General features: G+C 47.6%; 1 protein-coding gene, 3 long non-coding RNA genes and 1 other non-coding gene across 6 annotated transcripts in view; 4 read left to right on the top strand and 1 right to left on the bottom strand.

Annotated features, from left to right (window-relative positions):
• The window catches only part of LOC133257373 (uncharacterized), a 7,844-nt gene extending 2,287 nt beyond the window's left edge, over window positions 1–5,557 (top strand). Inside the window, exon 2 of the long non-coding RNA XR_009739518.1 lies at window positions 5,399–5,557. This is a non-coding gene — a long non-coding RNA (uncharacterized LOC133257373). The remainder of the gene's footprint in view (window positions 1–5,398) is intronic.
• A 104,570-nt stretch (window positions 5,558–110,127) lies between these two features.
• Window positions 110,128–112,382, top strand: LOC133256545 (uncharacterized). The gene is made up of 3 exons (XR_009739247.1): window positions 110,128–110,285; window positions 111,098–111,203; window positions 111,586–112,382. It is a non-coding gene; the product is annotated as an uncharacterized LOC133256545 (long non-coding RNA).
• A 122,626-nt stretch (window positions 112,383–235,008) lies between these two features.
• KLHL29 (kelch like family member 29) lies at window positions 235,009–570,091 on the top strand. Of its 2 annotated transcripts, XM_061433195.1 has the most exons (14): window positions 235,009–235,587; window positions 326,964–327,071; window positions 420,596–420,925; window positions 493,810–493,951; window positions 495,651–496,163; window positions 538,709–538,847; window positions 550,238–550,440; window positions 551,561–551,820; window positions 554,782–554,980; window positions 555,124–555,306; window positions 555,515–555,695; window positions 561,524–561,717; window positions 562,048–562,192; window positions 564,460–570,091. In XM_061433195.1, the coding sequence occupies exons 3-14, from the start codon at window positions 420,641–420,643 to the stop codon at window positions 564,641–564,643; spliced, it is 2,628 nt and encodes an 875-aa protein (XP_061289179.1). In that variant the 5' UTR covers window positions 235,009–235,587; window positions 326,964–327,071; window positions 420,596–420,640; the 3' UTR covers window positions 564,644–570,091. The 2 variants fall into 2 exon arrangements, with proteins under 2 accessions (XP_061289179.1, XP_061289177.1); XM_061433193.1 differs by lacking the exons at window positions 235,009–235,587; window positions 326,964–327,071 and adding an exon at window positions 374,148–381,271.
• On the bottom strand, window positions 306,383–306,489 carry LOC133257934 (U6 spliceosomal RNA). Its single transcript, XR_009739781.1, has one exon. It is a non-coding gene; the product is annotated as a U6 spliceosomal RNA (small nuclear RNA).
• On the top strand, window positions 451,924–468,323 carry LOC133257369 (uncharacterized). Its single transcript, XR_009739517.1, has 2 exons — window positions 451,924–456,907; window positions 467,837–468,323. It is a non-coding gene; the product is annotated as an uncharacterized LOC133257369 (long non-coding RNA).
• Window positions 570,092–576,716: the final 6,625 nt, after the last annotated feature.

Genomic DNA, 576,716 nt, shown 5'->3' with positions numbered 1-576,716 from the left:
AGCCTCTTGATGAAAGTGAAAGAAGTGAGTGAAAAAGTTGGCTTAAAGCTCAACATTCAGAAAACTAAGATCATGGCATCTGGTCCCATCACTTCATGGGAAATAGATGGGGAAACAGTGTCAGACTTTATTTTTCTGGGCTCCAAAATCACTGCAGATGGTGATTGCAGCCATGAAATTAAAAGACGCTTACTCCTTGGAAGTAAGTTATGACCAACCTAGATAGCATATGCAAAAGCAGAGATATTACTTTGCCAACAAAGGTCCGACCAGTCAAGGCTATGGTTTTTCTAGTGGTCATGTATGGATGTGAGAGTTGGACTGTGAAGAAGGCTGAGCACCAAAGAATTGATGCTTTTGAACTGTGGTGTTGGAGAAGACTCTTGAGAGTCCCTTGGACTGCAAGGAGATCCAACCAGTCCATTCTAAAGGAGATCAGTCCTGGGTGTTCATTGGAAGGACTGATGCTGAAGCTGAAACCCCAATACTTTGGCCACCTCATGCAAAGAGTTAACTCATTGGAAAAGACTCTGATGCTGGGAGAGATTCGGGGCAGGAGGAGAAGGGGACGACAGAGGATGAGATGGCTGGATGGCATCACCGACTCGATGGACATGAGTTTAAGTGAACTCTGGGAGTTGGTGATGGACAGGGAGGCCTGGTGTGTGATTCATGGGGTTGCAAAGAGTCGGACACAACTGAGCGACTGAACTGAACTGAACTGATTCTGCTAAGTCATACGGGAAAGGGTGTGAATGTGGAATTCTAATGCAGGAACTCAGGAAGAAATGCAAACAATGGATCAGCCTACCAAGTGTTTCATTAAACAGGATATTTTTCAAAACCAGTTGTTTCTCAGGTCCTTCAAAATGATGTTCTAGACCATGGTTTGACAAACAATGGTACACAGCCAAATTCAGTCTGCCACCTGTTTTTGTAGGTTCTGCAAACTAAAAATGGTTTTTATATATTTAAATGATGGGGGAGAAATAGTCAAATAATAATGTTTTTGGATACATTAAAATCATATGACCTTCAAATATCAGTGTCTATAAATAAAGTTTTATTGTAACATTTCACACTCATCCATATGTGTATTATTGATGCTGTGTTTGCACTAAAACAGCAGATTTGTGTAGCTGCAACAGAGACCCTGTGACCTACATGTCCTACAACATTCATTAGCTGACCCTTAAAAGAAAATGTTTACTGACCTTTGGTCTAGATCACTTTTGTCCAGTAGAAAAATAACGTGACCTATATATATGTAATTTTATACTTTTTAATAGGTACATTGTAGTATTGTGCTTTATAATAAGAACTATTCCCTCTCATCTTCCTCTCATTTGTAACACCAAGCTCCTAAAACCCTTGGAATTTCCTAAGTGATGAGAGCAATAAAGGTGACTTGATTTTTATAACAGACCCCTTTCAACCATACCTGAGTTTATGCTAAGGAGGTAAGCCTCTGGAAAGAACTGTGGTGGTTAGTTGCCAGGGGAACCAGCTGTGTGATTGGAGGGGTGGAACCTTCCTTCCCACCCCACTGACCTCTGGGGAGGAGAGAGGGCTTGGAGATGGAATTTATGGCCAGTGACCAATGATTTAATCAATTGTTCCCATATAATGAAGCATTCACAAAAACCCAAAATGACAGGGTTTAGAGAACATCCAGCTTGGTGAACATTAAAGAGATTCTGGGAGAACATGGATGCTCCCCACCACTTCCTACATACTTTGCCCTATGAATCTCTTCCACTTGGCTGTTCCTAGGTTATAACATTTTATAATAATCTGGTAATCTATTAAGTAAAATGGTTCTCTGTTTTGTGAGTCACTGCAGCAAATTAACTGACTCTAAAAAGGGGGTGATGGAAACCTCCAATCTACAGACGGCTGGTCAAAAGCACAAGTGACAACCTGGACTTGTGGTTAGCATCTGAACTGGGCTCAGTCTTGTGGGACTGAGCCTCTGACCTGTGGGATCTGCCCGTATCCAGAGAGTGTCAGTTCAGTTCAGTTCAGTTCAGTCGCTCGGTCGTGTCCGACTCTTTGTGACCCCATGAATCGCAGCATGCCAGGCCTCCCTGTCCATCACCAACTCACAGAGTTCACTCAGACTCACGTCCATCGAGTCAGTGATGCCATCCAGCCATCTCATCCTCTGTCGTCCCCTTCTCCTCCTGCCCCCAATCCCTCCCAGCATCAGGGTCTTTTCCAATGAGCCAACTCTTCACATGAGGTGGCCAAAGTACTGGAGTTTCAGCTTTAGCATCATTCCTTCCAAAGAAATCCCAGGGCTGATCTCCTTCAGAATGGACTGGTTGGATCTCCTTGCAGTCCAAGGGACTCTCAAGAGTCTTCTCCAATACCACAGTTCAAAAGCATCAATTCTTCGGTGCTCAGCTTTCTTCACAGTCCAACTCTCACATCCATACATGACTACTGGAAAAACCATAGCCTTGACTGCTGCTGCTATAATGCTAAGTCACTTCAGTCGTGTCCGACTCTGTGCAACCCCATAGACGGCAGCCCACCAGGCACCCCCGTCCCTGGGATTCTCCAGGCAAGAACACTGGAGTGGGTTGCCATTTCCTTCTCTGATGCATGAAAGTGAAAAGTGAAAGTGAAGTCGCTCAGTCGTATCTGACTCTTAGCAACCCCATGGACTGCAGCCTACCAGGCTCCTCCATCCATGGGATTTTCCAGGCAAGAGTACTGGAGTGGGGTGCCATTGCCTTCTGCGATAGCCTTGACTAGACGGATCTTTGTTGGCAAAGTAACGTCTCTGCTTTTGAATATGCTGTCTAGGTTGGTCATAACTTTCCTTCCAAGGAGTAAGCGTCTTTTAATTTCATGGCTGCAGTCACCATCTGCAGTGATTTTGGAGCCCAAAAAATAAAGTCTGACACTGTTTCCACTGTATCTCCATCTATTTCCCATGAAGTAATGGGACCAGATGCCATGATCTTCGTTTTCTGAATGTTGAGCTTTAAGCCAACTTTTTCACTCTCCTCTTTCTCTTTCATCAAGAGGCTTTTTAGTTCCTCTTCACTTTCTGCCATAAGGGTGGTGTCATCTGCATATCTGAGGTTATTGATATTTCTCCCGGCAATCTTGATTCCAGCTTGTGCTTCTTCCAGCCCAGCGTTTCTCATGATGTACTCTGCATAGAAGTTAAATAAGCAGAGTGACAATATACAGCCTTGACACACTCCTTTTCCTATTTGGAACCAGTCTGTTGTTCCACGTCCAGTTATAACTGTTGCTTCCTGACCTGAATACAGATTTCTCAAGAGGCAGGTCATATGGTCTGGTATTCCCATCTCTTTCAGAATTTTCCACAGTTTATTGTGACCCACACAGTCAAAGGCTTTGGCATAGTCAATAAAGCAAAAATAGATGTTTTTCTGGCACTCTCTTGCTTTGTTAATGATCCAGAGGATTTTGGTAATTTGATCTCTGGTTCCTCTACCTTTTCTAAAACCAGCTTGAACATCTGGATGTTCACTGTTCACGTATTGCTGAAGCCTGGCTTGGAAAATTTTGAGCATTACTTTACAAGCATGTGAGATGAGTGCAATTGTGTGGTAGTTTGAGCATTCTTTGGCATTGCCTTTCTTTGGGATTGGAATGAAAACTGCCCTTTTCTAGTCCTGTGGCCACTGCTGAATTTTCCAAATTTGCTGGCATATTGAGTGGAGCACTTTCACAGCATCATCTTTCAGGATTTGAAATAGCTTAAGCGCAGGCGGCTGCGACCGGCGCACGTAAGCGCGGCCAAGAGGAGTTACCCCAAGTCCGAGGTCAGGGGCAGCAGCCGAGAGTGCCAGGCTGCTACGGCGCAGGAACGGCCGAGAAGAGCTACCCAAGTCCGAGGTCAGGGGCGACAGCCAGGAGGAGCGACCCCACGCCAGAGGCCAGGGGCGCTGGCGGGGAGGAGCTACCCCACACTGGAGGCGAGGGGCCGCCGGAAGGACCAACCCCACATCCAAGGAGCGGTGGCTACGCCGGCACAGGAGGGCCTAGAAGAGCTATTCCACGTTGAAGGTCAGGAAGGGCGGCGGTGAGGAGATACCCCTCATCCAAGGTAAGGAGCAGCAGCTGCACTTTGCTGGAGCAGCCATGAAGAGATACCCCAAGCCCAAGGTAAGAGAAACCCAAGTAAGACAATAGGTGTTGCAAGAGGGCAGACACACTGAAACCATACTCACAGGAAACTAGTCAATCCAATCACACTAGGACCACAGCCTTGTCTAACTCAATGAAACTAAGCCATGCCCGTGGGGCTACCCAAGACGGGAGGGTCATGGTGGAGAGATCTGACAGAATGTGGTCCACTGGAGAAGGGAATGGCAAACCACTTCAGTATTCTTGCCTTGAGAACCCCATGAACAGTATGAAAAGGCAAAATGATAGGATACTGAAAGAGGAACTCCCCAGGTCAGTAGGTGCCCAATATGCTACTGGAGATTAGTGGAGAAATAACTCCAGAAAGAATGAAGGGATGGACCCAAAGCAAAAACAATACCAAGCTGTGGATGTGACTGGTGATAGAAGCAAGGTCCGATGCTGTAAAAAGCAATATTGCATAGGAACCTGGAATGTCAGGTCCAAGAGTCAAGGCAAATTGGGAGTGGTCAAACAAGAGATGGCAAGAGTGAATGTCCACATTCTAGGAATCAGCGAACTGAAATGGACTGGAATGGGTGAATTTAACTCAGATGACCATTATATCTACTACTGCGGGCAGGAATCCCTCAGAAGAAATGGAGTGGCCATCATGGTCAACAAAAGAGTCCGTAATGCAGTACTTGGATGCAATCTCAAAAACAACAGAATGATCTGTGTTCGTTTCCAAGGCAAACCATTCAATATCACAGTAATCCAAGTCTATGCCCCAACCAGTAACACTGAAGAAGCTGGAGTTGAACGGTTCTATGAAGACCTACAAGACCTTTTAGAACTAACACCCAAAAAAGATCCAGATAGTGTCAGAATTGAATTAAATGTGTGGGACACCCAGCTTGTGTCAGAACCGTACATATCAAAAAGTAAAAAGAAACAGATGAAAGTAATAATAATTTTATCTATGTAACCAAATATATCCAAAAGAGTACATTATGGAAAAGTATTAATGAGATATTTTACATTTTTTTCATACTGAGTTTAATGAGATCTGATGTGCATTTTATGCTTAAGGCACATTTTATTTCAGATTAATCACAATTCAAGTGGTCAATAGCCATCTGGACTAGTGAAGATCATACAGGAAAGCAAAAATGTAGACAATTTTTATTTCTCCTTTGAAAAGCCTAATCCTGGGGTGGGGTGTGGGGAGGGGGAGTTGTTTTCAGATCTCTTCTTGAATCAACTTATTCTGAATAATCTCTCTTAGCTTGAATGACTATGCAGCATGTATCTATGACTATGGAATGTGTATCTACAGTCAACATTATGTTATCCTGTGCCAGGAGAAGAGCTCTGCCCACAGTGGATGCTCAAAAATTTTTTGCTGGATAAATAAATATGAGAGTGAATGATGTACTTGCCCATATCATGTTTCTGGAGTCATTCTCTGGCTTCTCTCTGTGTCGCATTCCTGTCCCTCTTGTTAAGTGTGATGACCAGGTATCTCCTATTAGAGCAGCCCTTCTGTGGATAATAACTATAAACAGGGGAGAGTATTTTCAAAACAGCTACATGCAAGTGACAAAAACAAGAGGAAACTAGAGAGGAGACCGCAATTGGAAGAAAGAAATGCACTCTGTTAATTCTCCATTTTCACATTTTTTTTTAACATAAAGGCAGAATTCAGTCAGCAGCAAGTGAACATCTAGTGAACAGCAAGTGAACTGGATAGAAATCCAACTGTCTTACCAGCTTGCAGAGGCAGAGGACAGAATTCATGGTGCCTACAGTTGTTGAGAAACAGAGGCAGTAATCTAAAAGGGAATAAGCCCAGGTGGGGGAGCCCTATATTGTGCTTGTAAATCCTGTCTAAATCTCTGGCTGTCCCCTGGACAAAACATGTGTGAGACAGACAGAAAGCCACCCAGCTGAGACTGAATGAACAGAACATAGAACTTTGCTGCTCTTATAGTAATGGAGACAGAATTCACAGTTTCAGTCCAGCCAACACTTTTCTGAGGAATATAACTGAATGGCCCAGAGTATCTACAAAGTGTCATTTAGAACATGCCAGATATAATGTTAAATGACTAAACACTTCATTCATGCATATCTTCCTGAAGAATTCCTCCAAGACCCAAATACCAGTTTTATTAAGAAGCTCTTCCTGCCTGCATCCTCATCACTTCTTTGTCTGCCCAATCTCTGAACCTAGGCATTCCTCTCTGTCATACTATGCATTGCAATTTAGGATAATTTAGTCCTTTTTTAATGAACTCATTATACTATGAGCTTTACAAAGGCATAAACCTAATTTAGTTCCTCTTGGTCTCTCCAAACCCCATAATAAGGGTTCCATATGTGTGACTCACATTGGGAGAACAGAAAAATGCTTTTTTCCTGAAAATTAAAGGTCTGGGTGAGGGGGGTAAATTGGAAGATTGAGACTGACATATACACACAATTATATATAAAATAGATAATTAATAAGAACCTACTTACTGTATAGCACAGGGAACTCTATTCAATACTCTGTAATGACCTAATCGGAACAGAATCTAAAAAAGAGTGGATATATGTATGTATGTAATGTCTCTGCCAACAAAGGTCCGTCTAGTCAAGGCTATGGTTTTTCCTGTGGTCATGTATGGATGTGAGAGGCTGAGCACCAAAGAACTGATGCTTTTGAACTGTGGTGTTGGAGAAGACTCTTGAGAGTCCCTTGGACTGCAAGGAGATCCAACCAGTCCATTCTGAAGGAGATCAGCCCTGGGATTTCTTTGGAAGGAATGATGCTAAAGCTGAAACTCCAGTACTTTGGCCACCACATGCGAAGAGTTGACTCATTGGAAAAGACTCTGATGCTGGGAGGGATTGGGGGCAGGAGGAGAAGGGGATGACAGAGGGTGAGATGGCTGGATGGCATCACTGACTCAATGGACGTGAGTCTGGGTGAACTCCGTGAGTTGGTGATGGACAGGGAGGCCTGGCGTGCTGCGATTCATGGGGTTGAAAAGAGTCAGACACGACTGAGCGACTGAACTGAACTGATATATACGTAGGTATGTATAACTGGCTGACTGTGCTGTACAGCAGAAATGAACACAACATGACAAATCAACTATACTCCAAAAAAAATTAATTAAAAAATAAAGGTCTAAAAATTGGACAAAATCCTTTTGACTCAGATGCGAGCTTTTTGTAAGACTCACAAGACTAGAGTTTTAGATAACAATAACAGCTCTTCACATTTCTATAACATAATTTACACAGCACCAGACATAATCTTACTTAATCCTTTTTGACAACCTGATTATGCATTCAGTTCAGTTCAGTTCAGTTCAGTCACTCAGTCGTGTCCGACTCTTTGCGACCCCGTGAATTACAGCACGCCAGGCCTCCCTGTCTATCACCAACTCCTGGAGTTCACTCAAACTCACGCCCATCAAGTTGGTGATGCCATCCATCCATCTCATCCTTTGTCATCCCCTTCTCCTCCTGCCCCCAATCCCTCCCAGCATCAGAGTCTTTTCCAATGAGTCAGCTCTTCACATGAGGTGGCCAAAGTACTGGACTTTCAGCTTTAGCATCATTCCTTCCAAAGAACACCCAGGACTGATCTCCTTTAGAATGGACTGGTTGGATCTCCTTGCAGTCCACGGGACTCTCAAGAGTCTTCTCCAACACTACAGTTCAAAAGCATCAATTCTTTGGCATTCAGCTTTCTTCACAATCCAATTCTCACATCCATACATGACTACTGGAAAAACCATAGCCTTGACTAGACAGACCTTTATTGGCAAAGTAATGTCTCTGCTTTTGAAAATGCTATCTAGGGTGGTCATAACTTTCCTTCCAAGGAGTAAGCGTCTTTTAATTTCATGGCTGCAATCACCATCTGCAGTGATTTTGGAGCCCCCCAAAATAAATTCTGACACTGTTTCCACTGTTTCCCCAACTATTTCCCATGAAGTGATAGGACCAGATGCCATGATCTTCATTTTCTGAATGTTGAAAGCCAACTTTTTCACTCTCCTCTTTCACTTCCATCAAGAGGCTTTTCAGTTCCTCTTCACTTTCTGCCATAAGGGTGGTGTCATCTGCATATCCGAGGTTATTGATATTTCTCCCAGAAATCTTGATTCCAGCTTGTGCTTCTTCCAGTCCAGCGTTTCTCATGATGTACTCTGCATAGAAGTTAAATAAGCAGGGTGACAATATACAGCCTTGACATAATCCTTTTCCTATTTGGAACCAGTCTGTTGTTCCATGTCCAGTTCTAACTGTTGCTTCCTGACCTGCATATAGGTTTCTCAAGAGGCAGGTCATGTGGTCTGGTATTCCCATCTCTTTCAAAATTTTCCACAGTTTATTGTGACCCACACAGTCAAAGGCTTTGGCATAGTCAATAAAGCAGAAATAGATGTTTTTCTGGAACTCTCTTGTTTCTTCCATGATCCAGCAGATGTTGGCAATTTGATCTCTGTTCCTCTGCCTTTTCTAAAACCAGTTTGAACATCAGGAAGTTCACTGTTCACGTATTGCTGAAGCCTGGCTTGGAGAATTTTGAGCATTACTTTACTAGTGTGTGAGATGAGTGAAATTGTGCGGTAGTTTGAGCATTCTTTGGCATTGCCTTTTTTGGGATTGGAAAGAAAACTGCCCTTTTCTAGTCCTGTGGCCACTGCTGAGTTTTCCAAATTTGCTGGCATATTGAGTGCAGCACTGTCACAGCATCATCTTTCAGGATTTGAAATAGCTCCACTGGAATTCCATCACCTCCACTAGCTTTGTTCGTAGTGATGCTTTCTAAGGCCCACTTGACTTCACATTCCAGAACGTCTGGCTCTAGGTGAGTGATCACACCATTGTGATTATTTTGGTCATGAAGATCTTTTTTGTACAGTTTTTCTGTGTATTCTTGCCACCTTTTCTTAACATCTTCAGCTTCTGTTAGGTCCATACCATTTCTGTCCTTTATCGAGCCCATCTTTGCAGGATACGTTCCCTTGGTATCTCTAATTTTCTTTAAGAGATCTCTAGTCTTTCCCATTCTGTTGTTTTCCTCTATTTCTTTGCATTGATTATGTATTAATACTCAAATATTACAGCTAAGAAGGCCAGTGATCAAAAACATTGACTTCTCCAGGATCTCTGGCATATGACTGAAAATGAGCAGAACTCTGACCCAAACTTAACTCTTTGGACTTAAGGTTTGTTTTGTTGTTTGTTTTCATGACATACAATCCCTGAGGATAAATTAACATCCCCTCCCACCCCATCTCCTAATGCAGGTGGAGCCTTGGTCACTCCCAGGGACATGCTAGTCATCATCAGAGCTGAACACTCTACCAAGGCCAGCAGGGATGAGGATACACGTCGGAGTGTCCAGAGGTCCCAGTACCACCGGCTACTAGCCTAAATCCAGAACCCCAGACAAAGACCAGCTACCATCTCCTGGGGCCAATACTGTCCTCAGGCTTAGCTCTGCAGAGATGCCTGCTAATTTCCCTCTCTTTCCACCACCCAGCTCCACACCTGATATGGTTGCAAAAGGAAGCTTCATCAAAGATAGATTGGGAGATGAGCCTTCATGGAGGGCAAAATGGATACACAGAGAGGGATATGCAAAGTGCTTGATGCAGGAAGATTATGTAAAACATCATTGCCAAAGCAAAGTCTACAGTTTACTCCCAGAGTTTATAGAGATGGACACAAGAGGGGCTCTCACGGGTTGAAGAAGCCCCTACCACCACTGCCAACTCCCCCATGGCCTCTTTCTTTCCAACCATGTCTTCCATTCACATTGGACACGAATCTGAACGTGGCTTTACATTAGGCAGACAGCTCTGGAGAACACAGTGGCTGATCCGAAGTCAGAGGTGGGCTTTGAGATCACCCAGTCAGTCCCCTCCCACCCGTGAGCAAGAAGCTCCCTGTCACACCTACACATATGCCTGCTGGAGGCCCCCAGTGAGTGCCAGTGTGCTTAATCACAGGGGGCACCCCCAAATACGATGCAGCATTTTGAAATGGCCAGCTGTTTTTGAAAATGTCTGAGTACTGGGACCTTGTCTCCATCTGAACCACTGTGGGCAGCTTTTAAAAATAAATTTCCCCAATTCTCCTATGGTAATTCTGATCCCTAGGTATAAAATGGGTCTTTAACCATGATTCCTGGACCCTATGCCAGACAATATAAATCAAAATTACCTAGAGAAGGCTGTGGGAACTGGTTCTTTAAAAAGAAAGAAATTTTTAAAAAAACTTCCCAAATAGTTGTTTAAAAAATCCTTCTCAAATGGTTCTATAGCAAGGCTGGTTGGGAACTGCTGAATTGGAGTATTCTAATTTCCAGCCCAAATCTCCATCTGGTCCCTCTGCCTGTCTCCCCCTGCTCTGTCCCCTGCAGCCACCAAAGCTTTCAGGGCTTCCTCCTCGAGACACCTGCTCAGTGTTTAAAAAATAAAAGCCATCATCTTCCCCTAAGTCTTTTCTTTTTAAGACTAAAAAGAACATCACAGCAAGAAAAAGAGTGATTTGCCTGCTAGGAGCCTCCAGAAATTAGTCTCAAAATAGTATTTGCTTCAGGGACTTTTTTTATTATTATTCAGAAACAAAGTGTTGAAAGTGTAGGGAAAATTCACACTGATTTGTTTCACCTATGTATCAATGTATTCAAAATGCTGAGGAATTTCTTTTGTCAGAGTCAGTTTTGTTATGGCAGGTGACCACGTGGAAAATCAAAGGGAAGAATGATTTGGGCAGATCCTTGAATTGCCCCCACGTAAGGCCATCATGGCACCCCACTCTAGTACTCTTGCCTGGAAAATCCCATGGACGGAGGAGCCTGGTAGGCTGCAGTCCATGGGGTCACTGAGGGTCGGACATGACTGAGCGACTTCGCTTTCACTTTTCACTTTCCTGCACTGGAGAAGGAAATGGCAACCCACTCCAGTGTTCTTGCCTGGAGAATCCCAGGGACGGGGGAGCCTGGTGGGCTCCTGTCTATGGGATCGCACAGAGTCAGACACGACTGAAGTGACTTAGCAGCAGCAAGGCCATCATATGAAGGGCTCTGGCCCCTGGCTCCTCTCAGCAGACAAGGGACTCCATCCTTTGGAGGCAGCCTCCGTGCAGAGCCCCATGCGGCAAGAAGAGATGTCCAGCTTCATTGGGGTTGGACTCTGGTCTGAGAAAGGAACATCTGTATATTCATGTCCTGGGAACCCAACTGGAGTGGAAAGCAGAGAAGGACAGCCAGAGGCTGCAACACACAAATCTCACGCCCCCATCAGAGCCCTGGCCTGTGAGAATTAGCTGGTTCTGGGAAGTGGGGACTTAAGGGGCATAGTCGTCAAATGCAGTATTACAGCATTAAGCACAGATGCTAAAACCTTAGACTGAATTTATCTTTTCACTGGTCACACATTGGTCCAGCCAGCCCCAACTGGTGGGTGGGTTTCTCCAGTGGACCTCATTTTTGCATGCTGACCATGTTTCTTCATGAAAAGTTTGATGTTTAGCAGGGGCTTACTACCAAATGTTGGAGAAATAAAGAAGGGTGCTGAAATGAATGCCCGAATGTAACAAGTGTTGGTCTATCCTTGGCAGAGACATTGGTCCAAAACTGCTGGGCCTCACAGCGATGTTACTGCCTGAGATGAGGGGAAGGGGTAGTTTCAGGAGTCCTGCCATGGAGGTAAATACCTTTCACCTAATATTTTCACAGCCCTCAAAATCGTTCTCATGCTTTAATCCAGCTTTAGTGTCCAAAAAAAAAAAAAAAATCCAACTCGGTAAGCAAGGTACCTACTATTATCCCATTTTACAGAGTAAAAAGTTGAGGTTCAAAATTTATATCACTACCAAAGGTGGAAGAGTAGAAAGTAGCAGAACTGGGACTCAAACTCTACTTCCAAGTCTAAGATCTTTCCAAAATATGACTTTCTTCATTGGAGGCTAAAGGAACTACATACAGTACCTAGTAGAACTCAGGAGCCTCTGCCCTCAGCACTCAAGACACCCATTCTAAAAATATTTTCTGTTTTGGGCATGGCTTTGTTAAGAACTACCTTGAATCAGAAGGGTAGAGTCTAGGTAGGGCTTCCCTGGTGGCCCAGATGGTAAAGAATCTGCCTGCAATGCAGGAGACTTGGGTTCAATCCCTGGGTTGGGAGGATCTCCTGGAGGAGGGCATGGCAACCCACTCCAGTATTCTTCCCTGGAGAATCTCCATGGACAGAGGATCCTGGCAGGCTGCAGTCTATGGAGTTGTAAAGAGTCAGACATGACTGAGTGACTAAGCACAGAGCCTAGATGAATGGCAAAGTCCTAAAGAGAAAGAAGCTGGTGCTTCCTCTTGCCATCAGCCAATCTCCTCCAACACGTTTGGATCCACCGACCCAACAAGAGGACTTACACATTAAGAGCGCCACCCTCTCCTCTGTTGTCAGGGGTAAGAGATGCTGTACTACATAAGGAGGATGTGGGAGAGGAGACTAAGGTCCTTCAACTCCAGGAATATCTGACACTCAAGACTGGACAGGCAGGAAGCAGCGCTGGCTCCAGGAAACAAAAAGAGAGGCTTGCTAGTGTAAGCTATCAAGGAAGGGGCTCAGCCCACCTAACCCAGGAGGAAAATTGAGATGGGCACCAATTATAGCTAATTTGAGCTGTGTACCCACCCCCTGGCTGTTAATTGTACCTGATTCCTGCAATTACTAAGTGAAAATCTCAGGGGTAAAATCAAGAGTAGGGGAGGAGGGAGGAGGAAAGATAATGTGGCTGGGGACCTGCAAGGGGGACACACGGAAGGTTGGAGAACAGATGGAAGCAGCAGAAGAGATGGAGAATCACAGACCCTTTAGTAACCAACATGGTGGTCTTGCACACATTACAGAAGAAGAAATAGACCTTGCTTTCTCCAGACACTTTATGGCCATCTGCTGGAAAACTGGTCATAATGGTGCTATAAACTTAGGATGACTAGGAATGCGAATGGTGTTCCCCAAGGTTATACACAGGCATGTGCATAACCAAGAAAGGGCCCTTTACCTCTGCACCCTGCAGGGGTAAGGCACCACTGTCTTAATAATTAAGGGGACAGCACCCAGACCTGGGGAAGCTCCCCCTCCCCTTCTGTGGTTTCCTCTGGTCCTCACTCAGATAAGGACACATGAACCACAGCAAAGAAGGGGATCCTGAGTCCTTCTTTCTTGCTGCTTTCTTTGGTTCTTGCCAACCTCTTCCTTCCTCTGGCCTGGGCTGCTGGATCAGACCCTTGCCTCTAGGTTAACACTCAGCTTCCACCACAAAGGGAGAGCACAGAGATGCTCTGAGGACTGGACACGTCATTGATATGAGATGACCATGTGGCACACACCATGCAGTCACTCTTTCCTGGGGGCATATTCTTCTATTCTAGAAGAATGGAAGAGACGGAGTCTCTGGGGTCCACAGGGGTAAGGAAAGTAAGACAAGAGAGACCAGAGATGCATAAGAACTTAAAAATCATGGCACCAACCTGTAGCAGAGCTGGGTGGAGGTGTGGGTCTGGATCTGAGTTTCATGCAGCCCAGCCAGGGAAGTCAGGATTAACTCAAGCCGCTTAGCTCAACCAGAGCTGCATTTCTGGGCTTCAGAGTACACCAGGCAGCCCAGTTGCTCCAAGAGAGACAGAAGCTGCACTCAAAAGTTCATGGGAGCCATGAACAGGACCTGGCCAATTAAGCCTCCCCAGACCAGCCCTCAGGCACCTGCCCACAGACACATGTGCCGTCCTCCAAAGGCTCATAAAACACAAACAGACCAAAACCTAAGTACCCAGATGCAAACAGCATGCAGGCAGGTCCACACAACACATATTCACATGGGTGAGTTAAAATAACCCTAGTTCCCATTTACGGAACTTCTTCAATGTGTCAGCCTCCATACTGGGTAATTTATATTCATTATCTCATTATCCTCCCAACAATGCCACTTGTTAACCTCACTCCACAGAACAGAAAATGAGGCTCAGAGACACTAAGTAACTCACCAAAAATCCCACAAATGATGCCATATATAAATAGGTACACAGATATTATAAATTATAGCATGTGAATGTTAGACTAATAATATCATGTAATGTTAGTAGAGATATTGATAATCAAGATGGGTAATATTAAAAGATACTGTTATTCAGTCACTCAGTCATGTCCGACTCTGCGACCCCATGCAGTGGAGTTTGCCAAGCCCCTCTGTCCCTCACTAGCCCCTGAAGTTTGTCCAAGTTCGTGTCCATCGCGTCGGTGATGCCATCTAGCTGTCTCATCCTCTGGTGCCCTCTTCTCCTGCCCTCAATCTTTCCCAGCATCAGGCACTTTTCCCATTGTAATACTGAATAAAAGGACAATATTAATGGTGGTGGCAATAATAATAGCTAACTGTGTCAGGTGCTGTTCTAAACCACTCATCGGTCCAAGCCCTTTCCACAAATTAGCTCGCTTCATCTTCTCAGTAACACTCTCAATTAGGTACCATTTTCTAGATGAGAAAACGACAGTGCAGAGAAGCTAAGTAGATTTCCCGAGGCCCCCTAGCTGGTGAGCAGGAGAATCTGAATGTGAAGGCAGGCGCAGGCCTTTGTGAGGGTGAGGAGGGGAGGCTGGGGCCAGGTCCAGCCTGGCCCTGGAGTCAGCCCTGAGGCCGACCCCTTCATCCTCCCAGGCAGGCGCCCTTGGAAAGAACCAGTCCCATCAGCCCCCTGTCATCGGCCCCTGCTCACCTCTGCTGAATTGGCAGCTCCGGTCAGACAGCTTCAGGGCAGAGCTCTGGGTCTCCTGGGAAAAGAGTGGTAAAGGTGGGCATCGAGGCCAGCCTGGATGTTCAGCATCCCCAGGGGAGGGAATCAGGCTGCTTGTTCAACAGCTGGGAGCGCAGGCACCCCTGAACACCAGGGCACGAGGCCATTTTCCAGGCGTCTACATCCAGGGCGGAGGGAAAACCCAGCTACTGACCCTGCGCGGCACCCGGGGCTGCCTCTCCCTCTCGCCCACCCTGGCTCGCACCTGGCCTCCCGAGCTGACTGTTCTCACGTGCTCTCCTTCCCACCAGAGTCGGCCCCTCTTCTAGCCCCTCTCTTTCAGCAGACCAATCCATTCTGTAAGAGCAGAAGAGTGAGGAAGAGATCAGGCTACAGAGACTGAATGCACGGCCCCGATAAGAGAGCGAAGAGCCTCCATCTGTGGCACAAGGGGCCAAGGAGGGGATAATAGCCCAGACCCTGTGTTCTGTTCGGCCGCACAATGGGCAGCTTTCAGCAAGCGCCCTCCTGGTCTCTAATCTAGCAGGAAGGGCATGTGTGCAGTCTATTAGCATTTATTTTCCCTTTCTGCATTATACTGATAACCCAGTTTCTGACCCAACCTCTCGCTTTCTTTTCATTCCACATTATAATTCTGCTTTCTTAAAATCCTATTCAGCTATATTAAAAAAAAAAGAAAAAGAAAAACCCTCTAACTCTCTCTACTTTTCTACCATTTGAAAGCACATCAGTATTTTTTTTTTTCCTCTGCTGAACCAAGGTGACTCCTACAAAGGATTTACCATTCTGGATGGTAATGATGGTTCAAGAGCTAACGGACAGGTAGCATTCTTGAGGCTGTATTTATGAATTCACTAATAGACATCAACATAAAGGATGAACCTCAGAGGTAAAACACATAGCTGTCACAGAAACCAGACACCCAGGACAGGTAAAGGGTCTCCACTCAGCTCTGCCATCCAAAGAGCCGGCAGTGAGACTGACGCAAGTAGACTCAGGCCATACTATCATGTGATGGCCCGGTGGACAACAGTTATTCACCTGGCTATTTGTTTTAAGCAAAATTCTCCCAAAGTAAAATTTAATCAATGGCTAGTGATTCTGAAAGCAGACATTTTGTGAAACTGTCTTGAGCTTGTCTTCTGAGAAAACCAGCAAATTGCCTATGATCATGGAAAGTGGCATCTTTTGTAGCCAGTGCCTTTTGTTCACTACTGGGGCCTCCCTCTGGGACAGGAGTTAAACTTATTGATCATTGGAAGGTCCTAAAACAACAATAGGATAAGTGGGAAGACTGCTGGGATGTGATCACCGTGAGGAATGCAGAGGTCTGAGCCGGAGGTTTATGCCACACATGTGCTAGTGTGGTGCTGTCATTGATATTTCTTCTGTGACTTAAAAATAACCCACCAACATAACAGAATGATTAGGCATTTCTAACCCTGGGGAAATCTCCTGGACTCCACGCTGATGCTGCCTGGTTGTGTAAATATTAAGAGAAATTCTGATTCACAACTTCATCTAAGGGAGTAATTTCTCACAGAAGCCTGACCTCCTGCCACCCTTGAAAAATATAAAACTCTCCAGAAAATTGGCCACATATAAGAGGGAACAAGAACACGGGATGAGTGACACCCTGATTCTCACGCAGGTAGGTTCTTTCCTTTCCTGGAAGGACCACAGCTTCCTCAGCACAAGTGTGAGGAAGATGAAGGACTGGACTCCAAAGAATCTTCTGACTAACAGGAGTGCTGTGTTGTTCAAGATGAAGTGAAAGATAACACATTCCCATCATGGGTGACAAGAAGGGCATGACACTCAGATCAGGTCTTCTTCAGTCAACAGATGGTCTTTAGGCGGATGACCCTACAGTCCAAATTCCAGCAGGACTTGAATTCTGAGTCATTTCCAAAGGAGTGGAGGCTCTGATTGACACGAGCACTCACCCTGTCTTCACTATGCTTTTACTAAAATGTCTGGGAAATAGCCAGAGAACAAGGAAGATGCTGGGTTGTGGAATGACATGACCAGGTCCAAATGGGGACCAGGCACTGGCCTTCAAATCTCTTTGTGTCCATTAAGGGCTGGAGGCCAGTCCCAGGCTGGTGATAAGTGAAGGGTACTAGGGAAGTGTCCTCACCACATGCCTGCTCAGAAGGATAGTTTGTAGAAATCCAGAGTGGACAAGATCTCAAACTCAGAGGCCTGCGGAGGCCAGGCAGGTGGTGCAAATGAGGGAAATGGGCTGAGAAATAAACTTCTGTGGCCATGGAGAGCATGCATCCTGTTTCAAGGGCAGTCACTTCTCAGTCCCAGTCTTATCAGTGTCTTGATGAACAGGAATGCCAAGTCCTACCTTGACAGACAACCCAGACTTTCAAGACACACAGAAAATTGATTTCATTTTATGTTATCAACTAATTCAAAAATTTTATAATATTATGCTGGCCAGATCTGGACCTCAGGCCATCAGTGGGCAACCTTGTTCTAAAGAACATTGAACCCATCATTTTTATCATTACCAGGCATCTCACCAGTATGTGTTTTTACCAAGAACTAGTTTCTCCAGTGAAATTCGATAAATAATCCTGCCTCTCTGGAGTTTGGCACCCTCTCAGTGGAAGATATTTAATTTCCAACTGAAATTTCAGATGTTTTCTTTCAGGGTATTTGGAGTGTACTAATCACAAAGGATACAAAAGTGATAATCAAGATATTTGGTCTCCTGCAGCTCACATGCTAGTTGGGAAGGTGGAAGAGAGGCAACATACATGTATATACACACATGCATGCATAAATGCAAATACACATATGTGCATGCACACATATACATTCACATTATAGATAGATATGTGTTATAGGTAAAGGCGATAGCATTTGCAATGATTTGAATATGGAGAATTTTTAAAAGAGAACATCAAAGATGGTGCTTAGATTTGTGGCTTTAAAAGAGGTGGATGAGGAGGATTGAGGCATGAGATTTACAGAAAAATCAAGAGTTCTGTAACTGAAGTTGTCAAATCTGAATCGCATATTAGACACCCAGGGGCAATATCCTGTATGACTCTGCAGACTAGAGCTGTGAAAAAAGAAACTTGCTTGATGGTTTCCTCAAGAACTCTCAAAAAGTCAATGGAAGGAGACTGAAATCTACAAAGCTGCTTTGTATGATAATAACACTGACCACCACCACATTTAGTGGTAACATTGACCTAGGAGTCAGGGTCCACACTTGATATCACGAGGATCTTCATCATATTGCACAAAGAGTTCCAGAACAACTATTTTATTACAATTTTACAATAAAGTTATGAGAAATGTGCTACTTCAAGCTCTGATAGATCTGTTTAGATATTTTACTAAAGAAAGTATTTCTATCCTTCACTAGAAACACGCCTTGGAGATAACTTTCCCTGCTTCATCGTCACGGGCCAAACCCAAGTCACAGAGAGTGACCTTGACACTTGATGGAGCAGGAAAGTGTAAAGAGGGGCCTCTCCAGCCTTCCTGCCCCTAGACGCACAGGCTCCCAAGTGCATCAGGTTGTATGATCGCCTGTGAGTGTGGAGAACCATCTTCATTAATTAAACTTATTATTACCATGCTTGGAAAAAATGGCTCATTAGCTCTGGCACTATAACAATGCCTACATTGTTTCCACCTACTGGAGCCCAGGGATTTACAGCAACTGCAGTACTCTCTGCAATAGCTGTGATTTTTGACAAAGTGCACACTCACCACCTCCTCCCAATTGACTGAGCCCTTTTGCCCTCCAAGATTCCTTGTCAGCCTCTAGTGATTTCTCAGCATTCCTTACAAGGGATGCTCTGGGATGTCAAGGTACCAGGAGGAGGAGGAGAGCCCTAGACCCAAAGCAAAGGCAGATTGAGCCTCCGGAAGAAATTAGACCTAGGACAGAGCAGAAGGTGTTTTTGTGTCTAGTAGGTGGTGACTACTAGGGATTATTCAGAGCAGTCCTCCCTGATCACAGGAAAAATGAAAGCAGAGGAGGAACTGCATGGCTTGTCTACCTTGGGAGACTCCTCCTGTGCCTCCAGGCAGCAGGCCTAGATCTAGCAGAGGGTGGGGCAGGGGTTGGCGGGGAGGCTCTGATCACTATTGTGCTGCAGAAGGTTGAAACCACTGCTCAAAGTCACAGAGAAAATATTTACTTTATTAAACCCCCCTAACAGAAATCAGCCCATTCAGATTAATATTGCTTCCCGATATTGCTTTCCAAATGTTAGGGGCAGTGACCTGGAAAAGTGAAAAGCTTTATTTAAGAGCGTCGATGTCTGCATCTAAATGGATGGGTCTTCGGATGTCAGAAGAACACAACAGCCATTGGTTGGAGTCTAATAATCTTTGGCTGTCCAGATATGAAACTTGCTGTTGCCCCCAGTGAAGACTTGCAGAGAGCACAGCTATAAAACATGGATGTTTGCTTTCGAAAGCAGAAAGTCACAAGGGAGTGTCGCTTCCATGTTACCCTTAGAAGAAGCCAGATAAGCTGTAAAATTATAGCTTTTAAACTCATCAGAGAGCTGAGGATATCAATAAGCCTAAATGAATTAAATTCCAGAAAGCAATGAGCCCTTCCTTGGAGAGTAGAGACTCAGAGCTCCTGGCATCCTTGGTGGAGAGGTGGGAAAGGAGGAATTCAATAGAGACAAAGGCACAGAGAAACCAGCCGAACAGTTCATAAATCTCCCACGGTCTGTGTGAGCTGGTGAGATAGAAAGCCCATGGTAATCCTTCCAGAGAACAACTCAGCTCCCCTGCCCCTATCTTTCCCATAGCCTTTCACCATGGGCATGGTATATTAAAGGCTGGGGGCAGGGCAGAGACCTGATGGAGAGCCCCCCTCCCACAGCATATGAGACCTTCCCAAATTGCAAGACAGGGACCCATTGCAAGAGAGCTGAGAAAGTCTCCCTGAGATCCCATGGGCTCATAGTAGGTGCCCGGGTGCAGCCCCTGAAGTCTGGGACTCGGGTGGGCAGAGGAGCCAGGAACCAACCCTTCAAGGCTCTGAAGGTCTGTGCTGAATGCACTGGAGGAGCCGTCCAAAGGCTGGGAGCAGGGGAACAGGATGGAGAGAAGCTTCCCGAGGAATAGAAAATCAGGGAAAGAGTCAGGGCATTGTTTCCTCATGTGAGATTTTAAAGCAAAACAAGGTCATAAGAGGGTATGAGTTGATCTGAGTTAAAGTGGGTCCCACATATCCCCTAGGCCTCACCTACCTGGTGCAGAACCCTGGCCACCATTTCCCAAGCATCCCAAACACCTGCAGGGGTGAGGGTACACAGGGGTGTGGGGGGAGAGTGGCAAAGCAGCACTGAAGGAAATAGAGAACTCCAGGAAAAAGACTGGCAGGTGGGCTATTAGAACAGAGCCTTCCATTGTCCAGGAAGCTATAAAGCTCAAAGATCTCTTTAATCTCACCTCTGTTCAGATCCCAGGCCCTGCTGAAAGGGCAGTCTTGAGCACACACTCCGAATATTTAAAGCTAGAAGAGAACTGAATCTAACCCAAGCCGCCACAAAGCTCAGGCCCAGCTCAACATACTGGATTAACTCATCTTTCCGAATTACCAGCTTGACAGAAGATTGGGGCTTTATCATTTCTAGAAGTAAAGTGTATTTACTTCTTCCACGTTAGTCTTTTTCATACATCTGATGTGGCACACAGTAAAAAAAAAAAAAAAGAAACACACAAAGAAGCAAGAAAATGTGACACATGGTCAAAAGAGAAAAAGAGTAATGGAATCAGAATAAGAGAAGGTCCAAACATTGAATTTATCATACAGGGAACTCGCAGGAAAAAAAAAGTCTATGATAAATATGCTAAAGGCAGTATGTGTGAAAAGATGAGGGATTTTATTAGAGAGTTGGAAATTACAAAAGAGAACAAAATGGAAATGCTATAAATAAGAAATACAATATCAGAAGTGAATAATTCATTTGACAGGGTTAAAGCAAACTGGACAAAGTAGAAAAGAGGATAAGTGAACTTCAAAACAGGATAATAGGAATTACTTTGAATGAGGGAAGTTTCTGGAAACATAGAGATATTTTACATGTTGTTTCAGTGGCAATTACACAAGTGTATACAACTGTTGTGCGTGCTCAGTTGCTTAGTCTTGTGTGACTCTCTGTAACCCTACGGACTGCAGCCCGCCAGGCTCCTGTGTTTATGGGATTTCCCAGCCAAGAATCCTGGAGTGGGTTGTCATTTCCTCCTCCAGGGGATCTTCCTGACCCAGGGATCAAACCTGCATCTCTTGCATTGGCCCGCAGATTCTTCACCACTAGCATCACCTGAGAAGCCCATACAATTGTCAAAATTCGTCACATTGAACTTCTAGGATTTATGCATTTTATTTTATGTAAATAATATCAATAAAATATGAATGGATGAAAATATGGAGGGATATTACACAGCATCTTTATTGAGCCTCTGTGTGTTGTAGATCCTTCAGTACTAGATGGGAATAAGATCAGATTCTTAGGGCAGCTATTGCCTTTATAGGGTTTCCAGTCTCTGAAGGAGTCAGACAGCACCTTCCCTTTCAGGGAAGAAGTCAGGGCATTGCTTCTTCACATGAGATTTTAAAACAAAACAAGGTCATAGGAGGGTATGAGTTGACCTGAGTGACACTGGGCCACATGTATCCCCCAGGCCTCAGCTACGTGATCAGTGGGGAACCTTGGCCACCATTTCCCCAGCATTCTAAACACCTGCTGGTGTGGGGGTGGTTGGGGATGGGGGTTGGTACAGCCTCCTGTTCACTGCCCAGGATAGAAGGCTCCAGAGCTCCAGCATCCAGCCCTAGAATGGGGAAAACACACAGGCCCTGATTCCCCACCGCTGCCAGAAGGGGCTGCATAACCTGGCCCAGAAATTCCAGGGACACAATGCCCCATGGCATTGGCTTCGGGGTGAACCTGAAGCAATCAGAGATAGGAGCTAGGAAGAATCCATAAATGAAGTCCTCCCCTTCCTCCTGCCCCAACCCCAGTCTCTAACCCCGACTGACTTTCCGCAAGTGTAGTCATTCCATGTGGTCCCCTGGAGAAATCTGTTTTTGTGAAGATGGGGCAAACTGGAGTCCCCACAAAAGGCCCCCTGGCATTTTCTCCCCTCCCTTCTCTGCCTCACTTCTCTTTACCCCTCACTCTTGACCTGGGATTAACGCTCCCTGCTTCCCAATAAACCAGGAGCATGGGAGCTTGGCCCCCGTCTCTGTATTTTAGGTAGCCAGACTCATACAAACACAAATGTTTCAGAAAAAGAATAATACTAGTAATTTTTAATGATTACTGAGTTTTTACCATGTATATTTTTCCCTCTTTTTTGAAGTCCAGTTGATTTACAATATCGAGTTAGTTTCAGGTATACAGCAATGTGATTCAGTCAAACATATATATGTATGTACGGGCTTCCATGGGGGCACAATGGTAAAGAATCCACCTGCCAGTGCAGGAGACACAGGAGACATGGGTTCAATCTCTGCCTTGGGAAGACCCCTGGACAACAAAATGGCAACCCACTCCAGCATTCTTGCCTGGGAAACCCTAGGGACAGAGGAGTCTGGCGGGCTGTACTCTCCTGGGATCGCAAAGAGTCATACATGACTTAGCAACTAAACAACAACAATATACATATATATATACATATATTCTTTCCTTAATTCTCTTTCATAGCATGTGTTTTTTAAGTGCTTTACTTAACCCTCTCTAATCCTCACAATAACCCTAAGCAGAACTATTTCTTATGATCCTTATATTACAGATGAGAAAACAGAGACACAGATCAGTTAGTAACTTACCCAAGGCTACGCACGAAGTGGAAGGATGACTAGACTAATCCAAGCAACCTGGGTCACAAGCCCACTTCTTAACAACCATGTTACACTTCCTCCTTCCTAGTAGATGAGATCAAAACAGTGAACATGTCTGGGATGATACCTGTGACTGTGTGAGCTTATCAGAATCCAAACATCTGCTAGGAAGCCAGAAAAACAAATCTGCAGCTTGAACCAGGCCTACGTATTCCAGCCAAGGGCCTGGAAGCATTTCACCTCATTTAACGCAGCTTCATTAGACCCTGTGCAGAGGTGCATACACACCCACGCACACTCTCGCATGTGCAAGAGATTCAGTGAGGCACACCTGCCACGCGGGAGATGGGAACACAGGACACTTGTCCTCTTCTCAGTCTCTACCCCTCCCCCGTCCCGGCAGTCCTTGCAAATGCTCTAAGAGACTTGTCACACGATAATGAAAAACTGAAATGTGACGGATTCAATTACAATTTATATTTTCACTTAACAATCAATTACCTTCCCGTTATTGGAGGAACATCATTAAGCCATGATACCAGGTCTGGAGAGAAAGGCTCTCAGGGAAAGGAGCTACTGGCCCAAGGAGATCTGAACAGGGCTGTTCATCTCCCAGGAACCAAGGGAGGAGGGAGGAGAGGCCCTGAGCAGGAAGGCGGGGGGGGGGGGGGGGGGATGGGGAAGGGCTGGCTGGCTTCCCAGGCTGCACAGGTGTGAGCAGGGAGGCGTTCTGTGCCTGTCTGTGCTGAGAGAGGAAGATAAGGGGATGCCCTCCTTCCTCCTCCCCTGGTTCATGTGGGTGTTTCTAAAATGAACTAGAAAGATGAAGCCCCCTTTGCCTGTCACCTAGGAGCAGCTGATCTCTGAACTTCAATGTTTGCAAAGAAAGGGATGAAGGATGTCGCTAGCAGCCAGCACTGAGCAAGACAGACCGGCCAAGGACCAGGCCACGGTGCGTGGGGCAGAGGCACTTCTGCTGTGCAGCCTCTGCTAAGATCCTTTAAGAGGTTTGGGGCTATCATTGTGTGCTGGCTCCCCAGGTGGGCTTTGTAGAACTCAAGAGGCTCCCTGGGGTTCTGCATCTTGGCAAGCTGCTGCGCTAAGTCCTGCACAGATGCGGTGGCCTCCAAACAGCAGCCGCGCGGGAGGATAAAAATTGAAATCCCAGCTTTCCTTTGGGGAGATGTAAAGAAGGGAAGGAATCCCAATGCAGCCTTCTTTCTCTTCCCCACAGGGCTGGAACCCAGATGGGGACAGGTCTCTCTGCTTCCGGGGGTCTCCGCTTGTCAATCCCTCCCCACACTGCATCCAGAAGGAGTTCTCAAGCACGCAGATATGAACATGTTGCTTAAGGCTTGAAACCTCTCATCGGATAAAATAAAGCCCAAATTCTCAAGAGTGGCTTTTGAAGGGGATCAGAATATGCTACCCCCAAATACGCCACTTCGGAATAAGGATTATTGTGAATGTAAGGCAGCTGAGAATCAACAGATGTAGGGAGGGTTCTCTGGCCTCCCCTTATCTGCCTAAAAACAGGGCATACATTTCCCTTTGTGAAGGTGTTTTCCTCGGCACCAGGAAGGGAAGAGAAACTCTTATCGCTGGAGACGAAAGTCAACACTAAGATGAGTTTGCATAAACAGACCTCACTATAATAATCCTTATCTTCCATGAGTTGCCTTCTGTATTTCCTAGTTACTTCCCCACAATTTATTGTTCCTCGAAGCCCAAGCCCTCTTTCTGTTGCTAAAATGGTATATAAGCATCTAAGTCTAACCACTTTGAGTTTAGCATCTTTCTATGAACTTCTATGCATATAAATATTAATAAAAATGATATGCCTTTTCCTCTATTAATCTGTCTTTTGTTAGTTTAATACACACACCCTCAGGAACTGAACATAACAGGTTACATTCAAAGTCCTTCCCAATCTTGCCTCTATTTCACACACCTTCCAGCTCCCCTGCCTAAACTCGATCTGGTTCCCAAACCATTATTAGCTTGTAAGTGCCTCCTAGAATTTATACATACTCTTGCTTTTTCCCAGCTTCTCCATGTGACCCAACTCCTACGAAAACATTGAAGTTTCTTCAAATAATTTCCTTTTCTGAAGCCTTCTTTCAGCATCATGAGGCAGTGGATGGCCCATTTGTCTTGCTCTCAAAACACTTTGCCCGGGCTATTAGTTAACGAGCTTTTGTGATAATTATGATGTAACCATAGTAAGGAGAGACAGCATGAGAGCCCCAGGGGAAAACTGCCTGGATTCAAATCACAGCGCTGCCTCTTCCTAGCTGAGGGCTCTCAGGCAAACTGTTTATCCATTTAGTTCCTCAGTTTCCTCATCTGTAAAATGTAATTTATGTGAGCTATCTCATGAATAAGGTGGTTGGAAGGATTAAGTGAGCGCTGTATAAAAACCGCTGGATCAATGCATGACAACTAGTACGTGCTCATTTGGGCTTCCCAGGCAGCACTAGTGGTAAATAACCCATCTAGTACTGCAGGAGACCTAAGAGAGGTGGATTCAATCCCTAGGTTGGGAAGATCCCCCAGAGAAGGAAATGGCAACCCACTCCAGTATGCGTGCCTGAGAAATCTCATGGATAGAGGAGACTGGCTAGCTATACCTCAGGGTGTCGCAAAGAGTTGGACATGACTGAGAGACTGAGCAGGCATAAAGGCACACAAGTGCTCAAAAAGTGCTGGTTACACGTTAATTGATTTTTGGTAAACTAAAAGTTTTTTATGAAAGTGTCAGTTAAATCTCAATCATCTTTGTAACCAATGTCAGCAAATGCCTATCACAGAGCCTGGTGTTTCATAAATTCTCAAAAACAGAAAAGAAAAAAGTGTGCTGAATGAGCAGTCACTACACGGAGCTATTGTGAACACAGTAGCTGCTGGTATTTGAAACCATGAATACACCGTTTTGTGAAACATTTCAACTGCTGATCCTGTCAAATGTGCGTACATGGAAGGATTGTGAAAACATTTTAAGGGCTGATACTGTCCATGCATTGAGGAACCACTGTGAAAGTTGACACTGTCAAGTGGGGTGTCAAATATGGTTATATGAAAACAATGCAACCGCAATATATGTGACATATGGATCTATGTTAAAGATATTGTACCAAGGACAAGGTTAAACCAAACCACAGTCCAAATAAAACACCATGTCCTACCTTTTAGCTCATTGTCTTAAAACCGTGATGGATCCAGAAATCCATCACATGCTAATTCTTTTAAAAACATTATGTTTAACTTCCCTTCATGGTTCAGTGATTAAGAATCCACCTGCGCAATGCCAGGGACACAGGTTCCATCCCTTGTCTGGCAAGATTCCACATGCCACAGAACAGCTAAGTCCATGTGCTACAACTGAACCTGTGAATCTAGAGCCTGTGCTCTGCAGCAAGAGAAGCCACCACAATGAGAAGCCCTCACACCACATGGAAGAGTAGCTCCCACTCGCCACAACTAGAGAAAGAACGTTCCTAGCAACAAAGACCAAATGCAGCGCCCCCCACTCAAATTTTTTTAATTAAAAAAACATTATGTTGTCCTGAGTGAGGGAGTGATACAACATGTAAGACCTCCTATGGGAAAAAGTCTCAGGAGGAGAAGCAAAAGGCATGGCCTCCACCCACAGAGAGGAAAGCCTTTCCTAAGCCAGACTTCTGCACAGTCTTCTGCCTGATTTCCTGGAGCTAGGGGCAGTGTAAACCATGATACAGGTGTGGCCAAGATGCTCAGATCTCAAGTTCTTAGGTCCTAAATGTTGCCAGCCCTGGTGAGGGTCAAAGATGAGATGCCCTCTGTCTCCATGGGGTCCTGACCTGGCAGGGACAGTGGGGCTCCTGTACAATGGGCTGAATGATACACCAGACCCACACCTCACCTAGACCTGCACTGCAATGCCATCACATGTTCCCAGGAAATGGGACTGCCCTTTGCACATCACACCACTTCTGTTTCTGAAAGGTAGCCATTACCTTCTAGCTTAAAATCAAACAAACACAAAATGATAAAAAATACCTCTGTGTTTCTACTGCATTAACTTGTCTATTGTATCCTGGAGAGAGAAATCATAATTTTATTTTACATCTGCTGGTCACGTCAGACCTGGAATTGAGTGTCCAGTTAAGGAAAGGGAATAATAATAGCATTACCCCAAGGTTTTCACACAGTGTCTCAAGAATCATAAAAATGGTAAATATGTTTTCATCCTTTGCTTCACTAGTTACAAATCTGGGAATTATGCACAATTTCTCACATTTTGACATTTTTGAAATTTGGATGCACACTTGCATTTGATATACACATGTAATGAAGTGTTTCTTTTTCTCTCCCCACCAAAGTGCTATTAAATTGATGGTGTGTCTTAAGTCAGTTGCATTCATGGGCTCAGTTGCCATAATAAAAATACCACAGACATGGTGGCTCTAACAACAGAAATTTATTTTCTCATAGTTCTGGAAGCTGGGATTTCAAGATCAAGGTGTGAGCAATGCTTGGCTTGTTGATGATGCCTTCTCACTGCATCCTTCCATGGCCTTCTCTCTTGCACTAAAGATCCTTGGTCACTCTTCCCCTTCTTACAAAGACACCAGTCACATTGGATAAGGGCCCACCCCTCATGACCTCATTTAACCTTCATTACCTCTTCAAAGGTCCTATCTCCAGAGATAGTCACCCTGGGGCTTAGAGCTTTCACATATGGATTTGGGAGGCACACCATTTTGTCCATAACATAGTATCTTAGGATCAAGGAAATACAGCACAACCTTCATCATAAAAAAAAAAAACAAGAAATGAGTGTTTATTGAAGTAAACAAGAGACATTTCCATACCTTCTCTGAAAGCAGGAATGTTCTGGCAGTGTGTCTGACCCATTGCTGTCCACCTCAGAGGCCTGGGCTCAGCCATCTTGGAGAAGACAGGCCCAGCATCCTTCTCCACCCACATGCTCATCCCCCAATTCAGGAGTGGCTCCTGCCACGCTCTCTACTGTCCCAATATTTTGGCCCCTCAGGCTGACACTGACAAGTCCCACATGTTATCAGGATCTCACATTTTGTGCCGACCTTAACAAGCCTTATAATTTAATCTTTCCTGAGTAAATCTTTTCCTTCTTTAACTACAGAACGAAGACCTACAAGACCTTCTAGAACTAACACCAAAAAAGATGTTCTTTTCATCATAATGGATTGGAATGCAAAACTAGGAAGTCAGGGGATACCTGGAGTAACAGGCAAGTTTGTCCTTGGAGTACAAGATGAAGCAGAGCAAAGGCTAACAGAGCTTTTGTCAAGAGAACACATTGGTCATAGCAAACACCCTTTCCCAACAACACAAGAGACAACTCTACACACAGACATCACCAGATGGTCAATACCAAAATCAGATTAATCAACCTGATTGATTATGTTCTTTACAGCTGAAGATGGAGAAATTCTACACAGTCAGCAAAAACAAGACCAGGAGCTTACTGTGGCTCAGATTATGAACTCCTTATTGCAAAATTCAGACTTAAATTGAAAAAAGTAGGGAAAACCACTAGGCCATTCAGGTATGACCTAAATCAAATCCCTTATGATTATACAGTAAAGATATACAATGAAAAGATTCAGGAGACAGATATGCCTGAAGAAGAAGTAGCATAACGCCTGAAGAACTATGGACCAAGGTTCATAACATTGTACAAGAGACAATAACCAAAACCATCCCAAAGAAAAAGAAATACAAGAAGGCAAAGTGGTTGTCTGAGAAGCCTTTACAAATAGCTAAGGAAAGAAGAGAAGCAAAAAGCAAGAGAGAAAGGGCAAGATAGACCCAATTTAATGCAGAGTTCCAGAGAATAGCAAGGGAAGATAGGGCGTTCTTCAATAAACAATGTAAAGAAGTAGAGGAAAACAATAGAATGGGAAAGACTAGAGATCTCTTCAAGAAAATTTGAGATATCAAGGGAACATTTCATGCAAAGATGGGAATGATAAAAGACAGAAACAATAAGGAAATCACAAAAGCAGAAGGGATTAGGGAGAGGTGGCAAGAATACACAGAAGAACTCTACAAAAAAAGATCTTGATGATCCAGATAACCACGATGGTGTGGTCACTCACCTACAGCAAGACATCCTGGAGTATAAAATTGAGCGGACCTTAGGAAACATTACTACAAAGATAGTGGAGGTGATGACATTCCAGCTGAGCTACTTCAAATCCTAAAAGATAATGCCGTTAAAGTGCTGCATTCAATATGTCAGCATATTTGGAAAACTCAGCAGTGGCCACAGGACTGGAAAAGGTCAGTTTTCATTCCAGTTGCAAAAAAGGGCAATGACAAAGAATGTGCAAACTATAGAACAATTGTGGTCATTTCAGATGCTCGTAAGGTTATGCTCAAAATCCTTCAAGCTAGGTTTCAGCAGTATGAGAATTGGGAAATTTCAGATGTATAAGTTGGGTTTAGAAAAGGCAGAGGAACCAGAGATCAAATTGCCAACATCTGTTGGCTCATAAAAAAAAAAAACTAGAGAATTCCAGAAAAAATCTACTTCTGCTTCATTGACTATGCTAAAATCCTTCAACTGTATGGATGACAACAAACTGTGGAAAATTCTTAAAGAGACAGGAATACCAGATCACCTTACCAGTCTCCAAGAAACTTGTATGTGGGTCAAGAAGCAACAGTTAGAACTGAACAAGGAACAGTGGACTGGTTCAGAATTGGAAAAGGAGTACATCAAGGCTGTATATTGTCACCCTACTTATTTAACTCATATGCAGAGTACATCATGTGAAATGCTGGGCTGGATGAAACACAAGCTGGAATCAAGGTTGCCAGGAGAAATATCTGCAACCTCAGATATGCATTTGATACCACACTAATGGAAGAAAGTGAAGAGGAACTAAAGAGCCTCTTGATGAGGGTGAAAGAGGAGAGTGAAAAAGCTGGCTTAAAGCTCAACATTCACAAAACTAAGATCATGGCATCTGGTCCCATCACTTCATGGCAAATAGAAGGGGAACAAGTAGATGCAGTGACAGATTTTCCTTTTCTTGGGCTCCAAAATCACTGTGGATAGTGACTGAAGCCATGAAATTAGAAGACGCTTGCTCCTTGAAAGGAAAGCTATGACAAACCTACAGAACATATTAAAAAAGCAAAGACATCACTTTGCTGACAAAGGTCCATATAGTCAAAGCTATGGTTTTTCCAGTAGTCATGTATACATGTGAGAGTTGGACCATAAAGAAGGCTGAGCACAGAAGAATTGGTCCTTTTGAACTATGGTGTTGGAGAAGACTCTTGAGAGCCCCTTGGACTGCAAGGAGATCAAACCAGTAAATCCTAAAAAAAAAAAATCAACCCTGAATATTCATTGGAAGAACAGACGCTGAAGCTCCAATACTTCTGCCACCTGATGCAAAGAGCCAACTCATTGAAAAAGACTGTGATGCTGGGAAAGATTGAAGGCAGGAGGAGAAGGGGGTGACAGAGGATGAGACAGATTGACAGCATCACTGATTCAATGGACATGAATTTGAGCAAACTCTGGGAGATAATGAAGGACAGGGAAGCCTGGCATGCTGCAGTCCATGGGATTGCAAAGAGTTGGACATGACTTAGTGACTGAGCAACAACAATCTCCTGTTTACCTCCTAGTCTTCCTTTCTTTCTCCACGTGCCACATCAAGCATGGGGTAGGTGTCCCCTTCTGAGCTTTTGGTGCCACTACAAAGTCTGTCCAATCTATGTACCATCATATCACACACACATGCACAAACATACTCACACAGAGTGAGCCCCTTGGTGCCGGAATCTCTGTCTTAGTCAGCTCTCCACCTTCATGGCCCAATACACTTACTAGCTACATGCCCTCTATGCCTGGGTTTCTATCTCTGTAATTAGGAACAGTCAGCTAGCATTGATGTGAAGGTGAATGAGATGGTGAAATGTAGACAGTGCTTGGCTCAGAGTCAGTGTTCATATGTGACTGATGATGAGGAGATGGGTTTTTACAATAGAGCAGCACTCAGAGAATGTCGAGAGGAAGAAAGGAAGCTTTGTCTGAGTCATGGTTATGTGTTCTCCACGTTTTCTCCCCATGAGACCTAGCCATCCAAGTTTAGGCACAGGGTCACTTCTTAAACTAGATTTAAGGTGAATAAATGACTTGGGTACTGTCTAACCTGGGGCCATTAGGGTTTACAGTGACAAATAGTAAGTAGGCTCTCAAGAGTTTAACCCATAATAATCATGGCTATAGGGTTAAACTCTTGAGGGCCTACTTACTGTTTGTCAGACGAGATGAATAAGGCACAAAAAGTGAACTCAGTCCCTTCAATGCTCTGTATCCTGGTCCAGAGGTTGCCTGCAAATATTCTAGCATTTCCTTCTCCTGTTGCAGTGTGGCTCCATTTTGAGGTGTCCCTCATGGGGCAAACTGCTCACATCTCCAGGGAACACCCTAGTTAAACAGTGTGCTGGGTGTAAGTCAGGACCACCCACAGGAAAACATCACCACAAGAAACAACAGCCACTCAATCTGATTCTGAAAGCCCACCTCTGGGAAGATCTCTCCAGACCATGATTCAAGAGGACAACACTATCTGTATGAAGCTGTTCACATGCAGGAGCATATAGGACCTTAAAAATACTAATAAGCATATAAGAACAGTCCAATGTGCCCACGCAGTGACTATAAAATATTCCATATCTTTGAAGAGGAATAGTTGGAAGTCTCTGCTTACAATTAAAGAACAGATCCAAGTTCCATCTGCACTATGATTACAGCTGTGTAAAAATATATATGTTGTGGCCAAAACACAACATATGCCATGAAGAAGGCAGATATTCTGTTAGGAAGGAAGGAATTGGGGGAATTATGAATGGGTTTTCCAAATGCATGAAAAAGTCCTCAGTGCTTATATAGGAAGGTTTATTCAAAAGAATGCCCTTCATTAGTGAGTTCTCAGCTGTTGGGAACGCTCCCTGACTCGGGAGGATTAAGAATTCAGACAGTCCCAGTGACTGTCATTGTTCCAAATAGTCCATAAAATTCACGATTGGGAAAAGTTGGCCAAGAACATTCTCGGCATGGATGAGGCTTGTCTCAGATGGTGGTGCCTGCTGCCTCTTTGGGGTTTTCCCAATTGCAAGATGTTTAGTAGAGACTTCCTTTTGTTTCCTCCTTGTTGTGTATACTTTATTCATGCAATCAATTGGTGCTCACTAAATGTTTTTAAAGAGCTTCCGCGCTTGTTTCTGTGACATGGGTGGTGTTCAGTTCTTCACTTTGCCCAGAGGAACTCCAGGGGCTCCACGTAGCCCACCCAGATGAGGGAATCCAGGCATGGCTGCCACATAGGTCGCTGCAGGGGTATGTTTGAATAACTGCTGGTGTTCTGATATTAGTTCTACTGTGATGAGATTTTTAAGTGTGCAACTCATTTATTGAGCAATCTCAACATGATGGGATATAAATGTGAGTTTTCTCCATTCACAGCCTTTGATCGTATCTCATCCAATCTCCCATTCCCATCCCTTAACAACACCCTCCTCAAATTTCATGACCTTCTGATCATTATTGGTTATTAAAAGTCAGGTATGCTTAAAACTTCCATGTCAAATTTAATCTCATCTGCTCCTCTCCTTACAAGCAAGGCTGACAGGGACCTTGATTGTTCACAATGGGGGGCTCTGGCTCCTTTGTCCTCCCAGCCCTTCAAGGTCTGGCTATCTGGTGCTGGAATGGGAAGAGAGTAGATGAAGAATGCAAGCATCTCTACTTCACTCTGCTGGTGAAACCAGAACCCTACACCTGGACTTCTTTGAGGTTACTCCCTCCTCTGAACACTTTTCAACTCTAGCTCTTATCGCTCATGTGTGCTAAGGACTGAATGTCTGTATCACCCCTTAAATTATATATGTTGAAACCCAACTCCTAATGGGAAGGTATTAGGAGATAAGCCATTGGGAGGTGATTAGTCATAGGATGGAGCCCTCATGAATGGGACTGCTGCTGCTGCTGCTAAATCGCTTCAGTCGTGTCCGACTCTGTGCGACCCCAGAGACGGCAGCCCACCAGGCTCCCTCATCCCTGGGATTCTCCAGGTAAGAACACTGGAGTGGGTTGCCATTGCCTTCTCCAACATGAATGGGACTAGTGGTTTATAAAAGAGCCCCCCCGCCCCCCGCCAAATCTCCTTCATCGCTGCTATCACATGAGGCCACAAGAAGAAGGTAGCATTTATGTCTCTTTAGCAGACGCCAAACCTGCTGGAGGACTTGATCTTGGATTTCCCAGGCTCCAAAACTGAGAGAAATAAATGTTTGTTGTTTAAGCTGCCCAGTCCATCATGATTTCGTTATAGCAGCGTTTATGGACTGAGACACTATACCACCACATACCACAGTTTCTGCTGCTGGTGGCCACCACTCATCAGGCAACAGGCACGACAGAGTGCGGTCAACCCAGCCCTCTCCACCCTGTCTCTAGACTCAGGAAGAACTCACGCCCTCCTTGTATGAGGGTGTACACACAAGAACACTCAAGCCCACTAGTTAGTCCCTGTTTGGCTCTGTGTTCATGCTGCTCTCTCTCCCTTGTATTCTCTTCTGCTTTTCCAGGTATCAGGTAATCCAAGCAGACGTGTAATCTGGAGTTAGAATATGGGCTTCATCTTCTTACTGTAACAGCCCCTCTTTCAACTCAAGAAGTCAAGAATTCTCTTGACTTCCTGCTCATTTGACTTGCAGATCATGTGGAAGGTGAGAGATTCACTTCTCACAGTGACCCATGTGTGACAATGACCTCAGCCATGGTTTCCTTTCTTCTCAAACTGAGGAGATTCCCATCCCAGAGCTGATGGCAGCAGTACTAGTGTTGATCCCAGATGTTGTTGGTTCTCTCTTAGCAAAAACTTTATCCTCTATTTCAGCCTTGGTCACCAATTTCTGGGTCAATAGAAAAATCCATTCAATTTCCTATTGTGTGCACAAGTTTAGATTTGGGCTTCTATTTCTTTTGGACTTAACTCACAAAGGGTAGAATTGGGTTTTACTTGGTCCAGGCTTTGGTTAAAAAGTGAAGTTCAAGGGCCAGCCAAAACTACTACCAGGCAAGAGAAGGCTGCTCAGGGCACAGCTGCAGAGGGCGGGCCCAGCCCGAGTCCTTCGGGGAGTGAAGATAGGCACCAGGGGAATCCCCAGGCTGCTCCCCCCACCCACACCATCTGCAGAACCACCTGACGTGGTCATACCAGGAGACTTCCAGGGCTCCATGAAGGCTCCATCTTTCAGACACTCCTAGCTGAGTCACAGCTAATGCTGACCTCATTCAGGCAGAGCACCAACACCATTCACTGGAACTGGAAATTACCTAGCCTCCTTCAGTTTGGGGGAGGGAGAGGAGATCATTGTGATCATTGCCAACAGGACACCCACTTCAGCCCTTTATATGCGTTGTGGGCCAGTTAGTCACATCTTCAGGCTCTGACATCTTCCTTACAATAGGGCAAACCCCATGACCTCATCAGGATAGCAAGGGATTAATGAGATGATGCTGTCTGTGAAGCACATAGGACACTGCTTGGCAGAGCAGGGAGAATAAATTCCCAATCTACCCACCTTCAGTGAGACCACAGTGACCAGAGATACATGGTCCCTCCGCCTTCAGGATGTGGACAGATCCACAATCGGGGCACGTCTCACCATGACCACTGCCTCACTCTGGTCCAAGCCATTATTGCCTCTTACCTGAGCCACTGCAGCAGCCTCTGAAGTGAACCCTTGCTCTCACCCTTGCTTCCTACAGTCTATCAGAATGATCCTAATAAAAGGTAAGTGGATCATGGTACTACGTAAACCCCTGCAATGACTCTTGTCCTCATTACAGTGAACATTAGTCCCCACGGTCACCTACAAGGCCTTCCACGTTCCACCCCCAGTTGCTCTCCTGGCCTATCTCCATCCGACTGGCTGACTCCCTGTTCCTCTGACACTGGTGGCCTGTTTCTGCCTTGGGGCCATTGCACTGAAGAGGAATATTCTTCCCCTTGACAGCCACATTACTGTTCCTTCCTTTCAGGTCCTGAATCAAACGTCACTTTCTCAGTGGTCTTCTCTGACCACTCTGTTTAATGTGGCATCATTCCCCCATGTGCCTCAATCAATGGCTATCCTGCCCCACTCCCCATAGCATTTTATCTCCTAACATACCATGTAATTTACTGATTTATATTACTGTCCATTTCCCCTTCCCCTACACACACCAGAATGTAAATACCACACATGCAAGAATTAGTGTCTGCACTGCTCATTGCTGCACCTCAGGATCGAAGACAGTGCCTAGTACACATAAGGTGCTCAGGAATCCATTGAATGAATGACTAAGTGACTAAAAGGATAGGAGCACTCAGGAGCAGAAAGGGTAAGACCCAGTTAACTACTCAAAACGCAGGCTGCAGTCTAAGCTCAGTGTAGGGTAATGCTGAGACTGAATCAGAGGAAGGATGAAGTCAGCTCGGAAGAGGGTGTCCAGACTGATGAAGTGAGCTCCACCCCTGCCTCATCTCATTTTGGACCTAACACTGGAAATACATTTTGAAAGCATCCTCTTTAGTCATTCCAATCACTTGCTTCCTCTAAACTCCAACTTGTCTAGGGACCAAAGTCTGAAACTTTTGCAAGTAGAAGCTGTGTTAAGCAGGAAAAAAAAAAAAAAAAAGTTCAATGGCACTTTAACCATTTTGACTTCAGAGAGCAAGCGTGATGCCTCAAAGCCTCCCAGCTGCTCCCTGCAGCTCAGCTCTCTCAGGTGCCTGCAGTCTCAAACTCTCTTTGCCCAAAACGTTGATTCACACCTTGAATTGAGGGACACAGGCCTTTCATGTATGGGGATCTCTTCTTTTCACATGAATTTCAAGTAAAACAAAAACTAGGCGTAGGACAGCTATAACTCACTGGCAAGCACTTGCTCCATCTAAAGGCATTCAGAGATGAACAAACGAATGAATGAATAATACCAGTCAAGTCAAACAAAACACTTAAGATCTGCAAACTGCCAGCCTACAGTTCCAGTCTTGACTGCAAGCTTAGCCCCTACAGCAGTGCAGAAATATAGTAGGCACTCAATAAATAGCTGATGACTGATCACTGCAGATGGTGACTGCAGCCATGAAATTAAAAGACATTTGCTCCTTGGAAGAAAAGTTATGACCAAACTAGACAGTATATTAAAAAGCAGAGACATTATTTTGCCAACAAAGATCCGTCTAGTTAAGGCTATGGTTTTTCCAGTAGTCATGTATGGATGTAAGGGTTGGACTATAAAGAGAGCTGAGCACCAAAGAATTGATGATTTTGAACTGTGGTGTTGGAGAAGACTTTTGAGTCCCTTGAACTGCAAGGGGATCCAACCAGTCCATCCTAAAGGAAATCAATCCTGAATATTCACTGGAAGGACTGATTCTTAAACTCCAATACTTTGGCCACCTGATGTGAAGAACTGACTCATTGGAAAAGACCCTGATGCTGGGAAAGATTGAAGGCGGGAGGAGAAGGGGATGACAGAGGATGAGATGGTTGGATGTCATCACCAATTCAATGGACATGAGTTTGAGTAAGCTCTGGGAGTTGGTGATGAAAGCCTGGCATGCTGCAGTCCGTGGGGTCACAAAGAGTTGGACACGACTGAGTGACTGACTGAACTGAACTGATGGCTGACTCTTGGTATAAAGTATGTGCATGCATGCTAAGACACTTCAGTTCAGGTCAGTCACTCAGTCGTGTCCGACTCTTTGCGACCCCAAGGACTGCAGCATGCCAGGCGTCACTGTCCATCCCAGAGTTTACTCAAACTCATGTCCATTGAGTCAGTGATGCCATCCAATTATCTCATCCTCTGTCGTCCCCTTCTCCTTCTGCCTTCAATCTTCCCCGGCATCAGGGTCTTTCCCAATGAGTCAACTCTTCGCATGAGGTGGCCAAAGTATTGGAGTTTCAGCTTCAACATCAGTCCTTCCAATGAACACCCAGGACTGATCTCCTTTAGGATGGACTGGTTGGATCTCCTTGCAGTCCAAGGGACTCTCAAGAGTCTTCTCTAACACCACAGTTCAAAAGCATCAATTCTTCGGTGCTCAGCTTTCTTCACAGTCCAACTCTCACATCCATACATGACCACTGGAAAAACCATAGCCTTGACTAGATGGACCTTTGCTGGCAAACTAATATCTCTGCTTTTGAATATGCTATCTAGGTTGGTCATAACTTTTCCTCCAAGGAGTAAGCATCTTTTAATTTCATGGCTGCAATCACCATCTGCAGTGATTTTGGAGCCCCCAAAAATAAAGTCAGCCACTGTTTCCACTGTTTCCCCATCTATTTCCCATGAAGTGATGGGACCAGATGCCATGATATTAGTTTTCTGAATGTTGAGCTTTAAGCCAACTTTTTCACTCTCCTCTTTCACTTTCATCAAGAGGCTCTTTAGTTCCTCACTTTCTGCCATAAGGGTGGTGTCGTGTGCATATCTGAGGTTATTGTTATTTCTCCCAGCAATCTTGATTCCAGCTTGTGCTTCCTCCAGCCCAGCGTTTCTCATGATGTACTCTGCATATAAGTCAAATAAGCAGGGTGACGATATAATATAAACACTTCAGTTGTGTCCAGTTCTTTGAGGCCCCATGGCCCATGGTCTGCCAGGCTCCTCTGCCCATAGGGCTCTCCAGGCAAGAATACTGGAGTGGTTTCTGTGCCTTCCTCTGGCGGGTCTTCCCAACCCAGGGATCAAACCTGCATCCCTTACAATCTCCTGCATTGGCAGGCAGGTTCTTTAACACTAGCGCCACCTGGGAAGCCTGTGTATAAAATACCAAATTCTAAGTCACAGAAAGTAATCTAGACCTGTATTAGAGAGTCTTTTTTCAGGGAGTGATTCTCTCCGTTGGCAGAGGGAGTATATGGAGTGTTCTGTTTCTCATCCCTCTCTCTCCATGGTCTCTGATCCAGAGCACATGTGTAGTATCAGTGGGGAGAAGCTCATATTCTCCGCACAGAGGCAATGCCAAACAACAGGGTACAGAGGAGAGAATTGCTGGTGGGGAGAGAGAATTGGGCAGGGACAAGACCATGGTCCTTGCTCCAGGGTAGCCTCTGTGATATGCTGGGCTTATAATTGGTGCTCAAAGCACTTCCACCAAGTCTGTCCAATCCACGCTTCCCACACACGTACATACACCCTCCCACTACCCTCTCTGACCCACCTTCCCCCTCTCCTTTCCTAACTGCACTTTGGCTTAACCTATCAGTAGCCTTTAGAAATCCTCAGGACAAGTGCAGCGTTAAAACAAGTGTATCTCCATTTTATTGCACCTGTATTTCTTGTAAAGAGCAATTTCATTTTGTGTCTCCATTGTATTCAATCTGACTTTTGCACTCTGAAACTTCTTCAAACAAAGCTCTCCTTGTGAAGCAGGAAACACAGCTGACAGCCTCCTGCTCTCCCAGTATTTTTTCAGAATGAGGAAAAAAGAAAAAAAAGCACAGGGCTCAGCCCAGAGCATGCCAGCCGAGGAGCTGCTTCATCCTAGCGAAGAGAACAGAGAAAAGCCTTCGCCAGCTGTCAGCAGAAGTTACGAAGGCGCCACAACCCCTCGCTCATTCCACCTACTCCCTACAGACCCAGGGAGAACACTTAGGAACTCGTGAGTGAGTGAGTGAATATTTGCATTATTGTAATAGCCCCTTAAATTGTCTTTTGACTCTAATCTCACCTCTATCCAAATCATTTTCCACATCCTTCCAGAGTAATCTTTCATGTCACTCTTGTTGACCTTAAACAAATAGGCTGCCAGTTATTTCTCCAGCAAAAATGGGTTTACTCGGGATCAGTAAAGAACTGCGACTGGGGGACTACAGCCATGGCAAGCCATGTGCAAGTCTCATGCAACAAGGAGTGGAGAACTCTTTTATAGAGGGGTAAAAAATTGGGGGAGGCCTGCAGTTAACAAGCACCCACTGGAGGAATGGAGATTCTGAAGCTTTTCATTGGCTGCCCTGTGATAGTCTCTCATTGGCTGAGCCCTTCCTTGCCAGGAACTCTCTTCTTCCTGTTGGGCTCTGCCATCCTCAAAGGGCATGAGAGCTCCCCCTTCTGGCCTCCAACTCTATTCCAATTGAGGGTTTTATTAATTTTCACACTCCTATTTAAGACCATTCAGTGCTCTCAGGATAATCCAATCTTCCACCTGGAAGCTTTCCTGATGTGAGTGCCAACTATTTCTCTATTTGTTCTCTTACACTCACTCCCCTTCACCATCCCCTCCAGCCAGATCCACCTCCTTTCATTTAAGCACAGGTCACACTCTCTATTACCTTTGACCTTTTGGCCATTTGTCTCTATGCCCAGACACAAATGCTCCCCCCTCTCCACTCCACCTGTTTCACCTGTTTAAGCCAATATTTTCCCTGATGGAATGAAAAAAATGGTGAACAAATGATGAGATCAAATGGAAATAGAGTTTGAGAGTTCAGGGGAAATACCTGGGTCTTGGACTGAGTTTGGGGAATCACCTAAGACTTTCAGCCCATAACTGAAAAGAGCAGCCTCTGCTGCTGGGTGGGGGAGACTCTGGAGGGTCCTCCAGGACCTAAAGCGTGTGGTGCAGAAAGAGAACATGGTGAGGATACAGTCAAGGGGAGCAGCGCTGGGGGCTAAGCACCTTCCCCATATCTCCTCTCTCTCCCACCCGTCTTGTAGCCCATCCACTTGGGAATAGGCAGCCTCAATTCTCCCAACAAAGCCTATCTTCCTTTCTCTCAGTAGTCACATCCCACCTCAATCTGGGAAGAACATTTGTTCCATCCAGGGGACCACATTGCTTAGAGTAAAGCTTCTAACAGCCCAATCAGCAGCAGCACTAGTTTGGCCAGAACTAGTCAAAGCATTTCATCCATGCTGAGTGTTCCACCTGCAGAGTACAGAAGATTCAGAACATTCTAATCAAAATAAAGCCCACTAGAGAAGAAAACCTGAGGAGGCGATGGCACCCCACTCCAGTACTCTTGCCTGGAAAATCCCATGGACGGAGGAGCCTGGTAGGCTGCAGTCCATGGGGTCGCCAAGAGTTGGATACGACTGAGTGACCTCACTTTCACTTTTCACTTTCATGCATTGGAAAAGGAAATGGCAACCCACTTAAGTGTTCTTGCCTGGAGAATCCCAGGAACCGAGGAGCCTAGTGAGCTGCCGTCTATGGGGTCGCACAGAGTCGGACAGGACTGAAGCAACTTAGCAGCAGCAGAGAAGAAAACTCTGGGATCTGGGTGGGAAGCAGCTCAGATCACTAGGAAAGGAAAAGCACAGCCCCTGCCTGTGGTTTCACCCCATCCAAAGGACGAGTCCTGGAGAAGCCCTTAGGATTGGAGGAAGATGTACCCAGTGGCTAGGGAGTTGCTTTCAGTGATGATTAGGAGACAAGTCAGTTCAGAGGAGCGAGCACATGTCCACTTCATCTGGACCAGAAGTTGCAATACAGAAAAAAAGTCTTACAGCAAGAAATAGAAACAACAGAGATCTCCCTTAGACAGCTTTTCTCAGTTTAAAAGCTAGTATGAACATACTTGGTTATGGGTTGAATCTCATACCCCCACAAAATTCATAAGCTGAATTCTGAACACCCAGCACCCTACTGCAGCAAGATGTGATCTTATTTGGAAGCAGGATTAATGAAGTTATAGTTAGTTAAGGTGAGGTAATCCAGGTGAGTCCTAATCCAATATGACTGGTGTCCTTATAAAAAAGAGAGAGTTGGACACCAAAAAATGTCCACAGGGAGTGTGTGTGTGTGTGTGTGCATGCTAAGTCACTTCAGTCACGTCCAACTCTCTGTGACCCGATGGACTATAGCCATATAGGCTCCTCTGTCCATGGGATTCTCCAGGCAAGGATACTGGAATGGGTTTCCATGCCCTCCTCAGGAAGTCTTCCCAACCCGGGGATTGAACCCATGTCTTGTATGTCTCCTGCATTGGCAGGCGGGTTCTTTACCACTAGCACCACCTGAGAAGCCCACAGGGAGAATGCCATATAAAGGTGAAGACAGTGATCTGGGTGATACTTTTACAAGCCAAGGAAGAGCAAAGATGGCCAGCAGGCTGCCAGAAGCAAGGACAGAAGCCTGGAACAGAATCTGCCTCACATCACTAAGGAGGGTGCACCCCACTGACTACTTAATCTTGGACTTTGAGCCTCTGAAACCATGAAACAATAAATCTGTATTGTTTAAGCCAGGCAGTTGGTAGTATTTTGTTACAGCAGCTCTAGTCAAGTAATTCAAAAAGCAGGCAATATAGCTAGACAATAATATTGGGTTGGCTTAAAGCTTGATTCAGGTTTTTCCACCACATCAAATGAACTTACTGACCAACCCAATACTTTTCCTATTCAATGTCTGTTTGCAAACACAGTGAACCCCTCTGAAAGTCCTATGCCAGCGCTACCACTGCATTGGCTACTAAATGCTTCCGAACGCTTCAGGTGCTTCACTCCTGGCCATCATGGAAATCCCTTGCCTGTCCCAGGGACAGAGGGACAATGCACGATTGCTGTTAGGAGCCAGGGCTTTGAAACCAAGCCGACCTGTGTTTGGATCCCTCTCTTGCCACCTATGAGGTGCGTGGCTGGGTGACCCTTCCTTGTCAGTGGCCTGGAGCTAGCAGCCTTGCCAGTTTTGAGGGGCCATTGTGAAAAGCACCTGAGATCATTAGCGGTGCATCACAGGTCCTAGGACATAGTGAGCACCCAGAAATGGAAGCTGGCATGACACTCGCCAAAGAGAATGGCATTCCATTAGGGGTCATTCCTTAGATCAGCTGATCCCTTAAAGTAAAAAGAAAAGATACCCAGATGCATCCAGTCCTGGTTCCTGACATGGCCCTTGGCCATGGACTCCTTGGCAGCGTATGCTGACCCAGCAGAGGGTCCACCCTGAGAACAAGGAGGAGGAAGTAGCAGATGGTGGTGATCAGCTTCAGGGCCTGGATGGAGGAGAGAACAAGAGGAGCTGGAGGTCAGAGCAGCTCAGCACGTGTGTCTGACAAGCAGCACCAAGAGGAATCGCAGCCGTCATCTGAAGGTTGACCAGCTCTCTCCTGGCTGGCGGGACACAGAGTTCCTACCCTGCAGGGTGCACTGTGGCCGCCTGCTGCTGCACACCTGTCAGAGCGGAGAGAAAAGAGACCCTTAGGTCATGCCAAAGCTGGAGAGAGGTTGCCTGGAAGTCACTGATAGGAAACGTGTAAGTCACAGTACAGTCTGGGCATGTCAGCATGGGACAAAGAGAACACACCTTCTGGGGCGCCCTGCGGAGTGATGCACTGGTGAGTGTTTCACACCTGGGTGGAGTATGGTCAGTTTTCTCAATGTAAAAATTCCCACTGTAGCCAACTGGAAACTATCAGGAAGATCTCAGTCAATTCACCAAATTCCTGAAAATTGAACAACTGGCTATCACCAGCCCAGAAGCTGACTGTGGCACACTGAGCCCTAAGTGACATCAGAGCGGACCCTTAATCCTAGATCAGGGTAAGTCAAGAGGCTACTCTCTGACTGCCTTCCACACCTGCCCTCTCATCCCCAGCAGGTCTGCAGCAGCCCTTCTCATCTGCTTGCTTTGGATCTGCTCCAGAACTTGGGAAGTGTTACTCTCAGTAGTGTCTGACTCTCTGCGAACCCATGGACTATGTAGCCTGCCAGGCTCCTCTGCCCATGGGACTTCCCAGGCGAGAATGGGAACTCTGGAGTGGGTTGCCACACCCTCCTCCAGGGGATCTTCGCAACCCAGGGAATGAACCTTGGTCTCCCACAGTGCAGGCAGATTCTTTACCATCTGAGCCACCAGGGAAACCAGAATATGTATGTGCTGCTAAACAAGAAGACCCCTCTGTTTACTCCAGAAGGGGACTTGGTAGCTTGGGGTAAGGGACAGAGCCATTTCAGGCGCGCAGGTGGGTCCCAGCACTGCCACCCCAGGACACAGCCCTTCCCTGCCAGCACCTTCTAATACGTCATGGACTAGGACTCTAGTGCAGCACCCTACATGCTTCAGGCCAGTTTTGAGGATACACATGAATGCAATGTGTTCTTCCATTCATTTCCACACTAGACATTTGGCCCAGGCATGGAGCAATGCCCTCCAGCCGCCCCTGTCCATCAGCCCATCTGGAGGTGCCCTGACATCACTGCACAAACTTTACAGGTTGGAAGGTGCTGCTCTCTGGATTCATGAGAAACATACAGAACCCATATTCTGGCCCCACCCTATCAGCATCAGGTCGTGCTTCATCAGACCATCCACCGGCACTTGGATTTTCCCCTTCTGGGTAAGACCCAGCCTCATTGTACATCTGCCAGCAGGCTGCTTAGAGGGGAGTTCGAGGAATTTCCAAGAAATGTTCTTTTCTTCTCAGGTAATTAGGTCCAGAGGAACATGTGATCACCCGCCAGCCTGCCCAGACAGCAGGTGGAGAGAGCCTTTAGCTCTGACAAGGTTAAACAACCTGCGGTTGCCTGCAACCCACCCACTGGTTAGCGCTCATCAGCTAAGCAGGAGGCCCGGAGCCAGGTCAGGTACACCTCCAAGCCCTGAGTTAACTGAAGCGCTGGAGACTGTGCCAGTGAGGGGCAAATGTCCCAGGTCAGAGCTGAGAGACTGGGATCCATCTGTGTCCACCCAACTCACGGCAACCTTCGTCCAGTCACCTGAATCCTCTGGGCTTCCTCTGGCACAAAGAGCCTGTCTTGCCTCCCGTTAAAAAAAAAATTATTAGGGAGAGCAAATAGCATGAGGGATGTAAAGGTGCATTGGAGATGATTTACAATCAGCATCACTTAAGATGTTGTTTACAAAGGCAAAGTAACGCTGGGAATTTGCTGGAGGCAAAAATGGAGTTTTCTCTGAAATGCTTTATTGATCATCTGACCGTTGCTGACCTCAGTAAATCCCCAGCCCGTACAGATGGAGCTGAAATGTTGAAGTAGCGAAGGCTTCCCCGAGTGCATCTCTCTGCTCAGTAATACCATGAGGACTACTACAAACACCCTGGCGTGCCTGACACATCCCAACAGAAGCCTGGCAGTGAGTAAAAGTGGGGCAGGATGTAAAGTCCAAGTGAAGTCCTCCCACCCCGGCTCAGTCACTAAAGTAAAAAATGGCCACTCGATGGTCTTGCAGGCAGGGAAACAGCTGAGCTCCATAGGAACAAGTGTTGTTTAAGAGAAGGCAGGATGCTTCACTTCTTTGATTTTAGGAATGAGCTTGGCAAGGACCAAATCCCTGTTGTCTCTGTGCTAGAAGGTGAAGAATCCAGGGAAGCTGCTGCCTGGCCTCTGCGGACACACTGCCCAGATCCTACCCCATGGAGGCCACTGGTCCACCCAGGGCCCTGGCTGGCATGGCCTGACCATCAGACATTTACATAGTGGGAATACCTCCTGTGCCCACTGCCAGGGGCACAAGCCAAGTCTCAAGCCTGTGGACAGCTAGGACCACAGAAAACAATCATTCAGTCCCAGTCCCTCCACTCACCTGAATTTTCTTTGAGCCAGGTTACATAAAAGCTTTACCTTAATAGCTCGGTCCCAGCTGGTGTCCATAAGTCAGGAGGGGAAACTGTGTTGAAGCAAAAAAGTCTTTTTTCTCTCATAATAGAGCTCAGGCAGACGGCAATTACTTATTCTAATTAACAGTGAGAATAGATAAGCTTAGCAAGAATGTTCTATGGGCCAGACACTGTCCTAAGTGCTTTATGTGGATTGATCTTGTTTATCCATTATTACAACCCTATGAGATAATAAGTTTTATTCTCCCCCAATTTGTAGATGAAGAAACTGATGCCAGAATGGGTTAAGTGATTTCCTAAGATTATACAGTTAAAAAGTGATTATCTTCATTAAGTAATGCTAGCTGCTGTCATCAGTAAACCTTGAAATCTCAGAGCCTTGATATATTAAAAACTTGTATCTTACTCATGGGAAGTCTGGAGAAGGAAATGGCAACCTACTCCAGTATTCTTGCTTGGGAAATCCCATGAACAGAGGAGCCAGGGGCTACAGTCCCTGGGATCGCAGAGAGTCAGACACGACTTGGTGACTGAGCACACAGGCAAGTACATGGAAAGTCTCACTGGTGGGAGAAGTGGATGATCAGCCCCACAGAGGCATTCAGGACCCCACTGACAGAGGTGACACTTGCCATCCTCACCATGTGACATCCAGTGTTTCTCTGAACATCCACCTCCAGCCAGCAGATGGGGGATGGTGGACATGGAGAGTCATGGTTATGGGTCATATATCATCAACAAGGGTCATATATCACTTTTATCCACCTTCTAGGATCCAAGCTTAGACACATGGACCCACCTGGAGGCAAGTAAAGATGGAGATATATTGACCCTGGCTGGGTAGCCACTTCTGATCACCATTCTACACTATAAGAGGAAACACAAGCCTAAGTCAGAAAGCCCCCTCTGCCACGGAGCTAAGATTCAAACCCAAGTAGTTTGGCTTCAGAATCTGTCCTCTTTATCGTTATGCTACCTGATTAGGAGCTTCTGAGGAGGTGATCACTGGTGGACCTGGGCTAAGATTGGAAAGGAGGTGGCAGTCATCTCTCAGGTATCCATCACTAAACTGCCTTCTTCCAGAATCTCCTCCACACTCCTGTCATAGGGTCTGAAATCTCATCATCAGCATGATGAGTCTCTGGGTCATGGGCTCATCAATATTTAGGAGTTCCTACAAAGAGGTGGGCTTCCCTGGTGGCTCAGACAGTAAAGAATCTGCCTATGATGTGGGTTGATCCCTGAGTCAGGGAGATCCCCTGGAGAAGGATGTAGCAACCCACTCCAGTATTCTTGCCTGGAGAATTCCATGGACAGAGGAGCCTGGCAGGCTATAGTCCATGGGGTTGCAAAGAGTCAGACATGACTGAGAGACTCACACACACACACACACACACACACACACACACACACACAGTGGAGATCTCTCTAGGAAGGGCCACACTCCAGATCTTTTTCTTTTTTAATTTTATTTTACAAGTTCCCTGAGTGAGTTTATCAGATCTTTTCCAAAGGGGACCCCTGGGTGAGTTGATAGTTTGGTGGAAATTGGAAGTTTGGAAGATGGAGTGAAAGTACTATGGGAAAGGGGGCTGGGGGGAGTTCAAAATCTGGGAATATGCCTCATGCAGCAGTGAAATTTCAATGTATTAACACAAAAAATATTTGTTTTTCATTCATATCACAATCCAGCGGGATCTTAGGAGGCTCTCCTTCAAGAAGTAACCCAACCTTCCAAGGCCATTTCCATCTACTGTTCTTCCATCTTGCATTGGCTTTCTCTGGTAGCAGGTGGTGGAGGGAGAGAAATGAGGCTCACACATAGAGATTTTATAACAAGATTTTATAACTTTATAATCTTGGAAATGCCTACATGCTATTGGCCAGAACAAGTCAAACATTCCCATCTAACTGCAAGAGAGACTGGGAAACATAATCCTACCACAAGCCTGTGAAGACGAGAAAAGAGAACACAGGTAGCATGGGCAACATCTGTTCTCTGATTTAACCCTGACTTTTCCTCACTTTTAAGGCCTAATATTCAGGACCCAGACCTGGTGCAAGTCCCGTGGTACAATTCCAAGAGAATCCATTGTCAAAGAAACAGGCATTGTCTGGGGTCACTGGCTGATCATCAGGAAGAAGATGGAAGACAACACAGGACGCTTATCCATTATCTTTGCCTCTACAGTCAGCTACACAGGGGGCCTCATTACTCTTTGGTTCAGGAAAATCATTGAAGACCTAACCCCCCAACCACAGACCCAAAGTAGTTAGGTTCCATTTACTAAAAGAACTCTCTTATCAACCACACTTGATCATGATTTTGTATCTCAGTTCTCAATTCCACATGAAAGATATTTTAACTTTAGATATTGTTCCAAAATGAGAAGCAAATCTGAAAGTTACTCCATAAGTCAGCCTTCTTGAGTCCCTTTTGCCCTTAGCACTGGAATATTGTGTAGTGCCTTACAACTCAGCTCAAGAGAAGGTATGTCTGAGCCCATGTGAAAGCTGAAAGCTTAGTCATTTGATTAAAAAGAGAAGCGCCAAAGGTGGGGGTTAAAGCTAAAAACAGGAGTTCAACTGCACACCATTTATATACATTCCTTTGACTATATATTTCATTGAAGATTTTTTAAGAGCCAATTCTATTTTCCCAATTTAAAATAGTCAAGTGAATACTGCATTCTTGGGATAAAAATGAAGGTAGCTCCATTTGACATGTGCCCTGCTGCTGCTAAGTCACTTCAGTCGTGTCCGACTCTGTGCGACCCCATAGACGGCAGCCTACCAGGCTCCCCCGTCCCTGGGATTCTCCAGGCAAGAACACTGAGTGGGTTGAATTTCCTTCTCCAATGCATGAAAGTGAAAAGTGAAAGTGAAGTTGTGTCCAACCCTCAGCGACCCCATGGACTACAGCCTACCAGGCTCCTCTGTCCATTGGATTTTCCAGGCAAGAGTACTGGAGTGGGGTGCCATTGCCTTCTCCGACATGTGCCCTAAATGGAATCAAATCATCCCAACCCAATTCTTGCCAGCCTCTGTTCGGGAAGTTTGAGTCCTGTTTCTTTTTCTCTGTTCCCTTCAGGCCTGAGAAGCCGCCCTCCCTGCTAGCTGTCACCCTGTGGGTGTGCTCTGTAATCCTATCGAGCACTCTGGAATGCAGTTTCCATATAAGATGCTACAGGTAATAAAGTTTATCAGAATGGCTTGTCATTATTTTTGCATCATTATACAATTACTGGAGCTTTGGAAGGTAATAAATCATTACACAGGTGACAAATTGAGAAGCTAAGAAGGACAGTTATTCTCATAGATAAAGCAACTGCTGCCACTAATGAGATGTGGTGACTTGGTGCTCAACCTTTTAAAAAATGCCCTGTGGTCCTGCAAGGTGCCAGTGGGAAAGCCATCCACATCTGAAAGCAGGTCAAACCCATTGCCAAGACCGCCACAGAGCTTGACACTCCCAACAGTTCCAAAAATGAGGGTCCCAGTCTCTCTTTTTGATGACCCAGAGGGAGCACTGTAAGACTGAGAACCAAACTACTGCAAGACTACACTTCACTGGCTCAGCTGTAAATGCCCAAACAGCCCATTCACTCATTATTCACTTTTTCTCTGAAAAAGCCTATGTCATCATACGTGCATACGTGTGTATGAGCACATGTACTTTAAATTGTCTAAGCATTAAACTCTCTCTGCATAATTGCCTAGTACACTAAGTTTTGTTTTATTTTTTGCGCTTAGGTAACAAAAAAAATAGCAAAGCATATTTTCCACAGACTATAAAAAATAGATTTCTAGATTAAAATCAAGCAGGCAACATCTGAGTCCAAGAAAAAAATATTCTGAGAGAGAATTATGAAGGCTATGAGGGGTTTAGAAAAGGAGAAATGGTTCAGCCCCTCTCTGATGCTGATGGCCGAGCAGGTTCAGAAGCTGCAGACCCACCAAATTTATCAGTGGACCTGTAGAGGACAGGGAACTGCTGAGAAAAGAGCTAGAGGGACCCTCTTCCAGAAAGTTCCAGTAAGGCCAACTATTTGGGACCAACCTACACTGCTAAATAAGAAAGCATCTTTGGTTTTAATGAACAATTCAGGTAATTAGTGCCTGGAAGAGGGAAAATCTGGGTACCATCATATGGTACCCAAACCAAGGGCATCATCACTTAGAAACTTATTAGAAATCCAATTTCTTGGGTTCCTACCTCAGACCTACTAACTCAGGAGCTCTAAACCACTAACCATAAATTACTAAATCAGAAAGAATGCCCAGGCTAAGGCATTCTTCTGGAGCACTGGGTCACCCTATTATTAAGTATTTTCCTTCAATCAGGGCTGCCACATCTGGATGTACAAGTTGGGCACTGCACAAATTCTCCCTGATTGAGAGATAATCAGGGGCTTAAAAATGGGCCATAGTTGCTCCTAACCCATGAGTTTAAAGTGCTACATATGCCATGAAAGGGTACTACTTTCCTCTAATATATGTGAAGACATCATATAGACTAGCAGTTTATATTGCCTTCATCTCTTTATTCAAATAAACCTCAACCTTCAGGATGAAAAAAGATGAGCGGCAAGTGAAAATCAGAATCTTACTCTTCCAGATGGATAAATAAGTTAACCAAAATGGTAACTCCATTCCCCACAGTGACATGAACTCACGAAAGCCAAGTTCTCATGTCCAATCTCAACTGAAACTAAAACGAGCTGCAAAGCAAAATCCCGAAGCTCAGAGCTTGCAAGACATTCTCTAACCTGCACTCGTCCTATAGTCGAGGTTCTCCAAATAACTGAAGTGAATTTGGTTCTAATGAAACCAGCTAATTCCAGTATCAGGATCACTACAAGGATGGGAACACGTGGGGTTTACCCAGAGCCCATGTCAAAAGGTCCTTCCTCACATAGGGAAAGGCAACCTGATATATTTTATAAGCCTTTGATATAAAGCATCAATCTTTTCACTCATACAGCTTCCCAAGGTCCCAGCATCCCCCAAAACAGGCAACTGAGGTTGTTCAGTTGCTAAGTCATATCCAGTTCTTTGTGACCCCATGGACTGTAGCATGCCATGCTCCTCTGTCCTCTGCTATCTCCAAATTAAACCAGGTAAGTGCACACACTGAAAAGGGGCTGATCTTCCTCTGCCACCAACGCTTCGAGGGGAAAAGGCCACTGGGAGGTGGCCCAGTTTGTGACTGTCACCTCTATGACTCCATAACATCACTGAGAAAACCCCATCAGATTAGGGGGGTTGGAATAGGGGGTTACTTCACTCCTATTGCTCACCATGTGCAGAAAAATGATGGTTTTGTATGTTACATGCTGGGTAATCAATTCCAGTCCCCTGGAGATTTCCTGGGTCTGCTAAGCACATTTATTCTCCTGTTTCTAATCTATTCCTCTGATTTGCACAACTTGAACATACTGTCATCATTTTAAAGGAGGGGAGAGAAGAGGAAATGAGAAAACAAGGGCAGAGAGAGCAGGAAAGAGGGAGGGAGAAGGGACTTGATCCTGTCATTCCCCAGCTGGAAATTCCCCTATGTCTACAGGGCAAAATGCCTATGCCCCCTGTTCAAGACCTCAATAGCCGAGCCCCAGAGCTTGCCTGGGTATGTCTAGGCTGAGTTTTCAATGTTAAGTGTAATGACAATGATAATATAACAGTATCATCCTTATCAGCAGAGCTGGGTAATCCAGACTAAATACTAGAATGAGCCTGACACTCAGCTTGAAGACTCACAATAATCACATGAGGTGAGTGGCTATAATAATCATTATCTCATTAGCTAACATGTGGAAAATCTTGGATTTGGGCCCTAGCAATCTGACCCTGCATCCCCAGGTTCCTGGTCCCTATGCTCAGTGTTAAATTTTTCCTCATGTGGGACTCCTGGGCCCTTCTGTGCCCTGTACTCCTGGCAGCGGGAGGTCAGACGAAGCTTCAATTCATGAATGAAATTTCCTCCTCCAAGCAATGACTGGTTACCCTCTTTCTCAGAACAGACCTTGTATGTATAGAAACTGGATATAAACTAATCAAGAGATACACCTGCATACACACTCTCTGCTCCCAAGAATTCCCTGAATCCTGGCACGTACCATAAGTTTTCACAAATTAATTGTTCAATAAATGATGTCTGTTGAATGAGTGTGTTCTCAGATTCATGTTCTATAAATCACTACACAATCATATGGTAGGCAATATGCAAGATGATTTCTTGGAGCTACCTCACAGGAACTCAAGGAAGTGTGTGCACCTCTGTTTTCAGATGAGAACACTGGGCTACAGAAAGGTAAGTGGCTTCCATCTTGCCTGGAGGTTAAGACAATCTATGGGTTCATAGCCAGAGGAAGGAAAGAGCTTATGAAACACAGGACCTATTGAAGGAAGCCAGACTCTTGGTCAAAGTTAAGCTTATTACTTTAAACCTCAAATGTCTTTCTCTCATTACCCAAAATTTTACTTCACTGCTGAATTTCAATTCTGCAAATGGAAATGACTTAAAAGGAAATACTGCCAGGATGTGTATAAGATGTTTTAGTGATATTGCTGCAAAATAAAACCACCCCCTCCAAAAAAAAAATTAAAGGTTTAAAATAACCATTTTATTTTACTAACCATTCCATGGGTCAGGACAGGACTTCCCAGGTGGCGCTAGTGGTAAAGAACCTGCCTGCCAATGCTGGAGACACAAGAGATATGGATTCATTCCCTGGGTCGGGAAGATCCCCTAGAGTAGGAAATGGCAACCCACTCCATATTCTTGCCTCAGAAATCCCATGGACAGAGGAGCCTGGCGGGCTACAGCCCATAGGATTGCAAACAGTCAGATACGACTGAAGAAAAGATAGCAAGCAAGCCATGGGTCAGGATTTGGGAAGGGCTCTTCTGAGGGATTCTCACTTGAACCTCTTGGTTCAAGTTTGGGGTTGTAGAGAGATGTTGGTTAGGTTATCATATGAAGGCTCACTGGACTGAACAACAACAACAACCAGACCATCACATTCTCAAGACTGCTGCTGCTAAGTTGCTTCAGCCGTGTCCGACTCTTCGCGACCCCATGGACTGCAGCTTACCAGGCTCCTCCGTCCATGGGATTCTCCAGGCAAGAACACTGGAGTGGGTTGCCATTGCCTTCTCCAATGCATGAAAGTGAAAAGGGAAAGTGAAGTCGCTCAGTCTTGTCCAACTCCTTGCGACCCCATGGACTGCAGCCTACCAGGCTCCTCCGTCCATGGGATTTTCCAGGCAAGAGTACTGGAGTGGGGTGCCATTGCCTTCTCCAATTTTCAAAACTGCTGCTGCTGCTGCTGCTAAGTCACTTCAGTCGTGTCCGACTCTTGGCGACCCCATGGACTGCAGCCTACCAGGCTCCTCCGTCCATGGGATTCTCCAGGCAAGAACACTGGAGTGGGGTGCCATTGCCTTCTCCGATTCTCAAGACTAGATATTTGCAAATTAACAGGTATCTTCCCAGCTGGTGCAGTGGTAAAGAGTCTTCCTGCCAATGCAGGAGACACTGAAGATATTTTCCATCCCTGGCTTGGGAAGATCCTCTGGAGGAGGAAATGACAACCCGCTCTGTATTCTTGTGTGGAAAATTCCACGGACAGAGGAGCCCGGTGGGCTACAGTCCATGGGGTTGCAAAGAGTCAGACACAACTGAACAGCAGAGTGTGCGCACATGCACACACGCGCGCGCACACACACACACACACACACACACACACAGAGGTACCTGATAGAAACAGCGCAGTGCGACCCACAGCAGGAGCGTCATTACGAGAGGTGTCATGAGGCCTCTGGGATCGTCCATTGGCACCTCCAGTTTCACTCTCTGTTCTCCTCTCCCTGGGAGGCTGACCTACGTGGATTTTAAGAGTGACGGCCTCGCTTCTAGCTTTCTGTTGGTTTTGATCAGTGAGGGAACACCCGCAGAAGATGAGAGAAGGGAGGAGAATGCAGTTCTGGTGTTAATCCTCTGGCACCCTCCCTGCGGAGTCACTACCAACCAAAGCCTGAACTCCCACTAGACAGAAGTTCACACAGCCCTGCCTTCCCAAGGGTGAGGAACCGCTCCCACCCTTGCTTTTTCAGGCCTGGGAGAGGTGAGGAGCCCCACTGTTCCTGTGCTGGGAATCTGCATTATCCCCTGTGAGTCCCCTTCATCCTGCCTCCACCTCTGCATAATGAGTCTGTTAAAGTCCCATCTGATTGTCTCACTTGAGAATCCATCCTATTCCTGCTGGGAAAGTAACAACGCAGAAGGAAAGGAAAACCTCTTGGCACCCCACAACTCTTGCCACGTCCCCTCTCTTGGACACTCGGACCCAGCTGGGAGCCACCAATGACACAGGCAGAGTAGCCCTGACTCTTGCCTAATCCGGAGATACACTCCTGAGGCCATTGCCAGCTTCACGTGCCTGAAGCCCTCTGCCCTTGGCTAGACCAGGTGTGAATGATAAGCTGGGGGCTGCAAGTGAAGATACCTCCACATGCCTGCTCCCACCAAATGAAGTCACCCCTAATTCTGAGCACTTCTCTTAAGCTTTATGCTTCTTCATAAAAGGATAGGACGTATTATAAGCAAAATAGGCTTGCTAAATATAGTCTATTCAGCCTGGGGAAGGCTAAATTATTCATAACCAGACCAGGATATACAATGCGCACTGAACAGAAATCCATTTTTGATTTTGGTATTTTTTCTGGGGCCTGTATATTCAGCGCCCCAGCATTGATCTATAACTGCCCCCCTGATGCCTGCATTTGCTCAGGATGAAGATCTCAGCATCGGGGCCAATTACCAAGCTGTGAATAACCCCAGTCTCGCCCTCTGCAGGACAGCAGTGACCACAAGGTCATCGATTGTCCATCCTGTGCCACGGTCCTGGAGGCATGCGCATCCCGTGAAAGGATCATCAGCTCCCTGCAGAGACCCAAGGATAAACAAGCCCTAAAAGAGACATCATCGAAGCCAGCACAGCTCAGCATCCATTGCACCATGAAAGGCAAGACGGGACAGTGTGACCGTGACAATTAAAACCACCGAGTCCTCAAAAATGATCAATGCCCAGGAAACAATGCACACGTCCCCTCCAAAGCAGAAGGCTCAGCCTGGGCTCCCGCTTTTCAAATTATTTTCAACCTAAGCTCTCTTCACACAGAAGCTGCTGATTAGATTTTTCTGTGCTATAAGAATCATTGTTGAAAATACAGTTGTCTCTGAGACATTCCTCTTTTCACTAGCGGTGTTTTCCAAATAAGACAAAGTAGAACCATAAAAGAAAACATAAAAATCTCAGCTGTTTCTTCTGAGTGTCGCTCCAGGAGCTGAAGACTTAGGCAGATGACTGTGACCCTAGAGGCTTCCTGGACACCTCAGAATGTTCCATGGAAAAGTCGGGGAGGATACAATGGAAAAGCTATAAGGAGGAATCCCTAGGCAACAATCTGCCAAGATACAGCATTTCTGTTCTAACAGAAAAGAGAAATCTGTCATAAATACATTATCTCTCTACTAAAATGGATACAGATTTTATGAACAGTACTTAGGAAGAAAGAGGTTTTATCTGAGGACAGAAACTGAAGTTTGGATTGTGTTGAACAGTGATCTTGTAATTCATCTATTCCCAGGTACCCGCCGTGACCTAAGGCCCATGGAGACAGCAGGGACTTCTTCTTCCTGGATGAGGGCATAGGCTGTATAGATTTAAAGGACAAACCTGCTGCTGCTTGATTCATGGGACTGATTTGAGTGGCAGCTCTTGGTCTTCCTGCACCTGAGGTCAGGGAGATGTCACTGGTCAAGCGGCAGTGAGCAACAGCAAAACTCAGTAGGCCTCTTTGCTTTCCTGACATCACATCTGCTACTAACCACCCCAGAGACAGGCCCAAACGTCAGGGTGTTTCACCTTGCAGATGACTGCCCGATTCAGTCTCCCATGTGAGAAGAGTATGCTTTATTGATCAAAGAAAGAGCCTGGGATGAGGGATTGCAGAACTAGTGGAGCAATCAGCCCTTCTGGAAGCTAGTGAACATTTTGTTCCATCGTCTGCATCAATGGATGAAGAGTTCCTGAAGATTCAAACCAACAGAACAAATTCCATCCAGAGAGAAAGTGCTTGGAGGCACTGGTGTGTGTAGGGAAGAGGCTGGGGCTCAAACCCCAGGTCCCCACTTGTCAGCAGGGGGCCATCACTCAACCTCTCTATGATTAGAAATGGAACACCACCAATCCAGTCCCTTGCCTGGGGACTGGAATGAAAGAATGAAAGAATTCACAAGAAAGCATTTTGTAAAGCACTTACAGCTATAGGAGATAACTATCATTTTCACGTTGGAAGCCATCAGTCTCAAAACCATGACAGGCCCATATGATCTTTCCTTAAACCAAAGTACAGTGCCCTCACCAGCATCACCTAGAAACTTGTTATCGACTATGAATTTGATAGTGCAAATGATGGAAGACTCAGATTCACTGAATCAGAAATCCAGTGGGGGGCGGTTGGGGTGGGGAGAGGAGGAAGGTGGAGAAGGCAGTGTTTAACCAGCCCTGCAGATGATTGTAATGGACCCTCAAGTGGGAGAACCACTGCTCAAAGGAACTTGTAATTTGTCTGAAGCAGGTGTGTTTTCATCCTAAGATGATGGCTCCTGCCTTGCTTAGCCTAGCAGGCCCTCTTTGACCTAGGACAGGCAAGGGGATGGCAGAGATAGAGAAAAGAGAAGAGCCCATCCCCTGACCTGGCCTTGGGGGAGTTCAAGTTAAACAGGAGCAAGAACGGCATCCACAGACATTTGGCAAAGGGTCAGATATGACCAGAATGTGTGACTGGTTTGCTTGGCTCAGTGACTGGCAATGTGGGGATGGGAGAGCACGGGGCAGAAAGCAGCGGGTCTCCAGGGACCTAAGCTGGCTATGAAAAGACAGAGAGGAGGAGGGCATTCCTGTGTGTGGCTGGAGTGGGCAGTGGACCATAGGATGAGCACCCAAGTGGGAAGCAGGGTAGCTGTGAGGGGCTGGAGAAGGACCAGCTCACTTGGTCCAGGTGATTCCCTTAGGGGTCCCCAGAGCCCAGAGCTAGTTTTCCTTCTTCAGTTCAAATGAAGATTCTCTTAAATTAGTAAACCACAGGCCCTTCCAAGTTACACACTGTGCTTAATCCCCAAGCCTCTCCTAAATCTATCTTTTCCCCCCTGCCAACCACATCAGGGCTATAAATAGAGAAGCTTCATGTGAAGAAGTGGCTGAAATCGCATGGTTTATTAGGATGATTATATATTATTTATGTAATAATTACATACATGATTATATAGCATTATAATCATGCCTATATTCTAGCTTTATTAACCATAAAATATCATTTTTGCTAAAGGTTTTTTAAAAGATTTTAATTATTTGTAATTTTATTCGAATGCACCCTGAGGTTTTAGAATGAAGAATGCTACTCTAAAAATCTAACAGATAAGTAAATGTTTAGTCTCTACCAGCATTTGAAGAGATTTAACCTAATATTAAAAGGTTTGGTAGTCCCAATGTGTGACTGAGAAGTGTATGGCTTGAGACTATCATGGATAAAATCATTCATTTGATCAGCAAAACCATACTGTCTCCACCATATGGCAGGCACTGTCCAAAGAGTATCTTGGAATACACTTTCTTTGTACCCACGACAGACTGGGAGGGGCTCTGGGAAGTGTTTCCAGAGGAGGAACTCTGGATTTCAGAGGGGACTCTATCACCAGCTCTCTGCAGATTGTATTCTTCCTCCTTACACTAAAATAAGTATGTTGTTAGGGTAAACTATGAGAATTTGCCCTCTTTATGAGCACTATATCGGTAACAGGTACTCTAATGTAGGTCACAAAACACAACATAGAAATAGAAACTTAGATCAAGGGATTTGCCTCCCCTGACCCCTATCTGTGCAGGGACAGAAGCCCAGCCCCAGAGTTCTAAAATTCAAGGCCAGTGACTCCATATTGGGACCATCAGTGAAATTCTCACTGTCTCCTCTGGACATTTCTCTCCCTTAATCCCCCTCCCATTTCACGCTTCACAGCCCTGAAAAAACATCTCTTAGCCAGTCTAAGCCAAAATCAAGGCACTGACAAAATAGAAGCACCAAATATATGTTCAAACAAATTTGATATTTGAAATACTTTGAAAATCATCCAAATAATCATTTGGTTGGAAATAAGAGTTTTCCTATATTTTTTATATTAAATATTTGCTTCATGGTTAACTGTGGATGCTTATTTCATTTTTAATTATATATTGAGGGTTCTCTTATCTATTAATATTTAGCATTTAGTATCCTAAAGGTATGGGCTTTCCAGGTGGCTCAGTGGTAAAGAATCCGCCTGCCAATGCAGGAGTTGCAGGAGACGTGGGTTCAGTCCCTGGGTTGGGAAAATCCCTTGGAGTAGGAAATGGCAACCTGCTCCAGTATGCTTGCCTGGAAAATTCCATGGACAGAGGAGCCTGGCAGGCTACAGTCCATGCCGTCACAAAGAGTCCGACGGGACTAAGCACACATGCGTGCACACACACACAAACACACACACCCCTGAAGGTTGCCTTGGAAGGAGAAAAGAACACAGTAACCTAACTCACACTAAGGTGTTCATGACTTCCTCTAGCTTAGACCTCTGTCAAGCACAACTCTACTGAAAACAATGCCTATGTTGTGGGACTCTGGGATACTTACAGAAAATCAATGGCAAAGATGGTCTTCATAGGAAGGTTGTCAGAATTACCCTCAAACATACCTTGGTGACAACTGCCTGTTCCATCCACCCAGGAGGTAGGAAAGGTATTTGGGTCAATGATTTCTGTGCCATGGAAGAAAACTTTTCAAATCCACCCAATATGGAAGTTACTCTCCTCCCAAAATAATTCAGGGTCAACTGCACAACTTTTGTTTCTGCTGCAGCAAAACAAGAGATTCAGCAAATTAGAGGGTCAAAAGTCCCTTCTAACTTATACAGCAGACACTATGATAGGCGTTTTACTGATCACTTACTGGAAAAAAGGAAACTCGGCTAGTGCCACCTGAACAGGACTAGTGTCTCTAGAGCTAACCAAAAGCAGTCAATAATGACAGAGTCCAAATATAACCCTGATATCATCATATAACAAAGGATGATAGCAAGGGAAGAAAAATGGGGGGAAAAAAAGAGCAAAACAGGAAATTATTATGAAATAGCAATAGTTTAATCCTCATCTATTAATAATTATCTTACATATAAATGGATTAAACTCCCTAATCAAAAGTTTTGCTGCTGCTGCTGCTAAGTTGTTTCAGCCGTGTCCGACTCTGTGCGACCCCAGAGACGGCAGCCCACCAGGCTCCCCCGTCCCTGGGATTCTCCAGGCAAGAACACTGGAGTGGGTTGCCATTGCCTTCTCCAATGTATGAAAGTGAAAAGTGAAAGTGAAGTCATTCAGTCGTGTCCGACTCCTTGCGACCCCATGGACTGCAACCTACCAGGCTCCTCCATCCATGGGATTTTCCAGGCAAGAGTACTGGAGTGGGGTGCCATTGCCTTCTCCAAATCAAAAGGTTTAGAGTGGCTGAATAGATAAAAGAGCAAGTCTAACAGTTTGTTGCCCATAAATGCCCCGCTTAAGACTTAAAGACATATATAGGCTAAAAGCGAAGGGATGGAAAAGGTACTCTGTGCAAATGGTAGCCAAAAGAAAGCAGGGATGGGTTTACCTATGCCAGAAAAACAAATAGACTTTAAGTCAAAAACTGTCTAGAGATGAAGAAGGTCATTAGTGACAAAAAGGTCAATTCAACAGGAAGATCAAACAATTACAAATGTATACACACCCAACATCAGAGCACCTAAATATTAAAACATATACTGACAGATCTAAAGGGAGAAATTGACAGCAATACAATAGTAGCAGGAAACATGTATACCTACTTGCGATAAAAGATAAAACATCCAGACAGAAAATCAGTTAAAAAAAAAAATAGCAGTTGACTTGCACAGCAGTACAGACCGAGTGAACCTAAAAGATATATTAAGAACTTTCCACCCAATAGCAGAATACATATTCTTCTCAAGTGCATTCAAAAAACATTCTCCAAGCTAAATTATAAGTTAAGTCACGAAACAAGTCTTAACAAGTTTAAGGAGATTGAATAAGCCCAACCTTTTCAGACCACAGTGGAATAAAACTAGAAATCAATAACAGCGAGAAAATGGGAAAATGCTTAAATACACAGAAACACACTCTTAAATAACCATTGAGTCAAAGAGGAAATCAAAAGTAATTTTTTAAACATCTTGAGATAAATAAAGACAAAAAAAATAAAAAAACATACCAAAACTCATGGCATGTAGTAAAAAAAGTATTAAGGAAGTTTTATACAAAAAAAATGCATCTAAAAAAAAAAAAGAAAAGGTTTTAAATAAATGATCTAACTTTATACCTTAAGGAACTGGAAAAAGAAGAACTACTAAGTGCCAAAAAAAATTTAGAAAGAAGGAAGGAAATAATACAAGTTAGAGCAGAAACAAATCAAATAGAAAAACAGAGAAACAATAGGGAAAACATAAAGAAAACTGATTTCATTTTTTGAAAAAATAAAACTAAATTGAAAGCCCTTAGCTAGACTGAGAAAAAAGAAAGCAGACTCATACTGAGTGAAGTAAGTCAAAGACAAACATCCTATGATATTGCTTAAATGTGGAATCTAAAAAAAATAGTGTTACACATGAACCTATTTACAAAATAAAAATAGAGTCACAGATACAGAAAACAAACACAGTTACCAAGGGGATCCGTGGTGCTGAGTCCCTCACTTGTGTCCAGCTCTTTGTGTCCCCATGGACTACAGCCCACCATGCTCCTTCACCCGTGGGAATTCTCCAAGCAAGAATACTGGAGTGGATTGCCATGCCGTCCTCCAGGGGATCTTCCTCACCCAGGAATGGAACCGGGGTCTCCTGAATTGCAGGCAGATTCTTTACCAGCTGAGCTACCAGGGAAGCCCCAAGGGGGAAAGGGGGAATAATTGAGAGATTGAGATGGACATATACACACTACTGTAAGCAAAATAGATAACTAATAAGAACCTATTGTACAGCACTAGTCCTGGAGAAAACTCTTGAGAGTCCCTTGGACTGCAAGGAGACCAAACAAGTCAATCCTAAAGAAAATCAACCCTGAATATTCATTGGAAGGACTATTGCTGAAGCTGAAGTTCCAATACTTTTGGCTACCTGCTGCAAAGAGCTGTCTCACTGGAAAGGACCCTGATGCGGGGAAAGATTGAGTGCAGGAGGAGAAGGCAGTGGCAGAGGATGAGATGGTTAGATAGCATCACTGACTCAATGGACACGAATTTGAGCAAACTCCAGGAGATAGTGGAGGACAGAGAAGCGTGATATGCTACAGTGCATGAGGTCACAAGAATCAGACACAACTTAGCTGCTGAACAGCAACAATAATTGTATAGTACAGAGAACTCTGCTAAATACTATGTAGTACCCTCTAAAAAGAGTGGATGTATGTATATGAGTAACTGATTCACTTTGCTGTATGCCTGAAAATACCACAACATTGTAAATCAACTATACTCCAATTAAAATTAATAAGAAAAAAAGAAGACAAAGAAAATCAGAAATGAAAGAGGAGACGTTACAAAAGCTGCCTCAGTAGTAAAAAGGATCATAAAACACTATAAGAACAGTTATACATCAAGTTGGATAACCTAAAAGAAAGGGATAACTACCTGGAAACAGATAACCTATCAAACTAAATCAAGAAAAAGTAGAAAGCCTGAACAAACCAACAACAAATAAGGAGATTTAATCAGTATTTTAGAATCTCCCAAAAATGAAAAACTCAGGACCAATATAATTGGCAGATTCAATGCAGTCACTGTCAAAACGGCAGTATTTTTGTAAAGATAGAAACTTCCCTGGTGGCTCAGACAGTAAAGAATCTGCCTGAATGTGGGAGCTCTGGTTTTGATCCCTGGGCAAAAGCTATCCTAAAATTCATTAAGAACCAAAAAAGATTCTGAAGAGCCAAAGCAGTCTTAAGAAAGAGGAACAAAGTTGACTGTATCACTGATTTCAAATTAACTACAGTAATCAAAATAGTATAGTACCAGCATAAAAATAGACACACAGGACAATGAAACAGGATTTAGAGCCTAGAAATAAACGCCTACACATACAGTCAACTAATCTTCAACAAAGGCATCAAAAAATAAACAATTGGGAAAGGATAGATTTTTTAATAAATAATTTGGGGAAGACTGAATGTTCACATGCAAGCAAATGAAACTGGACTCTTATCTTACACCATATACAGAGATTAAATACTTAAATGTATGACCTGGAACTAAAAAACTCCTAGAAGAAAAAAGGAAAAAGCTCCTTGACGTGAGTCTTGGCCATGATCTTTTTTTTTTTAATATGACACCAAACACACAAGCAACAAAAGCAAAACAAACAAGTGGGATTGTCTCACTTGGACTTCAGACACCAGTTGAAAGTCAAAGTGGTTACCTGTACTTCTGACCAACTCGCTGTAAATCAGAGGTTCCTAAAACTCCCTCCTGGGGTTCAATTAACTTGCTAGAGCACCTCAGAAGTCAGAGAAACATTTTACTTTCTAGATTGCCATTTTATTATAAAAGGATACAATTCATGAACTGCCATCTGGAAGAGATGCCTAGGGCAAATTATGGGGAAATGGTGAGCCGCTCTCCCCAGATCTCCACATGTTAGCTAACCTGGAAGGTCTCTGGACCCTGTCCTCTTGGGTTTTATTGAGGCTTCATTCCACAGTCATGACTGCTTATCTCATTGGCCATAGGCAGTTGATTCAGCCTCCAGGTCCTCTTCTTTCCAGGTCAGGGAGTAAGGGCTGAAATTTCCAACCCTCCAATCACAAGGTTGGCTCCACTGGCAACCAGCCCTCATCCTTAACTGCTTTTCCAAAAGTCACCTCATTAATATAATAAAAGATAATCTGTATCACTCTCATCATTTAGGAAATCCCAAAGACTCTGAGAGCTCTGAGATAGGAACAGTGGAAGAAGATCAAATATATATGAAAAATATATTTTGGTAACCTGAATGATCAAACATATAGTTCATATAAATCACAGGGTTAATATCCAAAATTCATATATTTTAACCCAATTAAAAAAATGGGCAAAGGATCTGAGTATACATTTCTCAAAAGAAGTGTTACAAACAGGCGATAAATACATAAAAAGATGCTCAATATAACTAATTATCAGGAAAATTCAAATCAAAATTATATTGAGAAATCACATCACACCTGTTGGGATGGAGTTATCAGAAAGACAAAAGAGATCAGCAATGAAGTGGACAAAAGAGAATCCTTGTGCACTGTTGGCAGGAATGCAAATTTGTACAATCATTATGGAAAATAATATGGAGGTTCCTCAAAAATTAAAAATAGAACTACTATATGATGCAGCAGTTCCACCTCTGGGTATATATCCAAAGGAAATGAAATCAGTATCTCAAAGAGACATGTGCATCCCCACGTTCACTGCAGCATTATTCACAATACCCAAGATAAGGAACAACTCAAGTATCCATCAACAGATGAGTAAAAAAATATTGCAACCATTTTATATATATATATACATATACACACATGTTCATATATATATATATAAAATATACATGTATACACTTGCACACAGACACACACATTCACTCTCAAAAAAAAAAAAAGAAGAAAATTCTGACATTTGTGAGAGTATGCGATCCTGGAAGACACTATGCTAAGTGAAAAAAGCCAGACACAGAAAGAACATACAGCATTATAATTCACAGAAGCAGAGAGTGGAATAGTGGTTACCAGGGGCAAGGGGAGCAGTTGGAGGAAATGGGGAGATATTGGTCAAGCAATATAAAGGTTCAGTTTTGTAGGATGAATAAGTTCTAGAGATCGAATGTATAACACAGTGACTATAGTTAACATTGTACTGTATGCTGGAAATTTGCTAGGAGAGTAGATCATGTGTTCTCATCACACCCTCAGAAAAAGGTAACTGTGAGATGATGAATATGTTAATGAGCTTGACTATAGAAATTATTTCACAGTGTATATGTAAACATCATGTATTTTTAAATATATATAATATCTACTTTTATTAAAAAAAGAAAAACTTCAAGTGAAAAATTATAAACATTAAACAGGTGAAAGAGGAGAAAGTACAAGCTGACTGAAATAATATGAAGCCTACTGGTAATTACATGCAATGTAAATGCACAGATTTTTAATTACTTTTTAATGGTTATGTGATATATTCCATAGAATTGGTAATGCATTTTTTAACATTCCTTTACTGATGAACATTTAAACTGCTTCTAATTTTCCTTAATAAAACCAATGTAGGGAGTTCCCTGGTGGTTCAGGGGTTAGGACTCAGCACTTTTACTGCCATGGCCTGAGTTCAATCCCTGGTCAGGGAACTAAGATCCCACAAGCTGTGTCGTGCAGCCAAAAATTTTTTTAAATAAATTTTTTTTAAAAACCAATGTATCATTAGGATAAATGCATAAAAAATTGTATATAATTATAACAAGCTTATAAACAATGTAATAATGAAACATTTAATTCAAATATAATATTATAAACAAAATATATAATAAAATATCTAACTCAAGCATTTGAATTAAATATACATTTATCCCTAAAAAATCATATTTGTTGACACCAAGAAGTTTAAAACGACTTTTCTGGCACAGACAAACACAGAGCACGGAGGAATAAAGCCGTGGCAGTAAAAGACAAAGAACAAGTTGGAACCATAAGGGAGAGATTTCACCTCATCAGAGGTTTCCAGGAGAGTCATCAATTCCACCCCAAAAAGAAACTAGAAGCTGTTGCAAAATCAGACCCCAAAGTGTACAGCAAATAGCATTACTTGTATGTGCTCAGGCTTGTGAACTCTACCTAGTTTTATTCCATAGTGTTCAGTTCAGTTCAGTCGCTCAGTCGTGTCCAACTCTTTGCGACCCCATGAATCACAGCACGCCAGGCCTCCCTGTCCATCACCAACTCCCGGAGTTCACTCAGACTTGGGTCCATCAAGTCAGTGATGCCATCCAGCCATCTCATCCTCTGTCGTCCCCTTCTCCTCCTGCCCCCGATCCCTCCCATCATCAGAGTCTTTTCCAATGAGTCAACTCTTCGCATGAGGTGGCCAAAGTACTGGAGTTTCAGCTTTAGCATCATTCCTTCCAAAGAAATCCCAGGGCTGATCTCCTTCAGAATGGACTGGTTGGATCTCCTTGCAGTCCAAGGAACTCTCAAATTTTCTAGTAACCACACTAAAAAAGGGCTTCCCAAGTGGTGCTAGTGGTAAAGAACCTACCTGCCAATGTAGGAAATGTAAGAGACATGGGTTCAATCCCTGGGTTGGGAAGATCCTCTGGAGGAGGGCATGGCAACCCACTCCAGTATTCGTGCCTGGAGGAGCCTGGCAGGCTACAGTTCATAGGGTGGCAAAGAGTCCGACAGGACTAAAGCAACTTAGCACGCACATTTAAAAAAGTTAAGTGAAACAGGGGAAATTAATTTCAATAGTATGTTTTGTTAGGGACTTCCTTGGTGGACCCATGGTTAGGACTCCATGCTTTCAATGCAAGAGGCACATGTTCAATCCCTGGCTGAGGAACAAAGATCCCATATGCCACTGGGTGCAGTCAAAAAATAACTTTTTTAAAAAGATAGTATGTTTTGTTTAACCCAATATATCTAAAATATGATCATATCAACATGCAATCAACATAAAAAATTATTAAAGTGACATTTCCCACTCTTTCTGTAAACCAAGTCTTAGAAATCTGGTGTCTATGCATGTCTCAATTTGTACCAGCCACAGGTCATATGCTCATTAGCCACACTTGGCTCCTGACCTTCCTTTGGAACATTGCAGATGAAATGACCACAGTGAAAGTCCTCCATCCCCAAACATGATGTCCAAGACTAGGACCAGGAATCAAGCCTGGATGCTGGTACACATCAGGGCATTTGTCCACTTGCTTTCACTCTTGAGTCTGAAAAGTCCCAGAGAAAGCCAGCATCTGTGTCCACAGAACCTGGCTGAGCATCAGGTACCAACTCTCCCCTAATCCCAGGAAGCCAGACCTCCCTTCTTATCTAGGCTCTACTCTCTGAGCGGCCATTCTGAGTCCTGATGAAACAGTTAACTCCTTTTACAAAATTTCTGAGAGGATGCTTTACCTCTTCATGTGAATTAGGAAAGGCTATTTTTAAAATCAGAGAGAACAGTCTTTAGGGGGAGGGGGGCGGGGAAGCGGATTCCTCACCAGGGACCTGTGTGTGTGCTTCACCCTTAAGGAGCACTGGCCTCCAGAAGGAAAGTTCATCAATACCCGGGAAGGTGAATGTCAAGCCCTCTTGCAGCCAGCGAGCCATCCCCAGTCAGTGGGGGAGCCACCAGAGAGCAAGGAGATGAAAGTGGGCTCCTGGAGGGGAATGTAGGAAAATGTGCTACAGATGTTTCTTTAAAAATCTAATCCAAAAAAGTTAAGAATGTTTTTAGAAAGAAAATCTAATCCAGGGTGTGCAGGAGGCTCAGAACCTCCTAGACCAGGAAGCAGTAAGGAGATAACACATGGAATGATTTAGTGACCCCATCACCTCCTCACAGGGCTCAGCAATGCCACTGTTAGCGCTTCTGCCTGACGCTTCAGACACTCAGGAAAGGACAGTCGTTGTCACCCCAGAGTGAGGAAAGAACCTGGGTGCAGATCCTGAAAAAAGAAAGTCTAGGAAAGAATACAGAATGCAGACAGAGTGTGGGAGGCAAATGTCGCTGACAGATGCCTTCTCAGTGCGGGGCCCAGTGCTCAGGATGAGGCATATGAGAAAGGAACAGAGGGCTAAGGCAGTGGCTTGGGCACTAATTCATTTTATGGGACCCTCTGGGCTCTTGCAGGGCAGGCTGCCAGCCAACGCTGGCCTGACCTCTCCAGCAGCCACCTCCTTAAGGCCAGCAGTGGATGCTAAGTGACACCATGCTAATGGAGAGGTGAGCAAACCCTAGGGTTACCAATCAAGCCATGCATTCTCCTGTTCAGCAGATGTGTATTAAACACCAGGGTCCCAAAAAGCTTCTTAAAAAGATATCTCAACATGTGAACAACCCAAATGCTCATCAACAGGTGATTGGTTTAAGATGTGGTAAACATATGCAATGGAATATTACTCAGCCATAAAAAAGAGTAAAGTAATGCCATCTGCAACTACATGGATGGGCCTAGAGACTATCATACCAAGTGAAGTAAGTCAGACAGAGAAAGACAGTTATTTTATGATATATCTTATAATGTGGAATCTACAAAATAATGCAAATGAATCTATACACAAAACAGAAACAGACATGGAGACATAGAAAATAAGCTTAAGGTTACCAAAAGGGAAGGGGAGGGCAGGAGGGATAAATTAGGAGTATGAAATTAATTGATTAAAAACTACATAAAATAGATAAGCATCAAGGATTTACTATATAATATAGAGAACTATATTCAATATCATGTAATAATATAATGGAAAATAACCTGAAAAAATATTGTGTGTGTATATATATATAATAACTTCACTTGCACACATCTGATTTCACATTACTTTTTTTCTAGACAAGCACAAAAATAATCTTTAAATTTGACATGCCCAGAGCTTCCCAACATCCCTAAGTCTGTGAACTGTCCTTACAAACAACATAAGTGATTTCAACATCTCCCACCAACGCAGCTGTAGCACTTTTAATGTTTACAATCCTGTATCACCCAGGGTCTGAGATACTCTTCCAATTAAACCCTGGTTACACTTCTCTTTCCAAGTGCGAAAGAATCCAATTAAAGTTAATGAAAGCAATCAGTCTGCAAGTCTCAGGGTGTTCTGCCCCATTTGTGAATACAGGTATTAACACCCACTGACCCCGAGGAGGGAGAGGAGGCGCCATCGTTCTCTGCAAATGAGCCAGACCTGAGCCAGCCAGGGAAACCTGGAATTTAGGAGGTTAGCCTGTTTGGTTTCCCATACAAGTTCAGGATTCCATTAAGCATTAACTGTAGGAATCTGTCCTTTAAGGAACTTCAGACTCATTTGGCTGCCATATGGCTGGGGCTTAGCAGTGCCTCCCATAAGCCTGAAATCCTGGGACACCCAACACTTATTTTCAAGAAGCTATTCACTGCATTCCTCTTGATTTTCTATCTGGCTTCCAAGAGGCAGCTACCAATGAATAACACAGAGCAACAGAAGCCCGTGAGATGAAATCCGCTCAAGTCCTCCACCTGAGCTTGTATGACCTTCTCCAGCCACTGACTCTCAGAGCACCAGATGGACCTGCTGGGTGTCAGCTCAGAGGGTCAGCCTAGGACTCTTCAGGAAGCATCAGTGGGACTTGTATTCTCACGTCAGGGAAGCTGTGAGGACACCCCTTCAGACACTGGAGACTTGTCATGGGTGTTACTTGTCACCATTCATTCCCATGGCACGCCTTCTGTTCATGTTCAGTTGAAAAACCACACGCCCACCTCAGCTGCATTTGTTCCTCACTGTCCTGCAATTGTTTTGAAGTTCCCACACTTCCCGTTTCCTCAGATCATTGTTCTTAGATGTGAGAGTCTGACCCCAGCCCCTTCTGACACCAGTGAAGCAGCCTGTCCCTGTTCTTGGGGAGGTTCTGCTCCAGCTGGGGAAACAAAGCTGACACTTGTGAGCAGTTGGAAAACTGAACAAGGCAGTAAATAATTAAGTGCTACTCCATTACATAATTGATTAATTATAACTAATTGCTACTTAATGAACTGCTCTAGTCCACATTGATCTTCCTTGCCTCTGACCTTATAGGGCGGCCATGGTATAAACCGCTTACTTGGGCACTTACACACCGTCCAGAACATTCTTCCCACACTCTCATGGATAAGTCTCCTCTATCATGACTGGTAGTGTTCCCAAGGGCAGAACCAGGTCTTCTGAGAGAAGAACAGGCCCCAGGAGACTTCCCTGGTGGTCCAGTGATTAGGAGTCCACTGACTAATACAGGGGGCATGGATTCTATCCCTTGTCTGGGAAGATCCCATAATGCCTCAGAGGAACGAGGCCCATGAGACACAGCTACTGAGTCCACATGCCACAACTACTGAACCTGTGAGCCTAGAGCCTATGTTTGGCAACAGGAGAAGCCACCACAATAAGAAGCCTGCACACCACAATGAAGAGTAGCCCCTGCTCACCACAATTAGAGAAAAGCCCACAAGCAGCAACAAAGACTCAGTACGGCCAAAAAACTGATTTTTAAAAAACTCTAAAAAAAATATTATCAATAATTAAAAAAAAAAAAAGACCAGGCCCTGGTTTCTTCCTTGTGTCTCCCACAGCAGAGTCAGCCGATTCCAAGCAAGCATAAGGTTCTTTACTTAATAAACACTTGGTGATTGATGTCAAAAATGTGGACCAGTGTTCACACAATCAATGTGCCCCAGCTTCATATACCTGTGAGTATAAACTCAGGTCACAGAACCATAATCAACTTTGCTTCAGTAACTTAGCCCCCTAAGCATGTCCTTGGGAATGTGCTACCTTACATTACTCTACTCTGTCTCATGAAGCCATCAGGACAGTGCTCAGTCCCTGGCCACACCATCCTGCTGGGATCCAGCCTATGGCCACCACTCTGATAGATGATGCAAAGGAGCTGCCCACCTACCTCCTTCCGCCTGTGCTCCTTTGGGGTTCCACATCCCCTGCTAGGCTCTGAGCAGCTTGAGGAGTCTGTGCATCACTGGTCTCCACTACCTGGAAGAGACACAGTAATAGTCAGCGAGCGCTGCCTGAACAAAATACCACAGACGGGGCTGCTTAACCAACAGAAGTATATTTTTACACAGTTCTGGAGTCTGGAAGTCCAAGATTAAGGTGTTTGATTTGGCTTGATCTCAATCTGAGGTCTCTCTTATTGGCTAGCAGCTGACTGTCTTCTTGCATGGATCTCCCTCCTCGCCTGCCTCTGTCCTGATCTCCTCTTCTTATAAGGGTTGCATTAAAGGCCACCCATATGACCCCACTTTGCCTTAATTACCTCTTTAAAGGCCCTGTCTCCAAAGACAGTCCCATCTGAGCTACAAGGGTTAAGACGTCCACCTGTGAGTTGTGTGGAGGACACGATTCAGCCCCAAACACCCACTGATAACCTAAGTGCTTAATAAATGCTTTACGCTTGATGGAACAGGGAGAGATGACAGATGGGCAGATGGCTGGATAAAAAACAGAAAGACTGCTCAAAAGGTGTTTGATCCTGAGAAAAGGTGAAATTAACAGGTCGAGAGAGTCTCTCCTATTCCTGGGCCCTTTCTACTCCACCACATCTTTTCCTTTCTCCCAGGCAGAGATGGGCTGTCCAAAATGATAATTCCTCTGTCCCCTCCCCAGCCACAGGACAGAGACTCCACATTGTCTTGATGTAAATACATTTGGGGGAGGGGTGTCTGCTGTCCCCACACCCTAGAGAGCCTTCTGGCTCTCTTTTGGCGGAGAGAGCTCAGGCCATGGCTTCCCAAAGGATTTCAGAAATGCCAACTCACTACTGAAATGAAGACTCTGTAAACAACCAACATCTAAAAGGGAGACAAGACCCTGGAATCAGGGCCTTTTTCTTTTCATATGCAGCGAAATCATTACTGTTGTTGAACAGGAGCCGTGCTCCCAGAGGCGGGAGCCGTTGGATAATTACGGTGGGGCCAGGGGCGCTCAGGGTCAGCAAAACAAAGAGGAGGAAATTGCCTGCACAGATTGGCTCAAATATCAGGTTCAACGAAGAAGAAAACACAATTTGTTCATTTGGAAAATGACTCTGGTGACGTGAAGGCCCTACACGTTGCTGGAATTCAGGGGGAAAGAGGACAAGAGTGTGAGGGCAGCCCCCCTCCTTCCCCTGAAGAAGACAGCTTGCCACTTTTAGACCCCCAAACAATTCTGTGGGCCGAGCAAGTGGACAGCAGGAGAGACCCTCTGCAGCACGTATGAGTTTAGACGTTCAGGTCCACACGTCAGCAGGGCTCCAAGGGGCTCTGGTCCGTGTCTGGGGCCAGGGTCTTGGAAAGTGCCTGGTCTGAGCTCCTAGAACAGACAGCACTATCCGGCACATCCAGGAAACAGGACCCTTTGAAGGAGAGCTGTGGGGTGTCACCAACGGGGCTCCCTTACCACTAAGGTGGGGCCATGGGTGTGACCTCACAGCTGCATCTGCATCCGTCAACCATTCCAGGTCCCTCTTGCAAGTTCCAATGCACAGTGTGATACTGACACCCACAGCAACCCAGTACAGAGGACCCAGAGAGAGGCTGTGGATGGCATCACGCTAGGTGGCTTCTGGGTCGGGGGGCCACCCACCTAGTTTGCCCAGGACAGTCCAAGTTTACACCTCTGATCGCAGCATAATTGTTGCAGGAAGGGGGACCCCTTCCAGGGCCCGAAACTGGGCTCTTGTCTACCACTCAGAAATGAATTGTCTGAGGAGACACACGTGCTGACAAAGCAAGAGATTTTTTGGGAAAGGGTGCCCCAGCGGAGAGCAGTAGGGTAAAGGAAGCCAGGAGAACTGCCCTGCCACGTGGCTCGCAATCTTGGGTTTTATGGTGATGGGATTAGTTTCCAGGTTGTCTTTAGCCAATCATTCCGACTCAGAGTCCTTCCTGGTGGTGCATGCCTTGTTCAGTCAAGACTGATGCCAGAGAGAAGGATTCTGGGAGGTGGTCAGACATGTGGTGTCTCCTTTTGACCTTCCTGAACTCTTCCAGTTGGTGGACCTCCCGTCGTGAAACAACTCATGGAAGTGGTTACTGTGGTGCCTGGCCAGGGTGGGCAGTTTCAGTCAGTGTGCTTCCCCTAACATAATTATTAACATCCAAAGTGTCCCTGCTTGAATACTAAATTAAACAGATTTCCTAATGCACTGGAATTTCACAACACCAGATCCCCACCCTTCCATGACTTTCAGCCACGACACTTGTGACAGGTCCGAGCTCCACCTGGATAAGACTTCCCGGATCAGAGGCCTTCACACAGTGCAAGCGGGTGCTCCCCCCAGGAATTATGAACAGAGGGCCAGGTAGGAGCTTATCATGGGTGTTGGACATCACTCAGCCTCCCATCGCTGTGCAACCAGTCACCCACACCAAGCACGTCTGCCACTGTCTCCATGGTCTGGGGTCCACTAGACTCCCAGCAACCCCTCACCCTCCCCATCAAGGCAGGGCCCAGCCAGCTTCCTGGAGATGAGCCCTGTCCTCTCTCTCCTAAGGTTTCCAAGAATTTGGGCAATTAAGTCCAACCTCAGAGGTAATCCTGACATGTCTCTACCTTTAAATCCTGCCTGGCCTGGGACTTAACAGATCCACCCTCAGATACAGAAATAAATCACTATTTCCAAAGTAAAATTGGGTTCTTATCATCACTGGGGGCTAGCAACCAGCAGGGGATAGGAGAAGGTTTGTGGAGGGATGTGATCTAGGTTCAAACTTAAAGAACAGGAAGACTTTAGATCCATGAGATGAGCAGCGGGGAGGCCCTAGGACGTTACAGCGCTGATGTGGGCATGAGTGAGGGACTCGTTGTCAGCACCCAGGCAGTGGAGGACAGGAGAACAGGGGTCTCAGGCCTGACCCCAACCACACGCCCAAGGAGCCCAGGCCACCTCACGCCCGCTCTCCAGCTCCCACAGATCCTGCTTTCTGCGCTGCTGCATTTAATGACGCTGTCGGGCATTTAATTGACTCTTAAACATAATGCTAGCTATTGTGGACAAAGTTTAGTTGTTGCTAATTAAGTCATTGGAAATTAAAATAAAGAGCAAAGGCTTAACTGTTCTCAATAATCCAGTGAAACAGAATGACTTTGTAATCTGTTTAAAAAAAAAAAAAAATGGGACGCCCTAAGTCTCCTCCCAGGCATTTCTGACCAGCCAGGCTGGGCGATTAATGGGTGCATGGGCTTTGCAGAGCCCAGCAAGGCCCCTGATATCTGGTCCTGGGATCCTTCACTTATATATTTGACCTCACGATTTCTGCTGTTTTCTCTTTGTTCAGGAACTGTGTGTTTGGGCCTTTAAAATTCCAATTTTTATTCTAATTCTCGTTTTGTTTGTGAAAGGGTGCTTGCCAGCATAAAAATGAAGTTAGCTAAAGACGGTGTTTCTTTAGCCTACCTGGAGAAAGCACTAAAAAGTGTGTAATACCTACCACTTTAGAAATAGGAAGAAAACATAAAGGATTTTTTTTTAATCCCAGCAGCTATTTAAAAGATAAACAATAAACACAAGTGGAATTATACCAACTAACCATATTACCAGCAGTCAATTGCTGGAGAATAAACATTCTTATTTCCAGGGCGTTCTAATATATTCAAAGACATGGAGAATGGCACCAGAAGAATTTATCACTGACATTTGCTAAATTAGATATTCCCGAGGTTTGCCTATATGGATGACAACATTTTTTAGCACTTCAAGGTCCTTGCAAGAAAAAAGTCTCTATAAAAATTCAGGACGGTATTGTTATCATCAACACTTTAAAATTGACTGTGATTGTTACAGCAGTTTTAAAATCAAAGAGACCTAAAAAGAAGGGGAAAATTATATGTGTACTTTATATTTGAATTTTTATACATGAGATTTAAAACATAATATTGTGATGTTTATTTCAGATAAATTTGTTTTCACCAAAGGTTTTTTTTTTTTTTTTAATTTCTGAGCCAAAGTCAATGCAGAGTTTATCGAAGACCCACCAGCCAGGTAATAACCATCAATAACCCGCCATTAACCAGGGCGTCATGTTTGACAGTTCAGCTCTCAACCTGTTCAGCTGCACTTTTCATTTTGGCTGCTGTCCTAATTAATGACTAATCTATAAAACAGGGATAATAAAACATACCTCATACATGCCACATACCTAATTATAAGGAGTGAATCATATCTCACATGGTACCTGGCACGGTAGGCGCTTGGTAAATGTTTGAATTTTATGTTTCTCTTTACTTTTTCCTGGCATTTTGTTAACACTTATGGTCTTTAGTCTGGGTTGCCAAGGCTATTTAGAAAGGAATAACAACAAAATAAAAGAGATCTTTTTGTACGATACAATCTCCTGATGTGCATCTTTCCCAGAAGCCACTCAGAGGAAACAGAAGCTTTGGGTGTCCGTTTGAGGCTCTTTGGCTGAACCTTCTTCAGTGGCTCAAGACCAGATTTCCATGATCACCATGGTCCACCCATATCCCAGAGGATAATCAGGTTCAAATCTAGAAATGAACTGAACTGCAAACATTTTTAAACTATTTTGCTAGACATACTTTTGTACTCCTGCATCATTTTTGCTTCTTTCCCTATTTTGGGTTCTCAATATTCCACTTTAGGAAAGTTCTCAAAATGATGATGGATGCCCCTAGCCTCCCTGCAGCACAGGTCTGGGCTTCCTGGTCATCTGTTCCCCACTCTTTCTCTCCCCTTCCTCCTCTAATGACTCATCAGCTATACTTATTTCTCAACTGAGTCTGCTTACTGAAACTGTGCAACCTCCAGAATTCAAAAACAATAAAGTCCTTAGGTCAAGGGCTACAGCTGGCATTTGTTTCAAATCCTCTAAGAGTGCTCTCAGCTGCTGGTTCTCAACCAATACTCTATGAATGGAACTGATCTTTTCTGTTAACGGCAATCCTGCCAGCAGACAATAACAGAGCTGAGATTTGGGGTCTAGATATGATGTTGGTGCCTCCAGTCAAGCTCACTTTCTGGAAGGTGAGCCTTGTTCAGACCATCTAGCTCCAGCCACAACTGACCCTTTCAGTGCCAGATGCAAACATGAGCCTGGGGCAGGGCATATGTAGCTTTAGGCAATGACCCAACCATCCAGGGTTCAGGGACTACTGTTAAGAGTGACACAGTGAAATTTGTAAACCTGCTATAAAGCTTAAATAAGACCTTCAACCTTCTTTGTGTTTGAAGTTTTTTTCTTTTCTCCCAAATTTTATTGTATTTGCACTTACCATAAATATCTGTGTATACACATATACATGCCAACTTATATTACCTAACATTTTGTAGACAGATGGAACCAGCTTGTATATAATTTTATTCTATATAACATTAAATATAAGGCACAGACATGGCCTTAGAATGACATGTGATAAACATATCACTCATACCCATCAAAGGTCCATTCATCAGGCCACAGGGTAATTAAAATCATCAGTTAATGTTCTGATCTGTGGGTAATTCCTAACCACAATTTAAGTTTAACCAACCCCATAACTTCTTCAGCTTTCTTCAGCGGAAGACCCACAATGCATAAAACTAAAGTACTTCATCCTGGGTTTTCTCCTCTAGGGCATCTTTTATGTGAGGAGACATTATATGCTCAGACCCATGAAAAGTAGTAGAATTAGATTTCTGTGATCATTTTATGGGTTGAGGCCACAGATGCATCCTGAGAGGCCGAACTTACTCCCGGCAAAAACTTGGGCTCTGACTGTGCTCACCACGTCACGTTCTCGTCTTCCACCTCTTCCTTCTCTCATGCTGTGATATCTCGCCACCTGCCCGCCAGGCATGAATATGAAATTCTCTGTATGCTGTGGGTACTGGCCCTGAGTGCACCTTGTAACTGTCTGTTGCAAACCAGACCTCCCAACAAAAAAGAAACCACAACTGGCTCAGAAAGACTCCCCTACTCTCAATCTCCTCTGAAAATGAAAGTTGCTCAGTTGAGTCCGACTTCTTTGCGATCCCATGGAATATACAGTCCATGGAATTCTTCAGGCCAGAATACTGGAGTGGGTAGCCTTTCCCTTCACCAGGGGATCTTCCCAACCCAGGGATCGAACCCAGGTCCCCTGCATTGCAAGCAAATTCTTTACCAGCTGAGCCACAAGGGAAGCCCCAGTCTCTCTTACCCTCAACCATTTACCTGTGGTATCTTGAATCACCTGTATCATTTTTTCTCTTCTGCTCATTAATCCTCATTCTAGCTGTGAACTTATTTTTGTATATAGTGAATAAAACAAATATGGCATTATTTTTTTTCCAAAAAAAAAAAGAAACCATAAATCTCAGACACCTCACCACCCAATACTTCCTTTGGATTCTCAACTCCGGTGGTAGTTTAGTAGCTAAGTCGTGTCTGACTCTTGTGACCCCATGGGCTGTAGCCTACCGGGCTCCTTTGTCCATGGGATTCTCCAGGTAAGAATACTGGAGTGAGTTGCCATTTCCTTCTCCAGGGGATCTTCCCAACCCAGGGATTGAACCTGGGTCTCCTGAGTTGCAGGCAGATTCTTTACCAACTGAGCTACGAGGGAAGCCGTAGTTGTGGTTATTATACAAAAGCAACATGTGACTTACCGTGTCTCACCATGATGAAATCACACCAGGGGAACCAAATACTTCAATTAAGTTTTCTTGAGTCACAAACATTACGCCTAGAAGAGCCTTTGGAGATCACCCAGGCACCCCCCTCACTTGACACAGAAGGACATGAAGGCACAAGTGTTTGAGAGACCTTTATGCTGCAGGACCACTCCCTGGACTCCTCCCCAGGAGGTCTCACACACCCGCCCCAATGCCAGTCACCCATGTAATCGATACGTCCTCAAAGCTCTAACGTGCCAAAGTGATCTTTCAACACTGAGTCTCTTTTTCGCTTTGCCCAGCTCACTTCCCACCTCCCTTGATGAGCAGACATATATTAGAATTCTACGGTGCTCTTTTATAAATTAACGCCTTTGTTAGATACTTCAAAATAGATGCTGGCAATATAACCACGAGGAACCCTCTACACTGTGCATCGCTCTGCATTTTACAAAACACTTCCACTGCCATTATCTCACTCGATCAAGTAAACAAACAAAGGTTTCTTTGTATAAGGGAGAGAGGAATGGAAAATGCAGAGAGTGTTGAATGACAGAAGGGTCCATAAAAAGAGACATGGGGCTCAGTGAAATATATATTTTTTCCTTTTTGGAGCTGGGAGCTGAAAGCCTACTTCCTTATCATGATCTCCCATTTGAGGAGCTCAAGCCTGAGAATCTGTCTGAAATAGAAATCACCTGACCTCTGGGCGAGGCACTGACCTCAGATCCATCAATATTCCCAGAGCTGGAGTCTGCAAACCAAGTTCCCAAGAACCCTGCAACACTCCCAGTGGGGTCTGGGCAAGGCAGGGTGTGTGTTTAGGCAGAAAGTGATGATTCTGATCACCAAGGCTGGAATCCAAGCAGAGGTCTGCTCTGGCCAGAAGCTAGTTCCAGCCTCTTCTCACCCAGCTGGACTGACTGCTCCCTCAGGGCTAATTGGAGCTCATGGATATAAAGTCAAGACATTTTTTTTTTTGTCATCAATGATGAAAACATATTTATAATGTCAGGGGAAATTATGACACCAAAATTCCATTATCTAATCATATAGTTTACATTTCTCCATAATCCCTGGTCCTCCTTAGCCACAAACACACACATTTTTTACAGCCATAAGAGGAGGTCACATAATAATTGTGTATGCTCTTTTCATGGTATTATTATCCATTTTGTATTTTTCCCAAGTTTCCACAGTTTGCATGTCATAATGGTCTTGATTTGTATGATCCAGGAGAGGGAAAGTTCAGATTATCCTTAAATTTGTAAATAAAGAGAGCTTCTGGATATAAAACTAAGTCAGTTTGCCAAGAAAGAGCTAAGCCAGCAACAAAAGGAAGCCAAGATCCTATCTGTTAGATGGAGACTAAGATGCTGCAGATCACTGACTTGACTGGGTGTAGCCTCAGGGAGCCAGGGCTATGGAATGACAGCTCAAAGATCAGGTCGTGTGTCCAGCAGTGCCTGAGAGGCAGGCCCAGCATCTGGGGCTTGAGCATTTCACCACCAGGGAAGTGCCCTCCTCTGTGAGCTGAGAGTGGTTCATCAGATCCCACCAGGGCCCACATCAAGTCTCCCCCTTGGCTCTAATTCCCTGGTCACACAGAAGTTTGGGGTGATATCCTTCCAGAAATGCTATCCAGAGATGGGACAATGGGACTGCCCTGAGTGATGAGCTGAAACATTACAGTCACCATCCAGGAATTCTCACTGTAAACAGATGATCTGGTCTCCTCCTACACAAAAGGTTCACATGGTTAGCGTCTTCACCTCCAAGGACCCGGCCACCTGGTGTCTGGACACACAAAACTGAAAAGCAGTGACTACGTCATACTGTATGACACCAATAAGGCCCTAGTCAAGGGAAGGTTAGCAACTCTCCAGGGTCAAGCCTTCTCTCTCTACCAACTGGACCACACCACAGAGAAACTTAACCAGGGTATGGTTCCCTGGGGCTCGTTGTCTTGCTTCTTCATAGCTGTATGGACATCTAGAGAAGATTGACATAAATGCCTTTGTGCCTTTGGCTTTTGGCTTCAAGACGTTGTGAGGATGGCTGAAGATAACAGCCCCTGTCTCAGGAGCTTTTGGCCCACAGGGCTAAAAAATTTCAGGGTGGTGATTTACAGGGTGCCAGAGGAATCCAAGAGGGAGAGCAGAGAGGGTTCATTTTTAATTCAGAGACTCAAACCCAGTTCCTTGGGCTGTGCCTATGGTATCATGGCATGGTGCAGAATTCCCCCAGAACTCCAGCCAGATGAACCCCCATGTCCTATCCCCCTGCCCCCAGACATGGCTGGCCCTAGCTCACAAGAAAGCTTGAACTGATGTAGCGCAAACTGTGGCAATGTCCCTCACATCTTCAAATCTCTATTCCCTGTTAAATTTGAACTTGAATTATGTATTTGCCTTGCCTCCAGATAACATTGTCTTGTGCAATATGAAATTAGATGGAGATGACAGGAATGATTGCTGAGTTGTTTGAATTTCAATCATTAGACACACACAAAAAAATGGTAACTCAACTAACTCTTCATTAAAAGTACTATATTTCATCCAAGATAGAACATACCAGAATAAAAGGTTCTTGGGCACGTTTTTATGGTGCATGGAAGAATTCAAATTTTCCCAGTATATGTCACCTTTTAATAATATTAAAACTAATATGGCTGATTGTCCCAAGGAAAAAGCCATTCTTTTATATATCAGAGCCCAGCAGCCCATGACCAACCTGTCAAAGGTGACTTGTATGGGGATTCAGAGAGAAGCCAGAGAACGCATGATGCATTGATTTTCCTGACTTGACTCTCAGCATTACTAAGACTTTGGCTAGCTCATTGCTCTGGCTCTCTTTCTGCTCCTGGATAACTCACGGAAGAAGCTGGAATCTCTGAGGAGCAACTGTCTGTCCAAGACTCCTGGCCCAAGGGAGGTTTGCGGCTGCACATGTCTCCAGTTTAATATATCAAAAATGGAATGCATAATTTTCACAATCCCCTCTACGCAACACATAAATAACATGGCGCACACAAACACACACAAACACACACACTATGCTAAACACACATGCACTCCTCTTCCTGTATTCTTGACTCAATGAATGGCCTCACTAGCCTTCTAGATGCCTAAGCCAAAACTTGGATAATTCTCGAATCTCCCCTCCTCCATTCCCCAGTAGCCATGAACTCTAAGTACTATCTATGCTAACCCCTGAATACCTTATTCTCTACCTCATGACTAGAGTTCTCATATCTCTCATCTGAACTAATAGCTCAGTATCAGGAGTTGCTATATCTAAAGAGAGTCCACAAGACCTTGAAAATTCAGGCTGTTTATCAATCACCGGGTGCACCAAGAGGAGCATCACAGAAACACTCCTGACCTTGAGTCATTCACAGGCTTAGACATGTGCTGCCTGATCATGAGAAAATAAGGGAAGGAAGCAGAGTCATCATAAAGTGACAACCAAACATAATAACCCCCAAACAAGTTCCCTGGAGGGGAAAAGACTGATGGGGTAGGAGTTATCAGGAAGGTTTGTTGGAAGAAGTAGGAACTTGATTTAAGCCCCCAAGAAGGAGCAGAACTTGAATCTGGGAAGTAGAGGAATAATGAAGCCAAGTCTTGAGAGCCAGATGGGCTGCACAAAGACAAAGCAGAGTTGACTCTATATACAGGGTGATTGCAAAGACTCAGATACGACTGAGGGACTAAGCAAAGCACAGGACACACAGAGGATGGTAAGAAACAGATGAGTTTCTTAGCAGGATGAGTTTCTTAGTTTCTAAGCAGGATGAGTTTCTTAGTTTCTAAGTAGGATGAGTCAAAAATAAGGAGGTAGGTGCTTCTGAGCATGGGTGTTGGCAGTTACAAGAGTTGTTGTTTACTTGCTAAGTCATGTCCAACTCTCTTGTGACCCCATGGACAGTGGTCCCCCAGGTTCCTCTGTCCATGGGCTTTCCCAGGCAAGAATGCTATTTCCTCCTCCAGGGGATCTTCCTGACCCAGGGATTGAACCATGTTTCCTGCACTTATAGGCAGATTCTTTACCACTGAGCCAACAGGGAAGCCCAGGGATGAAAAAGCAGGGAGGCTGAAGTTCCTGGAGAAAGGGGGGGAATGAGTGTGGGCTCTCTTCCTTGCTGAGTTCCAAAAAGACAAAGTAGATGAGTGGCCATGGGACTGAAACTATTGCCTTGGTCTAAAGCCACCTCTTTTGGCTGAGTCTCCAAGGTCTTATTCTGTCTGCTGCTCAATCATGCCAGGGGTGTGCAGCTCTATTCCCCACCAGTGGCCAGTTTCTCAAAGGATCCAGAAAAGTAGCCACTTGGACTTCAAAAATCTATAAATTCCAAAGTCAATGGGACCACACTGGACATATGTAGGGTTAACACTGGGGAGCTCAGAAAGGAATTTCCAATGGAAAAGCTCTTTAATCACTGAAGAGAGAAACATGTGCCTCTTGCTTCCCAGGGAAGCAGAGACCTGAGCAGGGCACAGCGTATCCCTTTGGGCTTGGAAACCAACTAAACAGGCCCAGTTACCAGTAACATTCCAGTTACCAGCAAGCAATGGCAGAGGGAAATTAAGAATTCACTTTCTGGGGCCTGGAGAGAGTGAGCCAGTAATAGAGGCCATGTTTGTTTTTCAAAAGCAGATTCTTCTAACCTACTGGATAGATAAGCCATGGGGAAGCACTGATGGCCTTCAGGGTCACATGCAAATCTCCAACCCAGAAAACAAACAGCCAGAGGCAGCCAGGACCAGCTGCTGAAATCAGACAAGATAAGGAAGGACCAGGAGTGCTCAGGCTGGAAACCCAGGTTTCAGGACTATTCCCACAGCCTTCGAAAGAGTAGAATGAATCATGGCTGGCATATCTTGGGATATCTGTATTTTAACCCCTGCTCTGCTAACTTGCTAGTTGTGGTATTTGTGGAAGTTGCTTGCCCAGTCCAGGCTTCAGAACCCTTCCCTGTAAAGAGGTTATGAGACCTCCTGCACTACCACCACCACTCCCTTAGAGGGTTTGCTAAAGGGCTGACTGAGCCAGCAGCCAAGGAAGCCATTTATCACTCTGTGGTCCCTTGCTCAAATGAGGGTGTGCTATCATCATGGTGTGCTCACCACGGCCCTGGGCCAGAAAAAGGGGAATAGGATCACAGAGAGTCTGGTGCTGCCCTCAAGAAGTTCATAATCAGACTGGGAAGAGAGACACAACACCCAAAGACCATCATTAGACTGGTTTAAACTCCTATCCATACAGGTATGTGCTGCAGAAAAGTGGTGGTAGACATACCAGGAAAGATTATCCCAGGAGACTTCGAACATTAACTGGACCACAAAGCACAGACTCAGACTGGAAAGATGGAAAAGATGAGAACTGGAAAGAGAAAAAAAGCTACAAACATCAGAAATGTAAGCCGAACGTCCACTTTTAGAAATCATTCATGGCTAATGTGGGCTTCCTTAGTGATTCAGATGGTAAATAATCTGTCTGCAATACGGGGAGACCTGAGTTTGATCCCTGTGTCTGGAAGATCCCCTGGAAAAGGAAATGGCAACCCACTCCAGCATTCTTGCCTGGAGAATTCCATAGACAGAGGAGCCTGGTGGGCTACAGTCCACAGGGCAGCAGAGACGGACATGACTGAGTGACTAACACTTCCACTTTCATGGTTAATGTACATGCAAGCATCTGGGACTGCAATCCTTTTTATTTATTTATTTTTCTTTATGAGCAAAAGCAAGAAATCTGAGAATGCTGAAGAAGGAAAACCAAGAAGAAAATTAAGATTAACTGCAATTTCATAACACTGGGGATAACCAGTGTTATTTTATTATGATTCCTCAAAATCTTTTTCAAATTTTCTTCTATGTGATCACGTTTAAAGGCTTGCGTAAATTTTATTACAAAAATGTGAAATGGTTAACTCACTTCCCTATTGAAAAGATTTTAAGATATTTCCAAATCATGCAAACAATTTATTTCAAAGTTTGTGATTAGGAATGTGGAATGCTAGAGTAAATGTGCCCAGGTTCAAATTTTATCTCCATCATTTATTATCTGAGTTACTTTGGGTGAATTTAGCTCTCTAAATTCTGTTTCCTGTTTATCTATGGTGGTTTTGGTTTAGTCAATAAGTATTGTCCAACTCTTGCAATCCCATGGACTGTAGTCTTCCAGGCTCCTCTGTCCATGGCATTTTCCAGGTGACAATACTGGAGAGGGTTGCTATTTCCTCCTCCAGGGGATCTTCACAATTCAGGGATCAAACCTGCATCTCCTCCATTGCAGGTGGATTCTTTACCACTGAGCCATCAGGGACGCTCCCCAGGTGGTACAGTGGTAAAAAATACACCTGTCAAGGCAGGAGACACAAGAGACATGGGTTCCATCACTGAATCGGGAAGATCCTCCAAGAGGAAGAAATGGCAACCCACCTTAGTATTCTTGCCTGGGAAATCCGAGAGGTAGAGGACCCTGGCGGGCTACAGTCCATGGAGTTGCAAAGAGTCAGACACAACTGAGTGCGCACACACAAACTGTTTCCTATTTTTATAAATCGGGATAAAAACAGAACATGCAAAGTTTTTTAAAAATTGTGATAATATCATGTAATGGAAGGCCATTCTGCTATAAAAAGGAATTAATTATAGGCACATGCAAGAACATGGATGAATCTCAAAACAATCATGCTGAATGAAAGAAGCCAGAACAAAGAAAGAGGGTACACAGGGTATGGTTCCACTTGTATAAAATTCTAGAAAATGCAAGCTACATTGACCGAGAGCAGCTCCGCGGATGCCTGGGATGGGGTAGGACACGGAGGAGCAGGAGGAAAGAATTCCGAAGGGTAGGAGGACACTGTGGAGGGTGACGGGTACATTCGTTATCTTGGCAGTTGTGATAGTTTCTTGCGTATATACGGACATCAAATGTTTCCTAATCAGACACTTTAAACAGAGCGCACCTTGCCTTTGCTATGCACAGTGTGCGATGTGCAGGTTTCTGTGTTAATTAGGCCTCAATAAAGTTGTAAACAAAGCTTTTTTAAAAATCTGCGCTAAAATAAACCATCAGGAATGTACAGGCATGCCTTTTGCCTTCTCCCTTGTCAACACTGGGTATTCCTTTATTCTAAACATTTTTGCCAAACCGATCACCAAAAATAAAGGTATCTCATTATCATTTTAAATTATGTATCTATGATTACAAAGGGAGTATAAAATATTCACTCATCTTTATGTATTTGTGTTTCTTTTCTATGAATTATATGTTGATGTGTTTCACTCACTTTTGTTGGTATGCTTATCCTTTTCCTTATTTATCTCTTACTGTGATTATGCAAGCATGTCTTTCCAGAGTTTTCCCATCCAAATACATAAACTTTTTTAAAACAGAAATCAGATCATACTTTATATCCTTTTCTGTAACCCACTTTTTCACACTAACATAATGTGAATATCTCTCAATGTCGATAAATGGGAGCCTACATCATAGTTTTAATGGCTAGAGCAGCAATTCTTAATGCTGCTCCTTAAATCATGTTTCAGTTTCAGAAAATGAAATGAGGTTCTTCCTCATTTCAAAGGGAGTTGAGAGTAACTTCACAAATCACTTTTTTATTTGCTACGGCTTCATAGAAACTACAGCAAATTTTTCGATGAATGACAACCAAGAATCCTCTTCACCCTGAAAGGGAACTTTATGAAACTGACTCTAACTTTTTTTTTTAACAGTTCCCCTAGAACAGTGCTGATAATGAAATTTTCAGCTAGCCGCACTTCACTTGACAAATTATGAAGAGATCAATTTGTTCCCATTAATCTCTACTTCATTAATACCCAAGATGAAGTTCACTCTAGTAAATAGTGAACAACCTTTGGCTCAAGTAGAGATGTCTCTTTGTCAAGGTCTTAAGAAAAGCTCTTCCTTAAAGTTCAAAAGGAAATATTTTGGTTAAAATTAAAAAGCTGTTACTCTTAAAGGTCAGACAAAAAATTGGTAATGTCCTATGAGAAATACAATTATTATTCAATGGGATACATTGCTATGACATCAGGGTTAAGAATTTAAAAGCCACACAGCTTAAGAATGGAGAGTTATGGTTTACTAGCAATAGTAATCTATCTGCTTTGCAAATTACCTTTGAGTGACACTTAATATCCAGGTTCCATCATCCAATGGGCTGAAAGAATTATTTAAATTGGGGTCAGTAGAACCCGACTTAAAAATCATCATTCCATTCCCTTTTGTATTGTGCTTTAAACAAGTCAACCATATAAATGAGGAAATATTCAGTCTGAAGGTCAGACTGGCTGACTGACCACATTGACTGATATTTTATGTTTTAAAACCACTGGTCAGAAACAAAGCATTATTTCTGAAGGGAGAAAACCAGGAATTGGGTTGCAGTAACCAGTCTATGGCACCCCAGGAATTTCAAAAGGGCTTTATTCTACCTGATGATTAGGAAGGCATTATTCAGTAAACACTGGGGCCTTCCCTGGGCCCCACATAATTCTGGGTGCCAGTAAGAATACCATCAGATAAGTGGATGAAGAGATAGGCAGGCAAACAGCTCACTTCCTGATGAGGCCAATGGGGCTGGGTGTAATCAGAGAGAAAAAAGTTTGCTGTGAGCATAAGAAACCAGTGACTGGGGCCAAAAGGACAGAAGGCTCCCTGCAATAAAGGGCACTTCTAAAAAAAAATTTTTTTTTAACTTTATATTGGAGTATAGCCAATTAAGGGCTTCCCTGGTGGCTCAGACAGTAAGAAATTTGCCTGCAATGCAGGAGACCAGGTTCGATCCCTGGGTTGGGACAATCCCCTGGAGAAGGCAATGGCAACCCACTCCAGTACTCTTGCCTAGAAAATCCCATGGACAGAGAAGCCTGATAGGCTGCGGTCCATGGGGTCGCTAAGAGTCGGACACAACTGAGTGACTTCACTTTCACTTTTCACTGTCATGCATTGAAGAAGGAAATGGCAACCCACTCCAGTGTTCTTGCCTGGAGAATCCAGGGACGGGGGAGCCTGGTGGGTGCCGTCTCTGGGGTCACACAGAGTCAGACACGACTGAAGCGACTTAGTAGCAGCAGCAGCAGCCAGTATTCTTGCCTGGAGAATTCCATGGATGGAGTAGCCTGGAGGGCTACAGTCCATAGGGTCACAAAGAGTCGGAGATAACTGAGTGACTAACACTAACTAATTACAGCCAAGTAAACACTGTTGTGATAGTTCAGGTGCATAGCAAAGGGCCTCAGCCATACATACACATGTATCCATTCTCCTCCAAACTCCCCTCCCATCCAGGCTGGCACATAACACTGAGCCGAGTTCCCTATGCTATACAGTAGGCCCTTGTTGGTTATCCATTTTAAATATAGTAGTATGTACATGACCATCCCAAACTCCCTAACTATCCCTTCCTCCTATTCATCCCCTGACAACTGTAAGTTCATTCAAGACAGGGTACTTCTACCTGAGGAGGGAAGAAAATATGACTTTCCAAGCCCAACCATCCTACTTCCTTTGGGTGCATAAAACCAATGCTGGCACTGACAATTGCCATTTCAAAATCTCAATGATCCTTAAAATAAATAAAATAAAAGGAGGAAAAGTACATTGCAAGAAACCAGCCTAATGAGCACTTTTTCCATAAAGGTGATAAAAGCAATTACACCTTAACAGAAAAGCTCTCTGTCAGAGGGTATTTCCTCTCTCAACACAACACTTTACCAAGTTTCATACAAATATTAGGTGTTTCCAATAAACTGGAAACTTACAGCTCATTTGTAAGTGAGAGGACTCTTCTGCAGAGCATTAGCCACCTTAAAGGAAACACCCTGATGAGTGAGGAACCAGGCACCCTTCAGAGCAGGTGCCAAGGTGAATGGGTGGGTAGGGAACAGAGCAGCACTCCTGGAGGCTCCCACCTTGGATGACAGGGACAGGTGCTTCCCAGGAATCAGGGCCACAGGGGTTGAGACTGGAGATGCGAGACAAATAGACTCTGAGGAATTGGGACGATGAGCAAGTTTGACCACCCAACCAACACATGGGTGCAGTCAGTGGGTCCAGGAAAACCCCTCAGCTCACCACAGCTTGGTCTGAGGTCTGCAAACACAGGCAAGTTTGGGACCTAAGAAACTAGAACTGCAGCTTGGGGAAAGGGAGGCTTGGTGGTCAATGTGCTCAGTCACTCAGTCGTGTCCAACTCTTCGTGACCCCACGGACTGTAGCCTACCAGCCTCCTTTGTCCATGGGATTTTTTCCCAGCAAGCATACCAGATTCTGTTTTGAGATCTGAGTTGGTATGAAAGAGGACAGAACCTACAAGAAAGAGGAGCTGAAATGAAGGACTGAGAGACAAAGAGAAACCTGGCCAAACCCAGAGTGAGACTATTGCTGCTGGGAAGCTGGTCTTAGAGTCTGAGCTGGTTCCCGGGAGCAGGGGCAGAGGTCCTGCCACAGATATGGTGATGCCGAGCAGGATCTGATGCTTCTGCAGATCCTTCTGGTCTGCAAGGCCTCCTATCAGAGGCCCTAGAGCACATACTAGAGAGACAGTCAGAGAGCTGGCGCCTGGGTACTTAGGATAAATGCATTAAAATAATTGCAAGATAATAGACATCTTCTAGTGATGACAATAAACAAAGGATAACTGGTATCCTTGAAGCAGAGACACAACATAGTGGAATAAATGAAAGATATGATGGGGGGGGGGACTTTCCCTTACATGAAGGAAGAACTAAATCTCCATAATTAAAAGCACATTCCAAGTAGACTGTGTTGTAGGAAATTTGAGACAGAATGAGCACTACCAAAATCAATGCTGGTAAATTACTGAACATTAAAAAAAAAAATTGAGAGAATTTGTTAGGCATTTGAAAAGAGGAAACAATTTTTTTTTTTTTACTTAAAAGGCTGATAAATAAGGCTAGCCTCATGTTTCTATATAGCAACATTAAAATACAGGGGGAAAAGGGAACAGCATATGTGAGCTTCTGAAGGAAAAAAGTGTGATCCAAAAATTGTAGGCCCAACAAAATGGTGTTCGAGTGTAAAGGTGTCAGACAGACATTCACAGATTCACAAGAACTCAGGAAATATAGCACCCAGTAATCCCCTAGGAGAAAAAATTTGATGACAAAATCTACTCATATAAGAATGAATGGAGAAGTTGTGGTTAAAAAAAAAAAAAAAGGCCTCTACTAGGCAGTGAATCTATATATTTAAATGGAAGCTAAACAATTCTATATACACATATCTTTACATATACACATGCACACATATGTTACAAATTGAAAAAGCACTATAAAGGAAATAATGTGATGCATATGGTTAACAGTGGGTATCTCTGAAGGAAGAAGCAGTCAAAGGAGACAGGGAGAAGCAATTTTATTTCATTTTTTCCTCCCATACTGTTTTTAATTGAAGTGTAATTTACATGTAATAAAATGCATACATTCTAATTGCAAAATTTGACCAATTTTGACAAAAGTGTAAGCCCACATCATCACTACGCCAATCAAAAAAAACGTTTAACATTTCCTCCACCTACTGGTAGCTCAGCTGGTAAAGAATCCGCCTGCAATGCAGGAGAGCCGGGTTCAATCCCTGGATTGGGAAGATGCCCTGGAGAAGGGAATGGCTACCCACTCCAGTATTCTGGATTGGAGAATTCCATGGATTGTATAGTCTATGGGGCTGAATGACTTTCACTTCACTTCACACCACCCTCAGAAAGTTCCCTCAGGTCTCTCTCAGCCAACTCTCCAGACCCCAGAGGCAACCACCATTCTGATTTTCATCGCCTGTTCTAGAACTTTGTGTAAGTGGAGTCATATGTGTTTGGTTTCTTTCACTCACATATTTTTAAGGTTCATCCAAGTTGTTGCATATATGAATAGTTTACACTTTATTGTCAAGTAATATTCCATGACTATTCCATGGTGTGGGCTTCCCTGGTGGTTCAGATGATAAAGATTGTGCCTGCAATGTGGGAGACCCAGGTTCAATTCCTGGGTTGGGAAGATCCCCTGGAGAATGGAATGGCAACCCACTCCAATATTCTTGCCTGGAGAATTCCATAGGTAGAGGAGCCTGGCAGGCTACAGTCCATAGGGTCGCAAAGAGTCGGACACAACTGAGCAACTAACACACACACACACACACACACACACATATATATACCATGATGTGCTTCTACATTCTCCTGTTGATGGATATTCGAGTTGTCTCCAGTTTTTGCCTATTACAAGCAAAACCACTATATAAGACTTCCCTGGTGTCACAGTGGTTAAGAATCCACCTGTCAATGCAGGGGACATTGGTTTGACCCCTGGACCAGAAAGATTACCCATGCCTCAGAGCAGCTAATCCCCCGCAACACAACTACTGAGCTGAGTGTTGCAACTGAAACTGCTGTGCTTGGAGTTTGTTCTCTGCAACGAGAAGCCACTAAAATGAGAAGCCCAAGCATCACAATGTAGAGTAGCCAGCATTCACTGCAACTAGAGAAAGACCACGTATAGCAACAAAGAACCAAACAAAGAAATAATAAATTATTTTTTAAAAAACCAAAGCCACTATACACATTTTTGGATAGAGTATTGTCATTCCTCTTGCGTAAATACCTAGTAATGGATTAGCTGAGATATAATGCAGTTGAATAAATAACTCTATAATAAATGGCCTAACAGCTTTGAAAGTGACATATCATTTTACCGCCGAGTGCCAGATGTTCTACATCCTCTCCAACATTGTTAGACTTTTCATTTTAACCATCTAAGTGGGTGTAAGGTGGTATCTCTTTGTGGTTTTAATGAATGCTTATCCGATTACTCTGATGCTAAGCTTTTCAAAATGTGTCATTAGCATTTCATATTGGTTTCTTTGGAAAGGGTCTGTTCAAAATTGTTTTTGCAGATATTTTCACCAAGCTTACAGTTTGACTTTGAACTTTCTGAAGAGTGTCTTTTGAAGAGCAAATGTTTTTTTCACTTTCATAAAGTCCAATTTATCAATTTTTTCTCTCTTAGAGGCAGTGATTTTTAATATTCTTTAAACAAATTTTGCTTACTGGTCAAGAAGATATTCTCCAGTGTTTTCTTCTAGAAGCTCGATAGTTTTACCTTGTATATTTAGGTATGTACAGATTCTGAAAACTTTTTGTGCATAGAATAAATTAGAATTTAAAGTTTATGGAGTTTTTTAAATACACAGTATCTAATTTTCCCTATATTGTTTATTAAAAATATTTTCTCTCTCCATTAAATCACACCATCATTATTGTTGAAAATAAGTTGAATGTATTTGTGTAGATTTATTTTGAGATTCTTAAATCTATACCACTGATCCATTTGTCTACCCTAAAAAACTAACACATGGCTTTGATTACTACACCCTTATAATTTAATTTAATATAAGTCTTATATATTTTTATATATATATAATTTAATATAATTTAAGTCTTAAAATCAAGTAGATGTCTTCCAACGTTCTTTTTTTTTTTTTCATAAAGTTTTGACTATTTTAGATATTTGTGTTAGTCACTCAGTCATGTCTAACTCTTTGTAACCCCAAAGACATTAGCCTGCCAGTCTCCTCTGTCCACGCAATTCTCCAGACAAGAATACTGGAGTGGGTAGCCATTTCCTTCTCCAAGGGATCTTCCTAATCCAGGGATCTAACCCGGGGCTTCTGCATTGAAGGCAGATTCTTAACTGTTTGTCTGAGCTACCAGGGAAGCCCTTAGCATTTCCTTACAATTTTTTAGAATCAGCTTCTCAACCTCCTTAAAAAAAAATGTTGGTGTGATTTTTATTGGGTTTATCATGAATCTACAGGCCAATAGAGTAAGCATGAATATCTTAATAATGCTGAGTCTTTCAATGTATTAAAATGGCATATCTCTCCATTTATTAGGTCTTCCTTAATTTCTGTTTCATATTTTATAGTAGTCAAAGAGGTAGGACATCTGATATTAAATATATTCCCATGTATTTTATGTTTTTAATTTAAATTTATGTAAATGATATTTTCAGAGAAGACAATGGCAACCCACTCCAGTACTCTTGTCTGGAAAATCCCATGGATGGCAGAGCCTGGTAGGCTGCAATCCATGGGGTTGCTAAGAGTCTGACATGACTGAGTGACTTCACTTTCACTTTTCACTTTCATGCATTGGAGAAAGAAATGGCAACCCACTCCACTGTTCTTGCCTGGAGAATCCCAGGGACGGAGGAGCCTGGTGGGCTGCCATCTATGGGGTCGACAGAGTTGGACACGACTTAAGTGACTTAGCAGCAACAGCAGCAAATGATATTTTCATCCCATTTCATTTTTCACTGTTTGTTGCTAAAATACACAAGTACAACTAATGTATGTATATTAAATTTTGATCTGCAAAATTGCTAAATTCACTTATTTGTCCTAGTAGGGCTTTTTTTTTCCAGTAGATTTTTTAGGATTTTCAACATACATCATCATGCCATCTGAAAAGAAAGTTTTACTTCTTCCTTTCCAACCTTTCTACTTTCTTACTTTCTTCAACCTTTTCTTACTTTATTGTACAGACTAGAACCTCTGGCATAATGCAGACTTGAAATGTTAAGGGTAGATATCCTTAACTTGTTTCTTGGAGGTAAGTTAAGTATTTAATGTTTCACTGTATGATATCTAAAGTTTTGTGTAGAATGTTTGCTGTAGGTTTTACATAGATTTCTTTTATCATACTGACAAAATGCTCTTTAATTTCTAGTTTTCAGTAGTTTTTATGATGAAAATGGGTGCTGTTGATTCTCTGCATCATTGAGATGATCCTGCAGAGTTCTTTTACTCTGATGACATCATGACCAATATTGGTTAATTTTCTAATGTTAAAGAAAATTTGCATTCTTGGAATAAAGCATAATTGGCTTTTTTTAGTACTGTTAGCTTTGATTCACTGATAACTTGCTGATGATTTTTGTGTCCTTGTATATAAGGATATTGAAATGTTCTCTTCTCATATACTTGCCAGGTTTTAGCTCTTTGGATAGTCTTTATTATTTGTTTTTTGTTTTGTTGATTTCTGCTTTTATCTCTTTTATGTTCTTTCTTCTTAGTTTGATTTAAGTTTAGTCTTCATTTTCTGGTTTCTTTAGATGGAAGCTTATATAATTGATTTCAAACATTTCTTCATTTCTAATGTGTGTGTGTTCAGTTGCCAAGTCATGTCCAATTCTTTGCACTCTATTTTGTTAGGTTATATTTCCTTGGTGATTTTGTTTCACATATTTGCTTATTTTTCTTGTGATTTCTCTTTTGATTCCATGGTCATTTATAAATGCAGTTTTATTTCAAAAAAATAGAGGATTTTTTATATATTTACTTTCAATCCTTTGAAATTTACTGAAAACAAGGGGGAAAAGTTATGACCAACCAAGACAGCATATTAAAAAGGAGAGACATTACTTTCCCAACAAAGGTCTGTCTCATCAAAGCTATGGTTTTTCCAGTAGTCATGTATGGATGTGAGAGTTGGACTACAAAGAAAGTTGAATGCCAAAGAATTGATGCTTCTGAACTGTGGTGTTGGAGAAGACTCTTCAGAGTCCCTTGGACAAGGAGATCCAACCAGTCCCATCCTAAAGGAAATCAGTCCTGAATATTCATCAGAAGGACTGATGCTGAAATGCCAATACTTTGGCCACCTGATGCAAAGAACTGATTCATTTGAAAAGACCCTGATGCTGGGAAAGATTGAAGGCAGGAGGAGAAGGGGACAACAGAGGATGAGATGGTTGGATGGCATCACTGACTCAATGGACATGAGTTTGAGTAAGCTCCGGGAGTTGGCAATGGACAAGGAGGCCTGGCGTGCTGCAGTCCATGCATTCACAAACAGTCGGACATGACTGAGTGAACTGAACTGAACTGAATACAAAAAAATTTAATGAATTACTGAAATTTACTGAAAACAAAACAAAATTTTGTTTTATGGTCCAGAATCTGATCTGCCTTAGTGAATATTATATGTGCTCTCCAAGAAGATGCAAGGATTTTTCTATGACCATCAAATAGGTGAATTTGGATGATGTTGTTCTAGCATCCGATATCCTTATTGATTTTTTGTCTCTTTGTTGTATCAATGACTAAGTTATGGACATTAAAATCTCAATTTATAACTGTTGATTTGTCTATTTCACTCTTTAATTTTATCAATTTTGGCTCAGATATTTTGTTTTCAGTTTGCCAATAGAACTTGCTTTATTTACATTTCCTTTATGGTATAACCAAATACAGTAAGCAGGATGTATTTAACATGTACAATTTTATAACTTTTGACATATGTGTACACATGGCAAATGATTACCAAAAGAAATATAATGAACATATCATCCCCAAAAGTTTTTTCATAATCTTTTGTAATCCAGGCTTGCCTCATCCTCTCTCTATCTCAAGTTATCTATTGACCCTCTATCATTATAAATTTTCTAGAATTTGATACACATGAGGACAAATAGCATGTATATTCTATTTTGATGCTTTTGTTCTGGAAAATTATTTTGAGATTCACTGATATTTTTACATGTATCAGTAGTTTATTCCTTTCTATTACTGATTATATTCTACTATGTGGATATACAACAATTTAGTTATTCACCTGCTAATGGACATTTCCTGGAGAAGGAAATGGCAACCCACTCCAGTATTCTTGCCAGGAGAATCCCATGGACAGGGGAGCCTGGAAGGCTACAGTCCATGGGGTCACAAAGAGTTGGACACGACTTAGCAACTACACAAAGGACATTTGGCTTGTTCCTAGGTTTGAGTTATAACACATAAAGCTTCTGGAGACTTTTCTTATAAGTCTGTGTGGATATATGCTCTCATTTCTCTTGAGAAAATACCTATGAATAGAGTGACTGGGTTGCATAATAATTGTACATTTAACAATAAAAAATTGTCAGTTTTTTGCAAGGGATTGTACTAGTACTAGAAGTTTATAAGAATTCCAGTTGCTCCACATCTTTGGCAACAAGTAGTAGTCAGTCTTTCTATCTTTAGCCCTTGTTCGGTGTGTGTGATTGTCATGTGGTTCTACTTGCATTTTCCTAATGACCAGTGATGTTAAGCATCTTTTCACGTGTTTATTTGTCGTCTATATATCACCTTTTGTGAAGACTACATGCAGAATTTTGCCCCTTTCTTAAAATGAATCATTTACATTTTTACAATTGAATAGGAGGGGGTTTTAAAAATTCTTCATAAAAGTCGTTTGTAAGATACACGTTATACAAATATCTTCTTACAGTCTATGGCTTGCCTTTTATTTTTAAGAAGTTTTTAGTTTTGGTGACTTTTCATTATTGAACTTTTACATCGATAATTTGTTCTTCTTGGACAAAAAGATTTATAAAATCTTTGCCAAGCCCAAGTGCACTGAGATTTTCTCCTATGTTTTCACCTAAAAGTTTTGTAGTTAACTCTTGCACTTAGGTCTATGATCCATGTCAAGCTAATTTTTGAATATGACGTAAGCCAACAAGGGTCCTCCTTGTTGGCTCAGATGGTAAAGAATACACCTGCAATGCAGGAGACCCAGGTTTGGTCCCTGGGTCAGGAAATTCCCCTGGAGAAGGGAATAGCTATCCACTCCAGTGGGTAGAGACCAGAGAGGTTAAGCATCTTTTCATGTGCTTATTTGTCATCCATATATCATCTTTGGTGAAGACTGCAAGCAAAAATTTTCCCCTTTCTTAAAATGGGTCATTTACCTTTTAACAATTGAAAGGGGGGGGGGGCGGGTTTCAACATTCTTCTTAAAAATCCTTTGTGAGATACATGTTATGCAAATATCTTCTTACATTATGGCTTACAGTCTATGGTATTAGAGATACCAAGGGAACATTTCATGCAAAGATGGGCACAATAAAGGACAGAAATGGTATGGACCTAACAGAAGCTGAAGATATTAAGAAGAGGTGGCAAAAATACACAGAAGAACTGTACAAAAAAGATCTTCATGATACAGATAATCACAATGGTATGATCACTCACCTAGAGCCAGACATCCTGGAATGTGAAGTCAAGTGGGCCTTAGGAAGCATCATGAACAAAGATAGTGGGAGTGATGGAATTCCAGTTAAGCTATTTCAAATCCTAAAAGATGATGCTGTGAAAGTGCTGCACTCAATATGTCAGCAAATTTGGAAAACTCAGCAGTGGCCATGGGACTGGAAAAAGTCAGTTTTTATTCCAATCCCAAAGAAGGGCAATGCCAAAGATTGCTCAAACTTCTGCAAAATTGCACTCATCTCACACACTAGCAAAGTAATGCTCAAAATTCTCCAAGCCAGGCTTAAGCAATACATGAATCATGAACTTCCAGACATTCAAGCTGGATTTAGAAAAGGCAGAGGAATCAGAGATCAAATTGCCAACATCTGCTGGATCATAGAAAACCATCTATTTCTGCTTTCTTGACTATGCCAAAGCCTTTGACTGTGTGGATCACCACAAACTGTGAAAATTTATGAAAGAGATGGGAATACTAGACCACCTGACCTGCCTCTTGAGAAACCTGTATGCAGGTCAGGAAGCAACAGTTAGAACTGGACATGGAACAACAGACTGGTTCCAAATAGGAAAAGGAGTACGTCAAGGCTGTATATTGTCACCCTGCTTATTTAACTTATATGCAGAGTACATCATGAGAAAAGCTGGGCTGGAGGAATAACAAACTGGAATCAAGATTGCCGGGAGAAATATCAATAACCTCAGATATGCAGATGATACCACCGTTATGGCAGAAAATGAAGAAGAACTACAGGGCCTCTTGATGAAAGTGAAAAGAGGAGAGTGAAAATGATGGCTTAAAGCTCAAGATTCAGAAAACTAAGATCATGGCATCCGGTCCCATCACTCTATGGCAAATAGATGGAGAAACAGTGGAAACAGTGGCTGACTTTATTTTTCTGGGCTCCAAAATCACTGCAGATGGTGATTGCAGCCATGAAAATAAAAGACGCTTGCTCCTTGGAAGGAAAGTTATGACCATCCTAGACAGCATATTAAAAAGCAGAGACATTACTTTGCCAACAAAGGTCCGTCTAGTAAAGGCTATGGTTTTCCAGTGGTCATGTATGGATGTGAGAGTTGGACTATAAAGAAAGCTTAGTGCTGAAGAATTGATGCTTTTGAACTGTGGTGTTGGAGAAGACTCTTGAGAGTCCCTTGGACTGCAAGGAGATCCAACCAGTCCATCCTAAAGGAAATCAGTCCTGGGTGTACATTGGAAGGACTGATGTTGAAGCTGAAACTTCAATACTTTGACCACCTGATGTGAAGATCTGACTCATTTGAAAAGACTGTGTTGCTGGGAAAGATTGAAGGCAGGAAGAGAAGGGGACGACAGAGGATGAGATGGTTGGATGGCATCACCGACTCAACGGACATGAGTTTGGGTAAACTCTGGGATTTGGTGCTGGACAGGGAGGACTGGCATGCTGCTGTCCATGGGGTCGCAAAGAGTGGGACACAACTGAGTGACTGAACTGAACTGAACCCACTCCAGTATTCTTGCCTGGAAAATCCCATGGACAGAGGAGCCTGTCAGGCTACAGTCCATGGGGTTTCAAAGAGTCAGACACGACTGAGCAAGTTAAGTTAAGGGTCAAGATCCATTTTTCTGCATATTGTGATTCCTCCAACAAAACTGGTTGAAAAAGTCATTTCAACATTAAATTGCATTAAGCTTTATAGAAAATCAATAGGTCAAATAAAGGTCCATGTATATCTTCAGCCTCTATTCTGTTCCATTAAACTACACACATATATGTATATCAATATTACATTTCCTTCATACTGTCACTTCAAAGCTTTGGAATCAAATTCTTGTCCCTTCTTTCAAAGTTGTTTTGGTTATTCTAGATCCTATGCATTCCCATATAAACTTTACAATCTGCTTATAAATTTATAGAAAAAGAAGACTGCTAGGATTTAACTGAAATCTATGCATCAATTTGGAGAGAACTGACTTCTTGACATTATTGTTTGTTTACATCCATGAACATAGTTTACATCTTCAGTTATCTTTAATGCTTTCAACAAAGCTCTTTAATTTTCAGAGTATAGCTTATACACGTATTGTCAAATTCATCCCAATGTATTTCACATTTATCTATTTTTAACACAGTTGTTTTTTAAATTTTCATTCTCTGGTTGCTAATGTTGTATATACCAATGTATAGAGTACACAGAACTGATTTTTGTGTCAATCATCAATCAAACCCTGCAACTTTGCTAAGTTCACTAATTAGTTCTTATGGGTTTTTGTTCTGCAAATTCCTTAGAATTTTTTACATGACAGGATGATCATGTCACCTGAAAATAAAGGACACTTATTTCCAGTTTGGAAGTTTTTTAATTTTTTCTTGCATTAATGCAGTTGTTAGCTCCTCCCAAACAATGTTGAATAGAACTGGGCAAAGCAGACATTCTTGCTTTCTTTCTGATCCTAGGTGGAAAGCATTCATTCTTTCAGGATTAAGAACACTATTTGTTAGAGGTTATTCTTAGGTGCACTCTACTAGGTTAAGAAAGTCTAATCCTATTTATACTTTGCTGTAACTTTTTATCACAAATATCACATGCTTTTGCTGCATCAATTGAGGCAAGCAAGAGGGTTTCTTTAGCCTGTTGATATGGTGAATTACACTGACTGATTTTTCAAATGGTGAACCAGTCTTGCACTTGGGAGTTTAACTTCTTTGGTCATGATTCTTCTTTTGTGGTGTTAAATGTAATTAGCTAAGCCTCGAATTTTTTCATCTATTTTATATAAGGAACACTGGTCTGTCAATTTTTTTCTTGTAATATCTATCCCTCATTTCGGTATCAGAGTAATTCTGGCTGCATAGAATGAGTTGGTTTTTTAAATTTCATTCTCTGATTTTCTGAAAGAGTGTGCAGAATCGGTATCATTTCTTTTAACTATTTCTAGAAGTCACCAGTGAAGTCATTTGAACCTAGAGTTTATTTGTGAAAATTTCTTTCACCTATGAATTCAATTTCTTTAATAGACATAGAGATTTTCAGGTTATCTAATTCTTTTAGAATAAATTTTAGTAGTTTGTGTTTTTTGAAGAGCCTGTCCATTTTATCTAAATTATCAAACTCGCAGTCATAAAATTGTTCATAATATTCCTGTGTTATATTTTCATGCTTTTAGGATCTTCAGTGATGTTTCCTCTCCTATTTCTGATATTGGCAATTTGTTTTTATTTCCTGCTCTGTATGACTTGGGTTATCAATTTTACTGATCTTCTCAAGGCACCATATATTAGTTTCATTGATTATTCTCATTGTTTTTATTTTTTCTTGTTCATTGATTTCTACTCTATTATTTCTTTTCTTATGTTTACTTTATGTTTCATTTGTCCTTTTTCAGTTTCTAAAGTGGAAGCTTAGATCAATGGCCAGCAAAATTTTTTCATAAAGACTCAGAGAATAATTATTTAGGGTTTTGCGATTCATATGACCTCTGTTGCCACCAATCAATTCTACTGTTATTGCATGAAAGAAGCCATAGATGATACATAAGAGAATAAACATGTCAGTTTTGCTCACCTTCCATAATTTGACAATTCTTGGTTTACATTATCCATGTGAGACCCTTCATCTTTCTAATACAGGCACTTGGTGTTATATAAAGTCCCAAGCACTATTTTAGATGCATTCCACAAATTTGACTTGTTATATTTTTATTGGAAAATGGAGAATGCTTTGATTTCTGACTATGAATCTGGTCTTTACTATTCTCAACCACCACCACCCTTGTGGGCTCAGAGTGACTCCTTCCTATGACGTCACAGAGTGCAGGCTGGGCACGAAACCTCCACCACTGCGGTTGAAGCTTCTGTACCCTCTTGGGCCTGCATGTGATGCAGTGTCAATTTCTAAAATTTGCAAAGATGCCCAAACCCTAGACGCCTTTCCAGTCTCCCTTCTCCAATTATTGCTCCTCTACCTCTTGAATAGAATGGCTTGATCCCTCACACCACCATCTCTTGGTTCCATTATCGTAAAACACAAAAATTACAGGTTTACTTACTCCTGAGTATGGATAGTTTGGACAAGGGACTGCATTCATTTAGGTCCCTGAGAAGGGGAAGTCAAAACAGGAGTAGACATTCAAGAGATTGGTTAGAGAAGGGAGCAGGGGAATGGAGGGAGCAAAGCTTCATATTATGGTGCAGAGCTGATATTTCTGAAAGGAGAGAGGGAAGGAAGGAGGACTTGGGGGGAAGCACCTTGGACTGCAGCACAGTTTCAAGACAGATTCTGCAATGCCACTGCAAATACTCAAGCCAGGGACTTCCACAGTGGTCCAGTGGTGGAGACTCTGCACTCTCAATGCAGTAGACACAAGTTTGATCCCTGGTCAGGGAACTAAGATCCTGCATGCCACACAGCTCAGCAAAAATAAACAAATAAATACTCAAGCCAAATTCACTGCTGGGGCCATCCTGCATCTTGCTGAAATGGTTCTGCCTTAGCACCTATGCTGTGCTTAGTCACTGGTTAGAAGCAGCCTTCAGGAAGTATGACCCTTGGGTGAATACAGTGGTGGAGTCTGTAAAGACCTTGGAAAGAACTTTCAAATTATCTACAGCATCTGAACTCTATCTCCTGTCAATAAAGGAAGTAGATGGAGAAAAGGAGATGCCTTTATTTCTCATTGGTTGAGGACTGCTGCAGTCATCGAGATCTCAGTCCTCTCACCATGAGTCACCGAGGGAGCCACACACCACTGAAAGGCCTTCCCCACACTGATGATACCTGCCCTCCACAGCAATAACACCTGGCAAGACAGCACTTGCCAGATATAGCTTGCCTTCTTCTGAGCTGCATGAACCACAGAAACATATACTTGCGCCAATAAAAGAGTCAATGTTATTACGAAGGCCACTAAATGTACTTCTGGGCACTTTATCAGCAGAATGCCCTGGCACTGTTGTGTACTGTTATGTGCATCATGGCGATGAATTTCTTGACTGTAGCCCAATGGTAAGAACCACTGAAGCATTCGAGGATGTGACCCACGCAGTGATGGGTGGGCACAAATTCTGTGACTATGTAGATGGCAACCAAGATTAGGTGATGTGTCTTTGAAAGGAAAGCAGATTCAGCCCAGTGGGCCCTTGAGTCTGCACTAAAGGATTAGTGAAGCCAGAGCGGCAGAGACTAAACCAGCCAGAACACGGTAAACCTTGTGCAACTTCTTCAGGAGCAATTTTCTCATATGCTACAGACAATCTCCTAGAGTCTCACAGGCAAAATGCCCCACTGTGTAAACAAAGGCAGGGAAGTAAAACCAAAACTTAGCACCACACTCCCAGTACCCGCTCCCCGTCATGTACAAGTTACTAGGCCCCATCACTTTCTGTTTCAGCAGAGCTGTTATTATCTAGCTATGGCCTGCAATATTTGTTGAAGACCTAATTGGTTTTCATTTCTGGAAATAAACACTACCCCTTGGTCATTCCAATGCCTCAGAAACAGCTTACGATGAAGGCTGTATAGTTCCCCTGCTGTGCGCCTGCCCCCTGAAGTTGGGCTCTCTGAAGGTGAAGGGTGAGGCAGAACCCGTTCACACAGAAAATCAGCCCAGGGCTCTGACCAGCCTCTGGCAGAGGCCAGATTGCAGATCTAATTGAATAATTCCCAGGGCTATTATCAATGATATCCCAGGAAGGCAGTCTTCCTTGGTGACGCAGACAGCAAACAATCTGCCTGCAGTACAGGAGACTCAGGTTCGATCCCTGGGTCAGGAAGGTCCCCTGGAGAAAGGAATGGCTATCCACTCCAGTATTCTTGCCTGGAGAATTCCATGGACAGAGGAGCCTAGCAGGCTATGGTCCCTGGGGTTGCAAAAGAGTCGGACACGACTGAGCGACTAACACATTCACATTCATTCCCAGAGACACTTTACCAAAGCACTAACCTGCAGAACTGACGGCATGCTATGTTAAAGACTGTTTTTCATATTTTTATTTAATTCCTTCATTTATTCATCGTATGTTAATACCTACTGAGGTCCTGCTCTATGAAAACCCTCTTCTAGGCACCTGGGATACAACAAGGGACTGTGGAAATTGTCCAGAGGAGAAGTGTGGTCCTGGAGGAAGGTGATGGAAACTGAAAGGAAGAGGTATGGGTGGGTCTGAGAGATGCTAAAGAAGAATAAGACCGAGCCAAACCTGCGCACCTGTCAGAGCGAGGAATAGTTTGTCTTCAGCAAAGTACAGTTTGCAGGGCTCATTGCAACGTGAAAATACAGGAAACACAGGGCCACTTGTTCTGAAAGCAGGAAAAGCTGTTTCCTTCTCCCTTACTCTCTCCATCTCTCCATCTCTCTAGACTGCAGCATCCTTCCAGAATTCCAGCAAGGCTAGCGGAAGGCCTCAAACCAAAGCTTTGTATGGGAGAAGACCTGCATCTCAGTGGCATGAACCTGCCTTAGAGATACTCCCAGGGCAAGTGCAGTCCATCACAGGCCCTGCTCTGTGACTCAGAGCCACACCCTTGCCCAGGTCCCTTCTGGGAGCAGAGGGTGGCTGAGATTGCTGGTCAAGGCAGAGGAGTGAGCAGCTAAGAACCTGTCCTGGGGATGTGGTGTGGGTGTGGGACCCCCAGCGCATCTCCACTGTTCCACTGGACTTCACTTATAAAACACAAGTTCAAAGACAATATTGTGAAGACTAATCCTTAAATATTCTGTGCCTGACTCTTTGTGACCCCATGCAACCCTGTCAAGCTCCTCTGTCCAGGGGATTCTCCAAGCAAGAATACTGGAGTGGGTTGCCATGTCCTCCTCCAGGGGAATCTTCCAACTTAGGGATCGAACCCATGCCTCTTGTGTCTCCTGCATTGGCAAGTCCATTTTTTACCATTATGCCACCTGGGAAATTGTATCTCAGAATAACCACAATGGAAATGGAGTGAGGGAAATGAGATTGGAGGGGTAAATGGGTAAGGGCTCATGACAAAGTTGTTCAGAATGATTTTTTAATTTATCCTAAAGGCAAGGGGAAACAGCCTAAAGTGTTTTAAGATGAGACATGATCTAATTTGATCTGTACTTCAGAAATAAAGCTCTGGAGGTTAAATTGGTGCAGGCTAGGTCTAGGAGTGAGGAATCTATCTCAGGTTAGGTGTACGATGCCAGGTGTGGCAACAGTCCAGGTGAGAGAAGTCATGGTAGCCTGGAGTAGTCGGATAGTGAAAAGGGAAAAGGAAATGTATCAATGCAGCGCACTATGGTAATTCCATACAGGAGAAAGCACAGAGTGTCATGAAGGCTGAGAAAAGGGATCCCAGGTTGGCAGGTCAGGAAGCCAAGTCTATCCTGCCTCACAAGAAATGAGTCGATGTTTGTCAGGAAATGGGAGTAGGCCAGAGATAAAGGGCTTCAGGCAGAGGAAACTGTAGAGGTGGGAAGATAAGCACAGGCTGTCTTCTCAGGACTAAGCGTCTATGTGGCTAGAAGGGAGAGTGAAAGCAAGACTGGCCAGAGATGAGGATGGAGAAGTCCCCAGCAGTAAGACAGTGATTCAAGGTCAGTCTCGGTGCTGAAGACAATGGGAAGCAAAGATTTATGCAGATTTCACTATGCAAAGGTCACTGCATCATAGGAATGGGGTTGGGCAAGACTGGAGGTAAGGAGCTCAGTTAGGAAATGGGTAACAAAATCCAGGGCAAACATCCCAGTAGCCTGAACTAGGGAAGTGGTACCAGGATTGGAGAGAGATGAAGAGGGCAACTTCATAAGAGCTGGTGGACAACTGAACATAATAGGTGAGACAGAAGAGGGGGTCCCAGAGGATGCCCACATTTCTGGAGACTGTGTGGACAGTGTGCAGTGTGGTCCCCTGACCCAGGGAGAAGCAACCCAGGAAGGACGGAGAAGAGATCAGTTTTTCCCATGTTCTGCTGGAGCTGCTCATTAGCCATTCAGGTGAGATGTTTAGTAGACATTGAGATGTAGGGATCTGGCATCAGGTAAGGGTTCTGAGCTTGGCCAGGAGGTGGTTTTCAGCATATCTTTGGTAATGAAACCATGAGTGGGTGTGATATCTTTGCTACAATTCTAATTCCTAACAGAGGGAACAGCAGCCTCTCTGGATAAGAAGCACCATCACTCATGCTTTCAAGAAAGCACTGGGATCATGTGGCTGAGGGGAGGCTGGAATGCAAGACGTCAAAAATCCCTTCAGTTGAGCCATTGAGTTATCAGCCTTTGCTAGCATCTAACATTTATTTTCCCTTTCACATCATAAGAAAGTTCAATTTAACTTTAGAGTCAGACTCACTAATGCTCAGACATCAAATTACATTTCCTAGAAGACCGTGTGCTATCTCTTGCTATCTTCCAGGCTTCTCCTCCTCTTGGGAACACCCCCCCTCTTAGGACTTTTCTCATTTTCTTTGTACCCCCAAAGATCTTCCAGCTTCTTCTATCTCCCTTCCCCACTAGCCTGCCTGCCCTCTCTCCCGCCTGCCCTGGTAATTCCCATCATATATCTCTGTGACTGATGAATAGGAAGTTAATCAGAGTGCAGTCAGCTGTACCTTTGAATCATGGACTCATTTTGAGTTGTCTTAATTGAACCATCTCCCTGCGAAAGATGAACTGTAGATAACAATCAGGAAGGCTTGTGCAAAGGGTAAAGAGACGAGTCTTCTAAAAGGAATATATGTCAAAGTCAGATGACAAGAACCTTAGGTTCACCTAAAATCATTCAGTCAGCTAGTCATCACTCAATAGGTGTTTACCATGTACCCCACACCCTGTTGGGATCTCCAGGAATTCAGGTTCGTGGCTGCCTCTGCCCTCAAGCTATTTCTCAGCCTTTGCCTAGAGACAGCTGAAGATTATTCAGGAAAGTATGTGCTGGAAGGTCAGCTTCCTTGAGATGCCAAGCAAAGAGATGATGAGCTGAGAAAGTGGCCCAGGGTGAAAATCCTCTTAGTATGGGCTGATTTCATCTACTAGAAAGAAGCAAAAGGGATTTCAGCAGACATTGGCTAGTTATTTTCCAAACTATTTCTCTTCTTTTGCCAGTCAGAGCTGCCAGGCTACATTTCCCACCCTGCCTTGCAGTTGGATACATGAGAGTTCTGGCCACTTGGTTCCACTGGTGCCAGTATATTCAGGCCAATCCTCCTCCAGTTAGGATCATGTGACCAACTCAGCACTCTAGCCAGTGTCTCCCTCTTATTGGCAGAAGCAGCGTTCAAGTGAAGCCAAACTGGTCTGCAAATTCCATTCCCAACCATTTCAAGGAGTGAATGAGCCCATTCCACTTCCTAGATAAAGGAAAGTTAAAAAGCAGAGTCTTCAGGCAGGAGAGCCAGGACACATCTTAGCTTTTCTCTCAAAGTACTCCTCAGAATTCTTGATTATTCAAAATCAGAAACGACAAAGGCCAAATTCATCGGAAACTAAATTCCGGTCAGTGACTGCACTCAGGAAGAATAATTAGCAAAGACAATCAGGTGCTGTTTATCCTTCTATTGCAAGGAAAAATCATTGGTTACCTTCAGCAAGTCCATGTATCACCATTCCAGATGTCAGTTCCAGAGAATACTAATTTAGCTTGGGCCCCTGCTATGAAATGCAGCCCAGCTGATATTCAAACATGCATAAACATCATCATTTGCTAATAGTGGCTAATGGCTTTAATCACAGAATAAAACAAATCAATAATTAACCTTAGCAGTAGAAGTGCAAGTTGGATTCAAAAGTAATGAATTCACTAATGGTTCTTGCTGCTATTAGTACATACACATAAAGGTAAATATGCAGAAATGTGCCCATTTCCAAGTAGCTAATCTATTCATAAATGTTCAGATTATGACACCAATTTGGACATGAAGGTGGGCCATAAATAATACATCCACCAAGTTTCCTCTAATTTATTAAGAAAGCTATAAGCTTACATGTCAAACCATTTATTTATACCACCCTACCCTCACTGTATACCAGGTCTGGGCCAGAAGCAGGTAGTAGAGAACAGTAGAGAGATATTAAAAGAAAATTAATGCCAATCCTTCTCAAACTCTTTCCAAAAAAAGAAAAAACTGAAGAGGTAGGAACACTCCAAAAATGCATTTCATAAGCCTATCATTACCCTGATAACAAAGCCAGATAAGGACATTACATTAGCCAAATCCCTGATGAATACAGATGCAAAAACTCTCAACAAAATACTAGCAAGCCAAATTCAACAGCACATTAAAAGGATCACACATCATGATCAGATGGGGTTTATCACTGGGATGCAAGAATGCTTCAGCTATACAAATCAATAAATGGGCTACACCACATTAATAGAATAAAAGAAAAGTCATGATCATCTCAACAAATGCAGAAAAAGCATTAAATGAAATTCATTATTCTTTCATGATGAAAACTCCCAACAAATTGGCTATAAAAAGAAGCATATTTCAACATAATAAAGGCTGTATGACATGTCCAGAGCTAACACTATACTCAACAGTGAAAAGCTGAAAACTTTTTCTCTAAGATCAAGAACAAAACAAGGGCATCCATTCTCACCAGTACTATTCACAATAGTATTTGAAGTTCTAGCCAGAGTAATCAGGCAAGAAAAAGAAATAAAAATCATCCAAATAGGAAAGGAAGGATTAAAATTATCTCTGTTTGCAGATGACACGTGTGTGTGAATATATATATCAGTTCAGTTCAGTCGCTCAGTCGTGTCCAACTCTTTGCAACCCCATGAATCGAAGCACACCAGGCCTCCCTGTCCATCACCATCTCCCAGAGTTCACTCAAACTCACATCCATCTACTCTGTGATGCCATCCAGCCATCTCATCCTCTGTCGTCCCCTCTTCCTCCTGCCCCCAATCCCTCCCAGCATCAGAGTCTTTTCCAATGAGTCAACTCTTCGCATGAGGTGGCCAAAGGACTGGAGTTTCAGCTTTAGTTTTATATATATATATATACATACATACATATATATGTCACATAAGGAACATATATGTATATATAACATATATAAATATATTTCTATATTCTATATATTCTGCTGCTAAGTCGCTTCAGTCGTGTCCGACTCTGTGCGACCCCATGGACTGCAGCCTACCAGGTTTCTCTGTCCATGGGATTCTCCAGGCAAGAACACAGGAGTGGGTTGCCATTTCTTTCTCCAATGCATGAAAGTGGAAAGTGAAAGTGAAGTCGCTCAGTCGTGTCCAACTCTTAGCGACCCCATGGACGGCAGCCTACCAGGCTCCTCCATCCATGGGTTTTTCCAGGCAACAGTACTGGAGTGGGGTGCCATTGCCTTCTCCATATTATATATATAGGAAAGACTAAAAGATTCTATTAAAAAAACTGTTAGAACTAATAAATAAATTCAGTAAAGTTGCAGAATAAAAATCAACATAAAATAATCAGTTGTGTTTCTACATACTAACAACAAACCATCTGAAAGTGAAATAAAGAAAATAATATCATTTACAATACCATAATAAACAACAAAATAGTTAAGAATAAGTTCATCCAAGGAAGTTAAAAATCTGTACCTTTAAAACATTAATGAAAGAAACTGAATAAAACACAAATCAATGGAAGGATATTCTGTGTTCATGGATTGTAAGAATTAAAATTGTTAAAATGTCCACACGATCCAAAGCCAACTATAAATTCAATGCAATCCCTATCAAAACTCCAAAAGCATTTTCCACAGAAATAGAAAAAAAAATCCCAAAATTCATATGGAGTTACAAAATAGCCTGAATAACCGAAGCAATCCTGTGAAAGAACAAAGCTGGAGGTATCATATCTCCTTATTTCAAACTATGTGTAATACAAACCCATATTAATCAAGATGGTATGATACTGACATAGTAACAAACACACAGAAGAAAGCAACAAAATAGTGAGCCCACAACAAATATAGCTAACTAATATTTGATGAGGAAGCCAGGAATACTCAACGAAGAAAGGATAGTCTCTTCGATAAATGGTGCTGGGAAAACTGGATTTTCACAAGCACAAGAAGAAAACTAGCTCCCTATCTTCAGATCAGAACAGTCGCTCAGTCATGTCCGACTCTTTTCGACCCCATGAATCGTAGCACGCCAGACCTTCCTGTCCATCACCAACTCCCGGAGTTCACTCAGACTCACATCCATCGAGTCAGTGATGCCATCCAGCCATCTCATCCTCTGTCGTCTCCTTCTCCTCTTGCCCCCAATCCCTCCCAGCATCAGAGTCTTTTCCAATGAGTCAACTCTTCGCATGAGGTGGCCAAAGGACTGGAGTTTCAGCTTCAGCATCATTCCTTCCAAAGAAATCCCAGGGCTAATCTCCTTCAGAATGGACTGGTTGGATCTCCTTGCAGTCCAAGGGACTCTCAAGAGTCTTCTCCAACACCACACTTCAAAAGCATCAATTCTTCAGCGCTCAGCCTTCTTCACAGTCCAACTCTCACATCCATACATGACCACAGGAAAAACCATAGCCTTGACTAGACGAACCTTTGTTGGCAATGTCTCTGCTTTTGAATATGCTGTCTAGGTTGGTCATAACTTTCCTACCAAGGAGTAAGCGTCTTTCAATTTCACGGCTGCAGTCACCATCTGCAGTGATTTTGGAGCCCCAAAAATAAAGTCTGTCACTGTTTCCACTGTTTCCTCATCTATTTCCCATGAAGCGATGGGACCGGATGCCATGATCTTCATTTTCTGAATGTTGAGCTTTAAGCCCACTTTTTCACTCTCCTCTTTCACTTTCATCAAGAGGCTTTTTAGTTCCTCTTCACTTTCTGCCATAAGGGTGGTGTCATCTGCATATCTGAGGTTATTGATATTTCTCCCGGCAATCTTGATTCCAGCTTGTGTTTCTTCCAGTCCAGCGTTTCTCATGATGTACTCTGCATAGAAGTTAAATAAACAGGGTGACAACATACAGTCTTGACGTACTCCTTTTCCTATTTGGAACCAGTCTGTTGTTCCATGTCCAGTTCTAACTGTTGCTCCCTGACCTGCATACAAATTTCTCAAGAGGCAGATCAGATGGTCTGGTATTCCCATCTCTTTCAGAATTTTCCAGTTTATTGTGATCCACACAGTCAAAGGCTTTGGCATAGTCAATAAAGCAGAAATGGATGTTTTTCTGGAACTCTCTTGCTTTTTTGATGATCCAGCGGATGTTGGCAATTTGATCTCTGGTTCCTCTGCCTTTTCTAAAACCAGCTTGAACATCAGGAAGTGCATGGTTCACATATTGCTGAAGCCTGGCTTGGAGAATTTTGAGCATTACTTTACTAGCGTGTGAGATGAGTGCAATTGTGCAGTAGTTTGAGCACTCTTTGGCATTGCCTTTCTTTGGGATTGGAATGAAAACTCACCTTTTCCAGTCCTGTGGCCACTGCTGAGTTTTCCAAATTTGCTGGCATACTGAGTGCAGCACTTTCACAGCATCATCTTTCAGGATTTGGAATAGCTCAACTGGAATTCTATCACCTCCACTAGCTTTGTTCGTAGTGATGCTTTCTAAGGCCCACTTGACTTCACATTCCAGGATGTCTGGCTCTAGGTCAGTGATTGCACCATCGTGATTATCTGAGTCGTGAAGATCTTTTTTGTACATTTCTTCAGTGTATTCTTGCCATCTCTTCTTAATATCTTCTGCTTCTGTTAGGTCCATACCATTTCTGTCCTTTATCGAGCCCATCTTTGCATGAAATGTTCCTTTGGTATCTCTGATTTTCTTGAAGAGATCTCTAGTCTTTCCCATTCTGTTGTTTTCCTCTATTTCTTTGCATTGATCGCTGAAGAAGGCTTTCTTATCTCTTCTTGCTATTCTTTGGAACTCTGCATTTAGATGTTTATATCTTTCCTTTTCTCCTTTGCTTTTCACTTCTCTTCTTTTCACAGCTATCTGTAAGACCTCCCCAGACAGCCATTTTGCTTTTTTGCATTTCTTTTCCATGGGGATGGTCTTGATCCCTGTCTCCTGTACAATGTCACGAACCTCATTCCATAGTTCATCAGGCATTTTATCTATCTTAAATCTATTTCTCACTTCCACTGTATAATCATAAGGGATTTGATTTAGGTCATACCTGAATGGTCTAGTGGTTTTCCCTACTTTCTTCAATTTAAGTCTGAATTTGGCAATAAGGAGTTCATGATCTGAGCCACAGTCAGCTCCTGGTCTTGTTTTTGCTGACTGTATAGAGCTTCTCCATCTTTGGCTGCAAAGAATATAATCAATCTGATTTTGGTGTTGACCATCTGGTGATGTCCATGTATAGAGTCTTCTCTTACGTTGTTGGAAGAGGGTGTTTGTTATGACCAGTGCATTTTCTTGGCAAAACTCTATTAGTCTTTGTCCTGCTTCATTCCATATTCCAAGGCCAAATTTGCCTGTTAGTCCAGGTGTTTCTTGACTTCCTACTTTTGCATTCCAGTCCCCTATAATGAAAAGGACATCTTTTCATTTTCATAAGGTGTTAGTTCTAAAAAGTCTAGTAGGCTCCCTATCTTACTTTACTTAAAACATTAACTCAACAGAGACTTAAAAATTAAGACTCAAAACTGTAAAACATAAGCCAAAAGCTCCTTGGCATTAATCTTCACAATTATCTTTTTGGATATGACATGGAAGCACAAGCAACAAAAACAAAAATAAACAAGTGGAACCACATCACACTAAAAACCTTCTGCATAGTAAAAGAAATAATCAACAAAATGAAAACTCAGCCTACAAAATGGGTCAACATATTTGCAAGTCATTTATCTGATAAGGGGTTGACATCCAAAAGTCATGCAACTCAATAGGAAAAAAAAAAGTAATCCAATTTAAAAATGGGCAAAAGATCTAAATAAATATTTTTTCAAAGAAGACTTACAAATGACCAACAGATACATGAAGAGGTACTCAATAACACTAATCACCTGGGAAATGCAAAGCAAAACCACAATGAGATATTAATCACCTCACAGCTGTGAAAATGACTATTCTCAAAAAGACACGAGAGAATAGATCCTGGCAAGGATGCTGAGGATAGGAAACCTTTATGCCTTGTCGATACAAATGTAAATTGCTACAACAGCTACAGAAAACAGTATGGAGATTGCTAAAAGAAAAAATTGCATGATTGAATAAAGAAAACGCAGTGTGTGCGTGTGTGTGTGGGTGTGTGTGTGTGTGAGTGAGTGAAAGTGAAGTTGCTCAGTCGTGTCGGACTCTTAGCGACCCCATGGACTACAGCCCACCAGGCCCTCCGTCCATGGGATTTTCCAGGCAAGAGTACTGGAGTGGGGTGCCATTGCCTTGGAATATCATTCAATAACAAAAAAGTAGGAAATTCTACCACTTGTAACAATGTGGATGGACCTTGAGGGCATGAAGATAAGTGAAGTAAGTCAGATAAAGAAAGAAAAGTACTGGATAATCTCACTTAAATGTGGAATCTTAAAAAAACCAAACTCATAAAATTAGATTGTTGGAAGGTGGGGAAAAAAATGGGAAAATATTAGTCATAGGGTACAAATTTCTAATTATAATATAAATAAGTTCTTGGAATCAAACGATAACTATAGATAACAATGACAACTATAGACAACAATATTGTATTGTATACTTGAAAGTTGCTAAGAAAGTAGCAATGTTCTCACCACAAAGTTACAAACAAACAAACAAACAAAAACAATTACTATGTAAAGTGATGGATGTGTTAATAAACCTTTCTGTGGTAATCACTTTGCAAGATACGCATATATCAAATCATCACATTGGACATCTTAAACAGTGCCAAAGGATTGATGCTTTTGAACTGTGGTGCTGGAGAAGACTCTTGAGAGTCCCTTGGATTGCAAGGAGATCAAACCAGTCAATCCTAATGGAAAACAATTCTGAATATTCATTAGAAGGATTGATGCTGAAGCTGAAGTTCCAGTGCTTTGGCCACCTGATGGGAAGAGCCAACTCATGAGAAAAGACCCTGATGCTGGAAAAGATTGAAGGCAGGAGGAGAAGGGGACACAGGGGGCGAGATGGTTAGATGGCATCACCGAGTCAACATGAGTTTGAGCAAGCTCTGGGAGGTAATGAAGAACAGGGAAGCCTGGCATGCTGCAGCCCATGGGGTCGAAAAGAGTTGAACAAGACTGAGCAACTGAACAACAACAAAAACCTAGAAAAAGATTGGTTGGAACCAAATCCTGGAGAACCTAGAATGAGAGTGTGAGAATTTACTGTATTTGGAAAATATGAAGTACATTTACCTATTTAGATCTTAGGAAAATGGCTGACATTATCAATCTGTGTCAGAATGATCTTTCTGATGTAGAGCTAAGAATGGATTAACTAGGAGTCAGGGAGTTCAAAACCATACCTGTAACAGAAGCAGTGGGGACGGAAAGGAGGGGTCAGGCTAGAAGACATTTCGGAAGTGATGCCATAGGACTTGGTGACTCATTGGTTATAGAGAGTGAGAAGGGGAGGTACTCCTTTCTATATATGATAAGCCTGTATATATGACAGGTATACCAGGTCACCATAACCGACATGCACTGTCCTCATGATGGAAAAAGACTATAATGACATCTTGGCAGACAGGTATTTCATGTCATAACGACAGGCACCATCTATTATGGTGACACACAAGTATACCAATTATCATAGTGACAGATAGGACATTTTTTGCACTGTCTTTATAGACAACCTGGGGCTTCCCTGGTGGCTCAGATGGTAAAGAATCTGCCTACAATGCAAGAGACTCAGGTTCAATGCTTGGGTTGGGAAGAGCCCCCGGAGAAGGCCATGGCTACCCACTCCAGTATTCTTGCCTGGAGAATTCCATGGACAGAGGAGCCTGGAGGGCTGCAGTCCATGAAGTAGCAAAGAGTCAGACACAACTGAGAAACTAACACTAGTTAGACAACTTACCAGGGCATGGCCATGCCACACATCTACCATGTCTTCATCACACAGGGATATTGATACAATGGGTCAACATGAGAGAGAGAAATAGGCTGTTGTATGCAAGCAATATCATAACAACTAGAAGATACAGTGTGACAGCCTTACTATACTACCGTCACAAGCTTAATAGCTTCCACTCTTGATGAAAGTGATACTATTCGTTACTACTCAGTATAACTGTGTACTATTCATGTACACAGTTACAAAGCTAATTGATGGTTCTGATTGGTGGAGAAGTTTTGCATTTTGCTCAAAAACTCCTTATAGTTTTTGCAGAGAATTCTTCACTGAGAAGGTACTATCATCAGGTGCCGCCTCTCCACAGAGGTGGCACCCAGAAGGGAGACTATGCTTCTTTAGAGTGGACACCAGGTATTTTTCACTGCTTCATTCTCTTCTTGTTTTTTAGACATTATGTAGCATTTACTATCGGAGAAGGTGATGGCACCCCACTCCAGTACTCTTGCCTGGAAAATCCCATGGACAGAGGAGTCTGGTAGGCTGCAGTCCATGAGGTCGCTAAGAGTCGGACACAACTGAGCAACTTTACTTTCACTTTTCACTTTCATGCATTGGAGAAGGAAATGGTAACCCACTCCAGTGTTCTTGCCTGGAGAATCCCAGGGACAGAGGACCCTGGTAAGAGGCCGTCTATGGGGTCACACAGAGTCAGACACGACTGAAGTGACTTAGCAGCAGCAGCAGCATTTACTATTGGAGAAGGCAATGGCACCCAACTCCAGTACTCTTACCTGGAAAATCCCATGGATGGAGGAGCCTGGTAGGCTGCAGTCCATGAGGTCGCTAAGAGTCGGACACGACTGAGCAACTTTATTTTCACTTTTCACTTTCATGCATTGGAGAAGGAAATGGCAACCCACTCCAGTGTTCTTGCCTGGAGAATCCCAGGGACAGAGGAGCCTAGTAGGAGGCCATCTATGGGGTTGCACAGAGTCGGACACAACTGAAGCGACTTAGCAGCAGCGGCAGCATTTACTATGTGCCAAGCACCAGTTTAAGTGCTTTTACATTCTAACTTGATTCTTATAACAATCTTCAGAAGAAGAAATATTATATCCATTTTACTGATAAAGAAAATGAGGCATGATAAGGCCATCGAAGCTACTGGGTGGTGAAACTGAGATTCAAACCAAAGCAGCTGGTTCAGCTCTTTTTCATTTCAGAATCTGAGCTCTTAACCTCTACAATCAGGGGTCCCCAACATCCAGGCCACAGAATAGTACCTCCTGTCAGATCAGTGGCAGCAAGAAATTAGAAGGAAAGTGCACAGTGAGTATAATGTGCTTGAATCTTCCTTAAATCATCCCCCTTCCCCAGTCTATGGAAAAATTATCTTCCATGGAACCAGTCCCTAGTGCCAAAAAGGTTGGGGACTGCTGCCTGCTTCTGCATCTGTTAGGATGCTTTTAGCTGTAAGTAACAGAACTCATCTCAAACTGGCTTGAACATTAAAAGGGATTTATTGGCCCCCATAACTGAATTAGGTGTGGCTCCAGGCAAAACTTGATTGAAAGGCTCAAGGGACGTGACCAGGTCCAGAGTTCTAACTGTCAAATGCTCAGCTAAAGCTTTTTGGCCTTGGCTCTAACATCAGCAGGCTCTCCCTGATCATTACCAGATGGCTATTCACAGTCTCTTCATGTGTTTCCAGGTTCTTATACAGAGGAAGAGAGAGGTCCATATAAGTGATATCTCAAGCAACAGTCTTTGGGTTGACTCCTGATGACCTTTAATAACCTTATAAGGCTGAGGAGCCCTCATCAAATTAATCACTGTGACTAGCTGCTGAGAGGATGGTGTGGTGTCAATGTGATTCACTGATCCAGTTCATCTGAGTTACACCTATACTTGGAGATGCGGCAATCCCTTTTAAACTACTTCCATGGAAAATTTATTCTTGGCAGAAGAAATGAGGGTATTAAATCCTGAGGAGGAAACCAGGAAGTGTCCATTATATAATCTTCTCCCATCACCTAGATTAGCACATGACATAGAATAAGTGTTCAGGGTATGTTTGCTACTTGGATGGAAGGGGTAGATGGATGGATTAATGGGATAAATGGATGGATGGATGGATGGATGGATGGAAGGGTGGAAGGATGAACCGATGGATGGAGAAACTCATGATTAGGACAGAAAAGTTATACTGCAAAAGCTCCAAATCAGTTACCAGGAAGAGTTACATGGATCGTGGAACCAGAGGGCAGAAGGGCTGAGACGTGTTTTCCTCCCAGAAGTCACAACTTGCTCAGTGTATCTTCTGCTATTATGATGAGGTTATTGATTTGGGTGACCTTTTTTTTTACTCTTGAACTTAAAAAAGAAAGATTTATTCACATCTCTTTGAGGTTCTTAGTAAGTCCAATTCTTCTGGGTTTCATGGATTATAATGTAAATCTCAACTGCTTTTACCCTTGAGCAATCCTGGCCCTCAAGTACATCCTATGGAGAAACTATTGCATTCCAACTCTACTTGAAAATCTCCTGGATCTGGTTTAAGTGTGTTTTAAATGATTCATTCTGGAACATTCGGCATTTCACCGAGGAAGGAAAACATACTGCTCATTAAAGAAAAATGGCAGATTTCCTCTTTTCTAGCAAGGAATGTGAAAGGTCAGGACTTACTCCATTTTCCATCCTGAATGAAATCAGCCCATATGTGCAAATTGAGTCTAGAAATAATTAAAGCTCCCTGCAGGTGTGGGCACTATAGTGGCCCTGCCTCCTTGATGTCCCTCTCCCATGCCCCAGCCCAGTGAGGTACTGCCATGGTTTCCTAGGAGCTAACTGACAGACAACACATTTAGACTTTAAATGGCAGCTTTGGCTCCAACACCCACTACAAGAGATGACTTACCATATTGACACTTTCATTTCCACTCTCACTCTAGTCTCAGAGGGACCTGAGATCTGGTCTCTGTCAACATCCAACCTTTGCCATATCAGGAGAGGGCAATAAGATAGGGAGAAAGATCCTTAGGATCATAGAAAGCCCCTGAAGATTGCACTGTTGAACACCTAATAGTACAGTTGAGAAATATAAGAGGCAAAAGGGAAAAGCACTTGCTCAGAGCCACACTGGGATAAAAACCAGGACCATAACTGAAGCCTCCCAATCTCCCAGCCAGGGCTTTGTCACAACATTGCATTGACTTTACAGACCTGATTTTGCAAAATGGCCTAGTGAAATTATGTGCTTCTGGACCAAATGTGTCTGAGTGTGTATCTAAGCCTGTGCACAGACATACAGGAGTAAGGCATGATAAAAAGATAAGATGTGAGGACTTTCAAAGGACATGTGCAGGAGCATAGCACCCACATCCCTTCCACCTGGCAATTTCCCACAACAAAACCATTCATGGGGAGAACCGAAAATATGACAGCCCACTTCTGTGACAGGTGGTGGTGGTTTAGTCGCTAAGTCATGTCTGACTCTTTGAGATCCCATGGATGGTAGCCTGTCCCTGGGATTCTCCAGGCAAAAACACTGGAGTGGGTTGCCATTCCCTTCTCCAGGGAATCTTCCCGACCCCGACCCAGGGATCAAACCTGGGTCTCCTGCATTGTAGGCAGATTCTTTACCAACTGTGCTATAAGGGAAGCCCTCTGTGACAGGAACACATAGCTATTCCTACTGAAAACTAAAGAAATTCAAAGGGGGTAGGCAGGGGTGGGGAAGGGATGGATTGGGAGCTTGGGATTAGAAGGTGCAAATTTTTATACATAGAGTGGATAAACAGTAAGGGCCTACTGTATAGCACAAGGAACTGTATTCAGCATTCTATAATAAACCATAATAGAAAGGAATATGAAAAAAAATTTATATGTATACCTGAAATCACTTTGCTGTATAGCAGAAATTAACACAACATTGTAAATCAACTATACTTCAACAAAATAAAAAAAAAACTAAAGAAAGTCACACTCACAATGCAAATTCCTAAAGTCTTGCCCCCTCTTGCTGCAGACAGCGCCTCCCTGTGCCCCAGCAGTACTCCAGCGATCAGGCAAGGAAGGACCCATGGTTAATGGCTAGGGAGATAAGGTGAAAATCTGCCATGCCCTTTTCTCTAGTGTCTCTGCACTTATTTAAAAGCCATTTCATTAAACGTAAAGCCCAAGACACTTGTAACTATATTGAAAAATCAAAGTCACTTAGGAACCTGGAAAATGGAAACGGCTAGAATCTGGTTTGGAGAAAGATACAAGGATGGAAAATGGTCTCCAAAGCTAAGGTGATTCTCAGTTTTTCCTGGTTGTTCCAGCTAGGTGTGGCTGGAAATGGAGATGAGAATCTTTCTGGAAGTATCATCATTTCCAGGGGTCATTTGCCCACCATGATGTGGGAGGAACAGAGGACTGGGGCTAATTGGACAGTGCCAGCCAGCCACAGCTCACAGTCTCAGGATTCACAGTGCCCTGCATGCACCTCCTCCCCTTCAATTGACTGTAAGTTTCTTAAAGCTGGAGACACCTTTCTCTGTCTGCCTTGGGCTCTGCAGAAGCTTTACCTAGTTACTGCCCAGGATACACTGTATATCATGTTTGTTTCATTCCCAGCCATACTTCCTCCTCCGTCCCATGAACCCAGACACTTTGCTTGTGATAACTCACAGTTATATCCTGTTGGGAAATAACTTTGCTGTGAGTATGCACATCTTATTTCACCTTCAGTCTAAACCCCTAAAAGGTAGACTGTCTGTTCTTATTACCCACTTACTCTCTACTGCAGTGCTAGGACATAGGACACCCAAAAAATGAATGAACAAATGAAACTTTTGTCTAAATCTAGGCTCCACTTTATGGGCAGTGGTCTTGGCAGACCAGTTTTGAGTATCTTCCATAAGGCAGTTATCTAATGAATGTCTGCCTATGAAAATGTTGGACCAGCCCTTTCTTTGAGAAACTCACCCAATGGATCAATGTGCTTCCTTGCTCAGAGGCACTTAGTCTGTCCATGGAAATCCAGGGCAGGGATGAGCAAAGGCAATATGAAGCCCCTTGTCTGTAGGAGTCACAGTCTCTGTTTCCACATGCACGGAAAAGGAAGCAGTGATGTCTGATCAATTCTAAAGTAACAGCAGGCAATTAAACTCAGGGGACCTCATGAAAGGTCAGAAGTCAGCAAAGCTGAATTTCCAAACAGAGTTGGAATACATTTGAAGAAGTGCTTCAAATCTCCCAAGATGAAAATAGCTGAAGAATGATGTTTCAGGAACTCAGATTTAACTAAGCAAGTGACAGTTCAGCAAGATGAGATGTGAGCTGGGCAGTGAGACAAGGGGGTGAGCTCATGCTCTGGCCACCCACAGCCTGACCCAACCTGCTGCGGGCAAGTGTGGTGCAGGCTCAGGCCGGCTTTTTAAACAGTGGAAAGAAATGGATGTGACTTGCCTGACCCCAGGGTCCAGAGCAAAGGCTTACTTGGACATCTAATGCGTCTGGTTCCGGATAAGACATGGTTCTGAGATGAGGGCGAGGAAGCCAAAGAGGAAGGATAGAAATGCAATTTGTAAAATCTTTGTATTGTGATAAAAATCCAATACAGTTGGACGGAGTAAGGGCTTGAAATTGCATCAGTTCTATGAACCATCCCCCAAGTGCAAGGAAGGGTCTGGGTTTTACCATGTCAAAAAGTCAGCAATGAAAGAACTGTCCTGCAGTCCAAGCAGAGCCAAGCTGACATTGCAGTCCAACTTGCATTCCTTTTAAGGGCCAGGATTTTAAAGAATGTGCTTTTCAGCCGCTCCCACGAGCTTACACAGGCGAAGCCGAGGCAGAAAGAGCCGTGTGCGCAGTGAGACGTGTTTTTCTCATTACCCTCAGATGCCTTTCAAGCCTTGCTCACCGACTCCTCCCTCCTGGCACTTTTCCCAGACAGTCAGGGCTTGGGTGGAGGGCTGTCCAGGGGAACACACTTTGGAAGGAAGGGGAAAGGAAATGTTTTCAGGTCTAGCTATCCTGAGGACTCACTGAATATCTCTCATCAGTTTTATGATAAGCGTGTACATCAAGGGGAGGGTGCTGTCCTGCCTCAGAAATCCACAGATCTACCTTCTGATGTACAAGAAGCTCAAGTCTGAATGTCGCTTGCCATGACCTGGCAGGCACGCATGCATTCACTCATTTGCCAAATTCACTTAACAAATAGTTCTCGAAAAACTTCTCTTTACCCAAATGCACACAAAGGAAATAGTGTCAGTCCTAAAGCCACATCTCAATCACAGAGAAATCACTTCTGATGTTTTCCTGGTCATGGGCTGCAATGCTTTGCTAAACTCTGCAATACAATCTCTTCGTGGAGTAAAAGAAGCGGACTGGGCATTTGGAAGACTACAGATGACCCAGTCCATATTTTAGTGCACTCAGCCAATCAATCAATCAATAGAATTGAACACTGCATATGGGTCTACTAATCAGAATATATTTCTGGTTAAACTGGAAACATGGGTTAGGGAAATGAGACTTGACTTTACAGACAAGTTGAACTGGTGTGTCCCAATGCAGAATACTTACTGGTCATCAAAAAGCCAAAGCCATTTCAAACCATCTGGGCACAATAGAATCTTCAGAATGAGTTTATTGGTGAACATTTATTTTTATTGCTCAGTTAAAACTGAATTTTGCAGTATAACAAACTTTATTTCAAACATTACAATATTCAAACATGGAGATGAAAAAATCTCCAGGGTATTTGACAAGTGATTTCTGCATAGATACCAAAAGTACATACAAAAGTAAAGCCTAATAAAGCATTGCAGCTAGCCAGAATGTCTTAGAAGCCCTTAATCTACTCAGCAGAAGTTCTCAAGAGGGACAGCATCCCAAGTGTATGCATTTTTCCAGTATTTACATTATTTCATAAACATCATTTGGGGTGCAACAACAGTTGATACCAATACAGTGGTCATTCTCACTCAAGTTATATGGCATTTGAGGCAGATGGTATACGTTCTTTTGGCCTTTGTGAAGAGAATTTTGGATACCGAAAGACATAAATCATGCTTATGAACACATGTATTCACTCACATGCAACAAAAAATATCAGTTCTTCATGAGAACTCTGAGCAGAAACTCACAGTATTAGAAAGAATATCCAATGCCCACTGTTTTCAACCAAGCTCCCACCTAAATCAAGCATGAGTTGTTGTCTAAGCTATACTGTGAAGATATTAAGAAGCAGGAGATATTAATAGGTGTTAAGATATTAAAAGATATTCTACCACAGAAAGTTTCCATGGCCAACTAACTTTAAAAAAAGGTAGATTAAACCAAATAAGTTGGCATTCTGTTTGTTGCTTGTTCATTTATTTGTGTTTACTACTGATCTTGAAGGAACTTTAATATGCTAACACACACCATGAATTCCAAGATGTGAATGGAGTATGAACCATTTTCTAAACTTAATTAACCAAAGAACTCTTTTTTAAGGGATACCAGTCTTCTGCAGGAAATACTTCTATAGAGGACAATTATCTCTGTCTTGTCTGTAAATATTTTAAGAATCATCTTGGCCCTAAGGAATTTTCTTTGATCTACTCATGGAGAGATGAACACTCGCTTGTACCCCCATAGCACTCTGAATAAAGTACAGTGAATCCTAAATACTCTATCTTACACAAGCCTTTACATGTTTATCTACCCAAAGACTAATTATGCATTACTCATCCACATATGGGGCTTCCCTCATAGCTCAGTTGGTAAAGAATCCACCTGAAATTCAGAGATCCCTGTTCAATTCCTGGGTCGGGAAGATCCCCTTGACAAAGGATAGGCTACCCAATCCCTTGTGGCTCACCAGATAACAAATCTGCCTGCAATATGGAAGACCTGGGTTTGATCCCTAGATTGGAAAGATCCCCTGGAGAGGGGAAAGGTTACCCACTCCAGTATTCTGGCCTGGAGAATTCCTTGGACTATGGGAACATATCGTCCATGGAATCGCAAAGAATCAGACATAACTGAGCGACGTTCCCATCACTTCATCCACATGCCCTCAGTGCCTGGTCCACAGCTACTATATTAGTCTTAGTAGAATCTTTGAATGAATAAATAACTGTTACTATAAAAATAGCCTCTTTGAACAGGTGTATCAGTTTCTCTATTTGGATAATCTTATCAGCTACATGGGTAATATTGATCAATTCATTTTGCCACATAAATTGTCATCTATGACTCAACATGCAGTACACGTAGGTGCTCTGAAATAGTCTTTGAATAGTTTTTGTTGGGTTCTGTGCTGCCCAATAAGCTTCCTCCTGGTGATACCCCCAGGCCCTGGCACCAGCCCTTCACTAGTGCTCCAACTTTCCACTGCTCCCTGTCCCATAGCCTCCACTTCAGGTCAAACAGGAAAACTCCATCATCTCTAAACCTGGCTGATCTTGCCGTCCCATCCTCTCCATCTTCAGTCTTTTGACAAATGTTCAGCCAAAGTCTACTGAAGCCTAGGCACTGCTCCGGGCACTGGGTTACAAAGAGGAATAGATACAGGTGCTGCTCTCAAAGGGGTCACAGCAGACACAAAGATGTGTTGTGACAGAGCCCAACACAAGGTAACATGTTAGACAGAAAGGGGATTGGCTAAGGCTTCAGAATCAGGAGCTAGTCAAGCCAGATCATTCCTTGAACTACATATTACCAATGGGTACTGCTGCTGCTGCTGCTAAGTTGCTTCAGTCGTGTCCAACTCTGTGCGACCCCAGAGACGGCAGCCCACCAGGCTCCGCCATCCCTGGGATTCTCCAGGAAAGAACAATGGAGTGGGTTGCCATTTCCTTCTCCAATGCATGAAAGTGAAAAGTGAAAGTGAATTCTCTCAGTCATGTCTGACTCTTCTCGACCCTATGGACTGCAGCCTACCAGGCTCCTCCGTCCATGGGATTTTCCAGGCAAAAGTACTGGAGTGGGGTGCCATTGCCTTCTCCAACCAATGGGTACAGTCTTACATATTACCAATGTGTCTTCAATGGCAAGAATCTATGCTTCACCCTCTCTTTGACTTCTCATTTCCATGGAATGAACTCACAGGGCATGGCCATGTACAATATCAGGCATCCTCATTCACTCATTGCATTGGGTGAGTTGTATACCTGAGACTGTCCTACAAATAAAGGCTGAGATTCAGCAGGAAGGAAGAAGAAAGCAACTTGCCAGGCAGCCCTCATGATGTTGGTGGTGGCATCTTATAATTACTGCTGAACAAGATGGAGATGGTGGCATTGTCACATGAGCATACTCGGCTGTTGTTCCAGTGGCCAAGTTCACATAATTGCAAACCTTAGCCTTTCAGTTAACAAACCACTTAAGGACCCCTGGATTCTTACCTCTGCTAAGATGAAGGGAGCACTAGCTCTATAACTTGTAAATAGACATCTGGGTTAGAAAACATCAGATCAGTAAAGTAGTGCTCTGGGATAGAAAAGCTCATCATCACTGCTCTCAGTGTGAGGGAAGGAGGTATAGAGAACCACAGACAGCAGTAACCCTAAGTCAGAGAGGCAATCAGAAGAGCCCATCTTGTGAAAACAGGTTAGGAATACTGCAGCCAATGTATTCTGCTTATATTTTCCTTTTGCTGTATGCACTTAAGCCTTAAAGAGCTCTTTCAACAAGTATAAAATTACAATTCTAAGTCATCAAGCAATGTGGCCATAGTTTAATTTGGCAGCACTTTCTCTCCTCAGAGGTACATAAAATAATGGTGCATCTTATGATCAATAGTGTCTTAGATACTTCGAAATACAGAGGCTACTTGTTTATCCAGTTATAACCCACTGAATCCTAACTGTAATTAAGTTTTCCCTTTATGTATCGCTCCAGTTGAGTTAAAAGCTTCTCCAGTCCATTAGCTATCCACCTGAGCTCCAGAAAATATGTCAGTGTTCTCTGTGTCCTCTGGAAGAGAGCAGCAAGATGTGAAAAACTTTAATATTTAATACTGGCCTGTTATCCTCATTTTTGGTTTCAGGAATAAGATGGGGATGACTTCATAGCTCTGCAGGCAACTGTATTGATGGAATGGGCCCCATTCTGTGCAACAGATGTGCTCCTGGAGAAGATGTGCTTAATTTAGATTTTTTTTAATTCAATTGTGCTCCCACAGAAAAACAGTTTGCTTAAGACATCTTTCACACACACACACACAATTTCACTTGAGAATCCTACAAACAAGGATCACAAGACTAGTTAGGAGCAGGGTCCAGGTCTGCGAGCCAAGTTTCCTGACCCTGGTGGCTGCTCCCACTCTTTTGAAGGATAATTATCTCTGTAGATTTACAAACCCAGAAAAAATTGAAAACGCTTTCCACATTACCTCTTAAACATGGGGCAACACGGTGTTACTAACAGGTATGTAATTCATATATCTACACGCCTTTGCTATAGGCTTTTGTGTCAAAAAAAAAGGAAAGTTAAAAGCCAGATGCTCAGCCTCGAGGAAGGGATTGCAATTGATGGGATTTTCAAAACGAGAAAATGGTCCAGGTCCAGGGAAATGGTGTTCGGTCACAGTATCTGAAGAGTGTTCACTGGAAGGATTTTCTCCTCCTGTCACTCTGAAAATCTTAATGGGTTTGAATGGATTCACTGAGCCATGCTGCTAAAAAAGAAGGGACGTGTCAAGCTTTCATGTCTCTAGTCATGCTTTTGGGGGGCCAGCCGAAAAGGCACCTCAGACCTTCTAGGTCCAAATGTGTTTTCATCAAGGAAAAAAAATCACTGGAAGTCTTCCCAAGCACCTATCGCATTTCTTGTCTTTCCCTGGGTCCCTTCCCCTGGCTCTCACTCTAGAGCAGTTGATGTAGGGATGGGGGGTTGGCCCCACAACTAAGGATAGGAGAGAATCACCTAAGCAGCTTTACTTTTCCAAGGGGCCCGGCTGTAGGTGCCATGGCACAAATGTGTCAGACCATCACACCACAGTCTACACCACAGTGGGGAGATGGAGTCAAATTGTAGGAAGAATGTGGCCAGAGGCCAGCAGTGCTAAGAGTGTTCCGCTACCCTTCACAGAAGTGAAGACCTCCTTCCAGCAGCTCAGACTGGCACCTGGAGGATATAGGAGAGACATCACCACCACCCCAAGAGCTCTCTGCTGCCTGACAGCTACCATCCGGGCGCTCTCACTTCACTACACAAATTGCCACCATTCTGGAGGCCTCTGAGTGCCACTGGGTCCCTCTGATCAATCCCAGTAAGAACCAGAAGCAGGGAACCAGGGAAGTGGGTAGGGAAGGGTCCTGCTCTGCAGGATGAAGCATTGCTTCGCTGAGAACTCACAACAGCCCCGTGGGCAATACAAAATGGTGTCATGATGTGCTCTGAAACTGAAGTCAATGGGCCATCAGTTAAATTATGTACCTCAATATAAAACCAGAGGAGAAACACTCTTCTTATCCATTCTGTCTACAACTCCAAGAGCCTCCCTTCTTTCGCCTTATGGAAGGTTTTGTCTAAATAATTACAAGGATCTCCATGCAGGGAGGAAAATATGCCTTTAAGGAGAGGAAAAATGTTAGTGATTTGGTGGGGTAGGAACCATGTGTGTGTGGGTGGTGGGGGGTGTGGAAAGCAGTGAGGCATTCTTCCAAGGACTGGGGACCATGAGCTCAAGTTCCCACCAATTAAAAAGGATGTCACTTTCCCATCTGCCCTGGAACAGGAGTGGAGCCCACACAGCTGAGCCTCACTTGCACCAGCTCTACCTTCCCAAGAAGAAATGAGGAAAGTAGAGAATACTGAGCACAGAGGTATCAAACTCTGACCCTCTCCAACATTTCTGAACACAGCTGTACGGGCCACCCCTGCAAGTCCACAGTTGCTTTTCTCACCTCTGATGAACCCTGGAAAGTGCCTTGTTTAAGCCACTCAGGTTTCAGAGTAGCGTAGCCAGGCTGAGAGCTCAGCTCTGAACGTGCCCCTGAAGTACACAGATCTCTAAGCCAGAGATGCTCCTCTTCAATGCTGGCAGATGAGAAAGTGGGGATCATCTCACATTTCTGATTTATAAGTTGCCCAGGGAGTGTCCCAAAGTTGGGATGCTGAGTTCTATTAATTGGTTCCTTGGTCTGAGGCCAAACTACTAGGCAATGCTTCCTGCTAACATGTTGGATTCTTCAACATAGAATTACTTATTCATGAAGGTATTTAGAACTAAATACGATTCAAGCTTTTTATTCCTTTATTTCCTCTAATCTATCACTGGAATTATACATTTGATTCTCAATTATAAGCTAAGACTTACCTCCATGGCCCTGATATTGTCTTAGAAAATGCAGAGTTGAACCCAAAACAAGGCCAATAAAGAAGGCATCTAAAATTCCTTGGCACCACCATGCAGTTTGAGTCTTATTTAAAAACTATTCATTTTAATGACTGTTCAAGTTTATTTTCATAAAAATGTGTTTTATATAAGCCCCAAAGTTTCTCATACAATTAATTCCCTGCACAAAGAAACTGTGTTTCAAACCCAAAATGGTCATGCTGGTCTCCATGACCATTGAGCTTGTTTCTTTCAATTGCAGTTGCCTTTTTAACACTGTAATTAAGCTTAGGGAAAAAAATCATAATGCAAACCAAATAAACCTGCCCTTCATACAATTATTATGGTATGTGGCAAGGGAAAAAAAATGATCTAGGCTTTGTTCATCTTAAAATACACTTGGCAGCCACTTCATTTAATAAGCTCCTTTCTCTTTCTGAGAACAAGAAAGTCATGAAGTCCAAGCAGTAAGGGCGGAATGCTGGCACCTCAGGAGGGGACAACTCGCAGGAGAGACCTGCTTCCAGAGGCTCCGAATGCTGCTCTGATCTGGCTTCTTCAGGATTACAAGTTCGTCTTTAAGTCTGTCTCTCTGGGTTTTACTTTTCTTATTGCTTCTGCTTTTGGTAGAACTGATTTTTTTTTTTAATTGAAACTCTGTATTTTATCTTGGAGTATAGTCGATTAACAGTGTTGTGATAGTTTCAGGTGGACAGTGAATGGACTCAGCCATACATATACATGTATCCGTCCTCCCCCAAACTCCCCTCCCATCCAGGCTGCCACAGAACACTGAGCAGAGTTCCATGTGCTATACAGTAAGTCCTTGTTGGCTATCCATTTTAATTCTAGCTGTGTGTACATCATCCCAAACTCTCTAACTATCTTTTTCTCCCCTCTTTCCCTCCCCCGACTGGTAATCATAAGTTCGATGGTAGAACCTAATTTTTATATGATGAGACAAGGCCCAACAGAGAGGGCTTCCAAGCCCTCGTGTTCCTACCAGACCCACTGGCCTCACTGAGCACCAGCCCACCTGCTCCAGTCTCTTCTCTTACCAACCCTTCCATTCCCCAATCACACAGGATGTAGCCTGACATCCTACACTTGGGAACCTCACAGCTCTGTCCCCTGGGGCCTGTCTTCCATAGCCATGAGCTTCCTCTGCATCTACCTTGATCAGACCCCATCATGAGTAAGCGGTCCCCTGACTTTTCTTCCTGTGTTCACAGGACTTGGAGCACTGCTGGGGTGACCCCTGGAATCTACCCACTTCTCTACTCTTGCTTCCAATGCTGATGATCAGAACTTCTAACATGGACTAGTCCAAAGCTACCCAATATTTCTACTGTCTCCAAGCTCTGTGCCCTGCAACCCAGACAGTGATTATTCTAAAATACCCAGGACACACCATGGCAACCCATTCCAGTATTCTTGCCTGGAGAATCCCATGGGCAGAGGAGCCTGGAGGGCTACAGGCCATAGGAGTTGCAAACAGCTGGACATATCCAAAGTGACTTAGTATGCACACACTCAATACTCCTGCTGTCTCCAGCTCTGCGCCCAGAAACCCAGGCAGTGATTATTCTAAAATGCCCAGGACATAACTCCTGCTTAGCAACATTGGTTGTGTTTTGTTTTTTGTTTTTTTTTTTTTTTGCTTTTTTAAACATTTTTATTTTATGTTGGAGCATAGTTGATTAGCAATGTCATGTTAGTTTCAGTGTACAGCAAAGTGATTTGGTTATACACATACATGTATCATTTTCAAATTCTTTTCCCATTTAGGTTGTTACAGTGTATTGAGCAGCATTCTCTGTGCTATGCATTAGGTCTTTGTTGGTTAATCTATTTTAAATATCTGCTCAGCAACTCCTATCAGCACTTTGTTGATCAAAGTGTGGACAGACCCTTACACTGACCATCAGGAGTCTGGATCCCACTGCTTCATCAAAGATGATTTTTCCAGCATCTTTTTTTTTAATTATTTTTTTTAATTGAAGGATAATGGCTTTACAGAATTTTGTTTTCTGTCAAACCTCAACATCAATCAGCCATAGGTATAAATACATCCCCTCCCTTTTGAACTTCCCTCCCATCTCCCTCCCCATCCCACCCCTCTAGGTTGATACAGAGCCCCTGTTTGAGTTTCCTGAGACATACAGCATGTTCCTGTTGGCTATTTATTTTACATATGGTAATGTAAGTTTCCATGTTACTCTCTCCATACCTCTCACCCTCTCCTCCCCTCTCCCCATGTCCATAAGTCTCTTCTCTATGTCTGTGTCTCCACTGCTGCCCTGTAAATCAATTCTTCAGTCCCATTTTTCTAGATTCCGTATATATGCATTAGAATACGATATTTATCTTTCTCTTTCTGACTTACTCCACTCTGTATAATAGACTCAAGATTCATCCACCTCATTAGAACTGACTCAAATGCATTCCTTTTTATGGCTGAGTAAATCACTGCAGATGGTGATTGCAGCCATGAAGTTAAGAGACCCTTACTCCTTGGAAGGAAAGTTATGACCAACCTAGATAGCATATTCAAAAGCAGAGACATTACTTTGCCAACAAAGGTCTGTCTAGTCAAGGCTATGGTTTTTCCAGTGGTCATGTATGAATGTGAGAGTTGGACTGTGAAGAAAGCTGAGCGCCGAAGAATTGATGCTTTTGAACTGTGGTGTTGGAGAAGACTCTTGAGAGTCCCTTGGACTGCAAGGAGATCCAACCAGTCCATTCTAAACGAGATCAGTCCTGGGTGTTCATTGGAAGGACAGATGCTAAAGCTGAAACTCCAATACTTAGGCCACCTCATGCAAAGAGTTGACTCATTGGAAAAGACTCTGACACTGGGAGGGATTGGGGGCAGGAGGAGAAGGGGACAACAGAGGATGAGATGGCTGGATGGCATCACCAACTTGATGGACATGAATTTGAGTAAACTCCAGAAGTTGGTGATGGACAGAGAGGCCTGGCGTGCTGTGATTCACGGGGTCGCAAAGAGTCGGACACGACTGAGCAACTGAACTGAACTGAATATTCTACTGTGTATATGTACCACAACTTCTTTATCCATTCATCTGTCAATGGAGATCTAGGTTGCTTCCATGTTCTAGCTATTGTAAATAGTGCTGCAATGAACAAAGGTATACATGTGTCTTTTTCAATTTTGGTTTCCTCAGGGTACATGCCTAGGAGTGGGACTGCTGGGTCATATGGTAGTTTCCAGCATCTTTATTCTCAAATACTATATAGGACACACTGAACTATTTGCTGATCCCTGCAAACATCTGTCCTTTGATTACCTGCCATGTGCCTTTATTTGTGGCTATTTCTTCCACTTGGAAGGCTAGGGCACTATCTGTTTCTATCCTATGCTCTATTCAAGGCTTGGCTCAAATATCACCTCTTCCTCTTTACAGTAAGTTTCTTCTTCTCCACATGAACCCCATAAAACCCTTATGTAGCTCAATTAGAGCTCTTACTTTGTTTCGACAACAAGTAGCAAACATCCCAGACCCCAACATGCATGTCCGCTATCTATGAGGATGTCTTAGTCAGCATCTGATCCGAAGCCTCCTGGAAGGCTGAAGCCCCATCCGATTAATCTTCCTAATTCTCCTGCCTGGTAAAGTGGCTTGCATTGAACAAGCATTTAATATATATTTGTTGACAGAATAACTGAATGAAACACTTCCCAGGAGTTTTATATTATAAAAAAAAAAAGAAGAAGCTTAGAGAAGGAAGAAGTAAATTTGTTTAATTTGTTCTCGATTCCATTTGGCACTTTATCACATCAAAGGAAGTAGCAGTCCTTTAAGTCTCAGATTAAATGCTACTTCCTACATGAGGTGACGCCTTCCACTGCCCTATACTGGGTTCAGTTCCTTTGGTGTGCAATGTCTCTCACACACACACAAGCACACACCCTCCTGTAGTGACAGTGCAGAGCAGAGGTGGACAGGGGAGGAACTACTTCCCAACTCCAGATCTCTTCCTCCGTATGAGGTGTGCTTGCACCAGCATCATAGTCCTGGCCTCTCTCCCCGCCCCTCACTCATGACTCTAAAGAGGAAGGGGAAGAGGAACCTGAGCCTGGGGAACCCAGCCCTCCACCTCCCCCTCCCTCTCAGAAGCACATCCCCTGCCCGCTGCTCCCACCAGAGTGGACTTCACCTGGATGCCCTGCCCCTGGCCCAGGCTGCCTCTGCCTGGAGGCCAAGCTGGGCAAACTCTGTAACTCAGTGTCAGGCAGTCCATGTGCCTGAAGAGATGACCTGCATTTGCCAACAGCAATTTCCCCATGAATTTCAGTATTATTTTGCTTTCCCATCTGCCTTAACCTTTCATCTTATTTCTCAGTAGGCCCAGAAATTGGGTGAGAAAGAGGAGAGTTATTCACTGGACCTCTGTCTTGTAACAATTACTTATTTAATCATCAGTGTTCCACTCTCAGCTCTGTGAGCATCGCCTCTTCTTTTTCAGTACGTCCTTGGGTACCTGGTGTGTGTTGAATGCCGGACCCTAGTATTTTTCTATGGAGAAAAATTAGGAGAAGAAAAGAATGAAAGGGGGAGAGGAAAAAGGGAGAAAAGAAAGAGGAAAGGGAAGGGGTTTTTACAAGAGACTAGAGAGGAAGAGAAAGAGGAGGAAACAGAGAAATGATGCAAGAAGGAGAGAAGAAAAGAAAGAGGGGGGAGCTGAGAAGGGAAAAAAGAGAGAGAGAAAAATAAAGCACCAAGGCCAGGACCCCCACACCACAGCCAGAATGCGCACTGGAAATGAGAGCTTAACCTTGGTCAAGTCCTTACCCCTCGCCTGTCCTCCACCCAACTCACGGGCCTTCCAGTCCCTACTTCTGGCTCCAGCTGCTTCACCTGAGACATGAGCATTCACTTTGCTGCCTCTGTTCCCAGGGCTCCTGGGAGGGGGTCCTGGGGAGGGTACAGGTGACGGTGCCTCAGAAGGGAGAAGCCTCACCAAAGAGATGGGTGATAAGTGTTGAGAAGGTGTCTCCAGGGCACTCCAACCCTGCAGAAGTCAGGCCCTACCCAGGAAACGGAGAGTGGCCTCCTAGGAACCCCCCTCATCACACCAGGACACCCTGCTTTCTTCCCTCCTGCCCTCCCCCTTGCTGTTCAATTCTCATTATCCTTCTGCTAATCGAGTAGAGCTGGGCACTTGATCAAAACTATTGGTTCTGTAACTCACCCAGACGCATCATGAGCTGAGACATTTATGACTGTCCCGGGGTATATATCTCTGTGATTGATCTCCTCCTCCGTGAGCTCTCTGGCTGCCCCTGGAGTCTAGAAACATCTCATTGCAAAGGATGAGAGAGGGGCTGTTATAGAGCTTCCTGCCGGCACTTTCAGCCTTGCCCCCATAGCTGAGGACAAGGGGCCAAGGCCTTTCTCAGAAGATAAGCGGGTAAATTGAGGTTAACTATTTTGTATTTATCTGATCTATAGATGAACTAGTATCACTAGGCATCACTCACAACTGAATACTCCCTGGAACTTTGTCACAGCCAAGTTTTTTTTTTTTTTTTTAATTCCAGTCTATTGATAAAAACTATATTACCCCATTTATATCCAAGCTTCAGATGACTTGAATGATACCCTAGGTCAGTCAGTTAGGGCTGCCATAACAATGTCCCACAGACTGAGTGGCTTAAACAACAGAAATTTGTTTTCTCACAGTCATAAAGTCTGAACATCTGAGTTTAAGGTATCAGCAAGTTTGGTTTCTTCCAAGGCCTCTCTCCTTGGCAGGCAGATGATCATTTTCTCCCTGTATATTCACCCAGTCTTCCCTTTATGTGTCTCTTCTTATACCGGTCACATGGGATTAGGGCCCACCCCAACGACCTCATTTTAATTTCATGACTTCTTGAAATTCTCCAAGTACAGTCACATTCTGAGGTCCTGAGGGTTGGGCTTGAACACACGAATCTGGAAGGGGATACAATTCAGGCCATAACACATCCTGTCCCGAATTTCTTTCCTCAAGTCAAACCAGAGTGACCAGGACAGAAAAATAAAGACCCAGCTTCCATCTCTCCCAAGAACAGGGAAATTGATCACATATATCTCAGGGGCACCCCAGTGCCACAACCACAGCCCTTTAGGGCAACAGAATTGGAAGTAACTGTCCACCCAAATACAAAGATGCCCAGTTTCAAAACACTGAAAAGGGATAAACAGCCACCACCAGAGACATGAGCTCAGCTGTCCAGGGCTTGTGAGGCAATGTATTAGATCTTCAAGCTTCCAAAAGGAAAAGTTAACCCTGGAGGAAATGGCTACAGAACCTCAGCCTCACTAGCTAATGTACCTGACCCTACATCTCTTCATCTGTACATGGAGGAAAGAACTGGATCTGCTTCATTTAATGTATGGAGATTAAATGAGAATATCCATGTTCCTCTTAACACAGTGCCTGGCATGTAGTGAGTGCTCGAAACATCCAAAGATACCAGCCAGAGCAGCAGTGGAACCAGTGCTGAGAATCAGGGGTCGGATTTTGTCATCCCCCAATCAGCTCATTCATTCCCATTTCCATGACTTTCCTTGTGCATGCTGCAATCCCTCCTCTTCTCCACCATCAGTCTAGGGCCAGCTCCAGCCCCACTTGCTTGCAGATGGTTTTCCAGAACTCACTACCATGGAGTCTCTCCACCTAGGACCTCCAGTAGCTCAGTCCAGCAGGGTTCTCATTCAGCCCCAAACACAGTCTTGTGCTCTTCTTAACTCCCATGAAACCCCTTCTGGAGGGAAGGTCCCACAGCTTCACCTCTTTGTATTCTCCTTGGGGATGTCCCTCTAACACACCCTGCATTTCCAGCCCTCTGTGTCTTTGCTCACATGATGCTTCCAAGGGTACCTCTACAGTGCAACCCACTCTGTGAGCCTGGCTAAAGCCCTCCTTGATGTCAGGAACAGGAAGGGAGCTCTTCAGCTTCTGTCCACACGCGGCAACAAACACATGACCCTTACGTGGTGACTTCTGGGTGAGTGGGGTGGAGGGACTGACATGGAAGGGGCCCGAGGGAGCTTCCTGGAGTGCTGGAAACAACCACGTTTCTCTGGGTGGTATTCCTACCAATGCATATGTGTGTAAAAATTCATGTGCTACACTATATACGCATGTTATACCTCAATAAAAAATTTTTTGAAAAACATCTCAGGGAGGACATGTGTAGTTTTTTAAATATATTCAATATTATAATTTCATATTTGGAAACCAAAAAAAAAAAAAAACCCTACTCTATTGCTTTTGAAACACAAACTTTAGAGGAATTTTCAAGATTTATATGTTTCTCCACAGGAGACATATGTTGAAAAGGCTCAGACACACTGCTCTACACTGTTCACGTTCTGCCTCAGTTCCCTGCATGCCTCCAGCTCCCCCGCGGACTCAGGGCACCCTCCAGGGAAGGCACTGTCTCAGTACGTGGACAAAAAAACAGTGCAGGGTTTGCTCTAGCACATTGGAGGGGGGTTAGTAAGAGATTGTCCCCCTACTGGCCATAATGGGTCCCCAAAACTGACTGGCAGGCCATCCTTGCCCTCAGAACCCATAATATGCTGAAGCATTGGAGAATTCAAGTCCCAGACTGCTCTTCCCCACTCTGGCCACCTTTCAGCCATATTTTGCAATTCAAAAAAAGAGAGAGAGAGAAGAAAACAAACACTGTGGATAGCCTTGCTCTCAACCAAGGGGTGGCTGCTCAGCAGGCCTGGCAGGGCGCCGAGCCGCTGAGGGTCTGACTCCACCCCTCTAATCATATGAAATTTCCCTGACCAGTGCCTCTGCCTCCTGTGGGCAGTTTGCTCTGCATGCAGACTCCGGGCACAGAGAAGCTGCTGGAAGTTGCTCTTGGAGGCAACAGCCTATGCTGTTCTTAGAACAAAGCCTTTAATTTGTGTGGTGAGAAGCTTAGTGTATTTCATGCTGCCATTATCATCAAGAACTCCCAGGGAGGAGGGTTGGTATGAACCTTCCTGTATTGAACACTGGGCACAACAAGCCCTTAGCATGGGTCCTAGAATGTGGTGGGCACATACAGGTAAATTCACTGCCCCCTTCCCTGGGTGTGGTTCATAAGAAGGATAGAATTCAGGAAGGTTGCTGTTATCAGTCAACCAGGGCACAAATGTTTCTCGAGGACCATGTGGTTGTCAAGTGTGAAGTATCTTTGATGGTTGACAATGCCCCTTGAATAGCTAGGCCATGCTGAGCACTGGAAAGAGAAGTGTGGAAGTTACTTTGCTCTCTATTAATGGGACACCTTCCTACAGTCCTTACTCTGTATCAGATCTCATAAAGTTCCTAGAAATTTCCTGCTTGGCTGTCAGTTTTGGATTACAGGTAGATGACAAAGCATCCCTGGGTTTAGTGAGGGCTCAGACAACACACAGAGAAGGCAATGGCACCCCACTCCAGTACTCTTGCCTGGAAAATCCCATGGACAGGAGAGCCTAGTACTGCAGTCCATGGGGTCTCGAAGAGTGACTTCACTTTCACTTTTCACTTTCATGCATTGGAGAAGGAAATGGCAACCCACTCCAGTGTTCTTGCCTGGAGAATCCCAGGGACAGGGGAGCCTGGTGGGCTGCCGTCTATGGGGTCGCACAGGGTCAGGCATGACTGAAGCAACTGAACAGCAGCAGAGAGCACAGGCCTTCACTGCAGAGATACCGCCTTATCTTTGTCAGATTCTGGAACAATCTCAGGTTTCCACTCCTTTGTGTTATTCCTTTGGAGAAGTTAGAGAAACTTTAGAAACTGATTATAGATCCATGAATGTCCAGCCTCTTGGTCTTTCTTCATTGGGACCAAATGGACAGATTAATCTGATCCTCTCTGAATACCCAAGAGGTGACAAACACAATCAATGGATCAAGTAATGGGAGGAAAGGGAGATGAGAGACAAGGTCCTGTCTGCGAAGACTCCAGAGACTGCTGGAGTGGAACATCACTCAGAGATCTTCTAGTCCATTCCTTCTTTCCTGGTGTCTATAGATGTCCCAGAGAAGGATCATGGCCAAAAATATCCTCTGGGAAATCTCATGGTGGGAGGGGGCTTTGGGCTGGGTCAGGTCTTACTCCCAGGCCAAGTCATCTTGGTAAACAAAGTCAGGAGCTTCTCTCTTTTGCAATGAAGCTACAGGATTGGTTTCCCAACTAAGTCTCTCACTCCTTCTCAGCTCCCCAAGTTTTCAAAATAAGTTCTGTGGCCACCCAGCACAGGGCCCATTCCCACCCTAGGATTCACAGACACTGTACAGTATGTGTCCCCTCTGCCACCTGTGGGGCAACCAGGTAGCAGAGACAATTCTCATAATTCTTGACAATTTTTATATCAATGTAGATGAAAATCTCTTTCACGTTTGTTCATGACCATGTGGGGTATCACCAGTGCATGAGGTACACTGAGAGTCACAGAGGTGAATCAGACATGTTCTTAGTCTGAGAGAAGGAACTTGTTTTCAATAACAGAATACAAGGTAACCACTAGAAGGTCCCATGGCTCTGTGGGGCCATAAAGGAAGCAGATCCCTCCTAGTTGAAGGAAACAAGAAAAAGCAATCAGAGAAGAGAAGAAATGTGTATTGGACATTGAAAGAGAGACATCTGGATATATGAGAAAATGGGAAGGAACAAGCCTGCCAGGGAGAGAGGACCAAAAAAGAAGATGAGAAAATGCAGGGCATATTCAGAAAACAGCAAGTAGATGAATTTCACTAGGCAGTGTATGTGAAAAGGAGTGAGAAGTAAGATCATTCAGGACATGGACTAATTTGAGAAAAGTCTAAGTCTCAGAGGACTCTGAGTTCCCTTTTGAAAGCTTGGAAATTTTTCATTAGGCAACAGGAAGTTATTGAAGAACATAATCAGGGACAAGGTTAGAGTGGGGAGATTGGAAATAGCTTGAGTGAACTTTGCCTTCAGATGAAAGATATGAAGAATCCAAGGCAGAAAACAGAATCCTCATCCCAGAGGAAAAGAAGTTCTGCTTCTTTGTCAAGCTCTCTACAATCTCTGTTCACAATGTTCTCATCTCCATTTATACATTCAGATTCCCCTCTCTTCTAGGTCTTTCTTCATAGATCACAAAATGCCAAGTCTATTGCTTATGTTAAGAATATCAAATCTATGTAAACTACCCCTTCCTCAGCCTTTTTTTTACAGCCAAGCTTTTAAAGTGATACCAAGCTTCTTAAAATTAATGCTTCTGTGCACACTCCATTTTTAAAGCCACGTGGTATTCACAAAATGACCTATATAGGAAGTAAGAGTAAAATGTTAGAATCTTAACTCTTATTTATTTTATTTAAAATTATGTAAGTAAAACTATGTTTTATTAATTCAGTGGAACTCTGCCATAATCCACTGAGACAAGAAATTAGTTCAATCATGTAAAATTAAGGGTAATGCTCTTGGATGGTTAATAAAAATAGCATTTGGGGGTCAGTTTATACTGTCATGAGTCAGTGACAGATGAAAAGTTTATATTATCCGCAAAGAATATCAGAAAATATATTAATAATTCCAATAGAAGACAGAAGACAATAGAATATTATTTTCAAAGACCTAAGAAAAAAGTAATGTTCCACTTATAATTTTTATACCCTGCTAAGTTATCACTGAAGAATAAAAATAAAGACTGAAAGTATTTACCTTTAACAGACTTTTGCTGAAAGAATAATTTTCCTCCTCCATTTTAAAGGATGAAAATTAGGAAGACGGAAATGGAAACTAGAGAAGCAAGATGTAAAAAGAAATGTTGAGCAAGAAATGAATAAGCTTGTGTATAAACCTAAAAAATAATAAAAATGATAAAAAATCATAGTTAACTTGGGGATCGCAAAAGTCAAGTTGGAACTGCAAATAGTGCACAAAAGAAATGTAACATGGTAGGTTATGATCAGAATTAAAACTTTTTAAATTCTTTGTATTTCTTCAGAGGATGACAGAGCCATTAATTAACTTTATTAGGTAAAGTATACATAAAATCATTGTTAAAGTGACCATTAAAAGTGAGAAATTGATATATAACTTTCAAATGAGTAGAAGGGATATGAATAAAGAAAATTCTGCCTATCCAAAGAACATAGGAAAGAAGAGGGAAAAATTATAGCAAAGCAAAACAATAGAATAAATCCAAATAAATAAGTAATAATAAGAAGTTAAATGATAAGCTCAGCCATTAAAACCCTGATTGTCAGACTGGATAGAAAAACTAAATCTAGTTACATGCTGTTTACAAGAAACATGCTTAAAACAAAAGACAGTTACTGCCTGTAAAAAGACAGAGAAAAGATATACCAGACAAATACTAATCAAAAGAAGCCTGACAAAATGGAGTTTAGGGGAAAAGCATTATTACAGACAAAGATGTTCACTAACCATTGATTAAAAAAAATTTCCCTGGAAGATATCTCAATTCTAACACTTGACATACTTAAGAATATAACTGCAAAAAATACAAAGCAAAGATTGACAGAACTGACATGTGAAACTGACAAATCAGCAATCACAATGGGAGATGTTAGCACCTGTCTCAATAATTAATGCACTAAGGGGAGCAAAAATTAGCAAACATATAGATCTGAATATAGATCTGAATTAAACACCTGATCTAATGAACATCTACGGAGGCTCTCAAGATATTCTGTCTACATTTCCTCACTTCCCATACTTGCCATCCATTCTTCAACCAACTGCTTCTACTCCCAGCCCTCCTCTGAAACAGTGGCCCCAAGAGTAACCTTCAGCCTCCCAATTACCAACTCCTTATGCTTCTGCTTTTAAAACCATCGGTTACACTCTCCTTGAAATTGATAACCATCCTTCCATGATACTAGATTCTCATTTCTCCTTCTGCTTATTTGCTGTTTTCTTTATGTGTTTGACTTCATCTGTTGATTTTCACAAGGTTCTGTCCTCATCTCTTCTCATTCTACTCCACACAATTTCCCTGACAATCTTACTTCACACCAAGGGTTTATGTCAGAAATGTGAATTTCGGAGGCAAGGGTTTAGTGCAGAAGCCAGCTTGGATGCGGGCACAGCCCACAGGGTTCCTTGGTGAGAACCCTGGTGAATGCCAGGGCATGGTTGTAGATGAAGGCTGGGAGGCCTGGAAGAGTGACAGTTTCCTTCTAAATTTAGAGCAGGGACCAAGTACATCCTATCACCTCTCCACTTAGCTCGGGGCCTAGCCCCTAACAGACATTTGATATAAGTGTACTACTTGGTGGAGCACACACTGAACTTTGCACGTCCTCTAGAGAGCTCCAGAAAAACAGCCTGTTGAGGGATGGAAAGTTATCATCAATCTCCAAGCTTCCTCAAGGGCTCTGACTCAGGCCAGGAGCTCTAGCCCAAACAGTAGCCAAGATCACAGTCAAAAGATCAGTCTAAGCCAACCCCCAGTGAGGTCACTTCTTAGATGTTTATACGTATTGCTTCGTAAAGTCAGACCATGTCTTAAATCATAAAACCCATATCCCTGCTCATTTCTTCTTGTCCCTCTTTTTCCTCCTTTCCGATAGAAAACATCCCTCCCTCCACCACCCACAGAGCTGTGAATATGCCCACAGTCCCTGAGAGAGACAGGACAAGGGGCACCCTTTGTATTGATGCCTATGGGCCAGAGGAAGAGACTTATGGCAAAGCAAAGTGGCCATTTTCACAGACTTTCCCTAAGCACGTAAGTAAGCCCCAAGCTGCTGAAAAATCGGTCTCCTGTCCTTTCACATTTTTGCAGCAATAGAAGTTCATTTTCTCATCATATGCTGTAAATTACAGGCTGAAAAGGTGGGTCGGATCTGACTCCAGCCTATAAATAGCCGATCTTCCTTTGCCTCCTCAGAGGGGCCATTCTCAACAGTGGCTCAGCTCAGTGCATCCCCGGCAGAGGGACAAAAACGCAGGAACCAGAAATCAAATCACCCTCCAGTGAACCCAGGGCAGAACCTGGACTTCCTCACACCTCGAAATCAGAGAAGACCCTGCCCAGCACACACATATTTTTCTATGAGGTAACATCTAGGTAAATCCACTCCCAGTCTCTCTTCATCTGTCTTACGCACCCCTTCTGCAAATAGCTCCCAGCACTGCCCCAGCATCTTGTAAAATAAAAATCAAAGCTGAGCAAATAATTTAAGACTCATGTTTAAACCTTTCCCAGGTTCCTGAATTCATTGCCTCTTAAAGTGGAAGTGCCTTTGCTACAGGCTCCTGAAGCTGTTCCAGATGACAGCATACCCCCATCCCCACTGAAGAAATATTTTATTTAGCATTTAAGGAGCTCCTCACAGGGCACATGGAAGGCAGTTTTTAATCCAGCGACAACATTATTTATCACCAGCTGCCTGCCTGGCATGAAATAGATGCAAAGGTGAATGAAAAACATGAGTTTCGTCCTTAAGGAACACATAGTCAAGTGGAAGAGACACGCAACACTGAAACAACAGAGAAAAGGAGAACATTAGGATTCAGTGTTCAGTGAAGTGGGCTAGATGAGCATGTTAGGAGTACAAGGAGAGTGGTTTGTGAGGACCGAAGTCTTCCTGGTGGAGGTGAGGATTGAGCTGGAGGTTTTGGAGACACTGAGAAGATTAAGGGGAGAAACTTAAGATGAGAGAACAATGTGAACAAAGGCAAAAAAGCCAAATAAAAGTTTCATTTGGGGACACATGACCTGCATGTGTCAAATGAGAAACAGTATGTGTTATGGGCTCAACTTGTCCCCCACCTCTAACATCTGCGTGTTGAAGTCCTAGTCACTAAGATCTCAGAATGTGACTGTATTTGGAAATAAACTTTAAAGAGGTACTTAAGGTAAAATGAAGTCACCTGAGTGGCCAGCATCTAACAGGACTGATGTCATGATAAGAAGAGGAGATTAGGACAGACAGGTGCAGGGGGAGGACCATGTGAGGACACAGTGAGGGGCAGCCATCTGCCAGCCAAGACAAGAGGCCTTAGAAGAAACCAACCCTGCCAAGCCCTTAATCTTGGACTCCTGGGCTCCAGAACTAGGAAAAAATTAATTTCTGTTGGTTAAGCCCCTCAGTCTGTGGTACAGATTTGTTACAGCAGCCCCAGCAGCCTGATACAGTCAGTTCTCTTGGCAAGATCTCTCCGGAAGCAGCTGGAGGCTGTCCCAAGAGTCCAAGCACAAGGCCATCTTGGCCTGATCCAAGCTAGAGGCAATGAGAATGGATGTAAGGAATTATAAGGTAATAGAAACCAGCCTTGGCCACTGGCTGTATGTGGAGATGAAGGATGCCTTTAACATCTGAGGAAGAAGGACCCCAAGGAAGCAAGCTGCCATTTTGGTTCTCAGGGGTGACCCTCTCTATAGAAACCCAGTGTCCTCGCCCTGGTCTCTCTCAACTCTGGTCTCTATGTGGCAAGAGACCCCTTTAGTGTGCAGGATGCTAAGGAGAGAAACCTCCTCAACATCCAATGCTTCATGCTGACTCGAGTTTGAAGCATCTCGGCAGGGAAAAACTTTAAATCCTAACTTATATCCTCTTCAGTATTCACGTACAGATGTGAAAATTGGACCATAATGAAGGCTGAATGCCAAAGAATTGATGCTTTCAAATTGTGGTGCTAGAAAAGACTCTTGAGAGTCCCTTGAACAGCAAGGAGATCAAACCAGTCAATCCTAAAGGAAATCAGTCCTGAATATTCATTGGAAGGACTGATGCTGAAGCTGAAGCTTCAATACTTTGGCCACCTGACTAGAAGAGCCAACTCATTAGAAAAGATCCTGATGCTGTGGAAAGATTGAAGGCAAAAAAACAGGGCAGGAGGGATGAGATGGTTTAACGGCATCACCAATTCAATGGACATGAACTTTGGCAAACTCCGGGAGATGGTGAGGGGCAGGGAGACCTGGCGTGCCACAGTTTGTGGGACTGCAAAGAGTCGGACACAACTGAGCAACTGAACACCACCACCACCACCACCCTCTCCAGAATGCCCCTGCCCAGCTCTTAGCTCGAACCAGGTAGGTAGTCGGGAACAAAATCTCTCCTGGGGGGCACCGATCGTTAAGAGACTCTAGAGAGCAAAGTGTCTGTCTTATCACTCAGTCACTGGGGATCCCAGACTCCTTGATCACTCAATTTGTAGAATCTCAGCTGCCATCACTGACAACCTCAAACTCCGGACACCACAGCTCATTATGGAAGAAGAGCATCAGGAAATGTGCACTGTGACTCCTTGGGGACACCCTTAACCTCACGACACCTAACGAGCTTGGGTGCATGATGGCTTGTGCTCACTCTGCACCAACACCAAGGGCCTTTCATACATTGACACATATAATTGTGCAAACTTTACCCCTGGTGCAGCACCACTATGTACCCACCAGAAGACCTACTGTGAAAATCGCCAGTGTGGATGTGGACATAGGACAGCTGAAAATCCCCGTTACTCCTGGTTGTACAGCCACTGTGGCAAGCTGCTCAATAGGGTCTACCAACGGTGAATATACGTACATCTCATGGTCCAGCCATTCCATTCTTAGGGACACAAATTGTGGGCTTCCCTGGTGGCTCAGTGGTGAAGAATCCACCTGCCAATGCAGGAGACATGGGTTCCATCCTTGATCTGGGAAGATTTCATATGTGCAAAGCAGCTAAGTCCATGCGCCACAACTATTGAGCCTGTGCTCTGCCACAGGAGAAGCCACCGCAATAAGAAGCCCGTGCACCACAACGAAGAGTTGCCCCTGCTAGCCACAACTAGAGAAAAGTCTATGCAGCAACAAAGTGCAGCCAAAAATAAATAAATAAAATTGCTCTTAAAAATAGAAATTGGGAATATGTGCACCAAAGATGTGTACAACCACACCACTACTGTACCACCACCCATCCCACCCAAACTGAATGGGAAGAATAAGTACATTGACACACAACACCACGAAGGAGTCTCAGAAACATATTTTAAAAAGGAAACAGCACAAAATACCACCTATTGTATGATTCAATCTATGCAAAGTTCGCAAACAGGCACAACTCACCAACCTATGGAGTCAGAAGTCAGACCGATGGTTATTCTCTCCTGCTCTGAGGAAGCACGCGAGAGGTTTCTAAGGTGTGGGTGACATTAAATTTCTTGAACTTGATGCTTTTTTTTATGAGTATCTTTGCTCCATGAAAATTCAATCTGCCATACACTTATGCAATTTTTGTATGTATGTTATATTTCAATTAAAAGTTTTTAAAAATTAAAGCCCCATATGGTAGGAAAATGACTCTTTGCATTGAGGAAAACAAGTCACAGAGGACGTAAGTAACTCTCTCAGGGACAGATGGCCAGCACGAGTCAGAGCCAGGACTTGAAGCCAAGTCGTCTGGCTCTAGAGTGAGATGCTCCATCACTCCTCCACATCTCCTCTTAGGAGAAGAGGGGGTCTTAGCCCACGTCCTGAACTGACTGCCTGTGTAAACCCCGTAGAACCTTATGGATAGTGCTTGGTCCTTAAAGGGTGGCCAGTATATGCCTTATGTGGATATAAATCAACCCTACAAGAAAACACTTGCAGTGGGTAACATGACTTGCACAAGCCACAGTATGGCCATTCTGTATGAGCCAGACCATAGGACAGACAACTAAAGTTTACTTCATACTGTGGACAACAGAAATGAGTCTTTAGACCTGGCAGCCATTTCTCACCAAGTCCCCCCCAACCCCTGCCCCCATCCCTCCTAAAGACCTCATAGGAGGAACTGGTCCAAGCTTGGGTTTCTTCTGGGTTGAACACTTTGGGCAACAATTGATGGTGAACTCTCCCTCCAGGCATCTTTGAAAATCTATTTGATTCTGGCATTTAGAGAGATATCTCAGAGTTTCAATGATCAACTCACAGATCAAGAGGCTGCTCAAGGATTTAAAATGCAGAACATGAGATGCAAAACCAGTGTAGATCAAACTGGACGATTTTTTCTCTAGAGAAGTGTTGGTGCTTGACTTCTGTCCCTTCACTCATACACTCATTCATTCAATAGGCAAGCTCTCCTGCCTGAAGACCATCCCCTCCTGCACCAGGCCCCCGCTTCAGGCCTTACACTTGCTTATCCCACAGGAAACAAGGGAAGCCAGGCCTAAGGATATTCAGGACACCTCTGTGCAGACAGTCAAGGTTCCAGCCTTTGAGATTCAATGCACTGCTCTTCAGAGAGCGCTGGCCCCTGATCTCACTGCCACTGCCCAAATGCTTATCTCACATCACCACGCAGAGCCTGCCACTGCCGCTGCCCACTCTTCCCACCAGTTCCCTCTCCTCCCATGATTACTGTGACTTTGCAGTCAGACTTGGATTTCGACTGAGAAGCTGATGCTGACCACCCCATGGCCCTGAGAACCCATCTCTGCCTCCAACTCACTCTCCCATCACCCCTTCCTAGGAGCCCAGCCCTAGCTCTTGGGGTTCCCCAAGGTCTGGGGCTGGCCTCTGAGAAGCTTCCCTGAGCCCCAGCAAGGCTTCACACCAGGGCATAGCCCCGAGCAAAAGCAGAATATCTGGGGAAACTGTCTCCCCACTCCTGACATCCCAGGGGAGAAAAAAAAAATGGTACCTGTCAGAAATGTGATAGAACTGTCAAAAGTACATCAAAACAGTCATATACATTGTGATCTCTAAGTCACAGTTCCATTTGTTCTGTGACAGTGTAAAAATAACAATATTTCCATCAAGATGGAAAATAAAAATGAAAGAACCACTTCAATGGTATGTGAAAACAATGTCTAAACAAAAGTCCCTTTTTTTCCTCTCAGTGGTGGCCTCTATTTAGTGACATCTGTATCCTTCCCATTCTCCCTCTCAGCACACCCCTTCCTTCTCAGCTCATCTGTTTCTTTCTCTTCTACCTGGCCTTTTCCCCACACCTAGCTCAGACAGGGAGCAGGAGATTACGACTGTCAGGATAGGCCCAGACAGTGCCCCAGAGTCACTCCCAAATCAGTTCCACCAGCTCACATTCCTAGGACACCAACTCAGGAGGACACCTGGACCCTCCAACCACAGGATTTCATATTTAAGTTGGCCTGAATGAAGATTGGAGCTGGAATGGTGCCTGCATGGCACTGGAACAGCTGTGAAGAGATACCCTACATCCAAGAGCAAAGGAGAAGCCCCAGCAAGATGGTAGGAGGGGCAAAATCATGTTTAGAATCAAACCCCATATCCACCAGAGACGTTCAGAGGGCTCAAACAAACCTCATGCGCACCAGGAGCAAAGACCCCCACAGAGACTGAGGGAGAACTGTGTTTGTCTCCTGAGGAGGTATGGTTGAGCAGTGGACTGATGAGGGGCAGGGGCTCTGGGTGCAGCAGACTTGGGTATAGCATAAGTCCTCTTGGAGGAGGTCGCCATTAGCCCCACCATAGAGCCACCAGAACTTACGCAGGACTGGGGATACAGATTCCTGGAGGGCAAAAACAGAACCTTGTACACACCAGGACCCAGGAGAAAGGAACAGTGAACCCACAAGAGACTGACCCAGACTTGCCCGTGAGTGTCCAGGGGTCTCTGCAGAAGCGTGTGCTGGCAGTGGCCTGCTGCAGGGTTAGGGGCACTGAGTGTAGCAGTGCGTGCATGGGACCTTTTGAAGGAGGTAGCCATTATCTTCATTACCTCAACCATAGTTTGGCCCCAGCTAAATAACAGGGAGGGAACACAGCCCCACCCATCAACAGAATATTGGATTAAAGATTTACTGAGCATGGCCCTGCCCATCAGAAAAAGACCCAGTTTTCCCCTCAGTCCCTATGTCCCATCAGGAAGCTTCCATAAGCCTATTATCCTTCTCAGTCAGAGAGCAGATAGACTGAAAACTACAATCACAGAAAACTAACCAATCTGATCACATGGACCACAGCCTTGTCAAACTCTATGAAACTATGAGCCACGCAGTGTAGGGCCACCCAAGATGGATGGGCCACGGTGGAGAGTTCTGACAAAACGTGGTCCACTGGAGAAGGCAATGACAAACCTCTTCAGTATTCTTGCCTTGAGAACCCCAGGAACAGCATGAAAAGGCAAAAAGATAGAACACTGAAAGATGAACTCCCCAGGTTGGTAGGTGCCCAATATGCTACTGGAGATCAGTGGAGAAATAACTCCAGAAAGAATGAAGAGACAGAGCCAGAGCAACAACAACACCCAGTTGTGGATGTGACTGGTGATGAAATAAAGTCCGATGCTGTAAAGAACAATATTGCATATGAACCTGGAATGTTAGGTCCATGAATCAAGGCAAATTGGAAGTGGTCAAACAGGAGATGGCAAGAGTGAACATCAACATTTTAGGAATCAGAGAACTAAAATGGACTGCAATGGGTGAATTTAACTCAGCTGACCATTATATCTACTACTGTGGGCAAGAATCCCTTAGAAGAAATGGAGTAGCCATCACGGCCAACAAATGAGTCCAAAATGCAGTACTTGGATACAATCTCAAAAACGACAGAATAATCTCTGTTCATTTCCAAGGCAAGCCATTCAATATTACAGTAATCCAAGTGTATGCTCTGACCAATAATGCTGAAGAAGCTAAAGTTGAAAGGTTCTTTGAAGACCTACAAGACCTTCTAGAACTACCACCTAAAAAAGATTTCCTTTTCATTACAGGGGACTGGAATGCAAAAGCAGGAAGTCAAGAAATACCTGAGGTAACAGGCAAATTTGGCCTTGGAGTACAGAATGTCAAGTGGGCCTTAGGAAGCATCACTACGAACAAAGCTAGTGGAGGTGATGGAATTCCAGTGGAGCTATTTCAAATCCTAAAAGATGATGCTATGAAAGTGATGCACTCAATACGCCAGCAAATTTGGAAAACTCAGCAGTGGCCACAGGACTGGAAAAGGTCAGTTTTCATTCCAGTCCCCAAAATAGGCAATGGCAAAGACTGCTCAAACTACCGCACAATTGCACTCATGTCACATGCTAGCAAAGTAATGCTCAAAATTCTCCAAGCCAGACTTCAACAGTACATGAACCATAAAGATGTTCAAGCTGGTTTTAGAAAAGGCAGAGGAACCAGAGATCAAATTGCCAACATCTGTTGGATCATTGAAAAAGCAAGAAAGTTCCAGAAAAACATCTACTGCTGCTTTATTGACTATGCCAAAGCCTTTGACTGTGTGGATCACAATAAACTGTGGGAAATTCTGAAAGAGATGGGAATACCAGACCCCCTGACCTGCCTCCTGAGAAATCTGTACGCAGGTCAGAAAGAAACAGACCTGGACATGGAAAAACAGACTGGTTCCAAATAGGAAAGGGAGTACATCAAGGCTGTCTATTGTCACCCTGCTTATTTAACTTATATGTAGAGTACATCATGAGAAACGCTGGGCTGGAAGAAGCACAAGCTGGAATCAAGAATGCCAGCAGAAATATTGACTACCTCAGATATGCAGATGACACCACCCTTACTGCAGAAAGTGAAGAACTAAAGAGCCTCTTGATGAAAGTGAAAGAGGAGAGTGAAAAAGTTGGCTTAAAACTCAACATTCAGAAAACTAAGATCATGGCATCCGGTCCCATCACTTCATGGCAAATAAATGGGGAAACAATGGAAACAGTGACAGACTTTATTTGGGGGGGGCTCCAAAATCACTGCAGATGGTGACTGCAGCCATGAAATTAAAACACACTTGTTCCTGGGAAGAAAAGTTATGACCAACCTAGACAACATATTAAAATACAGAGACATTACTTAGCCAACAAAAGTCCATTTAGTCAAAGCTATGGTTTTCTCCAGTAGTCATGTATGGATGTGAGAGTTGGACTATAAAGAAAGCTGAGTGCCAAAGAATTGATGCTTTTGAACTGTAGTGTTGGAGAAGACTCTTGAGAGTCCCTTGGACTGCAAGGAGATCCAACCAGTCCATCCTAAAGGAAATCAGTCCTGTACATTCATTGGAAGGACTGATGCTGAAGCTGAAACTCCAATACTTAGGCCACCTGATACAAAGTACTGACTCATTTGAAAAGACCCTGATGCTGGGAAAGATTGAGGGCAGGATGAGAAGGGGATGACAGAGGATGAGACTGTTGGATGGCATTACTGATGTGATGGACATGAGTTTGAGTAAACTCCAGGAGTCGGTGATGGACATGGAGGCCTGGTGTGCTTCAGTCCATGGGGTCGCAAAAAGTTGGACACAACTGAGTGACTGAACTGAACAGAACTGAATGAAGACTGGGGATATGGTACTCTTCTAGAAGGCTCCAAGGGAAAACTGCCCAGAGCTGCTTGCTCTATTCTCAGCACTGAGCATACTGGGTTGTCTGTTCTTTAGTTAAGCCTCAATCTCCATGAAGGCAAGAGACCACAGTCCTTTGCCTTCCCCCCATTCCCCAGCCCCAGCCCAATTTCTGCCTCAGAGGAGGAAAGAGCTGAAGAAATATTTATTGAATGACTGAATAAATGAATAAAGGCTGGACCTGAATACATGAATAAATGAATGTCTAGATCATAAATAAAAGTGATTATAATATTTATTTTTAAATTTATTAATTAAATTACATATAATTTGGATTATATGTAAATCCAAATAATACATGCACATGATCTAAATAAAACTCACTATAGAACTAACACTTAAAAGGGAGCTAGAAGTCTCCTTCTCCATCTGTGCTGATCCACTAGTCCTGATGTCAAGAGACAGCACTCCCATGCCTTTTACCTCTTTGTTCTGATAGGTACCTTCATATACCTTTATTGTTAGAGAGGAGGGAAAAGACACTACGGGATGTCAATACACACTCCAACAGGGAACTTCCAGTGTAGTGCCTGCAGTTCTGGAGCAAGGCTACTCCATCTACAGTGGAGAACTATACACCACTCAAGAAAGGAGCTTCTGGTAGAATACTGGGCCCTGGCAGAGACAAGATCTGATCCTGAGGCATCAGAAGACCATGTGAGCAGAACCACTCACCACAGACTAGTTCTTGTCAGACTCATCAAGTCACAAGGTCAGGTGGGCCCAGCAGCAAGCCATCATAAGATCAAAGTGGTACATCTGGGACAGGGCACAAGCAAAGATATAAGGCTCAAATAAGTTGCATGAAGTCAAATCCTGTCACCCACTACTGTTGCAATGGGCACCTCTCTGTCAGCCCACATCCATCCCTTATGACCTGCTGATGGAGGCAGAACAAAGCCAAGCCCTGTTTATAGACTGGTATCTTGATATGTGGGTGCCAACTGAAAATGGATTACAGCTGCACTAGGTCTTCACTCAGGGCCATGGTCACCCAGAACCCACCTCCCTCTGGCTCCATAAATGTTAGATGATGGAAAATAAGTACAATTATTTAATTGTGGTAAAATACATAAAACATAAAATGTACAAGTTTGGCTATTTTTAAGTATATAGTTTAATGGCATTAACTACATTTACACAGCTGTGACATCATCACCATGCAGTCCATCTATCTCCAGAACAATGTTCATCTTGTCAAACTGAAACACTGTACTTAGTTAACACAAACTCCCCATTTCCTCCTCCCCAGCCCCTGGCAACCACCATTCTCCTTTCTGTCTCTATTAATCTGATAACTCTAGATATCTCATGTTAGTAGAAATCATAGTGTATTTTTCCTTTTGTGACTAGTTTATTTCACTGAGCATAATGTATTCACAGTTCATCGGTGGTGAACCATATTTCAGACCTCTTCTCTTTCTAGCGTGCTAAGTCACTTCAGTCGTGTCCAACTCTTTGCCACTCTATGGACTGTAGCCTGCCAGGCTCCTCTGCCCATGGGATTCTCCAGGTAAGAACACTGGAGTGGGTTGCCATTTCCTCCTCCAGGGGATCTTCTGGACCCAGGGATCAAACCCACGTCTCTTCCGTTTCCTGCATTGGCAGGTGGGTTCTTTACCACTAGCACCACCGGGAAGCCCTCCATTGTAGATATCGTTTTAATTTCTATCACAAGGGTAACAATTTCTCCACATGCTCACCAACACATGTTTTTATAATAGCTACCCTGGTGTGTTTGACATGATATCTCACTGTGGTTTTGTTTTTTGTTTGGTTGGTTGGCTTTGGGGTTTGGGTTTTTTTGCCACACCATGGTAAATGAAATCTTAGTTCCCCAACCAGTGACCTGGGTCACTGCAGTGAAAGCGCTGAGTCATAACTACTGGACAGCCAAGGAATGCCCTATATGGTGTGGTTTGGATTTGCATTTCCTGAATGATTAGCCCTGTGGAACATCTTTTCATGTGTTTATTAGCCAAATATCTTCAGTAACCGGAAAGACTCAAGTTTACCAACTGATAGATAACCAGATAGCCCTGTTTTCATTGCAGAGTGCTCCATGCAAGCAGCCATAATGCACTACTTTGGAAAATAATCAAGGATGTCTTTTATTAACCATTAATTCATAGTATCAAGAAGAAAAGGTTTTGCCATTCTCAATCATAGGAGGACTTGGTCAGTGAATGCTGATTCAATAGGGCAATGATATGAGAAAACACAAGCTCAGCAAAGATGGCCTTACGCTATGACTGAACCTTCTAAAAAAAAACCAAAATGGAGTTTGGATAGTGCAAGGCGGCACTAATTTACCCAAAAGAAGGGGGAAATCTTAACCCTACACATGTTACAGGTAAAACAAGCCCAGCAAACCCTTAGAACCTATCTCTACATTCTCACAGCCTTGAGAACACCATTTGGCAAGCTCAAAATGTCAGTGTGTGAAACCCCAATTTCTCACAATGCAAAAAAAAATAGAAATGGGGTCAGAGGAGAGACATAAGCAAGGATTTATATACAGTAGACATTTTTATCTCCTTTCCACTTCAGGAAAAAACAGTTCTCTCCCTTCTTCCCAGGAGCTTGACACAAAAACTTCCTCCCTCTTCATTACACTCAGCATCCAATTACTCCCACAGGCCAAGGGACTGCACTTTTGACACACACTCTCCCCTGTTTCCATTCCCTCCACCTTGCCCTTCTCTCCCCACATCACATGAAAAGGAGAAACCATCATGATTCCAAAAGAGAAATTAGCTAAATGTTCATTAATCTCATTTCTCTTTCCTAGACCCATGGGAAAACTACACTTCCCAGACTTCCTTGCAATCACACTGGGGCCAGGCAATGTGGATTGGGGGCAGATACTACATATTGGATTTTCAGACATGACTGTAAAAATCCTGAACAATTATGCACACTGTCTCTTCCCCTTTCATGGCAACCATGGAGGCCATGAATTAAAATGGCAACATGGGAAGATGGAAGAAGTCTGGATGCTTCAGTCAGTGCCTCTCAACCCACACCAGATACTGACATGAGAGAAAAATAAGTCTGTTTTAGGTCAAGTCACTGACAGTTGAGGGCTGGTCATCACCATAGCATAGCACAGCCTATTCTGACCAATACAGACTTTCCCATCTTTCCATAATGTTCAGCTCAGTTCAGTCTCTCAGTCATGTCTCTTCGCGACCCCAAGCACTGCAGCATGCCAGGCTTCCCTGTTCGTCACCAACTCTCAGAGTTTACTCAAACTCATGTCCACCGAGTTGGTAATGCCATCCAGCCATCTATTGTCCCCTTTTCCTCCCACCTTCAAACTTTCCCAGCATCAGAGTCTTTTCCAATGAGTCAGTTCTTCGAATCAGGTGGCCAAAGTACTGGAGTTTCAGCTTCAGCGTCAGTCCTTCCAATGAATATTCAGGACTGATTTCCTTTAGGATGGATTGGTTGGATCTCCTGCAGTCCAAGGGATTCTCAAGAGTCTTCTCCAACACTACAGTTCAAAAGTATCAATTTTTTGGCATGAAGCTTTCTTTATAATCCAACTCTCACATCCATACATGACTACTGGAAAAACCATAGCTTTGACTAGACAGACCTGTGTTAACAAAGTAATGTCTCTGCTTTTTAAAGTCTCTCACTGTTTCCATTGTTTCCCCATCTATTTGCCATGAAGTGATGGGGCCAAATGCCATGATCTTAGTTTTCTGAGTATTGAGTGTTAAGCCAGCTTTTTCACTCTTTTCTTTCACTTTCATCATGAGGCTCTTTAGTTCTTCACTTTCTGCCATAAGGGTGGTGTTATCTGCATATCTGAGGTTATTGATATTTCTCCCGGCAATCTTGATTCCAACTTGTGCTTCATCCAGCCTGGCATTTTGCATGATGTATTCTAAATATAAGTTAAATAAGGACGGTGACAATATACAGCCTTGACGTACTCCTTTCCCTATTTGGAACCAGTCTGTTGTTCCATGTCCAGTTCTAACTGTTGCTTCTTGATCTGCATACAGATTTCTCAGGAGGCAGGTCAGGTAGTCTGACATTCCCATCTCTTTAACAATTTTCCACAGTTTGTTGAGATCCACACAGTCAAAGGCTTTGGTGTAGTCAATAAAGCAGAAGTAGATGTTTTTCTGGAATTCTCCTGCTTTTTCAATGATCCAACGGATGTTGGAAATTTGATCTCTGGTTCCTCTGCCTTTTCTAAGTCCAGCTTGAACACCTGGAATTTTACAGTTCATGTACTATTGAAGCCTGGCTTGGAGAATTTTGAGCATTACTTTGCTAGCGTGTGAAATAAGGGCAATTGTGTGATAGTATGAACATTCTTGGAGAAGGCAATGGCACCCCACTCCAGTACTCTTGCCTGGAAAATCCCATGGACAGAGGAACCTGGTAGGCTGCAGTCCATGGGGTTGCGAAGAGTCAGACACGACTGAGCGACTTCACTTTCACTTTTCACTTTCATGCATTGGAGAAGGAAATGGCAACCCACTCCAGTGTTCTTGCCTGGAAAATCCCAGGGATGGGGGAGCCTGGTGGGCTGCCATCTATGGGGTCGCAAAGAGTCAGACACAACTGAAGTGACTTAGCAGCAGCAGCAGCATGAACATTCTTTGTCATTGCCTCTCTTTGGGATTGGAATGAAAACTGACCTTTTCCAGTCCTGTGGCCACTGCTGAGTTTCCCAAATTTGCTGGCATATTGAGGGCAGCACTTTCATAGCATCATCTTTTCGAATTTGAAATAGCTCAATTGGAATCCCATCATCTCTACTAGCTTTGTTCATAGTGATGCTTCCTAAGGCCCACTTGACTTCGCATTCCAGGATGCCTGGCTCTAGGTGAGTGATCACAGCATCGTGATTATCTGGGTCATGAAAATCTTTTGTGTACAGTTCCTCTATGTATTCTTGCCACTTCTTAATATCTTCAGCTTCTGTTAGCTCCATACCATTTCTGTCCTTTATTGTGCCCATCTTTGCATGAAATGTTCCCTTGGTATCTCTAACTTTCTTGAAGAGATCTCTAGTATTTCCCATTCTATTGTTTCCCTCTATTTCTTTCCATTGATCACTGAGGAAGGCTTTCTTATCTCTCCTTGCTATTCTCTGGAACTGTGCATTCAAATGGGTATATCTTTCCTTTTCTCCTTTGCCTTTCACTTCTCTTCTTTTCTCAGCTATTTGTAAGGCCTCCTCAGACATTTTGCCTTTTTGCATTTCTTTTTCTTGGGGATGGTCTTAATCCCTGTCTCCTGTACAATGTCACAAACCTCTGTCCATAGTTCTTCAGGCACTCTGTATATCAAATCTAGTCCCTTAAATCTATTTCTCACTTCCACTGTATAATTGTAAGGGATATGATTTAGGTCATACCTGAATGGTCTAGTGGTTTTCCCTACTTTCTTCAATTCAAGTCTGAATTTGACAATAAGGAGTTCATGATCTGAACCACAGTCAGCTCCCAGTCTTGTTTCTGCTGACTGTATAGAGCTTCTCCATCTTTGGCTGCAAAGAATATAATCAATCTAATTTCGGTATTGACCATCTGGTGATGTCCATGTGTAGAATCTTCTCTTGTATTGTTAGAAGAGGGTGTTTGCTCTCACCAGTATATTTTCTTGGCAAAACTCTGTTAGCCTTTGCCCTGCTTCATACTGTACTCCAAAGCCAAATTTGCCTGTTACTCCAGGTATCTCTTGACTTCCTACTTTTGCTTCCATATAATGAATCAAATGAAAAGGACATCTTTTTTTGAGTATCAATTCTAGAAGGTCTTGTAAGTCTTCATAGGACCATTCAACTTCAGCTTCTTCAGCATTAGTGGTTGGGGCATAGACTTAGAATACTGTAATATTGAATGGTTTGCCTTGGAAACAAACAGAGATCATTCTCTTGTCTTTGAAGTTGCATCCGAGAACTGCATTTTGGACTCTTTTGTTGACTATAATGGCCGCTCCATTTCTTCTAAGGGATTCTTGCCTATGGTAGTAGATATAATGGTCATCTGAGTTAAATTTGCTTATTCCAGTCCATTTTAGTTCCCTTATTCCTAAAATGTTGATGTTCACTCTTGCCATCTCCTATTTAACCACTTCCTATTTGCCTTGATTCATGGACCTAACATTCCAGGTTCCTATGCAATATTGTCCTTTACAGGATCAGACTGTACTTTACTTTTTTTACAGACTTTACTTTCATCACCAGTCACATCCACAACTGCATGTTGTTTTCCATAATTTCAGTTACCAACAAAAATTCCATCTCAGCTGACTCTGGACATTGGCTGGCTAAATCAAGTAGGATTCCAAGAGCATAAGAGTTCTGCCATAAAGCTAGACTTCCCTAAACACCCTCCTGGTGAAAGGGAAGGCTAGGGGTCTCCAAAGGGAGGAAACAAGTGTTAGATTTTTCTCCCCTTCTCTATACAAATTTAAAAAGAGGCTTCTGTTGAAATTCTGTGTTGCCATAATGACACCTGGTTCCACCTAAACTTAACTTTTCTCAAACCTTGAGCTCACCAATGCATTTTTCTTATGGAAATGTTTGTCTTAATCTATGTTAGTGCACTATGCATTTACCCTAGACTCTGTCTTCAAGTGGGTTCTGCCTAAAGGCTCAGAACAGATTTGACAAACCAGTATGTTATACTCATACACTGTTCTCCTAATCTATGTTAATGGAACTATATATTTGTTTGGAAATCTGCCTTTCTTCAAGATTCATGTCAATTGCCTTATGGCCCAGGATGACTCACCTGGTGCCAATGTTATCTCAATGCATGTTGTGGGTGAGGGGCCTCGTGCCCTTCTCTGAGTTTTGAGACATTTCCTTTCTCTAATTAGCTGACTGCTAGTAGCTAAAGTCTAGCAGGGGGGCACTCTTTCTGCCCTCTTCTGATATCTATGTCAGAAGTTTTCTCCATCTCTTTTATACTTTAATAAAACTTTATTATACAGAAGCTCTGAGCAATCAAGCCTCATCACTGGCCCCAGACTGAATTCTTCTCCGGAGGCCAAGAATCCTGGCATCTTTCATGTTTCAGCAACAATCTTTCATTGGCTTGACTATAAAATAAGAACATTGAAAAGTGAACCCACAGAAGCAGAAAGCAGAGTCCTGGTTGCCAGAGTCTGTGGGGTGGGAAAAGGAGAAAGGCTGAGCAAAGGGAAGCAACATTCAGCTACAAGAGGAATAAGTTTTGAGGGAGCTAAGGCACAGCCTTGTGACATATATGAAAACATCAAAACCTTTGATATATGTAATTAACCAAAAGGAGGTCCACAGAAAACACACAGTATCAACATTTTATTTTATGTTCAGTGGCATTCTATCTCTTGAGGTGGAACATGCTTAATAATTTACCTAGAAAAAAATTAATATTATTTTGTCTTACTTAACAAAGATAATGTGCCCCCTTGATTTCACCAGAAGAATGGTTGCTATAACTTGTCCCTTTATGAATGTGTCTCTCCAATTGATGTTAAAATCAATCAGTCTCCATGGAAATTCAACCAGTCAGAATTGGGCAGTTGTGAACCATTCACATTCAGAGTCTTTGTCCACCCATATTTTCAGAATGCAATAGCTTGGCTATAGTGTTAATTAACGACACACTTTGTAAGCAGCAAAAATCAATTGAAAAATTACCCATAATTTGTGGCTAATAATCAAATGTAACTCATCACAAAAATGCCAAGAGCATTTGAAAGATCACAGTGAACCCAGAAACATGGGTTCAGATAGAGGAGCCATGGGAGGGAGAGAGGAGTGTGGTCCAGAGTGGCCGGGGAGTGGTCATGGAGAAAGCCAACTGAGCTGGCACTGAGTCAGACAGCAGAACAAGCATGCCACAAAAACAAAGCAATATAAAGTGCTATATGTGTCATCGTCTTAATGGTGGGGCAGCAGATGGTAAAGCTGTAGAGCACAGAGGCTAGAAAGATGAAAGATGGAGACCCATGATACGCAATGGCAAAACATTCAAAACTGTCACCTGCCATTTCTTGGGAAGCAGACCAAGTGCCTACTAAGCTATGGCTTAGAGGAAGTGGCTGGAAAGAGAAAGAATGTTACTATGTGTTGGTTATTCCTCCCTGCATTTTACAAGGTATAACAAAAAGATATGCACTCGGGAGAAATACTGGCTGGTTTACAAGTGAAAAATGAAAAGGAATACAGAGAAGCTCGATAATAGGGCCCACCTGCTACACCCTCAAAGTGTAAGAGAGAAGACTGGAAAATTCATTGGGCTACTAAACCCATTAGCATTTCTCAGTTAAACAGGACTCAATCCTGTAGCAAAGAGTAAATTAAGGATTCCCACTCAAGCCTATTGATTGAGATGGTCTCAAGATAGCTGTCATTATGCTGAGAGACCGATGGATGAAGAAAACTAAGAAAATTAATAAGGATGGCTTAATAATTATATCTAAGAAAGAATTGGGGGTGAAGTTATGGTGTTGACACATGCAACTGTAAAAAGCAAGTCAGTCAGAAGTCTATCAAGTTTTTGACAAGACTGTATTGTCAATGTCAAAGGAACTATCAACATAATCCTGGACTTTTACAAAAAGCTTGTGTTTAATAAATAATCTTCAAGCCCCTTCATGTTGCACTAGGAAGAAGCAAGGAGGGAACACTCTCCGAGTGCCCACTTCAGATGTGTTCAGATAAAGGATGGTAGACAGGGACATACCTTCCAGGGAACGGAGCTAGCAACCGTGGGAAGAGCAGACAAGCCACAGGAGCAAAATTGGGGCTCATCAAGGGACCTCCCCACAGCTGGGCAGGAGTTCTTACCATGGACCAGTGTCTGCTGTGTCTTCCATTCCTCCCTCTTGTGAACGGAAGAGGTTATCATGCGGCCCCACCCCACACATGGGTAGGTAGAAGGAGGAGGCAGATGGCATATCTTTTTGTTTAGGTCACAATAAGCCATATACACTCCTGATGGTTTAAATTCCAGGAATTTGAGCTGGGTGCATGGATTTAACTTTGGGGACCAGTAAGAACAGTTGACGGAGAAGGCAATGGCACCCCACTCCAGTACTCTTGCCTGGAAAATCCCATGGGTGGAGGTGCCTGGTAGGCTGCATCCATGGGGTCGCTAAGAGTAGGACACGACTGAGCGACTTCACTTTCACTTTTCACTTTCATGCATTGGAGAAGGAAATGGCAACCCACTCCAGTGTTCTTGCTTGGAGAATCCCAGGGACGGGAGAGCCTGGTGGGCTGCCGTCTATGCGGTTGCACAGAGTCGGACACGACTGAAGTGACTTAGCAGCAGCAAGAACAGTTGAAATGTGAGAATGAGGCTTTGCACAGGCTTTTGGTATCCAGGCACAGTCAATGGCAATGACAGCTACTCATACTGCCCACCCCAACCCGCCTCCCCCATACCCCCTTTCCCCCACCCCATCCCCTGGTATGTGGACCTGTCTCTGGGAGGCTGCTGTGGAGTCAGGGGTTGCATTTCTCAGCTTCTGCCTTGCATTTAGATGTGTTCCCATTCTTCCCAAAGAATGTGCATGGAAGAGAGGTATATCACTTTCAAGCTGGGGGCAGCTTTCACCTTCACTCTTCTTTCCTTTTCTGGAGCTGGAAGCAGAAGACTCTGAGGTCTTAGGCTGCAGTGAGTCTAAAGATGGAAAATATCTGAATCCCTGAAGCACCGTTTGGAGAAACATCACCTGCCAACCAGGAACATTGAACCTAGACTGTTACAGGAGGGAGGAAATAAGCCGTTCTTGTGTTAAGCCTTTGACATTTCAACAGTATATGTCAAGAGCTAGAGTTAGCCTAACTAATATATTAACAGAATATTTGAAGCAGTATTCTCTAACTTCTCCATTTATGGCACACTTTCAAATGTTTGAATTTTTGCCAGTGCACTTGAAGGGACTACATTCTGTACAAATTTTCACTCTACTCATTTCGGCACTGTGTCACTGCCTCACTGCCTAAGTAGATCGATTTACTTCCTCTTTTCCATGTAAAGGAGGCAAAGCACTTAGAGTTCGCAGTGAAAATGTGATAGCCCTGCGGCACAGATGAGTCCTGATGCTCTCATTCTTCATTGTGTTCTATCATCTGTTCTGTGGTCTATACGCTTTGTCATCGTTCCATTCAGCTCAACATTCCGTTCTGAGTGGGTTGTTACAGAAGTTCATTTTACATGTTGCTCAATATTCTGGCTACGCATCTATGCATGCTGCATGCTCAGTTGATTCAGTCGTGTCCAACTCTTTGCGACCCCATGGACTGTAGCCCACCAGGTATGTCCATGGAATCCTCCAGGCAAGAATACTGGAATGGGTGACCATGCCTTCCTCCAGGAGATCTTCCTGACCCAGGCATCGAACCCACATCTCCTGCATCTCCTGCATTGCAGACAGATTCTTTTACCACTGAGCCACCAGGGAAGCCCCTACTCACCTATAAGGATCCATAATTCCCTTTCTAAGGTGCCAGGGCATGCTGGTTCAAAAGTTGGAAATACTCACACACAGATGCTTCAGTACAAGCATCCCTTGTGAGTTTCTCCAAGTCGAGAGACAGGATCTCAAGAAGTAGTTTCAGCTTGGGTAACTCCAGTTTTCTTTCATTCACACACAGAAGTATTTCGGTGAAAGTCAAATTTGACTTTACATTTCAAGGTCAAGGGGGGCTGAAATTTGTTTCTGTTTCAAAGTGTTTGGTATCTTTCAGGTAGGGGAGGGGAGTGCACTGCTATGCTGACAGCTACTATGAAACCTACTGTAGCCTATGGTGATGCAAGTACAAAACCCACAAACATCTAAAGATGAATAAAAACTAACTGCTGCATAAATAACTAGATGCATGCATGCTAAGAATCAAAACATCCACCCAATTCCATCTACATTAACATGACTTCACTTCTCCAGGAGAATCTTGCTCAGGTAGGTAAAAGCTGTTCAAACCAGGAACTTTCTGAAAGATTAAACTCTTGTACAGAAAGCACCAAATGGCAGTTTATCCCCCAAAGACCCTTTGAACTCGTCTCTCAAACTCCTCACCTTGGTGTGTTCATCAATCCTAAACCACCGAATCATGATTCTTACTTGCTTCCCATCAAGCTTCCACATTGAAAGATCCACCTTAAACCAGACTTGAAATTCTCAGTAAACATTCCAATTTTGCTCTTGCCCCAGTGAGACACAATTAGACTCTGTCAAGCTGAGTCTCTCTTATGGTAGGCAATAAACTCCACTTTGCTTGTCTACAGGTTGTCATGGTGATATTTTGGGATTCAGCATTCAGCAACACACTCATAGGTACATTCTAGTCTTGTTTCTATAACTCATTCACTGGGTGTCTCAGGGCAAGTATCTTAACCTCTCTGTTTGCTCACAATAAATCTGGAGATGCCAGATAAACACATCTGCCTAGTTATTTTAGACAAGGCTAAGCATGACCTACTGTGGCCGGAGACAGAAAAAAAAAAAAAAAGAATCCATCAACAACACAGGCACTTGTATCATTGAGACCAATCACTAAATCCTTTGAGGATTCTTGTAAACATTGTTACAAAACAGACATATGCGTTCACTCTGGGCAAGGAGGAAACAAAACTCATTTAAACAGAGAAAATCAAAATTAGGAAGAGGACTGGAGAGAAGGAAATGAAAAATCAAGAATTATACTAAGATGAGATATACAGAATGAAAGAGCTGGACCAAAAACATTTTTTCCACAGCTTTGTAAACTAAGCAATCTTTTTTTTCCCCATGGTCAACATACTGACGCTAATGGTAAAAGCATTAATTTATCATGAGAGTTTAAAGATCTCTCTTGTCAGTAATGAAATAAACACGTGACAGTGTAGCCAGAGAGTTATTGTTTATAGGAAGGTTATTATAATAATTAAGATTAATAGCAATTACTTGTTATGTTTGTGGATTTTTTTTTTCCTTGGGAAAGAACCAGAGCCATATTAAATAACTAATTAACACATCCTCATGTCAGGTTACGAATGCATGGATTCACAAGGTTTCCCATATTCCCCAGCCAGCCATAACCACCTAAATAAATAAATAGGCACAGAGACTTCAGAATTGAACCCATCACCAGATGGGTGACAGTGTCTAAAATGGAAACCCAGGCTTTCTCCAAGTCACACACCTGAGACCCTCATGGAGCCCACTGATGGCTGACAAAATGCAGATTCTGGATCTCACTGCCTTTTTGTGTGTTTCTATGTAAGTACATACATAAATATATCTCTTGAGTGTTATATATTTTATATAATAACATGAATAATTTTATCTTCATACAAAATGGGATTTTTCACTCTTCAGTCACAGCCCTATAAGAGAAATCTTAGGCCTTAAGTATTAAAGCCTTAAAGCTATTTTGATTGAACATTTTCCAGAGTAGCATGAAAATGGATAGGAATGTTTTCTCATATGCGAATGCTTTTTTTTTTAAAGGAGGGGTTGCCATTTATATGGCTCAGTACTGACGGAGGGAGGAGGGTCAAGGAAATCACTTTTCCTCGCCTGGAGAATGCTTACAGCCTGTCACCACTCAGAAGCAAAGCATGTTTGTAAACAAAGACAGACTTGGTGGGAAGGGAGAGAAGAAGTGTCTGCCCCCTCCCAAAGCAACCTTCTTCCCCATGGCAGCCCAGCACTCACAGCTGAGTCAGGATCACAGACCAGAAATGCAGACCCAAGTTGAGGGCTGGGATGTGTCTGAAGGAGAAAGACAAACTGGAGGGTGAAGATTGCTGTGGTCCAGGGCAGCTGTGCTCCTCTCATCCCTAAAGAGCCTCTTTTCTACCCTGCATCCTTCACACACACACAGATGGACACACACATGTACACACACAAACGTGCTCACATACCAACACACAGCCAGACAGTCATCAACTGCAAAAATACAGAGAACTTCCCAGTCTCCCTGAACCTTCATTTTGAAACTGGTAAATGATATTCATCCCACAATAATGATGTGGATTTGTAGTGGGAGGAGGAAGGAAAGATGGAAAGAAAAGAGATATTCACTGGATCTGCCCTGAGAGAGGACCAGTGCTCAGGCTCTGGGCTCAGTTAAGATGACAAGGACTCAGCTCCAGATCTTCAGGAGCCCACCTCGATTCTGCTGTAAGGGAGTCACCATCTTTGGAATATTGATACAACACCTAGCACTTTGTGAATTCTGCTCCCAGAAAGGATCTTGGGAGATGGTTGGTGTAAGAGATCTGGACCACTCACCACCTCTACCTTCCTCTGGGATTCCTGGCTCTGGACACATATCTCCCAGCACCAAGAAGCTACAGGTGTCACCAGAGCAGCAAAGGCAAATGATGTCTCCAGGCAGAGATAAAAGAAAGGATAGCATGTAAGGGAGAGATGAGGGATGAACAGAGGGATGGTGGTAGAAATGCAAGCAATGTTATCAAGTTTAAGGATCCACAAAGAAGGGGGAAATTCACACATGCTGGATACATCACAAGAGGAGCAAAGATGAGGCAACTTCTAAAACCAGAGTAGGTTTATCATAAAGTAAAATACTGATTCCTGCAGGGTGGCTTATAGGTGTGGATCCTGCATCCCTGTCAACGAGTTTCCACAAGAAGGTGGGCCAGGTAAATGCTCAGCTGGGTACCAAAACTGGTGCACTCAGAGCAAAGTCTAGGCAGGAGATGGTGTGCTGCATGTCAACAGCACACAGATGGTCATTGTGGCTGTGAAAGTGGATGAGATTGCCAAGGACAGTGTGTAGAATAAGAACATGATTAATCAGGGGGCGGGCTTCCCTGTGGCTCAGCTGGCAAAGATCATCTCACCTGCAGTGTGGGAGACCTGGGTTCGATACCTGGGTTGGGAAGATCCCCTGGATAAGGGAAAGGCTACCCACTCAAGTATTCTGACCTGGAGAATTCCATGGACAGTCCATGGGGTCGCAAAGAGTCGAACACGACTGAACAACTTTCACTTCGCTTCACTTCAATCAGAGAGCAGAATCCTGGAGAACACTAATTCATAAGGGGCAGGCTAAACAGGTGAAGGGGACAAGCAGTCTGAGTGATAGAAAAAGGAGGAAAACAGCAGGTAGAGGAGTTCAAAGACTAAGAAAGGAGAAAGCTCAAGGCAAGAATGTCACCCGGTCATAGATGGTTCCAGTGCCCCCTCCATCCATCCTCCAATCCACCATCACATTAATTCTCAGAAAGTGCATCTGTGGCCAGGACCTCTGCCTACTCTGAGTGCAGCAAAGACGCTACCATCTTATACTGCTAAGCTTCTCCATGAAGTGGTTCTTGCAAAACTCTCCACCCACATCCAGTAATTGCTCCCAGATACCCAGGACCTAGCTAAATCATTTCCTTGCTATTTATTTCCCCCAATGGCACCCCACTCCAGTACTCTTGCCTGGAAAATTCCATGGACGGAGGAGCCTGGTAGGCTGCAGTCCATGTGGTCGCTAAGAGTAGGACACGACTGAGGGACTCCACTTTCACTTTTCACTTTCATGCATTGGAGAAGGAAATGGCAACCCACTCCAATGTTCTTGCCTGGAGAGTCCCAGGGATGGCGGAGCCTGGTGGGCTGCCGTCTATGGGGTCGCACAGAGTCGGACACGACTGAGCGACTTAGCAGCAGCAGCAGCACTGCTTTGCCGCCATGTCTTTTTTCATGCTGTTCCACCTTCTGGAATGCCTTTCCTGCCTGGACCATCTTGCCTGCCAGCGAAGTTAGTGAACATCCTCCCAAGTCTGTCTTATGACTCCAGCAGTAAGAAGGCACTCTTATGGGAAGGAAGTCCAAAACGGAGGGGATATATGTGTGTGTGTGTGTGTGTGTGTGGCTGGTTGACTTTGCTGTACAGTGGAAATGAACACAACATTCTATAGCAACTATACTCCAATAAAAATTCATTTTAAAAATCAATAAATAAACAATGGGACCGAGTCAAACTTACAGACTTTTGCACAGCAAAGGAAACCATGAAAAATAAATAATAAGTCAGCCAGAAGCTAACACGTGTGTACAAGAAGCCATGCTGTGGACAGGCAGAGCCTGGTGGACCTGTCTCTCCTCCATCACTGTGGGGAGACATTGGCCAGCTGATGGTCAGTAGCCACAATGTGCAATAGCTTACCTACCTGGACACTGAAATGTGTGAGTGAGTGTGAGTTCATGCCTACCGACCAAGGGAACCTGTGACTCCCCTTCAGCCCCTGAACAGTGGTCCCCCAGCAGCTATTAAAAACCCAGTTGTCCTCTCTCTGGGTCTCCATTGTCTCTCCGGGTAGAAGATGCCTATGTGGCATTTGCGAGAGCTGGCTCCTGGCTCCCACAGCTCTCACCTGGAGAAACCAGAGCACTCCTACAGAGTGCCTGGAGATCTCCCAAGAGGAGGCCCAGTCTCCGAAGTAATAAAGAACAGGTATGACTGTGTTGCTACAGCTCTGACACTGCCTGAGAATCCTTATCAAACAAACCCCAGCGTGGGGAGAGAGGTCACTGTGGATATTCCAGTGCTAACAGTTGAACGTTAATAACTTTACCGTGTAGATTAATGTTAAATGTCAGACCACGTTGCTGAGTAAAGCTAAGGAGCCTGGGAAAACCATACATTTTCAGGCTTCCTGATGCCACCAGCACATTCTGTGTTTGATCACAAGTGGGGTGGGCAGGATCAGAGAAGAGGGTGTTTCTTTAACAGTTGCTGCCCCTGCAATGCAAACACAGCAAATAAATGGCATTTGAATGCATCCACAGCCTAGTTTCTCAACCAGGAAAACGGCCGGAATGACAGTAATGAGATTTCACACACAGCCACGAGGCTGTGCAAGGGCCGAGACCCAGCCCAGGATGCCAGGTTCCAAGCCCAAACAAATGCACCTAACTTAGTTAAGAGCCCCTGGAAAATAGCGTCTGTAAAGGAAACAGTGGTGCACTAGCTGCTGATTCCGCCCGGGGCGGCAGGCAGAGCTGGGTCGGGGCTGCTGGACTGCTTGGGGGCAGGAATGGGAGTCAAGGGGCAGTCCCAGTCCAAGAAAAAGCATGAAAGGAAAAGAGATGCCAGGCAGAAACTGCAGGAGGAGCATGGAGGAAGGAACAGATGCCGCACACAAAACCCACCCAGGGCTGCCAGGATTGCAATTAAAAATTCACATATTTTGGACTGAAATTCTCATATTTTAAGAGAACTTGGGCAAAACTCCTCCTCCCACCAATATTAGCAATGCAAAACCGGCAGTCAAGACAGACTCAAATTATCATCCATTTTACAAAAAGGATGAAAATTGTAGAGCGCGGAGTCCAAAATTCTTCAGCAAAAACCATCATTAGAACACACCTGGCAGCCTTGGTCCCACCCCCATCCCCAGGCCCCGGGACAGAGTGCCCGCCTTCTCCCCGCACAGAGCCCTGGGCTCCAGATCTGCGCCAGTCACAGCGGCCCCCAGTCACCAGGGTCCTCAGGATTCTCACACAGTTTGAGAGGCCACCTTTATGGGGATCGATGTGCATGGTGAAGTCAAGAGGTGCTAATACTACAGTAGGAGAAAAAGCGAGGGCAAACAGTGCACACCAGCAGTTCCAACACAAACACGGCCCCAGGCCTGGTGCCCTGGATCGGGCTTCTAATGTTCAAGCCAGCAAATGGGATGGGAGAGAGGAACGAGGGGGCCAGGGTGGAAATGTAGGTTCCCAGAAGCCCAAGCCAAGTGAAGTCCTCAACGAGCGGGGTCCTGCATGGAGCTAAGCAACTGACAGTCACTAAGTTTCTAGCTAAAACCTTTGTGGTTCTCAGCTAGTAGGTACCAGTGGCAGGGGTGAGGGAGCAATATAGGGGTCAGGGAGTGAGCGATACAAACTCCTGGGGGTAATATAGGCTCAAGGATGTATTGTACAACACAGGGAATACAGCCAATATTTTGTAATAAGTGTAAGTGGAAAGTAACCTTTAAAATTATATTTAAAAGTGTAAAAAATAAATAGACACTATGTATAAAATAGATCTGGAGAAGGGCATGGCAATCCACTCCAGTATTCTTGCCTAGAGACTACCACAGACAGAGAAGGCTGGCAGGTTACAACCCATCGCAAAGAATCGGACACGACTGAAGTGACTTAGCAGCAGCAGCAGCATGAAATAGATAACTAATGAGAACATCCTGTATAGCCCAAGGAACTCTATGTAATGCTCTGTGGTTACCTGAACAGGAAGGAAGTCCAAAAGGGATGAGATACATGTATATACAGAGCTTCCCTGGTGGCTCAGATGATAAAAAAAAATCTACCTGCAATGCAGGAGACCGGATTTGATCCCTGCGTCAGGAAGATCCCCTGGAGAAGAGAACTGCAACCCACTCCAGCATTTTTGCCTGGAGAATTCCATGGACAGAGGAGTCTGGCAGGCTACAGTCCATGGGATCGCAAAGAGTCGGACACGACTGGGCAACTAACATTTTCACTTTCAGAGCTAATTTACTTCGCTGTACAGTAGAAACTAACACAACACTGTAAAGCAACTATACTCCAATAAAAATTAGTTTTAAAAAATCAAAAAAGAAAAAAGAATACATGCAACCGTTAGAGGAAACAAAGTTAAATGAAATTAAATCTTTGAGGTTCTACCTCCAAAATGAATCTCAAATACATTTCCTGTCTTCTTCCCCATGTTTACCTGCCCTATTCCAAACTTCTTCCACACTGCCTCCAGGAACATTCCATAAACACCCATCTCATTATGTCAAGTGGCCACCACTGCAAACAGGACCAATTTGCACCCTGGCAAGGCTCTCTGGGGGCTGGTCCAAGGTGGCAGTCCACACCTGGCAGGCTGGAACACAAAAGGCAGAATAGCAAGAGGCATGATTCGGGGCGGGGGGCAGGCTTACCAAATAGTAAAAACGTTTATACCTATAAATATTATGTTTATTAAGGGGCTATAAACAGAAGTATAATATAAGTGTCGGTAGGTTCCGAACTCCAGCAGCATGTTGTAAGGCTAGCAGGAGTCTCCACCCACTGGGCTGGACCTTTGCTGTGTCCATGGACCTGACACAGGAAGCAGGAGTTGCTCCAATAGCATCAAGATTGGCAGCAACCCTCTCTTACTAATTAGCAGGTCTTCCTGGCGTGGCTGAGGAGTGGAGAGCAGAGGACTTCAGAGGATTGGCTCTAAACTCACACATCTCGGGTTCAAACTCAGTCCCTGGTTTCCCAGTCATAAGAACTCAGACAACTCATGTAATATTTCTGATCCTGTTTTCTTAACTTGGTCTGATGCTAGCATGTCGTTCATAGGTTTGTTGGGAGATTTCAATGAGATGCTTCATCTAATGCATTTAGCCCACAGCATCATGACTCTGTAAAAGTTCTTTGTTGTTTTTAGAATTAGGAGACCAAGGAAGACTAAAATTCTACCTAAGTTCACACAGTGAGCTGGAGGTAGAACTGGAACCACACTCTGGCCTCCTGATGCCCCTTCCTGGCTCCTTGACACCAGCCTCCTTTCCTTTGCTTCCGAGTCTGCAGCATAAACATTACATCTGAAGCCAGAAGATAATCAACCTAATTGGGCCATTAGGACCAGTCACTTCCCTCTACATTGAGCCTTTGGGGGATATTATGGGTGATCAATATAATAAATAATGTTGCATAGTCTGGGGCACTTCTCAAGGGAGCATCTTGGAAACCAAAAGGAGAAAGAGATCGAAATCATCACAGGAGATTCAGAGAGAAAGCAGGATCTCCGAGTATCATGGAGCTTCTCTCTTGCCTACCTTGCCTTGTTCTGTGCCACCTGCAAGGGGAGGGAGGTGGTGGTGGTGGTTTAGTTGCTCAGTCGTGTCTGACTCTTTGGGAACCTATGGACGGTGGCCTCCAGGCTCCTCTGTCCATGGGATTTTCCAGGCAATGATACTGGAATGGGTTGTCGTTTCCTTCTCCAGGGTAACTTGCTGACCCAGGGATCGAACCAGGGTCTCCTGCATTGCAGGCACTCTCCTGCATTACAAGCGGATTCTTTATTGACTGAGCCACTAGGGAAGCCGAAGGAGGTTGGGGGGAGGGGGTGGTGCCAGAGACAGACAGGCAGCCCAGGTGCTTCATTCAGGTTTTGTGATTCCAAGTGTTTGTTATGCATCACCTAGTCATGTCAACAAGGCATAGATATGGATCCCAAGTGATAGAGGTGAGCCTTTGGTGATCTTGGCCATAAACAGAAGCTTTCTTCTCCCTCCACAGAACCTTAAATGCCTGAGAAGACCTCACAGAGCCGAGGCACATCTTCAGTGGCAGCCCTCACCCCCAAGGGCATTCACCAGCTCAGTGACATTCAGAATCATGTAAAAACATCTGTCCTGGATAAATGTTTCTCTGGTTCCTTAGGATATCGAAGTGTTCAAAGGGCACAATTTAGACTTATAGAACCAGTATGAAGAGAAGTATCTTTGGGGGATCCCTAGCAAATCAGACTTGACCAATGTCCCAGAAAATCAGAAGCATCCATACCCTTCCAGTGGATTTCACTGCAAATCATGGCCATGATGTAAGGATATGTAAGGGGGCTTCTGAGAAGCTGGTCCACAGATAAACCCCAGTGGTCCTGCAACCCAGGTGGTACTGGAAATGAAGTGGCTGGCTGGACCAGAAATCTCTGTGTGTTGGATGCTAGTGAAGACATCCAGTATATATACAACAATTGCTACAATGACCCTGTCTGCCAAAGGAGGAATGTTGTATAAGCTTAAACTCCCACCAACAGCTTACTTGAGTGTAGACATTTATTCAGTGTTCACAGAGCCTTCAGGTGTGAGGTGTTGCAATATCAAATTACTAGGCAAAGAAGCCATTGTCCAGTCCTGGACAAGGCAAATCACAGTCCCCCGTGGAGGGTACTCAAGGGATGCACAGCTCCTCAGCAAGGAAACGACAAAGATGCAGTCCCTTCAAGACCTCTGAGCAAGTGCAGAAGTAGGGACAGAAAATTCTCTCCAGGTCAGGACTCTTAAAACCAGAGCTGCTGGACACAGCAAGAGGCACCCAGGAGCAATGTAGAATCTTAACTGAACCAGAGCAGAGATGATTATCTAAGTGAGAAGGAATTACAAACTAGTAACATCCCACCATATTATTTTTTAATGTACTAAGCATGCTTATAGTCCTGTCTGGCCATCATTTCTAGATCTTTCTCATTATATTCTGCTCAACTCACCCCTATTAATGTTGTCATTGAGATGACTCCTCCACACACACTGTTGACAGACATGTGGTTTGAGTGAGCCCTGACATCACTTCTGGACACCGTTCCCAGACTGAGCAAAGCCAGGGACGGTGCCTCCCTCGAGAAGCCACTTGAGCACGGCGGCTTTTCGTCTGAGAGCTCTCCACCACCCACTCACTAGGAGCCTGCTCACACACGCAAGAGCGCAGACAGCATTGATAACCACAGACGAAACTCCTCCCCACCACGTCTCACCTGTGCCCCTGTCCCTCCAAAAAGCGCCTGCCGCCCGTAATCGCTTGTCTCTGAAATCTCCACGCCTCCACACCTGCTGGAGTAAACTTGACGGCCTCCTGGGGGTCGGATGAAGCCAGGGAGCCGGGAACAAGAGGCGGACCTGAAAGTGCTAGGCTTCCTTTGTTATTCTCCAGAATATAAAAAGATTCATTCCTCTGAAATATCAGCTCCCAACAGCATCAGGCAGGGGAGGTCCAGGGCAGTTTGGTTTCCGTGTCTGAGATGGCATCCCATCCGTGTGTGTCTGCCGTTCTTCCATGCCTGAGGGACCTGTCCTGTCTGTGAGCAGTCAGCCAAGCCTCCATCCATGCTCGGGACCTTGCCTGTGCCTCCGGGCCAGGACTATCCAAGACTGACCATATCTGTAACCCTTCCTGTGACTTCCCAGCTCCAGAGGTACTATGTCTGTGCATAATGGTTTTCTGTTCCTAGAATTAGGGTTGTATGAGTATACTTGTAGTTGTTCTGATTGTAACTGTCTCGGTGAATGTTTCCTGCCATTGTGATTACACCTGATTATGGGGGTGATATTGTTCCTTGGAAGAAAAGCTATAACAAACCTAGACAGCATATTAAAAAAGAAGAGACATTACTTTGCCAACAAAGGTCTGTATACTCAAAGCTATTATTTTTCCAGTAGTCATGTACAGATGTGAGGGGTGGACCATAAAGAAGGCCAAGCACCGACAACTGATGCTTTTGAACTGTGGTGCTGAAGAAGACTCTTGACAGTCCCTTGGACTGCAAGGAGATCAAACCAGTCAACCCTAAAGGAAATCAATCCTGATTATTCATTGGAAGGACTGATGCTAAAGCTGAAGCTCCAATACTTTGGCCATCTGATGCGAAGAGTCAACTCATTAGAAAAGAAACCCTGATGGTGGGAAAGATTGAAGGCAAGAGGAGAAGGAGATGACAGAGGATAAGATGCTTGGATGGCATCACTGACCCGATGGACATGAGTTTGAGCAAGCTCCAGGAGATGGTTAAAGACAGGGAAGCCTGGCGTGTTGCAGTCGCAAAGGGTCGGACACAACTGAGCAACTAAACAACACTCAGAATATTCAGACTTCTCTGGTGGCTCAGGCAGTAAAGAACCTGCCTGCAATGCAGGAGACCTGGGTTTGATTCCTTGGTCAGGAAGGTCCCCTGGAGAAGGGAATAGGAACCCACTCCAGTATTCTTGCCTGGAGAATTCCATGGACAGAAGAGCCTGGTGGGCTACAGTCCATGGGGTCACAAAGAGTCAGACACAACTGAGCAACTAACACACACACACACCCCAACACCAACCAGTTAGGATAGATGTCCTCCAGAAACAACCAGTATGGCTATGTCAAGGCGTTTCAGCCAGACCATACACAGTTAATTGAGCAGTCTCAATTTGGTGATGCATAATCACAAAAGTGCTTTATTTGTTCCATCGCTGTCTTCAGTCATGCTCTGTCAAAACCCTCCCCCATCACGTAAAGACATCTTGAGTGGATCCCACTGCTCCCCAGTCACTCTCAGTTACTGGAAGCCTGGTCCAGCCCCCAGGGTATGTCTGGTTTAAAGCCAGAGAAGACAGGATGCCAAGACTAGGAGGGGAGAGAGCATGGCCTCTCTCTCTCTCCTCCTCTCATCCCTTGTCTGGAGACAGAGGTCAGGAGGGCAGATGGCAGGCGCCTCTGCATAGGACTGGTCTTCTGGGGGCCTGGGGGGTGCAGGGTTCCTGACTTTGCCCTGGCTCCATCTGGCTTCACTGGTCACTGGTTGTGGCTGTAGTATATGTTGGGTAGATGTGCCCGCAGCATTCCAGGGTCTGTGACCCATGTCTCCACTACTCCCTTTGCCCCCATCTGCAATCCCCAGCCCAACAGCCCCTCAGAGGGGATCAACCAGCCCTGCAGCACTGCACACTCACCCTCATGCTTCTTCCCAGGGAGCCACGGGAACCCCTGGGGCCTCTCTTCTTGTTTCCAGGAAACCCAAAGCCAAGAGCCCCCCATCTCATCATCTTCCTCAAATTCACTCCCTGTCAAGGTTCCTTCTTAGAACTCACTGATTCAGAAATCTTCAGGGGGTAAGCAGGCATCAGCCACTATGATCAGGCAGACCCTGAAACTCAAAGGGTCAGGTTCTCCCAAGACCTCTCCTACACTCTCTATAGGAGGTCTGATGACCACGACATCCGTGTCTCCAAGCCACCCTGTGGAGGACTGTCACATGGTGCTGGGTGGAGGAGGGGGTGGGCCACAGAAGAGAGGCTTTCTTGTCACAAACCCTGCACTGCTGTCAACTTGAGAAAGGGACCCTCTCTCCCCATCTGTCCTCTTTCTCAGAAAAGGAAGCTGGAGGCAGAGGGTCAGGTGAGAGTGCTGCCTGCCAGCATCAGGGCTCTGGGATAGATGTCTGGTCCCCGTTGTTGGCAAACTCCATCTTTAGAAAGCGAGGTACTGGCCCCTCTTCCTCAACTTTGGACTAAGCTGACAATTCAGGGACAACAGAGAAAAGCCCATTCCCATCCAGTTCCTGATGTCTTTGTTCGTCTGCCTGGACAGCTTTTGAGAGTTGTGTCTGTTGCCTGTTGCTAGCTCCAGGCTCGCTCTGTGATCACACACCCAGGATTCTGTCTCAGTCTTCACACTACGTGCCTATGACCATCTCTCTCTGTCTCTCTATGGGATGAGGGACTCTCTTTGTGCCTGCAACTGTGGCTCAGGGACCACCCACCATAGCGTATCCATGACCGTGTCAGTGACAGCATCGCTGTGCCCAGGCCTGCACCTAGCCTGGCTGGGGGGCTCTGTCTCTGCGGCACCTTCTGGATCTGTGACTCAGCCTCTGAGCCTATGTTTTCTGCTTTACAGACAGTATCCCTGTGTCTGGGCTTGAGCAGCGTGACTCCCAGCTGTCATTCTTGTCGCTGTGTTATCTGTCTGTGTTGTGGCAGTGGCCAGCTTCTGAGGTCATGCGGAGTTGTTAAAGAGTTAAGCAAATGAGAAATGAGTGATGCCTCAGAACAGATGCTTCAAAGAGATACTTTGATGATGATGGAAGTAGGGAGGCCAGGCACGAGATGGTGTTGGTCTGAACCAGAGCAGTGAAAGGATGGGCTGGGGGAGGAATCAGAGCCCAGACCCCAGCATGGAGCCACACCCCCTTATGGAGCAACACTCCCTTATGGACTGAAGTTCTCCCCTCAGTGACCTGCCTCATTCCCATCCACCTCTGCACATTTCCCCCTTGCACATCCCTCACCTGTAATGCCCTCCCTTCTTTCCTGCCTTTTTTAACCAATTCCTATCTTTCAAAGTTGACTTCAGGAGCAGCCTTTTCTGACTGATGTATGTGTTCTGGCCACTATTCTCTGAACACAGCCCCTTAGACTAAAAAATTTAGTTTCCCTTCCAACCTAGGATTTCATGATTTTGGGGGGAGTGGGCGCATATGCAGGCGTTCATATCTATAGATGTATATGTTTGTGTGGGCTTCCCTGATGGCTCAGTGGTAAAGAATCCACCTGCAATGCAGGAGATGTGGGTTAGATCCCTGGGCCAGAAAGATCCCTTGGAGAAGGAAATGACAACACACTCCAGTACACATGCCTGGAAAGTTCTATGGACAGAGGAACCTGGCAGACTACAGTCGATGGGGTCACAAAAGAGTCAGACACAACTTCGTGACTAAAAAACATGTACTTGTATAGAGGCACATGTTTATGGAGCCTTCCTGTAAGTTCTTGGTGGGCAGGGGTCCTATCGGTGTTCCACTGGAACCCATTGTGTGTGCACACCCTGCAGATACTTTGTCAATACTTGTCAATACACAGGATCTAAACTGACTCTGTAACAGTGGCCCTAGTCATCTCAGTCCTTTGTCAGGGCCAGGGCATGTGGACACAGGAAGGGACAGCAGTAAGCTGTAGGTCACACCGTGCACCAGTGACCAGGTCAGGGCGGGGGTAAAAGGCAGCCCTCCAACCCACCAGCAGGTGCCTTCCTCCCATTTCTCTCTTTGGTTTCTAACTGTGAAGACCAAAGGGAAAGCTTTAAAAACAAAAAAAATCAGGTCAATATAAGATTTTCCATCCTCTTTCACTGCCTTTTTTTTTTTTTAAGAACAGGTAATATGACCCTTCCTTTCCTTTAGTTTACAGAGATTTTATTCCTAAATGAATTATGAATAATTAAAACTCCACTCCATTTGCTCCTTATTGTTGTTAATTGAAAAAATTAAAGATGCATGTGCTGCAATGGCCGGGTGGCCCTGGGAGAAGCTGGTGGACAGCTCACGGGGAAGATGAACCAGCTCCCTGCAGGCTTGCTGCCCGCGCTGCCTCCAGAGGGGCATCTGATCGACTGCAGTGAGCACTCCCCTTGCCTGTTCTCACCACTTCCCACCAAGCACACCAAGGGTAGAATGTCATTTCTCTCCTTATCCATGTTTCTCTTTGCCAGTGCAAAAGCCAGGAGGTGAAAGAACTGTATTTATCATTCAAAACATGGGGAAGCCACACTCATTTCTCTCCAGCGATTTTCAGGGTGATCCAGGCCGCAGGTGGCAGGGTGACCCGCTGGGTGTGGGATATGACATCTTCCAAGGGCACTGTATGAAGTCTGAAGTCTGATGGCCAAGCTAAACACACCACCCGCCTCTACCCATCACCCCCAGCTGACAAGTACAGACCTGGAGCTGAATACACCAAGGTTAATGTCGTTTCCCTGGGACTTCAGCCGGGCGTGTGCTAGGCCAGCTTGATGGGTTTCAGCCCTGTGCTTTTACTCTGAAGTTCTCTCTGTTTCTGTCCACTTAGGCTCATCAGGCCACCGCCACTGCCTGTTTAGCCCACAGCTGGCGCTCAAAAAGTGTTTGTGGGCTGAATGAGTCCTGTCCCTGGGCTGGGCTAATGCTTGCAAAGTCAGAGCAGAGTTTAGTTCAGTTCAGTTCAGTTCAGTCTCTCAGTCATGTCCGATGCTTTGCGACCCCATGAATCGCAGCACGCCAGGCCTCCCTGTCCATCACCAATTCACGGAGTTCACCCAGACTCACGTCCATCGAGTCAGTGATGCCATCCAGCCATCTCATCCTCTGTTGTCCCCTTCTCCTCCTGCCCCCAATCCCTCCCAACATCAGAGTCTTTTCCAATGAGTCAACTCTTCGCATAAGGTGGCCAAAGTACTGGAGTTTCAGCTTTAGCATCATTCCTTCCAAAGAAATCCCAGGGCTGATCTCCTTCACAATGGACTGGTTGGATCTCCTTGCAGTCCAAGGGACTCTCAAGAGTCTTCTCCAACACCACACTTCAAAAGCATCAATTCTTCAGCACTCAGCCTTCTTCACAGTCCAACTCTCACATCCATACATGACCACTGGAAAAACCATAGCCTTGACTAGACGGACCTTTGTTGGCAAAGTAATGTCTCTGCTTTTGAATATACTATCTAGGTTGGTCATAACTTTTCTTCCAAGGAGTAAGCATCTTTTAATTTCATGGCTGCAGTCACCATCTGCAGTGATTTTGGAGCCCAGAAAAATAAAGTCTGCCACTGTTTCCACTGTTTCCCCATCTATTTCCCATGAAGTGATGGGACCAGATGCCATAATCTTCATTTTCTGAATGTTGAGCTTTAAACCAACTTTTTCACTCTCCACTTTCACTTTCATCAAGAGGCTTTTTAGTTCCTCTTCACTCTAGGCATTGTTATCAGGCAGGACATGCTAACTGTTCTCCCAAACAACCCCAAACATAGTGGCTCCACGCAGTAAAAATTTGTCTCCCATGACCCCTCATGCAGCATTGCTCTCTAGGGGCTCTCCTTAAGCAGCAACTCAGAGACCCAGGGCCCCTCTTTCCAGCATCGAAGGCTACTCCATGCAAGCTCCCTGGAGTGTTCTCCACTCGGCGGTGGATAAGGAAAAGAAAATGGCAGATTCCCTCCAAGCCTTGCCATCACTCCTGCCCTCTCCTCCCTTGAGAAATGAAGTGAACTCACTCAGTCGTGTCCAATTCTTAGAGATCCCATGGACTGTAGCCAACCATGCTCCTCCATCCATGAGATTTTCCAAGCAAGAGTACTGGAGTGGGTTGCCATTTCCTTCTCCAAAGAATCTTCCTGACCCAGGGATCGAAAGAGGTCCTTGGTAAGACTCCAGGGACTTCTTCCTCCAGGTCTTTACCACCTAGTCTTCCCCACCTAAATTAGTATGAGCTCCTGGTCTTCTGGGAGTCCTCAAGGACAATCTCCCATGATTCCAGGCCCACTGGAAGGAGGGCCTCTCCCGCATGCTCCATCTTAATTAAGTTCCCCTTGACACAAAATGAGCTGCTGCGCTTTAAAAAAGACCCCAGGCTAGCAGGAGAGAAACTGGCTGAGGTTCCAGTCCTCTTGGCTAGTGCCCCTTTACTTGGTGGGCAGAACCTCCCACCACCAAGGCCAAACTGAAGTGACACTGCCCAGGGGAGCGACCTCTTCCCAGGCAGACACATAACAGGTGAGGGCAATAAACTTGGCTGGTTCCCTAGGACCGTTACCCAGTTGGAGCTCTCCTTCCCTTTAGGCAGTCCTGTGGGAGCAGGAGGGGAGATGCACACCCAGGAGCCCCGCAGAGAGCCACCTTCTAACGACTCGCTTTCCTCCTTGGTTTGAGAGTACCGCTGGCTCAAAGCCATGCCTTGCTGTGAGCTCTGCTTTCGGCATGTCGCTCCCCCACCTTTAATGTTCCCCTGATCCAATTTCCTTTGCGATAAATAAAGTATTTCCGCTGAATACAAACCTACTCACTGCAAGGGATTTGGGTGGCACAGAAACTATGAAAGATTCCCTCTCTTCGTTAAAGCAGTCATTCCTTAATCTCCCCACTTTCTTCTTTCCCACAGTCTGCCTTGATCACACGGAAGTAAAACCACAGCCTCCTCTCCTTCAGGAGGGTGCTCACTCCCAGGGGAACGGACACTAATAAACCCTAGCGCCAGCAAACCTCACAGGCGTCAGGCATCGCAAGCATTAAGAGCCGGCCCGGCTGCCCAGAGGAAAACAGGCGGGGTGGGTCAGGCAGCTTCCTCCTGGAGTCTGGTTTTCTGTGTGTCTCGGCAGCCCAGGCAGTCAGCTGGAAGATGTTCCATTGGGGAGCACGCTGGCCTGTAAAAGGGGCAGGAAGCAGACACCCCTAATGACCGGAATCTATCAGCGGGCCCTCGGCTCCCTGCACCTGCTCGCAGTGAGAGTCCTTGTGGCCCAGAGATGCTGCTGTGAGCATGCGCCACACTGGCCCCACCCCCCCAGCACTCCTTACGCAAGCTCTCAGTACAGCCCATCTGATTCCTGGGAGGGCGCTGCTGCCTCCCGAAGTCCTCCCCTGGCTCGCAGACTGGCGGGGCCATCACTCACTGCCAGGCTGATTCATGCATGGATGCCACAGCTCTGAATGCAACATTCTTCATAACACTTGGAGTGTCCCATACACACCCCCTTCAGGGGACTGAGACCTACCTGTGTGCCCTTTCAGGACCATGTGGGGAGAGAAGAGGCAAAGAAAAGAAGAAAGTGAAGTCACTCAGTTGTGTCTGATTCTTTGCGATCCCGTGGCTGCTCCTGCTGCTAAGTCACCTCAGTCATGTCCGACTGTGTGCAACCCCACAGACGGCAGCCCACCAGGCTCCCCCGTCCCCGGGATTCTCCAGGCAAGAACACTGGAGTGGGTTGCCGTTTCCTTCTCCAGTGCAAGAAAGTGAAAAGTGAGAGTGAAGTCGCTTAGTCGTGTCTGACTCCTAGTGACCCCATGGACTGCAGCCTACCAGGCTCCTCTGACCATGGGATTTTCCAGGCAAGAGCACTGGAGTGGGTGGCCATTGCCTTCTCCGCAACCCCATGGACTGTAGCCTATAATCACTGTCCCATTCTGTGCAAATCCACCAAGCTTGGTTAATCAAGGTTGAATAGGAACTACCTGCACATTTTCTTTACAACAATTACATATGGAGAGGGTGTTTTCTTATTGGTTTGAATCAGTCAGCCCCACTAGTGAGTCCGAATGGTACACCCAGTCCTGCTGAGAACAGTGGGCTGGGAATGGAGATGAAGACTGCCCTGCCCTCCAAGAGCTCCATCTAGCTGAGTCAACCCGAGACACACACCTGAAAAATGAGATGAAGTAAGAGCAATTTAAGGCCAAATGAGACTGTTAGAGAGAGGCAGAAAGTAAAATTACAAGATCTACTATTCTCAGAATGCACGCCCACTCTGTGCTTCAAAAATCTTTAATCTTCACAACAATTTACTGAAATAGGTATTATTATTAGCACCGGTTGGCAACGTGAAAATTCATGCATAGAGAGGATAAGTGATCTTCCTGAGGTCACACAGCCAGTAAATGAAACAGAGGAAATTTAAGCTCCACTCTGTTAATTCCTAGAAGCCTGTAGTTTCACTCACCATGCAATCTCAGAGGACACAAGCCAGTGGAGAGAAGACCCTGAGGCAGAGCTCAGCTCAACATAAAGAAGATATTGCTACTAGCCCAGTGATGGGATAGGCTGTGATGAGTAAATGAGCCCCTTGCCCACTGGAGGTTCATAGGCCAGAGGGTCCCCTGGCAAGTAAAAAAGAATCTGGGCCTCAAAGGAGATTGGATAAATACATTCCAGATGGGAGATGCTATAACTGTTAGGGAAGTGGGATTTGGAAGGGCTAGGATTTAAGAGATAGAGAAGGTAATGGCAACCCACTCCAGTACTCTTGCCTGGAAAATCCCATGGATGGAGGAGCCTGGTAGGCTGCAGTCCATGGGGTTGCAAAGAGTTACTTCATCTCATTTTTCAGGTGTGTGTCTTGGGTTGACTCAACTAGATGGAGCTCTTGGAGGGCAGGGTAGTCTTCATCTCCATTCCCAGCCCACCATTCTCAGCAGGACTGGGTGTGCCATTCGGACTCACTAGCAGGGCTGACTGAGTCAAACCAAAAAGAAAATACCCTCACCATATGTAATTGTTGTAAAGAAAATGTGCAGGTAGTTCCTATTCAACTTTGATTAACCTGCAGTCCATGGGGTCTCGAAGAGTCGGACACAACTGAGCGACTTCACTTTCACTTTTCTCTTTCATGCATTGGAGAAGGAAATGGCAACCCACTCCATGTTCTTGCCTGGAGAATCCCAGGGACGGGGGAGCCTGGTGGGGTCGCACAGAGTTGGACATGACTGAGGCTACTTAGCAGCAGCAGCAGCAGCAGGATTTAAGAGAAACATCAGGACGGTGGTAAAACTGTCAACCAAGATGCAGAGGTAGAGCTGGAGGGCTGTGAAGAAAAGGGAACCCTCTTATGCTGTTGATTGGAATGTAAATTGATACAGCCACTATGAAAACATTATGGAGGCTCCTTAAAAAACTAAACATAGAACTACCATATGACCCAGCATCCCACTACTGGGCATATACCCTGCTGCTGCTGCTGCTGCTGCTGCTGCTAAGTCACTTCAGTCGTGTCCGACTCTGTGCGACCCCATAGACGGCAGCCCACCAGGCTCCTCCAGGCAAGAATACTGGAGTGGGTTGTCATTTCCTTCTCCAACGCATGAAAGTGAAAAGTGAAAGTGAAGTCACTCAGTCGTGTCCAACTCTTAGTGACCCCATGGACTGCAGCCCACCAGGCTCCTCTGCCCATGGGATTTTTCAGACAAGAGTACTGGAGTGGGGTGCCATTGTCTTCTCATGTACCCTGAGAAAAACATAATACGAAAAGACACATGTACCCCAGTGTTCACTGCAGCACTGTTTCCAGGCCACTGAAGCAACCTAGATGTCCACTGACAGATGAATGAATAAAGAAGATGTGGTACTTATGTACAACTCTGTCATAAAAAAGAATGAAATGGAATCATTTGCTGTGATTTGGATGAATCTAGAGTCTGTCGTACAGAGTAAAGAAAGAGAAGAACAAACATCATATTTTAACATATATATGGAATCACCAATGGACCTATTTATAGGGTAGGAATAATAGAGATACAGATGTAGGGAACAGACTTATGGAGCCAGTGAGGGAAGGAGAGGGTAGGACAAACTGAGAGAGTGCATTGACATATATACACTATCGTGTGTAAAATAGCTAGCTAGTGGGAAGCTGCTGTACAGGGCAGGGAGCTCAGCTCGGTGCTCTGTGATGACCTAGATGGGTGGGATGGGGTGGATGGGAGGGAGGCTCAAGAGCTATATATATGTATATATATAGCTGATTCATGGTTTTGTACAGCAGAAATTGACAACATTGTAAAGCAATTATGCTGCAAGTTAAATAAATAAATGAAAAGGTGCTAAGGTAGGGATCACAGGTGTGTCTGGGGTAGTAAGTGAAGCTGATAGGCTGAAGCAAAGACCCTCTGTTGGCCAAATCTCCCCTTGCCATGGGCAAGGCCTAGCAAGGTGCTAGGGTTGGGTTAAGAGGACCAATGACTAGAAGTGGTAAGGGAGATCTGAGGAGGTGGGAGAGCTGGGGGAAAATTAGTGTCATATTCTCAGTAGAGCCATGGCTGCTGCTGCTGCTCCGAAGTCACTTCAGTCATATCCAACTCTATGCGACCCCATAGACAGCAGCCCACCAGGCTCCGCCGTCCCTGGGATTCTCCAGGCAAGAACACTGGAGTGGGGTGCCATCACCTTCTCCAAGAGTCATGGCACAAAGATAGAAAACTCAGTTTCTGCCTTCAAGAGCCAGGAGCTGGCTATCTGCATCCAGAGACAAGAGATCAGACCACCATAGGATCAGTAACTGGAAGCAAGAGCCAAGCTGGGGGTCGTTGGAAATGCTCCTGGCTGCAGAGCCCAGACCTGGCTTTGATCCCTGGGTCGGGAAGATTCCCTGGAAAAGGGAATGGCAACCCACTTCAGTAATCTTGCCTGAGAAATCGCATGGAGAGAGGAGCCTGGAGGGCTACAGTCCATGGGGTCACCAAGAGTCAGACATGACTGAGCGACTGAGTATGTACACAGTGCCCATGGCACAAGTGGCCGTCCTGCAGCCGCATGGGTGAACGGTGCTGGGGGCTGGGGGCAAATGGTGTTGAAAGGGGTGGACCCTCTCCTACCCACTGGGGCTAGCTAGCCTCGCAGCCACAGGTGACCTACTCACCCGCAAAGGGCCCCCACCTGTGGTACTTCAGAGGCCCCAGGGGATGAATGGAAAATCAGCCCCTGAGACCAGAACAGCCCTTTCAGTCCAGAGCATGGTGACATGGCGCCTGGCCCAGAACGTCCATCTGGGCAGCAGCAAGGAAATTGCAGGTCTGAATCCGCTCCTGGCCATTTTCTAGAAATGGCTTCACTGGTTTCACTTGTTGTTTTTTAAGTTTTTTTTATTTAAAAAAAAAAAAGAAGGAATATGGCCAATTCTGAAGGCTAATTGCCTTTGCTCTCAACAAGAGCCCATGCTTTTTCCGGCAAACACGCTCTCCCGTTGCTGTGCCGCCAGGCCCACTCTCCATTTCCAATCAGCCCTGAAAATAGCCCTTGATAGAGATAATAGGAAGAACAAAGAGAAATTTAGAGTAGCAGAGAGAGGAAAGGAAAGTCCTGCCTAACTGGCAGCCCTGAAGTTGTTTTCATAAAGAGCCCTTCAGTCAGTTCCTGGTTTGTCTCCAAACAGCAAGGTGTTTGATAAATCCCAAGAAACAGACTTGGCCCCAGCCCAAGGGTTCTTTGACTTTTTTAGGTCATGGACTCTTTTGAGACTCTGGTAAAGCACAGACCCTCTCTCTCACCAGGAAAATGCACATCAACACATATGCCATATATTAATTCAGGGGCTCAGAGACTCCACTGGAAGCTCCAACCACAGACCCTACAAACCCTAATTAAGAACCTATGACATAGGCCATCCATATTTTAAAGACGTTCCTACTTATTTCCATCTCTCTCCCTCCATCCCTCTCTCTCTCTGCTTCTCTCTCTCTCTCCAAGTATGTGTCTGTTTATAAGGAAAAGGTTGAGTGACATTTCTTCAGGCACAGTCTAAGGGATTTTTAAAAATTCCTCCATTTGAAATTTGGAAGCCTTTGTGCAAATAAGTGAGTGTAGGATCCAGAGTGGTGCAGGGTGGGGAGGCACGAGGGTGGTTCTCTGTGACCCAGTCTCAGCAAAGACATCACCAAGGAGGTCAACAGTCAGCCCTGGGACTCTCCCCTGCAGGCCTCAGCAAGGACAGGTGTATCATCTAAAAGGCTGATAATGACCACGGGCTCTGGAGGGGTTATGGGAGCCTGGAACCTCACACCTGGGGAGAATGGGCTATGCCAGGGCTTTCCAAACTTTACTGTGGATCCAAATCACCTGGAGGCCTTGCTAAAATGCAGATTCTGAGTCAGCAAGCCTGGGATAGGACAGAGATCCTCATGTCTAACACATCAGGTAATGTTGATGCTGTTTTGAATAATCCAAGTTTATACAATAACCGATTCCATGCTGGGCCTAGGAGCAGGTGCAGAAGAGGGGCTGAGGGATACGAAGGAACTAGAATATCAAAGAAAGAAGAACTCTTAGAAGTATTATAGTTCAATCCTACTGTTTCGCAGATGGGGACACTGAGGCCCAGAAAGACTTGTTCAAGATTGAACAGCTGGTTGACAGCAGAGCCAGAATGAAAGTACAGGACCGCTGATCTCCTGCCCATCTCCACCTTGTCCTGGGGTATAGTGAGAGCCAGGTAGGCGTCCTCTCTGGATTCCCAGGTCATCCTGGGCAGTTCTCTGCCTCAGGCCTGCCCTCCAGGAGACCCCTGCACAGCCTGGCATGGGCCCAGGCACATGCAGGTGTTGGGAGGCATCTGTGATTGGTCCACGAGGGACAGACAGCAGCTTACCTGGGAGCAGCACTAAGTCAGGGCCGCTCCCAGCCCACTACAGCCTGTCAGCCTAATAGGCCTGCACGAGCGCCTGGGGGAAAGTCAGTTGCAATCAGGCCGTGCTCTGTGGCTGCAGACAAATGCAGGGTGAAGGCGGGAGAGCTGGCCTCTGCAGGAAGCCAGCCTGTCCCTGCTGCTCTCTCAAAGACAGCTCACTCCTGGAGAAGGGGGAGATGAAAACCAGACTTTCCCACTGCCAGCACCAGGCCCCTCTTCTATCCTTGTGTCCAAAAACACCATTAAAAAAGATACTGCAGGTCCGCATAGAGCCTGAGCTGCAGATGCGCAGAGCACTGGCAGTCCGTAGCCAAAGTGGCTCAGCCTTGAACTCCTGGCCTCCGGTCTGTGGTCACAGACACTGAGTAAATCTGGCAGGTCCCTGCTGAAGAAAGAATCTCTCCCCACCCCCGCTGATCCCAGGTCACAAACATCCATTTAAAAGCATCACATGAGAGATTGTTGAGGCCACGCCATGCCCAAGAACATGGGGGAGCCATGCTGTCCGTAGAAACACACACACACGGAGGCAGGTGTGCATCCCTGAGCAGGGACTCAAATTAATTCCATAGACAACTAAGCACCTACTGTGTGCTGCTCTGCACTCTTTGCAGGTTCAGGGCAGAAGCAGCTGGCCTGAGTGGTCTCATCTCACATAAAATAAAACCACAACTTCTCTGGTCCATTTTCTGCATCCAAAACCTGTGGGAGGGGTTTGGGGGTGATGCGGCTAAATGTAAAAGCAAGCGCCTTCAACAGCCTTTCAGAAAACATGCAAGAATCATTTGGAACTCTTCAGTTTCCTCTGTCCCCCTGGAGACCATCCTCTCCACCTCCGGCTGCTCCCAACCATGGAAAGAAAAAGACAAAAGATATCAGCATCTAGGCCACACTTCACAGAAACAGACCTCCATGCCCCCTTCCCCGAGGTGCATGCAAGAGTGACGAGGTCCCCTCTGAGTCCTCAAGGAGCCTCAGTTCCCTCTGATGTTACTAGTACCTACTGCTTAGGATTGGTGTGAAAGCCACAAGATCATTCAGGTAACGTCCTCACCACAAGGCTGGCACACAGGAGGCTCTCAATAAATGGCAGCTATTATGGCTGGGATCCTGATGGAGGGAGTAGAAGGCAAACGCAAGGACCCAAGAGCCACCATTGTTTCTAGACTCTGCCAGCCCCATATGGCCCACAGAGACAGGCTATATTGGTGAACCACCCACTGTAGGAGGCCTGGAGACAAGGCGTGAGTGATGCCATTCAGCTGCAAAGGCTGCTGGTATGGATGGCGTGCTCTGGTTCATTAAGGCACAATAGAAATTACTTTGTCAGTCATCCCTGAGGGAGGGGGTCTGGCAGAAGCTTAAGACTTCATTGGTGCTGCCACTGGAGCTTCGTCTTGTATAGACTATTTTTAGCATAAAAAATGTACACTCTGTTATACTGTCAAAACTGACAGATAAGCATTCTCGTGGCACCCACAGACCATGCATTCAACTGGGAAAATGTTAAAAACTGTTAGATGAGCTTCTCCCAACCATGGCACAAAAGAGCTGCTATATATCACACACCATGGCCACTGATCTTCACGAGAGCTGCCTCTACCCTCTACCCTCTGTCTTAGGTGTCCTGATCTCTGAACTCTGCAGCCAGGATTCAGACTTGATTCCATGGTGGGCACCTCTTAGCTGAAGACTCAGCCAGGAGAAACTGAATCCAGGGAGTCCACTGTGGCGAGCATTTGCAAAAAGTATACTACAATTAAGTCTCCTACATATGAACAAGTTCCATTCTGATAGCATGTTTTTAAGTCCTATTTGTTTGTTAAGTCTAACAAAGTTAGCCTAGATATCCAATTAACGCAAGCGTCTATAACCCTCATGAAGAGTATGAAAAGGCAAAAAGAACACTGAAAGATAAACTCCCCAGGTCAGTAGGTGCCCAATATGCTACTGGAGATCAGTGGAGAAATAACGCCAGAAAGAAGGAAGAGATGGAGCCAAAGAAAAAACAATACCCAGTTGTGGATGTGACTGGTAATGGAAGTCAAGTCCAATGCTGTAAAGAGCAACATTGCATAGGAACCTGGAATATTAGGTCAATAAGGCAAACTGGAAGTGGTCAAACAGGAGATGGCAAGAGTGAACATTGACATTTTAGGAATCAGGGAACTAAAATGGACTGCAATGGGTGAATTTAACTCAGCTGACCATTATATCTACTACTGTGGGCAAGAATCCCTTAGAAGAAATGGAGTAGCCATCACGGCCAACAAATGAGTCCAAAATGCAGTACTTGGATACAATCTCAAAAATGACAGAATAATCTCTGTTCATTTCCAAGGTAAGCCATTCAATATTACAGTAATCCAAGTCTATGCTCCGACCAATAATGCTGAAGAAACTAAAGTTGAAAGGTTCTTTGAAGACCTACAAGACCTTCTAGAACTACCACCTAAAAAAGACTTCCTTTTCATTATAGGGGACTGGAATGCAAAGACAGGAAGTCAAGAAATACCTGGAGTAATGGGCAAATTTGGCCTTGCAGTACACAATGAAGCAGGGCAAAGGCTAACAGAGTTTTGCCAAAAGAACACACGGGTCATAGCAAACACCCTCTTCCAATAACACAAGAGAAGATTCTACACATGGACATCACCAGACGGTCAGTACCAAAATCAGATTGATTATATTCTTTGCAGCCAAAGATGGAGAAGCTCTGTACAGTCAACAAAAACAAGACCAGGAGCTGACTGTGGATCAGATCATGAACTCCTTATTACCAAATTCAGACTTAAATTGAAGAAAGTAGGGAAAACCACTAGACCATCCAGGTGTGACCTAAATCAAATCCCTTATGATTATACAGTGGAAGTGACAAAGAGATTCAACAGATTAGATCTGATGGACAAAGTGCCTGAAGAACTATGGACAAAGGTTCATGACATTGTACAGGAGGCAGAGATTAAGACCATCCCCAAGAAAAAGAAATGCAAAAACCAAAATGGTTGTCTGGTGAGGCCTTACAAATAGCTGTGAAAAGAGAGAAGTGAAAGGCAAAGGAGAAAAGGAAAGATATACCCATTTGAATGCACAGTTCCAGAGACTAGCAAGGAGAGATAAGAAAGCCTTCCTCAGTGATCAATGGAAAGAAATAGAGGGAAACAATAGAATGGGAAATACTAGAGATCTCTTCAAGGAAATTAGAGATACCAAGGGAACATTTCATGCAAAGATAGGCACAATAAAGGACAGAAATGGTATGGACCTAACACAAGCCGAAGATATTAAGAAGTGGCAAGAATACACAGAGGAACTGTACAAAAAAGATATTCATGACCCAGATAATCATGATGGTGTGATCACTCACCTAGAGCCAGGCATCCTGGAATGCGAAGTCAAGTGGGCCTTAGAAAGCATCACTACGAACAAAGCTAGTGGAGGTGATGGAATTCCAGTTGAGCTATTTCAAATTCGAAAAGATGATGCTATGAAAGTGCTGCCCTCAATATACCAGTAAATTTGGAAAACTCAGCAGTGGCCACAGGACTGGAAAATGTCCGTTTTCATTCCAATCCCAAAGAAAGGCAATGCAAAAGAATGCTCAAACTACTGCACAATGCACTCATATCACACACTAGCAAAGTAATGCTCAGAATTTTCCAAGCCAGGCTTCAACAGTACATGAACTGTGAACTTCCAGATGTTCAAGATGGATTTAGAAAAGGCAGAGGAACCAGAGATCAAATTGCCAACATCCGTTGAAACATCAAAAAAGCAAGAGAGTTCCAGAAAAACATCTACTGCTGTTTTATTGACTATGCCAAAGCCTTTCACTGTGTGGATCACAATTAACTATGGAAAATTCTTCAATAGATGGGAATACCAGACCACCTGACTTGCCTCCTGAGAAATCTGTATGCAGGTCAGGAAGCAACAGTTAGAACTGGACATGGAACAACAGACTGTTTCCAAATAGGGAAAGGAGTACACCAAGGCTGTATATTGTCACTCTGTTTATTTAACTTATATGCAGAGTACATCATGAGAAACGCTGGGCTGGAGGAAGCACAAGCTAGAATCAAGATTGCCAGGAGAAATATCAAGAACCCCAGGTATGCAGATGACGCCACCCTTATGGCAGAAAGTGAAGAGGAACTAAAGAGCCTCTTGATGAAAGTGAAAGTGGAGAGTGAATATGTTGGCTTAAAGCCCAATATTCAGAAAACTAGGATCATGGCATCTGGTCCCATCACTTCATGGCAAATAGATGGGGAAACAATGAAAATAGTGAGAGACTATTTTGGGGGGGTTCCAAAATCACTGTAGATGGTGACTGCAGCCATGAAATTAAAAGACACTTGCTCCTTGGAAGAAAAGTTATGACCTACCTAGTTAGCATATTAAAAAGCAGAGACATTACTTTGCCAAAAAAGTAATAATCAAAGCTATTACTGTCTAGTCAAGCTATGGTTTTTCCAGTAGTCATGTATGAAAGTCAGAGTTGGACTATAAAGAGAGCTGACCGCTGAAGAATTGATGCTTTTGAACTTTGCTGTTGGAGAAGACTCTAGAGAGTCTCTTGGATTGCAAGGAGAGCCAACCAGTCTACCCTAAAGGAAATCAGTCCTGAATATTCATTGGAAGGACTGATGCTGAAGCTGAAATTCCAATATTTTGGCCACCTGATAGGAAGAACTGACTCATTTGAAAAGATCCTGATGCTGGGAAAGATTGAAGGTAGAAGGAGAAGGGGACGACAGGGGATGAGATGGTTGGATGGCATCACCGACTCAATAGACATGAGTTTGAGTAAACTCCAGGAGTTGGTGATGGACAGAGAGGCCTGGAATGCTGCAGTCCATGAGGTCACAAAGAGTCAGACACGACTGAGCAACTGAACTGATAATAGGTTTATAATATTTTTCACACAAATAATACAGAAAAAGACAAACACAAAAAATAAGAAAACATTTTTAATCTTATAGTACAGCACCTTGAACAGTACAATAGCTGGCATACAGTGGCACATTCGCATCTTTGAATGTTTCCAACTTGAAGGATCATATGCAAAGGACTTACTATTCAGGTAGGAGATGTATACTATAGGCAAGATGGGTGGGTGGTGGAACTCCATAGTCCCTGGCAGCTTGGCCAATGACCTGTGATTTCCCATCGTCCAGTCTCACAGCCCTGACCGCCCGCCCCCTCCACCCCACCCCAGCCTTTGTCTCACCCCATAGGAGCCACCATACACGGCAAGAAACTCAGTTCATCTATCAAACAAGAAGATCTGAATCAGCCCATTTCTCAGATCCTCTTGACGCAAAGGAATTCTTTGTTTGGTTAATTGTCTTGACATTTTCATTTTTGGTTCCTATCTTCCTCCACTCACTATGTTCCTGTGACAAATCCTGGCATTAATGCTGTATTTTGCCCCAAATGCTTTTTCCCTTCTCAGTATCCAGTAAGTTCTACTCACTCTCCAGAGATCTGCAGGAATGTTACTTTCACAGCCAGACTATCTCTGGCCACCCAGCTGAATACTGTCCTTGTAGGATTCACATTCAGAGAGCCCTGCACTTTTCCTGCAGGGATGGCTTATTTGTCTCCCTTGTTAGCTTGCAAGATCCCTGAGAGTGGGGATATGCCTCTTCTCTTTGCTTCTGCTTACAGTACAAGGTCTGCCAGAGTCTAGCATAGAGATTCATTAAGCGATGATCACTGAGTCAAATGTATGAAGGAAGGATGGCTGGATGGATGAATGCATAAGGAATACTTCAGATCAGATCAGATCAGATCAGTCGCTCAGTCGTGTCCGACTCTTTGCGACCCCATGAATCGCAGCACGCCAGGCCTCCCTGTCCATCACCAACTCCCGGAGTTCACTGAGACTCATGTACATCGAGTCAGTGATGCCATCCAGCCATCTCATCCTCTGTCGTCCCCTTCTCCTCCTGCCCCCAGTCCCTCCCAGAATACTTAAAGGGGCCCAAAGACGATCTGTAAGAGACATATGTTCAATCCCTGGCTCAGGAAGATTCCCTGGAGGAGGGAATGGCTACCCACTCCAGTATTCTTGCCTGGAGAATCCCATGGACAAAGGAGCCTGGCGGGCTACAGTCCATAGGGTTGCAAAGAGTCAGACAGGACTGAAGCGACTTAGCACCCATACAAGGATGATTTGGTTTTCCCTGGTGACTCAGCAGTAGAGTCTATCTGCAATGCAGGAGACACAGGAGATGAAGGTTCAATCCCTGGGTCGGGAAGATCCCCTGGAGGAGGAAAGGGCAACCCACTCCAGTATTCTTGCCTGGAAAAACCCATGGGCAGAGGAACCTGTCCATAAGGTTGCAGAGTTGGACAGGACTGAGCAACTGAAGAGGAGCAAGTAAGGATGGTCTAGGCTTAAAGCCTCCAAAATTCTTCACATTCCTTAATCCATTCCTATCATCCTAAAAGAGAAAGAATCATTTATCATTTAAAACAGGTGAAATGCATGCCTATTTGTGGGTGTGTGTTGGGGGGAAGATGAATAAATGCAAACATCTGCCCTTTGGAATGACTTAAAAAGGGGCCAGAGAAGGGGAGGACCCCAAAATATCTTTTTGACACTGAGGGGGTACAAGCCAATCCATGAGAGGCAACCTCAAGGCTTGACAACCTAATTCCTAGGATTTGCAGTCTGCTCCTGACAAATGACAAATGCTGAGGGCTGGGTGGGCCCAGCAGGAGCCTCCGTCTCCTGGGCTTCTGTCACATGTCAGGTGAGTGTCACAGAGGGGACCTTCCCTTGCTTCTCCTCCTCACTCCCGGCGACGTGAGCCCCCAGCTCTCTCTGCTGCTGCTGCTAAGTCGCTTCAGTCATGTCCGACTCTGTGCAACCCCATAGACGGCAGCCCACCAGGCTCCCCCATCCCTGGGATTCTCCAGGCAAGAACACTGGAGTGGGTTGCCATTTCCTTCTCCAATGCATGAAAGTGAAAAGTGAAAGTGAAGTCACTCAGTCGTGTCCGACCCCTAGCAACCCCATGGACTGCAGCCTACCAGGCTCCTCCGTCCATGGGATTTTTCAGGCAAGAGTACTGGAGTGGGGTGCCATTGCCTTCTCCCCAGCTCTATCTAGCATGATCCTAACCAGATCCATGACTGGACATCCTCAGTCAAGGCTCCTCAGTGTTCTTCTTGGCCATGGATTATAGGAATAGTATTTTTCAACAAGAGGGCAGATTAAGAAAGGTACCATCACATCACATAGTGAGAAGAATAAAGACGTGAGGAAAAACAGAGGAGAAATAGTGAGGGGCAGCACTAGCTGCCTGCTGCAGACAGCTTTGGACCTGGGCCCGTTTATTTGTTCATCTGCGTCACTCTGCCTCCCCAAAGGGACCAGGCACAGTGATAGGAACTGGCTGGGGGAGGAGGAGAGCTGTGTCGAGGATGCACAGAATAAGCAGGCCCAGACCTGGCTGACACTCTAAGGCAGGCTCTCATGTTACTGCAGCCTCTGGTCAGCTGGTCTCACACTTGAAGCTCTCCAGCAAGTCTACTCTCAGGTCTGGCATCCCTGGAACATTCTTCTCTCTCTGAGATGGGGAAATTGCTAAATAAGAGTGCAGTCAGGCATGCTGGCAAGTGGACCATCAAGGACTGGATTAGAAGGAAGAGAAGAAGCACCAGGCCACACCTGTACGAGAACAAAATAGGGAAGAGATGGGAGGTGGGGGGTGGGGGTGGGGGGCGAAGGTCCAGAAACCTTGACAGAAACTGCTCCTTGTAGAGCAGAGGACGTCAGAACTTGCTGGAACCCAGAGATCCATCCCCAGGGAAAGGAATGGAGGGGGATAAAACCCCCAGTCATCCCACGAGTCCCCAAGATGCAGAAAACCCTGACAGGAGAAGGTGAGGGGAGGCCAAGAGACAAAGCAGCAGAGAGAACAGAGGCAGAGAGCCAGAGAGAGTTCAACAAGCAAAAGCTGCCACGCAGGTTGTCATCAGGATGATTCTGGCCTCCTCGGAGTGGACGCAGCCTTGCCCCAGCCCTGGACAGTCACCAGTCTCCTCCTGTGAGGCGTTCACTACAAAGAGCTATAGAGGGCCCAGATTTCATCCTCTTGCAAACTCACAAGTTAGCCACAGTTTTACAGATGTGGGTAGGAGACTCTGGGCCAGAAAGAAAACTCTTTATCCCTCACAGTCATTGAGCAGGCAGCATCAGTATTGCATCTGCATTGGTGCCTCTGGTCCACCCAAGGGGACAATGTGGGGTGGGGGGCGTCCAGGGAATGTGGCGCACACTGTGGGTTTGCTTCACACCTGATGGCATCTAAGCTTAGGAAACTTGAACCTTTTAAAATGGGCATAAACTTAGCTGAGGGAGATATTGTCTTTACTGGAGGTAAAAATACCTGCCATCTGCTCCTTACCCCAGGGGGAGACACTGTCTGCTTCTTCCAGTGCTGCCTGCTATATGAAAATCCCCTAAGACAGGATCTAGAACAAAGGCTGTCAGTACCTCTGCTGACAAGACTTGCAGGAATGCAAGAAACTTCCCAGAGAATGGTCCCTCCACACTCACAAACTGCAGAGACACAGAGCCCTACCCTCCCAGGATAGTTCTCATCTCATCCCTAGAGAGAGCAGAGGTTGGAGCAGGCAGGAATGACTCAGGAAGGGGAAGTCTTGAGCCTGGTCTTGAGGGATGGCCTGAGCCCATTCTCTGGGGTGGCTTGTCCTGGAGAATGCCTCCTCCAGATTCCACTCTAAAACATGGATCTGCCAGGGTCCAGAGAAGGGAACCATGGGTGAGCAAATAGAATTTCCCCTGTCCTCCTCGAGAGCAAGACATGTTCTGCATGCTCAGTTGCTTCAGTTGTGTCTCTTTTGCAATCCTGTGAACTGTAGCCTACCCGACTCCTCTGTCCATGGGATTCTCCAGGCAAGAATACTGGAGTGGGTTGTTATGCGCTTCTCCAGGGGATCTTTCCGACCCAGGAATCGAAACCATGTCTCCTGTGTCTCCTGCATTGGCAGGCAGATTCTTTACCACTAGCGCCACCCGGGAAGCCCAAGAGATGCTCTAGTTTTTCTTAACTTTTTAATTTTATATTGTCATATAGCTGATAAACAATGTTGTGATAGTTTCAGGTAGATAGCAAAGGGACTCAGCTGTACATATACACGTATCCATTCTCCCCCAGACTCTCCTCCCATCCAGGCTGCCATATGACATTGAGTCTGTTCCCTGTGTTACACAGTAGACCCTTGCTGGTTATCCATTTTAAATACAGCAGTGTGTACATGTCCATCCCAAACTCCCTAACTATCCCTTCCCCCATCCTCCCCCACCCCTTGGCAACCATAGAATTGTCTAGAATCTGAATCACATTCAAGGCCATTCTCTCACCACTGAATGAACACCCCTTACAGCTCTCGATCTCCTTCCACTCTGTCTGTGGCATACGGCACTCCACCCCCGAGTAACAGTGTCTCCAGAGTTCTCCAAATACGGCCCGGAGGCTCCTGCTCGCCAGGTTCACCCACAGAAGCAGAAAGAGGGGGAAGGGGGCCTGCAAATGTGCCTTTCTCTTCACCACAGGCAAGTGGTGAGATGTTTAGAACTGGGTCACCTGGCTTATCTTCTGCCCTCACTGAGATTAATTCACAAATGCCACATTCAGAAGGCAGGCCAGATGCCATTTCAGTGCCTCTTTGGATCATTTCGCCTTTTCCTTACGGGGCCCACCCAGCAGCCGGGACCATCACAGTCACTCTTCTGAATTATAAATAAGTCACAGCTCACCGCACCACCTGCTCTTTCTCCCCGAATTCGGAGCAGGGGTGCACAGCCACGGCACAGGATCCCCGTCTGACCTGCCTGCTCCTAGGAGCTCCCTCAAGGTTTCCACAAGCCCCTAATCTTCTGTCCCTCGCCCCAGGATCTCTTAAACAAATGTTATATGATCAATTATTTCATTGGCCTATTTAATTGATTTATATGCACTTTTAAAAGCTTTACACTGCAGAGGGAAACACATCTATCATAATCCTTGATTGAACTGGAAAAAGGAGAAAGGAGAGAGGGAATTAAAACTTATTGAGCGCTTATTATGTGCCAGGTAATACACAAGCTACTTTGCATACATTACTGAGTTAATCCTCAGAACTGCCTTGTGAAGTATTTTTTTTTCTCCTACTCAGTAGATGAGGAGACTGAGACCTGCAGAGGTGAAAGGACCTGCCCATAGTCACAGAGCATCAGCTGGAAGAAGCAGGATTCAACCGCAGTGCTGATCCCAAGCCAATATCTACCTCAGGATTTAAATACCAAATGTTTCTGTACAAAGTTATGAATAAGAAATTTCACCCATTATCGTTGCATGGTTTCATTGAGGAAATCCAGTTGGCATTGCTTCCCTGAACTACATCTTTTACTACAACTGAAGGTGCCCAAGTGTACCATTTCACACCAGTGCGGGGAAGGGAGGCAGGAGGCAGGGCCGGCTCAGGGATACAAAGGGTGTTTACAAAGCCTGAGGGCTTTCTCTCTAAACCTTAACACATTATAGAAAAGTCGTCAACTATTTCGACTCAATGCCATTGTGAAAGGGTAGAGAGAACATTCGTTCACCCAATAAGGGTTTATAGACAGTAAGTTACTGTGTGTAGGCACAGGGGAACAGCAGAGAACCAGCCGCTCACGGGCCCTCATTCTAGAAGCTAAAGTGAAAGTGAAGTCGCTCGGTCGTGTCCGACTCTTCACAACCCCATGGACTGCAGCCTGCACCAGGTTCCTCCGTCCATGGGGTTTTCCAGGCAAGAATACTGGAGTGGGCTGCCATTTCCTTCTCCAGGGAATCTTCCCGACCCAGGGATCGAACCTAGGTCTCCCGCATTGTAGGCAGACACTTTACCATCTGAGCCACCTGGGAAGACTCTAGAAGCTAAAGTGGTGCTCAAAGCCTGAAACAGGCACTGCCCTGAGCTGGCAGAACAGACGCAAGTGCTGGTGTCTGGACAGGGTCCAGGGGAAGGGACAGCCGACCTGGGGCCTGAGTGATAAGAGGAGAAGCCCTTTACCGTCCCTTCATGACACAGGTGAGCATCGTCAGTCCAACCACATGGAGCCCCAAGACCAAAGTAAGGCTTGGTCTACTAGTCTGGGTTCTCCAGAGAAGCTGGACCAATAGGATGAGATGATACATAGACAGACAGACAGACAGATAGATAGGATATATATAGAGAGAGAGAGGTTAGAAGGAATTATAAGGAATTGCTTAGTGACATTATAGAGGCTGACAAGGCCCAAGAACTACAAATTTACAAGCTGGAGATCCAGGGGAAAGCAACAGTAAAGTTCTGTTTCAAGTTCAAAGGCCTAAGAAGCAGAAGAGCCAATGGTGTAAATTCCAGTCTGAATCCAAAGGCGAGAGAAGGCCCATGTCCCAATTCAAAGGCAGTCAGGAAGAAAAGCATTCCTTCTTATTCACAGGGAGGTCAGCCTTTTTGTTCTATTCAGACCTCCAACTGATTGGATGAGGCCCACTCACATCAGGGAGGGCAATCTGCTTTACTCAGTCTATCAGCTCAAATGTTAATCTCATCCAAAACCCCTTCACATACCCAGAACACATCCAGAATATGGTCTGACTGAATATCTAAGCACCCGGTGGTCCATCGAGTTGACACATAAAATTAAACATCACACTTGGGAAAGTATTTACCCCTTTACTAAGTAGAATCAAACTGCTGAGTTTTTTGACTTCTGCATCTATTTTGTAGTTTTTCTGTCTCTTATTACCAGACTGTCACTGCTGATACCCATGGCCCCAGCCCATAGAAGGACCTCTCCTCACTTCTAATTCAGTCTGGGTTTGAAAACAAGAGGGCTGCTCCAGCTGGAATTTAAGAACTTGAATGAATACACTGACTTGGAGGTAAAATGCTTGAGATGTAGAGCAAATATTTTGTGACATCTCTTTTATCTTCTCAAAGGGAACTTTTTTCACAGTCTATTCTGATTCTTAAAGTTGTGATCTAGATAAGGCAAGTTACCAGATAATATGAAGACTTTCTGTATGAGAATTGAAATAATAATAGAGGGCAAGTCATAGATAGCAATGTTTTGACAACTTCAGGGGGCAATTTGGTATTCAGGAATCACAAAACACAACAAATGTGAAAACAGGCAGCTAAACAGAACTGATCCTCCCAGCTTTTTTTGGTCTCTTTAAATTATCCCAGGAAGAATAATTTCTTCCAAAGCCAACAGGATGAATCTGCACCATGACTTCTCAGGCAATAAGCTAGTCAAGTCCTAACCCAAGAGTTTCTGGAAACAATGGGTTTTTACTCTTAAAAATAATCAGACTATTCAATACTTAACACACACACAAGAAGTACCAACCATACAGCTTGGCACCATTTTATCAAGTGTGAGTGTCAAATTTTTTATAGCTTCAAATTAACAACAAGGAACTGTAGTTTTTGTATTTGTTTGTTTAAAAGACCAGCGGAGATTTTTCTTTTTGCTTGTTTAAGCTTCATTTAATTCAAGCTCCAATCTGCCCCTCTTTGATTGCATTTCCAAATCCTAAATAAAAGTGATAACTCTTTCTGCCAATTGTAACAAACTGCTGGTGCCAGTTATTGCTTTTTGGGGAAAAAAAAAAAGGCAAAAGCAAAAAAAAGAAAAAAAAATCTCTTAATACTTAGCTGACAGCTTTATCCAAAAAGGGGGAGAAAACCCTGGCCTTTCAAAGCCACCGATATATTTGTAACAACCTCTTTACTGAGTTCATGTATCTTCTTTATTGTTCTTCATAAACAGGCTATTGGATCTCTCTAGCTTGCAATGTGAAAAATGAAAGAATTTCCTCCCATCCATGCCTCTCTCATCTCATAATTGTTTTGTTCTGAGAGGTAGGGGAGACCTGTATAAATGTCTCTGCTATTTTATTTGTCCTCTCCAAGCCCATTCATGCTTTTCTCCAGGGCTTTTGACTCCTGCTCTGTTTCTGCCTGAACCTCCATCTGCTTACTGTTCTCTGCATCAAACCCCACTAAAGTGTTTGAGATTTCATTTCAGACGGTGATGTAAGAGAGATAAGAGTCAAAGGCATTTGAAAAGCCACTTTCCAGTGTGTCTGTGCTGGGTAGGTTGGAGGGGGAGGCACAGCTCACCTGACATCACAGAGAACATCCTGGCTCAGGTCTGCAGCATCCACTTCTCTTCTCTGTTCTTTCCAGAGGGCCCTGCGGCTGTGCCTTCTGCTCCTGCTGCTGTGGCTTCAGAGGCTTCTCCATCTCTCTGAGCTCCAGCCTCATCGCCGTCCCCCTGAAACTGAGGTCCGCCCACGACAAGAACAGCCCTTGTCAGGAACAGGCAGGTCTGACAGCCTGTGAAGTGGCTTGTTGGGGAAAAGGCAAAATTTGTCAATGTGGTACATTGTCCTATAAATGTAGGAGATGCCCACTCCAGGAAGAGGTTGTGGAAAGGAGTCTGGAGTGGGTGGAAGCTGTTCGCTAAACTTTGATTCCTTAATGATACGCATCAGAGTCAGCATCTCAGACTTGAGTACTGGAGCAGTCCTATGTAAAGGAGAGAAAAAACAAAACAAAACATAAATACTCATTAGTCAGGCTTGGCTGTGATACTGCTGTGTAACAAATAATCCTCAAATCTCAGTGGCTTACAACACATTTCTTTCTTTTCACTCTTGGATCCATAAGTTAGCTAGACTCGGCTGGGCTTGGATTAGGTGTGCTCCATATATGTCTCCATCATGGAACTGTGAACTACACAGGATATATGGATCTCATGGTGCAGGCAGGAGCAGCAGAGGGAAAACCCAAACATTCAAGCCTGGGCACACCCCCACTTCTGTACACTGGTTACATGGCCACACTGGAAGTAAGTGAGGCAAATAAGCAAATATACACTATCCCAAGGAGGAAGAGAAAGGGATACTGAGTGATGATTTGTTCAACAACAATCCTCTCACCACAGATACACACACACACACAGGGTCAGAGAGAACTTCTTCCCAGGGAGGCAATAAATCCTGCAGAACAGAAGTTGCTTGCTCTTCCTATCTACCCCTGGCTATTAGGAGCAGCTCAACAAAGATATTTTTGGATGTGGGACTGAAAGTAACTTTAAATGCCACTTAGTCCTACATCTTCACCAAGGGAAGTTTTTAGTAACAGCTCCCATGATGGGAGGCCACATCCTTCAAAGAAACCCATTCCAAGCACACAAAATGAGCCTCTACAGTACGGCAATGCCTCAGATGTTAGTGGCCAGCTCTTAGGGTATCACCTAAGCCTTTCCTTTTCCGAGTGAAAAGCCCTGAGTGTCTTTCCCTCAAAGCCCATGGTTTGCAGTCAGTCTCTTCCAGGCAAGTGCTCTTGGTTATGCATTTCTTATATTGAGAACCCAGCCCAGAACTCCAGAACCACAACATTTGTGTTAGCAGAGTGGGGTGATCCTTTTCCCCTTCCCAGAGAGGGACCACTCAGGTTGAGCTTAAAATCATCTCAAGTCAAGACTCTCTTACAAGTGTTGCTAAACCACTCGTTGGTCAACTACATATGGAGTGTTTGTGACACGACCTGCTTCTGCAAGGTGCTGGGGACACAGTGGTCAACAAAGTTGGCACAAATGGTCCTGGCTCTCATGGAGGCTATTTGGACAGAGAGAGAAGAAATAAGTAAAGAGACAAAAAAATTAGAAAATGGAATAGACAGTGGGAAGAAGGAAGAGGGAAAGCTGTGTGAGATAGAGTGGCAGGGGAAGGCCCCTCCAAAAAGGTGAATCCTGAAGCCCAGGAAGAGGGCCAACAGGAAGAGGGCAAAGAGAACCCCTGAAAGCTGTCTGGGCAGGAGGCAGCCCTTGGGGATGAAGGATGGAGATGCGAAGGCGGCTGAAGGCAGGCTATGTGGCAAGGCCTGGGGAACAGGGGAGAGGCACAAAGAACAGGCGGAGGGTCAGCAGGTCTGTTTGGCCGTGAAGGCAGCAGGGTTAATTCTGAGAGGTTGATGCTTTAAGCAGCAAAGAGCATGATGCGACGTGGATCTTGAACGAGCTCCCTGGCATTCCGAGTGTGTGCATCTGAGTGTGTATATCTGTGCATGTGGATCCGTGCAGTCCTTGGTGGAAAGAAGGCCCAGCTGGAGAACTTGATGCCGTCCCAACTGAGTTTCTCTTTGTAAATATGTGTCCCATGATCCAGCCTGTTGGTCAATAGCCAGCTTTTTCTGGCAGCTCTGTGCCTCCAACATGGGTCAGGCCAGGAGGAAATGTGACTCAGGTGAGCAGCAGAGACCCTCAGGCACATCACCTGAGATAGAAAAAGTACAAAACTCTGACAGAAGAACTTTAAAGCAGAACCTTCAGCAGCCATGATTTTCAGGAACAAATAGTTCAGTTCTTCCTAAACAGCCAGCCCAGTGTCGAGGAACATATCCTGGGTGATGAGCAACAGGAGTACAAACCACACCCTCGGAAACAGAAATGCAAAGCACTATCCTAACTAGATGAGCCGGAGCCCACCTGCAGTTACCAGACACCCCTGGAGTCTTGTCCAACAGGGAGGTGGAGGGCTCTGTGCTGTGTTTCTGCCAGACTCACCAACGTGTGCATGTGACCCCCACTTGGTGGGCTGGTGCTCTGCCCACTGCAGTAGCCCTGCTTCCACCTTCTCCATCAGCCATCACCATGGGCCACCACACAGGTCTGGACCACAGAGACAGGATGGGAGGAGACCAGAGGACCAGGGAGGAAGTAGGGGGCCCTTTGAGCAGAGCCGGTGCAAGGACACTTGAGAATTTGACCTATAGGGATAAAGGAGTAGCTGTCAGCATAGATGAGACAGGCAGAGGAAGTGCTATGGACAATCAGAGGCTGAAAGTTACAAAAGCCCACACGCAGGAGGGTTCTTATATATGCAGGAGATACCTGCTGATCTGCTAGGAGGCCAGGAAGACCTGGAAAGGCTCACCTGACCAAAAAAATATAGATAGATAGATATAGATATCAATAGATATAGATTATACAGATAGATAGAGATACTGATACAGGTGTACTTTCCCCAGAAAGCACCTATTTTTTCAGTGAGTCACCTTCCCCAAGGAGAAAGGTACTCTGGAAAAGAGGGTAATGATGAGGCCCACACCTGGGGGTGGGCACAGCTTTTGTGGAGAACAGAGGTAAGTTCAGTTCAGTTCAGTCACTTCATCATGTCCAACTCTTTGCAACCCCATGGACTGCAGCACACCAGGCTTCCCTGTCCATCACCAACTCCCAGAGCTTACTCAAACTCATGTCCATCGAGTTGGTGGTACCATCCAACCATCTAATCCTCTGTATCCCCTTCTCCTCCTGCCTTCAATCTTTCCCAGCATCAGGGTCTTTTCCAATGAGTCAGTACTTTCCATCAGGTGGCCAAAGTATTGGAGTTTCAGCTTCAGCATCAGTCCTTCCAATGAATATCCAGGGTTGATTTCCATTAGGATTGACTGGTTTGATCTCCTTGCAGTCCAAGGGATTCTCAAGAGTCTTCTCCAGCATCACAGAGGTAAAGAGAGGACCAAAGGATGCTCTGTCTTATTCCTTGCTTTTCTCTGCCTCTTCCCTCACCCAGCCTCAGGAAGATTCTGCCTTCATCCTGGCATGTCCTTCTTCCTCACTTCAGCCTCCTGATCTTGCCTGAGTAATACAAAGACTTCAAGGGTCAAACCCAAGTGATCAAGAAGGAGGTATTTCAAACTTGTTATCCTCACTACACTTTTCAGAGAGAAAACAGGTTTTAAATCAATATGTATGGTATAATCCTATCTTTAAAAATATATTCAGCTCAGTTCAGTTCAGTCACTCAGTTGTGTACGACTCTTTGCGACCCCATGAACCGCAGCATGCCAGGCCTCCCTGTCCATCACCAATTCCCGGAGTCCACTCACACCCATGTCTATTGAGTTGGTGATGCCATCCAACCATCTCATCCTTTGTCGTCCCCTTCTCCTCCTGCCCTCAATCTTTCCCAGCATCAGGGTCTTTTCAAATGAGTCAGCTCTTCACATCAGGTGGCCAAAGTATTGGAGTTTCAGCTTCAACATCAGTCCTTCCAATGAATACCGAGGACTGATCTCCTTTAGAATGGACTGGTTGGATCTCCTTGCAGTCCAAGGGACTCTCAAGAGTCTTCTCCAGGACCACAGTTCAAAAGCATCAATTCTTCTACACTCAGCTTTCTTTATAGTCCAACTTTCACATCCATACATGACCACTGGAAAAACCATAGCCTTGACTAGATGGACCTTTGTTGAAAGTGATGTCTCTGCTTTTTAATATGCTGTCTAGGTTGATCATAACTTTCCTTCCAAGGAGTATGCATCTTTTAATTTCATGGCTGCAGTCACCATCTGCAGTGATTTTGGAGCCCAGAAAAATAAAGTCAGCCACTGTTTCCACTGTTTCCCCATCTATTTGCCATGAAGTGATGGGACCAGATGCCATGATCTTAGTTTTCTGAATGCTGAGCTTTAAGCCAACTTTTTCACTCTCCTTTTTCACTTTCATCAAGAGTCTCTTTAGTTCTTCTTCACTTTCTGCCAGAAGGGTGGTGTCATCTGCATATCTGAGGTTATTGATATTTCTCCCAGCAATCTCTATTCCAACTTGCGCTTCTTCCAGCCCAGCGTTTCTCATGATGTACTCTGCATAGAAGTTAAGTAAGCAGGGTGACAATATACAGCCTTGAAATACTCCTTTTCCTATCTGGAACCAGTCTGTTGTTCCATGTCCAGTTGTAACTGTTGCTTCCTGACCTGCATACAGGTTTCTCAGGAGGCAGGTTGGGTGGTCTGGTATTCCCATCTCTTTCAGAATTTTCCAGTTTATTGTGATCTACACAGTGAAAGGCTTTGGTATAGTCAATAAAGCAGAAGTAGATGTTTTCCTAGAACTCTCTTGTTTTTTCGATGATCCAACGGATGTTGGCAATTTGATCTCTGGTTCCTCTGCCTTTTCTATATTATTTATTACTAAAATGGACAGAGCATTTCTATGTGCTGATATAGAGAGGGGGAGAAAAGTCTGACAGAAAACAGGATTTTTAGGGCAGTGAAACTGTATGGCACTATAAGAGTGGGCGTGTGTCATTACGTTGTTGTTCAGTCACTAAGTCACGTCTGATGCTTTGTGACCCCATGGACTGTAGCCTGCCAGGCTCCTCTGACCATGGGATTTCCCAGGCAAGAATACTAGAGTGTCTCTTCTCCAGAGGATCTTCCCCACCCAAGGACTGAACCCGAGTCTCCTGCATGGCAGGTGGATTCTTTACCACTGAGTCACCAGGAAAGCCCTGCATGTCATTATGCACGTTTCCAAATCCATAGAGTATACACCAGAAGTGAACCCTGATGTAAACCATGGGCTTTGAGTGATAATGATGCATCAGTATAGGTTCATCAACAGTAACACCTGTCCCCTCGGGGAGGTTGATCATGGGGGAGGCTGTGCATGTGGGGGGAGGGGGGCACAGAATATGTGGGAGCTCTCTGTACCTTCCTCTCCATTTAAGAGTGAACCGAAAATCACATTAGCTTTTTTCTTTAAAAGTATAATCTTTTATATGGAACCTAGAAAAATGTTACTGATGGACCTATTTGCAGGGCAGGAATAGAGAATGGAAATGTGGACTTGGGGGGTAGGGAGAGGAGAGTCGGATGAATGGAGAGAACAGCATTGCTATACACACACCACCATGTATGGCTAGTGGGGAGACGCTATATAGTTCAGGGAGCCCAGCTCCGTGCTCTGTGATGACCTAGATGGGTGGGATGGAGGCGGGCAGCCAGAGGCACACTCCCGAGGAAGGGAATATGTGTGTGTGTGTGAAAGTTGCTCAGTCGTGTCCAGCTCTTTGTGACACCATGGACTATATAATCCATGGAATCCTCTAGGCCAGCATACTGGAGTGGGTAGCTGTTCCCTTCTCCAGGGGATCTTCCCAACCCAGGGATCGAACCCAGGTTTCCCACATTACAGGCAGATTATTTATCAGCTAAGCCACCAGAGAAGCCCCAGATATATAGCTGATTTACTTTGCTATACAACAGAAACTAACACAACATTGTAAAGCAATTATACTCCAATAAAAAATAAAAATTGCGTTATGTATTTAATATATATATATACGTAATTTTTATATTTGTAGAAACTTAGCAGATACTTATCAGACAGATCACAGTCTTCTGAGTTTATTCACTCTCTTGGATATTTACAGGGACCTCCTATGAGAGTCACTTTACCAAAACTGAGCATTAGAATTTAATTAATTTAATATAAGTGATTTTCTTTCTTCATTCTCTCTTTTTTGCTTATCTCCATTTTCTCATTTTTTAAGTCAACATGTAGTGATAATGAAAGTGAAAGTGTTAGTCACTCCATTGTGTCCGACTCTTTGCGACCCCACGGGCTGTAGCCCGCCAGGCTCCTCTGTCCATAGAATTCTCCAGGCAAGAGTACTGGAGTGGGTTGCCATTTCCTCCTCCAGGCGATCTTCCCAACCCAGGGATCAAACCCGGGTCTCCTAACATTGCAGGCAGAGTCTTTACCATCTGAGCCACCAGGGAAGCCCCATAGTGATAATGAACCAAAGCAAAAGAGCTTCAGAGCGGTTCTCCTCCACCCTCTGCTCCTGCTTCCTTCTCCAGCTCTCATAGCCCAGGCCAGGCACCTGGTGGAGAGGCCTCAGACTTCTGCTATAGTGTTTGAATAGGAAGTCCCTGCTCCGCTCTTGGCCCTAGAATCCCCTTGGAGCTCAGAGGAAGCCCCACTCAGCCTCCCCAGCCCCCTCCAGGAACACCGAGGGCTAGGATTTGGGTGGCTGTGCAGAGCCCTGTCATCTCACCACGGTAATATGGCTCTCAGTTCATGCAGCACTGGAGAGGCAACAAAGGAGATAACTGGAATTTCTGCTCAGTGAGTTGATGATAATAATAAATAAGGCCTTTTCTCCAAAGGCTTGAAATCTGTTGGCTCATTTCAATGCACAAAATTATTCATTTAAAAAATCCTCCCCACAGACTTGAAGTAGGTGGGGGATTAGTAATCATTAACCCCATTTTGCAGATGGAGAAATCAGGACCCAGCAGGAGCCGGAGCGCATAACCACCGGCAGAGCAGGTGTCCTGCCTCCCCGGCCAGCACCCTATGTGGAGAGGGGGCGATCGCAGCCTCTATCTGGCACTGGAACCCAGGCCCAGAAAGTGATCCTTGCATCCCCGAGAGTCCAGGCTGCGTTCTGCACCTCGTCCTCTAAAGGCATCCCTCCTCAGACCCAGAGTTCCCGGAGGACCCAAAAACCATCTCTTCCTATCTCTCTGTCCTCCCAAGACTGAACAGAGCAAGGGCAGAGTCAACACGCCCCTTCTGCCGCCCTGACATTGACTGTGCTCAGGACTGGGCCCCCAAAGGCTCTCGATGCTTGGTGATGGATGCTGCATGGATCGGCTGAACAGTGGCAGAATGTCTTCTCTGGTCCCGGCTCTTAAATTTGACAGGAGAACACCGCCCAGGGAGGCCGAGGCCGTCATGTGGCTCCGAGCAGGAAGAGGACATCCTTCTCCAGCTCTGCCTTTGCCTGTCAGAGCTTCCAGCCTCAGGTAACCATGGTAATCACCAGTATTAACCACGGCAGAGACAGGAGCCTCAGCAGGCCGGCTCTGGCCTGCTCCCACAGCAGACGGTGCGCCGGCTTCCGGCAGCACGTCGGGCCCCCGATCACCCCTCTGCTGCCGGTGTCTAGGGACTGCGAAGGACGGTCTGTCTACTAATCCCAGGAGTCAGTGCTAGAGGGAGAGAACAAGCCCTCAACCTCTCCCACCGCCAGCAGAGCCTGAGTCAGCCAAAGGTCGAGGATGTGGCCTAAGGATGCAGCCATGATGGTGGTGGCCAAGGACCAGGTCTTTGTGCCCTGCACTTCCTGTCCTGTCCCAGCCCTGCCTCCAGAGATGGCAGCCACCAGTTGTCACCACAGGAGGCCAGTCTGACCTGAACTCGTGGGAGAGCTTCGTGGCCGGGAATTAGGGGCATGCACAAGTAACCTTTTGCTGCCCTTGACCTGAGGGCCATGCCAAAAAGGCCACAGCGGAGCCATTCTTGCGAAACTTGGGAGCTGCCTCTCTGACCCACCCCCACGGTGCTCATCAGCTCCAGGGGCGCCGCGTTTGCAACATCAGGAGACCCTGTCCCCAGGTCTCTGACACCAGCTACTACTCATCCTCCCAGCCCGGCCTGTTTTTTCCTAAACCTGCTCCTCATCCCTCCCTCCTATGAAGCACTAAACTTCCCCCCCCCCCACCCCCCCATGTGGCAGAGAGCTGAGAATCTGCGCAGAACACGGGGCCTGTCTCTTGCAGCTCCGAGGGCCAGGGCAAGCTCCCCGCGGGGGACACAGGAGGCCTTTGCCAGGTCCTCGGACACGGGGAGCAAAGGACAGTTGCTGAGAGCCGCCAGAATCCCCGCCGCGGCCCCCGACACCCTCTCCGCCACCACCACCACCAGGGTTTGCAACAGGCCTGAGGCCGCATCCCGTACTCAAGGGCTCTGCAAATTCGCGACAAACAACACTGAGGATGCTTGAGTCCAGCGGCTTCTGAGAAATCGTTACATGGTAAAGGTCCAAGGAGCGCGTTTCCCAAGAAACCCCAAGCCCCGGCGGCCGCCAGGTCCGGCTGCAGCTGGGAGCCCACGCGGTGGCGGAGAACGACGCGGCGCTCCCTCTAGCGGCGAGCATCCCGTACTGCGCCCGGGGCTCGCCGGCGAGCCTTCCCGCCTGCAGACGCTCCCGCCTGGACCGCGCGCCTCGCCGGAGGGAGAAGGGGTGACCAGCTCACTTCTGGGGAGCAGGCCACCACACCCGAGCGAGGGAAAAACCCGTGCCTCAGCGGAGGAGCCCCTCCGGCCTCAATCCGCTCCCAGCCAGAAGTTCGCAGCAGATCCCCTGCCCCGGGGCGGGGAGGACGCTGCCAAGCTGCCTTGGGGCGGCCGGGAAGGCTGTGTGGCCCGCCCCAAACTGAGCCCCCTGCAAGGTCTCTCTGCTCTGCCAAGACAAGCAGTCTCATCTTTCTGGCACTGACTGCGTAGGAAGCCACTCAGGACCACCACCCCACAACACTGCCCCTATCCACAGTAGCCCACTCCCAGCCCCTACCACAGTTGGGTCACATGTCCCACCCACCCCTTGGGCGCACACTGTCTTATTCGTCTGTTTCCTGAGTACCACGCACAGTGACTGTTGAACTGGAATACCAATGAAGAACCAGACCAGCGTTTGCTCTGACCAAAGGCACTTCTCCTCACAAAGACGATCTCTCTTGCCAGAATCCCCAGGACACTCTATCGATGCCCAGGAAGTTAGGTTCAGTCTTGACTGTGCTCACCATTTCCGTATCTTCTTTCCACCCTGCTCTGCCCCCAGACATAGCTCTTTGAAGATGAAGGGTCTGTCTACCTTATCTCTGGGTTGGGGGTCTCTAGAAGAATTCTGAGAAAAGAGTTAAGTGAAGAACGGAAGGAGGAAGGGATGAAGAGAGAAGGAGAGAGAGATGGAGGCCTTTTCATTCACATCCAGCCAAAGCTAGCCTTTTATTCACACCCACTCTGAATGGCCTGTTCAGTCATGCCACCATCAGAGAGCCAGGGGTACTCTTACTCTCGTTTAACTAATCAATATTAAGAGCTTTATTGAAATGTAATTCACATTCCACACAATTCACCCATTTAAAGTGCAATTCAGTGATTTTTTCCTAAATTCATAGACTTGTACATCCATCACCACCACTGTTTTCCTGACCACACATAGAAACTCTACCGCCATTCACAGTCACTCATTCCCTCCCAATCCCTCAGCAACAATCAAGCTACTCTTTGCATCTCCATGGATTTGCCCATGCTGGACATGTCATGTAAAAGCAATCACACAATCTGTGGTCTTTAGCGACTGGCTTCTTTCCCTTAGCATCGTGCTCTCAAGGTTCATTGATGTTGTAGCATGTGTCAGTACTTAATTTCTTTTTAAAATAATATTCCATGGTATGGATATATACATTTTATCTGTTTATCAGTTGATGGACATTTGGGCTCTTTCCATTTTGGGCTGTGATGAATAATTTTATTTTTATAGTTAAAAAAAATAGAACAAAACTGCTTGATGTTTTCCCTGCCTTTAAAGAAGACAGGAAGTAGTTTATTCTGAAAAATGGCAAAGATACAATCAAATCCCAGATGATTCACATATGACTGTTTAATTTTGAGCTTCTTCCATGTTTCAGGCAGGGTGCTAGGTACTTTCACAAAACATTATCTGTTTTTAACAACATTTTGAGCTAATTTTTGCATGACAATAGTCCCAATTTAGCTGTAAGGTTCTTAACAGCCAAGGCAAAGAGGAATATACATTATATTGCTGTCCTACTGGCATCTGTTGTGTTGGAACCAGCTCTCAGATTCACTCTTCTCTTCTCTTAGAAGAGCAAAGCAGCTCTTTGGTTTTCCGTTGAGCAGAGAGGCTTATTCCTACACCTCTCGCTTGCTATCCATGTGCTCAGGTCACCACTCATATCACCCATGCCCCTATTCACTTTGCCCAGATCACTTTCATACCCGTGATCTCTTTCAACCCAGGGGGCAGCGCCTGAGTGGTGTTACTACCAGCTCTGCTCTGCATGTCTTCAGTGTTTCTTCAGCAAATGCCTGTTTTAAGTTGAGTACTATGGGTCCAGGTGAACAAGATAGATACAGCACTGCCACCCAGAACTCGGCCCAGAGAGGAAACCAGACGCTAAACAAGGAGACAGCTAAGTAATCCCCAAAGATAAAGTGCTGGGAATAAAACTAAGAGGGGGCAGCGATGGGGAACATCCAAGCGGGCAAAGAATAAACTCACCTGAATAGTCAGGAGCATCCTCCCTAAGATGGGGTTTTCAGCTGCAATTCTAAGAAGGAGCCAAGCCATGTGGTCAGAGGGAGTCCGTTCCCTACAGGGGGGATGGCCTGAGCAAAGACTTTGGGGAGGAAGAGCCTGGTATGGTCCAGGAAGGGGTGGTGGAGGGGGAAGAGAAGCCACTTTGGCTGGAATGCAAAGATGGGGAAGGGGTACCAGACAGGACTGCAGAGGTGCCCAGGGGTGGATCAGGAAGGGCCTAACCAACCAAGATAAGGAGTTTGGGTTTTATTTTCAGTGCAATTAAATTCAGTGAAAAGTTTTAGAAAGGAGAGTGGTGGGATCCAATTTAAGTTTTAAAAAGACTGCTATGTGGAGGATGAACTACAGAGCAAGAGAAGAGGCAGGAAACTCTACTGGCAGGCTCTCAGGGGGTCTGGGAGGAGATGCCCGTCATGGACAAGGTGAAGAGAGTCACTTTGCAGAGAAGGCATAAAGAAGAGGGCTACATCACAGGTGGCTCCTAGATTTGGATTTGTGTAACTAGGGAAAGGACAGTGCCATCTACTGAGGTGGAAGGGTGGAGAAGAAATGGGTTAGGGGAAATGTCAAGAGCTCTGTTAGAGACACAGTTGGTTTAAGATGCTTGTATAACCCCCACCTGGAAAGGTCAAACCAGCCACTGGATAGGAGCCTGGAGCTCTGAGAAGAGGCCTTCTTAAGATGCAAATTAGGGACTGTCAGCATGGAGGTGGCATTTAAAGGCATGGGTATGGATGAGCTCACCTGGGGAGATCTCTGAAGCTTTTCAAGCTTTTCTCTATATCTGTGCCTCCCAAGTGTCAAAACAACAAGTCAATTCTGTCAGTTTAGAGAGGGAAAAAACTCACAGATGATACCAGCCATTTGGTCCCATGTAAATAAAACTTTGATTAAGCAACTTTTCTTATAGTCAACCATGGGTCTGATTCTGTGTGTGCAGATACACAAACCTGAGTGTATCCCATGATCAGGTGAGAGCAAAAGAAACTGGGGCAGCAGGCCAGACTCAGGACAGCAAGTGAGCTCACCCCTAAAACAGGGAAACATCCTCCTATCGGGCAGTCAGACTTCACATCACTAGGTCACTGCTGCAACAGAAATGTTGTAACAACACAGCCATCACTGACCGGCAACAAGATTGGGATGATGCTCTCAGGGTTAAAAACAAGAAACAGAAGCTCCATGTGTCCACACTCAGGTACAAAGGGGAAGGAACATGTCCAGCCAGTTTTGACCATCCATATACACCTCCATCACCATCTTCACCATCATCACTCTGCTGATAGAAGAGACATCTTTTGTCCAGTATATGTCTGCAGGAAAAAAAAAATCCCCAAGTCTTATTTTTCTGCAAAAAAAATCAGCCCTTACTAAAAATATTTGCTCTGGGCCAATTAAGAAAAGATGGTATATTTCTGTATTTCTGAGAAACAATCACATTGTTTTCCTGATTTTTCAGGAAAAGCTGGGTGAAAACAAAAGGCTTCTCAAGAATCCCTTCCCCGAGGCCAAGGCAACTCTTAACTTTCGCTGTTTATGAATGAGCTGACTCAGTCTCTTCTGTCCACCACAGGCCCCACCGTGGCAGCTGTGGGTGGCTGACAGTCTGTTAGGAAGGCAAGAATTAGCATGGGTTTGTTCAGTTTGTTCACTTTGTTCAGAAGCAGCTTTGTCCTGTTATTCCTGAATGATAAGGGTGATTCAGATATAAATGAACCAGTGTCAAGAGGAAAAGAAAAATGTCACCAATCACCCGGTCATCAGTTCTTGATTGTGACAAGGGGCTGAGACCCAAGGTGGATGACGCCAGAGAGAGGAGAGGAAAATCCAGCCCCAGGACACCTGATGCAAAGAGCCGACTCGTTGGAAAAGACCCTGATGCTGGGAAAGACTGAAGGCAGGAGAAGGGGACAACAGAGGACAAGATGGTTGGATGGAATCACTGACTCAGTGGACATGAGTTTGAGCAAACTCTGGGAGATAGTGGAGGACAGGGAAGCCTGGCATGCTGCAGTCCATGGGGTCGCAAAGAGTCGGACACGACTTAGCGACTGAACAAAGTGTCAGGAAAACCAAAGACAGGGGCACAGGCAAAGTTCACAGGAAAGCCAGTCTGCATGCATCAAAGGCCAGATAACTCAGAACTCAACCTTGCAGGAGCTCGTGGGGAGACAGCGCTGTGCAGAGGTGGTGGGGATAAGCACAGAGAGGAGAAGACCTTGAGCTGGGAGGGTCCCAGAGGATTCAGAGAGTACAGCCGAGAATGGGTACAAGCGCAGCTCCAAGTCTGGCAGGGAGGATGTGTTTGGCACTGGGGAGACCAGTGTAGATAAGATGCAGAGAAGAAGAGTGAGGACCCAGTAGGCAGAGCGATGGGTGAGCACTGGAAAGGGCCAGCAGGAGCAAAGGCTCTGTCTTCGGGCAGAATCTCACCTGACCTGAGTCATGTGTGGACATCTGTCCCCCCCATGATTCCACCTGAAACCCTGAACAAGATCCATTGAACTCTGTCCTGACTCCATGTTCATTGCAAACACGTGGACCAATCAGCTTAAAATCGTAACACCATTTATCAGAATGCATGTCTTGCCCTCCTATGCCAAGCTTCGAACCATATAGATATTTGGGGACGATAAGAGAGCAACTTTACAAATCGTCCAAAATAAAGCATAAGCCCCCCTTCTCCCCACACCAGTTCCCCAGGCTAGCTGATTCTCATAAAGCCGTGGCATTTACTGCCCACTCCTCATCTTTATTTTAAAAGATCATAAGGGGCGCAAAAATTGCAGGGTACAGACTGCCTCTGGCTCTATCTGTTTAGTGAAAGGTTAGTCCCTGAATTAACAAAAATGTGTTATTTTATTTAAAAGCCTATCTGGAGGGTGAACTTTTCCAGGTTTGAGAGCATACAAAGAGAGACACAGACATCAAGATGGTAAACCTTATCTGCTTGCTGAAATTCGATTCAGAGTACTTGCCAGCCCAATTTTTGGCAAATCAGTCTGTTTTAAGTAGGCTGGGCCCATAAGGAAACCTGCGGATGGGAAAGGCCTTGTGAAGAGAGGATAGGGCCTGGCCGGGTAGAGCTGGGCTGTAGGAACCTGACTCGAAGAAGGTGACTGAATCACAGTGTCCAAAGGGCTCGGCAATCCATGGCGACATTGGTATTATGAAGCACCGAAATTTTTTGGAAGTGACTCCCAGTATAATTTCATGGATCTGATTATTTTCTTTTACCAGGCGAGACAACCAAGTTTGTTGTCCAGTGAAGAGGGAAGAAGGCTTCAAAGAAAGTCACAGAACAGACAGGCAGGGTATGACGTAAAGATGCCCCCAACTGCCTGAAAACTCAAGTATTTAGAACGCCCTTCGGAGAAGGCAATGGCACCCCACTCTAGTACTCTTGCCTGGAAAATCCCATGGATGAAGGAGCCTGGTAGACTGCAGTCCATGGGGTCACTAAGAGTCGGACACGACTGAGCGACTTCACTTTCACTTTTTCACTTTCATGCATTGGAGAAGGAAATGGCAGCCCACTCTGGTGTTCTTGCCTGGAGAATCCCATGGACAGGGGAGCCTGGTGGGCTGCCATCTATGGGATCGCACAGAGTCGGACACGACTGAAGTGACTTAGCAGTAGCAGTCACAGATAATGCAGAAACCCATACAGAGAGGACAAGTACAGAGATGAGGTCACTGGCTCCCTCTAGTGGTTGAAATCTCCGGGGGCAGAAGAAAAATCGGTAGGGTCTCCAGACAGGACTAAAAAGCCTCTTGATGAAAGTGAAAGAGGAGAGTGAAAAAGTTGGCTTAAAGCTCAACATTCAGAAAACTAAGATCATGGCATCTGGTCCCATCACTTCATGGCAAATAGGTGGGGAAACAATGGAAACAGTGACAGACTTTATTTTCTTGGACTCCAGAATGACTGTAGCCATGAAATTAAAAGACGCTTGCTCCTTGGAAGAAAAGCTATGACCAGCCTAGACAGCATATTAGAAAGCAGAGACGTTACTTGGCTGACAAAGGTCCATCTAATCAAAGCTATGGTTTTTCCAGTAGTCACGTATGGATGTGAGAGTTAGACTATAAAGAAAGCTGAGCACCAAAGAACTGATGCTTTTGAACTGTGGTGTTGAAGACTCTTGAGAGTCCCTTGGACTGCAAGGAGATCCAACTAGTCCATCCTAAAGGAAATCAGTCCTGAATATTCATTGGAAGGACTGATGCCGAAGCTGAAATTCCAATACTTTGGCCACCTGATGCAAAGAACCAACTCACTGGAAAAGACCCTGATGCTGGGAAAGATTGAAGGTGGGAGAAGGCGACAGCAGAGGATGAGATGGTCGGATGGCATCACTGATGCAATGGACATGAGTTTGAGTAAGCTCTGGGAGTTGGTGATGGACAGGGAAGCCTGGCGTGCTGCAGTCTATGGGGTTACAAAGAGTCGGACGTGACTAAGCGACTAAACTGAACTGAAGCAGACAGGAGTGCAGGGGAACCCTTGTATGCCATAGCTTACTCCTGACTTCCCAAGGGGGTATATCAGGAAATCAGAGTGTCTGCATTAAAAAAAAACAAAAAACACATCTCTTAGGCAAGTGGTGCACCACAGTACAGGGTGGGAAGTTAGAAGTGAGGAGTGAGGAATGGTGTAGCAGCCCAAGATGGCCCTCACTTCGCATCTCCATCCTAGGAATGTTGCATCAGGACCCGAGAGGCTCCCTGCACCAAGCCCCAGGACCCACCATCACACACTGCCTGTGCCCGGAACACAGACCACCAGCCCCCGCCCCCAGCAGCAGAGGTTTCAGTGGTGGAAATGCTGAGGCCAGAGGCTGCCACAGGACAAGCGGGCGAGCGGGTCAGCTGGATGACCATGCATGGACCAGGCAAGCCCATCAAAGAGGGAGACATGAGATGTCCTGAACCCAGGCATCCTCCCAGGAAGTGAGCAGGAGAAGGAAAGGGGAAAAAAAGCCTTCTTTAGGGAAGTCACAGACCTGAAGGAGAATGTGATTTTAACTGATTTATTTACTGGGGTGGAGGGGCACTCTTTCAACCAGAAAAAAAAAAATACTACCTTCTTTGTAAAGGTTAAAGATAGCTTTTGGTGGTGTTGGTGTTGGTGTTGGTGGTAGTGGGGCTTCCTCAATGGATCAGTGGTAAAGAATCCACCTGCCAATGCAGGAGACACGGGTTCGATCCCTAGGTTGGGAAGATCCCCTGGAGGAGGAAATGGTAACCCACTCAAGCATGCTTGCCTGGGAAATTCCATGGACAGAGGAGCCCGGCGGGATACAGTCCATAGGGTTGCAAAGAGTTGGACACAACTGAGCAACTGAGCATACAGCACGGTGGTAGTGACAATATTTGTATTTTTGTGACTGCTGTCTTCCCTGCCATCATCAAGAAAGCAAGATGAGACTAGTTCTGGAAACATTTTTAAAGCTGAATTTTCCTGCACATACTACCACTTGCCAGTTACATTTCAGCCCCTCCATAGGTCACAGGAGGCATTAGGAATCTGGGGACTGTGGTGCTTGACAAAGTCCAACCAGGAGCAACAACTCTGTCCCCGTGGGGGTCCAGCTTTGTTGGAGGAGGAATCTACCCAAAGCTACAGGCACAAGGTCAGAGCCCAGACCTCCTCGGAGTGGGTGGCAGGGACCAGAAAGCGTGCCCAGTATACCAGCCAAGCATTCAACTCAAGGATAAATGAAGCCCCAGGGAGGACAAGTTGAACAGACTCCAGTTTATGGTCTGGAGAGAAACAGCTGTTTCCTTGGGGAAACAGAAACTCAGAGGGGGGTCACCCTAGACCGGACGTTCAGAGCAAGAATAACTTCAGCACCCACCCACCCACTGCGATAGCACCCGCCCACCTGCCAGGCTGGACTCCAAGGGAAACAAAGGCTGCTAATTCCCCAAGGATGCCAGCCCTCCTGCTCCCACTCCCCAGTCTCCCACAGACACGCCGAGATGAGATAATGGATTCAAAAGCACGTCGTCAACCGCAAAGTGCTGTACAAAAGCTGGCATAATTATTAATATTAGCGGCGGGATTTTTTTCTTTTCGAGAGAGATGCCAGAATCTGTGCATTCATAAATCATAAAACACTTCCTGCCTGAGCCTTCTTCCAACTTCTCTCTCTTTGCCTTGTCAAACTTCCCACTCCAACCAAATAAGTCCTTAGGATGGAGAGATCATTCATGATAGTGGACCAGGAGTTCACAGCTGTCTCAGCACCAGGGCCACAGGAAGGCTTTGTCAACACACCTGCCTGTACTGAATGGAACTGGAAGAGAAGCCAACTATGGGCCAATGTGGAAGAGATGGGTGAGCAGCAGGACCACGACAAGCACTGAAGGAGACTGCATCTCATCATTTATGTGAAAACCTCATCCCTGGAGGCTTCAGGTTTCCAGAGGGCAGGGCCCCTTCCTTTCTGCATCTCTCAAACCTGACAGTGTCCATCCTGAGGCCACAGAGTTGGTGAGTGAAGGAGCGCTCGGCTGAAGAGCTAGTGATCACTCAATTGATGACACACTCGTTTTGACGAGTGTGTCAATTCATAAATCAATGCCTGAAACCCAAAGCCCAGATCTTGCAGGGGAGATGCCAAACTAAGGGGCAGAGGGCCTGAGTTCTGGTTCTTAGTGGCCTCACGTCTCATGCACAGCTCTGAAAAAGTCCTTTCCCTTCTTTGGACTTAATTGTCTTCACCTGTTAAATTTAGGAACGTGGGTGAAAATTTTTTGGAGTGTGTAAACCCACATTCTATGACTCTATCTATGCCTCTGCTCTCCTGGGCAGCACAAACAAAACAAAACCAGACAAAATAATCATCAACAATTTAGTGAAAAGAGCAGCCCTATCCTTAATGAGATCCCAATGAGGTTAAGACTGGTTTTTATTAGATTTTGCAATTATTTAATGCTATTAGGATGTTGTTTGTAGAATGCTTAAAAATTGTGAGTAAAATGTAAGTAAGTGATTCATTTAAATCTGAATCTAAAGAGATGATTGAGCCACAAGGAGGCCTGAGAGCAGGTCAAGCAGGGGAGCCAAGAGAGAAGCAGGAAAAATGGGTTCAGCGCTGTAGGCGGAGACTTGCCACATGCAGCTTCAAGGATGAGAACAAAGAAACAAAGCCAGGCCCTTTGAACTCTGACTACAGCCAACACCTGTGTGCCTCTAACTGGTATGACATATAAATTTTTTAAAACTCACAATACAGTTACTTCTGGAACCATATTCAGCCTAGCTTAACTCTGAATCTTTGATGATTTGATGTCCTCAAATTTAAATTATTGTGGCAGATACAGATTTACATGCACACATACACAGTCAAAGCTATGGTTTTTCCAGTAGTTATGTACAGGTGTGAGAGTTGGACCATAAAGAAGGCTGAGCACCAAAGAATTGTGGTGTTGGAGAAGACTCTTGAGAGTCCTGTGGACTTCAAGGAGATCAAACCATTCAATCCTAAAGGAAATCAACCCTGAATATTCATTGGAAGGACTGATGCTAAAGCTGAAGCTCCAATACTTTGGCCACCTGATGTGAAGAGCTGACTCATTGGAAAAGACCCTGATGCTGGGAAAGACTGAGGGTGGGAGGAAAAGGGGGCAACAGAAGATGAGTGGATGGCATCATCGACTCAACAGACATGAGTTTTAGCAAACTCCAAGAGATAGTGAAGGACAGGGAAGCCTGGCGTGCTGCAGTCCATGAGGTCACAAAGGATTGGACACGACTGAGCGACTGAACGACAACAACACACACCTTTCTTCCCCCTCTGGAAACCACCACAGGTTTCAGTATTAATGATGAGGAGGAATAACAAAAACACTGGAATTGACCCAGACTCTGCCATGAGAAGCCATAGCATAACATCTGGAACACAGTGGGTATTCATTCAACAAACATTAGTGGTGGTGCGACGATGTGATAAAGACAGCGAGGATGGCCATGATCACACAATGACGGGAAAAGCACGGAGGGACCCAGCCCAGACTAGAAGTCAGTGAGCCCTTCTTGGAGGTGGTGACACCTTGGTCAAGCAGAGAGGGAAAAAGGAACTCACTTTCAGGTGCGTGGAGACCACTGCAGCTCTGGCTTGGCTGCCAGCAGAAATCGCCATGGGTATAATTCCAACCCTATGACTCGGTGTCCCTCCTCCCAGCAATTGTCTTTATCCAAGCTTTGGATTATATGCCTCCTTGTCGCATTTCTAGCCTCACCTCACCTTTCTGACCTGACTCTCTGCAGTGCTGAATGTATGCTCCATGGAAGCTGCTTTTAAAAATAAACCTTGATATGAGTTTGCTTGCTGGGCCTCTGTCTCTTTCTCTAATAGCAACCCATTTCATCACAAACAATCCTGTGAAATTAGTAGCATCAGTGCCCTCACTGAACACATCAAGTGACTGAACTGAATAACTGAGTGCTCTTTTAAAGAGGAAACTGGGAGGTAAGGAGTCCTTGCCTGCATCATAGAGCCTAGAGTTGAGGTCTGAGCCCAGTTCTGTTTGTCTCCTAAGTCTGCACATTACAACTGTGTCTCGTTCTCAACACACTCTGTACTAAGGATTTGAGACTGTCTTGCCCCTAAAGTTGTGAGTGCTTCAAGGCCAGAGACATTGTCTGCTTTGTTCACAGCTGTGTCCCTGAGCAGAATCCTTGGCTAGGTATTGAGGAGTGTCCTAGTAAATATTTATCGAAGGAATGAATAAATGAATTCTGTCTGCCTTAGGAGGTGATCAAGAAAATGAAGGTGAATGTGTTTCAGTGGTGCTTAAATTAGATACATAGGCAAGAAAAAGATGTTTGAGGAATGCTTTAGCAACTCAGTTGGTAGTGGTAGTCTAGTTGCTAAGTCATGTGGGACTCTTGTGACTCCATGGAGTACAGCCCACCAGGCTCCTCTGTCCATGGGATTTCCTAGGGAAGGATACTGGAGTAGGTTGCTATTTCCTTTTCCAGGGGATCTTCCTGACCCAGGGATCAAACCTGGGTCTCCTGCATTGCAGGCAGTCTCCTGCATTGCAGGCGGATTCTTTACCAGCTGAGTCATCAGGGCTTCCCTTAACAACTCAATTACTTGGGATCTAAACAGGAAAGCTGCAACTCCTCCTAGTAGTCATACACTGGGGATTGGATGACACATATTAATATCCCATGTGAGCAAAGAGAACAGGAAGACAACAGGGGGTGGTAAGGGACCCTAGAGATGAATGCAGTGGAAACTACTGCCACTCTTCAGCTGGAGGGATAAAGAAAAGCCACAGAGCTACTGAGGCGGGAGCTGGGGTCCCCCAGTAGATGCTGAAAACCACACTGAGCCTATGCATCCAGAACTGGGGATATGAAACTTGCAGCTTTCACCAAGGACATACTCAATCCAAGGCACAGAGAAAAGGAGAGAAATATGCCTGCTTCTCCCTTCTTCTTGCCCTCAGTTTCCCTCCAGGGCTTCTCATTGGCCAGAACCAGCCAGGAGCCTGCCGACAGGGGAGCCTGGAAGAGCAGCCGTCATCACTGTCCCACGCACTGAACAGGAGAAGGGAGGAAACGGGCTCAGGTGCAGCCCAGGGACTGATTCTAAAGTGAAGATTCTGAAACTATTATTAGGCAATGGAGAGGTCAGTCTTTTTCAGACATTTCTTACAAAACAGCATATTCAGAAAGAACAGGGCAAGGAACATTATGAACAAGTTTGAGAAGCAGTCACCTATAGATTTGAAATTCCTGGCTGAGATGGTTGAATGATGCAGGGCTGGGGGAGAGGGGCGGGGTGCAGCATGAGATGTTGTCTCTCATTCTGTCAGTTACACAGGGGTACAACTCCCAGGGAGGCCCACGGCTCAGGGAACCTACTTGTCCAGGAACACAGACCCAGCCAAGTCCACTCAGCCCCCATGTCCCAGAGGGGACTGGCCCCACAGTCACGAGAATGGCTGACTTGGGGAGTGAGTTCTCTGGTCCAAGTGAGGATCCATATCACTCAGAGCAGTCTAAGTATCTGATTGTTCCACCAAGAAGTCCTCAAAACAAGGCAGAAAAGACAGATTGACCATCAGAGCCAGAAGGACCCTGTGACCTTGCCTGGTCCCACCCCATTCCCCATCCTGACCTCATGTTCCAAATGAAGAAGCTGAGGACTGGGGTTGAAACAGGCCTGGCCATAGGCACATGACAGCGTAACAGCAGGCTCAGAATATCAGCTCAGGTTAAGGTTTCCAGAGGGGCGGGAAGAGAAACGGGGTGTGTGTGTGTGTGTGTGTGTGTGTGGTTATAAACTGAAACACGAGAAACTTTATTTCATAGAGAATCAGCATTATAGTAAACTGAGTGATCTGGTAGAGAAAGACGATGCTTGGCATATTAATCTCAACTTCAAAATACTTACCAAATAGTTAATAATTATAACATGTATTAAATAGAACTTAATAATTTATTATCAATGGTGTTGAAGATGCCAAAAGACCTTGCCAGTCCTCTGCTGAGGATGCTTCAAAGTAAAGCAGGAGACAGAGTTAAATGTGCAGTGGCCTCAGGACATGTCCTGGAAACCACTTTTAAAAATAAATACCTGGAGATGTTGGCTTATGTCTTTGACAGAGTAGCTTGTATCAGGTTAACCATCCTGCTGAGAGCAACTATAAAAGCTAAATATATTGCAGAAAACAGCTGTTTGGAGTCATAGGAGAGTAACGAAAGCAGCCAGGACTTTAGGGGCCAAGATTCTGGAGAAAAGGGAAACGCAGTGAGTAAACCCTAAATGTCCCCCATGTTTTCCCTTCAGGGCATTTGCCAGTTCTCAAGGGGCATCGCTGAGACAGAGAGGAAATATAAGCCTAGAACCACAGCAGCCTTGCTGGTCTGAGAAGACAAAAATTGGAATTCAGTGCTACCCAGGAAGCCAGAACATAGAGAACTCTTCTCCTGGAGAAAGGGCCCATATAGAAATAAGTCAGGCATTCCGCATTTGAATTCCCCTCAAGGAATTTTCTCTAAGCTTTCCATGAGATAGGCAAGAGGCCAAGAAACTAAGCAGTAAACAGCTTCTAAAAGGCTGGGAAACCTATCAGAGTTTGAGCAACCTCAAAGTGTTAGAAAAAAAATATTGACATTCAAGGCCCACCAAGGAGGAAAGGTTTTGGTAAATAACCTAGATTTTCATTGAGACAGCTCAAGGATTAAACACTAAGAGAAAAGACAAAGCAGAAAGGGACTAGTCCCCACAAAGCCCAAAATCCAGCCTTAGTTTCTGACAGGATCAAGGTGAATTTACCATTCTTCAACTACCTGCTAGGGAAAAAAGAAAAATCCTCTCTAAAGGAAAGTAACATCATTCAGACTCTCAACATTTTTCCATTCACAATATCCAGTATTTAATCAAAAATTATCCAGCATTCCAGGACACAGAAAATAAAGCCAACATTTAAAAAAAGACAAAGGCTTTAGAAAGATACATAAAAGTGACCAAGGTACTATAATTATCTAAGATTTTATCAAACTAGGATTAATATGTTCAAACAAATACATGAAAAGATAGAAAACTACAATCTATTTGAAAAGAAACAAATGAAATTCTAGAACTGAAAGATGTAATAACAAAAATTAAATATTCAATAAATAGGTTATTAGTTAGTTCAGTAGCACAGTCATGTCCTTGAGTCTGTGACTCCTTGTGACCCCATGGACCACAGCACACCAGGCTTCTCTGTCTATCATCAACTCCCGGAGCTTGCTCAAACTCATGTCCATTAAGTCAGTGTTGCAATTCAACCATCTCATCCTCTGTCATCCCCTTCCCCTCCTGCCTTCAATCCTTCCCCGCATCAGGGTCCCTTCCAATGAGTCAGCTCTTCACATCAGGTGGCCAAAGTATTGGAGCTTCAGCTTCAGCATCAGTCCTTCCAATGAATAGTCAGGACTGATTTCCTTTAGGATGGACTGGTTGGATCTCCTTGCAGTCCAAGAGACTCTCAAGAGTCTTCTCCAACACCACAGTTCAAAAGCATCAATTTTCAGTGCTCAGCTTTCTTTATGGTCCAACTCTCACATCCATGCATGACTACTGGAAAAACCATAGCTTTAAATAGGTTTAATAGTGGGACCTCCCTGGTGGCTCAGATGGTAAAGAATCTGCCTGTGATGTGGGAAAACCAGGTTCAATCCCTGGTTGGGAAGATCCCCTGGAGAAGGGAATGGTTACCCACTCCAGTATTCCTGCCTAGAGAATTTTATGGACAGACAAGCAGATTAGACACAGCAGAAAAGAGAATCAGTATATTAGAAAACAACCAAATTGATGCAGGAAAGAAAAGATTACACACACACATAGACGTACACACTCACACAAAGAGAGAGAGAGAGAAGAATATAAGAGACACAGTGAAAATAACCACTGTGAAATCTGAATCCCAGAGACAGGGAAGAGAAGAAATGGGGAAAACTGCGTATTTAAAGAAATAAAGACCAAGAATGACATCAGTATACAGACTCAAGTAACTAAAAAAATCCAACACATAAAAACAAAGAAAACTACACAAAACCACATCATAGTAAATCTTCAAAAAGCAAAAGACAAAAAGCAAAATCCCAAAATAGCCAGAGGAGGAAAAGGCATTCATTAGGAGCAACTATAAGACCCACTCAACACAAACAAATAGAAGCCAGGAAACTAGAATGACAAAGCTAAAATGCTGAGAGAAGTTGAGTGTGGGGGAAGATGTTAGTCTAGAAGTGTTAGTCTATCCAGTAGAAATATCCTTTAAAATTAAGACAAACATGTTAAGCAAATAAAAATCAAGAAAATGGATCATCAACAGATACATACTCTAAAAGAAATAGTAAAGGAAGTTATTCAGACAAAATAATCCAAGTTGGAAGAACAGTAATATAGAATGCAATAAAGAGCACCAGAAATGGTAAGTTTAAAAGTAGATCAAAATGAATTATTGGCTATTTAAAACAGTAAAAATAACAGTGTCTTGTGGGATTTTAAAGACATAGAGAACTAAAATACATGCTCAAAATAGCATGAAAGGAAGAAGAAAAGTGAGTAAATGGAATTTAAGTGTTAGAAAGTCTACTTATTGTCCAGGAATTTGTAAAATTATTAATTGAAGAGTAGATTTTGTTGAAGGCACGGGGTAAATCTCGAGCAGAGTTTGGTAAACTATCCACTCATGTCCAAATCTGTTGCACAGCCTATTTTGTTCAGCTGAGGAGCTAAGAATGGTTTTGCATTTTTAAAGAATAGTTGAGGAGAAGGTAAAGAGGGAGGAGGAGGAAAGGGAGGAGGACAAGGTGAGGGGGAACAGGTTGGGGAGAGGAGGGGAGTCAGAGACTTGTACATGGCCCTCAACACTCAAAATATTTACTATCTGTCCTTTTACAGAAAAAGTATGCCAGCTCCTACCCTAGGCTAACACTAAAGAAACAATAAAAGAATTTAAAACTAAAATCTAATAAAGGGAGGAAATAGAGTAACAAAAAAAAAAAAAAAGAAACTGTATTTAAATAAAGGAGAGAAAAAGAGAACAAATATCAGGAAGACCTAATATAAAACAAATAACATGACAGAATTAACACCAAAAAATCAGGAATTGGTAAGCAGACTCCATAATCCAATCAAAATTAAAAAACAGGAAAACAATACAAAACAAGACCTAACTGTGCGTTCCTTATAACAGATAGACACAAAAAGGGTTTTATATAAAACATCAGTTCAGTAGTTCAGTTGCTCAGTTGTGTCTGAGTCTTTGCAACCCCATGGACTGCAACACACCAGGCCTCCCTGTCCATCACCAGCTCCCAGAGTTTACTCAGACTCATGTCCATTGAGTTGGTGATGCCATCCAACCATCTCATCCTCTGTCAACCCCTTCTTCCACCTTCAATCTTTCTCAGCATCAGGGTCTTTTCAAATGAGTCAGTTCTTCTCATCAGGTGGCCAAAGTATTGAAAGTATAAAACATAAAAGAGTATAAAACAATATGCCCTGAAGACACCAACCAAAAAAATATTGGCTTAGCTATACTGATATCAAACAACGCAAGACTTAAGGCAAGAAGTATTCGTAGAGATAAAGTGAAACATTTCACAATGGCAAAAATTCAATTCACAATGGCAAAAATTCAATTCAGCAGGAATATCTAATAATTTGAAACCTGTATGCACCTAAAACCAAAACCTGAAACATGAAGAGAAAAAAAAAAAAGAACTAAAAGGAAAAACAAATCCAGTACAATAGCTGAAGATTTCAAACACATCTTTCAGCAACTGATAGAGCAATCAGACAATAAATCAGTTAAGATACAGAAGCTTTGAATAACATGATAAACAAACTTGATCTTGTCAGCATATACAGAACACTGAACCCAACAACAGTAGGATTACATTATTTTCAACTATGCATGGGACATTAAACAAAATAAACCATATGCTGAAACACACAGTAGATTTTAACAAATTGCAAAGGGTTGAAATTAAACAGATACATCCTCTTACTAGAGTGGGGAAAGCCCGGAAATCAATAGGAAATACTTCTAAAATACTCAAATGTTTGGAAATTACTAAGTAACATTTCCAAGTAACCTGTGATTAAAAACACAATTCAGAACTTAGAAATCTGTATGGGAATTAGAAAATACTCTCAACTGAGGAATAATAAAAAACCAACATGTTAAAAACTTGTAGCACAGAGCTTAAACTAGGCTTAAGAGGAAAATGCTTAGCCTTAAATGTATATTTCAGAAAAAAAGAAAAACAGAAAATCAGTAATTCAAAGACTATCTCAAGAAATTAGTAAAGAACATCAAATTTAAGGCAAAGGAAGAAATAATAAAAATATAAGAAAAAATAGAAGAACTATAGAATAGAAAAATACCCAGTAAGTCAAATACTGGTTCTTTGAAAAGACTAATAAAATTTACAGATCCCATGAAGATTGCTCAAGAAAAAAAAAAAAGAAGGAACTACTAATATTAGTGATTTTTTTAAAAAGGTGCAATCATAGAATTCACACAAACATCAAAGGGGCAATGAGAAGATGTTATGACAATAAATTTGACAATTTAGATGAAATAGACAAATCCTTTTATTTAAAAAAAAACCACAATCTGAAAATATTGACACAAGAAGAATTAGAAAAGTCTTAATTATTTTACCTACTAAAGCTGAACACAGCATTCCCATGAACTAGCAATTCTACTCTAATAGAAATGCCTATCTAGGTGCACGGAAAGATAAGGAATGTTCATAAAGACACTATCTCTAACAGGTAAACACTAGAAGCTACCAAATGTCCATCAATAGTAGGAAAGCTGACCATGTCGTGGTACAGTCGGTGACAGAATATTATATCAGTTTAGTCACTCATTCACGTCTGACTCTTTTCGACCCCATGGACTACAGCACGCCAGGTTTCCCTGTCCATCATCAACTCCTGGAGCTTGCTCAAACTCATGTCCATCAAGTTGATGATGCCATCCAACCATCTCATCTTCTGGCGTCCCCTTCTCCTCCTGCCTTCAATCTTTCCCAGCATCAGGATCTTTCCCAATGAGTTGGTTCTTCACATCAGGTAGCCAAAGTATTGGAATTTCAGCTTCAGCATCAGTCCTTCCAATGAATATTCAGGACTGAGTTCCTTTAGGATGGACTGGTTGGATCTCCTTGCAGTCCAAGGGACTCTCAAGAGTCTTCTCCAACACCACAGTTCAAAGCATCAATTCTTCAGCACTCAGCTTTCTTTTAGTCCAACTCTCACATCCATACATGACTACTGGAAAAACCATAGCTTTGACTAGATGGACCTTTGTCAGCAAAGCAATGTCTCTGCTTTTTAATATGCTGTCTAGGTTGGTCATAGCTTTTCTTCCAAGGAACAAGCATCTTTTAATTTTATGGCTGCAGTCACCATCTGCAGTGATTTTGGAGCCCAAGAAAATAAGGTCTGTCACTAGATGCAAATAGATGCAAACACTTCCATTGTTTCCCCATCTATTTGCCATGAAGTGATGTGACCAGAAAAGCTGACCATGTCGTGGTACAGCCATGCAATAGAATATTATATACAACAATGTAAAAGCTGAACTCCTGCCACAGGCAACAACATGGATGAATTTCATAGACACTAATGTTGAGTGAAAAATTCAGATACAAAAAATATATATACGTTATCCCATTCATATGGCATCAAAGACAGATGCTGATTACTTTGTGGAGGTAAGGACTGGGAGGTTGTACAGGAGATCCTGGGGTTGTGAGCAGTGTTCCCTCTATCCTGGTTAGAGTATGCTCACTACGTAAAATTTATCAGAATTCTTGAGATCATGCACTTCACTTAATGTAAGATGACTTAATTTTTCCAACTTAAAAATAAATACTAAATAAATTTCTGATACAAGTTTGTTCCCAGGCACCTGTTTCTTTCTCATAAACAGTAGATAGCAATACAATCAGCTCGGTTCAGTTGCTCAGTTGTGTACGACTCTTGGCAGACTCTTACAAGGGCTTCCCCAGGTGGCACTAGTGGTAAAGAACCCGCCTGCCAGTGCAGGAGACATAAGAGATGCAGATTCAATCCCTGGGCAGGGAAAATCCCCTGGAGGAGGGCATGGCAAAATCCACTCCAGTATTCTTGCCTAGAGAATTCCACGGACAGAGAAGCCTGGCAGGCTACAGTCCATAGGTTCGCAAAGAGTCAGACTTGACTGAAGAGACTTAGCATGCATGCATGCCTACTCTTACAAATAGAACTGGAGGGGATTTTAAGGGCTTTCAACCTAGGATCAAGCTTTTCCTATACTTTTTTTTTTTTTTGTGGGCTTAATTTTTGGACATGCCATGCAGCATGAGGGATCTTATGTCCCTAAACAGGAGTCAAACCCATGCTCTCAACACTGGAGCACCAAGGATATCTCTATTTTTTTTTTTTTTAAATGATTCCCCTTCTGTTTGGGGAAAAAACGATTCTCTGTATTTTATGGATCTACAGCATAAGTATAAACTGTGGAGAATTCTGAAAGAGATGGGAATACTAGACCACCTGACCTGCCTCTTGAGAAACTTATATGCAGGTCAGGAAGCAACAGTTAGAACTGGACATGGACATAGTTCCAAATAGGAAAAGGAGTACGTCAAGGCTGTATATTGTCACCCTGCTTATTTAACTTATATGCAGAGTACATCATGAGAAATGCTGGGCTGGAAGAAGCACAAGCTGGAATCAAGATTGCTGGGAGAAATATCAATAACTTCAGATATGCAGATGACACCACCCTTATGGCAGAAAGTGAAGAGGAACTAAAAAGCCTCTTGATGAAAATGAAAGAGGAGAGTGGAAAAGTTGGCTTAAAGCTCAACATTTAGAAAACGAAGATCATGGCATCTGGTCCCATCACTTCATTGTAAATAGATGGGGAAACAGTGGAAACAGTGTCAGACTTTATTTTTTTGGGCTCCAAAATCACTGCAGATGGTGATTGCAGCCATGAAATTAAAAGATGCATACTCCTTAGAAGGAAAGTTATGACCAACCTAGATAGCATATTCAAAAGCAGAGATATTACTCTATCAACAAAGGTCCATCTAGTCAAGGCTATGGTTTTTCCAGTGGTCATGTATGGATGTAAGAGTTGGACTATGAAGAAAGCTGAGCGCTGAAGAATTAATGCTTTTGAAATGTGGTGCTGGAGAAGACTCTTGAAAGTCCCTTGGACTGCAAGAAGATTCAACCAGTCCATTCTAAAGGAGACCAGTCCTGGGTGTTCATTGGAAGGACTGATGCTGAAGCTGAAACTCCAATACTTTGGCCACCTCATGGGAAGAGTTGACTCACTGGAAAAGACCCTGATGCTGGGAGGGATTGGGGGCAGGAAGAGAAGGGGACAACAGAGGATGAGATGGCTGGATGGCATCACGAACTCAATGGACATGAGTTTGAGTGAACTCCAAGAGTTGGTGTTGGACAGGGAGGCCTGGCGTGCTGTGATTCATGGGGTCACATAGAGTCGGACACGACTGAGCAACTGAACTGAACTGAACAACATAAGGAGGATGGAATGTGAGATGAGAAGGAATAGGCATTGACCCCACCTATGAGCCCTATCAGAGGGACCAGCCCACATAAGCAATGGCGTAACTAATAGAGGACCCAGCAACAGCTTCTGAATGCTCTATTGGCTATTCTCCAGTGGGTATTTACAATGGAAATCATTTGAGCATCTGTTATTCAGTGCACTCCACCCTTGATGGGTTACTGAATGGTACCTTTTTTGCCAGAGAGTGGCCACTTTTGCAAAAGGATGGGATTCCCTAGACAAGCCCTTCCACCTATCAGGGAGTTCTGGAGAAGAAAGAAAATCTGACTGGAAACGAATTAGAAAGGTAAAAAGGTAAAGCTGTTTTCGCCATGGTAACTAGGTTTTGCCCATACCTAGATTTATTTCGTTGACTGAAGTGGTTTTGTGGGTGTAAGTGATTTTTGAAGAGCAAATTAAAAAGACTTTTTATAAGTCCCAGTAGACAACAATGTAGTATTAGCTAATGGCAGTTGCCATCTCTAAAATAATTACTTTTATAATAATCTGTTTATTAATGAAGTGACCTGCAAAATGGATAATGGTTTCTTAAGATTTAAAGCACAGGGGTTCTTCCTTCCACTTCATTTTGCTTTTATTTTTTTGCAAAAGTATACTGTGAAGTGACTCAAAATTTGCTGACAGATTTTACATACAATAATTTCAGAAATGCATGTTCAAGCAGGTTGAATAAACCCATATTTCTTGCATTGTGCCCTTAAATTACTCCCTCTGGTAAGAAAAATGTTCTAAAATTGATTGTGGTGAGGCTTGCACCTCTCTGTATATTTACTAAAATCACACACTTAACATGGGTAAATGTTTTGGTAAATTATAACTCAATAAAATTGTTTTGGAAAAAAAGACAAAAAATAAAATCAATTGAACATTTAAAAAATTATTTTCTGTGTTTCTCTGATCTTGTCAACAGAAATGCTGAGCGTTGAAAAGGGAAATGGTGACAACTGTACAAAAGTGAGATGCTACCACGGGGAAACGGGGATCCAAGAGTCCTAGTGGACCACAGACTGAACGATGAACACAAGTTAGCAACGCAACGCTATTTTTAAGGAATAAAGACTATTGAGAAACGTTCTAGAAGCAGCACCTCTCTTGCCTTAACACCAGAGTTCTAGCAGGAGAACACACTGGTAACACACTGGGGACTCCCCAACCCAGTGCTTTCTAACTTACCACCCCTGCTACTTCCTCTTATATTCATTAATTACCACTTTCTTGGAGACCCGGGTTCGATCCCTGGGTCGGGAAGATCCCCTGGAGAAGGAAATGGCAACCTGCTCCAGTACTCTTGCCTGGAGAATCCCATGGAGGGAGGAGCCTGGTAGGCTACAGTCCATGGGGTCACAAAGAGTCGGACACGACTGAGCGACTTCACTTTCACTTTCACTTTCAGTCCTTGTCCTGACTAGTAAAGGTTAGTAGCCACAGACCTGTGGACTTTGACCTCCCCAAGGGCAAGAATTGTGTTGCATTCTCCATGTACCCAGAATCAGTGAAAACCCCTGTGACTAGCAGAAAATAAGTGCATAGTAAGGGCAGTTACTGCCATTAGCTGAGTACCTGGCATAAACAAGGTGTTCAAATGATAGTTTCCTTCCTTTCTAGACTCTCAGGTGCTCAATCAATTCTGACCTTATAACATAGGCTTGGTGAAGGCTGCCATGGCACTGCTGTATGAACCATCCAGAAACCACCTGCCAGGAGGGTGAACCAGGTCCAGCAATTGAACAGGCACTGAACCCAATAGACCCAAGGCCCTTCCCCTCCACTCCTACCATCCAGCCACTGCTCAGCATCATAGTCAGATCATAGCCTCCACTCCCAGCCTAGCCCTTCCTGTGCCCTGTGGACTCTGTTGCTGGCAACCACATCCTGGTGTCACCAGGGATCACCAACCCCCTGCCACACCCCACCAACATGTGCTCCAGACTTCTCTCCAGCCAGGCTGTGCTCAACCCACACCCAGCTCTGCTGTGACCCAGAGCCCAGCCCAGACAATTCTGACATACTGTGGTTCCAAACGGTCAAGATAGAACACACTGGAAGGATGACCAGAGAAAAGACATGACGTGTTCATTGTCATGCGCATGGTCCCACTGCAGCGGTGAATGGCAGAGCAAAGACTGAAACCCAAGGCCCTTGACTTTGGGCCCAGTCTCTGCCATGAGTTGGTCATGTGATCTTGAGCACAGCTCTGAGCCTCAGGGTTGCCACCTGTAAAATGGGGCACTGGCTTGTCTCTCGCTCAGCTTTACAGATGCTGGAAGCAATGTTCCAGCACAGAGGGTCTGGACAGGAGACTCCTCCACTGCCCACCTCAGTAGGGCCTGAACTCGTTTCTGAGGATGTGGGCGTCAACAGGATGCTACCACTTTTATATCTGCCCTGGGACCCAAATGCCACTGTCACCATGGTGCTCCTGTTGCCTCATTGAATTGCTAGGTTTTTAGCCTGCATTTCTGGGATCATTTTACACACTCTGCCTGACAACTCTCTTACTTTGGGTTAAAAACAAACTTATACGGCTGTGTAACCTTTGGTCTACAAAGACTGTCAGATCTGAATTCAGAAAATAACACTGTTCCAAACTCCTGTTGCTGAGAAGGTGCAAGGTGACAAAATCCAGGAGAGGCAAAAGCTGTGAGCTGAGGATGCTAAGGATGATCTCAGGGGGAGGCCACTTAAATTTCATAGGTAGCCAGAAATGTCTGACTCGTGTTAGTGCAAATGGTGACTGCAGCCATGAAATTAAAAGACGCTTACTCCTTGGAAGGAAAGTTATGACCAACCTACATAGCATATTTAAAAGCAGAGACATTACTTTGCCAACAAAGGTCCGTCTAGTCAAGGCTATGGTTTTTCCAGTGGTCATTTATGGGTGTGAGAGTTGGACTGTGAAGAAGGCTGAGCACCGAAGAATTGATGCTTTTGAACTGTGGTGTTGGAGAAGACTCTTGAGAGTCCCTTGGACTGCAAGGAGAACCAACCAGTCCATTCTGAAGGAGATCAGCCCTGGGATTTCTTTGGAAGGAATGATGCTAAAGCTGAAACTCCAGTACTTAGGCCACCTCCTGCGAAGAGGTGACTCATTGGAAAAGACTCTGATGCTGGGAGGGATTGAGGGCAGGAGGAGAAGGGGACGACAGAGGATGAGATGGCTGGATGGCATCACTGACTCGATGGACATGAGTCTGAGTGAACTCCAGGAGTTGGTGATGGACAGGGAGGCCTGGCGTGCTGTGATTCATGGGGTCGCAAAGAGTCGGACACGACTGAGCGACTGACAGCGACTGAACTGAACTGAATGACATTTTAGAAGAAACAAGCTGCAACAATGTCACCACTAAATTAACACCATTAAAGAAGGGCAATAATTAGTGCTTAGAATCATGGGCTCTAAGAAGAATAATAAACATGAGCAGTACAGCATCAGAGTGGTAAAAGTCTCAGTTCTTAAGAGTCAGAACCCAGTTTGATCCCAGCCTCACCATTTTTCCTGGTGGTATAGTGTGTTTCGTAATTGTTCCATGGCTCCAATTCTCCATTTGTTAAGTGGAAATAATGCCCAACTCTTCAAGACAGTGAGGGATCAAATTAGACGAGGCAATATATAAAGGGCTTGCAGTAGACAGAATAACAACCGTCCCAAAGATGTCATCATCTTAGTCCTCAAAGCCTATGAATATGATACCTTACATGGCAAAAGAAACTTTGCAGGTGTGATAAAACTAAGGACCTTGCGATGGGGAGATGAATCTAGATGGTCAAACCCAGTGTAATCACAAGAGTCCTTCTGAGAGGGAAGTCATGGGATCAGGGGCAGAGGAGATGCGATAACAGAAGCAGACAGAAAGAGAGAAGACAGACTTAAGATGTTACATCACTAACCTGGAAGACAGAGGTAGGGACCCAAAGCCAAGGAATGCAGGCAGCCTCTTGAAACTGAAAACTGATATTCTGCTAGAGCTTCCAGAAGGAATATAGGCCTGCAGACCCCTTGGTTTTACATTTCTGGGCCCCAGAACAGTAAGACAATAAATTTGTATTGAGTTATGTCACTAATTTTATAGTAATTTGTGTTGTTGTTCAGTCATAAAGTCATGTATGACTCTTTGTGACCCCACGAACTGTAGCACACCAGGCTTCCCTGTCCTTCATTATCTCTTGGAGTTTGCTCAAACTCATGTCCACTGAGTCAGTGATGCCATCCAACCATCTCATCCTCTGTCACTCCCTTCTCCTCTTACCCTCAATCTTTCCCAGCATCAGGGTCTTTTCCAGTGAGTTGGTTCTTCACATCAGGTGGCCAAAGTATTGGAGCTGCAGCAACAGTCTTTCCCATGAATATTCAGGGTTGATTTCCTTTAGGATTGCCTGGTTTGATCTCCTTGCTGCCGTAGACTCTCAAGAGTCTTCTCCAACACCACAGTTCAAAACCATCAATCCTTTGGTGCTCAGTCTTCTTTATGATCCAACTCTCACACCTGTACATGACTACTGGAAAAAACCATATCTTTGACTATTGGGACCTTTGTCAGCAAAGTGATGTCTCTGCTTTTTAATATGCTATCTAGGTTTTCCATAGCTTTTCTTCTAAGTAATTAGTGACAGCAGCCAAAAAGCTAATATAGGACTTTGGAGCTTTAACACTTTAACACTATGCCTGGCACCTGTTATCACTAAATGGTGCCCATCATATAGCTACTAATACTTGGAGGGACTGTAGTGGTTTCTTTGTGGCCAAATACCCATTCAGATGTCTTCACCTTTTTCTTGAGGTCCCAACGAGGGATCTTCTCTCTCCACTTGGTCATGTCAATTGACAGTGATCTCTAAGCAGCCTATCATCTTGGGAAGCTCTGAAATGGCTGAAGAAAGTTCATTCTTATGCAAACCTGAAATCTTCCCATCTGGCCCTTTGAAATCTGCCTGGGTCCCTCTGCCCCTGAGATGCCTTCAGACAACTGCATTTGGTCTCGGCTAACCCCAAGGCTTCACAGCTAACCTCAGAGTTCATACAGGGCTTTGAGCAACTGAACAACATCTTTGATGTCCTGTTCCTGCATTTTTCTCTCAGGGCACAGCTACTGCCTCTTAGCCCTGGGTTTGTATGGAGGCGGGCGGTGGGGGGGTGGGGGGGCACTGTTTGAACCCACCTCCTCAGTCCTATTGTCTGTCTGTTTCATTTCACATCATTACATTTAGATTAATATTTGAGCCTTTTCTTTGGGCCTTGTTATGCCAATAAATGTACTCTCTACACATCATCTCAAGATTTCAGGATTAACTACATCATTTATGTCTGCCTTACTAATAAAAATATCAGATGGAACTATGACTGTGGCCTTTCACTAGAAATGTATTTTCATGCTGACAGTGATTAGCATCTTTGGGTATGTATTACCCAAATACTAGTCTGCAGTTGAAATTACTTTATCTTGCACACAAATTTATCATGAGATTCCTTGACAAATACCAACCTGCGGTATGCTTTGCTTCTACACAGCTAACACAATTCCCTGACATAATAATCTAGCAAGCCTATCACAAAACTGGGAATACAGTTTCCTTGTTGTGGCTTGCTCTTAAAAGAAGCCACACAGGCTTCTAGAGAATTCTCCATTTTTCATACACTCACAAATCAGCCTTCAATAATCAACTTCATGAGGGTGAATAGGATATCCCCATTTTTGTAGCTTGCAGAGTCTTTTCCCCTCTTTATTAATAAAAACTATATTTTCCCATCTTTTGTGTTCCATTTTCTTTCCCACTCTCCATGCTCCTTAAAGATTATCAGCAGAGACTCTACAGCTCTGGTGGTAAGTCCTCTCTACTCCCTGGGGTGTAATTTGTCCTGGACAAGAGACTTGAGCTCATTTACAGCATGTTGGTGCTTGTTATAATCTCTTTATTCATCTTGAACTTCAATTTTCTCTTACCACAGTTTTCCTTTTCTTTTTAGTAAGTAGATTGTTCTCTGTGGCAAAGAAAAAGGAGGTAAAAGTCTGCTTTCTTGCTGTCATTCTAAAATGCAATAGCATCATATTACTAAGTCTACTCTAAACCCATGAGTGACTGGTTCCCCTTCGACTCCAGCAGTGCTTCTCAAACTCCTCTAAGGTGCTTGTTAAAAATGCAGATTCTCCAGAGAATTCACCTCTCAGAGGCTCAGTTGATTGCTATATTAGTTAGGGTAACACTAGTCACAAAAACAAACAAACCAAAATTAATAAAACAGCTCAAATATAATAGAATTTTATTTCCTATTTCTTGAAGTCCCAAAATGGGTGTTCCAGATCAGTGAGTGGCCCCCTCTGAACAATAAGTTAGAAAACCAGAGCTTCCTGGGTTTTGTTTCACTGCCATCTTTAATTTGCAGCTTCCAAGATCTCTGTGTTTGCCTGCATCAACATGGAGAGAGGGAAAAGAGCATGCAAAGTACAAGGGCAGATTTTAATGGGTCAGGTCTGGAAATGGCATGTATTACTTGCATGCATATTTCATTAACATGAGTGCATCTAACTAAAAGGGAAACTAAGCAATATAGCCTAACTGCAAAGGAGGCTGGGAGATACAGTCTAACTGCAGGGGTGCTAGGAGATGTAGTCTAGCCCAGGAAAAAGATTGAAAGGTTATAGTACACAATCTGCTGATGTGGATGTTGTTATTATTGTTCAGTCTATAAGTCATGTCTGATTCTTTGCTACCCCATGAACAGCAGTATGCCAGACTTCCCTGTCCTTCAGTATACCTGGGAGTTTGCTCAAACTGGCATCCACTAAGTCCCACCTCCATGGTGATACCATCCAACTATCTCATGCTCTGTCATCCCGTTCTCCTGCATTCAAATTTCCCAGCATGGAGGTCTTTTCCAATGAGTCAGTTCTTCACATCAGGTAGCCAAAGTATTAGAGCTTCAGCTTCAGCATCAGTCTTTCCAATGAATGTTCAGGGTTGATTTTCTTTAGGATTGACTGGTTTGATTGATCTCCTTGCAGTCCAAGGGACTCTCAAGAGTCTTCTCCAACACCACAATTTGAAGGCATCAATTCTTCAGCACATCCAACCTTCTTTTTGGTCCAGCTCTCACATCCATACATGACTACTTGAAAAACCACAGCTTTGACTATATAGACCTTTGTTGGTAAAGTGATGTCTCTGCTTTTTCAGACACTATCTAGATGTGTCATACCTTTTCTTCCAAGGAGCTGGTATCTTTTAATTTCATGGCTGTAGTCACTCCTGACAGTGATTTTAGAGCCCAAGAAAATAAAATCTGCCACTGCTTTCTCTTTTCCCCCATCTATTTGCCATGAAGTGATGGGACCAGATGCCATGATCTTAATGTTTTGAATGATGAGTTTTAAACCAGCGTTTTCACTCTCCTCTTTCACCTTCATCAAGACACTCTTTAGTTCCTCTTCAAGTTCTACTGTTAGGGTGGTATCATCTGCATATCTGAGGCTGTTGATATTTCTCCCAGCAATCTTGATTCCAGATAGTGTTTCATCTAGCCCAGCATTTCGCATGATGTACTCTGCATATAAATTAAATAAGAAAGGTGATAGTATACAGCCTTGTCGTACTCCTTTCCCAATTTTGAACCAGTCCATTGTTCCATGTCCTGTTCTAAGTGTTGCTTCTTGACCTACATACAGGTTTCCCAGGAGACAGGTAAGGTGGTCGGGTATTCCCAGCCACATCTCTGTAAGAATTTTCCACAGCTTGTTGTGATCCACAGAGTCAAAGGCTTTAGCATAGTCAGTGAAGCAAAAGTAGATGTTTTCCTGGAATTCGTTTGTTTTTTCTATGATCCAACGAACATTGGCAATTTGATTTCTGGTTTCTCTCCCTTTTCTACACCCACCTTGTACATCGAAAGTTCTCAGTTCACATACTGCTGAAGCCTAGCTTGAAAGATTTTGAGGCTAACCTTACGAGCGTGCAAAATCAGCACAACTGTACGGTGGTGTGAACATTTTTTGGTGTTGCCTTTCTTTGGGACTGGAGTGAAAACTGACCTTTTCCAGTCATGAGGCCACTGCTGAGTTTTCCAAATTTGTTGGTGTATTGAGTGCAGCATTTTAACAGCATCATCTTTTAGTATTTGAAATAGCTCAGCTAGAATTCCATCACCTCCACTAGCTTTGTTCATAGTAATACTTCCTAAAGCCCACTTGACTTCACACTCCAGGATGTCTCCCTCTAAGTGAGTGGCCACACCATCATGGTTATCCAAGTTACTAAGACCTTTTTTGTGCATTTTTTCTGTGTATTCTTGGCACCTCTTCTTAATCTCTTCTGCTTGTTAGGTCCTCACCATTTCTGTCCTGTATCATGTCCATCTTTGCATGAAATGTTCCCTTGATATCTCTAATTTTCCTGAACAGATCTCTAGTCTATCATTCTAATGCTAAGTTCTGTTTATTTCTAATAAAATTTTACATTAGCCAAAACTCTGGCTAATTTTGAAATTGACCTGAAACTACACTAAAATTATCAAGGGTTTAGAGTTAAGCTAGAAGATACACACCTGTTGCTTTCTAGGAAAATTCACAGCAACCTAAAGGAAATGTGACCTATTTCCAACCCTTTTCCTGAATTGGCAATAAGTAAACCTATAAGGAACTGAAAATTTTTAATGAAATCATCTGGTAAATATTTTTCAAAGGTTTAGACATAGTGAAAAATGTTAACATAAAAACCTGCAGTGTTACACTTGTCGAGGATTAGCATTTGTCTGCAAAGTCTAAAGGAGAAATCTTTTATCTCAATAATACTACATTCTTCCATTTGTAATAGCCTCTGATTTTTTAAACAGTTTCTATTTGAGACATCTTTAATGACCTGATACAAATGCGCCTTTCTTTATACAATCAGGTAACCTGGCACATTTGCCCTGCTTTCCCTTAGAGATCCTATCTGTAGAACCCATTCATCTTGTGTGCTTAATGCCTCTAACCCAGCTCCTCCCTTTGGGTTCTGTCTGTTCTATTTCATTCCTAAATGTCTCCTTTTGCCCCATGTTTTAACCTGTAAATTGCTTGAGACATCTTGAAAGCAGGCAGGTCACAAGTCTTAAATAAATAAAAATAAATTAATGTGTTTCTGCCCAGTTGTATATGAATAGAATGTCTAATAAATCAGCCACAGATTAAATATCAAAGGGAAAAGCCTCACTTACAGGCAGTTCATGCATCCTTTTGTAATGTAAACTTTCAAATCCTTCTGTTTTATCATTTTGAATTTTCATATATCATATTTTCTTATAGTAAGAGATGGACCAGATGGTGACTTTTATCACAGACTCAGGCAGTTATTAAGACCCTTAGTAAATATCTAGTAAGTACCCTGAGTTCAGGCCCTACTGCTTTCCCTTCCTTGTCGCCTCTGATTCCTTGGGGACTGGGCCTCTGGGGCCAGTGTGTTGACAGTCGTGTTTCCCCAGAGCATGACCTCACAAACTCTTCCTCCCAGACCCACCGCACAGAAAGTGCATGCAGTTGCACATATTCAAGTAGGGATAAGCAGTGAAGATGAAATACAGGGATACATATTCCAAAGGACCCAAAATAGCTGAAATAACTAGATACTTAACCTGCAAACTGAGATTTATCTCAGAATCTGAGAGTGCCTGAAGCTTGATTCCCAACACCTCTGTCTTTGGGGAGAATAGTGAACTTGTTCCCTTGGAGGAGGGGCTGCCTTTTGCTTGTGAACATGACAGGTAGCCTCGATTTGGGGACTTGAAATAAACGGGCTTCCCTAGTTCCTCAGATGATAAGGAATTTGCCTGCAATGCAGGAGACCCAGGTTGGATCCCTGGGTCAGAAAGATCCCCTGGAAAAGGAAATGGCAACCCACTCCAGTGTTCTTGCCTGGAAAATCCCATGGACAGAGGAGTCTGGTGGGCTACAGTCCATGGGGTCACAGAGAGTTGGACATGACTCAGCAACTAACACACACATGGAAATAAATCATAACTCCTGAGACAGAGCCTTGGACCTGGCTGTCTTCATGAAACAGCTGATGAAAATGAGATTTGTGGCCAAAGGCTCTGCATGGTGGCCCCTCTGCTTCCCACTGTGTCCCCCCCACCCCACTGCCCATGTGGACTTCCACACTCTCGGGCAGCCTGAGTCCAGACAGAAGGGAGAGAGCACAAGGATCTCTGTCATCGTGACAGAGTGGGCAGTCACCCGCCCTGGATGGTCTCGTTCCACTTCCGGTCCAATATAGGGCTTTGAAATGACCACACTCATGACATGGTTTTGGCCCCAAGTCCTACTGAAATCTCAGAGAGAGAGGAAAGACACTGGCACCAGTGGATTCTGGAGTCAAACAGGGAACTGGCAGGACTGTAACCTGTTTATTCTTAAAAACAGCTTAAAAAATATATATGCAAAGAACTACAAAGATTCAATCTTCTCTCAAAAGTCTCTTGAATTTTCCCTTTCATGAAAAGCCTGCTTCCGTGATCGAAAGACTACTCTAACACTCCAATAAAATGTTCCTTACAACTATCCTCCCAATCATTTGGGTCTTCTTTTTACACTGTCTCATAGAAAAGCATCAGGCCCTTCTTAAACACCAAAGAAGTAAAATGAAATTTTGGTCACTGTGAACAATTCAGCACCCAATAAATATGTATAGAGCAACCAGGAAACCCACTCCTTTGACCACCGTGTTTGAAGAATCGCTCTATCAGCAGGGAAAGAAGAATCTGCTCTCTTAAAATGCCCAAGCAGTGTTTCCTGTCGGTTTGGGAGTCAGAACCATCCAGGAAAATTGCTACTGGCTCTGTCTAATTAGCACTCCTGCCACCTGCAAACAACTGGTACTAAAAAAAGGTGCTGAATTCCTGCCATTGAAAATGCCAAAAAAGACACCACCACTTTCACTCTGAATCTTAGAATCTAATAGTTCACTGATTTGGGCAAAGAAAGAAAATACATTTTCATTTTCATCCAAAGGAAATGACTGTTAACAATAAGCCATGTCCCAGAAACTAGCACACCTGGATGAGTTCCCCAATCCAAGGATCCAGCATACTCTGTCCTCCTGGCCCAAGGCTCCTCTGCTTCCCATGGAAACCTCCTCCCTCCTCAGGTTTTACCTCAGCCTCTGTCAAGAACAAGAACCAGGTACAGTAGTCCCACCTTATCTGCAGGGAATACCTCCCAAGACCTCCAGTGGATGCATGAAGCAGTGGATAGTACCAGACCCTACAGGCACTGTGTTTTTTCCTGTACTAACAGGCAGGTGGTGGATATGCTGGACAAAGAGCTGATTCACATTATGGGCTTCCCTGATGGCTCAAATGGTAGAGAATCTGCCTGCAATGCAAGAGACCTGGGTTTAATCCTTGGGTCAGGAAGATCCCCTGGAGAAGGGACTGGCTACCCACTCCAGTATTCTTGCCAAGAGAATTCCATGGACAGGAAGGCTATAGTCTTCCTCTGGAGTCACAAAGAGTTGGACACGACTGAACGATTAACACTTTCACTTTCAATGGGCAGGTGGTGGATACACAGGACAAAGAAGTGATTCACATCCTGGGCAGGATAGCATGAGATTTCATCACGCTACTCAGAATGGCTCGCAATTGGAAACCTATAAATTGTTTGTTTCTGGAATTTTACATTTAATATTTTCAGACAAAGGTTGACCACAAGTAACTGAAAATGTGGATAAGGGTGGGGTGTGGGGGGGAAATCCTATTGCATTTGGATGCCTCCACCCCTTTTCAGAAACAGGCAGGGTGAAGCTGAGCAGAGTGTGAGGCACCTTGCACCTTCCCTGTATCCCTGAAAGCACCCACCAAAAGGCTGGGCAGGAGGCCCTCCACAGACCGCTGATTGCGGGACTAGCATGTAGTCTTCACCACAGAGCAGGGTGGCCACAGCGAAAATACAGCAGCTGTGACTTCTTACTTCCTGTTCTAATCAACACCATGGGGCTGAAATGCAGGACACACAGTAGGTGCTAAATAGATTTTTATGGATTGATTAACCACTGGAGGGACAGTGACTTATGTAGGATTTATTCATGCTTTTGATGCCAAATGAGGGTGATTTTAGCGGAGCAGAATGTTAGAAAAACAAAACAGCAAACACAAAACCCGCCCAGCAGCGAGGCTGGCTCCTGCTCTATTTATACCCACTGCTCTCCTGGAAACAGATGTCCTCTCAGACCTGAGGGTTTCTGATGAGGGGTCCACTCTTCCTAGTGACCTGTGCATTCAGTAATCAGAGACATGGCTTTCCTCTTCCACACCAGCCCTCTGTGTGGCCAAATCAGCCTCCACTGCGTCTTCTCCAAGGGAAAAGACCTGGGTTAATGACAAAGGAAACTACATTTGTGTGCTGAGTGTGATGAAAAGGACAAAGGCTTTGGAAATAACCAACCAGACTCCGTTTCCAGCTCTGCCACTCACTGGCTGTGTGATTTCAGATCACCCACCCTCTCTGGGCTTCCCTGATAGCTCAGTTGATAAAAAAATCTGCCTGCAATGCAGGAGACCCCAGTTGATTCCTGGGTTGGGAAGATCCGCTGGAGAAGGGATGGGCTACTCCAGTATTCTTGGGCTTCCCTTGTGGCTCAGCTGGTAAAGAATCTGCATGCAATGTGGGAGACCTGGGTTTGATCCCTGAGTTGGGAAAATCCCCTGGAGAAGGGAAAGGTTACCCACTCCAGTATTCTGGCCTGGAGAATTCCATGTGGAATTCCATTCCACTATACAGTCCATGAGGTCGCAAAGAGTCAGACACAACTGAGTGACTTTCACTTTCACTCCCCCTCTCTGGGACACAGCACTTGGGGCCGAGAACACTAATTCTACAGTTTGCTCTGATCATTGACCAGGTATTGTGGGTAGAATATCTGGTACAGTGCTTAGCATACTGCAACCACTGAGCAAATGAACGTTTTGTTGTGGTTATGATTATAAACACAAACAAGGAGAGAAGTCCATCTCAGCCACAGTGGGCACTCCCAGACAGTCCTGCTATGGCTTCTTCGGGTGATGGCAGTAGCTTTTCCAGCACAAAGTCCTCATCTGACAGACTGCACAAAGGATGGTCTATGCTCTGAGCCAGGAATGCATGTTCTGGTTTATTCCAGTCTACCTCTCTGGGGACCACAAGTCCACTCCTTCACAATCCAGCCACTTGGAGCATGGTCCTGACCTCAGAGCTCAGCTTGGGGCATCTCTGTCAGGACAGGCAGGGCTGGCTTTTGAAGCTCACTCCACATAGCTCGATCGTGTGTTTCATGGAGAAATCCTTAACCGGAGCTAAAGAAGCTCTGGCATCTAACACCCAACAAATCCCATTTACCACAAAGAGAGATCCATGCTAACCATGGAGCTTATCCCCAAACCACAGAGTAGGGCCCTGAATAACCCAGAACAGATCCCAGCTGCAGGCAAGGTCTATGCAGAAAGACAGATCTCTTACACAACACAAACCAGATCCAGTCACCAAGACCCTGGGGAAGCAGGGACAGATGACACGAACAACAGCATTCCAGCTGAAATGAGAGTTCATGTCTAGACCAGAGGGGACCCTTCCTGAGTCCAAACCAAACAGTCCCTAGCTGGATGGATCCCCAGTGCAGGGGAAGATCTGGGCTTCAGACTCTGGAAATTCTTACTTGCATGCAGGCTCTGGGGATGAGAGAAGGGTGGGGTGAGGACAGGGGAGACAAACCCACTGTGATTCTAATTCACACAGCTTTTCTCATTCTTCTGACAAGCTGGCACCCCCAGTGAGCTGTTATCAAGATCCAACCCTGAAGGCTTTGCAACACTCCAGCATGGGCACCCTGGGCATCACCTGGGTGGATGCAGATTCAGCAGAGCCTCTCTTCTCTGATAACGCCCTCGGGGAAACTGGGAGAATCCTTACACCTTCACCCAGAGATGTAGCTGAAGAAGGATTCTTAGAGTGCTTATTTCCTACTTTCATTTGAAGATCACTGAAAATGATTTGTCAGACGTTATGATCACCTCAAATGGCCAGATCTTACCTATCCCTTAGCCTGCAAACCTCAGCCACATTTCCATAATGTCTACACCTGTCCTGTGTAGCCTGGTGGATCCCACAGCTCACAACGGGTGAACCCACATAGATCATTTCAGAGGACCACTTCCTACCACATGAATGAATACTGACTCACCTGTGCCTTCCTTCTCCTCTTCGCTTTCAGTGCTTGAGGTGTTGAGTCCTTCTTAAAAATCCCAAGTAATCTTTTCTCCTTTCTCCTCTCTACATTACCCTTCAATCACTTTGCATGTACCATGTTAAGAACTTAGCATTCAGACCACACCTCGTATTCCCCTTCAGGTTCTTGGAGGAGCTTTCTTGCACGGGCTCCGACCTGCTCCCCCTCCAAGGCACCCCCCTGTCGCCCTCTCTTAAAAACACCCCCCCCCTTTTCCTGGCTGATCCCCACCATCAAGGGTGGACTCCTTTACTCTGTGTCCTCTCCCCTCCCCTAGGCTTCACACACCAAAACTTCATCCGATTTTTTTTTCTTCTTCTTTTCAGGAAACGCAGTTACTCCATTCAGGAAACACCAATGGGGCCATTTCCCCAGCGTTCTCACTCCCTTTCACTGACAGTTCTCCGGCTACCCTCAGTAGACTATTATTATTTATTATTTATCAGCCGCCACACTGTACTCTGCTTCCCACAAGATATTAAAGAAGACACAATCCCTGAACTGAGTTCACAGCCGAGGAGAGCAGAGGCCTGGATTCAGACATCACAGGAGTGAGCTGAGCGAGAGAGATTTACCAATCACCCCTCCCCCGGCCCAGGCAGCGGGGGAGGGGTGGGGGGGTAGGGCGGGACCTGCAGAGCCCGCCCGGGGTTGGCTCCTCCCAGTTTCAGCCAAAGAACAAGCAGGCCCCCTACCTTCCACAGCCCCCTCCCCAATTTCTACCCAGGCCTCAGGCCTCTGCGGCTTCGCCCTGGGGAGCGGGGAGGCACAGGCTGTAGCCCAACAAGACGTTACATTCAGGCTGGAGATGGGGGATGGGGGGGGGAGGAATACATCTCCTCTGAAATCAAAACCAAATGAAGGGGTAAGGTAGAGGAGGGGAAGAGGTCAGGGAATAAAAACCAGATCTAGATCTACCAAGAAAGGGGAGACTGGTGCTGAAATTAAATGCTCTGACACAGTGGATAAGCCCGCAAAGGGGCTGCCACGGGCCTCTAGCCAAACCTCTCCTATGAAGGTGGAAGTTAGGGTCCGTGGAGACCGCACGTGGAGACAGAGAAGTGATGGAACTAAGAAAGTCGGTGTAGACAGAACGGGAGTCAGTGAAGACATGCAAGGCTGGGGTGGCCAGGGCAGGCGCTGTCGAAACAGAGAGGGGTCCTGCGGACTCAAGAGGGTCGGTGTAGACAGGAAAGTCCGTGGACACCGAGGGGAGTCGAACCTGCACGGACAAGAGAGGGTCGGTGGTCAGGATTTACGGGGCCGGCCGAGGTCCTTCAGGGACCTGGACAATTCCTGCTCCTTACCGTGGCTGGAGTGTCATAGGGAGGGCGGAAGCTGAAAGACGATTGGACTTTTCGTTCTCAAACTTTTCCGCCAGTTTCCTCAGGTGTTGAGCGCGGCCGGGGAGCTCGCCTCGGTCCCGTCCGCCAACCCGGGGCCGGCGGGGCCGGGAGGCCCGGGGCGCAGGAGGCCGGGACCCAGCGCCGCGCATCTGCCGGGCGCGGCCGCCGAGCTGGGCAAGCCGGGAGCCACCGCAGGGGGCGGGCGGGGGCGGCGGATGGACGGAAGGACACACCCGCGAGCACTCCGCCCCGGGCCCCGGCGCGCGGCTGCCCGGGATCCCTCGGGCCCGAGGAGCAGCGCCGGGTGCCCGGCCGGGGGCGCCCCGCCTCCCCCACCCTCCGCCCCCGCCCACTCGGGCGCCCGTGATTGGCTCCGCCCGCCCCTGGCTGCGCGCCGAAGCCCGCCTCCCTCGCAGCTAAAGCAGACGGTACCCGGAGCGGAGCGAGCCAGAAGGGAGCATGGTCCCCGCGCCGCGGCCGCGCCAGCCCCCGCCGCCGCCGCTGCCGCCGCCGCGGATCTAGCTGCAGCCCCGGCCCCGGCTCCGCAGGGCCCGCCCGCAGTCCCCGCGGCCGCCGCGCCTGAGCGCAGCCCCCGCCCGGAGCCCGAGCCCCAAGCCCGGAGCCAACCCCAGCCCCGCGGCCGCCGCGGCTGCGGGGAGAGCCGGGGGGGCGGGGGGAGCGATGCTGCCGGAGCCGCCGCCGCCGCCTCGGTGAGAGCCGCGCCGCGCGTAGCCGCACAGGCTGACAGGCAGAAGGACTGACTTCCCTCTCTCGGGCATCCTCCCTGGGCTGCCGGGAGGCGGCGGCGGAGGAGGAGAAGCAAAAGGGGGGAGAAAGCGGAGAGCAGGAACGCGAGGAGGAGGTGGACCTGGATCCGTTTCTCCCGGCCAGGACCCGAGCGGCCCCAGCCACCGCTGCCCGCCGGCGCCGTCCCCTATCCATCAGCCCTCCTGCGCCCACTCGCGACCCCAGACTCTCTGCGCGTCGGGCCGGGGCCAGAGCCGCGCGGCCGGAGGTAAGATGCAGGCTAGGGCGCCAAGGATGCGGCGCCGGGGAACCAGGGTGCTGGAGGCTGCGTGGGGCCGGGCCGGGCTTGGGAGCGGGGCCGGAGAACCCGGAACGCTGGGCTCGGCTCCCGCGGCGGCGGCGGCTGGAGCCTCCCGCGTCTGGACTCGCAAGGCTGCAGGAGCCCTTGCGCCTGCGCTGCTCCAGGGGGAAAAAAGGGGGGGAAAAAACTTCCTGCCCCCGGGTGTGGATGCCCCCGGGCTGCCCGGGGCCAATGTTGCGGTGGTAGTGGGTGCTGGAAGCGAATATGACCACCCCCCACCCCACCCCCGCCGAAGCAGCCCCTCTCAGCTGGGCCCGAGAGCTTGCGTCTCTCTCCAAGCCACCTCCCTGGAGCGGCCCAGGGCCCGGGCCGGGCTGGGGGCCAGGAGGAGGCACCGGAGGGCAGGACTCTGGAGACGGCTACGCGCCCGACCCTTTGGGGACGTGCGCGCCTCTGTGCGGCGGGAAGCCAGGTTGGGGTTTCTGCCCCCTCCCGTCCTCAGACCCCGCATTTGGGGACCGGGTCTCTTCACTCAATCCCAAGTAACTTTCGAGGCAGAGGAACGTGAAAACCACGGGGAGGAAACCCGCACAGACCTTCTGTGACCCCCCTCCCCTTCCCTTAGCACCTTGTGGGTGCCAACGTGTTTGCGGGGCGCGGAAAGGAGAGCGTACCGGGATGGTGGGGCGGCGAGGATGTGGGGTTGGGTGGGGAGGGGTTGTTTATGTGCGGGATAGTGTGGACTGGGAGATGTGTGGTGTGGGAGTGTGGGCTTGCGCCCTGACTGCCGCGGGAGGTGCCGGCTGGCAGAGGGCTCACGTCCGGGTCTCTGTGGCCTGGAGCGGGCCGAGAGCGCGAGGGTCATCTGCGATCGCGGCGCGGGTGCGGGCTCTAGGCAGTGCGGGCCCCGGGCCCCGAGGGAGGGGAGCGCTCGCCCGGGGTCGAGAGAGCAGAGTCGAGATCCCGGATAGGTACGAGGCAGCTCCCAGGTCCGAGGCAGCTCCCGGGCAGGTCAGGTCTGCGTCGGCCGGGGAAGGCGGGGACGCGCCGCCTTGCCTGCTTGCCTGCCTGCAGCAAACGGTGATGGGGCCAAAGCGCGAGTCTCGGATGCCTGGGTCCGCCAGCGGAGAAGCCAGTTGTGGTTCCTGGGCTCTGAAACCCAATGGCAGGCACGGGTCAGTTGGCGGGTCCCTAGGGATGCTGATGGGTGAGGAGCCGCCGCCTCTTCCATCCCTGCCGCTCTGCAAACGCTCTCCTGGCTCCCTACGGTGCTTGCGCCGCGGCTAGCCCGGGGCGAATCGTGGACGCAGGTATTTATGTAGCATTAGGGGAGACCTCAGCGCTGGAGGGACCGGACCGCTGAGGACGCCCAGCTGCAGCTGCCCGTGAAACTTCCACTTCTTCGGCTCAGGGACAGTCAGGCTCCACTATTGCAGGCGCCAGCCTCTCACCAGCCAAGCTTCGCTGGGATTCGGACTCCTCTTGCGGTGATAAATCTGTCCTGGTTACAGCTGTATTTACCCTAATTTCAGTCGCTTTAAAGTCATCTGTCTAGTCACTTAAGAGTTCCTTTTCTTGTTGTGTGGTCTTATCTCCAGCTCAGCCCTGGGACGGCAGATTTAAGGAATTATTTCGGTTTAGGATGAATGACAGCAGATTTAATTAGCCCACCTCATTCGTGATGTTTTTTAAAAATTACAATGGAAAGTGCAAAGCTACTCTTCTGGAGTGGGCATGATGAACAACTTTATCGATTGTTCCTCGCGACTCTAGGCCAAAACGTTGTTGGATAATTCACAGGTGAATACTTTAAAGGCTGGTTGGCATGCCTGTGTTTGAATAGTCACATATTTCAGGCATTTATACAAATATGAAGCTATGTGCCACTGATGAATATAGTCTCCATCCTGTACACTCTTCTGAGTGCACTTGATTTATCATCCTGCTATAAATCAGAGAATTACTAGCATATGTGCCCTTAAACTCTATATAAATTTAATGGCATTTAAATTGGTTTATGGGCTGATGCATTTAACCAATTTTAATAACTTTTCTGCACAAGCATCTTATAAACCATATTCATTCATGATTAAGAAAAACATTTTCTTCTGTTCAGTCTCTCCATTTGTAGCACAGTTAACGAAAATTTATAGGTCTCCAACTTTCATTTGCAAGCAACAATCCAAAGGAAATACCTAGAGTTGTACTGAAATAAAATACCCTATGGTAGCCATGGTAACAAATAGATTAAGGGTTATTGGTTTTCATTTGTGTGTGATGGGAGGGAGGAATCTAGGTTGTGTCTTTTTAATTATGCTTCTAATGAGTGGTGGTCATACTTCAAGTACTCAGTGCAGGAGATAAGCCAAACTGAGAATTCAGTTCTGTGAGAGGTTTATTGGAACAAAGACTAGTAGAGCCCTGGAGAATGACTTCTGCTAAATGCAGCTCCTCATATCCAGGAAGCAAATAGGTAAAACCTTTTTTATTTTTCAAGTAGATAAATGAGAATTGAGTTAGTCCCTTTAAAAGTAGAAAATTTATTTTCCTTATGAGCTCTTACCAAAGGAACCTTTCAATCTGGCCCATGTTTTCTAGGAATAAACATGTTAGAAGTGTGGATGTTGGTGTGGATTGAGTGTCACAGTTGTTATCAACACCTGTCAGTCTAAGTGAGGCATATCATTAGTCTATTCAAATCTTGCTTATTTTAATATTCATGCATTTCCATGGTGATCCATTCCATTTTTGTTTACTTAGTCAACCTTATAAATCTTCGGTATCAATTCAGTTGTACCATCTTTTTTTCTTTCATTTATCAATTGATTTGGCTGCAAATCATTCCCATTTTAAAATGTTTCTTTCCCCCCCCCCCTTCTGCTAGTTCCCAAAAGTTTACACTATTGCTGATTGCATACAGATAACACCACTGAGCTAATGTAGTTTTTTGCATCTCATTTGATATGTGTGTATGCATGGGTTTTTTCTTCTTTTTTCTTCCAGCAGGCTTACCTTAAAGCTTTCTGACTTTTTGGCCTGGAGATGTCAATCCAACCCAGCAGAATTGACTAAAGGTTTCCCTCCCTTCTTCTTTCCTTCCCTCCTTCCTTCTTTCCTTTCTACCTTTCTTCCCCTCCTATCCTATCATGGTTCAGGGATTCTTTATGTCTTCAGTTATATCTGGCTCAACAGACTTTTGGACTTTGTATATTAGAACAAGCCCGTCGTCCTAGGATCTTGTCTCATTCAGTAGTAGCCAAAGACAGAAGGTTCTGGAACATCAGATTATTTTTCCAAATACAGTATATGTTTACTCACAGTGTATAGTATCTCTGGGATCACGTAACATTGTAAGTTCACTGCACAGGCAGCTTTGCTTAAATGCAAGTGATGATTTTGCTCACCCGCTTTCAACTTTGCTTTCTAATGATGCAGTCCCATGCTAATCATACCCTGTATATTTCAGAAATATCAAGGCAAGCATTAGCACGCCACTGACTTATTAGGATCAGGAGAAATAATTGGAGCACTTAAGTTCAAAGTCAGATGGAGAAACGGAATTATAACCAATCTTGTGATTCTATAATCGGTCAACTAAGTGCTTACTTGCGGGGTAGGAGCAGGAATAAACACCATGCATAAGAAATCCAGCCTTTGGTTGCAGTGGGTAAGGCTAAACCAAAGCAGAAACCATGTAGGTTTTACTAGAGAATAAGAGATATGTTTGTGGGAAATTCCCTGGTGATCCAATGCTTAGAACTTGGTGCTCTGACTGCCAAGGGCCCAGGGTTTGCTCCTGGTCGGGGAATTACAGTCCCACAAGCAGCACAGCAAAAAAAAAAAAAAAAAAGGAGAAAGAAAGAAAAGAAATCTCTTTGTGGACAGATAAATCACGTATAGAGCCAAATTTTTAGAAACTGGGAAAATGTAGTTTGTACAGATAGTCTTTTGTTATTACTTAGGAAATCAGGATTTATCTCCTAATATGCTAAAAAAAAAATAGTCTTAATAATTTGGTTAAGCAGAAAAAGTGTGTCAGAATTCTTTACCTGCCTTCTGAGATCAGGATCACACTGAAAGCAAACTGATTCTTTCTACAACAGCTACCAGCTTACTTTCCTGAAGTCCTAGGTCAGAAAGAAAATCACTTGAAAATAGGGAAATTGAAACTGCAGAAAAAGATGAGGTATGTTGATCATTGGAAGGAGCAATACAATTAATTATTTGTGAAATGAACTTTACAGCTTGGGGCATCTCCACCTTTAGGAAGGGAAAGGGAAGATTTCTCATTTGCCACCAGAGAGGATATTTGCATGAAATTCACATGGTTCAGACTCTGGACTCTGTAGCAGTTGATGATTCAGAAGCTAGAACAGGAATGGCAGAGCGTTGTATACGGAATCAGGTTTGGGCCAAGAGGTCAGCTCCCTAAACATATAAAGGCTGCCGTTGGCCCCACTGGCATCAATTTTTATAATTCTTTTCTAGAGTTTTGACATATTAAAATCACAGACTCTTTTAACAATATGTTAATATATGTGTGGGTGTGTAGGCTTTCCTGGTGGCTCAGCGGTAAAGAACCTGCCTGCAATGCAAGAGATGTGGGTTCAGTCCCTGGGTCCGGAAGATCCCCTGGAGACGGGAATGGTAACCTATTCCAGTATTCTTGCCTGGGAAATTCCATGGACAGAGGAGCCTGGTGGACTATGGCAGCAGAAGTCAGACATGACTTAGCAACTAAACAACAACAACAATAATGTTTGTGTGTACATATATGTAATATATATATAAATATATACACATACATATATACAAATATATATTGCATAAAATGTGTATATACACACACATATACAAATAAATATTCTACTACTTTACTTTTTAAAATAGTGGTAAAAGGAAACACATAACATAAACTATATCATCTTTACCATTTTTAAGTGTACAGTTCAATATTGTTAATATTTTTGTGCAATGGATATCCAGAACTTTTTCGTCATGCAAAACTGACCCTCTATACCCATGAAGCGTCAACTGCCCACTCTCCCTCCCCTACTTTCTGTTCCTATACATTTGACTACTTTGATGGCTCATATAAGGAGAAATCCTACAGTGCGTGTCTGTGAACATGGGTGGGCATACATCTCTTCACGATCCAGCTTTCAATCCTTTGGCATATATACCCAGACAAGGGAGTGGTGGATTCTTCTACTTTTTCACAGATGTGTGACATTGATCCTCTGTTGAAGAGAGATGGTAAAAATGCAGTCCACAGAAGACAGTCAGAGGAAGAATGCAGTAGATTTGTTCTTCCCTTTCTGTGTGTACATTTCCTCACAAATCTCTCCAATCTCTTTTCTGTTTTGCTTTTAGGGCTTGTGTGACTTACAGCGATATGGCATAGTGGCTAAAGGAATGGGCTTAGTGTCAGAGTTGAAGTCTAGTGCCTGGTGTCTACTAGCTGTGTGACCTTGGAAAGATCCTTAATCTCAGTAAACCTCCGTTTTCTTTTATGAAACTGGAGGGAATCATCGTGGCCAAGATAACTGCTAAAACCTGCCTCACAGTGTCCAACCTCAAGAAGTACTCTAGAAAGGAGAGCTTCGGTGACAGAGGCAGTCATGATGGAGAAGGCAGCAGCAACCCCTGGAGCTCTCAGAGACCATAGACAGCTCTCCTGTTAAATTTGATCATAAACATTTTCATAATATGCCAGGGTATATATAAATATATTGTATTCTGTGAGTTTCACTACCAGAACTTATTCTGAAAAAAGATTTGCATCACAATTACAATTGTTAAAAATATCCTTGAGTGGATTTGATATGTGAACTTTTAATTCCATTTTTAGTATCATAATTTTAGAGTTGATGTGGATTTTAGAGGTCAACTAATCTGCCTATTATTCAATCATCAAACCTGTATCAAGCCCCAATAATATAATAATAACAGCTTCCAGTTATGGCTGCCCACTGTATTTTAGTACTTTACATACATTACCTCTAATCCTCATATCAATGCTGCAAGATAGGGATTATCCACACTTTTACAAGTGAAGATGAGGCTCAGAAAGGTAATCAACTGGCCCAAGGCCATGAATCTAGCTATACTGTACATCCAAGTTTGAGCCTAGATCTATCAACTACCAATCTGTCTTGTCTTTTCTTTTCAAGCTGTGTGTGTGTGTGTGTGTGTGTGTGTGTTTGAGACTCCAGACTGTGTCTCGATGCATTCACACCACTGTGTGCATGCTGAGTTGCTTCAGTCGTGTCCAGCTCTTTGTGACCCTATGGACTCTAGCCTGCCAAGCTCCTCTGCCATGGGATTCTCCAGGCAAGAATACTGCAGTGGGTTGCCATTTCTTCTTCCAGGAGATCTTCCCTATCCAGGGATCAAACTCACACCTCTTATGTCTCTTGCGTTGGCTGGTGGGTCCTTTATCATTAGTGCCACCTGGGAAACTCATTTGCACCACAGCACACTGCCTATTATGTACCAGGTACCACGTTGTCTGTGCCAATTACTCGAGGGATTGTGAGCTTTAATAAGAATATTGACCAGGTCCAACATTCACAGTACTTTGGGATTTGCCTACCTGCTTTCATTTACTCTTACTCCTGGAATGCTGAGAAAAAACTTTTAGATGCTTTTGAATGACATCTGTTTCCATGCTGATCCAGTGTAATAAACAGCAAATTGAGGAGCAGAAACAATGTAGAAAGGATTAAGGATACATTTAGGACCACCAAAGATTGATCTGGGCATGTTTGTTTTGAGTCCCAGTACCAAATACAGTGCCTGGCACAGAACTTGATAGAAAAACTATTTGCCTGGATCAGTTTATGCCCAGAGAAGGTGTCAGGTAATAGACATCAAAGGCTGCTTTTTGGATTACCTTTCACTCAGTCGCTGTGTCGCTGTATCTCCACAGTTTTACATTGTGTGGAATTTTAGATGCTATATTTGGGCATCTATCTATTAAATATGTTTGTTGATGAATTATAACTGATCTAAATGGAATCTTTAAGGATTTATGACTTGAGACTTTGAAGACTAATTTTCTTGGAGCTGCTTCTTTCCCGTGCTAACTTGAATTTATTTGGCACTTGTGAGAATCGATGCAGAGTCCGTCCTAGTCCATCCTTCATGATACACTTACTTGTGAGGTGTTGTCCCCACTGAGATTTTTAATTTGTGGCATTTCATAAATGTGTTGTTTTAAGGAAAAACAAAATGCCTCACAATCATAGAGACCACCGTAAAAGGGCAATAACTGTATTTTCCAACTTTTTCTGGCCTATTTTAATTCTTTATTTTAGTGGGGGCAGGGTGAAGGATTTTTTGTGTGTGTTTGTTTATTTTGGAGATGGATAAGAGGATATGAATACAACCTGGGGCATATACCACAAAAATGTGTTTTCTCCCTGTTTGAACTCTTCTAACCCTCACCCAGCCAAGGAATGACTTCTCCAGTTTTAGATTCACTGTGAGAAGGCATGGCTACCATGCCTCTGATCAAACCTGTAACTGAGGAATCAGGCAGGAAATGATGCTGGATGAGGAACACCCAGCAGGTGTTCTGGGGTGGCTGGGTACCAGCCTGGCCAGCTCCACCACCTCTCCCTGCCTCACTCCTGGGCTTGTTTCTACCCTCAAGGAAAAATCAGGCAGGAGGTTTTCTTTTTCTTCAGGCATCCCTGCAAAGCTCTTCGAAGCCAGGTCAGAAATGGAGACGATGAGGCAAGAGCAAACAGAAGGGCTCTCTCTTGTCTTGCGAAAAGCAAAAACTAGTCAAAGGCTTAGACCAAACAGTTGCCAGATCATCCGTGTTTTCCTTTGGGATATTTATAAACATTTTGAGAAGTGGTGGGGAAAGGTGAAACATGAATTTTAGAACAAAACAAAAACTTACCTTTCTCTTTTATCTCCTCTTTTCATATTTCCAGCTTTAAGCATATGCTTTTGGATCAAAACTGCAGCTGAACTTAGCTTCCTAAGGAATTTTAATGATACATTCATTTTTCTGAAAGTTCTAAATGAGCATAGACTCGGTCTATTTACTGAGCAGATATGATGGAGAGAACCATGCCTTTCACACGGCATCTCATTTGTTGCTCACCTTGTGATGTAGGTAACATTATTCCCATTCTGCAGATTAGTTCTGGAGAGACGAAGCATTTGCCTAATGGGTGCAAACACGGGTGGCTGGATAGGTTACAGCGATGCACAAGCCTAGCCTCCAGGTGACTGCCAACCTCTGAAGAAGGGAGAGAGCCTGTGTTCCCTTTCATACAGAATATAAACTGATTATTAAAATAACAGAATATACACACACTTAGCCACATTACTCACATTATTATACCACAGTTGACATAATAAAGTGAGGTCCAGCTAATTTTATTTTAAGGCTTGAAATAAACTTGGAAGTGAGACCCATTAGTACGATTTCAGATTCCTTCACACTTAACCTCACTGCCATCATCATTTGTAAAACTCAACAAGTGTTTGATTCTGAGTTTATCTTGAAGGCTTAGGTCTAACTGACTGCTTTTCTATGTGGTCAAAGGCTTCTCAGGGTGCCCCTGACTTACACGGATAAGAATCAATTGTGTGAGGTTTCAATGGCTTCCCATTTACAGCGCTCAGAACAATATCAAGCATATTATAACTGTAGTCCGTGTGAACATGTGGGTTGGTTTCTACTCCAGATCGTGTGAATAAGTGGCTCTTTCTGGATTCCCTTGGGAATCACGACCTCCTTTTGGCTTTGGACTTCGCACGTGTTGGCTTCTCACTGTTTGGATGCCCTGAGACATGACCCCAACCATGAGTTCCCAGTCTAACCCAGAAGCCTGTGGCATGTGGAGAGCAGGTGGAGATAGTGAGGGGACAGTCCAGCATTTCTTTCAGAACAGAGAAATTCTGAAAGACCACAGGGGAAGAACCTGATCATGAAGGCTGCCGCAAGCATCCACAACACGATTACACGCAGCCACTTAGATTGGTTGCCTCTGCCACTGTCCAGGCTGTCCAGGCCAGTAGAAAATGATGCTCCAGGCCTGGTCCTCTGATCGGTGCTAGGTCACAGATTGGTTACCAGTCTGAGACAAGATAAAATGGGAAGGAGCATTTAGAAACTTCTGTCACACTTGGCACTCCCTTGACAGCGTAGCCCTTGGCTTCTCTCCCTGAAGGTGTGGACCAGTCTGGGGCCACGTCAGACTCCCTCGCGTGTTGCCAAGAGAGCCGTGTGTGGTGAGAGCTGTGGGTAAGCATTGCATGCTAAGACTGCCTTTCAGTTCTTAACAGATGGGCGATACAAATAAAACCCAAAAACCTGGGGTCTTTCACCACAGATAGGGGAAGAGGGCAACACGAGAGCCTAGACGTACTTGTCCTGCCAACCCACAGGCAGTGCTTTTTTTCTAAAGCTCCCATCTAGAATCCCTCATCAGTGAGGCCAGCCTCTCCTCCTTTGGGACAACAGGCAGACTGAATTGTAGCTGGTCTGATGGTGCTCACTGTACCAGGGACAGCTGCCTGGTCTGCTCTGTCCTGTCCAGGAAACGATTGCCATGTCGGGGGGTGCTGTGACGAGGGGCTCCTCCTCTGTGTTTGTGTGCATCTCCAATTAGCTCTCTGATGCTGAGTGAGAGCTTGAGGGTCTTAGCACAAGAAATATGAGGCCCTTTTGTTGCAGTTCTGCACTATTCTGACTTCATAAGCCATGCATAGGTGATTTTGCCATTGAATTCACTGATTTGGTTGCGGTAGGCTATTTTGCCATTGAGCTCACTTGTTTGGTTGATCTGAAGAAGTATAAGATGACCATGCTCTGATTCTGTCTCTCCAAACCAAGAGGTCAGGGCCACGGCATCTGGGAAGTGTGTTACATTTTGGAAGCCGTGTCAGTGAGACCCGGAGGCTGCAGGCAGCCTGTGTGTCTGGCTGATCTTGCTAGCGAAGAGCCTGCTGTACGCAGAGCACTGTAATCTATTCGGTTCATGCTGCTCCAGCCAGCTTTAATCATCAAAACTTAAATAATATTCAAACTGTGAAAGGAACTTTTTTCTTGCTGAAACCTGGGTGTGCCAAGTAGAAGCTCCGAAGCTTCTCAACTTACCGATCTATGGCCACACATTGCAGGAAAAGAAAAAAAAAAAGAGCACCGGGGTGGCTTCATGCACTGTGGAAGAAAATGCCTTTCTCCACAATTAAATGGTACTGGGATCTGACATTTCCTCCTTTACCCCAGAGGAGGAAAAAAATGATTTTTATAGAAACTGTGGTTTATGGAAGTCCCTTTTTCCCCTCTCCACAAAATCACCACCTCTCTCTTTCACCGGCCCCAGGTCTCTATGAGGGTGCTCTGGGACCCCTGGGGCAGAAGTCAGGCCATGCAGAAGCCCATGGGGTTTTCAGGAAGGAAGGGACGTGGGTTGTGTGACATGCTGGAAGACACCAGTGACTGGGACGTGAGGGAAGGTCACCGGCAGCAGTGGAGAGACTAGTAAGAAAGCAGCTGGGACTACTGCCTTGCTGAGATAAAGCCACATGAACCGAACCATCCTCTGGTAGCAATGGTTTCAGCCCTGGGTTTCCAGATGGGCTGTGGTGACAGCCCTTGCCTCTCCCCTGCGCTCTCCCTCATATCCCCAAGCAAAAAGGGCATTCCAGAGCCGCGACCCTGCTCAGGCTCCTACCTCAGAATTTAAAACTTCTCTCCCAGATTCTGCAGAAACCACAGAAAGCCCTCTTTGTTGGGGAAGGCTCCTGGGGAGGCTGTGGGGGAGGGGTGGGCGCCCACTGGACTGTGAAATTGCGATTGGAGAGCTGTAGCTGCCAGCTGTTTTTATTCTAGGTAAGCCTCCCTGGACGTCTGATCTTCAGAAGCATTTTTTGATATCTGGAAGAGACACCTAGGCCAGGTATGGTCTCCTTGGTCCTAGGGAAAGGGTCCTAGGAAAAGCAGTTCGCCTGTCTGACCCTTGGCTCCTGTGCTGTGTTACCTAGGAGCCACTGGGGACAGGGACAGGGACATGAGATTGACCTCTAGGGACTGAGCATGTGACAGTGGTGGGGACGAGACTGGATTCTCAGTCCTGCGTGCATGTGTGCTAAGTCGCTTCAGTAGTGTCCGAATCTTTGAGACCCCATGGACTGTAGCCCGCCAGGCTCCTCTGTCCATGGGATTCTCCAGGCAAGAATATTGGAGTGAGTTGCCATGCCCTCCTCACTCAGTACTGCACATAGTTACAAATAAAACTTATTTACTTTCAACTCAACAACAAGCGAACAGCTTGATTTTAAAAATGGGCAAAGGACGTGAACAGACATTTCTCCAAAGAAGATATACCAAGAGCCAACCAGCCCATGAAAAGATGCTCGGTATCACTAATCATTAGGAAAATGCAGATCAAAACCATGATGAGATAAGATAACTATAATTCTTTAAAAAATAGAAAATAAAAAGTATTGGTGAGGATGTGGAGAAATCAGAACCCTGATGGTTTTTGGTGGTGGCAATATAATGGTGTGACCACCAAGGAAAACAGAATAGAGGTTCCTCAAAAAATTAAACATAAAGTTATCATACAATTCTGTAATTCTGCTTCTGGGTAAATATCCAAAAGAAGTAAAAGCAAGGACTCAGATATTTGTACACCCACACTCATAGCGGCATTATTCACAGTAGCCAAAAGGCAGAAGCAGCCCGAGTATTCATCCGTGGATGAATGGATAAATAAAATGTGTTATACAGTGGAGTATTAATCAGCCTTAAAAAGGAAGAAAAGTCTGACACTTGCTGTGACATGGTTGAACCTTGAAGGCATTATGCCAAGTGAAATAAGCCAGTCATAAAAATATTGTTTGAGGATGAGATGGTTAAATAGCATCTCATGGACATAAACTCTCATGGACTCAATGGACAAAAACTTGAGCAAACTCCAAGTGATGGTGGAGAATAGGGAAAGCCTGGCATGCTGCAGTCCATGGGGTCGCAAAGAGTCAGACACAGCTTAGAGACTTAACAGCAAATTGTATGATTCTACATATATGAGGTACTTAGTAATCAGATTTATAAAGACAGGACAGAGAATGGTGGTTGCCAGAGGCTGGGGGAGAGGGGAATGAGGAGCTGTTGTTTGGTGGGCACAGTTTTAGTTTGGGAAGATAACAAAGTTCTGGAAATGGATGGTGATAATATTTGGACAATACCCACTCCAGTACTCTTGCTTGGAAAATCCCATGGATCGAGGGGCCTGGTGGGCCGCAGTCCATGGGGTCGCTAGGAGTCAGACACGACTGAGCGACTTCACTTTCACTTTTCACTTCCATGCATTGGAGAAGGAAATGGCAACCCACTCCAGTGTTCTTGCCTGGAGAATCCCAGGGACGGGGGAGCCTGGTGGGCTGCCGTCTATGGGGTCGCACAGAGTCGGACACGACTGAAGCGACTTAGCAGCAGCAGCAACAGCAGTGTGACTGTATTTAATGCTGCCGAACTGTACACCTTACTGGTTAAAATGGTAAATTTTATGTTATATGTTTTTACCACAATAAAAAGAAGAGATTCTAAACTGGCTCTCCTAATAAATTCTTTAAATCATTTGCTTAGAGGCAAAAAGTCACTCACTTTAACAGTTCAACAATTTGTATACCTTAGCCTTTGCTGGGCATTGTATGTATTATTATATACGTATGTGTTTTATTTGAGGTGTAACAGTTGAGGCAGCACAATAAAATCCACAGACCATACGTGTTCAGTTCACTGAGTGTTGATAACTGTATATACCTCTGGAGCCACCATCCAAAGGAAAATGTAAAACATTTCATCACCCCAAAAAGTTCCCGTGTGCCTCCTCTAAGCAAGCCCCCTTCTCCTGAACATTTTCTGATGTCAGTCACCAGAGATGAGTTCTGACTGCTGTGTGACTCCGTGTGAATGGAAGCATGTAGTATATACCCTGGTACCCACTGGTTTCACTCAACCCACCCCAGGTGCGATTTATCCATGTTGACATTCCCCCAAGTAGTTCTTTCTTTATTGCTCAATAGGGTTCCATGGCATGTACCAGAGTTGGTGTGTCCACTCTCCTGTGGACGGACATTGAGTGTTGTGGTGTCTGGGGACAGCTGGCAGCAAGTGAGGGTGTTAGCTGGCCAACTGGGAGTATCCCCATGAGTTGGGGTTGTCACACAAGCTCTCCATGCAGGGGGTTTTCTGCAGGACTGGCAGCTTCCCCAGAGTTGAACCACCTCCAGGTCGTGGCGTTTGGGTGATTTTCACTGAAAGCGTGACACCCGGTAGACCAGATGCTCCTGTGGCTGCTGGACAAATTTCTCCCTTAAAGGCACATCATGCAGGAAGTTGAGTATCAGGAGACTGTGTGGTGACTCTGCTGTGAAGACAGGAGGTTGGCAGATGGCCTTAAAGGTCAGTGTCTCTGAGCCATGATTATACCTTCCTAGCCCAAGCAGCCACCTGTAGAACTGACCAGATGCCAGGGGTAGGGACAGAGAATAGGGCTGGGCTGATCGGTCCCCAGCTCGGCCCCTTCCTCTGTGGTTTGCAGCCTTAGGGCTAGTTGACATGTTTTTTCTGCCACAGTACGAAGGCCTTTAGTATGAGAATTCTGTCCTTAGGGTGACCTTGCCCTCTCTGCTGTGACCCATTCTCAAGTGAGTGTGCAGTCTGACTCTGAGATCAGTGCCGTCCCCCACATCCACATTTCTGGGCAGCATCTCGGCTCCTGAAGTAGTAGTGAGACCTTGTGCTCGAGAGCCGTGGCCTTCACTTCCATATGGGTCTGAGCTCAGCGTAGCAGGGCCACCTAGGAATGATGAAATCTTGGGCAGGTTACTTCATCTCTTGGAACAGAGCCACCTCGTATAATAACACTAATAATAGCTTTGCTGCTCTACGTACTGCCTCTAACAGGCCTGTAAGTGGGGGGCAGGGTCATTCCTGCCTTGCAGGAATTCAGACAAAGTTCATCTGTGTGAAAGCTGAGTTCATCTGCCTCCCCTACGTCCACATTCCTGGGCAGTGCCTCACTGCATGATGTAGACGATGCAAGGATGGTGTGTAGGTGGCAGCCGGGGCTGTCGCCTCCAGGAAAGAACCGTTGGGACACAGGGCTGATAAGGGTGAGCATGGTCACTGGGAAGCACCACCCCACTCCCCTACCCCTCCACCTCCAAGCAGGCAGCTGGAGGACCTCCCAAGGCAGGTGTGCTGATGACGGTCACCCTCCCTCTGTCCAAGTGCCTCCCTCTGAACACCCAGGACCCCCATGCCCAATCTACCAGCTTACAAGCCCAATTCAGCTAATGAATCTACTCTGCCCTGTGAGGAGTAACCCTAGATGGCCAGCCTAGGTCTGCACTGTGATTTCTAAAGGATGCATTGCTCTAAATTCACCTCTGAGAGATGCTGGCACAGCTGTGGGGTGCTTGGGCCCTGTGTCGCTGTGGTCAGCTCCCTGGCCAGAACCCACAGGGCTCATGCTCCCGGGACAAGGGAATGGGGCCTGGCGCCTATCTCAGCAAGTCAAGGCCTGATGAGTTATGCCCACCTACCCATGGGTGCAGGGAGCTGGGTCCCCCACGTGGCTGGGGAGTAAGAAGATGCACTGGGGACAGAGGAGCCACTCTGCCAGCCTGAGGCTGCCCTTGGCTCCCCACTCCCCTCTTCCATCTCTGGAAGGTTTGCCCATCTCTGCCCAGTTCAGATCCTTCCTATCCTTCACGGCTTCCTCTAGGAGGAGCCTATGGCCCAGGTTCTCCGTGTAACCCCCTCTTAAGGGTCTCCAGCCGACTGCTCCTGGGGGATTGAGCACCTCCCCTTCTGTTTATATCCCTCTGTTGATTTTCCTCTTAGAGTGTAGGGCAGTGACGGACACACATCACAGTTTGATCGAGTGAGGCCCAGAGGAGTGCCGTCTAAGACATGCCAGTGAGAGGCAGAGCTGGGACTGGAGCCCCAAATCCTAGAGCATGGAAACAGCATCACGAGGGGTGGGAGCCTCGGGTCTGGGCGGGAATCCCCTCCTGTGAATTCCGTGCTGCTTCAAGCCATGCTGGGTGACAGAGTGCAAACCCCGGGGAATTTTCTCTTTTGGTTTTTGTCACAAGCAAGCAGAAATGACTTCCTAAAACGTGTGACTAGATAAGGGATCCCTTCTCTGGGATGTGAAATGACTGTGCATTCAAATCTGAGCCACAAAAGATGATCTTCACTCCCGTTTTTTTGCACACCACCCACAGACCTTCCCAGGATGCTAACTCACATGCTCATCTTGAGGCCCCGGGCCTTGGGGTCCCTGGTGAAAGCCCAGTGTTTCCCAGCTGTTGCCATGTACCCCCACCCACCTTCTTTCTTCTCCCCCGACCCGGGTTTGTGTCTCCCCTCTGCCCAACGATGAACCCAGACAGCCTGGTTTGTCTTAGGGACTATCTGTCTTCACAGTACGTGTTTGAGTGCTGGGGTAGGGTTGGCAAAGAGATGGCATGAAAAACATTCCTTGTGTTCAGATCAGGAGACAAGGGAAAATACAGAACACTTCTTTGGGCTTTGAGAACAAAATTCTTTAAGCGACTTATCATTGTGAGTTTGTTTAGTGTGAAAACCCTTTTTTAAAAGGAAACTTTGTTAATGAAAAGAAACCAAGGACATATTATATATATATACTATGATGTCAAGTATGTTAAAAAAAAAAAGAACGCAGAACAAATGACTGAAAATGTGCCATAATGTTAACAGTAGTCATCTTTCTGCTTTTAAAATTCTACTTAAAATTTTTCCAGCTTAAAAATAGATTTTTAAAAAACCTGTCAGCATATTTATCATAAAATAAAAGCTTATTTAACAGGGGAAAGAAATTTAACTATGCAAATAAGGTTAATTTTTGCCACCTGCCACTGTGAGCGATGTGTTTGTGTACATGCCCACACAAATAGCAATGAAAACAGGAAAAGGACAGGCCACAATGTGGAGGAGATTTTTAAACAACCAGTTTTTTTTGAGGGAGGAAGGACCAAAATAATTTCATGTAATTCCATATGTAATAATCTTCACAGTGAATCTGAGACTCATCTTAAATGAACAATTCTCTCAAGGTTCTATTTCATCTTGTGGCTCCAGCAGGACCCAGGATTGGGGGGAGTCTCTCTTCTCAGAGATAGCTAAGCTAAAGCAGATGCTAAACCCAAAAAGCCTGTCTTGTTGCCTGCAAGCCGAGTGCCAGCCTTCTCAAATAACTGTGCCCCCAAGTGGTCACTTGTACCTGTAAATTACATCCAGCAAAAGGGTTGCAATTAACCCGATCCTGGACCACAGGGTTTATAATTTAATAACAACGGTGATGTCAGTAACACAGGACAAAAAGGAGTGAAAAAGGAAGAAGAAACCCAGAAAGAGAGAGAGTGAGTGTGTGTGCGTGTAGAGTAAAAGGGAATGATTTTCTGAATGTTTGTCTATCCCACGTCCTTCCAGAAAGAGGTGTGTGGGGGAGTGAGTGTGTGTGTGAGCATGTGTGTGTGTCCACTAGCAGAGGAGACTGCCCAGAGCGGTGAGGGCGGCTGTGGGTGGAACCCTCCAAGAATTCAGGAGACTGCCCGTTTCTCAGGATGCTCCTCTAGGCCTTTGACGGCCTGCTTCTCTGCAGCAGTGGTTCCCTGATCGTCTCCTTGGCAGTCTGCCAGAGGCTCTAAGTGTACTGAGAATTGTGTTTTAATAGAAGGCTTTACCTCTGATACAGATTTAAAATGAGGAAGAAACTTTCTGTTCCTCAGCCAGAGCGAAATGCATTTTGCTGCTCGTGAAATGCTGGTGATTACAAGCTCATCTTACATAATTTTATTATTTTCAATTGCTGCCTGTCAATCTCAGGTGATGGTTTCCTGGGAGCAGAAAGGAGGCAGATTCTGGGCGATGATAAAAAAAAAAAAGCCACCCCGTCATTAGCAGATCGTACAGGAGTTTAGAAAGGAAAATAATTATCTTTGTGATGATGCTGTTCAAGATAATCAGAACCTGCATTGCTAAGTTAGACATGCAGAAGTGAGTCGAGTACTGTTTAATGGCCTTTTAGAAAATGCATTTCCACTTTAACAAAGGGTTGATATTTGGAATTTTTTTAAAAAACCTTTAAGTCTGATGAAGGAGTTCTCTTCAACAATCACGTTTTCAGAGACTATCGAGGTGGTCCACTGTCACGCCCACAAGAGGGCATTTTCTCATCAACTACAGTGAAAAAAATGATTTGTTTTTGAAGAGAAGCTGAGAGGCACTGGGGGAGGAAAGTGTTAATCAGAAACTGGGGATGGAGAGCTGCTTGCAATTGAGTTGTATGTATGTTTCCACTAAATACGGCCTGCCAGTGCTACCGGCCAGGAATCCTGCTCAGTGTGTTTACTCTGATTTTAATGTCTTATTCCCAGAATGACTGGGCACCAGAGGAAACCTTTATAAGAGGTTTCTCTGGATACAAGATAACCACATGCTAGTATATAGCTAGTATGTAGCTAGAACTAATTCCAGAACTGGTATTTTACCCATCAATAACTCTAATACTAAATTTGATTTTCTAATATTTTAAAACTCTGACCAAAGTCCTCCTCCACCCTTTCCCGCTCCAAGGTTCTTCATTTGTTTAAAAGATATTTATTGAGCACCTACTACATGCATCAACAATGAACCAGGCCAAGACCTTGTCTTCATGAGACATACATTCTCCATAGTGGGACAGCATTAAAAAAAAAAAAAAGCAAATGAATACTGGAATATAATCTAGATAATTATACATGATATGAGGGAAAATAATTGGGAAAAGGAAAGCTATGTGAGATTGGGTAGTTAGGAATCCTTCTCTAAAGGGCAACAAATAATATTCTAGTTCTGCTCAAAGGATGCCAGCACTGTTTAGATTACAAATGTAATAAAAATAAACTCCCTTCTTCAAAAAAGTTAGTTGCAATGTTTAGTATCTTATGGACCGTGAAATGTGATGAAAATAGGGGAAGCAACATGAAGTTGCCAGTTATGAGATTGTTAAACAAGTTTTTACAATTACCATCTACTCTTCACCCCATCTTTTCAAAAAAGTGATGAATGTTTTACCACTGAAGAGTAGGAAGGATGTAATCCCAGAAGATGGGAGAGTTGAATAAACTTAGTGTTTTAGAAAATTCACTCTTGAGTTTTGTCATTTTCCGTGGACTGTGAGGACTTCATCATAGACTAGTCCTGCTCATGGTAATTGTCTCCCCTGTCCCAGACCGGCCCAGGCTACGGAAGATACAGTTATGGCAGCTCTGTTGGCACCAGTGAACATGCATACGGCTCAGGAACAGAACATAGTGATGGCTTCCCACCCAGGGATTCTAGAATACTTGATAGGGAATTAAGCTCAAGACCTACGATGTCCCAAGAGACCCATGTGATAATTTCTAAAGCCAGGAGTCAAAGATCTACTTTGAAGACATGTTTTAAAAGGTCAGAGCAGAATGGACTGGGCAAATCAAGGAGGACTTCATGGGGGAGGTGAGCCTTCAACTTGGCCTTAGTGGGTAGATCGGTATGAGGAAGGGAGCCATAATGGGTGGTGTGTTCTTTTTTTGTTATTGTTCAGTTAATATGGAACATTTTTGGTAATAAAAGCAACACCCATTATGTAATATTTTCAGGTATGATGAAGTAGGTTGTTGTGCAATGGCTAAGTCATGTACAACTCTTTGTGACTCCATGGACTGCAGCACACCAGGCTTCACTGTCCTTCACTGTCTCCTGGAGTTTGCTCAAACTCATGTCCATTGGAATAAGTAGGTAATAATCTCTAAAACTCTATAGTCTAGAGAGAGCTATTGTTAATACTTTATCATATTTTCTTCGAGTCTTCCTTTTGTTTTGAATTTTTACCATAGCTGGGGCCGTGTTGCCAATGAACTTTGCATCTTGCATTTTTAAACTTTATAGAGCACCTTTCCATGTCATGAAAAGTGATTCCCTAACATCAGAATACCCTACATGGTATGCTGTCATGTCTGCAAACTGGTTTACACAGCCATTCCACCCAGCAGGTGTACTTTTTTCCTATTATAACCCTCTGTGTATCATCTTGGTTCATAATTTTGGTGTCAGATAGATCTGACAAAGCCCAGAGTAACATTAGGCTCATCAGGTTATTCACCCCGGCCTCTGTCTCTCACTTGTCACATGGAGATAATAGTATCAACCTCATGGTGTGGTTGTGAGAGTTACATGAGAGAATGTTTTGAGTATAATTCTAGAAATAGAATTACCGAGGTTTAATCTTTTAAAATTATATAATGTTCTAGTTAAAAGAATAATGTTCTTTATGGAAATTTTTAGCTAAAAGAAAAGCCATGCCTAATTTCATCACTAAAAGATAAAAAACAATTAACATTTTAGAATCCATTATTTATCACTTTGAGTAGAATTGGGATGTACTATATATATATATATATATATATATACACACACACACACACACACATGCGTGCATGCTAAGTCACTTCAGTTGTGTCCAACTCTTTGTGACCCCACGGACTGTAGCCTGCCAGGCTCCTCTGTCCATGGGATTTTCCAAGCAAAAATACTGGAGTGGGTTGCCATGCCCTCCTCCAGAGGATCTTGACCCAGAGATCAAACCCTGATCATTGTGTCTCCTGCATAGACAAGCGGGTTCTTTACCACTAGCGCCACCCGGGAAGCCTATATTTATATTTATATTTATTTATTTCCTGCTTTTTCCCATCTTAACCTTGTATTGATTTTCCATCATCATTACATATTCAGAAACATCTTAAAAGGCTGCATTTCATTATGTTCCATTATATTAATGTGCCATATTTTATTTAACTAACTTCCAATCGTTGGATATTTAGATAATGATTTGCTATTATAAATAACATAAAAACCAGCTGTTGTTAAACATAAATATCTACAGACATTTTGAATTATTTCCTTAAGATTACTTCCTAGAACAGGTCAGATCAGAGGTAGGAACATACAGAAGACATTGATCTGCACGGCCACGTCGCCCCAACAAAGCCTGTGCTATTTACTCTCCCATAAATAGCACGTGAACACCTATTTTACTCCACGCTTACCTATGACAACTTTTAAAACTATCTCAGTCTCTTGGAGCTGTGAATGATGGTATCTCGTGGTCTCAATTTGCACTCCCTTGATTACCTGTGGGCTGGAGCATTTGTTTCTGTGTTTATTGACATTCCTGTCCTTTGCCTGTTCTTCTGTTTATATTCATCTTTTTCTTATTGATTTGTAAGAGCTCTTTATGCATAAGAGGATATTAACCTTTTGGTGTCATGTTAGAAATATTTTTCCCAGTTCGTCATTTGTCTTTTAAATTCATTTATGGTTTCTGGATTGTATAGAAGCCTTTAATTTGTGTGTTGTCCTATTTGTCAGCCTTCTTCACTTTGATGTTTCCTCTCATTTTTTATGCTTGAAAAATCCTTTCCTCTCCCAGCTTTAGATATCTATTCATTCACATTTTTTTCTACCTGTGTCATTATTTCATTTTATAGATTCAAATTTTATCTGGTTCTAAGTTATCTGCTTTTGTTGTAAGATATAAGGTAGGAATTTAACTTTTTTCTTAATAGTTATGTGATCCTTTCAGTTCTGTTTATTGAATGAGCTTTTTTTCTCCCAGTTTGAAATGTTATTTCTCTTAAAGACTAAATTCTTGTATTAGTGAGGGCATGTTTCCAGGCTGTTTATTCTGTTCTCTGACCTAGAACTATACCATGTTGTTATAATTCAGCTGCTTTTATATTATGGTTTAAAATCTGGTATACAGATCAACTACATTGTTATTATTTTCCAAAATATTTTTAGCTACTATCTCCAACACATCTACTGGCCCAGGTAAACTTTAGAATCATTTTTAACAGCCTAAAAAATCTCCTGTTGACTCTTTTTACATGATACCATATGAATTAGATGTTGTCTATAAGTTGATTTATAAAGAGTTGACATCCTGACTGCAATATTGAGTCTGCTCATTCAAGAGCATGCTATTCCATTTACTTTCTCTCTTTCTGTTTATTTAAGTTTACTTTCATATCTCTCTGTAAACATTTGTGGTTTTCTTCATATGAGCTCTGCCCTGTTCTTTAAAACTTCATTTTTAGAGGCTACATACAGAGTGAGATCTTTCTATATTTTTCTAATGAGTTATTTATTGCTGAGAAAGCTGTTAATTTTTATGTATTTGTTTTGTATCTTGCCAGGTTATTGAACTTTTTTTAAGTCTTTTCAAACATGCTTATCATTTTCCCAAAAGAGTGTATCTACCACCAATAGTGTTTGGTAGAACTTATATTGTGTCCTAGCTACCATTTCAATGAAATTTCTTTCTGATGCTGAGTCTGAGTCCACAACAAAATTTGTTTGGGGTGTACCATCTCGGCATGCAGTGCTTGTAGGCCTCTCCTGAAGGATGGACAACTTTAGTGACTCGGATGTGCTGAAAAGCTCAGTGTTCAGCTGGGAGTTTGGGGTTCACAGCCCTGCTTTGTGGGGGGTGAGAGGGACTTGCCATAAAGAACAATGTAGGAGCCAGCCATGGACATATGTCTCAGACCAATTGGGTAGAGTCTGCTGTTACTGATGTTAGGTTTAATTTCACCCTGGTGTACGCTCACAGCCAAACAAACCGGAGTGAAAGAAACAATCAGACACTACTTGCCCCATTGTTGAGCCCTGAAGGACACTCAAGATCTCCATTCACAGCACACAGACAGCCCCTCCAAGTGAGCAAAAACAGAATAATGCCGACCGGAAATAAAGCCATCACATCCAGGCACTTGGTTCTCAGCAGCCCTACTGAACTTGACATTGTCATCTTCTCCAAATTAAGGCTTTCTGTCAGCTATGGGCAAGGAAAGGTTTTCTCCTCCCCGGCTTCTCCCGAGCATATGGCCGGGGGTGGGGGCGGAATCTCCCCACATCCCCACACAGACGGCTTGTGAATGTTCCGATGGTGTGCGTTTCCTCCGTTGGACAACTCTTCTTTTACTCTTTGATTTCTATGCCAGTTCCACAAGGTTATTTTTCTCCCACTTGAAAATCTCCCTCCGAAGGATATGTTGCCATGAACGAGTCCTATATGTTGTAACTGTCTCCTGTGAAGCCAGACTGTAAAGCTTCTACAATAAACCCAGACCCATTGTTTGTGCTGCAGCAAATATCCAAGTGCTTTCTGCGTGCCGGGCATGGTACTTGGTGTTGGAACTCAACAAGGAGCAAAAACAGGCCTGAATCTTCCCCTCAAAGAGCTTCCAGTCCAGTGGGGGAGCCCGACATTTACCAGTAGTTCAGACAGAAGGCAAACTGGACTGTAACAACAAGCCTCACTGCAATTTGGGTTCAGGGAGCCAGTGATGACTGAGCTGAGATTTACAGGGATGATTGACCTCAGGATTTAAAGGGAAGTTGAGCTAGGAGATGGGGGAAGAGGCACTGCAGGCAGTGGAGTCAGGTAGAATGTAGCCAGAAGAGGTGAGAGTATGACACTTTGCAGGAAAAATAGGAAAGTCAGAGAGGCTGGAGCTGAGAAAGCAAGAGGAAGTGTGGTCCAGGAGGAGCCCAGAGAATTAGGCAGGGAGAGAGCAGGCTGGGTCTTGCTGGCCGTATATGCAATCTCTGTCTTTATTGCAAGAGTGCTGCCTGACTTTGGTGGTTCTTAAGCAAGAGAATGGCATTTTCTAAACACTGGCCCTGCTGCCATGCAGGAACCTGCTGAAGAGTGCTGAGGAAGATTATGGAGTTCAGGTCCAGGATGGTTGCCAGAGTCCAAGTGAGACCTGATGGTGCAGGGGGACAGAAGTGAATGAGTCTGAGACACTTAAAAGGTGGAGGTGGGTGACCTCAGTGGTAAGTGGGATGTAGGAAAATAAAGGAAACGGATGTCTTAAGGGTGACACCGAAATTTCTGTTCCTCAGGTTGTATTGATGGCATTGGGAACACTGGGAGAGGGCAGGTGTATTGGAGAAGATTAAGGTTTTTTTTTTTTTTTTTTTTTTTTAAGTGTGAGGGCTGCTGAGACATGGCAATGGTGGCAAATAGGCAGTTAAACCGGAGAAGGCAATGGCAACCCACTCCAGTACTCTTGCCTGGAGAATCCCATGGACGGAGGAGCCTGGTAGGCTGCAGTCCATGGGGTCGCTGAGGGTCAGACACGACTGAGCGACTTCACTTTTCACTTTCCTGCATTGGAGAAGGAAATGGCAACCCACTCCAGTGTTCTTGCCTGGAGAATCCCAGGGACGGGGGAGCCTGGTGGTCTGCCGTCTATGGGATCGCACAGAGTCGGACACAACTGAAGCGACTTAGCAGCAGCAGCAACAGGCAGTTAAACATGTGCGTCTGGCTTTTGCTCAGAGGAAAGATCAGGTTCAGAGATGTCTATTTGGAGGGATGATGCGAATTAGATTCAAGAAGAAAAATCTTAGACCTAAGGGACAAGCTTGTGGTTAGACCCAGTCCTCTTGGGCCCTCCTGCCACTCCCATGCTCTGGCTTTCAGAGATGGTGCTTTCCCGGGTATGGAGGAGATTTCCATCCTCCACCATGTGTTGGCTGAGTCAACCCTGGAGATAATAAAAGGAGATAAATACAGAGAATCCACACCTCTCCAGAACCTGTGAACTTCCTCGCCTTCCAGGCTGATCGATCCCTTGCTGATCACCGCCTTGCAGGGTGAGTCTCTGAGTAACAAGACGGAACCAGGGTCTCTCCCGCCCCCTCCCTTTTTATTCCTGAGCCTTCCTTTCCTCCTTGAAGTCCCTCCTGTCTGAATGATGAGCCTTAAAATACCTTGCCCGATCATGTTGCTGCATGAGCCAAGAAGAACATTAAGTTTGCTTCAATTTAAGATCACTTATGTAATCATACGTTCAATAAATATTTATGAAACACCTACTACCGGCATCCTCAGAGGTACAGCGGGTTCAATTCCAGACCATCACAATAAAGAGAAATTGTAATAGAGTGAATCACATGAATTCTTTGGTTTTTCCAGCGCAAATAAAAGTTTTATGCTACTCTTTACTGTAGTCTATTAAGTGTACAATAGCATTTTGTCTAAAAAGACAATGCACATACCTTCATAACAACATACTTGATTGTTAAAAAACATCAAGACAATTTTAATAGTCACATCAAAAACCACTGGTCACAGGTCACCAAAACGAATATAAGGCAAAATTTTGAGATATTGCAAGAATTACCAAAACGGGACACAGGAACTGAAAGTAAGCAAATAATGTTGGAGAAAGGATTCTGAGAGACTTGCTGGGCTCAGGGTTGCCACACAAACCTTCAATTTCTGAAAAATAAAACAGGAAAAGCAAAACACAACAAAAACCCCAGCATCTGTGAAGCACAATAAAGAAAAGTGCAATAAACGAGGTATGCCTGTGTGTGCCAGGAGCTGTAGCATAAATAAAAACGGTGAATAAAACACAGTCATACCCCTCCAAAGGAACTGTTAGTCTTAGGGAGGAGAGAAAGACAGAAGAGATGGGATTATCACATTGATGTAACAAATGCTCCAATAGAAGGATGTCCCACATCTCGTATGAGGCCAGGAGAGGGAGGAGTCTATTCCATGGAGCCAGAAAAGGACTGGGGTGAGTGTGACTTGGCTACTGGGGTAGCCAAGGGCAGGGGCGGGGCAGTATTTGGGGCCAGAGGAGGTATTTGGGGAATGTGAAATGGTTTCCTTGATTCGAACATGCCATTTGTGTGTTAGGGGTGTGTGTGTGATTGGGGTGTTTGGGCCCAGGATGTGGGGGTAGGTCCCGGGAGATGTGGTGTGATGACTAAGCTGTCCAGGTAAGCAGCATCCAGGTAACGGAGACCCTGGGGAAGAGAGTGGCAAGGTCGGCTGGATTTCCTTTTGTTGTGTGTGGCAGAAGAGTTTTCTCAGCTTCATCCGTTCCTGCTGTCAGGAGATGAGATGAGACAAAAATATCCTTATTCTTCTCGCATTGGGAAATGAAAGCCTGCGCTGGAATCTTAACAGGTACTGCTGGTTCTGCCTCCTCTACTTCCCGGATGTGAAAATGGCAGCTCCCAGCATCCCCAGCATTGAGTGGTTTGTTCTTAGGGTCTCCTTGGGCTTTTTTTTTTTTTTTTTTGGCAGATTTGAGAAAGTGAAGTTCCTGTCTGAGTCACTTAGGCCCTGCGTACAGGCCCGATCTAATAACAAATAACCTTCCAGAGGCACCAAAATTTAAGTCATGAATGTTTTCTGACTCACGTTCTCATCGGAATGACCTTTAGTTCCCTTTAGGCGTGTCTCACTTCCAGGCTCCTTAGGAAATGTCAGAGGGTCAGGCTGGACTTCTCCAGCACCTCTGAACAGATCCCAGGGATCAGGGTGTCTCAGGGTCATGGAGCAGGCCGGCTCACACACGGATCCACTCAGAGCTTGTCAATAGCTGAGGAATTTCAGAGAAGGGATAGAAACAAATCCCTGCCATTGCTCTGACTTCAAGTCCCAAGCAGTATTTATGATTCCTGGACCAGGCTCTCATCTGCTGTTTATTGAGCACCCAGCCCAGTTGGTTATGGACACCACAGGGCAGAGGAAGGTGAGGACAGGAGTCAAGAGGCTTGCTGGAGATAAGGCAGATGGGGTCAGCATCACCGGCCTGTGGACTGCAGAGCCCAAAGCTTGACCAGCATATATAAATGTGGCTGTGTGGACTGGCTGCGTGGACTGAATCTGAATTGCCCTCCAAGGCTGGACAGAGGCTGTAGGACAGGAAGATCATTGTCTTGAGGGAAAGAGGGCCTGAAACCCCTATAGCTGAGGACAGCCCTGTGAGAATCAGAAGGGATGGAGATTATGGTGGAATAGAAGTATATCAGAAGCTCTTTTGAGCACCTGGGACTGAATGAAAGGATTTCACAGCTTCTTTTGGAAGATAAGCATCCTGCATTTGGTAGAGAGAGAAAGTGGTGGGTAAACAGCCCTGGGCCACTCCATAAGCACCTGCCCAGGTGTCTTCTGCTCAGAGGTCAAAGGCAGTGCTGCAGAACTCTTCTGCTAGGTCTGATGGGGCTGAATGGGTGCATGTATTGCTCCAAGGATTACTGATCTTCCCCTCAGGAAGCTCGAGGTTTCAGTGCCCTTTCACAAATGGGAAAATGGGCAGGTGTTGGGCCTGTCGAGGGAGATGGCTGGTTCGGACTGGTCCAGGCATCTTTCTGCCTCCACTTCTGACTGTATGACTGTTTCTGAGTCACCTTTAATGCTGTAAACCACTGCTTGTCACCTTGCCAAATTCCTGTGCTCTTACTTAAACGTGATTCATGCACTGGATGTTTTTGACATTTGAAGATTACTTGGTTCTTTGGGCAATTTTCTTGTTTGCCTTCAAGAAAATGCCTGCAGTTCTCTATTTCATTTGGGGAAAGGTGAGACCCAGGATGCATGTAATGAAGTGTCTGAACTGCCAGGTGTCAGCCCCAGTGAACTTGCTCTAAGGCTTTCGTTTCTAAACAGATGAAGGCAACTCCTCAACCCTGGGTGAAGAATCATTTGTGAGTAAAAATTATTCATCTGCAGAATCACTTTCACCCTGAGTTGGCCATAGAGGCCATCTCCGTGCAGAAGCCAATCATGGGACCAGCCTGTGGGTGGGGGAGGCACGTGGGTGGCACTCAGCTTACTGCTTCTCTCGTAACAGTGCCCTCATGCTGTGTGATCTTTTCCTCGGTGGCAAGGACCGGTCACTGCAGACCCATGGACATGGTGGTTGCAATATTGTCTTTCCACTTCACTGAACTAGAACTGCCATTACTGGGGAGAGGTTACTAATCTGATTTCATGTAATTATCCACTTCCTTATTAAGATCCACCTTCCTCCCCCACAAAAGATACCACTCTCTTTCCAATGCCAAAACTGAGTTTATACCACTGAGGGAGACAGAATTAAGAACAGCCTGGTCCCCACCTTGAAAAAAACCACTGGCTTACCAGGGGAAAGCACAGGTTCATGCTCATGTACTACTGCTTGTCCCTAGATGCTTGCTAATTTCCCTATAGTTCCTCACTTAAATTACCCATTGTCCTCCACCAAAACCCCTTGATCTGAACCTAGCGTTCAAGGCCCTCGGTTTGTCCTAGCAAACCTCCACCCTTTATGTGGCTTCCCACTTTCCCACCCTTCTTCATGGGCTCCAGGTGAGGATTGGATGCTCTGCTGTGGGGTAGGATCACATCGGCCAAAGAGATAAGGAATGGAGACTGTAAATGGCCAGGTGAGTTCACTTTGCAAGTGATCTGAGAAGAGGCTGCTGCTCTCATAGATGCCTGCAAACCCCACATCTGAGCCCCGCAGCCCTCCCAGCTGTGGTGTTCCTCAGATGGACTCCACTCCATTAAAGCACTGGAAAACAGGGCTCTTGAAAATGGGGTAAAGGATTAGGGATAATTTCATTTCAGAAGAAAGAGGCTGAGGAGGGACTTAATTGTCTTTGAAGGATGCTCCTGAGGAGCACAGAGATGAGCTTATTCTCCATCTTGCCAAGAGAGAGAAGACAAAGTGGATCTCAAAGGAATGAGCAGAGTTGCCGGGTAGCCCCCCAGCCTGGAGGATGCAGGGAGACACTGCGCTGGAGGGTGGGCAGCTCTGGAGGGGATGATGTGGGAGAAGGCAATGTCCCAGCCCTCTCTTTGAAAGAAAATCTTAAAAAGCAAGAAATTAACAGAGACAGTGAAACTGTTAGACCGTGGGAGGAGGAAAGATCTCCAAGGGCCGGGAAGCCAGGCTGCAGGAGAGCTGGAAAGATAAGCAGAACTTTTAAAAGCAGAAAACGAAGGGTGGGGAGCAGATTGCAGTATGAGTAGAGTTGAGAAGTGGGGATAGGCTGACTGTCTCCTGCAGGCTGGGTGGAAACCATCTCAGCATCTCTGGAGGGAGAGCAGGAGCGGGGAGATGGGGCTGGAGAGGTCAGCTGTGAGCTTTACCTGTGGGCAGTGGGGACACAGTGGTGATGCCTCGACCAGAGAGTGACCATTATAGGGCTCCTGGTTCTCATGTATGACCCCTTGAGGAAGGGTGGGGACACAGAATAGTGCAGTCCAAAACTCCAATCTAGAGGTCCCTCTTGCCCATAACAGACTGGTCTGTGGCAGAATGAGAACACAGACACTGTGTAGTGAGCCTTTCGTGGAGCCAAATGCACTCCATTTAAAATGTTGTCCTTTATTCTAAGATTGTGTTCTCTTAGTCAAGAGTCCAAGTAGAGGGATAAATTAGAAGTTTGGGATTGGCTTCCCTGGTGGCTCAGGCAGTAAACTGGGCTTCCCTTGTGGCTCAGCTGGTAAAGAATCCGCCTGCAATGCAGAAGACCTGAGTTTGATCCCTGGGTTGGGAAGATGCCCTGGAGAAGGGAAAGGCTACCCACTCCAGTATTCTGGCCTGGAGAATTCCATGGACTGTATAGTCTGTGGAGTCACAAAGATTCAGATACGACTGAGCGACTTTCACTTTCACTTTTCACTTTCCCTGGTGGCTCAGACAGTAAAGAGTCTGCCTAAAATGCAGGAGACCCAGGTTCAATCTCTGGGTTGGGAAGATCCCCTGGAGAAGGACATGGCAACCCAGTATTCCTACCTGGAGAATTCCATGGACAGAGGAGCCTGGTGGGCTACAGTCCATGAGGTGGCCAAGAGTTGGACATGACATAATGGCTAACACTTTCACTTTTCACTTTCTTGGGATTACATATACACATTCCTATGTATAAAATGGGGCTTCCCTGGTGGCTCAGCAGTAAAGAATCTGCCTGCAATTCAGGAGACTCCGGTTCGATCCCTGGGTCAGGAAGATCCCTTGGAGGAAGAAACGGCGACACACTGAACATTCTTGCCTGAAAAATTTTATGGACAGAGAAGCCTGGTGGGCTATAGTCCATGGGGTCACAAAGTGTCATACACGACTGAAGCAACTGAGCACATGTGCATAGATAAAATGATAACCAACAAGGACCTACTATATGGCACAGGGAATTATACTTTGTAGTATATTTTGTAGTAAACTATAAGGGAAGAGAATATGAAAAAGAATGTGTGTGTGTGTGTGTGTGTATTCCCTGCTGGCTCAGATGATAAAGAATCTGCCTGCAATGCAGGAGACCCAGGTTCAATCCCTGGTCGGAAAGATCCCCTGGAGAAGCAAATGACAACCTACTCCAGTATTCTTGCCTGGAGAATCCCCTAAACAGAGGAGCCTCATGGGCTACAGTCCATGGGGTCACAAACAGCAGGACAAGACTGACCGACTTTCACTTTCATATATTTATATATGTACATATAATTGAATCACTTTGCTGTATACCTAAAACTAAGACAACATTTTAAATCAGCTATACATCAGTAAAAAAATAATAATAATAACTTTTAAATGGTTTAAAGACTTAAATGTAAGACGCAAAACCATGAAACTGCCAGAAGAAAACAAAGGCGGTGTGCTCTTTGACATCTTGCTTGTGACTAGTTGTGTGATCTTTTTACGAAAAACTTGAAAACAATATTTCAGAAGTGTCAGGAGTAAAATCCTTAATTTCAAAAAAGTCTAAGCAGCAAGCAACAGATACCAATTCTGGCTAATTGAAGCAGAAAAGGAATTTATTAAAAGGATATTATGCAGCCGAGTCTCCAGGAGGGTGGAGAACCCGGTTCAGAGGCCACATGACCAAGAATGACAACCACCCATGCCCAGATCTGACCCAGCAAGGATCCTGGCTTCGGATCAGACCTCCAGTTGATGCCCCCAGGACTGCCAGCTCTGAATGATGAGCACGGCTACTGCCCTAATTCTGCACCATCCCCACTTCTTTGCCTCACTGGCTTCTGGTTAAAAGTGGATGTCGTTAAGAGTCCAATTGGCAGACAAAGAGAGGTCACTGTGCTTGCCATTTTCAGCTTCATCAGTGGGAGGTGAGTTTCGTCTCCTTAGGAAGGGGTTCGAGTTGAGCACCAGACAGAATGACGGGAGCGTCTTCTGTGTCTCTTCCCTCCTTGAGTGTGTGTGCCTGTCTGCTCACACATACATTTGGTAAAACTGATCTTTCTTTTGTGAGGTGAAGGTGATTTGTTTGTTTGCTATTTAAAGTATTGTTAATTGGCTTGATATGAAGTTGGCAACCTATTATTTGTTCCCAAATGTTTTGGAAGCTCAGTAGCCCATGAAACCCGAAAGACTGGGAACTACGGGTTTAGATGAAGCACTTGGGCGCCAGACAGCCTGGGTCCAAATCCCAAGGCTCATGTGAGTGGCATCAGATTTCTCAGGCCCCACTTTCTTATATGTACAATAAAAGATCATAATCCTCACTTTGAAGGATTGTGGTGAGCAGTGAATAAGAAAACATGGATAGAGTGCATAGCTGGCCACCAACAAGAAATTGGTAAATACTGTTGGGTTGAGAGTGACCAGAACAGCTTTCTAGAGAAAGAGCCAAAGTAACCGAGGACCCCTGAGAATCTGTGTGCCCACTGGAGGTTCACCGTCACAATAACAGGTGCCTGGGGACAACCTTAACCTTCATTTCTTTCTTCTCTGCTAACACCTGTAGGCTGGAAGGAAGCTGTTGTGTTCCAAACACAGAAGGAGCCCAGGTTCAGAAGCCCTAACCCCACAGAGTCCCACCACTGTCAACACAGCCAGAGCAACCCAAACCCCACCTGACTCGGGGATTTGGTGTTTTGGGACTGTGAGCATCCTCTCCCTTTGTCTCCTTCTCTCTCCTTCTCTAGCCCTTGCCAGGATGATGGACAGGACAGGTTGCGTTGTCCTGTCCATGTACGTGCCTCTGTTTCCTCGTTTGGCAGAAAGGCAAAAGGCCAGCCAAGGTCACCTGGCCAGTGAGTTGGTGGCAGAGCCCAGAAGGAAGTCCAGGCTCTATTCCTGCAAATAAAAGGGATGCTGCATAGAGTTACAGTTCTGGGTTGCAGAGTTACAGTTCATAGAGTTACTTCAGTCCTCTGCTGCCTGTGAGGTTCATGGCCCTGTGTCCTTTGGGGTGTCCTAATCTCTCCATCAGTAATGCTGCAGAGAGCCACCCATTTACTCTTCCTGGAGAGGCTGCTGTTTCATCCACTGTGGCCTCTTAGGAGTCACAAGTGTCTCAGTCCATGGCCAGCCGTGCACACAGTGACCCTCCCTGCCAGGTTCACTCCCCCAGCCCTTCAAGGGCTCTATCTTTGTTCTTATCCTCACGTTGTATAGTCTCCTTGAGTCATGCTCTAAACTGCCAAACACAATGGTTCCCAAATCCACATCTTCAGTACAGACCCCACAGCTGACCATAAGGTCTATAAAATCAGCTCGCCGGGAATTGTGTGCCCTGGACCTCTCACACTGCCACCTTCTGAAACGGACACCAGCCTCTCTCCCCAACTCCACTCTGAAATCTCTTCCCTCTGGGTCTCCGTGGCCATCCACCCTGTATGGGATGGGATGGACGCAGGCTCTTGGGAGATGTGTCCCAAGGCTGGTGCTCCCCTGTCGGGTCCGGGGGCACATCCCGTCTCCCTCCTGTCCCTTCCAGCCAACCTGTGGCCTGCAGGGAGACAACGCAGGAAGCAGATGGAATGCCGTGGCTTGGAAATGTTAGCCTTCAGCGTGATTTAGTGCCCTGGCATTTCTGAGCTAGTTTACAGTAATCAGGCATTTGTTAATGTTCGCTTTCTCCTCCACGGACTGTTGCTGACACAGGAACTTTCTTTGTTGACTAGATTTCAGCCTGTGCTAAACAGTAACCAGTGTGGGGTGGCGGGTGAAGCTGGGCTCCAGCAGCTGCAGTCCCATCACGGACACCTTCACTGTCACTCATTAACTTTGTTAGCAACTTCACCCTCCACGTCTCTGCCGTTTCAGCTGTGAGGCGGGATAACTATCCCGCCTTTCCCATACTTTCCCCTTAGGGGTTATTGTGAGGATTCAAAAGAGAAAGAATGTAACACACTGTGCTTGACTCATGATATGAGTTTAATAAATATTTATCCCCTTTGGATTGTCCTTAGTACCGTGTGACGTCTGACTTGTTGTAACATTGACTCCCAAAAGTGCCTGATGACACTTTTCCATGTAAAGAAATAGTTGTGTCATGAATAGGCTTTCTTCTCTCCTACTAAGGTGTTTCTGTCTTTGCCTCCCGCTATGTCATATTCCCCAGCAATATTTCTTAGAGTCTAAAGCTATAGTCATACTGGTTCTACTGGGCTTCCCTGATGGCTCAAGTGGTAAAGAGGAGATACCACTGCAATGCAGAAGATACAGGAGATGTGGGTTCAATCCCTAGTTCAGGAAAATCTCCTGGAGGAGGAAATGGCAACCCACTCCAGTATTCTGGCCTGGAAAGTCCCATGGACAGAGGAGCCTGGTGGGCTACAGTCCACGGGGTCACAAAGAGTCAGACACGACTCAGCACACATGCAGCAGCACCAGCAGTTCTACTGGTGGTGAACTGTCCACTGACTAAATTAAAATGAGTCGAGTCAGAAGACATGAGGCTTCTAGAGTCCCAGGCCAGTATTGTTCACCCCCAAAGAAGAGAAGTTGAATTTGTGACTTGAAGTTTTGAACCCTGCTGATACTGGCTGGACCTTCCAGCCAGCTCAGAACCATCTCACTCTTTTTCTCCATTTCTCTCCCATCACTTTTTGCCATGCCTGGGGTCAGTGGATGTAGAGGCCAGGTGAAGAGCCCTGTCCTTCTAGATGCTCCCGTGGCCTGGTGGGACCTGACTGGGGTGGGAACCACCACAGCATGAACTGCTGGGTGTTCTGCTCACCCACGCTTTCTGGGGGAACCTGGCTGGATCTTTGCCACCAGTGTGACCACGTGACCTTATGGTAGTAGGCCCCCCCTCCCTGACCTTCACTCACTGTGCCAGCTCTGGGCATGAGTGTGAGGAGGCTGGCAGTGTTCCCAGGGGACCCCAGGGCCATCCTTCCTGCAGATCCAGGGAATGGCCAATTAGAAGGACTACTCAGAGCAGGGCAACTGATTTATCACTTTTTAATCACTGGATTCGGATGGTTTATGTTATTTTCAGGGCGTCTTCTCAATTTCATTCTAAAAATATGTCTTCCTTCTTTTCAGAATAGATTTTTAATTGCCCTTTCCCTTGAAAACGATGAGCAGAATTAGTCTTTGGGACACCCAGAGCTTTAATGAGGAGTCCGGTTTTCACTCGACACCCAAGGCCGCACCTTCGGGCAGGGTCAAGGAGGCTCCCAGGAAGGACTTGGGGCCAGTCTGTCATCCCAGGACTGGGCTCCTGTCCCAGTGGCTCTGGACTGGCTTCAGGGGCATCCCCCTTAACATATCACAGAGGCGAGGTCAGCACTCCCCCATGTGTTCACCCATGGAACACGGGCAGAACAAAAAGTTCAGGCCACCAGTGGTGACCCGCCAGGGATGAGGGCCTCTCTGGAAGCACATGGTAGCCGTCGCCTCCATGGGGCCGTTCTCCCTGGTCTACCACCCGGACAAGCTGGGCCAGTCACCTCGAGGAGGCCGCCAGCTCTGATCAGCTCCCCCACTACCATCCACCCTGCCCGTTGACCCTCGTGGACTGCCCTCATCTGTCAAACAACCACTCCCTCCTCCACTGTCGAGGCTGTCCCCAACATTTTGCTCGCCTCTCCATCCCCATTCTCCTGCCTTCTTTGCTGCCCTGAAACTGACTACATTGTCATTGCCTCTCACCCTTCTGGCTACAAGGGTCGGAGGCTCCCTGCAGGGCGGCAGAACCCCACAGGAACTGAGGGCCACTGGCTCCAAGGACCAGGTGGCCCTGCTGCGTGCTCCCCACTGGCAAGGGTGTGCACACGTCTTCATCTCAGCTCTGCCCCCAGTAACGGCTGCCTGCCCGGGCCTGGGCTTTTCCCTCCTGTCTGTCTTCTTTTCCTCCCTGCAATCAGATGGTGCATTGTGCTGGCTTTCTGGTGAGAATTCCAAAGGAATGACATTCCAGGGGGCTTAGCTAACTGGCACTGCCCCATTGAGCCGTCTCTGCAGAACACCTGCTCGACTGAGTGTGGACTGCCTTTGGGCAAGGGCCCACCTCTAGTCCCAGCTGTGTCACCATCCTGCCAGGCATGGCCCTGCTGGAGTCCCATCCCTCAGAGGAGCTCTGGGCAGGAGAGCATTGTGAAAGAGCATCCTGGGGACTGAGGGCTTGTATAGACACATTTGTTGTTTAGTCACTGAGTCACGTCTGACTCTTTGCGACTTCATGGACCATGGCCCGCCAGGCTCCTCTGTCCGTGGGATTTCCCAGGCAAGAATACTGGAGTGTGTTGCTAGTCCTCCTACCGAAGCCCTCCCTACCCAACCTTCATATCCCAGCACAGACCCTGGGCCCTGCAAGAGGCCCCTCTGGGTCCCTCCTTCTCTTCTCCAGTTGACAGAGACCCTGCAGAGGCAGGGCCAATCCTGATGCTTTTAGCGACACTCCCTCCCTTAGCTCACTGCTCACCACAGCCTTCTGGGAGCTGCCTTCCCCTTTACAGACAAAAACTGAGGCCCCGAAAGCTGCGGTGATGCAGCCCAGTCTCGATTCCACCCCGTGACCCCGTCCCACATTCTTTCCAGCCTGAGCCCTCGCCTCTGAGGGCCGATGGTTGGAGCCAGCCTTGTGGCATCTCTGGTTGCCCGTGTTGTGGCATCTCTGGTTAGTCCACTGCCCACGGTGTGTCTGCTCCTCCGCGGGTTAAACGGTCGGGTCAACACTGAGAAGGCAGGTCAGGGCACCATCCAGGCTCACATGTGGAATGTGCTGAACAGAGGTTGGGTTCTTGGAAGTCTCGGCCTCTCCTTGTCCCCGGCCTGATGTCTTCTCCTTAAGGGAGGAAGCTCAGGGTTTCCAGTACAAAATCTCTTCTGCTTGTCCTAATGTCAGGAAGAAAGTTTTACCTGAGTGTATGTGTGTGTCTGAGCACATGAGTGTGTGTGTGTCTGTATATGTGTGTCTCTCTGTGTTTCAGTGGATCTGTGTATGTCTCTCTGTGTGTTAGTGTCTCTGTGTGTCTGTGTGTGAGTATGTCTCTATGAGTGTGTCTGTGTGTTGCTCTGTATGAGTGTGCATGTCTCTGTGTATGAGTGTCTCTGTGTATGATCATGTGTGTCTGTGTTTGGCGTGGCAGTGTGTGTCTCTCTGTGTGTGAATGTGTCTCTGTGTGTCTGAGTGCATGAGTGTGTATCTCTTTGTATGAGCATGTGTGTCTGTGTGTGTTTGGTGTATGAGTGTGTGTCTCTCTATATGAGTGTGTCTGTGTGTGTCTCTTTCTCTGTGTTGGTGTCTCTGTGACTGTGTGTCTCTGTGTGTGAGTGTGTCTCTGTGTTTCTATATGTTTCTCTGCATGAGTGTGTGTATCTCTGTGACTGTGTGTCTCTGTGAGTGTGTGTGTTTCTTTGTATGAGTGTGTGTGTCTCTGTGCATGTGTGTCTCTGTGTGTCTGAGTGCAGGAGTGTATATCTGCACTGGGAGCTGTGTTTGAGCATGTGTGTCTGTGTGTCTGTGTTTGGTGTGGGAGTGTGTATGTCTGTGTGTGCCTGTGTCCATCTGTGTGTCTGGATGTGAGAGTGTGTGTGCGCACACAAAGGCAGATGACGCTGCACTCCCTCTCAGAGCCTCCGACTTCCCGTTCAGCACCAAGTCTGAGGGATCCAGTCACTCGCCCACACCTCTGTCGGTAAAATGCCAACAAGCCATTTATGTCCCTGTTTCTTAGAAAATGAAAAACTCAAGTCATTCAAGTGAAGCAGCCTATGAATGGGCCTGGCAGAGTCACCTCTTGGGACCCAGGGGCTGGCCTCTGACACCCAGAGGCTCTGCCAGAGCCCTGGCCGGTGCCCAGCAAGGCCACAGGAGCCCAGTGGTCCTGCAGGCTCACCGGGGAGTGAATGTGAACCTTTGATGAGCATCACCTTTCCCGATGCCTGGGTGGTGGTGCCAGTGCTAAAGGCCGGGCAGGGACCTGGAGAAGACTCAGGAAGGCTCCACCCTGAGCTGGAATAGTCCTGCCGATGGAAAGATGTGCAGGAAACCGGTGAGAACATCCCTTGGAGGTGTGTTTGGGAGTCATGAGTGGCCCTTCTTGGGGTGTTACTGACACGTTGTTCTGGCATCATCCAGGGCAGGGGGTCTTGGGGTGTGTGCAGAGGCCTGGGCTCTATCGCCCCCTCAGCCCAGAGCTGCTGGCCCTGGCTGAGCTACTGGTCTGACTGGGGTCCTCAGGTGGTCCCCAGAGAAGCTGCTGACATCCTGGGAAGTGGTTTTTCCCCACCTGCTTCTTGTTTCTCTTCTCTCTAGGGGTGTAAAAGCCTGTGAGTCTCCTAAAATGCCATTTGGGCTGGGGTGGGCGGGCCTCTTCCGGGGCCTGCTGCCCAGGTGGTGTTTGTCCGTGTGGTCACCTCACTGATGGGCTTGCCTGGCTATAGCTCCCCAAGCCTGGAGTCACTTCCCTTCACAGAAGAGGCTCCTTCTGCCCTCCTGGAGGCCCTCCAGTGGTCTGTCGGCCCATGCATACAAACCCTCCTTGAGAATTTTTCAAGCAACTGCAGAGTCAATGCTTTTGCCTGTCAAATTTCCCGAGAGCCTGAAGAAGAACTCTGGACTCCCATTTCCCTTGTAGGGAAACGGCCTCCATGACTTCTGGAGTGTCTGATTCCCCCGTGGCCTGGTGGGTCTGTCAGAGTTTCATGGCTTGTGCTCAGGGCCACCCTCTGAGCTCCTGTTCCAATCTGAACTGTCCCAGGCAGGTAGACTAAGCATAGCTATGCCCACACCTGCCATGGCCCAGGCTCCAGGGGTGACGTGTGTGTGTGTGTGAAACCATGGCAGTATCTTTCTCCCTGAAGAATAATGCCGGGATTTGTTACAGGTCTCCTCTAAAGCTCTGCGTGACATCCCGCGTTCACACCACCAAGGTACCTTCCCCACATCCTGTTTGGAGCCTCTGACCTCCTGGAAGTTTCCCAACCAGACCACTGCTCAGACTCTCCCCTCCCCACCACTGCACCTCGAGTCTTTACTGACAGGCCCTTGCTCATCACTCACTTGCCTCCCAGCCGTCCACCTTCATCCCAAGGGCCTGACCTGCTGTCCCCTTCACACACAGCTCCTCACAGGACAGTTGTTGTCACTCTGGCTACTTTTCTTTTTTTAATTGGAGTATAATTGCTTTGCAATGTTGTGTTAACTTCTACTATACAACAAAGTGAATCAGCTATAAGTATACATATATCCCCTCTCTATTGACCTGTCCTCCCACCCCCATCCCATCCCTCTAGGTCATCACAGAGCACCAGGCTGGGCTCCCTGTGTTATATAGCAGCTTACCACTAGCTAGCTATTTCATACATGTGTGCATGTGTGTTAAGTCCCTTCAGTCATGTTTGACTCTTTGTGACCCCATGGACTGTAGCCCACCAGACTCCTCTCTGACCATAGGATTCTCCAGACAAGAATACTGGAGTAAGTTCACATGCGCTCCTCAGGAGGTCTTCCCGACCCAGGGATTGAACCTGATCTCCTATGTCTCCTTCATTGGCAGGTGGGTTCTTTAACTACTAGCGCCACCTGGGAAGCCCATTTTACACAAAGAAGTGCACAGTGTACCCTCCCAATTCATCCCACCCTCTCCATCCCCCTCTGAGTCCACATGTCTGTTCCCTGCATCTGCAATCTCTATTCCTGCCCTGCAAATAGATTCCTCTGTACCATTTTTCTATATTCCACATGTATGCATTAATATACAATGTTTTTTCTTATGATATTGCACCACCCCTACTCCTCCAACTATGGATGGGTAGAGCCAATACTCCTAGAGCAACCGCTAGAACAGGGGTTTGCTGTCACTGAAGTGGTAAATGCATCTGTTTCAAATCATGTGGTTTTTTTTAAATCCGTAAATGACGACTTACATAATTTTCCCTGAAATGGACCTTTGGGGACCTCTGAATGTGTGTGTGCCTGTGTGTGTATCAAGTGAGAATGTATGGCTAGCAAAGATCAGACGATCATGCTCATTTCTCAGTCACCAAATGGCGTATTGCTTTGGATCAATTTGACTGCTGTATGCCTTTTATTAATTTTTTTGACACCAAAAGCATTTTGTATTGGGGTATAGCAGATTAACAATGCTGTGGTAGCTTCAGGTGAACAGCAAAGAGACTCAGCCATACAAATACATGTATCCATTCTTCCCTAAATCCCCCTAAATTGGTTTTTTTATTTGTCATATATGATTTCATGTATAACCAAAGCGTGGCTATAAAAAGTGGCAAAGACAGAAAACATAAAGAATATTTATATTAACCCACCCCCAAGCTGATGAGAAGCCTAAGAGTGATAGTTCTGCAGATTTGCCTTGGTCGTTTTTTCCAGTTTCACAAGCTGTGATCATCTGATCCAAGTCCTTAAATAGGTCTTCTGAATGTCTTTAGTATGTCAAGTGAAGGGACAGAAAAGGATGGGGGTCCATAGAATATACAGAGAAAATTTAACTAGCTTGTCTTGTTATTGACTGGAAAAAAATATTACCCGCAATGTGTTTTTTGGAAGAACTTACAAATCTGTCTCTGAATCCTGCTTTATCCTGTCATTTAGATAACATGTGAACATTGTAAAAATAATGCAGTTGATTTTTCTTAAGCTCAAAAGGCAAGAATTCTAAAGATCAGGTCACAAAACACAGTTTTTATCTATTTTTGAAGCTAGTGCATATAATCAAGTTTCAATTATGTTTCAAATATGTGTTGGTCTCAGAGCCAAAATGTTGTGTTTTATTTGTCAACAAATCAGTCTTTCCTTGCACAACTAATTTAAAAGAACTGAAATGTTGGGTATAAATTGTTAAATGGAAAAACGTTAAAATGTGTCCTTAGATATAATGAACATTATTAAAAATTGTCTTTTAATGCTCATCTAATATAATCTTTGAATAATATACTCATATAAAATATTTAACTAAAAAATTTTTTTTACCGTAAACCGTGCAAAAATGATAAAATGATTTCTTTTAATTGTAGGGGGTTTGTGAAATTATAGATTACCATGAATGGAGTTCATTAGTCAAAAATGGGATTACAAACACCAGTCTAAAGACACAAAACCCAGGAACTCACAGTAGCGAGCTGGAAGGAAGAAAGCAAGGCAAGCTTCGGTGTTGAAGATAAGGAGGGGCTAGCCCCGCCCGGAGCAGCCAGCCAGCTTCAGCTTGGGCACTGGCAAAGACCCCTGTCACCCCCTACCCACCAGTGACCATGCCCACTGCAAATTCCAAAGCCTAGTCAGAGGTGAGGACACTTATCAATGTTACCTTGACCTCTTGTTTCCTGAAACTAAGTCACAATGAAAAGTACATCCTTCAAAGATCGAAACCCCAGGAGGCAGCAGGACACAACCCTGTTCCCACAGCCATCGAGGAAGTGCATATCTCACCAAACAGCAGCCCCGGAAGGTGCACCCCGAGGCTAATCCCCAGCTAAGCTGCTTTGCCGGCCTGCCGTAGATTAGACTGCGTGGACGGGGTGCAGGTGACATCATTCCAAGAACCGGCTGTCAGGTGACTTGGCAGGAGGATAGCAGGGAGGCAGGATTCCATGCCCTGCACCATTTGCGAGAGCTGGAAGGACCACAGGACGCTGGCCCAGCAGACCAGTTCTCTTTCTATGGAGGGGCCCCATCGAGCCCCAGAGATGGGAGGAGGCTGACACACAGCTTCCTGGTGGCCCAGGAGGCTCTTATGAGTATTTTTCCAGGGAATTTTCAAGAGTGATCTAGTTCCAGAGGATGTGCCATTTCAAAGACACTGATCACAGGAGGACTGCACCCTCTCTGGGCCCTGGGAGATGGCCTCAGGGTCATGGGGAAATGCTCTCATGCAGGAGGACAGCAGGATTCCGGGAAGCGGCACCCACTGGGGAGAAGGCATATGTTTCGGGACACATGATTACCTCAAGCAACGAAGAAACCATCTACTGTGGTCAGGGATCTGTAGGTATTTTGTGACCCATCCTGCGGGAACATTTATTTGTATCTATTCCAGTTGGTTGACCTGCCACAGCCCATCTTCAAATGTATCAGTCCCCAGGTACTGTTATTTATAGAGTCATTGACTCAAGAGCTCCCCGAGGGCTCCCCTGCTGAGTGACTTTCCAGTCGCGGCTGGTCTCCTCCCAGGGGCAGGAGTGCGCTGCCCACATGGCTGTCCATCCCTCTAGGTACAGCCTGACAGAGTGAAGGCCCTGCTCCTCAAGCTCTTTCCCTCCACCTCTGGTTCTTTCTGCCCCTTGGGGTCACCCAGAGGGCACCTGGCTCACCAGCCACAGGACAGGTGCAGATGGTGACCACACCCTCCCTGTGGCTGCAGATAAACACCAAGGCAGCAATAACATCTCCATCTCTTGCTCTTCACTGGGATGTTTCACACCCTCTTAGCATCGTGCTCACGCATCTCTAAATGGGCTGCAGTTTGTCCACATCCGTGAAAAGCACAGCCCGAGAACCAAATGTAGCACTTGGAGCGATGACCAGGCAGCAAAGGGCAGGGCTGCCAGCTCTTTGTGCCAGGATCTCATTGAGCAGCTGGGCCCAGTTACAGCTGACAGCTCTTCTGGAAGCTTCTCTGTTCTAGTAGGGGCCATGCAGTTTGGCACAGGGCTGAGGCACACAGGAGAGGCAGTGGAATTTCACCTCTATCTACAAGGACCACATGCGTCATTCAGAAAGCACATCTCTTTCTAAGCTCTTTTTCTGTTCCACAGAAAAGTACTGTCACTCTATTACAGACTTGAGATGTTCAGCGATTCAGTTAATGATGCCCAAGCCTCTTGACCTGGCTTTTCATGAGCCAGCTGACCACCAGAGGCACCTCCGGATGTCTCTACTCTCTTTCCTGAGGACCTCATTGGAGCTCAAGGTCCCCCAAAACTTCCCAAGAAAGTTTGTGCTAAGTCACTTCAGTCATGTCTGACTCTTTGCAACCCTATGGACTGTAGCCCACCAGGCTCTTCTGTTCATGGAATTCTTCAGGCAAGAATACTGGAGTGGGTTGCCATGTCCTCCTCCTGACCCAGGGATTGAACCCACATCTTTTATGTCTCCTGCATTGGCAGGCAGATACTTTACCACTAGCACCAGAAATTTCCCAAGAAAGCCCCAGCTAGTTACACAACAGGATAATTGTGCAAGAGCATCTTCTAATAAGAATGGTACATCCAGTTGATTCTAGGCTGAGTATTTTTACAGCGTTCTGTGTTTACGTGAAAATGGAGATGAAGTTCACAATATGGCCATGATCACAGGAAATGAATGAATGTGTTAGAAATCACTCTTTACTGAATGACTTCTTTAACCTGAGTTGCCAGCCAAGTCTATTGCAGTGGGAAGTCATGCTCTGAATGAAGTGTCCTGAAGAAAAATTGATATTGGTGGACATAATATTTTTAAACATTCTAGGTATTAACAGTAACTTTGGGTTCTGCATTAGGCGCAGAGGGCGGCAGTTTCTGCATGTCCGCACACATGTTTATGAGTTTGTAACTTTCAGCTGCCGTGTTCCACCATCACAGCAAAATTGCAACCCTTCAGTGCCTGCAGGCTGTCACGTTACAATGGCTTTGAAGAGAGATGGCTCATGCGGTCACGCATTTTGGTGTCACACTCAATTGGCTAAACATAGTCATTTGGGGTTCTATTATTGACTAATTTAGGTAATTCACCTACTGGGAAGTATTTAAAGATAAAAATGTAAAATCCTGTTGGTTCATGAGCGAGATCCTTGATGTCAGTTCTGTGACATATTTTTAAACACAGGAAGCTGTTCAGAAGGAATATTCTGGCATGTTGTAGTTAGGTAAAGCAGTGTTGGGAGCCCATCGGCTGACTGTCTGCCCATCTTCCTGGTCTCATGGAGGTTCCTACCTGGGCAGCTATTGTATACCTGGGCGGCTCTAGTTTAATAGAGAATGCCATTAACAAGCGTGCCAGACTGTATCCCCATCTGGAGCTTTGATGAGCCATCAGCATGCTCGCAAGTTTGTCTCTTGATTGTTGTTGAAATATGTCACACCCTGATGGAGCATTGCAGGCTGTCGCTGCTGATGGATTAATGACAGAACACCTGCCTCACCCACCACGAGCCATGTAGAGGGAACAGGGTTTGGGGCTTTGGCTATAAGAGGCGATGCCTCCCTGGGCAACCTGTAGAACCCCGTATGGGCACAAGTGGAGGGGAGCAGTGACTCCTGGACAGGTCTCTGTGTGGTGAGGTTTGGGAGTCTGAGGCCCACACTCCCCTAGAAATGTTTCTGAGATGCTTAGGGTCTGACATGGGCTTAGGGTCTAACATGGGCTTAGGGTTTTACTAGTTTCAGCCAACTTGCATGCCTCATTCTTTGCGTCCTGTAATCACTTTAACCTGTCTGACATTTTGAGGGTTCTGTGTCTCATCTCCTACCTGCCCACGCCAACAGTGAGCACACACCTGCTATGTGCAGCCACGGTGGCCAGGGTACATCTGGGTTATATTACCTTGGGGTCAGGAAGGGGAGCCCATTCTGCTCCAAGGCCCCTCACGTGTATCATGTTGTGTCACCTGGGCTGACTTGGGGTTGATCCTCAGTGTAAGTGGCTGAAACGTGTCAAACAGGAATGCAGGGCTGAGTTCTGAAGAAGGGCCTTTCTCTCATGTCTAAACCCCAGGGGCATAATCATGGCTCAGCACACCCTGAGATTTCACAAGATGGAAGGAGGGATCTGACGGCTTTAGCTCCCCCAACAGAACCATCTGGGCCTCCAAATACTTCTCTGATATTTGCTGTCCAAATGCTATACTCTTTCTCTTTAAGGCACCTTCCTAGACAACCCCTGGAAAGTTCTGGGCTCCCTATCTCAGCCCAGGCTAAAGCGAAGCTGGGCTCTGGGCTCCCTTCCTGACTCCTGCTAACTCAGGGTGTGACCTCAGCTGAGCAAGTGCCTTCTCCTCTCTGGGCCTCAGCTTCCCCACATGCCCAAGGCTGGGGCTTGAAACGAACGACCAGCTCTGAGTTCTGGTTATAAACATTTGCTTTTCACCACACAAGCCTGCACTTGGACAAGTGCACACATGAACACATGTGTGCATATGTGTTCAATTGGGTCCTGATCCCTCACCAATGAGCTCAAGGTCTGTCCTGTCCATGTGAGTCCCTTCTGTGAAGCAGTGGTTGCTGGTAGGGGAAGGGCAGGGAGCTGGGCAGCCACGTGTCCAGGGAGGGGCTACAGCATGCAGCTGCCCCGTGCTCCTTGCCATGTCAACCGTATCAACCACCATTCAACCCCGAAGGATAGAGTAGTGCTCCCATTGTGGGTTCTCACTGTGCCGTATAAATATTTCTCTTTGGCTTTATAACTCACATAACTGCCCTACCAAAAGTTTAGAGACTGGAGATGAGGGGAAGGGAAGTCACCTACACACCACTTCCCCAACAGCCACCACTATCATTTTGTAAATTTCCTTCTTAACTTTTCAGATGTGTATTTTTTTTCATGTATGGCACTGAACTGGGATGTTACATATATCAGTGAGTTGAATCTTCACAGTACTCCTGCTGGTTAGGGGTTAATGGACCCCACTTTATGGCAGAGAAAGTGACTAGAGCTTGAATGGGTTGCTGAAGGTATTTAGCTGCTGGACTGGGATTTGAACCCCTCCCTGTCTGTGACCCCAGAACCTACCCCCCTTCCCCAAGCACAGCGGTCCTCATATATTGCCTATATAAAAATCACCAGCTTGCCGGGCTCAGCTCCAGAGTTCCTGATTCAGTAGGTCTGGACCTCAGAGACTGCATTTGTAATAAACTCGCAGGTGATACTGATGCTGCTGGCCTGGGAACCACACTTTGAGAACCACCCTGCTGGTCTATACTGCCTCCCTATGCAGACCTGTTTCTGTGGCCCGATTGCCCTCCTCATTCTGAGAGCATTCCCCTGTGTTGCCATTCGGCTTCACAAACATCACTTTCAGCTGCTACATGGTATAGTGCATGTTCTTTAAAAGAAATCTACAGATTATTTGGTGCTTTGGAATTCACAGACTATGTCTTCAGTTGAGAGCCCAGGAAAAGCACCCACAGTTACATCCCTTCCTGAGAAGGATTCTGTGGGCCCTCCAGCTGGTCCAGAAGTTGACAGTACCTTGGATCATTGCATCAGTCCCAATACTGTTTCCAAGGGTTACTTAAGTCTGTTCCATTCTTTAAGGTATGATTCAGCTTTCACCTCCATCAGGAAGCCCACCCAGCCTGCACCAGCCCTTCGGTATCTTCTGTGCTGAGCACAGTAACATAGGTGTTACTGTGGTTGATTGTCTCATTTAGAACTGGGAATGAATTTTGTCTCTTCTAGAAAGTGATCCTCAGAGCAAAGACTGTCAGCCTTGCAAGGCCCAAGGACACTTGGGCCAGCCCCTTTGGTGTATAAATGATGAAACTAAGGCCAGAGATGAAGAGACGTGTCCCAAGCCGCACAGAGCACTGTCCCTATAAACTCCATTTTGAATTAATTCATGACAACTATAGATTTATTTTTGACCTTCTAGTTGATTTACATGTACTGTTTAAAATGACTTCCCAGATATCCCTACCCTGAGAGCATACAGACTTGAGACAGATGGGGGTACAGCAGCTGTCCCCACCTCACCCCACCCCACACTGCCCCCTGTCATGCAGACTGGGGACTGCCTCTGGGGCCATTGCCTCTGTCTCACCCTAGGACCCTCTAGCACCTGTGTGGGTAGCCTCTGGAGAAAACGCCGGATCCTGGATCCTATACCAGAATTTTTACAAGGGGTCCACTGGAGCCCAGGCACCCTCAGCTCCTCTGACTCCCCAGGGGCTCAGGCTGAGTTTACAGGAGCCCAGAGTTTGCAGCTGGGTCCTTCATCTGAAAGTATAACCTGTGTGCCGAGCTCAGGATTGAGTGAATAATGTGGAAGGGAGCCACAGCTGCTCTTTCTCTGTGGGAAGGAAATGTGCCTGGAGGCTTATGTTTTTATTATCTAACAAGTGTATTTTCTCTGAAGCAGGCTCAAAATGGGTCAAGAATAATTATTCCCTCAGTCCCACCTCTACCTTCTCCTCTCGGGGGACTGTGTGACAAGCCCTTGGCTGGCTCTGCTCCCCTGGCCCCTCCACCTGGATGGCAGAAGGCTATTCTTCATTTCAAATTTGCTCTTATATTTTTCTTGTTACAGAAGCAATATGTATTCTCATTATTTAAAAATCAGAAAATACGAGCCAAAAAGAAATGAATGGAAATACCTCATAATCCCAGCCACCTCAAAGATAAACGCAGTATAAAACTGTGGGTATCAATTCCAGATCATCCTTCCTTTCTTCATGCTTTCATGTAAGATTTTTATGTACCTATAAACACACTATTTGGGCTTCCCAGGGGGCTCAGTGGTAAAGAATCCACTAGCCAATGCAGGAGACACAGCAGACACGGATTCAATCCCTGGGTCGGGAAGATCCCCTGGAGGAGGAAATGGCAACCCACTCCAGTATTCTTACCTGGACAATCCCATGGACAGAGAAACCTAACAGGCTACAGTTCATGGGGCTACAAAGAGTTGGACATGACTGAGCAACTAAGCAAGCAAGAAAACATGCTATTTGGTATTATAGAGCTTTTTATTTCACCATAAATAAAATCATAGTTACATATACTATTGGAAAAGACCCTGATGCTGGGAGGGATTGGGGGCAGGAGGAGAAGGGGACGCCAGAGGATGAGATGGCTGGATGGCATCACCGACTCGATGGACGTGAGCCTCAGTGAACTCCGGGAGTTGGTGATGGACAGGGAGGCCTGGCGTGCTGCGATTCATGGGGTGGCAAAGTTGGACACGACTGAGCGACTGAACTGAACTGAACATGCTTTCTTCACTTAGACAATCTTGGACACCTTTGCATGTCAGTGCTAAAAGATCCAATTCACCCTGCTTAAATGGGTGCTAGTCACTCAGTCGTGTCCAACTCTTTGAGACCCCATGGACTGTAGCCTGCCAGCCTCCTATGTCCATGGAATTCTCCAGGCAAGAATACTAGAGTGGGTTAGTGTTCAGTAATTAATAATGCTGAAGCACCGATTTACTCCATCCTCTTTTGTTGGCTATTTAAATTATTTTCAAACTTTGCCCTATGAACAATGCACATATTTTTGTGTACTGCCCAGTTACTGCCAGTTAATTCACTGGGGGTTTTTAATTTTTTTTTCCATTGGGCATTTTTTAATGGTGAAGCTTATTTATTCATTCATTCCAACAGGTATTTACCATGCTCCTGCTGTGTGCCAGCATTGTGTCACAGGCAAGGGCTGAGATAGCACCCAAGATCCCTATCCTAGAACTTCTAGAAAGGGGACATGGTTCATAAAGAAAAAGTAAATTTACAAAGTCACTGCAGATTGGGAGACAGACTCTGAAATCAACATGTGATGTGATGGAGAGATAGAAGGAGAAGGTGGGTACATGGGAGGTCACAGGAGATCTTGCTGATCAGGTGTGTTTGAGTTGAGACCTGCAAGAGAAGAAACTGGGCTGAGGGAGAAGAATGGGAGTTGAGGCAGGAGGGGCTGCAGTGGCCGAGGAAGGGAGAGGAGGCTGGGCGGATGAAGCAGAGGACCCCTGATCCAAGAAGAGGCTGGAGCTGTTGGGGGGTCAGAGTGCTTGGGAGCCAAAGTCTGCAGACACTATGTAGATTTCCTTCTGGGGCCAATGTGACAGGGCAGTGGCAGGGGGATGGAGAGGAAGGGAAGGAATTGAGATTTATTTTGGAGTTGGAACCTATAGGACATGCTGGTGCATCCTGGAAGGAGGATCAAGGAGAGAAATCAAAGGAAACTTCCAGTCCATGGGGTCGCAAAGAGCCGGGCACAACTGAGCACACACACACACAAGCTTCATCCATGAGGAGCCTGATGCCACCTCCTCTCTGATTTCCAGAGTCAATGCCCTGGGTTGTCTAAACGATGCCAAGGGAAGGTCTCCTGAACTGGCCAGCTCCCTTGCTGGGATTTCAGAGGACCCTTAGTCCACCAGGCTCTGCCCTCCTGTTGGTCTCTCTAGCCCCTTGCAGGAAGGATGTCAGTGCTGGGCCTGAGTCTCCACCAGCAGAAGAGTTAGGAAACCTATGAACCACATACTGAAATCTCTTTACAGAGTTACCAGGGCACCTGAATTATGGAGGTGAGACCTACCAGTATGTTTTCTTGGACTATGTGCAGGGGTGTCCCCAGGAGCGAGTGTGGGGTCAGCTTGGGGTGGGGGTGGCCACTGGCTCACACATCACTATGCAGTGCTGTTCAGGTGTCCTGGCACCTGTGGGAGGTGGGACTGGGAAGAAACGGAATCCACTGCATCCCTGGGAAGATGCTGGTAGGAGGCCCATCACATAGGTGAACAGATTCCCAACGAGACTTCACAGAGCTGTAACAATATCTTTCTAAAAGATGAAAAATGCAGTCTTTAAAGTGCAGTAAGTTTTCTCCCTCTTGGAGGGTGTGTTGTGTAGCAGGATGTGTGCAAGTGCGTGGTCCTTTTAAAAAGCTAGGCCCGTGAGGCATGGTCCAAAGCCAGGAACTCTATGCTTTGACAAAGAGCAGAACCATGGTTTTGTTTTCTCTGTGGGAGAGAAAGGCCTTGCCCGAACCCCCCATTGGGTGAAGGCACCAGTCAAGAATGCAATCCTAATTAAAACTTTAGGCAGTCAATAAATTACCCTTGCAGAGTGGACTGACGTTCTCCTGATTTCATGCCTGGGCCTTTGAGAAGGGAAGGAAGAAAGAAAGAAACAGAAGAGATTAAGATTCCTTCCCCCAGGCTATTTCTGGTGAACCAGTTCCTGGGGTTTTATATACATTTTCAACAAAAGGACAGATATGTGGGACAGATGAAGTGGCTTTGCAGGGGGGCTGGGTCTAACATGCTGGAAGTGGTTGTCCTTAATGGGGTGAGACTGGCTGCACTGAGCCATTACCAGGATGGAATCCTCCACTTCCTCTGGGCTGTGAGCAGGACACGAGCATTCTGCCACTGTGGTCTGGGAAGGCTGTGCTGGTCATGGAAGGACTGGGGATGGGGGTTGGGGAGAGATTGAGTGACCCACGAATTGGGCTGTCTTCCCACCTGCCTGAGGGTGGATCTGGGAAATGGGGAGAAGGCAGGGGCTGGAGCTGGCTGAGGTGTTGCCGTAAAGACTTCACAGAGCTGATGGAAACATCATTCCATACTGCAATGCAGCCCGGTAAGGGGCTAGTATGAGGCACAGACTGGGTGTGATGGTGGGGTGAGGGGATTAATTCACTGGGGTACCCACCCTAACGGGAGCAGCCTTCGAATGTGGATTGAGGCGTCTCAGCAGCTTTGGCAGAATGGTGAGGTGCATCCTGGGGGTGTGGGAACCACATGACCAAAGGCATAGACATGAAAATGCATGGTGTGTGTCAGAGACACAAGGAGGGGCATTGGGATATGACACTGGAGAGGCAGACTGGGTCGGCTTCTGAATGTTCCTGCAGGCTCTCCTGAGGTCTGTCTTCTTCTGTGTGTGTGAGTGATGACATCATCAGAAAGATGGGTCAGTCGGGAAGGTCAAAGCCAGGCTGGATGGGAAATAAGCTCCAGGCCACTGGAAACCACGCTGCCCCGGTGGACATGTTAGTCCTCAACAGGACGATCCTGGTGGCCTTGGCATAGAATTAGCAGGCCATGGGAATCAGTTTGGGTGACAAGGTCAAGGAGACATCAAGCTCAATTCCCAAGTTTGGGAAATGAGCTGCTGCCACATGTAAATCAATTTTATACTCCACTAAGTTTCTTCATTTAAGCGCCCAAACTTACATTAAGTCTTCTTCAAAGAAGACTCTCTAAACAGTGACCACTGAACACCACCCTCTGCCTTTTTCAGCAAAGAACTAGAGCTCCCCAAAGAGGGGAATGGTTCTATGAGTAGTTGTAACTGACCTCATTGTCACAGGCCCTCCGTGCCTGTTGAGGTGTTTGGGACCCTTTGCCCAGCACCCAGTGGCCCCAGGCTAGTGTCCTTAGCTAGTTCTGGGTCTTACCCAAAAAAGGGGGCGGGGGGCGAAATCCATTGTTTCCTCCCCATTTTTTCTGTTTTTGCTCCCAGATGTCATTTCTCATTTGTAGAGCTTTTAAGACTCTCTGCTCCTACTTCTAATCTGCCCCCAGCTTTTCAAATCTACAAATCTTCATACAATAAAGTATATGGCCACTCTGATGGCTGTTTCCCTTGTTCACTGGCTAGTTCCCTCCAGTTTCTCCCACTTCCATAGCTTTACTGGAGATGATGAGCTGAGTACCCGGGGATGTTTTTATAGTCCTTTGATGTGACCTGCTGTGCCTGGCACTGTGCTGAACACATTGTCCGTGCTCAGTAAACACCAATGGATTTAAGAGAGGTAGGTAGGCTTCTATTTTTCCATCATCAGGGGAGTTTAGCTTTTGGTCTCTGGTAGGCCGGTGTTCCCGGAGAAGGCAATGGCACCCCACTCCAGTACTTTTGCCTGGAAAATCCCATGGATGGAGGAGCCTGTAGGCTGCAGTCCATGGGGTCGCTCAGAGTCAGACACGACTGAGCAACTTCACTTTCACTTTTCACTTTCATGCATTGGAGAAGGAAATGGCAACCCACTCCAGTGTTCTTGCCTGGAGAATCCCAGGGACAGGGGAGCCTGGTGGGCTGCCGTCTGTGGGGTCGCACAGAGTCGGACACGACTGAAGTGACTTCGCAGCAGCAGCAGCAGGCCAGTGTTCCAAAGCCACACTGCAGAACCAGTTTCTCCTCCCTTCCATGTCGTGTTACTTGGTGGCAATTGCCCACCACCCTGTGGATGCCTGTGCTCCTGGAAGAGACTCACCCTGCGTTCTGCGTTCCCTCATTGTCTGTGGATCTCAGCACCCAGGGCCACCCAAAGAAAAGCGGCTGAGTCACACATGTGCATCTGCGGGGCAGCTCCAGTCATTAGAGACAAAGCCACAGATGTGCCCTCAGCGCTGGGAGGCAGGAACAGGAGTCGCGATGATTTTCTGGGTCTCGGGTCAAGTTAGTTATGTGCAGACTTGAAAATGTTTTGGAGATGTAGCCAGGCTTCCACAGCCATAGAGCAAATGAGAATGATTTCTGCTATTTGCTGTGCAGGGGGATGGGGTGGGGTCACCATTTAAGCCCATGCCTTGCTAGGTCAATGTTTTCATGCCCAGAGCTATAAATTAAAAACATGCCTTAGACTTGGGTACCATCTCTCTGATGAAAAGCTGGGTCTGTTTATTCTCTTGCGGTTGCTAGGAGCGTTACAGACTAGAAGGAAGGGGATGGAGGATGAATTATTTTTAAGCATATTTTCCAAGAGGAATAAAACTGCAAACACAAATTCCCACAATCCGGACAGTAACTGGTTTCTACCCAGTGTAGCAAAAGCTCATCGCAAGATCAAGACTCTGAAAAATCAATCCCCCGTGCTATGGTTTAGCTGGGTCACTGGCTTGATTGAAAGCCCTAGTTCAGCGGAATGTGAGGGCAAGGTGTAGTAAGTAGGCCAAGTCTATGCAGCCTCTGAATCGGTTATTTGAAACAACAGACTTGAGTGGCATCAACAATCATCTTAATCTAGTTCAACTGGGAGCAGCAGTTTATCTCAGACTCTCATTTAATGCCACAAGATGAAGGTTGTTTTCTTGACACATCAGGTTGCAATTGCAAAAATCCTGCAGCATTCTGGTATTCTTGCCCTCTTTCATTTCGACGTGGTCCTTAATGACTTAATCCCACTTCCGGATGATGTGCAGGCTTCACTTCTACTAACGATAACTAGGATGAAAGGCCTGATTGTTTACGTGGATGACAAGGCTTTGCTTTCACAGATCCAGAAAGGACCTGATAGAGGACAGGCTCTGCTAATTATTATCTTAAAGACAGCTGCTGAATAATTATTCTAAATCCAAAGTCAACACTTTTGGTATATGTTCTTCAGTGTTTCACTGGCTTAGAGCAAACATCCTGTCTCAGTTTATATACATTGCTGAGCAGAAGTCCGTCCCAAAACTTAGCTTAAATGATCAACAGTCATTAATTTGTCCAGGATACTGCAGTTTAGTAAGTCTCAGCTCATCTCTGCCTTTTGTGATGGCAGCTAGGACCAAGGCTGGAAGGTGCGTTTCCAAGATGGTGCATGGAACTGGCTGCTGGATGGGAGCTCAACTGGGCTATTGATGAGAGAGAGTCTCAGCTGTGGTCTCCCCAGGTGGCTAGGGTGGGTTTTTCACAGCATGGTGGTTGGGTTCTGAGAGGAAGTATCTTAAAAGTAAAAGTTTACAGAGGACAAGCCCCACAGTGCAAGTACCTCTCAAGCCTCTGCTTGTATCATGCTTGCTTGTATCTTATTGGCTAAAACCAGTCACATGGTATGGTAGGCAATTTAATGACCATCCCTTCCCAAGATGTTCACATCCTAATCCCTAAAAATTGTGAATGTTATCTTGTACATGGCAATAGGGTTTTGTAGATGTGATTAAAGATCTTGAGTTGGAGAAGCTGTTGTTCAGTTGCTAAGTCATGTCTGACTCTTTGCAACCCCATGGACTGCAGAATGCCAGGCGTCCCTGTCCTTCACTATCTCCCAGAGTTTGCTCAAATCCATGTCCATTGAGTTGGTGATGCCATCCAACCATCTCATCTTCTGTTGCCCTCTTCTCCTCCTGCCTTCCATCTTTCCCAGCATCAGGGTCTTTTCCAATAAGTCAGTTCTTCACATCAGGTGGCCAAAATATTCAGCTTCAGCATCAGTCCTACCAATGAATATTCAGGGTTGATTTCCTTTAGGATTGACTGGTTTGATCTTGCAGTCCAAGGGACTCTCAAGGGTCTTCTCCAGCACCACAATTCAAAAGCATCAGTTCTTTGGCACTCAGCCTTTTTTTCTTTCTTCTTTCTGGAGAGATTATCCTGGATTATATGGACATCCCAATCTAACCACAAGGGTCCTTTCAAGTGAAAGAGGGAGGCAGGAGAGTCAGCGTCAGAAAAGAAGATGTGAGGAGAGAAGCAGAATCTGAAGTAACACAGAGGTCAGCTTTGAAGATAGAGGAAGTGGCCACAGGCCAAGGCTTGCAGGCAGCCTGTCAAAGCTGAAAAGGCAAGGAAATGGTTTCTTACCTAGACCCTCCAGAAGCCCTTGCTGATACCTTCACTGTAGCCCAGTGAAATTCATATCAGACTTCTGACTTCCAGAACCATAAGATAATAAATTTGTGTTTTTTTAAGCCACTAAGTTTGTGGTAATTTGTCACAACAACAAGAGAAAACTATTGCCAAGCCCAGAGTCAGGTGGGCAGGATGTACAAGGAGCGCATATGGGAGCCTTGGTTCACTGGGGGTGCATCAAGGGAACAGTCTACCCTTAGATCAAGGTACATTTGACAAACCAGAATATCCTTGGGTTTTCATCATGTAGTTATCTTGCTCAAAGTTAAATATTTGTGTGGGTATGTATATACTCAGTTGCTAAGTCATGTCTGACTCTTTGAAACTCCATGGACTGTAGCCTGCCAGGCTTCTCTGTCCATGGGATTTTCCAGGCAAGAATACTGGAATGGGTTACCATTTCCTTCTCCAGGGGATCTTCCCAACCCAGGTATTGAACCCACATCTCCCGAGTCTCTGGCATCTCCTGCATTGGCAGGTAGATTCTTTACCACTGTGGATGCCTTATCAATTTTCCTGGTCAAGATGCACAGTTCATTATCTATGTTCTATAGTTGTTTCAAGCTAAAATTGTTATTGCCATGCTGAATGGGACAGCACTTTTAGACCCTAACTTATTTTGGAATTAATGTAATATTCTTTTTCCTTTCCCCAATTTTTATTATGAAAAATTTAAGCATAGAGTTAAAAAAAAAACCAATACAATGAATTTCTGGATACCTACCACCTAGATTCAATCATTGTTAATATTCTGCCATATTTGCTTGATTTATATATGTGTCTGTAGATATATTGAGATAGATAAGTAGACAGCTAATAGATAGGGAGAGAGGTGTGGGTTTTCTATGTGGAAGTTTCAAACATCCCAACTCTTCATCCCTAAATACTTTAGCATATGTATGCTAACTGTAAGGACATTCTCTGATATTACCACATTGCTATTATCACAGATAAGAAAATTATTAATTCCCCACTATCATCTAATATTTGGTATAAATTCAAATTTCCCCAGTGGCTAAAGCATATGTTTTTTAATAGCTTTTTAAGAATCCATTCATACAGATCATTTACTTAATGTTTCTGTAGTCTCTTACTCTAAAACAACCCTACACCTTTTTTCTCTTTTCAGGACACTGACTTTTTGAAGAGACCAGGCTACTTGGGTTGGGAACATCCCACATCCAAGTTTTGCCCAGTTATTTCTTTCTAATGTTGTCTGACTTGTCCTCAATCCACTGTATTTCCTGTAAATTGGAAGTTGGGTTTCAAGGTTTGATTGGCTTTGTTGACACTTTTGTCAAGAAAACTTCATAGATGACGCTGTGTCCTTCACGTGTCCTCATACCCAGAGGTACATAATGTCAGGCGGCCCCTATTGGTGAAGTTATGTTTAATCACTGGGTTAGAAGTGATGACCATCAGGTCACGTCATTGCTGAAGTAAGTTTTTTCTCTGTGCATGCATGCATACTCAGTCTTGTCCAATTCTTTGTGACCCCATGGACTGTAGCCCACCAGGCTCCTCTGTCCGTGGGATTTCCTAGGCAAGAATACTGGAGTGGGTTGCCATTTCCTCCTCCAGGAGATCTTCCAGACCTCAGTATCGAATCCACATCTCCTGTGTTTCCTACATTGGCAGGTGGATTCTTTACCACTGAGCCCCCTGGAAAGCCTTTTTCCTCTGTAATTGCAAATAATCTTTGGGGTGATATTTTGGCACTGGGCAAATATGCTGTTTCCAATAACTTTTCACCTAGTGGCTTTTGCATACCTCGAGAACCCTTACCCAAGCCAATTATTTCAGGTATAGAATAGTGATTTTTCTAATTCTATCATTCTTTCTACATTTATTAGCTGAAATCAGCCCCTTCCCAGTTTTAGGCACAATATGTCCCAGACAGATTTCATATTTTCCTTGTTCCAGACCTAGAATCAGCCATTTTCCTGAGGCACCCTGGTTCTTTTTAGTGTGAAATTTAAAACTAACATCTAGGCCCTAGGGATGCTCATTCTAAGGCCATTTAGTGGATAGAGCCAGGAAACTTATTTATTTAACATGTTAAGTGTTCACATTTGTATTTCCAATTCAAATACTCACAGCTTTTTCTTCTTCATTTTATTTGTTTGTATCTCCTCAAATGGAAATCTCAATCCATTTTCAAAACATTAACATATTTACTTTTTTGTACTAACACACATGTGAAATAGTTTTCAACTTACAAGACCCATATTGTTACTAACAATAAAACTGCTGAGTGAAGTTTCTCTTTACACTTCTTTTGACTTTAGAATATATCCTATTATGAAAGCACAGTCAGAGTGCTGTGTTCAAAAGTCATTCTTTGTGTAATTGTGTTATCAATTTGATAACCAGCTTCATTTGTTGACATTTGTCTTGGATTATAGGGTTAAAATTAAATTGTTATTGTTCAGTTGTTTAATCGTATCTGATTCTTCCGTGACCCCATGGACTGTAGTCCACCAGGCTCCTCTGTCCATGGAATTTTCCAGGCAAGAATACTGGAGTGGGTTGCCATTTCTTTCTCCAGAGGATCTTCCCAGCTCAGGGATTGAATTCACGTATCCCACATTGGCAGGTGGATTCTTTACCACTGAGCCACCAGGGAAGTCCATAAGTTAAATTAATCCTTCTTAAATTAATTTTTTGGGGAAATGCAAAGCATTTACATGGTTTAAAAGTCAAATTGCGTGCTGCAGTCCATGGGGTCGCAAAGAGTAGGACATGACCGAGCGATTGAACTGGAACTGGACTTAATAATAAGGTTGTTGTTATTTAGTCACTAAGTTGTGTCCATCTCTTTTGCAACCCCATGGACTGTAACCCAGCAGGCTGCCCTGTCCATGGTATTTCCCAGGCAAGAATACTGGAGTGGGCAGCCATTTCCTTCTCCAAGGGATCTTTCCTACCCAGGAATCAAACTTGCATCTCCTGCATTGGCAGGTGGATTCTTAACCACTGAGCCACCAGGGAAACCCATTTAATAAGGTAACCTCAGAGAAATCATGATTCCATATCTGTCTTCTCCATCACATCCCTCAACATAGGAAACCCTTTTGTTAGCTTTTGGTTCTCTTTTTTGTATTCACTCTCATTTCCCCATCTTTCTTAGACTGCAGTAGCACAGTGGGAGAAGGCAATGGCACCCTACTCCAGTACTCTTGCATGGAAAATCCCATGGACGGAGGAGTCTGGTGAGCTGCCATCTATGGGGTTGCACAGACTCGGACATGACTGAAGCGACTTAGCAGCAGCAGCACAGTGTCTGTGTTCGTCCTCTCCTTGCTTTGTCCGCTTTTCAGTGCAGCCTGCAAGTCCCTCCGCATCAGCCCATCCTCCTCTCCCTAGCTGTGCTGCTCCTCCTCGTCTCAGTGGATTCAGCCAGTTTCTATCCATGGGTTGTTTCTGAGCTTTTCTTTTACCAGCAATGCCATAATCAGTCACCTCTAGCATATGCTTTCTCACACATGAGAAGGTATATACCTTCAAGTGAGATTAATGGGTCAAAAGAAAAAAACATATGTAATTTTGCCAGGTATCTCTGAATTCTTCTCTCTGGGAGTTGTACCATTCTGTATTCTCCCAGTGATATATGAGAAGGCCTGGGTCTCCACAGCCTTAACCACAAAATGCTTGCCACACTTTTGGATATTTGCCAATATGAGTAAGAGATGGAATTCCAGTTTAGTTTTCATTTATACTTATCTTATTAGGGGTCTGCCATCTATGGGGTCGCACAGAGTCAGACACGGCTGAAGTGACTTAGCAGCAGCAGCATTATGAGTAAGGTTGAGCATTTGTTCAGGTCTAAAGGCCATTTCCCTTTCTCTCCCTCTGAACTGTGTACACATTGTGTTTTTCTGTCAGGCATTTGGCCTTTTTCTTCTCAACTTTAAGAGCCTTTCCTAATATTATCAGAGATAAAGGTATCTCTGATAACAGTTGCAGATGTCTTCCTTTCTGAGTTTTATCATGTCTTTGGCTCCACTTGTACTTTTGCCATCCATTTGTCTTATTTTTATGTAGACAAATTTTTCAATCTTATAATGCCTCTGGATTTTGACTCATAAATTAGAAAGGTTTCTCCTCTATCAGGCTATCAAGGAATTCATCCATGTCATCTTCTAGTTCTAGTGTAATTCCATTGTTTGTTTAGATCATTCAATCCATCTAGAGTCTATTCCAGTGAGTGGTATGCAATAATGGATTCAAATTTAGGTTTTCCCAAAAGCCCATGCATCTTTCCTCCACAGGTTTGAGATGCTACCTTTACCACATACCAAATTTCCACATGTACTTGGGTCTACTTGCCTATTTTCTGTTCTGTTCAAGGATCTGTCAGACCTGAGATTCATGTAGATCATCTTGACCCCCCTTTGGGAGGAAAGACCATGTGTCTCTGTCATGTCCTTCCATTGTCCAGGGTCAGCCCAACCCAAGAGGATGAAAGCTCATGACTGATCACTTAACCTCAGCATAGAGTAGCTGTGGTCCATACAATCAGACTGTGATGGACATCCCAGCAGACTCTCAGCAACCCAAATTGTACCAACAGCTTTGCTAAGGGCAACAGTACTTAGAGAGAGGGTCTAGGGAACGGTCAGTGCATCTACTCCTCAGGAGTGGATGCTCTAAGAGCTCTTCCTGGGTCATGCTGGACACTTAGGTAATGTGTTCTAGTCTATACTGGGCTTCCCAGGGGATGCAGTGGTAAAGAATCTGCCTGCCAATACAGGAGATACAGGAGACATGGATTTGATGCCTGGGTTGGAAAGATCCCCTGGAGGAGGAAATGGCAACTCACTCCAGTATTCTTGCCTGGAAAATTCCATGGACAGAGGAGCATGGTGGACTACAGCCTGTAGAACTGCAGAGTCAGACATGACTGAGCATGCACACATACACACACACCAGTCTATACTATGTTGGCTCCCTGTGGAACTGCTTTTGGTAAACAACCCTCTGTTGACTCATATGGTCCTGTGTTGAGAGCTGTGTTAAGGAAAAAACTGTGTGAAACTCAAAGGTATTGAGCATTTACTATACCATTCTCTCCCTCTGGTTTTATCTTATTTTTTTGGTATTTATCCTGATTTCTTGATTTTTAAAAATTTTACTTGTATATTTTTTTCAATGCATTTTTGCAGACTGTTTTGAAGTAGAGGGATATATTTTCGAAGGAGAAGGGAAGGAAAGAAACTGCAAGAAGGATGGCTCTGCTAAAATATGTAAACAATGTACCATCCTTGATTTCAGGCTAGATTTACTGCACTTTTCAAAGGAACTTCTCTTTGACAGGTTTACCTAACGCAGAAAAACACCTTTGCTTCCAGGTCAAGCAGCTTTCATCCTTTAAATCTCACCGTTTTAGAACAGAGAGGAAAAAATGCAGACGGATTTTAAAGGCTGATACAGGTTCAGACAAGTGTTTTAGTGACTAAAGTCAGCTTGAGGCATTTGTGTTTGACTTGATTGAACACGTCTGCACCCTGACTCACCTTTGCCATCAGTGCCCCCCGCCCCCCCCCCCCCCGGGGTAAAAGCTGCATTGCCAGGTGGAGCAGATGCAGACCTTTCTGTTGGCCTGCATCACCATGCTGTCACTGTCTCCCTCACTTCCTGGTCCTCCTCATTTGGTCCAGCAGCCCTTTGAACCTTTGTGGAGACCACACCACAGCTAGGAAGTCTTGGCTGCCTCATTCCCTTTAAATTCCTTTACTCCAGTCTCCCCAGCTCTGGGCTCAGCTTGCACCTTAGGTGACAAAATTGACCTTTCCTGCTTCATAAATTCACTCACCTTTCTCACAAGTGTGCCCAGAATCCCAGCACTAGGACAGCCCTCCCTGAGTGGCCTGTAATATCAGTCCTGTGGGGAGGAGGCTGGCTGGGTAGGACATGTCCTTGCCCTTCAGTGCTGCTGAGAGAGATGGCCTGGGTGCCAGCACTCATGTTGCAGGCTCTGCAGGAGGCACAGTGAGGAGACCGTGTCTGGAGACTGTTCCGTGGGGAGGCCCAGGGCCATAGGCAAAATAAGCCTCAGATAAAACCGTGGTCTGAAAGGATACATGCACTCCAGTGTTCATTGCAGCACCGTTTACAATAGCCAAGACATGGAAGCAACATAAGTGTCCATCGACAGAGGAATGAATAAAGAAGATGTGGTACATATATGCCGTGGAATATTACTCAGCCATAAAAAAGAACGAAACAATGTCATTTGCAGCAACCTGGATAGACCTAGACAGTGTCATACTGAGTGAAATAAGTCAGGCCAAGAAAGTCAAATGTTGTATATATAGCTAATGTGCAAAATCTAAAAAAAATTATACAGATGAAGTTATTGACAAAACAGACTCACAGTCTTAGAAAACAAACTCATGGTTACCAGAAGGGAAGGGGGAGGGATAGTTAGGGAGTTTGAGATTGACATGTACACACTGCTATATTTAGAGTGGGTAACCAACAAGGATCTACTGTATAGCACAGGGAACTCTGCTCAGCATTATATAGCAACCTAAATGGGGAAAGAATTTGAAAAAGAATAGATACATGTATGTGGGTAGCTGAATCACTTTGCTGCACACCTGAAACTAACACAACATTGTTAATCAACTAGACTCCAATGTAAAGGAAGAAGCTAAAAAATAAATAAACCTCAGAATGAAACCCCTGCCACCTAATTGGCTTCTGAACACTGGGGACTGCTAGTTCAAAGCATGTGACTTCCGCCAGTATTCTGCTACGCTCTTCATCTTTTTCCCAAAGTGATGGCACTGCCCTCTGCTCCCCCAGATGTGTCTTCCTTTGGTGTCTTGTCTTCCTGTTCTTTTAAATGTTTGAAAAGAGAAAATAGCTTTTCTGGAATCATTGCTTGGGAGGTGCCTGCATTTGTTGTATTCAGTCAAACATCCTTGCAAATATTAAAAAAATCGCACAGCAGCCTGCCATGTCTTCTGAACACTAACAGCTGCCTTGGCTCAGACCCCGCTGACCCTTTGTGGCTGGCCGTGCACCCCTCAGTCTCAGCACTTAGGCCTTTGTCATGTCATTATTCCTTATGCAAAAGCCCATCTTTCTTATCTGAAAATCTGAAATAGGGAAAGCTCTGGAAACAAGAAATCATTTGACAGCAAGTTCAGTTCAGTTTAGTCGCTCAGTCGTGTCTGACTCTGCAACCCCATGGACTGTAGCACGCCAGGCTTCCCTGTCCATAACCAACTCCCAGAGCTTATTCAAACTCATGTTCATCGAGTCAGTGATGCCATCCAACCATTTCATCCTCTGTCATCCCCTTCTCCTCCTGCCTTCAATCTTTCCCAGCATCGGGGTCTTTTCCAATGAGTCAGTTCTTCACATCAGGTGGCCAAAGTATTGGAGTTTCAGCTTCAGTGTCAGTCCTTCCAGTGAATATTCAGGACTGATTTCCTTTAGGATTTGACAGCAAAACCTGACCTAAACTGCCATGAGGCCACTTGGAGTCCTTATTTATCCCAGTAAATGTAAAAAGTCCTATCTCTTACTATAGAAATGCTAATATACCTGATTCTGGGGTACTGTTTCAGAACCTCCTGGAAGTATCATGAGGTATGACATTCATATTCTGAACTCCAAAGCATATCTGGTCACAGGGACTTGGATTAAGGGTGTGACCTGCATAAAACCAGAGACTCGAAATGCCTATAATTTCACTCCGTGTGACTGACAAAGTAATTCATGGAGACAAGTGACCCATACCAGGAAGAGTAAAAGTATATGATATCCAAGACTTTGAAAATATCCAAATGCAATCAGTATACTAAGAGCTTCTTCATCCCTGGAATGTCCACAAGACATGCATAAGGTTTAGAAAAAATGTGCCCAAATCAGATGTAACTAGATGTCACACAGTCCCATAATTTGTCAACACTGGGTTCCCTGACACCAGCAAGTTTCTAGAAATCTAATGATAATAAGATTTTAGATGTTTTCCATATGCCAGCACTGTTCTAATTGCCTGATATGGATTAGCTAATCAAATTCTTTTGACAACTCTTCAAAGCTTAAACTATCTCTCTCTCCCTTTACAGATGAGGAAACTGAGATCCAGAGACATGAAATGTATCCACTGCAGTTCAGAAGCCAGAAAACAGAAACTCTCTGGCTATTTAAGCAAAGGTTACCAGAGGGGGTTAGGAGTTTCCAGGATCATTGGAAGGTGGGATCTAGGCTCAGTCTCCAGAAATACTCACACTATAGACTGGACCTCCAGGCCTGCTACTTCCACAAGCGGGAAGGTTGGGAATCAGGACCCCATTATGAGAACTAGCGACCTCAGAAACACCCACCTTCACTGCCACCCAGAGACCAGGAGGGCTCACCAAGGCTGTTGCTTCAGTGTTCTATCTGCTCCGTGGGTAGTCTGCTTGCCAACACACCCACAAAGCCAGTGAGTGGTCTCACCCCTACCTGGCAGGAGAACAGCAGAATCTATGATCATATGGCCTTACCTCATTTCCTTGCCCTCTCAGATCATATTCAAGCACATTTGCTTGGTAGAACCGAAAACACATCTCAACCCCTGGAGGTGCAAGGGAGTAAGCCATTTTAGTGTTCCTGCCTTTGAAATACAGGAGGAAGCTTAAATGGATGTCAGCTGAGCCAATCTATGGTTTCATGCATTAACTAATTTCTCAAAGATGACACAGGAGTGGTGCAACCAGGATTTGAAGCCAGACTGGTTCCAGAGTTTAAGTTCTGTAAATTCTACCACCTCTCCATGAGCTCACGCCTGGCTCAACTGGCCCCCTCATGACATGTCTTCTCCATGCTCTCGTCCTTCAGCAGGTCTACAGCTGGTCCAGATGTCTGTATGGTTCACAGGGGCCTCTAGCCGTAGACTCTGAATTTGGGGGGGGGGCTGAGATTGATGATCTCCATCTACCCAGGATTATCCCCATCTGTCCTATATTGGCTGGCTGAATCAGTTCCCTAGTGACCCAATAGTACCATGCAACAAATCACCCCAAACCTCAGTGACTGAAGACAATAAATAGTGAGTGTTGCTCATCTAGTCTGTAGAATAACATTCTTCTGGTTTTAGCTGGGTTCATTCATGCCTCTGCAGTCAGCTGCAGGTCACTTAGGTGGCTCTGTTATCTTGGCTGGCCTCAGACTTGGGTTGGGCTGACCTATCTCTGGCTGGGTAGGCTGACTCTCATCCTCCAGCATGATTTTAGAGTGGCTCTTGAGAAGTGAGAGAGGAAGTGGGAAAACACATGTACTTTTCCAAACCAAACCCCATGGCCATGCTCAGGGTCATGGCAGAAATTTCCATGGATACAAAGTTCCAGGGCAAAGGATATGGATACAGGGAGGGCATTATGTCAACCTTAGACACAACATCTAACCTCTCAGATGAGCCCATTCACCTGGTGCCACAGAAAACACTGCTTGGAGGCTTTCTAGCGGAGAAGGCAATGGCACTCCACTCCAGTACTCTTGCCTGGAAAATCCCATGGGCGGAGGAGCCTGGTAGGCTGCAGTCCATGGGGTCGCTAAGAGTCAGACACGACTGAGTGACTTCACTTTCACTTTTCACTTTCATGCATTGGAGAAGGTAACGGCAACCCACTCCAGTGTTCTTGCCTGGAGAATCCCAGGGACGGGGGCACCTAGTGGGCTGCCGTCTATGGGGTCACACAGAGTCAGACACGACTGAAGTGACTTAGCAGGGGAGGCATGGAGGGCCAAGGCTTCTGGAACCCCACAGCATCCAATCCAATGCAGAGCTCAGCCCCCAGGGGCTATCTGGCAAGGTCCTGCATAAACTGAATCGCTGGTTCTTTTGGCTGGTTCCGTTTTGTGCTCAGGCCAGACTGGCAGCTGACTCGGAGACACAGCCCCTCGACTCAGGGCTTCCGCTTAACAGAGCTGCTGCTCAACAAAGACAGTCTCTTGACATCTCAAGCGGCATGTCTGCTCGCTCGCCAATTAAAAGGCTCATGTCCTCAATGTGACAAATGCCAGGGAAAACAATTCTGCAATTCAGAACACAAGTGGGGAGAACATGAGCGAGGTAATCACGAACCAAGCGCCGGCCTTGTCCTCGGCGTTCATCTGGCTTCTCAGCGAGACGGCACGACTCTCCCAAGATTTCCTGGGTCACGCCAGCCACTGTGCCCACACTGCAGGATCATGTGAAGGGTCAGCGTTGTTTTTCCGTAGCTTAGATTTCGGCAGGCAGATCTTACGTTTTCTTAATCCATATTTAATAGCATGACAGTGCTGCCGGGTGCTGTGCTGTGAGGACAAAGTGGAGATGAGGTCCCTGTGCAGCTAAGCCCTTCTCTGCCTATCAGGACAGGCTGCCCCAGGCCTGGGTCTGAGGGTCAGAGAGCAGCTCTGGTATTGGAAGACCGTAAGGAAAGCAGGTGTTCCTCCCAGGTTTTCCTCTGGATCAGTTGTCATCCCAGGTTCCCCCAGTGAAAGCAGAGTTGTATATTCCTTGGTTTATATCCAGGCTCCTCAGTCCATGGGATTCTCCAAACAACAATATTGGAGTGGGTTGCCATTTCCTTCTCCAGGGGATTTTCCCAACCCAGGGACTGAACCCAGATCTCCTGCATTGCAGGCAGACTCTTTACCATCTGAGCCACAAGGGAAGATTTAAGTTAAAAAAAAAAAAGTAACAGCTTTATTGAGATATAACTCACCTCCCATGCAATTCACCCATTTAAGGTATACAATTCAATGTTTTTTTTAAATAGAGTCAAGATACATGCATCCATTACCATGGCCAATATGTTCATCACCTTGAAAAGAAACCCATGCCCATTAGCAGTCAGTCCTCATTCACCCTCCCCCCAGCCCCTGGGAACCACGAATCTACTTTCTGTCTCTGTAGGTTTTCTTATTCCAGACATATCCAATGAATGGCATCATATAATATGTGGTCTTTTGTTACTGGATTCTTTCACCGAGCTTTAACCAAGTACATTTTTTGAAGTTTCATCTTTGAAGGCAGATGAGTAGGTTTGGATCCTGGGTCCACAGCCAGTTGGCTGTGTGGGATTAGGCAAATGGCTTGACCTCTCTGAGCTTCAGTTTCTCCATCTTACTATGGGGAGCGTTCCAGTATTAACACACATAAAAGGCTTTGAGCTGTGCCTGACATACAGGCTTTGGTCAAGGGGAGTTTTTAACCCTCTTTTTCATCCTAGCTGTCCCTAAACTCTGTTTGGGGGTCCCCACCTCTCTGTTTTCATTCCCTCAACAAACAATTTCTGCAGTTTGCACCACTCTCCCCACACGGGCTGCACCTGGTCACCCTGCCTATGCCTTTCAAGTCCTCACAAATGTGCAGAGCCTCCTGCACACCACCTGTCTTCCCAGGCAGTCTCATGGCCCCTCTTTGAGCTCCAAAGTTCACAGTAGTTCAGGGAACATCACCTGGAGGGCCTCGGCTTTGTATTCTCAATGTTTCTACTCCGCAACTGGGAGAGTGTCATCACAGCCCTGGTGGAAAGGAACCTCCCTCCCTTTGCTCCTACTTGTCCATGTGCCATGATACCTTAATGTTAATATTATAAACCATGAAGTGACACAGACACCTTTAGAAAGGTCACAGGTAAAAGAAAAGGAAATCTATCCCTCCAGCCTGAACATGTACTGACTTCCTTCTGGAGTCTTTCCATCTCCAGGTGGGTAGAATTTTATGAGACCAGCGAACTCCACTGGGGGGACTCTGAGAAGACAGAGTTCCCCCATCCCAGGGAATTCCCTGGCAGTCCAGTGGTTAGGACTCTGTGCTTTCAAGGCTGAGCATGTGGGTTCCATCACTGGTGGGGAACTAAGATCCCACAAGCTGCATGGCCCCCAAAAAAATTATTTTAAAGATTTCTCCACCCCAGAGCACTAGAGCAGTATTTCTGTGTCATCACCCCATTTATATTGGGACTGTGGTTTCTTTGTGTGTTTTTATATCTTTTCCATGTCTGGGTTTGTCTCCCCTGAGAGCCTGTAAACTTCTAAAGAACAAGAACTGTGTTGTCTCCCTTTATAGGAGTCTGTGTTTCATAAGAAAAATAAGTAAAAGAAAAAAATTTTAAGGTTTCTTATCTATGCACACAACCTTCTCTTATTGACGTAAGGATCCAGTGTCTCTAGAAATTGCCTTGCAAACACTTCCCCTCACACCATGGCTTAGTCCTCATGTTCACCCAGCGGTGTCTTCTGCCCCAGAATTGTGTCTGTGCTGTATAAGGCAACAGGAAAATTCAGCCAGGAGCAGCGCTGGGTCAAGAGGTAGGATGTCTCTGAAGCTTTAGGATTTTGTTTGCTTATACTGCATATCCATACTGAGACTTTTCAGAAATACTATTAAAAATAAAAGTTTCCTTCTTGCCATATGGGGACTCTGGGAAAGAACCCACCCTCTATTCTGGGCCTTTGCTTTATTTCAGACACTCGGAGGATGAAGAAGGAAACTTTTGGTATAGTAACCAAGGCATCGTCATGGCCTGAGACAAGGCTGTAGTAAATATTATAATCAAGTGGCTCGCTTTTACTGCATGCCTACTGAGTGCCAGGCCCTTTTCTAAACATCACCTTCTCTCCTCCCACCTTTACAAAACTCTCTGTAAAGAAGAGTTGTTCATTTGCCAGTAGGGCAACTGGGGCATCAACAACCTCAAAGCCCCACACTAGTCACCATGGCACCAGGATTCCTGCCATACCAGCCACACCTGAAAACACAGAATAATGACCTCAAAGCTCAGTCCTTCTGGTTTCAGCCATCCTCCACGATGGCCAAAGCACGTGGCCCCATTTTCCCCCCAGAGTCTCATAAACATCCTTGTGAAGTCAGGAGCAGGGTGTGCTCATGTGGGTGTGTTTCCACCCCATGGACTATAGCCCACCAGGCCCCTCTGTCTGTGGGATTTCCCATGCAAGAATACTGGAGTGGGTTGCCATTTCCTTCTCCAGGGGGTCTTCCCAAGCCAAGGATCGAACCGGTGCATTGGCAGGCAGATTCTTTACCACTGAGCCACCAGGGAAGCCCCAGCAGCAGGTCACAGGGCCCAGATCTGCAGAGGGTATAGGTCCAGGCCTTGGGTGCACCCACTCCTAATCTCTCACATCAGTTGCTTCTTTCTTAACAGACAAAAATAAAGGGAAGGAACCTGTCAAATCTGCATCACAGTCCCATGGAGTTCAAGTGTTAACGTCCCCAGAAAGGTTAAGAGATGCTCCAGATTAAATCAAGCTGGGAAGTAGCATCCCTACCTCAGAGCATTGCAGGGCACATTTGTTGTTTTTCATACTTGGCCTAGCACAGGACATCTGTGATGTGAATAGGGGAATATGTGGCTTTATTTTCCCAGTGAAAGCTGGCGCTCACTTCAATTCATGAACGTAGGCGACAAACCACAGTAGTATGTGGCTCTGTCACCCGTGGGGATCACAGATATTTTCCTCCTTGTTGCACATGTCTCAAAGTATCATTTATATTCACCACTACTTGGAAGTTACAGTAGTTTTAAACACGATTCTTAAGACTTCCCTGGCGGTCTAGTGGTTAAGACTCCACGCTTTGCAATGGGCTGGGGGTGGGGTGGGGGCGGGGTCGGGATGGGATGTGTGTGTTCCATACCTGGTTAGGGAACTGAGATCCTACATGCTGTGCAGCGCAGTCAAAAAATCCAATTAAAAAAAAATGACTCTAGACTTTATTATTTAATGCACTGATAGAGAAGGATATTTACTACATTAACATTTTGTTTTTAACATTTTGATAACTATGTTTAAATGTAACAGGTTTCTTGAATTATCCTATGCAATTTATTTTATGTATTTAAAAGCATTATTCTGAAAAGGAGTCTACGGGCTTTTCACCAGGCTGCCAAAGGCGTCCATGGCACCTGGCTACCCTCTACTCACAGTACCCAGAAAAGCACTTTGGAAGGATTGAAGATGGGAAATTCAGGGGGAGTGCCTTACACACACACACACTATCCTTGATCCTCACTGACACAGGGGGGCCTTTGCCCTGGAACCAGAGCCCCTGCCAGCTTCTGGCAGCCTGGTTCTCTGAGCATCTCCAGGAATGGAAACCACTCCTGACTCGCAGCAAAACACCGCTTCGTTTAAGCCAGAGAAACACGATTTATTACCAGCATGTTTTCAGTTCCAGGCGATGCCTTGAAAAGGTCAGCTTATATGAATATTTAGAAAAAGCAGATCATAAAATAAGAGAGACTTGGTATTTTGTTGTTTTTTTTTTCCCCTTGATGAAGAAAATTCCGGCTTGCTCTTACCCTGGGCAAACTATTGTACTTGTTACTCGACCTGCATTTACTCTTTAAGGAGGAAGGTGTCCTAGGACGGCATTTGGGGAAAAGATGTATGTCGTGGGAATTGTACAGCACTTGAAACTGGGGCAGCAAGCCCTGAACATGGGACCTACTTGTTATCTACTGTCCGTGAAGACAGCAAATGAGGAGAACATGTCTGCTTCGAGGGGCCTGTTCAGTGCCTAATTGTTTTGTATTTGTTTCAGCTGATGGCCACTCTTTTCATTAGGGGCTTTTAACCGGTGAGTCATCTTTTGAAAATACAAATTTGATGGGGCCAGTTCTTCTTTTAAAATCTCTTGGCTCCCCCTTGCTGGAGGAGAAAGTACAAAATCCTTAACCTCGCGGCCAGGCCTTTCATGCTCTGACTGCAGCTTTCTTGTTAGCCTCATGCATGACTCTCCTCTCCTTTCCTCCCATCCCTTCCCCTCCCATCCTCTCCCATTCACACAGTGATGATTTACTGGATTATATTGTACAGTGAGCTTTGTAAAAGAGTAATCTAGTATTTGTATTCTTTATTTCATGTAGTAACTTTTAAAAATAACTTTATTTTTATGCTTAGTAGGATGCATTTTCTTTAAACCCTGAGGTTTTCAATCGGCCTCTAAAATGTAGTCTTGATGTTTTATGTAACCTTGATAAACATTCTTTACAAAATTCTGGGTTTATTTTTTAAAAGATGCAGATTATACATTTTGGTTTTTTTTTTTCGTTTCATACATGATATTATACATGTTTCAATGCCATTCTCCCAAATCTCCTCACCCTCTCCCTCTCCCACAGAGTCCATAAGACTGATCTATACATTTTAAAGCAATTATTTGTTCAGCTTTTTCTGCCCCCTTTTCTAATTGTATCAGACAACTGAATAATGACTTACTTAGTTCATTTGCACAATCTCTGATGATGGCTAGGAGGCTCAGCTCATAGTGTCCCTGATTTTTGCTGTCCCTTGATTCTTGCTTTTTTCTGGTCTTCCCTCTTTCCCAGATCTCATCCACAGTGATTATGCTCTTCAGATTCCACACGAGCACTATCTCTTGGTTCCCTACTGCCCATGAGACTCTATGCTGAGTGCCAAGTGTAGAATGTGGAAAAAACAGCCAGGCTGCCTCCCCCTTGACATCTCATTCCACAGAGCCTGACACTTAAAAAGAAGGAAGGCTTCTATGCAGAGTTTCACAACTTGTAGAAACAGAAGGTGGGGGCACATTTCTTTATTTATTATCTCATGTCCATACCCCCACATGCAGTCAGTTTGTAGTCTCTGGAGAAAATTCACGATGAATTTAATAAGACCTCCCTGTGATGCCTCCTAATAGACATTTCTCAGATCTGGCCCCTTTTGGTAGTGTTTGCCTTTAGCCTCTTAAATAATCAGTAATAGCATTTTGTTTCACCTCTAAAATTAGACCACTTCTACAAAGTTTGGCCTTTTATGACTGATTTACAGTGCTCTGTAAAAGGGTTAGCTAAATATATATTTTATAAATGCCATGTTATTCAGAGTTACAGTTCAGGTCTGAAACAAAGCTTGTCAACTTAACCTATTTTAACTTAAAAGTGTTTGTAGCTTTGCTTGGTTTGGTTGGTTGTGAGCTGATTTACTATTATTTTCATCATTGTCGTCATCACCAGTTTAATTTATCTGTTTTCAGTGAAGGCTTTTGTTAAAGTCAAATAAATAAGTAGAAATCCAGTGAATGTAAGTTATTTTTGGATGTGAATTGTATTCATCTTTCTGCTCAAGAACTTCCTGGGAGGGCAGATAAGTTTGCCATTGTGTGAAGCATCCAGGGAGGAATGGTATCCTGTTTTCCTTAATTCTACCATGACATAGTCAAGCATGTTCTTTAGCTCATTATTAGCCACTGTCATACACTGAACTGTGTATCCCCAAAATTGATGTCAAAACCCTAACCCGGAGACCACTGAATGTGTCTGTATTTGAAGACAGAGCTTTTAAAGATGCCATTAAAATTTAAGTGAGGTCATATGGGTGGACCCTAATCCAATCTGACCGGTATCTTTAGAAAAAGAGGAAACTTAGACTCACAAAGACACACCAGGGATGTGTGTGCACACAGAGGAGAGACTGTGAGGACACGGCAAGAAGGCTGCCATCTGCAAGGCAGGACGAGCAGCCTCAGGAGAAGCCGAAGCTACCGCACCTTGACCTTGGACTTCCAGCCTCCAGAACCATGAGAAAACTAATTTCTCCTGTTTGAGCCTCCCTATCTGTGGCATTTCATCTTGGTGGCCCCAGCTGACTGAGATAGCCACCAAGCCTATTTCAAAGGATCCCACTTCAGAGCAGAGTCCTGTGGGATGACACGAGCTGGCATCCTCTCTGTCTTTGTCCATGGGGAAGTCGAGGCAGAGGAGACTCCAGGCTCTTGATGCAGTGGGGCAGCGGCAGGGCTGAGGGGAGCCACCTCTGCTGGACGCCCTAGCAGGGTCCCCACCTGGGGGCCCAGTGCACCTAGAGCTGTGCCAGGGACCCTGGAGGATTCAGGGAGGAGGGCCTCTAGAATCCTCAGAGCAGTGATCGGGGCCTCACCCAGGAGTGTTCCTTCTCTTTCCCCTGGATCTTAACAAAACATCTGAGCACTAAATCTGAAACTCTTTCTCTAGTAGAGCCACGTGGCGCCTGCGTCTAGCACCCACGAGTGAGGAGCCGGAAACGTTCTCCCACGCCAGCTCTGCGGGTTGCTGGCTACTTGCGCTTGGGTGTAAATGCTCACATTGCGTCTTCTGTTCCTGCCACATTTAACGCTTCAGCCTGGATGCAGCTTTATCTCTGCTTTGGGAATATTCTACATCTTATTTATGAGTATTAAAATCCTGGAGTCTTCCCCCACTGGGATGGCAGCACCAGAAGAAGCCTGCATGGAGTCCAGGAACCTCCAGGCTGGCCGCTGGAGGCACCTCGGCTGGTCTGAAATGTGCTGACAGGGCCCAGCTGAGCCAGCACTGGATGGAGGGAGGTGGGAGGCAGGACGCACGGTCACCCTAGGTCATGCAAGACACAGAAGAAGCAGGCCTGGGCAGGAGGGAGCTGGGCGGTGGCCATCAGCATCTCAGGTGTCACGGGTGGTGCAGCTGGGATCCAGGGTGTTCTGAGGCCCTTCCGCCTTTCTTAGGTGTTTGCCAGACCCTCCTATGTGCTTTGTGCTATGCGTTCCTGACCCAGGGGTTGGAGCTGGGAGAGGTGGTGAGAGAGATGGGAGAGGGTAAAGCACCCCTCCTTTGCAATGGTGCAGGGTAGAGAGGAAGGAAGGGCCCTCGTGCAAATACAGTGAGCAGTATAGGATAATGTTGGATGAAAGGCTGAACTCAAAGTGAGCTCTGAACGAGAAATGGCCAAGTCTCTGGGGGCTGGAGTAGGGAAGGTAATCTTTTATTCTGGACGGAGGCTGCAGTCTCCTGGACGCCTTGGCAAAGAGGCAGGAGGGACAGCCAGAGGTGACCAGGTCTGTCCTTAAGTCTGTCATGTTAGGGGTTTGGGGCTTCTGGGCTCCTTCCCCACCTAAGACCCCACTGTGTAGTTGAGACTTCTCATGGAGTCCCCATAGTGTCCCTTAATTTGGGGGGTGGGCCGGGGAAGCACTCTGACATTCCCTCTTCCTTCTTTAGGGCTGTCACAGGATTGTGACAGGGTCAGGCAGATATGGGATGGCCAGGGAGAGTTCCCCTGGCTCAGAAGCAGCCAGGAGCAGGGGCCCCCATCATCAGATCGAAGACCCCTTCCTTACCCGTGGTGACCTGTTGGCTGGGAACCCAAAGAAAACTCAAGGATCCCCACACCTGGGCAGAAGAGTAGGGGTCGGCACGTCAGTAACAGCCCCCAGTATTCTCATGCAGGCCTGCAGCAGCCAGCGCTGTCCTAGAGAGGGCTCATTTGAGCCACTCAGCAGACAGCAAGGCATCTATTAGAAACTCATTTATTCCTTGGCCGTTTACGCTCCACTTAGCGAATTTGTTTGGAATGCCTGCTTTCTGTTAGACACTAGTGCTCCAGCCTAGAGCAGGGGATGGCAGCCTTTTTCTTTTTCTTTTGAAGTACGGAACACTTCACGTATTTGTGTGTCATCCTTGTGCAGGGGCCATGCTAAGCTACTCCGTATTGTTCCAGTTTTCATATATGTGCTGCCAAAGTGAGCACAGGCTTTGTCTATAGAGTAAATATTTGGGGGATTCCCAGGTGACTCAGTGGTAAAGAATCCGCCTGCCAATTAAGAAAACTCAGGACATGTGGGTTTGATCCCTGGGTTAGGAAGATCCTCTGGAGAAGGAAATGGCAACCCACTCCAGTATTCTTGCCTGGGAAATCCCAGGGACAGAGAAGCCTGGCTGGCTACAGTCCATGGAGTTGCAGAGAGTCAGACACGACTGAGCAACTAAACAATAACAGCAAAAATACTTTAGCTTTGAGGGCCCTGTTGTCTCTGTGGTTGTACTCACCTCTTATGCAGCAGAAGCAACCACAGACAGCACGCAAGTGCATGGGTGTAGCTTTGTTCCAGTAAAACCTGATGGACAGGCACTGGCCTGGATTTGGCCCAGAGACCACAGTTAGCTGCCCACCCTGGACTGGAAACACAGGTAAACAAAAGCAGACGTGGGCTCTGTCTGTATGGAGCTTACACTCTAGGCAAGGAAGATAGGCGTTAATCCTATAATTATAAGCATAAATTATAAGTATGAACCCAGGTACTTGAAAGGAGAGAGACCCTCTCTATAAATAGGAGGGTGATACAGCCTCAGGTCAAGGCAGGCTTCCCTTGGGAGTTGATTCTTGACTTGGGCTCTGAATCAGCATTAACAGGTGAAGAGAGAGGAAACAGTGCACAGAAAGGCCCTGTGGCAGGAATACGGAATATTCTGGAAACTGAAACACTGCCAGTGTGTAGGAGCATACCAGAAGACCAGGAGCAGGGGGGTGAGGCAGGATGGAAAGTAGTCACCAGTCCAGGCACAGCCTGGAGCAGGGAGGCTTAAAGCAGGGGAGGAAGAGGATCAGATGTGCATTTTGAGAAAAGTCTCTCTGGCTGCATCGGAGAAAAGCAAGTGAGGACTGTTGCAAGAGAGGGAGGCGGCTATGGAGGTAAAGAGAGTCGGATGGAGATAAAGATTTCAGAAGGAGTGTTGATGGGGTGGCGACGGAGGGAGAGGCTCTGGTCGATGGTTAGCTGTCTGTCTACCAGAGCCCTGGGGAAGTCCCTGATGCTTTGCCTTGTTTGGGTCAGAGGAAGAGGTGTGGCATGTTGAGTTGCCTTTGAGACATCAGAGTAGAAGCGAAGGATAAGAGTGAGATGGACAGATCTGGAACGCAGAGGGAAGGTAGGAGCTAAGACCATGTGTTTTCAGGAGCCATCAGCATATGGAAGGTAAGAAATGCCCTGAGCATGGATCATGTGAGGAAAGGAGTAGAGTTAAAAAAAAAAAAAAAAAAGGAAGAGACCCTAGAGAAAATCCTCAAGGAACTCTGATATTTAATAGCCAGAGAGAGAGAAGTGTTCCTGCAAAATAGAATGAAACAGCAACCAAGGGAGTCGGGGGGATGTATGAGATTGGGAAGAAAGTGTTTAAGCAAGGTTTATGTTCAGCTTGTACACACAGACTGACCACTGATGCCCAGAGACTATTCTGACTGGTCAGGGCATCCACATGGCCAGTGCCCATGCCATCCCAGTAGTTTATATCATGATTGTCATCCCTGCTTTTAAGGAATGATCATCAGTATGGAAATCATCTGGGATGGCAAGCAGGATGAAAAGTAGAAACCTTCTATTGCATTCAGCACAAGTAGTATATATTGGTGGGGGCTTCCCTGGTGGCTCTAGGAAAGAACCCGCCTGCCAGTACAGGAGACATAAGAGACACAGGTTCAATCCCTGGGTCAAGGAAGATCCTCTGCAGGAGGGTATGGCAACCCACTCTGGTATTCTTGCCTGGAGAAGCCCATGGACAGAGGAGCCTGGCGGGCTGTGGCCCATAGGTTTGCAAAAAGTCAGACACAATTGAAGTGACTCAGCATGCAAACACATATCATTGGTGACCTTAATAGGAGAACTTGAGGGGCAGTGATGGGCTGAGGAGTGAGCTGAAGAAGGAATTGGAGGTGAGTTACTGGACAGGAGGCCCAGGAAATCCCTGAAGAATTTTCACTGGGATGTAGGGAAGCTGCATCCAGAGAATCCAGAAGGGGATGGAGGTGGGAAGCTGAAATTTTTTTATAAGATGTTAAATGATGAGACGGACTTATTGGTTCAACACACCTTCTGTGTACTTAGTCACTAATCAAACTTGTGTCTATTTCATTTGTTGATTCATTATTTGATCCAACATTCTCATCTCATCCTTGGTGGAGATGTTTACTATGTCATGAGCACCAAATTCATTTTATTTCCTTCTTTGCTTTTCCACAGGCATTTGTTGAGCACTTACTATCTGTCAAGTACGGGACTAGGCCCACTGATAGAAAGATAAGTTAGAATCTGTGTGTTCAAGGAACTTATAGTTTTGTGCAGTGGTTATCAACCAGGGATAATTTTATCCCTTCCCTTGCCTGGGGGACTCTGGGAAATGTCTGGAGATATATTTTGTTGTCATAACTTGGGGTGGGCACGTGAGAGAGAATCTAGGAATGTTACCGGCACCTGGTGGGTGGGGCCAAGGATGCTGCTAAATGTCCTCTCATGCACAGGACAGTCCCCCATCCCCAAAATTAGTATCCAGCCCAAAATGTGAATAGAGCAAAAAGCACCTCAGTAAATGGTAACTGCAGGAGCTCAGAGGATAGGTACATAGGCACCACCATGGAGCTTGCCAGGCAGGAGGTGAGGGACAGACATGAGGGGGCAAGGTTCCTGCTTGGAAACTTCCAGTAATGCAGTATGGGGGCACCATGGCCAAAAAGATTAAAGTCACTAGAGTAGGGCTGAGGCCACAGATACCTTACCACGTATTTGGGGGGTTTTATCTATTCAGTAGGAAGCCTCTAAAGAGTTTTCAATGAGAGGGAACCAGATTTGGGTCTTAGGCAGATCATTTGGGGGACAGACAAGAACAAGCAATAAACACTAACATTTATTAAGAACCTACTGCGTGTCAGTAGGCTTCTGAGTACTTTCTTGAATACTTCGTTTAATCTCCCAGCAGCCCTATGGGCAGGTGCTTGTGTTCCCATTATATAGCTGAGGAGACTGAGGCAGAAGGTCAAAATGCTGATGAATGGGGAGGCGGTCCTTGACTGAGACTGAGCTTGTGCACAAGCCTGAGACAGCCCGTGGTTTTTCCCACCTCCCACTTTGGGTCTGGGCTCTTGGACCAGATTGGAGCGTCCACAGGGTCTCAGTCATAATTCATATGTTCCAGCTCTCCCTGCAGCTGCTCCCAACGTTCACGCCTGCAGCTTTGAGAAGTGTGGAATCAAAGTAGCCAGTTTAATTCTTCCTGAATAGGAGTTCTCATGGAGCTGTTAATTTTTTAGCAACTTTGTGGCTGAAATGCCCCCATGGAAAGAGAAACACTTGCTTCTGGGAAATCATATTCACTCTTTGCTGCCTGAGACCTCTAAGTGGACCCCAGTGACCTCATGTAGCTTCCCGATTAGGACACCCTGCCTCACTATCAGATGCACCTTTGCTCCTCTATTTTTGCTGGGGGTAAGGAGGGGAAAAGTGCATTTGTATGACTTATAAAATTTAAAGTACATCTCAGGACCCAAAGCCACATCATTGGCCAGCACAGATCTTGCTTTCCTGGGTTTTAATTACAGTGGCTCCTCCTATTATCTGGGCTCCCCTGGTGGCTCAGACGGTAAAGCGTCTGCCTGCAATGCGGGAGACCCAGGTTTGATCGCTGGGTTAGGAAGATCCCCTGGAGAAGGAAATGGCAACCCACTCCAGTCCTCTTGCCTGGAAAATGCCATGGACAGGGAAGCCTGGTAGGCTACCATCCATGGGGTCGCAAAGAGTTGGACACAACTAAGCGACTTCACTTTCCTTTCCTTTTCCTCCTCCCACTGCTGCTGCTTCTGCTAAGTCGCTTCAGTCATGTCTGACTCTGTGGGACCCCATAGACAGCAGCCCACCAGGCTCCCCCGTCCCTGGGATTCTCCAGGCAAGAATACTGGAGTGGGTTGCCATTTCCTTCTCCAATGCATGAAAGTGAAAAGTGAAAGTTGTCATTCAGTCGTGCCTGACTCTTAGCGACCCCAGGGACTGCAGCCCACCAGGCTCCTCCGTCCATGGGATTCTCCAGGCAAGAGTACTGGAGTGGGGTGCCATTGCCTTCTCCACTAGGAGGGATGATCTAATGTAACAGCCCCTGGCCCAGGACTGACAGAGAGAAAGAGCTGGAGGCTGGGTTTGCCAGCCAGGGGGCAGGGAGTGCTCCCCAGACAGAGGTGGGACCAGAGCACTCCCACCTGGCACCTTTCAGCAGGGTTTTTCCCATCTGGAAAGAAGACTGGAGATGGATTTTCATGTTTACATGCACTTTTCAATAAAAGTGTCTTCACTTTTTAAAGCAATGGCAGCATTCTGGCAGGGCTGAAGAAAGGCAAACTAGTCCGGGATCCAGAAGGAGTACCCACCAGAAGGGTAGGCAGGAGTCAGTGTAGAGAAATAACCTGCTACCAGGGGATTCTTGAGGTTGGCTCTGACCAGTGAGTTCACAGCCCCAAATTATCCCCAGCTGACAGATGCAAAGCCTAGGCCATCCGCTGTCACATGGCGTGTTCATGTGAGAAGCCATGTTCTCCTCCTGCACTGTTGGTGGGAATGTTAAACTGGCTCAACCACTATGGAAAACAGTATGGAGGTTCCTTAAAAAGCTAAAAATAGAACCACGTATGATCCAACAATCCTACTCCTGGGCATGTATCTGGAAAAAACAAAAACTCTAATTCGAAAAGATACATGCACCCCAATGTTCAAAGCAGCATTATTTACAACAGCCAAGACTTGGAAGAAACCTAAGTATCCATCAGCAGATGCATGGATAAAGACGTGGTTTATATACATATATATATGTGTGTGTATGTGTGTGGGGGTGTGAGTATGGGTCTGTATGTGTGTATGTCTGTGTATAGATATGTATATTCCATTACACACAATGGAATACTATTCAGCCATAAAAAGAATGAAACTTTGCCATTTGCAGCAACATGGATAGACCTAGAGATTTCATTCTGAGTAAAGTAAGTCAGACAGAGAAAGGCAAATGTTTATGGTATCACTTATGTGTGGAATCTAAAAAATACTACTATTTACAAAATGGAAACAGATTCATAGACATAGAAAACAAACTTATGGTTACCAAAGGAGAGGGAGAAGAGGGATAAATTAAGAGCATAGGATGAACAGATATACACTACTACATATAAAATAGACAAGCAACAAAGATTTACTGTATAGCACAAGGAACTATACTCAACATCTTATAAAAACCTATAATGAAAAATCTGAAAAAATATATATATATTACTGAATCATTTTATTGTACACCTGAAACTAACACAATATTATAAATCAACTAACTTCAGTTTTTAAAAAGTCATGTTCTTATTTTCAGGCTCCCTTCTACGTTTCACGTCTTCCTTTAAGGATTCTGTGGTAGGACAGAAAATTCTCTAGGCTTCAGATTTCCTACCCAATGAAAGGGCTGTTGCAGTAAAGACCTGCTCGTGGCTCTAAGTGGGTTTGGGTTGTAGAGTAAAGCAAGGCTTAGCCAGTAGGACAGCTGTACACCTACGGTGCTAAGGAAACCAACTTTGCACCCAAATGTAACACAGTTCCCCACATTCCCAAATAAAAGGCTCCAAAAAAATTTTTAGTCGACCTGAATATATGGATATTTTTGGAATACAGTACAAATGAAACAACAAACTGTTTACTTATAATATGTAATTAATTACTTTAGTTACACATCTTTAAAATCACAAAATAAGTAAACTGTTAATTTTTAAATCCTGCTTTCTCCCACTTTGATTAGATGAGTCATTCTCCAAACCTGTCAGGTGCAGTTCCCACTGGAGAGTGTCTTTGTTCCCAGGGTATTTTTTTTATCCTAGCCTAGAGCAGCTTTTCAAGTCCTCTGACAGTTTTCCAGAGCTCATGAGCCTCACTTCCATCTACATTTTCAAGACAGCACTTTTAGAATCAATGGATCATGCCTTCCTTCAAAATTTTATCCAAGTCACAGGTCCCAATTCCCATAAGTTGAAGCAGTTTGCTTTTTTCTTTTTCATTTGCCTTATAGGTGACTCATTCATGATCTTTTGCAGCAATTAACCATTACTGGGTTTCTGTTTAAAGTGACTTTTAAAAGTCTTGTTTACAACAACATCCAAACACTAAAATTATGAAGTCATAATCCCAAAAGTAATTAACGCATCTGTGTTAACTAAATCAGGTGGGAGAGTACATCTGAGAGATGAGACTTTTTACTGATACAGAATCCATCAAATTGTATATTGGATATATTGAATTTAATATATTTAATATATTATTAAATATATTTATATAAACATATAATTTATTTATAAATAAATAAAGTATAAATAAATTTCAATAAATTTATTTATAAATAAAGTATAAATAAATTTCAACAAATTTATTTATAAATAAATAAATTTATATTTATAAATAAATAAATTTATATTTATACATTTATATTAATATATTTAATACATATATTGAATTAATTAAATTCAGTAATATATTGAATTTAGAATATTTAATAATTTAATATATAATACTCTTTTATTGAAGTACAGTTGATTCACAATGTTGTGTTAATTTCTGCTGTACAACAAAGTCATATATACATATATATATACATATATACATATTATTTTTATACTCTGTTCCATTATGACTTACCCTTTTTTCTAAGGGATAATGGGAGATTCAAGGGAAAGACGGTCATATATTTGGGTGTAGACAAAATGTTTTAACTTCTAAATTCTCCTCTAACACCCATCATCTTATTACATTGCACACAGGAGCGCTTCTTTACTGGCTATTTGGTAGTTAATGTCTGTCCACGTAGGTGGACAGGTGCAATGAATCCAGAGCACAGAAAACGGTGCTGAGTCCACTGGGCCCTGCCAGGAGCTCTGGCCACCGTCTTTCCCCACTTCCTAAACACCAATAACTGCAAGCCCCTTCTGGCCACCTTTCTTCCAACCTGCTGCTGGGCTTTTGTGTGGTTTAATGAACATAGAGTCATTTGGAAATATGCACTGTGCTCCACAAAAGGAAACAGTAATATAATCAGAAATCATTATATTCCAGTACTTCAGCACTATTGCTACTATTAATGTCCATTATCAGGATATTACCTGAAATGTGTTTAACAGTCACAGGCACTAATCAAGTTGCCTGGCCTAGAGAATGTATATTCGCTCCGTCTGGATCACACCATGTATTGTGCTGTGACTGTTTTAAACTTTTTTTTTTTTCAGATAATTGGAACCTGCTACTTCATATTCTGAAAAGTAATGTAGTGGGTGAAGCCCTGAGAGGTTCAAAGCCTAGGCTTCCATCAGGGAAATAATGCAATTTCCATGCAGAATGATTATAATATTATTCAGTGATTACATGAAAGTGGGGGGGGGGGTCTGTTTTTGTTAGACTTTTCAAAGTGGCAAATTGAATTCCATCCAAGTAATCAGAGGTTATGAGTTTCCAGCACAGTGTGTTTGCACATGTTGGAGGCTTATTTTCCCAGAGTCCTCCCTAGCCTGCTGCCCCCTGAGCCTTTGCTGGCCTCGAGGGACAGACCTGAAGTGCCGGGAGTGAATTCGCTGATGAGAGCTCTCAGCCCATGAGAACTGGGAGTTGACGGCAGAAGCTCCAGCTTCCTCATACCCCAGGTTGGGTAACTCTAAGACGTGTCCTTCTCCTACCTCCCAGAGGTAGGGGGCACTGGCCCGGGTGCCCCCAGTGGCATCCTGCTTATCTCGTCTAGTCTCTGTTGGCTTCCTTCACCTACCTGTCTCCTTTCCCCACTCACCGGCCTGAGCTTTCTGGCCTCAATCTCCAAGTAAACCACTTGCCTCAAAGCCTTGTCTGGGTTCTACTTCCCAAGAGAGGCACACCTAGGCCCCCTAACCCTCACCCTTCCCATTTGGAGAGCACCCAGAGCCCTCTCGGGCTTCCCTGGTGACTCAGTGGTAAAGAATCTGCCTGCCAATGCAGGAAACACAGGTTCAATCCCTGGATTGGGAAGATCCCCTGGAGGAGGAAATGGCAACCCACTCCAGTATCCTTGCCTGAAACATTCCATGGACTGAGGAGCCTGGGGGCTACAGTCGATGGGGGTCACACTGAGTCAGACACGACTGTGTGACTGAGCACACCGATGCCTCGCTGGATCCCTCTGTCCTTTAAACTGGCAGCACCCAGAATCTTCATGTTTCAAAGCATCATCCTCCTGAAAAATGAAAATTCTGAACTTTTTTAATCAGGAAAGTGATGGATATAATTTATATCTCCCTCTTCTCTTAATTATTATTACCCCATTCAAGTGAGACAAGATGATTTCATCCAGGTTGTATTTTAAATGCCCATAATCGATGTTCTCATTCTGAGCATGAATCTATGTGCTCTTAGATAATTTATGTATAATTTTAATAGATTTGTCAATGGCAGCCCTTCCTCGTCTAAACAGGCTGCTTGCAGACAGATCACTTAATTTGCTCCTCGATGCTATTTTTCATACATGGTTGCTGCGCAGCCGACAGATAGCAGATGATCCCATTACAAACACATTTGACAGGGCATGGGCTGTGGGGATGAGCAAACTCAAGGTCTCCTATGGTGGCAAGCAATGTGTGTCTCCCTCTCACTTAGAAGGGGAAGTTCCAGGGCCCAAGGCAAGGTGCTGGGGCTGCTGTCACCCACAGCCCTCAGGAGCTGATGAGCATTCCTGCTTACTTGCCCTAAGAGAGGTTGTTGGTGCCCAGCGCATTCCCCACCCTGGGGATCACCTGCTGACAGTTCCTGCTTCCTGCCTCTCTCTGTGTGGGGGTGCCCAGCCCATTCACGGGGCAGGCTGGAAGTCTTCGGGGAGTGATGTCTCAAAAGCACTTGTCAATATTACTCAGCTATTAAAAAGAATGCATTTGAATCAATTCTAATGAGGTGGATGAAACTGGAGCCTATTATACAGGGTGAAGTAAGTCAGAAAGAAAAATACCAATACAGTATATTAATGCATATATATGGAATTTAGAAAGAAGATAACAGTGACCCTATATTGGAGAGAGCAAAAGAGACACAGATGTAAAGAACAGACTTTTGGACTCTGTGGGAGATGGCAAGGGTGGGATGATTTGAGAGAATAGCATTGAAACATGTGTATTACCATATGTGGAATAGATCATCAGTCCAGGTTTGATGAATGAAACAGGGTGCTGAGGGCTGGTGCACTGGGACAACGCTGAGGGATGGGATGGGGAGGGAGGTGGGAGGGGGGCTCAGGATGGGGGACACATGTGCACCCATGGCTGATTCATGTTGATGTATGGCAAAACCACCAAAACATTGTAAAGTAATTAGCCTCCAATTAAAATAAATTAATTTTTTTTAAAAAAAGCACTTGTCAGCCAATGAGAGGTGGGAGATGATGAGTAAACACTGCAGCTTCCTCCTTTGTCTCTTGGGAGGACAACTTTGGAATGGGTTCTCCCCAGCCTCTTGGAGCATCCTCAGTAGGAATGAGCCCCACCTGCCCAGGCGGAACCCACTGGTTGATGCTTCCTCAATTGACTTTTCCCCATCTCCTACCTCACATCCCTACTTCCTCATGGTAACTCCTTGGATCAACTCAAAAAAAAAAAAAAACCTACTTGCATCCAAATTGCTGTTTCAAGGGCCACTTTGGAGGGGAACTCAAACTAAGATGCTTGCCCTTCTGAATGTCTTCAGGTTGATCTTTTAGGCATGCGTATCCTCCAGGACCTAGATTAGGACCTGGCAAGGAGCTTCCTGAACCCCAGGAATTCTCCCTCCTCTGACCGCCTTCAGCCCCCCCAGCAGAGTTAACTTAGCCCTCACCGTCTGCAGCCCCGGAACCGCCCCTGTTTCTGCACATGCGTGAGTGGAGTAGATACCGAGTCTGCCAGCTCCTTGCTGACCCGAGCATCTGTCTGAGAGGTGAAGGTGCTCCAACCACATCCTCAGTCAGGAGTGAAGAGCAGAGATGCCTGGCAGGGCAGAAGATGGGGTAGCCAGACAACACGAAGAGTGTACCTTTTAGGGGAAAAAAGTATAGAAACCCTTCCTTCCAAAGACTGATGTGAGCCCTGATGGATTGTTTGCACCATTTCTGTCTGCTGGGGTAATTGCAAAGGCGAGTGCGTTGTGTTCCAAGGGAAAAGTGTTCCCTAGACACAGTAATCCTTGCCATGCCAGCTTGTGACAGAGAGAACCACATCAATTTCTGAATTTTCTCAATGGAGTGAGAGTGTGTAATGTGGAATAAAATATAAACAAGTCTTAAGAAGTATCTATGTATTTCTTTTTATCAACCTTTAGATGCGTTAAAGCCAACCACAATTTCCTATGAATTCTAGATGATATGTAGTATTTTTATTTGCTACTTCATTGCTAAATGTTTCATATAAAACTGAAGAGGAAAAAAAAAAAAAAATACACAGTCCCACATATAAAAGAAGCAGCAGATGGCTAAATGTGACCGTGGGAGAAAAGCAGCGAATGGAGTGAGTTCAGAACAGAGGCTCCCCCGTTGGGTACAGGCCCGAGATGGGGTGGAGGGAAATTCAGGTATGAGGTTACCTGTGCTCATTAGCCATTTGCTTCCACTGTGTTTTAAGTAGCCTATTAGTATTCAGAAGAATCTACAGGTATCTTTGTTACGTTTTTTTTTTTAATCTTTTAAATGTACATATAAATGAGTATGTATTATTTATAGATGTCTTTGGATTTAGAAACATCAAGCTTGAAAAATAATGCATCAGGGAATGTTTGATTTACTGCTCGACGGAGAGCAAGGACGGGGGTGGGGGGACTTTCTGCAGGAGGGAAGACTGGCTTGGGATAAGCTGTTTAACCTTTCTAAGGGACTTTCCTGGCAGCTCCAGTTACAGTTAAACTGCAGAGAGATGACTGGGTGGGGAAAAAAGAGCAGCGGCCAGGGAGTTCACAAGCCAATGTTGTTGTCCCAGCTCTCCTGCTAATCAGCTGGGAAACCTTTAGCTTGTCACACACCAGCTCTTACCTTTGGTTTCTGCCCGTATCTGGACATCAAGCCATGTCAGGCTGTGGCCCAGTGATTTGGAGCATTTGTATTGATGGCTGTGGGCTCTGGCTGGACTCATCGGTTGCTGGGTTCATTTGCAGAAGTGCCATGAGTTTGGTGAGCCATGGTTCCTTGTTTTTTCAGATGGAACGTGAAGCTCTGGTGTGATCAAGCCACTTGCCTGCACACTTTGGTAGAGACCAGGAAAACAGAATTAGCTTCTACTTCTATTTTCAGTTCCTAGGCTGTTTCTATATTGGCCAAGAAAAGCAGAGAACTTAGAGAAATTCCTGGTAATGACTGCTTTCTGCCTGGGTATGGAGAAACTTGCCTGTCTGTGGTTTATTTTTAAATGGATAACTCATCATATCTGGATAAAAAGTACTGTAATCTCCGAAGACTTTTCTTTCACATTTTTTTTCCCCTCTGAGAGTAGAGAAACAAGGCTCAGGTCTACTCAAATAAAATCATTTTCTGCTGGGTGAGGAAGTGACGCCTCTCAGATCCACTTGTGGCTGGGAAGGAGCTTTCAGCCACTGGCCCTATGGCTTATATTCAGAGAAGAGGTGGAACAAGTAGGGGCTGAAGTCATGAAGGCATCTGTCCTCAGGCTTGGCGTCTAGTAGTTGCTGGGGAGGAGGATGAGGGTCTGGTAAGGGCTGAAAGTGTCCTCCTGGAGGAAATTCAGGGAGATGCAGTGAAGGGAGCAGGAAGTGGTAGCTGACCAGCGTCAGATACACCCAGGAAAACTACATACGTGCTCACCCATTGATCCACTAGCTCCCAAGGAAGATCCCTCCCCATCCATTTGTCCTCTGCGTGCTCACCTCCGCAGAGAGGTGATGGGAAAAAATGCACCACCTCCCCCTGGGTGAGGTAGGTGTTCTAGCAATATCGATTCTGTGCTTCAGTTGGCAGGCATGGTAATAACAATGTTAGAGCCACCAGTTAATCTGTGCCATGGGCTATGCCAAGTGCCTTTCTTACACCCAAATATTTAACTCTCAGAACAACCACGGATGTTCAATAATGTCATCCCCTTTGGACAGGGAGGAGATTGGGTCAGAGGGTGGGAGTGGGGTGGAGAATCTGCCATTTAGACCCAGGTCTAATTAGAGATTCAGACCCAGGTCTCTCAGACTATAAAATCCCATGCTCTTAACCACCCCACAGGCTGAGCCAACCTTGAACCAGGTGTGTCAGGGTCTAAGATGAAAATCCAAGATGAGGCTTAGATTGTGCCTTATAGACCATGAGCGAGGCTGCGGGGTTTGGTCTCGGGAGAAGGGGGTCCAGAACCTCTCTGCAACTCCATTAGGAAATCAAAACCCACCGAGTCTGAAAGCTCACCTTGTCTTACTCTGTGGAGCCGCTTTTCCCCATCCCTTCTCTCTAAGGCTGTCAAGAGGCCAAGCCCCAGAGGGTCAGTGGATGCTGAGTGACCCTGGCAGCCGTGGTGTCAGCCAGGACAGGCTCAGTCCAGCCCCTGGCAGTGAGCAGACGCTGGACCCGTGAGCTTCCATGGTAGTTGTGTCTCCTGTTCTCGTGCTGTCTCCACCCCCCCGACCTGTACAGCTGTGGGCCTGACAGAGGGCTGATGTGGTGACTTAAGTGCCTTGAACACAGATCGAGGCTCCCTTGAAGCATTGAAGCAGACAGCCCCGGAGTCTGCCACCATGAAAGGGACAGGCCTCAGAGAAGAAACTGGAACAGAGAAGGTGGGAGGGAAGGGGAAAATCCCAGTCTCTCTGGGCTCTACTGTGGGTCCAGACTTGAGGTGGGCTCTTCCTTCGGTGTGAATTCCAGTGTGGTTGGTGCTAAGATGGGGGTTGCCCCACATAGCCAGGAGGGACCCTCCTGGAAAACAGCTGGGGTGCTGGGCGGTGTGGGGGGGCGCCAGCTTATCAGGCCGAATTCTACTTCCTTTTTCCCCTGCTCTTAACCCCCTCCTGGCCTATAATTCTGTTTTACTCCCCAAGAGTCGAGATAAGTCTTGTTCAAATGTTACAGCCTGACCCCAGGAGTGCAGGGAGAACCAAGGGAGGAGCCTTGTTCACTTGTGGGTCAGAGTTCTCAGTGGGCAGCATGGTCATGCAGGTGGAGCCTCCACAGATGACCCACCCACCTGGCCACCTGGACGGAGCTGGAGAGAAGAGAACCCCATCTCTCAGCACCAGGAATGAGGGGAACACCCGTTTGCACCACGATCCGGCTCAGCAACACCAGCAGCTGGCCTTCCTGTCTCTGAATTAGGATGCCAGCCCCTGCCCTGCCTCCCGTGGGGTCTGCGTGGCCGTCTAATGAGGGACAGAAGATGCAGAAAACACTCCACCGAGCCCATGGCACCAGGCAAATGTGAAGCGTCATCATGAAAAACTTCAATTTATGAGTCTGAAGGAGAAGCAACATCTGGGAAGGAATTATTGCAATTTAAAGGGAGGATGCAGGCCTGGTTTATAAGAGCGAAATCTGGAAGCCACGTCTGATTTTTTTTTCTCAAACTGGTTTGTATTCCAACCATGAAGCTGTGGTGTGAACGTCCAGATGTTCAAAGCGAAATTGTAGAAAATGAGTGGAGTCTTGGAAACGTTCTCCCTCCTTCAGCAGAGCCTTATTGAGCATCTACTACGTGCCAGGTGCCACACATTCTGGCCGCAGCTTCCCGCCGCCGCGGGAGAGTCAGTGGAACAGGTTTGCTGGCGCCTCTGCCCTTCTCTCCAGCTTGCAGCCCCCAGAAATGCACGGTCATCCTGGTCCTGGATCCAGGCACAGGAAAACCCCTGTTAACTTGTGCAGGACTCTGAGTGGTGGCACTGACTTAGGGAGTCCTAGTTAATTGAAGCGGGTCAGCCATGCAACGAGAAAGTAGTTCATGTGGGAGCAGTCATTTTGCAACTTTCTTTTACTGAAACGTTTTGTTCTGGGTTTCTGGCGAGCCCTGCTGTGGCAAGACTTCAGACCCAGTCAGTGCCTGGGGACCCCTTTGTCCCCTTTTGCCCAAACCAGCCAAGCGGGCAGAAGAGGGGCTGCTGAGAAGCCTCCATTGGAGACACCAAGTTCTTATCTAACATTCCCAGTAATTCACCCCAGAAGGGTCTGTTCTCCAGACAATGCAAAAGACCTATCGGAGAGGAGTTTTCAGGAGAAGGGGTGAATGAAGGCAGGAGGAGGAGGGCCAGGAAGGAGGACCAGGTGTGGGTCTGGTCACAGTGGTGGAGGAGAGCTGATGCCATCAAGGACATGAGGCTGGACACAGCAGGACACTGGGAGGAGTCCAGACTGGCCTGGGTTCTCCGGGGCCCCTGCCATGGAGGGCCGCTGGCCGGGGAGGAGTGTGACCTGTTCAGGGTTGAACACAGTCCCTCTGGCAGCAGCAGAGCCATGTTGCGGGGGTATGAGGGGGTGCTGTTGCTATCATCCAGGTGTGAGAAGGGGAGGCCTCACCCCAGGTAGCCGTGATGGAGACTGGAGAGAACTGTTCTGAGCAGTGACAGGGCAGGTGGCGGTGCTGGGCCCTGAGATGAGGGTCTGGCAGTAGTGGGTGTGGGGGACGGTGCAGTATCAGGTGGGCTGGGCGAGTGGGGGATTGACTGCTTGAGTGGAAGCTGCAAGAAAACCTCAGTGCAGTGGTTGTGAGCTACCAGACTCCACTCTGCCCAACAGCATCTGCCTCGTTATAATGGAATTTCTCTCATAGGAAAGAATTTAAATTTCCTCTTTGGGATGGGGGAGGCTGACAATGAAAAAGGTTGAGAAACTCTGAGTTAATAGTAGCAAGAATCCGGGTGAGCTACCCTCCTATTGACTGGGGTTAGGGGCGGCCAGGGGAATGCGTCTGTGATCTCTCTGCTGTGGGAAGGGTCTGTGCAGGGTGAGGGGGGTCACTTGGGAACCTGACCACCTCGGAGCATCTGGGGTTGGCTGACAAGCTGGCAACATGGATTGAGGGAGAGGCCAGCTGGGTCATGGGGTTGGTTTGGGCTCACCAGGACCTGATTGGAATGTAATGTCCATTGACACCTGTGCTTTTATTCAGCCCAGGGTGATGACTTCAGAGAAAACACAAAACAACTCTAGGCTCCTCATTGATTAGGGTCCCAGGAACAAGTGGGCTGAAATTCAGAACAAAGACGTGGGATGGGCAGACAAACCTAGAGCTCCAGTTCTAGCTCCCTCCCGCTTCCACTTGCTATGTGACTTTAGAGGATTCTTCATGAGCCTCAGTTTCCCCATCTATAAAATGGGAATACTAATAGTACGTATTCATAAGCTTATTAAAATGTACACGATAAACTGTGAACAGGTAGATATCATAAACGTCAAATGTTATGAAAATATTGTTATTATCCTTCGGTGAGGAGTGATGGCCTCTGAAGATCCTGTCTTTCTTTGAAGCACACGTGCCCACAAAATAACTCGCCAGGTAATGCATCCCCACCGTGGGGAATATGTAATGGGTCTCATCAGTGGCCAATTGTGGCCCTTAATGGAAACAAGAAGCCTCCACATTGTGCTGCATCTTTGCATCTTAATGCTCTCCTTGAAAAAGCAGTGCCTTCCAGACCCCTCAGTCCATGAACTGTCGAGAATCTGATAGATAAACACTCAGAGAGAGTGTTTATTTGGGGGTTGGCAACACGCCTGCAAGCTTTGGTGAGCCATGGTTGATATTATTCATGGATGGCCTGTTTTTCTCTCTTCTCAAATGCAGAAGAATGTGAATGAGTGTTCCCCTTGCAGGATACATTCAGAGCAGCCATCCAAGCCTGTGCCAGGGGTGCCCAAGGGTCCTTCTCCAGGACTGATGGGAGGGTGGGTGTGGGAGCTGGTTTTCTTGCTCTAGTTTACAGCCTCCAGTTATTTTGCTCTTTTCCTTCTAAGGAAGAATCCTTGTTTTCCAGTTGGCTGAAGGGTGGTGAGCTGCCCGGACACTGGAGTCATAATTGGGTAGCGTGGTCAAGATCCAGGCAGAGCTGCTCTCTGATCCTGCATCAAATGGGAGCCTCCCTAATTGGTTTCTCCTCTCTTAAGGCAGCTTCTTTCCCCCCAAAATTGATATCTTTTATAGGGAAGTAAAAATGAAATCCTGGGGCCTTTGTTTATTATTCTCTTGGCTATCAATTTGGTTCATGTCAGGAACCATCTTTATTTATAGACTTAGAATGGGTCTCAAAAATATCTCTGAGTTAATTTTGAGGATCTCCCAGCATTTAGATAGTTATGTAACCCAAACAGCCCATCCATGAGTCTTGGTTTTATATTGGCCTTTATGCTCTGTCAAACTCAATTAGCATCTTGTAAGGGCCTTGAGCAGAGAAGGCAATGGCAACCCACTTCAGTACTCTTGCCTGGAAAATCCCATGGACGGCGGAGCCTGGTAGGCTGCAGTCCATGGGGTTGCGAAGAGTCGGACACGACTGAGCGACTTCACTTTCACTTTTCACTTTCATGCATTGGAGAAGGAAATGGCAACCCACTCCAGTGTTCTTGCCTAGAGAATCCCAGGGACAGGGGAGCCTGGTGGGTTGCCGTCTATGGGGTCACACAGAGTCAGACACGACTGAAGCGACTTAGCAGTAGCAGCAAAGGCCTTGAGAAGGTGAAGGATTTAAGACCAATTTCACAGACATTGACTTATTACTTATTTTTAAAACTTAAGTTAAAAAAGTCCCTCATCCTTTGGCTTTTTAAATTTTCTTTTTGATAGGCCTGGAAGCTGTCCTTTGAGGATGAGATTAGTGGGAGAGAAAAGGTTGGATTGACCAGAGAGGTCAGAAGTCAAGTCCAGAAGTTGAACCTTCATCTCCCTCAGGGATGAAAATTCATACCTACTTCCCTGGAATTCCTGGTTTCTTTCCTGAGATTCATTTTCCCAGGCCATGATCTTTGGAAACTGAAGATTTTACAGTGTTATCTTAATTAAATTGTTACTAGAAATCGGTTTCTAGTCATTTATTTTAAAATCATTTTAAGTACCATGTATCTCATTAGAGTAGAATATGTTTAGGTAGATGGATGGAACTTATAGGCTTTCTAAGAAGAAAACATAGTGAATAATGAAGGGTCTATACACACCCCCATGTGATGGGTGCTGTGAGCCAGAGATTCAGACATTAAGATAATGTCTGTGCTCAGGATGCAAGAATTAGTGGTTGGGTGGGAGAAAGAAGAGCAAGAAGAGGAAAGAGATGAAATTACTGAGATATTAACTAATGCTAAATATGAGCCAAGAACAGCTAGAAACCCCTCAAGGGAGGGGCCTCTGGTCAGGGTGGGCAGAGATGTCATGACAGAGGTGTGACTTGCCCTGGAACTGTGAGCAGGTGATGGCAATAGTGAGATGCTGATGCTTTTGCTGTGGATAATAATTATGTACCAGTTTCTCTGATGCATTAATAAAGAGAAACGAGAGTTCATAGAAATTAAATAATTTAGCTGGTGTCACAAAACTAAGGGCCATGTTAGAATTCTAATTCAGAAGTCTGATTTCCACAGTCCTGCCTCTAACCGTCTCTGAGAATGTATTCATTAGGATCTTGACAGGAAACAGACACATCCAAATGTGTAATCTGAAGAGAGTTCAGTGAAAGGGCTATTCACAAAGGTGTAGACACAGTAGGAAGAGAGCATACAACAGGGCAGTACCCCAGGGCTTGTAATCAGGGCAAGGGGAGGGAGCTGTTACTGGAAGGCAGAGAGAGAGCTGTGTCCTCCTCAACACCAGCCACCAGCCGTGACCTTCAGCAGAAGGTCCCAGCCATCTCATGAAGACTCTGCAAGGAAGAAGGAGAGGGGGCAAATAAACACCCAGCCCCACCCCAATCCCAGGTCTCCTGCTGGTGTCTGCATTGGCTGAACATAACTGGAAGTCCCAGGGTCTCAGAGCTGGAGTGATGCTCTCCGTGCTGACTGGGTGAGCCTCCCAGGACACGGAAATCGATGGAGAGCTGACCTGGAGGAGCGAACAGGAGATACCCAGCACAGCCTGTGATGTCTAACGTCAGTTTGCGCTAGGATCTTTTCGGAAGCACATTAGGGAGCAGCCGCAGAGAACTCTGCTCTGCATGCGGTTTATTTTTGTTCAGAACTTGGTTTTGGTTATCTCCTCTAGAAGTTGGCCTCCGGGACCACAAAGGAAGAAGGACGAGGCCATTGTCACAGAACAGTGTAGACAGCCCTGCTGACTCGCCCCCTGAACTGCCCCGCAGCTCCTGTCTGGGCTGCCCTATCCATCTGGCACAGCCCAGAGAGTCGAGCCGTCTGAGATGGAGAGAAGGGAAGCCAGTTAACCTGATATTGGCAACCAAGAGTTTGTCTCGAGAGTGAGAGCTCTTTCTAAAGCTTGGTGGCCAGGGTCTCGGGCTCTCGGTTAGTAGGCTTTACAGTGGCTCAGCGGTAAAGAATCCACCTGCCAATGCACGAGATGTGAGTTTGATCCCTGGGTGGGGAAGATCCTCTGGAGAAGAAAATGGCAACCCGTTCCGGTATTCTTGCCTAGGAAATCCCATGGACAGAAGAGCCTGGCGGGTTACAGTCCATGGGGTCACAAGAGTCAGACACGGCTTAGCAACTAAACCACCCCCACTCTTCCAGTGGCCTGCAAGGCCCCACACAAACTGAATTCTCACCTCTCCAGCTTAATGTCCTGTGTGGCTGTCCCATGTCCAGCCACAGCGGAGGGTCCTTGAGGATCCAGGAACACGAGTCACTGATTCTTGCTCTGCTCTGAATGCTCCCCTCCCCTGGACACCTGCATGGCCTACACCTGCGTCACTTTCCAGTGTACTCAAATGTCATATTCTCACGGGGCCTGTTACCCCAACCGCCCTCTCTACTCTGTACCGCACCCCACACTCATCTCCTGCTCCACTTCTCCTCTAACAGATAGTCCTGACTGCCTTCAAATTTACTGGACAATTTGTACTTATTTCTTAAGTTTATTGTTTATTCTGTGTTTCCATCCACTAGAAGATGAGCTCCAGGAGGGCAGGATTTTTTTTCTTCTGTTTTGTTTCCTCGTATTCCCAGTGCCTAGACACTGCCTGATGCATAACAGGGACTCCGTTAACATGTACTGAATGAATGAATGGGCATATAAATGAATGAGATCCTCAAGGATCTTAAAATGGACTGACCGCCGTCCCCTAGTCCTCTCTCTTCCCCAACACATATCTGCCAATGATCTTTCCCAGAAATACATCGATCGTTTTTGTCACCAGTACTGTTGATACTTTGTGGCCAAAGGGTTCGATTTAATCGTAAGCTTCACGGAAGCTTGGTAGAGGAAATGTGCTCACGACTTTGGCTCCATGTCAGAGTTAAATGGTGACCTTGGCTTACTTTGCTTCCCTACAGAGGTTATTTCTTAATCGTAAAGGGAACACGCTATCCTTAGAAAAAATACTGTTTTTGCCACTTTCAGCTTTAAAGTGGCCATTTGATATGGCCTGCGTGTCTGTCCACAGCAGCTGAAAAAGCTTAAGGTGAGAGGCTCAGAGAAAGACCCATCGTGTCACTGGACTGAAGTGCATCGTAAGATGAAATTAGTTTACAATAACTTATTTACCTGTCCACATCCTTCATATCACATTAAAGCTTTCCCCAGCTAGCCAGGACTCTGAGTGCTAAGAGGAAAAGGGAAAATCAATTGATAATGATATATTCAATTTAGAAAAATATATTGATTCCCAGGTAACGACAGTTGTGCATTTATTGCAGTGGAGGGTGATGTTGCCTGTCCTGAAGATGGTATTCATATATATTATATTTGAAAGAGGAAACTAGGAATAACCCTGCCTCCCCTTAACATATAGTCTCTTTCTATGAGGTATTAATCTATATATTTCATAAAAAAAACCTTCTCTCCAGGGAACCCATCATTTGCCTCCTCAAGGTCTTCTGGTCCATTGTCTAAAAGTAATGATTTGTTTTGGTGGTTCTCAAGTTTGTGTCCTGTTCTCTTTTCAGCATTAAATTAAAGATGTACATTTTTTATTTTTTCCCATCTCTGGAATTTCTTGGTTTGGATTAGATGGTAAAGAATGCCATGATTCTCATTCTTATTGAGTGATTATGGCTTTGCTGTGGGGATTAGAGCCTTGTGCATTTGGGGAGTGGGGAATTGAGATCTAGTATCTGCCCTAGGATTCTCTGCTACCCACTCAGACCCCCTTATCTTGGTGGCCAGGGCAGAGTTTGGGTATGGCCTGTGCGTGGTCATCCACACCAGGAAATCCAAGGCAGGGACAAGCTCCCATTTAGGATGGGGACCACCTAAGATGCTGGAATTCCAAAAAAGAGCTTTTCGAAAAAGACGCTATCTTTTCACCACCGCACCCTCACTCTTCTCTTGTCTCTTTTTAGACGGCCTGGCCTCCTGGTGATGCTCACGTCGTGCTAAGTGTTGGTGGCCATCGAGGATTTTGCATCCTGGGGACGAATCCTGAGCTTGCCAGAGACGGACGGTGCAAGGTAGGTCAGCTCACCTGGAAGTCAGAAAGACATTTTCTCTGACAGTGATTACCTCGGGGACGTGAGGTACAATAGATGTAGCTGGTCCTCTCGCCGTATTGTTCATGAGATTTTTACCATAGCCCTGAGATTCCCTGGTACCCAGAGCCAGGCTTAGCCCTCTGGGCCCCCACCCTTCTGGAATCAATGCACAAGCATGACGGGCTCTCTTGATCACTCACTTGGGGTTCTGGCCCCACAGGAATTTGGGTCTGGGGGCAGCCAGCAGCTACGTGACTCTTAAGCTCCTCAAAAATTGTAATTCTTCCTTTCTAATTTAACTTTCTCTTGTTATTAAAATAGTATTGTTAAGTGTCATTAAAACATTATTAATATTAAAATATGTTAATATAAAAATACGTTAATATTAAAATAAATAATGTTATAGTATTTGTTCATTGCAAAAATATTTTAAAAGATAGCACCTAAAATTATATAAATTATTTATAACCATAGTCCTGAGAAATAACCATTTCAGTGTCCCTTTCCTGGCTGTTTTCCTTTAACAGAGGGCACACGCACACATGCACTCACACAGATGAGGTCACATGGTGTGTACTGCTTGGTAACTCATTATGTCCACTTCACAGTCTGTCCCAGGTACCTTTTCAAGCCACTAAATACAATTCTATAACATCTTCTTTTTGGGGGGCCACACCCTGAGGCATGTGGGATTCTAGTTCCCTGACCAGGGATGAAACCTGCACCCCCTGCATTGGAAGCACGGAGCTCCAACCACTGGACCACCAGGGAAGTCCCTCTACAGTAGTTTAAAGGCTTCATATCGTATGGCTATAATAAGCTCTAAAGTTTACTTGTATGTGTGTTAGTTGCTCCGTCGTGTCCAACTCTTTGCGACCCCATGGATTGTAGCCCGCCAGGCTTCTCTACCCATGGGATTCTCCAGGCAAGAAAACTGGAGTGGGTAGCCATTCCCTTCTCCAGCACATCTTTCTGACCCAGGGATCAAACCGGTGTCTCCCACATTACAGGCAGATTCTTCACCATCTGAGCCACCAGGGGAAGCCCCACAGTTTATTTAACCAGTGCCTTAATAATGGAAATTTAGTGCATTTTTGATACATCACTCTTACCAATAACACTACAACAAACATTTTTGTGATGTGTCTTTACATAGTCATTTGATTATTTTCTTGGATTAAATTTATAGAGCTCAGGCTTAAAGTTTTGATTCAGAAGCCTCCAACCTAGATAATGAAGACCAGGCAGTCAGGGAAGTTGAGGAGGGGCGGGGGGGCCCAGAATAATGAAGGTGGGAGTTGGGGGCGTGGGCAGTGGGATTCAGGCCAGTTGAGGCTGAATGGCCTAGGCTAGCACGTCTCGATGACACTCAGGCCTTTAGAGGTCCAGGGGCCAGTGTCACCCAGCATCACTTCTGGGGCCTGGTGCTGGGTGAGCTCAGGTGTGTGCTCTCTGCAGGGCCACACCCTGGTGCCCACTGACCAAGAGCCTCAGGGCCTCTGCCTGGGGCCAGCCTGGAGCCTGAACCCCAGCTTCCTTCCAAATCAGGGGCCTTGGCAGCAGACCAGCCAGCTTCCTCCATGTCCCCATTGTCCAGTGGTCAGAGAGCTTTCTCTCTGGACTCAGAGGCAGTGGGGCTGGGGTGCCCTCCACTCCCAGGGCCCTCACAAACAGAAGGGATGCCAAGGTGCAGCAGCCATTGCAGTCAGCAGGAAACTGGAGGGGGCTCCAAGCCAGGCCTGAATCAGCTGCTCAAACAGAAGAAACATCCACGTGCATCCAGCCTGCTGCCACCCAGCACCCCAGGCAGGGTGGCCAGCGGGGGCAGATGGAATCCTGACCTTGAGAGTTGTTCTCAGAGCACCACTGGCTGGCTGGACAGTTATCTGGCTACTCATCCTGGACACTAGGGAATGCTTTGCTTCTGCGACTGCCGGGCCAGAGAGGAGAGTTTGAAAACTAGCTTCAGTTGGAAAACTGAGCCTGTTGGACCAGTGGTAAAGGATCCACCTGTCAATGCAGGAGACGCGGGTGCGATCCCTGGGTCAGGAAGATCCCCTGGAGAAGGAAATGGCAACCCACTCCAGTATTCTTGCCTGGAAAATCTCTTGGACGAAGGAGCCTGGTGGGCTCCAGTCCATGGGGTCGCAAAGAGTCAACACAACTTAAAGACCAAACAACGAGAACAACAAGCTTGGATTTGGTGACCATGGCATTCAGTGTTTGAGAAAAGATTCAGGAGATGCTCTTCACTGAAGTCAGCCTTCCAAGAAGATGTCTTCGAGTTCTAGGGTGAGTGTGGATGGCAGAGAGGGGACAGAGAGACCCAGGCAATGGTTCTGATGGCCCTTATTTGGGAGTCTTCTCCTCCCCAACCCTGTTGCAGGGTGACACACAGCTCTTATTCATCCCAGCCTTGGAGAAGCCCGTATTTTAAGATTGGGAAGACACTGAAGGTGACCTCACCAGGCATATCTGGTAGGATACACTCCTTGTGGGCCTCAAGTCTCTGTGAACGCCTGGTGATTTTCCCCACCATCTGGACAGCCCTGGAGGATGGGAATCACATTGATTCTCTGTGTTCCCTTCCCCCACCCCACCCCGTGCCTGCTGGGCTTTCAATAAATATTCACCATACACTCAGTCATAACCATTCCTTGGAGCACCACCACAGCATGTGGCCCAGTGCTGGGCTGTCCATTTCCTTCACGTGCAGGACTCCCACTGGTTCCCAAGAAGATAAGAAGTTTCCATGGCCCGCTTTGGCCCTTGGTGACCAGTGGTAGAACCATCACCTTCCTGTGGAAACTGGGTCAGATTGCCTCGCTCTGTGTTTCCTGCTACAAAGCAGGGTCTGCTCAGATAAAGAGCATGGAGGGCCACTCTCTGCTTGGCAGTGGTTTGATGAGAATCCTCTGCATAACCGAGAGGATGGTACCAGAACCAGCCAGCAGGAGGGAAATCTGAGGCCAGCACTGCAGTGTGTGATCCTGGCTGCAGCAAGGCTGAGCAGTTGGGGGTCAAGCTAAGGATCCAGTTTGTGTAAGACTGAGGGTTGAGCCAAGAATGGTATTAATAGACACCTAGGTGAAGAACTGATGAAGAGCCAATGCCAGTTGCCATCAGTGGGTAGGAATGCCCCTGCGTAGCATCCCCAGGCCCCATCCTGGGACTCTCAGTGATGCCCACCCAGGCCCCAAGTCCCTCTGTGAGCCTGGCATCCTGGGAGGACATTGCAAATGTCCCAGGTCTAACGAGACCTGGAGTTGTTCCATAGAGGACACTGTGTGCTGTGCCCTGGACTTTTGCACTCAGAGCAGCTTCACCCTGCAAAGCCAGCCCAAAGGTGCCCTTGCTGACCACACACATCCTCTCCTTTCTTCACTCCCTCGCTCCACACAGCCTCTCTTCTGTGGCTCCCCATTCCCTCCTCCCTCCTTCCCTTACTCATCCATCCCCTTTCGGCTTCCACCCTGAACCAACGGGCTGGGGCACAGATCCTTCAGTGGAGCCTTAGCCAAACCCTGAGCCCTGGCTGGGCATGCTTCATGCATCACTGGCCCATTCCCGGCCTGGTCCCTACAGCTGATCCCTTCCTTCCCTCTTTTCCTCAAGACCTCCCGCCAACCCTGGACTCCTCAGTCAGGGTCCTTTTTGTTTCATGGAGAAAGGGAGCCTCCCACCCTCAGCTTGGGCGGGCTGTATCTCCCTGTCTTTCTGGCCACTCCAGACTGTCTTTCCTTCTGCCTGTAAATGAGGGTGTTTGTGCTGCTGCATTTTCCTCAGCTTTCCTGTCTCTCAGTGGCCCCTCTACTCCCTCTGCTTCGGCTGTCCCCGGGGCTTGATTCTCGGGCAACATCTCTGTCCCAAGGTCCTGACCTCTTCTCTCTAGTTCTGAGAATCCATTACCCACCTGTCTGATTGCATCGCAGACTCGGCCTGGCCAAGAGAAGCCACCTCTTGGCTATGAAGCATCGGCTCTCCCTCAGCTCTCTGTGAACCTTTGTCTCCTTTGCCTTGAGCCTCTCATCCTCCTTTCTGGACCATGAGCTTCTGGAGGACAAGGATCATTTTCTTATCTCCCTGTTATGGCATCAGATGATGTTATTCAGTTCAGAGATCACAGGACTGCAGGACAGAGTGACCTCACAGACAGTGTAATGTATGGGACCTTGGAAGGAGAGACCACTGGGCTCTCATCCCAAACCCACCACTAGCTCTTGACAAGCCCCATGCAACTTTCTGAGCCTCCATCTCCTCTGCTTTAAATGGAGAATAACCCACCATCTTCCTAACTCCCAAGAGAAAGTGGACAGGTTCAGAGGTAAAATGATGCTACCTGGGCCAGCAGTGCTCAGCCCTCAGTGAACATTGCAGTCACCTGGAGAGTTTAAAAAACAAGATGCGTGTGTCCTTCCCCCAGACCTTCCAATTTCATCATTCTCATGAGGATGGGCATCTGTGTATCTTAAAGATTTAACCAATAGTCTCATCTCAAAGGTATTGCCGAATTCCTGGATTCTAAGCCCTGAGGAATTGGGGTGAAAGTTATGGAGATTTGTTGTTGTTGTTTTTCTTCAGTAGCTAAATTGTGTCCGACTCTTTGTGACCCTGTAGACTGCAGCCTGCAGGCTTCTCTGTTCTTCACTGTCTCCTGGAGTTTGCTCAAACTCATGTCCATTGAGTTTGTGATACCATCCAACCATCTCATCCTCTGTTGTCCCCTTCTCCTAGATTTGGTGAAACAAAATTCCTGTATGATGTTGTATAATTTATCTGCTTTTTCAGCTACTCTAAAATCTAGCCCCTGGATCCAGGCTTCTGAAAGCTAGGTACCTTGGCTGTGACACATCAGCCCTATTCATCTTGCCCCACCCCAAAACGCTTTTAATGAACCCTACAGGCACTGTCCTCGTGGCTCAGATGGTAAAGAATTTGCCTGCAATGCAGGAGACCTGCATTCAATCCCTGGGAAGATCCCCTGGAGGAGGGCATGGCTTCCCACTCCAGTAGTCTTGTCTGGAGAATTCCATGGACAGAGGAGCCTGGTGGGCTACAGTCCATAGAGTCACAAAGAGTTGGACGCGACTAAGTGACTAATACACACAGGCTGGCGCAAGCTCTTTTTTCCTATGGAGCATATGGATATGCCCACATTTAGGAGTTTGTGGCAGTCAATGTCCATCCTGTCACCGTGACCCCCTTGCCTGGGACCCTTGGGAGAAGAGTCTCTGATTTCAGCACAGACAAATTCTACTGAGCCTTCATCATAGTATCTCATACTGGATCATGTTGTAACAGATCAGCTCCTTGTTTGCCTTTTGCAAGTCGAAACAGTGGCTTTCAAACCCAATTGCATATTAAAATCATATAGGGAAATTTTTACAGGTCCAATATCCAGGCAACACAATAGGTCAATTAGACCAAAATTTCTCGGGCTGAGACCCAGGCATTCATATTTTTGTGACACACCCCAGGCCATTCCAGTAGAAGGCCAAGGTCAGAGGCACCACCAAGTACGGAGGCAAATCTGTGACCCACTTGTAGCAAATGCATGGACTTCCTATGTGTGGTTTCATGGAGGCAGCAAGCCTCGCACCCCTGCCTGCCCCCACACTTGTTTGTCTTACAGTATCCTCATAAGTCACCTTCGATCCTTTCTGAACTCAGTGAGGTGAAAACAGACAGAAGAGAAAGCTTCCTGCTTCTCCCTGGCTGGGCCCCGGGCACAGCTCCTGCCCCACTGGACCCCCCAGGAGAGAGCATTGTAGACGCCCTCCCCTACCCACAAGCGCCAGGCTAGAATGTTTGGTGCTGGTGATCCCACAGTGGGGAATTGCAGCCTGTCTTCCTAGAGTTCTCCGGGGACCGACAGGGTCATCCACCAGAGCAGCCCTGTGCCCAGGATGGTGGCTGCACCCACCTTGTCTGCCCTCCTTGTCCTGTGAGACTCAACCCCATGCTGAACCATCGACTATCATAAGCCAAAGGCAGGCAGTGCCCCAGGGGTGGAGCCCCCATTTCTGGAGCTGAGTTGTTGAGGAACAGAATGCACACAGAGGGTGCAGTTCCCCTCAGCTAATAGGGATGGGCTGGGGCACACACGGCAGTTTTCACTCCAGCTGCAAAACCTCGTTTGGCACCTGGGCCAGAAATAGCTTATCTGTAAACCTCAGAGTTTATTTTTGTGGCCAAGTTTGATTTTCCAGGTGACCTGTCTCCTTCCTTACATTGCACCTGCCCCAGAGACCAGGGCTGATGACTCACAGTTGTGAGTCTGTGCCCTTTGGGAGGGCACCTGGCCCAGGGGGGCCTGGGAGTTGACACCCAGCCTGCACTCTGCCAGCTTTATTGTGTACTGTGAGGGCTCAGAGGGAGGGCACCTCTTACTGATTTGCAGGAAAATGCCAAATAGACTGGTAGTAGGCCCTGCCAGAGTCCTGCTATGGGAGAGAACCATGCACATGTTTGTCCAGTAACCATGGAAGGATGCTCCTGAATTTGTGGCTTCTGTCTCTTATTGATTGTCTCATATATTCACAGGTCACTCAGAACTTTTTAGCTTTTATCTTCTTTTTTTTTTTTTCCCCCGCCCCATCCCCCTAGCTTTTATCTTCTAATCATAAATTCTGTGTGTCTGTGTGAGTGTGCCTTGCAACATGACAGACAGAGCCAGAAGCATTGAGGCTATAGGAGGAATACCCAGCCTGTGGTAAAACAAATGTGTATTCCAACATTCATTCATTCATTCACTTAAGCACTCACTGGCAGCTACACTGTATATTGTTCTAGGTACAGGGTCCAGTGAGGTCTGACAAAAACCTGTCCTCAAGGAGCTGGCAGTCCAGTGGGGTGACCAGCAAGCAAATACCTTCATGTAATAAGATGTGATAAATACAATAATAGGAATATAGACAGGAACTTACACAATGTGCTATGGAAGAACTCATTCAGTCAACAAATACTTCTTGAGAGTGCCTGCTCTATGCCAGGTATTATTGCAGCATGGGGATACAGCAGTGACCATATGAAACCAAGTTCATGATCCAGAGCTCACGTTTGAGGCCATGAGAGTACTCAGCCACTAACTTACAAGGTCAAACCACAGGCTTCCAAGAAGAGGAAGCTTCAAGCTGGAAATGCGTATGTGTGTGTGAGTTTCTGTGTGTGTGTGTGAGTGAGTGCTGGCACCATTTCAGGCAATAGGAAGAGCTTGTGCAAAGGCCTGAAGGTATAAAAAGACAGGAGAGCCCAGAGCATAAGTGCTAAAGGTGACCTAAGAAGTGGGGGATGTGGCTGGAAATGTAATTGGACCTCTGCCGTGATGGGCATTGAGTGCCATGCTAAGCCCCCAGGAGCCACCCTCTCAGATAATGGAAACACAGCTGAAGGCTCACCAAGCACTGGTTAGAGACCACTGTCGCAGCCAAGCTTCCTGTGCCCTCCCTGACCCCAAGACTCTTTGGCAGCCCTGTGCCCTGGGCAGCTGCTACCCAGCCTCCCTTCATTAGAATACCCAAGGCTAAGGTCATATGACTTACTCTACTCTTCCCACGACCCAGTGCCTTCAGTTTGCAAAGTGTCTTCACATAATTTCATCTACTTGGTCATTAGAGAGACCCTAGGAGGTAGACAGAGAGTGATGATTGTTGCCATTGTTTATGCCGAGCAGCAAGCTGAGGCTCAGAGAGGGTCGGTGTCTTGCCTAAGGTCACACAGCCAATCAAAGCAGAGTAGGAACTGGAGTCCTTGTCTCGATTCCTAATCCAGAGCTCTTCTTATCTCCACGTCAACTGCTACTCCATAAATTGAAACCTAAGAGCCCTGAGCAAGTGTCAATCTGCACCTGCCTGTCTTCCACAAACATTACTTGACCACCTACTGTGTGTCAAGTCCAGCATCAAATAACCATCCTCTGGGCCTCAATGTCATCCCACCCATGGTGAGGCAAGAAGCCCAAAGACTACCGTCTGGGGCCCAGGCGTCACCCACCTTCATCAAGTTGAAGAGCGAATGGAATTACCCCTGCAGGCTGGAGACCGCTCCACTCACTCACCGCATCCTCTCATCCAGGCCACTCGGAGGCGCGCTCGTTACAGCTGCTGATGCGTGGTTTTGCCCTTCCTTGTAAGGGAGCTGGTTGCTAAAAGAATAGCGGAGACTTAAGCCTCATTCACAGAGCAGGAGCTTCCCTGTGTAAGACAGACGCAGCCTAGCAACCCTCACAGGCCATCTTTTGATTTGTAGCAACTCATTTAGATAAAAGCATCTGGTCCGTGAGGTAGCAACAACAACGAAAAATCATTAAAAGCATATTTCTGCTTTTACAAAGTAACCTAGTAACAGCGCAGGAGGTAACAATTAACCCGGCCCCCCTCCTCCAGGTACACAGACAGGCAGGTGCAGAAAATGGGGAAAAAAGTCAGGACAGGGAGAGGGTGTATTCAGGATCCCTTCTCAGATCAACGCCCACGCTCACGGGTGTGACCAAGGCAGCCCTCTCCAGCCCGCCAGAGAGCCTCGTCCTCCCATTAGCACATACAGGAGCCATCCTGCTTCTCCAACCCAGAATAAACAGTGTGATTATTTACTTAGCACCAGTTCAGGGTTTTCTAAAATGCATTCAAAGTGCTCTGCACCTTGCACAGGTGAGCAGAGAACTGCACTATTGGCTTTGGGAATCGGATAAAGGAAGTCTGACCCTGTACCAGATAGCCAAGCTCACCTCCCATGACATTCACCCCAGAACCCTTGTATGCACGCACACACAGCCTCTGCTCCCATCCAGACAGACCTTGTGCTCCTAACTGACCCCGCTTCTGTGCACCGCATCTCCAGGCTCTTGTCCTGCTAAGCCTGCATCTCCCAGCAGAGCCTCTCCCATCCCTACCTATCTCCCAGCAAAGTGCTCCCAGGCCACCCACTCCTGGTGAAAATTTTCTCTTCTCCTCTGATTTCCTGATGCTGTTTGTCTCCCCGGCACCCATTTGGTTCTTCTTGGATCAAGGGCAGTCCTTGATCCAATGTACTCAAGGCTCATCCCCAGACTGTGAGCTCAGAGCTGATCACATGCTAACACTAGAAGGACTGATCACAAGAGGTCAACTCACATGGCCTCTGGGGTCCCTCAGCCCCTCTGTCTCCCTTCCATCACAAAACCCTCTCAACTGGCACCTGACTGTTTTCTTGTCTGCTCTGGGAGACAGCCAGGAGCCCCCTGGGGTCAGGGGACTGGGTCTCAGTCCCTGGGTCCCTCCTCAAAGCCTGACCCAAAGAAGGCTCTGGAACATTTAGAGGATGAGTGAGTGGCATGTGTGCCTCACTCAGAAGATTCTTTCAACCTGCTCACCTGCTCAGGATCTGCCACGCCCATCAGAGCAGGTCCCATCACCCACCTCAGAGCAGCGAAGGCCATGCACTGACCAGCCCTTCCAAGGCCACTGTCCCTGGGAACACCATGCACCCCCAAGCCAGAGCTCATCTTTCTGATGTTTCAAGCTCAGTCTCCAGTGCAAGAGAAAGACAGGTTCCCCGGACCCTGCATAAACACAGGGTCTCAGTATTCTCAATTTAACATTTAAAACATTTTGGGGAAAGCGTGTCCCATATTCAAAACAACCTCACAGCATTTATTCGTTCATTCATGCATTCGGGGATAGCTCAGTTGGTAAAGAATCCACCCGCAATGCAGGAAACCCCAGTTTGATTCCTGGCTTGGGAAGATTCACTGGAGAACGGATGGGCTACCCACCGCAGTATTCTGGCCTGGAGAATTCCATGGACTGTATAGTCCATGGGGTCACAAAAATTCAGACACAGCTGAGCGACTTTCACTTTCACAATAGTAAGCAGTGTAGCATAGCAGTCAAGGGCACAGACGGTGGAAGCAGGCTGCCTGAATCCTAATCCCGGCCCTGCCCTCACCAGCTGTGTGACTTTGGCACATTATTGAACCTCCTCATGCCTGTTTCTTCACCTGAGGATTATAATCCTTATTATGAATACACATATCTGATTTGTTTTTGTTGTTGTTTAGTCCTAAGTCATGGAGAAGGCAATGGCACCCCACTCTAGTACTCTTGCCTGGAAAATCCCATGGATGGAGGAGCCTGGAAGGCCACAGTCCATGGGGTCGCTGAGGGTCAGACACGACTGAGCGACTTCACTTTCACTTTTCACTTTCATGCATTGGAGAAGGAAATGGCAACCCATTCCAGTGTTCTTTCCTGGAGAATCCCAGGGACAGGGAAGCCCAGTGGGCTGCCGTCTATGGGGTCGCACAGAGTTGGACACGATTGAAGTGACTTAGCAGCAGTAGCAGCAGTCCTAAGTCATGTCTGACTCTTTGCCACCCCATGGACTGCAGCCACCAGGCTCCTCTGTCCATGGGATGACCCAGGCAAGAATACTGGAGTGAATTGCCATTTCCTTCTCCTGGGGATCTTCCCAAACCAGGGGTCAAACCTGGGTCTCTGCATTGGCAGGTGGATTCTTTACCCCTGAGCCATCAGGAAAATCACCTACCTCACAGAGTTCATTTAATAGTTAATTGCTGATTAAACAGTACAACACCTAGACTAACTCATGAAACATAGTTTAATGCAAGGACTCGCTATGATTAGCCTAAGGGCCAGGACCCTGGCCGAGTCATGGACGTAATTCATACTCTCTTCAGGACCAAATGCACCTTCAGTGAAGGTGTTGGTGTGTCCACCCCTGCTCCCACCCCCATGCTGGTCACCCTGTGGCCTTTGCTTGCTGAATACACCCAGTCAGCATGGGACTTCTGCTCCCAGGGAGGTGGCCCTCCTTAGCCCACAGGGATCCCAGTGGGATCTGGGATAAATAAACCGATTCTCCACGGCAACAGCAGACATCCTGGGTTCCCTCCTCCCCACTGATGGTGGGGGATCCCCCAGACCCCATCACAGAGGACTTGAACTCCTGCTCAGCCCACAGCTGCCCCAGCGGCCCAAACCCGGACAGTGGACGCCTGACCATCAGGCGCTGGGGCCTGCCCCACCCAGGGCTGCCACTGTCCAGCTTCGGAATCAGGAAGCACGTCCCTGCCCCTCTGTGGATCTCAGTTTCTTTATCTGTGTCACGAGGGGGGTGGGTTCAAAATTGATCCCCAAGGGCCAATCAGGCAGCATCCCTAAGAGCAACACTCTGGATGCAGCCGCATAGGGGCTTCAGGGACTCCACAATTAGCACTGTGTCAGCTTGTCCTCGGGGCATCTGTCATTAACAATTATGAAGTCATTATCTGGTAAATAATTCATAACCCGAGAGATGGGATAAGCCGCCAATAAACAATAATCCATTTAGAACCAAGCTTGGCAGGGGCATGTGTGAGCATGGAGACACGGCTCCCTCTCACCGCCCGTGCCCTGCTGAGGAGCTCTCCCGGCCAACCCCTCCCCTGGCTCATCAGGGTTTAGTCTCTGGAATAACAAGGACGAGTATCAAGTGTTGACCAAAGGCCAAGGGCTATTTCTCCTCAAACCCTCCCAACAGCCCTGTGGACAGATGTGGGTACAGTTATTGTCCCCCTTTCCAGAGAGGTAAACTGAATCTCAAAGGCCAAAGTGGGCAAATGGGGTGGTACAGCTGCCATCCTGGGCATAGTGATGCTCCGGTGGACCTCCCCGTCGGTCCCCACAGGCCTCAGAGAACTCTTGGCAGAACTGGCTGCAATTCCCCACTGTGGTGTCACCAGAACCGAGGGTGCTGGCCTGGCTTCTGTGGGTGGGGAGGGGAGCCTGCAACGCTCTCTCCTGGGAGGTCCAGTGGGGCAGGAGCTGTGCCCAGGGCCCAGCCAGGGAAAAGCAGGAAGCTTCCTACTCTGTTTGCTTTCTCTGAGTTCAGAAAGGATAGACGGTGACTTAAAAGGATACTGTAAGACAAACAAGTATGGGGGCAGGCAGTGGTGCAGGGCACGCTGCCTCCGTGAAACCACACCGAGGAGGTCTCATGGGTTTGCTACAAGCGGGTCACAGATCTGCCTCCACGCTTGGTGGTGCCTCTGACCTCGGCCTCCTGTTGGAATCACCAGGGGATCCTGGTGACTGATATGAAGACATCTCCCTTTTGTTCATCACCAAAACAGGAGTGCTTCCCTTGCGTTCAGGCCCTTGTTCTGTGTGGCTGGTACCTCCTCTCCCTCTGGCAGCTCCAACTTGAGACCCGCTGTGCCAGGGAGGTCCCAGAAGCCCCCTCTTCCGGGCCAGCTCCCCCACCCCATCAGGATGAGACTTTCCGTGCAGGTTGTGGACCGAGTGACAGAAAACAGAGCTATCGCTTAGGAAGTGGGAGGAGGAGTTCTCAGCCCGGGGCCGTCAAACGAGTGAGAGAACTCGGCTTTTGTCACAAGGCAGAAAGCGTGGCATTTCCGTGGGCTCTGACAGATAGCCAGGGACAACCTCCGACAGTTCTCAAGAAATGATGCTCTGTTAGGAGTGCGCTCACATGTAATTGGTCCTCTTGTTCTCGGTGAGTGGGAGCTTCGGGGCTGCTAAGAGATGTGCACAAAGGAGGCAGAGCCAGGGGACCTGCCAGGTGTGCCCGGGTCCTTCTGCTCGTCCTCCACTGAGCCCTGGGGATGGCTCAGCCCCCCCACGAAAGCCTGCCCCCAGGTCTCCAGGGCAGGAAATTCCATCAGCTCCCAGAGTCCCTGCTCTGCTGGCTCCCACAGGCCTTTTTATAATCTGACCTAAATCTCCCTTGCTGCACCTGAAGCCCATTTTCCTTTGTTTGGTTTTGAGTGGAAACAGAGAGTAGCTAGAACCCAGATGCCTCCTTAGCTGGATAAATCAGGAGTCCTTCAAACCTCCTGAACTCTGCCCTGTTGAATCCCCCTGCTAAGTCTTGAGAGAACTGCTTGCACGGTGATGCATGAGACAAGGCTCCATCCCCACAGGCCAGGGGCTTGGTGGTGGCAGAGCCCCCCTCCTTCGGCACAACAGAGGGGGCCCCTGAGGCTGCTGAGTGAACTGAATGAATGGGGCTGAGGGAGAGAAGCAGAGGGGAGATGGGCGAGCGTGCAAATGGATCAGCACCACACAGTGAAAATTGCAAGGATGGAATCTGGCCAGGGAACTGGGGAAGCTTCCAGAAGGAGGTGATACCCACCCACATTAAATGCTGAAGGAGGGAGGGAGTCCGCTGGGAAGGAAGGGACTGGCTTTCAGGCGGGTTCTCCTGCCCTCCAGGTCCCTGGTTGGGGGTTGAAAGCGTAGTTCCCTTAGTTACATTCCTCTTGACATTGGTCACACAAAGCTTCCCTGGTGGCTCGGATGGTAAAGCGTCTGCCTGCAATATGGGAGACTCAGGTTCAATCCCTGGGTTGGGAAGATCCCCTGGCAAAGGAAATAGCAACCCACTCTGGTACCTTTGCCTGGAAAATCCCGGACAGAGGAGCCTGGTAGGCTGCAGTCCATGGGGTTGCAAGAGTTGGACATGACTGAGCAACTTCACTTTCTTTCTTACTCCAGAGCTTAAGCAGACTTTCTCCAGCCTGCCTCAGCTGGTGGTGAGTCCAGAGCCTCACAGAGTCCTTTGCTTTTCAGTGAGCTTGCAGGGAATCGCAGCAGGCCCCCTGGACGCGGGCATCCATGCAAAAACACACGTTCTGGAGCGGTTCTGTTGGCCTTGGCATCTCCTAGGCCTCGAGATTTCTGTCTCATTTTTGTGCCTTTTTACCTCTGGGGACAAGCCAACCCTACTTGTTCAGCTATTTTTCAGGCCACTGAAGCCAGTTCCTGGAAAAGTTAGGTTCATAATTTAAAAAAAAAAATCAAATTTGTTTGGATAGCAGTGGGTCACAGCTCAGTTCTGAGTTTAAAAACAGTGACGCTGAGCGTCCCTGACAGCACTCGGGCAGGGTGCGGTGAATGCAAGAGAAGAATTTTTATTTTTCCTAGGCCAGTGGAATTAAAACCTTCCTACTCTGTCAGATGAATGGAGAGAAACTGAATCCCTTTTTCCTAAGCAGTTATCTAACTATGATCCTGAGATATGAGCCAGGTCATTTGACCTTTTTTTTCCCTAAAAGCCCCCTAGAAACTATTCCCCTTCAATACAAAGAGACAAAAAAAAAAAAAAAATGCGTTGATTGGATTTAAATAATGGAATTGCCATTAATATCTTCCATAAAAGATGATTGATTTTGACTTGGATTTATGGGAAGTTAGGGCTTATAAAAGTAAACAGAGTGGTAGTCATTCAATATTAATGTACTGCCATCCCACCTCCATGTTGGTTAAGTGGATGGGCTCCTGGCCAAACCTCCCCCATGCCAGCAGCTGGGTCATGGGGACCTCTGGAGGGTGGGGAAGGTTGCCTGGGCCCAGTCCAGTTCCCAACTGAGCCCCCTAGGAAGCCAGGCTGCACCCTTCCTGCCTTCTTTCACGTTAGATTCTAAGGAGATGATCTCTGCCTTTTTTGTCAAGAAGCTGTGGGTGAGACCAGCCACTCTCTGCATTGCTCTGCAAAACCCACTGCTCCTAATAGAACTGAGGACCCCCTGATGGCTCAGAAAGTCCTTCCCTCCCTATCTCTGCACTCCCAAGAGCTCCCACCCTTCTGCAGACACACTCCCAGCCCCTTGCAGGTGGGGGGGTTTATGAGCCACTGCAGCCTCCAGCTCTGCCATTCCCGGGCCCAGAGCTCAAGACCTTTAAGCACAGGGACATGTGGGCTGGGGGTGTCAGAAGGAGCTGCTCCAGTGACTCTTTGCTCCTGCTCAGTAGAAGGTGTGGGGGAGGCCCAGGTCCTCCAGGAAAGTGGTGGCAGGGTCCCATGGAGCCTTGTTCAGAAGGACAGGTGATCGAAGGTGATGCGGTGTCAGCTGCATCAGGATGCTGACGGCTCCCACTCTTGCGGGCGTCCCACCTAGCCAGGCCATCAGAGTCCTTCTAATCCTCTCACTCTGCCTCTTTCATCCCCATCCATGCAGTTTGAAACCCTTATCACTGTCCTCCAGCCCTCAAAGTGCTATTGATCTCCTGTCCCTTGGCTATGAACTGGCATCTCCCAGACACGTCCCCAGAGTCTGTATCCCATGTCCCCCTGCCTTCCCCAGGATGACCTCAGATGCCACAAGACCTCTCAGCACTCATCTTCCCTCCAGCCCACTCCCCTTCCCGTGTTCCCCACCTCTGGGAATGGCCACCCTATCTACCCGGTCCCCAAGTCAGAAGCATGGGTGTACCCTCTCTCCATCATTCCCCACCCCCACACCCAGGCACCTAGCTCTGTCTCCTAACCCCTCCCCACCCATCCTTCCCTCCATCCCCGCTGCTTTTGACTTAGTTCAGCAGGGCCTCACCGCTTCCAACCTGCAGGACCCCACGATTTCCTGCCTCATTCTTTCCCCTCCCTCCCTCTTTGCCCCCTTCCGGTTCCTGCACACTGGCCTCCAGCATGATCCTCCAGGGTGTAAACTGTACCTCCAGTCTCCCCAGTCCATGTAGGATGAGACCCAGACATCTGCCTTTGGAGCCCCCACCCCTATGCTAACACCACCACCATGATCACACTCTGGACTTTACACCACAGTGCCTTTTCCAGGCCATTCCTTCTACCTGGAATGCTATTCCCATTGCCCTGTCTGGACTTGCCCACCTAGACCTCCTCCCCAGGCAGAATCAGCCACTCTCTCTCTATGCTCACATGACATGCTGTTTATACCTTAAGTGCAGGAAAGGAAATGAGCGTTTAAGGGCCTTCTATATCATACATGTTAGAGGCTGCCTGCCTTGCCCATCCCACCTTCTGGAAACATCTGTACCCACCCACAATCCTTCCTGCTGATAGCAGATCATGCAACCCCAACCCTCCAGCCTCAGTTTCCTGGACAAGGGGCAGAGTTCTGAGTCAGCTGGCCAGGACTAATGTTCCTGACTTTTAAAAATTCACTAGACTAATAGGATCTCTCTCCAAAGAACCAGAGAGAGTTCCATTTGAGGCTGGGCACTTCAGCCAAATGGTCATTTTGATGCAACACAAGAGCAATTCTTCCGGAGCTCAGTGCACGACTTGGTTCAGTCTCAAAGGCAGTGGTCGGAGGGTGGAAGGCAGGAAAAGGGAGGTGATGGCTCAGGAGAAGCAGAACCGAGAAACAGAGCTCATTGTGGCTGCCCTCTGACGCTCTTCCTGTTTTTGCCCACCTGTTGGCTCCCACAAAACCTCACATAATCTCACAAGAGTCCTGCCTTTCACATGAGCTGGTGTGGGTGGCTTCTCTTTGGTCCTAGAATGTCTACTTTGGAGGGCCTTGTCATAATCCTGCCAAGTAGATATTATTATGATTGTTGTTTCTGCAGATGAGTGCATGGAGGCTCACACATTTTAGGTAATGTACTCGATCAAGGTCAGGGTGAGGAAGTGAGCAAGCTGAGAGGAGGGCCAGTCTTTCTCACGCATGGTAGCACCACTTCCCCAGCACTGGCCGCCTGCTTGTCTCCCACTCAAGGCTGTCTGTCAGCTCCTGGAAGTTAGGGGCTGGATCTCATTCACCAGGGTGCCCCCATGCCCACCAGGGCTCCAGCACCATGCAGGCCTCAAGGGTCTGGTGGGTATAATTTAATATCTGTACTGCCCAGGAGAAAAGCACAGGACTCTAAGCTGAAAATCCAGAATTCAGGTCCTGCCTCCCTCCACGATGGTTGTGTGATCTTGGGCAAATCACTTTCCTCCCTCCAGTGCCTGCAACAGTGAAAACAGTCTAAGGTGAACAGACAGACCTCATGTTGTTGTGCTTTGCTTTATTGAGCTTTCCAGACACTGCGTTTTTATCAGATTGAAGGTTTGTGGCAACCTCGTGTCGAGCAAGGCGATAGAAGCACCGTTTGTTCAAACAGCATTTGCTCACTTCGTGTCTCTGTGTAATGTTTTGGTCATTATCTCAATGTTTCACACTTTATCATATTTATTATATTTGTTATGGCGATCTGTCACCCCGATCTTTGACATGACTGTTGCAAAAAGACTATGATTCGCTGAATGTTCAGATGACAATTAGCATTTTTTAGCAATAAAGCATTTAAAAAAAATTTTATTGGAGTATAGCTGCTTTACAATATAGTGGTAGTTTTTGCTGTACAGCACAGTAAATCAACTCTCTTTTTTGTAATTAAGGTATGTGCCTTGCTTTTTTTTTTTTTTCGATGTAATGCTATTGCACACTTAATAGACTACAATGTAATTCAAACATAATTTTTATATTCACTGGGAAACCAAAGAATGTGTGTGACTCGCTGTATTGAGATATTCACATTATTGTAGTGGTCTGGAACCAAACCTGAAATATCTCCAAGGTATTCCTATAATGGGACAGTGGGATGATTCTGCACGATTTCTTTTTAAAAATTTATTTTGGGCTTGTCCAGCTGTGGTCCTCTGGATCTTTTGTTCCGACATACAGACTTCTCTCTAGTTGTGGCACACAGGCTCAGTTCATCCTCGGCAAGTGGGATCTTCCCTGACCAGGGATCGAACCTGAGTCCCCTGCATTGGCAGGCAGATACTTAACCAGTGGACCACCAGGGAAGTCCCTCTGGATGATTTCTGAGGGCCTTTCCTGCTCTGAAATCCCATGGCCTTGTTATCTCTGCCCCGCCTACCTCACAGGAATGACGTAAAGTAGAACACTCCACACCCCTGGCCAGCTGGCTGTTCGCCCCAACCTGTTCTTGCAAATAGTGCTGCCCTTTTCCACTCCATCCCCTGGAGGCCCCTCGCCTTTTCTTTCATTGCTTGCTGTTTGCAAGGGATTTGTGCCATGGCCACGTGGACCACAATTTTCATGAACCCCTGATAGCAGCTTTATCTAATGAGGATGAGATGCTTACACATATTTTCATTCTTTAAAAAAAATTGACTATTAATTTGTCAGAATTATTCATATTTTACTGATGATATTTTCCATGTATCTAATCAGGGAGCTCATGAATAGAAATGAAACTATTTAAATACAGAGATGGTGTACATTGTAAGAGCTTGTTTTCTCAAGCTGTTTCATAATGCAGTGAATACATTTATTTCTTCTAAAAACAGATTTTGCAACCATCAAAAAAGTTTTTTAAATCTTTGATGAGATATGACTCTATTCATATTTATATGAAAAAATATGCTCAGTTGGTGTGAGTGGCGTACGTATGAGTGTGTTTGCACACATGTGTGTGTCTGAGATGTGTGCTCATTAAAAGTGTGTTTCCTTGTTTTCACCATGGGGATGGATGACAGTTTTAAGTGACAAAAATGGAAAACACATTTGGATCACATCTTTAGGATGGATGGATGACGGTGAAAGCGCAAATTGAAACGGGGCTGAATAATATTTGAGATAATTATTTGTACCATGCAGACTTTTAAACTGCTCAAAATTCCAGGAGCACTTACCTACATTGAAAGAGGCTTAGAATCATTAAACAAAGCCAGATATTACATATACTACTGCTATCTCTCGAAACATTAGCAAGTAATGTAAAACACATGGCATCTACTCAATGGAAAATCTGAGAATACAAATTATAATAGTTGTCTTATAAGACCTCTGGGAAACTTGAACTAAATTGCTTAATTCCATTAATAACAAACTATTACTCTAGCTATTAAAGTAACATAAGGTAATAGAGATCATGTCAGGAGATTACACTGAGGCTCTTTCTTCACCTAGCACAAATTTATTCAGGGGCATTGATAGATTTTAATTGACTATGGCAACTGAATAGCAACAAAGGAAATTGAATGTCTTTTGAAAAGCTCCACATTTTGTAGAAGCAAATAGCAACACCAAAGTGAGGATTTGGGGTTGCTGGGAGAGGCGAGAAGGACATCAGGGAACATCTGTACAGAAATACTTGCCTGTGATTGCCAGAAGTTTCTCAGAAACAGGCATGTCACCAGCCCGAGTATCTTTTCAGCTCCTGCAGTCCAAACTGAAACAAAACCAATCCATACTGCTATAATCCACATGCTTTGTCATGGGGCACTCTTCTAAGATATAAGACCGGAGGGGCTGAAGGCTGCTGAGTCTTCTCTGGAGAGCTCCTCAGCCTAAGGGACTGGCAATGGTGTGAGTGACCCCTGATCCTGGGCCAGCAATGTTGTGACTGACCTGTCACCATGACCCCGAATGTGAGGACCACAGAAGACTCTCTCAGTTCCCATCAGGTCCAGGATGGATTCTGGTGATCTGTCACCTACTTTTCTCTTCCACTTTTTACTTCTCATTGCCATTAGGACGTCATTCCTGCATCTCATACAGGCCTTGCTTTGCGTAAAGTGATTTTCTGTTATGAGTCAGCTCTGGCTCCCATAATGAAATACCACAGGCAGAGTACAACAGAAGCTTTGTTTCTCACAGTTCTGGAGGCTGGAAGTCCAAAATCAGAGTGTGTGCATAGTCATGGTCTGGTGAGGGCTCTCTTTCTGGCTTGCAGAAGGCCACCTTCTTGCCATGTCCTTATATGGCAGAGAGAGGGAGGGAGAAGACTCAGGCTTTCACGAGTGTCTCTTCTTGTAAGGACACTAATCCTAATGGATCAGGGCCCCACCCTTATGACTTCATTTAACCATAATTCCATAAAACCTCTATTTCCAAACACAGTCACATTAGGGGGTAGGGCTTTAACATATGGATTTGGGAGGGACACAATTCAGTCCATGGCATCTTGTTTCCTCATTTCATCTTGTCGGGCTAAGCTCTTCTTCTCCACTCACCCCCAGCCCCAAGTAGTGTCTTAGTGCTACCTCAGTTCTCTGTTTGAAGGAAAACACATTTTTAAAGGAAATTGTAAAAAGATGTGAGGGGCTACTGGAAGCATCCTTGTGGTGGCATTCTAGGAGATGGTAGAGAGGCCTAAGAGCAGTAGAGGACTTGTCAGCAAGGTCACAGAGTGCCCCCCAGTCACCCCCTCACAATGCTTTTTTTAAACTGAAGCATAATTGATGTTCTAAGATCATGGTATCCAGTCCCATCACTTCATGGCAAATAGATGGGAAAACAATGGAAACAGTAACAGACTATTTTTTGAGCTCCAAAATCACTGCAGATGGTGACTGCAGCCATGAAATTAAAAGACACTTGCTCTTGGGAAGGAAAGTTATGACCAACCTAGACAGCATATTAAAAAGCAGAGACATTACTTTACCATAAAAGGTCAATCTAGTCAAAGCTATGGTTTTTCCAGGAGTCATGTATGGATGTGAGAGTTGGACTATAAAGAAAGCTGGGCACCAAAGAATTGATGCTTTTGAACTGTGGTGTTGGAGAAGACTCTTGGCAATCCCTTGGACTGCAAGGAGATCCAACCAGTCCATCCTGAATATTCATTGGAAGGACTGATGTTGAAGCTGAAACTCCAAAACTTTGGTCACCTGATGAGAAGAACCAACTCATTGGAAAAGACCCTGGTGCTAGGAAAGATTGAAGGTGGAAGGAGAAGGGGACAACAGAGGAGATGGTTGGATGGCATCACTGACACTATGGACATGAGTTTGAGTAAACTCCGGGAGTTGGTGATGGACAGGGAAGCCTGGCATGCTGCCGTCCATGGAGTCACAAAGAGTTGGACATGACTAAGTGACTGAACTGAACTGATAATGGATGTACACTAATATTAAAGTTACAGGTGTACAATATAGTGATTCATGATTTTAAAAGGTTATTCTCCATTTATGTGAAGTGAAAGTCGCTCAGTTGTGTCTGACTCTTTGCGACCCCAATGGACTACAGAGTCCATGGAATTCTCTAGGTGAGAATACTGGAGTGGGTAGCCTTTCCCCCTCCAGGGGATCTTTCCCACCCAGGGATCAAACCCAGGTCTCCCTTATTGCAGGTGGAGCCACAAGGGACACCCAAGAATACTGGAGTGGGTAACTTATCCCTTCTCCAGCAGATCTTCCTGACCCAGGAATTGAACTAGGGTCTCCTGCATTGCAGGTGTATTCTTTACCACCTGAGCTATCAGGGAAGCCCATTCTCCATCTACAGTTATTATAAAATATTGGCCACATTCCCCATGTTGTACATCTTTGTCACTTATTGTACACCTAATTGTTTGTAGCTCTTAACCCCATAGCCCATCCCCTCCACCCCCTCACCATGTTTTTGCTGAATTGTGTCCAAATCATTGCACCTTAAATATGGTTCTTAAATTGCCTGGCCTGGGGCACATGATAATATCACTCCACAGGTGTTTGAAGCTGTGCCTTTTGATGTCTGGGCTTTCCCCAGGCTTTTGTGTATGTCCTGAACCTCACCCCACTTCAGCCTGTAGGATACTCATAATCTTCTTAGTGGCAGCAAGTGTAATGGTCAGCCCTGCTGCATCCACTTGGATCGAGAACATTCTCTCCCACTGCCCATTGGTCCCAGCTTCTCTCCAGAGCATCAAAGAGGAGCGTTGGGGACTGACGTGCTCCGCAGTATTCACTCTGTGCTCACAGTGCCAGTGAGAGGACTGGCCCTTCTCAGGTCCTGTCAGAGCCAGGCTCTGGGTGTGGTGCCCAGAAATGGGCACCAGTCCCGGCTGCGGGCGCCTGGCTCTCTGGCGCGGGGAGAATCTAATCCCGCCGCAACTGCAGCACATGCTTCTGTTTGAAAACCTCCTTGGCAGGCAGGACCTCCTAATTTTTTCCACTTCTTGTGATTAGCGTTGCAGACTAATCCTAGCACCAGACTCAACACCAGCTGTTCTTCCCCCACTGCTTGTTTTCACTTATAAACCAAATCCTGGAGCCGCTGTCACATCGGCTGGCCCTGCTCCTCCTTCAGTCCGAGCTGCAGCCGGTCACCTGCGGCATGATGTCAGGTGCATTATCTTTCTACCTTGCCGCCTGGGTCCTTCCCACAGCCTGGGCAGTACTGCCAGGTCTCAGAGGGCCAGCGAGGGTCACGCTCAGTTCCAGAGAGGCCGTTGCTCACCTGCCAAGATGGTTTGATAGCAGCGGTTCCCAGAGTCAGGCTCGTCTTAGAGATTTCATTTGGCATCCAGAGACATTAGACATCCCTGGGTACCACATACAATGTTTGATGCGATCAGAGAGATTCAAAATAGTGCTTGCAACATTTAGATAAGTTTTATGACCTGACAGTAAAATGAACATACATGATCCCACCTCTGAATGTACGAACTAAAATAGTGCCAGACTATTGAGATGACCTGTTTTCTCGTACAGTTCTCTCTAGCACCCCTTAAATTTGGAAAAGTATCTTCAGGGAGAGCACCTCTCTCCTCCCCGCCACCACCTTGTCGCCATCCAGAGGACGGGGACTTCCCCCCAGGGAACCCTCAGTCTGTGGCAGTAGCATTTTCATCCTTCAGCAGGGACCTGGGCGGGAAGCCCAGTGACTTCCAGCCCAGCAGCAGTGACCAGAGCTGTCCTGTAGAGTCCAGGGATGGTGACCGGGCAGGATCTTACTCAGCTTTGCCGAACTCTCTGGCAACTCCCTTTCTTCTGATGACTTCCATAGCCATGTCGGGGGAAGGTTATTTACAGCAGGCAGACACAGGAGCTGAGACTTGTGCCTCCATAGATGCCATCAATTTGCATTTCTATGAGAGTTTCTCGTGTACCTAGAAGGCCCTAAAGACAAATCAGAGAGTGTGGCGTATGGGACGTCTGCCCTCAAAACACTCTAGTGTCAAAAAGAATTGTGACTGTCAGAAATATCATATTCCTGTCAAAAGCTCATGAAATCAGCTCTGTAAATTGGGAAACATAAGTCACGGTTCTATTTGTTCTGCCGCCGTATAAGAATCACGAGTTTCTCCTAGGGTAGGAATCAAAACAAAACAAAACCATGAGCCCTTTTAGAATGACTTAATGTCCAATCATAGCCACCTCTACCCGGACGGGTTGTCTCTCTTGGTATGAAATTTCTGACTCCCTTCAATCCGCACATATTTGGGGCAGGTTGGCTTTTTTTCTTGGCAAGTGAAATTTACTTGAAAATAGGATTAAAGTAAATCACTCATTTTTCCTCCCTGGCAATCTCTCCATGGTTTTCCCTCTCGAGTGGCTCCTGTCCATTCACATCTCTCTCCTTCCTCTTTTCTCTCCATTTCTCCTTCTGATGATTTCCTGGGATAGAGCCATGCTCAGCACCTCAGGCAGTACACATGCTCCCCCTAGTCTAGCTCCTCAAACATTTTAGTTACACAGACCTGTTGGGGGAGTACAATGCAGCACTAGCTTAGCCAGGATGAGCGGAGGTGGCAGAAACAGACCAAAACTCACTTGTGCCCGGAGAGATAGGGCCAGGCAGAAAGGTACCGTAGGGATCTCAGAGCAGGGAAGCAGACAGCTGGAAGAGTCAGGGGAGGTTTGTTAGCCCCGAGCATCTTCCACTGTTTCCTAAAACAATAGAGCCTTGAGGTCAATGGAGAAGAGCAGAAATGCCAGCTGGGTAGACAGAGAAAGCTGAGCCAAGCCTGGTGCGTGTGTGCATCTGACCTGAGCCTGACTGTGGTCAGGAGTGCAGGGCAGGGGCTGTTTTCCTCAGCGCTGTGGAAAACCAGCCATGGGGATGCCATTCGGAAAAAGAAGTCTGTGTTATATGAGCACTGAGCAGAGAATGTCCAGGGGGACAAAGATGGTCTGGGGCCGGGCTCTCCAACCTCTGGGATCTAATGCCTGATGATCTGAGGTGGAGCTGATGTAATAATAAGAGGAATAAAGTGTACGGTCAGTGCAATGTGCTTGAATCATCCTGAAACCACCCCCTCACCAAACCTGGTCTTTGGAAAAATCATCTTCCACGAAACCGGTTCCTGGTGCCAAAAAGGTTGGGGACCACTTGACTGGGGGAATAGTTAACTCCAGATTTTAGGCCAGAATCCTAGGATTTTATACACTGGCAGTGAAAACAAGATCCTATGAGCGCTCAAACTCAAATGCCGGGCATGAGAGTGTCTTGTTGCCGTGGTTGTTTCTTTGAACGGAAAGTCATTGTCTGGAGAGCAGGCAAGGATTCCCCTGACAATCTGGAAGTCTAAGGGTTTATGCAGCAGTAAATCTCCTTTCTCTGAGATGCTCCCCCTCCCATAGGCTCCATTCTTCCACCTCGACCTTGGCCTCAATGCCAGATGGGCTGGGGGCTGGAGTGCCAGTGAGGTGTCCTGACATCCAGGTGGATGTGGCAAATCAGAGCAGATGCACAGCCAGGCAGGAGGGCTACTGCCTGGGGCCTCAGTGTGCTCTGCAGAGCAGGGAGCTCCAGGCTTCTGGGTGGGAGAAGCCCCTCTGGGCAGGACCAGGAAGGGCTGGGGGTGGGGGCTGGGGAGAGGAAAACAAGCAGACTAGCAGGAGAGCTTGATCCCGCTGTAGCCAGCACCCAGCCACACCGCTGCCCTCTTGCTTGTTGCCTCCATCAGGAAATACAGCAAGGTCAGGGCAGCAACTCCCTAGAACAGTACTGCTCACTGCCCAGAACTTTCTACAGCCAAAGAGATAGTCTATACTGTGTTATCTCGTGGTTTTGAGCACTGAGAATGTGGTTCATATGACTGAATTTTTTAATCTATTCAAGTACAATACTTCAACCAAAACAACTGCATTAACTAGTAACCACAGAATTAGCAACACCCAAGGCAGAGCCTTGGTAGCAATCTTACTACCCAAGACTCCAGGAGATCTTTGATATTTAAAAAAAATTTTTTTAATTTATGTATTTCTTAATTGAAGAATAATTGCTTTACAGAATTATATTGGTTTCTGCCAAACATCAACATGAATCAACCAGAGGTATACACATGTCCCCTCCCTCTTGAACCTCCCTCCTGAACTCCCTCCTACCTCCCCCGGCCATCCCACCCCTCTAGGTTATTACACAGCAGAAGATCTTTAATTTTGTCCCTTTCTATTCCTCAAAGTGGCAGAGCAAACAGAGCTCTCAGAGAGAAATCACCCTGAAAATCTGAACCGGCAGAACACTTACAGAGGCCCCTATGACTGAGGTTTCCTTTCGTGGTTAAAATTGTATTAGGCGCCGGAGAAGATCCTATAGGTTTCCCAAAGCCATGTCTTTCTTGCTGCATGAACTTTCCTCTGTCAAAGAAGATGGTTTTGCAAGGTTTCATTATTTTTGGATTTGGGGCATATTCACTGAAGTCATACCCAGGTTCCCACTTACCATTGGATTTCGAGCTGCTGGGCATTCTCTCCTACCCAGGGTGGGGGGACCAGTTAGAGTTGCCCCCACCCTTTACTTCTTTGGGGGGTGATTAGAGAGGGAGTCGAGGGGCTGGCTGCCACCACTTACAGAAAATGGGCAGATGGGATCAATTTGATAAACATTCCACTGGAAATGCCTGCCTTCTTTGGGTGTAAGTTAGGAATGCCTAGACAGATATTTATTTTCTTGCTCTAAAACTGTCAGGCCCAAGTAGTGGCTAGATTTTCAGTGATTTGGTGAAGTGCCCTGGCTCTGGGGTAACTGATAGAGTTGTCATAACCCCTGCCAGATTTCAGCAATCTTACTACCCAGAGGTGGGGCTTACCTTATAGCTCAGTTGGTTAAAGAATCTGCCTGCAATGCAGGAGACTGGGGTTCGATCCCTGGGTCAGAAAGACCCCCTGGAGAAGGAAATGGCAACCCATTCCAGTATTCTTGCCTGGAGAATGCCTGGCAGGCTATAGTCCATGGAGTCGCAAGAGTAGGACACGACTTAGTCACTAAACCACCACCAGCACTTCCCAGAGCTGGGCAAGAATACTAATGATAAAAGGCATAGCTGGAGCAGGTCAGAGGCGATACGTGGAGGCAGTCCCTGATATGTGACAACCCCTTTCCCAGAAGAAGTAAATCGTGGGGGAGGAGTGGCTTAAGTGGAACAGGACTTGAAGATTCAGAATTTCCGGATCCATGTGTGGTCTCAGGAAATAATGGAGGAGTGAGGGAACCAGCTCAGCAACCTTGTGTTTATGTCTTGTCTTTTCTCCCTGGACTGTTTAGGATTCTAAAAACTTACTCTGTGAGGCTCATTTGCTAGAAATAGAGGCTTGTCCGCTGGCTGAGTGGCTCAACTGGTAAAGAATCCACCTGCAATGTGGGAGACCTGGGTTCGATCCCTGGGTTGGGAAGACCCCCTGGAGAAGGGAAAGGCTACCCACTCCAGTATTCTGGCCTGGAGAATTCCATGAACTGTATCGTCCATGGGGTCACAAAGAGTCGGGTGACTGAGCGACTTTTACTTTCACCACTGGCTGAGAAGGGTGGAAACAGATGGTTGCTCTTCCTAGGGTGGTAGGCTTCGTGGCTTAAGGGCACTTGCTTTGGGTTTAATACTGTAAACGTAATTAATTTAAATGGGACTCTCCTTTTACCCACAAATATGTATTGATGCCAACTGAACGGCAGGCCCTGTGCTGTCCCCCAGCAAGGGAACACTGAATAAGACCATTTCTGCCCTAAAGCAGAGGTTCCTTGCAGCGTGGTCTAGTGGAGGAGGAGCAGGATATTCAGATAGTGTCAGGAAAGACTCAGGATGATGTGCTCATGCCAGACACTGGTATGCAGAAAACAGCAAGTCCAGGAGGACTGCCTGGCAAGGGGAGAAACGAGCTGAGCCTTGAAATGAATAGCAGACTTCAAATGTCTGGAAAGAGTTCAGGGCCTTCTTCAGTAGTTGGAACAAAGATGTGTTGGTGGGGGCAAAAAAAAAAAAAAACAGGTAAGTGATGGGAAGGCACAGAAAAAATTGTATTATTATTATTTTCAATTCTTTGGGTATATAGTAACACTTACTCTGTTTAAATTTTGAATTTACAAATCACCTGGTATTTTTTTTATTAGATCCTGGTTTGTGATTCTAGCTGTTGGGACCAATGTTAGGGGAAAACTCTGCCCTTACTGCCTGGAAACGCCCCCTGGTAATCACATGCCTCCTCCCAGGCCAGAAAGTTGTGGAAACAGACAGGAGTCTGATTGCAATCATGTCACTGTGATGTCAATCTGAGAATGTTTTATGTGATGGTCAATCAACTATGACTCTGAAGCTACTTTGAACACATTTTCTCTGATTTAAAAACCCATTTGGAGCTTTGGAAGTTGATCTCTAGGTTTGTAAAATAACTAATCTATTTCGAGTTTAGAAACATAACTATTTCCTAGAAAAGAGTTTTAAAATCAGATTACTTTCCCCATCTCCACACCTCCTTGAGGCTATTAAAAAAAAAAAAATCAGATTTCAAATCATGTGCCTGGAATGAGTCGCTTTTTCAAGTTCAGTTGACGAGGCTGCACTTTGACATGCTTTTCAAGATTTGAATATTTTTATAAATCGTGATTATGCTACTGTTTAATGAGAACAAAAGTAGAAAGAGCATCTGCTTGTCTGCGGCAGAGCGCCTCCCGGCCTGTGTGTGCCGTCTGGAAAAGTGGAGGCCCAGTCTAGAGAGCTGATGAGCGCCTTGATTAGCTGAAATTGCTTCCTGCGGTAGTTTGGGGGTGTCAGTGTTGTGATGAACTGGCTCGTTTCAGGGATCTGGGATGTAGCGCTGCTCTGAGACTCAGAGTGGCTGGCGGACCGGAGGCAAGTCCAAAATCCCCAACTCTTCCCAGCATGGATGCATAGTCAGCTTCCCTTCCGATGCAGGTTGGGATCTTGGGGTCCATCCTTTGCGAGACCGTGAACTCCTCCAGGGCATGACTAGGGGCTGAGAAATGTTGAACTGAACTAATTGAGAGGCACAGTAGTGACTGCTGGCTGTGGGGAAGGAGGTTACAGGCACAGGAGGCTGACGTGATGTGACACGGTGGCCACAGCACTGCTATGTGGACAGGAGGGTAGCTTTGGGGCCAAACACTGAGTTCCATTTTCATTCAGCCCCATCATTGGTGTTCAGGTTGAAGAGCTTGTGTCAACAGGATTTTAAATAATTTGGTGTCCTTTGTTTTCTAAGTTTTAGAGCTTTGCAGCATGCTCGTTTTCTTTCCAAATTGAGAAACTAAAAATATCTTTTATTTTTAAATTGTGACCATTTTGTATCTGAAAAAGTCATTGATCTGGATTTCCTTACCACTATACCCCAGAAGTTCCTCTCCAAATAATGGTTTAATGTAACTCTATACAAGGAAACGCCTAGATCTTGGGTGTACTGTCCAGTGGGTTATGCACTGACCGACAAATGCAGAGGTCCAGGTAACCCACATCTCTGTCAACAAAAGGAACGTTTCCACCAGAAAGTTCTTTGAACCCCTTCCCAGTCAAGCTCCTTCCTCCAGGAGCAGCCACTGAATGGCTTGTTTTTAACGTGTATTTTCATTTGATGTTTTAATTTAAAACATTACTTGCATTTGGAAACTGGAAAGGGCTCTTTCTTTGGAGGAAGGTGGGTTGCTGGCTCCTGGGCACACGGTGTATGTACCGGAAGGTAGCCAGGCCAGAGGGACACATTCTTCAGAGATCACAGTGCCCCAGCCTCAGAGGGTGTCTGCAGTCTCTTCTCAGCCCCACACCTGGAATCTCAGACATTCGCAATACCTGGAGAACAATGGATGGCAAGCATATTCATTCTGTGCTTTTTCCAGGATCGCTTGCACGCAATTGTGCCTGCTGAGCAGGAAGACTCCAGATTAGAGGGAGAGAGAGAGAGAGAGGCCTACTCATCGGCTGCATAATCAGCAGCGAACAGATTTCTGCCCCAACAAAGAGAACAGTGTGTTCCTGAGACGTAGCTGTGAGGCTCCTCGGCTCGCTGGTGGGCGGCTCTCCTGGAAGGGAGTCGGGTATTTCAGCAGCTCCCCCCACGCCCACCACCACTCCTTTTTTTGGCCCCAGACTTTCTGGCTCCTGAGCAGGGGGTGACTCCCATGGGACCTGGCAGAGGCTAGAGGTGCCTCTGGCTTCTGTTCCTCTTCCACCCTCAGGAAATAGGAGTCCCGCAAACTCACCTGTCTGTCAGGTGGGTTCCCCGTCTGTGTTCAGCCCTCCTGGCTCTGGTCACTAGTCTCCATTCTGACCATGTTGGTGCCTCTTTAGATGCAGTGAGGGTCAGCATTCGCTGATGCTGATATGGCCACTCCCCATTCTTATGGGGGCCGTGCTGGGCTCCCCGAATACTCCCTCTACTGTGTCATTCTTCCAGTGAGTTGTCATCGGGCTCTGTGAGGCACAGTGGACACTTCTAGCTAGAAGCAATCAGGCTGCCAGCTTGCAAGACACCAGTGAACAAATAGCTGGGCTGTGATGTTCGGGTCAAGCCCTTCAAGGTCAGGATTCTCCCTGACTCTCCTCTGCGGTGGAACCCATTGGTTCATTAAAACCCCATTAGGATGCAGGTCTTTCTGGGGTGACCAAGCCTGGACAAATTCTTCCTTGCCTTCTTCTTCTTCTTCTTTTTTTTTTTTTTTTTTGTTTTCTTCTCTTACCTATCATTGTATTTTCCTCTTTAATCATGAGGTTTCAAATCAGGAGACCTAACCTGAGAATGGATGTGGTTTGTTTGAATGTCGCAGTCATGCCCTTTGTGAAATGACCCCCAGGCCTGAGAATTAAAGATGTGAATAATTAAGGTGCGTGGGACTGCAGCAGGTGAAGACACAGCGTAACTGGAGGTGCTCCCTTGAGGTGGACTGCAGGGCACAGCCCTGGACTGGGGTGCAGATGCTGTGGCCTGGTCCTCACTCCACTTCCGTTGTCCCTCTGACCTTGACCAATCATTTCCTGGCCCGGGGATCAGAGGCCCCACTTGAGTGAAGGTTGGATTAAAAGGCCACTTCCAACATGACCCCCTGAGGCTCTGTAATTTCTTTGATATCTGTGGTCACTTACATGTTTGCCGTGATCACTGCCAATTAGACATGTGAATGTTTAGCAGGTTCTAGAGACTCAGACCAGAAAATACAGAGGAGGTTATAGAAGGTAGCACTATCCTATCAACAGGCATGGTTCGTGCAAACTCTTCCCACATCACCGCCACCACTCAGCAGCCCCTACCAGCCAAGTACAGACAGTGCAGCCTTGGAAAGCCCATGCCTCCCAGTGGAAGGCCCATGGCCACAAGGCCCCTTCACTTTGTTTTGTAGGAGCAGACCCCAACCACACAAGGACATGGGTGAGAAATGAGGGCCCCAACCCCACGAAGCCGCCCCTGCCAGTGAAGGAGGAAGAATAAGCAGACAGGAGACCTTGGAGCATAGCAATCTTCAGTTCAGTCGCTCATTCATGTCTGACCCTTTGCGATCCCATGGACCTCCAACACGCCAGGCTTCTCTGTTCATCACCAACTCCTGGAGCTTGCTCAAATTCATGTCCATCAAGTCAGTGATGCCATCCAGCCATCTCATCCTCTGTCGTTCCCTTCTCTTCCTGCCTTCAATCTTTCCCAGCACCAGAGTCTTTTCTAATGAGTCAGTTCTTCCCATCAGGTGGCCATAGTATTGGAGCTTCAGCTTCAGCATCAGTCCTTCCGATGAATATTCAGGACTGATTTCCTTTAGGATTAGAAATTAGGATTAGTTCTAATTTCCAACTGGAAATTAGGATTAGTCCTGCACATGTTGCTTTCTTTGTTTAAAAGAAGAAGGAGCCAGCCTTTGAGGCCGTGTGAATTATAAACACTTCTGTATACCCAAATCCTTCCCCCTCCTCCCCTGGGAGCCTCCTGTTCCAGCCCAAAGGAGTCCACCGAGCTGGGAGCATCTCAGAGCAGCATCCTCTGAACCAGCCAGGGAGGTTCCGGAGAGCAGGACCAAGCTGTACTCCTGTGGACTATCCATTAGGGTCTCAAGGCCAGAGGTGGTATGGGGAGACCCAGGGAGCTTCATCCAGTGACAGCTCAGGCCAGCTGTGTGTCTTCCGGACAGCAATTCCAGGTCATGGAGGGAAAAGCATGTCATATTCCATGTAGTCTGTCCAGGGCCAGACAAGTTTATAATACATGTCACAGTGGGTTTTATTTTTCAATCTTTTTAGAATTAATATTTTGTGCTTAAAGGGACAAACGTCATTTCTCTGTAAAATCCACTCAGTTGGAAAAAGTTCAGACAGAGAGTGATGCTTTGACAGCCCACCAGCCTGAACTTCCGGAGCAGGGCCCTCTGAGGGGAGCTGCAGGTGAATGAGGCAGCCGGCGTGGGGCATCCACATGGGTGCTTCCACTGCTCGCTGGGGGCAGAGGCTGCTCCTTCAGTCCTCCTCCAGCCCCAGGGGTAAAAGGCCTGTGGCTGTAGGCAAGGACTCAAAGGTGAATTTGGCCAGCTGTGGCCTTGGGAGCCCCAGGGACAATTCCCAGGATTTCGGTCTGGGGGCCGCCAGGTCTAGAAGGAGAAGACTAGAGGCAGAGGCCCAGCTTTCCCAGAACCAGGCTCAGGGACATCCCTGAAAGGGGCACAACTTAGGCAGGCCCTATTTGGGTTGCAACAAGGGACTGGGCTCTGAATTTCTTCTATTTCTAGCGCAGGCTGGGCTCGGATTCAGCCTGTAGTTCTGTGCTCCCTGAACGAAGACTGCCCTTGGGTCAGCATGTGCTCTTGGGCCAGCAGGCAGCTGTGTTCCTGAGACTCCCGGCCTGTGGCCTGAAGTTCTGGCCTGTGGGTGTGCCCCCAGCCCTCCCCCCAAGCCCCCCCGCATCCCCTGATGATCTCGGTGACCTCATCTCCACCCAGGCAGCTAACTCAAACTTCCAGGGGGAGAGGGTGGCTTGGATCTACTGACCTAACCCTAAAAGGTGATCATTTTCAGAAGGCCCTTTTGCCTTTAATCTTCCCACAGGGAACCCTGCAACCCGAAACAGGCTCTCGAAATCCCAGCTTGGATTTCCCTGGTGGTCCTGTGGTTAAGAATCCACCTGCCAAGGCAGGGGACATGGGTTCAATCCCTGGTCCAGGAAGATCCCACATGCTGAAGAGTCACTGAGCCCATGGGCCACAGCTACTAAAGTCCAGCACACCATTAGAGCCCACATGCCGCAACTGGAGAGTAGCCCCCACTCACTGCAGCTAGAGAAAGCCCACACACAGCAATGAAGACCCAGCATAGCCAAAATTAAATATATTTTTTTGAAAAAAAAAAAAAAAACAGCTTGGGTCTGTTAATAGGGCCCCGTCATCCACAAAGCAGTTTCCCCCAAACAGCTCCCCTGACCCTGACCTACCAGAGAGATCTCTCCCACAGAAAGACCCAGAGAACAGGCAGCATGGGTGATGAGAAGGAGACTTTTCAAGGGTGGCACGTGTGCCCATCTAGAAATCTGCAGGGTTGTGAGTGCACACACCATTTGCGGCTAAGACGAAAGGGAGGCCAGGCGCTGGGGCTGGTTATGAGCGTCTCTTCAGCCTTTCCCTGGAGGCTGGGCATCCAAGCACTCCTGACCCAGTTTGAGAACGGCCTCTCAGGCCTGGGGTCTCTGAAGAGGACATTCCGTCTGTCACTGCCAAGGCCAGGCAGCTCCCAGCCAAGCTAATTAGGTCACCTCCCCCTCCCCACGCAGCCCAGCCAGGCAGCGACCACGGGTCCGGCTCAGGGACGAAATGGCTTCATTACTCAGCCTTGCCTGGCCCTTGAAAGCCACGGGAGCGCTCTGCATCCTTTCATCTCCCCTTTCGAGAAAATGATGAGAAAACAGGCAGGTTTCCCTGGGAGCGGTGGGCATTGTCCAGATGTATTCCAGGTGGGCGTGATTCAGAGGCTTTCCCCGCCTCTGGTGGTTCATTTTCAACAGGCTGGGCAGCTGGCCTTGTTAACAGGTCGTTTGTTAGAAGACAAAGCTGCTCATGCACTTAAAGGACTGGGGAGGTGCCCGTCCTGACCTTCCAACCACATGTTCAAGGTAGACCTATCATCCCGGGTACCTTTGTCATGAGATTCCACCTCCCTTAGTAAAATAAGCCACAAGCTCTCCAACTGGAGGCTGGAGAGAGTCCCTGCAGGGAGGCACGGTAGGACCCCACAGCCCCACCCGCATCCCCAAGTCATCTGTCCCAGGAGCATCTCTATCAGTGTTTATTGCTCCACCCCCTTGTCAGGAAAGGACCCCAGGTACTTAACACCCTTTGTGCCACTCTGACCTTACTGTGGGTGTTCAGGGCCATTCTCTTCTTCTCTGTGGTCCCTGCAATTGTGCTGCAACCAGGGCCCTCACCTGGAGCCATGGGAGAGCAACCAGGGAGCAAGACAAAGTGTAACACCTCAGTGGACCATCTGGGCCCCCTCCCCAGCATCTGCTGCTCCTCCAAGAACCACCAGCAGCTCCTTTCCTGGGTCCAGCCAAATAGCAGACCCCATCATCTCACGAGAGGTCATACCGGAGCAGTCCTCCTCAAAGGACCCCCAGGAGCAAGCGAGACAGAGGCAAAGCTCCCTGGAGGCCCACCCTCTGCATCTGGTCCCCATGTGCACTGCACACACCCCCAGCCCCTGCAGGACGAGTGCTGAAGGATCTTCAAGAACAGGAGCCCTGGAGTGGGGTTCGGGGAAGGGAGGCTTCTGAGTTCATGTCAGAGAAGCTTCCATGCTCAAGTCTTCTAGGTTCTTTGTATACAGTGCAGAAAAGTCGTGACCGGAGCCAGAGTGGGCCGACCCTGGGGTTCTGAACCAAGCAGTGAAAGTGCCCTCTCTCGGTGGGTCTGCACAGGTAGGCCAGCTGTCTGCACGCACAAGTGCTCCTGCACATAGGGTCCCAGGCTTCTCGGTTCCGGATCCAAGCCCATGAGCACTATGAGTGTCAGGACCCTATGACACAAGGGGCAGCGAAATAGCCAAGACTCACAGACACTTACGTGAGGAAGAAATAACCTGTGAGGGAAAAGTGCGTCTCTCAGAGGCCGATTGCATGCTCTGACCCGCCAGATGACAGGATTGCACATCCCTTATCTCTGCTGTGACTGACTCAGGGCCAGCCCAGGTCCAGAGCAGTGAGACGGCAGGACTCACAGCCTTCCTTTCCAGCTCCCCACCCTGAACAGCAGCAATAGAAACAAATAGGATCCATTTTGGGAATCTGATGTCACTAGGGACTCAGCTTTCTGACTTGGTAGAGCCCCTGGGAAAAGTTTACATTTTTAAGCCTAAGATTTTAGCATTTGCTCTGCGTGTGAATTCACTCATCTGTTTTTTTATGGGTATTCTATTTTATTAACATTTAAACTTCACTAGGAGTTCAATTCTATACTAGCCTTATGTTCAGAATGTTGAAGTGAAGATTAAAAATGGACAAAGCTTTAAGAGTGCAATATATTGAACACTGCACAATATATTAACTAGACAACCAGGGGATGGTGTAACTGTGTATTTAGGAGCACAAGTATAGGGACAAGCCCTGGAATTGGATGAAAAACCCACTATTCAGGACTGAACAGAGATCCTTGGCTGCTTACAGACTCTCTCCTTGACTTCAGACTTGAAACAAACCAAGGGAGTCTGTCAGTGGACACAAACCACTGAATTCAGGACCAACAGCAATAGGAAAGGCCAGATCCAGTTCTGACTGTGGGACCAGCCTGAAGCAAACAGGGGTGGCCGGAGGCTGGAAATGCTGCAACTGAAGTCCAGGATCCATAGCCATGAGCAGCTGTCTTCTAAAAATCATTGATTTCAACCCTAAGGTGGTTTTCCCAAACAGAGTCACCCATCCACCGATTCGAGAAACCCAGGCTGAGGACCCATGCTGAACATCTCTGTGGGCAGTTCAGAGAAGCCACCTCCCTCAGGCCTGGCCTTTGGAAATTCACTCAGAGTAGCGCGTTTGCTCCTGTGGTGCTGTCTGTCCATCTGTCCACCAGTCAGTCCATCCTTCCCCTACCCTCAGCTCCCTAGAAAGGCTCTGGACCACTCCCATGTGGCCTGATGCTGAGCACAGGAGAGAGCAGGGAATGGCAGGGACCAGGGAGACTGGGTGACCTGGTACCTGTTCCGGCCACTGTTGCCAGGTAACCACTCTCAGACCTCAAGGTGTAAACAGGAGTCTTGTCATGTTCACGGAGTCTGTGGGTCTAGGCTTCAGACAGGGCACGGCAGGAAGAGTGTTTCTCTGCAATGCCTAGGACCTTGGGTGGGAACACTCAGGCTGGGCGATTCTACTGCGGGCCCTAGAATCAGCCAGGGACATCTCTCCGGTGGCTGGCGTGGAGGCTGGCTACCCACCAACTCTGCTGGGCTATCTGCTGCAGCCTTTGTGTGTGGCCTCTCTTCTCACTGTGTGGTGGCCCAGGAGGGTGCATTTCTTACATGGAAGGTCAGGGCTGGGGAAAAGGGGTTAATCCCTTTGACTTAGTCTCAGAAAGCACACCTTGTCACTTCTGCTCCATTCTGCCGGTTACCAGGGAATTACAAAGTTGGCCTGGATTCCAGAGGAGGAAACAGAGGAGGCTTTTAATGGAGGGGGGAGGGGTTCCAAGTTCTAGAAGGGCTTGAGATTACAATCTGCCACGGCTGCAGGTCCCTCCCATATGGCAGATGGAAACCCACAGCCTTGACAAGGTTCTCATGCATCTGTTCTGAGCAGATTCCTTGAGCCTGACCACATTTGGGATTCCACCCTGGGCTCCCCGTGGCCTTGCAACTCTGCAAGCCAGTTCCCAGTGACAATGCCTTTTTTGTGGGGCCATTTAACATAAATCACAGCCTAGCACAGTAAAAGGCAGCTTCCGTGTAGTGGTAAAAGCAGAGACTCAAACTAGACTGCTGGTTCCAGGACTGGCTCTGTCACTTACTGTGTGACCTTGGGCAAATTACTTAAGCTCTCTGAGCCTTTGTTCCCTTATCTATGAAACAGGGACAATAAAAAGTGGTACTTTCTGTGTTAGCTGAGGCTGCCATAATAAAATACTATAGACTGAGCGGTTAAACAAGAGAAATTTATTTTCTCACAGTTCCAGAGGCTGGAAGTCCAAAATTGCAGTGTCTCCTGGTCAGTTTCCCACTCCAGTACTCTTGCCTGGAAAATCCCATGGAACCTGGTGGGCTGCAGTCCATGGGGTCGCTAAGAGTCGGGACACTACTGAGCGACTTCACTTTCACTTTTCACTTTCATGTATTGGAGAAGGAAATGGCAACCCACTCCAGTGTTCTTGCCTGGAGAATCCCAGGGACAGAGGAGCCTGGTGGGCTGCCGTCTATGGAGTTGCACAGAGTCTGACACGACTAAAGTGACTTAGCAGCTTAGCAGCTGGTCGGTTTCTGGTGAGACTTCTCTTCTAGGCTTAAAGATGGCAGCCTTTTCCCTTTGTCCTCGCATCGTAGCCTTGTGTGGCTGTCTGGCGTCTCTTCTTACAAGGACACTAATCCCATCATCTCACTCCGGATCTTCCCAACCCAGGGATCGAACCCAGGTCTCCCGCATTACAGGTGGATTCTTTACCAGCTGAGCCACAGGGGAAGCCCAAGAATACTGAAGTGGGTAGCCTACCCCTTCTCCAGTATATCTTCCCAACCCAGGAATCAAACCGGGGTCTCCTGCATTGCAGGTGGATTCTTTACCAACTGAGCTATGAGGAAAGAAGACTCATCTCACTCCAGGGGGTTCTAATCTCATGACCTTATCTAAACCTAACCACCTCCCAAAGGCCCCACCTCTGAACATATCACCTTGGGAGTTAGGACTTCAGCTCATGAATTTGAGGGTACCTATAGTCACCTCCTTGTAGGACTTCCATGAGAATTAAAGGAGCCACTGGGACATGTTTAGAATGGTATTTGGCCTGTGGTGGTGGTTGTTCAGTAGCAAAGTCATGTTAGAATCTTCGACCCCACGGACTGCAGCATGCCAGTCCTCCCTGTCCTTCACCATCTCCCTGAGTTTGCTCAGATTTATATCCATTGAGTCGGTGATGCCATCCAACCGTTTCATCCTCTGTCATCCCCTTCCCCTCCTGCCTTCAGTCTTTCCCAGCATTAGGGTCTTTTCCAGTGAGTCAATTCTTTGCATCAAGTGGCCAAAGTATTGGAGTTTCAGTTTCAGCATCAGTCCTTCCAGTGAATATTCAGGGTTGATTTCCTTTAGGATTGAATGGTTTGATCTCCTTGCAGTACAAGGGACCCTCAAGGGTCTTCTCCAACACCACAATTCGAAAGCATCAATTCTTTGGCCTGTGGTAGCCACTCCAAAATACAATGAAAATGATCAGGAGAAGAGCCCAGAGCAGGAAGCCACTGCTCTGAGTGGCTAGAAGGACTGTGGCTTGTAGAGTCTTAGGGACACAGGGAAGTTTCTATCTCTGCATTGCAAGGACTCACATCTTTGATGAGAAAGCTGAATCATACCCACGTGGGCTGGGGAATGCAGTGCGGGGCGATGGGCCGGCCGCCAAGCCCAAGGTCTTGCATTGAACTTCAGTGTGGAGATTTCACCTTTCTTCATCTTTGCGTGCATGTGGCTTTCTTTTTTTTTTTTTTTCCAAGTTCATAACTTATTCTCGTCCATGGTTTTGGGAGAGAGTGGGGGAGAGGAACCAAAGATGTCTTTAATTAAATATCTCCACTCCCTCCTCCTTAAGGTCATTCACAGTCAATAAGGGGGAGGAGAAATATCTTTTTAGAAGACCTTGCAAATGGAAAATAAAAATGAATGAATGCAAAAATATTCCTATCTAGCCCACATCCTTCCTTGGGTTGTGATTTAGAATGTGCAGAGGGATGTATAGAAATACAAAGCAGCTTGGGAAAAAGTCTCAGCCCTGAGAATCTTATAGTATTAAAACTCAAGTAATCCCGCACTAGAGAAAAATATAGCAAAGCCCGCGCTTGGCCCCTGCCAACCGGTGGGCTCCACCCTCTGTGACCCGGGGGGTTGTGGGAGGTCCCCGGAGAGCCCAGCGCAGGCTGCTTTTGACAGCTGAATTTTATTAACTGTTTTTTCATTACTCCTGATGGGCCTGGCAATGAACTCTTATCAGTGTATTGTGGCGAGTACAAGTCAATTAATTTCTTTTAAATAACTTCAACTGAAATCCTATTTGATTTATATTCCAAAAATGATTTCCATTCCATTCCTTCCTGAGATTATCGTCCCGGCTGAGTTAATCACACTGGCTGCACAGTCACCCATACCCCAGGGAGAAAACAGGATCAGGGAGGGAAGGAAATGAGAAGAGGGTGGATCTGAGAGCATTCTAAAGACCCTTTATTCAGTGTGAGGCCATGTGCTCCGTGACAGGAGAGCTCGTTTAAATCTTGCCTGCAGAAAGGCTTATTTCTAGTCATTGTGGCAAGGCGTGAATTGAGAAGCATACGCGATGTCCAGAAGGGGGAGGAGTTTTAACCAAGAAGCAGTACGGGTAGCCCACCGTGGCTGCCAAGGTTTGGGGGTGTACCACACCCTCCCAGCATGCAGAGTTTACCATAGTTCCTGGGGCCAGTGTCCCAGGACCCCACCCCTGTTGTGAGCATCCAAGCCCTATGTCGGCTGCTCTGTGGGACCACCCCAGACATGGCGTGGGTGACAGTGAGCAGAGCTTCCACAGGCCTTGCTGTCTGCCAGACAGAGGCTGGCACGAGCCAATGCACCACCTTCCTGAGGGTCTGCCCACGTGCCCCAGTCTGTCACCAGCCAATCTCCCCAGGTGACAACTCTGGGCTTTTCTGGGTGGCGGGGAGGACAGTCACACCCTCTCGGAAGAAGTGGCGTTGAGCTAGGTGGCATCTGGCCCCAGAGAGCAGAGCTTAGCAAGCATCTGTTGTGATAGTGACAAGGAGTTCCGTGGGAGGGTAACTCCCATGTTCTGGGAGTGGTGCTGTGGCTCAGTCCCAAGGCCGGGCAGGCATGGGGTGGGTGAGAGATGCCTTCTCAAGCCGTGTCCTGCCCCGATGCCAGGATGCTGAGTCGGGCCTGGCGGATGGTCAGGCAACAGCAGGTCACTGCCCTGGGGTAGGAATAGCTGGTGAAGAACTCAGGGCAGTTCAGAAGTTTGACAGAGATGAGTTTGGGCCCCTCAAAAAATGTATCTGCAAAATATGTGCTATGGAAGTGAAAGTCAGTTGCTCAGTCATGTCCGACTCTTGGCCACCCCACGGACCATAGCCCGCCAGGCTCCCCTGTCCTATGGAATTTCCCAGACAAGAATACTGGAGTGGGTTTCCTCCTCCAGGGGATCTTCCCTATGGATCCTATATTACTAATTTGCCGGCCTGCCCTAACAAAGTACCATAGACTGGGCAGCTATGTCCAGAACTTTATTTTCTCATAGTTCTGGAGGCCGAAAATCCAAGATCAAGGTTCCCGAAGATTTGGTTCCTACTGAGGACTCTGAGCGAAGGCTCTGTTCCAGCCCTCTCTCCTCAGCTTGTAGACAGCCATGTTTACACACACTCACGTCTTCACACCCTCCTCCCTCCATGTCTGTCTGTGTCCAGATTTCCTCTTCAGAAAAGAACACCCATCTGTTAGATTAGAGCCCACCCTAATGGCCTCATTTTAATTGAATTACCTTTGTATAATCCCTGTCTTTGAATAGGGTCCCCTTCTGAGTCACTGAGGGGCTAGAACCTCACCATGTTCTTTTGGGGAAGACACAGTTCAGCCCTGTCCTGTACAGCTGCTGTCCTGGGGTAGCAAGATAGCCTCATTCCCCAAACCGTGAAGCTGCCGACTTCAGAAGCATCTAGGGCATGGGCTTAAAATGTGAGTTACAAGCCAGAGTCACTGAATCTAAATCTCTAGAGGTGTGTCTCGGGATTCAACATTAAAATAGGCTCAGTTAGCTCTCCAGTTGATTCTGGTCCCCTCTGAAGTTGGCGTGTGTGTGTGTGTGTGTGTGTGTACAGGCAGGAAGGAGAGAGTACCCATAAGGATGACAGCTCAGCCTTCAAGGAGCTCCCTAGTCAAAGAAACAAGCCCTACATGAAATAATCAGATAAAATAGGACGCAATATACTTAAACCAGTGACCAATTGAACAGCACAAAGTGCCCTGGTGACAAGAAAAAAGGCGGTTCCCCGAAGCAGGGCATGTCAGGGAAGGAGTCGCAGAGGTGATGTTTGTCACGTCTTCCTGCGCACAGAAGCAATTCAAGGCCGAGAACTAGAAATATGAAAGGACAGGGATGCTGGAAGATGTGAGGATATGTAGAAAGACTTGCCTCTCTGTTAAGCATACATTTGAGCTGTATCGCCTTTGTCTTTATCAAAAAGCAAATGTGGGTTTTTTTCTGGAATTCCTGTTTGCTGTCTTGGGTTGTGATTGTCCGTGTCTGACACATGGACACTCAGCAGAGGGCTGCCGACTTCAAGGTTCGGGGCGTTCTGTGTGGTTTGTGGCCTGATGGCTTCATCTCCGGAGGGAGATGTATGGCTGGTGGGGTGACTCAGCTGGTGAACAAAATGGTTTGGTGTTTCTGCCTCCAGCAGGTGGGTGTGGATGTTGCTGCTCTAAGTGACATGCATCCGACCTGTCTTCCTGTTTGTGTACTGTTCCTGGTCCACGAACTCACGACAGGAAACCACATGGAAAGAAACATGTCAGGCCTGGAAAAGATACGGAGCACAGAGAGTCCTGCAGACTTGGGGCTGTGTTCATGCTTCCTGGCTGGGTCACCCTGCAAGTCACCCTCCTCCCCGGGTCTAGAGTCCTTCATCTGTTCCATAGGGAGAATAATAATACCTCTGGCATAGTTCTGTAGTGAGCATTAAGTAGGTTAATTATGAAAGGACTTTCGAATAGTGCCTGGAATATAAGGATGCAATAAATGGTAGCAATCAATATATATATTTTTTCTACCTGGGTGAGTGATGTTCTGAGATTTACTTCAAACAAGATATCAAGGTTGTACTCTGGGGACTGGCTAGTCACTAACAAATCCATTTCCTTATCATGATCTATATAGCTCAGTGATTTTTCTGCTCTCTGCTCCAAGCTGAGGCAAGAGAACTTCTCCGCCCGGACTGAAATGAAGCATCAGCCATCTGTGCAGGTCTCAGCCTTCCTGCAAGAGGCTGGCCATGGACTGTGTGCATGCATGTGTGTGTGTGCACATGTATATGTGTGTGTATGTGTGCATGTGTGTGCACATGAGTGCACATACATCTTCAATCCCAAGGTCTCTGCATGTTGGTTAATATTCCTGTTGCTGGAGATTCTGGGAATGAACAGCCTGCTCAGATGACTAATCTGTTCCTGCAGTAGGAGCTCTGCTTCCTGTGAGGCAGTGGCCCTGGTACACACTACCAGCTCTGCCTCAACTACCTTTAGAACCAAGCCCCAGTGCATGGGCTGTGGGCACAGCCCAGGCGGCTCACTGCAGGCCACTGCCACTCACCCTTGGCAGGCTACATGTGTGATGGACTCCGCTGCTCCTCCTGGGAGCACAGTACTTCTCAAGCATCTCCCTGTGACACTGGAGCAAGTTCTTCCCTGTGCCTGCACTTTAAACTCATGATGAAATGTTGAATTTGAGGAGGGGTCAAGTAGGTACAAGTGTCAGAACTCCTTGACTCTTATTTGTGGATTAATTCTCAGTTGCTCAGTTGTGTCCAACTCTTAGTGACCCCGTGGACTATAGTCTACTAGGCTCCTTTGTCCATGGGATTTTTCAGGCAGGAATACTGGAGTGGGTTGCCATTTTCTCCTCCAGGGGGTCTTCCCAATCCAAGGATTAGACCTGTATCTCTTGCGTCTCCTCCATTAGCAGGTGGATTCTTTACCATCCAGCCAGTTGGGAAGTCCATTGTAGATTAATTCTCTAATCCGATTTTTTTGTGTGCAAACAATCTTAGGGAAACCCACTAGAGAAGACTGATAAAAGCAGAGCTCCCTGGTTAAGGTGGGGCTGCCTGCCTTCCAGATCCTCTGAAATTCCCACTCAGAATCCTAGGATGTCTCCTAACCTCCTGATCCTCCTCTGATCTGGGCATCCTCCTTGCCTTCTGCACTGGTCCCCTGCCACTGGTCTCCCGACAGTATCCTCAGCCCCTTCCCTGCAGAGTGGACAGGACAGAGTCCAGATAAGAAGGGACCACTCCTGCCAGAACAGGGCCAATGTCCTTTTGGATAATCCTTACAGACCTCTCCGCTCAAATGCGCTGTTTGAACCTGACTTTTCTGCACTCTCCCAGTATCAGACTACTAGCGCTAACTGGACAGCTTGAGCTGGGAAATTGAACATGTGTTTATCCAGACTTCTTTGTCCCACTCTGGTTACTAGTCTCCTCCTCCCTCCCACATCACTCAGGGGACAGGAGGACAGCGGGAGGAATCGGTAGTGCTGAGCGTCCGGAAGTGAGAAGGCAGGACCCACGGAGGATGCATGGGCTGTGGCAGGGGAGCCTGCGAAGCCCAAATGGCCCTGTCTTCAGACTTTCACATCAGCCTACAGCCACCCTGATTTTTCTATTATTATTATTTGAACACCGCCTTGGCCCTATTTTTAAAATCCGCTGCGCTTGAGCAATTTTTTCTGACGTCAGCTGGCTGCCGGCAACTCTGCTTGAAAACAAGAATAACCAAATCTTCTAAGGAGTAACGCTGAACCTGCTTCAAACGCAATAAATCACAAAAACCATTGTTTACGATAAGTGGTATCTGATTGCTGTTAGAACCTGTGTTTATTGCTTTTGTGCATTATGGTCTCTTGTAATTTGGACAGCCAGAAATTGTATTCCTTTATGCAGCGCGTAGGCAGGGTTTGTAAGGAGGGAGGCATCTGTAATTATGCTGCCAGGGAGTGGGTTTGGGGAGCCTCGGAGGAGTGTGAAATGCAATCACCTGTTTTTCATCTGAGGACCGGTGGGTGCACCAGGCTTCCCACTTTCCCTGGCCTTGGAACCCTCCAGGGTCCTTCAGAGACCAAAGCGGAGGGCAACAAGCAGCAGAGGCCTTGTAGCCATGGTGCCCCAGACAAGAGAGCCCGAAAGTGGCCTCCAGAAGCTGAGCGAGGGGTGGGCAGGCGGCTGCAGCCCCACAGGAAGCTGGGCAGATGGTTTTCCCTGGAAATTACCTCAGACGCCCCGGCAGATTTCTTCCCTCAGTCTCGCCCATCCTGACAAGTGCCCACTCGGCGTTATCAATGAGGCCTGACAGCGGGGGTCCAGGGACAGACGCCGGCAGAATTCTTGGCACCTCTGTCTGCAAAATTGGAAAAGAAGCTACTTGGCCACGAAGCCTGGATCTCGACATGCAAGACACGCAGTGAATCAGTCAATCAGTGGATCACTGATGTGTCTTGATTTCTTTGAGACCCTGTTGGGGAGAGAGGCCTTGTCTGGGGCATGGTGGGTGGTCTCTCGTCCTCAGGACTCCAACATCTGGACTCCGGGAAGAGGGTCGAGTTTCTCCTTGGTTGGAATGGACCACACTCCATCTGTCCACACTGTGTTCAATCTGTTGGCTCCCCCATCTGGAAGGCTCCATCCTGCTCACCTCACCTGGGTACAACCCGCTCAGCCACGCCATGCCTCGGCTTGCATCAAAGTCATCCTCGAACTGGTTCCTCCTCCAATGTTCTCAATCTCAGTAGAATTTCACCACCATTCCCCAGTATTTCCAACCTAAAAACTGGGATTCATCCCAGACACCACGCCCCGCCTCCACCCCAGCAGTAGCTCAGCACACAGAGCACTCTGGTGAATGAACTCAACAGCTAGTCAGTTGCCAAGTCTTACCAAAATCTCACTCTATTTCTCCACTTCCTCCCTCTTCCCCAGCTCGACCGTCATTGCCCTTAGCTGTCCTCAGCAGGAGCCCCTGCCAGTCGCCAGTGCTCTAGGACCCAGTTGGCGTTTGGGGGCCATGTCTAGGTTTCTGTGTCCCGCCTCACCTCCTCCCTCCCCCTTGTCTGTTTTGCTCCATTTACCCCAAACCCATCTCCGTTCTCAACATGCTAAGCAGCTTCTTGCCTCTGTTTTAATAATTAAGGTGGTTTTCTCTGTCTAAAACATCCACCTCCCCCTAGCTTCCCCGATTTGGAAATAGCTCAGACAGCATCTCCCCTGGAAGACTTTCTCCAGTTGTGCCCATGGGCCTTGGGGTTCCTCATGGCTCCCCGTGTTTTCCCCTGGAATAACTCGTATCACAGTTACAATAAACTATGATTGTCCCCACTGAAAGGGAGAAACACTGAGTTGTCTAACATCCCTGGCACAACGTCTGGCCCATAGCAAGGGTGGTTCTACATCGAACTTGCACTAAAGCTCAAAGAGCATGTGAAGAGCAGACAGCTCAAGTTAAGCCCTAATTGTACATGACTGCATTAGAGCAAGTTCGTAGATGGCTCCTCAATGATGCTGCACCCCTGCACAGTTCCTTGCACAGCCCAAGCGTCAGGTGTCTGTCCAGCCTATTCTCCCAGGATCTGAGCACTCGCATGGGGCAAGGACTCCAGCCCCAGCGGGATCTGAACACAGAGCAGGTGTTCGCATGGAGGCTCCAAGTGAGCCAGCTCAGAAGAGGCCTGGCCTCATGTTAAGGACTGATATTTACCCCCCACAAGCGTGCTTTCTTGACAAGGTAAACGATCAGTTGCAAGCCTCAAACTATAAGCTCTGGTCTGACTGCCCAAGCCCTGGCCTTAACAGACACAGAGCTGAACAACACGGAGCTGGTCCCCCCTCACCCTTAGTGTTTTCATTCTTAAAATTATTAATGAAGTATAGTTGTTGTACAGTATTATATATTACAGGTGTATAACATAGTGATTCACAATATTTAAAGGTATACTCCATTTACGGCTATGAAATATTGGCTACATCCTCCATGCTGTACAATATTCTTACAGCTGACCTATACCTACTAGTTTGTGTCTCTTAATCCCTTACCCTCTTTTGCCCCGCCACCTCCTCTCTTCTCACTGGTAAGCGCTGGTTTGTTCTCTATATTTGTGAGTCTGCTTCTTTTTTGTTATATTCAATAGTTTGTGGCATTGTTTTAGATTCCACACGTAAGTAATATCATTCAGTATTTGTCTGTCTCTGACTTATTTCCTTTATTATGGGTGTGGTTTTGTTGAGTACCATCTATGAACTTGCTCTAACATGCAGTCATGTCAATCAGGGCTTAAATGAGCTCTCTGCCCTCCACGTGCTCTTTATTTTTTTATAATTTTATTTCTCTTTATTTTTGACTGGGCTGGGTCTTCACAGCTGTGCAGGCTTTTCTCTAGTTGCAGCAAGTAGGAGCTAAGATCCAGTTGTGGTGTGCGGGCTTCATTGAGGTGGTTTCTCTTGGTGAGGAGAAGGGCCTCTAGAGCACACATTCAGCAGTTGTGGTGCACACGGGCTTAGTTGCTCTGTGGCCTGTGGGATCTTCCCGCATCAGGGGTAGAACCTGCACCTCCTGCGTTGGCAGGCAGATTCTTTACCACTGAGCCATCAGGGAAGCCCCCGAGTGCCCATTAGATCCATGTTTATTTCACTTAGCATAACTCCAAGGCTCCTGGACCTGGGATTCAAGGTAACATATGGATCCCTCCTGTCCTGTCCAGCCTGGCCAGCAGAGCAGTAGAGGAAGTGGGCAGAGAAGCCAAGGCAGGGTCCCCCTTCTGGGAGACCCTTGCTTCTAGGGCCTTGGGCAGCTACTGGCTGACCGGGAGCAGCTGGTCACACGGCACCCCCTGCATGCAGCCTGGCAATTGCACTTATCAAGGCCAAGTGTCACTGTTTTCAGATTTGTTGATTTCAACAAGTTTACCTTTAGTTCACTTACACACACATACACACACATACGAATGCAAATCTGGCCAAACTCATCACCAGCACCAAGAAACAAGGGGGACCTCTTCCCTCTCTTCGTCCTCACACCCAGCCTCCCCACCCCCTCCCCTGGGGCAGACCTGGGCTTTGATTCCCTCAGCAAGCTAGATTATGATCTCAGCCTCCATGGTGGAGCCAGACAGGCCCATGATCACAGACAGCTTTGACTCTGCAGGCAAATACAATGTGAGTTACCAACCGCAGATCCCCAGTGGACTTTTTAGGACTCAAGCTGTTTATAAGCCGGGGCCTGGGAAGTGGGTGGATCCTGGGTCAGTTGGCCAATCCACCAGGACCCTGGTCAGGGCCTGGTTTGGGGCCTGGCTTGTGCCCTGGGGCAGCTGGGGAGGAATTAGTGCACAGAACTCCCACTTCCCAGGCCTTCACGGTCTGGTCTCGGGCGAGGCAGCAGGGCCTGGTCTCCTGACCTATGAGCATCCACACCTATGGCTCTGAGTGTAGTGGATGATAGGGCTTTAGGGAGCAAGAAGCAGAGTGGGCTGGGGGTCTGGGGACTGCCATGCCTCTGTCCATCCCAGTTCAGCTGCCTCGTGGATCTGAGGCCACAAGGCCCACAGGGAGGAGGCGTGCAGAGTGCTGGGCATGTCTCCTGTGCTCTGGTGTCCGAGGGCCAGGGCAAGTTGCACCCTTTCTTATCTTGTCTCTTCTGGTCCCGGGGCCTGCCATCTGCAGACTTCTTTTTTCTTTAAACTTAGCAAGATGAGCAGATTGACAGAAGTTTTTAAAAAGAACTCAATATATAGAAAATTTGAAATTATCAGCCTTTCCAAGTTCTTGCATCTCTTCCACATGCAGAGTGGATACCAGACTCGTAGTTTCCATTTTCCTCCTAACAGGACTCCACTGCCTCTCTCTGTCTCCTCCATCCCTGGGTGGGGCTCCCCCCAGACCCAGCCCCCAGGTCAGCCCTCCTGGAGTGCCGTGCTCTTTACCTTGGCACCCTTTGAGCCTGCACCAGAGGCTGGAAAACCTCTTAGCCCCCACCAGGCACTGTCTGTGCCCTGCTCTCATGCCCAACCAGAGCTGCCCACCCAACCCCTGGCTGTGGTCCTGGCCCCTGGGAACAGACTGCCCTCCGTAGTCACTCCCAGCTCAGTCCCACCCCACCCACAGCTGTTCGCCTCCCCTCTCCGGCCCCCAGATCCTGGATCCAGCAACTGTGCCCCAAGAGAGTGACCCTGGGTGGTGTGTGGAGCTGAGATGCTAAGAGCAGGTTGGGAATCAAAGTGTCCCATCCCCTTCAGCTCCAAGAGCCACTTTTTCTTTGATTAGTGGCTCCTGGGTGCAGGGAGTGGCCTTACCTGTGAGCCCAGCAAGGGCCAGTGCCAGCAGACAGCAAGTGAACTGGGAGCTCATCTCGGGGGTCCTGCGCACAGCGCCCTGAGATGGGTTTTCAGGGCCCAGGGCTGTTTAGAGGCTCCCAGCATCCTGTGCTCAGAGGCTCTGGGGGGAGCTGCAGTTGCCCAGGGGGACGGATGGACCCCCGCCCTGGGTTAGCCGAGCTCACGCCCTGCTCCTGCCCTGCCCTCAGGCCTCTTCTGTCCATCCCCAAAGCCCCACCCAGGACCCTGTTTGTAGCAAGCTCCTGTTCTCATCTCCTCAATCTTTGAGATCCTCAGGGCCCCTGTCCCCTGTCCCCTGTCTCCCCAAACCTCCCCCTCCTCCTGGCCTAGGGCATTCCCACCTTCTAGCTGAGCCCCAGAAAATGCCTTCTGTTAACTCCCTGATGACCAGTGGGCCATGGCTTCTGGACAGCTGCTCAGCACCCAGCCAGCCCAGGCCAGCCCCATGACAGGACCAGGGTGTCACCCTGCCTGAGGGCCAGACGAAGCACGTCACCCTTCAAGGGACTTCCCTGCTGGTCCAGTGGTTAAGACTCTGAGCTTCCAGTGCAAGATGGACGGGTCAGGGAGCTAAGATCCCACATGCCACAGCCAAGAAGGAAAAATTAATAAATAAATTTAAAAAACCACCTCTCAATATCTCCCACCTGGGAGAAAAACCAGGTAAGGGAGATGCAGGATGGAGCTTAAGGCCTTTACGTCTCATTAAAGGGGATCAGCGGCCCCTCCAGGGGAGGGCAAAGCTCTCCATCAAACACACTTCGGCCCAGGGAGTGCCAGACCCCACCTCCCTCGGAAATGGGTACTGGGTGAGGCTGTGCATTGTGGCAATTTTCTCAAGCTCGGCCTCTGCAGTTCATGGCATCTAGGTCAAGTGCCTGTGCCTCCCAGGACCTCAGAATCCTAATCCGTGAAATGGAAGGGCTGGAGGGAGAGAAGCCCGCAGGGGCCTTTCAGCCTGCCCTTCTCTGATTCAGTGACCACGTAAAGCCTATTAAAGCCTTGGATGTGGGTGATGGGGAGAGGACAAAGCATGCCTGTTTGCATGTGCTAGAATCCGAAGAGTGCATTCTCTAGCATACCCCCTACCCCTTGCTGGCGGTCAAGGCCAGGTCACTGCCCTGACTTCTGTTCCCTGGATCCTGAGGAGACCGTGAGACCATCAAGAGTGCACTGGGACGCGTAGACGCTGGTGATTAATTACACATCTTTTCTTTCAGTGAGCTATTTACATACTTCCACTCTTAAAGGAAACAAACTTCTATATTATAGCATATAAAAGTTTTCCCATGCTAGTAAAGTCAATTTTTCACACATTTTTTTCCTTTAGGACAACACAAATCCTCATTATAGAGATTTCTGTATTTTAGCAAAAGGAACGGGACTCATAGAAATGAGATCCCCAAATAAAGTTCAGTTCAGTTTCATCTCTCTTTTCTTCCCGAATATTATTGCTAGAAATCTTATATTATCATAAACTAGAGTTCAGGCTGTATATAGGTTTTCACAATTGTTATTTTTCTCTGGATACAAATTTTGATCACTGCCAGCATTTTACAAAGTTCCTCTTCCTCATGCCAGCTTTCTCTTTGTATGTATGTTTCTTTGCTGGGTGCACAATCCAGGTGATGAGAATTAGAAGAGTTTATGATGGAGGATTCCATCTGTCCTCTTCCCTGTCAGCCATCTGGGTCAAGGATCCTGGGGCTGGGGTGTGTAGTGGAGGAGGGGGCTAATGCAGGAGGCTCCCCCAGAGGACCCTCCTTTCTGCAACCCAGAAGGACCGCTGGAGAAGGCTGTGGACCCGAGACCTCCTGTCTGGCCCTACCTTCAGGAGGAAGGAAAGGGCTTTTATAGAGCAGCCTTGGAGCCAAGAGGTTCATGTGTTGGAAGTTTCCAGATGGACTTGCTTTCCCCTCAGACATGTCACAGGACTTCCCTGGTGGTCCAGTGGTTAAGAATCCACCTGACAATGCAGGGGATACCAGTTCGATCCCCGATCCAAGATTCCACATGCCACTGGGTAAGAGAAGCCACTGCAATGAACAGCCTGCACACCGGAACCAAAGAAAGAGAAAGCCATCGTGCAGCAACAAAGACCCAGGGCAACCAAAAATAATTAATTAATTAATTTCACAAAAAGATCACAAGGCTCAGGCAGGACTGACCCTCAGACGTCACAGAAGTTCGGGGATCAGGCCTTCTCCTGGTGCCTGCCGCCGTCCGTGCCGCCTGCCCTTGCCGCCTGTTTGGCAGCTGGGTGGTGGGCTCAGGCCCAGCGGCTGCTCCTCTCTGCCTCAGCAGGTGTCTGCAAGTGCCTCCCCCCACCCCCTGTGGGCTTTCTGTGAAGCTCAGCACCCACCCACCCCACTTCCTCCCTGTGCCTGTAGGGGTTGAGAAACTGGCTTTGCACTCAGATAAATCTGTAGTGGAATCCCACTGATCCAGCTTCCTAAATTAGGAAAGTGTCTTCACTCCTGTATGAGCTCCCTCGTCTGTAAAGTGGAGTTTTGTAAGAGGTACAGCCCAGGTGGGAGGATGGAATCTGGTCACACGTCAAGCACCTTATGCAGGGCCTGGCACCCATAAGTGATGGGACGCAGGTGCCTGTCTTCATGCCCACCCATGCTTCCTCTTGCTCTCCTCTGGAGCTTCTCTGCCAATTTCACTCCCAGTGAAACCCTAATGTTCTTTTTATCTTAACCACGTTGGGTAAATCCTTCTGATGGGTGGGCTAATGCACTCCCCTCTTCCCAGGCCTGTTGGACATCAGCCCACATTCTCTGCATGGCCCACGCAGGCTCCTCGAAGCACCTGACAGCAATCACCTCCCCACAGCTGAGAGTGGGTGCTCCCACCGCTTAGGAGGAGACAGAGGCTCCAAGAGCTCAAGCCAACTGCTCAAGGATACATAGGTGATAAATGTCAGAGTCAGGACACAGGCTCTGTTGAACTCCAAACTCTGTGGCTTTAAGAATATCATTTAGTCTGCAGTGATGCCATGATGCTCTGGGGTCCAGCCCATGGAAGCAGTTAGGAGATTTGTGCCTGAACTGAAGGCCCCAAGGCTGCTGTGCTTGCCTAGGTTGTGCCCCTGTTCTCCACGTTTCTGCCTCTCTTCTCATTCTGACCCAGTAAACTTGCTCTGCTCCCTGTCTTACCTGAGGCAGCAGCACCCCCTCACCTGCTGAGGATCTGCTCGTTCGAACCGTGTGCAGAGGAAGCATTCATAGGCTACAAACAAGGATGCTGGGACTGTCCTGTGACCAGGGAACTCCTGCACTACAAAGCCATCCACTTTGCTTGTTCTAAGGTTCTTGACTTGTGGATATGTTGGAGATAAAGGAAGGATGGCTCTTCCTCATTTCTGGGTGGACTGGAATTTTCAACGTTTTGAAATCTGATTTTAAAAAAATGCTTTTTTTGCAGAAAAAAGATGTGCTTTTTTGCAGGCTTGGATAGTCAATCAAGTGGGTGATATGTGAAGGTGAGGCAAGCCTTTCAGGTCCCCCTGCAGAGTGGGCTGGCTGCTTCCAGGGGATCCAAGGTCCTGGAGTGCAAGAGGAGGAACCTGCAGCCCAGACCCTGGGGAAGGGGTCTGGTCTCCTCCAACCCCAGCCTTAAGTCTGGACCCTCAGCTCCTATTTCTGACTCCAGTGTCAGCTCTCTCTAGGTAGTACAAGCTACCATCTCTAAGCACCAGGCTGCACACCTGTTAAAGGGGTGTGTGGCTCTGCCCCCACCACCCCCCAGAGGCAGCAAGTGCCACATAGATGTGAGGACTTGTGGTATGGCCTTGACTTTGTCACTGTCCTGATCGCGGTCCTTAAAGATCTGACCCCATGGCAGGCATTAGAGCTGTCTCAGAGCCTAGTGTTAGAACCCAGGTACCTGCCCCTCAGGGGTGGTTATGGACACTTGGTGGGAAAGGAGGATGGTTTCCCGAGCCTAGGGCAGGAGAGAGAGGGCAGAGGCACTTTGAACTGCCTGGCATTCTAACTTCCGCTGGTTCCCTCCCCAGCCCCAATGTGCATTTCATTCCACAAACTCCGAACTGGGAAAGCTTGTCGCCTGGATCCAGAGCTCAGTGCATCTGGGGAGGACCAGGGGCAGAGGACCCGCATTCCTCTGGGAGAGCAAAAAGGGCGCATACAGTTATTCTCCGGAGCAAGTTTTCAAATCCCTCCCGTGATCCTTCCTCCATTCTAAAGCAGAGGACAGAAATGCTAAACTAGGGTTCTTGCCAGTGCTGATAAGGAAAACCAGTGAATGCAGGAGTCTCATTAGGAAAATCCTAAATTTTAGTCTTATCACTGCTGCAACATAATACAGTAAGCATGTTAATTCCACCCTCCCCCTGCTCCCCCACCCCCCAAAATCCCTTTCAGCTATAAGGCTGCAGAATGAACGGCCCCACCCGCTTCAGCCTCAGGTCCTGTCTGATTTCGGATTTTCCCCTTCCCTCGCGTTACCAAGTGAGTCTCCAATTTGAATGGACAGGGCTTCGCCCTCTCACACTTCCAGCTGCCTCTGCAGTAATCAGCTTAACAAGCATCGTCTGAATCCCTACTGTGTGCAGGGTGCGTAGTGGGAACTGTGAAACATCAGAGTCTAGCTGAGTCCATCTCCCTGTGAGAGCCAATGAGCTGATTCACTGTGCTGATTTTCGGGCCAAGCTGTCAGCCAAACCCTGTGCCCAACAAAGACTCATTTCAACAGGCTTCTCTCATCCAAGTGATTATTTGCTCTTTGTACTGCTTGGACTTGGCAAGGGTCCTGCAATTCCTGTTAGCAAAGAGGGAGCAGGAACCTTGAAGTAAGTACTCATCTCATAAAGAAAGGATTCGCTGTCCCTTGGGGAAGCTGGCCTGGACACCTTCAGCCCTGCTCTGTAACGATAATGAACTTTTGACTAGCACCCTTCCAAGTTTCTTCTCCACCTGGCATTTCTTTGGCTCCCAGAACACCTCCATGAGGTAGGTAGAGTGGCTCCAATTCTTCCCATTTTGCAGAGAAGGAAGTGATGCCAGAGAGTGGGGAGGTGACTTGTGACCTGCTCCCCATCTCATGCATATGCCAGGGAGTGGCAACACCTGCCCAAACGCAGTGCCCAGCTCCTCAGTGCCCGGGTCCTCATCTACATCTCTTTCTACTCTGCTGAGCCCCGAGCTGGCCCGGAGGGCAGATGACACTGAGGTGGCACAGGTGCCAGCCAGGTCCGCCTGTGCTCCGTGCAGAAATGGGGGCTCAGAGGGGCTGAGGAAGCAAGAGACGCTGTACTGCCCAGGATGCGTAAGAGGCGCCAAGGGGCACGGCAGGGCCGCCGCTAGAGTCACAGTGATAGATGTTCATGGCTTGCACGTGGTGGGACGCAGGGCCCTGGTTAGAGGGTGGCCACACGGCTGGCAGGTCAGTGGGCCAAGCATCACATTTCAGCAATATGATCTTGGTACGGAGAGTGAGGAGAAGCGTGCTTGTGGTCTTCAGCCAGGAGAGGGAGGGGTTAGGGTCAAAAGGGACTGGGGGCTGAGAGGGGCTGGGGGCCATCAGGAGGACAGGCAGTGTCGGGAATCCCTCTGGTTCTATCTGCTCCATTCCTTTGCTGGCCTTGCCAATATTTTCAGAATAAGCAATGCTCTGTATCTCTCCCAAGACCTGGTATGAAAATCATGCTTAAAAGAGTCTCCGAAGGACTTCACAGGGAGAGGAGCACCCTGGTATGAAAATGTTCCAGGAAACCACAGGCCTCCCAGTTTCCTTGCCTCTCACTAAAAGGATTAGAAAGGTGGTATTCCAACTGTGTGGGGTTGGTGAGGGGGACAGTTTATATTCGCCAAGGATCTTTCTTGGAAGTAATTTTAGTCCCTATAATGTTTCACGTTAACCTTCTCAGACTGGTTCTCAGCTGGGTGACTTAGTGATCACCAAAATGTGCTGGCATTCTGGCCTCTGAGAATCCACACTGTGCCTTTTAATGAGTGGGATTTTTTTAAATTAATTTTTATTGCAATATAGTTGATTTACTACGTTGTGTTAGTTTCTGCTGTACAGCAAAGTGAACCAGTTATCCATATACATCTACTCACTCTTTTTTAGATTCTTTGGTGGGATTTGTTTTTTAAAAGATTTCCCTGAGCCAGCAGAGCACCCCCAGTGCGCCACAGGGCTGGCCTTGGGGACCAGAGGCCAAATGCACGACTTAAGGCTGCCAGGAGTATTCCGTCTAGACACGGAGGAGGGAGGAGGGACCAGAGGAGATGGGGCTGAGGAACTGCAGAAGGCGCAGCCTGCCCCTGAAAGAAAAGAGCTCCCTTTGTTCCTCTGCCCACCGCTTGCCCCTCTGCCCGGCCCCACAGAGGAGACCTCTGGGGGCTCAGCCCGGAGAATTCCTCTCTTCTTTTCTTGCTTCCTCCTACGCCACGTGGCTTCAGACCATGACATTTCTGTTCGATGCTGTCAGCGCCTTGGTTTGAGGAGAATGTCTCTGTACCCGGGTCGCTTGGCCAAGAAGAAACGGTGCCCGGAGCCTGCTGGCATCTGCCCTGGCCGGTCTGCCTTCGTCCTTCCCTAGGCGATGGGGCAGGGCTATGCAGGAGATGATGGGCAAGCTCGGGACCCCAGAGCCAAGCTTGCATGTCTGGCTTCAGCCTGGCGGGGAGGGCAAGGTAGAAAACCAGCTTAGACTTGCCTTGCTTCTCTGAAGTTTAGTGATCAAATAGCCACCAGCCCCTGCCCCTGCCCCTACCCAGAGGCCAGCCTGCGGAGCCAGGGCCCACCGCCTATTTTTAGAAAGCTATCAGGTGTGCAGGACACCCAGTTGCCTTTTTCCACCTGTTTGGGGTCATTATAGGGATCCAGTGTCTCTGCCACAAGGCCCTGCTGTTCTGCCACGAGAGTCTCACTGCGGCTGGGACAGCCACTAAGCTCCCTCCCTGTGGAACCCAGCCATCTCTCCGGCCTTGCCCAGCTGTGGCAAGTGAGTCTTTGGGCCCGTGGTCATTTTGTCGTTGGAAGCACAGACATTGAACACTAAGGCTTGGCCTCCTCTGCTTCCTTGAGAGGGAGTTTTCAAAGGTCAGAGACTAACATCAGGGCAGGAAGAACCTTGAATCGGGAGCCCACCATGAGGAGTGCGGATCCATTGAGCAACAGCAAGCCCAGAGTCCTTGCTCCACCAGGAAGGTGCACAGTGAGTGCCATCAGGCAGGGGCGTGCTGGGTGCACTTGGGGTTCACTGCCAACAGATGCAGGGAGCTGGGGGCTATCAGAGGAAGAGCTCAGGCAGGGTTTGATCAGGGAGTGCAGCGGGGTGGGGGTGGGGGGAAGGTGTGCCAGGCAGAGAGAACCTTGTGAGCAGGATCATCCCAGGTGTGACTGGGAACCATGAGGAGACAGCAAGGCTGGCTCAGGGGGCTTTGTGGGGACAGAGGGACAAGAGCTGGAGTGCACGCTGAGGTGGTGCCTGGTACAAAAAGCCTTGGATGCCAGGTGAGGTGCTTGGATGTGATCTGATGGATCAAAGCCACTGGGGATCAGAGTAGGGAAAGATGGGGAGCATCGGTGTGCTGGCCAGCTCTGCTCCCTGCTGGGTGATGGCGTGGGGTCTTCCTGGTCACAGAGCACCAGCCTTGGAGCAGTATCTTTGTGGCCCTACCCTCCACACCCCATCCGGTCTGGTGGGTGTGATGAGCTCCGGCAGGCTTGGTGACTCCCAAGAGCCCAGCTCTCCATTCAGTTGACATCCTGTTGGTAGCTTGAAATTGAAGGAGGAATGTTTATACAACAGGTACTCACAGACACTAGGAGCCAGGGTGTAGCTGGTTCTGTTGTTTCGTCCCCCACTGCTGCCAGAGCTGGCAGGTAAACCTTAACCAGCACAGCCCTGAGTAATGGCAAGACCCTGAAGGGGTTTACGCCGAGGAGTGAGTGTGGGCTCAGCAGTCACCACACTGAACTGGGAGAGCGCGTTGGTGGATGTGAGCTGTGCCCGCTTCTTTGTTGAGGAGGCTGGAGGGTGGGCTTGGGGGCAGCCCTGTGCCAGGAGAGTTGAGCTGTCTTCACTCTCCACTGGCCGATTCTGAAATCAAACTCCTTAATGTGGACTAGGGAATATTTGACCCTCCTCACCCAGAGGAAACCGCTTCCTCACCTGAACAGGCTCTGTACCGGCCGCAGTGAACTGCTTTTAGCATCTCAAAGGCAGACTGCTTCTCCCCCATCCAAACCTGGCACTGAGGGTGCAGTCAGTAAACGCAGGCCTGTTCACAGATCTCCTGCTGCACGCTGGCCGAGCGTGCGGGCCGGGATGTGGTGGGGACCTGGGAAAAGCCACCTGGCTTTTCCAGGTGGACAGAGGAGCTCGCCGGCAGAGGAAGCATCTGAGCAGGGCTTTCTTTCTTAATGGTGGGTCTGATTAGTCTCAGCTACATGGTGAAAGCAGCAGGATTTGTTCAATGCTTCAGAGTCACAAAGCACTTTGCCCAGAGGATCCCCCTAACAAGTCTGTAAGATGTAAATGGAAAATGTAAAATCCCATCTCAGAGATGAGGAAACTAAGGGCCAACTGGTCAACCCCAGGCCTTGACCCTGACTCCTGAGACCCTCTGTCCTGAGTTGTCTCTCTGATCCGGGGCCTTGGAATGATTCATCCCAAGTGATCTCCGGTGTTAGGAGCAGCCCAGCCTCCTCCAAGAGATCAAGTCCAAGGCCTGACCCCAGAGACAGGTCTGCAGACTCCATCACCACTACCCCTCAAGGACTTGCCTCTTAAAAACGGGCATTAGTGCTGGCAGTGAACGCTCTGTTGCTTTTGTTGCTCTTTTGGGAAAAAGAAAAACCTGGCTTCTTAGAGCTGTTGTATTTTATTTTTCTGTAAAGAGGAAATTAATTTTAGTCTTTCTTTTTGGTTTAAAATGTTGTTCTTTGCTTTTTCTGCCCTACAATTTAAAAGGAAACATTTGTCTGTTGAGAAAAGAAATGATAATTATAGACTAAAAATTGTTTCTATTCTGATTTGAAAAAGTGACAAAAAAAAAATTCCATTGCACAGATGGGGCCCTGCTGACGGGGGGTGTTTAACAATGAAGCCCCAGGCCGGCTGGGGGCTCAGAATGGCATTCGAGGTGGATTTGGGCTCCAGTTTTGCCTGGGAGAGGGGCTTTCTCCGAGGCTGGTCTCCACTTCTGATGCTGGGTCATAGTCTCTGTGGGGTTTGGACTCGCTGATTCTCCACGTGGTCCAGCAGCGGACAGCAGTTTACCTGTGGATGGCGTGCCCTCTGTTAGGTCAGCTGTGTGCTGAGGCCAGGCACTCCCTTTGTGGCCCCGCGAGCTTGAAAACCTCCTAGCCTTATTCCCTCGGCGGAGAGTTTTACAAAATTGCAATTGCTCCAAGTCCTCCGATCAATAATGCAGGAAACTGATTAGACTGTGAAATTAAACTAATAATGTCATGCTATTAACCCTCGATCAATGAGGAAAGAGCTCAGAGTGAAGGCTATTTCCTCAACCCATATTGCAAATAGCCATGCATGTATTTACTTTTCGGAAGAACTCCTAGACGCACGTGCATTCCCGGGACCCCTTTCTTGCCTACAGACCCGGCGTGATCCCCTGTGCAGTGTCCCATTTAAGGGAAGAACAAACTGAGGCTGAGTGATTAATGCTGCGTGGTCTTGCAGCTAAAGAACAGATGAGCCTGGCTCTGGAGCCCTGGTCCAGAGCCGTCTGGTGTCTCGAGTCCTCTCCCTGGGGCTACTCTGGAATTAGTGACAGTCTTTGTCCCCCCGTGGCCTTGCCACCGAGAGGAGGAGCTCGCACACCCTCCCCGCTGTGCCTCCCACGCCTGGTCCTCCGCCGGGACCTGTCAGTTCCATCACGGTGGAACGTTGCCAGGGATCAGACCCTCTCTCTAAAAGTGGTGATGGTATTTAATAACTAATTACTCTAATGATCCTACAGAAATTCTGGAGACCTGTTTTAGGAGAGATGTCAATTAGAGCCATCTGCACGGTGAATAAAGGAACCCTACCCCAGCTGTACTGTTGAAACATGTTAGCGTGTTCCTACCAGCGGCCATATGGTACTTAACGAAAGTGAATTGTTCACACTGCACAACCCGCGCCTCCTGATGAATACCAGCATTTTGTTTTGGAAAATAGTTCCTCAATCGTGTGGAATATTTGTCAATGCAATAAGTAGCAAGTTGGAAGCCGGAAAGCCCTTGAATGCAAAAAGACTTGCCTCACCTCAAGATGTTCTTCCTCCACCCTGGCCCATCCCCTGCCCCTGCTGACAGCCAAGCCCCGCTCCACCCTGGTCCCACATCCCACCTGGGCCCAGTCCTCAGCATCTGCTTCCAAATCTGCTCGGGAGAGCCGAGGACAGGCAGGGTGCTGGCCCCACCCCCACTTGGCCTCTCTTTCTGTTTGAAAAACAGCAGCATGATGTCTGAAGCTATGCAGACTGGGAGCACGGGGCCTCCAGCTGGAAAGGCATGATTCATGGGGCCAAAGTCACCCAGGAGTTGAGGAGTGGGTGCAAGACATTTAACTGGGTGCGTAGCTTCAGGGAAGGGTTCGCTCTATGTTTGCAGTCTGTTTCTTTCAAGAGGTACAGAGCTCAGGTTGGTACCTGGATGCTCAGAGAGGTGGTGGAAAATGGTTTCTGGGGCTCAGCAGAAGCCTGCCCGAAGCCCCTTCCTTGTCACCAGCACGTCAGGGCCTGCAATCCGTAGTGACTTCAAATTATTGCCACCTGGTGGCCACTCCTGACCTGCGCCCAGACAGCTGGGTCCGGGGTGCAGCCACCCTGTGAGTTCTGTTACCCACAGACAGGTTTCCAAAGAAGACCAGAGCCAGGACCAGACTGGTGAGGTGTTCTGAGAGTTCCACCCCCACAATCCCCCTGCTGCCATGTGCTGGGCAAGGGGACACCCCACACTCACACTGCCTTTAGGGGCTTTGTGCCCTCAACGAGCTGAAGGTCCTGCTGCCAGGGCCATAGGAGGAAGTTGTTTTATTGCATTTGGCTCTGAGACCAACAAGGTTTCACTTGCCAGCAACATGTATCTCAGAATTTTCCCTAAAACCAAAGTCACTTATTAACACTTAATAAAAGACAAAATTGGCTGCGGTTCATGATACAGAAGATCTGCTGCAAATCCTGAAATCCGAGATGTTCTTTACAAAACCGTGCTCCCTTCAGTCTCATTTATTTCCAGCTCAGCAGCAACAGATTTCCCAGTTACAACAGTGATCCGAAGTCCAGCCGAACACATCCTTGAAGGAAACCCTTCTGGGTGAAAAATAGCAGGAATAAGCTCCCATCTGTCCTGTCCAGCAGACTTCACCATTTGCTTTCCACATCTGTGCCCTGCATGTGGCCCCGTTCTCCTGACACCTGCCCCGTCACAGACGTGGGTCTGAAAGAACCACGTCACCGTGACACCCAGGTAGGCACCTCAGCCTGGTGACTACGGCCTAGGGCAGCCTCGATCATGCTTGACCATGAAAGGTGCCCAGAGCACCTCAATAAGTCGCTAGCCTTTCCATGGGCTAGTTCCAGAATGACCCTTGCAGCCCAGAGCCCAACCTGCTGCCTTTCTACCCACCCCATTTGGGGACAGTGCCTGGCAGTTACCCTAAAGAGTTCACCTTTTCTCATTTGAGGGTGAGGGTGGTGGAAAGGGTAGAGGAAAGCTCGGGCCAGTTTGGCATATGTTGCCTGGTCTGAACATGAATGCTGTGCTCAGATGCTGAATTTGATGAATTGCGTTATAAAATTTAAAAACAAATTTAAAACTCTATTAACTCCCCGTAATGGCCTCCTCCTGGAATACACAGACAGCAACGGCTCACTGACAAGGAGGAAAAATACTCTCGTTTGCAATGCGCTTCGCTTGCAGCAGAATGGAGGCGGGTGGGAGGCGGAGGCCACACACCCTCTGCACCCTGCCGGCTTCCTGCTCCTGGGTCCAGAGCGAGGCCCTGGTGAGCAGGCCATCAGGGGATCCACACAGCCAAGGCTGGACTCCGTCTGGTTCCTGTGTCAAAAGCCACGTTGTGCTTGCTTTCGAGGCTAAAACATTTCTTTCAAGACTGAAACGTGACAGTGATGAGCTTCCAAGATGTGGGGCAGCCTGGAGGGGCTGGGTGGGGAACCTGTGGTTTGGGGGTCAGAATGTGATGTAGGGCTGGAGGAGGTGTGTCCCCAATGTCACCCACCCCACCCTCTGCCCCAGGAGAAGGGGCAAGGCAGGGAGGTTGTTCGTTGGTCGCTGCAGGCCTCTGCAAATCCAGGAGCATTCGGGGCAAAGGGCCTGGTTCCAGAATCCCAACTGGAGAGAGATGGACTTTTGTCGAGAAAGGAGGCAGCCTCACAGCTGTGTGTGCACGTGGGCCAAGGGAGGAGCATAGCTGGCAGGGAGGAGTCCCAGGTCCCAGCGGAGAGCTCCCTCCGTGTCTCTGCAACTTAGAGACCCCAAGCTCAGAGAGGAGGGTGAAGGGCAGTGCCGCCTGGTCTTTGAGGAGCTCGAGAGGCTTTCTGCCAACAGGGGGCTTCTCCATGTGACGGCAGCTCTGTCCCTCAGTGCACTTCAAGGGGTTTGGAGATGTTTGGGGAGAATGAAGCACGGTGTGCTCGTATGACAGCCCTGGATGTCCAGAGGCAGTGAAGAAACCGTGTGTGTATGTGTGTGTAGGTTGAGGGTGTGTGGGCACACACATACAGATCTGTATGTGTGCAAGAAGGCTGTGCCTTGTGACGTGGCTGCCCTGGGGCTGCAGACTGTGCATCAGGGAACGTGTGTTTCTGGGAGCACCCTTCAAGGCAGTAGGGAAACGAGACTCACTTAAGAAGCCTGAGCCTCCCCTGCCCTCCAAGGCTGCTGGATGTTCCACCCGCTTTGGGGCTGGACTGGGGCACTGAGGGGGGAGTGGCCGGACTCTGGACCCATAGCCTCTCCCGGGACCTCAGAATCGGATGCGATGCAAAGATCTCTAGGTTGCGGCTGCAGCTTCTGTGTGGCCTCTCGGGAAGTCTTGACAAGGATAAAAGCCAAGTAGACCCAGGAGTCCCTGGAAACTTGCCCCCGTGGCAGCTCCACGTGTGGTGGGGCATTTAGGGTAAAGAGAAGGGAGATGACATTTGTAATACTTTGAGAACCGCCCCCCTCTCTGCAGACTAACAGTATAAGCAAGAATGGAGGCTTCACCATAATGAAGAGAGCACAAATTCCTCCTGCCAGCATACTCTCTAGAAGGCCTGCCCCTGGACAGTTGTGTTAATTATGGGCCAACTGTGCCTGCAACCTTCGTGGGCCTGCTTTGGGCCATTTTGTATAAATTAGACTGTTTATAGGGAAAAAATAATATTGCTAATTAGCCTCCATTGTTTTAAGTAAATGAGATTTTCCTACAGCATTAAAAGAAAACAGAGATGTGTGGGGACAGAGTTTACAGAGCTCTTTCTGTGACTGTAATATTGCTCCTGCCGTCTCAGTTCAAATCTGAACCAAGGGAGGAACCACCCAAGTTCCCAGTCTTTAGAACACCATTCAAAGCAACACCGGTTCCTTTCTTGTTTCCCTTCTGTGCGTGTGGCAGCCTGTGCTTCCATTTTTGTGCGTTTCTTCCCATAGTACAGTAAACAGCAGAACAACAAGGCTTCAGAATCACCAGACTCAGGCTGAGTCCAGATGCAATGCTTTGTGAACCTGGGCAGTCACTCAGCCATCCTGCACCTGATAGAACCTTGCTCATTAGGCACTCCTCATCATTATTCTTTTATTTTTGTTAAACAAAATCCCGAATGTGAAACACCAAGCCCAGTGGTTTCTACATAATAATAAATTACACCATGCATGCATGCATGCTAAGTCACTTGAGTCGTGTCCAACTCTGCAACCCGTGGACTGTAGCCCATCAGGTTCCTCTGTCCATGGGTTTCTCCAGGCAAGAATACTGGAGTGGATTGCCACGCCCTCCTCCAGGAGGTCTTCCCCTGGGTCAAACCCACGTCTCTTCCATCTCCTGGCATTGGCAAGCAGGTTCTTTCCCACTAGCACCACCTGAGAAGCCCAACTTACATCACAAATGATAGTTTTTCAGTCTCGGTGCCCTTATTAACACACAATGTCCCCCAGCCTGGAATTGTCTTCTCTTTCGTGCCTTTTATTGAAAAGCCATGCATCCTTGAAAAGGCTGCCCTGAACATCCCTACCTTCTAAGAAGTCTTCCTGGCGGTCCCCCACCAGAATGACATGTCTCTGTGAAATCCCAAGACACAAACCTTTTGTTTCCACCCAGATGTCTTTCTTTCCATCCTGTTCAGTGTCTCTGCATCTGCCTGTCTCCCCATTCCTACCCCTGACCTGCCATGGCCACACCCAGCCCCAGGTCTGGCCAAAAGTGTGTGCGCAGGACACACTTGTAGAATGAATGGGGTTTGAATTGCTGAGTGAACCCAAGGAAATACAGTGTGCTTTGGGCTCCTGTGGTTCAGAATTTCCCTTGCCAGACTACTGGGGGAGTCTTTAGGCTGCAAAATTAGAAAGGAAAATAAGTGTCTTTTGTGGTGACTCACGGCCAAGGACATCTGGGGTTTCACAGCCTAGAACCGCTAACCCCAACCCCTCCCCCAAGGCTTTTTCTAAGTCCCCTAACCCTGTTGATGCTGCAGCAATTTGGCTCTGAAAGAAGCTGCTAACTTGCAGTTTGGCACGAAGGAACTTTCTGGGCTGATGGAAACAGTCTGTATCTTGATTGGGGTGGTGGTTATGTGGATGCATACATTTGTCAGAACTTGTCAAACTGCACACTTAACATCGGAGCAGTCGCTTTGTGGAAATTATACCTCCATCGAATTAGTTAATTTTTTAAAAAATGCAACCCAACCAGACAGGCCAGGTGCCTTCCCCTCCCACAGTGGGTGAGGAAGCTTTGAGACTTGTGGCTAAAGCCGAGATGTCCTGGGATTGCTCTGGGAGGAAAGGAACAGAACAGCCTCTGCCTCTGTGAGACTGTCATCCTTTCAGTCTGGAGCTCAGCCTCAGTGCATGGGTACCTCCCTGCCCTCTCCCCTGGACCTCACCCAAATCTGCCTGCCACCAAAGAAGCGCCAAGCACTAGCTCTCAGCTTTGCAGCCTTGCTCAACCCCAAGCTGGAGTCTCCCACCTCCCATCAGAGGAAGAAGAGTTAACATTATTGTGAATCCAAAGGCACCTCCAATGGATATTCCCACACCCATGTTTGTAGCTGCATTGTTCACAATAGCCAAAAAGTGGAAGCAACCCAAGTGTCCGTGGATGGATGAATGGATACACAAAATGTGGTATGTACACACAGAGGAATAGTATTCAACCTTTAATGAGAAGGAACTACTATTTTCATGGATCTATGCTATAACATAGGCTTCCCAGATAGCTCAGTGGTAAAAAATCTGCCTGCCAATGCAGGAGACGAGGGTTCCATCCCTGGGTCAGCAGGATCCCCTGGAGAATGAAATGGCCACCACTCCAACATTCTTGCCTGGAAAATCCCATGGACAGAGGAGCCTGGCAGGTGATGGTCTGTGGGGTCACAAAAGAGTTGTACACAACTCAGCGACTTAACAACAATACTACAACAAAAGTGAGCCTTGAAGGCATAATGCTAACTGAATAAAACCAGACCTTAAAGGACAAATACTAAAGGATTTCACTTACAGGAAGGACCTAGAGTAGCTAAATTCATAGAGACAGAAAGTAGGAAGGGCGATTACAAGAGGTTGGAGAGAGGGGGAAACGAGGAGTTAGAGTTTAATGGGTGCAGAGTTCTAGTTGGAGTAGAGGAAAACATTCTGGAGATGGATGATGGTGAGATGGTGATGGTTACACAACAGTGTAAAAGTACATAATACCATTGAGGTTCACACTTAAAATGGTCCATTTTATCCTGTATATTCTACCATGATAAAGAAAGTCTTTTAAGAACAACAGCAATCCAAGGCCTACACCTGTCTTCTGAACCCCACAAATTTCGATATCTGAGATTTCAGAGGCAATGCTTGGCTGATGATTGGGTTTCTGATCCTGAAAACGAAGCAGCAAGAAACCGGCCATCTGACGCCTACCCCTTTCTTAAAACCCAGGCACACGCCCTCTCAGAGTGGCAAGCCGGGGTGCCTTTGTCAAGACGACACGTTCACACCCCTGGGTTAACTTGATTTCCTCTTGTTGACTCTCTTAGGCAACACCCGGCCCCAACCTGACAGCCGAGGGGTGAATTTTCCTTTATCACTCCGGAAACCCCCAGCTCCGTAATTGAGGTGACCCGGTCCTCGAAACCCAGGGGGCCCCCAGCTGCAGAAATTAGAACACACTCCATGGAAGGAGCCTGGCTGTCGGGGCGGTTGGGTCCTGGCCTGTAATGTGGAGTGACACTCAGCACTTGTCACAGCAGGGAGCCAGGCCGCAGACGCACACCGGCTGAGGACTTCGGGAGGCTGGTTTCCCGCCTCTGCCTGGGGGGCCAGATCGGAGCTGTCCCATGAATGTCATAACCCTGCAGCCGTCACCACCTCAAACTCAGTCAGAGCTCATACTTTGCAGGCTTCCAGGAGAGACAGTCTCCTCACAGTGGCATCCTGCATGGGCTGCTGACCTCTTTGTTTGCAAAACTCACCCGGAATGTGGAGCCCTGATCCCTCTCGTCAGGCCTTGAGGGGAACAAAGGGAGGATTTGTCCAAAATGCCTGAGCCCCCTGGGTGGAAAGAAGCCGTATGCTGTTTACTCTGGATTGATGTAAATAAATACCCATTACACGTGGTAAACAGGGATGGCAACACTGAGACAAAACTTCAAGGCTCTCCTCCTGCCTGATAATTTAGCGGAAACTAAAACACTCCACACACAGATACACACATACACACTCACAGACACGCACACACTCACATACACACAGAGACACACAAACTCACACACACAAACCCACAGACACACACGCACACACTCACAGACACACAGACACACACGCACACACACACTCTCTCACATACACACACACAAACTCACAGACACACACACATACATACTGACACACTGACACATACTCTATCACATACGCACATACACACACACTCACAGACATACACACTCACACAGACACACATACACTCTCTCACATACACACACACAGACACATACACTCACACAAACACAGACACACCCACACACACACCCTGCTCCCAGAACGGTGGGAATAAGTCTGGACCCGCCTGGCCTCCCCTTTGTCTGTTGGGCTCCTGTTCTCTGCAAAGCCTGGAGGCGTACGTGTCACTCCCCACCCACACCAGCCTCACCCTGTGATCGCTTTTCTGCAATCTGCTTCTGCATTTGTTCTGAGGGCCCTGTGGGTGCCGTCCATGGGCACCTGGACTGGTGGGCAGCCTGCAGCCTCAGTGAACACTCAGTGGACTTGAGAAGAGGGGTGGTCTGCTTTCCCTCCTTTGACCCCTCCATCATGCTTTTGAGAAGGGAAGGGCATTTAAAGTCCTTTAGGAGGGAAGAGTCACTTCTCAGTTGGCTTTGAGCTTTAGGTTCCTGCAGTGGGCAGAAACATGAACTCCATGATACTTAATGTGGAATACAATTTAACACACACACACTCACCTATAGCAGATCAAGAGGAGGCATCCTGTTAAACCACTCATAACCAATATTATGTCAGCCGCATTAGTCCTTGGAATGCAGAGTTGTTTTAACTATAAAATATACCAGGATTCATTTGTCGGCAGAGTTCAGAGCACAGAACTACAGGGACTGAAGGAGCAGGATACTCCATCTGGGTATTTGGGAAGGGATGATCCATGGCCTCTTTGTTGGGATTCTGGGCATTTGGGGATTGGCCACCTCCAGGAAACTGCACATTGAGGGGGAGCTGGAGTGGAAGGTGTCAAGCCAGCCCAGACCCTACATACACCCCTGATCAGGTAGAAGGGCTGAACTCTGATGACACTGGCTCAGTTCGGTATTCAGGGACTGATGGAAGCTTTGGGGTGTGTCCGGAGGATGTCAGGATTTACACCATAGCCTTTGTGACAGTAAGAAATGCTTCCCAAACCCCATGATGACATATCCATGGGGCAGAAGGAGGCCCTGGTCTGTAAATCAAAGTGCCTCTGTTGACACAAAGGGTACCTACAGGTCTCGCTTTGATGTTAGAACACAAGTGTGATGCTGAGCCCACTGGGCTGGACCCCCAAATAGCATTTGGGAAAACAGAGACCAGAAAGGAGAAAGGACTTGTGCAAATGTACATCGCCCATAAGTGACAGAACTAGGGCTGGGACCCAGGTTTCTCCTGACTCCTCATTCAGTTCTTTGACCACCTAAATGGATTCTGGGCTGGGTAAGGCAGCAGTCTCAGGATGCAGTCAGTACTCCGGAGGACTTGTTAAAAGGCAGATTCTGATTCAGTAGGCTTCGGTCCTCACTGCACTCTGCATTACTAACAAGTGATGCTGGTGCTGTTGGTCCTAGGACCACACTTGGGGAGATAAAGATGTTTAAGGTCTGCTCACCTGGCAAGGAGGCTAGTGGTTGGGTGTGCCCAGCTGGAGTTCCTAATTCTGCATCCTATCTGCTTGGCTCCATTCTTATTCCATGTTATCTTTTTTTTACCAAAAGGTCTAAAACCTTTTGGCTAAGACCCCCAACAAGTAGGTTATGCATCACCCTTGGTCAGCTCCTTGCTACCCAGATCCCTGGTGCCCTCTGGCCCTCAGGAAGCTGGAGTCACATCTGAAAGGTACATTCTCGTCCCAGACACTGGGACGAGAATGCCCGTGACTTTGTGGGACTGAGGTGAGAAATGATCTCTGGTTTGTGGAGGCAGGGTGGGACACTCTGTGAGATACATCACTTTGTGAGTTGCCTGGGCTGCAGCCTGACTCGCTCTACTGTGCAGCATCTGTCCTCCTCGCTTGTGATGATGTGACAGTGTGCACCACTGTTTTCTATCAGAGTAAGAGGTCCTCAGTGGCAAGACTGTCGGGGCCTCGGCTTTTTCCACCAATTCTCTCTTATCAGGAATCCTCCTGCCCAGAGCCTAGATTGAGAAAAAGCCAGAAAGCAGCTCTGAAGAGTTGACAAAGCAAGTAGGGATCAACAAATGTGTGCACCCAAATCTTTTCCTTTTGTTCTTCATCCATCCCTAGGGGTTTAATTCAAATTGTTCTTTAAAAAAATATAAACTGATTGTAAAATTGATTATTTGCATTCAAATTTCAAAGCAAATGTTGCAAATTCCCAATCTGGCAAGAGTAAGGAAGAGAGGTTGGAAAGATAACAGAAGCAAGAAATGTTTGCTAGAAGCTAATCAGAGATGTGTGCTCAATCATTTCCAACTCTTTGCAATGCCATGGACTGTATAGCCCGCCAGGCTTCTCTGTCCATGGGATTTTCCAGGCAAGAATCCTAGAATGGGTTGCCATTTCCTTCTCCAGGGGATCTTCCCAACCCAGGGATTGAACCCAGGTCTCCTGTATCTCCTGCATTGGCATGCAGATTCTTTACCACTGTGCCAGAGAAGCCCAATCAGAGACGAAGCAACTGAAAAACTCTGGAATTCCATGTGCACAGTTAAGGAAATACTGCAGTACGGACCCATCAGTGTGAGGGCACTGGGTCCCGTGGCAGTCTTTTAGTCCTAAACATGATGCTGTTGAATAGTCCGGTGTCTCTGTTATGTCCAGTTATATTCAGCTTATTGGGAAGTATGCAATGTATTTCAGAATATTTTTTCCTTACAATGGCTAAAATATTTTATTCTTGTTCAAGATTGAAAGGACTCAATTTCAGTTATTTCAAAGTCTGTCTGGACATCACAAAAGTAAGACTTTCCCCAGTAATCCCAGTGAGTGTGGATGATGCTACACCACCCTTATTCCCCCTCCTGCTAGTTATTTCCTAAATCTCTTCCTTTTTCTCTCTTTCTTCTGATCTCTTAATGAGCATATTCTCCATAGTTCTAGCCGTCTGTATTTTTAATATTGCTACAATTTAACCAGTTACTCCCTAAACCCTAATGACTCCAAAAACATGTCTCCAACCTCCAACTTCCTATTAAACAACCTTCAGCCTGATGTCCTCCCACCTGAGAGTCCATAGATCGCAAGCCCAAATCCTCACCTCCCTGAAAAACCTCCATCCTCTTCTGCATTCCTCACTTCAGTGAAGGGTCTCACCATCCCCCAGTCCTGGACACCGGGTCTGATGTCTTCCCCCCTTTGTAATTGCTCGCTTCTGGCACCTCCCTGACTCCTCTGGCAAAGCTTAGCCCCTCATCATCACATGGGTCCTCCCCTGGGCTGTTTGCATGCCTGTTTCTAGTTTTCTACCTCCACTCTCTCTCCCTCATATCTACCTCCAATCCCTCAGAACTGCTTCCTCTTCCTCATGCTTCCTACCCAGAGTCCACGGCTGTGCTGTCCCATACAATAGCCACGAACAATACACTCTTTAAATTAAAGCTAAATAAAATTTAAGATACATCCCTGGTGGTTAAGAAGTCACCTTGCACTTGTAGGGGGCGTGGGTTTGATCCCTGATCAGTTCAGTTCAGTTCAGTCGCTCAGTCATGTCCGACTCTTTGCAAACCCATGGACTGCAGCACGCCAGGCCTCCCTGTCTATCACCAACTCCCGCAGCTTACTCAAACTCATGTCCATTGAGTCAGTGATGCCATCCAACCATCTCATCTTCTGTAATCCCCTTCTCCTCCCACCCTCAATCTTTCCCAGCATCAGGGTCTTTTCTTGTGAGTCAGTTCTTCACATCAGGTGGCCAAACTATTGGAGTTTCAGGTTCAGCATCAGTCCTTCCAATGAATATTCAGGACTGATTTCCTTTAGGATAGACTAGTTGGATCTTCTTGCAGTTCAAGGGACTCTCAAGAGTCTTCTCCAATACCACAGTTCAAAAGCATCAGTTCTTTGGTACCCAGCTTTCTTTATAGTCCAACTCTCATATCCATACATGACTACTGGAAAAACCATAGCTTTGACTAGATGGACCTTTGTTGGAAAAGTAATGCCTCTGCTTTTTAATATGTTATCTAGGTTGGTCATAGCTTTTCTTCCAAGGAGCAAGCATCTTAATTTCATGGCTGCAGTCACCATCTGCAGTGATTTTGGAGCCCCAAAAAGAAATAAAACCTCTCACTGTTTCCATTGTTTCCCCATCTATTTCCCATGAAGTGATGGGACCAGATGCCATGATCTTAGTTTTCCAAATGTTGAGTTTTAAGCCAACTTTTTCACTCTCCTCTTTCACTTTCATCAAGAGGCTCTTTAGTCCTTCTTTACTTTCCGCCATAAGGATGGTGTCATCTGCATATCTGAGGTTATTGATCCCTGATGGAGAAACTAAGATCTCACATGCTGTGGAGCATCTAAGCCCATGAGCCACAACTTCTGAGGCCTCAGCTACAGAGCCCTGGTGCCGCAACTAGAGAATCCATGTGCCACAATAAAAGACCCCACATGACACAGCAAAGATACTGAGTGCCACAACTAAGACCGGATGCAGCCAAATGAGTTTTTTTTTTTGTTTTCAGGTCAGGTCCTCAGTCACAGTAGTCAGTTTTCAAGTACTCAGTAGCCACACTCGGCTAGTGGTTGCCATATTGGATAACACAGATTATAGAACATTTCCATCACTGCAGAAAATTCTGTTGGACACTGCTGGTCTACACTATGCTTTCATCTTGAGCATCTTTCTTTCCCTCTCCTTCCCTCTGAATCCTCCCAAAGATCCTCACAAAGAAGTTTCCTTATACCCCAAACTTCATCTGGAGCAGCCCAGAGCTTAGTTCTACTGAGAACATATAAGGACTCATTAGAACCCCTTTGACTGCAGCAGACAGGCACCCAACTCAAACTAATCTAAGCAAAAATGGGAACGTGTCGGCTCTTGTAACTGAAAGTTTCAGCACCAGGTCCCATCACAGTGAGACCCAGGAGTTCACATAATATCAGAACTCTCGTCAGGCTCTCATCTCTGCCTCTCTCTGTGGCTGGCTTCATTCTCCGCTGTGCACACTGCTTCCTCCCCGTGATGGGGAGAGTTAGCCAAGAGCTATCCCAGCTCACAACCACTGTACTCTTCAGGATTCCAAGGAAAGAGAGGCCTCAGGTTTCTGACTTCACACAGCACATCTAAGATATTTGGGTCTGTTTGGGCAGATGGACCCTGAGTCAGCAATCATGGCCGGGAGGATAGAGTACACTGGCCCTGTCATGTGCTCACCCCAGTGGTGGGTCAGAACACCCAAACCATATCTAATGGGCTCCACATGGGAAATCTATTATCACCTGAAGGTGGGAAATGGATATCAGACAACAACAAAATTCACTACTGAACTCTGCTCAGAACCTATCTCCCCTTCTCCACTTGACAGTCATCTTTCTGATGCCTGGCAAACATCCAAACAGGCACTCGACAAAGAGTTGATGCATTGATGGATAGATAAAGAAATCAAAGGATGGAGGGGTGGATGAGTGAAGGGATGGATGGATGGATTGATACGTACATGATTAGCTAACGCTGTGTGAAAGGCCAGGGGACAGCACCGCGTCCTGGAACTCAACAGGTTTCACACTCATGCCCGGCAGAAGCACCACTCTCTGTCTGCTGGTCTAAGATCCCCTTGAGAACTGGTCCAACCCCTACAGATGGGGGCTTCTTGAGAGCATCTCTGTACCCCTCACAGCCCCTGGCAGAGTGCTGAGTGCCGGCCAGGGCTGGCAGAGGGGCTGTAAGTCTGACAGCCATCAGCACATCTTCTGTTTTAGAGGGAGAATAAGATAGGAGCTGGCCAGTCATGCAGGGTTATTCCAGCATCTGAGGCGGCAACTCTCCCCGGAATCCTGGTCTCACCTTTCTTACACAAGGTGTGTATTGGTCTCTGCCCCCAGTTCCTGGCACAGAGCTCCTGAAACCCTTGGAATTTCCTAAGAGGTAAGAACACTGGGAGCATCTCTTGTTCTAATACAGGTCATTGACCTCTGTTCCCAACACAGGACTCCTGAAACCCTTGTAATTTCCTGGGTCATAGAAGTGTCTTCTGTTCTAGAGGGCAACTCTGGGTGAGCTCCTGGATGAGGACTGGTCAGTGGAAAGATGGAGCTACATGAATAGAAGCTTAGAATTTTCAGCCCTACCCCTCATTCCCTTAAGAAGGAAGAGGAGATAATAATTGATCATGCTTATATGATGAAGCCTCCATAAAACCCCAATAATACAGGGTTTGGGGAGCTTTCAGGTGGTAAACACATCCCCGCTGGAAGGGGACTGCACCCCAGCTCCATGGGGAACCTCCCAGACCTCCCCCTGTGTGTCTCTCCATGTGGCTGTTCATCTATAGCCTTTATCGTGTCCTTGAATAAACTGGTGAGTAGAAATGAGTGTTTCCCTAAGGTCAGTGCTCTAGAAAATTAATCAAGCCTGAGGAAGTCATGGGAAACTCCATCCATTGCTGATCAGTCAGAAGCACAGGTGATGACCTGTACTTGCAGCTGGCATCTGAACTGGGGGTGGGAGGTCAGTCTTGTAGGACCAAACTCTTAACCTATGAGACTTAAGTCTATCTCAAGGTAGAAAGTGTTGGAACTGAGTTGAACAATAAGACACCTGGCTGCTGTTGGAGACTTGTAGGGGAAAAAAACCCCACACATTTGGTGACCAGCAGTGTCAGAAGTAAGGACTCTATGTAAAAGTACAGGAGACCCACAGGATAAAGACACACAGTAGGGAAGAACTGGGTTTACCTCTACTTGGAAAAAAAATCAGAGTTTTTCCTATACAATGTGTTTTTCTAAGAAAGTCCAAGCCAAAAAAAATTCACAGAATTGGTGCTCCCAGCAGATAGCAGCAGAGCTGGTGGTTTTTTTTCCTTGTGCAAAAGGAGGTGTGGGTTTTGGCCCAAAGTCCAGCTCCTGGGAAACAGTAGGTGTACCTTCCATCCAGAGCTCTTGTTTCTGGCACGGCTGCAGGAAGTGTCTAGTAAACTGAAGAATTAATCCTGGCAAGTAATTAGCACCCCTGGGAGTGGCTGGGGTGTGGGCCGTGTGTTGTCAATAATGTCGCCATGCTGCTGGCCTTGGGCAGCAGCACTAAGGAGCCTGAAAAGCTCAACGAAGGCCAGGCGGTGTTCTGCTTTGCTCTGTTTTAATTTCCATCCCTTTAATCTAATTTAAAATAACCTCTCTGAATTCAGATAATGCTTCTTCCCTGGTCAGTTAGTCCTTTTTCCATCCTTCAGTCGCATCTTTTTCTGTGCACATGTTTGGCAACCCCTTCCAGTGTTCTTGCCTGGAGAATCCAATGAACAGAGGAGACTGACAGGCTACAGTCCATAGCGTCGCAAAGAGTGGGGGACCACTGAAACAACTTAGCATACACCACATTCATTAAGGAACAAAGACTTGATGGGCATCTAGGGGACAGATTTCAGCCTCAATGGAGCCATTTGTCTGGAGGCATGCACACCCAGGGGTGCTCCTGCAGACGGTAGGGCCTGTCGGCTATAACCAGGTCTGCAGCGGAGGCACCCCCGCTCTGCCGACGTGATCTCCTTCTGTTTCCAGGAGGCACCTGTACTCTGATGGGGAGGGCTACTCAGGGTTTGGCTTTTAGGAGATTTTCCAAGTCTTGCTTTCTGGAGCTGACTTTTCCTACAAAGCACGTGCCGTGCACAGGGCTTGCCGGCATTTGGAAGAAAATGGTCCTGGGGAAGCCAGGGTGCAGCCTGTTTCCTTCCTGCCTTCCCTCCCCAGGATGGAGGCAGGGTAGGGACCATCTCCCAGGGACAGTCTCCTACCAGGATCCTCAGGGATTCTGCCTCAGAATTGGGAGTTGAACCTGGAAGGTGGGCTCAGAGAAGCTGCCTAGGCCTCTCACCAGGGATACCTGGGGAAGAACCAGGTCGAGTCAGTGTTAACTAGACTAGTTAACAGAGAAGACAATGGCATCCCACTCCAGTACTCTTGCCTGGAAAATCCCATGGGCAGAGGAGCCTGGTAGGCTGCAGTCCATGGGGTTGCTAAGAGTCAAACACAACTGAGTGACTTCACTTTCACTTTTCACTTTCATGCATTGGAGAAGGAAATGGCAACCCACTCTAGTGTTCTTGCCTGGAGAATCCCAGGGACGGGGGAGACTGGTGGGCTGCCGACTATGGGGTCACACAGAGTCAGACACAACTGAAGTGACTTAGCAGTAGCAGCAGCAGACTAGTTAATGGGCTTTCCCAGTAGCTCAATGATAGAGAATCCACCTGCAATGCAGGAGCTGCAGGAGACCCAGGTTTGATCCTGGGTCAGGAAGATCCCCTGGAGAAGGGCATGCCAACCCCCTCCAGTATTCTTGTCTGGAGACTCCCATGGACAGAGGAACCTGGTGGTCTATAGTCCCTGGGGTCGCAAAGAGTTGGACACAACTGAAGCGACTTAGCGTGTATGCACCAGACTAATTAACAGCTCCTCCTTGGCTGGATCCAGGCTCTTGGGAACCTGGGGCAAGTCTCTTTCAATTCTCTGAGCCTTTGTTTCCTCACCTGTAAAGTTAAGATTGCATTAGGGCAGGCTGATGACCCACACAGCCCCCACATCGTAGTGGCTTAATCCCATAGAAGCTTCTTTCTCTCTTGGTCATGTTGGATTGGATCTCCAGGAAGAAGCTCTGCTTGGTGACCCCAACAGGAACCCAGGCTCCATCCATGGTGCGTCTCTGACTCTGGGTCCTTATCCTGCCCTGATAAGGACAGGGACAAGGAGAGAAGAAGGCAGTCCAGCTCATAACCACGTAGTTCTGTGGGGGACCCAAATCACTCTGAAGCCGCAAGTAGAATCATGCAGGAACAGGCGGTGTTGTGCCACTGTGAACCCCAATAAAGAGGGGGTCACAGATATGGGGCGCACCAGTGGCCTCTGCCAGAGAGACAGCAGTAAAGTGTTTCTCTCAGGGCTGCCCGCGAGGGTTAAACATGAGAAGTCACAGCTCTCCAAGCACAGGGCCTGGCCCAGGAGACGCAGAGATCTTGTTATTTTCCTTCTCTTTCCTCTACAGGTTATTCCCTGAGGCTTATGCAAATAGCAGACCCAGGCAAGAAATTAAGTGTGTGTCCCTCACCTCTGCAGCTGCTTATTTCCTTGTTTCCTTGCGGTGTAACATTTCATTAGACCTTCCAGATGGGGAAAGAGCAGGCAGATTAAAAGTCAGATAGTGCCTAGAAGCCTGCTTCCTTGGTTTCAGGGACGGCTGGTGCTTCAAAGCTATTTGGTATTTCCACAGCCGAAAGGCCTCCTCGGGAGCAGTTGTGTTTTAATAAATGGCTGCCTGAGTAATTTTCCTCAAAGGAATTGCTTTGTGGATGTGCCTGTCCCCGGGGAGCTCTGGCTGTTCCTGACCAGTGCGCCTAGAGCCAGTGCCTTATGACAGGATGCTAGGGGCTAGGAGCCCCTCCAGTAGACCCACCCTGCTGTCAAGATGGGAGCCCCGCCCCAGGCCCCACCAGTAGGTTCTCCAGGGACCTGTGGAGGGCACCGGACAGGGGAGAGGTGTGGGACCCAAGCTGTGCCACGTGCGGGTCTTGACCACAAATCTGATCTTTCCTGGCAGCCATGGGCAGAAGGAAGCACCTTTAAGATGAGGGCAGATTTGTTCCCTTCACTAACCTTGACCGCCGTAGCCCCCATCGGGAGTGGGAGCCAGGTGGGTGGGGCAGCATAGGAGGCGACAACAGGGGTCCCCCATTTGGGATCACTTTGCCCGTGGGAGCCACTCCTTCATGGAATTTCGGTGTTCATTCATTCATGGACTCATTCTTTACAAAGCACCCACAAAGAGGCTAGGGCAACATCTGAGCCAAGACCCAGCAGTGAATAGGCTGGTTAGAGGGGCTTGGTGGCTGAGAGTCGCACCGCCTGGGTTTGAATCCTGCCTCTGCAACTTCCCAGCTGGGTGACTGGGCACATTGCTTGTCCTGTCTGTGTCTCTGCTTCCTCACCTGGAAAAGGGTAATGGCCATCATTATAACTGATTGCTATGTGGATTAAATGAATCAGTGTTTGTCAGTTCTAGTGAGGTGAATGAATAGACCTAGAGCCTATTATACAGAGTGAATTCCGTCAGAAAGAGAAAAACAAATATTGTATACATGTATATGGAATCTAGAAAAATGGTACTGAGGAACCTATTCGCAAGGCAGGAATAGAGACACAGCCATGGACAACAGGCTTGTGGACACAGAGGGAAAAGGAGAGGGTGGGACCAACTGAGAGAGTAGCATTGAAACATACGTGCTACCATAGATTAAATAGATAGCTAGTGGGAAATTGCTGTATAATACAGGGAGCTCAACCAGTGTTCTCACAGGACAACCTTGAGGGGTGGGAGGGAGGGGACTTACGTATACTTATGGCTGATTCACGTTAGTGTGCAGCAGAAACTAACACATTGTAAAGCAATTATCCTCCAATTGAAAATAAATTTTTTAAAAAATGAATCGACATTTGTAAGCACTGCCTTTATAGAACTTATATTCCAACGTGAAGGAGACAGAGAAATCTAAGTAAATTATGTAGTCTAAAAGAAATCAATAAGAGCTATCAAAAAATAAAACAGGGAAAGAGCTTGGTGAGTTAAAATAAGATGGTTAGAGAAAGTCTCACAGAGAAGGTAATATTTAAGAAGAGACCAGAAGGGAAGCAGAGCCCCGACAATGGGGTTAGTGGGCAAGAGGTAGCAAGTGCAAAGATCCTGGGGCAGGCAGGGGCTAAGGTGCTGGAAGAGCAGGAAGGAGGCCAGGGCCCTGGAGCAGAGCCATGCGGGGTACGGTGGGGAGGAAGATAAAGTAAAAGAAGGAAGTGGACCTCAGGCTTCACAGACCTTATAAAGGTCTGACTTTTTCTCAGGGTAAGATGCAGACCACTGCAGGAACTTGAGCAGAAGAGAAAGATGGTCTGGCTTGGGTTTCATCAAGATCACTCTGGCAGCTGTATGGAGGATACGCTGAATGAAGCAAGAGGCAAAGGAGACAGCTGAGCTAGGAGGGTCGGGCAGAAACCCAGGTGAAAGACGACAGTGGCTCAGCCCAGGGCGGCCAGGATGGAGATGGGAAGAAGTGGGTGGGGTCAGGGTGGCCCATGGCTGTCAATCAAGGGAGCTGGACAGAGAAGAAGTATCGTGAGTTTGAGGCAGAGGATCTGCAGGACCAGGCTGGCAGGGAAAGTGAGTCCAGAAGTGAGGGGATGTGGAGAGAGCACCAGCCTCAAAGCCAAATACGAGACCTTTATCTTGGCATCACTTCCTCCCTTTGTGGCCCTGAGCAAACCACCTAATATCTGTTTCCGCCTCCCCAAAACAAAGGCAGTGCTAGGACTCGGCTAAAATGGCTTGCAGAGTGACAGTCATGCTGCAGGAGCTCAATCAATGCTCCTTGTCACTCCACCCTGCTGTCTCCTTGCAGCTGGGTGAGGAAGGCTCAGCAGCAGAGAGGGGTCCCCAGGTCAAGAGGTCCCTAACAGAGGCTCAGAGGTGTAGAGAGTGATCCCCAGGAAAGAACCAGGGGTGTTGCCATCTGTCTCTGCTTCACGGTGTGAGTTACCAGGCACTTCCAGTGGGTGGCAGCCTCAGGTGATCACACTTCTGGGCGTAGGTCATTTTCTGGGCAGCCAGGGAATGGGTGCCAGGTCAGTCCTCTTTTCTGGCATGAGCAATACTGAGCTGCTTTTATTCTAGCCCCAGAAGTCCATTCTGATGGTGCCAGGCTGGTATCTGACACCAGAGTTCCCCCAACCTCAGGCAAAATAATCTCCCTGCCCCCGCCCCTTCCCCATCCAAGCCCAGACCTCTACAGCATCCTTTGTTGAACTCCAGACAGTGGAGTATCCGCCCCACCCTGGGTGCCACTGCAGCCAGCCCTCTGTAAATAGACTGCTTGTGCCTGCAGACTGGGCTGGGCAGAGCCAGGGCCAGATGGTCGTCTCACTGCCTCTCCTGGGGCTGCTGCAGCTGAGATCTGGCCCCCAGACAGCTCCATTCAGTGGCCCTGACCCTGTTGTCCCCAGTTGTCCTCAGGATGCCCATCTTTTGCCCTCAGTAAACCCTGGGACTGAGCCCCATGCAGCTGGGGTCTGCGCAGATGTGACTGGCAGCAAAGGATGTGACTGATGGGTGTAAGTAGGCCTTCCACCCAGGCTGCTGATGGGATGTGGCAGATAACTAAGTTTTCAGAGCTCAATATGTTGACCAGGCACAGGGGATCCTGCAGAAGGAGGGTTGGAAGGAAGCAAGGCCAAAGGGTGAGCCCTCAGAGAAACCTGGCGTCATGAGGAAGACTTCCCTTTGGAGACAAGAACTGAGCTGGAGAACAACTGAATCAGTTATTGTAGGATGTTCAATTTGACGGTTCCTGTTATCTTGGAGTCTCAGATGAGGCACAAAGCTGAGCATGAAAGGTACTTAGGACCACACATTGAAAGAGGAGTTGGGTAGCCCCAGGATCACCTCCACCTCCCCCAGCCCAGAAGTTAGAAAAGCCTTGTGATGACTCTTCTCAGGAAGGGAACATCCTTCCCGAGAAGAGCGTTATCCAAGGGAGGAGTGATGAAGATGTTCCTCCACTCCTGGGGAGACATCCCCACCAGCTGTCAGCCCGAGCCTTTCCTTCATGTGACCTGGCACCGCCCTGAGCCTGGGGCATTTGGGAGAATGTGACCAGGCACCAGCACCATGCCTGACTCTGCAAGACCAGAGGTGGCCGGTCAGGGTAATCTCATGGCCATGCTCTCCAGGTGGACACTTCATGAGGGAGTCAGGCTTGAGCCATCCTGGGAAAGCCCACCCAGGAGGACAGCCCAGCAGTGGGTGAGCCAGCAGAGCTCTTCAGGCACCTCGCTGAGTACAGTCAGATCATCCAGTTTACTCCTGCCAAAGAATGCACAACAGTGCCCACTGGGTCTCTGCCCCTCAAGAAGCCACCTCCGCAGGCTTGCCATGCTCTGGCCACGCCATGCCTTTGTCTCAGCCTTTGTCCTGGGCACTCTGGGGAAGCCAGGAGCAGCAGTTAGTGAGTGACAAAGAGGCAGTACCTGGGGAGTGTCACATGCCCACCCCCCACCCCCACTCCTATTACTGAATCCTGAGACTGGGTGAGTGGGGACTAGGCCCAGGGGAGAAACTTGGAACTGGGCATGAGATCAAGGTTCCAGTAAGAGATCAAACTTGGCAAAGGGGAAGCTTCTGTTGTTGTTGTTCAGCCACTAAATCATTTCCAACTCTTTGTGACCCCATGGACTACAGCATGCCAGGCTTCCCCGTCCTTCACCATCTCTTGGAGTTTGCTCAAGCTCATGTCTATGGAGTTGGTGATGCCATCCTACCATCTCATCCTCTGTGGTCCCTTTTCTCCTCCAGCCTTCAACCATTCCCAGCATCAGGGTCTTTTCCAATGAGTTGACTTTTTGCATTAGGTGGCCAAGAAGAAAATAAGGATAAGATTGTTTTTAGAGCTGACCTTGCCCATGACAAGGTCGGTGACCGCACACCCTACTTGAACCTCTCCATGCTTCAGTTTAGTAAATGTACCCTCCTCAGAGGTTTAAGAGAGCTGATGCATGCAGCCCTGATGCTCAGTAAGCAATAGTTCTCAGTAGTAGAAGTATCTGCAGCAATAGTAATAATAATAGAAGTAGCTCCCAAAAGTGATCAAAAAAGAAAAAAAAAAAAAGCTGTTTGGGTTCAACAGGGTAGATTTGAAGGGAAGTAGTGGGAGAAAAAATCATCTGTTTGCTGCTGATATCCCACTGAGTTCAGCCTGTTTAGTCAGCCTTTTACACAACTATCATTTTGCAAAATCTGTAATAAGAGCAGTGCTGAGTGTAGGGGGAATCCCAGAGCACTATCCATGCCACCTGGATGACCCAGGAAGTCTTATGGGAAGAGGTGGCACAGAGTAAGGCCTCATGCCATGCAGTGGGGATACACCATTGGAAGAAGAAAGTGGTCTCAGGACCCTTGTCAATTTCATGTCCTCTTTGCTCAGAACACAGCCCTTGAGACAGTTCAGCCCAGTAAACATCAGTGAGTCCGTCTGTTGCACCCAGCCCACGGGGAGGCTGCCTGGGTCAGTGAGATGAGGAGGAGGCAGGCTTTGCACTCAGGGAGCTGCCAGTCTCCTGGGATGGGAAGACAAAAATCATAGCGTGTGAAGCGAATGTGGCTCTTGGTAAGATGGAGGGATTCAGGAATGCTGCAGGGTTCAGAGGAGGAAAACTTAGCTTAGCCCAGACAATCTATAAGCACACACACAGACACACACACAGAGAGACACACACACACACACCTCCTTGGCTCTCTTTTCCTCAAAACCAGGTCTTCTACTAAGTACGTAATAGATGGCACTCCTCTACCTGCTTAAAGTTAGACATGGCCATGTGGCTTGCTTTGGCCAATAACATGAGAACAGGAAGGACACGTGTCCTTTCTAAGGGACAGTTTTAAGAATCAGTGTGTGTGATCCCCCAAATGCTCTTTTGCTCTGCAACCATGGCCAGCAGTGCCCAGGCGAGGGGCAGCACTCTACCTGTGTCTTGAAGAAGAAAGACATGGAGCAAGGTCCCCAAGTGACCAGTGGTGAACAGGTGGTATGAATGAAAGGCTCGTAATTGTAGTTAAACCACTGAGACTGACTGTTAAGTACATTCAAGTCATGTCCGACTCTTTGTGACCCCATGGACGATAGCCCACCAGGCTCTTCTGTCCATGGAATTCTCCAGACAAGAATAGTGGAGTGAGTTACCACTCCCTTCTCCAGGGGATCTTCCTGACCCAGGGATTGAACGCAGGTCTCCCACATTGCAGGCAGACTCTTTACCTACTGAGCCACCAAGGAAGACCACAAACCACTGAGACTGGGGGCTGTTTATTATCGTAGCCTAACTCACCTAGCTAGGTGGATGCAAACATCATTTTTTTAAGTAGCCCAAATAGAAAACTAAACCCTGAGAGACTCTTCAGAGACTCCTCTCTGAGTCTGTAACCCTTCCCTCATTGGAGCCACCTTGCCCAAGGAATGGCAGGCCTGGATTACAGTTCCATCTCTGCCCTGACACTCTATCCTCAGGTAACACCATTGTCAAGGGGGTGGCTGACCCAGAGTGACTGTGAGAGTCCAACATTGTAGGGATACAGTCTTCAGGGACCTGGGGGTTAAGAACAGCCAACAGACAGCCTGCATCCATCAGCTTCTCAGCCTTGTGCCCTGAGGGTCACTGTGAAGGTCAAACCCAGAGTTAGACACGGGACAAACCCAAGGGAGGGTGAGGGAACATGGTGGTCTTTGCTGCTGGGGGGCATGGGGCCAAGGGTCCCAGGCTGCCCGACGGGGTGGAAGTGACAGCCTAGAAGCCAAGTGTCCCTGCTTGGTTAATCTAAAAATAAACAGAAAGGCAACAAAAAAATCCATGTTTCAATTACTGCACACAAGCTGTTCAAACAGCCAGCTCTGCACTGGAGATGTGAACTTGTCAACAGAGCCTGCCTCGTTTGCATGCTCGGGTGGTGATAAAACACACAACCTCGCAACAGGCTGCCCTCTGGTCTGGGTAGGTTTTTTCCTTTTTAATTAAATTAAATTAAAAATACAGACATAGAATAAAGAGTGAAAATCTGAAGCAGGTGCATCAAGATAGATGTGCTCAGTCATGTCTGACTCTGCAGCCCCATGGACTGTGGCCCACCAGGCTCCTCTGTCCATGGGATTCTCTAGGCAAGAAGACTGCAGTGGGTTGCACGCCCTCCTCCAGGGGATCTTCCCGACCTAGGGATCGAACCCCTGCCTCTTATGTCTCCTGCACTGGCAGGCGGGTTCTTTATCACTAGGCCACCTGGGAAGTCCACACATAGGACAGCAGCTCCCAAAACAGGCAGAGGAGGCTCTGAGGGCTAAGGTGAGCCACACCCTTGGGGAGAGGTGAGCAGGAGAGTGGCCAACACCAAGGGTCAGTGGCAGGACCCGGGGACAAAAGTCTCTTCCGAGTGACCCAAAACACTTCTCCCCTCCCCAACGCTGATCATGGAGAAAACCCCAGTGACCAGTGCAGGCCCTCAGCTCCCAAAGCCAAGGCAAAGACTGTTTAGGGACCTCTCTCCATGGGAGAGAGGTTGTTACAGCCCACGTCTGGGGTGAGCTTAGCGGATCGGATGCATGGCGGACAGAGCTGTGACTCCATCCTTGGCATTTCTTTCCTCTCCCACACACCCTTCCTCACTGTCCTTGTTTAAACACAGTCTGTCCTCTGAAATGAATGAAGCCCCAGGAAGCTGGGCTCCCCTGGGCTCCAGGGCCACCCAGACCCACCCTGCCAGCTCCAGCCCAGAACAGCCACTGCCTCCCGCCCTGAGCCCAGGGGTGCTTGTGTCTCCCTACTGGGATAGCCGTAAAGTTCGTTCAGTTCAGTCGCTCAGTCGTGTCTGATTCTTTGCAACCCCATGGACTGCAGCACTCCAGGCTTCCCTGTCCATCAACAATTCCCAGAGTTTACTCAAACGCATGTCCATTGAGTTGGTGATGCCATCCAACCGATGATGGCATCTCATCCTCTGTCATCCCCTTCTCCTCCCGCCTTCTATCTTTCCCAGCATCAGGGTCTTTTCAAATGAATCAGCTTTTCGCATCAGGTGGCCAAAGTATTGGAGTTTCAGCTTCAACATCAGTCCTTCCAATGAATATTCAGGACTGATTTCCTTTAAGATGGACTGGTTGTATCTCCTTGCAGTCCATGGGACTCTCAAGAGTTCGTTCAGGGGCTCCATAAGATCTTACGAGAAGCCCAAACAAACACTTTGGCCATTGTAATATATCCTTACTGTGTGCTTTTCTCTTGCCAGCACTACTTTCCCCCAAAGCCAGAACCTTGCCCCATCCCCGCCTGGTTTCAGATCTTGCACCGAGTCATGCATTATGGCGCAAGAGGCAGTTAGTACTTTTGGTATGACCTGACAAGGAAAGGTCAGGACAAGTGTGCATCCAGGGCATGCCCAGGGGGTTGCTTGGGAGGGAAAGTGGGGGCAGAGCCCTGACCCATGATGGAGCCCCAGAAGAGGAAGCCAGCTGCCTCTTAATTTCCCAGGGAGGGGTTCTGGATAAAGAAGAGCCCTCCCCCGGAGATGGAGACGAGAGAGCAGCAGGCTCATGCCAACACCGGTGAAGGCGCCACAAATCCTGCCGCTGAAGTGGCTGTTGGTTGTATATTCACTCTGGACAGGGATTTTAATGTCCCCAGCCCTCGGAGCAATTCTGCAGCCATCAGCCCAGACACTACTTACTCACTGAAATAAAAAAGCAGTCGAGTCTCTCCCAAGGAAGATATATCCTGTCACAGGCAGTATGATCTGCCGGCCATGTGACGGCCGTTCCCTAATGTTTCCAAATAGACTTTTGAATAGACTCTTGTCTAGAAGAAAGCAAATTGCAAGAGCATTTTTGGCAGCCAAATAGAGAGCGCGTATTCGTCTTTCTTCTGTGCAACTCTAGCTGCTGGTCTGGCTCCAGGCACCGAGGAGGATTCATCCATCAACTTGGGTCACTGATGAACACCATTTGCTGTGAAGAGAGATCTCGTCGAATTAGTCAGTTCTGCAAGATTCGGAATAATGAGGCGTGCCAGAGGCAGTCTGCGAGAGAGCGGGAGGCCCGCTTGGAGAAGGGAGGTAACTGTGAAGTCTAGCTCCCAAGTCTGCGAGTGTGTGTCTGCAGGATGGTGGGAAAGCAGGCTCCAGACTGTGGTGTTGCCCTTCTCAGTGGAGCCACCCAGCGCAGGAAGTCAGAAGGAACCAGAGATGGTTACTTGTCTGGGTAATGGTCCTCTAGGACATCAAACCATACCCGCTGCCACAGCTGCCTCGTCAATCCTAATGTTTATGAGCCCCTAACTTATACACGCCTCCCTTCTTCCCTCCGTTTATGCTGATATTATGCTGCCAACTGTCATTTCCAATATCTTTTTTATTTTTCATTATCACCATTATAATGATTTACACCAAGAGCAATAGCACAAATGCCTAGTCAATTAGTCCCATGAGAAAAGTCTCTGAATCATGTGCGCCTTTTCAAAAAAAAAAAAATTACTGCATCAAAACAGCCAAAATGTCTCAAAGCAAAGGTGCACACGAGCAGGGACAGAAATGGGAGCCTTGTTCTTTTAATATCGTTTATCGTTCCTCTAACGCATATGCTAGATACCACCTTTCCGAGGAAGGGAGATTGCTTTTTGCACCAGAAATTGTGCCCAGAAAAGGAATCAGTGGCATTTTTTCTGGAAATCTATCATCACAAAAGCATTTTGAGACATTTGTCTTTTTAGGTCGTGTATTAAGCTTCCCAGGTGGCATTCGTGGTTAATAATCTGCCTGCCAATGCAGGCGACTAAGAGATATGAGTTCGATCCCTGGGTCCAGAAGATCCTCTGGAGGAGGAAATGGCAACCCACTCCAGTATTCTTGCCTAGAGAATCCCAGGGACAGAGGAGCCTGGCAGGCTACCGTCATGGGATTGCAAAGAGTTGGACACAACTAAAGCGGCTTAGCATTCAGAAAGCCCTGTAATTATGGAATATGGATTTTCTCCAAACACCTTTGCCCCACCCCCCAGGGCCGTCCAGGGTGATCACAGCACTGGCAAGCACTGTAGGAGCATCAGAATGCCGGGGTCCTCGGGCCGACGCTGATCCTGCTAACAGCTGATCTTAGGCTGACGTGTCTCAAGCTCTGCTGCTGTTGCTGCTAAGTCACTTCAGTCATGTCCGACTGTGAGACCCCATAGACGGCAGCCCACCAGGCTCCTCCATCCATGAGATTTTCCAGGCAAGAGTACTGGAGTGGGGTGCCATTGCCTTCTCCAGTCTCAAGCTCTACCTGCGTTCAAGTCCTCCTGAGGGATCTTGTGAAAACAGTAGATTCTGACTCAGTGGTGCTGGGGCAAGCCTGGGATTCTGCAATCTACAAGCCCCAAGGTGGTGCCAACACCACAGACATACAAGCTGCCCTTGGGTAGGGGTGCTTAGGCCACCACCCAAGCCCTCATCTCCATCCTCTCCTTTTCATTTTCCCCACTTATAAAAGCCAGTGCCAGCACATCCGCAGTAAGCACTGCAGCCCTAGAAAGCCATGCTGTTGTTGCCGTGACCACCGCTGGACCTTTAATGCAGGGGGTCCCTCCCTGCCCTGCTCTGAGCAATCCACCCACTGGGCTGGAATCTGCCAGATTGTGTCTCCCTCAAAGTTTTTGGATGAGCTAAGACCTAGGAAAAGCAGGCAGGTTTAACTGGCAGTGGGAAAAAGTCCCTGTCTTCCTTTAGAGGTAAAGATGACACCCTCAAGCCTTCTGTTACAGAGCTTGATGCCCCCTAGGTTAAGACGTCACTGCCCTGGTTTCTAATGTAAGCTGTCGCATCCCCGACGCCTCTCTCCCCCCAGGCTCAAGGGTCTGGTAGAGGCTGCTCAGTTGGGTCCAGACCCTGAAGCTGCCAGCAGCTAAGCAGCAATGCTGGGACAAGCCACCCCGAGCCTGGCACCAGGGCTGGGCAATCGTCACACTTGCCCTGCTGAGTGACCAGTGATGGCTGGGAGTAGGGGGTATAAATAGGAGAGCGGTGATCCCTCCTGGCTGGACAAGGCAGGTGGAAGGAAAATTCCCTTTCACAGCAGGGGTGAAACGTGACAGCAATGTCTGTGCTCAGTTCTCTGCGGCCTTGGTGTTTGAAAGGAAAGGACCTAATCATAAAACCATACCCAGGTCAGTCCTGTGGCTGAGAACAGGGAGAGACTGGCATTAGCCTGGGGATGTTCCAGAGCTGCTTGGCTTTTGAGCTGGTCAGAGGATTTGAAACAGAGCCCTGGGTCTGGTCTGGCCCCACAACTGGCACATCTTATGTCCGCTTGAAGTGATAAACACCTGCCTCTGCTAAGGAATACTGCATCCCCAGGAGCAGGGCGTGGGCTGGAAAAGCCATGAGGAGGCCACGCTTTCAAGATCAGACCTGAGATGGTGGCCTCTTCACATTTTTCACCCTGGGCACCTGTCTCGCCTCAGAATGTGTTCTGAGCTGGAAAGGGCTTGCCGCCTTGATCTGGGAGTGTTTCCTGTCCTCTATCTCTGGGTGCCTAGCCTGCAGAGTAGTGGCCAGGATTCAAACGCAAACCTCTTGACTCCTCACTGGGGATGAGTCCTGGAGCAATCACCAGAAGCTGAGCTGGCAGAGCAGAGGAGGGCCAGGCCCAGCACTCAGACCCAGGCAGCTGTGCCCAGTCAGTTCCATGGAGGAAACAGAGGGGGCCCTGTCATTAGGGAGCACACCCTCATAGGAGCGGCATTCACGGGGGAGTAGAATGTGCCAGCCCATTCCTGGGTCGTCAGCTGGCCTCTGTGAGCTCGGAGAAGGGAGGGCTGGTTGGAGAAGGCCTCCTGCAGGAGGGCTGGAGTGGGCCCAGCCCCCCAGACTCAACCAGAACCAAGTTGTCTGAGTCGGTGGGGCTCTGGTGGAGACAGGGGGTCCTGGGAGCCGAGGCACCCCCAGGGAGGCATTTCCCAGCGGCATCCCCAGCTCCTGCTGACATTGGTGCCAAGTTACAGGACCAGGCCGGCTTCCCCAGAAGCACCCAGAGAATTCCTTTGTGCTGCATTTGCCAAGATGGTGTTCCGGCTGCCGTTTATTATTTTGCTCCAGAAGAAACACTAAAGATGCAGAGAGGGAAACGAAAATAAGAAAGATGGGCAGGGACTGTTCCAACCGACTTGGCAGCACGTCTCCCCCAAACGAGGCAATCATACATTTTCCGATCGAGCTGGACGGGCCGCGGCTCATTCTTCAGCCCCCTGTCTGGAGGCAGCGCGGGCTCCCCACCGTCCTGTGGATTAATCGTGCCTTCGGGCCCTCACAGCCGGCGCCCACTCCTCTGCATGCCTTAATGATAGGAAGGAGGGAAGGGTCATTAGTCACCTGTGATCTTGGGGCCAGTGTGCACACCAGGTGTGTCAACAGTTGGGGACACAGAGCACATCCCAGGACACAGAGCACCACTGTCCTGCCGTGAGTTTGGGGGTGCACAAAGCACAGCTCGGCGAGCACAGGAGTCTCAGGGGCCGGTGCCGTGGGCTCCTCGATAGTGGCCCCTGGGCCCCAGTCCCGCATGGACAACACAAAGCAAAGGACTGTGACATTCACAATGATTGATTATTTATTCATGAATTATTCATGTCGAGGCAAGTCTGTGGGACAAGACGCTGCTCTGGTATCCAGCAAGCAGACATGACACCGAATTATGGAGACACGGCCCGGCCAGCAGGGCTGAACCTGAACCTGGTATCCTCTGGTCCCCACCTCCAGGCCACCCTTGGGCCCTGGACCTGTGTCTGTCATGGTGCCCTGAGCTGCAGCAGAAGCCCGTCCATCAGGGCAGGCTCTGGGGTTTGTGATAGGAGATCCCCTTGAACACAGACATTCTGCTGAAAATGACCTTCCTTCCACCACGGTGAGGTGTCCACAGTGGCCCTGAGTGACAGAGCACCCTGCAAGGTCCCAGCCACCCAGCACAGGGGGTCTCAGGGAGTCCATGAGACACAGACCCACACAGCTTCCTAGTTCACAGCCGCCTCCTTCATCATCATCCTGGAAACCTGCCTGCTTCCTGTTGACCTTGGGGGGCTATCCTTGTCCTCCCTGTAACTCAGATCTGGTCATTATCCAGGGATGGGGCTCTTTCTCGCACACAGAGGGCTCATGAGGTTTACAGTTTGGTGCTAACAGTGGCCCTGGGGGCAGGCAGAGCTGTCCATTGCTGCTTCCCAGATGAATAACCCACAGCATCCCTGAGTTCCTGGGGCTTGTGAGGGGCGGTGAAGTGAAAGTTGCTCAGTCATGTCTGACTCTTTGCAACCCCACGGACTATACACTCCATGGAATTCTCCAGGCCAGGATACTGGAGTGGGTAGCCTTTCCCTTCTCCAGCGGATCTTCCCAACCCTGGGACCAAACCCAGGTCTCCCACATTGCAGGCAGATTCTTTACCAGCTGAGCCACAAGAGAAGCCCAAGAATATTGGAGTGGGTAGGCTATCCGTTTTCCAGTGGATCTTCCCTACCCAGGAATCAAACCGGGGTCTCCTGCATTGCAGGTGGTTCTTAACCAACTGAGCTATCAGGGAAGCCCAAGAAGTGGTGCTGGGGTTCAAACACAACCCTCCTGACACCTCACTTGGCTCTCTTTCCATTGTCCGGGGGCCCCAGGACGAGTCCTGGAATGGTCACCTGGGGCTGAGCTAGCAGAGCAGAGAGGGGCAGGGCCAGCGTTCAAACTCAGGCAGCTAGTGGGGTGTGGCTTCTCCAAACAGAACAAAGAGTGTGGACCCTTTGCAAGGAGACCCTGGAACCCAGAAGCTCAATGGTGAGTTGGTGAGACAGGGTCTGAGAGGTGCCGAACACCTGGGGCCTGCCCAGCTCCTGGGGTCTGACTGGAGCGTTGAGCATGAAATGGTCCAGCTCTGTGCATGTTTTCCAGAGTCTGAACCAGACTTAAGCCAGGCACTGACTGGGATGGAGCCCGTATTTCCCAGTGGGGAAGGATGGGTAGGCTCCGCAGTACCAGACTGGTTCTTATACAACTCTAAAGTAAAGACGTTCCCTTTTCTATCATTATAAAGGTAATCTAACCACAACAGGGGCTTCCCGGGTGGCAGTAGTGGTAAAGAACCCTCCTGCCAATGCAGAAGACATAAGAGATGCGGGTTCAATCCCTGGGTCAGGAAGATCCCCTGGTGGAGGGCAGCAGTTTGATCCTCCAACCCATTCCAGTGTTCTTGTCTGGAGAATCCCATGGACGAAGGAGCCTTGGTGGGCTACAGTCCAGAGTCGGACATGACTGAAGGGACTTAGCACGCATGCATGCAACCATGACATAGAAAATAAAATAAACAACACCTAAAACTTTTGGTCAAATTCCAGACAGGCAGAATCACTTCTTTCAGTAGCTGCAGCAAAACTAAGACAAGCGAGGCTTGGTGCAGAGTGAAGGCCCAAAGTACACTTTCCATTTGGGCATCAGGAGCGCAGAGAAGGAGAGAGGCTGGGAGATGAGAGTTCTAGGGACAGTCAAGGGGCAGAGGTTTGGGGCAGGAGCTGGAAGTCAGGGGCTGGAGCAGTTACATTATTTTGTTTTCATCCCAGTTAGCAATCCTCCTCTGACTACTCCAAGGGAAGAGAAAGAGACCCAGGACAAGGTGGTGTTGCCTGCATCCTGGCACACCTGGTGCTCAGTGGCGATGACCAGAATGAGGGCTTGGCCCCAGTGCCCAGTAGGCAGGGAAGCCAACTTCTGACTTCCATTCACTCCAGGTGAAGGGGAGCCCAAGCGTGGAGCGTGTGTGTGGAGGTCCCGGGCCCAGGCCCCTGCTGGGGGAGCCCATACCCTTTCTGGTGAGCAAGTGAGTCATCATGGGAGCCAGCACCTTATCCCTCAGGAGTTAGGGGGCAGCAGGAACAGACCCTCCTCTCTCTCCCCGGGAGGAGCCCTGGATAAGGAAGAAGGTCTTCCTCACAGCGGGGCTTGGATGCTACAGGCACACCAGGCTGACCCTGTAATAATTTTGAGGGCTCATCTCAGCCCTGAGTTAGTTGGGCTGGAGGGTCATTGTTCTCCCTGGAGAACAGTGTGGGCCTCCTCCCCCTTTAGGGTGCTGGGGGGCTCTGTCCTTAGGCTTGGTGTCTACCTGTGTGTACTGAGCTCTAGTCTGTGTGGCTTTGAACAGGGAGGTAGGGGCAGGGCTTGGGGGCGGGGTGGTGCAGGGCCAATGGTTGTGCATCCACAGCAGCCCTTGGGCCCTTCTGGAGTGTCCCAGGGTGATGTGCTCACCCCATTCTTCCCCTCCACTGCGATTCTGTGAGCAGGGCCTCCCCTCCCCTCACTCTCCCCAGGGGAGGAGAGGCATGTGCAGAGAGAAGGGACTGGGAACCAGGGTCGGGGACCAGCTTCCCCAGTTGTGTGCCAGGCCCAGGCTCTCTGAATCTAGGTCTGGTTCTGGAAGAGTGGAAACCCAGTGTCTGCCCGAGGGGCTACAATGCAAGCTGGTGGTGGTGCATGCCTTTAGGGAACTGGGAGGTGTGAGGCTTCAGGCAAGCAAACATGGGCTTCCACCCGCCCCAGTTGGGGGCCCCATCCCCCTCCCGTCGTCTCTGCCAGCCCAGTATCCCTGGATGGTGCAGAGATCAACGCCCCTAGTGAAGGAGTGGGTGCCCTCCCAGCACCCCAGCAGCCACAGCCAAGCCTTCCAGGTAAAACCCCCACCTCTGGGAGGCTCTTCAGACTGAACCTGGGACCTGCCCCTTAGGATCTCCTGGAGGAGGGTATGGCAATGCACTCCAATATTCTTGCCTGGAGAATCCCATGGACAGAGGAGCCTGGTGGGCTACAGCCATGGGTTGCAAAGAGTCGAACACGATTGAGTGATTAACACTCCTGGGAGACTCTTCAGATTGAACCCAGGACCTCCCCCTAAACGTCTCTACCCTGGACCTCGGGCTAACCTGCCCCCACCCACAAATTAAGACTTTTTAGATCCTAGAGATCTTTCTTCACACTTGCGTGTAATTTAAAAGATGCTGGCCACACAGTCACCCCACCCAGGGGCAAGCCTGCTCCCTGATTAAGAGCCCTGGACCTGGGATTGATTGTGGCCAGACTCCCTCCCCTCTCTCATGCCCGGGCCCCGAGCCGGGCTCTGCCCATTCACAGGCCGCCTGCCAGGTGTGCACCTTGACAAGGAAGCGTTTCTGCGTGTTTTGTCTGTAATTGCTTGACCAGGTTCGTCTGAAATGCCTCGTGCGCCTGGGGCCTCCTCCCACCCGGGCGAACGCTTCCTCCAGCCCCAGATGCACGTGGGGGCCCACAGGCCACAGCCCAGCAGGAAATACTGACGCGGCCACCTCTGGCGCTGGCCCTCTGCCGTCTCACCCCTGGTACACCAGGCAGCATGCGCCTTTCATTCCGTTTTGAAAGGGGAAATTAAACTGAGGGATGAAGTCGAGCCCAAACCTGCCATGCAAATAGCTGACCTTTGTTTTGAATACACTTAACGAGGCCGAGCCCAGACTGTGGGTCCTCCAGCTGCCTGAGTGTCCGTCTCTCTGGTGTTTTCAGGAGACTCACAGGGATGTGCAGCAGGATGGGGATGGGCAGAGGCACAGCTGCTGGGCTGGCTTTTCTGCCATGCACCAGGGCTGTGAGGAGGAGAGAGCCACAGTGTGGTCCAGGGGGCCCCTCTTCTCCAAGGTAGCAAGCTGAGAGGTGTGATCGGCATCAGAGGTGTTGTTGGGGCCCAGGAGGGCCCTGTGACTGGATCCCAAACATGCTGTGCCAGCTCTGGGCTTGTCTCAGGGCTGCAGGCCACCTGAACGGCAGCCCTCCTGATCTCCATCCTCAGCAGCTGGAAGGAGATGGTTCCTTGACAATATGGGAGGTTGTGTTGTTCTGTAGGAATGTAGGGGCTGATTTAGTGCCAATCAGGCCAGGTTAGACTTAGTAACAAATAAACTGCCAATCTCACGGCCTTAAAGATAAAGATTTATGTACCAGTTGTGCTGAGTTTGGCACTGGGGTTGAGATGGGGGGGCAACCCTCTTCCATCAGATAATGGCACTGGCTGGGAGATGTGGCCTCTGAGGTCACCAGGGCAAGCAGAGGGTCACACCAGATGTTTTTAGAGAGAGTTCTGGAAATGGCCTTCATCCCTTCCCCACTCATTCTGTCTGCGTGATATCAGATGCATGATCCCAAGTTAACTATGAGGGAGGATTCAGGGGTCTTTCTGGATGGCCAGAAAGAGAACACTGTGTTTTAAACTTGGAGCATCATGTCTGCCCCACTTAGGATCCAGCCTAGGGAGGCAGTCACCCCAAGGGCACTGGTAATTAGCAAGAGCCCTGCCCTGACAGGTGAACCTCAGGAGACCAGAGTCTAGGCCCTGGGTTTCAGCTGCCCCTGAACATGTAGATCCTCCTTTCAGAGCTGTCCTCAGAGACTCCAGGTCTGCTTTCTTAGAAAGGACAGTTCCTAGCTCCAGTGCCTTCAGGGAATTTCCAGCTGGAAGATTCAAGGTTTTATGTCTAAGTTTCTCCTTTTGCACAAATGTGTTTGTCCCTTCCTTAAACATTGAGCAATTAAGAAGAAATAAACATGTGTTTATTTATCCAGCAAATATCTCCTGAACACTCTTCTAAGCCAGGCATTGCTAGGTGCTGGGATTATAGAAACAATAAAGCCTGGAGTTTACTCTCAAGGGTAGCAAATGTACAACAGCCATCCATGGATGCTGGAATGGTGGTGGGTGCAGATGTTCAGGGGGACAGAGGAGCTCTCTCACCTGATCTTGGGAAAGGAGTGGTTAATACAACCTCTGAGAAGAGTCAATGGCTGAGTTGGGTCATAACAGACACACAGGACTTAGCCAGATTCAGGGGAAGCCGGTTCTGGCAGAGGAACAGGGTGGGCTTGTCCACAGGCAGAGGGCGAGATACCTTCAGAAACTGTAATGTGTTTGGAATGACAGCACCTCATTCCCGGGATGGGAAGAATGAAAAGTGAAAATGAAAGTCACTCAGTCTTTGCAACCACTATACAGTCCATGGAATTCTCCAGGCCAGAATACTTGAGTGTATAGCCTATCCCTTTTCCAAGGGATCTTCCCTACCCAGGAATCGAACCTGGGTCTCCTGCATTGCAGGTGGATTCTTTACCAACTGAGCTATCAGGGAAGCCCATTAATGAATGAATGATGATGAATGATGATGCCAAAAAAGAGAGCCAGCCCAGATGCTCAAGAATCCCCTGGCTACCCTAAGGAGTCTGGATCGTTATCAGAAGGATAGTATTTAAAGCAGGAGAGAAAATGATGGTGACCAGACCTGTGCTTTAAAAAACCATAAGGGAGGGACTTCTCTGGCGGTCCAGTGGTTGAGACTGCACACCACCAAAGCAGGGGACTTGGTTTCAGTCTCTGGTTGGGGAACTAAGATCCCACACACTACAAGGCACGGCAGAAGATTCAAAAGGCAGTAATAATAAAATAAACAAAGTTTTTTAAAAAAAAGCCACAAGGGCTGTTGGTGGAGGATGGACAAGAAGGATGAAGATGGGGACAGCGGACCGCTTGAGATAATGTATGTGGGAGGCATGATTTGGGGTGGATGTGCAGATGGAGGGAGGCAGATTTTGAGAAACAACTAGAGCAACAGACGCAAAAGCCCTGCTGGGAGGTACGGGGACAGACGTGGGGACAGGCAGATGGCTTTCTCTGAGAGGGAATTCCTGAGAATGCATGTCTGGGCAAAAGAACAATGCATTGATTTAAGGATGAACCATGTTTAGGTACCTTCAGGCAGCAGGATGGGGGGCGTGGTGCAAGGCAAGGGAGGCTCCAGGAAACATGGCTGAATGAGGTCGTCCAGGGACAGGGCGGAGGGTGGGAAACAAAGAGGAAATAGGGGCCCTTGAAAATGAGCCAAGAAAGAGGAGCCTGCTGCACAGACAGGAGGAGGGGTGGTAGAGGAAGGAGGAAAAGTGAGAGAACGTAATGTCGCCGAGACTGCACAGAGGAGCTTTCCAGAAGGTCGGCTGTGCCAAGGAGGGTGGGGAGGGGGGTTAAGGAAGACATGGGCATAAACTTCCCATTGGATGGGACAAATAGGTCCTTCTTGACCTCAGTGAGAATGACCCCAGAGGAGTGACCAGAGCCACACAGGAGTAGATGACAGAGCAGGAGCAGGGACCATGATCAGAACCAAGCATAGCCAGCTCTCCTGAGAACATCAGTTGGAAAAGTTTGTGAGGATAATCAAAGGGAGGTTCATTTTTCTTTTGATGCTGTTACTATTGAATAGATGAAAAAACAACTTTTGTTACTATTGAATACAATTTTTGTGGCATGGTATAAGCTATGAAGCATAGCAATGAAATTAAGTGAGCCCACCATCCAACTTAACAAGGACAGTCATCTCTGCTTCAGGTGGACCTGCGGGCTTAGCCCAGGCTGTGGGGGGTCAAGTATCCAGCAGAGGGGACAATGCCAAGATAGGGGACAGCTGCTACCAGGGCCCTGTCCGTCACAGCCTGGATTGGGTTGGCCTGGGCTCTGGCTCTGTGGCACTAGAAGCTGGCACCTAGGTCTGGATGTGCAAGGACCAGAGTGGTATCAGGCTTAATGTAAGTTTGTAAAATAAAGCGGTCCATTTACTAGTCAGCAATTCCAGAGCCCCCAGCCCGAGCTGAGCTGGACTGGCAGGTTAGGAAAGTGAGCCAGGAGCTGTCCTTGACCTCCAGGAGCTCACACCCTAGACAGAAAGTGTGTGGAGAAAGGAAAAGAATCAAAGAGAACCACGTCGTGCCTGAGCTGGGAGCAGAGCTGGGGAGGTGATGTGCAGGGAGACAACAGCTCAATCTGCCCCTGGCTCCCTAGCACTAACTTCTCCCCTCTGCATGTGCCTCACTGAGGCCTTGCCCACTAGGACAGCCTTTCCTGTATCTTTACATCCTTCCTGACTGAGGGTGACTGGTGCAGAGCCAGGCAAGTCATGGTCGTGCTGAGCAAAATTCGATCCCTGATGATACAGGAGGCCCTCTGGGTATCTGGTGTGTCTAGGTCTCCATGACAACACGGAGGGCCTTATGTTCGGATATTCGGGAAAGCTGCATGGAGACGGTCTGGTTCACAGAGGCTGGGGAGCTTGGGGGACTCTGGTGCCAGCAACTGAGTCGCAGGTTATAAAAGAAAACTCTCAACTCCCTAAAGCTTAACACCTCGGACTTGAGTCCTACACTGAGTCACGGTCTGGAGGCCGGAGATCCCGGCCACATTCTCACCTTCTAGCTTTTGGACCTTGAGGGAATCACTTATTCTTAATGAGTTCCCTGGCCCATAAAGTGAGGATGACCTTCCCAACTCACAGGCCACTCTAAGGATCAAATGAGATCTGTTGTCAAGGTCCTCGTTCACCACAAACTGAGTCTCCTGACATGGCTGTTTCACCTTACCATAGGGTTGAGGATAACAGGGCCTGAGGGGTCCACAGGATCTTGTTTTCACAGCAAGGATGGGGGGACAAAGTCCTAGTTATAATTAGCAGGCACACGTCTGCATCGTCCAGGGTAATGTGATGCTACTGAACAGAAAGCATCACTTTAAACCATGACTGGATTCAAATCTCATTGACTACACTTCTGCCATGTGATCCTGGACAAATCATTTATTCCTCATCTGTGATGGGGCTAATGATCCATGCTTTGTGGGCTTGCTGTGAATATGAAATGAGCTAACGGTTTTGCGCCCAGAGAAGATGTTTAATGGGCGCTGACGGCCGTGGCTGTCCTCGCATCCCGGCGGGGCTGCCCTTTGTTTAAACTGCCCTCCTCTCCACTCTCTGCCCACAGGTCCGGCCTCTGTTTCCCCGAGAGGAGCAGCCACGGCCCAGCGAGATGTCCCGGCACCACAGCCGCTTCGAAAGAGATTACCGGGTGGGCTGGGACCGCCGCGAGTGGAGTGCCAATGGGACGCATGGGACCACCAGCATCTGCAGCGCCACCGCTGGGGCGGGGGGCAGCTCCGCCAGCAGCCTCAGTGCCCGGCCCGGCCTTCTACCGCTGCCCGTGGTGCCCTCCCGACTGCCCACACCTGCCACGGCCCCCACGCCCTGCACCACTGGCAGTGGCGAGGCCATCACCAGCCTTGTGGCCAGCTCTGCCCCCGCCACCACCACCAAGGTAAGACCCCTCTGGTGTCCGCTGCGAGCAGGAGCCGGGCAGGAGAGCCCTGCTCCCCGACAGTCCCCAGCCGGATACTTCCTTCTCCAGAGTATAGGTGTCCCTGGGGCTGCGCCAGGCAACTGTTAAAGTTCACATGGTTTTAGTTTCCATAAAGCCTCTCTCTGTGACTAACTTGAGGGAAGACAAGCAGGTGCTGAGGCCATGTGTTGTCCTCTGTCACATGGACAAAAGGCATTTAACCAGCGAAAGGGCTGTAAAACTCTAAGGTGGTGATAGAGGGTCTCTAAGTGGGTGACCTGTAGATGGGTAAGACCCCTGGGGGCTCCGGTGACAAGTTTGCAAAAAGATTCTGCCCAGCAGTTGGTCCTAAATGGTCATAAAACTGCTGTGTATCAACCAGCGTTTGTACCAAGCGTACGCACACCCAGGGTCCCCTCCAAGCCCCAGACAACCCTATGACATCAGTACTTTTGTCCAGTTGAGGACACGGAGGAACCAAGTCTATGGGAGAGGTCTGAGGGGGGACCTTCCTGGAGGAACCCAGGCCTCAAAGATATCAGTTTCAGGTCATTTTCCCCTCTTCCAGAAGTGGCTCCAGCTCCCAGAAGCGAAAGCAGAAAACAGTCTGGGTTACCAACCGCTACCATGGAAGTATAAATGTCGCCAAGGCTTCTGCCTGGCTTCCGGCCGAGCTGGTGCCCCTCGGGCCACTCAGAGTCCCTGGAGGGACGGGACCCAGGCTGGTGGCCGGAAGCCCATTCACGGCCACCCGGTGTCCTGGGCAAGCAGGTGCTCTGCAGGTCCCGTCACCTCTGCCAGGCATTCAGAGCTGCCTCCTAGGAGCCGTCTCAGGGCCAGCATGTGTGTGTGTGTATGTGTGTGTGTCTAGTCTTTTGTGCTTTCATAAAAGTTGCAGGAAAAGTTAAAGGCAGGGGAGCCCCAGCCCCAGCCATTGTGAGGTGGCGGTGGTGTTGGAAAGTGGCGCTCCAGGTGTGCTGAGCCTTTGTCTCGGCGATTTTCAAAGCTCCCTTTCAGCCCCGCTTCCCATTAATAACTGTGAGTACTGCCGACGCAGTGCCCGGCAGAGGCCCGAGACAATGGAGCCATTGGAGGCCAGCTTGGAGCGCACTGACATCTTCGGCAGTGCCTTATTGATTTCATTTTCCTGTTATGAAAACACCGCCCCACTGAGGTGAAAAGGGAAGGAATGTTGGACAGGGGAGAGGAGACGGAGGCTTAATGTGGGCACGAGGCCCCTGGACCAGCCAAACACATTCCTCCCCAGGCGCCAGCCCCCAGGACGGCTCCGGGGGCAGTGACCTCGGCCCAGGGGACCCAGCCGGCCACCCCGCCGGCCGCATCTGGCAGCCGCTCAGCTAGGCCAGCTGTTGGCCATGTGGAGGATGGCAGCATCTGGAGCTGACGGCCGGGGGTCCAGGTGGGCAGGGAGGAGCTGGGCGCGGGAGCCCTCTTGATGGTTTCTACCCTCTCAGGGATGGAGGCCTTTTTAGGGACAGCGTCAGGCTGGGCCTCAGGCCGGGGTTTGGGCTCTGCCAAGCCAGGGAAGTGGAGGGGAAACTCGGGGAGGGCCTGCCCTGCCCACATGGCTCCTGCTTTGCTCTCAAGCAGCTTGATATTCATCATCTCTGGCTGAGCCCCAAACCACAGCATACAGAGGAAAGGAACCCAGCCTCAGACAGAAAACAACAGCTGGGCAAGAAAAAGCTGGGTGGCTGGGAAGGGAGAGGGGCCAAAAGTTCACGCCTCTGTGGACAGCCAGCTCCTTGGCACACCTTCCCCCGTAACCATCTCCAGCCCAGTTTCACACCTGCAGAGGCTTGTCCAGTCAAGCAAAGGTGCCTGATTGCACCCTGGATTCCTGGTGTGCTCAGAAGGGAGTAGGGGCGGGCAGGGAGGACAAAATACAGCAGTGGTTTCCGTCCGGGGCCTTGGGGCTGAACTTGGGCTCTGGTTCCGTTCTGCCCTTCTGGCCTAACTGCCGACCCCCAGACTCCTGTCCCCAGCCTATTTGTCTAAGCCAAGACGGGACCACATCAAGTGACAGGCAAGCCACTAGGAGGTATCTGTGGTTTGCCTGGTCGACCAGTTGCGTCTTCACTGAGCAGCCAAGGTTTGGCTCTTGCCTTCAGGAAACTCATGGGCCAGGATATAACAAATCTGCGGCCTGGATGGTGCAACCAAGTGACCCGAGGATGCCTCTCCCGTTGAGGCTGTTGGCAGAGGCTGCTTTGTGGAATGGAGGGAGACAGACTCTGGAGCCAGACTGCCTGGATTTGAATTCCATTCTATCTCGTGCTGACTGAGTGACCCTGGGCCAGTTGCATAACCTCTCTGGGCCTCACTTCTGTAACATTGGAATAAGTGGTCATACCTGCCTGTCAGAGTTGTGAGGATCATGTGAGTTAAAACTCATGTAAAGAGTTCAGAATCACATCAAGCCCGGCACACAGGACATGCCCTATAGAGCACTATGGTCATCACCATTGTCCCCGTCTCCCAGGGGAGGCTTACGGGACAAGGCCACGCCCCTGTAAGGAAAGGTGATCATTTTCTGGCCTCACCAAGAGGAAAAGGTAAGGCTTCAGATAAGAAAACAAGATCTAGGCCCCAAGCAGGCAGGGACAGGAACTGAGTTTTTGAGTGGTTAAGCCTCAAGCTGGGGCTCCCCAGCTGGCAGTAAAGAACCCTCCTGTAAATGCAGGAGACATAAGAGACGCAGGTTCGATCCCTAGATCAGGAAGGTCCCCTGGAGGAGGCCATGGCAACCCACTCCAGTGTTCTTGCCTGGAGAATCCCATGGATGGGGATCCTGGTGGGCTACGGTCCATAGGGTCGCAAAGAGTCAGGCACAACTGAAGCGACTTAGCATGCACGCAGGCCTTAAGCTGACCTTGTGACGTGACCATGGTGACATGTCAGCAAGGGGCTGGAGGGAAGGGGGATCCAATGGGCCTCAAACAGAGACTGAGCACCACCTAGTAATGGGTGATGGCGGTGAGCACCTTAAAACTTCTGTCAGCCATGGGCTCTTTCCTCCAAGACAGCCCAGTGACTTTTTTTTTTTTTTGGCTGCATCCTGTCTTCGCTGTGTCATGAGGGATCTTTCATTGTGATGCGTGGACTCTCTAGATGTGGCGCGCAGGCTCAGTAGTTGTGGTACACCCGTGTAGTTGCTCTGTGCTATGGGGGAAATCTTACTTCGTAGGGATTGAACTTAGGGATTGAACCCAAGTGCTCTGAATTGGAAGGTGGATTCTTAACCACTGGACCACCAGGGAGGTCCTGAAAACCCAGTGTCTACACAGGGCAGAGGCCCCCTCTGGTGGACGACTTGGGGAGGCAGGTAGCTGCATGGAAGCCAGAAGCAGAGCTGCGGCTTTCGCTTCCTTTTGTGTGTTCCTAGCGCCCCGCCCCACGTGTGGCTCAGACAGTAAAGAACCTGCCTGCAGTGCAGGAGACCCAGGTGCGATCCCTGGGTCAGGAAGATCCCCTGGAGAAGGAAATGGCAACCCACTCCAGTATTCTTGCCTGGAAAATTCCGTGGACAGAGGAGCCTGGTGGGCTACAGTCCATGGGGTTGCGAAGAGTCAGATATGACTGAGCAACCAACACTTGCACCACTCCGCTTCCACTCTCACCACCCCATAGTGGCATATGCTGCTTGAATGTCCTGGCCTGGCTTCCTCGGTAGAGGGTCTAGTGCTGCGTGGGCCAGAACCACCGCTGAGATGACAAATGTTGGCACCGTCAGGCCTTAGCATCTGCAGTGGGCTGGACGTGGAGCAGGGGGAGCGTCACAGCGTCTGCCGGCTGCAGGCACCCCCGTAGCCCAGGCCGTCACCACCCACGTAGAGACGGCAGCCCCTTCATCTGCCCTGCCCAGTGTGGGGCTGCTTCTGCCCAGCGTTAGGGGCAGTCCTGGCTCTCCAGGGCGAGGAAGGCTGGCTGTGCTCCCAGCAGCTGCTCAGGGAAATGATGGCAATTTTTCTGTCACTGCAGCCTCCAGGCCTGAGTTGATCTTTTGGTTTCTTCCTTTTTCCAGGGCCTGATGATTTCTTGCATGTTTTAGATGCAAGGCCGAAAGGCCAGTTGGACAAACACAACTCCTGGGTGACTGAAGCATGGTGAGGGCCTAGCCAGATACACACCACACACACACACACACACACACACACACACACACACTCACACACATACACTCGCTTACACCACACACACACACACACACTCACACACAGTCCAACACACACAGACACACACTTGCTCAGACTGATAAACTGCTTCCCTGGGGCATAGGTCAGCCCTTAATCCTCTAGGACACAAGTTTCCAGAGCCCAAGAAAAGTAAGCATGCAACCCAACCCCTGTATTTTGTAAGTCAGAAGAGTGAGACTTTGAGAAAAAAAGACTTACAGAGGTCACCTACGGAGTGAGAAACAGAGCCTGGCACAGTGTATTCACCATGGTAACCAACATTGCAGCATTGTTATGATAACTTTTCCCACTCCCTCATCCACCTAGCTGACAGCAGACACTGAATTTCGGCAAGAAAATGGGTATATTTACCTCTTGTGTTATAAGTAGAAAAAATCTAGGCTGAAGATTGTGTCAACTCAACATTGCACAGCTGGTGAGAACTTCAAGCCCTTGAGTCCAACAGAAATGGGTTTGAATCCTGTGTCTACCACAGAGGAGCCAAGGACCTCTGCAAGCTTCAGTTTCTTTGTCTGTAAAATAGGAATGATAATGATATGTTTCTTATGGAAGTGTTGTGAGAATTGGTTAAACTAATATGTGCAGAAAAGCATAGACTAGTACCTGCCACTGGTTAAACACTCAATAAAAGTTCATTTTGGAAAGGTAAATGAGAAACTGAGTTCAACAAAATATTCATATATTTGGGGGAGACCTATCCCCCTGTTGTTGGGAGCCAGTACTCTGGCCCTAGGCTCCAGGCAATCAAGGGCCCAGGGGGAGAGTGCCGCTGAGAAGCACAATGGCTGCCAGGCCTGTTTACGGGATAGAAAGGAAGCTCCACGGCCCTGCAGTTGCCGCTGCATGAAATTTAAATTATTCTCAGCAAACCTGCTTGACAGATGAAACAGAAAAGGGACGGCTTCATAAAATGCAATTTTGTTCTTGAAAGAATGGACTTTGCAGGATCCTCGCTGATGTCTGTGAAATGTATCGGGGGCTTTTCTCCACGTGGTCAGGAGCACTCATGCTGAAACATTCCCGTCATTCCTCAGAGCTAAACCCTTGAAAATAAATCTAGGCCGGGAAGAGAGAGACTTCGCCTGTGTCCCAGGCCTAGGGAAAACCAAAAGGGGCCATGGAATCTGCAGGCTCTGTCCTCAGATTTTTTGACATTTATGGGCATTTGAGGCTTTCAGGGGGGACCTAATGACCCCAGAGACAATGACTTCTTCACATGACCTAAATTCTTTGGAGAAATGTTCATCAGGGTTGGGGCAGGGGGAGGATGATCTGGGGTTGCTATGGGGAATCATGAGAATGACCACAAGACCACCAGCAGAGGGGGCCTCCTCTCCTGTGGTTCTGGGGGTCCAAGAATGGATAGAAAAGCAGCTTTGCACAGTTGCAGAATGAGAAGTAGTCGTCTCTCTCCTCCTGTTTCCACATTGAAAACCAAGGACTACAGAGTGGGCTCAGTAAGTTGGGAGAATCACTCAAGCCCCTTTTATGGCACATTTCCAGACTGTGTGTGCTTCCCCAGAAGGCCATTTCTTGCCCCATGAACAAAGATTTGTGATGCATTACCAGGCACTGATAATGCATCGTGAGACGACTTGTGCCTGTTCGTGCCCAGCTAATGGGTTTCACCTGAACTTTAAGTGGCAGCCACAGTCCAGGTTGTATCCTCATTGACTTAAAATCCATCCGTCAGTCACGAAGTGTGTGCAAAATTGAAAAATGTCATGATTGCCCAAGCATCTGTTCCAAAGCCTATAGTTCAGGCAGGGTAGATTTGAGTGGCTTGATTTCTTAGACTTTTGATGAAAGGGACAAAGAGAAGGGAGAAGGTTATATGTATTACCATATTTGTAAGGGATGAGCCATATCTATATAGAAGGCAGCTGTGGACTCTGAAGGAAGGTTGTGAGATGGGCTTGACTGGAGCCAGTTGTGTATAGAAGTTAGCTTTTGCTTCGTAACAACCATAAAACCATCCCAGTTCTGTGGGTTTGTTGTCAGTTCTGGACTGGGTTCTCTCACTTGCCTGTGGTCAGCTGCATGGTGGCTACTTGCTGGTGGCTCATTCTAGGATGGCCTCACTCATACATCTGTGCTTAACGGACTGTCGGCCGAGACATCTCAGTTCTTCGTGTGGCCTGTCATCCTCTGTACAGCTATTGCAGGCTTGCACACTGGAAGTTCTCAGACTTCCAGGAGCAGTAAGAAGCCAAGGCTCAGGGCACAAGTACCTCTGCTTGAGGAACTTTTGCTAAAATCCTGTTGGTCAAAGCAGTCACAAGGCCAAGTCAAATTCAAGTGGGGAAAAGGTCCTGCCTCTGGTTAGAAAGTGCTTCACCACATTGCAAAGGGGCAGACACTAAAGGACAGGAAGCCTTTGTGTTAATTTTTGCAATATGCAACCCCCGCCCCTGTGCTGCCAGCACACTTGCTTAAACACGGTTATTCACTCTCTAGCGTCTGGCCAAGGCTTACATTCCCCAAACAGAAAGAATAGGACCAATCCGATAAACCAATCTATATGGCCTGGTGGACAAAATCAACAGGGGACTGGCGTGACTTATACACACCTGGGTGACACCCAAGCCATCCACACCAAGAGCTGCCCTAGGGAGATCTGAAAGGAGACCCCTGGTGAGGATGGTGCTGCCATGGAGAAGGCAGTGCACCTGGCCCCCAGGGAACCTTGCCCGATGCAGTTACCTTGAGAATGCCCCACCGGCAGGTCTTGGACCTCAGTCCTCAAGGCTCCAATGCATAACCCCATCACTGCCTCAGAGCTGGTGGAACTGAGACACTGCTCTTCCCAGGATATTCTCAAAGACAGATGCTAACCTATTGATTCAGAATCAAAAATTCACCCCCAAGGAGACCAACTTCGTGGACTTTGCCCAGTGAGAATCCACATAAGAAAACACATTTAGACCAGAAGACTTTCTGAGGAGCCTAAAATCAGGAAAGGGAGCCAGTTACATGATGCAAATATACAATAACTGCGGATCGGACAGAGCCCAGGCTCTTTCTCCCTAATAGGATAAATCCTGTGCCATTCCCAAAAAAGCCCTTGGAAAGACCTCTTCTTAAATTAAATTAGGTTTTCTGCAAACAGCATCATTCAAGATGAACATAAATCTACTTCTTATTCAGTTTTAATGGTTTTCCCTGTTTCATTTAATTACTCATGTTGCAATTAAACAATTTTTTTTTCATTGTAGAAGGACAGTATTTTAGCTACATTATGGGTTAAATAGGCTTTGGAGAACTAGCCTGGGAATCTCATCACCATTTATAACATTGTTTTTTTATAGGGAAAGTATGTTCCAAAATCTAAACAGCCAAATTACAAATGAACTTTCAGAACCCAGCCCATTTGTTAACTGTAATGCTAAAAATAACTCAGGGAAACAAGCATTAAAAAGGAGAGCTGAATGCCCCTTGGTCTCATTTGTTCACCATCAGCATCTATGGATTCAGTTTTGTTTCAGCGAGGAGAATCTCCTCCAAACTCAGACAGACCCTACCCCTGTTTTACTCACTGTTGTGACACCAGTGGCCACATCAGCTTGAGTCCTCCCTGAGCTTCATGCCACCATGAAGGGTCATTGTGGAGTCCCTGCAGAGTGACGCTGAAGTAACATAGCAGATTATCCATTTCAACACAGTATTCACTGCCCTAAAATGAAGGCTTAGGAGAACTCTCTGTGTGGCTCTGCTGCCATGTCCAGTGGTCTAGGCACATTCACTTGCACTGGGAATCTGTACTTCTAGAACTCGTAGGCAGGAAACCTCATTTTCCTCTGGCAAATAAAGAGCCATGACTGGGACTTCCCTGGTGGCCCAATGATTGACTCTACGCTTCCACTGCAGGGGGCACAGGTTTGATCCCTGGTTGGGGAACCAAGATCCCAGCATGTCTTTCAGTACAGCCGTAAATAAATAAACATAAAAAATAAAGAACCGTGAGAACCCAGCAGAGCATCAGTCTACATTCAGAGAAGCCTGCCACACACCTTTCTTGATGATTGGGGTAGGGGTCCTGCCTCCCCAGCCTCCCCTCTCCTAATGTTTCATGAGATGATGGTTAGGTGTTTTGCACTCCCTAGCACCATAACAGGAGTCCTAGGAGCTGGGAAGGAAACAAGGTGCCCACTCCAATCACAGAAGGCCAGTCATCAGCACCTCTCTCCCTTAAACTGCTAGCTGATGACTACTACAGTGCCTTAAGGAAAGCACTCTCTGTCACCACATGACCGCTTCCTTGCCAGACCTGCTCCGAGGCCCAAGCAGCTTGGTTAAGCTTGCTGTCCTCTTTTGTTTCTAGAAGGCCACAGGGGTTTCCCCATGCCCCCACCCTGTGGGGCTGCCAGCAAGCAGAGTGCTCCATGCGCTGCCCAACTCAGCACTAGACTAGCATCAGATAAGAACTCCTTTACCAGGTGAGAAGTGGCCCTAAAGCCAGCAGGCTAGGGGATAGGAGGTAGAAATAGGGAAGTAGAATGGCCAAGCCTGTGAGTGGGTCGGGTGGCCCTTGCTGTGAGGGTGCAGAAGGTGGAGAACCACACCAGACTTGACAAAGTGACCTTTGAGGTCTGTGGTGGGGGTTGCTGGCTGTCTACCCAGCCTCAGTTCTGTTCAGGCAGCCACCACTTCCCATACTTTGGGAAAGCAAACCCTGGTCCCCACTGGGATTATGGTGGTTCAACACCAGGCGTGGCAATCCCATTTCCCTTCCCCGTCATTGGTTCCGGAAGGGTCATGCACCCAGTGCTGGCCAGCGGAACACGAGGGTAATCCTATCTAGGGGCTTTGGGAAAGGTTTTCTTGCCTGTAAGGAAGAGTCACAGAAAAAAGAAATCCTTCTTCCTCTGGACATGGTCATGTCTGGACATGATGCCTAGAACTGCTATAATCATCATGCTACAAGCCTGAGGGTGAAGCCAGCACACAAGGAAGAGAAAAACAAGAGAATTCCAGAAATCTGGCACCAGAGCCCGAATGCTGCCGCCCTGCTTGCCTCTGGGCTTTTGTTACCTGAACTAATACCTATGCTGGTTGTATTTTAAAAATAAATTATTTTGAAAACTGTCTCCACAGCACAGACAGTTCCCAAGCAACAGTATAGATGTCTTCTTCCACCTCCCAGACCTCACCTGACACGCTGGCTGCTAAAAACGGCTGCAGTGGCCTTTGTGATGTCTCTGCCTGTTACTCATTGATTTCAGCTCTCCGCGGTGTACAGGGCTTCTGCTGTCTGTTGCATCCCTGAATGCCAACACCAGGGCACAGCTTGCAGCCCCTATACTTCATGGGGCCATGTTTCTGTCCGAGTGGAATCCAACACCTTGGGTGCCTGAGCCATGGGGTCATTTGAGCACATCGCCCCTTTCACCCACTTCAGCCGCATGAGAGGAGCTCTCAGGCTCCAGGGCCTCTGCAACTTGCCACTTCCTCTTTCCAGAATTTTCATTCCCTTTCTTGCCTGCCCAGAAACACTCTTGTTCATCCTGCAACTGACACCCTAAATGTTAACACCTCTGTGGTGAAAAAAAAATGCTATAATTTCTTTTTTCCCATGACACTTTTGTTTATGTCCATATAAATACCTATAATATATGGTACCTATCCATTTATTAATTTGTCTCCTTACTAGGCAGTGAAGTCCATAGGAGTAAGGTCCACATGATACCCAGTATATAAAGGTTCTCAATAAATATTTGAGGACAGAATGAATTTAGGCATATGAATATTTATTCTTTTTGTCGTTTAACTGATAGGTCATGTCTGATTCTTTGCAACCTCATGGACTGCAGCACGCCAGGCTTCCCTGTCCTTCATTATCTCTCGGAGTTTGCTCAAACTCATGTCCATTGAGTCAGTGATGCCATCCAACCATCTCCTCCTTCGTCGCTCCTTTGTCCTCCTGCCCTCAATCTTTCCCAGGAACAGGGTCTTTTCCAATGAGCAGGCTCTTCACATCAGGTGGCCAAAGTATTGGAGCTTCAGCTGCAGCTTCCAATAAATATTCAGGGTTGGTTTCCTTTAGGATTGACTTGTTTGATCTCTTTGCTGTCCAAAGAACTCTCAAGAGTTTTATCCAGCACCACAATTAGAAGGCATCAATTCTTTGGCACTCACCCTTTTTTATGGTCCAACTCTTACATTCATACATGACTACTGGAAAAACCATAGCTTTGACTATTCTGACCTTTGTCGGCAAAGTGATGTCTCTGCTTTTTAATATGCTCTTTAGGTTTGTCATATCTTTTCTTCCAAGGAATAAGCATCTTTTAATTTCATGGCTGCAGTCACCATCCACAGTGATTTTGGAGTGATTTATTCTTTTATTTAGCACCTACTGTGGGGGTAGGTAGGAATACATGCCTTTGGCCTCATCTTTACCCACATCTATCTACATGGTGGATGAGTCTTCAAAGAGGAGTAATTCCAGTGTTTGCCTGTGATAAGGATGAAGATGAGACCTGCATGTGAGCCAGACTGAGGGCCCTGTGGGCTCACTGTCGGTGTTGCAACTAACAAAGCCATGCTGGCCATACGGATTCTATGCACCAAGGTCTTCACCCTGGGTTCCACACCTCTTCCCTTCTCTCATTTGGAGTCCTGGGATCACAACCTCTTCTCTCAAGTATTCATACCTCCTTGAGATTTTTCTCCCATTTACCTCTAATTCCCTGCAGGTTATATTTGTTTCATTTAAAGCATTTGTGCAGTCATTATTTTGTTCCAGGCACTGCTCAACATTAACTTTTAATTTATTTACTTGTTTATTTATTCAGCCGAGTCAGGCCTTAGTTGCAGCATTCAGGATCATCACCGCATCATGCAGGATCTTTCGTTGCAGCACACAAACTCTCTGGTTGTGACTCAGGGGCTCCAGAGGGGGTGATCTCAGTAGTTTAAGAACACAGGCTTAGTCGCCCCAGGGCGCATGGGATCTTAGTTCTCTGGCCAGGGATCAAATTCACTTCCCCTGAATGGCAAGTCAGATTCTTAACCCCTGGACCACCAGGGAAGTCCCCAACAGGAATTTTTTAAATTCTCATCACAGGCCTCTGAGGTCATTATGATGACCATCACTTAGAATGAGAAAGACCAGGGGACTTGTCCAAGATCAGCAGGGCTGGGACTCAGCCCTGGGCAGTCCAGCTCCAGGATCCAGGCATCTAGCTCTATATGGGCCCCCTTCACACAGTCCTCAGTGAAATCTGTTAACGTGAGTAACTGGCTGAACATCTTTCCATGAACGTCTCCCCTGGAGTCAGCAGCACCTCCTAAAGAGATAGCACGGGCTCCCCACTGAAGCAGGTAAGCACATCAACAGCTTGAAACAACCACAGATGTCAGGACCAAAGCATGTTTAGAACTGCAGAGTCCAGCCCCACACCTCCCAGGGGTGATGAACCAAGCTGAACCAAACCATGTGGGAGGTGTAGACACAGCTTAGACGCAGGGTCCTGGGGAATACTGAGCCTCGAGACCACATCTTCTCTTTCTCAGGGTTTCTGTGTTGGCCCATGACATTGTGCACAGCTGGTGTCCACATTCATGGCTGTGTTCAGACTGCTCTGGCCTGTTCCATCCCAGAAGGCCAGTCTAGATCATCAAAACTACCCACTGGCATTGCCGGGTAGGCTTGGAGCAATACCAGCAATATCCAACCTCAAGGGGACGCTTTCTCTTGGTGCCTCAGCCATTCCCATGGTTTTAAACATGGGCTGGGCCCTGGAGATGCCATGGAATCCTGGCCTTTAACTTCAGACAGGACTGAAGCAGCCGTGACTTATGACTGCCTTCCCTGTAGGGTCAGCACTGCTTTGGGGGAACAGAAAAAAGAGCAGGAAAAAGTACCTGTTACCATCTCCCTTCTGGGAGGCATTCTTCCCAGGAATGGGGGGAAGACCCCAGGTCAAAGGGAGGAGGTTGGGTTCAAGGCCCAAGTTCATGTTTCACTGGATGAGTGACCTCAAGGCAGGATACTTAAGCTCTCCAAGACTCTGTTTCCTTACCTATAAGGTGGACACAACAGTGCCCACTTCACTGGACTGTTGTGAGGTCCGCAAGAAAGAGCAAAGCAAAAACACTTTATAAAAATAAATGCCCTCATTCATACAGACAGAAAGGAGCTCAGTGGAGGATGGGGAGTTACTGTTTAATGGGTACACTTTCTGTTTAGGGTCATGAAAAAGGATTAGAATAGTGGTGATGTTTGCATGGCACTGTGAGTATAATGACTGCCACTAATTGTGTACTATAAAAATGGTAAAAATGGCCAATTCTGTGTCATTCATATGTGACCACGGCGAAAAAAAATTAGAAATAAAGAAGTGCCCGGCCATCAAAAGAGAGAGGAAATATCTGTGTAAATCCAGGCAGAGCTGACTCATCATGGAATTTCCTTTATGCAGAGAAATGAGAGCACCAGCCACAGGGTCTAGAATGGCAGACAATCGAATGAAGACGCCTGACCTAGACCGATGCTGGCTGGATTGACACGTGGGCAAGAACCCCTGAGGAACAGGCAGGAGGGAGGCCGGGCCTCCAGGAGTGGGACCTGGGTGACAGCAGGGTTGGTGTCACAGAGGAGTCCTGTCCTGACTCACTAGGTGGCCTCGCTGCCTTGGGAGGATGCTCAGCCTTCCCACTCTCCGCAGGTGACCGCCAAGCACGGCAGGGAGCCACACGCTGAGGAAGGAGGGGCCTGGGGGATGATGGAGCCATTGGAAGCTGTATTTGTGATCATTTTCTCCAGCACCTCGAGACCTGGGGCTGCAGGTGAAGTCTCAGCTGTGTCGCGTTCAACAGCAATTATAAATCTCGCCAGCTATGTATTCTGGACATGACATATGACCTCCCTGGCACAAGCATGCACTTTCCTCGGGAACTCAGAAGCCATCCTAGGGTGCAGTTCAGGACTGCTGGCCAGCCAGGGCCCCAAACATGTCCTTGAGGTCGCTAATGTTTGTTGAATGCTCTCTACTAGGGCCGGCCAGGGTTCTAAGTGTATGCATTCACTGCCTCCCACAATGACTGTACAAGGTGGGCGCCGCGCTCACCCTCACCATATAACCCAGCCGGGAGGTGCAGCGCCCAGGCTCACATTGTGAGCACCCTTCCAGCCGGCTTCCCGACTCCTCGTGTTGCTGTCACGATGTGGAGACACGGCCTGCCGTGGGGCGGGAACAACCTGGATCTGACGGTGCCTGGGATCCCGAGAAGAGAGCAGAGGTTGGGGAAGCCTCGAGCCCCGCAGCTTACTCACCTCAACTGAGCTCGGGGGCCGGGGGACCCCCCCCAGCTCTGGCACCTCCACCCCAGCAGGAGCAGAAAGAGTCTGTGCCGCCATCGCCTCGTGCGTCAAGAATATGCTGAACGTATGATTTTTTATTCTCCCACAACATTAGGCTGAGGAGAGAGAGAATATTGGGCAAAATATATTGTACCCATAATTCATATTAATGGGAATTCAATAGTGGCAACTTGTCATGTGCTGAGATGAGAAGGGAATATTGTGAATATTGTGTTACAAAGGCATTAAAGAGGCATTATGAATTAGATTCCATTCCACCACATCATGTTCCTTGTAAATAATTGAGGAAGACACTGGTGCTCGGAATTTGGGTGCATCATTTCTGAGATCCCAGTGGTTCTCTCCCCAGGCTGACGGGGCCCCTTGATCTGACAGCTCACACGGCTATGGGAAAAGCCTGTGCAAGGCCGGTCCAAAGGTTCCCTAAAATTAGCATCAGGCTTCCAAGAAAACCCTCCTTCCCAGCAGAGATCAGGAACTGCCGCATCCAACACCAGATGCTGGGTTTTTCTTGCAAATTCCCCCAGAGTCTGGATATTCTGTGTTGCTTTCCTCCAGTCTGTGGAACCCTGGCTTTGCAGCCAGGACCAGGTGGGCTCTGCTTGGCATCACGGGGTCAGCAGCACCCTTCCCACTACTTCTCACACCCACCTTTGCCTGTCTTAGGGGCAGAGATTTAAACACCCATACATCCATGGTCCAGGAGCTGGTCATGCATCGGCTGCTTTGGCCCCGGTAAAGCAAGCCCTGGCCAGTGACACCCGTCTCCAGTGGGTCTGTTGGTCCTGCTCTGTGGTCCCAAAAGATCCATTACCTGCTGGCTGCGCCACCCTCCGTTGTCTCCACATGGCCCTGAGTAATGCCAGGTTCCATCTTTTGTCTTTGAAGTCAAGAACTTGGCTTGAAGCAGTGGCCTGGCTGCCCCCAAGAAAAATCTGAAAGGAGAATATGAGAGGGAGCCCCGAGCCTTTTTTGCCCCAAATGCAGAGCTGGACAAAGCAGGTGGACACTCAGCCCATGCCTCTGGCCTTGTTCAGAAGCCCCTCCGACCAGGGACTCCAGGGGCTGAAATAATTTTCCTGTGACCACTGCTAAATTTATGGGGAGTTCTGAAGCAGCTGGTCACTGGTAAGTTAGTGATTCCCCTTTATCATTAGAGACGTTGTTCCCGGATTGCAACTTTGAGTAGAGCTCCTGGGGTGACTAGAGAGAGGAGGCGGGTGGGCACGTAAGAGGCGGTCAGGGTCAGAAGGTTTTTCACGTGGACTGTGGGACAATCAATAGGTTAGCCGACCACATTCATTCACCTTAGTGGGGACACCCGATGTGTAAACACACCAGCTATGAAGTACCAACACGCCTCCACCCCAGCACAGTGATGGGATGAGGAGCCTTGACTTCAGTGTCAGCCTCATTGCTTTTAAACCCTGATGCTTCAGCTCTCTGCGTGTATTCATGCTAAGCCACCTCAGTCGTGTCCAATCCTTTGCGACCCCATCGACTATAGCTTGCCAGGCTCCTCTGTTCATGAGGTTCTCCAGGCAAGAATACTGGAGTGGGTTGCCATTCCGTCCTCCAGTTCAGCTTTCTAGCTGTGTGATTTTTAGCAAGTTGCTTAGCCTCTCAGAGCTGGGTTTCCCCTTCTATTAAAGAGGATAATAATATAATCTACTCTATTGGGTGATGAGGGCAATTAAATGAATTAGTAATGAGACTGTCTGGTGTCTAGTACACAATCCATAGGTGTGATCTGCTATGATGGCCACGGCCTTCAAAGTATGGCCTCCCTTCCCTTGAGACAAAAGATTCTGTCTTCTTAGCTTTTGCATTGCTAGCATCTCACACTGGCCTGCTATGTGCTCAGTAAGTATGTGTTGAATTATTAAACTGAAGTGTTAGAAGAAGGTGGAAATTCACTCGCTTTACAATAAAAAAATAGTTGTGCACTTTTGAAAATCATATTCCACCTTTCCGTGGTCATATATTCTCATTTCAGAGAAGTGCTGTGACGGCCTCTAGTTCTTCGTGTGCATCTCCGTGATTGTAGTCAATAGCTACAAATAAATTCAATACGTTTTGAAATACACCAGTTCCTCACTGATTCAAGGAGTCCCAAAGTAGGGCATTTTGCAAAGCAATTACTGTGCTTCCATGAAATGAAAAATCATCTCCTGCATTCGATGATCTCAAATCCAGGACTTGTGTCCTGAACAGTCAGTCCTGGGCTCCAACCCACCTTCTGCTTGTGAGTGGTTGTGATGGTAGTTGTGTTTTTGCTGTTGTTTTGTTTTTTAAACCATTTATGGAGACCCGGGCACCGTGCCAAGAGTTTGCCATGTTCTGTTTCAGTTCTTACAACAGCCTCATGTGAGTCCACAATTAACCCCATTTCACACACGAGCAGACAGAGTTTCAGAGCCTGGGCAACTTGTTCATAAGTGCTAGACATGGGACTCGAACTCAGACCTTTCTTACTCCAACGCCCATGCTTCTGACTCCCAATTCTTTTGCTTGGATGTCTCCCCTTAGACATCTGCCAGGACCCTCAAATAGAAAATGCCCAGAATTAAACCCTGCCGCCTCAGCCTCAAACTGCTTCCTCCTTCTGGAACTCCTGGCTCAGGGCCAGGTCCACCACCCACACAGCTGTGTAAGGGACCGGGACTCTCCTTCTCCATCTTCATCCCATCACCTCTCCTCAGCACCCCCATCACTGCCCGTCAGGTCCACCTTCAGATGTGTCTCAAGTCCACCCATTTCCTTGTTTCCACTTCACTGCCATGGTCCAGACCACATCACCTGGGGAACAGAGGAAGCCTCCCTGCCCATCTCCCTGCCTCCAGTCTGCCCACCCCGTCTCATCCATTCTCCCCATCACTGAAAAACTGATCTTGCCACACCTGCTTTTAAAAGTGCAATTACTCCAAACTGGCCCTGAACATAAGGCGGCTTAGGGCCCTCAGCGATCCCATCTCCACTCAGTTTGTGTCCCACACTTCAGCCTAGCTTCAGCTCCAAGCCCTAACTCTGACACAGGTGAGCTCGGCCAGGGCGTGTGTGGGAGCCCTGGTACCACACGAGGCAGAACATGAATTGGGAAGGACACTGGTCTAAAAGACAGATAGCCTTGGGCACACATCATTGGTCAGTTGCTTAACCGTTCCGTAGCCTCATTTTCCTCATCTGTAAAATGGGGTCAACAACAATACTACCTTAGAGGGACTGTGTAAGAATTTTGGAACTTCTGGGTAAAAAATTCTTGCCCATCCCTGGGCAAACAGGAAGTGCTCAGTAATGCTGGAGGTGGTACTGTCAACGTGTAAAATATGGGTTTAGTTGTTTTTTAATTTAATCTTTTTTACTGAAGTATGGTTGATTTAAAGTGTTGTGTCCATCTCTGCTGTACAGCAAAGTGACTCAGCTATACGCATAGAGACGTTATTTTTTTTGTATTCTCTTCCATGATGTTTTTTCACAGGATGTTGAATGTAGTTCCCTGTGCTCTATTGTTTATCCATTCTATATATAATAGTCTGCATCTACTGATCCCGAACTCCCAGTCCTTCTTTCCCCCACCCCCTGCCCCTTGGCAAGCACAAATTTGTTCTCCATGTCTGTGAGTCTGATAATATGGATTTAGTTTTATAGAGAAATTCCCTGGGGGGTAGTTTTTTTTTTCAGATAAATGGACTCTTATCAGAGAAAACGCAAAGTGTGAGCATTTAACCACTGACGTCTTGCTGGTTTCTCCCGTGCTCTTCAGATGCCTCTTGCTTCGTGGGACAGCTCTAGTGAAACTCTGGCCTTTCTCGTGTATGTGCTTGGTCCTCTCCTGGGCCCCAGCGTCCCGCCTGCCTGCCCTTCCAGCATGGGGCACATTACTGGAATTCTCTATCGTTTAGTCATTCTGCAAATGTACTCACTTTGTTTACTGAGAAGGTTCTCTGGCCCGTCCGTTTGGTGTGTATTTTTTTTTTTTTCAATTTTTGGCTGTGCTGGATCTTTGCTGCGCGCAGGCTTTCCCTAACTGCAATGAGCGGGATCTGCTCTCTAGTTGTGGTGCCTGGGCTTCTCATTGCAGTGGCTTCTCTTGTTGAAGAGCACAGGCTCTCGAGCGTGGCTCACAGGCTTGGTTGCCCCAAGGCATGTGGGATCCTCCCAGACCAGGGATCGAACCTGTGTCCCCAACATCGGCAGGCGGTTATGGACTTTTGTGAAGGCAGTGTCCCTCCCCATCGTAGGCATCTCATTTGTGGTGACGGACAAGCCAGTCACAGGCAGTGACCACACATCAACCTCACTCTACAGCCACCCCCGCCTAGCTCAGCGCTGTGGAGCCAACAGCATTGCTGTGTTTAAGCGCTGGGGTTCACCTTTGGAAAACCCTCCCAAAACACAAGCACTCATTAAGTGGGTTGCATTCTGATGACCTGAAGCTTGTCCTGGAGCCTCCCCCATCTGAGTCCAGCCATCTGGCCGCTGCACCGGCCTCGCTTCCCTCAGACTCCCAGTCAGAGTCAGGAAACCAGAGGTCCCACCCAGAGGTTAACACCGCTGCCCTGGGCTCCCACCTCCCGTAGTCTGCTCACCAGGGTGGGCCACAAAACAAGGAAGAAAAATCTTTTGCGACTGGAAAAATAGGGCTGCTGCTGTTTTATGGTGGTGTGGTTTATGGTTTTCAAACATTTTAATTAGTTTCATTTTTTAATATAAATGCACCCTGATGTTTTGTGCAGGAAGGGCACAGTTCTTAAAATCTCAGGAATAAAGTAGGAAAATGACAGATTGGCTATTAAAGCGTCACACTCAGACATGTTATTATTATTATTGTTATTTAACATTTCTAAGCACCAGCCCAGAGCCAGGAATGGTGGTGGAGGGTGGAGGGCGAGAAGGCCTGGTGGTGTCTCAGGGCCATGACTTGGGGGGGCTTCCCGGGAATGGCAGCGGCTTTCACAGCTGCCTGAGTGGCCCTGCCCCACAAGGGACTTTTTGGGGTTCCAGGCAGCCATCTGCTTTGTGGTCTGAGAACACAGCCTGGGGATCTGGGCTTCGTGCCTCAAACCTGTCCTCTGCTCACTTGAGACCTTGCCAGAATTTCCCAACCCCACCAGCCACACCAGCCTCACCAGCAGCCTCACCAGGTAGGAATCTGATCTGTATTTTAAGCAGGAGCTCTGTGATGACCTAGGTGGGATGGGGGTTGGGATGCAATGAGAGGCACAAGAAGAAGGGGATGGATATATGTATATATACACACATATAGCTGATTCACTTTGTTGTACAGCAGAAACTAACACAACATTATAAAGCAATTATACTCAAAAAAAAAAAAAAAAAGGACTTCCCTGGGGGCACAGTGGATAAGAATCCGCCTGCCAGTACAGGGGACATGAGTTTGATCCCTGGTCCGGGAAAATTCCACATGTCGAGGAGCAAATAAGCCCATGGGCTATAACAATTGAGCTCACACTGTCAGGCCCGCCAGCCACAACTACTAAGCCTGTGAGCTGCAGCTACTGACGCCTGTGTGCCTGGAGCCTGTGCTCCGCAACAAGAGAAGCCACTGCAATGGGAAACCTGCGCTCCCCAACCAGAGAGTAACCCCTGCTCTCTGAGACTAGAGGAAGCCTGCTTGCACAGCAACAAAAACCCAGACCCAGCACACAGCCAAATACATAAATTTTTAAAAAACAAAGTGATTGAACATTAAAAAAAGAAAAAAGGAAAGAATGGGCCTCCTCCGAAAATGCCCATCTCATCTTTAAAACATATAAAGTAATGAGAAAGCAGAGTTAGGATTTAACGTCAGGGCCCTGTCTGTGAAGTGGGTTGAACAGTAATCCTCCAAACCAAGTGTCCACCCAGAAACTCTGAATGTGACCTTACTTGGAAATAGGGTCTTTGCAGGTGTAAAGTGAGGTTCTCAAAGTAAGATCATCCTGGATTGGAGTGAGCCCTAAAACTAGCGGTGAGCATCATTTTGAGAGAACGGAAAGGGAGATTTGACACGCAGAGAGGACAGCCGTACGAAGACTAGAGACTGGAGTGATGCTGCCATACCCAAGGATGCCTGGGGCCAACAGAAGCTGGGAGAGATGACACAGCATTCTCCCTAGGGCCTTCAGAGAGCTTGTGGCCAGCTGACCCCTTGACTTTGGACATTTGGCCTCCAAAACTGAGGAAGAATACATTTCTATCACGTAAGCCCCTCAGTTGGTGGCAATTTGCCAAGGCCACCCTAGGAACCTGCTACAGTGCAGGCAAATCCCTCTTCCCTGGATCTCCTTAAAGAAGGCCCACCCAAGCAGGAGCTGGGCGTTTGGGCCCTTGATGCTCGGAGTTTAACCCCAGGGCCAGATGGCTTGCTGACCTCCTCTCAGCCGAGGTGAGATGAAACACCATCACACCTTTTTCCTCCATGTCAAAAAATGTTTCCAAAAGCTTTCTACTGACCACCTGCCTGCTTCCTGTAACACAGGTGCTCCAATTTAGAAAACTTTCAACGTGCAATTAAAGCGAGCTTCTCCAGCCCTCCCACACCCTTCTCACTACCTATGGCAGTAGGCGCAGAGGCTCATGGACGCGTGTTGTTGTCTGAAAAGAGAGGTGTAGATTTATGAGCCCCGGGCGAGCCTCGCACTGTGTTGTTAGTCACTCAGTCGTGTCCGACTCTTTGCAACCCCATGAACTGTAACCCACCATGTTCCTCTGTCCATGGAATTTTCCAGGCAAGGGAGTGGGTTGCCCTTCCCTTCTCCAAGGGATCTTCCCAACCCAGGGATTGAAGTTGGATCACCTGCATTGCATGCAGATTCTTTACCAGCTGAGCCACCACTGTGGCCTCTGTGTAAAGTGAGCCTGTGTCAGATCTCTTGTTTAGCTGGAGTAAGAAAATGGGAACAGACAGGTCCTATTGGTTATTCCTCTGCAGAAGCCTCTTGATCAAACTCAGAGAGCCATCAAGTAAATTCTTTAAATCAGAAAACCCCACAAGTCAAATAAAAGCTCTGAGCACCAACCACTTCCCTCTTCTCAGCAACTTTCACTCAGAAGAAAATTCTCTTTGCAGCCTCCTCTGCCCCTATTTATGTCATTGTAATTGAAAGGAGAAGAATTTGCCAGAGCCATGGTCTCAGCCACTCCTCATCTTCAAAGGTGGCACTTGGACCATGTTATTGCTAGCAGATTGGTTTACAGAACCACAGGAATGTGCTGGCCCCAGGGATCCGAGGTTGGCCCTCCTTGGGCAGAAGGCCTCTCCAAACCCACATACCTGCCTAGACCCAAATGTGAGCTGGGGTTTCTGGGCCTATCTCAGAAGGCGACAGATCCCCAGGTCAGCTCCTTCAGCCTGTTCAGTGTATTTTCCAGCTGTCCCCGTGAGTCTGGGAGTGAGATTAGTCTGCAGCCCAGTTGCTTGCCCACCTGTTGCTGGCAGCCCAAAGGCCGTAGTGGGGCAGGCATCAGTGCTGCTTCAAGAATATTTATTCTTCAGTCCCTCTGGGGTTGGAAGCAGAGTGGTGCATGGTGATCCTGGACAAAGGCCACCTCCTCCTGGATTCGCCCCCTGGGGATTGGGGCAGTGGGAACTCTGGGAGTAGAGAATTGAGGTTTGGGGAGCATTGGCTCTGCCCAGTGGTATACGCGCTGGTTACTTACGTCTGGGAAGTGATTTCATGACATTGGGTTTAATTTATCTGGAGGAACAGCTGCATCGTTTGGGCTAATCACGTCCATCCAAGCCTTTGGCGATTGAAGTAGTTTCAATCTGGCAGTGCTGGAGGCACAGAGACTCGGGGATGACCGTGGGAGACAGAGAAAGTCAGGGGCAATACCACTTGGAATGGAAAATTATGTACACGCATACGTGCTCCATTGCCTGTCACTTCTGACTCTTTTTGACCCCATTGGACTGTAGCCCAGAAGGCTCCTCTGTCCATGGGATTCTCCAGGCAAGAATACTAGAGTGGGTTCCTGTGCCCTCCTCCAGGGCATCTCCCTGACCCAGGGATTGAACCCATATATCCTGCATGGCAGGTGGATTCTTTATTATATTTGGCCTCAAACAAAGAGATTAAGTGGAAGATGCAGATGATGATCCCAGACCCCACCAGAGGAAATGGCCATCAGTGGGCACAAGCAAGCAAGGGGACCTCAGAGGTCCTCGGTAAGGCCAAATAAATGAATAGATGGGCTCCGTTGTCCTTGTCTGCCAGAGACATGAAAAACAGGGCTGTTAAAGGTCAGGGTGTTTCTTCCAAGCCCTCAGCAACATGGCAGCTGAAATCCGTATAGAAAGAAGATAGGAGGTGGAATCTGTTACTGAAAGATTCTTGGAGTCTGGTGGTGGCTGCAGCTCACTGCTAACTGAGAGATTTATGTGACAAGATTATCAATGGTATTAAGCACATTTAGAAGAGAGGATTATACCTACTTCTAGGTCAGTTCTGTGTCACCAGGCCCCTGTCTGGCCAGCATATTAACAGATGGACTGCTGGCTGCATGAAGGTGAAGTAAATATTTGCACAGTCACAGGAGGAGGGGAGGCTCAGATGATGAGTTCAATGCTGGGTGGTTAGTTCAAACCGAAGAGAAGCATCTGTCTGGGGGGTCTCTGTCAAACCTGAGGAAGCTCCATTTCCACCTTCTCCCATTTCTCCCCCCACCCCTGGTGGTTTCCCCAGATCTGTGCCTCAGCAAACTCCCTCACCAAGAGGAAAGGACCACTTGTAACTGGAAACAGAAGGCCGGAGTCAGGAGGCATCTCGGGGTAACAGGAACGAGGCTGTACCCAGCCTACCATACACGTTCCGAGAAGTAAACTTGTACACACTGGCCAATTCCTCTTGAAGGAGGAAGACCACTTTACTGGCTCTGCCTCAGGAGAGATTACAGTTAGACCAGGCAAAGCTCCAGGGAAGATGCTGCCGGGAGCGGCTTCTCGGTGGCCTTTCAGAGGGAGGCTGTGATGTGGTATGACAGATTCTTCTGATCTCGGATACCAGGAGCCAGGATTGTGTCGCTTGCTTGCTGGTGGGAGTCAAGCCCCTGGGACGGCATCGCTGTCTAGGGGTTCCCCACACTTCTTTCAGGATACCCCTCCATGCCCCACCTCATGGATTGTTCAGTAACCCTTGAAGTTGTAAACAGAGCTTAAATTGAATTTGACCTCAGAAAGCATTACTGTTTAAAAATTGTGCTAAAATATCCATAAGCATAAAATCCATCATTTTCAGGCGCACACAACTCAGCAGCGTTCAGAGCAGTCACAAGGCTTTGCGACCGTCACCTCTTCCAGAACCAGAACATTCTCATCACCCAGAAGGAAACCCAGGCCCAGTGGGTGGGCACTCCCATCCCCGACTCCCTGAATGTGTTAACTTTTTTTAAGTTAGGGTAGTAGGAGGGCCTCTTGGAAGGTGCAGTATGCCAATGTGGTAGGTAGAAAAAGGGCCTCATACTTGGGTGACCCTCTGCTCCCAGGAGGCCATGTGCCCCAGTGCGTTCGCCCACACTGTATTTCAGTGGTCGACACTCTCTCCTGCCCCCTCCGACTCTGCTAGCATCTCTTTCCTCTCTGTGACCCCAGTGCCTGGCACAGCAGCTGGCACATAGCAAGGCTCTGCAACATTTGTTGGACAGAAGGATATAAAAACCAGTCATTCAGTAGCCAATATGCTGCTTTTTACTGTTCGGGGACATAACTCTTTGTCCTCGAGTTGTCAGACTTTTGAACCCTGCACAGAAAAAAGCAACACCCAGAGTAGGAAGAAAAGGCCCTCCGTGTTGCTCCTTTTAATTAGACGCCCTGTTAAATTGCAGCAATTTTGCACTGTGGTTCCTGCTCAGCGTGTCTGAAGAAGCCCTTAACCAAGGAAGCCAGGAGTTCATTTTGTTCTTTTCTCTCGTTATTTTCTTTCGAAGGCCAATTACTTTTTTAGACATCTTGCCTTTTGCCTATGCCATGCGTTGAGATCTGTGTCTTTAACAATGCTCCTATCACAAAGGAGGTTAGTGTGGTACAGTGAAACCCCTAGGGTCCCCCACTAATCACTTTTGATGGAGTAAGACCTGGAGAACCAATTATTTTGCCTCATAGTCTGAAGAAATGCACAGTTCTCTCACCTTCTTACAAGGAAATACAAGCCACTGGGAGAGAGCTCAGCTCCGGCCCCCTCCTCCACGGCCTCCCCTGGCCGCCCAGTCCCCCCTCTGCTCTCTGGCGGGACCTGGAAAGATCAAAGGGACAGATGACAGTGCTTGGCGCCCATTTGTCACTCCGTTGGAGGGAACCAGTTGCAGTGTTAACAGTCAGGCCTGGTCCCGTGTTTCATGAATATTTTAGACTGTTTGCTGGCAGAATTCTAACTGTGCCGTGTCCTCCTCCGTGTACGTGTCACCCATATTCCAGCCTTTAATCGGAGCTTAGGGGAAGGAAGCACCACTTCCCCAGCCATCGCCCTTATTATCCTAAAACTCACCGGCTAAGCCGTTCCGTCCGTGTCCAGGGTCTGAAGTCTGCATGGTCTCTGGCGCCACGCTGAATCCAGACATGAGGGCAGGGAAAGTGGTTTCATTTTTCTGGACCGAGAATTTAGGGGCTAGAGAAGGAACAGCCGGTGTGCTGGCCACGTTGACATTCCTCTTGGGCGTCTTCCTGCCTGTCTTTCTGTGGTGGTTGTTTCTGAAACGCCCTCTCCCCCCAACCCCACCCATCCTCCGACCCCACCTGCTGCCCACCCCTCCAGTCAAGCTGCCCAGAGATTCCTGACGATTCTAGTCCCCTCTGTGGGGACCCAGTGGCCGGGTCTGCTCCTCCTTCAGGCAGATGCGGTCATCACAGAGCTGTTTTTTAGGAGCGATGGAGCCATGGACTCTCTCTCCTTTGCTGGCAGTCACGCAGACTCCTGGTTGCAAACAAAATGATACCATGAGTATCTCCACGACCCTGAAATGGAGAAACACTCTGAATCTCAAATTCCTGGTTGGCCTCCGTGAAAGAGGCTCCCCCTGGCTCCCCTCTGCCTCATGCCAGGCACACTGCGTGTGAGACCAGTCACCACACACAGGACCTGCGGGGTGCGGGCAGCCTGGGACCCAGTCCTTAATGGGACTCTGTGCTGGGCACCTCGGGGGTGCATCCAACATGGACCCTGCCATTGCTATTGCTGTTCAGGCTCTAAAAGTCATATCCGACTCTTTGCCACCCCATGGATTGCATTACGCCAGGCTTCCCTGTCTTTCACCACCTCCCGGAGTTTGCTCAAACTCATGTCCATTGAGCCTACAGTTGCTATTAATGGACCCAGATGGGGGTCAGCACAGGACAGTCGGCCAGCAGGTTTAACAACATACAGAAGTGAAAGAGCAAGTGGGAGAGGAGGGTCGGGTTGTATTCCTGTCTTTGGGGTATGTGGGATTTGGATGCTTCTTGGACTCAGGATCTTAAGAATCCTGTGTGTTGGGGTTGGCGGGGAGTGACAGGAGCTGAGAGGGAGATGAATACCCCTGGTCCCTGCCCACGGAGCCCATGGCCAGTCCCTGAGGTGCCTGTCTACCAGGCAGATTCCCAGACACCATCCCGCCCTCAACCAAAGGTTATCGGTGCTGCGTCTCTGGGTCTGCGGCCTCCATTTGCATTTTTAACAAGCTCTCCGTGGACTTTTTACGCATGGAGGGTGGAGGCTGAGGTTATTCCTGGCTGTCCTGCCAGGTGCATGGGAGGATACGGAGAGGGAACAGAGAGAAATTGAGCTCCTCCACCCTGGGAGGGGCCGCCTCACCCCAAGCTCTCCCGTCAGGCCTGGTGAGGACTGGGGTGGGGGCTGCCTCCACAAGGACCCCAGCGTCAGTCTCTCCGTGCTCAGCTTGTACACCCTGGGGGGCCCATCCAATCCGGTTCACCTCGTGGCTGACACCAACTGTGCCCCACAATGGTTGGGTTCAGACACTGGTTCTCTCTGGCCCACTTGCACATCCACCATAACCCTCCATACAGGGGTCTTTAGCCTTCAATACGCTCACTCCTCCCAGCGCCGGGCCCTCTCATTCTTCCTTCTCGCCCTTCTTCGCCCAGCAGGGTTTGACATGTTGAAAGTGCTCCATAAATGTCTGTTAATTGAATGTAATCAAATCACTGAATTGAGGCAGACAGGGGCCTGGCAGCCTGTGCACCCCTCGCCTTGGACTCTACAGCGGAAACGGAGAGAGCCCCTGACCTGCCGTTGGAAGACCGTCCACCTCTCCCAGTGAAGGAAGTATTGATTCTGCTGTTTTGCAAGAAAGCCGTCCCCACTGGGACAGCCAACCCGGTGCCAGCAAGATGGAAACTCGAAAGGAGCAGAGCGCTTGCAGCTGGGCTATTAATAGGGCAGCCTGGGCATGTCCAGGCTTAGGAGAGGCCCCGTGCCTGTCGGGGGGCATGGTCCTGGAGCTGCAGGGCCTTGGGGGTTACTCTGGAATCCCGCCCATCCACCTCCCTCTGCTCTGCACTGCTGAGTCGACCCAGGCCGCTTGAAGTGGGAGCCCAGTTCTGAGCAGCCCTGGTGCAGGACTCCAGGGAAGAACTTCTAAAACCCCACCTGGATGCAGCTCAAGGGTCAGCAGACAGAGGCATATTTAGGAGGGAAACAAGCTTTTCCTTTTTCCTTCAGAGGAAAATTTGACTTAAGGAAAGCAGGGCCAGCCCAGCAGCCATCTGGATGCTACACAGCTCAGAAGTTAAATCCAGTACTCCCGTTTCCCAGAGCAGTTCTCAGAGGAGCCTTCCCAAATGTTGGGCCTTGATGGACTTTAAAAAGGGTGCTCGTGTCTTCAGTTCAGGGCAGATGAACCTGCCATGTACAGCTGCACAGGCTGTGCACTGAACAACTGTGGACTTCCATTCTGGGTCTTGCCACATTGTGATAACTTGCAAGGGAACACAGCTGGCATTCTGGGATAGCCCAGCTAGCTGTTTCGAAGGAGGCTGCTAGAACACCAAGAAATGGAACAGCTAGCAGAGCCAGAAGGCCCACTGTTCAAACCTCTCACTTTATACGCAAAAACAGAGGCCTAGGGAGGGAAGGGACGTGACCAAGACAGCACAGCACCTACAGAAGAGATAACAGTATGGCTGCGCCTCCTGGCCCCCTGCCTCTTGTCACCTTTTCTGTTTGGTTCCTCTTAAAATTCACCTTCCTTAGTACCAGTGAGGGATGCAGCCTTGAAGAGAAAAGGAGTTTTCTGCCTTCCCAAGCAGCGTTCTAAACTGCGATTTTTCTCGAAGGCCTAGGCTGGGCTGGCCTTCTGTCTGCTCTGTTTATTCAGCCTTTGTGGCCCATATGTTTTGTCCATTTCATGCTCCCCCTCCTTCCTTCCCAGATTGTTTCCTGTAGGTTTGGGGTTTTATTTTTTGCATCTGCCCCCGCCAAAGTATGTGTGTTGATGTGCAAGATCTGAAAACTCTGGGAGCCTTTAGAGCAATAAATTCCATCCAACTCCAGGCGCCCTGCCCAGGCTCTGCATTCTTCTCCAGACTGATGTGAGGCCCAAGGGTGGCCTAGCACGCGCTAAGATCACCACCCACCGGCGGCCACTTTCCTTCCGACTCTGCAGAGCAGCATCTGAAGTCCAGGAGGGTCCTAAGTAGCCCTCCTAGACCCTGAGCCTTCAATTCCCAGTCCTGGAACAAGGCCAGGAAGGGCACAGCCCCGAGTTAGCAGCAAATCAAGGTATCCCAGATTCAGGGGTGGTGGGAGTGAGGCCAACCAGAGGAGACTAATTTATTCATCCATTCATAAATATTTATTTAGCACCTGCTGCTGCTGCCAAGTCACTTCACTCGTGTCCGACTCTGTGCAACCCCATAGACGGCAGCCCACCAGGCTCCCCGTCCCTGGGATTCTCCAGGCAAGAACACTGGAGTGGGTTGCCATTTCCATTTCCAATGCATGAAAGTGAAAAGTGAAAGGGAAGTCACTCAGTCATGTCCGACTCTTTGCGACACCATGGACTGCAGCCCACCAGGCTCCTCTGTCCATTGGATTTTCCAGGCAAGAGTACTGGAGTGGGGTGCCATATTTAGCACCTACTGTGTGCCTAATCAAAGCAAACATCCCTGCCTTTATGGAGCTTACACACTAGTGGATGGATGGAGATCAACAAATGAATAAGTAACTGTCTGAGGGTGAAAGTGCTCCCGAGAAATAAAGCAGAGAAGGAAGTCTGAGAGCCCGTGGTGGAGAGGGAGTTTTGCTGCCGTTTTAAAAGCCTGTTTAGGTGAGCTTTGAACAAAGACCTGAAGAAGGTGGGCAGGGAGCCAGGGAGGGGTCAGGAGTGTGGGGGAGAGAGTCAAGAACATTCCAGGCAGAGGGATGAAAATATAGAGGTGCCCCTGGTCTGTGCAGGAAACCCATGAGAGGCCCCGACTTGTGGGGCATTTGGACTGGACCCCTCTGGTCACCTCATGAGGGAAGAGACCGAAAGGACCAGGGCAGAGCCAGGACCCAGCTCTAAGGCTCCGTGTGTCCTGTGTCCAGGCCAGCCCTCTCTCTGGGTTCCCAGTCCACACAGCCAGCTGATTTCTGGACCAAGCCTTGGGTGCCATGGGCATCTTAGCGTCACTTCATGGAGTCTTTCAGTCCTCAGCCCCCTCAGTTTGGCTTCGGGACTCAGACCCCCACGTCTAGCCCAGGGTCATCCCTGACTCTTCCCTTGCCCTTTCCCCCACAGCCCATGGCTAATCACCATCAACCTCGTTAAATCATCCCCGCCGTCCATCCCAAAGCCCACAGTGCCGATCTAGGCTCTCACCCAGACTCCCCTGATCACAGGCCTCCAAATGGTCTCCCAGCATCGCACCCTGCCCTCCAGCCTTCCCCTGGCCCTCACCCAGGGTAGAACTGCCTCCTTGGGGTTCCAGTCAGGTCTGCTGAGCCTCACCTTCCACCCCACCTGCCGGGTGGCCGCCCTGGAGGGAAACAGAGGTCTCTCAGTGCAGGTTCATCCCAGCCTTTGCCCCCACGCCTTCTTCTTCCTGCAGGGACCCCTCACCCCTCCCACCTGGGAAGCGTTGATCATCTCCCAAAACCCAGCCCTGTCGTTCCTCCCCGAAGTCTTTCTGGCCAACTTCTCCCACCAGTGAAAGAGGATTGACTTTCCCCTCCTCTCTCTGTCTTGAGTCTGACACACCGAGGTCCTCGGTAAGGGTCGAATGGAGAAATGAGGACCCTTGACTGCCCCCCCAACTTCCTCCTTCAGCACCTGGCCACATGAGCCTCAGAGCTGTCCTGGGCTCACGAGACTGGGTGCATGGCAGGTTTGCAGAAACCATGGGATGGGTGAGGGGGCGTCTCGTGAGCACCTTGCTCACTGCTGTGGAAGGAGAGGGGTTTGAGTAGCCTCTAGGGACTGGGCCCCCTCCTCAGTGGGGACAGTGATGCCAGTTGGTCAGTGGCAGCTGTGGCTTCACAAAAGGGAGATGGCCAGGAGGTCAGGAGGGTGTTAGAGGCCCATAGATTGCATGATGGCAGCTATGAGGACAGAGAGGGGCAAGAATGGAGGGGAGGTGATCACCACATTGAATCCCATGCTGCCCACCCAAAGACTCAGGAGTCCTGGAAGCTGAGCTCAATCATCTCTGAACTCAGTGCCCAGGAGTTATCGTGGGCATTGCAGGGCAGCTGCACAGGCATACTCTGACCTAGGGGAGCAGGGCAGAAGCTGGTAGGTGAGCCCCCAGGGAGGGGCTCAGGTTCCACATGGCGACAGGTCCAAGGCCTCGTAAGAAGCTCACAGCCCTGCCAGGCCAGCTGCAGCCAGTGCACCCCAAGGTCAGCCTGTGCTTTGGGGTCATGTGGACATTTTAGCAAGAATAATCCATCCCCTGTCCAGAGTGAACACGCCAAGGATGTAGCTTATCTGCCAGAGAAAACAGGGGACAGAGAGCTCGAGGTGACCTTGCTGTGTCAAGGTGCTGGGACACCTCTTCACTGTCAGGGACAGCCAAGAACAGATGATTCTCCACGAATCTGTTGGGAGAAGGGGATTGTCTTCTGGCCCCCAAAGAGTTTTGTGTGGGAGACTCCCTGACCCCTGCAGGTAAGCCCTCAGCCCCACCCACCTGGCACACTGGTCCAGGACTTCATATCTGACCTAGAAGCCATTTTAAGGAAATATTCGCCATTTGATTTTTTAAGTTTGTTTTTTTTTTAAGCTATTTTTCCCCACTATCCCACTGGTCCCCTCAGGGTCCTCAGCTCGAGTGCTATGCTTTCTTTGTCTTTGTGTCCATCATGGAGTCAGATAGGCATTAGCAGGCAGAATCAGGAGGGGATCTTGAAAGCCCTGGTTGAACTGGGGTAGGCCACACATGTCCAGTGGGTGGGAGGGCCTCCCCAAGCCCCAGGTGGTAAACCTCTGCTATCAGGGTACCTGGTCTGGTGGCTTGTTGACAGTTTAGTGATTTCTAATGAGATTCAAAAGTGGGGGAAATATGTCCTTATGCCAGTGCTTTGATTACAAAGCCTGGATGGTTTGGAGGCATTCAGACACTGAAGGGCTTAGGTTGGACTTTTCCCTCCTTTTCTACCAGGAAGAGTGTGTCGTATCAGAAGAGTGAACGGGAGGTGGTCTGCATTGAATAGCTCCTCGGGGCTTTCACTCTCCCTCAGGCCCCATCTTCTCAGGATGCTGATGATTCTGGGTCCCTCTTTCCCATGGGACAACCTCTCCACCACTCTTTTGGGACAGCAGTGATCCCTCAGGGAACATGGAGTCAGAACCAGGGTCCTGCTGACAGGGCAGGTCCAGAGAGCCTTCCTTTCCATCTCCTCCCTCCCCCAGGGAGGCCCCCCAGCTACACAGGAGCACCAACCTAGAGCAGGATTCTGCCCCTTGCCCTGTCGCCACTTCTTCTGAGCTCTGGTGCCTCAATTTCCCTGCCTGCCCTGATGCAAAGAGCTGACACCCTGGGAAAGACCCTGATGGTGGGAAACACTGATGGCAAAAGGAGAAATGGGCAGCAGAGGATGAGCTGCTTAGATAGCATCACTGACTCAATGGACATGAGTTTGAGCAAACTCCAGGGGATCATGAAGAACAGGGAAGCCTGGCATCTGCAGTCCATGGGGTCACAAAGAGTCGGACACAACTTAGCTGCTGAACCACAACACTCTGAATAACCATCGCTGCCCCATCCACCTCACTAGGTAGTTAGGAGCCCAGAATGAAAGGCTGCATGTGGCAGGTCTTAGACATAGGATAAAATGGAAAGGGTGTTTTCTACATTTCTTACACAGCAGTGGTTGGAAGTTTCTGCCTGGCACATTGCCCTGCAGCTTCCTAGGCTGGCTGTATTTGGAGAGCCCGGGGAGCCACAGGCTTCATGGACCGAGCAGCAATTTCACGGTAAAGTCAGGCGCTGGGCTGTCAGGGGGCGGGGGGGTGGGGGTTGCACCATCTGGAACCGATCGGTGTTTTCCTGAAGTCAGAGGCCGTCCACACACTTCCTGCCCAGCTTCTCCAGGTCCTGGAATGGTTCCCACCTGGATACAGGAGCAGGGGCATTTCATTCACCCTGGAAGACGTGTGCCCCCAAACCCTTGGGCACACAGCACCCCCAGGCAGCCCCAGCACCGCTCTGTGCCAACCCCTTTTCATCATCTTTCTGTAAACACGTTAAAAATTGCCTTTCTGAAATTCCGTTTTCCACCCCTCCTGCAATTTTCTGGCCTCCCCTGATTTCAGCCTCCAGGATTGAAATTCTTTCTCCCGGTCTCCACAAGGAATTGGTGAAACAGAAAAAGCAGGAAATTAATGTCCCAGCCTCAAGGCTCCACACAGCATTAGATGGAATTAAAGGAGAATAATGAGTCGATACACACACAACTCTGTTGTTCTTTGATTTTCCTTTCAAAATTCATGTAGTGAACGCTTCCTCCATCCCACACCGTCTTAGGCTGGGAGACTCGCTAGCGTCCTGAATGAATTTACATACCAAATGGGTTTTAATTTTATATTTTCGCTTAAGGTCAGGACATTTATTTATTATCATTATTTATTACTGAAGCACGAGTGGTTTTAATTATTTTAGTGTTCCTCCTACAAAGCCGGATCGCTGCTAGCTACAGAGCATTTTCCGTTTCCGCTCACATAAATAATATAGTTTTTAATTTCATGAAGATTTAGTATTCGTCTGCTTTGTAAATTAAAGTCATCGTTTACCACAACAGAGACGGAGTGTTTGGAACATCCTGATGGACTTTCTTGGCAGCGTCTCCTTTGGCAATTGCTTTACCTGGTTTTGGTCATCTGGGACAGGTGCCTAGAAAGGGGGACCCACCACCAGGCCAGGAGGAAAGGAGGCAGTGAAGCGTGGAGGGCAAAGAATGGGAGGAAGGGGAAATGAACCCCCCTCTCTCACTTGGCATCACTTGAGTTTACATGGATCACCCCATTTGGGGCCCCCCTAAACCCTTCCCAAGCCCATGTATGTGTCTACTACACTGGTCAGGAAACTGAGGTTCTTGCACATAAGCTAACTTACCTGATACCACTCAAATCCACACCACACGTGTCTGACTCCAAGGCCGAGCCCCTCTCCCTCCCTTCTATGAGGACATGCATCAGGACATCACCTGGGCAGAGGCTGGTGGAGGCTGTGGCCAGCATGGGTGGGAGCAGAAGCACAGAGGAGGAAGAAGCAGGCAGGACGGATTGGGGGCAGCAGCCACCAGCCGGGCTGTGGGTGTGAATGTGTGTATCCTCGTGGAGTAGAAGCATCCTGACTGTCTAAGGGGAGGGACAGAGGCCCCTTGTCTTGTGTAGAGGCAATATCCCCAACACACAGCCAGGATAATCCCTCTGGATACCCCAGAACTGCTGAATCCTGTGGGATCCCCTCCTCAGAGTCTCTTCCATCCCCTCCACCTTTTCTTTCCACCTGGATCCTCTCCCTTTCAACGATGCTATGTGTCAGTAAATTATGAGTTCCCCAGTGCAGGGAGCATCCCCCATCCATAACCCATGATGCCTTGTCTGTAAATCACTCTCCCTGGCCTCTCTGAGGCCATCTCTGGCCGTCCCTGGGCTGGCTTCATTCCTGGAAGCCTTCCCAGAAGGCAGCCGATGGTCAATCAGGAACCATTTCCACATTGCCTGTCACGAGGACACCATTCCATGGCACCAGGTCCACTTTTGCTGCCAGCGTAGCCTCTGGAATGAATAGGTTGTTTGGGGTTGCCATGGAGAAGCTGGGCCCTTTGGTGGTTTGAGCTGTGCTACATGTTAACAGGAGGCCCTCACCCAACAGCAGGGGCCAGGCAGGGCAGCAGCCTCATACCCTGGTGCCCTCCCCAGGCAGTCAATGCCCCCTACTCGGACCCAGCCAGCCAGCTGCATCCCCATCCCTTAGGGCTATTAGCAGGTTAAAAACTTATTAAATTTAAATGGCAACAGCTTCATTCTGCATGAGGTTTCTTGAGTTCTCATCCAGGCTACAGCTACAAATCAGCCCCTTCGAGACTCGGTCTCCAGGCAGAGGTCTTCGTGTCCTCGTGACTGTGTCCGCGGGGAGAGCAAGGAGCCCATTTAGTAACCCCACTCATGTCGGCCCAGAACAGACAGAGTTGCTCAGACGCACCATGATTAATCAGGGGCCGTGCCACACTGTCCTTGCACACAACGTGGCTTAGATCTGAGCAGAAAATAGAGCTCACACTGAGTCATCCTTCTCCATAACAGAAGATGAAATTGCATTAGCTACTTAGCTAGCGGGGATGCCATGCGTTAGGGAAAGTCCCCTGCTGGAGCAGGAATATCCCTCTTTAGCACATCTTTAATCCCTCCCCTGTGAGCATCTCCCTCTAAATGGTGAGATAGGAAGACTTCGATTCCAGGATGAAGCCATCTCCTACCTAGAGTGGTGAAATGCTTTCCTCCATCTCAGACACAGGAGGACATAAATAAAGAGATGCCCAGTGCATATGTCACCCATTTTTCAGATTTTCTTCCCTCTTACTCATGGCACTAACGTAAGTGGTACTTCTGGATTGGTACCAGCCAGATAGGTGCCTGGGGACTCAGGAAGTCTCGGGGCAATGTTTAGACTCAAACAGAGCTAGTGGCCAAGCCTCTCCATACTGAAAAGGAAAATAAAATAGCTTTCAGAGCCAGATTGCTGTATACCGGGGCGAGGGGCAGGAGTTTTGTTTTCATTAGATGGGCTTCCCCTGAAATACAGGCCCTCACATGAAAAAGACGTTTGAGGGGAGGCTTTCTTTTAAAAATGTGCAATTAAATATTTGTTTAGTGTTTCCTCGATTTTATAGAGGAGATGGAAGCTTGGAGACTGAGGAGCCTGCCTGAGGTCATGCAGCCTCTGAGGAAGGTATTGTTGGTTCTCTCAGCTCAGCGCTTGGCCTCAGGAACCCTTGTTCTGCCTGCAGAGGCAGAATGAGGCAAAGAGGAGGTCAGAAAGCAAGATAAGGGGCGTTTGTAATTATGGCGGCCGTCCTGTAGGAGGCGGGGCATGATGGATTTGGGTGGCAGGGACTTGGAAGGACCGAATGAGGGGCAGCAGGAAGGCTCAGAAGAAACCAACCTGGCAGGAGCAGACAGGACCCAGCAGAGGATGGGGAAAATGAGTCTGCATAAGGGAAAGGGGGAAGGAACTGGGACTCACATGCCCGGATGAGAGTTGGGCTTGATCTGAGGGATGGAAGAGTCTTGGAAATGAGGTTCAAAGCCCTGCACATCACCCAGGCTGTGCTGCAAGCCTGCTGTGTGCCCCTCCACGCATGCATGCTAAGTCACTCCAGTCGTGTCCAACTCTTTGCAACCCCATGGACTGTAGCCCACCAGGCTCCTCTCTCCATGGGATTCTCCAGGCAAGAATACTGGAGTGGGTTGCCATACCCTCCTCCAGGGGAACTTCCCAACCCAGGGATTGAACCCATGTCTCTTAAGTCTCCTCTATTGACAGGTGGGTTCTTTACCACTAGCGCCACCTGTGATCCTCCAGGCTGTGCTGCAAACCTGCTGTGTGCCCCTCCACCCATCTCTAAAATGAGCATCTGAAAGGGCCTTCTCTGGCCCTGACGTGCTGCCAGTCCAGAGCAGGACATGGGGAGCTGGTGGGGTTCTTCTAAAGAGAAGATTCAGGGGCTTCCATGGAAGAGGGTCCCCTGGGTCCTTTCCTACCCTGCCCTGGAGTCCTGGGCCTTTGAGCTGAGGGAACAGCTCCTTCCCTGGAGCTGTTCTGGGGATGGGCCCAGGCTCCTTTCCAGTCTGGGGATTACTTGGTTCTGCAGGACTTAAGAGGCATCAGAAAGGCATCTGGGCAGCTCCACAAGGCGTGGGGGACATGGCATCACTTCCAAAGGACAATAATAACCAGACTGAGTGCACGCAAGGTTGGTGATGAAAATGATGGTGATGGTGGTTGGAATGTATTGACTCTTTACTGCCTGCCAGGTGCAAGTGCCTTGCACATATTTTGCATCACACCCTGTAGGGCATCATCCCCACTTTACAATAATTAAAAACTGAGGTGCCAGGAATTTCATTTGCCAAGGTTATTTGCAAAGTAAGTAACCTTCCAAGATTCTGACCTCAGGATCGCCTGACTCCAGGACAGTGTGTAAGAATTTACCTTCCCAGTGTTTGCCTCAAGTAAAAGAATCAGAATTCTGGCGCATTCGTTGGACTACTTGCAGACACACGTGCACACTCGCACGTGGGTTGTGCATGGGCACACCCAGCCCAGTCCTGGTTGCACCCAGGATCCCTGATGCCAGCTCCCCCTGCAGCCATGGATGGCTGTATGAGAGCCATCACTACCCAGTCACAGGAAGAAATGATCGCCCCTCTCCAAGGACAGATCACTAACTCACAAAAGCACAGCAGAATCTGCAACAGAGAAAACTCCCAGCATGCCGGCCTATGACCGTGGAGGCCCCAAGAAGGGGAGGCTCCAGCAGAGCCGGGGCAGTGTGCTTTGCCTGTGATGGGGAGTCTTCACTATGCTGGGTCCCTGGGCTGTCCTCGTCCCTGTAGTGCCAAGGGGAGCCTGGCAGCTCAAAGGGCCATGTTGAAATGAGGCTTGAGAATACAGAACCGCAGGGCCTCTGCCTGCTGGATCCCAGGCGACCATCCTCAGACCCAGAAGTACAAGGGAGAGGGATGGGCCAGGGAAAGCCAGGCCTGGCGTGGAGGCTTGTAGGAGCTGCCCACGCGCTGGCCAGCTGGCCTGGGGAAAGGTCACAGGAAACCCCCGCATTCCTCTCCCAGCATTCTTTCCTCTTTAAGGGGCATTTATGATGTAAGCAGCTACACTGGGGCGGGCAGGGGCAAGAGAAGTAGAGAATGTTTCAGTTTCTCAAGGTCAGACAACAGGGAGGAGAAAAGTGCCTCATGCAGAATCGTCCAAGGCTGGTGGTAAGGACTCTGGCTGAGCTTCAAGCTCTCGGTTCAAGGCCCAGGTGTGCCCTGGCCTTACCTGTCTCTTCGCTTGTCTTGGTGCTGTTCACTTACCTGTTAAGGGGGGTGGGAAATACAACACCCCTGAATCCCCCATAGGCAGCTATAGAGGAAGTCAGGGCTTTCCCCATCAGTAATAACAAGACATTGAAGGTAATGTTAGTTTCTTTAGTTACTTTTTCAGTTATCATCAACTCCTACAGTAGCGAAATATCTTTAAATATTTGAATATATACTGAACATATATCACACAATATCTTATATACACTTAATATAGAAAACATTTTTATATTTACATGTAGAAATATTTATATTCTCACACGTGTATACATGTAAATATACACATATGTATTTTGGAAAAGTGGGCTTCCACAGCAGCTTAGCAGTAAAGAATCAGCCTGCAACACAGAAGATGTGGGTTCTATCCCTGGGTTGGGAAGAGCCCCTGGAGAAGAAAATGGCAACCCGCCCCAGTATTCTTGCCTGGGAAAACCCATGGACAGAGGAGCCTGAAGGGTTATGGTTCATGGGGTCACAAAAGAGTCAGATATGACTTAGCGACTAAACAAGCAACATTGTGGGAAAGTAAGAGTGTAAAGCATTCTAAATGCGGAAACTGGTACTCACCCTTAAGAGTATCCATGATATTTTTTCCTCCAGCATTTTCCGTTGTGTGGACAGAGAATGTGTGTATTACTGTTGGTGATTTTAAAACAAAGGGGAGGGACTTCCCTGGCAGTCCAGTGGTCAAGATTTTGCCTTTCGATATGGGAGGTGCATGTTCAACCCCTGCTTGGGGAGTTAAGATTTCACATGTTTCATGGCCAAAAAAAAAATAAAATAAAATATAAAGCAGAAGCAATATTGTAACAAATTCAATAAAGACTTTAAAAATGGTCTACATCAAAAAAAATTAAAATTTAAAAAAATGGGTGGCAGAGGCAGGGAATGAGCTTAGCCTCTTTGCAAGGTGCTACAAGGTGCCAGGCCCTCCTCCACGCTTCCTCCCATGTACTGGTTAGATAGCAATACCCCAGGTTCAGCCACAGCCTTCCACTGCCTTCCTCAGGGTGTCCCCCCCAAGGTCCCAGCCCTCCCTCATTCTGCAGTGAGTTGCTACATATATATATATATATATACACACACACACACCTCCACTTGAGGGGATCTGCCACATTATCCACAAGGTTTCAAGTGTGCGGCCAGGGTAAGAGCAAAGAGGAAATTCGTTCCCGCATATTAGCTGGAACACAGCCCAAGCTGGAGGTTGGTGACACCAAAATAATTGGAGGTAAGAGCTGTGAGACCATTAAGATAAATTTTTGACATAAAAATGTAGGCTGGTTCATAAAAGGTTGCAGTGACAATAGGTTATAGTGACAGCTTTTCAACAACTGTATAAGTCTCCAGATGGAAAGGGATTCAACATTAATGAATTATGGGCAGTCTGGAAAACACAGCAGCCTTCTATAGGTATAGATCTGAAGGAAGAATAAAGTTATTCAGACGGGCCCATATTAAATAGCATTATTGTTAAAACATGGAGCGGAGAAAGAGTCAAAGGGCTAGAGGCTTAAAGACTCAGCTACCGAGGCAGCAAGTCCTTGGTCTTCCAACCTGGGCACTGGGTGGGTGTGGTCCAGTCTCTTGTCTAATGAGAATCTGTGTCCCAGGATCCCAAGCTGACAACCACACTTACCTGGCAGGGCTCCCGGGACTTCCTGTGTAGGGAGCCTTGTCCCTCCACTGGCTCTGCTTTTACAATTTTGCCCTTTTGATTACATTGCCTCCACCAACTCCTGGATGAGACCTTCTTAAATGGAATGTTCTCTGGAAGGGGGAGTCCTAGAGACTTACACAGCTGTTGAAAAGCTGTCACTATAGTCTACTGTCACGGCAACCTTTTATGAGCTCAAGAAAGCGTGGGATCCATCAGACTGGGAGATGGGGAAAGACCTGGCTCACACAGCACCGTCCCTGCCAGAGTCTGCTCAGGGCCACTGATCAAGTTCTTGTCCCTGAGTCAGAGAGCAGAAGAGGCCACCTTTGACCCTGTCCACCTGTATTTAGCTAAAAATAACAACAGCCACAATGATAAACATCATGACTACATGCTTGCAGTGTGTCTGATGCTGCACTGAGCACACTGCATTATCTTATTTAAGGCTCAAACAACCCTGTGACATAAGTACATTATTCCCATTTTACAGACAATGAAACAAAGTCCTAGGGAAGTTAATCTGAGGTTAGCTAATGTTCAAACTGCATGGGATTTAAATCTGTTCTGTCTGACCCCCAAGGCTGGACCCCTGATCACTCAATGATACTGTTGTTGCTGTGTTAGTCTCTCAGTTGTGTCTGACTCTTTTTCAACCCCATGGACTGTAGCCCTCCAGGCTTCTCTGTCCATTGGATTTCCCAGGCAAGAATACTGGGGTTGGGTTTCCATTTCCTTCTCCAGGAGATCTTCCCAACCCTGGGATCAAACCTTAGTCTCCTGCATTGCAGGCAGATTCTTTATTGCTGAGCCACCAGGGAAGCCCCCCACTGTACTGTACCAATCCATGAATAATCATGTGCTCAAAAACTAGACACAAAGCATCATTGAAAAGGGAAAAGGGCTTGAAAATGCCTGCAAGAGCCATTGAGAGGCTTAGCAAGCAGGGATGCAAGATTTGCTGGGCTGCTGAAATTCACACAACTTGAAATGGGCTTTGGTTGGAAGGAAAGCATCCTTGATAGTAAAATGTCTGAGTTCAGTGATTTCACTCTGGGTGTGTGAATTTAGATTAATAATTTGCTAATGGCAGTTAAATGAGATGAAGTAATTTATGTGGCTGTAAGGGAGCAAAACTCCACACTGGAACAAGCATCTATTTTCAAGTCTCCGCTCTGGGTGGTTTGCCACAGGAAAGCACTGGCAGGTCTGTGTCTTATTAAATCATGCTGTGCTTATGAATGATGCCCTCAGATAAGGACAGACCCTTTAGGAACCACCTCGGTCCCCAGAGCAGGAAGGTAGGACCAAACGAGGCTCTCGGAGAGCTAAGCTGTGTTCTCCATCTCATTCTGACTTCCTTCCAGCTTCCACAGTTTTGGAAAAAGAACAGATTCCTTCAGGCAAAAGCACTGGAGTTAGGGAGAGAGGGATGCTCTTAGCTCCAAGATGCCCAGTAATTTAAAAACAAGGGTGCACCTCTGTCTCAGTTCTCATTGCTATAACAAATACACCAACAGACTGGGTGGCTTATAAACAAGAGAAGTTGATTTCTCATAGTTCTGGGAACTGAAAGTCCAAGGTCAGGGTGCCAGCTTGGTCAGGTTCTGACAAGGGTTGTTTTCCAGCTTACAGCCTGCCCACTTCTTATTGTATCTTCACACAGCAGGGAGAGGGCTAGAGAACTCTCTGGGGTCTCTTTTATGAGGGCACAAATCCCATTTGTGAGGGTCCCACCCTCATGATCTAATTACCTCCCCAATACACTACCTTCTAATACCATCACATTGGGGGTTAGGACTTCAACACATAAATTGGGGGGGGGGGGGGGACACAAACATTCAGTCCATAGCAACCTCCCCACTAAATAGAGCATCTTTGGTCTTTAGACTCTCAGGCTAGCCTGCAACACTGCCCAGATAGGTCTTGCCTGATGACTTTTTAATGATGTCAGGAATTTCTACCCATAATCCTAGCAGGTGATCTGTTTGTGGCCCAGCCTCTCATGGGACACACCAGATACTTACCTGAGCCTCTCTGGTATCAAGGACATGCGGGGCTCAGTTAACAGCTGCTGCTTCAAGGTCACCCAGAGAGGGAAGCCCTTGGGGCTCTGGGTCCAGAGAAGGGTGAATGGCCAGGCTGAGGCAGCAGCAATGAGCAGAGTCCCACTGGCCATGACAGTCACAGCCCTGGAGACATCTGCTCACCCAGGGATGGGGGACATCTGTAAGGGAGCCTGAGTGTGTCCCTGGTCCTCAACACCTTTGACAAGCTCAGGATAGCCCCTCTGGTGAGCCCCTCTGACCATGCCTAGTTTCTGCAGGATTTGGAGACAAGCAGAACACAGGGCTTCTTCCCCCTAACCAACAAGGGGGATGGCGTGCAGGACAAGGAGACACCGACCCTGAGCCCCCTGGAGCAGCCCCTGAGTCATCTGCCCCTCCTCCCACCCCAGGCCTGTGCCAGGCAGACGTGTTGGGTTACCCTTTCTCCTTGGGCTTTTCTTAGTAACAGCACTGGCTGCAGCAGCTACCCAAAAGGCTCCTGGAGACATTCTGTTCTGGTCAGCCCCTAGGCTGACCCTGAGTCAGCGCATCCACCCAACCCGGGAAGCCTCCTCCCTACCTGCTCCGGGTCCTGGGTGAGGTCAGTGGAGCACTTTGAGAGCCACCAGGGGGAGTCAAGAAAGCCATGATCATGGCATACAATAAGTGACTATCCCTCCCAGCCAAGGAACAGCTCTAGGCAGCTGTTCTGACAGAAAATGCTTGTTTAAACTCAGGTCCTGTCTCCAGACAGTCTGATTCCTGGCAGTGTGTGAGGCTGGATCACAGGTGCTAATTCAGCCTGGGCCCAGGGGACTGCACCCTGCTGGCTCAGAGAGGTCAGGGCACAGAAGGGTCTGCCATCCCAGACCAGCTTGGATTGGCCAGAGATTCTGCTGCCCATCGACCCCTCTTGCACACCAGCAGATGAGATCCTGGATATGGAGTGAGCAGCCCTCTGGGCCCCACCTGGTGGTAAGCAATCTGGGGTGAGGTCATAGGTCAGGACAGTGCCTCACCTCAGTGTAGGCCAGCTTCAGGGCAGTGTGTTCATTGGCTTTCCTTGACCCTAGCACCAGAGGGAGGACATGCCTCCCTGGCTACGCCTCATCCAGCAGCCTCTTTCAGAAAACCAGCCATGGGTTACTCTTCTTCCATGTACCCCAGGGCCTTTGAAAGGGCCTGGACTTCCAAGCCCACCTGTAAAGTGAGTAGCTGGGTGGGAGACCTTGAGGCTCCTTGAACTCTGCAATCTCAGATTTTCGGTCTGAGACAATCAGATCTTGGGACCAGCCAGAGATCAATCCTGGGGAGCAGCCGCCTGATTGTAGAGCCCCCAGTGGAATCATTACCAGAGGCCCTGATGCAGCTGCAGTCAGGGGCCAGAGGGAAGAGGAGTCTGCACTCAGTTCACCATGGAGCTCAGGGCAGGAAACTGTCATGGGGAGGAGGGGGTGATCATCCAGCCCTGTACCCCCATCCTCCAAAGAGGCTCTGCCCAGAGGAGGGGCCTAGAATTGCCGTGAGGAGGCCATAGCACCAAGCAGTCACTTCTGTGGACTTAGGCTTCTGGGCCTGGTGGACAGATGGACAGACCTATTTTGCTCCTGGTCCTCAGTGCCCGGGGCTGGGGCAGCCCTGGTGGGGCCCTGTTGCTATCCAACATGAGGCTTCTGGACCCAGGACCGTTGGACAGCTGGAAGAGCATTGCCCCTCGATAACTGAGGCAGCTGCTGCTGGTTACAAGGCCTGCTGATAAGTGGTCCCACTGGGACACGGTTGTCACCAGAGGAAAGAATTGACAGTGATAAAAGCGGTAGATTTCCTGGGAGACAGCGTCCCTTCCAGGCAGCAGCAGGAGCCCTGGAGGTGGACACTGAGAACTTTTCCTTCTGGTTCTGACACTGAATGTGCCCTGAGGACTCGGGCCCCTGGAGCACTGAGTGCTCCTCTGAAAAATGGGAAGACCATGTCACTTTGGGTCATTTGAGTTCATCAGAGAGAGAGAGAGGAATGAGAGCAGCTATGAGAACAGAACTTTAAAATATCCATGGATGGACTTCCTTGGTGGTCAAGTGGCTAAGACCCTGTGCTCCCAGTGCAGGGGGCCTCGGGCTCAATCCCTGGTCAGGTAACTAGATCATGCATGCCGCAACAAGAGATTCCACATGCCATAGTGAAGATCAAAGATCCCATGTGCCACAACTAAGAGACGGCACAGCCAAATAAATAAGCAAATTTAAAATACAATCAAATAAGCATGGCTTCCATGGCACCCTCTGAAATGGGAGAGAATCCCATCCTTGAGGCTGCTTCCCTCCACCCCTCTCCCACACCTCTTCTTCTGTGCCCCTTGGCTGGCTGGGGACAAAGGTCCCATCCTGACTCAGTTCCCTGCCCTCACCTAGGGCTGCACCCAAGGCTCAGAGGCAGTTAGATGTCTTCTTAACCTGTTTCAGAACCCAGGGCCAGACCCCTCTGGTGGTGAAGCAGGAAGGTCTTTATGGAGGGTCAATTGAGAGTTCTGCCCTGCCTGCTGGAGTGAGGCCTGATCCAGCCTGACCTGACCTCCTTACTCTGTAAGAGCCTACATCAGTCCTCAACTCCCAGAGGACAATGTGGCCCTGTTTCTCACTGGTGACTGCGATGCAGCCCTGTGTCCCTGCTGGAGGAGGCCCCCCAGGGTCCGTCAGGCCCTCCACAGAACATGGTCCCTGGCCTCAAAGGAACCACAGCCTGTGAGGGACATGGAGGAAGCCCTTACCCTCATCTTCCCTTCACTTTGTTGAGGTATAAGGCAAATTCTGATCCTATTTCCAGAACCTGTAAATCCTTGCTGATGTAAGTGTCCCTGCAAACTGATGCATATCCTAGCCTCTGGGCCTGAAAGACAGAGGGATTCTAATGAAAGCAAGAAAGTTATCCAGAACCCTCCTTTTTCTTCTTCTACCTGATCTTCAGGAACTTCAGGGAAAACTCTTGAAGGACAAGTTAGAGTATACAGAGATAAGGGTCTGGGTCAACTTTTGAGTGTATGTGTGAGTGTGGGGGTGGGGAGGAGGCGGGGAGGGAGGAGAGAATTCTAGAACATCCTTTAGGTATTCAGGGAGGTGGTATAAGCAGAAGCTGTACTGCTGCTGCTGAGTCACTTCAGTTGTGTCCGACTCTGTGCGACCCCATAGATGGAAGCCCACCAGGATCCCCCATCCCTGGGATTCTCCAGGCAAGAACACTGGAGTGGGTTACCATTTCCATTTCCAATACATGAAAGTGAAAAGTGAAAGTGAAGTCGTTCAGTCGTGTCTGACCCTCAGCGACCCCATGGACTGCAGCCTTCCAGGCTCCTCCATCCATGGGATTTTCCAGGCAAGAGTACTGGAGTGGGGTGCCATTGCCTTCTCCGAGAAGCTGTACAGTCAGCTGCAAACCTGGGACTTGTGCACAGTGGGTACTCAGAAAGGTGAAGCAGCCTGTTCCCCTGGCAGACTCTGCTGTGAGGTGTGGGGGTCTCCGTGAACTCATTGGTTCAGGATCCCCTTGTGGGGTGCCTTTCCCGTGACTTCCACTCTCATTAGCAGATTTTCGATTCCATCCAGCTGCAAGATCTAAATGCACCGTGTTAGATTCTTGAGGGATCTGCCCAAAATTCTGTGTTCAGCCTGACCAATTTAACAATGAAAGGTTCACTTTATGAAATTCCTCTTCTTATGAAATGCAATTAGCAGTTTTAACCTCTTGAGGGAACAAATCATTCACTACTTGGAGTGAGTAGGTTTTATCAGACTTTTTTCCTCCCAAAGCTAAATGGAAGTAAGAGGGGAGGGGAAGAGGAGAGTCTCTCCCCAGGGGTTTGAGCACCCAGAGGGTGGGTGCTGTGGGCACGTCAGGGAAGGAAGGAGGCAGCCAGAGACTTGCTGAGCCTCCACTGAATGTCAGACAGACAGTCTTCTGGGAAACATACCCTCAAAAGTTGACCCAGTGGTCTCCTGGTAGCTCACATGGTAAAGAGTCTGCCTGGCATGCAGGACACCCGAGTTCGATCCCTGGGTCAAGTAGATCCCCTAGACAATGAAAGGGCAACCCACTCCAGTATTCTTATCTGCAAAATCCCATGGACAGAGGAGCCTGGTGGGCTACAGTCCATAGGGTCACAAAGAGTCGGACACGACTGAGCAACTAGAACATCTTGGAACTTTAGCCACTCAAGGAGTAGTTCAGGTGCTGCCGCTGGTGTCCTGCAGGCAGGAGATGGGACCCAGAGAGGACCAGCCAGTGGCTCAGAAGACACAGGGAACAGAGATCGGGGGGGTCTTGGAAGGGGGTCCACTGACCCCAGACAAGAATCTTTTCCCCCTGCTCTATGCTAGATATCCCTAGAAGGATGAAAGGGGATGAGGAAATGATTGCAAAACACCAGAGGATGGAGAAAAGGAGGTGGGAGACCACCAGTGAGGCACTTTGGTTTTTTCCATCTTAAAGCAAACGGGAAAGATGGGTTTTTAATATTCATTTATTTATTCTTGGCTGTGCTGGGTCTTCACTGACGTGCATGGGCTTTCTCTAGTTTCAGAGAGCAGGGACTACTCTCTAGTTGCAGCGTGCAGGCTTCTCATTGCAGTGGCTTCTCTCGTTGCGAAGCATGGCCCTAGGGCACGCAGGCTTCAGTAGTTGCAGAGCGTGGGCTCAGCAGGCGCAGCTCGCAGGCTCCAGAGCACAGGCTGAGGAGTTGTGGCAACAGACTTAGTTGCTCCACGGCATGTGAGATCTTCCCGGACCAGGGATCAAACCAGTGCCCCTTGCATTGCAATGTGGACTCTTAACCACTGGACCACCAGGAAAACCCAGGAATGTTGTTTTTAACTGAATATCTGAAATTGAATTATATCTGATTATATATAGACTCCATACCTCATTCTTTGTTTCTTTGATGAACAAGGCTCTGTCACAATATGAACTGCCATTCCCCCAATTTATAATTTAGTCAATTTAAATTCTCACACAGCCCTCTTTATCAGGGCCCTTGAATTGACCCAGAGGGGCTGAAAGGCTCCCTCTTGGAGGTTATCAGGAATTGACCCACAGTGGCACCTTTTGGTGTCCACACAAGAATAGTGATATCCAGCTCTGTTCCTGCTTTGATGAGACAGAAAAAGGCAATGCCCAGAAATAATTTGAAAGATGTTACCACATACAGAAGGGAGTAAAACTGGGTCTGTAAACATGAAAACGGCAGCATCCACTTAGTGAAGTTTTAGTCTTTTACTTTGTTTTCTCTTGAACACATCTCTAGCTTATCTTCTGTACCAGGAACACTCAAATGCCGTGTGATGATCACTCACCTATTGCCCCAAATCTCATTGAATGTTTTGGTTCTGTCTGCATCCTTCTCCCCAGCAAGACTGCAGTCTCCTTGGAGGTAGAGCCCAGCCTTTTTCTTCTTTGTCTTATCTTCAATGCCTGGGATATCATAGGGGCTCAGAAAATGTTTTTTGTTTTCTGTTTATTCAAAGTTAGAGCTATAATTCACAAAATACACACCTCACATGTACTCTGGTAAATTCTTCCTTTAATTGAAATGCATTCATTTGAGAAAGTGATGCTGATAGGAAGCAGATAACTGGAGAACTGATGGTTTTCTAAGTGCCATGGGCCCCTCAGGATGTAAATTACAATATGGAGCATTTAGATACCAAATCCGTTGGGGAGAAGTACTGAGGATTATCCATTCTCACACAGAACATTCAATACAAACCCCAACTCATATTAATTAAAAATTCTAAATCACACAATTGTTTTTTTCTGGAAATACTTTTATGCTCTGTTTTATTTGTCACTGTTAATAATAACAATAATGATAATAATAATAATAAAACTACTATGTGATTAAGGTGCAGATAAGCAATTAGGAAGCAAAATATTTACGGGTTTTTAGCAAGCCTTGCACTAGGAACAGGAAGAGAATAATTACAAGTAGGTTTGTATGAGAGCTGGTTTCAGAAGATTCTTCAACTGGGAACTGAGATAGGTCACAGCTCTATTTTGTCTGTGATTCTGTTAACTTGTTCCTCTGATCAGCTAGTCACTCATTCACTTGACAAAATTTTATTAAGTGTATGCCAGGCAGAGTGCTAGATGCTGGGGATGCAATGCTAACTAGAAGAGATCCCACTCTCGAAGCCTGGGGTTAGCTACAGACAACTGTAGCTATTGCAATAGACACAACTGTAGCTATTACAACAATAGACACAACTGTACTGTGTCTATTACAGTTAAGTGTGGTATGGCCTTCCCAGGTGGCGCTAATGGTAAAGAACCCATCTGCCAGTGGGGACGTAAGAGATGTGGGTTCAGTCCCTGGGTTGGGAAGATCCCTTGGAGAAGGGCATGGCAACCCACTCCAGTATTCTTGCCTGGAGAATCCCACGGACAGAGGAGCCTGATGGGCTATAGTCCATGGGGTTGCAAAGAATCAAACATGACTGAAGCAACTTAGTGCACAGCATGTGGTATGGCCAGCAATGCTGATGGTAGGTACTGCAGGCTCTAGGGGAGCCTACCTGTGGGTATTTTGTCTAAGCTGAGACCTATGAAATGAGTTGGAGCTATCCAGGGGAAAGTTGGCCAGTGGGGAAGAGATAGCTCCCTGGAGAGTCCCAGTAACCAAAATCAGCTTGGTAATTCAGAGAACTGAATGTGGTTCAATGGACAGAAGTAGCAATCAAACCTGAGTTGCAGAGGTCAGTTTGGACCATATCCTGAAGGCAGTGGGGAGCCACTGAAGGGTTTATCAGAACAGTGATCAGGTGTGCACTTCAGAAAGTTCACACTGGCTGCATTGTGGGGTGATAAGACAGGAAGCAGGACCACCAAGGTGGAATCAGATGCAGAAATTCATGATGATGGTGGCCCAGATATGGGTAATAACAGTGGGGACAAGAGAAATGGGTGGGTTTGAGAAATTCAGAACAGGTAATAAAAATAACAGTGATGGGTATTCAATTAGCTCTTACTCTACTCTTACTTTACTTTTCCCCAGACCCTACAGTAAATGCTTTACATGTTGATTTGATATAAGCTTTAAACAAAACCTATGAGGTAGTGTTTATTATCTCCATTTTATAGGTGAGAAAGCTGAAACACAAAGAAGTTAAATAATTGGCCCAAGACAGTGCACACCAGTAATCTAAGTGTCATTGATGAACCAGACTCCCGTTTGGACTTGAACCCAGACCTCTGTTTAATTTTGGAGCCCGTGGTTCCAAGTACTAGTTGCATAGCAATGTGCGGTCCATCACTCAGGTAGGAAGAGGGGCTGAGCAGATGAGTAGTAGTGAGACAAAGACATCAGACCATCCCTTGGGACTCACTTGATGCCAGAAGCAGCAGAGAACCCTCAGTGGCTGGACAAAGAGACACACGAAGACAAAAATGAACAAAAATCAGTAGAAACAACAAAAAATAAACTGAGACTCATAGGGGCTCCAGATATATTAGAGTTTACAGACACAGACACAAACTTTAAAATAACTATACCTTATCATGATCAAGGTGTCAACAGGCAAAACTGGAGCTTTCAGAAGAGAATAAGAAATATATATATGTGTGTGTTTTTTTTAAGAAACAAATGTGAATAAATGCATAATACCCAACTCAATAATGAATTTAACAGATACAACCAAAAGGAGGAATATGAACTAAAAGATTGGTTAGAAAAGATATCCAGCTGTAAGTACAGAGAGACAGAGAGATACCCCAAGGAAGTAAAAAGGTGACAGACGTTGACGTTCCAGTGAAAAAGCCTAACACATGGGTACTTGAAATTCCAAAGAAAGTTCAGAGGAGATGAGCCAGAGACAGTAGTTCAAGAGACAAGGGCAGAGAACATTCCTAAACTTTCAAAAGACATCAAGTCACAGATTCAAGAAGCATTACAAATTCCAAGCAGAATAAACACAAAGTTTGCACGGAGACATTCATAGTAAAACTGCTGAAAACTAATGACAGAGACAAATCCAAAAAGCAGGGGAAGAAAGGATTACTTCCAAAGGTATAATAATTAAACACAAAATTTTGGAAGTCAGAAGACAATGGGAATATCTATAAAGTGCTGAAACACACTGTCAGCTTAGAATTTTATACCCAGTGACGATACCCTTCGAGAACAAAAATGAGTTTTTTAATGTGCAGACAAACCAAAGCTGAGATAATTTATCACCAGAAAACCCACACTAAAGGAAATACCAAAGTATATTCCTCAGGCAGAAGGAAATTAATTCAAGATGAAAGGTTGGAGTTTCAGGAAGGAATGTAAGCAATAAAAAACTGTAAAAATATGTCTAAGTGGATATTAACTTATAAAACAATAAAAATACTTGCATATGGAGCTTAACACAGACAGAAAAAAAAACAGATGCAAAAATGGCATAGGGAGGAGAGAGGGGATGGTAAATGGGGTTTAATTATTTTAAGGTCCTTGAATTGACAAGGAAGAGAAGATAAATATCAATAAATTTTAGACATCAATAAGTCAAGGATACAGGTAGTAATGTCTAAGGATATTACAATGAAATAATGCAAAATATTTAATCTGTAAGAAAGAAAAGGAAGAGAAAGAGAAATCTAGAACACCTGAGACCAATAGAAAGCATTTCATAAAGTGATGTTTATACCTGAGTACATTAGTAAGTTCATCAAACAGATATGTTCTGACTAAAAGAGAAAGTTTTCAAACAATTTAAAAATTCTGACTCTAGGATGTCTATAAAAACACATTCAAGGATAAAAGATATAGAAAGATTAAAAGTAAAAAGATGGGGAAAAAAGAGTCCATGTAAAAAGCAAGTGTAGCTACATCAATATCAAACCAAGTAGACTTTAAGACAAAAAGCAGTATTTTTTGAGTTAAAAACAGACTTAAAGGGCATCTACTGATTATTAAAAAGCAAATCTTCATTTCACCAGGAAGATACAGTAATTGCATACACAAAAGAATATAGCTCCAAAATGTATGAAGCAAAAATTGATAGAATTACAAGGAAAAAAGTAGAAAAATCCACAATCACGGTGGGAGACTTTTAGCACATCCTATAAACAACCAATAGAAACAAAAGTGAGAGTATAGAAAATCTGAGAATGCAGTTAGCATTCCTAATGGGCAAGTATAGAATACCATGCACAAAAACTGGGGAATATACATCCTTTTGAATCAGACAATATTTTATAAGCACCATGGAGAAAAATAAGTACGGAGTGTTGGGTGTGTCATTTTAAATAATGGGTTCAGGAAAGACCTCACTGGCATTTCAACAGAGACCTAAAGGACTTAAGAGCATAAGTGACTCATACACCCAAGGGAAGAACAGGCTTGGGGTGAGGATGCACATGCTATCGGGTCAGGAAGCAGCCAGCCCCCCACAGGGCTGGAGCAGAGGGAGCCAGGAGTGGGGAGAAGATAGTGCCCAGCCAGATGCGGCTGCCAGGAGTCAGGGGCTGCTTCTCCTTACAGAGCCAGACCATCTCTGCCTCCACCAACACAAGGTTCCCCCAGAATTCTATTCTAGACAGCAAGTCCCTTCTTCCTCTCCATGTCTGCTTAACCCTCCAGTCTCCCATCATCTCTGGATCTTTACCCCCTTTCACAGCTCAGCCCTCCTCTGTGTCTTGTCAGCCGTCTTTTAGGGGAAGGCACATGCACCCCTGTGTTCATTGCAGCACTGTCTACAAGAGCTATTGTAGATAGTGCTGCAGTGAACACAGAGGTGAACACACTGTGTACCACAGTGGCACAGTGGTAAAGAACCGCATGCCAGTGCAGAAGACACAAGAGACCTGGGTTCGATCCCTGGGTCAGGAAGATCCCCTGGAGGAGGAAATGGCAATCCACTCCAGTATTTTTGCCTGGAGAGTTCTGTGGACAGAGGAGCTCACCAGGCTATAGTCCATGGGGTCGCAAAGAGTCGAGCACGACTGAGCAACTGAGCACACAAAAGACATGGAAACAACATCAGTGCTGGCTCTCCCCACATCCCTGAGCTTTGCACAGAAGTTGAGCATGGTTTGAAATCCTGTTATGCTTAATAAAATTAGCAGAATAGTCCAAGTATTTCTCTTGATCCTTTGTACTTGCAGCTGGTATGTTTTCAGCACCCTGATGGTCCATGATTGGAGACGACACCGACCCCTTCCCCTGACCCTGCCTTTGATTTCAGAGCCACTGGGACATTGTAGAAAGGTCCTTGCATGCTTGCTTGTGGCTCAAGGCCAGGAGCCCATGTGCCCAGAAGCCTCTCTCTACTGTGTTCCATGTTGAGAGCTACCTTGCTGGAAGTGGCGTCATTCCAGGGAGGAGGTCCTGGGCTCTTTGGAACTAGGCTTCATCCCAGGGTGGGCAGGTGTGGGCTGAGCACTTCCGCACAAGGGCAGAAGGCTTGGCGGGAAGGAATGGTGCTGACATAGCATGTTGCATGACCCTCACCTGGGAGAAAACGCATTACTCCAGTCTAGGTGACTTCACACCACCAGCTTCACACCGGCACGCTCACTTTTGCAACCAGATGACTTACATGCTCTGGGGGTCACTGCATAGACGTGGCTGGCGCTGAAGGTTATGTTTTTAAATGAAGTGGCCGAGTCAGTCGGGTTGGGCTTCTCTGGCCTTCAGCAGAGTGACAGCACCATCGCCCTTGTTAAGCACAAGCTCATTTCTGCCCCCTGTCAGCAAATATTCCCTCTCCATCCCTGCTCCAGGGCCCAAAGGACCCACTTCTGCTTCTGTTTTTGGGAAGCGGTTCACTGTGGCCTCTGGTCTGCTGGGCCTGAAGGCCTGGCTTCTTTCTCACGAGGGATTCCAGAGTCCATCCCCTCGGGACTCATGAGAATGACCTCTCTAGGGCCTGCAGGTCCCAGCAGGGACTGTGGCCCTCTGTGCTCCTGTCCATGTCTCCCCACGTGGCAGCATGTCCAGGGGTTACACCTCCCTCCCTGCTGTCCCCCCAGGCTCTCCCGCTGACACTCCGCCCCAGGCAGCCCCTCAGAGCCTTTCTTTTCTGACCCGGCTTCTCTCTTCCTACAGAGCCCTGCAGAGAGCTCACACTCAGCTTTCATCAGATTCCTTAATTCTGTGACAGGAAGGCTTCGGAAGTGGGTGGAGCCTCATGACTCTCATTTCCCCTAAACTAACCTTTCTTAAATTGGGCGAAAGAGGGAACGATGAAAAGAGGAGAAACAAGACACGGCAATGAATGTCAGAGTGAGAGATTTGCCAAGTATCGCAATATCGTCCTCACCGCACTCCCTGTTCCGCTAAATAAAGAAACTAGAGGTGCCTTCGGGCCTTTTTTAAATCAAGATTTTATTAAAAAGAGACGTAGTTTCAATCACCAAGCAAACAATTCACAGAGACATTTTCTAGAATAATGAGAATAATAAAAGCTCTCATTTTGGAGGAGCTGAATCCATGCCAGGCCCTAGGCTGTGGGTTTGCCATCCATCATTCCCGCCCACCCCATGAACTGTAAGATTGATACCACCCCATTTTTACAGATCAGGAAACAGGCTTGGAGGAGCCTGGAGACCCGTCCAGAACACAGAGCACGTGAGAGGTGGTTCTGGGGTTCATACCCAGTCTGACGACTCTGGCCTTGTCCCCACTGTCCGTCACGACGGAGCCCCACTCAGACCGGGGCAGACAGCCAGAGGTCACACCGGAGGTCCTGTGGCCTCAACCCTTCTGACTCCCAAAGCTGAGGGAGCACCACAGTGGATGGGGAATACCTCTGTTTGGTTTCGACTTCCCATATCAGAGCTTTCTCTCCGGGCTAGGGCTGTGACCATGTCACAGTATGTTTGCCCGGCCCAGTTTGAACTGTAAGCTGGTGAAACAGAAATATCCTTGGGAAAACAGGAACACGCTTTTATTTACCAAAGGTAAACGAAACCTTTCACTGGTCTGAAGGGTTTCCATGTTTCTGCCTTCCGTCTCCCCCTCGCAGTTCGCTTTGATTGCCCATAACATTAACCTTCAGGGGAAAAAAAAAAAAAACGAAAGTAAACAAGATGGCAAATCCACGTATCTGATTTCCCGGCTGCATCCTCCGCGGACCGGGGGCGGGACCTGCCGAGGACCCCCTCAGGAGTTACCAGGCAGGAAGGCCTCCCTGGGGCTCATGTCCACCCCACACCTGCCCCTCATGCTCTCAAGGGAAGGGAGTTCCTTGCTGGCTTTTAGTCGTTGTGAAGCTTGCATACATAACAATCCATTTAGCTTTCCCTCCTTCCAGCTGGTCTTGACGAGGCTCAGCCGTAGCTCCGTGTTCACGGCTCCGTGCCCCTGGGCTGTGCTTAGTCGGACTCTGTAAAGCCGCGGGGGGGGGGGAGGGGGGGGAGGGAAGGAAAATGCGTTCCGTGCAGGACTTGTTTTTGCGATAGAAACGGTCAGTCTTCTACTTTCAGGCATGTTGTGTTAATAGGGGAAGGTTTTTTCTTGGAAAATATCACCTTCAAATACCGTGAGTCTTTTTCAGGTTATATAAAAAGGGCATTGGGCAGACACTTGGAAATTCAGCATTTCCCTTTCTTGGGAGCACAAACTGTGGGTGGGTGGACTGCCACAATGCACCTCTAGCAGCAGCCACGCGGCATAAGAGGCAGCAGTTACCTTCCTGATCAGCCTTCCGTCTGGATAGTATCAGCAATATTAAAGGTTACCGCTTTTTCTGTGATATATTGCTTCCTCACAGAGTATTAAAGATGTTTTGAATCTATTTTTTAGGAATCTTGAAACCACCAGTGGAACATTTTTGATGTTGTGGGTAATGCATAAAGCAGCAGCTTGGGAAGGCTGGGCGGGAAAGGGTACCCAAGGGTGTTGGAAGCACAAAAGACACTGCCCACTACAGTTTCAACAGTTCAGAAGCAAGCAAGGTGGGGCTGAGATGCGGGGCGCAGAGGGGCTGGGAAGTGGTGTTATTTCCTTTATTTGCAGGGAGATAGAGAAGAGTCAGACTGACCCTGCCTCTCCTGGGAGTGGGCAGTATTTATTGGGAAGGAAGAGCCGGAGGAAAAATTCCGTAATGATGGAAGGAATTCTCGAGCCCTGCTTCGCATTCTTATTGTTTTGGCTTTTTTTTTTTTTTTTGCTGCCTGGACTCTCCCTACCCAGAGGACAGATTTGTATAAAAATTGCAACAAGAAGTGACATCATTGTGGAAGTTGTAGTAGACGGTAAATTTTATGTGTCAACTTGACTTGGCCAAGGCAGAGCCGGCGAGATATTTAGCCAAATGTTATTCTGGGTGTGTCTGTGAGAGTGTTTCTGGATGAAATTAACATTTGCTTTTTGTTGTTGTTTTTCCTAGTGCTGGTCATACTTTTCTTGTTTTTATTTTGCCCGTATTAAAAATGGTGTTTATACATGTACTATACATATTTTATGTATGGACTTTACATATATATTTTATGGGCATTGTTTGACTTCTACAAATGTTTCTTGATTTTTTTTACATGTCTTTTGCAGAATGTATACCTGTATGTCTTTAAAAAAAACACTTTAAACTTTTTATTTTGTATTGGGGTAAATCGATTAACAATGTTGTGGTAGTTTCAAGTGAACAACAAAGGGACTCAACCATACATATACGTGAGTCCATCCTCCCTCAAACCCCCTTGCCATCCAGGCTGGCACATAACATTGAGTAGAGTTCCATGTGCTATGCAATAGGTCCTTGTTGGTTATCTATTTTGAATATAGCGTCGTGTATATCTCCTTCCCAAACTCCCTAACTATCCCGTCCCCCTGGCAACCATAAGTTTTCCAAGCCTGTGAGTCTCTTTCTGTTTTGTTAGTTCATTTGTATCATTTATTTTTAGATTCCACATATAAAGGATGTCATAAAATATGAAATCAACATTTGAATCAGTGGAGTGAGTAAAGCAGATGACCCTCCCTAAGGCCTCATCTAGTAGTTAAGTATCTGGACAGAAAGTCTGACCCTCCCACAGATAAAAGGGAACTCTTTCTGCCTGACCACTTGAGCTGTGACACAGGTTTTTTCCCTACCTCTGGACTCGAACTGAACCATCTGCTCTTCTTAGACCTTGAGCCTGCCAGCTTTTGGACCAGAACTTACAGCTTTGGTTCTCCTGGGTCTCCAGCTTGCCAACTGCAGGTCTTGGGGCTTCTAAGCCCCCCTAATCACATGAGCCAATTCCCTATACTTAATTAATTAGTTAAATAATCTCCTATTGGCTCTGGTTTTCTGGAGAACACTGATTGACTGATACACATGTCATTAGTAAAGCAGAGACTGAAATATTAAAATCTTTCCTAAATCCATAACCTGACCAGATGAGCTGTGTCCTCCATGAGAGGAAAGGTTCAATGAATCCCCAAAGTATTCAGTATGTGGCCAGTGGCTTCAGAAAGCTATCGGGCTACACACCTGCTTTCTTGGCTGTGTGCTTGGCCCAGAGCCAGGCCCCTGACACAGTGTCCCCTTCCGGAGCGCAGCAAGACCATACCTAACCCTAGGAGGCCAGGCAGGCTGGGAGTGGAGAACACAGAACTGGGCTTGGGTATGAGGTTAACTTGGCATGAGTCCTTTGCTTTCCTAAGGGGCGCTCTAGGTGGGAGGAGCCAGGAGATGTTAGGTGAGGCAGACAGATGAGGATGGGGCTGTGCCTGCTTCACTCTCCCTCATGTCACCTTCTCCTCATTTCCATTCATGGCTTCTGATTTTCTCATCTGTCTGTCTCACTTAACATCTCCTGGCTCCTCCCACCTAGAGCGCCCCTTAGGAAAGCAAAGGACTCATGCCAAGTTAACCCATACCCAAGCCCAGTTCTGTGTTCTCCACTCCCAGCCTGCCTGGCCTCCTGGGGTTAGGTATGGTCTTGCTGCGCTCCGGAAGGGGACACTGTGGCAGGGGACTGGCTCTGGGACCGAGCACACAGCCAAGAAAGCAGGTCTGGGCTGGAGAAGAAGACACTGGAAATCCAACACTGAGTTGGAGGGGCAGGTGGACCATCAAAGTGGAGGTATGCAGGAGGCATTTGAGTATGTGGGGTCTTGGATTTAAAGGTGGCAAAGATTTGGCAACCAGGTGAAAATAAGAAGGACATTCTAGAACGCTGAGAAACACCAGCAGTTAAGAGAGAAGGCCAAGTCCACAAAGATGGTCGTAGAGGCCGATGTATGCCATGCGTAAAGAGAACTACCCTGTGGGTGAGCCCGGTCCTGACTATGGGTCCAGCATTCAGGGAGCTACTGCAACACTGTCTTTTTTTTTTTTTTAATGTTCATGATTATATATTTTTTAATTTTAATTGGAGGCTAATTACTTTACAATATTGTGGTGGTTTTTGCCATACATTCACATGAATTAGCCATGGGTGTACGTGTGTTCCCCACCCTGACACTCCCTTCCACCTCCCTCCCCATCCCATCCCTCAGGGTCATCCCAGTGCACCAGCCCTGAGCACCCTGTCTCATGCATCAAACCTGGACTGGCGATCTGTTTCACATATGATAATATACATGTTTCAATGCTATTCTCTCAAATCATCCCACCCTTGACTTCTCCCACAGACTCCAAAAGTCTGTTCTTTGAGCTACCACAACACTGTCTTAATGGTGCTCAGCCTAGCAGCCCAAGGAACCCACACCGCTGCAGGGACAGCCTTGGAGGAAGGACCAGAGTGCTCCAAGCCCCAGTCCCCAGCATGTGCCTGCAAAGGAGGCTGACCCTGCCAAGTGTCCGGTGTGGGGGTCTCAGGCCTCCCCCAGCAGCAGCTGAGGCACTGGCTTAGCAACCCAGAGCCCCAGGCCACCCCCCTCTGCCCACCAGAGTGAGGGAGCCCAGGTGAGAGAATGGAAAAGGCCTCCAGGCTAAGACATACTGCTATTTTCCAACTGCCCATTTTTCAAATGAGACCTAGAGGGAAGAATGGTCTTGTCCAGGTTGCCCAGACCCCAGCCTCCCACCCCATGCCCCCCGGGCTGCTGCCTTCCTGGGGCCGGGTCTGGAGCATCTGGGAGGAGAGAAGTGTGCCTGGCCTTAAATGGGTGGGAGAGACTCCTCCAGGCGGAGAAATGGGCAGCCTGGAAAAATTGTGAGAATCCTGAGCCCCCAGAAGAACAAGGGGAGTATGGATGTATTGATAGTTTAAATTAGAAGGAGCTGCCACCAAAATGTGAAGCAGGAAGTTGCCCCCTGCATTTGGGGAGTGCTCACCCAATACGCTGGCTGACACACGTCTGTGAGGAACAGGCCCTGGAAGGGGCGAGGAAGGGATAAGTCTACTCTCCTCCCCTTCATCCTGAAGCTTCCACAGCCTCCCACCTAATGCTCAGAAGGAGCCCAGAATGATGTCAAGTGAGGGGGTTAAATGCAGCTTTGGCATCCAGGGCCCTGGTGCAGGGGTGGCCAGTGTACATCCCCAGAGACTAGGGCTTAGTGAGTCTGGAGGTGTGCTGCTGGGGGAGGTGGGAGCACGTGTGGGGCATCAGTGCATGCCAGCTGCTGTCTCTTTGTGCCCTGGAGTGTGAACCACGGGAGGTGCATGTGTATGTCTTAGCTCAGACGGCCCTAATGAAAAACCGTAACCTGGGCGGCTTATAAACAACAGGTATTTATTGCTCGTGGTTCTGCAGAGTGGAAGGCTGAGATTAGGAGGCCAGCACAATCAGGCTTTGGTGAGGACCTTACTCAGGGTTGCCATCCGCTGACTCCTCCCTGGGTCCTTTCGGCAGACAGCAGAGGGAGGAGACGGCATCTCTCACCTTCTTCTAAAGGCACCTGGACCTCTCACGAGGGCTCCACCTTCGTGACCTAACCCCCTCCCAAATGGCCACCTCGTAACACCATCACCTGGGTGTTAGGATCTGAACTCTGGGGGGACGCACACATTCAGTCCCCAGCCACGTGTGGGAAGTGTGGTTACCGCTGTGTTGGGGGCAGGGGGTGCTCATGCCACTCGTGTGACCTGTGTGCACAAATGAGGCCAAAACAGCAGCCCCCTGCAGTCAGCACCTTGCTGTATAGGAGCCCCCTGGGCACTTTTCATACATGTCCTGATATAGATTCTCCTCGGGCCTGGGAAGGTGGGGACTGTCATTCTCCTTGCAGGTGGAGAAACCGAGACTCAGAGCCACTCCATCCTTGCTGGGGGGGCTTCAGCAATGAAAGAACAGGAACCCAAACCCTCACTCAGCATGCCCTCATGTTTTGACCCCAAGGGCATCATGTTTCCTGTGCCCAGAATGGCACATCACCCCCTGCTTTCACCCCCACCATACCCCTCTCCTGAGGCTCAGGACTCAGCCCTCTCCTCCAGGCAGCTTTCCTGGATCCACACAGCTAGGGCAGAGGCTGCCCCCTCCCCCATCACAGCATGTGATCTCTCCAGGTTGCACTTTTTTCCTTGCCTGTCTCTCCACCCACCTGATCTGCTGAAGGGTAGCATCCTTGTCGTACTCGAACCATAAAGGATGGACAAACAGTGGTCCTAGGGGACGGAGGACGGCAGATTCCAGCTCAGGACTGTGGACCCGGCCATCTGCCCCCAGACCCTCGGGCACCGAACTCCAACGCAGGCTTATCCTCTCATCCCTAACTGCAGTGCGTGGCTTGCCCTGCCTGGCGTGTGCCCCACCTTTCAGGACCCAGCTTCTGGCCCGCCTCCTCATCCCTCCCTTGGCAGCCCCTTCCCAGGCTATCTGGGTGCCAGACAAGGAGCCGGCTGTCTGCACAAGTGATGACGAGACAGCATCTACGCACAGCACTCCTATGTGCTGAGCAGGCTTCCAAGTCTTTTGCACTTATTAATTCATAATCCCATGCTGAAGGTCTACATTTATCCCTGTTTGAGGGGTGAGGAAAGGAGGGCAGGGCACAGAGAGGTCCATTAACTTGCCCCCATCTCACCCCTCTTGGAAGCGGCAGGACTTGCATTTGAACCCAGACACCCAGCTCTAACTACCACCCACCAGGAGGAACCCTATCCTGTCCCAAGGAGCTCACAGACTTGTAGTAGAGACAGTGCCCACTGTACAAGGGAGGGAGCCACCCCACACAGACCTCGGGCCTCAGACAGGGCATCAGAGGTAATGAGGTAGCCTGGAATGTGCTGGAATGTCTAGCCCTTCTTCACTGGAGAACTGGCGGCCAGGTTACAATAAGCCTGCCTTGTGGGGCCCGGAGGCCTTCGTGCCCGTCGCCCCATCCCCAGTGCTGGCCTGTGCCCTGCCGTGGCAATGAGCCCTGGAGCCCTGTGTCCAGGTCTCTCCAGCAGTGGCCTGGGGACGACGCACTGTCTGGGACCAGTCTGTTCGCCTGCCCCTTGTAGAGGGAACGGGCTGTTTTCTCCCTCCTGTAATTGTTACCATCTGTTTCCCTTCATCGTGTTTGTTGATGTTTTCTTGTTTTAAAACTGAAATGAGTCAGATTGGAAACTGATTTAGGAAAAAGTGTCTGGGAGGGAAGCTCAAAGTGGCCATGGGGGACTCTGTGCTTCAGAGCCATCAGAGAGAAAAGATTCCGTGGGGCATGCAAGGGGTGTCTGCCAGCATCACCTGCCCTGTGGGGGCTGGAATCCCCTGGCTGCCCAAGCAGGCTGGGGATGGGGGGTGTGTGCAGGCATGTGAAAGGCATGGGGGGGTTGTGGGTTTGGTGTGTAGGTAGGCAAGTGCATGTGTGTGCACACTTGTGCACCCACGTGAGCATCCAGCTGCCATTCTGTCCAGGATTTTAAGTCAGTGTCTGTGCCTCTCCCTTCCTGTTCTCATCACCAGCCACCCTAGGCTCTTGGCTCCTCACTGCTGTTACATAAGCCAAAGAAAGATGCCCAGGGACTCTGCCCTTGGCTCCCTGGGCAAGCCCAGCACAGCTCTGAGACCTTGACCTGCAATCCAGACCAGTTGCCACCAGAGCTTAGAATACCGTGGCTTTGGTTTTATGGCCCAATAGCTAGGCTTCGGTAGACATGGTGTGTGAATCACAGTCCAGCCGGCTTTGCTTCTTTCTGTCCTTTCTTGATAATCCATAGCTTATAGAGGATTCTCTAGCTCCAGCAACCCAGGGGAAAATGGACATAGAAGACAGACTGCCTTGAGCATCCTTCTTGCAGGCTTGGGTTCCGAAATAGTAATAGTAGCTGCCCTTGCTGCACCCTGCTTTGCCCCAGCTTCTGTGATAAGCCCTGAAAATGGGGAATTTCTACTCCTTACTGATATCAGCCTTCAGAAGAATCTTTTTAATTTATTTATTTATTTTATTTTTGGCCCCACTGGCCCTTTGTTGCTGCATCCAGGCTTTCTCTAATTGCAGGGAGCAGGGGCTACTCTCTAATTGCGGTGCACAGGCTTCTCACTGCCGTGGCCTCTCGTTGCAGAGTGTGGACTCTAGGGTATGCAGGCAGGCTTCAGTAATTGTGGCACGTGGGCTCTAGAGTGCGGGCTCAGTAGCTGGGGGCCCACAGGCTTAGTTGCTCCACGGCATGTCAGATCTTCCTGGACCAGAGATTGAACCCATATCCCCTGTGTTGGCAGGCAGATTCTTAACCACTGAACCACCAGGAAAGTCCTGGAAGGATCATCAGGGATGTTTTCTGGATGAAAAAGCAGGGGCTCTAAGAGGTGAGTTGACTTGTGCAAGGGCACAAGGCGCTAGAGGTGGTGCCGGCCTGGAGCCCAGACCTCCCACTTGCAGGGCCAGAGCTCTGGTCATTATGGAGATGGCAGGCACTGCAGGAGACCCTGTGCTGTGAGCTGGACGATGGCACAGGGAACCACCCAGGCCGGCCGGGTTTCCACCAGGAATTCTCAGATCCTGCTTCCATCCTTGTACCTCTGATTCCAAGCTCCTCCTTCCTGGGAAGCCACCTGGCGTGTGCACAGCCTCACTGCACGAGGCGGGGCGTGCATCTCACTCCACTTACTCTGATGTTTAGGAGCAAGCATAGGAAACTTCTCGTGTCTGCATATTTAAGCGCTTTTATTAAGTGGAACAAGCTATTTCTGAACACGGGAGTGGCCAACAGCCTTAGAGGAAATTAAAATGAACCATGACAATGGAAAATTGCACAGGGGCACGGCGGATTCTCCAGAGATAAATACAACAAGGCTTTCAACAGCATTCGGGAAAGACTAGAGATCATGGAGATTATGTTGTGAGAAAAAAAAGCAAACCACCGGAAAATTAGAGCTCAGGCTGGTGGGAAGACCAAGCGAACGCTGGTCAGGCCTGTGGGTGGCCAGCCCTCCATGAAACACCCCAGGGGTCTGGTGGACAAAGTGAGGCAGAGAAACAACAGTCAGACAGAACTCAACAGACAGAACTCAACTCAATACAGCAAGCCTTTTCTCAGTACCCACGGTGTGCATGCTATGTGGCAAAGGACGGAACTGTGTTCCCCCAAAATTCCTAGAGTTGAATTCGTAGCCCCCGCTGAGGTGGTATTTAATGATGGAGTTTTGGGGGGACTTCTCTTATGGACCAGTTATGAAGACTCTGTGTTTCCACTGCAGGAGGCGAGGGTTCAGACTCTGGTCTGGGAACTAAGATCTCACATGCTATGTGGTATGGCCAAAAACAAAGCAAAAAAAAAGACCAAAAATAAATAAATAAATAAAGGTGGGGCCTTTGGGAGATTATTTGGTTTAGATGGAATCATGATGATGGAGGCCCCCAGGATGAGATTAGTGTTCTTATGAGAATAGGAAGAAACTAGAACTTTCTCTCTGACGCAGCTAGAAGGTGGCCATCCACAAGCCAGGAGCAGAGTCTTCAGCAGGACCCCGCCATGCTGGCCCCCAGACCTGTGAGGATTTCTGTTGTTTTGTCACCCAATCTATGGTATTTCATTATGGTGACCGAAGCTGACTGTACAGTGAACAACGGAAGTGGACACTCTGATCTTGATACCTCAAAGAACTCTTAGGCCTTGAGGGTTGTAAATGGGCACATCCAAGGGTTTGACAGATATTAGCTGTTATAATTGTGATTTCTCCTATAGCCCCCTAGGCCAGAGACTGTTTATCATGGTCTCGAGCACATGATGGCTTCTCAGTAAAAGTGGGGCGAATGAATGAGTGAATGAATGATGCACCTGAGGCCATGGGCCCCAGCACAGAACTGACGGAGCTGTGGTGTCCAGGCAGCACTGTGAAGAGTGAAAGGAGAGGAGTGAGGGCCCAGGCAGTCTGCTAAGGAGGGAATGTCAGTGGAGGGGCTTTGTCTGGGACCCTCTCCCTCACCCAGGATCCACAGAAGCAGCCACAGGCAAAAAGCCTCTCAGGCTGTCTGCAAGGTGGGTCAGGCCCAAGGGCTCGGCGTTGGGACAGTGCCTGCCCCATCTCCTTGCAGGGCAGGGCCGGGCCCTTTCCCTGCACTGGTCATCAGAACCCCATTCCTCCTCACATGTCACCCCACTGGAGAAGTCCATCTGTCTACCCACCCCAAGAGGGCCTCCTTCCCTGTCTCTCCTGCCCCACCACTTGTAAAGGATTTTTACCACTTCCCTTTCGCACCTGGACCTCCAGTGAATTTAAATAGAATCTGTCTGTCCCAGCAAGTTTTCTGAAGCCTGAAAAGATGGGCTAGAGCTGAATGATGCCATTTCCTTTAAAAAAAAAAAAAAAGAAGGAAGGAAAGGAAAGAAAAAAGTCACTCCAACTGCCTCAGTTCTGAACTAACGTAGCAGGGCTGGGCTGCCACAAGAGGGCACACCACACCCCAGCCCACTCCACCCCACCCCCAGGACCCTGCCTGGACCCACACTGCTCTGTCAAAAAGAGCCCAGGCAGGAGACAGCAAAGAGAAAGCACCAGGTGGCAAGAGGATGTCATTCCGGAAGATTCCATCTCAGACCTGGTCGACCCGCCGGGTTCCCAACCCCACACTGCATCAGAACCCAGGCTCTGGTCCTGAGATGCACACTCAGGCCCTAAGTTGCTTCAGTGAGTCTTGAAGTCCCGGCAGTGAAACGATTTGAGCTCCCTCAGCTGCGCCACCCCGTCTGAGGAGTCGCCTCTATTTGTGCGACGTTGTTCGTTTCTTTGTCCTGCCTGGCCTCGGGGTGACCCTACCACAATCCTCTCTCTTATTAGGCTTCTAATGCAGTTGCTGAAGATGTCTGTGTCAGACCCGTCTCATCAGGCGTGAGAGTCGAGTTCTCAGTCGACTTCTGCCCGGAGGGTCAGGTCAGGCAGGCAGCAGAGGGCTCAGAACTCAGAACTGTTCCCCCTCCTGGGCAAGCCTTTGTCTGTGACAACAAACAAGGGATGCTCCGTCCAGGCCCATGACTCAGAAGGTGGACGGTGGATGTGAATAGGAGTGTCAGGTGTTCACTGAAGAAAGGACCCCAGAGGAGCCGCAGACAGCCAGCCAGTGAGTGTTCTTGGGGTTCTTTCTGGCTCCGGTGGGTCCTCCATACAAGGAAAGCACAGTCGGTCCTAGAGTCCTGTCTGCAGAGAGGCTGGGAAAGCCTTGCGGGTCCGAGGGGCCCGGCTAGCCCCTGGCCAAGCTGTTCTTGAGAGCCTGCTGCTTCCCGAGCCTGGGGTGCTTCAGAGGCAACTCTGGGAAGGCCTGGTTCCAAATTAATATTGGGCGCTCAGAGCACAGGGGTCTGAGGGCCAGGCCGAGTCAGCCAGAGACCCCAAGCATGTCCCCGCACCCACTCTTAGCTCAGCCGCCCCGCACAGAGGACCATTCTTCACCAGATTCGCTGAGGATTTCCAATCTGAAGATAACAAAAGGCTCCCGGCCACTGGCCATCATGTGATGTGCGTCTGTGAATCTGACCAGAGGAGGGCGGGCGGGTCACAGGCTCTGAGGCTGGGAGGTCGAGGGGTGGTCCCCGAGTCACCACCTGCGGGGCCGGCTGTTTGGGAAACGTCTGTAAAGATCAGAGCGGGGCTGCCCTGGCCTCGCCTACCTTCCCGCCCACTCTGGGGACAAGAATGAAGATGGGTCGCCACGCTCCGCAGGGAGCTACGCTGTCGCCAGTACAGAGATGAGTGGGAACAGGCAGGGCCGCCAGGCCTCTGAGCAGGCAGGGCCGGTTCCAAGGAACACGGCTGTCGGGGGGAGCCTCAAGGGCCGATTGAAGGGGGCGATGAAAGGCCCGGCCCAGCACTGCGAGCAGGTGCCCCTCACGCTCCTCCTTGTCCCCCGTCCATCGTCGTTGGTCTGGGCCACTGGCTCGCTTCACATCACAGGCATCTGCTGAGGGCCAGGTTGCCCTGCACCTTTCAGCAGAATGAAAGGGAACTGATATCAGAGGGGTGCTGAAGCTCAGGAAAGGCCTCTTTCTTTTCAAAGACTTTCGTTTGTGATGGGCTTTTTTTTTTCCAGGTGATCTTATTTCAAAGCCCCTTTGAAAATTTTGTGGGTTTTTGTAATGGATGAAAAGTTACTTGGAAATGGGACTAAGAAGTTTCCCGTTGAAAGTTGTTAGAGGAAAGTTGAAAGCTTTGAGTTGTAATGTTCTGCCAGATTTATCCTTTCTTTTGTCCACAAGGCCCATCCGTTGGGAGGATGTCTGGGGGAAGGGGCCGGAGAGGGAGGACCTGGACAGGGCACTGGAGAGAGCAGGATGCAAAAACCAGCCCCCGCCGCTGCTGCTGTACATGTGCAAGGGAGGCCATCTGAGCCGAGCCTTCAGCAAAAGTGTTTCCACAGTATAGACTTTGATGTTGGAAAAGGGGAAAGCAAATATACTTCTACTATACTATAGAAGGCTGGATTCTACCAGAGACAAAGGCTATCGCACAGACATTTCACATCAGAAAAATAACTATGAAAGAGGAGAGTGCCCAAACGGACCTGAGAGAAGGAAGGGGCCAGAGCAACACCGAGTGTGAGCTCTCCTGTGCGTCCTCTGTGGAGAACTGGCAAGGGAAGGGGTCAGTGAGCAACAAGACAACCAGGAAAAGCACTGCTACAGGAAACCCAAGGGAAGTGGCTCCAGAAGGAAGGAGGAGGAAGCTGGTGTTAGGAATCAGAGAGAGAACACGAAGAGATGCTACGGGGCTTGGCATCAGGAGGTGACTGTCCATTGAAAGGGGGTGGTTTCAGGACCTCCCTGGTGGTCTAGTCGTTAAGAATCCACCTTCCAGTGCAGGGGACATGGGTTCAATCCCTGGTTGGGGAGCTAAGATCCCACCTGCCATGGGGCAACGAAGCCTGTGTGCTGCAACTACTGAGCCTTCTGGCTGTTACTAGAGAGAAGTCTGCGATCCCGCAGGCTGCAACTAAGACCCAATGCAGCCAAATAAATATTTTTTAAAAGGGGAGGGAATGATTTCCCTGAAGTGCAGGGCTGGGAAGAGGTAAGGAAGTGAAAACTGAGGGTAACTGGAGTGAGTACCAGGTGTCCTGAATCCCAAGGAAGGGGTAACTGCAAAAGGGGATGGGGAAGGCAGATGGATGCTGAAATGGCAGGTGAAGTGGTAAATAAGGATTTTTCAGTGCTTGTGATGGAAAGCCAAGGGGAGGGGGCTGATGGAAAAGGGGGGAAGGGGCTGATGGAAAAGGAGGGAGACGGGGTGTAGATGCTGAAGCAAGAGGAAATGTGAAGGGAGGCCATGCATTGACAGCTTTGGGAAAGGGTGGAGGTATCAGTTTGTGCTGCCCTGGTCTGAGACAGAAGAACTGGCCTCATTGGAGGGGCCAGGACCTCACTGGCAGGGGTTGGCAGAACACATTGGTGGTGGGTTAGAGTCTAGGGGGTCTGACTGAGTGGGAGAGGTGATGGAAGGCTAGCTTCTGATTCAGAAGGGCTAGGGCAGGGGACCCCAAAATGTGGCTCTTTAACAAGCCTACCAGCTGATGCAGTCCAGGGACTTCACTTTGGGAGGGCAAGGACAGTCCTGACGTTCAAGTTCACTGGCTCCCTGGCCCCAGGGTGTTGTCAGAGCAGGAGGCCCACTTGGGCTGGACACAGTGGGGGAAGGAGAAGCCCCGGCTGGCATACCTGCAGACACCAGAGGAGGGATTCTATGGGCGACCCCAACAGGGTAGTGTGGACACGGCCTTGATATGACTAAACCCATTCATGGAGCTGTCGACCACAGCAGCGCGGTCTGGAGAGAGGTGACCGAGGCGCACTCTGGCCATCACACAGCACTGCCCAGGGACTTAGCACAGAACAGGCTCTGCTGTCCCTGGAGTTCTCTGGGTCTTCTTACTCTCATCTGTAAAATGAACATAAGAACACAGATTTCCTCAGGAAAGAGCTCACATCATGCCCATGCCTGGTATGTAGGAGTCTGTGTTAATGTTAGTTGCTCAGTGGTGTTCGACTCTTTGCAGTGCCATAGACTGTAGCCCATCAGGCTCCTCTGTCCAGGAGATTCTCCAGGCAGGAATACTGGAGTGGGTTCCCATTTCCTACTGCAGGAGATCTTCCTGACCCCAGGGATTGAACCCAGGTCTCCTGCATTGCAGACAAATTAGGCAGACTCCTTACCATCTGAGCCACCAGGAGGCACTCAATAAATGTGATCCAAGCCATTATGGTTGATTGGCTCCTCAGGGTGGTCCAGCAAGAGACAGAGGGCACAGGAAGCAGTTGATGGTTTCAACATAAAGTATTTTCCTGGGGTCATAACGCCAGGTTACAGTCTGACCACTAGCCTCTGCAGTTCTGTCTCCACCCCAACACAAGGATGCCTTCACCCCAGTGCCCCCCAGAGTGGCTACCTCCTTTCTGAGCTCCCTTCCTCCTTCCTCCTTCCCCCATGACGTCCTCTGCTCCCACCCAGCTCCTTGCAGCAACGCTTGCCCTCCAGAGACATCATCATATTCAGTAATATGATTGGAATCTGAATATATATTTAAAATGACAAGTTTGAAATTAAAATTTAAATAAAGAATTACTTTTCTGTAAGTTGCTCCGAAAGCAGTAATTTAGCAGCAAATTGATAGAGAAAGGTAAGCACTGGTCCTTTAAACCATCGTGCAGTTTCCGGCATGCGAGCCAGAAGTGTCTCAATTTAACACATCATTGGTTAGTATTATTAGAAATTTCATTGGGCCCCAGAGCGCATTATGGTGCTGCTCTGAGGGGGATGCCACGGGCACAGCCTGGGTTCAGGGGGCCAGAGAGGGCAAGCTGGTTAATGAGGGCAGGAGGGGTTCAGGAGAGCCTCCTCTGGCCCCAAGAGGGGATTTAACTGTGATTATTTTCTTGTTTGTAGTGTGGTAGCGATCTTGAAATGAGAACTGAGAGACTCATAAGTGTCATTTGCTCTTCCCAGAGGTCACCAACTTATAGCATTGGTATCTGTCAATGCGTTTTTCTGACCCCTTGAAACCTAGGCTGTGAACAGCAGTCCATGAAAACAGTGTCACCTGTCTGGCTCCCATGAGCCGCATAAGCAAGACCCCAAAACCTATCCCAGTTGTGACCTGCCCAGCGGCACCAGCCCCTAAGTTCCCCCACACTGGGGCATAGGGGTCTGGGAACTTGAACATCAAGACTGCTGTTGCCTCCACCAGAGTGAGGCTGACAGACTGCATCACCCGGCAGGCTTGTTAGGGAGCCACATTTGAGGGTCCTTCAGCCCAGATCTACGGAATCAGAAGTTCTGAAGGTGGGATCCAGAGGCCCGCATTTTCAACCCCACCACACGCAGGATCTTCCTACATGCACTCACATGAGTCAGAGGGCCCCTGCCATCGAGGTGGTCAATGCTCTACCTATCTGATCTTAGAAGCGGTGCTCTCATAAATAATCTGCAAGTCCTAGAAAGCCAGCCATCTAGGTCTAAACCCCTGAACTATAATCTAAAAAATTCAGACACCAAATTATCTCTCCCCTACCCCCAGCCTGAATTTCCACAATTACATAAGGATTGTCTTCCTGGGCACCTTTATAGTTCGAGGGCCCCAGGAAGTTCCCAACACCCCAGTCTGAATAAGTTTACCAAAAACTAGTCTCCATTAGTCCCCATGGGTGGACCTGGGCACCATGAAGCCCCTAAATGCCTTGCAGGGGGAGGGATGCTGAAAAGGAGGTGAAATGTCCACTCTTTGCAGGGAGCAGGCTACCCAGCTATGCTGGGTCCTGGAGCTGGCAGTCGGTGGTAGGTGATTCCTAGGACAATCTGGGCTTGGTGCTCAGGGATGCCTGAGCGTTCACATCTGCTGGCAGCCTGTGGGAACCCACAAAAGGAGTCTGAGGGCCCTCCAGAGGGAGAAGGAAATGAGAGCACTCGTCACTGATGCTGGGCCCAGGACACCAGACCCTGTGTGCTCCCAGACCCATGTGCCTCTGCCACCACCACTGCAGAGCGTGAACTGGGAGCTGGGCTGGCTTCCTCATACCGCCCAGCACCCCTAGACTAAAATCACACTCCAGGGTGTCTGAGCAGCCGGGCACAAGCCTGTGCTCCAGCCCCAAGGGAAGCTGGCAGAGAATGTGTTCTGGCCTCCACCTCAAGATGGGGGCAAGATAGGGGTGTTCAAAAAGCAGTCAGGGGAAAAAAAAAAGTCAAAGGCCCACTGCAGGACTCAGGCCACATCAACAGTTCCTTGTCAGAAGGGTCCCTAGAATTCAGAACCAGGGGTTGTATGAGTGTCTCACCAAAGACTCTCTTTCCCAAATTAGGTGAGGATTATGGGGAGCCATGAGATAAAAGGGCTTCCCAGGTGGCGCTAGTGGTAAAGAACCCGCCTGCCAATGCAGGAGACAGAAGAGAGGGAGGCTGGATCCCTGAACAAACCTGGAAGATCAGGAAGATCCAGGAAGGTCCTGACCCTGGAAAAAGGTCAGGAAGATCCCTTGGAGGTAGAAATGGCAACCCACTCCAGTATTCGTGCCTGGAAAATCCCATGGACAGAGGAGCTTGGTGGTGACAGTCCATGGGGTCGCAAAGAGTCCGACATGACTCAAACGACTTAGCACATGAGATTAAAAACGCAGCTGTGGGTGAAGCTCAGAGTGCGGCCAGCCGCGGGCTTCCCACTACCGGCGCCCTGCCGCTTCCGCTTTCACTAAGGCCATTTCCCACCCCCAATCCCCGCCGGCTGGGGTACACCTTGGTGTCCAGTGGTGCTTCAGGCCCAGAGGAAGCACTGGAGTGTGGTCTGAGGGATTAAAGCGAGGTGAGGGCTGGGGGACGCTGGGCTCCCCTGGGGGAACAGTCTCACTGCTGTGAAGATGGGGCGGCTGTTCTCAGGGACGCTCAGCAGATGGCAGTCCCTGCCCGCGCTGTCACAACACACAAGCCACAAGAGCACTGAGACTCGCAGCTTCCAGTCTGTGGAGGCAGGTTCATGGGCAGGAGAAGGACTTGGACACCGGTACTATCATTCCTCCAGGAGGAAGCCCACATGAGCCCCAGAAGTGGTCCCTGGAGCTCTGTCCGCTATATCTAGACTGGACATGCACCCACAGCTCTGGGCTCCTTTGGTGGCAAATTCAGCCAAAATTGTCGGCCTTGTTGAATTCCGCCTAGTTTTCATGGTCCAACATCAGCTCTCCCTAACTTCTGGGCTTCACTGGTTCACCCGCTCCTGATGTCCTTGGGTGAATAGTGGGAAAAGCTGAGTTCTGGCTTCTTCCCCAGCCCAACAGGGGCAGGAGTCAACCTCAGCCCCCACATCTCCTATTATACTCAAGCACTGGGCCAGGAGGTCAGCAGAGGGGGCATTAGACCTTCCAAGCAGCAGCCAGGGCAAGTGTTGGGGTCATAACACAAGCGGCCCCCACAGTCTGAAAACGACATCTCCGCAGTTAAATGTCCCAGTGTCTCCCACTCTGCCATTGCACATCTCTTTTCTGTTACTCCCATTATTCTCTCTCCCGAAGTGTAGGCCAGGCCATACCTACATGCATTTGTGAATCAACAGTGATGAACACCCCTACCGCTGGCCAACACTATAGCTCAGAGACCCTGCCTTCCCTGGGCACCAGGCTGGCAGGAGCTGGGCCGAGCACCTGTGTGGATCCCTGCCATTCTGGAGCCCACCAGACAGTGCAGATCAGTGCGGGCCCTGAAGGGCAGCATTTCGAGGCGGTGACCATCATGTGCGTGGGACAAGGGGTGAGAACAAGTAAGGCGTGGCAAGGCCCCAGAGAGTCCCATTTCATCATCTTTCAAATTTCCTTGACCACCTGGGATGCTGCTGGCCTCTATGGCCCCTTTGGGCAAAGCAGAAAAAAAGGGCCCCCTTTGGATGGACAGATCAGCAGAGGCAGCCTGTCGAGGCTGTTGTAGGTTCACAAGTGTGCAGCCTGGTGAGCAAATGATGTTCCTGGAATGAAAGGCATGGCTGCCCCTCCAGCGGGGTCAGCCCCTCGCCCACCCCCGCTACCAGGCATCTTCACCACCTGCGGCCCTAAGTGGAGCAAGGGCCCCAGGGCAGCTCTGTAGGAGGGGGGGCTTGTTGCAGGTGGAGGTTCCCAGCTCCCCAACCAGCAGGCGCCTCAGCCCTCGATGCCCCTCACAGAGAGCTGCAACCATAAAGGATGGGGCTCCTCAGTGTTCTTCAGCCACTGAAAGAAGCAGGATGCTGTCAGCCACCGTAAAAATGTGACCTTTGAAAATTTACAAGAGCTCAGGGTTTAAAAGCTGCTGTGTTAATGATGCATCCCATTAGCATCTCATTAAAGAGAAGCAGAGAGAAGCCTGCTCGGCCAATGATGGGCAGAGAGGGCCACGTGGAGGCACCAGGCAGGAGGAGGGCTCTCCTTGCCCGCCTCTGTGCCAAGGGCCATCATGTCGTGGGAGCAAGGCCAGGAACACTGGGGAAAGGTCGGCGATGTCCTCGGTGATGGCAGCAGAGGGGGAGAAGGGAGGCTCCCTCACCCTGCCTTCCTCTCCTCGACCCTCACCCAGGCTGGTCTCCTGGCCGGTGTCTATGCCTTCTTGGGGTGGAGCCCCTGGCGAGGAGAAGTGAAACTCAAGAAGGCCTGGCCTTTGGAGTTCAGAGCTGGACGTGCAGACCCGCACATGGTCCCCCAGAAACCTCCAGAGCCTGGGGACCTCGAGTCTACCTTGGGCCTGAAGCCCCACTGCAGAAGGACGGGGCTCCGGTCAGCCAAGCTGACTCACATCACCAGCTGCCGCATTCTTCATCACCTGGGCGTCCAGCCGCCTCCGCAAAGAGCCTCGCCTGTGTGTATTTTTCTGGAGGGAGTGAAGGAGGGAATGTTCATTTATTCAATAAAATAAATAAAAAGTCCTGAACTGCACATTGCTCATAGCTTCAGAAGTTGCTAGTGCCAAGCAGAATGAGTGTCCTTATTTGTCTTTCCTAAAGAAAAAAAAAAAAATAGGCTGTTTTCCTTCTCCAGCACAACCTCTTTCTTGTAGGTAAGAACTCGCTTGTGAGAGTCATGAAAGACACAGGCAGACAGCAGACCTGTTGTAGCCACAGCTCAATTGTGCCAGTGCCCTGGGCCCGCCCCGCACCCCCAGCTTCCTTCTGGAGTGTGTCTTGGGTCACAGATTGTGTAGCGGGGAGCAGACCCCCGAGGGTAGGGCTGAGTCTCAGCCACAGTGTGTCCCTGGTGCCTTGGGCAGGGTCGACCACAGAGCAGGAGCCCAGTTAACTGAAGAGCAAACCAGATGACCAGCAAAGGCACGAGCGACCAGCAGGAACTCCTGAAGCTTTACAGTCTGGTTGCCCACTCCCTGGTGGCTCAGATGGTAGAGAATCTGCCTGCAATGCAGGAGAACCAGGTTTGATCCCTGGCTCGGGAAGATCTTTTGGAGAAGGGAATAGCAACCCATTGCACTATTCTTGCCTGGAGAATTCCAAGGACAGAGAACCCAGGAGGGCCTCTGGGGTTGCAAAGAACTGACTGAGTGACTTTTACTTTTTCACTTACCCACTCTTAAGGAGGAGACCCCAGCCACCCCTCCTGGCAGCGGTGGAAGCCTCTAAGGACCAGGTGCGGGGCTCCAGGTCCACAAAGCCCTTCCCCGTCCCGTCGAGTTAACCAGGCTGGGGCCATGGATACTGATTCATTGGAAGACAAAGGGCGGCTGCAGGAGGACCTGGAAAACCAAACCTGCCTCTAGCCTGGGAGGCCTCCAGGAATTCCAGACCTCACAGAGGGGCTGTGGCGCCCCCTACTGACAGAAAGGGTTGTTGTATTGCCAGTGAAGGAGGGGACTGGAGAGAAGGCCAGGGGACTCCACATTCAAATTTCAACCCCAAAACAGGGCCCCCAACAGGACATCACACTGGCTCCTTCCCCTCGCCCCGGTCCAGATGCCTCTTATTATGAGGGAACCAACCTCTGCACCTCTGAGCCCACGGCACCCCCAGAGCCTGGAAATAGGGTGCTGCAGACAGGACACGCGGGAAAGCGGTCTATGTAAAGACGCTGCAGATGCCAAGCTATTGTTTCCTAAATTCCCTAAGACTATTGGTGAGGGCGGCTAAATCCCGAAGCCCCTAGCCTACCCTAAGCTCCCATCTGTCCCACAGACAGAAATGGGGCAGAGGCCTCCCTCTGATAAGGAAGCTTGTCCGCAGAATTGTTTCTCCCTCGGGAGATTCACTCTTTTCCTTTGTTTCCTGCGCTGTTCACAGAACCGAAGCATCTGAAACGCAGCCCAGAGATAAAGTGCTGCCTAATGCAATTAGCTCAGCGCAGCCTACGGTCCTAATAGGATGCGCTCCGCTCCTCCCAGCAGGCCCTGATGCAGGCGCTGTTTGTCATCTGCATTAGGCATCAGAGCCCAGCTAAGTCCGTCCACCCTCCCACCTGCCTGGACTCTTCGCGGCTTCCTGGCGAGGAAAGCCTCGCTGCTCAGAGATGCCCACAAGGGGGCGCTGCCTCCTTCCACCCCGCCAGCTGGGTCACTGAGTCAGCTTCCAGCAGGAGTCCAGAGCGCGGTGGCCTCACTTGAGAGAGGCCTGCAGGTGTCCCTGGAGGCCCCTTTGGCCTCCTGTGACTGTCCCCAGTGGGTGACTGTCTGCTCAAACCCCACGTCACACTTTACCCCCAACCTGGCTGGGCTCTGGCTACCCTCGTACAAGCTCTGGTCAGTCCTCCTGGAACTCTCTCTGTTGAGACTCACCCGTCACGTCCCAGTACGAGGCTCTCCAATGTGTCTTTTGGATTTTTTTGTTTGTTTATTATACATATTATGATTTATAAATACTGGGAATGGCCATAGTAAACAATTTGGCAAATACAGAGGTGTAGACAAAAGAATAAAAGTGTCCCTTAATTCCTTCACCCAAGAAAGACATTCCTGCTACTATTTTTCTTTATTAATCCACCCCTGGATTTTTCCCTCCTGCACATATTATTTTACCCAGTGAGGTTATATGTGTGTCATTTATATTCTGCTTTTCTCATTCAACTTTATCGTGGAAGCATTTTGCCATCTCCTTAGGGAGTAAGCATGATTTTTATTGACTATATAATATTCCATGGTAAAGTGTTAGCTCAGGGAGACCAATGCTGTCCCAGTGTTTGTTTCTGCCTTGAGGTTGGTTTTCTCATTAAATACGTGAATTAGTAAATGAGATCCTGGGGCAGAGAGCCTATCTGCTTTCCATAGGGAAGAGCTGAGGGTCCCAGAGAAGATGCTCTCTGCCTTCTGGCCTGGTGTCAGGACCTGCGCTGTCCTCCCAGGGGCCCCAGTCCTCACCTTACCATGCTTCCTCTGTGGAGGGGGACGCTGGGGGCCTTGAAGGCTGGCGTGGAGGCGGGATGGGGCCTGGCGGTAATGCCTCGAAAGGTCGTCCTCTCACAAGTCAGAGGCTGGGCACATGATGCTCCTGGGCCAGGACTGAGTATACAGTTGGTGCTCAACACCTGCCCATCATGATTGATGTGGTTTATTAATGACCCAAGGACTGGGGGAACTTTATTTCTCACAATACAAGGCTCTCGTTCCTTTCTGATAGCTCAGGTGATGGGCGAGGCACCAGGTTAGGCTGGGTGTTCTGGAGGCCAGGAGCTTAGCTGAGGCCACGGCTGCTGCTACTGAACCAAGACACCCTGCACTTCCCTTGAGGGACTGGATGCAGGGCTCGGTCTTTGCCTCTGGAGACTGCTGGGGGTTGGGCACCGGGGCAGGACTCTTGCCAGGCGGTGGGTGCTCATCCCCCTGCTCTGCTTCTTTCCAGGCCCCCGGAATCTCCAAAGCAGACAATCAGTCCCAGGGACTCACGACCAGCATCCGGTGGGGGCAGACGCCCATCAATCAGTCCACGCCTTGGGACACTGATGAGCCGCCCTCCAAACAGATGAGGGAGAGCGACAATCCAGGTGTGTACTTCAGGGTGGACGGAGACACCTACCCTCTGGCTGGGGCGGGGGGAGGTGTCCAAGCCCTCCTGGGTGGCCCAGCTCCTCAGCAGGTCCTGACCCATGGCCTGCAGAGGCCGGGACCTCAGGCTGCATCAGGGACAGGGAGGAGGCGCAGGGAGGGTGTGACTGTGTGTGATTCCCTAGGCTGTGTCTCCATCCCTTTCTCTGTTGCTCAAGAAAATACTGGGAAGAACAAGGGAGAGAGAATGACATAGGAGTGACTCTGAATCTGCTTTAAGTTATCTTGGTTAGTTATTCCCAAACCTCAGTACTCTGATTCATAAATTTCCAAAGTCATCCATCCAGTGAGGTCTTGCTTTGCCAACAGTTATATGAGAACTGAGAGAGGTTCCACTCACTGGGAAATGGGGGTTTACCGCTTCCTATAGCATCTCAGGCCTTCTTTGGACAGCTCCAACCATAACAAAAACCTTCCCTGTTATCTCCCATTGATCCCAGGCCTCCCCTTGGGATACACAAAACATGTAAGCTTAGCCATTCACACCACAGCCTTACAGATATCTGAAGACCCCCATTCATCCCCCTCCAAGTCTTCTGCAGGAAGAACACCCTGAATCCTTCAGCCATGACCTCAAGCCCAGTCCCTTCACCTTCCTCGGCATTGTTCCTCTCTTTGCATCCCTCAGAACCCAACACACAGAACCACGAGTGGTCTGCAGCCCCTCCTTCACTCAACCCCTCTACCTTGATGACTGCAGCCTCACCTCACTTCTGCTCTGTGGGTAACCACATCATATGCTCTCTCAACAGTAAGACCCCAAGGCTGTCCAGGTGGCTATTCTGTCTTTTTCCTCACAGTCTGGCTTAAGCAGCTGGATGGGGGGACCCAAGAGCAAGACCATATCCATATCTTCCCGTATGACTCTTAGCATCTTTTCCTGCTTATATTGCTGACCTGTGCCTAACCCTTCCAACATGATGTCACCTGCAGACTTGGTCATATGTCTTCCATTCCATCATCCAAATAACTGATAGAAAAGGTGAGCCCATCACTAGAGACCTCCCTTTACGTCTCCAGCATCCTCTGGGCCATTAGCCGGCTCATGAGTCAATCACTTCTGTGGCTCTACCTCTCTATATGTTCACCATGGAGTTATCCAAGGTTTCACCAACTGTGCTCTGAAGTTCTGATGTGTTTTTCCAGGCTCCCTTACTAGTCCTGCAGAGGACTGAGTGTCAGAAGGCATGCCTTATCCTTAAGACACCAGATTAGCTCACAGTGACACCACCTCCTATTCCACAGGCTTGGAAACAAGCCCCCTTAGCAACCCATTCTAGAATTTTGCTGGCACTGCTTCACGGACACTTGTCAGCTTCTAGTTTTCTCCAGCCTCTCTCATTATCAAAATCAGGTGCCTCATTCTGTGTGTCATCTCATTGCTCACAGCAACTCTGTGAAGTTGGCAGATGAGGAATCTACTCACGGAAGGCTTTGCCTAAGATCACTCAGCTAGTGAGGGCCGACCCAGCAGGGCTTCATCTAATCACAGATTCCTAGTCTGTGAGCTCTAAGGACACAGGCTCCTTGCTCACCTCTCTGACCCCAGCACTCGGCCCAGGGCTGGAGGCCGTCGGTCGCTGTTTGCTGAGTGAATTGTATAACCAGCAGATGACATCTCTCCCATTTCCCTTGCAGGCACAGGGCCGTGGGTGACCACGGTGGCCGCCGGGAGCCAGCCTGCCCTGATCTCACACTCCTATGGAGTGGCCCAGCCTCCCACCTTCAGCCCAGCGGTGAACGTCCAGGCCCCGGTCATCGGGGTGACCCCCTCACTGCCTCCCCACGTGGGGCCCCAGCTCCCGCTGATGCCAGGCCACTACTCACTCCCACAGCCGCCCTCCCAGCCACTGAGCAGCGTGGTGGTCAACATGCCCGCCCAGGCCCTGTATGCCAGCCCACAGCCCCTGGCTGTCTCCACACTGCCTGGCGTCGGGCAGGTGGCCCGCCCGGGACCCACCGCCGTGGGCAACGGCCACATGGCAGGGCCCCTGCTGCCTCCACCGCTGCCGGCCCAGCCGTCTGCCACTCTTCCCAGCGTGGCCCCGGCCACCAACGGGCCCCCCACGTCAGAATCGGCCCATGGGCTACAGATGCTGCGGACCATTGGCGTGGGGAAGTATGAGTTCACGGACCCTGGGCACCCCAAAGGTAAGTCCTGCAGCCCACGTGCTCCTGTGTGCCCGCACCTGTGCCCCCGTGTGTGGTCACCACCACAGCGTGCACAGGAGCCTGGTTCCTGGTGCCCAGCTCCCCAGCAGTCCTCCACTGCTTCAATCCAGGCTGCACCGGGGCCTCCCGCCTGGGACAGCTGGGTCTTAGACTGGGGAGGCGGAGGGGAAAGTGGAGGGCAGGACAAGGAAGGCAGGGAAACGTGGGTAGGCAAGCAGAGGAGGGCGGGGAGAGCCTGCCGAGTACAGGGCCTTCCGCCTTCAGCCTGAGCCCCGGCCCATTCTCCCATCTGACCCAAGTCCAGGCCACAGGCAGCATGAGCAGGAAGCCTCCTCTTAGGTCCACCTAGAACAGTCCCTTTGGGGGCCTTCTCCATTTTCCACTCAAGGACAGTCAGAACATGAATTGGCCGTGTGCCCATCCTCCCACCCCCAGAAAAGTACCTATTGCTGTGCGTTGGATGAGAGCAGCTCAGGGGTGTGAAGTGAGGCCCACAAGAACCCCCCCACCCCCCGCCACCTCCCTGGCCCATCCTGAGGCAGCTAAATGTTTGGTTTCAAGAACTCATGGGTGGTTCTGTGAGACCCCAAGAAAGAGCACTTCCAGCCTTGACCTTCATTTAACCCCCTTCCCCAGGACCTGTTTTCATTCCAGATCCTTGAGAACAGAGCCAGGGGAGGGAAGACACCAGGATATGGTTTGAGGCTGGGCCCCGGCCCAAGGCTTAGAGCAGAGGGTGTCAGCAAACCAGCCTCACTCTTGACCAGACTGAGGGGTCCAGCAGTCAGGATGCAGAGCATCTGGGAGGACCTGAGGCTGCAGCTGAGTCGGGGGGAGGGGGGCGGGGAGCTGACATACCCCTGGATTCGCCCATCCCCTCAAGGTCCACTCCTGCTGAGTGGAAAGGCAGGGCAACCAGGCCTGGACCCAGGTGTGGACAAGAGGGTGCATAATGGGTGATCTGCCCTGCTGGGCTTCCAGGCTCCCTCTGAAAGAGAAGTAGATGGTCTAGAATTGTGAACCTCGAGCGAGACGCCTCAGCCTCCCAACTTACGAACCCTGAGATGGGGAGGGTGGCTGCAGACCAGAGTCTTAGCAGAGTAAGGGCTCCAACCAGCCATTCTCATCCAGCCTGCCCTCCTGAATCTCTGTCTTTATCCCTGCGAGCAATTTCTAGGCCTTGTCAAGCATCCCAACAACAAAGCCGTGTCTAGATCTCTGTCGGGTTTAATTCCCAATCTGATTGAGTCTGGACTGCCTTTGTTTTGAAAATCAGCACTAGTTTTAAATGAGAAAATTACATCTAAATTTTGGTAAACTCTTGCTTTGTTTAAGATCTTTTTTTAAAAATTGACTACATTGTTTTTTTATTTTTTGTTTGTTTGTTTGAATTGTTTTGGTTAAGCTCCCTCTCCCTTTGAAAAAAAAAAATGTACCCACAGTTTACATACCACCAACTGTGACGCACTGGGTACTGGGTGTCCGGCTGCTCCCAAGGCTGTGCCAAGGCCTGAGAAGATGGGAGACTATCTTCTCCCATCAGGTAGGGGGAGGAGGGTGTGTCCACCCCGCCCTCACCCCATCCCAGGGAAGCTCCTAGAACCGATGAAGTTCTTGCTGCCTTGCCAATTTCAGGCATCCCCCCAGGAAAAGGTGTTGGTTCTGTGCAACAAGGTAAACTGGCCCAGACAGGACCGGTTCCTGGTTTAGGGCTTAACATAGAGCTGGGATCCACCCCATACCCCGCCCCCTGAAGCTGCCAGGCGTAGGCACATCTGATCACCATTAGGCATCTGAGTTCATAAGATCATGAAGATATAGGTGGTCAAGGCAGGTCCCTGCTGAGCTCCTGTTCACGCTGGGCCTTGCAGGCCCTGCAGAGCCACACCTGTAACATCATGGGGGGTCAGACAGCACGAACCATCCTCTATCATGGGCCTGAGCCCACAGACAGGAAGGAGGAAACCCCTGGTGGGGTTTGCTCTTCCAGCCACTATGGTGTGAATTCCGTGCCAGGCCTGGGGATGCTGTGGGCCTAGAAAGCATTCACAGCCCCAACTTCTGGGGAGCCAACTAGATTCTCCCAGCTCCAGCTGGTGACCTGGTGACCTGTCCATCACACCAACTTCCATAGTTCTCCAGTGAGCTGGCTGTTTCCCCGGAAATTACATTGAACTCGCTTCTCTATTTACGGCCCTCGTCAGCTGATTTCTCCCCCCGGTATTTGCAGCAAAGAAAGACGATGAAGCCTGCACAAATGCCTCCCAGCTCAAGCCTGGGTGGGTTTTGTTCTTTCTTTCTTTTTTTTTTTAAGGTAATTTCTCCTTTCATTTCTAATCTTAAAAGCCTTTATTGCTAAAGGTATAATTTATCTGTCAGATCTAATGTCAAACAACTGCATATTTTTTAAAATAAGAAACCCGAATTTTGAAACCAAATCTTTGAAACTTGCTGTGTGAGAATCATCTTCCTGACAAGCCCACGTGGGTTTGGATTTGGGTCACTTTTAATTTTGCCCCTAGGGATTTTACATCTCCGAAGTCCAATTGATTTCACACTCCTAAATGACAGGCAGCTGGCTCTGAGCAGGAACCAGGAGGCCCCGCATGAGAACATCAACACTAGTCAGAACTCTACTTTAAAAAAAAAAGAACTTTCCTTTTCTCCTGTTCTCTGTCTGAAAGCTTGCCGGGCATTATAATAAAATCCACCATAGAACTCCTTGAGATCTAGCTCATTAAAGTCCCACGATTTTTCCTACTATTGTTTGACGTGACAACCTGGTCTCTTGCGGAGCTGAGTAATTACGAAAAGATCCCCTCCATGAAGAACAGGTCTTGCCAGCCAAAAGGATGGGCCACTGGTATTTTTAGACTTCATTAGTGCCCTGATTTTAAATTTCACATTTTGTTTCTTGTAATTATCTTCCCATCGACTGAGTTGAAATTTCAGTTGAGGCTCTGTTACTGTGCCTTCCCAGAAAGGGTGTTGGGGCTTTCATTTAAAACTTAACCAGTTGAAAAATACAGGTGGTGTGGAAATGCTTTTTGATTTGCAATAGGTCAAGCGATTGTCTCTCATCTCTGACTAGAGAAGCCGGTTTGCATGCAGCTCCCTGTAATGAATGTTATTTCAATGCATTGTGTGCCTATAGATTTTTTCTTAAGAAACTTGAGATAAACCTCCTTTCTTTCTCGAAGAACAATTTGGGGTGGGAGGAATCTGTAGGATTTCTTTTCTTTTTTTTTAAGATTATATATTGAAAGCTAATTAAATTTTATGTGTGCAAAGTGATAAGGGGGGGATGAAGATTTAGTTCTACTCGAATCCTGTTTGGAAATCCCTGAGCCGTTTGTTGGTCTTGCTGCGTTGCACCCCTGAGCTGATCCGCGGGCAGAGGTGGTGACCAGCATCAGACCTTGTGAATCCGGAAAGTCCGGTGTCACTGCACCCGTACCACGTGAACTCAGCTATGTGTGTGTCACCGCAGAGGTGCAGGCTACTGCTGTCATTCTTTCTAGCCCCTACCTTCTTCCATGAAGGACTTCTGGTGGCCAGGAGGGTGACCAGAGACCCCTGAAAGCCCCAAACACTGGGCCTAGTGGCGAGCTGCAGAAAGGCTATTGTAATTTCATCTGCATGTCCGGGGAGAGAGAAGCCAGACTGCAACTGTCCCCTTTGGCTTCTGGACCAAAAAGCAAAGTCCAAGTTGACCAGAAGTGAAGAGGCTTACCTCTTTTGACTTTAGATTTCATAGGCCCCAGGTGAAGGGCCATGAGGGTGCTCAGGGTTGGGGAATCCTGTAATAGGTGTGTGGGCAGCCCCTTCCTATGGGTTTTGCATCTCCTCCCATTTTCACCCTTGCCTCTGAACCTCCACACCATGGAGCTCTGCCACCTTCTATTTGGACAGCAGTTGCCCCAGCCTCCACAAGGGGCAAAGACAGGATCCAGGAAAGGAACTTGGAGGTAGAGTGGACAGCTGTGTGACTGCAGCAAGACTCCTAGCCTCCCTGAGGCTTCCTTGCCTCATCTTGAAAATGGGATGACAGTACAACCATCAAGCAGAGAGCAGAAGTGAATGAGATCACAGGCTTGACCGTACAGAGCACTGTGCCCACTTACCACCAACCCAGTAGCTCCTGCTGACATAGGCCCCAGCTTTGGGGATTTTAGCAGAGAGAGAAGCTGGCAAAGACACAGAAAGCAGGGCCTCCGCCCCAGTGCAGAGGAGATAGAAGAAGCCCAAGCTTGTTCACGGGGCTGCCAGTCCCTGGTCAAGCTGCTTAACAGGAATGCTGTGTCCCCATCCCTAAAAGGGAGTGGGATGAGTCACCCTCCTCTCCCCCAGCCCTGGCGTTCAGCATCGATCTCATCTCTCCCCGCACCAGCCTCTGACACACTAGGGCAATCCACTCCCTTAATAATAGATTCTAGAAGAAGCCGGGGGTGCAGGATAAAGCTGTCTGCCCACACACAGTTAGCCCAGAGGCACAAATGTCCCAACTGACATCACCTTGCCACAGACCTGCTCTTTCTATCTCTGTCTCAGAAATGATACCTTGAATCCATGCAGGAGTTCAGAGTCCAAATCCATGGTCTTCCTTATGCCCTTATGCGCTGAGTCTGGAAACTCCTTTGAGTCTGCCTCCTCTAAATTGGTCCTCTCCTCTCAGTCTCCACACCCTCCTTTCAGGCCAACATCACTCCAGGACTGCATCAGTGGCCTCAACAGTACAACCCCTCCTGTCCAGGGTCCCTGCCGCAGCCAAAGTGATCATTTCAAAACACAAGTCTGGTTCTGTTACTCCCTGCCGAATGCCTCCAATGGCCCCATTGCTCTCAGGACATAGCCCCACCCTTGACACGGTGCTCCAGCATCCAGCTCCTGCCTGCCTGCCTCCCAGCTTCATCTCTCACCGTCTCTCATTGCTTTGCTAGCAGGCTGCCCTCTATCCATTCCACAGTCTGGGTTCTCTCCTGTCCAGCTCTGCTCTGAGCCTTGGCTGAGCACTTATGATACAGTTTGCCTGTTTCTGGGTCATTTTCCCAACTAGACTATGAGGTCCTGGGTTGGGGGCCAGCACAGACTCCACCCCATTCCACCCCAGTTTCCAAGCCAGTACCTGGCACTAAACGGTGAAGAGTTAGAGGAATGAAGCACACAACACTGGGATGGGAATTATCCAGCGAGGTTCCGTGACTTCTCTGCAGCCGCCTCCTCCCTTTGTATGGTGAAAACAGGTTAGTACTTGAGGATCAAGGCATGCAGCGAAGTCTATGTGAGACTTCATTCTGTAGCTGCCTGGTCCCCCCATCCCTGCCCCATACTTCTGGGAACAGAAGTCCATCTGTTTCAAAGCTCCTCCTGAAGCCAAGCATCTCCACCAAAATATTAATCCTTACCCCAGAACATATGGGAACTGAAACTCTGCCTCAGTTTCTTCATCTGTAAAAGGGGGATAAAAAATAGAATCTGCTTCTTACGGTTGTGAGAATTAAGCAATTTATTTTACATAAAGCCCTTAGGATAGTGCCTGCTGCTGCTGCTAAGTCGCTTCAGTCGTGTCCGACTCTGTGCGACCCCATAGACGGCAGCCCACCAGGCTCCCCCATCCCTGGGATTCTCTAGGCAAGAATACTGGAGTGGGTTGCCATTTCCTTCTCCAATGCATGAAAGTGAAAAGTGCCTAGCCCTTTGTAATTACATATAAAAGTGTTTCCTATGATGATGGTACAGGACCATCCTTCAGTGTCCACGGCCTTTTAGGAACCCAGGGGAATGTGAGAAACTAAAGACCAGTTTGCCTTCCAGAGTCTTAGGAGATTATGTTAACATCATGATGTTTGAAGCACCTAGTTCTCAGAGGTCCACTTTGTACAAGAGAAAATTGCCTTCTCTCATTGTAACATTTTACAATCCCCTACCATCACCATAACAACCAGAGGAAACCAGCCTGTTGCTGGGAACCTCCTCCTAATTCCAGGAGCTATTTGTCTTGGGAGGACTCCTCCTAATGACCCACAGGGGCTCTCAGCATCCTTTGACGTTCAGCTTGATATTGGGGGTGCCCAAGGCACTGCAGGGGTCCTCCCCCATAGCCATATCAATAGATGGGACAAATATAATTATGTCACTCCTGCAGACAAAGCAACTAAGGCTGTAGGTGAAGGGGGGTGAGGAGCATGTGGCTGGCAGCGCGAAAGGTGGCCAGAAGCCCAGGTCCTGCACCAGACTGCTTGGGTGGAATTCAAATTCCACTACCCATTAACCCAATGAACTTGGCTAGAAACCTGGTATCTCTAAGCCTCTAAGTTATCTGTAACACAGAGATAATAACAGTGCCATCTTCTTAGATCTGCTTTAATGATTTAACAATGTATGTAGAGCCTAAACACGGTGCCTGGCACATAGTATGCTTGCAATAATGTTAGCTGTTGTTATTACTACCACTACTATAAATTCTAAAGAATGCTCGGGGGTGGGACAGGGAACGCTGTCTGAAGCACCTTTGGCTCAGGATCTCCGTTATTTTTAAAGCAATGTTGTCCAAAGCATTCTCCCAGCTCTGACTGACACAACACTCAACACAGACCTGGAACCAAACCCACAGTCCTGCCATCATGATAACTTTCCCCTTTCCAGCCCCCACCCCAACACACACGCTCCCCCAGGAAATAAGTGTCTCAGAGCCTATGGGAATCTGAAAGTCCATCTCATCTCCATGAGGTCTTTCCTCCTCTCCTGCCCCCAGCCTGCCACAGAAGGCCCTCCTGTCTTCACAGGGCTCTGTCCTCAAGGGATTTGTGAATCATTAATTGGAGGATTGTCCAGGGCTTAACGGTTTTGTTAACAGATCATTTGACAATAAATGAACCAGGCAAGTGGAAAATGCAGCACAGCGGTCAGACCACCCAGCGATGGTGTCATGCTTGGAGCAGGAGGTGGGCCCTGAGCCCCAGCCTGCGTTTGTCCCTCTCGGGGTCCCACTGCTCAACAGAGCACAAGCAGAGTGATGTGCCCTGGGCACCTTCTCAGTGAACCAGGAGTGGTACATGGGCTTTCAGCCCCAAATCTCCACTGAGCATCTTCCAGTTCAGAAATCCCACTCTGGCCCTAACTGTCTGACAGGCAGGGTGAGAGGAGTCCAGACAGCAACTGGAATGGGGTGGTGGGGGAGGCTCTTCAAGTGGGAGCCAAGGGAGGAAACATTTCCATTCCTGGGATTTCAGAAGAGGATGGTGATCCACAGCAGGAAGCCAGCTGCCAGGGTCCCGAGCCCTGTCTTCTCTAGGAAGTTGTGACCCAAGCAGACACCAAGCAGGAATGACCACTAGGTTCTGCATCACTGACACTCAGAAGCCACTGACAGGCTCCAGCCATGTTACTTCCCTCCCTACCTCATCACTAGGCATTTATTGAGCAACTAGGAGGTTGCTGGCTCGGAGGTAAAGAATCCGCCCGCCAGTGCAGGAGACTCAGATTTGATCCCTGGGTCAGAAAGATCCCCTGGAGAAGGAAACGGCAACCCTCTCCAGTATTCTGGGGAATGCCATGGACAGAGAAGTCTGGCGGGCTACAGTCCATGGGGTTGCAAAAGAGTCAGACAGGACTTAGCAACTGAACAACAACAATGTGTGTGTAGTATTAGGTACCTACTGTGTGCCGAGTCCACACTTGGCTTCTCCCAGGCACAAGAGGCATGCCCCGTGCAGGTCTCGGCTCCTGCTGAGCCTGAGGTCCTGTGATCATGTCCACAAGGTTTCAAACACCATGTTGGGTGCTTGGAGGGATGGAGGTCTCCCTGGAAGACCCTGAATTCCACTTGGAGGAGGGCGGAGGGCGGGGGGCAGTAATAAGAGCTAAGAGGCTGGAAAAGAGAGTTCAATGTGGACTGAGCCTTTAAAGGCAGTTGAAATGATTCAGAGGAGGCAAGCGGAAGGCAGGTAGTTCCACAGACACCAGCTCTTAGGAAGAAGGCCTGAAATAAGTGCCAGGAACCCAGAAATCATGACTTCAGTTCCACAGAGTTTTACACACACACACACACACACACACACATACACACATCTACCCAAATGGTTCTCAGCGCCCATCCTGATCAAGGACAGGTTCAACTAGTGGTTTATGCTGATTTACACCCATGAAATTCATTCTCTGAACCCTTGAAACATCAAGTCCAGAAAGCCTGGACTTTGCTCGGGCTTCCCAGAAGTTCTCTTTACCTCTCCCCATCAGTGATGGCACAGTAAGGGTCCATGATCTTGGGCAAGTTCAATTCCTCAGTCCCTGTGGCTGTTCTGGTCTTACAAGGTGAAGACCTGTTGGTCTTTGGAGGCTTTCCTCCCGGAAGGAAGCACTTTGGGGTCATCAGCTTCCAACTGAGAAACTGATGCACACTCAGGATCCAGGAAGTCTTGGTAAACATTTCTCTCTCCTATCGTAACAGACGTTAATGGCAAGTTTCCTGTGGCCTGATCACTATTCAAACAACCAACATGTGCCATCCTGCTAGGAAAGGCATGTCCTGTAGGGCTGGCCCCTAGGGCTTTTTAGTTCAGTTTTCAAGGTTAGAGATGAGTTTCAAGAAGGGGAGAGCTGGGCAGGTCTGGCGTGCCTGCTGCCTCTTCCCCAGGGATGGGGAGGTATCAGTACCCCAAACTGTGAGACTGTGGCACAAACCTGGCTCAACAAAAAATGATTCCGTTACAACTACATTCCATTCAGGAGCATGCTTATTATTCTAGAAATTGAAAATGTGAAAATAATATAAGCATAGTAGGTTAGGAACACAAAACATCATGTCAATTGCTTGAAGAAAACAATGGCCAAAATGTTGCCACCTATTGAAACTGTTGTCATTGCCTGATTTCTTAGTGTAACTCTCTTTAAACACATGTATCTTAGAGGGAAGCCCAAGGATTTTCAGTGCAGCTCCAGAATGTTCTTCGCCTTGTAGCTCTCCCTGCAGGGTTTTGGATGACCAAGTACAGCACTGTTGACCATCTTGTTTTGTCCACTGGCTTCTCACTGCCTTTTCCTCCCCTCTTCCAGTGACCACTCAATGCTCTCATGGCTCAGTGTCTTAGACCCAGGCCTAACATACATCCCAGGCAAACACCTATTAGTTTTTTTTACCACTTTCTGCAGGACCAATGTCATGGGCTATATGTTAGTTAGATCAGGCCTGCATTACAGAATACTATAGACTGACTCAACAGAAGTTAATTTTCCCACAGTCCTGAAGGCTGAAAATCCAAACTCAGGGTGCCCACAGGTTTTCTAGCAAAACCTCTCTCCGTGGCTTGCAAATGGCCATCTTCTCAGTGTCCACACGTGGGCTTTCCTCTGCACATGGGCTCCTGGAACCTCTTCTTATAAAGTCATATTGGATTAGAGCCCTATCCTATGCTCTCACTTAACCTTAAATACCGCCTCAAAGGCTCTATCTCTAAATATAGTCACACTGAGGGTTAGGGTTTCAACATAACAATTTGGGGAAGAAGGGCCTTCCCAGATGGCACTAGTAGTAAAGAACCTGCCTGTCAATGCAGGAGACATAAGAGACTCGGGTTTAATCCCTGAGTCAGGAAGATCCCCTGGAGGAGGACACGGCAACCCACTCCAGTATTCTTACCTGGAGAATGCCATGGACAGAGGAGCCTAGCGGGCTACTGTCCATAGGGTCGCATAGAGTTGGATATGACTGAAGCAACCCAGCAGCAGCGGGACACGATTCAGTCTGTAACAGGCCATATATATCAGTGGAGCTGGCAAATGGAAAGGGTAGCCCCTCACCACAGCAAAGTTACTTACTTGACAGTTACAATGTAACCGCGTGTATTTTCAATGCTTGATACTTATTTCAGCTTTTTCATCGATTTACTATTATCATTTTTACCAGTTTAACTTTAAGCCACTCACTCTATTCCTTGTCAGCTGAGCACTGTCTGTATTTTCCACTGTTAGAATCATCCATATTTGGGGTTAATTTTTTATTTCTGTAGAACCTTCATGCTGGGAGGGATCTCAGAGCCATCCAGCAGAAGCAAGAATCTGCCCTCCACCGCTGGGGACTAAGCCGCGGCCACTCACAGCTAGATGGTTTATGATGTTAAATGGTCAAGAGCTGTCTTCCTATAACTTCCATGGTCTGCCCTCTGGGCCTATCAGAGCAAAGCTGGCTCCTGTTCTCCATGACAGTCCTTCAGATTTGTGATGGTGGCAGAATTTCCTTTTCTACAAATATCTCCAGTGACCTCAGCAGTTCATCCTATGGGTCCTTTGGTCCTTTACCATGCTGGAGTCCTCCCTAATCATGCTCCAGCTTGTCGAAGCACCTCTTAAAGGGACACCAGGCAACGGTCACCCCCATGGTCCTGAGCATCACACTGCACATAGTCTAACTTTTCTGTAACAATCATGATTTATTTGTATAAAACACACTCATACACACCCAGGCACACACACACACTCCAACTTCCAAGTTAAGAGAAAAGAAAAAACAACCTCACAAAAATCCTCCTGTCCACTCCACCAAATCTTTAGGGTCTCTTCCCTCCTCTTTCTCATCAAGGTTGGGTTTATAGATCATTCCTCTTTATAGAGCTCCCCTTTCCTATACTCTTTTGCCCCCAGTCTTGGCTGTAGCAGCAAGCTTTCCACTGAGTTTTCAAAATTATTTCCTCTGGAGACTAAGGGTTAGATGTATCTCAGCCCAGCCTCTCCACACCCAACTCACAGCTGTGCTCTCCCCCAAGCACTCATCACCTGCCCCTCCTTTGGTGGGAATTTACTCCTAAGCAACACTCTATCCCCCTCCTTTCCACCCTCTGCCCCTCCCCCAGGATAGTGAATGTCAGCGTAGGATATTATCTTAAAGGTCATTTAGAAACCCACCACCCTCTCAGTTACAGGTGGGGAAACTGAAGTTCAGAGGTGTCACCAAGATATGACAAGGAACCGCCTCTAGCAAATTCCCTGTGACCACCCCCAGCCACTAGGAACCTCTGCTGCTAGGAGTTCTCTCTAGAAGCTTCTCTCTCCCTGCAGACTGAACACCACTTAGAGTCAGGCCCAGCGTCTGCCTGGATGCACTGGGTTTGAACACTGTGCCTCTCCAGGACCCACCCAGAGGGGCACACATTGCCTGGCACACACAGCCCACAGGAGTGCCGTGCTGGCTGGCAGCTCCACCAGACCTGAACGAGAGGAAGGGGAGGGACAAGTTGCCACATGCTTAAAGGGGGGCCAAATCATGATACCAGCATGTGGGCAATGTCTGTGGTGGCCCTAGGAATGTGGACTGATGGAGAAGAAACATTGCCCAACAAGCAGAGGGGCAAATTCTGTAATGTGGGCTCCAGGGCCCTCATCCCGTCACTCCCGTGGCTGGGGCTTGTCCTAGAAGTGCCTGCTTAGTGTTCCTAAGCCTAGCCCCATCCTCCAGGTCTCTACAAATATTGGGTGGTTTGGGGCTTTGCTTTTAACTTGGGGGCTTTCAAAACTGCCGTTATATTGTGGTTATTTCAGTAAGTTGAGGCCCATTTAAAGAGCGCAGCTCCCTCCTAGAAACATGAACACCTTTAGTGGCCAGCCACATTGGTCCATTACAGTCCAGAGAATCTTTAAGAGCCAAAATAGTGGCCTAGTTCACACACCCAGGATGTCTTCCTCTTGTTCAAACCCCAGGACCTGTTGCCAAGGACCTCACAGGCCCCTACATTTAGGAACCACCAAGTGGTGACTCTGAAGGCTCTCAGACCATCTGGCCCTTTGAACAGACAGCTTTCAGAAATTCTGACTGATGCAAAAATAAATCCTGTATTTTCAGTCTTTCTTCTATATGGAGAAATTCATTACCTTCTTAGACCCAGCAACAGTTATTTACGAGGTGAGGTTTTTTGGTGTGAGCAGGGACTCCAGAATTCCTAATTTCAGGTCATTCATCCCAGAAGGCAGAGAAGTAGCCATGTGGCCTCCCTCTGGGTGTTTGCGGTAATGACACCACCCCAGGCTGTAAGGCTGGACCAGCCAGGTGGTCTCGGGCTGTGTCAGGGACCACCATTCCAGGGGGCTGGCGGCCAGTGCTGACAGAGGTACCCTTGTCTTCCGGAAGGGCACAGAGTGGGGAGCCAACATTTTATTACCTATTCACTCTGTGTTTATGTAATCCTTGCAGTGGTCCTGTGAAGTAGATCATAGGTGGAAAATCAAAGTCTGGGTATATAATCAAGACCCAAGCATAAGTGGTAGAATAAGAAGGAAGTCAACCAAAACTACCTGCCTCTGACGCCCACCCCATTCCAACACACCGCACCTTGAAGCTTCGGGTTGCAACCTGTATGGTCACTAGGTATGTTTGGAGTCAGGGATGGCCAAGTCCCACAGTGGCTGTCTTATGTCTCTACGAGTCATGCATCTGATATTTCTCAATATAGACTGATGATTCTTGGGTTCTTTCCTCATCTCCAAAAGTGTCATGTAATGGATGGGTGACTGGACAGGTGGACTTAAGTCCCAAAGTTAATCCTCGTGACACATGGGCATTTTAGGGAAGCCACAGACAGGGCATTCGCTGACCACCACGGAAGCGACTGGAGCTTGGGAGTCAGGCAGACTTTCCTGTTGCTACATCTCCCACGCCTTATACAAAGTATTGCCAGTGCAATAAAGTTAATGGAGCCCATCATCCTATGAAAGAACCAATTCTGGCCAAAGATGATACATCTTTGAAGTTAACGAGGTCTATTAATTGAGCTTATGCCCTTTTAAATGAGCAAAATTTTTGAAATCTACTAAATAGCCGCACATCCATCTAGACGTAGTTACTGACACCTCATACCTCTGTCCCTGGTGGTTCAGACAGTAAAGAATCTACCTGCACTGCAGGAGACCTGGGTTCAATCCCTGGGTCTGGAAGATTCCCTGGAGAAGGGAATGGCAACCCATTCTAGTATTCTTCCCTGGAGAATTCCATGGACAGAGGAGCATTGTGGGCTACAGTCTACGGAGTCGCAGAGTTGGACACTATTGAGTGGCTAACACTTTTCATATCTCTGTCACCAATGGAGCCACCAGGGGGCAGCTCTGGGAACTGGCTTTCAGCCAACATCTAGCACAGCCACCAGCTCCTTGGGAGCTCAACAGATATGTCTGACCAGCCATTCTGGCCTGAATCAGCCAGTACAACCTTGGGGACCAGACAACCATATGGTAAATCGCGCAAAGAAAAAAGAGATCAAACTGAAGCATGCTCTTTTAAAGAGCACCCACCCCAACCCACAACCTCTGAACCCTTTAGTCCTGATCTCAGGATTAGGTGGGAGAGCTGCACAGGACTCAGCTAGTCAGCCAGCCCTTCAAAAACAACCACCGCACAGGTGGGTCTAGGGCTGGGTGGTCCTCGGGCTCAGGGAAGAGGAGCAGACACCGCTCCCAGGAAGTCGAGACCTGGAACTGGCCGAGCATAAGGACGAGGTCCAGACCAAAGAGGGCCCATCATGCCAGGGCCCCGGGGCCCCTGAACACACATTGACGCTCTGCCCAATTTCAGTCTCCCCTCAGCTACCACAGCTCGCAGTTGCTGAAGAGCACAAAGTGATACTTGTTGTGCCCACAGAACATCTGCTGAAGGCAAAACTTGTGTTTTTAGTTCTTCACTTCAAAAGACTGGCCATGTTATAAAAAGAAAGGGACCATCTGTCCCGCTTCTGGACCCCAGCGCCTCTTGGAAAAGATTTCTGTGCAAGAAGACAGTGAGAAGTCAACACTGACTTCAGGAAACTATTTTGAGGCCGGAAAAGAGTGGTGCCTCCCCGCCGAGGGGAAGTCGAGGCGACAGATGAAAACCGGCTTTGTGAAGGTCAGGAGATGGCAGGCACCATGGGAGGAAGCGGGCAGTGACCCCGCTGGCACTGCCCAGATGTGCTGGCTATGCCGAGGGCCAGCTGGGAGGACAGAGGGGTGTGAGGAGTGGGCCAGGGGCCCTGGGGCCCCAGGAGAAGGCAAGAAAAAGTCAGCACCAGTTGGCGGTTACACGAAATCTGAAATCGTCCATCTGCATCTATTCACCCCGGCTTGTCCAGCCTTTCTTATCCAAAACGCCCTTTAGGACAGCATCCCTTTCTGTATCTTGGGGACTACCTTAGGCTCAATGATTCCCTTCCAGAGGTTGGTAACTGAGGCATTCTTCCAGAGTGCACAAGGGTCCAATCTGTCTGTGAGGCCTGCTGGGCAATTGTCTGCCTTAAGTTCTTGGGCACCAGTACGGAAAAGTCACAAGAAGAGGCCAGGAAAGGCGGAGTGGGCACTGAGGTGAGCATGGGGTAGGACTTGAGATGAGGGGTCCCCAGCCTCCTGGTCACACTCTCCCAGGCTGGGGCCCCTCCAACCACAGCTCCCCAACAAGGCTCTTCCCTCCCTGTCTCATTGGCTCAAGTCTCAGCTCACTGGCTCTGAAACAGCTCTTTCTCCCTCCCTCCTCCCCACCCCAGGAAAAAGTTGGGTTTCTACCAGATTCCAATCTGATTCCAGAAAGCCTTGGTCTGTGCACCTCCAGCTTGAGGCTTCTTTTGTTTCAGATCAAAACCTGCTTTCCTTCTGAGAGTCTGTCCCTGGGGTGGGCATGGGGAGAAAGGAGCTGGAGGTCAGAAGTGGGGTCCTCTGAGGACACTCCTTGTTCTCTTCCTGCTTGTCTCTGAAGGAGCACCCCCAGCAGCTCATCGGGATAAATGAATTGAGAGCTTCGCCTCTGAGATGGAGAAGATTCACAAGTTCTCATCCACGGTCTCAAACTTACTGAATTCCCCTCCGCTACCCCGACTTGGGCACACACATTTAGATTCCAAGGATGAAGGCAGTTCCTGGAATAGCATATTCAAGGCTCCCAGAATCCTGAAAGGTCACCCTCCTTTTATTCTTGCCTCCTTTTACATCTTTTCTGTTCTTATTGATTTCTTCGGGCACATAAGAAAACACAGTAGGCAGAGCCTGCTACTTCCATTGAAATAAAGTATTCTGCAGTCAGACGACACACCATAAAGAAATAATTGCAGTCTGTATATATTGCTAATGGACATCTCTCAGCAATTCTCTGTCTCATAAGCTTTAAACACAGACATTAGTATAAATATGCAGAAATCCCCACTCGGGCAAATTACTCTGCATTTCTGAACGGAGGGAAGATTAACCATGTGCTGATATCTTTGAAGGAGCTCAGCACAGCCGGAAAAATTCTCTGGCCCTCTCTGGGAGGGAGTTTGGAACACTGTGAAGCCTCGAGGACAGAGCTGCAGGCCGGGCTGGCCTCTCCTTTTCCCGCGCCCCCCAACCCCAAGCCTGGGGCTCCCCTGGAGCACTGAGGAGGGGGTGGGCCCCAGCCAGAGCAGCCTCTCCCGAGCTGGTTGGTCACCTGCTTCTGGAGTCAGAGACTGAAGATGCATTTTTCTCCCCTGGCCTCTTAGCTGCCTGACAAAAGCCCTCAGGGATCATCAGGCCTCTGAGGTAAAAGGCCCGTGAGGAGCCCTGAGAAGGTTTATAGAAGCAGCATCAACCCTGGAACAGGGCCTACAGTCCCCCTTTCTCTGGCCCTTCACACTTGGATCCTCCTACGCAGCTGACTCTCCCTGAGGGTCCCACACTGCCCCCACAAAGGCCAGCACAGGGGCGAGTGTCTCTGTCTTCCAGGGCTCCACAGCCTGTGCCACCAGAGCTGAACCCCAGCTCAGCCTTAAGGGTCTGTGAGGAAAGCCTGCTCCTCTTTCAGAAATTACCCCTAACCCCTGCTCATGAGGGTGGGGAAGATGCCCCCCGTCAGCACAAGAAGATGCTATGTCTGGGGGTGAGGGGTCAGCTGATGGCTGATTAGAGGGGGCAACAGAGGTCAGGGAGGGCCACACCCCACCACACACACACACCGCGTTCTCAGCACAGGCCATGGATCCTCTCTACAGACAGAGGCTAGGGGCTCGGTTTTCCCTGGGTTGGGAGCAAGGGAGGTGGGCCAGGCGGGAGGGCCACCTGGAGGACTGTGGGAGGTGAATTATGAGCTAGTCAGGAATCACCGCAAAGCCAGGGGAGCCCAGGGCGCAGAGGTCTTCCTGGTTATTTATTTTGCGTTCGTCTGCCTTTGCCACAGCAGAATTGAATGCGTCAGGAGAGGAACATTTACGGTTCTGAGGCAGAGAAGAGGGAGTTGGGCCTCTCAGAGCTGGAGCCGCAGCCCCGCGGCCTCGCCTGTGGCAGGAACGTCTAGACAGGACCGTCAGTCAGAGGGCCTGGGAACAAGGCCGCCCGCAGCCCCAGGCCTCCCATGAAGCTGGGGTTCCTATAACACCCAGTCTTCAAAGCACCAGGGTCTGAGGCACCAGCCTCAGCAAGAAGCAGGGGAACTCAGGACCAACAGATCCTCTCCTCAGCCGACCCCCATGCATGGCATACTTCACTCACCCGGCTCACCAGCGAGCATCTTGATGGTTTATTTTCAAGCCTGTCTCCCCCACTCGACTGTGAATGACTTTAGAACACCCCCGCCAGCAGCCGATTTAGCAACTTTATGCGAAATTTTTAAAGATACCCTTTTCTCAAGACCCTTGCCTGCCACCTACAAGAAAACTGTCACAATAACTAAAAAAAATCTATGATAATGCCAGATGCATGGCGCCCCCTGGAGGTGTGCCATGAGCATTTGTGAGAGGCCTGTTAGGAACCAGCAGAGGGTATTACCTCCCCTCACCTTTAGAAGGCGCTCTTCTGAGCACATTACTCTTGTTGACACCTTTAATTCTCACAACCTATGATGTGGTTGCCGTTATGACTTCCATTTTACAGACGAGGAAACCCAGGTTCAGAAACATGACGTAATTTCCTCATGCTTACCCAACTCCTCAGGGACACAGTTGGGATGAAAACCCAGACAGTCTGGCCCCAGAGCCTTGCCCTTCACCCCATATGCACTGTTACATCCTTGGCACCGAGTTCTGGGTCAGGCCACAAGGATGCCCAACAAGTGTGTGTCTTCTGGAACAATACAGAAGAGGCCTGGCTTCCGGTCCAGTTCAACCTCCCCCCATTCCCCGCACACAACCCTAAATCTCTGCCTGACTGTAAAGTTTCAGAGGTTCTGGGACACTGAGTCCCTACAGAGGCTGAGACAGGTTGCCATGCAGCCAGACTGAAGGAGATGTCCAGACATGTGCCCAAGCTAGGGAGGACTGGGGAGCCCCAAACCTCCAGGAAGACCTTGGGCCTGTGAGCTCTTCTTCACCAGGGCCTTTCAGCCTCAGCCCACCTGACCCTCCACATCCCCTCCTTCATCCAGGCCCTCCTGCCCACCCAGTCAGCCTCCATGTGGTCTTTCTACCTTCCACCCTCTGCTCTGCCTTCCATCCCTCGGGGCTCCCTGGGTGGCCATGCAGCCTCCCCATCTCCTCCTGCCCCTCCAGGCCTGCCCCTTCTCTCCCACTCTCCAATCCACACTTAGAGCATCTCTAAGGTGCTCATCTGACCAGGTCCTGCCCTAGTCAAAATCCTTCAGTGGGCCTCATTTCTCACTAAGCACCCTCACCTGTCTCTGGAGGCTGCTGCCCCCTCCAGCCACCCTAGCTAGGTATGACTCTGGTCAGTGCCAGCTCCTGCCACCTCCTCCCTCAAATGATGCTCACCCCCGTCTCTTCTGATTCATGCAGGTGCCTCCACCTGAGTTGAGGCAACTGGTGCTCCTTGGGGAGAATCAGGGGTGGCCTCATCAGGGTTTCCTAGCCACCATCTTCAGACACCCCCTACACCCTACCCTGTGGCTGCCAACCAGAAACCAGAGAGCCCTCCTGAGGAACTACAGAGACAGAGTATGTCTGTGCCTACCTGAGAGTTCCCAAAGGGTAGAGAATTCCAGGAAAGAGAAGCACCCACCCCAACAAGAGCTGGTTCTTGCAGCCAAAAATGGGGGAGAGGGACTCAGGTTACTGTTCCCCAGCCCCAATCCTTGAGGCTCCAGCCCCCTGGGAATCCAGATCCCTTCCTACGGGGCAGGGAATATTAGGGCAGAATGAGAGCTGGAGGTTGATCAGGAACATCCAGCCAAGTTCTGCCCTGGTCAGTCAGTAGGAAGAAGAGAAGCCCAAGCTCTGAATGTTGTATACATCCAGAAGGCCCCACCTGTCCAGACACACCTGTGCATGTGTGCATGTGCACACAGCCTACATTGCATTCATCACAGGGCCAGTCCTCCGCCCTGCCAGGCTCTAGCTGGGACTAGGCTTGGAACCCACCTGGCACTGGAGCAGGGGGAGAGGAGAACATGCATGTATAATCCCCATTCCAGGACTAGGTGATTTATCTGGAAGGATATGGTCTTATCCACCTGGGAGTAGAGACTCCCCCTGCCCCCACAACATACACACTGATTTGGGGCCTGAAAAGGATCTTAAAAAAAAAAAAAGAACAACCTTCCCAGCTGACTAGGAAGAAGGGCAGAAAGATGATGAGTCAGTGCAGCTTGAGGCTCTGAAAAGCCATTTATTGGGAGCTCTGGGACCAACTGCAGCCAAACGCATGAGTGAGGATGTTTCTCTGCATGACTGTGCTGCCCAGTCCTCATGAGCCCACTGAACCACACCTGCCCTTGAGAAGAGGGGACGGAGAGGCCAGCAAACATCCTCCAGGATCTGTGTTCCACAGGGGCAGGGCTTTGGGTCTGTTCATTCACTGCTGCACCCCAGTGCCTGGAACATCGTAGGTGCTCAGTAAATATTTGCTGAATGTATGAGTGAATAGAATAAGTGGATGAACAAATGAGCATAGCTGAAAGTGATCAATTCTGTCCACAGTGCTGAAGCATAAACCTTACCCCAGTGCTGTGGACACAAGGTGAGAATCTGGCAGGGATGAGACTAGACACAGGGTAAGAATCCAGGGGGTGGGGACAGCTTGAGCAAGGGCTCGAGATGACTCCAGAGTTAGCACGTCTTTAAGACAGAAGTCATTAGTTGTCCTCTTTCAGTCATCTTCTATTTTATATAACTTAATTCAAATATTATGTCTTTTGTCACATTTTCTCTTTTCCAGACACATTTTGCAGGGTTTAACCTTATTATTAACCTTATTGTTGCCCACTGATCATAGGTAACTCACGCTCTGATGGATCCTTGCCATGGGCAGGACCATGTCACACTCCTGGGCAATGAGCAGAGAGCCTCTTTCTCCTAAGGGGTATTTGTGATCTTAGGGGCTTTGACCATATAAGTCCTTGGCCATTTGAGGCATTGGCCGTTCCTAGGGTCACCTGGGGGTAGTAAAGCTTCTGGTCTATGGCCACTGAGTTCACCAGAACCACCTGCAGTCCCAGCCCTGCCCCCAGGGTCCAGTCTGCCTTCCTTCCCAACCTGAAGGCCTGAGGTCCCCTCACCACCTCAAGTCCAGAGCCCAGGCCCCCAGCTGACTCCAGATCCAAGGCCTGGTCTCAGCCTTGGCTTCTTCCATCCCGCCCGGGGCGACCCTTCCCAAGGACCTCACCCATCAGGCCCTGCCACTCAGCCCTCCAGCTTGCCTCCCCAGTCAGCCCCACCCAGCCGCACCTCCCACATCCTCCTTTCTGTCTACATTGTGACCGTTTATGGTGTCTCTTGGACCCTGAGCCTCACCAAATGACCCCTAAATCTCTCTAGGTCCCTGGACCAACCCTGCCCTGCCCTGAAGAAGACAGTGAGGTTAGGAAGCAATGAACTATAGCAACTGAAAATTATAAAAGCAAGGCTTCGAATTAAACAGAGTGATTCAAATCTTGCTCTGACACTCTGGCTGGGGATTCTCTCTGAGCTTCATTTTCCTCATATGTGAAATGGGGACCTTCGATCATAAAGTTGGCAGGAGAATAAAAGAGATAATGTAATCTGTGGATCTCAGCGGGATGGCAGAAAAAACACACCTTGGGGCCTTTTCAAAGTATGGCTGCATCCTCTTATCCTCCCAACCCGAAGGCAGGGTTCAGGGTTGGCCATTGGGCATATATGACAAGGAGTCAGAAAGATGGAAATGGCAACCCACTCCAGTCCTCTTGCCTGGAAAATCCCATGGACGGAGGAGCCTGGTAGGCTACAGTCCATGGGGTCACAAAGAGTCGGACACGACTGAGCGACTTCACTTCACTCCGCTCACTTCTTCCTTTATCACTGGAGAAGGAAATGGCAGCCCACTCCAGTATTCTTGCCTGGAGAATCCCATGGACAGAGGATCCTGGAGGGCCATAGTCCATGGGGTCGCAGAGGGTCGGACGCGACTGAAGTGACTAAGCAGCAGAAAGATGGCTGGGGCAGCGAATGTAAAGTGCCTCTGGCCCAGCACCTGACACGTGATAAACAACCCAGAAAGGCGCTAGTTTGTTCCGTACGTTGGGTTTTAAGGTTGGGTCCCGACTCCTCGCCGGCCTTAAAGCACCCAGACCTAGCAAGTCCCTCTAGTTGGAGCGCCGGTGCCGGCGTGGGGTTGGGCGCGCGGTCCTCTGGAGACGGGAGGCCCCGCCCCCAGTGACGTAGCCGGGGCCCGCCCCCCGCACGTGCGGGCGGGGAGGGAGGGACCGCAGGAGGTTCCCGGCGCGCTGGGCGGTGGCGCGTCTGCAAACGCTTATTTGCATATGCTTAGGCTGGATATTTATAACTTCTCTTCAGCCAGTTCCAAGTTATTGATGTCTTAAAGTGACTTTAATCTGAGCCTTCTTTTCCTCAAATGGGCTTTTGATTTCCGGAGTGATATTATACATGGCTGTAAGCTATTGACTGAGCGATCGCCGTTGTGTTCTCAATGTGCTGATGCTGAAAATCTGCGATATAAATAAACTTCCTCTGGTAGAATCATTATAAAGCACAAGCAGCAGAAATTTATGGAAAGAGCAGATTAAATGCTTAGACTTAAATTCTTCAGTGTGCTGCTTGCCCTAAACTGCTGTGTCTGGAGTTTGGGCTGCTGATTCAGGTGGAAAAAATCAAACGGACACATCGCTTGGCGGTGCATTTTTACTATGATCTATTGTGTTGCCAACAGAGAAAGCTCAAAAGCTGCCATTGATAATCCTGGTTAAAACTTGGAGCATAAATTATTAAGACGTGTAGTTTCTTTTCGGAGTGGTTGGGGACTGGGGCGTGCAGCACTGTAAAGAAATATAACATCAATATGTGCTTATGCATTGTAATGTGGGACATTTTTATGCCCATAATAAAACATTCTGCCTACAACTATGTTTATGAAAGCAACAGATAGGAAGATCCATAATGCCACTTAATAGAGTTAATCACCTCCCCTCTGAATGGTTTAAAAGGCTTTTTATTGCACATTGAAAGGCTCTGACCATAATTAATACTCCACACACTGTCAGGTGCCAATCGGAGGGCTGGAGGCAGCGAAGGGAGCTTTCTAGCACATTTGTGCTAGGAAGGTTCTCAGAACTGGGTCCAGTTGTCTGAACTTCAGGGATTGTTGTGTGTGTGTGTGTGTGTGTTTTTAAACATGGACTTAGTCACTCCGTGGCATGTGGGATCTTCCCGGATCAGGGATTGAATCTGTGTCTCCTTCACTGGCAGGTGGATTGTTTACCACTGAGCCACCAGGGAAGTCCTAAACTTCAGATTTTTAAGCCAGAAATCTAGCCTCTGTATCAAACATTGGGCTCTGACTGGGGCTTGAGGTTCTAAAATTTAAGCTCTGAATGTGAATTGTAAGTTTGTTCTAGATCCTGGGCTCTGGACTAGCTCTACCCTCTCAACTATAGGCTCTGGGTGACCCACTCTGGGCCCCTGGGTCCTGAGTGAGATGGTCTCACAGCACATCTGTACCCAGAGCTGAGAGAAGAGAATGGATGCTTTCCAGCAGTCTTGGTTTAATTTGCTGTCAGCTTGGTGGAGCAGGTTGAGCACAGAAATTTATGCTGTTTGCCCTCCCTTCACCTCTGACCATTGCAGCCAATTTTCATTAAAGAGGAGGGGAGCCATGGCTGGCCTGCCCCAGGGTCATCATGTGGGTGAAGGCTGGCCCCTATAAACAACAGCCTGCCCTGGAACAGACCCAGACTCATCGACCAGGTCCATAGTCAACCAACCATGGAGGCTCTCGGGCTAATCTCTCCCCCCTTCCTCCAAAGGAGATGGCTTTATCTCCTTTGTCCTTTATCACACAGTCACTGAGGGACTGGAGCCACAGGGAATCTCCCAAACAGCCCAGAAAAGCTGAGGAGGTGAAGGGTTAGCCTGAAATAATTAAAGAATAGAATCGCCCTTTAGAAGCTTGGTTCAAGCCAGCAAGAGTGAGGCAGGCAGCAGGGAGATAGTGCTCTCAGGATGGGGCGGGGAGTGGGGGTGATTGGCTGTCTCAGTGCCCGGCAGCCGCTCTGTGGAGGCTGGTAGCTTAGCTGAGGTGAATACAGTCGGTGCTCTAGCCAAGATTTTCCTGAGTGAAAGCTCTTTTTCCTCTTGGAGAGTTGGGCCAACTAGAACTAGGAGTGCCCCCCGAGGGCAGCGAGTGGAGGGAAGACAGAAAGGATGGCTATGTGCTCTCTCCCAACACCACGTGGCTGACTTCTCTTCAGTGGACTGGACTCCTGAGACACATGAGGGCTTGGCTGGGTGGGTTGTCACCAAGGGCTCACAGATTTTTGTACTTGCTGGGGAGGCCGTTGTAAGAGCTCTTTGTTAAGACAAAATCACACCTGAATTGACTTCTGGCAGGGCTTCCCAGATGGCTCACTGGTAAAGAATCCACCTGCCAATGCAGGAGATATGGGTTTAATCCCTGAGTTGGGAAGATGCCCTGGAGAAGGAAATGGCAACCCACTCTGGTATTCTTGCCTGGGAAATCCCATGGACAGAAGAGCCTGGCGGGATCACAAAAGAGTCAGACATGACTTAGCAACTAAACAACAGCCCACCTGGAGCCCCAGTCCTTGGGTTTCCATCATGGCCCTCTGCTACCTCCTCACCACCAGCACCACCCAAAATGAGAGCTGCAATCAGATGAATTGGCCTTTCAACTCAGGAGGGCTTTCCTGACCTGATCTGTCCACTGCGTCCACAAGGGATACCGTCTACAGCGGCCCTCCCAGAGATGAGCACCCTCTGGGGGACATGCCACAGTTCCCCCATCCCAGATAGTACACATGTCATAAGGACAACTGGGAAGATCGTGTCATGCATGGGTGTTGTAGGGGAAAGGCTCATTTGTTCCCTCAGCCAACAAAAATGTAGTGAGCACCAGCCATGAATAACCCACAGAACTGTCTGCCCTCACAGAGCTCACATTCTGGCTCCCCAGAGCCTCCCAGTCTCTAGATTCTACAGCGAGAGAAACACGACTTTTCCGGGGTTGTGAGAGCAGGCTGAGCTGAGATGCCAAGGGCCCAGTTCTCAGGTGAATCTTCAGGTTCACATCCCAGGGCCCCTTGGGAAACTCCCTGCACCCCAGGCAGCCACTGGGGAAGCATGCCCAGCTTGGGGAGGGCACCCTGGTGAGTGCTGAGCTTGCAGGAAGGAAGCACTGGGGTTTCAGTCTCTCTCAGTTCTTCTCAGGGAACAGAACCAGCAGCCAGCAGGCTGTAGAACCAGCTCATCCTTGAGGCAGCAGAGCAAGGAGACTGAAGTTAGAGAGGCCATGACAATCTGACAAGTCCTGGGAGAAGGGGCTGCACACCGGTGCTGGGGGCAATTAATATTCATTGAGGGGAGGTGAGTGAGGATGCCAGTCTCTCATCTTGACCCAGCAAGTTGTCTTCCAAAGTCCAGCATCTCCCGCTGGCCTTATGTGAATGAGCTGTGGGACCTAATCTGGCAAACAGCACACACGGGGCATGCACTGATAGGGCGGGGCCGAGTGCCCAGCCATAAGCCAGCCCTCCCAGGCTGGCACAGTCCCCCTAGACCAGCCAGGCCCTTGGCTGTTCTCCAGTCGCTCTCGGGCCCCCAGTCTCTCTGCCCACAGCCCTGGTAGCCTTGAAGTTCCCACCCAACAGCTGTTCCTGGTCCCTTCTGGTCTGTGGCCTTAAGGGAACCCTGAGGTCTGAGCAAGGAGGGGAGGGGGTTTCGGTGCATAGAGCTGGGCTCAGTGAGGGGTTCCCTGGGGGACTTCTGGGATGAGTTTGCTAATAGAGATATATCTTCTGGGAGGTCATGATACCACCTGTCATTAACAGGAGCACCCTGCACGGGTTCTTGCTAAGAAATCACAGGCAGCTGCTTGCAGGCGGGTGAGCGATTTGCAAGGACCATGAGAATATTTGCATAAACATATGTATGGAAGTGTGTGTTTATTTGCATTCATTTGCATAAATCGCTGGCTCTTAGAACTGTCGTTCCTTAATTATATATATATTTTTTTCACTGAATTTCTTTGAGCTCTGAGCACAGATCTGGACATTTCAGGAATGAGAACAAAAAGCCAAAAACAACAACAGCACTGGGGCTGGAGACCAGAGGTTCTCAAACTTTGGTGCACGTTAAAATTTCCTGGGGAGCAGCTTAAAATCCTTGTGCCTAGATCACCACCCACTCCACCCCCATACTACTGAATAGAAACTCTGGGGTTGGGACCCAGGGAATCAGTATTTTTTTTAAGCTTCCAGATGAGTTTGAGGCACAGAACAAGTTTGAGAACTGATGTCTTAGGCAGGGCAGCCCCAGGTCAGATCAAACCAGTCTCAGCCTCCAGTTGGAGACACTGGGCACTCACCTCATGTAAGACATTGAAGACACTCCAGAGCAGTGAAGTGTGTGAAGGGCCATGTCAGCACGGGCTCTCAGTAAAAGGTCACCATGGCCTTCATCACCATCTCTGTACAATGTCATCACTGCAAAAGCAGAGCATCTGGGTAGTGGGCTGCTCCTCCTGGCCCCACCACCCAGGTCACCCTGGACTCCACCTGGACCTCTAATCAGCCTCTAGGAGTAGCGAGTGCTCCAGGGAGGGTGTGGGTCTCTTCTGGCTGAAGTCCTTTGTTGTTCAAGATGACTTCCAGCCTGGTGGTCCCATCACTGCCCAGACGCCTGGGGATTGGGTGCTTGCAAGGGAGACAGTGTGTTCCCAAGCGAGCCTGTGCAGCCCAGCTGGCCTCCCTCTTTTCCTCTTTCCAGGCTGGGAGAGAGCCAAGTGCTGGGGATGGCAGGGTTTTTCTTTCCCTGGTGGGTGCTCCCTGGCGAAGGAGAATGCTGGCGATCTGGCAATGCCAACTGTACTCCGGATGGTTGTTCCTAGGGTTCTGTAGCTTCTCACTCTCCCATCCACCTGGCCCGCTGCCTCCATGGAGTCTTTGCTCCTTCCACGTGATTTTCTGCCTTTGCTTATGCTATGCACACACTCTGGGGGCAGCCCTTCCTCCACAGAAGGACTCTCAGGATTGGTTGGCTCAAATCCAATCCATTCAAGACCCACTCAGTGCCTCCTGTTCCGTGACGCCTTCTCCAATCCAGCAACCATTCATTCATTCCCACCATCATTCATTCAAATGTTTACCTGAAACCTGCTCCAGGTCAGGAGCTGTGTCAGGTACGGGGGTACAGAAACAAGTCAGATCCAGGTTCTGCTTTTGAGAGCTCTTCTGAGCAGTGAGAGCTTTTCCGAACATTGATCAAAGACCATTGCATTCTCCTCCCCAGCACCTACCAGAGAGACGGGAGCTCCTGTCTTCTCCTGCTGTGTAAACGTTCCATGTTAGCAGATGCCGCTCAGGGTGGACAACGTAGGTCTTGCCCACGGGGACAGGCATGGCCATACCTTGGCCTGCAGAGGCCGAGGAAGGAGGGAAGGGTTGTTTCAGAGCCTCCAGGAAGCAGGTGGGAGCTGAGAGAGCAGCTTCTGGTGGCAGCCAGCTCACTCCTATCCTGGACACGTGAGGTCACTCCCAGGGCCTTGGGGAACTCTATGGCTTGACTCACAGACCTTCCCAAGTCCAGGTAAGCTGTGCTGGGGAAAGCCTTCCTCCTAGGCTGCCCCGGGATACTTCCTCCTGGGGTTGGAACTGTAGCTACCCACCCAGACCTTCTTATTCCATGGAGTTCCTCTCACGCCCACACACCCAAGGCAACACTCACCCCAAGAGGGAGCTGGCTCAGACCATCACAGGAGAGTTATAGAAGCTCCAGACCCACAGGTGGCTAAAGTGGCTCCCAGAGCAGGCCCAGCATCATCCCTGGGCCCAGACTGGAGGCTGTGGCTGGAGCCAAGGAGGACTGTCCATCAGACTTGGTGTCACAGCTAGGGAGCCCTCCAGGTCAGGAGCCCTCCATTTGGCCAGGCTGCAGAGTCTCAACGTCTTCAAATTCCAGAGGATTCTCCTTTCTTTCCTTCCGCTTTTGGTCAAAGCCATTCACTCCATCAGCAAACACCCTCCCTGCCCCTCCTGACTCCCCACACTGGGGTCCTATCTGTGGACACTCAGTCCAAGGGCCTAAGAGATGAGAAAATAACCTTGGCTCTGTGGTGAGCCAGGTGCGGTGGGATAGGAGGTGGAATTTGAACCTGGTCTCATGGAACAGGTAGATGAGTCCTGCAGGATGAAGGGCAGGGCATCCCAGATGGAGGGAAAGGCTGGCCTGTCCAGAGAGGGCTGGGAGCTGCCCCTCCACATCCACACCACGCCCTTCATGTCCCATCACAGCCATTATCCCCCTCCCCCCTACCCACCCAGTGAGTGTACAGTGGCACCTCGTGGCAGGAAGGCTCATGAGGGCAGAAAGTAGGATGGCGGGGTCCCCTTGGTCTCCTCCCCACCAGCACACAGTGATACCCCATTCCCTTAGGCTGACTTCTCCTGTACTTGGTCTCTAGGGGAGACTGGGCTGGGGCTGGGCTTCTCAACCTTTGAGCCATGCAGGGGGTGGAGCTGCCCCATGTGCCCACCCCTAGTCAGCCTCTAAGCATAGTGGCAGGTGCCCAGCATGCCCACCCCTGGCATCCAGCCCACCCAGAGCAGGGGGACACCAGAACCCAGGGCTGTAGCCCAGACACAGGCCCAGCCCCGACCGGAGCAGGACAGTTTCTCTTGGGCTGTTGTTGCTTAGTCACTAAGTAACGTCCAACTCTTTTGCAACCCCATGGACTGTAGCCCACCAGGCGCCTCTGTCCATGGGATTTCCCAGGCAAGATTACTGGAGTGGGTTGCCACTTTCTTCTCCAGGGGATCTTTCCAAACCAGGGATCCAACCCGCATCTCCTGCATTAGCAGGTGAATTCTTTACCACTGAGCCACCAGGGAAGCCCTCCTCTTGGGTAATTACTTCTAATAACAGTTTGTAAAAACAGTACTCTGGCTTTATTATAGAGTCTAAATAGGTTCCACTTCTCAAGAAAAATAGACTGTCAGGTTAAATACCTGTGGGGAAGTGACTAGGCAGAGAAGGGTATCATTAAAGTCGGCAGCTACCATATGACCCAACAATCCCACTGCTGGGCATACACACCAAGGAAACCAGAATTGAAAGAGACACGTGTACCCCAATGTTCATCGCAGCACTGTTTATAATAGCCAGGACATGGAAGCAACCTAGATGTCCATCAGCAGATGAATGGATAAGAAAGCTGTGGTACATATACACAATGGAGTATTACTCAGCCATTAAAAAGAATACATTTGAATCAGTTCTAATGAGGTGGATGAAACTGGAGCCTATTACACAGAGTGAAGTAAATCAGAAAGAAAACACCAATACAGTATACTAATGCGTATATATGGAATTTAGAAAGATGGTAGCGATAACCCTATATGCGAGACAGCAAAAGAGACACAGATGTATAGAACAGTCTTTTGGATTCTGTGGGAAAAGGCAAGGGTGGGTTGATTTGAGAGAATAGCATTGAAACATGTATATTATCATATGTGAAACAGATCGCCAGTCCAGGTTCGATGCATGAGACAGGGTGCTCAGGGCTGGTGCACTGGGATGACCCTGAGGGATGGGATGGGGAGGGAGGTGGGAGGGGGTTCAGGATGGGGAACACATGTAAACCCATGACTAATTCATGTCAATATATGGCAAAAACCACTACAGTATTATAAAGTAATTAACCTCTAATTAAAATAAATAAATTTTAAAAATAAATACAATAAAATACCTGACAAAAAAATAAAGTCAGCAGCTCCGTTGAGACAATGCTATGCTATGCCATGCTAAGTCACTTCAGTCGTGTCCGACTCTGTGTGACCCCATAGACGGCAGCCCACCAGGCTCCCCCATCCCTGGGATTCTCCAGGCAAGAACACTGGAGTGGGTTGCCATTTCCTTCTCCAATGCATGAAAGTGAAAAGAGAAAGTGAAGTTGCTCAGTCGTGTCCAACTCCTAGCGACTCCATGGACTGCAGCCCACCAGGCTCCTCCATCCATGGGATTTTCCATGGATGTACTGGAGTGGGGTGCCATTGCCTTCTCCGGTTGAGACAATGACAGCAGTGCAAAACATCCTATGTCAGGGAAATCCACCCAGAAGGTCAAGGAGCATGGCCCACATGCGTACCGAGACAGGCCTGTCCTTCCTGCAATAGGGTCTTGGCCATCAGGCCTGGAGCAGCCCCAGGAAGAGGTCCTGTGGGTTCCAGAGCTACTCCAGGCCCTGGGAGTCAAGGAATGAGAGGCAGCATCTCTACCCCACCAGAGCTCACAGTCTAACCAGAGACAGACTTCAACAGGCAAAGATCACCACAGAACGGGGAGGGACTGGCAAGTGAGAAGCCTGAGCTATCAAGAAGGAAATGGGGTCAAAGCGGGTGTCAGGAGGGCCCATCTGGAGACCCTTCTGGGGACCCTATGGGCTGGAGTGCACCCAAGACCCTGCCCGCCAGTGTGAGGGACAGGTGTACAGGGCACATGGCTGGTAGACAGGGCACCACGCATGGGCCCACCTGAGGCAGGACCGGGAACTCTCTCTTCCCTAGTGGCCATGGTGTCTTCCAGGTGTGACACCTCGGCTAGCTCGGGCACCCTAAGGCAGACCTGACCCTCTGGCCCTGCAACTGGCACCTGCTCACCTGGAGGGCACTGCCCCACTTTCTTCTTTTAGGTTTATTTCCTAATTTTCCTAGAATGATGGTGGCAATTAAAGACCATTTGCAATAGAAGAAACTGAACTATGGCTTAGGCTTTCACCTCCCCTGAGATGACAGGGTTGAGGTGTTGCCCCAGACCTGAACCTGGCCAGGCCCTCGGGACGGGTGAGCACAGATGGAGACCCAGGGGCAGATGGCCACAGAGGGACACCCTTGCAACAAAATTGTACAGGACATACTTGGGGCAGAGAGGGGTCCCCATCCCCCTACACACACACACAAACACACACACACGCACACACATGTGCGTGAGTACTCACTCCTCCCCTGCCTCCTCGCCCCAAGTCCTCCATGGCTGTGAATTCTCTTCTCCTGTGATGTGATTCACAGAGCTCTGAGCTGCCATTAGCCCCTGGCATCTGGGGTTTCCGTTTCATTTCCTTCTTTACCTGGGTAACTGAACTGATTGTGCTCCCAGCTCCGGTTCACTAATTCTCACAAATCCTTTTAAACTATTGATTTATTTGCTGGAACCGTGGCTCTCAGAATTCTTGGGAGATACTGGGTTTTGCTAAAGCATGTGAGGGAGGGCTGTGTGTCCCTTTCTCCTGACCGGTGCCCCATCCTTCCCAGTACCTCCTCCCACCCCTTCTCTGTGCCATCCTGTCCCTTCCTCGGGCGGGTGGCCAACTATCCAAAGCCCAAGCTGGCTGGACCTTCCTGATGAATCGCCTCCAGGAAGCTTACAGCCGAGTGAGGTTCTCTGGGATGTCCCCACACATGATAATGTAGGCCTTGGGACTGTTGTCTGGTGGTTGGGCTCTACAGTCCTTATTTGAGATCTCATTTCCTCACTTGGGTCCACTCTTCTGTTTGCAAATCATGCCCTCCCCTAGGGTCTGCGGTGTTGGGTGCAGAAGCTCTGGGTTTGCCTCACTCTCCTCTCCACCCCCGACCCCAGCCCCTTTGCTCACCCACACTAACAACTGTCTCACCCAGGCTTCCCTGGAGCCTGGTGGAAGGCAGGTCAGTGGGATCTCTGGGTAAAAGAGGATGGGGCCATCATGGTGGCCAGTCAAGGTGAAGAGGCGAGGCCCCTTTGAGAGTCCAGGGCAGTGAAGGAGGGAAGCAGGGCTCCCTGTAGGCCCTCCTGCCCTGGGCTGCCCACTGGCTCAGCAGCACTCCTCACTTTTGCCCCAGATGAGGAAATCCGGTGTGCATGGCGGTGTATTTTTCAGACCTGGCACCTGGAGTCACATCTTCTTTGCTGGAGGCTGGGCTGTGTTGAAGGTTGTGGTGGCCGCTGCCATTAGCTCCCTGGGTACCTTAGTTGAGCTCTGAGTTCATATCTATCTGGGGGCATGTTCAGTATTGACATCTTTTTATTCAAATTCTCTGGCATGGCCTTGCTCTAGGATCTCACGGGTATTCAGAAAGCTGACATCTTGCCCCTAAAATAATGAATGGTAAATCAGAAAGCTGTAAAATGGTAACAGAGCCCAGAAGAGAGCACAGACTGTGGCTTCTCCTCAGAAGAGGGCCTCTGTCCTTGGAGCCCCAGAGGCAAGGCCTGGGGCCCCACTGTTTGAGGGGTTGGTCCAACGATGCAGAAGGAACGGAAGCAGCAGCCAGCACCTGGTTTCTGAATGTCATGTCTCAGGCCTCGCCCGGAGGTGGGGACCCTAGAGCACTAAAGGCAGGGACTGTACTCAGAAGTCCTCTCCTGGGCCCCAGCCCTCCATGGACTCTCCAAGTCCTGTGATTCTGATTCCCCTGCAGACCTCAGGGCCTCTCCACCATCCTCCGGGCTCTAGGCCAGGCCTCACCCTCCACTACCTGCCCACAGCAGCACACCTCGGGGCAGGGTCTCCAGTCATTTGTCCCCTTCCATCTCAACCCTCTGTGCCCCAGGTGACTGGGGTCACTTTTTGAAATTTCCCTCCCAGGCCCACAGTCTACAAGTTCTAAGCACAGTTTATCAAGCCTGTCATGGGAACTGTGGCTTCGCTGCGGTCCAGCCTCCATCCTGCCTGTCCCCAACCCCTGCTCCAGCCCTACTTGACTGCCAGCCGCCCCTGCTGTGCACTAATACAGGGCTCCAGGCCTCCGCACAGACAGACCCCCTCCCCCCAGTACCCCATGCTCCCCACACACCCCGGGGAGCCCCGCGGAAGGAGCGTTCACTACACAATGTAATACAGGTGCGTTCATGTCTGTCCCACCCGGGGTCCTGGGACGCCAGCCACAGACTGCAGCTCTGATGGAGTTCAGCAGAGCAGGGATTTATCCAAGGCTGAGCAGTCGTCCCGCCACTCTGCTTGGAACTCTGCACTGGCACCATCTCGCCTACCCCTGCTGCTCAAGTACCACTGACCCACCAGCCTGAACAGTCACCACCACCACTATAGTCATCGCTGGCTGGCCCTACACGCCTCTCTGGAACCGCCAAGTCCAGAGCACAAGCCTCAGACTGGCTGAGCCCAGGACTCATGGCAACATGCTGGTAGCCAGGGAGCCACCTCCACTCCACTCCCATGGGGACAAGGTCCAGTTCCCCACCCAGCGTGGGGTTCTCCCCAGTAGAAAGGGGGCTCCGATGCCAAGCAACCAAACTGACATATGTCCACTGCAACGTCTCCCTCCCCCATCAGACTGTGAGCTCCTTGGCGATGGAAACTGGTTTATCTTCATAGTCCAGGGCCTGGCACATAGTAGGTCCTCTGTAAATGTGTGTTAGCCTGTGAGCTAGTAGGTTAAGAGTAATACCCCTCCTCGTGTGCCTTTGGTTCTCCACAGTGACATAGCCCATCATCACCTGCCACCCCCTGCTCTGTCTGGTCATCCCAGGGCCGCCCATCTCTCCCTCCTCAGTCAGCCTTCAGCACCACGGCTAAGTATGTATGTAGCTCTTCTCCAGCTCCTCACCATGGGTGCCTTTTGTCCCCACTGAGCCGCACTCTCCCCCAAGACAGGGATAGTCTGGCTCAGCTACTGCCTCACCCGCTCAGCTACTGCAGCTCCCACCCCCGAGCCTGGCTCTCAACCTAGTGCTCTGCACCTTGAAGGTACCTGACAAATGTGCTTTGGCCAGTTGACTATGTGCCTGGGGAAATTCAGGGGAAGGGCATCAGAAAGGGTTGGAAGAGCAGACTGGCTGTCAGGAAAAAGGGAAAGGCTGCTGGTGGGCAAAAGGCCAGGGGTGGTGGGGACAGGCACAGTGTGAAGTAGGTGGCCCCAAAGGTGAGGGGCGAGACCCCTCATGGTTGAGTCTGAGCAGCCTTTTTAAGTGTAAGGGACAAGACTGATTCTCTCATTCCCTCTCGTAAAACCCACCCATGGCATCCAGACTTCTCTGGGATAAAGACCTGGGAAGGCTTTGTTTCTTTCACAGCCTAGTACAGGCCTGCCTGCTTCTCACACTGCATACTCAAACATACACATTCACACACACACATATGCTCGTACACATACAGGCATGCTCATACACACATCATATGCTCACACACACCATACATTCATGCCCACATACTTAACACACTTAAACACACACATACATTTCCCTATGGTTCACACCTTGCCCCTGCAGCCCACCTGGTCAGCTCCTTCACCATCACCAGCCCCATGGAAGCCTCTCTGCTCTCCACGGAGCAGAGTCAGCCCCCTCCCATGTGTCCCCTGCCCAGTGCTTGCCCCTCTAAACCTTCTCACCCAGCATCACAGTTATTTAGTGTGTCCCCTGTTACAGTGAACCCCTCAGATCTGCAAACATGTGCATTCACATGTGTCCTGGGGAACCCACTAAGTGACCAGCCCACGGGAGACAAACAACACCTGTTTAATGGATAAATAAGTGAGCCAAACAGACACAAGGTACCCGAAGTTCCCAGAGTCTGCCTCCAAAAAGGACATCCATGTCTCAGCCTCATTCAACTGTGGACCCAGTCTCCTGCTCCAGGGTGCCCCTAACCTCTCTAAAGCCCTGCCCATTACTGCCTGCACCCCGGGGCACTTGGAGCTCTCCAAGGTGCTGAACTTGGTTCGTTCACTTGGTCCCTATCTGTCCTGGCCTCTTGACTCCAGTTTCTGTAGCCAAGAACCACCCCCACCTTCCAGGAATCTACTCTCTGATGGAAAAGAAGCTGTCTTTAAATACACTATAGGCAGAACCAAGTTAACAGGGACACAGAGCACTATGAGAGTATAGAGAGAGGAGAGTGCTCCCCATCCCCAGCCTCAGACATCTGTTTCAACTGTGTCCCTGCTGCCAGACCCAATCTTGTCCTCCCCTAGTCCCAAGGACCAAGGCTCCTCCCAGTGTCCACCTCCCTAAGGAAATTCTAACCAAGTTCTAGCTCCTTGAGGGGGCCACCTTCCCTCCAAAACCCCTGACCCCTGGCTGCTCCCAGATCATCTGCCTTGGGCTCCCACCAGGCCCTTGGGAACCCCACTTTCACCATCCTGACTTGACTCACATGGATCTTAATTCACTGCACATTGGCCATCCCCGCTCCAGCTCCCGGCCAACCTCTCTGCACTCTGCTCTTGACTTCATTTCTCACCCAACTCTCCTAAGCCCTGGCCTCCGTCCAAGATCTCTCTGACTCCTCCCTCCTTCAATGACCTTTTCATCCTCTCCTGCTCAGAGTATTCCCATCACCTCCTTGGCTTCCTTGAAGCAGGGGACGGAGCCAGGTAGAACCTTCTTTAGCAGGGCAGGAAGGACTAACAGCTGCCAGTGTCGACCTGACCAGGCACCTTCCTCCAGATGCAGCCTCAGGGTTTGCCCAGTGGCCTTCCCTGCTCAGCCAAAGCTTTGCCCCCACTTCTGCAGCCTTCTGGCAAGGCTCCTCAAGCTTGTGCTGGGATTCTAACACTCTACTCCCCACCCTGCCTTCCTTCATCCCTCCCCAAACAAAATGCCATTCCCTTTGACTCTTATCCCCAGGTCACAGGCCAGAGCAGTTAGTGAAGTTATTGGCCTACACGTGGGCAGATCTTACCATCCAGGCAGCTGGGACCCTCGAATGTTGAGAGGGGACCTCCTCCCTCTGGCCACTGTGTGCGAAACTCCCTGTTGTGAAGAGTTGCCTGAGGGTTCCAGGCTGCACCTGTGCTCAACAGAGCTGGTGGGCTAGTCAGTCTTTCCCAGGAGGGCCTTTAAGGCTCTTCAAAGCCACAGAAGCTGGGACAGAAGAAAATAAACCCTTCCCTGAGGAGGACCCAGTGAGTGCAGTCATGCTTGAGCAGCCAGAGATGCCATACAAAGTATGGGGTCATCATCATTATTATTAACATTCATGTCTCCTGAAGTTAGAAGGGGTTTGGTTTTCACATTCTTTCCCTTTGATTCCACAGAAGTGTGACATTTCAAATGGTTCATTTGGATCATGTTTTGGGCAAGCTATTCTTACCACCCAGAACATGAATGCATCTGGTCTGTAACACACCCTGAATTCCAATCAGAGAGGAACTTTTCGTGCAAAACATGGTGTCAAGTGTTCAGGGGGTATAGGGGCTGCAGAGAAACAAGCCCTCTGGGAGATCACACCCTAGAAAGGAGACAGACAGGTAGGCATTCCTCTGGAACTAGGCAGCCAGGAATCTCTACTGCAATTGAGTCACCAACAAAGTCTCATGGGACCACTGAAGGGGTCTGTGATCAGGGAACTGGGTTAGAATTCTTAATGGATGAAATTTAAGCTGAGGCTTAAGGGATGGATGAGACTTTAAGAAAACAAGGGTTGGGGGATACTTGGCCAAAGGGTCAGAAAGAAACAACCAAAGTGAAGGAACAGGACATAGTGGGTATGAATTCAGAGAGAGAGCTGAGGGGTGTGGGGACATAAATAAAAGCTATAAACAAAGATTAAGAATAGGTCCTACACGGTTCTGGGAGTCACTGGGAGGAGTTTAGCAATGAGGGATCAAGCATTCCTTGCCTAGGTGGGTCTCTAGATGAGGAAAGAGCCCTTCCTCAAGGTCACAGGGCAATCATGGTGATTCTGAGGCTTGACCTAAGTCTCCCAGTCATGTTTCCCCCACAGCCAGGCTGGCAGCTGCCTCTGGTCAGTCCTCAAATCTAAGAGACAGAGGAAGAGAAGGGGATGTCCCTGTTAGCTTTAGGAGGGCTTCCAGAAATTTTAAGGAGAAAACTTTTGATGATTTTTATATCTTCTTGGAGGCCATGAGGATGTTCCAACTGGAAGTTAAACTTCATTCTGCCCAGCAAAGGCTTAACCAACACCCAGAGGTGTGCAGCCCTGGGGCAGGGGCTGTAGGGACAGAAAGGACCTTGGGTGCCAAATGTCACTGCTTGAGAAATATCTGTCACCCAGGGTTGGACAACTTGGAAAAGGCAGGCTGCTGGGAGGTGGTGACTGCTCTTAGGGCTTTTGTTCCCTTTCAGGTAAATGGCAGGAATTTCCATTTGGACAACCAGACAACCTGACTAAAACACTGAGTCAGGCAGGAAGGCTTCTCTAGAGAATCCCGTTTGCAGGGAGGGGTTGCCCTCGGGATGGTGGGGCTAAGACAGCGTGACTTCCCAGGAGAAGGCCTATCCTTCCGACTCAGGCTGGGCGTGCAGCCCACAGGTTTCATTCCATCTTACCAGAAAGCTGGAACCCAGCTGGCTCTCAAGACTGATTCTGAGCCCAGTTCTTCTTTGTAAAAGGAGAAGGCGGAGATGTGTATATGTGACGGCGGAGGAGGGGAAAAGTGAAAGAGCGGTGTCCCGCTTGGCAGCCCAGCCACTCCCTGACTGCCTGTGAAAGAAGCAGCAGGAGGCTGTGTTTGTGTAAAGCCACCATTTGTCCCCACGGTGTCGACATTCATCGGGCTCCTGCTCCCGAATAAATTATCCGCTGGGTGTGCGTGACACAGCCTTTGCTGGGCTTTCTCAGTATATTTCACAACTGCTCTGAGTTTATAATTGTTTCAGATCCTTTATCAAATATGTGTCATAAAGACCAATGGAATCGGGTGCATTTATCACCTAGCTGGGTTCTTACTTGAGCTCTGAAAAAAATTATTTGGCAGCACAACCTTTCTCGGGGCTCTAAGTTAATGGACTTCTCTGCTGCAAAGCCACTGAAATTCGTTGCCTTTTAATATTTGACATCTCTTCCTCTTTATTACCACCTCAGACAGCCCTTCCAGTCCAGCTGGAACGAGCCCATTAGTCTCTGACAAATAACTTGTGTCGTTTGGTGAAAAATATGCAGAAGTTTGGCTGCAACTTCATCTCCAGTCTTGGTTCTGTTTGTGGCTTCGCTCTTCTCTAAGCAAAGCATCCAGGGAATTCCCTGGTGATCCAATGGCTAGGACTCCAAGCTCTCACTGCTGACGGCCTGAGTTCAATCCTTGGTCAGGGAACTAAGATCCCACAAGTCGTGCAGTGTGACATATAAATTAAAGAAATAAATAAAGCTCCCTCCATTACAAAAAACACACACAAACAAGCAAAGCCTCCAGCCCCAGACAGACCCTTCTCAGGGTCTGCCGTCTCCTTTCTCTCTGATGCCACTGGCTGCTTGATTCATAGAGCTGGGTTACCCTAATCAAGTTAAATGAAGTTTGAGACAAGGAATTTAGAGATGTCTATGACTAGGTATCAATAAATAAATGCTTGGTTTCAAAAAAAAAAGAATTAGCCTCACAGCAGTACTTTTCACAGCAGCTCAAAGAAAGAAGCGACCCAGGGGTCCATTGACAGATAATGGATAAGCAGAAGGTGGTCAGTACATACAATGATTCAATACCTGGTTGGGGAACTAAGATCCCACAAGCCAAGAGGCACAGTCAAAAAAAAAAAAAAAAAAATTAAAAAGGAAGAAAAGAAGCCTATCTGTTCTTCCCATAGAAAGGAAGGACATTTTCACACATGCCACAACATGGATGAGCTCTGAGGACAGTGTGCTAAGTGAAATAAGTCAGTCACAAAAAGACAGATACTACACAATTCCATTTATACGAGATACCTAGAATGGTCAAGTTTATAGAGACAAAAAGATGTGAAAAGAGGAGAACAGGGAGTTGTAGTTTAAGGGGTACAGAATTTCAGTTTAGCAAGATGAAACCTGCGCAGCAGTAAAATGTATAATATATAACAGTTAAACGTATAACGTAGAGTAATAAAATGTATTTAACACAGCTGAACGTAAAAATGGTTAGGATGGTAATTTTACAACAACAGTGGAAAGAATGAACTTCAAACTGAACCAGCAAAGGAGAAACAGACACAAAGGAAGTTCTCTGAGCATTTGAGTTCATCATCTATTCATGCCTTCGATATCAGTTAGGTGTTGCTGCATAACAAATAATTCTAAGATTTAGTGGCTTAAAACAACAACCACTTCCCTAGTGGCTCAGACAGTAAAGAATTCACCCGCAATTCGGGAGACCTGGGTTTGATCCCTGGGAGGAGGTCAGGGCAACCCACTCCAGTATTCTTACCTGGAGAATCCCCATGGACAGAGGAGCCTGGCGGGCTACAGTCCATGGAGTCGCAAAGGGTCAAACATGACTGATCAACTAAGCACAATAAGCACAGCACTGTTCAGGTTGGGCTCAGGTGTCCTGGATCAGACTCAGCTGATCTTGACAGGGGCTGGCTGGTCTAAATGGCTCATCTGTGAGGCTCACCTCTGCTGCAAGTGTTCTCTCATCCTCCAACAGAAGTAGCCCAGGAGTGATCAAATGGTGGTGGGGGCGTGAATTCCCAAAAAAAATAAGCAAAAGCAAGCAAAGCCCCTTGAGGCTGTGGCTCACCCTCACAGAGTGTCCTTTCAACCAAGTTTTCAGGTCTGAAACAAGTCACAAGTCCAGTCAAGATTCAAAGGGTGGGGCAAATAACTCTACCCTTTGATGGAAGGGGCTGCAAAGAATTTTTGCAATCTTGCACACTGGCTGTATATATATGTCAGGCCGTGTGCTAAGTGTTGAGGATAAGATACAGTCCTGTGCAGGAGACATCCATGTAAATAAATAATTACAACACACAGCATGCTCTAAAGAAGTAAGCACGGGATGCCAAGGACAGTGGAGGGCCAAGAAATCTGGAGGGAATACGGGAAAGAGGCAATGAGGCCTGGGACAAAAATAATACCTTAACTGGTATTGCAAGGGAAAACGACGATTAGGCCAAAGAAGCAGAGAGGAAGAAAGACCTGAGCAGAGAGGCAAAGAGACGAGTGAAGGATGGAGGGGGACCTGCCTGGGGTTCAGTGAGGCTTCGGTGAGGAGTGAAGGGCTCACGGAGAGGGGAGGAGCTGGGTGTGGGGTAGGGAGACATCACAGAGGGTCTGGCTCCCATGGCTGACCATGGAAATACTTAAGCAGAGGCTGACGTCAGGCTGCTGTGTGGAGGGGGCTTGGAGGGGGAACAGGTCAGAAAAGAGTAGACAGACTTGGAGGCTGTTGCAGGGACTCAGGTAAGAGAGGATGGCAGCTCCGATGGGGCGCTGATATGAACGGGATCAGAAGTGAATCAGTGCAGAGATTTCTAGGTGGTAAATGAGGTAGGACTGGGTGGGAGGGGAAGGGAGGAGCAGGGAGAAGCCTAGTGAACAGGTGGGCCCATGCTTTCTTCTGGGTGGTCTGAGCTGAGGGAGTTTCCCAAGGAGGGGCAAGGTGGAGGGCACAGGGGAGCCACTTGGGTGGTCAAGGCAAGGGTGTGGGGTCCCCACTCAAAGCCAAGAAGACCAGGAAACAATTTCCTGATGCCAGCCTTGAACCTTGAGGTCAAGGCCTGTCCTCCTTCACAAGTCGAGGCTTATTCTGCTTGCGGTGGAATCCAATTTGAAGACATACCCCCTGCCAGGCTCTGCCCTGAGGCCTGCAGACCACCCAAGCTGGGCACTATGTGGCTGGTCTGAAGGCTTCTCCAGGAACTCACAGGCCTTGAAGCCCTTCAGACATGAAAGGGTTTCCTTTACCAAGACAGGGTAGGCAGGGGGGCAGCTTGTGCCCAGAGCCCATCCTGGCTTCCTCCCATGGATCCTCAGTCACCATGTCCCCAGATGCCCGCTCTCCAGCTGGGCACTCAGCCAGCAGCAGTAAGCACGTACTGACTGATCAATACTTCCAATGCACTCGGGGCCCTGCTGTGAGAAGGACTCCCCTGGTGAGCCCTTTCATAAATTGAAAAATTCTCCTGAAACTGAGTAATCTTGCCCAGCTATTAAAACTAGATTTCCGCAAAGCGAGGGTAGGAAGCGCCCACAGTTCCAAGGACCTGGCTCTCCAAGAACCTCCCAGATCCAGCCTGGGGAGCAGGCATCGCTGCTGGGGCCGGGACTGCAGATGAAATCATCCCTGGGAATTTAGTTTGAAGGAAAATTTTCCAAAACAATCAGAATGCTTTGGGCCCAGAAGGCGTGGCGTTCTGTGCAGCTAGCCCTGCATTCTCCCCATTGCCTGAGCAGGGTTAACTCAGAAGGCATCTGGGGCCGTATCCATCTCTCAATGCAGTGACCACTGGGGCCACCAGAGCACATGCCCATGGTGCTTGGGGGAACTGAGTGCCAAAAGCTGGAGCAACTTGCCCAGGGTCACCCAGCCAATTAGTGGCAAAGCTGGAACAAGAACCAGAAATTCCAGCCCAGAGCTCTTTCTCCTCCGTACCCCCCACCCGATCAACCCATGGGATTTCACTCCAAAAGGTGACATCATCCATGTGGCTCACAGTTCGGGAATAAATTCAGCTGGGGCTCTTTTGTGGAGCTAATGTGCGATACGAACACAGCAGTTCAGCCTTAACCCAGCCCAACCCTGCAGGTTCTTCCTGAGTCGGGTCCACCCCAGCAGGCTGTGTGCTTCAGGTCCCCAGTGCCAACTCTCCCCAGGTGTCCCACGGCCCCAACCTTATCCCCGCAGCTGAATTCATCACCCTCTCCCTTCCCGAGGTCCCCCCAGAAGCGGGAAGTGGTCTTCATGCACCCCAACCCTGTTATGGTTCCTGCAGAACTGATGGCTGTGGTGGTTGTTGTTCAGTCACCCAATCATGTCCGATTCTTTGAGACCCCATGGACAGCAGCACGCCAGGCTTCCATGTCCCTCACCATCTCCTGGAGTTTGCCCAAGTTCGTGTTCATTGCATCGCTGATGCTGTCCAGACATCTCATCCTCTGACTCCCTCTTCTCCTTCTGCCCTCCATCTTTCCCAGCATCAGGAACTTTTCCAATGAGTCATCTGTTTGCATCAGATGACCAAAATCCTGGAGCCATGGTACCCTTGGCCTAAATACTTGTGTTTTTTTCTGGTCCTTCTGTCACCGTTGTAGCTCAGGCCTTTGTCACTTCTCACTTGGATTGCAGAGTGATCACCACCATCAACAAAAACATCGAACTTACCACCACTGAGTGTTTAGCATGTGCTGAGCTCAGGGCTAACAGCTGACCATAGGATAGTGCCATTAATTTTCACCAGAAGGGGACATGGAAGTTCTGGGGAGTCTGGGTAACTTTCCCAAGGTCACACACCGATAGGAGAGTTCAGGGTCTCCCCCAGTCCTGGCTCTGAGGCCCAGCTCTCTCTCCACAGGGTGCTTTCCTTCCCTGCACACTGCCTCTGCCATGACCGTTGGAATCCACCCTGGCCACCCCCTGCACAGAACCCCTGCTGACTTCCTTTTGCCCAGAGCGTTAAGCTGGCTCACAGGGTTTTGAGATCTGACCCCCTGCTGTCCTCCCATCACATCTCTGTCTCTCCCCCAGGCCTTGTGTCTGTCCCCTGTATCCGCCCCACCGTGTCCCCCTTGCCCTCCACCTGGGGCTTTGCGCCCTGCTGGTCTCCCTTGCTCCAGGTTGGAGCACATCCATGGAAGCCTTTAGAGTCCCCAGCAAATGAATGCCCTCCCCAACACACACACACTCCTGTAGGTGCCCTGCGGCGACCCCAGCTCAGAGTGATGTTGGTTTGGTGAGGGACAGTGATTTGGCATTGCCCGAGCCCTCGGTACCCACCCCCTGAGTTCCCAGTGTGTCCTCTCGAAGGGTCTGGCTGACCTCAAAGCCCACAAGTTCTTGCCCATCCCTGATTGTGAGCATCTGATCTTCACCAAGTTCTGGGAATGGGACAGAGGGAGCCTCCATCCCCATTTTACAGACATAGAAACAGAGGCTCAGGAAGCACAGGGCCTTGGTAAATGTCAGAGAATGAGCTGGGCTCGGCAGGTATTGTGGCAGGCAGTTGATGAGGGCCCAGGAGGACAGAGATGAGTGGTCAGGCTGGAGCAAGGCCCACTGGAGGGTAATTGCAGAACACCAGCCAGGGTGCTGCAAAGACTCACCCAGGGGGCTCGAGGTTCCAGTGGGGGACTTAGAGCATGGGGCTCAGTTCTGCAGACCACCCTCTCCCATTCAGCTGCTGAATAGTCTAGGTCATTCTAGCCCAAGAATCTGGACCTCTGATGTCCAGCTACCAGGAAAGCTATAGGCAGGCTCTATCCAGGAGGAGGTCAGGTTGGGGGGCAGGCAGGCTGGGCAAGGCTGGTGGGAGTGTTGCTCCTCTGAAGGCTTTAACTTTGTAAGTGAGAGTGTTTATATAAACTAAGCAGAATAGCTGTTAGGCTCTCCTCCTTCCCTCCTCTGAGCCTTGAAGTGGGTCTGGGAGAAGCTTCTGACATGCCCACATTCGGAGCCCAAGCACCTGGGGCACTCTCTGTGCCGGGCCCAGGTGGCCAAGACACCAGACCAAGGTAGGTGTGCGTCAGGCTGGAAGGCCACTTCTTGGAACCTCCTGGGGCTGCAAGCCAGGCTCTCCTGTGCTGAAGACGCAGTGAGGGGAGGGGGTCCTGAGAGGATGACTCAGGAAGTGGGAGGAGGTATAGACTATCCTTGCCCCTGGCTTGCTTCCCCACCCTCACCCCCAAACCCCCACATCAGCCCCAGAAGTGTGAAAGGGAGGTGCTCATCAGGCCCCCACTCCACCCCTACTTTCTTGGGGGCCCCTCCCCAAGGAGCTCGCCCCAGCCATGGATGTGAGTATCTAACGTAAGGGACGCTGTTTTTGCAGGTTTTGTGGTTTTTATTCCTTTGAACCATATCCAGCCCATCTTACATCACAATGCCATGCTTTACTTGGTATCAGATACATCGGCACTCATTGGCATTTGGAGAACTTGTTCTGTAGTTAAATTCCAGTTTTCAGTTGTCTATGATGATGTATTCTCTGTGTTTCCAATTGTCGGTATGGGAAACTTTTCTCCCATCCTTTCAATTCTGGGTTTGGTTTTTTTAGTTTCTGGGTTTTTTTGTTGTTGTTTTGTGTTTGGTTGTTTTTTTTTTTTTTTTTTGCTTTTGAAAGTCGTTATTCCTTTGATTATGTGACCCCTCCCAGTTGCTGCTTGTTTACGCATTGTTTGTGACTTCTTTTGACTGTCAGTGTTTGAGCCAGTCTTGCCAAGAAACAGTATCAAGTATTTTCCTATTTCTCTACTTCTTGAAAAAAAAATTTAATTAAAAAAAAACTCTTAATGGGAACCTGGCCCTGTCTGTCTTCTCTGTTCTGCAGAAATGTTGAAGGAATTGAACCAGCAGCGCAGAGCGAAAGCGTTTACAGACCTGAAAATTGTTGTTGAAGGCAGAGAGTTTGAAGTCCACCAAAATGTTCTAGCTTCCTGCAGCTTGTATTTCAAGGACCTGATTCAAAGGTTTGCCTTCCTTCCAGCTGTGGTCGGGTCTGTTCCTTTGTAGGACGCTTTTGTGTCGCTTTTCTCCTCCCCTCTCTTACAGGTTCCTGAAGCGTGACTCCCTGTCACAGAGCCAGTAGCCATCTCTCCTCCCCTCCTCCTCCCAGTGCCCTCTCACACACAGCCTCAGAGCAGCCACTGTCCCCAGCCCATCCCACACAGCTTCGCTGGTCCCTGGGGTTGGGGGGCCTCTGCCAGCAGTAGGCAACATTCCACCCCACCCTCGAGGATCCTGCGTTCTCAGTGGCTCACAAGCCCTCCCTGAGGTTAGGAGGACTGCAGACTCCACTCTAAGGGACCACTGCACACTGCCCCCGCTGGGCCAGCACAGGTCCCCAGCACCATCACCACTGCTGTCGATAGTGAACTTAATGCCAGGACAGCACAGCGACCAGACCGTCCCCCACCGAGGAGCACGAGGCACCCACGGGGCCGCTTTTCCAACAGCCCAAGTCAGGGAGAACTGACTTGTAGCCAAAGCCTCATTCACGCTGCATGTCTCGATACTTGTACACTGAGCCTAAGCCAGCCCTTCTGAGCACAGACCAGGTGTGTCCTAAACACGGTCTCTCTCAGCCTTTGCTCCCCTCCCCTCCTACCCTCTGCCCCGGCTATTTCTACCTGAATGAGTCTTAATGGTGCATGAGCATCTTTTTTTTTTTTTTTTTTCCATTATGTTGATTTTTTTTTTTACCTTGTCTGCTTCATACCCTTGCAAAGAAGTCAGGGGCCACCTTCTAGCGCCTTAGTGAGGGACAGCAGACGAGGGGGCCGGCCCAGGGTAACGCTCCTGTTTCTCTCACCCATCAGCAGATTAATGCCGCTGCTCATTTTGCCTTGCAGCCTCTCCGGGGCGGACGCTGAGCCGGGACTGTGCTCAGAGTGGGAGGACAGACCTCTGCTTGCTTCCCACTGCTGTGTTTGGACTTGCCAACTAACCCCAGAGTGACTGTGTTTTGTTCCAGGATGGCACACTGGCCGGCATCTCCTTTCCAATCTGTTGTGTCCTTTCACTTCGAGCTGAGCTGCCTGGCGTGCAAGCCCCGCGCAGCCGCGCTGGCCCCAGCCATGCAGGAACGGGCAGGCTCTTTGTGACTTCCAGTCCCATGGATAGCTCGGCTCTCCCGCCCCCGGTGCTTGGGTTCTCTCTGACCGAGCACAGGGGTTGGGGCACGAGCTCTGGGGTGAAGGGGCACGGCCAGTGGCTTCTTCGGGCCAAAGGAGGTCTTTGTGCTGCCACTCTTGGCAAATTCTCAACTGACAGTGGCCGGCACCTGGCCGCTGGATTGCAAAACCGGCATCCTCGGCCTTGGTCCCTGCTCCAGATCGCTGGAGAGCACAGAGGGGGCAGGATACAGGGGCAGCTTGGTACTTAGCGATGGCCCAGCCCTGGGCTAGAAAGATGTGGGCGAGGGGAGTGCAGGAGCTCTTTGACTATTGTCAGAGACCGTACACGTAAAGCCAGAAGCTCGCACATGACAGAGAAGAGACACAGCTAGGTGGGAACCCAAAGTAGTGAAGGCTTCTTGGACAGACCGAAAAGAAGAAGGAAGAACATTCCAGGCAAAAGATGGGTTGCTTGGAATGTTCTGGAATGCAAAGAATGTTCTACAATGTTTTAAAATGTTTCAGGCAAAGGATGGGTTGCCTGGAATAACAAGCTGAGGACAGAGACAGTCATGAGCAGTGGGGATGAGGAGATGGCCCTCCCAGAGAGAAGTGTGAGCTAGGGTAGGATGTCATGGCAGGCCCTGACCCCCAGGCCAGGGCCCTGGGCTTGCTCTGAGGGTGTGGAGCCCGTCAGGGTAAGTGGAACAGAGATGCCCACCCTCAGATGGGAGAACTGCAGGATGGGCCTCAGTGACCCTAACCAGAAAGGCTGGATGCAGGAGCTGAGCAGAGCTGGGAGCCAGGAGACCTGGGTTCTACCCCTGACTCTGTCCTATGACCCCAGTCAGGTCACGTCCTCTCCCTCGGGCCTCAGGGTTTCTCATCTGTAAAACAGGAGGTTGGTTCAAATAATGTTCAGGTTTCCTTCCTGCTCGCACAAGGTGATGGTGAGGGGATGGGCAGGGCTTCCTGAGTACAGGCACAGACAGGCAGGTCCATGGACCAAGGTCAGGGGCGAGCTGGGGGAGGTGATGCATTGAGTGTTTGGCCTGTCAACTTTCAGCAGCCTGAAGATACCCAAGTTGAGATGACTGGTAGGCAGCCAGAGGTCTGAGGTCTGGGGAGACAGGGCTGAGTCTTCAGCATACAGGAGGGTCGCTCAGCAGGAGAGGAGGCCACAGCAGAACCCAGAAATGCCCTGCAGTTCAAAATCACAATGCCAGAAAATTCCAAGGCCGTCTAGCTCAGGTGGTAAAGAATCTGCCTGTAAAACGGGAGACCTGGGTTCTTCTATCCCTGGGTCAGGAAGATCCCCTGGAGAAAGGAATGGCAACCTGCTCCAGTATTTTGCCTGGAGAATCCCATGGGCAGAGGCTATAGTCCAAGGAGTCGCAAAGAGTCAAACACAACTAACCAAGTCAAACACGACTCAGCAATGAACACCTTCACTTTCTAGTGGTTAGGACTTGGCACTTTTACTGCGGGGACCCAGGTTCAGCCCCTGGTGGGGGAACTAAGATCCTGCAAGAGGCAAGATGCAGCCAAGAAAAATTCCCGTTGTTAATTTGCAGGTATTTAAAATTTTACTTCTCTCGTCCTAACCATGGGCACACGTCACTATTTCTGCCCACAGAGGCCAGGAGATGCCTCCATGGGGACGAAAGCAGACTCTATAGGAAGATGATCTCCCTCCCGGCCGTGTAAAACCCTTGAGTATTTCACATTCTTAGTGGTCAGGGAGCATCTGCCATTGCCATGTCACGTCTGTCTCCTCGAGTCTGTGACCCCGAGACTTAGTGTGCGGTAGACAGAATGACCCAGCAGGAGAGCAAGGCCCTGCCCGCCAAGCCCCACGCAGGGTCTTTCCTCTCAGACAGCTGCACTAACACAAGCGGAGGTGTGGGGATCATCTGTGGGCCACGACACCCTGGCCCCGCCCTTCCCCAGGGCATAGGTAAGCCCTGTCAGGGGCAGGGGCCCTCCCTCTGTTGCCTGGGACCCCAGGCCTGGGGGCTCTGGCTGGCCTCCTTCCAGCCTCTAGCCTGGCACAGGTGATGCAGTCCTTGCTCTGAACCCACTGAGGACCCGACCCAGCATCAGCCCCAACCCCAGTACGAGGCCCTCACCTGGAGCCACAGACCAGACATGGGGAGCCCAGTCATTCCCTACTCTTCACCCAGCAAGCAAGCAAAGAGCCCCTCCTGGGTACAGGGAACCACTGGATGAGATGGGAGCTGGCCCTTGGGGAGACCACGGCTCGGGGAGGAAGAAACTGTAAAGTGTGACTGGGAGTGCAGGATGAAGGCAGCAGAGGAGGGTCAGTGGCTCCCAACCCAATTGCCTGACTCCACAAGGGAGGGAAGTTTGGAGACGGCCCCTGGGATAGGGGTGGCATCTGGCCTGGGTTTTGAACCCAGAGAGGAATTGGCCAGGCAGACAAGCTCACGGCTTCAGGATGGCAGGGGGGTGATGGCAGCACAGGTGAGCAGATATCCCTGCAACGCCAAGTGTAAAGTGAAGAAGGAGGGGACGAGGTGGCGCGGAAGGCAGGAGCCAGCTCACAGGGCTTTGTTCTAAACCTGGGGGTGTCATGTTCAGGCTTGCAGTTAATAAAGATGACAGTTGGACCAGGAGTGGGAGAGCCAGGTATCAGAGTGTCCTCTGGACCAGCCTTCTCAGCTCAGAGCTCTGTCAGTGACTCCCCTAGCAGCCCCCAGCCCAGAGCCCCATTCTCCAGCCTCCAGGCTGGACCCACCTGTTCCTCCTTCACCTGGGTTTATACCTTTGCTGAGGCTGCAGCAGCCTTTTGCCCTTCATCTTCCCTTATTTAGTTGCAAACTCTAGTCTTCCTCTGACAAGGCCGAGACCCAGCCCACAGGGAGACCTGCTGAGATGTTTCCACACTGAACCTGACGAGCAGGTGCCCCATTCTACAGATGAAGGGATTGAGGCAAGGGATTCTAAGTAACCAGCAGATCTGGGATTCAAACTGAAGCCCTCATGCTCTTCAGCTCAGTCGCTCAGTCATGTCCGACTCTTTGCGACCCCATGAATCACAGCACGCCAGGCCTCCCTGTCCTTCACCAACTCCCGGAGTTCACTCAAACTCATGTCCATCGAGTTGGTGATGCCATCCAGCCATCTCATCCTCTGTCGTCTCCTTCTTCTCCTGCCCCCAATCCCTCCCAGCATCAGAGTCTTTTCTAATGAGTCAACTCTTCGCATGAGGTGGCCAAAGTATTGGAGTTTCAGCTTCAGCATCAGTCCTTCCAAAGAACACCCAGGACTGATCTCCTTTAGAATGGACTGGTTGGATCTCCTTGCAATCCAAGGGACTCTCAAGAGTCTTCTCCAACACCACAGTTCAAAAGCATCAATTCTTCAGCACTCAGCTTTCTTCACAGTCCAACTCTCACATCCATATATTACCACTGGAAAAACCATAGCCTTGGCTAGATGGACCTTTGTTGGCAAAGTAATGTCTCTGCTTTTGAATATGCTATCTAGGTTGGTCATAACTTTCCTTCCAACGAATAAGCATCTTTTAATTTCATGACTGCAGTCACCATCTGCAGTGATTTTGGAGCCCAAAACCACAAAGTCTGCCACTGTTTCCACTGTTTCCCCATCTATTTCCCATGAAATGATGGGACCAGATGCCATAATCTTAGTTTTCTGAATTTTAGCTTTAAGCCAACTTTTTCACTTTCCTCTTTCACTTTCATTAAGACGTTTTTTAGTTCTCTTCACTTTCTGCCATAAGGTGGTGTCATCTGCATATCTGAGGTTATTGATATTTTTCCCAGCAATCTTGATTCCAGCTTGTGCTTCCTCCAGCCCAGCGTTTCTCATGATGTACTCTGCATATAAGTTAAATAAGCAGGGTGACAATATACAGCCTTGATGTACTCCTTTTCCTATTTGGAACCAGTCTGTTGTTCCATGTCCAGTTCTAACCGCTGCTTCCTGACCTGCATAGAGGTTTCTCAAGAGGCAGGTCAGGTGGTCTGGTATTCCTATCTCTTCCAGAATCTTCCACAGTTTATTGTGGTCCACACAGTCAAAGGCTTTGGCATAGTCAATAGAGCAGAAATAGATGTTTTTCTGGAACTCTCTTGCTTTTCCGATGATCCAGCGGATGTTGGCAATTTGATGTCTGGTTCCTCTGCCTTTTCTAAAACCAGCTTGAACATCTGGAAGTTCACGGTTCATGTATCGCTGAAGCCTGGCTTGGAGAATTTTGAACATTACTTTACTAGCGTGTGAGATGAGTGCAATTGTGTGGTAGTTTGAGCATTCTTTGGCATTGCCTTTCTTTGGGATTGGAATGAAAACTGACCTTTTCCAGTCCTGTGGCCACTGCTGAGTTTTCCAAATTTGGTAGCATGTTGAGTGCAGCATTTTCACAGCATCATCTTTCAGGATTTGAAATAGCTCAACTGGAATTCCATCACTTCGACTAGCTTTGTGCGTAGTGATGCTTTCTAAGGCCCACTTGACTTCACATTCCAGGATGTCTGGCTCTAGGTCAGTGATCACACCATCGTGATTATCTGGGTCATGAAGATCTTTTTTGTACAGTTCTCCTGTGTATTCTTGCCACCTCTTCTTAATATCTTCTGCTTCTGTTAGGTCCATACCATTTCTGTCCTTTATCGAACCCATCTTTGCATGACATGTTTCCTTGATATCTCTAATTTTCTTGAAGAGATCTCTAGTGTTTCCTGTTCTGTTGTTTTCCTCTATTTCTTTGCATTGATCTCTGAGGAAGGCTTTCTTATCTCTTCTTACTATCCTTTGGAACTCTGCATTCAGATGCTTATATCTTTCCTTTTCGCCTTTGCTTTTTACTTCTCTTCTTTTCACAGCTATTTGTAAGGCCTCCTCAGACAGCCATTTTGCTTTTTTGCATTTCTTTTCCGTGGGGATGGTCTTGATCCCTGTCTCCTATACAATGTCATGAACCTCCGTCCATAGTTCATCAGGCACTCTATCTATCAGATCTAGTCCCTTAAATCTATTTCTCACTTCCACTGTATAATCATAATGGATTTCATTTAGGTCATACCTGAATGGTCTAGTGGTTTTCCCCACTTTCTTCAATTTAAGTCTGAATTTGGCAATAAGGAGTTCATGATCTGAGCCACAGTCAGCTCCCGGTCTTGTTTTTGCTGACTGTATAGAACTTCTCCATCTTTGGCTGCAAATAATATAATCAATCTGATTTTGGTGTTGACCATCTGGTGATGTCCATGTGTAGAGTTTTCTCGTGTTGTTGGAAGAGCGTGAACACCCATTTTCTGACCCAGGGAAGAACAGAACCATCCTTTCTACCCCTGCACAAAGTTTGTAAGGAAGGGGGAAGTAAAATCTCAGGGCTGACAGTGTAGAAGTGTGCAAGAAAAGGGGACACAGAGCCTGTGTGTGTGTGTGTGTGTGTGCACATATATTAGAAATGCTTGTAAACTGGCCACAGAATCTGCCCAAGAAAAGACATAACCCCTGCCCCCATGAGACAAGCCCTCTCCCCCGTACCCAGGAGGGGCTGTGTCCACTGGAGTGAGGGCTGGAGGAGGCTCAGAGAGGCTGGGAAAAGAGCACACAAGGCCATGGGGAAGTTCAGCACAAAGCCCAGGATGAGATGGCAGGGCTGTCGAATCATCCTTCTATGCCTACTCTGAGTCCCCGTGACAATCAGGTGAAAGCCCAGCAGGAAAAGGAGCTGCAGCCCTGTCTTTGGATAACATGAAGCCTAGTGCTGCGTGACAACCAGGCCCCATCTGCACCCAGGCTAGAGGGGAACACCAGCAGGACTGAGTGGAGAGGAGGACAGAGGCTCAGTGGCCTGAGCCCCAGTGTCAGGAAGGAAGGAGGATGTTTTGAGCAGACTAGACCTAGACATAAACTTGGTCAAACTCCAGGGGATGGTGAGGGACAGGGAAGCTTGGCATCCTGCAGTCCATGGGGTCGCAAAGAGTCAGATATGACTTGGCGACCGAACAAGACCTAGTGGGGTCCTGGGGAGGCAGCCTTCTGCGTCAAGAGTCACTTCTCAACCCCAGTGAGAAGGACTGAGGTCTGCCTTTCATGAAGAAGTCCCTTCACTTTTCCCCCAGGAGCCAAGGAGCTCTGGGGGACCATTGGTGCCAGTAGGGGCACTGGCTACACTCACCGGCCTGGTGGGCTGCAGGCCCCATCAGAGGGGACCGGGCTGTTCTTCTTTAGAGACAGCAGAGGCCCTGCCTCCCTGCCACAAGTGTGGGAGACAACGCCCAACCCCAAAGGAGCATTGCCCCTGCATCTCACCAAATGGGACAGAGACCTGGCATTCTACCTTCTCTCTCCTCTCACTAAGCCTCTGGAGCCACCAGTACATTTGAACTCTTTCCTCTTTTCATACTAAATGAAAACAGATGGACAAATTTTGTGCAGGTTGATTTTCACAAGCCCCATGTGTAGACGCTGAGCTTCTCACTCCAGCCCCCTCTCCAGGGGGAAGCTAAAAGGATCTCTGTAATTGAGTGGCACAGACCTGGCATGTAGGGGAGCCCAGTAGAGTTAATGCAGTAGTCTAGCCATATGCGTTTCTCCCTCCTTCCCTGAGGAGCTGGGCATTTGTGAGTGGCAGGCTAACCCTTTCCTGGGAGAACACAGCAGTGTGACTAGAGCAGAGAGAGAATCACACATCCCGAGTCCTGGGTGGGGCCACCCTCCTGAGTGGAGCAGGGGGCCATCTACATCTATCCCTGCTCTGTGTTTACCCCCACTCCCCACTGCCCCAGCAGTTCCAGATCCAGCTTGCAGAATGAATGCATCTGATCTCTGAGGTGTGTGGGGGTGGATGAGATTCTGTCCTGAATTCTAAAGAAGGCGGTTCTTATCCCATAGGAGTGAATTGCTAATGGTGGGGTCACAAAAATCCTAACATCTGGGGTAAGCCATTCCCAGCACATCTGCCAAGATCTGCCAAGCAGAACCTGTGTCCCATACCCTGGGGACATACCCCTGATTGGGAGAAGGTGACCCCAGGAAGTTTTAGTCTTCTGAGAGAACCTGTGGGCCCCTGCGTGCACTGGACAGCTCCAGCCTACCCCTCACTCCCATGCTCCTGCCCCCAGTGTCAGGCCACAGCCCCACCCTGCCAAGGCTGTCATTCCTGCCCTGCTGCCCCTCTCTCCAAGGTCATATCGTGACCCCGATTATCCAGCAGCTCCCCAGATACTCCATGGGGCTGAGGGGACTGGGATGCTCAGAGCCCACGGGCCAGCTTAGGACAGGGACAGAATGGTCATCTAGGGAGGACACTGCTCCCCACTGGTGATCAGGGCCACCCTTCAAGGGTAATGCCTTCCAGCGGGTCCTTGCTCAGAGGGAAGAGGCCGACAGAGCTCAGGGTCCTATCCCAAGATAGTCTGATGGTCAGGGAAGGAGAGTGACCGCTGGCCTCCCTATGCCCCCACAGCTGCCTGGGCCACCCAGGAATGCCAGTGTGGACTATGAACCTGCTGTGCAAGGGAGCTTCAGGAGACCTCACTGTCAGGGGCCTTGCCTCCTCCAGATCTTGAACTCCACCACCCAAAAAAGTCTCCATGACATCCCCACGTGCTCCTCTGTGGCCAGGGGGAATGGTTGTTCAGCTTACAACGTCTGGCATCTGGCCCCAGGGATCTCCAACCATTGCCCACAGATCCTTTGCTCAAGTGGCTGACTCCCCTCCACAGGTGGCCCCGGTAGTGGGGGATGTGGGGGGAACAGAGCCCCAGCTGAGCATCGCAGGAGCAGCAGTCCTTGGACAGCACCTGCCATGGTCAACATCCCCCTGTGCCCCCCTGGGCAACCCTTGGCTCCTCGGCCATAAGGCAGCACCGTGTCCCCAGGACCTATCCTTGGCTCAGACTCTGGGCAAGACAAGCATCTCCCCACAAGTTTAACCACACAGGTCCCACCAGACCCATCACTTGGGGCCATGGGCTCCACTGGCCTTCCATCTGCCCAACACCCCTTCCCACAGGGTGTCTCCATGGTCCTCAGGGTCACGTGTCACATGCATTTCAGTGCATGTGTGTGCATGCGTGTGTGTGTACATCCTAAAGTCCCACCTCAGCTCCTCTCTGATTTTGTGCTGAGAGTTTGCAGGGAGACAGGAGAGCTGGCCAGATGGGGCTAGGTAGCAGGGCCTGAGAGCCTCTGGAGAAGGGGAGCAGCCCTACTTTGGCCTCATGAGCCCTGCCCTGGCTGTGGCCTAGCGTGACCTCCCCAGAGCATGAAGGACGGTGTTGGGGGTGGTGGGGGGCAGAAAGTGGCAGGTAGGAATGAAAGCAGAGTAGAGTAAGAGGTTGACCAGATAGCTCCTGAGGCCTGGGGTGTTCAGAATGTCTGTGGTTTCAAGTGATTCCATAATAAACCATTTTTATACTTAACAAAGTCACCCAAGCATGGAAATCCACCCTGACAGCTGAAGACTAGGTGTGTTAAGACACTTTAAAACTCACACAAACTGTGTGTGTCTATGGGCTTGAGAAGGGGCTCTGCTCAGACGCTCTATCTAGCCTACACCTTCCCACTCAGCTTTCTGGGCCTGCCCAGGACTTGTGGCAGAATAGACCCTTCAGGCTCCTGGTTGGATGAACCATTCTGGAGGGGGACCAGCGTGGTACCCTGGGATGGGGGACCTGGATGCAGACTCACAGCTTCACCTGTTCCCCGCCAGGTCATATTTGTGTTGTGAAGGCCCTGCGAGGCCTGTGCCTGACCAGAGAGAATGTTGTGCTAATGGCGGCATTTCAGGTTCTGTCACGTAGAGCAGAGTCTCTTGGGAAGGCATTTTCCAGCCTCTATCACAGAAATGCTCCGCAGGACTCTAGACCTCATCCAGTCCAGTCTTCTTGTTTTGCAGAAGAGGAGCCTGAGGGCCAGAGAGACCAAGGCTGCCCGGCTGTGGGTGGCAGAGGTGGGGCACCCAGGTCCCCTTACGCCCAGCTCATACAGGAGTCGGCCTCCCTGGGGCCAGCCTGCTTGCTTGCCCCACACCTCCACACCCCCACTGCCAGCCACGGGGACATCCAAGGGACCAGTCACAAGAGTCTGGGCCCCTGGCCTCCTCAGGGTGGGGTGAGGGACAGGGAGAATGCAGCAGTAATTTCCCAGTCACGTGGCTGAATGCAGCCCTGGGCAGGACCAGGCTCAGTGTGGGAACCAGGACAGGTCAGAGCAGCCAAGACCGGGTGCCAAGCCGATCCACCTCTGATAACCCTGCCTCCTGACTCTTAACATTCTGGGTGTTTCTCCTCCTGGTCACTTCTTGATTGGTGTTATTTTTGCTTCATCTTATCTGTTTCCTTTCAGGTCCAGCTTTAGGGCGCAGCTGCCAAGCCTTAGGAGCCTTTGTAATGGTTTTGTATTTCTGTAGACACCAGATATAAACATATTTATATATTTGTGTCCCTCCCCCGCTCCCCCCAGTTCACAAGCCCGATGCACACTCTACACGCAGGCCACTCTGACCTCTGACCCCGTGTTCCATGTGGCAGGAGGGCCCCGCCCCGGGCCAGGTCCTAGGTCATGGCTGCTGGCTGTCTGTGGCGGAAGTCCTTGGTTGTTCCCTTCCCCTCCTCCCGGCTCTAACCATTCTGTCCGTCTATCTCGTCTCGTCCTCAGTTTCAAAGCAATGTCATGAAGGGCTTCCTTTCCATGCCTAAAAGGAAACAATATGCTTTTGGGGAAAGAGGTGGGGTTGGAGTCAGGGTTCCGGGGCGGCTTGGGGTCCTTAGTCTTTGGGGTGATCCAGGGGTCGGCTGTGATCACGGCCGGTCGGGAGCCTCAGTCACTCTGGAGACTCTCCCATCCGAGGCAGGCCAGGCCCCTGGGGCCCCGGGCCTGCTGACCGTGTTTGGCGGAGACGCCGGGGTCAGCAGCAGAACCGAACCGTATTGTTTCCCTTTAAGTCCAGTCCTAGTCCTCGTCCCCATCCACAGCTCATGCTTTTTGATTTGCATCTTTTTTTTGCATGGACATGCCGAGTAGTGATAAGCAGGGTTTTCTGTTCTTCTGGCGTCTCTGGTCAGACTCTTCTCTTTCAGATCCCGTGTCAGGTTGCTAGGTTCAGGTGTGTCATTGGCCGTGTCCCTTGAGTCCTAAAACGAAGGGCTGTGAGCGAGGTGTGCAGGGAGACCCAGCCCTGTGAGGAGGCGGCGCCGTGGCCGCGGGCCCGCAGGTAAGGACACCCTGGTCTCTGTGCCTAGGTCGGTGCAAGACGGCAGCCAATGCGGCCGGGAGAAGCTGGAACTGGTCCTGTCCAACCTGCAGGCCGACGTCCTGGAGCTGCTGCTGGAGTTTGTGTACACAGGCTCCCTGGTCATCGACTCGGCCAACGCCAAGACCCTGCTGGAGGCGGCCAGCAAGTTCCAGTTCCACACCTTCTGCAAAGTCTGCGTGTCCTTTCTCGGTGAGCCACGGGCAGCAGCACCAATGAACGGAACATTCAAGGCCTGAGTGGGGAGGGCCGTGCGTGCCCAGCCAGGTCGTCTGGGGATGCAGCTGAATTTCCCAGCAGATTTAAGATGATCATTCGGATAACTGTGGGCAGAGGCCTTTGCTCACCGGTGGACAGAGGGGTTCTCTGCCTTGCTCCCCCTGGGGCCAGAGGTGCCACACTGGGCCCCCCAGGCAGTCTTGTGAGAACAAATGGGCTGAGAGGCCCGTGTGAATGGTCTGTTCATGGGAGCCCCATGCCCTGGCTTCACAGCCCTGTTATCTAAACACTAAACTAAGTTGCTTCCATCAAGGCCTCAACCCACAGAACGTGCTCACTTTACACTTTGGAGCTGCCCAGTTTGGGTGAGAGCAGGAGAGGGAAGGACAGAGATGGGAGTCACCAGAACCAGCCTGGGGGTGGAGTGAGAGAGATGGGGGCGGGGACAGGTGAGGGGATGGCCAGGGGCCTAAGATGTGACTCTGGGGCAATGGACCATCTAGAAGAGTCAGGAACTATGACTCTAGAGTTAAGTCCACAAAGGCAAAGGGCCTCCTAGGACCCAGCCATGTCTAGATCCATTAGTCAGATTTCAGGAGCCCTGGCCAGACTGACCCCAGGTCTGGAGGTCAGGTTGGGTGAGGCTGAGTCCCTGTGGGAGATGGTGGATGGGCTTATGAGGGGTGTTCCTGCTGTCATGACGCTGAAGTAGAAGTCCGTGATCCCAGACTTGTCTGTCACAGTTACGGAAGACACCCTAAGCCTCGGTGTGACCCCTGCCCCCAGCCCAGGCCTCCTTCATGCCCTGGCAGTGAGGAAGCTCTAAGCCTGGTGCTGACACCCCATACCTCAGTCTCAGTCCTTCTGCTGAGGGAGGCCTCAGGAAAGTCAGTTTGAGACGGGGCAGAGGAAAACCCAGAAAATGGATGTGAAGTTCCAGGGACACAGGAAATTGGGCTTATGGGGACTCTGGATGCTGAAGGCAGGTCACAAGGACATGGGCTCAGAGAGGGGTCCAGAGAGACAGGCGATGAGAACGGGCGGGGACCCCTCCCCTGCAGTCAGCGGTGCCGTCCTGTGCTCTTGCCCCCAGAGAAGCAGCTGACGGCCAGCAACTGCCTGGGGGTGCTGGCCATGGCCGAGGCCATGCAGTGCAGCGAGCTCTACCACATGGCCAAGGCCTTCGCGCTGCAGATCTTCCCCGAGGTGGCAGCCCAGGAGGAGATCCTCAGCATCTCCAAGGACGACTTCATCGCCTACATCTCCAATGACAGCCTCAACACCAAGGCCGAGGAGTTAGTGTATGAGACCGTCATCAAGTGGATCAAGAAGGACCCCGTGTCTCGCGCGCAGGTAGGGCCCAACCCACCTGCCCCGGTTCCCGCCCCTCTCCCTCTTGGTGAGGGAGGACGTCTGGAGCAGGGAGTTGGGGCCACCTGGTCTAACCAGCAGTGCGAGCATGTGAGAACCAGCAGGCCTTGCAGAGGGAGGCCAGACCAGCTCACATGGTGCAGAGGGGTGAAGGGGGATGAGAGAAGAGAAATCAGGCACCAGAGGATTCTCGAGGGCTGGCATTGCACCTGCAGGAGACCCAAGCCAACCGAGAGTCCGCAGGGTCAAGTGGGCATCACCAGGGCCCTGCGGAGAGAAGGGTGTGCCTGAGTCAGGTGCCCTGGGCTCCTTCAAATGCAGCAGGAGGAGTCCCACTCCGGCTCTGGCAGTTGAGAGGGGAGGGAGCACCTGGACTGAATGGAAACCAGGCTGGAGACAGGGAACCACCGCTTGCCTGTCAGAAGGGAAGGCAAGTCCCTTGGAAGGGACAGCTAGAGGAAATGAGAGCCAGAGTCCAGAGCAGAAGGGCAGGGCGTGATCCCCAAGAGAGCCCCTGAGTCACAGGAGGTCAAGCACAGCCCCAGGGATCTCCAGCTGACTAGGGAATTCCTTCATGGGGGTTTTAAACAGAGAAACCACAGGAACAAACGTTCCTAGGAAGGCCAGCAGGCTGCAGGGATGGGAATGAATTTGGGATCCGTGCTTTGAGCGGGACTGCCTGGATTCCAAAGTGCTAGGAGCCCCCCACAGTTAGTGCAGACACGCAGGTGGCTCTTAGGAGAGCTCAGAGTCCACCTAGAAAGCACGGATGGGAAAACGGGGCAGGGAGACGGGAGCCCAGCAAGAGCTGAGGCAGCTGAGTGACAGATGACAGGCTACTTTGTTGGCACATGGAGCAAGAAGAGGCACAAGGGAAGGAGGGATAGGGCAGGGACTGGATCCACAGCATCAAGTGCACGCAGGATGCAGAGATGGCTGGCCCCTTCTCCTGGCCCTCTGAGAAGGAGAAGGCAGTCCTCTGACCTACCAGGTGGGGATGGAGCAGGATTCATTTTCAGAGGAAGGAAGTCAAGTTAGGCCACTGTAATAGTGACCACCACCATCTACCACCACCCCCAGATCTGCCTCCAGCCCAGACCTCTGCCTTTGATTGTCTACAGGACCCCTCCACCCAGTGTCTCCCAAGCCCCTCTCATTCATAAACCCCCAGACCTACCCGTCTTCTTGGGTTCCTTATAGCAGTTCTGCCCTCTAACCACGGCAGAAGCCAAGTCCTCCCACACCTTCCACCTCCATGTGGCCACACATTGCTGCCATGGCTGCCTCCTCTTACCAGGGCCAAGTTCTCTCTCTTCATTCCCGGCCCCCTGATCTCACCAGGTGACCACAATTGTCTCCTGAGAGGGTTCCCTGCCTTCAGTCTCCTCCTTTCAAATTCATTCCCATCCCTGCAGCCTGCTGGTCTTCCTAGGAACATGTTTGGTCCTGTGGTTTTTCTGTTTAAAACCCCCATGAGGGAATTCCCTAGTGATCCAATGGTTGGGACTCCACGTTTCCACTGCAGGAGATGCAGGGCCATTCCTCGTCCGAGAACTAAGATCCCACATGCCAAGCAGTGTGGCCAAAAAAAAAATTTTAATAAAATTTTTTAAAATTAAAAAAATTAAACTCCTCATGAGTGCCCTCATCCACTCTGCAGGAAGCACTACACAGCCCTTAGCAAGCCAAGCCTGAGGTCAGCAGAGGCCAGAACCCAGCTCACCTCTCCAGTCTTGTTTCTCCCTGTCTGCTACCCAACCCCTCAATGGAAGGCTTCTGCATCCAACAAGAAAAAACTCCGTGTGTGTGCTGAGTTGCTTTAGTCGTGTCCAACTCTGCTAGACACATATGGACTGTAGCCTGCCAGGCTCCTCTGTCCAGGGGATTTTCCAGGCAAGAATACTAGAGTGGGTTGCCATGCCCTCCTCCAGGGGATCTTCCAGACCCAGGGATCGAACTCACATGTCCTGCACTGCAGGTGGATTCTTTACTGCTGAGGCACCAGGGGAGTCCCAATAAGCTCCAGAGGTCCCTCCAAATGCGCCACCATGCTCTCTCAGACTCCAGTGCCTCTGTGTGTGCTTTGAATGGCCTCCCTGTCCTTCACCTTAGGCCTGGAGAAGTCAGCAATCCTTCCACAGCAGGCTCAGACATCACTCACTCTGGGGAGCCTCCTCTCCCACATCCCCACCACCCCTCATAGACTCTTCTTTGGGAAGAGTCCTTTGATGTGATGGATCCTCTCCCCGCCACGAAACTGTGTACACCTGGAGGTCAGAGACTGGGTCGTACTGGCCTTTGCATCCCCAAAAACAAACTCAGTGAATGGCATAGAGTGGTCACCAATACTTGTTTGTTGAAACTACAGCGATGAGCAAAGAGTTTGCCAGACAAGAGGGGGATTCAAATCAGTCAGTGAAAAGCCTTCAGTTCAGGGGTGGGGTCCAATGGGGTGCCACTCCAGGGGTTTGCTGGTGAGGGGGAGAGGCACAGGTTGGAATGGTCATGACTTGCAAGCTTAATGATCACAATCAGCTCTCCCGGGCCTTCCCACCTGTTCCTGAGTTTCTGCCCCCACACACACCTTTTTGAGGATCAGAATCCTCATTTGGTCCCCTGCAGCCTGGTATGAAACAGAGGCCCATGACCTGGGAGGAAGAGGCAGGAAGGAGGTGCTCAAGAGACCAAAGGGTGGTCCACCCCAGGGTCAGCCCCAGCGTGGAGACCTCTCCCTGGGTTCCCTTCTTGCCTCCAGCTGCTGGGAGCTCCCACGATCTCTATCTTGGCTGGGGTGAGCAGGGTCAGCACTCCCAAGCCAAATGCAGATGAGAATTATCCCTGCACTCAGCCCCACATCCCTCCTTTCTCCCTTCTCAATACGACTCACATGAGGTGGTGCCACCTTATGATCTAAGAAGATCCCGTGTCTCCTTGAACTCGCAGTATGCAGCGGAGCTGCTGGCGGTGGTCCGCCTCCCGTTCATTCACCCCAGCTACCTGCTCAACGTGGTGGACAACGAGGAGCTGATCAAGTCATCAGAAGCGTGTCGGGACCTGGTCAACGAGGCCAAACGCTACCACATGCTGCCCCACGCCCGCCAGGAGATGCAGACGCCCCGAACGCGGCCCCGCCTCTCCGCAGGTATGGCAGGACCTGCCCCAAACCCCCCAAAGCAGGTGCCCTGTCGTCAGCCCAACTCTGGGTGGGTTCCCCCAGGAGGCAACAGGCACAGATGCTGACACTGCGTCAGGCTGTCCCAAGGGTGCCCCTCCGTGTCCCTGCAGGTGTGGCCGAGGTCATCGTTTTGGTGGGGGGCCGTCAGATGGTGGGGATGACCCAGCGCTCGCTGGTGGCTGTCACCTGCTGGAACCCACAGAACAACAAGTGGTACCCGCTGGCCTCACTGCCTTTCTATGACCGCGAGTTCTTCAGTGTAGTGAGTGCCGGGGACAACATCTACCTCTCAGGTGAGGCCCCCTCAGGGCTGGGCTGGGCACAGGGCACAGACTTCCCCGGGGGTCCTCTCCCCACACCATGGCTAAGGAAGACACAAGGCCCAGAAGTGTCCACTTTGCACGTGAAGCCTCCTCCTGCCCCCGGGGCTGGGCCCCCCGGCCATGGGCCTTTCCTCACTCCCTGCCCACTCTCTGGACCTCCCTCCCGTACTGCCCACAGGTGGGATGGAATCAGGGGTGACGCTGGCCGATGTCTGGTGCTACATGTCCCTGCTCGATAACTGGAACCTCGTCTCCAGGATGACGGTCCCCCGCTGTCGGCACAACAGCCTTGTATACGACGGGAAGATTTACACCCTCGGGGGACTCGGCGTGGCAGGCAACGTGGACCACGTGGAGAGGTAATGAGGCCAAGGTCATGACATGGGCATCCTCTAATGTCCCCCAAGAGTTAAAATGCACATTGCTTCTCCTCCTCAACCCCTACCCAATTAAGACCCACTGGAGGCTGGACATTTAAAGGCCATTGTCCAGGCTCTTCCTGCCCAGCAGAGGGAGAAGAATCGGGATGGTAGGGTGGAAGCAGGAAGAGTGACAAGCTGCCCAGTCACCGAGACAGGGCACTCTTGTCCCAATCAGGGGGACAAACAAGCTGGAGGCATGAGATCCAGTGGTGAAAAAGCTCAGGGTGGGCCTGCTGCTGTCCTGACCAGGCAATTAGGGAGCTTACTAGGACTGGAAGCAGCAGCCCAGAGATGTGCTGGGATGTCGGGCTAAGCGAGGGGCTTCCCAGGTGGCTCAGTGGGTAAAGAATCCGCCTATAGCACACAATATCCTGCCTGCAGGAGACACAGGCAGATGCAAGTTCAGTCTCCGGATCAGGAAGATCCCCTGGAGGAGGACATGGCAAGCCACTCCAGTGTTCTTGCCTGGAGAATGCTATGGACAGTGGAGCCTGGTGGGCTACCATCCATAGGGTCACAAACAGTCAGACATGACTGAGCATGTATGCAGGGCTAAGCTGGAACCATCATCCAAATGTGACTGCCATGTCCCTACCAAGCGGAGGTGACACCCCAGGGATACTCCCTTCCTCCCTCCATCCCACACATCCTGGGAAATCTGCTTGTAGTAATAACACAGGAAAGGGTCACTGCACACAGGCCTGGCCAATTCTCTAGAACTCTCTACAGAAGTCGTGTGTATAAAGCCTGCCCTCTGCTGGAAGTCCTGGGCTGGCTTCCTCAAATCTGGCCTCACCTAGAACAGGGATCTGGCACAGGCAGGAGGGCCAGAGGCCAGAGGAGGGCATTTTTCCGGGTAGAAATAGTCTTTGTCTTTGAGCAACAGATACCTTGGAGAGAAGCTGCAGGAAGAGCTCCAGCAGCTTTGTGAGTCAGCAGCAGTCAGCAGTGCAGACCTGCTTTCCCAGGATCTAGTGACCTAGAGAGTGGCAAGTTTGTCTGAGCTGGCCTCCAGTTTCAGCCCAGGGGGTTCACAGCTAAGATTACTGGAGTCCTTTCCCTTGTTCTTCCCACACCCTAGGGGCTTCTAAAACAGCTCAGCAGGTAAAGTCTGTCTGCAATGCAAGAGCCTCAGGAGACTTGGGTTTGATCCCTTAGTCAGGAAGATCCCCTGGAGGAGAGCATGGCAACCCACTCCAGTATTCTTGCTTGGAGAATCCCATGGACAGAGGAGCCTGAGGGCTACAGTCCAAAGGGTTGCAAAGAGTTGGACATGACTGAGCACACTCACAGGATCCCACAGCCTAGCCCACCATCCTGGCCTACAACATTGACTCCCACGGAAAGCACATCTTCCCCCCTGTGACAGCTTATTGCTTGTGGAGTCACACAAACCCCTCAATTTGTCTTTTTCCCCTTGGTGGCTAATTGGACATTTGACAAATGTTACAGCAGAGACAGATTCAGAGTGACACAGGCTCTGGATGTTCACTGTGGGCTTTTAACTCCCCCAAGTGGAGCCCAGAGATGGCTCAGTAACATTTAATTGTCATATTGATTTGGAGATAATGGGGAATCCCTGTGTGATTATGAAGATATTAATACTGCTGTTGAACCTGGGTCAGCCCTGGTGCTGACAGCCTTCTGTGGGACCCACTGCACGCCCGTCAAGCCCCAAGCTTTCCGGAAGCACCAGCTTCCAGTCGTTTGTCATCCACTATAAACACATGAAAAGGAGACATTTTCTATGTAGGAGTAAACTGAGCTAGATCTGTCATCCTGTCTTGCTTTTGTCAGCTATTTTTAATCTCCTAAGATGCTGATTACTCATTTTGCAAACTTATACTTGTTGATAAATACAGGGATTTGTTCAAGGATCAAATGCACCAAGAGCGGGGACAGGCTCCACTCCCATCGGGCCCAGGAGCAGTGCTCCAATGCTCGGGAGCAGCCGATATCAGACTGCCTTGGTGGCTGGCTCAGCCTTTGTTCTGCTATGAAACATCAGCTGGGGCACAGAAGGAACAAGACCCCCCTGGGACCCCCGGAGATCAAGGAGCAGTCCAGGGCATGGTGCCCTGAGCCCCTTCCCCAGCCCACTGGTATCTGTCAACTGTCCTTGTAGGGACAGGATGCAGACCTGAAGACCCCTGGGAGGAGGGTACATGGAGGGATGCCCACAGCTTCCCAGGGAACAGAGCTGGATCTCCTTTGGTCAATCTTCACACAGTGGCGATGACGGAAACTTCTGGGTGACAGGAGGGTCAGGGGAACGGGGACAGACATGAAGACACTTTGTTCCCCAGGAAGCACTAATGGTACAAATCGCTCTTCTATCGATAATGAATGAGATGTATGGCGCATGATAATTACATTACATTACGGCATTACAGGACTCGAGCAAGATTATATAATTATAGATTAAAACAACAGTGTCATAGACAAACCTGTATTATATCATTATATAAATAACCGGGTCTAATACTTTATGGCCATATATTGCAGTAGCTGTGGTTACTGGATAAATGATAGCGGAGTGCCTCACTCCGCGGGGTTATTTGCATGTCATTAGCATATCCTTCCCAAGCAGGAAGCTGACAGATTGAGTTGATGGAGGGCTGGTGGCTTGGCAATCAGCCACCTGGAATAACGAGAACATTGCGTTTGGCGGAAGGTGCCATTGTACAGAAAGCCTGAAGACTAACAGCCACATAACCTTCCACTGTCTCCCAGCTCCTTATGCAGGAGCTCTTTGGATCTCTGCCACATTGACTTAAAAAACAGATATCCAAACTTCTGACACTGTCCCAAAAGGCATATCTCCTATTTATTCCATCTCCCATTAGCCACATATCGTTCGTTTGGGCCTTCGTTGAATCAGCTCCTGCTGCCCTTCAAGGTGCTGGAGCCTCTTCTCAAATCCCGAAGTCTGTGCAAGCTGGATGTCTCCACAGCCAGGGGCACCTGGAGGAAGGACTGTCTTCCTGGGTCACAGAGCTGTGACTGTGCAATGACTCGTGCCCCCAGGAGGCTCACAGGAAAAGTGTGCCTCCCAGGAAAGGTGTCCTGGGGGAATCCCATGTGGCGGTGCAGCAAGCCCACGATGGAGGTCCCGCCCTGGGTCCAGAGACCTCCAAAGCACAGTGAACTGTGAGCTGTGAATGAAAGATCCAGAGAGAATGCTTGTGAGAGCAGCCCTCAGGGAACAACGGACAGACACAGCTTCCCCAGGAAGAAAGACCTCACCAATCCCAGTTCAGTGGCCAGTCTGCTCAACACCAAGTCTACTCTTGCCATCAGCTGCTACCTGTTCTCATGGTTTCCCCCGTCCTGCCTGGAACTCACATTCCATCACGTCTCCATCCTCTGACTTTGCCACTTTGTCCTGCACCACACATCCTGCAGATCTGTTCAGTCCAACCCTTTACCATCTCCACACCTGCCCCCTAGGGCTGATTGCATGAGAAAATCCCATGATCTTGGAGACTGGCTCCACTATGAATTGAAATCTTCCAGTCTCTACTGGATCTTCACAGTACAGGGCATCTTTTCGAGTGTCCCTTGTCAACCACTTCTCCCACTCTCGACAGCGTGTGTCTCCCACCTTCATTTCTCCCCTCAAGGCTCTTACCCTGCAGACTCCTTCAATACTTTACTCCTGCTTCACAGAGAAATTGGAGCCATCAATCAAGAACTCTATCCTCTTCCTGCCATCACTCTTGCGTCTACCTTGACACTCATGCCATCCTTGACTTCCTCCCTCATGCCTAAATGGCCACCACTTTCCTTTCCATTGTGGATCCAATCTGCATCCAGGTGCCAGGAGCCCCTGATCACCAGCTCTCCCCTTTTTCTTATATATAACTCATCTTTCATTATCCACTTGGCTCCTTCCTATTAGCATGTAGACACAATCAAACCTCCCCTCCAAAAGTAAAACAAAACCTGTGCTGTGCTGGAGCTGGTTCATACTGGTTCATGGGAGCCCATGCTTAAATCTTCAGGAACTCTGCATGTCAATTGTTAGCTACAAATATTATTAAAAATTAAGTCATATAGGGAATTCCCTGGTGGTCCAGTTGTTAGGACTCCATGTTTTCACTGCTGAGGGCACAGGTTCAATCCCTGGTCAGGGAACTAAGATCCCGCAAACCCACAAGCCATGTGGCAAATAAATAAAATAAAAAAATAAAACTTGTCTTATAAACTTAGAACTAATTTAAAAACAAAGGCAATTCATACTCAAAATTCACCACTATCTAATTTTTTACTCCATTTTACCGCTGCCTGTACTCTATGTGTCCACTGCCTCTGTATGTGAAGGAGATTCCGTGTCCTGGGGTGCTTCTCGGTCTTTCTTCCCAGCCTCACAGTCAGTGATGTCCTATTGGTAGCCTGAAATCAGTCATGAATTTACATCACAGAAATCAGCAAAGGCTACACACCAGGACTTTCTTCCCTGGTTTTTACAGTTTATCAGCATATCACGGACAATACCTCTTAGCAGTCCCTTCTAAGTCCCACATTCTTGGCCCATCTTCCCAGCGAATTTTCACCCAAGAGATGTCTCCACCAGCCATTTCCACTGCCTGGCTTCCCACTTCCTCCTCCATACACAAATAACCCTGCACTTCCTGTTTCACATCATGTGCCCTCGACACACCACCAGTGACCTGCTGGGGACTTCCTGACCTCCCATCACATCCGCCATGCTGCAGCTTTGTCTTCTGTCACACCACCACTCCTCTCAGACCCCTCTCAGCTCCCCTCTATAGGCTGGCATCTCCCCAGTGTCCTCAGCCCATCTTCACCACACATATTCCCTGTGAACCCCCTTGCCTTCAATTTCCATCTACATGCTGATGATCCCAAAGCTGAATATTTAATCCAGACCAAAATACTGACTGCCCCTGCACATCCCCAAATTCCTACCCGCAGATACTTTAAACTCCTCGGGAAGAAAAGACAAACGCATCCTCCTTCCCAAACCTTCCCAACTTTGGTTGCCTATCCTATGAGTAGTGCCCCCTCTGCCCAGACACCCTGAGGCATCCTAGGCAACTCCCCAAACTAAGACAGTGATTCACACTGCACTGTCTCAGTTCACCTCTCCTTCTATTCCCACGTTCTTCTTTGGGCCAGGCCACTATTTCCCCAGTTTTCAGTCCATCAGTTCAGTTCAGTTCAGTTCAGTCGCTCAGTCGTGTCTGACTCTTTGCGACCCCATGAATTGCAGCACACCAGGCCTCCCTGTCCAACACCAACTCCCGGAGTTTACTCAAACTCATGTCCATCGAGTCGGTGATGCCATCCAGCCATCTTATTCTCTGTTGTCCCCTTCTCCTCCTGCCCCCAATCCCTCCCAGCATCAGGTCACAGGTGGGTATATTTCAGTCCATGGGAGATGCCCAGTGCAGGACTGGAGAAGAAAAGAGCAGGACTGAGCTGGACAGAGAGGACTGCGGGCCTGGAAGCTAGGGAGCCCAGTGTGAGTAAAGGAAGGAAGATAAAAGTCTGCACAGAGGTTTCAGCAGATAGACAAGAGCTCCCTGAGGTTCAGGAGGAAGGCAGAGAGGGCTGGGTTGGGAAAATTCTGGGTGGTCTTGAGTGACTCACCCCAAGTGCCCCTAACTCTGTGATCTCCAGTTACACCCAGGGCAGAAAGAAGACGGTAGAGCTCCCCCATGTCTGCTGCCTTGGTTGGGGCCCCTGCCCTGCACGAGGCCCATCTCTGATTCTGGGCGCCTATTCTCCTCTCTCAACAGGTACGACACCATCACCAACCAATGGGAGGCGGTAGCCCCTCTGCCCAAGGCAGTGCACTCAGCAGCAGCCACCGTGTGTGGTGGGAAGATCTATGTGTTTGGGGGCGTGAACGAGGCAGGCCGAGCTGCGGGCGTCCTCCAATCTTACGTCCCACAGACCAACACATGGAGTTTCATCGAGTCCCCGATGATTGGTGAGAACCAATTGTCTCCTCGGCCCAAGACCAGGGCAGCAGCCCCACCCCATTGATTTACTCAGTCTCACTATCCCAAGCCCAGATATCCAGCTGAGCCCAAGGGTTCTGCAGACCCAAGTCTGGGCTGGGGGGCAGAAGGGGAATGTGGGGAGGTGAACCCCCAGCCTAGGTGCAGCTGCAGCTCCCGCTACCCAGACAAAGGGCCAATTGGCCCGTGCCAGGAGCTTCCTGGCCCCAGCTCAGTCCTCAGGCTACCCAGTGATGCTGGAGGTCTCTGCAGGCCGAGCAGAGGACCCTGACCTGTCCCTTGCCCTGCTCTCCCGGCAGACAACAAGTATGCTCCGGCCGTCACCCTCAACGGCTTCGTTTTCATCCTGGGTGGGGCTTATGCCAGAGCCACCACCATCTACGACCCAGACAAAGGGAACATCAAGGCCGGCCCCAACATGAATCACTCTCGCCAGTTCTGCAGGTGAGGGGGCGGGAAGCAAGGAAGTCAGGGGGAGGGACAGCAGGAGGGGTTGGTGCAGATGACGGACCACCATCCTGTGACCAAGGCGGTGCCCAGGCCAAAGCAGCACCGTGGGTGTGGGTGTTCATGCAGAGCAGAGCGAAAAGCACCCCAGGGCAGCCCCTGGCCCAGAAGCCCAACCCTTGGGCTCCAGCAGACCACCCCACATCAAAGCTGCACAGGAAAGGCTTCCAAGAGCCCTGGGTCCTTAAGGCCTCACCTTCTCTCAGCGAGAGGAGAGGGTGGTGTTGTGAGGTTTTCCCTCCTCAGGCCTGCCTGCTGGGTCACAGATGAGAGGTAGTGCTCACCCCAAGCTATGGATACCCTACATGGGATGACGGTGGTTTATGCCCTGACGACACGTATGATCCTGATGGATCTTTGGAGCTGGACCCAGTGAGGCACAAGGCACGGCTGCTCTGGAGCCCCGAAGCTGCCTGGGCAGAAACACACCCAGACCAGACCACCCCGCAGGAAGAGAGAGGTAGAGGTCAGAGTGTGGCCTGGTTCCTAGGATGCTCTGGTCCCAAACCTTAACCACTCTGGGCAGTGAGGTGCACACTGTGCTCTTCCAGCCCCATCCTTCCCCGGACTGAGAGGAATAAGGAAACTAAAGGGGTCCCAGAGACTCCATTTGCAGCCTTTCCATACAAAGCCTTCCTGAAGACTCCTAGAGGTGACCCCTGGCCCTCAGTGTGGGAAAAGCATTTACTGAGTGCCCGCTGTTTGTTGGCATGGCCAGGAAAGTGACGATCCACTAGTAACATGTTATGTGACCTCAGGGAAAAAACGTCCTCTCTCTGGGGAAGTTCTAGCTATAAATGGGCCCTTGGACCAGATGAGTGCCTAGTTCCTGTTAATATGATGATGTCACAGTTCTTGAGCCCTCTTTCACATCCTACGTGATGGCCATGTCCATGGTAACTCTGACAATATTGTCCTGTGATCAAGACAGTCAGGGTGTGGGCACCCCTTGTGGGTGAGGGGACTCCCATGCCTCACTGGAGAGTAAAAGTGAGTGTGGAGAGACGACGCCTGAGGGGAGATTTAAGCTGAGTCTTACACTGGAAGCAAGGTCAGGATATGCCACAGGGGGAGAAGTGTGAAGGGCCCAGACCGCACGGAGCTGTGAGAGAGAAGGCTGGGAGCTCCAGAATCTGGGAAGAAATCTAGACACACAGGTTGTGTCAAGGCTCTCAGGCTTTCAGAAATGGGTGGTGACTTAGGAAGCGCATCTGCTCAATGTCAGGGGATGGCCAAGAGAAACAGCCATTAACTGAGATGAGGGAACTCGGACTGGAAGCACAGGGGTGGCCATCTGTGTGAAGGGGTAGCTGAGATCCACAGTAAGGGATTCAGTGCGGAAGAGCAAGGAGCTGCCCAAGACGGCAGGACCCAGCCAGTGAGTGTGCCACAGGGTAGGCACCCCGGCCGCCATGGTGATGTTGGGAGCACACTAGGCCCTGGTGGCCACGTGCAGGCAGCAGCACAAGGTCACATGTGTGAAGAAATCACAGCAGCAAGCTTTGGCTCTGAGCCCCTCGGCCAGGGTGAAATTCCTGTTCGAGTAGCCCATACTCAGTTATGGTTTAGCTCCTTACACCCTGTCTACTACCATTCTAGTGAGTCATGTTTCCAGCTGGACTTGAGTGGTAGGAAAGCTCTGTCCTGGCAACACCAAGATGCTGTGTAGAGACCCGTGACCTCAGCTGAGCACCTGTACATAGAGTCTCCCAGCCAATCTGAGTCAGATGCACAGGCCCCGGGCTGCCCAGTAGGCATCAGTGTCACCCGCAGCCGGAGGGTAGTATAGCGTGGCATCCTGATTGGTCCTGGAAGAGAGGTGTTTTTCTTATACCAGCTTAGGTCAGAGGGCAAAGAAGAGCAGCAAGATCCCATAGGACTTTTTTCTTCTTAAAATTTATTTTTACTTATTTACTTGGCTGCACTGGGTCTTACTTGCAGCATGTAAGGATCTTCAGTCTTCCTTGAGTCATGCAGGGTTTTCAGTTGCAGTATGTGGAATCTAGTTCCCTGGCCAGGGATTGAAACTGGGTCCCCCACATTTGGGAGCATGAAGCCATATCTACTGGACAACCAGGGAAGTCCTCAAGATCCCATAGTACTTTTGCAAAAGGGGAGAGGCAGCCAGCAACAGGACAGGGCTCTGTCTCCTGGTCCCAGGGGGGATCCCCAATGGCTAAGTCTCTCCCTGCTTTCTCTGACAGCGCCGTGGTGCTTGACGGCAAGATTTATGCAACCGGAGGCATTGTTAGCAGTGAGGGGCCAGCCCTGGGCAACATGGAAGCCTATGAGCCTGCAACCAACACGTGGACCCTCCTCCCCCACATGCCCTGCCCTGTGTTCAGACACGGCTGTGTCGTAATAAAGAAATATATCCAAAGCGGCTGACATCAGCGGAAAGCCCACACCAAGACTGTGGACACGTCTGGTGAGGCAAATGCTACTCACAAAGATCGACTTTCAGCAACACCGATAAGAGGCCGACCAACCCAATCAAGGAACTCACTGCGCTGGACATTTTGAATACTCTCTACATTGAATGTAGGAAATCATCCTCGCCTTTGGGGGGACAAGAAGGAGTGGCCTCCAGGCAGCAGGAACCACAACCCTCCCAGTGAGCGAGCCAGGCCTCAGCGCTCCTGCAGGGGCACTTGCTCTGAACGGAGGCGCTCGCTTGGCCCCATGCAATGGAGTCTCACATAACTTTCCACCTGGGAGAGAGCAGCTGTCTTTTCCTTCCTGCAGAGCAAGCTTGACCCCCAGCCAACCATAGATCAGTCATCCTCTGACAATATTAGACGTCAGGCTCTTTTGGAATAAGATCAAAGTGTCCTTACCACTTTGATTCCTACTTTTGTTTTAAACAAATCTACACTTTCAGTGGCCAAGGGAAAACAAGGGACAATACTACGTTATGGGGACATGAGGCCAAGGAGGCCACCAGTCCCTACTGGGTCGATAAGTCCAGCCACCACGTGGAGCCTGATGTGACTGGGGCAGGGCCACCGTGGGGAGAGCTGGGGACAGCCGTCTGTCCCTTCACAGGGTTTTCTACCGTGTTTTTGCTGGAGAAGGACAAGGTGATTGTGCTAGCTTTCTCTTATCCAATATGAATTATTTAGATTTCCAAGGCATTTTCTTGATAAACAAAAAGGCTATTTTTAAGTACCGAGAGAAGGAGGCGGCCTCAAGAGGGATAATGTGGGAATTCCCAAAGCTCTTTGTAGGTAGTGCCAGAGTGGGGCATTTGCTCCAATTTTTCTATGTGCAGAATAGAGGATCTCTCCTGGGGGGCTGGGGTGGTGAAAGCCCCCATTTTATTTTTAGAAAAAGTAACTCCCAGACAGCCCTGTAAAAGCCATGCCTCATGGAGGCATTGTCAAGGAAAGATGACTGTTCCGGAAGGTAACCGATTCTGGCTCTCAACACCAGGCCAGCTCCCTCCATGAGGTAAAGCTGAGGACCCGGGCCAGGCTGGAAGGGAAGGGGGGAGAATACATGTCTACAAAGCACAGGAGACTATTTTTGATATTTATAGCTATATATTAAGGCACCTGCCACAAAGAGCTCTCAGGATGGGGACAGCCTTCTCAGACGAGCCATGACAGGCAAAACCTGACGGGTGAGAGCGGAACCGCTCTTCTAGTAGCATCTTAACCCGAGCAAGGGGAGCCCTGAGGGGAGGCCACCCCGTGGCTCAGAGAAAGGCCTTCCCGCTAGTCCTCAGACCCTCAAACCTCACACGGTGACCAGTTTCCATTCCAGGGCATGAAGGATGCGGCCGCCACTGCTGCGCTGTTGAGTCGAAGTTGGTACCAAATACACATTTACCATTTTTATATCTGGGAAGTCGACTTGCCGTCATCTCATCGTGAAAACCATTTCTAAGGAGAAAAGGACAGGACGCGCGTTCCATCTTTCAGTATTTGATGACACAAGGTCCCAGTGTTGGGCATCAACTTCTCGCACTACAAGGGTGGCTCCCACTTGGACAAGATACCAAGCTTCGTTATGCAGTTTTTAATATTATTTATTCTTTTAAAAAAGTAATAAGCACAAAACTACATACGTTGTATGTCATTTAAAGTATTTATGTCAAACAGGGTGCAAGTGTGAACCCAAGGACTGGAGCACAAGTGTCTAACTGCCTGGGGCAGGGCGGATGTCAGCGTTGGTGAGCGTCTGCCTCCAAAGGAGGTGCTAGTGGTCAGCGAGACTCAACACAGATGACATTGAAATCCCGTTTCTCTCCTCATCTATCACACTGGAGCAAAACTGGCTATTTCTGTGAATGATATAAAACAGGGTTCTCTGTAATGGTATTGTACATAGTATATGTTTATTGTTAAGTTCTTGTTATATTATAATAAATATATTTATAGATCTAGACTCGGAAGCCAATGGAATGCCTCTGTGTGCCACCGTCCTTGACCCCAAGATGAGCAACCCGGTGCAGGCCTGTGTTGCCTCTCCTATCAGCTGTCTGGGCTCTGCCACAGACTCAAATGCAGATCTTGGTGATCAGAAAAGATAGGACTCCTTAGCGAGGGAATGTATAGAGCTGAAAGTCAAGAATCAAGGACAATTAAAGTCAAAGTTGAAAGGGACTTGCAAACACTCTGGCACTGACTCTGAGGATCTCCCTTCAGTTTAAATGCTTTTTTTTTTTTTTTTTTGGCTGTACTGCGTGTGGGGTCTTTAATTTCCTGACCAGAGATTGAACCCATGGCCTCTGCACTGAGAGCAGGGTATCTTAACCACTGGACCACCAGAGAAGTCCCCAGTCTAAGTGCTCTTATTATACCTGTGCAACTGAAAGCTTCAAGGTCAGCTTTCCCCTGGTCTGATTCTTGTGCCCAAGACCCTTTTGGAGGACTGTGCCAAACCCACATGGCAACTCCACTTCATCAGCCTGAGATACAAAATACCTCCTCCAGAAGAACAAGCTGTGCCTTCCATCCTAAAATCTAGTCAGGGTGGCCTCCCTGCCTTCTTCAGTCCTACCATAGGCTGTTCTCTAATCTGTTGAATAGAGTGACTTTGCTCTACTAAGGACACCCATACAAAGCCCAGGGCAAAAGTGTAGAGCACCAGACAGGATTGCTCCCTCTCTTACAGGGAAAACGTTTAGATTTAATGGATTCGTAGGAGAAGGCAGATTTACCAGCATTTCACTCACATGAAGAACCCCATACCCTTAATCCCCAAATCTCACCAAGACCTACAGTCTCCTTGCAAGAAAAAAAAAAAAATTCGGAAGAAGGTGGGTTGGGATAGGGGATCTGGGAGTCCTCAAAGAACTCAGCTGACAGCTTATGATGAGTGGACCATACACTTGCCAAAAATATCTGCCCTGGTCCCTCAGTAACATCAGTCCTAGAGGAAAGGATGGAGAATATCTGGTAGATATCAATCATGAAGAGCTGAAATGATAATCCATTATAAAAACCAAGCAATAGTTTGTTACCTCATTCCTTCTCTACTCTATTTGCCTAAATCAAAGGAAATATTTTCTCTGGGTCTATGAAGAGTCTGTGTACTTACCATGAAAGACATGTATATCTGCTTATCAGGTGTCCATGTAACCATGGGGAGAGTCTCTTACCATCAGACCTGGCATGGATGGTGAGGAAATTTATTGTGACAGCCACAGACAGGAAATGAATCACAGCGTGTGTGTGTGTGTGTGTGTGCATGAGAACTTTAAAAAATTCAAAGCTGAAAAAGAAGAAAACAGTAAAAATATTTGTAGTCCATACAACAAAGGATTAATATCTTTATTAAAAAACCTGTGTGATTCAATTAGAAACTGTTCAGTGATTCCAACTGTTAAACAGGTCATGAATAGACCTTGCAAAGAGGAAACATAATAAAAAAGTTCAACATTGATAATTATTAAATAATGAGGTCACATCTTTACTTACTAAATTAGCTTCCCAAACCTTAAAAAAAAAAAAGGCAGGGATGAGGAGGGCGTGTGAAGAGCAGTGAAACTCCTGGGTAGCACCAAGGGCTTCGTAAACTAAAATGGCTCTTAGAAAGTAGCATGGCTGATGACATGTATCAAGAGGCTAAAGAGTACCTGATCCATAAATCCATTTCTGGGCATCCATCAGGAAATGACGTGAACCATGGAAAAGGTCATGTAACAACTAGCTCTCATTTATTGATGCTAACTATATGTCAGACACCATACTGAGCACTTAAAGCATCAAATCCTCGTAATTCTACTGGACAGCAGCTACAATTAGAAAACACTAGAAGAGGGGGAAGTGAAAGTGAAATTTGCTCAGTCATGTCCAACTCTTTGTGACTCCATGGACTTTATAATCCATGGCATCCTCCAGGTCAGAATACTGGAGTGGGTAGCCTTTCCCTTCTCCAAGGGTCTTCCCAACCCAGGGATTGAACTCAGGTCTCCCTCATTGCAGGCAGATTCTTTATCAGCTGAGCCATAAGGGAAGCCCAAGAATACTGGAGTGGGTAGCCTATCCCTTCTTCAGGGGGCCTTCCCAACCCAGGAATCAAACCAGGGTATCCTGCATTGCAGGCGGATTCTTTACCAACTGATCTATGAGGGAAGCCCTATAGAAGGAGGGGAGCGAGATTCATATTTGTATATGACTATTGTTATATAAGATATGTATATAATAATATATAAGCTATATACATATACACAAAAATATGTAAAATATGTATATTAAAATGACCAGATGTATAGTCATAAAACTACTATTCACTGAGCTGATGGAATTGTGGACAATGTTCTTTCTCTTTTCCAAAATGTATATAAAGTGATGACCTTATTTTTATAATAAAGATATAGATACACATGTATATTTTTAATGAGGAATGAAGGACAGAAAATAATCTTTCCCCTATATTTAGCCTGAGAAATTCTCAAAGATCATTTCTATCTTGGACACCATAAACAATGGAGAAATTAGAAAGGGTTCAGAACAATGTAACAAAGAATTATAAATAAGAAAATAGATTTCCAGTAATAATCAAGACTGTTTTGTTTTTTTAAACCTAAAGGCTAGAAGTGAATGGATTATATCTTTCTGTACATGAAGATTTTCATAAAACTAATGAACACCAATACTTCTCTATGTTCTTGGAAGGTCAAGGAAGATGAAAAAGACAATAATAAAGAAGAAAAACTTCTAGTTCAACAAAAGAAAACATCTATTTGTGCAAAACTCTGGAATAGGTTACCAAGGTCCTTGTGAAGATCTTCTCTAATTATATATTTTATAACATAATTGCATCCATTATCTCATGTTATCCTCTCAATTACCCAAAAAGGCATAGGGCTTCATCTTCACTCTTTAAGAGGAAACAATCTCAAAAAACTTGAGTGACCTGTGCAGTAACAGTTAGACCCCAGGTATTCTCCATACACTATTATATTTGACACTCATCACAGTCCTACAGAGGATGGTTATCCCTGCTGACAGTGAGACCACAGGTTCCAGACATGATGCAGAGTCAGTCTAAGGCACATCAGTATTCAAACTCCACTCAGAAGGCCTCCAGAGAGGTTGTGCTACATCACACTGCCTCCTCAAGGCTGTCTGCAACTGTGTGGCTCTTATGGCTCTAAGACTAAGGCTCCTTCCTCTTTCCCAAGCTACCTCAGAAACCTGTGTAGAAAACAGAGAATTCTGTGAATATGATAGGCATTTAGCTCTGTGCCGAATCCAGTCCTCTTTAGAAGCAATTGTTTTTTGAAATGGCCGGTAAGATTCTTGTAGCACACTGGCTTCCTCCACAGAAGACTATGGTTTCACACAGGAAACTTGAGTTAGGGGAAGAAAAAAGGTCACTGACTAAGATACTATTGCTGCTCATTTGAAACTCCTCCTGTGAGCCTTCACTCTGTGTGAACTCTTAAGGATTTCCAACCCCAATCAGGGAGAGTAAAGTAAAGTGGAGAACAATGCTGGTACTGGCTGCACCATCCTCCACCCCAGAGGGCACACCATGACCTTGTCACCCAAGGAGTAGAAGGTCAAACTGCTAAATGGGGACTTGAGGACCTAAAATGAGGACCAAGAAGCCCGCCTTTTCCATATGATGGCAAAAATTAGACAACCCAAAAATCTGTTTTCATCTTCTAAAATTTACAATCCTGTGCTTTGCTGCCCTCTAGGTAACACTTGGCAAGTCCCTTCGGCATCTATCCTCATGAAAGGTGAGAGCAGCCTTTGAGTGGATCACTCCAGGTCAATAACACTACGCTCTCTACAGGCAGGGACCATGTCCTCCTATTTCCCCCACAGGACACATAACCTTGATGAGTAGTGGCAGCAGATTCTATTGACAGCATGAAAAATGTTTTGAGTTATGAAAAGTATAAAGGCAAGGCCACAATTTTATGCTCTGCTTTATCCATCCCTGTTTACAACTGACTGAAGAAGCAATAGTTTTGTTAAAAGGTTTTTACTTACTATGTTATAGAATTCCATCACTCTTGGAGAAGCTAGACGCTGCTAGTGCAAACCTAGACACCAAAGAATCCATCAGCCCCGTCCCCTAAGGGTTTAAGCCCTGGGGACTTTGCATTCCTGGCAGTAAAAATCAGTCTTTCAAGCCCTTCAGTTCAACCCCTACATTCCCTGGTGAAAGTGTTAGTCGCTCAGTTTGTCTGACTATTTGCAACCCCATGGACTGCAGCTCGCCAGGCCCCTCTGTCCATGGAATTCCAAGAATACTGGAGTGGGTTGCCATTCCTTTCTTCAGGGGATCTTCCCAACCCAGGGATGCAACTCTGGTCTCCCACATTGCAGGCAGATTCTTTACCATCTGAGCCATCAGGGAAGCCCTACCTCTCTATTACTACTACTGCCCTATTTTAAGTCTTTACTTCTTAGTTGTTGCTATTATAGCCTCTTTTATGGTTATTTTTTTAAAATAACAGCTTTGTTGACATGTAATTCACATGTGAAAAATTCACCCTTTTAAACTATACAATTCAGTGGCTTTTGGAATAGTCACAGAGTTAAGCAACCATCACCACTATCTATTTGCAGAACATTTTCATCATCTCAAAAAGAAGCCTGGGAGTTTTGGGCTTGGGGGCATAAGCCACCTGTCTCCTTGCATGGTCCTGCAAGAAATCTTTCTCTGTTCCCCCTGCCAAAAAACCATATCCATTAGTAATCACTCTCTGTTACCCCCACCCCCAGCACATGGCAACTACAAACCTACCTTCTGTTTCTATGGATTTGCCTATTATGGACATTTCATATAAATCAAATCACATAATACATGGTCTTTTATTTCTGGCTTCTTTCACTTACCAATGAGTTATCAAGATTCACCCATGTTGTGGTAGGTGCTAGTACTTCATTCCTTTTTATGTCCAAATACTATTCCAAATAATGAATATAAAAATAGGTATATTTTGTTTAATCATTTATCAATTGATGGGCATTTGTTTTCCTTCCTCATTTTAACCATTAATAATGCAGCTATAAACAAACATATGCAAGGTTCTGAGATTAAATACATTTGAAAAATGCTGGGTTTAACAAAGTTAAACAGGTTTCTTTATGACAGAACTTCTGTGTCAAGAACACAGGGACAGTCATTATAATTATAATTATAGATACATGAAGTAGTGGTTTTCAAGCTTATTTGGCCACAAACTACCCCCTACCACACAAATCTGGAAAACTTTTTCTTACTAAAATATGACAAAAGCTCAAATAGTTACATGGGATGTTGAGGTCAATACATTCTGCCTCTCATCTTTGAGAGAAGCACATCAGAAAGCAAAGGAATTATTATGAAAAATTCTAAAGCAAATTCTAGTTTAGAATTCTCAAAATATTTAAGAAAAATTGATATACCTTTATATGGTAGTAGGAGTGAGATCAGTTTTCTCTGAAATCAACAAAATCCTTTTCCTGAATACAGTAAAATGTTTTACTGCAATTTTCTAAGTTCCAAAAAGACTTTTGCATCTCTTACACTGCACTGTAAAAACACTGAAAAAATGAAAATAATTTCACAATAATCATTCTACATAACTAAAATACCCAACCCTCATATCCAGTGACTGTTGTAAAAACGTGATCTGACAATTTCTGGGACTCTTGGGCATTTTGTACATTATTAATCTTGAACAGTTTGACAATCTTCTCAATGAGTGAGCTACAGCAGAGAATAAAGATATCCATTATTTGTCCCATCAACATTTAAAATTCAAAACTTTCACCTTAATTCTAGTATTCTCATTCAATTCAGTTCAGTTCAGTCGCTCAGTCATGTCTGACTCTTTGCGACCCCATGAATCACAGCACACCAGGCCTCCCTGTACATCACCAACTCCCGGAATTTACTCAAACTCATGTCCATCGAGTCGGTGATGCCATCCAGCCACCTCAACCTCTGTTGTCCCCTTCTCCTCCTGCCCCCAATCCCTCCCAGCATCAGAGTCTTTTCCAATGAGTCAACTTGTTGCATGAGGTGGCCAAAGTATTGGAGTTTCAGCTTTAGCATCAGTCCTTCCAATGAACACCAGGACTGATCTCCTTTAGAATGGACTGGTTGAATCTCCTGCAGTCCAAGGGACTCTCAAGAGTCTTCTCCAACACCACAGTTCAAAAGTATTCTCATTAGATTATATTAAAACTAGAATATAAAAATATTCTATTTAATATCTGTTTAGATTAATATTTGTGTTAATAGTGAGACAAGTTTCATCCAATTCTAGTTATAAAATCTTGAATATATCTGGGAGAAAAAAGAGCTTTTTGAAGATCTTTTGCTTTTTTGTTTCTGTGGATATATATTTAAGTTCAAATAATGTGAAAATTATTTGTAAAGAAACATTCCAAAGATGTGAAACCGATTTTTTACAGTGTGATAAGCAATTATTTCTTTCTTTGCTACAAACTCCATTTAAAACAAGCTTATTAAAGAAATGTCTTTATTAAACCATGGTAAACTACAGAACTGACAGCTTACTGATGTTTCCTCTAAATATATGAAGTAATTTGAGACTTCCCACCACAAATAACCTTTATTTCATAACATTTTAAGTATAATATTACTTGTGGATTGTCACATCTCCTTTTAAAAGAACGTTCTGTTTGCAAAGTCTTGTTAAAATACTTCGCACTTATTAAAATGCTAAAATAGAAATTTATAACTATTTCCAATACTTTCCTAAGGAAATTTAAGCTATAAACAAAGTAACTATATACAATGTTTAGAAATAATGTTATTTCATATCAAAATTAATTTTGCTTTGTTGCCATAATAAGAACATTAGAAAGTTCTATATAGATAGCCACAGACATATGACTCAGGCTATTCATGTGTTTATTTTGTTTTTATTAATAGTTCCAGAGTCTCTTAAGCCTGTTTTACTGGTGGCTCTTAGGCTACTATGACAACATATGATTTGGGAGTGATGTTACTGATTTGCCATTGTTTAAGAAGTTGGAAATTCAAGAGCATAGCTGTCAGGCTCCTCTGTCCATGGGATTCTCCAGGCAAGAATACTGGAGTGGGTTGCCATTTCCTCCTCTAGGGGATCATCCCAACCCAGGAATCAAACCCATGTCTCATCTGTCTCCTGCACTGGCAGGAGGGTTCTTTACCACTAGGACCACCTGGGAAGCCCAATAACTTATTAGGGATCAAATATATTAAACCGCACCTGACATTAGACCTTTTTAAAAACACCTATTCCCTTGTAGCTCAGTCGGTAAAGAATCTGCCTGCAGTGCAGGAGACCCAGGTTCGATCCCTGGGTTGGGAAGATCCCCTGGAGAAGGAAATGGCAACCCACTCCAGTATCCTTGCCTGGAAAATCTCATGGACACAGGAGCCTGGTAGGCTGCAGTCCATGGAGTCGCAAAGAGTCGGGCATGACTGAGCAACTAACACTTACTTACTTATTCTACCTAAGAAATCTTAAACCCTGTGCTCTGACAAAAGTCTCCCTTTAGTACATTCACATAGCTCCTCCCATTGTATTTCTCTTTAGATTCATTACATACATTAAGCCCGTAAATCCTTTCCATTGTCTCCCAATTTAGTAACCTCACTCTGGTTTCATATGCATTCATACCCAGGAATGGAATTCCTCTCCCCGAAGTTATCTCAGCCCCCTAATATTCTGGTCCTTCAGTTGACAAACAAGCCTAATTACAGTCTCCATCCGACTATCAGCCTCCTCTGAGGCTTCACCTGGGGTGACACCAACGAAGCTGGGGAAGCCAACATTCACACAGGCTGGCGCCACTGCTAACACACGGCCCCACCCACATTTGAGCCCTCTCCGTATTCTCACCGGCTCCTGGAGAGCTCCCTTTTCTCCTTTCATCAGCGACTTCTAAACCTTCACTTCTCTCCCTCAAATGTCTTATTCAGAACTCCTCATTCTTCTCAGAAGAGTGTAACTTTACATCACAGTAACGAACACAGTGGATAGTGGCAAGTGACAGCACAGTTCTTTAAATCTTCCTGAACTGAACATTAAAAACAGAGAAGCCAGGGTGAAACATTCAAAGACTCGGTGGATAACATCTAAAACAAAACTAAGTAAAAAAGAATCTCCAGAACTCCAAATCCCAAGTGAGGAGGATCAAACCACTAACAGCTATGAGACTGTGGTGCATGTGTGAGGACAAAAGGAGAGGACAGTCACCGACATCTAATGAAAGTGAAAATCCCCACGAGCGCTCACTAAAAGAAAAGCTCGGTGGTGGTGTGGGACTGGGAGGGGCGCGGGCTCCGAGGAGAGCACCTGCCACGGACAGGAGTCTCGCGTCCTGCACTCCTCACGTGAGTGCAAGGGTTCTGAGCCTCGTGACAATTCTCAAAATGAATCGGCCAATGCCCCATTTCAGGACCAAGCCCCATACTAAGACAAAACTATTAGGGATAGAATCTAATTTGAACAGCATAGGGACAAAACATAAATCCAGATAAAAGCAGGAGAGAAGAACAAAGTAAGGGGAATTCACAAAGGAACCAATCATATACTTAAACACTTCACAAAAATAATAGAAGAGAGAGCTCTAGAACTGTAAAATTCAGGCTTCCCTATAAAAATTCAAGGAAAGTAACTTTATATATATATATATATATATATATAAAGAACAAAACAATTGAGGAAAAATCTCACATAAATACATTCCAAGAAAAAAAAAACTTTAAAACAAGAAAGCTACCCCTACAGGCAATAAAAGCCCTCCACCAAAACATGCCTACAAATTACATGAAAACTTTATTATTTCAAAACAAGCCAGAGGACAAAAACAATAATAGAAGAAAGAACAATGTAGACCAAAATCAGAAAAACTCACAAAGGATGTGAAATAACTCAGAAAGAGGGGGGATATCATTTTAGAAATGTACACTAAAGCAGAAAGAACATAAGAGTTAATTAAAAAAAAAAAAGATAATGCCTTAAGATAAACAGAAAGGGGAAAAAACACAGGGAGTTTTTAAGGTAAAAAAGAAATGAAGAAACTCCTGGTTCTGGTTAAGACTGAGTAAGAATACTCAACTCTATCTCTCCTACTGATCACAACTAAAAGTCCTGAACAACAGATATAAAAAAAAATAGAACAATATAATTAATCGCTAAAGGTTCTGAAAAAAACAAATAAAGCATGTGAACTCAGTAGGAAATTCAAACCTCAAACACTGACCCACATCGTGGTGAGTGCCCTGGTTTGCCTTTTATCACCTACATTCCCCAGCCTACGCTCTAGGGCAGTCAGAATCTGAGAAGAAAAATGCTCTCTGTACACCCTCCAGACCCAAATCCAGATGAGCCTCAGTAATGAATCTGCCTCCTCATGGCAGCGGTAGCAGTGAAAACAGGTGTAACCTTAAGTATTTTTTCTCTTTCTAGCCAGACAACCAGAAGAGGGGGCTAGATCACAAAGAATAGGGAGTAGAGAACGAGGCCCTTTAAATTACTGTATGAAATCCAGAGCTGCACATGCATGGAACTGACCAGGATCAGCTGGGCAAAGGCTATACGACTATGGTGAACAACCCAAGGTCCTTCTAGACTGGCCTCTGGGTGGTACACATAGTTCAGTTCAGTCACTCAGTCATGTCCAACTCTTTGCAACCCCAAGTACTGCAGCATACCAGCCCTCCCTGTCCATCACTACTCCTGGAACTTGCTCAAACTCATTTCCATCGAGTCGGTGATGCCATCCAACCATCTCATCCTGTGTCGCCCCCTTCTCCTCCTGCCTTTAATCTTTCCCAGCATCAGGATCTTTTCCAATGAGTCAGTTCTTCCCAACAGGTGGCCAAAGTATTAGAGCTTCAGCTTCAGCATCAGTCCTTTCAATGAATATTCAGGACTGATTTCTTTTAGGATGGACTGGTTAGATCTCCTTGCAGTCCAAGGGATTCTCAAGAGTCTTCTCCAACACCACAGGTCAAAAGCATCAGTTCTTTGGCGTTCAGCTTTACT

Source organism: Bos javanicus, chromosome 11 (genome assembly GCF_032452875.1).
Source record: "Bos javanicus breed banteng chromosome 11, ARS-OSU_banteng_1.0, whole genome shotgun sequence".
In the NCBI taxonomy this organism is placed as follows: Eukaryota; Metazoa; Chordata; class Mammalia; order Artiodactyla; family Bovidae; genus Bos; species Bos javanicus.
Note: the sequence above shows the minus strand (reverse complement) of the source record. Positions and strands in the feature narration are given on the sequence as shown.

Excerpts from the sequence above, each read along its gene's own strand:
- KLHL29 (XM_061433193.1), top strand. The coding sequence starts at position 381,206 with ATGAGGAGTGCGGATCCATTGAGCAACAGCAAGCCCAGAGTCCTTGCT. Across the intron at positions 381,272-420,595 it reads CTCCACCAGGAAGGTGCACA|GTCCGGCCTCTGTTTCCCCG; the intron begins GTGAGTGCCATC and ends CTCTGCCCACAG. Across the intron at positions 561,718-562,047 it reads CATCGAGTCCCCGATGATTG|ACAACAAGTATGCTCCGGCC; the intron begins GTGAGAACCAAT and ends CTCTCCCGGCAG.